The 537,889-nt window shown below is 40.9% G+C and overlaps 14 protein-coding genes and 6 pseudogenes across 18 annotated transcripts; 12 read left to right on the top strand and 8 right to left on the bottom strand.

The window, feature by feature from the left end:
- Positions 1 to 6,529: 6,529 nt before the first annotated feature.
- On the top strand, positions 6,530 to 8,396 carry LOC139463773 (uncharacterized). The gene is made up of 3 exons (XM_071245065.1): positions 6,530 to 6,596; positions 7,361 to 7,558; positions 8,058 to 8,396. The coding sequence occupies exons 1-3, from the start codon at positions 6,530 to 6,532 to the stop codon at positions 8,387 to 8,389; spliced, it is 597 nt and encodes a 198-aa protein (XP_071101166.1). The 3' UTR covers positions 8,390 to 8,396.
- Positions 8,397 to 17,019: 8,623 nt separating this feature from the next.
- LOC139464140 (uncharacterized) lies at positions 17,020 to 17,752 on the top strand (annotated as a pseudogene).
- Positions 17,752 to 18,496, top strand: LOC139464139 (uncharacterized; annotated as a pseudogene).
- An 18,232-nt stretch (positions 18,497 to 36,728) lies between these two features.
- Positions 36,729 to 48,163, top strand: LOC139463774 (uncharacterized; annotated as a pseudogene).
- LOC139464138 (uncharacterized) lies at positions 39,028 to 39,941 on the bottom strand (annotated as a pseudogene).
- Positions 48,164 to 57,471: 9,308 nt separating the features above from the next.
- On the top strand, positions 57,472 to 60,381 carry LOC139463772 (uncharacterized). Its single transcript, XM_071245064.1, has 4 exons — positions 57,472 to 57,584; positions 58,107 to 58,193; positions 58,753 to 58,950; positions 59,209 to 60,381. Exons 2-4 carry the CDS (start codon positions 58,127 to 58,129, stop codon positions 59,583 to 59,585), a joined length of 642 nt encoding a protein of 213 aa, XP_071101165.1. The 5' UTR covers positions 57,472 to 57,584; positions 58,107 to 58,126; the 3' UTR covers positions 59,586 to 60,381.
- A 4,174-nt stretch (positions 60,382 to 64,555) lies between these two features.
- On the bottom strand, positions 64,556 to 78,306 carry LOC139464137 (neuronal acetylcholine receptor subunit alpha-3-like). The gene is made up of 7 exons (XM_071245672.1): positions 78,270 to 78,306; positions 77,424 to 77,590; positions 73,858 to 73,902; positions 69,036 to 69,145; positions 68,319 to 68,574; positions 66,677 to 66,953; positions 64,556 to 64,983 (listed from the first exon to the last, which is right to left on the bottom strand). Exons 1-7 carry the CDS (start codon positions 78,304 to 78,306, stop codon positions 64,556 to 64,558), a joined length of 1,320 nt encoding a protein of 439 aa, XP_071101773.1.
- Positions 78,307 to 107,060: 28,754 nt separating this feature from the next.
- LOC139463766 (uncharacterized) lies at positions 107,061 to 379,987 on the top strand (annotated as a pseudogene).
- LOC139463759 (uncharacterized) lies at positions 119,369 to 184,134 on the top strand. The gene is made up of 28 exons (XM_071245040.1): positions 119,369 to 119,432; positions 123,355 to 123,410; positions 123,968 to 124,062; positions 126,769 to 126,858; positions 127,262 to 127,380; positions 134,105 to 134,215; positions 134,887 to 134,971; positions 137,526 to 137,593; positions 138,510 to 138,563; positions 140,065 to 140,195; positions 143,388 to 143,517; positions 146,501 to 146,620; positions 148,084 to 148,233; positions 150,042 to 150,099; positions 154,194 to 154,479; positions 154,566 to 154,833; positions 155,406 to 155,567; positions 157,853 to 157,990; positions 162,324 to 166,304; positions 166,791 to 166,850; positions 167,191 to 167,280; positions 167,694 to 167,766; positions 169,862 to 169,949; positions 174,163 to 174,260; positions 176,965 to 177,160; positions 178,736 to 178,779; positions 182,943 to 183,074; positions 183,363 to 184,134. Exons 2-28 carry the CDS (start codon positions 123,361 to 123,363, stop codon positions 183,458 to 183,460), a joined length of 6,975 nt encoding a protein of 2,324 aa, XP_071101141.1. The 5' UTR covers positions 119,369 to 119,432; positions 123,355 to 123,360; the 3' UTR covers positions 183,461 to 184,134.
- Positions 194,948 to 214,331, top strand: LOC139463762 (uncharacterized). The gene is made up of 5 exons (XM_071245048.1): positions 194,948 to 195,038; positions 204,565 to 205,105; positions 205,314 to 205,391; positions 208,894 to 208,920; positions 209,118 to 214,331. Exons 2-5 carry the CDS (start codon positions 204,607 to 204,609, stop codon positions 212,153 to 212,155), a joined length of 3,642 nt encoding a protein of 1,213 aa, XP_071101149.1. The 5' UTR covers positions 194,948 to 195,038; positions 204,565 to 204,606; the 3' UTR covers positions 212,156 to 214,331.
- Positions 214,898 to 244,087, top strand: LOC139464104 (neuronal acetylcholine receptor subunit alpha-3-like). The gene is made up of 7 exons (XM_071245647.1): positions 214,898 to 214,997; positions 231,871 to 232,046; positions 232,266 to 232,310; positions 236,443 to 236,552; positions 238,119 to 238,341; positions 240,127 to 240,436; positions 243,687 to 244,087. Exons 1-7 carry the CDS (start codon positions 214,898 to 214,900, stop codon positions 244,085 to 244,087), a joined length of 1,365 nt encoding a protein of 454 aa, XP_071101748.1.
- On the bottom strand, positions 254,871 to 325,042 carry LOC139463761 (uncharacterized). The gene is made up of 33 exons (XM_071245047.1): positions 324,894 to 325,042; positions 322,586 to 322,697; positions 320,872 to 321,045; positions 298,099 to 298,252; positions 297,186 to 297,757; positions 296,458 to 296,731; positions 295,832 to 295,890; positions 295,211 to 295,401; positions 293,858 to 293,921; positions 292,010 to 292,075; positions 291,422 to 291,592; positions 290,590 to 290,776; positions 286,519 to 286,674; positions 286,134 to 286,284; positions 281,237 to 281,306; positions 280,990 to 281,106; positions 279,078 to 279,227; positions 278,849 to 278,979; positions 277,511 to 277,672; positions 277,200 to 277,290; positions 275,680 to 275,779; positions 273,656 to 273,750; positions 272,514 to 272,612; positions 271,944 to 272,011; positions 271,242 to 271,458; positions 268,439 to 268,600; positions 266,608 to 266,651; positions 262,975 to 263,065; positions 261,255 to 261,412; positions 260,829 to 260,940; positions 260,362 to 260,454; positions 258,590 to 258,674; positions 254,871 to 258,470 (listed from the first exon to the last, which is right to left on the bottom strand). The coding sequence occupies exons 1-33, from the start codon at positions 324,899 to 324,901 to the stop codon at positions 258,283 to 258,285; spliced, it is 4,572 nt and encodes a 1,523-aa protein (XP_071101148.1). The 5' UTR covers positions 324,902 to 325,042; the 3' UTR covers positions 254,871 to 258,282.
- Positions 268,745 to 271,237, bottom strand: LOC139464103 (mucin-3B-like; the record flags this gene model as incomplete). Its single annotated transcript, XM_071245646.1, has 3 exons — positions 268,745 to 269,762; positions 269,796 to 270,110; positions 270,216 to 271,237. Coding segments are annotated over 3 exons (2,355 nt in total), but the record flags the coding sequence as incomplete, so codon positions are not given.
- LOC139463767 (uncharacterized) lies at positions 305,485 to 306,939 on the top strand. Its single transcript, XM_071245055.1, has one exon. It carries the CDS (start codon positions 305,527 to 305,529, stop codon positions 306,937 to 306,939), a length of 1,413 nt encoding a protein of 470 aa, XP_071101156.1. The 5' UTR covers positions 305,485 to 305,526.
- LOC139463763 (protein CASC3-like) lies at positions 338,654 to 352,680 on the bottom strand. 2 transcript variants are annotated; one of them, XM_071245050.1, is made up of 12 exons: positions 352,550 to 352,680; positions 349,420 to 349,447; positions 349,000 to 349,046; positions 348,475 to 348,651; positions 348,059 to 348,207; positions 347,759 to 347,929; positions 345,279 to 346,174; positions 344,878 to 345,075; positions 344,544 to 344,699; positions 343,952 to 344,163; positions 343,513 to 343,662; positions 338,654 to 343,276 (listed from the first exon to the last, which is right to left on the bottom strand). In XM_071245050.1, the coding sequence occupies exons 1-12, from the start codon at positions 352,655 to 352,657 to the stop codon at positions 342,449 to 342,451; spliced, it is 3,120 nt and encodes a 1,039-aa protein (XP_071101151.1). In that variant the 5' UTR covers positions 352,658 to 352,680; the 3' UTR covers positions 338,654 to 342,448. The 2 variants fall into 2 exon arrangements, with proteins under 2 accessions (XP_071101151.1, XP_071101152.1); XM_071245051.1 differs by having other exon boundaries at positions 344,878 to 345,072.
- Positions 354,859 to 362,664, top strand: LOC139463769 (elongation factor Ts, mitochondrial-like). Its single transcript, XM_071245056.1, has 6 exons — positions 354,859 to 354,967; positions 355,797 to 355,975; positions 356,572 to 356,700; positions 357,492 to 357,599; positions 357,749 to 357,920; positions 360,774 to 362,664. The coding sequence occupies exons 1-6, from the start codon at positions 354,949 to 354,951 to the stop codon at positions 361,169 to 361,171; spliced, it is 1,005 nt and encodes a 334-aa protein (XP_071101157.1). The 5' UTR covers positions 354,859 to 354,948; the 3' UTR covers positions 361,172 to 362,664.
- On the bottom strand, positions 364,506 to 408,534 carry LOC139463771 (uncharacterized). Of its 4 annotated transcripts, XM_071245060.1 has the most exons (9): positions 408,460 to 408,525; positions 406,286 to 406,412; positions 374,510 to 374,653; positions 371,871 to 371,912; positions 371,589 to 371,685; positions 371,226 to 371,364; positions 369,882 to 369,966; positions 369,502 to 369,584; positions 364,506 to 368,553 (listed from the first exon to the last, which is right to left on the bottom strand). In XM_071245060.1, the coding sequence occupies exons 2-9, from the start codon at positions 406,383 to 406,385 to the stop codon at positions 368,524 to 368,526; spliced, it is 720 nt and encodes a 239-aa protein (XP_071101161.1). In that variant the 5' UTR covers positions 406,386 to 406,412; positions 408,460 to 408,525; the 3' UTR covers positions 364,506 to 368,523. The 4 variants fall into 4 exon arrangements, with proteins under 4 accessions (XP_071101161.1, XP_071101162.1, XP_071101163.1 ...); XM_071245061.1 differs by lacking the exon at positions 406,286 to 406,412 and having other exon boundaries at positions 408,460 to 408,534; XM_071245062.1 differs by lacking the exons at positions 406,286 to 406,412; positions 408,460 to 408,525 and adding an exon at positions 382,277 to 382,303.
- On the bottom strand, positions 370,126 to 371,216 carry LOC139464102 (putative uncharacterized protein DDB_G0281733; annotated as a pseudogene).
- A 189-nt stretch (positions 408,535 to 408,723) lies between the features above and the next one.
- LOC139463755 (beclin-1-like) lies at positions 408,724 to 434,957 on the top strand. Its single transcript, XM_071245028.1, has 16 exons — positions 408,724 to 408,968; positions 410,455 to 410,516; positions 411,253 to 411,308; positions 412,526 to 412,607; positions 416,762 to 416,824; positions 417,878 to 417,951; positions 418,098 to 418,170; positions 418,397 to 418,521; positions 418,776 to 418,838; positions 419,187 to 419,270; positions 419,391 to 419,451; positions 423,290 to 423,378; positions 426,258 to 426,368; positions 431,639 to 431,681; positions 432,073 to 432,176; positions 433,624 to 434,957. The coding sequence occupies exons 1-16, from the start codon at positions 408,833 to 408,835 to the stop codon at positions 433,727 to 433,729; spliced, it is 1,332 nt and encodes a 443-aa protein (XP_071101129.1). The 5' UTR covers positions 408,724 to 408,832; the 3' UTR covers positions 433,730 to 434,957.
- Positions 434,958 to 454,083: 19,126 nt separating this feature from the next.
- Positions 454,084 to 494,123, bottom strand: LOC139463353 (cardioacceleratory peptide receptor-like). The gene is made up of 10 exons (XM_071244606.1): positions 494,052 to 494,123; positions 484,729 to 484,913; positions 484,163 to 484,301; positions 480,633 to 480,736; positions 468,935 to 469,028; positions 467,959 to 468,101; positions 466,618 to 466,780; positions 461,262 to 461,375; positions 458,644 to 458,824; positions 454,084 to 454,411 (listed from the first exon to the last, which is right to left on the bottom strand). Exons 2-10 carry the CDS (start codon positions 484,864 to 484,866, stop codon positions 454,177 to 454,179), a joined length of 1,311 nt encoding a protein of 436 aa, XP_071100707.1. The 5' UTR covers positions 484,867 to 484,913; positions 494,052 to 494,123; the 3' UTR covers positions 454,084 to 454,176.
- Between the last annotated feature and the right edge of the window lie 43,766 nt (positions 494,124 to 537,889).

Raw genomic sequence — 537,889 nt, 5'->3', positions numbered from 1 at the left:
AAGAATTCATAAGAAAACAAAAGTAAAAGGTTATGAATAGAGCTATGTGTATGGCTTGTTGCCCTGAATAGACAAGCAGCCCAGTTTGAATTGAGCGCGCTTGACAACTCACGTGGCCTCGTCGTTTACCCCGCGCTCCCCAGAGCGTGCGACCTGGTTTGATGAATACAGGGTGTGTGTTGAAAGTACAAGTACCGCAATAGAGACGGGTTATGTCAACACGATATACGCCGGGTAATGTAGGAATAAAAAATGTACGTCTAGCTGGATCAAATTCATCTTGTACGGTCTACACGTTGTACATCACGAACGTTAGACGACCTATATAGAAAAAATACATAGAGATAAAATAGATAAGACTACGCAATCAGCAAGCTAGCAGTGTCGTTTAATTACATTTAGCGCGCAAGAACGAGGTAGTCACGTCACCCTGCATTGACTATCACCCGAATCACCCCGCGCTGCGTACTATTGTGAACCATTTGTATAGAGGGCGTTCACTTATTCAGCCCTGTCCCGACTTGCATAGTTGATGTTTCAACGCTAGCGTTTCCTTTTAACGCGATGACAAATAAGCCGTACGGTTTGAATTATAACCGTGTAACATGATGTGCACAGTTTTTACTTCAGAACGTGCTATTTTGAAAATAGATAGACAACTTATAAGTGCCAAGACAATCCAGTGATCAACGGCATGAGCAGCGATCTGTGCAACTAGGAACCGATGGCACGTGTCATCCGAGTCGGCGAGACTGACCAATGGATCCCCGCCGTCAGTCGCCGATAAGCATGGGTTACTGAAGGTCGATTCTATAACCCGGGACCTGCACGGGTGTAGTATGACGAAGACTATATACTAATATGCAAAAAAACTGAGAAAAACCAAACCAATTCATTCGTATCATTTATTGATTCGAGTCAATTGGTTCCATACAAAGCCGTGATAAACGAATGGACAATAGTATTCACTCTGGAACATTATTTAGTCACTCATATACACATGCTACTGCTGCTCGAAGGCCCTATTGTTTAAACAGCCAGTCCATGTTTTGAAACACATTTCGCACTGTTGAATGTTTTAAGGTTGAATGGTTGTCTATAGTCTATGCTTAATCCATTGCTTGTAACGATTTCCGTCCAGGAGGTCCCAGTTTCACAATTCCTCTCACGTAGAGGGAAATTCGGCGTTTCTTATCGTTCAAACGCCTCAGTTTACGAGGTGTTTTCAAAATATGAATCAAACTAGACGCGTGGCGTTGACTCGGCATTCTCTTCAGACTGTTAGACTGATACAGTAGTGATGGGTATTTATGCCTAATCGTTCTGCTCACGATCGTCATCATCCTCCTCGTCATCACCGTCGTTATCCTCTGCAACGCTATCAGATTCAGTCTCACTTTCTATTTCCGGCATATCCATCAAAGGCAGGATCTCTTTCATCTTGGGTTTTAGGAGGAGTTTGATTTTATTTTTGAGAACGGATTGTTCCGTGGAAGGATTCATGTCTCCCAGGTTGTATAGCATGTTTTGAAACAGAGGTGCCTCTTTAGAGTACGTGGTATATTCCATCGCATAGTTGAGAGTACTACGTACTAGATCCTCCCACCTCAGTTTCAATCTTCTCTCAATCCATTCTTGCGTTCGTCCCTGTCGCTTGTACTGTTTTTTCTGCAGTTTCATCTTGTCATGAAACGTATCGTACACCTGCTTCCAGATGCGTTGTAAGCCTACATTTTGCCACTCCTCGGCTTCCATAATAGTGAATGTTGACTTCCCACGTAGAGGTTTGACGGCAAGACCACTGCCTTTCTGGGAAGAGGCTAGGTCGTCAAAGTCACTGTCATCGTCATCACTCTCGACTCTGGCACGCTTTCTCTTAGGTTGAAGGCTATTAGCCGGACACCAGTGTTTGATATGTCGCTGTAGATCGTGCATGTTATCTATCAGCACCCCGCAATCTGCGCAAGCCGTGGCCATAGTCAAAGATGTCTCACTACTCGTGTCTGAATCGGTTTCATTTGGAGTGAGCTGATGTTGGGGCAATCTCTCTTCTTTTGTCAGAGGACTATCCAGAGATTCTGTTGTAGTCAACTTCTCCCTACGCAGATCAGGTTCAGACTGTGCTGTTGTTCTCCTGTTTTCCTCATTTATGAGGTTAACATGCAGTCGATCCTTATCTTTGGTGGTAGGTTTTAGATCGATGGTGAGTTGTCCATAGGGTGTTTCAGCAACCTTTTCATACATAGCCATAAAGTGATCCATATGTTCGGGGAAAATTCTACGAGCGAAGAGTTTGATTTGCTGTTTATCTATGGGGGAATGAAACAAGGTGACATAATGCGCGTTCAAAGCAATGTCTCTCGATTCCTTACCTCTCGGAAACAGATTTTGTATCAAGAAAAAGATCAATACATTCTTGTGATGTGAGGTTTGAGTAAACAGCCGCGAAATACGCTTGTCGTGCTTTGCTTCGGCCAGGAAATCATCCAGGACCAACACGTTCTGTTGACGAGCATCAAAGTAATCCTCGTCCAAGATATCGTAGGGAATTCCTTTAACAAAGGTCAGCTGAGGCAGCTGCTCACCGAGGTCCTGATATAATGGCTGCCATTGAGTATAACACCAAACGATGCGGGTAGGTTGGGGTTGGATCAGGCCATGCCGGAGTACATGAGAGGTGAACACAGACTTTCCACAACCACTGGGTCCCACAACGAGCGCATTTGAGGGAATCAGGAACTTGAATTGTTCTCGAAGATCAGATATACATGGTAAATGAGGCAGCCACGAGTGGACTTGCGATGGCGGCGGCGGCGGCGGCGGATGTGCTTGTAACGGCGGGTTGGCTTGACGCAGCGGCGGCGGTGGGTGGACTTGCGGCGGCGGCGGCGTTAGCGAGTGGGCTTGTAATGGCGGGTGGATTTGCGGCGGCGGTAGCGGATGGTCTTGCGGTGGCGGCGTTAGCGGGTGGGCTTGTACTGGCGAGTGGACTTGCGGCGGCGGGTGGGCTTGTAACGGCGGCGGTATGCTATGTTTATTTCTCCTGTGTCGTAACATGACATCTCTCCTTGAAAACATTTTTTCACAGTCCGGACAGGTGGCAACCCCCATGGTGATCCAAATACGGTGTGCGATTAGAGGGTATGAAGCTTTCTTTTATACCCTTGACTCTGTTGACGCTTCAAGGCAGCAAGTGCCCGTTCCACCACAGCCTTCACCTCCGACACATGTTGTATTTTCACGGGTTGGGGTGTTGTCTTCGATCCCTGTTTGGTTGTCATCGTTTTCATTTTAGGTGTTACCTGTCTCTTCTTTGTCTTCAGCGTCGACTTCTTGGCTGGTTGTGGTTTCTTTCTCTGTTGTGATTTTCTCAACGTAGTCTTCCTAAATATATCTCTAGGGTCAAGTCTAATCTCTGATGCTTTCTTCATGTTGTTCACGTCCAATCCGTTTGCTGGCGAGAGTAAAACTGTTTATCGGGCTACACTACTGTAGAGTTTATACTGTCTTACACGTGCAGGGAATCTTGGAAGACACTATTTTCTTCACAGCACACTTGTGAGTATGTTAAAAAAGTGATCATATTAGTATATAGTCTTCGTCATACTACACCCGTGAAGGTCCCGGGTTATAGAATCGACCTTCAGTAACCCATGCTTATCGGCGACTGACGGGGATCGGTTGGTCAGTCTCGCCGACTCGGATGACACGTGCCATCGGTTCCTAGTTGCACAGATCGCTGCTCATGCCGTTGATCACTGGATTGTCTTGGCACTTATAAGTTGTCTATCTATTTTCAAAATAGCACGTTCTGAAGTAAAAACTGTGCACATCATGTTACACGGTTATAACTCAAACCGTACGGCTTATTTGTCATCGCGTTAAATGGAAACGCTAGCGTTGAAACATCAACTATGCAAGTCGGGACAGGGTTGAATAAGTGAACGCCCTCTATACAAATGGTTCACAATAGTACGCAGCGCGGGTGATTCGAAATACGGCTGCCTTCAGCGTTATAGTCAATGCAGGGTGACGTGACTACCTCGTTCTTGTGCGCTAAATGTAATTAAACGACACTGCTAGCTTGCTGATTGTGAAGTCTTATCTATTTTGTCTATATATTTTTTTTCCATACAGGTTGTCTAACGTTCGTGGTGTACAACGTGTAGACCGTACAAGATGAATTTGTTCCAGCTAGACGTACATTTATTATTCCTACATTACCCGGCGTATATCGTGTTGACATAACCCATCTCTATTGTGGTATGATGTACTTTCAACACTCACCCTGTATTCATCAAACCAGGTCGCACGCTCTAGCGAGCGCGGGTTATTTGAATATATAACGTGAGTTGTACACTAATTGTAATTTCTACTAACGCCTGAAATAAACGAAACCATTATGACCAATAAACAATTTGAATCGACGTGGTCACGTGAGTTGTCAAGCGCGCTCAATTCAAACTGGGCTGCTTGTCTATTCAGGGCAGCACGCCATACGCATAGCTCTATTGAATACCCTTTACTTTTGTTTACTTACGAATTCTTTTCTGTCTTATAAACACGCACCTTTCATTCCCCGCCCTTTCCCGACGCGCTGTTGATCCATGAGTCATCCTATCCGATCACGTGACTTGGATCAGCCAATCACCTTCGCATCCGCCTGGATCAACCGGATCAACCAAAACCAGCTCCTGCCTAGTGACACTATACTACTCTCGCCACGAAGCGGGGCGGGGGAAAAAGGAACTAAGTTCTTCCGTCCGTCCGTCCGTCCGTCCGTCCGTCCGTCCGTCCGTCCGCTTCTCAAATGGACACATTTTCTAAACAATTATTTAAGTTTGAGAAATGAAATTTTACACACTGATGTTACCGGTCATGATCTCAAATGAGCTCGAAAATTGGTGTCGTAAATAATTATAATTTACAGAGATTTTGATTTTTAACTGAGAGCATACTGCGTGAAATGGGAACAAGTGTTCGCAGAAACTACTGACGTTACACGAATTGAAAGTTTACATGCTTATCTGAAAGATTGACTTCGAAGAACGGTGCCGTCAATTATATTTTAACAGAGTTACGGCCCTTGATCCATGTTATTTTCCATTGTGCATATTTGGGACACGTTTTCTCAGAAACAACTGAAGTTAGCTGAAGGTAGCCTCCAGAAGTCAAGTCCATCGACGTTGTGCATCTGAACATTTACACGATGTTGTATGATGCTATGTTTTAGCTGACGACGGAATTTGGATTACCGACTTGGCATATTTGCGACTTCACATTCGTGAATACAGAAACAACAAACAAAGCAATAAATTGTTTCATGGACCTCCGAAAATCTGTTCCGATTGCTGCTGTTGGTGGGTGACAGTGGGTTGGATGCCTCCTTCTGTGAACCGACTACAGATACAAGATGTTGTTTCCACAGCACTGAACGACATTTTCCGGAAATATAGATATGAATGGAAACTAAGTCTTGTTCTCGCTGCAGAGATGCAAGGGAGGTGATTAACGCTTGCTTTATAGCGCCTTTTTTTTAATATAGATATTGAGTTTGGAGCTGAGCCCTTGATTGAGCCCTTGTAATAGTGCACAGCCCTGTCTATGTTTCGATGTGGGCCCCACTATAGTAGAAACAAAGGGATCGTTCTTGGCTATTTAGCATTAACGTCAATACATTTTGGACAGATATGTCTGTGGGTACTTTGATGTTAGTTTTTGACAGAAATTCATCCAGCCGAAATTGGAAATTGCACCATGAGTAGAGTGTAATACAACCATAATACAAACATACCTGGATCAGAATACATCTTGGGTGTACTATTCCAGTGTTGAATGAGTGAAATTGTCACCCCGAGATGGTATGGAGCGTTATTTGTGATCGAATTAAATATTTTATATTGTATATTATGTCCATGTTTGTACAAATGAATTGGCGTAATGTGTGTTTCTTAAAAAAATATATTTAGTCTCATAGTCTCATCTGGTTCTAGAGCTGTGGCTGAAAATTATTTTTTTTTATCTTGTTTCCATACACACTAAATTCTTACTGGTTTAACTGATTGTTTCAATTTGGAAGTCGACATGTAACAATATCAGGGAGACGAACTAAACGGGATATGAAACGGGATATTTGAAAACATGTAACACAAACGGAACCCCCGCAGAAAAGCATGATCTGTTGACAAAACATGTCTTTCATGCATCAATCATGCAATTGATGATGTAAACCAGGGTATAGAAAAACGCGTGTTATAGGGAGTCGGTATGCATTGTTTCTGCTTGTCTTGACAACTGCAACACGGAAAAATTTCAATTTCAATCACTATTTGAAGTTTGGAGATGCCACACCTACCTGAAAATGACCGCTTGAGATACCATCTATATTTCTATTATCAGTGCAATAACCTGTTCCGATTTGTACATTCAGTGATGTTGTAAAGCGCTTTCCACTAATCTATTTACACAGATTATATTATCATCTATAATAATCATAATAATCATCGAATAATATGCTTCAGTTACCAGTATGTCCAAGGTTGCAGCCAGCCGAGCCACATACACGAGCATGAGGACGCATGGAAGGAGCGACATGGGTACGTTGGAATACGTGTGTTTAGTACAGTCGAACCGTAAAGACGTTACTCCCATTGAGCACTTATAAATGATTAAGAACAGGAACAAACCATGATAATGACCCCATAGGTCCACTTCATGTCCGATTTAGGAAATGATCGGTTTACAAACATCGTTATGGTAGTTATCAGATGTATTCGGCACAAAACACCGTGTGATAATGACCCCGTTGCCCCACTGGATGCACGATCCGAGAAATGAGTGAGTGAGTTCGGTTTTACGCCGCTTTTAGCAATATTCCAGCAATATCACGGCGGGGGACACCAGAAATGGGCTTCACACATTGTACCCATGTCGAGAATCGAACCCGGATCTTCGGCGTGACGAGCTAACGCTTTAACCACTAGGCTACCCGACCGCCCCTCCGAGAAATGATACATTTATAGATATCGTTATGAAAGTTGTCCGATATGTGCATATATCAATATTTGAACAAAAGCAATTGGCCCGAAGAGGCAGTACATACACACACAGCAGTCCTTACCAAAAAAAAGTAGCGTTACTTTCTGTGTTCGGGAATTATTGCCCAGTTGACCAAGTCACCACACATTTAGCATCAAAGGGTTTATGTCAAGCAATTCCCGTCCCAATCAGAGTAATATTGAATGATAATCACTAATTACTACAGATAGATATCACCTTTTTCCAGTAACAACATCCTATAGTTGCAACACATGCCCCCTATAACGAGAGGCCAATGTAACATTCAGCATTTATCTTGCAGAAAACATACTGAGAGCAAATACTATCACCATCCCGAGAAGCAGTAACGCCGAAAGTCTAGAAGATGAATTCGTCCAAAATGTGATGCGATACAGAGCGAAGGGATCAAAGTTGAAAAAGGATTTCCCCCACCTCGTCATCTATCAAGTTTCATCTCGCATTAAAGATGAAGAGGAACTCATTGTGAACACTTTAAGGGGTAGGTGATTCTACTGAAATATATCGAGTGTATGCACACGTGCACTGATAACGGCATATGTCATACGTAGTCAAGAGGAATGAAACAGTATTGAGTGAGGGATTAACCTTTTCGGAAATAAGTTGACATATTTAATTGAACAGCCTAAATCTTTGACATTTTTTATGAAAGTAACTTCTTTTATTCTTTCTCACGACATTTCAGAGCTTCTTATCGGGAGAATGCTGCCTTCACCTGATGATGGAGCAAGACGTAGATATGAAACGTCGTGACAAAGATTTAAAGAAGATACCCTCCTTAAAAAGTCTTATGTCTTCAGGTTCTTCCAACTTCAAAATGCCTATCAAGCACTTCAGCCTAAATATAAAATGACTAGGATGGGTTGTTACTGTTAAAATATGAATGTGTTATTTCATACATGTTGACTGCTATTGGAGAAAACACCAACCTGTCTACAAGGTTAATTATACATATATGATCTATCATATTTCTCCCTTAGGTTTGCCTTCAGCAATTCTTATCATTGCGTCAGTCGGAAAAGATTCTGAAGTAAGCATCGACCTTCCAAGCAACGTGAAATCTACCGTCAAACAAACTTTGCGTCTGTTTATAAAAAATGGACACATTGTCTTCAATGACAGCGAAAACAAATGCATGTTTCACCGTGTGTTGTTGCATTGCTGTCAAACGGAGCCTATATGGCGGAGATATTTGAAGAAAATCGCTTTTGTTGGCGACATGTGTTTAATAATTGTAACGGTGCCATTCTTAATTGTATGGTTTGGTTTTAAATTAATCCGGAGAGTTATTGTAGAATTTACTGTGAACTAAACCGTATTCTTTAAGATAGAGAAGATATCGCTTTACATTCCCAAAATGTTTAACCATTTCCTACCTGAAAATATTTTTTTATTCCATTTTTCATCATATTTTACATTTCAATATCATACATAGAGTGTGCATGGATTTATTGTGACATTATTGCCATGTTTGTAGCATTGACAGATGAATTATCGTAGTTATACAGAGTTTCTAAATAATACATGTAGAGAAGACCAGAAGGCATGGAAACTTGCATAATTACAATTTGAATATGCAATACGTTTTGTAATTTCATAATATCGAAGTATTTCTTTTTGAATTAGTAAAAAGAGTGGTTTGACTTTTTTCTATTAAATGTGTACAGCATAGATTTTGTTACCATAATTCTTTCATTGAGTGAATTGTAATTCTTCTCTTTAAAACCAAACAGTATGTGTTCATTTTTAAAATTAACTCTGCCTTCTGTATAGTTTCCAAGCCAATCTGAAAGTTTCGTCAATATATCAGCAGCATAGTGACAATTACATAATACATGAGTAATTGTTTTCAGATAGTAAATGTTCATTACAGAATGAGCAAACTGGCGATTCAACATATCCAATTTTAAATAAATAACAGTTAGTACTCAAAATATTATGTATAACTTTAAACTGAAACCATCCTAATTCAGAACTGTGTGTACATGTTTTTGCCATAAGGTTACAGCTTGTCCACTCTGTATCTGTATACTGTTTTTCAAGCAAATCTTCCCATTTACTGTAGCACTTATGTTTTATACATTTAGGGTTTAATAGGGCTTCATAAAATACCTAGCTTCCCGTTTTATTGTTTATTTTTGATACATTATATGGCAGTATAGGTCCTTGGCAAACTTTAGCACAATGTATTATATTGTTATTCTGTAAATGCCTGACTATTGATAGTTTTACTCCTTGATGGGTCAAAAAGTCTGTCTTCAAACTGTATTTTTGTACAAATTCGTCAAAATCATATAATTTCCCTGTGTCATGAATGAAGTCATTTATATATGCTGTACCCTTTTGAGGCCATTGTGGAAAATAAACAGACTTACCATCAATTTTGATTTCATTATTATACCAGACAGATTTGCACATCATATCCTCGCCAGATTGTTTAACATTATCACAACAATTCAAGCATACTGACCACCATAACAAAACTTCCTTCCAAAAGTTATTGTTGATGTTTGGAATAATCTTTTCGTTAATACAGGCAGCATCAGCCAGGTAAATTACATTCGCGCTAGCAACATTTAAAAAAGAAAAGAAAGCTGTCCATGTGGAATTACCATGAACCAGTCCCTTAATCCAGCTTAATTTTTGTGCGTCGATTACCATTTCCACCACTGGGACACTGATGCCGCCATATTTAGGATGTAATGACATAATTTTCCTTTTAACTCTGTCAGGTTAAGATCTCCAGATGAAGTGAAAACATTTTGACTGAAACTTTTCTTTTACAATTTTGTGTGGGCTTGTTATACTGCAAAACAGGTGATTGAGTTTGGGTAACAACAATGATTTTAGTACAACATTTCTACCCATAGGTGGCAGGGTTCTCTTTTCCCACATTTTCATTTCCTTTTCTATCTTATCAAACTTGTTTGTATAGTTTAAATTGACCATATTTTCCAAATCAACATAAAAATCTATGCCTCTTGGCTTAAAGTGAATTTGTGACCAGTCAAAATTCCAATCCTCACATAATTAACTTATATCGTGATCTTTTCTTTGACCCTATCCATATCAACTTGGTTTTTTCAGCATTAACTTTTAATCCCGAAAACTGGGCAATTTTTAAAAAATGATCATTGTGGTATAGAAGCTCTTTTCAGATTCATCTAAACTTAATGTATTATCATCTGCATATTGTGCAAGCAGAGATTTAATATTACCCATCTGTATACCTTGTATTTTATTATTTCTTGTCATTACTGCTAAAATTTCGGCACCTGAAAATATATTCCAACTCATATCACCAACGTAGTAGTAACAAGTAACAACTCCTTATGCATTCAGGACACTATCAATTTACAAAATAGCAATTGTCGTACAAAATGTTATGCAAAATCATTTATTCCAGACAGAATTAAACTTTGGAATGCATTACCATGACGAATCTGCCCGTTTTCTGCGGATACCAAACCGAAAATACATTTCTTACTTCTTCACATGCACAAAGTATGATATTATCAGAAATAGCATGTACCATTTTACCCATAGGTGTAATTTGAAACTGTTTAAGCCGTAATTATTCCAACATATTTAAGTGGCCTTTTAAAAGCTGTAGTTACAATAAAAAAAAATTGAAATGGATTTTGACCTTTATTCTTAAAATTCGACGTTTGCTACAGATGCCGGCACATTTATTAAGCAATTAGTTAAAACTACTCGTCTCTTTACCTAAACGTTGCATTGTAAGAAGTTGAAATTTATAAGCCAACCCTATCTTCATGGTAATGCTTCCTTACACGTTAAAAACAAATTGAAATTCAAATATGAAAATTAGTACATGACTATATCATGAAAAAACAAAGCCATTCGAAATAGCTTCTTGACATTAATATTTAATTAAGAAGCTGCCTGGCAGTGACAAACAACCCTTATCAGATTTGGTTTTGAATAATATGTCTACTGGTGTTTCTACATATATTTTGCCGATTTGCACTCAACATATTTTAAATTGTTTTGTTGCTGGAGTGAGTGAGTGATTTTACGTCATTTTTCGCAACATTCACGCAATATCACAGCGGGGAACACCATAAATTGGCTTCATAGTTTGTGGGGAATCATTGGGGAATCCAATCCGGGTCTTGGGCTTGACGAGCGAACGCTTTAACCTGTAGGCTACCCCACAGCTCCTTTTCGTTGATGGAGCAGTGTTAATCGAAGTATATATACTAGTAGAATTTCTATATTCCGTAGATGATAGCAGACTTCCTTCTCTAATTGTGTGTGCTTGTGTGATCTTGATGCAAATTCCTTGATCTATCACATTGGATATAATATTTCAGTGTTGAACAGGCGAGGCCCGGAATTTTAGCTCCGTTTATGGGCAGTTTGTTTATTGTTCAGGATGTACACGGCAATACTATAAATCTTCTGGGACAGCAGAGCAGTCGCTCCCCGAGATGTATATGATGCAATACTGAGACAACAGTTGGCATGTACGTACACACTGTTTATATCAGTAGAAATGCAGGATTACTCATTAACAGCATAGCGTATGCATCAAATTACAGGCCATGAAGGTAGAAAGGGGGCACGGGTGGCCCAGTCGTCTAAGGCGCCGAGATTCGCTGTGCAGTGTTGCGTTCCTTGATCACGCCAGAAACCTATGATTGTGGGTTCGAATCCCGCTTCGCCCCGATTATGTTTCTAGGTTTGTCAGCACCATACCCATGCTCGCGGGTTTCACCGAAGTGGTAAACGTCTGAGACCTGCATCCCTTCGGGCTTTCCTCCCACATTAATCTGACACGCCGTGATATAACTGGAATACAGTTAAAAGCGGTGTTAAACCAAATTCATTCACTCACTCATGAAGGTAGAACAACGGATGCCAATGGGTTTTCATATAAGTTAGTGCTATATTCGTGTCCTCACGTGGAACGCCATCAATGCGTATGCCGTTTATGCGATAAAGCAAAGTAGTTGTCGACCCTTTAGAAAATGGGCAACACAATAATACAATCATATATAAACCAATATGATGTGGCCATGGAAAGTTGATCCAAGACTCAGATGAGTTTAAAGAGCAGCGTGATCACCTGACTGAAAGGGCTAAATTTGACGTTTCAAGGGACAACGTGACGACCCAAAAAGATTGAAAGGATTCCTCGTGTAATATAAAACATTGGAAACCATAAGGCTTCATTCCATTTGTTGCGTGTGGTTCCAAACCCTTGTTATTACCTTTATGGTGGTACGAGCAATTATATGACAAAACGTCAGCAGTAATCCATGAATATTGACACGTTTCTTGCCTGGTCTCAGGGCATCTGTTGAACCTCCGAACCTTCTCGAAGCTGTAACTGCCCCAGATAGGGTCACTCTCGATCTGGGTACCATCGAAATGTCGAAAACCCAGGGTACATTTCGATGGTACCCAGATCGAGAGTGACCCTATAGGCGTAACTTCCTAATCAACCATCCGAATCAATACTTCTTTGCATCATCAGATTGCTCATGTGAAACCCCTTATGCAACAATAGTTTGCAGTGCTGATCTCATCAGAAAGTTCTTTAAGATGTTCTGTAGAAAACCCCATAGGAACGTGTTGACCTCTTGTAGACACCGTTGTTGTTTGATGTCTCTCGTGAGATATCACCTCCATGTTGGGGAAAAGGGAGAAAATCATTAGATTTTGTGGATTGGGTAAAGCGCGCATGGAATATGATTCAAGCTTGCTTTACAAATGATTTTAGTATTAAGAGATGGACGTAATTTTAGCACAGAAGTTATCATTCATGCTCTAAATTACGCAGTGATACAGGGGAATAAGTCTTATCTCTAGACTACCCCACCGTCCTATTCTTGGGGTAGGAGAGAATGAATAATTTTTCATCTAAGGCTGCAAAGACAAATATATTTACAAAAAAATAAAACTCTTGAGCAAACATTTTTTAGAGAAAAATCTTGCAACAAAATATGTTTTGTGGCGGCCAATTTAATTTATTTCAAGATTTTAGTTCAAACGTTTGTAATGTTGCTGTCATTACTTATTGCTGTCGTATTATCCGACAGTTGAACCCAAACTGCAGAAATAGACGACAGCCGTGCTAGCCGTGGCTTTTCAATAGATGCTAACGTTAACAGAGAAAGCAAATTCATACTGCTCTTGTGTAAAAACATATTTCACAAATTTACATGTACAGACAAATTAAGTAGGAATTATTTTAAACGATTTCCCAGAACAAGCTTTTCTCCACCATGGATTTTGAAATAAGCGATTCTAAATGGTCAATCAGACTTCTGTTTATCTTCCCGCCTCGGAAGTGAAGTAACCAAATGAATTTTCATTCAAAGAAATAACTTTTAGTAATTTCTTTATTTTGCTCGATCAAAGGTTACTTTCAGTAATTACCTAACAAATATTATGACATTTTCTTCATCCCGACAAACGTTTATAAAGAGAGACATAAATGACAAGAATCTGGTGGATAAAGTTCTGACGAAAGCAATGTAACGCCTCTCTACTCTGCATAAGGATGAACAGAAATGTGTCCCTATTTTCAGACATGAGTTAAACATAGTGAAAGAAAGTGAATACGAATAATTCCCATGAACTAGCCAACCACACTGTACCAGTTCAACAATAATAACAGGCAATATAGCGGAGGTCCCCCGGTCGTTTCAGACCTAACGGCAGTGGAACCAATCTACTACCGGTGAGGTGAACTTATGTTTATGTGACCTTACATTAAAACACTAGATTCTGATTGGTTATGAAGCGGGAAATTATTTTACATGTACTCCGTTCATGTACCCTGCTGAGAAATCAATCGCAACACAACTTAGGTAACTTGCGTGTCTCGCATAAGTATCGTTGAGCTGAAATGAGCAGATGTTTATTCCCCACTAAGGCATTAGGTAAAAGGAAGTAACTCGTTTCGTCTGCGTCGTCTGCTTGCTGTTAAAATGACTGAATCAAAGCGTTTTACCTCGGTGAAGCTTCGTACATATATTCCGGGTCTGGATGAGTGAATGCCGTCAGATGAATTCATTGTCAACCGATCCCTCGGGGCATATGGTGTGATGTACCTAACGCCTCGGGGTACACAAAGGGTACATCACACCATATACAACATGACAGCAACAGCTCGGGGTATATAGGCTCACACTAAGGGTGCATCACACCATATCGTTTGACAATTTAATATATTAACATCGCGTTCAAGATTATTTCACTTATGTAGCATTGTACAGGACGGACTCCTGCAGGTGTTATAGTCCTAGAGCAACGACATAGCATTCTGCAGTTGAACATACCCGACTCAAACACATTATATTGACTCCGAACCAGTCAGTTCTGGTCTTTGCGCTCTTAATACCGAACACCAGGCAGGGTAACAACAAGTTACATTTTTTACCGATTTTTACAATGACACTACCAAGGGATCGAACTACTGACCTTCTGCTCTCCGGGCAGACGCTCTACCCATTACATCACTGAGCCGGTAGCTCCTTTAAGAAAGAGCAGACTTGGGCGATTTTTATTGCAACAATACTGAGCGGACATCATTTGTTTGTTTCTTGTTTAACGCAGCACTAAGTAATATTCCAGCTACATGACGGCGGTCTGTTAATAACTGAGTCTGGACTAGACAATCCAGTGATTGACATCATGAGCACAGATCTACGCAATTGTGATACGATGACATGTATCAACCAAGTCAGCGAGCCTGATCACCCTATCCCGTTAGTCGCCTCATACGACAAGCTTAGTCGCCTTTTACAGCAAGCATGGGTTGCTGAAGACCTATTCTACCTCGGATCTTCATGGGTTTAGCGGATATCGGAAGATATTGAGGTTGGTGTATTTTTATGCTTTATTGAGTCTGATATATTGTTTACGCGTGACATATATTAGTAATGACCTGTGTTCCTTCAGTCAGTTTCCACAATTTGGCGTTCTTCAGTCCAGTGCCCAGCTGATAACTGACTTCCACTCTGAGGTACCCTCCCTCTTAGCATTGAAATGGACAAAACGGAGTTTAGAGCAGTCATCATGCTGTTTATGGTAAGCTGCCCCATCAAATGCCACAATTAAACATTGGGTGAAGAAATTTCAGCGTGTGAAAGAATGTGTAAGATGACACCAGCCCTGGTCCATCACCACAACAGACAACATTGATGCTGTCCATAATGTACTGAATAATAGTTAACATAGAAACTATCTTCCTTGATCATCTTCATATGTCAAAAGTTCGTGCCGGAGGGGTTTACGGAATGCATTGGGATGAAATGAAGCCTACGGCCTCCAACTCTGATAGCCTGTTAACAAGATATAATCGCAATAACTTCATGTTAGGTTAGTGACAGGTGATAAGGCCTGGATCCATCACTGTGTTCCTGAGAGCAAACAATAATCCACGAAGTGGAAACCATGACGTTTTAAAGAAGTAGATGTTATAATCAATAAGTATAGTGTTACCACACTTTATCTATTAGAATGGAAATAATGTGCCAAAAGATACTTCACTATTTTCCCTTCAAATGGTCCTCTCGTGAGCGCGCAGAACTTTATAATATAAACACATCGCGTACAAAGTCAAGGACGAAAGAAAGGGACTTTATTCTAAATGACAATGACGAGACCTTTGATCGAACAGCATATGCGTTCAGCATTTAACATGAGTGTTCAAGTCTGATGTTAAGTGATGTATACTGTATATGTTTGTGTTTATGTCAAAAGTCAAGTTTATATTAGTGTAAACACCAACATTATACGTGGAAACACTCAAAACAAAAATTGTTCAGGAAGCAGCGCACACACAAGCAAGATTTTATGACAATCTAAGCTTGTTAAGTTTGTTTTGTTATTTATGTATCCAATATATTTCACGAATTAACCAAGTACTTAAATACAATATCAAGCTATAAGTATTTAGATGATGAAATTATTTTTTATCTATCTAGATCCATAATTCTTTTCAAAATTTAAGAGTGACCCTAATTTTCGTTCGCAAAGAGAGATAATTTCGGAATTGTCAAGTTATGTTGTCTCATGGAACGAGCCACAAGTTAACGTAAACACACATATATTATGTAGTCATTTTCTATCCTTTCAAATTAAGTAGAGCTAATAAACTGATTTGTCTGATTTCATTTAAATCTGACTAAGGAGCGAAATACTTTATAATGTGTCAAATCTATTCCAGACCGTAGTTCAATGATGTTTGGCTTGTCTGAGAGCATTGCTTAGGATCATTAAATTTACTAGTATTTGTCCGTTGACCCTAAACGTGACAACGATTTTATTGTTTGAATGGTCTCAAGTATATCTATATATTTTTTAAACATAAAACGGGAAGATGTAGACTTAAATATTAAAAACACCAAAATATTTTAAAACCGGTTTATTGAATGCAAAGATTATTGTGTTGAAAAAAGTATATTTTATATTGATCAGTAAATTCCATTCAATAAACTTTATTTTCTGCGAACATATATTCCCCCCTCTTACGCCATTTGTGTTCAATTTGAAAATAGCCAACAACACTTGCATTGTCAGAGATTACAGAGAAACACAAGACATACACGGACAGGTTGTCTTTCTGTATGTTGAACAGCACTGGAAACTTCCAAACCTATATTGTATCCGATATTGAGGTTAACAATGTTGTTAAACATGCATATGAACTTGCTTCTTCAGATATGATCAAAGAAGTTGGAAGTTATTTGCATAAGGTTATTACAGACAGCTGCACAAAATCAAACAAATTGAAATAGTTCCCATCTGCTCGGGATCTTGGAAACATCAGTAATGTTCTGTCATCTTAACTGGAGAAATTTCTAAATTATAACAGATAACGCAGCAACCCACACATGTAAATCATGTCGACTTCGGGCAGCAACGGGGAGTGGAAACTTCCAAAGCATGTGTTGATATGCATGACACTCTCCAAACCTGTTCAGAAGTGAGGGATTGATCACATTGCTCAACCGAATGCGCCATTGTGAGAACTACTCATTTTCACTGCAGCTAGCCACAGCGCAGGCACAGGCTATTGAGGAAACATTAACTGTATTGTCAACACATATTCGGCCACCAGATGTACCATCAGTGTTTCATTCTGAATTTGATAATTTGACAACAACCTTAGTGGAATGGGTTCAGTTCATACCACACGGTATAGAAGGCAAACCAGAGGATCATGGTGATCATGGTAGACATCCCTTAACACTATCAAACAACGTTCGTTGATCCTCAATCTAGCTGAATATCTGCTATGTCACCCAGCGAGATTGTCCACATATATTGATAAAAAAGCACACATATCTTGATGGTGAATAAAACTACCACGGAGCAGATATGCGACACATATTGTGGGCTCTGATACGGATGAAGAGTTGTTTGTCCCACCAGGAAGTGCCTGGGTGGACAGGTTTCACATTTGTGACTGGTGACGCTCCTGAGATTTATAACAATCGATTTCTATCTAGTTATTGGCAGTTCAATCACCAATTATAAGTGTGTCTAAGCTATGCTGAAAACGCCAATACCGAACCCAGACAGTGCTACATCATCACCACATCCCCTCGACTGGAACAACCAAACAAAGTACGAGAAGCACATTATCCTGATTGGAACATTCCATCTAGTTTATGCATATATGAACGACTTATAATGACTCAGTATGTAGGGCGACTTATAATGACTCAGTATGTAGAAAGTCCGCGTGCAACTGTCTTCGTTATCTGAGCAATGATAGCAAGTGATAGATAATATGCTGCACACCCCATCTTTAGAGACCTAAGGATTACATGAAAGGACTTCAGTAATATCGCGATGACATTATAGCATGGTTTCAAGGAGAGACTGATCAACTGTGGCCATCATACATGGGTCATTTATGGCTTGTACTATCACTGATACACGCAGTGAAACAACGATTTACACGTGTTTGTGCATTGTCTTCCTCTCATGGCTGACGTGTTTGGTGGCCAAAATTATGCGAGGTACCTCACATACTTCTCCACATTCATAGCCAAAATCAAGACATCTCATCCAGGAGAAGAAGGTGCTATCAGCAAAGCCCGACCCTTCATTCCTGGCAACAGGTGTGAAGTCAACAAGACTTTGGAAGAGACTTCCATGCGACACGCCAAGTCTCGTGGTGGTGCTGGTGGAAGTGGTGCTGGTGTTTCAGGCATGTTGACCAACCATGATACTTATGAACTTTGGATTAGAACCTCTCTTACCATATCGTAGTGTGTCAACGTCACTCTCAATATGCCTGATATGTTGTCAGGCAGCGTAGGGGAACCAAACACCATGATGTCCGGCCTGCTGAGGTACTAAAAAGTGAAAACAATTAAACCGGACAAAAGAAGCCATTGAACGTTTCCTTAACCCATTCAGTCAACAGTAAGGATAATCGGGACAAGCGGCATCCGAACATGTGAAAAAAGATGTTCTCTGAGCAGAACTGGCGGAGTAGATGTTGAAATCCGTTTGGAAAGTGGCAAATATTTTTTGACCCAGTGAAACCTTTGAATCTCAAAACTTTAGGAGACATGGACAAGAAGGTCAGGGTCACAACCACCGCAAACAAAGTGGTACAGTACAAATAAGGAGGGAACATCGCTTTTCAGTTGTTTATCACGTTCAAAAGTCAAGGAATACAACTGGGTCTGAAGGAACTGCTGAAATATCCTTTGACTCCTGTGTCTTACATTATCGGGACTGCAGACTGAAAAGTGAAGCCTTCCAACCACCTGACCAAGTATCTCGAGGATGTGGATGACCCTCCTGCCAATGAATTTCTTGAGATTCATGATGGTAATGCTTGTTTCTACTACTTGAAGGACATTCCCAGTAACTTCAGCAAGATTTGTCAGAAAGTGTTTCATATAATGTCGAAAACGAAGATGTTGTGTTCACCACAAACAACTATGTTGCCAACTCTGACCAAGCCATGAAGCGATAAAGGAGAGGATTTGGAGAGAAACTCGTCAAAGGAGAGAACACAAGGAAACCTTCTGACTGGAAACAAACAACAGTTCATCGCTCTTCTCACTCGACTCTGGAGCCAAGATACATATGCCAACAGACTCCAAGGTAGACAAGTGAAAGTCATGTGTGAAGGCTCTGCATATGAACACAACTCTGATAATGATCTGAGAACATGTGATATAGAAATACCTATCCTTAATTCCCCCTAGGAGACAGATTACAGGATAATCCTTTATTGTGTTTACATTGTTGTGGTTTTAATGAAAACTATTCCTGCAATATGTAATGTAAACCTAAATTTTATCTCTCCCTGTGTGGCCCTCATTCATCTATAAATTTGCATTTCATTCCTTTGACCCGAATTGAATACCAGGTATTCTGTATTCCTAATGTAAACTTAGAATAACTAACGAAACGAAAGCGGGGAGGTGTACATGGTGGGCCTAAGTTCTATGGCCTTTACAGCTGGTAATGTGAACACATATTTCGGAATTTTGTGACTTAAACTATACAGCACTCTCACTCATCCTTAAATGTTCATAGTTCTATAATCCTCATAATAGCAATAATTAATTATCTGAAAGAAATTAAGTATAGGAATGTTTAACATACTTATCAATGTTACACTGCAATTACACAAATCATTGTCAATGATAAGTTGTAAGTTGCGGGGAGGGCAATAGCCTATAGAATCATTACTTCTTGTGTTCGAATCTCGGATTCGATCTGATTATTGTCCTCAATGATTCATTCAAAAGGTAACCATCTTCGACACTGGTCACTCCAACACTAAAATTCTGTTCAAAGCTAAAACACACCCATATGAAAGTGGGAAAACTTAAATCTGGTATTGGTGTGTATTTCTCATTCATCGTGGTTCTGTGTTCTTTGTGTATAACGTTGTTCGCATTCTGTTTTTCGTCTCATCCCGTTCAAGTGTGTCTCTGGCAGCGAGCAGGATGTTCTCCAGGGCATGTAGGTACAGGATACTGCTGTTGGTGTTGGTGGCGTTTTCAACTGTGCAGTTCTTCACCACGCTGATACAGGTTTGAGGTAACCCTGTCTCCATAGAAGCAAACCTCACCGCAGCCCGAACCTCCTCCGAGTCAAACACGTATGGAATATTGTCGGAATCCTTCAACAGTGGTTCCACCGCATCGATGTGTGTCAGGATCACGTGGACTGACAGAACTGAAAAGAAACGTTGTGATGTAAATACTTCATCTTAAAACATCAGCGCCGTTTTGAACATGCAACTTATTGTTTTGCTTCATATAGTATTACCTAAACCATTATGAAATGAACTATCCCTTTCATCCATAAAATTCGTCAACACCAGAAAATAATGAATGCATCAATGAAAAGTTTTCTCGAAAAGGGTAAGCATGTTCTGCCCTACCAGTAGACAACGCCACTCAGTTTGCATGTTTGTTTCTTGTTTGACGCCGCACAACAGTACCAGTCCCACCATCCACGTCTGGGACTGGTACTGTAGTGAGTTGGATGGGACTGGTACTGTAGTGAGTTGGATGGGATTGGTACTGTAGTGAGTTGGATGGGACTGGTACTGCAGTGAGTTGGATGGGACTGGTATTGTTGTGAGTTTGATGGGACTGGTACTGTAGTGAGTTGGATGGGACTGGTACTGTAGTGAGTTGGATGGGACTGGTACTGTAGTGAGTTGGATGGGACTGGTACTGTAGTGAGTTGGATGGGACTGGTACTACAGTGAGTTGGATGGGACTGGTACTGTAGTGAGTTGGATGGGACTGGTACTGCAGTGAGTTGGATGGGACCGGTACTGTAGTGAGTTGGATGGGACTGGTACTGTAGTGAGTTGGATGGGACTGGTACTGTAGTGTGTTGGATGGGACTGGTACTACAGTGAGTTGGATGGGACTGGTACTGTAGTGAGTTGGATGAGACTGGTACAGTAGTGAGTTGGATGGGACTGGTACTGTAGTGAGTTGGATGCGACTGGTACTGTAGTGAGTTGGATGGGACTGGTACTGTAGTGAGTTGGATGGGACTGGTACTGTTGTGACGTGGATGGGACTGGTACTGTAGTGAGTTGGATGGGACTGGTACTGCAGTGAGTTGGATGGGACTGGTATTGTTGTGAGTTGGATGGGACTGGTACTGCAGTGAGTTGGATGGGACTGGTACTACAGTGAGTTGGATGGGACTGGTACTGTAGTGAGTTGGATGGGACTGGTACTGTAGTGAGTTGGATGGGACTGGTACTGTAATGAGTTGGATGGGACTGGTACTGTAGTGAGTTGGATGGGACTGGTACTACAGTGAGTTGGATGGGACTGGTACTGTAGTGAGTTGGATGGGACTGGTACTGCAGTGAGTTGGATGGGACTGGTACTGTAGTGAGTTGGATGGGACTGGTACTGTAGTGAGTTGGATGGGACTGGTACTGTAGTGAGTTGGATGGGACTGGTACTACAGTGAGTTGGATGGGACTGGTACTGTAGTGAGTTGGATGAGACTGGTACAGTAGTGAGTTGGATGGGACTGGTACTGTAGTGAGTTGGATGGGACTGGTACTGTAGTGAGTTGGATGGGACTGGTACTGTAGTGAGTTGGATGGGACTGGTACTGTAGTGAGTTGGATGGGACTGGTACTGTTGTGACGTGGATGGGACTGGTACTGTAGTGAGTTGGATGGGACTGGTACTGCAGTGAGTTGGATGGGACTGGTATTGTTGTGAGTTGGATGGGACTGGTACTGTAGTGAGTTGGATGGGACTGTTACCGTAGTGAGTTGGATGGGACTGGTACTGCAGTGAGTTGGATGGGACTGGTATTGTTGTGAGTTGGATGGGACTGGTACTTTAGTGAGTTGGATGGGACTGGTACTGTAGTGAGTTGGATGGGACTGTTACTGTAGTGAGTTGGATGGGACTGTTACTGTAGTGAGTTGGATGGGACTGGTACTGTAGTGAGTTGGATGGGACTGGTACTGTAGTGAGTTGGATGGGACTGGTACTGCAGTGAGTTGGATGGGACTGGTACTGTTGTGACGTGGATGGGACTGGTACAGTAGTGAGTTGGATCGGACTGATACTGTAGTGAATTGGATTGGACTGGTACTGTAGTGAGTTGGATGGAACTGGTACTGTAGTGAGTTGGATGGGACTGTACTGTAGTGAGTTGGATGGGACCTGTACTACAGTGAGTTGGATGGGACTGGTACTGTAGTGAGTTGGATGGGACTGGTACTGTAGTGAGTTGGATGGGACTGGTACTGTAGTGAGTTGGATGGGACTGGTACTGCAGTGAGTTGGATGGGACTGGTACTGCAGTGAGTTGGATGGGACTGGTACTGTAGTGAGTTGGATGGGACTTGTACTGTAGTGAGTTGGATGGGACTGGTACTGCTGTGACGTGGATGGGACTGGTACTGTAGTGAGTTGGATGGGACTGGTACTGTAGTGAGTTGGATGGGACTGGTACTGTAGTGAGTTGGATGGGACTGGTACTGTAGTGAGTTGTATGGGACTGGTACTGTAGTGAGTTGGATGGGACCGGTACTGTAGTGAGTTGGATGGGACTGGTACTGTAGTGAGTTGGATGGGACTGGTACTGCTGTGACGTGGATGGGACTGGTACTGTAGTGAGTTGGATGGGACCTGTACTACAGTGAGTTGGATGGGACCTGTACTACAGTGAGTTGGATGGGATTGGTACTGTAGTGAGTTGGATGGGACTGGTACTGCAGTGAGTTGGATGGGACTGGTATTGTTGTGAGTTGGATGGGACTTGTACTGCTGTGACGTGGATGGGACTGGTACTGTAGTGAGTTGGATGGGACCTGTACTACAGTGAGTTGGATGGGACCTGTACTACAGTGAGTTGGATGGGATTGGTACTGTAGTGAGTTGGATGGGACTGGTACTGCAGTGAGTTGGATGGGACTGGTATTGTTGTGAGTTGGATGGGACTGGTACTGTAGTGAGTTGGATGGGACTGGTACTGTAGTGAGTTGGATGGGACTGGTACTGCAGTGAGTTGGATGGGACTGGTACTGTAGTGAGTTGGATGGGACTGGTACTGTAGTGAGTTGGATGGGACTGGTACTACAGTGAGTTGGATGGGACCTGTACTACAGTGAGTTGGATGGGACTGGTATTGTTGTGAGTTGGATGGGACTGGTACTGTAGTGAGTTGGATGGGACTGGTACTGTAGTGAGTTGGATGGGACTGGTACTGTAGTGTGTTGGATGGGACCTGTACTACAGTGAGTTGGATGGGACTGGTACTGTAGTGAGTTGGATGGGACTGGTACTGTAGTGAGTTGGATGGGACTGGTACTTTAGTGAGTTGGATGGGACTGGTACTGTAGTGAGTTGGATGGGACTGTTACTGTAGTGAGTTGGATGGGACTGGTACTGTAGTGAGTTGGATGGGACTGGTACTGTAGTGAGTTGGATGGGACTGGTACTGTAGTGAGTTGGATGGGACTGGTACTGCAGTGAGTTGGATGGGACTGGTACTGTTGTGACGTGGATGGGACTGGTACAGTAGTGAGTTGGATCGGACTGATACTGTAGTGAATTGGATTGGACTGGTACTGTAGTGAGTTGGATGGAACTGGTACTGTAGTGAGTTGGATGGGACTGTACTGTAGTGAGTTGGATGGGACCTGTACTACAGTGAGTTGGATGGGACTGGTACTGTAGTGAGTTGGATGGGACTGTTACTGTAGTGAGTTGGATGGGACTGGTACTGTAGTGAGTTGGATGGGACTGGTACTGCAGTGAGTTGGATGGGACTGGTACTGTAGTGAGTTGGATGGGACTGGTACTGCAGTGAGTTGGATGGGACTGGTACTGTAGTGAGTTGGATGGGACTGGTACTGTAGTGAGTTGGATGGGACTGGTACTGCTGTGACGTGGATGGGACTGGTACTGTAGTGAGTTGGATGGGACTGGTACTGTAGTGAGTTGGATGGGACTGGTACTGTAGTGAGTTGGATGGGACTGGTACTGCAGTGAGTTGTATGGGACTGGTACTGTAGTGAGTTGGATGGGACCGGTACTGTAGTGAGTTGGATGGGACTGGTACTGTAGTGAGTTGGATGGGACTGGTACTGCTGTGACGTGGATGGGACTGGTACTGTAGTGAGTTGGATGGGACCTGTACTACAGTGAGTTGGATGGGACCTGTACTACAGTGAGTTGGATGGGATTGGTACTGTAGTGAGTTGGATGGGACTGGTACTGCAGTGAGTTGGATGGGACTGGTATTGTTGTGAGTTGGATGGGACTGGTACTGCTGTGACGTGGATGGGACTGGTACTGTAGTGAGTTGGATGGGACCTGTACTACAGTGAGTTGGATGGGACCTGTACTACAGTGAGTTGGATGGGATTGGTACTGTAGTGAGTTGGATGGGACTGGTACTGCTGTGACGTGGATGGGACTGGTACTGTAGTGAGTTGGATGGGACCTGTACTACAGTGAGTTGGATGGGACCTGTACTACAGTGAGTTGGATGGGACCTGTACTACAGTGAGTTGGATGGGACTGGTACTGTAGTGAGTTGGATGGGACTGGTACTGTAGTGAGTTGGATGGGACTGGTACTGTAGTGAGTTGGATGGGACTGGTACTGCAGTGAGTTGGATGGGACTGGTACTGCAGTGAGTTGGATGGGACTGGTACTGTAGTGAGTTGGATGGGACTTGTACTGTAGTGAGTTGGATGGGACTGGTACTGCTGTGACGTGGATGGGACTGGTACTGTAGTGAGTTGGATGGGACTGGTACTGTAGTGAGTTGGATGGGACTGGTACTGTAGTGAGTTGGATGGGACTGGTACTGTAGTGAGTTGTATGGGACTGGTACTGTAGTGAGTTGGATGGGACCGGTACTGTAGTGAGTTGGATGGGACTGGTACTGTAGTGAGTTGGATGGGACTGGTACTGCTGTGACGTGGATGGGACTGGTACTGTAGTGAGTTGGATGGGACCTGTACTACAGTGAGTTGGATGGGACCTGTACTACAGTGAGTTGGATGGGATTGGTACTGTAGTGAGTTGGATGGGACTGGTACTGCAGTGAGTTGGATGGGACTGGTATTGTTGTGAGTTGGATGGGACTGGTACTGCTGTGACGTGGATGGGACTGGTACTGTAGTGAGTTGGATGGGACCTGTACTACAGTGAGTTGGATGGGACCTGTACTACAGTGAGTTGGATGGGATTGGTACTGTAGTGAGTTGGATGGGACTGGTACTGCAGTGAGTTGGATGGGACTGGTATTGTTGTGAGTTGGATGGGACTGGTACTGTAGTGAGTTGGATGGGACTGGTACTGTAGTGAGTTGGATGGGACTGGTACTGCAGTGAGTTGGATGGGACTGGTACTGTAGTGAGTTGGATGGGACTGGTACTGTAGTGAGTTGGATGGGACTGGTACTACAGTGAGTTGGATGGGACCTGTACTACAGTGAGTTGGATGGGACTGGTATTGTTGTGAGTTGGATGGGACTGGTACTGTAGTGAGTTGGATGGGACTGGTACTGTAGTGAGTTGGATGGGACTGGTACTGTAGTGTGTTGGATGGGACCTGTACTACAGTGAGTTGGATGGGACTGGTACTGTAGTGAGTTGGATGGGACTGGTACTGTAGTGAGTTGGATGGGACTGGTACTTTAGTGAGTTGGATGGGACTGGTACTGTAGTGAGTTGGATGGGACTGTTACTGTAGTGAGTTGGATGGGACTGGTACTGTAGTGAGTTGGATGGGACTGGTACTGTAGTGAGTTGGATGGGACTGGTACTGTAGTGAGTTGGATGGGACTGGTACTGCAGTGAGTTGGATGGGACTGGTACTGTTGTGACGTGGATGGGACTGGTACAGTAGTGAGTTGGATCGGACTGATACTGTAGTGAATTGGATTGGACTGGTACTGTAGTGAGTTGGATGGAACTGGTACTGTAGTGAGTTGGATGGGACTGTACTGTAGTGAGTTGGATGGGACCTGTACTACAGTGAGTTGGATGGGACTGGTACTGTAGTGAGTTGGATGGGACTGTTACTGTAGTGAGTTGGATGGGACTGGTACTGTAGTGAGTTGGATGGGACTGGTACTGCAGTGAGTTGGATGGGACTGGTACTGTAGTGAGTTGGATGGGACTGGTACTGCAGTGAGTTGGATGGGACTGGTACTGTAGTGAGTTGGATGGGACTGGTACTGTAGTGAGTTGGATGGGACTGGTACTGCTGTGACGTGGATGGGACTGGTACTGTAGTGAGTTGGATGGGACTGGTACTGTAGTGAGTTGGATGGGACTGGTACTGTAGTGAGTTGGATGGGACTGGTACTGCAGTGAGTTGTATGGGACTGGTACTGTAGTGAGTTGGATGGGACCGGTACTGTAGTGAGTTGGATGGGACTGGTACTGTAGTGAGTTGGATGGGACTGGTACTGCTGTGACGTGGATGGGACTGGTACTGTAGTGAGTTGGATGGGACCTGTACTACAGTGAGTTGGATGGGACCTGTACTACAGTGAGTTGGATGGGATTGGTACTGTAGTGAGTTGGATGGGACTGGTACTGCAGTGAGTTGGATGGGACTGGTATTGTTGTGAGTTGGATGGGACTGGTACTGCTGTGACGTGGATGGGACTGGTACTGTAGTGAGTTGGATGGGACCTGTACTACAGTGAGTTGGATGGGACCTGTACTACAGTGAGTTGGATGGGATTGGTACTGCAGTGAGTTGGATGGGACTGGTATTGTTGTGAGTTGGATGGGACTGGTACTGTAGTGAGTTGGATGGGACTGGTACTGTAGTGAGTTGGATGGGACTGGTACTGCAGTGAGTTGGATGGGACTGGTACTGTAGTGAGTTGGATGGGACTGGTACTGTAGTGAGTTGGATGGGACTGGTACTACAGTGAGTTGGATGGGACCTGTACTACAGTGAGTTGGATGGGACTGGTATTGTTGTGAGTTGGATGGGACTTGTACTGTAGTGAGTTGGATGGGACTGGTACTGTAGTGAGTTGGATGGGACTGGTACTGTAGTGAGTTGGATGGGACCTGTACTACAGTGAGTTGGATGGGACTGGTACTGTAGTGAGTTGGATGGGACTGGTACTGTAGTGAGTTGGATGGGACTGGTACTGTAGTGAGTTGGATGGGACTGGTACTGTAGTGAGTTGGATGGGACTGGTACTGTAGTGAGTTGGATGGGACTGTTACTGTAGTGAGTTGGATGGGACTGGTACTGTAGTGAGTTGGATGGGATTGGTACTGTAGTGAGTTGGGTGGGACTGCGGTACCAGTCCCATCCAACTCACTGCAGTACCAGTCCCATCCAACTCACAACATTACGTTTGTACGTTTCTACGCGCGTCACTTGGAACACGCCATTGCAGCTTGCGTCTATATTTTAATTTATATACATAATTTGTTATGTTATGTGGATCTCATTCGAGATTTGTTCCCGCGCCCTGGTGGTTTCATCGGCTATCTAAATGCAGGGGAGGTTTGTTGTTTTGGGGATGCGGGATGCACGACGAAACATTGAAAAGGGATCTAGCGAACTGTCAGCGACATACCGAAGCAGCAGGGAGCAAACCATGTATGTCAGTTTATGAGGAGTGTCACCTTTTCAGCACGTCTGCTGTTATTGTACGTGTATGGGTGTACAGGCCTTACCTCGAGAAGTGCATCAAGCCACTTTCGCCTTTTGATTAAGAACATGAAAAGATTTGCAAAATATCTGTCGACACCCATTTGGCGGTACACATGCTTTACAAATCATTCAGTCATGGGGAACTGATTCTGTACCGAAGATTTAACTATTTTTTAGGATGACTGGCTCGACTAATGTTTTGAATAATTTGCACGTAAGAGCTATAGGTATGTCTTGGTTACAAAGTGAGATTGAAGCTTGTGGTAGGACACAGGGTATTTTCAGGATATCTTCAGCACTATTCTAAGTTTACCATTTCCTTCAAATGTAATTTATAAGTAATTATATCTATCCGTAACTAGTATTTTGTATCACCCACGGTCCAAGTATACTTTTCTTCTATTTTACTTGATTTGACAAACACTAAAACATTTGTTTTGTCACCATTAATCTTTATGTTATTTTTGCACAAACTACTCTTAGACTATCATGTAACACTTGTAGCTTTTATGGAATCGGCAAATAGTATTAAGTCATCGGCAAACAACAAATGACAAATATTTGTATATTATTACTTTCAGATTTGCTATAAATTGGAAGATCATTGAGGAATATATTAAATAATCAGGGAGAAAAAATGTATCCTTGTCTTACCCCAATGTTGGAGTGAAAGGATTGTGAAATACCCTTGTCAGTTTTCACTTTATAAGAGTGATCGTTATATAGTGATAATATATTTTTAATACATTTCCTCAGATTATATTTGATAATATCTTTGTTGGAAGCAGTTATCTGTCAATTGAATCAAAGACCGCCTGAAAGTCTAATAAGCAAATGTATGTTCTATTCTTTTTATTTTTTGTAGAATATATTATTTTATAAAGAACAATTACATTATCTGATTGTCGCCGGATATATTTAGGGTTAGTTGCCAAGAGTTATCTCTGTTTTATTTTACGGACGCTTCACCTCTCAATCTTACTCCTGGTTGTTTTACCAGCAGTATCTCGTGCTAATACCTGGGATGTGACGTGGACACTTTCAAATGCCACTTTATGTCACGCCATTGTCGAGGGAAGACATTCTCTCTTCCTCGACTCATCAATTCATGTTGATGTGATTTATATATTTTTACAGGTATGTACCCTTGTCTATCTACTTTCTTTATGGAAATCTAGTCAATAGAATAGGTAACGCGATTGTAGAAACTAAATCATTAATGTTGTAAATTGTGAATAGCATACTCGGTCAAAAGGCATCGCTTTGCACGAGATTACTAATTCAACTAATTCACATCTAACGTGTGCCGCCGAACACACTTATTGCTTCAATTGTAGTATATAAAGTAACAGCGTTTGAAATGCGACTTTATGTCACGCCATTGTCGAGGGAAGACATTCTCTCTTCCTCGACTCATCAATTCATGTTGATGTGATTTATATATTTTTACAGGTAATAAATCCTTTTATACCTCATCCGCACCGCCTCAGTTCCCTCAATTACATCGTTGGCAGAACCCGCGACAAAATGGCGCCCGAACAGGGACTGAGGTAGAGCCACAACATCATTAACAACGTCATCACAACATCAACATCATCATTGAAGTCGTAATCGTCCACGTGATCGTCGTTTTCATCCATATCATCCTTATCACATGAATCACCTTCACAGAACTTTTTAAGTATATACTTTGACATTTTAATGATTTTATGATCATAAATCTTTATTGTCAAGCTGTGATAATTTATATTCAGACAGTGATATTCAAGGACGACTGTGATATTCAAGGACGACTGTGATAGACATTATATGCAGGCAAGGGTGCTTTAGAATATCTCCACCTGTACTTGTGTTGTACGCTTCTCATGGCGATGGACTCCGAACACTTCAAGAAATGTTGACATTATTTTTTTACAATCTGCAAAGATGAACTTTAACGTCCACTGATTGACTATTACACTTCTGATTTCACGCTGGAAAATATGTATGCCGTGGAAATTGGTGATATCTATACTGCATGTTTATGCTTTACTACCAGCTTTATCTATTTATTAGTATTTGTGCGCACTAGGTCCTGTTGCATGTATATGTATAGATATATATTCTTATAAATCCATATAGTAGATACTTCAAGTGTTATTATGTGATGATAAGAATATTGACTAACACTGCAGTTATTTATTATTAGTTAGTTGATACTTTGTCTGGGATAAACATTAGTGTTTAGCTTTAGTTATTAATATTAGTGTTAGATATTGGGAGACAATTAGACAATCTGTATAAACGATGTCTACTTAGATAATTGTCTCATCTTGGACTTTGTTATTCAATTTCTTAGATTATTTCTTAGTTTATTTCATTCGTCAATATCTTAATTTAGCATTAGTTTTAGTATTTACTTCATTGTGTGAATGAGAATGATCGCGACCCACATCACCGGCATTAGCACTTACTAATGTAAACAAGCACTTGTTTTCGCGTCACTTTTCGCGTTCCGTGCCTTCACTTCGCGTGTTTACATCCGGTTACGTAACTTGTTCTTGACTACGCGTGTTGACATCGGTACTTCGCTTCCGCGTTATAGAAAATCTTATTTAATAAAATCATGTAGGGTTCATACTGAGTTTTCTTTTAATTACTGGTGACACTATTCCTGACTTTGTCATTGGTAATTACCCCCCTTTGCTCTTCACTGTTATATGCTTTATATTTTACTGCTATGAACTGACGTTTGGGTTACACGGTATCCTTAGCGATATTGGTTGGCTGTCACATCCGTGGTTTGTGTTTGGTTGGTTTGCTGTTCCTGAGTTGGCAGTTGGTCTTGTGTATACACAAGCTGGTATTATTTTTGTTCTTTATATTGGCTTCAGTTGGTGAGGCACTTGTTGTGTTCCTGTTAATCCTTGTTTACCACTGAGGATAATCGGAACTTTGGTGATTGTGCATCTGTTGTTCTGGCAATAGATAGTCCTGTATCCGTACTTCATTGTTCAACATGGCTTCTGGAGGTGAGAACTGGAATGATGACAAGCCCATAACACAGGAAGACGAACAGAAGATGTTAGCATATCTCACTACCACTGGCCGGTATAACATTCATCCTGTACCCCCTTCCTTCTTGCTTCACCAAAGCAACGTATCTACGCCAGTACATAAAAGGGAGCCCATCACGCCAAGACATCTAGGATTTCAACCTGGACACACCACTGATCAACATGTCCCTACAAATAGATCACCATACGAACACAGAGGATCTCTCAACCAGCAGATGTACCAATTTCAGTTGCCTAGGATTTCCCATTTTTCCGGAGAAACTCATGTACCGAACACGGAGTCATCTTTTGAAACTTGGAAATGGGAAGTAAGATGTCTTATTCGAGATGATGCTTACCCACCTGCTATTCTGTCTCAGGCTGTGAGGAAGTCCCTCAAAGGTGATGCATCCAGTATTCTTCTTTCACTAGGTGAGAGGGCAACAGTTGACACTATCGTGAGGAAACTGGAAGGACTATATGGCACGGTGGATAATCCGGAATCCCTGATGCAAGCTTTCTACACGACTCGTCAACAGGAATCTGAACCAGTTGCATCACGGGGAATTATATTGGAAACCCTACTACAGAGAGCCACAGACAGAGGAAGCTACATGGATGCTACATCGAGAGACAGTATTCTGAGGAATAAATTCTGGAGTGGATTATTTCGGGAAACATTAAAGAATGCTACCCGACCTTCATTTTACTCAGGACAGGATTTTGAGGATCTTCTGCAGACCACAAGAGAAATTGAACGTGAGATGCAAGGAGAGCCACATCCAAGGATGAGATCCAAGGTCCAACAGCAACCACACGTCATGGATAGGAACACCACACCAGATACAGATTATTCTGCCAAGATATCTCAGCAGCTATCAGAAGTTATAAAGAGACTGGACAAGCTGGAACCAGCGCAGCCAAAGCAACAGCCCCAGACGGACAACAAACTTTTGAAGCAGATCTTGGATAGACTTTCAGTATTAGAAGCCCAGAAGGATTCTTCTACAGTTACAGGTATCCAAGTTAGAGGCAGAGGTCGTGGAAGACTTGAACGTGGGAGACGTGGTGGATCTTTAAACTAGAATGGCCTACTGCTGAAGGGCTAGTAGAGGCCAATGGAAGTGATAGCCCTAAACCAACAGATCTACATGACAGAATGATCGGAGAGGCTAATGAAACTCAAGTAGTCATCGCTGGAGTTAAATGTTCTGCACTTTTAGATACCGGATCCCAGATTACAACTGTCAGTCAAGCCTTTTACAACTCTACATTATCAGAGATTGAATGTCGGCCCCTAACTGAGTTTGAACTTCAAATAACTGGAGCTGGAGACACTAACATACCTTACTCTGGATACATTGATGTATCAATCTACATTCCTTGCTATGATGTCGAATTGCAGATTCCTATACTAATAACCAAGGATACAAAATACAACAAGGACATCCCTGCAGTGATTGGCAACAATGTTCTTAAGAGATTAAAATCCAGAAACCAGGAAACAGGAAAGGGATTACCAAAGGAATGGACTACTGCACTGGATTCAATTAGTTACAATGGCATTCTAGGAACAGTCAAGTCTACTAATGATAAACCTATCATTATTCAGCCAAATCAGATGGTCACCCTCAGTGGAATTATTCGTCATAGTCCAGGGAATTACACTGCTGTTACTGAACATCTTGAAGTTGAATACGACATGCATACAGGTTTGTCTGTTTGTCCACGCCTAGTTGAAGTTGGAAAACATGGGAAGTTATCCAGAATACCCGTTCGATGCTGCAACCTGTCTGCAAGAGTCATCACCATCCGTCCAAAGACCAGACTGTCAACTCCACCAAGTTCGTGTCTTTACACAAGTGCCCCTGGATGTATCTGCTAAAAAGACGAATCATGTATCAGAGGACACAACAGATACTTCTTCTCAGCACTGCAAATCAAGGATTGATCTCTCTGACAGCCATCTTGATGACCCACAGAAGCAAGTAGTCTCTGACATGCTACAGCGTTGGGATTGCATCATGTCTTCAGATATCACAGACTTAGGTTGCTGCAACACTGTGAAGCATGGAATCAGGTTGACAGATGATACTCCTTTCAAGCAGCCACATCGAAGAATCCCTCCTGGATTATTTGAAGAAGTAAGGGAGCACTTACATGAGATGATAGCATGTGGAGCCATTAGAGAATCTCACAGTCCCTACTCATCTAATGTGGTGTTAGTCCGCAAACAGGATAACAGTCTACGTTTCTGTCTTGACATGAGATTGTTGAATTCAAGAACAGTTCGGGATTCCTACTCAATTCCAAGAATTGATGAAACCTTAGATTGTCTGTCTGGATCGAGATTGTTCTCCAAGTTGGACTTGCGCTCTGGATACTGGCAAGTTGAGCTTGAGGAAAAGGACAAGGAGAAAACTGCATTTTCCGTTGGACCATTAGGTTTTTATGAATGTAATAGAATGCCATTCGGTCTAACCAACGCTCCAGCAACATTTCAAAGGCTCATGGAGAAATGCATGGGAGATTTAAATCTAAGAGAATGTCTCATCTACCTTGATGACATCATCATCTTCTCAAACACATTTGACGAGCACTTGGAAAGACTGGAAGCAGTATTTCAAAGACTCAGAAATAACGGACTGAAGCTAAAACCATCTAAATGTCAGCTTTTCAGAGAAAGGGTGAAGTATCTTGGTCACATTGTATCTGTTAATGGAATCGAGACTGATCCAGAGAAGATTAGTGCTCTGAAGACCTGGCCAGTACCACAGAATACAGAAGATGTTCACAATTCCTAGGATTTACTGGGTACTACAGGATTTTGCCAATATCACTAAGCCACTCAATGATTTGCTCGTAGGACAACCCAAGAAGAAGAGCAGGCGACCTACAAAAGAGATCAACAATTGGATCTGGTCAGGAGAACAGCAAGCAGCATTTGATACTCTCATCCATCATTTAACGCAACCACCGATACTCGCCTATGCTGATTATTCCCTGCCTTTTGAGGTACACACAGATGCAAGTGGAGCTGGACTTGGAGCAGTTCTTTATCAGAAGCAACAAGGACGTTTGAGGGTTGTAACCTATGCCAGTAGAGCTCTACGGAAGAGTGAGAAGAATTACCCAGCTCACAAACTGGAATTCCAGTAACAGACAAGTTCCACGAATATCTCTATGGAAACAAGTTTGAAGTGAAGACGGATAATAATCCTTTGACATATGTCCTCACTACTGCTAAACTTGATGCCACTGGACATCGCTGGCTAGCAGCACTTTCAGCATATGATTTCAATATCATTTATCGCCAGGGAAACAAGAACCAAGATGCAGATGGATTGTCCAGACGGCATAATCATGGAGCTGATTTAACCAAACTGGATGTTCCAAGTGTCAAGGCCATCTGTCAAGTTCACCAGGCGATAGGTACTGGTGCTGAAAGTCTCACCCTTCATGAGGATGCCATATATCCAGAGGAACCATCCCTGCCTTTAGCCTCGAAAGAACACAACTGGAGGAAAGAACAATCACTGGATAAAACACTTGCTCAGCTGATATCACTTTTGAACCTAGGACACAAGCCAACAGCACGCCAACGTTCTCTTGAAGATCAATCCGTCAGGAAACTCCTTCTGGAATGGGACAAGTTTCTTCTAAACAAAGGAGTTCTCTATCGAAGTGTGAACAGTTGTGATGGAGTTGTACATCAAATTGTGTTACCAACCATACACAAGGAAACAGTTCTCAAGGCCATCCATGATAATTCAGGACATCAAGGCAAAGACCGTACTCTCGACTTAATTCGAAACAGGTTCTTCTGGACTGGCATGAATGAAGATGTAGAGAGATACATTCGTAAATGTGGAAACTGCATCAGACGAAAATCACCTGTAACAAGGAAATCAGCTGAGCTAGTCAACATTCAGACAACCCAACCAATAGAACTAGTGTGCATGGACTACTTGCAATTGGAGGAATCAAAAGGAGGATTCGGGAACATTCTTGTGATCACAGATCGTTTTACAAGATATGCTATTGCCATACCAACCAAAAATCAATCCGCAAAGACAACAGCAAGAGTTCTTTTTGATAATTTCCTTTTGCACTATGGATTTCCAGCTAAACTTCACAGCGACCAAGGGAGAAACTTTGTAGGCAATATCATCAAGGAGTTATGTCAACTGACAGGAATTCGGAAGACTCGAACAACACCATATCATCCCCAAGGAAACGGAATGTGTGAGAGATTCAACCAGACTCTTCTGAACATGTTGGGAACCCTTGAAGAAGATAAGAAAAATGACTGGAAGACTTATGTTTCTCCACTGGTTCACGCCTACAATGCCACAAAGCATGAGAGTACAGGATACTCACCTTTCTACCTTATGTTTGGTCGACATCCGCGCTTGCCTGTTGATGCTTTCCTTGGAGTCAAGAAGATTGGTGATGACCACACTACAACGACTGAATATATCAACAAATTGAGAAAGAGATTAAACTTTGCTTATGAAAGTGCATCACGTGAAGCCCAAAGAGCTGGTCGACGTCATAAGAAAAGATATGATGCCAAAGTGCGCGCCTCAACTCTCCAACCTGGTGACCGTGTCCTTGTTCGTCTTGTAGGACTTACTGGGAAACACAAGCTTGCTGATAAGTGGGGACGGGATGTGTTCCAAGTTGTAAACCAACCAAATGAGGACATCCCAGTATTCACCCTGCAACAGGAAGAAATGAAAGAAAGGCAGGGGTGAAGAAATCTATATCCTTGAAGGTGAAAGAATACCAAGAACTCATGGAGCCAGAAGACGAAGATGCCGAGGAAGTATTTGTATTGTTACCAGATCATATTAGTCCACCAGTGTCTCAGGTTACTGGATCCAATGGAACTAACTTTGGTCGAGATCTTGAAGAAAGAACTGAGGCTAATAGAGAGGAATCCATGGAAACAGTAGGAACTGTAATGGAGCTTGAAGACTCATTTCCTGCTGACACGTCTCCTGGACCATCATCTAACAGTTCTCCAACACACTATACTTCCAGCCCTCCTGAACAGTCATCTGCTTCAGCGGAAGAGGAGCCCGGTACAACGTCTGCACATGACGAGGATGTAGTTGCAGACTCCACTGATCATGTGTGAGAACGGAACTCTGATATGGGGAGGCCTACCCGTAACACAGCTCCTCCGTTTTGGCTCAGAAATGGCGATTGGGTAACTGACTACAGTATTCTTGCCAAACCATCTGTTTCCTCTTATAAAGATGTTTTCCTTTCTGAGGATACATCATCGGCCGCTGGTATCCCAGAATCGTTTGAGGTTTTTGTATAGTTGTATTATTAACTTTCAACGTTGTGAGCTCATAATGTGTGTAAGTAGTTGTATAAAGGTTTCACTTTTCTCTGTTTGGATGCTTCAGCACATTTAAATGTTGAGGACAACATTTCTCAAAGGGGGGGGAAGGTGTCGCCGGATATATTTAGGGTTAGTTGCCAAGAGTTATCTCTGTTTCATTTTACGGACGCTTCATCTCTCAATCTTACTCCTCGTTGTCTTACCAGCAGTATCTCGTGCTAATACCTGGGATGTGACGTGGACACTTTCAAATGCCACTTTATGTCACGCCATTGTCGAGGGAAGACATTCTCTCTTCCTCGACTCATCAATTCATGTTGATGTGATTTATATATTTTTACAGGTATGTACCCTTGTCTATCTACTTTCTTTATGGAAATCTAGTCAATAGAATAGGTAACGCGATTGTAGAAACTAAATCATTAATGTTGTAAATTGTGAATAGCATACTCGGTCAAAAGGCATCGCGTTGCACGAGATTACTAATTCAACTAATTCACATCTAACGTGTGCCGCCGAACACATTTATTGCTTCAATTGTAGTATATAAAGTAACAGCGTTTGAAATGCGACTTTATGTCACGCCATTGTCGAGGGAAGACATTCTCTCTTCCTCGACTCATCAATTCATGTTGATGTGTTTATATATTTTTACAGGTAATAAATCCTTTTATACCTCATCCGCACCGCCTCAGTTCCCTCAATTACATCGTTGGCAGAACCCGCGACATGATGTTCGGTTACCCCTCCTAAATCCAGACTGCCAGTGGTATTGTAATAGAGTTTTTTACCAATGTGTTCCATTATTCTTTCATTTATGACGATGCAAGATAGTTAACCCAAGCAGCCCCATGAGTGCAAAACGCCTGTAGTTGTTTGGGTCAGTCTTATCACGCTTCTCATGTAAGAATTCATTGGAATAGAGGTAACTAGAGCTTACTAGACTTGCATTTGTATACATATCTAGATTGTGTTTTTTCATAAAATAAATATATCCCACAGTAATGGTGCACGACTAAGCTCTGTGGGAAGTGACCGCTATTTAAGACATTAAACCGTTTAACCAACTGGTGTACCAACAATATATTGATTTTAAAAGTTCGTTCCTTATATTATCTTCGCCTGGACTTTTGTTTGTTTTGAACTGTTTTATAGAAGTGAGAATTTCATTAGCTGTTATTGTTTTTTTAAGACTGTCACATGTATGCATATCTCTTTTTTTAGTGTTGTAAATATTCCTGAAGTGGTTTGTTAGCGCCTCAGGTTCTGGATAAATAAATCCTAAGTTTATTTGATAGTTTCCTGTTTTTATAAGGTTTCCAGTTAATCCAGCTGAGTGTGCGTATATACACGTTGTTTTCTTCTGAGTAACTTTCATATTTTTTTTATTTATTGATATTGATATATTGATTTCTTATTTTTTTACCTCCATATTAAGTTTTGCCTCTTTACATTCAACATCATACCATTGGGGTTGGCGTTTTTGGTTCTTTTGATTTATTTTTGCAAGGTTTTGTTGATTATTTGTTGACGGTTCGTAAAATATCAGAGAAGGCACCAACGAGTGCTTCACATTCAGAATTATCTTGTTGGCTGGAGGTTAACATAAAATTGTTTATGACAGTTTTAATATTTAAGCTAGAAGTAGCATGTTCAACACATATGTATTTAGTAAAGGTTACATTTGTGGCCTTATGAAAAATATGCCAATTATATGAAAGCATATATTTAAAACACTAAATGCAGCATAAGACATATAGATATTATGATCATCAGCCAAGAAGGAACCTTGAGATAACATTAATTGTCGATTTTAAAGACACAATCCTATTTCTGGTCAAGGTGATATGAACATTTACATGGTCAAAAAGTCTTAAAATTAGCAACATTCACCCACTGCTCACAAATTTGAAATGTTAAATAAAAGAAATAATGGAAACTTAAAATTTCCTTTGTATTGATGATAATAAATGACATTTCAATCTTGTGCGCCGAGTCTAAATGCAGTGGGTCAATATTCCTAATTATAAGAGGTTTCTGACTCTATCATGTCTATTACATATTTTTGTATCGGGGAACATGATGCACAATCAACCAAGTCACCAAGCATGCCCGGTCAATCGATAGTCGCCTCACACGACAAGCGTAGCTGGTATATTCTGAGCTATGTCCACCATTGACATACACACTGCACTGTCCATAGATCATCATGAGTTTAGGCCAGCTAAGGACCGATCATTTGATACACTGATGAAAAAAAGAAACCGACTGCCACAAAAATTACATTGCTGCAAGGTGTTTGTTTTGTTTTTGTTTTCTAAAATCAGGCTCTCGGTTTTAATTCAAAAAAATAATATCTTGTTTTATAGCTGTAGCTGAGAAAAATATCTAATCTCGATACAAAATGGTCAACATCCATCTTGGATATGTTACTTCTCAGCATGTTTCTATGCTGACATTGCATCTACAGCCTTCTGAAGTAAGTATAATATAATACATCCGATATAAACCTCTGTCGTTGTCTATCGTTGAACACTCTCCGTCGCTTTCGATCCTGAACGATGTTTATATTATATCCGATATATATCTTACAGGAAACAAGTATAATCAGTGATTAAGTCTAATGACTGTAAATTTCAGTGATTATGTCTAATAAGTGATTCACTCGGTGGTTATGTCTAATTACTGAAATCTTCAGTCATTAGACATAATCACTGAAATGAACCAAGGGATTTTATACTTGTTTACTGAGGCATATCCCTGCCTTTTTATAATAACTTGTGAGAAGGCTTCAGATACCTTACACAAAAATCACAGAAATAAGCTTAAACAGTTCAATCATTTATTTCATAAAATGGTATGACGTGAATGGTATGACAAATAGCAGTCAGATGGACACTCAGGAATGTTTGTTTGCACATGAAAGACTTGAATGACATCTAGAATTACATTGCATCTTGGCCTTAAAACATTTGGAGTGATTGGTCTGACACCGTTTAGTTCCAACACAATTACACCTTACAAAGCCTTGACCACCACAGACTGAGTCAAGTTGAACCGCTTGACGCAAAGAGAGTGTTCGATCGGTATTGAAATCGTCAGCATTATACAGTTTGGTGACACATACATCAAACTGGTTACGGGAATATTTCCCATTTAGCACACCACCCTTGACTGCAATTGTGAACATGTCATTGTCACTACACTCAATAACTACACCAATTATGTTACGTGGATCACCTCTTCCTCTGTCGACATAGGAACAGTTACATTGTCTCCAACACTTACAGGCCCCAAAACACGTTTGCAGCGTTTCACCATGCGCTGGGCTTGTTCTACTTGTGCTTCTCTGGCTCTTTTTCTGTTCTGCATGATGCTGTTAAGTTGTGCTGCTACTTGATCTTACTGGGAGGCAGGCGGTGTTTGAGTAGATACTTCTGACGCGTCACTGGATGATGGAGCGGGCTCTTCTAATGACTTGTCAGCATTGGAAACAGGAGATTCAATGGCCGAAAGTAGATCATCTTCTGACTGCAGTCGCTGAAGAACTTCATGTGGGAGGGTTGAAGATGCAAGGCCAGTCCGAGCATCAGATCCGAAGAGAGCTGCAAATGGTGAGGTTTTGATACCACTGTGGAGACTTGAATTCTTCTGAAACTGGACGAACGTAAGTCCTACAGTCCAATCACTGGTGTCATTGTCTCCAAGCCAAGCAACTAGAATGTCTTTAATGTCACAGTTCGCCCTCTCTACATAACCTTGGCTTTGGTTATGTCGAGGCTTTCCGTGCACGATCACCAATGAGGGCCACATAAGTTTCAATTCAGTTACAACCTGTGCTGTAAATTCAGATGAAGCCTTCTCACAAGTTATTATAAAAAGGCAGGGATATGCTTTCAGTAAACAAGTATAAAATCCCTTGGTTCATTTCAGTGATTATGTCTAATGACTGAAGATTTCCGAGCCACCGAGTGCATCAGTTATTAGACATAATCACTGAAATTTCCAGTTATTAGACTTAATCACTGATTATACTTGTTTCCTGTAACATATACACACACGTCTTTCATCCTGAATGTTTCTTATGTTTATATTAGGTCGGATGCACGCACACACACGCACACACACAACCTTTCATTCTGAGTGATGTATGTTGTATGTGTGATGTACACACTTCCCCGTATTTCACAATGATATACATGTATATAACATATCCGATACACACCACACCCACCCACAGATATGTCGAATTGCTGTATATGATATATTTGGCACTTGTATACCGTATACAACCTAAAGCTATCGTTTTGCTCGAAAAGAATTTTATTCAGAACAGTATAATTATATGAAGCGGCATTCATTCTGTACAATCCAGACGCTTTATTAATATAAAACAATTTCATCTGATGTAGTTTTCGTCTAAATTCTGTCGTGCGGTACCATTAAACCCTATTTAAAGAAACAGAAAGAGCCTGTTTAAATGCAGAAGCAAGTGAAATAATTGTTTTGAAAAATTATATAAATAAGATTTATCCTATCTATTCATATGTGGTTTATAAGGATTGGCTTCAGCACAGTGATATTAAATAAATTAGTGACGATAAAATGTTTTGCATTTCTAAACATATGGTTGGATTGGAGGAGACCGCACCTTCAATTGAGCCACGAACAACAGATTTTGAAGAATTGTTTACAGTTTCAAACAAACAAAAACTACTTCATATGCCGCTATACCGGGCCTCGAAAAGCGATAAAGTTCTGTTCTGTTCTGCGCAAAATACTCGCCGCACCATGGCACGGCCAGCTCAAGGCCACATACCTCACCACAAAGCCCCTACAATATCCGAGTTCAACCACGCTTTAAACAGCAAAACTATGCCGTCTACCCCTGGCAGAAAATGAAACCTACATTGCCTCCACTTCACTTCAATTCATTATTGACTTTAAGCTTCTCAGCTATCTCACATTACACAAAAAAACAACTTCTATTGAAACATACTCTGTGACAACGGGAGCATACCAATAACATGGAAATAAACTTAATGCGTGAACTTAAATATAAATTACTTAACACACAGCATACCAAAAAGGCGGGGAATATCGACAACATTGTCATATTCATCAATGCACATTAAGTTAAGTTGCGAAAATTCAATGTCAACATCACCCATGTCAGGATTAATCCACATTAATCCAAAAACATATCTCAAAATAAGTGTTTTTCAACATTCTTTCCCTCTTCTGCTGATACATATCGATACACTATACGAATTTTATATAAAAAGGGTACTATCTCAAAGCAACGTTCTCTGGTATTTTACATTTTTACTATATTGATTTACTTTATACAGTTTCTGTTGATCTCGCGGATTGTGCAACTTCGGTGGGCTTTCGACAACGTGTAGAATTTCCGGAAAAAAGGTATGTCATGAACATTTACAAAGTTAGGTGAGGTATGAAATCCCCAGAGTTCCATACACCATGAGAGATGAGATGAGGTGGGGTGAAGTATGAAATCCCCAGAGTTCCATACACCATGAGAGATGAGATGAGGTGGGGTGAGGTATGAAATCCCCAGAGTTCCATACACCATGAGAGATGAGATGAGGTGGGGTGAGGTATGAAATCCCCAGAGTTCCATACACCATGAGAGATGAGATGAGGTGGGGTGAGGTATGAAATCCCCAGAGTTCCAAACAACATGAGAGACGAGATGAGGTGGGGGTGAGGTATGAAATCCCCAGATCTCCATACACCATAAGAGATGAGATGAGGTGGGGTGAGGTATGAAATCCACAGAGCTCCATACAACATGAGAGATGAGATGAGGTGGGGTGAGGTATGAAATCCCCAGAGTTCCATACACCATGAGAGATGAGATGAGGTGGGGTGAGGTATGAAATCCACAGAGTTCCATACACCATAAGAGATGAGATGAGGTGGGGTGAGGTATGAAATCCCCAGATCTCCATACACCATGAGAGATGAGATGAGGTGGGGTGAGGTATGAAATCCACAGAGCTCCATACACCATGAGAGATGAGATGAGGTGGGGTGAAGTATGAAATCCCCAGAGTTCCATACACCATGAGAGATGAGATGAGGTGGGGTGAGGTATGAAATCCCCAGAGTTCCATACAACATGAGAGATGAGATGAGGTGGGGTGAGGTATGAAATCCACAGAGCTCCATACAACATGAGAGATGAGATGAGGTGGGGTGAGGTATGAAATCCCCAGAGTTCCATACACCATGAGAGATGAGATGAGGTGGGGTGAGGTATGAAATCCACAGAGTTCCATACACCATAAGAGATGAGATGAGGTGGGGTGAGGTATGAAATCCCCAGATCTCCATACACCATGAGAGATGAGATGAGGTGGGGTGAGGTATGAAATCCACAGAGCTCCATACACCATGAGAGATGAGATGAGGTGGGGTGAAGTATGAAATCCCCAGAGTTCCATACACCATGAGAGATGAGATGAGGTGGGGTGAGGTATGAAATCCCCAGAGTTCCATACAACATGAGAGATGAGATGAGGTGGGGTGAGGTATGAAATCCCCAGATCTCCATACACCATGAGAGATGAGATGAGGTGGGGTGAGGTATGAAATCCCCAGAGTTCCATACAACATGAGAGATGAGATGAGGTGGGGTGAGGTATGAAATCCCCAGAGTTCCATACACCATGAGAGATGAGATGAGGTGGGGTGAGGTATGAAATCCCCAGAGTTCCATACAACATGAGAGATGAGATGAGGTGGGGTGAGGTGAAACGGGTTTAAGGTCGCATCCAAGATTGTTTCACTAACAATGCGACGTAAATCCACGTGCGTTTGTGTCTTCATGTATTTATCCGGACTTATGCCGGTTTAAATAGTGCTATCCCACTGAGATACCATGCCAAAGTTTAACATGGCTCTCCGACTCAGACACATTATCCCGACTCGATGCAGCCAGTCCTTGCTATGTCTCACTGATGGCGGTTGAAGCCAGCGTAACAGCAGGTACCATTTTTAACGTGTTTGAGTATGGCGGGACCAGAAGATCGAACCACCGACCTCCCGCTGTCCGGGTACAACACGAGCGGAGGATGACATCAAATATATATAATCAAACACATATGGACAAAATAGTTAAATTCATGATAGGAAATAACATTTCCCTATTGACTTGTTATTGTTTTCTGTGTAACATACCATAACCCTGACCTGAAAAGTGCACATCTAAATACTGGTAACTTCATAATTTGAAGATGCCCATTTGTATAGAAAATAGTTAATACTTTTTTAGTCAAAGGATGACAGTTTTCTGATTGCTGTATCTCGTAATAATAGCATTCGTGGAAATAATGTTACTACTACTACTTACTTATAGCTGCCCTCTGCTGTGGAAGATGTGTGTGCTCCATCCCCCGTTCCCAGTGTACATGTCACATGCATGAGTGAGTGAGTGAGTGAGTTAAATTTTAAGTCACATCGGCAATATTTCAGCCATATCGTGACGTCACTTGCATGAAAACGAGGCCGATAACACAATATATATATACCAGCTCATGCGCAGTTTAGATTTTACGAACTGGGGAGGCGGACATTTCACCAAGGGTAGCTGTAAACAGGTTAGTTCTCATGAACATGAAACATTGTTAGATGAAACATTGTACATGTGGTGGGCGGTGTGTGTGTGTTAGTGTGTGTGATTGTGTGTGTGATTGTGAGTGTGTGTGTGTGTGTGTGTGTGTGTGTGTGTGTGTGTGTGTGTGTGTGTGTGTGTGTGTGTGTGTGTGTGTGTGTGTGGTCAAACCTTGTATACGTGTGTATATACGTCAACAAACTCAATCTACTATTATCATACCTATGTGGTATGCACTTTAGATGCACATTTCATTTCATATTTAGTAGACTTGTGTGGAGACCTTTACCTGAAGTCATTTTTCAACGTCTTTTGGGGCTTAATGAGGTTATGTTTTCTGTGATTGACCCAACTTGTTCTTGAAGACAATGAGGTCAATTCTGTAATGATGTATTAATATTGACATAGATCTTATATTCAACACACAAAGATATTCAACAGGTTTGCTGGGAATATGTAGATAGGTTTTTGAGCGCTGTCGTACCGTCGTGTTGACATTACTGTTATTTACTTACAAAGCCATAATACATGCTTCAATATGTGCTGAACAGCAAACGAATGTACATGTATCACCTGACTACCCTTTTCAACTGTCATTTATGTTTCCATTATCAGGGCAACAACCTATTCCGATCTATATATTAAATAACATTGTATAACGTTTGACACAAATGTATGTACACAAAAGAGGACTTCTTCAACATCAACGTCCTTAAAAATATGTTGCCAGTATGTCCAAGGTTGCAGCCAGCCCAGCCACATACAGGAGCATGGAGAAGTATGGAAGGAGCGACACGGGTAAGTTGGAATACGTGTTTAGTATAGTCGAACCGTATACACGTACTCCCATTGAGCACTTATAAATGATTAAGAACAGGAACAAACCATGGTAATGTTTGATTCACTTCATGCCCGATTTAGGAACTGATCGACTTTTAAGTATCGTTAATGAAGTTATCAGATGTATTCATATAAACGACTATAGGACCTGGTTCATTTTACTGTGAGATCTGTCGGACATATAACAATGATTTTTGCATAGTGTGGCAAAAGTGTGTCAAAATAGCTGATTTTAGATGTTTATAGAAAGCGTTTTTTCTAATATTTCAAAAAGAGCAATTTTTCTATCCAAACTTTTTATTTAGATATAGATACAAAAAAAACCAGGAAAAGTATGTGCAAATTCACCCTCTGTCTCGGATTTACAATATATATTTCTTCTCCCTTTAAGTTAGAAAGAATAAATCGGCCTTGTGAATTTGTCATCTCAGAAGTTCAAATTTATAGAGATTATACGGAAATGGGCTAGATATCCAACATTTCAACGTGTCTGATACTTTTCATACCAATGAATCAAAATTAACTCATAGTCTGTATCTTTATTATTTGACGTTTTCAGTGGCCTTAAGAGGCATTAGACACGTCCCGTCCTCTAAGCTAACTCTGTGATGATAGTAAAAGAGCCATACGTCTTTGATTGCAGCCACAGCTTCTGACAGATGCTCAGTTTCACATACGTGTCTTTACCAAAACACAAGTAGTGTTACTTCCTGTGCTCGGGAATTATTGTCCTGATATCGAGTCACCACACATTTTTCATCAAAGGTTGATGCCATATTAATGTCACCCTTTTGCTGAAAAAATCATTCGATAGTTGCAACACACGCCTCCTAGTATAACGAGAGGCCAATGTAACATTCAGCATTTATCTTGCAGAGAACACACTGAGAGCAAATACTATCATCATCCCGAGAAGCAGTAACGCCGAAAGTCTAGAAGATGAATTCTTCCAATATATGATACGATACAGAGCGAAGGGATCAAAGTTAAAAAGGATTTCCCCTTCCTCGTCATATATCAAGCTTCATCTCGCATTAAAGATGAAGAGGAACTCATTGTTGACACATTAAGGGGTAGGTGATTCTATTCAAATATATCGGTTGTATGTAGGCGTGCACCTATAACAAGGAGAATAAACCAGTATTGATGTATGGAGAAGGAGAACTAAATATATTCAGAAAGAGTTGACATATTTATTTCAAAACAGCCTTAAAGTGTTCATGTTGGGTGCTGATTGCGTTATTTCAAACATTTTGACTCCTATTCGAGAGAAATAGAAACTGTTTATAAAGTAGATCACAAATATAGATTCTGTCATATTTCACCCTCAGGTTTGCCTTCAGCAATTCTTATCATTGCATCAGTCGGAAAAGATTCTGAAGTAAGCATCGACCTTCCAAGCGACTTGAATTCTACCGTCAAACAAAAACTAAGACTGTTCATCAAAAATGGACACATTCTCCCCAATGATATGGACAATGAATATATGTTTCACCGCGTGTTGTTGCATTGCTGTCACCAGGAGCCTGACTGTCGGGAGTATTTGAAAAAACACTGGAAGAAAATCGCTATTGCTGGCGGTGTCACGTGTTTGCTTATTATAATAGTGACACTTTCGGTACGTTTTGCTTCAAACAAATATTGATTTGGGGACCATCAGGAGATATTCTGAGGTGAGGGGGACTGCCGTTTTTAGGTTTTTAGAACAATTTGTGCCAGCTCGAAGCAGTGTCGTCATGTGCACTGGACATGTCGTATGTCCGGTAAAATGCCCTGTCCCCTCCACGACTGTTTAATGGCGGATCCCTTAACTGACACGGCCACTTAAAGGGGCTGTATACTTATTGTCTTCACGGAGCAGATGATCTCATTTATGTGCAAATAGGTTTTACAATCGCCTCCCAAAGATAACCCTGGAAACTATGTATATGGTGTTTATCCTACCTATTCGAATACTGTAGTTATATTTGTATAACTGTACAAAACAACAATGTGTCATCCTGGAAAATGTAGAAGCGTTACGGAAGAGTATATGGTGCAGTTCCTGGAACACGTTATGATAGAATTTACTATGAACTAATCCAACTTCCTCAAGTGAGAGAAGAAATCGCTTTACATTGCCAACCTCCAAAATGTTGAAGCCTATATTACCCGATTATTTATGCAAACTTTTATCGCCAACAGTCGCAGAACCAAATCGTTATACATTGCTGGATGATTTTAGTTTCTTACCTTAAACTATGTCTTGAAAAGACAAAAATCCGTTAGAATTCACTGTGATGCGGAAACTTAAGTGCCTAATTCAGTCAACTGACTGTAAAATCTGATCGTGTTAACAATGAACCGCAAAGTGGTTTTGATAACTAAACCAATTTCCTTAAATGAAATTCGATTGAGTGAGTCGATTTAAATTGCCAACCGTTTCCAAAATGTTGCACCATCTCCTTCCTGCGCCACCGAAAGTGCACTTCATTACTTCTTCACTGTGCTCATTATGATATTGTTAGAAATACAATGCATGTACAATTTTACTCATGGATATACTTAGAAATTGTAAACTATTTAAGCGGTAATGTTTCTAATATTAGTATATTTAAATGCATTTCAGAAGCTGTAGTAACAATGAAGACAGAGTTCACATGGATTTCAACTTTTTGCTTCCAGTGCGAGGTTACAGTGCATACGCTATTACCTTTATCAAGCAGGTGGATAAAGCAACCAGCCTCTTTACCGAAAAGTCGCATTGTGAGAAAGTGAAATCCGCAAGTCAACTAGGTCTTCATGTTAATGCTTCCTAATGGTGTTTATACATTATGTTATTTGCCAATTTGCATTCTGTAACCAGGTTTGCTAATTCTTTTGTTGTTGGAGTGACTGAGTATGATCTTACGCCGCGTTCAGCTATATTCCAGGAATATCACGGCTGGGAACAGCAGAAATGGGCTTCACATATTGTGGATAAGCGTACCCAGGTCCTCGGCGTGACGAGCGTAGCGATCGTTTTAACCACCGGCTACCCCACCCCCCTTTCAGTTGATGGAGCAGAATTAATAGCAGCATGACGTGCTTGTTTACCAACCCAGTTCTCCTTCTAAAACCGACTGGCATTGTGTTTGTTTGTGTAATGGTTTGAATAAATCATGTAAGGCACGAAGGACACTGTATGCGTGCCCATTTTAGGTCTAATCAAGATAGCTTGCAACAGACAGACAATAAATTACAACATTACCCGCTGTTTCCAAGCTACGCTTATTTAGTTTTAGAAACATGACACGAAACTTGAACCGGTAACTGAATACCTAACCTATGACAAATGCATGTGCTGTGATAAATAAACCACCAATAGACTCGTTCCCGGTGACTTGTATCGATGGGGAAGTCAGTCACATCTGGCTGGCTGAAGTGGGATTGCACTTCAGGAATGTCACCATGACATGTATCATGTGTTGGATAATAGACAAAGAATTGATTTCGCGCACGCTGCTGACCCGTTGTTATGACAACAGCTGTAGACACTTTGTAGTCAGGGCACATGAAACATGGACATGTAATAAACTAGCTAATGCCTATATTTTGTGTCATTAATATCATATTATTATTAGATGTTTTATTGTACTAAAGGCCTCCGGCCCATATACAAATCAAGAGTACAATGAGATAATATCGGTGAGTACAACACACACACACACACACACACACACACACACACACACACACACACACACACACACACACACACACACACACACACACACACACACACACACACACACACACACACACACACACACACACACACACACAAACACACACACACACACACACAATCACACACAATCACTCACACACACACAATCACTCACACACACACAATCACACACACACCACCCACCACCCACCACATGTACAATGTCGACACTGGAAACTCCGATCACTACATGTATGTATGGGCTGGAAACTCCGATCACTACATGTATGTATGTATGTATGTATGAGCTGGAAACTCCGATCACTACATGTATGTATGGGCTGGAAACTCCGATCACTACATTTATGTATGTATGAGCTGGAAACTCCGCTCACTACATTTATGTATGAGCTGGAAACTCCGATCACTACATGTATGTATGTATGGGCTGGGCTGGAAATTCCGATCACTACATGTATGTATGTATGAGCTGGAAACTCCGCTCGCTACATGTATGTATGTATGAGCTGAAAACTCCGATCACTACATGTATGTATGAGCTGAAAACTCCAATCACTACATGTATGTATGAGCTGAAAACTCCGATCACTACATGTATGTATGAGCTGAAAACTCCAATTACTACATGTATGTATGAGCCTGAAACTCCGATCACTACATGTATGTTTGGGCTGGAAACTCCGATCACTACATGTATGTATGTATAAGCTGGAAACTCCGATCACTACAGGTATGTTTGAGCTGGAAACTCCGATCACTACGTGTATGTATGGGCTAGAAACTCCGATCACTACATGTATGTATGTATGAGCTGGAAACTCCGATCACTACATGTATGTATGAGCTGGAAACTGTGATCACTACATGTATGTATGTATGAGCTGGAAACTCCAATCACTACATGCATGTTTGGGCTGGAAACTCCGATCACTACATGTATGTATGAGCTGAAAACTCCGATCACTACATGTATGTATGAGCTGAAAACTCCAATTACTACATGTATGTATGAGCTGAAAACTCCAATTATTACATGTATGTATGAGCTGGAAACTCCGATCACTACATGTATGTATGTATGAGCTAGAAACTCCGATCACTACATGTATGTATGTATGAGCTGGAAACTCCGATCACTACATGTATGTTTGAGCTGGAACTCCGCTCACTACATGTATGTATGGGCTGGAAACTCCGATCACTACATGTATGTATGGGCTGGAAACTGTGATCACTACATGTATGTATGAGCTGGAAACTCCGATCACTACATGTATGTATGAGCTGGAAACTCCGATCACTACATGTATGTATGGGCTGGAAACTCCGATCACTACATGTATGTATGAGCTGGAAACTCCGATCACTACATGTATGTATGTATGAGCTGGAAACTCCGATCACTACATGTATGTATGTATGGGCTGGAAACTCCGCTCACTACATGTGTGTATTGGCTGGAAACTCCGATCACTACATGTATGTATGTATGAGCTGGAAACTCCGATCACTACATGAATGTATGAGCTGGAAAATCCGATCACTACATGTATGTATGTATGAGCTGGAAACTCTGATCACTACATGTATGTATGAGCTGGAAACTCCGATCACTACATGTATGTATGTATGTATGGGCTGGAAACTCCGATCACTAACATGTATGTATGTTTGGGCTGGAAACTCCGATCACTACATGTATGTATGTATGTATGTATGGGCTGGAAACTCCGCTCACTACATGTATGTATGGGCTGGAAACTCCGATCACTACATGTATGTATGTATGAGCTAGAAACTCCGATCACTACATGTATGTATGAGCTGGAAACTCCGATCACTACATGTATGTATGAGCTGGAAACTCCGATCACTACATGTATGTATGTATGAGCTGGAAACTCCGCTCACTACATGTATGTTTGTATGGGCTGGAAACTCCGATCACTACATGTATGTATGTATGAGCTAGAAACTCCGATCACTACATGTATGTATGTATGGGCTGGAAACTCCGATCACTACATGTATGTATGTATGTATGAGCTGGAAACTCCGATCACTACATGTATGTATGAGCTGGAAACTCCGATCACTACATGTATGTATGAGCTGGAAACTCCGATCACTACATGTATGTATGAGCTGGAAACTCCGCTCACTACATGTATGTATGTATGAGCTAGAAACTCCGATCACTACATGTATGTATGTATGAGCTGGAAACTCCGCTCACTACATGTCTGTATGTATGAGCTGGAAACTCCGATCACTACATGTATGTATGTATGGGCTGGAAACTCCGATCACTACATGTATGTATGTATGAGCTGGAAACTCCGATCACTACATGTATGTATGTATGAGCTAGAAAGTCCGATCACTACATGTATGTATGTATGAGCTGGAAACTCCGCTCACTACATGTATGTATGGGCTGGAAACTCCGATCACTACATGTATGTATGTATGGGCTGGAAACTCCGATCACTACATGTATGTATGAGCTGGAAACTCCGATCACTACATTTATGTATGTATGGGCTGGAAACTCCGCTCACTACATGTATGTATGTATGGGCTGGAAACTCCGCTCACTACATGTATGTATGGGCTGGAAACTCCGATCACTACATGTATGTATGTATGAGCTGGAAACTCCGCTCACTACATGTATGTATGGGCTGGAAACTCCGATCACTACATGTATGTTTGAGCTGGAAACTCCGATCACTGCATGTATGTATGGGCTGGAAACTCCGATCACTACATGTATGTTTGGGCTGGAAACTCCGATCACTACATGTATGTATGGGCTAGAAACTCCGATCACTACATGTATGTATGTATGAGCTGGAAACTCCGATCACTACATGTATGTATGTATGAGCTGGAAACTCCGATCACTACATGTATGTATGTATGAGCTGGAAACTCCGATCACTACATGTATGTATGTATGAGCTGGAAACTCCGCTCACTACATGTATGTATGTATGGGCTGGAAACTCCGATCACTACATGTATGTATGTATGGCCTGGAAACTCCGATCACTACATGTATGTATGTATGAGCTGGAAACTCCGATCACTACATGTATGTTTGGGCTGGAAACTCCGATCACTACATGTATGTATGTATGAGCTGGAAACTCCGATCACTACATGTATGTATGTATGTATGAGCTGGAAACTCCGATCACTACATGTATGTTTGAGCTGGAAACTCCGATCACTACATGTATGTATGTATGAGCTGGAAACTCCGATCACTACATCTGTGTATGAGCTGGAAACTCCGATCACTACATGTATGTATGTATGGGCTGGAAACTCCGATCACATCACATATGTTTCGGAACTCTGCTCACCCCATGTATGTCTGAGCCGGAAATTCAGCTCACTAACTATTGGTTAGTGTTTTGTCGACGAATACAGTTCCAGCCGTTGCAACTGGTAACTCAAATGCGGTTCTGGTCGTAAGACTCGACAAATGCGGCTCAGGTTGTAAGGACGTGAGTATCCAATCTGGTCGTAAGACTCGACAAATGCGGCTCAGGTTGTAAGGACGTGAGTATCCAATCTGGTCGTAAGACTCGACAAATGCGGCAGGGGTCGTTGCAAAGACGAGATCCATTGCTGATCGTAAAGCACGACAAATGCGGTTGTAGTGGTTCCGAAAACAGTATATCTTGCCTTTGCAGAGAGAAAACCCTAAGCTGGTCGTAAGACTCGACAAATGCGGTTCCTGTGGTTGGTGTCGAAAAGAGTGGATGCTTGTGTGTCATCGCGCCCCGACGGGTTGAGATCGTTCATCGTGCTTTTGTCCACTGGTTAGTTGGGAGAGTTCCTGTTTTACATTACATATATCTGACTACATACGGCGTGATACACTCACCATGTTACAAGTAGCCTAACAACATGCGTTTATTTAGGTTGGAACCTTAAATCTCGTTACAGAACAATCAGTTTAGGAATCTGTAAGAAAATATAAGATAAATGTGATCAAGAACATGGAATCTAGTGTCAGTATAGTATAATGATAAAATGTTTGGAAAACGGTCGGATATTCGGAACATTCGCATCGTTATGAGTTTCCATGTAAAATTATTTCGTTTGTCTTTTCCTGAACTTTCACACTTTCATATTTTCTTCTATATCCTATTCTGCTCAGAACGTGCTTGTCAAATTTAAAGGCTTATGGATGAAATCAGTGGGGATGGACCAACACCCCTTTCAACTGACTGCCGAGGATGCTCTAATATTCCAACAGTGTAGCTGTCTGTTTTACGGGTCATGGGTATTGAAATAAATATTGGATTATGTCAGCTGTGGAATGTCTTCCAAATGTGTGAAATTTTGCTAAATAGATTCCTACTGATATTCATAGTTTTAGAACCCTAATTACAGAAATAATAATTGATTTGAACGTATTGTGTGTATTAATGTTAAACATGATCATCAATGTAGGGATCTTTTATTAGAGCTGTATAAATATAATTCTCATTTCCATCTTTTTTATACTTTGTTTTTACCTACCGCTTTCATCCAGATTAAAGTATAGGTGTTAAGATTCACAGACATACTGGCGAAGCTGGCTCAAGAAAAAGAGCAAAATCAAATCCGACATCGCTCAAAACTGGCAAGTCCAGTGGGACGCTAAAGTACTGTCGGAAATGCTATATGTCCATTAAAACAAGATAGAATGTTTTACAGACTGTTGCTATTGGAATGTCGAGTAACTAATGATCTACCTACAAGTGGTTTGAAGTATTTCCGTCACAATGAGTCTTATCGACAATTTTACCAGAGAAACATTGCACAAAAACTTCAAGTTTAGAAACCAAGTCCAGTGAGGGCAGTCTGAAGCGGACTTTAGCATGAAAATAATGTAGTCTCCATAAAACATCAAATAAAAACACAAGTCAATTCGAGAACATTCGAGGTGTCCATCTTAGAAAATAACAAAGTGACGCTACATGCATTTTGTCAATTCTGCTCCATTCTGCAGGTTGCATAAGCCATAGCCATGGTACACGACATAGAGTATGTAGTGGGATATGTATACACATTACACTTGAGTGAAACAGAGGGAAAACATTTATTAGTTTAGATACGGTATATTACCGGACTGCCCAAGCTCTGGAACTTTCATTTCAATTCTGTGGTGTGGTAAATAAAACAAAAAGGGAAGGGTTATCTTAAAAACAAAACCCAGGTGATTTGATACAGGAGTGATTCGGCATGCAGTGTATACGCTGTATGAGCAGAAGGTATCCCTAACCTGTAGTAGAATTCGGGAGGAAGTAAAACACACAATTAATGTGTCCCAGACTACATTAATTGTTGATTTCGAAACACTGCACGTGGCGATAGATTACCGAGCAGTTTTCAGGGGAAAATATTCCATCCTGTCTATAAGGTCACATTATATCTGACAATCGCAGTCAGGGCTCCCAGATCATTTACCTTGATGAAACCTGGATGAATAATAGTGATTCCTCTGACTACATGTGGCTACCGTCAGAAGGACGAAAAGCAGCCATGGTACCGTCAGGTAAAGGTAATCGTGTCATTGTTTGGCACGCCGGAACCCATGGCGCTTATTAATGGATGTGAGCTAGTGTTCGAGGCGAAAAAGAAAACTGGTGATTATTATTGCGATGTGTTCATATATTGGTTGGAACACCACCTACAGCTATGAATTAACACAATGCAGGAATATCTGACATCTTGAAATGTCAACTTCAGACAAACTGAAACGATAGTTCAACTCATGGAGAAACTTTGCCTAAAATATACACCAGTAAAGTACAAGACATGTCCTGGCGGAACAGCACGGCCACGTTTTATGTGCGCCAGTCAGACATTTTGAGCCCTAATCTATTGAACTTAGCTGGGCTAACTGTAAAGGGTTTGTGGTAAAGCACAACAATGCATTCAAACTCACACATGCCAAACGGTTGGTCAATGCAGCCTATTCTAGAATTACACCAGAGGTATGGCAAAAGGCTTGAAGATCACGCCAGTACCGACAACATGGTGGCGTATATATCAGCCTTGTTGCACTAGTTATCATATCTTTGAGTGATTCCATACCTTTTGTGCAGATTCAGATATGTTATCAGATGAGTGAGATGCTGTCTAAAGAAATCATCCGTAGAACAACAAATATTTCTTGATTCAAAAATTCCAAACTTCCAATAGTCACTCAGTTTAATAGCTTTAAACTATTCCATCATTTTTCCAAGCAAATATATTGCGGTACATATCTTAACGCATGTCTCAATAAAGTACAATAACAGCAATATATTTATACCATTTGCACCTGTAGCATTGCACAAGCTGGAGTGAGGTCATCAACTCGGGACAGGTAATAGGTAATTACCTCAGGCTACAGGCACACCTGTATGATAACATACGCATATTTTTCATCAATTTACCCGTAAAATTAGCTTTTAAGGCTAATCACAGTGTCAGTTAGGATAGGCTAGATTAGGTACATTTGCGATATTTTGATAGATACTATTTTCATAGTCCTCTAATTCGTATACATTAAGTGAAACCAGAAAAGTATTTTCTAGCATTTCCGACAGTCCTACAGTAAATCGTCAGATGGCTGTGCAAAATTCAACCAAAGATCCACCAAAAGCCACACTCATACTCAAATGAAATGAAAACTGAAATAGCCATTTCACACCTCAGACCCTGACTAGGTTATGGCCATCTTGCAATCAACCTGAATCCATATCTTTGACTTACTACTGTACAGAACGTGCGTGTGTCGTATTGATATCAGCCTTAATTGCACCAATACAGCACGTAGATATATCCGTATACATTTTCATTGAGTGTACAAGGAAAACACAAGCTATCAATCTCATGACATCAAGTAAGCTGGTTGATCTAACCGTTAGCTGTTCTGCTCACAAGACCTTAAATTTCAGCATAATCCGAGACCGGACTCGCAGCCTGGCTAATGAAGGTATTGACGAAACTGTACCTAAACTTCAGTGTTAAGATGTGATTGAAGCCAAACGATGCACATATCGTAAAGAGACGTGTATTTCCATCACGGCTTTAAGTAAGGATACACCTTAGAAAAAGGTTTTATAAATATTTGTCATATACTTAAGTGTGAAAGACAGAGATTTCTAAAGTTTAGAAAAGGTGGTATTTTCACCACAATGGCAGAAAAGTGATATCTTCACTGCAGCGAAAATAACATTTTGCCGGAACTACCGGTAACGAAGTAGCCGACAAGCGGCATTAGCCGGGCTTCGCAACACTCACATTTCTTTGTCGACAGTGAAGATATTTCACCATCCAAGAAAGATTTACTGGTTAGTAGTTCCTATTATACGTTATTTAAAAAACAGCAACTTTTCCCTTTTGTAACAGTTCTGCTTCAAATGCAGTGCAAAGTGACCGAGCTTCCCAGTTTTGTTCGGTGCCATGTTTGTTGTATAAAAGTTATTATTTTATTGCGCCAGTAAGTTTGATTAAATACATCAAACAGAAAATAAGAGGTCATTAATTCAGAAGTTGTGAAAAGAAATCTCAGCAGTACGTAAATTAAAGATAGTATTTGATGGATACTATGATATACGAGTAGTTATGATAAATTATGTTTTTACACTGTCAACAACACATGAAGCATAAATAAATAGGATATTTCATGTCTGAGGACATTCGTATCACGATCGGTCATTCGTGAAAAGTTCTCGATGAGAGATAAACGATATATCTCTAGACACATGAAATATCATCTATATCATGTATCTGCTTCCTTTAGAAGTACAAGGGAGTGTACACCGAGCAATTTAGTATGATTTTCACACAAATGGCTAAAACTTACACGTAGGGATACAGACAGTTCATCTGTCACGTTTCATTTCTGGAGCATACATGTAACTCCTAAACCGTTCATCGTGAAACTTTATGTACACTTCAGGTAAGTGTTAAACTCTGCCTTTTGTCATTCTGGAGTTTGACAGTTTTGTAGTTCTTTTCGCGTTTACAATGCAACAAGTTGCTACAAACGGTATCATATCAGGCCGCCATAATATAGCTGGAATATTGCTGGCAGTTTTATTTAACACACAGCATACCTAAAATGGCGGGGATACCGACGACATTGTCTAATTTATCAAAGCAACGTTACTTAATTTTGCGAAATGTCAATGACAACATCTTCCATGTCAGGATTAATCAAGAGTAGTGTGTTTTCAAAATGCATTATTCTCTTTCTACCTATGTATTCCGATACAAATATATCAAAACATCTTTTCGATATTGAAGCTAACACTATGTTACAATTTTATTGATACTGATTTACTCTTATAGAGAGAATACTTACTCTTATAGAGACAATTTCTCAGAATGTGCAATTTAGGTGTAGAATGTAATAAAACGGTCTGTCATACACATTTACAAAGTTTAATGAGGCATGAAACCTCTACAGTTACACGCAACATTAGAGATGAAGTGAGATGGGGTGAGGGTTTAACAGCTTATACGGCGACGTAAATTCCCCTCTGTGTGTGTGTGAGTGTGTGTGTGTGTGTGTGTGTGTGTGTGAGAGAGAGAGAGAGAGAGAGAGAGAGAGAGAGAGAGAGAGAGAGAGATTATAACTGCATGGCTTGTTTTTTGTTTGTTTGTTTTTCAGTATAAAATATAACACTGACCTAAAAAGTGCACATCTTAAAACTAGTAACTTCAAATAGAGTTAGGTGTCCACTTTTAAAGATAATAGCCTATACCTTTTTTTCTTAGAAGGCTGCCAGCTTCTGTAAATAATCGGACCTTACTTCTGCTGCTAATAGTAACGAAAAACGGTCCATGTACATATTGCATGCTAGGAAACTAAGAAGTTCCACATGTGTTACCTAATAAATGTATATACACCCTTTACTACATAACATGTACTATAGGCCTATGGCCTCTCAGTATTATGAATAAAGACATTTAGTACTTCTGCTGTTGTATATCATTATTAAAGCACTCGTGATGAAAATAACGTTAATACCACTTACTTGTAGCTGTCGAGTATCCTCTGCTATAGGAAATGACTTGAGCGCTCTGAGCGGTCCAATTGCTGTCTAACAGGCAGACATTGCATGCATGAAACCGAGGCTGATAACTCTGATAATATTATACCAGCTCCTGCACAGTGTTTATTTGACGAGCTGAAGAGAAGAACGTTTCATCAGATCTAGCTGTACATCTTTTGTATATGATATATATACACAAACAGACGAACCCCGCAAATGTATGTATATATATCCCTAAACTCGACCTGCTATAACATTGTGTCAAGTACATTAAATATAGTAGATGTATTTGTCATCGATAATATTGAGAGGTCTTTTTGGGAGACCTTTACCTGCACTCAGTATCTCTTTTAGCTAAATGAGGTAATGTGTTCTTTGATAACATGGATGCAATTCTTCGTGGAAGACAATTAGGCCAATTCTGTTATGATGACAAATTCATAAAGGTATCATATTCAACACCCAAGATAGTCAACAGGTTTGCTATTTTGTAGGCGTATGTAGGTCGGTTTTCTTAGCTTGTGGGTGAGAGTCAGTTCTACGTTACGGTTATTTGCTTACAAAGTCTTAAGACGTGCTTCAGATATGTGCCGGACATCAAACGTATGTAGACGCATCCCTGACTACACTTTTCGAACACGATTAATATTTTCAATACCCTGTTCCGATTTGTGTATTCGATGATGGTGTAAAACTCTTACGCACATGTAATTTAACAAACATACTTTCATTAACATCAGCTGACTAGTATGTTTCCAGGATGTCCAAGGTTGCAGCCAGTCCAGTAACATACAAGAGCATGGGGATGCATGGAAGGAGCGACATGGGTAAGTTGGAATACATTGTTCGAGTGCTTAGTATAGTTGAAGGTAAACCTTCTCCTTCCATTTGAGCACTTGCAAATTACTAAGCACAAAAACAAAGTATGATAATGGCCCCATTGGATGCACGATTTAAGAAATGGTATTTTTTTAAACATGGTTATGGAGGTTGTCCGATGTCTCCATATAAACGACTATAAGACTTGTTTCATGTTACAGTGAGATCTGTTGAACGTATTGAGCTTATTGGCAATACTATTTGTATAGTGACGCTAGAATGTGTTAAAACATTTCATGTTTTCAAGAAGCTTTTTATCTAATATTTAAGTAACAACATTTTTCTGTCCATCTAGTTTCTTAGAAGTGGATAAACAAAAGATATATAAAATATAAAGATATAGTTTTTTCTCTTGGAGTTCTAAAGAATAAATCGGTCTTATTCACTTCTGTAAGCTAATCTGGTGAACTTGTCACCACAGGATTGCAAAACGTAACAACATCGATAGTTGCAACACATGCATCCTTTACCGAGAGGCCAATGTAACATTCAGCATTTATCTTGTAGAAAACATACTGAGAGCAAATACTATCATCATCCCGAGAAGCAGTAACGCCGAAAGTCTAGAAGATGAATTCTTCCAAAATGTGATACGATACAGAGCGAAGGGATCAAAGTTAAAAAAGGATTTCCCCTTCCTCGTCATATATCAAGCTTCATCTCGCATTAAAGATGAAGAGGAACTCATTGTTGACACATTAAGGGGTAGGTGATTCTATTCAAATATATCGGTTGTATGTAGGCGTGCACCTATAACAAGGAGAATAAACCAGTATTGATGTATGGAGAAGGAGAACTAAATATATTCAGAAAGAGTTGACATATTTATTTCAAAACAGCCTTAAAGTGTTCATGTTGGGTGCTGATTGCGTTATTTCAAACATTTTGACTCCTATTCGAGAGAAATAGAAACTGTTTATAAAGTAGATCACAAATACAGATTCTGTCATATTTCACCCTCAGGTTTGCCTTCAGCAATTCTTATCATTGCATCAGTCGGAAAAGATTCTGAAGTAAGCATCGACCTTCCAAGCGACTTGAATTCTACCGTCAAACAAAAACTAAGACTGTTCATCAAAAATGGACACATTCTCCCCAATGATATGGACAATGAATATATGTTTCACCGCGTGTTGTTGCATTGTTGTCATCAGGAGCCTGACTGTCGGGAGTATTTGGAAGAACACTGGAAGAAAATCGCCCTTGTTTGCAGTGTTGTGTGTTTGATAATTGTAGTCGTGTCACTTATTGTACGCTTTGCTTATGATTGTTTTGGAACCTCCATTTCACATTCTGAAGTGAGGGGGCTGGTATTTCTAGATCATTTTGTTCCAGCTTAAAGCACTGTCATCGTAGGCGCCCTGCCCACTCCAGGAATATTGAACTATAAATTCCTGAAATTGTATCCTTTAAATTCCTTTAAAAATCGCCTCCCAAAGATAACCCTGGAAACTATGTATATGGTGTTTATCCTACCTATTCGAATACTGTAGTTAGATTTGTATAACTGTACAAAACAACAATGTGTCATCCTGGAAAATGTAGAAGCGTTACGGAAGAGTATATGGTGCAGTTCCTGGAACACGTTATTATAGAATTTACTATGAACTAATCCAACTTCCTCAAGCGAGAGAAGAAATCGCTTTACATTGCCAACCTCCAAAATGTTGAAGCTTATAATACCCGATTATTTATGCAAACCTTTATCGCCAACAGCCGCAGAACCAAATCGTTATACATTGCTGGATAATATCATTTGTTTTTACAGTAAACTTTGGCTTGAAAAAAAACCCACTAGAATTCACTGTGATGCGGAAAGTTAAGTGCGCAATTCAATCAACTGACCGTAAAATATGATCGTGTTAACAGTAAACCGCATAGTTGTTTTGATAAGAGTGGGTGAGTGGGTAAGTCGTGAATCGAACCCTGGTCTTCGGCATGACGAGCGAACGCTTTAAGAACTAGGCTGCCCGACCGCCCCGTTTTGATAAAAAGGTTAAAGACTTCATTGTGAAACATGATTACGAACAATGTGAGTGTTGTAAAACTACAGATTTGTTATCTGAAACTGGTGGTGAAATAGGAGCTGCTATTAAAGGTCTTGATTGAAATCTCACAAAGCACACGGTATAAACAGTTTTCCTCCCGATTGTTTAAAAATAAATACCATGTGCATTTGTACTTTATATGTATGTGATTTTTTTATTCTGTATTCTGTTTTGGTGAATTTCCAAAACATGGGAATGCTAATCCCGCTGTATAAAATGAAATATCACGGAGGGGGAGACCAGAAATGGGCGTCACACAAGCCCATGAAAGAGATCTCCACACATTTTCGTGTAAATTTCGATGTTTTTCTCATAAATTGAAAGTACGGAAGTACAGCTGTGCCATAATATTACCACAGAAAGTCAGTTAAGATATGTATAAAGCGCAACCTTTCCAAAACTGAAAACGAGTACCAGAAAAATATAAATCCTTAACATTATCATGTTGAGCCAACCTTTCAAAAAATTATAAATCGTCCATCTTCAATGACAAGTATCTTTAAAATGTATCTAATTACGTTAAGAGGAATTTACCCATGTAAGTTGATAAATGACATGACTTGTATATAGTCAGTGCATGTGGACACAATACACATGTACTGCATATAACACAACTCTGGGCCAGGCGGCCTATAATCATAAAAATACGACAGGGCCGTCGGTTACACTTGGCTGCCTGTGATGAAACTTGGGAAATGTCACCATGACCTGTATACGGCCATGGAATGGACAGTAGACAAACAATTGAATACGCGCAAGCTGTCTACCTGTCGTTATTGACTGACAGCAGCTGTTCAGGCCTGAAACTGTCGGAGTTCTCGGAACCAAAACCCGTAACGCGCCAACACACCGGATGTCGATTTCGTAACGCGACTTTAATTGGACTCGTTAGCCCAGCCAATATATAATTCTATAATTCCAGCCTAGTTCGGCAGTGGTTGAAGCTGAACTTTTCTAGTCCGTTAACTCCCTTGCTTCGGGAAGAAGACTGGACCGGACTGGACCAGGTGCGAAAGGAGTGGACAAAACGCCTTCAAATTGTCTCTGGGAGATTCATTCATGCCACGCCGTATAAACGAATGTTTGACCAATTGTTGAGTATAACCCATTATTGATCAAGTCATCTCAAACTTTCATTTTTTCACTACACACCCGTCGTCTTTCTTGGTTGATTGCATCCTCCTTACACTACACCATCGATATGTGTGAGTTCTCGGAACCAAAACCCGTAACGCGCCAACACACCGGATGTCGATTTCGTAACGCGACTTTAATTGGACTCGTTAGCCCAGCCAATATATAATTCTATAATTCCAGCCTAGTTCGGCAGTGGTTGAAGCTGAACTTTTCTAGTCCGTTAACTCCCTTGCTTCGGGAAGAAGACTGGACCGGACTGGACCAGGTGCGAAAGGAGTGGACAAAACGCCTTCAAATTGTCTCTGGGAGATTCATTCATGCCACGCCGTATAAACGAATGTTTGACCAATTGTTGAGTATAACCCATTATTGATCAAGTCATCTCAAACTTTCATTTTTTCACTACACACCCGTCGTCTTTCTTGGTTGATTGCATCCTCCTTACACTACACCATCGATATGTGTGGTTGATTGCACCCTCCTTACACTACACCACCGACATGTGTGGTTGATTGCATCCTCCTTACACTACACCACCAACATGTGTAGTTGATTGCATCCTCCTTACACTACACCATCGACATGTGTGGTTGATTGCATCCTCCTTACACTACACCACCGACATGTGTAGTTGATTGCATCCTCCTTACACTACACCACCGACATGTGTGGTTGATTGCATCCTCCTTACACTACACCACCAACATGTGTGGTTGATTGCCATGTTTCATCTGGTCCTTCCTTATCCTTATCCAGCTAATACCATCACTCGATACCCCTTTTTCATTCTGTCATCATTTATTATTTTCGAATATCGCCTACTCTTTAGAATATAATATAAGGTGAGGTGAATGAGTTTTGACTTACTTCGCGTTCAAGATTATTGCACTTATATTAAGACGTGCATGCACGTGTGTGTGCGTGTGTGTCTGTACTAGTCCGGACTAATGCCGATTTTATAGCTCTAGCCCACTGACATACCATGTCGCAGTTTAACATGAGTACCTCACTCAGACACAGTATACTGACTCCGAGCCGACCAGTCCTTGTTTTAGCCCTTTAATGCCCAGCGCCAGACAGGGTAACAACAAGTACCTTGTACCGTCTTTTGGTAAGACGCGGCCGGGGATCGAATCCCCGACCTTACGCTCTACCACTAGACCACGGAGGCGATCTGGCTATGCTATGCTATGCTATGCTATGCTATGCTATGCTATGCTATGCTATGCTATGCTATGCTATGCTGTGCTGTGTTTGACACCCGTAACAATTCCAACCGAAGTTAGAATTTGTTAAATTGTTGCTGGAACAACCATCCCATACGTCGCAGGCGTGTTCAACGTGTGATCGACTAACCTTTGTACAAGTACACATGGTGCTGGAAGACCCTCTATGTCGTGTTGACGTGTTGCAGCTGTAAGTTACATTTATAAAGATATTTTTTGTAAAATACAACCGACCCTGTTACTGAGAAAGACTACAATTGTTTGAACTGTGAACACAAAGTGATATATTGATTGCATATTCAGCATGCATGACTTTAAAACCCCGAGTGATCTAATTCCCATGATCTAATTCCGACCTGTTTCTAATTATTTGATAAATAGTCGTTTTTATAATGGCGCGAACATGATCAGGTAATGTAATTTAGCAAATATAAATGATATCAACGTACAAGCAGTCAAACGCTTATCTCTTTGTAGAACGTGGCATAACCTTTCGGAAGGCATTCGCAGGATACAGTTTTGTATATGGAAGAATGTCTGCAAGTTATCAGGATCTTTGAGAAGAGATAACCTAATGGTATGAATGTCCTACGGAAATTGTTTCATGCCAATATGCGCATATGCCATCGAACACATACACAAACACACATGCACATTCACAGTCTTTTGATTAAACAGGACTTGGCAATGAGAGAATATTTCCCCCTATTATTTACCGTGATGACAGAACAATTCCCCCAAACACGCGCGGTGCCAGCCAGATTCCAAAGACTAACAATGCCATGGCAATATGGACAAAGTTATGTAGAATTAGCAATGACATATTTACTTACATCAAGACTAATCCGTGTGGGGACGGGGATATTTGTGATTTATTCAGTATGGCTTTTCTGTACATTGAACGCACGTTTAGTAGTGTTTCGTTAAAACTACTATTTTCTCGATCAGGGCTAGACATTATAGACCCATCAACATGGACAAGTAATATGTAGGTGATTGATATATGTGTTCAACAGGGTCCTATATGAACAGCACACTTGACCCCGGACAATCATTTCATAGCCCAAGTCGCCAAAGAGCGCGTTGCATGCGTGACGTTCACGTGCATTACCACTCTGCTCACAGTAAAGCATAGAGTTCGTGAATGTATTTGTAAATACGGTATAAAAACACGCTGTCGATTGTTCAAATAAATTAGACCACTCGTTTATCCGACGTTCAATTGTTGATGTGGTCAGTTAAGCCCCAGCCTCGGAGATTTACCTGGTCAGTTAAACGATTGAACATCGGATCCCCTATCTCCACAACACGCCACCGTGGTATAGAGGGGTACTTCACGCTGGGGGCTATTTCTGTAACTTTTTTCAACAAAGAAAACAGAAGGTTGTCCTACTTGATCTCAGGTTTTGACCTATGTACATATTTCTTGCAGCAGAACTAATGTCCACGTAAAACATCTGGTGATTCACTGAGTGATGGGGCGCACTCTATCTCCCCAATGCCATATAACCGGTTGACGGATTGAATGTACAAGAACAGAGATTGAGAGTAGTGCGACAGCGGCCGCACTCAGACCCTGTCATCATATGGCTCCATTATCTCCGAACATTCGTGAAAAATAATTATGCTTCAGACTTTTGGAAAAAGAAGAAATTGCCTGCCACTAAAATTGTTTCAGAGTGAAACTTTGATAGTGCAAAAACAGGATGGTGGTACGTATGTTTTATTTCAAAAGCGATACAGGTTTGCAAAGTATACATACTACAATAATTATTTATCTGTCAAATGAAACGGTAGGGTAACATAAAAATCAATATGAATTGGCAGAAAATGCTATTCTGTTTTTAAGACAAGTGGTCGGACAAGCGAAGACGCAGATCTTTCACCGTGTCTTTCAAATCATACATAGTTAAGGTAACCTCCAACTGGCAGGCAGATCAGGAACACAATCGTGACGATCATTACGAACATTGCATACACTCGAAACCACATGGTGTCAGACATGAGAGCTATTTCACGCCATGAATAGAATGGTGGTTCCTTCGAGAACATTTCGGGGTCCGGCTCCTCGGCCTGGCGCCTTGTCGGATTCTGATTCATTTCAGTGTCCTCGTATGGAACGATTTTCACTTTTGAAGATGAGCTCGCTTTCTGCACGCGTTGATCCGCTCTTTTCCAGCCCGCCATGTTCACGAGGACGTTGGAGACAAAGGCTCTTGCAGTTTTCGAGACGGGTGTCTTAGACAGTTTGTGAAATAGGTATATATTGATCACGGTGATGACGGTCGTGCTCGCTCCAACAAACAAGATCAGTGCCAGATATATACCTTAAATAAAAAGAGAAACAAGAGTTTTTACCAACCCTAATCAAGAATTATTTATTATTAATTCAACAAATTCTAAAGGAATTTTACCCGTGTTTTCCCGGAAAGAATAGGACCCCAATATTCCATGCTTGTTGAGAGAGCTGACACGGGTTATCAGGAGCAGGTTGAGATTGATTGTGACATCCTGCCCCAGTGGTTGATTCTTTCATTCACTGTTTTGTCGGATTAATTATATACGTATTGCTGACCGTTGTGTTACACAACATTCACTTACTCATTCAACTCAGAATAATGGCAAAATGTTCTTTACTCAGAAATCACCCGCATTATTACATATCTATACTGCTGTCATGTCCAACTTGGAGAGGGCGGATATCCTTTATAACTATGACATTAAGAATTCTAGCATGAAATATTACAATCCTGAATTGTGACTGTTGTGTCAAGCCCTATCGAATCTATGCTGACCGTGACATTGCTGATGACGGCATCACCAGGAATGAAGTCAATTTGTTTAAAGTACATTTTTCAATTACTGGTTCACTCAGATAAGGCTTCCAAATACCATGTGTGGATCCCTGAATGTAATATGCAAGTATGGCATCAATTTGTAGACAGAAAAACTGAGAAAGTCAGTAACATCAACACGACTTTTGACCGCTCCCCCTGGATGTGTACCATGTCTTCCATGTGTGACGTCACGCCAACACGACAAACATATTCGATTGGTGCATCTACGGAATCGATATCCAACTGCCATGTTATCAGCTCGGACAAACTCTGGGTTGTGATAAAAAAGTGTCAGAAACGTACGCAACCAGTTGAGGGAGCACAACATCAGGCCCCGACGTCCAGCGATACGCGTCACCGTCAGACACGCCTAGTTTGGCGTAGACATCATTTGAGGTTCAGAAGACAAGACTGGGGCAGTACACTGTTAACATGTGAGTCCAGGTTTCATCTGACCAGCTCTGATTGTCGTGCAAGGGCCTACATACGTCAAGGGAAACGTTTTAGCGACGCTTGCTTTACTTAACGGTGTCACTTTGAGGGTAGAAGTGTAATGGTATGGGGTGGCATATCAACAAATGGGACTACACAACTTATCCTTGTTAGTGGAAATGTGAATGGTGTATGTTACAGGGACGAGATCGCTAGAGATCAGGTTCCTTTAGCAGCAGGATAATACCCGCCCACATGTTGAACGTGTTGTAACAGACTTTTTGAGGCAGCGTAACATTGCTGTACTGCCATAGCCGGCTGTTTCTCCAGACCTCTCCCACATAGAGCATGTCAGGGATGATATAGAACGACGCCTACTACAGGACTAGAACCAGCAAGTCACGTTAGCTCAGTTGGAACTACCTTCGATTGACACTTGGAACAACATTCAATTGGTGGTCACCCCCGATATTGACAAAGTTAATTGAGTTGTTACACTATCTCTCTTTAAGCCGTGTCCCTGTCTCATGGTACCAGGTGCAGATTTTGTCCATGATTTTTTTGTGATAAAGCATTGATCAGACGAATGACCAAATATTATGTTGTTATTTTAAATAAAATATCATTTACACCAATATAAATGAAGCACAGTTACTATTTTCCGTGAGTATAGAGTACGTCAAACGTCATGGTAGTGTCGTGACGGGCACATCAAACCTGTTGCGGGGGTATCTATCTATTCTACACTTACCTAGGACGGAGACGGTGATGGACGTTGGCGGGATGTTGTCTGACACCAACAGCATCAGCACAGCGTACGACAGCAGCACGGTGAGGGCGTAGCTCACCTTCTCCCCTGACTCGAATGGCAGGATGAAGGTGATGACGCTCAGGATGGAGGTGAGGGCGATGGGGAGCATGATACTCAGGATGTAGTAGGTCACACGCCGCTGTAGACTGAGGGTAAAATCCAGCTGGGAGAACGTCCCCTCGATCTCTACCAGAGTCTTGGAAGTCACTGACGTAGACTGAAAGTATCATAGAGTGTTTGGTGTCACAGGTTACTGTAAGTATCATAGAGTGTTTGGTGTCACACGTTACTGTAAGTATCATAGAGTGTTTGGTGTCACACGTTACTGTAAGTATCATAGAGAGTTTGGTGTCACACGTTACTGTAAGTATCATAGAGTGTTTGGTGTCACTCCTTACTGTAAGTATCATAGAGAGTTTGGTGTCACACGTTACTGTAAGTGTCATAGAGTGTTTGGTGTCACACGTTACTGTAAGTGTCATAGAGTGTTTGGTGTCACACCTTACTGTAAGTGTCATAGAGTGTTTGGTGTCACACGTTACTGTAAGTGTCATAGAGTGTTTGGTGTCACACGTTACTGTAAGTATCATAGAGAGTTTGGTGTCACACGTTACTGTAAGTATCACAGAGTGTTTGGTGTCACACGTTACTGTAAGTATCATAGAGTGTTTGGTGTCACACCTTACTGTAAGTCTGAGTCATCTGTGGAGTTTCAACACTTCTCTTTAAGAACGCATACTGTCACTTGTATATACGACCACGTTTTTCAAACCATTATGAAACTTGATATTTTCAAGAAGTAAACTACATATACAGATGGACGGCGGATATTTCAGGATTAAAAATAAATGATGAGAAACACAAAAATAAGTAAGGACGCCCTAAGTGTATATTGATATGTTCATGTTCATATGTGATATGTTTAGGTAACGAAAACGGATTGGTTGCTTCAACTTTATATGTGTTGAGCTGAATAGTCATTAGTTCAAAGAAACCTTTCGATGATTGTGGGACAACGTCCTTATAACTGTAAAACAACAATGCGGGAATATAAATATTTTACGTGCGCTTCACAAAACCGTTGCGGACGACTAACGTATGAGTGTGTTTGTCAGCACCCGAGCCCCTAAGTCGCCTCTTATATTACCAGCATATGTTGTTGGGTCCGTAAATTACTCTACCCTGGACTCCCCACGGATGTGAAAGAATGAATTAATTCTCTTTCACACAGTAATCACCGGTTTATAAGTAAACCTAAATCATCTTTCACACAGTAATCACCGGTTTATAAGTAAACCTAAATTCTCTTCAGAGTATGAGTACCGATCACGACCCATGTCTTTGGGTACAAAAACACACACTGACCGAGGCCAAAATCGTATATAATGGATACCCGATAACCATTTAATCTGGGACCAGTTTTCCAGATTCACTATAGTTGCAGTCCATGAATTGAGATATTTCATTCGAGCAAGTTCAGGGAGGTTCTCCAAATATATAGAGAGCGCACATTCATTACTTCATACAACATTATGGAAACGTTGAAAGTAAGGTATTTTGTTTCAGACTTCAGTCAGATTACCGTTAGATCCCATTCTCCATTTTCGCTGAAATCGCCCGAGAAGACCTCAGCTGACAGCTGTGTAAGATTAACTTCGTCAATTGTGTAGCTCCAACTAGTGAGCTCTATTGTGCAGGCCTGGCGGTCGAAGGGGTAGTAGGTAACGTCAATGTCGCAGGACGTAGAGAACAGCCCTGGCGGTTCCCACGTCACCTCGCCAGTGTGCTTGACGCGGATCAGGAGGTCATCGTCCCCCATGACACCGATTGCATTAACTCTGAAAGTGACAACACCATGTGACAAATGCAGTAACAAACACGGACAGTAACAACTGGAAAATGCAACTGAATCGTCACTGTGCAAATGTGAGAATGGATAACAAAGTATTAGGAACACAAAGCTTAGGTACGTCATCACCTGAAAAGAAAGTCTCTAATATTCCTTTCCTCAAGGGACTTCGAAAGGCCAAGGCATTATGGGGACCCTCAGGATATGCATAATTTAAGAAATGAGAAAAAAACTATAATGAGAAATTAATCATGAACGTTATGCGCTGTATACACATGAATAGGAACTATACTTTGTTCATTTCAAATGTTGCAGTACTGGACTACAACACTACTTGCATAGGGGCTGCGGAATAGCCTAGTGATTAAAGCTTCCGTCCATCACAGACATAGACCTGTCCTCTACATGTCTATCAACAACAGAAAGAATACCAATCAGAGTTAGTCTTACGCATTATCAATGACTAATTCCGGTCGCCAGATCACTTTCTCTGTGTCGAACAAGTACGTCACATTCCCATGGGATGCCGGTGTCCACTGAAGACGTGGATCTGTCCATTTCTGAAACAAGCACGACAAATGTGCAGTTAGTGGAATTGGTTGTTGTTATAATGAGGCCCGTGAAGATCCGGGGTAGACTAGGTCTTCAACAACCCATGCTTGCCGTAATAGGCGACTTTGCTTGTCGTAAGAGGCGCTTAACCGGATCGGGTGGTCAGGCTCGCTGACTTGGTTGATACATGGTCATCGTATCCCAGTTTTCGTGGATCGATGCTCATGACATCAATCGATTATTTACAGACCGCTGTCATATAGCTGGAATATTGCTGAGTGCGGCGTTAAACAACAAAGAAACAAACAAATGTTATAATGACGATTATTATTATTTGTAGTAGTATAAGTTGTAGTATTAGTGGTAGTGGTAGTAGTAGTAGTAGTAGTAGTAGTAGTAGTAGTAGTAGTGTTATATATATATACTGAACCGCAAAAGAAACGTCACCATGGACAGATATATGAGAAACCTTATTTGTCCAAACACTGTAAACATATTTTGTAAGATATTAAAAAGATGAAACTTGGCAAAACTGATCATCAGGGTTGAAATTAATGTGTCAAATGGTCTTAACGTGAAAAACAACACTAGTCTCTGAGAAAATGGCATCACAAGTCAGTATCTTGTGTGTCCGCCATGTGCATTGATGACTGCCGTGCAACGTCGATACATGGAATGGATAAGGCCATAGGCACTTGTGCCCACACTCTGAGGAACGCCTGACGCAGTTCAGTTGCAGTTGTCGGCCTTGTACGGACGTCATTCAGCCGTTTTTGAATCTCGTCCCACAGGTGCTCAATAGGATTTAAATCGGGACTGTGGGCAGGTCACTGCATGGTTCTGATGCCAGTCTGCTGGAGAAAGTCTCTTGTTGCTCTCGCAGTGTGGGCACGGGCGTTATCATGCTGAAACTCGTGGTTGCGGGGACGTGCCAAATGAGGTATGGCGTGTGGTCTCAAGACTCAAGACCACAGGGACGACTTTTCATGCAATGTTACTTGGGGGGACGTTTCTTTAGCGGTTCAGTATATCATATATGACTATGGTTAGGTGCACTACCGCCTAAACATTACTAGCTCTGTTATGCATGCCTGTAGAGATGTGAGATTGATCTCCCTTATATCATTGACCATGTGGATGTATACTCAACACTCAGCAAAATAAACCTACTATCTTCAAACCATATATACTGTGGTATATTGAGAAGACATAACAGTAGTAGTAGTAGTAGTAGTAGTAGTAGTAGTAGTGGTGGTGGTGGTGGTGGTGGTGGTGGTGGTGATGGTATTAAAATATTGATATAAAATATGCAGCAAAGAGGGTTTGGGTGATCCTGGCACAGTCAGGCTGGTTAGGCTCATCATCAGCTCACGGCCCTTGTCCCCTCAACATGCACCCGAGACAGTGAATGGGACTTCTCCCAGGATGCACTGCCAAGTCGAAGCCACTGAGAACTTTTCGGGGAATGTGAAGACTCCCCAACACTGCAGCCTTCTGCATTACCAAGATTGTCACAAAGGCTGTATTCCTGGCAGCAAACCCGTGGACTCTCCTGTCAGCGTGGATCACTGTTTCTCATGTCACGGTCCAGTGCCGCTATGTTCCCCGACTTTATTTCCGGCAACGCTCGGTATTTTTCTCCGGCGTTCGCTACTGGACAGTGTGATCATTCAGATATTTCTCATGTAATTGTGGTCATTTTTGCCTCGTCATTAATTGTACATAGCTGATCTGAAGGCTGTGATCGCTCATCACGAGGGCTTATTTCCGGATGCTCCTGGTACTACCAACGCCATGGTGCTGGACGTGGACATGGGCGACGCCAAGCCAGTCAAGCAGCATCCGTACCGCCTCAACCCTCACAAGAGAGCACTATTGAAGAAGGAGATTGACACCATGCTTCGACACAGAGTGACTGAGCCCAGCGACAGCGAATGGAGTTCTCCTTGCCTCATGGTGCCCAAGCCTGGAAATCAGTTCCGTGTGTGCGCCGACCTGAGGTCAATGCTCACGTGAGGGATGATTCACACCCACTGCTACGCATCGATGACAGCACAGACAGTATAGGTCACGCTACCCACATAACGAAACTGGACCACTCTCGGAACGTGCAAGTAGGATTCTTACAGGCGGACTCTATCAGTACCGGCTGATGCCCTTCGGCCTGAAGACAGCGGCAGCGACGTTCCAGCGTCTCATAAACTTAGTTCTGGCGGAGATCCCCGAGGTTAGCGTATACAATGACGACGTTGTCATCGAGTCCCACTCCTGGGATGATCACATAGCCTCTCTACGCAAAGTACTGGAGCGTCTCCAAATAGCCAACCTCTCAGTCAACTTGGACAAGTGCGAATCGTACATGAGAATATGACTTTCCTAGGTCACACGGTCGGAGAGGGGAGTGTCGCGCCCAAGACAGCTAACGTGGAAGCCATAATAAACTTTCGATATTCTTGTATTAAAATGTTTTTGTATTTAATATGATTTGCAAACATTAGGGGAATTTATATCTACATTCAGATACCTCTCATGTATTTATGGTGATTTTTGCCTCGTCAATAATTGTACATAGCTTTTTGTGAATCTTTAATGATACCATTGGATAGCTTATGTTCACAATCTCATTAAAATCAGACCTTAGTTCTCGCTACCGCTAAACAAAGATCTGAAGACATCACATTAGGGGTCGCGTCAGAACGACCTTTCATCCGACCAATCAGAGCGTCGCTTACCAGATTATGAAAGTGACAGTCAGAATGTGATTTCTGATCATGCAACTTCGAAAACTTTAACATTGGGTATTCCGAACGATAGTTACGGGTTTAACGACTGAATCCTTACAATCTAGACCATCTATTAGCCATTCCAGAATGTTTTTTTGTTGAGGTTTCAAATTTGTAATCGAGAATTTGTCAAAATATGTTTCGAAGCGGAGTCGCCAATTTGAAATTAGTGCCGTAAAGCACGAGAAAGCTGCCTTCTGATTGGTCATTCCATTGGTCAAAGTTCGCGCAAGGTCGGTCTGACGTGACCCGTAATGGGATTATCTTCAGATCTTTGTTTAGCGGAAGCGAGAACTAAGATCTGATTTTAATGAGATTGCTTATGTTCAGCGCTTTATTTTGATACTTACATCTCGAGTGTAGATATAGTAGTTAGTTTACTATTCGTGTTTTCCCAGGGTTTACAAACACGCGATAGCTTATTGCCCCCGTCAGTTGTATTCCCCGGCTGTCCGGGTGAGGATGTCTCCTCCGAGGTCCGCGCGAAGTATTTATAGACTTTCCAGATCGCGTATCTTCACATCCCGGCAACACCGGAGGCGCTCGTAAAATCTCCAACATCATCATCATCATCATCATCATCATCATCATCATCATCATCATCTAGCGTTATGTGCTAGCGTTACCAGTTGGTTCTGGTCCTGTGGTAGGCGTTGGTCCATCTCATCCCAGACATATTATATAAATACTACCGACACAAAATAAGGGAACTAATGATTTGAATGCAGCTATCGTTGAAGTATAAATTTACATACCATGGCGTTACACATGTGGGACAAGTGCCGTCAAACGGGTGTGGTCGCAATGAGACCTGTGCGTCCCAGGCCTAAAAACGACACCTAGACAAGACAGTTTTATTACATTCAATAGATTCACATCTGTTCCTGTCGTCAATATAAAGGAAGGCGAACCAGCATCTAACGTTAAAACCTCTCTGTGCAGAGAAACAATGCGTCCTGTGAAGGTGTACCAGCTTACCATAGGCGACAAAGATTGGGGTTGGGTAGGCAACACAAGGGGCGGGCTGTGCGCCACCGTCCTTACACCATGATTACAGGACACATCATGATTTGGCCATAGATTCGATAGACGACGTGGCGAGCGGTATTCTAGAGCAACGACTCTTGACCATGACACAAAAAACAATTTTAATTTATATAAGTTATTTCACGTCATCTTGCTTTTGATTAAAGGAAATACAATTTGTATCGTCTTGTAGATCTCCTGGTTTATTAGCAGAATCAATATGCTTTTTTGCATTCACAAAACACATTCCGTTAACACGAGTACCCTACATAATCGAAAATAATCCGCTCTTTGGATTCTTTAGCTACTAGCACCTCAGGGCATATAGTATTCCATTATTATTGAGCAGTACATACTAACTGTTTCTAAGGAACTGAACTCTCTGGTATGAAACTTGTTTGCAAAGGATGTATATTTGGATATGTCCGTTAACAGCAAGGGATTAGAAATGGCTCATAAACTAAAGAGACAAGTAAGCGTGGTATTCGCTTCCTATTTTATTGTGGGAGTGTACTAATTTATGTCTATAATGACTGTGCAGTTTTACCCCTCTGGGGTTCATTTCCATGTCACTTGTAAGCCAAAATTTAGTCAACAAATGCCCTCCCTTCAGATCGCACAGGATTTATCACAGACAGTTCCAGGGAATAACAGTTTCAACCTAATTGAACCTAATTAAAAGTAAGAGTTCTTAATCTCCCAATTTCTACCGAATAAGCCATGTCGACGTTTGTGACTGTGACCCCATGGTGTCTATGCCGTTGCCGTGGCCCAAAATATATCCATAGTTCTTGATGACCCTCACATAAACATTTTGACCAGAACAAATTTTGAGACTTCTTTGAAATGCCTTGAGCAAGGTCCTCTGACAGGCCAACATACCAATTGTGTAATAAAAAGACGAAACTTACAATTGTAAGCCATCCGGTCGTCGTCATGGTTTGTCCTCTGGTATTCTGCAAGACAAGAGTCAGTATTGTTTAAGATTTTAGATTTGTATTTATGTTTTCCCTCAAATATGTTCTTCTGTGTCATTGTGTTGAGATTAGAAAAAAGATTCTTAGGGCTAAATTTACAATCAAGTTTTTACAAATATCCAAATACTTGAGAAAAAACGAACCCCAAAATATATTAACATGTTTATAAGTGCCGAACGAATCAGCTCTTCCAGGCTCCACAAGAAAACATGTCGGAGCTATATAGATTGCCTTATAACTACAAAGCAGTATCCGAGCCCCATGTTGCCTTATAAACAACTACAAAACAGTGTCCGGGCCCAATGTTGCCTATAAACAACTACAAAGCAGTGTCCGGGTCCCGTGTCGCCTTATAAACAACTACAAAACAGTGTCCGGGCCCAATGTTGCCCTATAAACAACTACAAAGCAGTGTCCGGGTCCCATGTCGCCTTATAAACAACTACAAAGCAGTGTCCGGGTCCCATATTGCCTTATAAACAACTACAAAGCAGTGTCCGGGTCCCATGTCGCCTTATAAACAACTACAAAACAGTGTCCGGGCCTCATGTCGCCTTATAAACAACTACAAAGCAGTGTTCGGGTCTCATGTCGCCTTATAAACAACTACAAAACAGTATCCGGTTCCCCTGTCGCCTTATAAACAACTACAAAGCAGTGTCCGAGCCCCATGTTGCCTTATGAACAACTACAAAGCAGTGTCTGGGTCCCATATCGCCTTATAAACAACTACAAAACAGTGTCCGGGCCCAATGTTGCCCTATAAACAACTACAAAGCAGTGTCCGAGTCCCATGTCGCCTTATAGACAACTACAAAGCAGTGTCCGGGTCCCATATTGCCTTATAAACAACTACAAAGCAGTGTCCGGGTCCCATGTCGCCTTATAAACAACTACAAAACAGTGTCCGGTCCCCATGTCGCCTTATAAACAACTACAAAGCAGTGTCCGAGCCCCATGTTGCCTTATGAACAACTACAAAGCAGTGTCTGGGTCCCATATCGCCGTATAAACAACTACAAAACAGTGTCCGGGCCCAATGTTGCCCTATAAACAACTACAAAGCAGTGTCCGAGTCCCATGTCGCCTTATAGACAACTACAAAGCAGTGTCCGGGTCCCATATTGCCTTATAAACAACTACAAAGCAGTGTCCGGGTCCCATGTCGCCTTATAAACAACTACAAAACAGTGTCCGGGCCCAATGTTGCCCTATAAACAACTACAAAGCAGTGTCCGAGTCCCATGTCGCCTTATAGACAACTACAAAGCAGTGTCCGGGTCCCATATTGCCTTATAAACAACTACAAAGCAGTGTCCGGGTCCCATGTCGCCTTATAAACAACTACAAAACAGTGTCCGGTCCCCATGTCGCCTTATAAACAACTACAAAGCAGTGTCCGAGCCCCATGTTGCCTTATGAACAACTACAAAGCAGTGTCTGGGTCCCATATCGCCGTATAAACAACTACAAAACAGTGTCCGGGCCCAATGTTGCCCTATAAACAACTACAAAGCAGTGTCCGAGTCCCATGTCGCCTTATAGACAACTACAAAGCAGTGTCCGGGTCCCATATTGCCTTATAAACAACTACAAAGCAGTGTCCGGGTCCCATGTCGCCTTATAAACAACTACAAAACAGTGTCCGGTCCCCATGTCGCCTTATAAACAACTACAAAGCAGTGTCCGGGTCCCATGTCGCCTTATAAACAACTACAAAACAGTGTCCGGTCCCCATGTCGCCTTATAAACAACTACAAAGCAGTGTCCGGTCCCCATGTCGCCTTATAAACAACTACAAAACAGTGTCCGGGCCCAATGTTGCCTATAAACAACTACAAAGCAGTGTCCGAGTCCCATATTGCCTTATAAACAACTACAAAGCAGTGTCCGGGTCCCGTGTCGCCTTATAAACAACCACAAAACAGTGTCCGGGCCCAATGTTGCCCTATAAACAACTACAAAGCAGTGTCCGGGTCCCATGTCGCCTTATAAACAACTACAAAGCAGTGTCCGGGTCCCATATTGCCTTATAAACAACTACAAAGCAGTGTCCGGGTCCCATGTCGCCTTATAAACAACTACAAAACAGTGTCCGGGCCTCATGTCGCCTTATAAACAACTACAAAGCAGTGTTCGGGTCTCATGTCGCCTTATAAACAACTACAAAACAGTATCCGGTTCCCCTGTCGCCTTATAAACAACTACAAAGCAGTGTCCGAGCCCCATGTTGCCTTATGAACAACTACAAAGCAGTGTCTGGGTCCCATATCGCCTTATAAACAACTACAAAACAGTGTCCGGGCCCAATGTTGCCCTATAAACAACTACAAAGCAGTGTCCGAGTCCCATGTCGCCTTATAGACAACTACAAAGCAGTGTCCGGGTCCCATATTGCCTTATAAACAACTACAAAGCAGTGTCCGGGTCCCATGTCGCCTTATAAACAACTACAAAACAGTGTCCGGTCCCCATGTCGCCTTATAAACAACTACAAAGCAGTGTCCGAGCCCCATGTTGCCTTATGAACAACTACAAAGCAGTGTCTGGGTCCCATATCGCCGTATAAACAACTACAAAACAGTGTCCGGGCCCAATGTTGCCCTATAAACAACTACAAAGCAGTGTCCGAGTCCCATGTCGCCTTATAGACAACTACAAAGCAGTGTCCGGGTCCCATATTGCCTTATAAACAACTACAAAGCAGTGTCCGGGTCCCATGTCGCCTTATAAACAACTACAAAACAGTGTCCGGTCCCCATGTCGCCTTATAAACAACTACAAAGCAGTGTCCGGGTCCCATGTCGCCTTATAAACAACTACAAAACAGTGTCCGGTCCCCATGTCGCCTTATAAACAACTACAAAGCAGTGTCCGGTCCCCATGTCGCCTTATAAACAACTACAAAACAGTGTCCGGGCCCAATGTTGCCTTATAAACAACTACAAAACAGTGTCCGGGTCCCATGTCGCCTTATAAACAACTACAAAGCAGTGTCTGGGGTTTATAGTGCCTTATATACAACAACATGGTAGTGACCGATAAAGGTTGCCCACGTGCGTAAAAAGCAGCCCTAAATTGTAGGGGTTCCACTTCACATTATATGCAACATATACCATTTCATACTTTGTAGCTTTTATCTCATATATTTATGTTTTACGACAAACATTTATACATGAGGTTTGTAACTAGTGTAAAGGGTTTTATAAATGTCATGAGATTCAAACTCTACTGGAACAGATGGCGCATATTTTCTGTATGCCACACCAATCTAACACCTTTCAAATAATTGTAGTCCCCCTGTCCTCCGTCTTTACATATCGTTGAGAATACATGATAAGTATTTTTTTTTTCAAATATTAATTAATTGATTGATTTCTAAACGAGTTTCTGTTTTTGCTTGTTACCATAGGCATATTATCATCAAACTGCTTCAACATCACACTATCCCAAATATGGGGAAATGAACGTAAATGCGTATTACTGTTGTGGAATCTTACCAGGTCGTTAATGGTGAGTAGGTTAAATCGTATCTGTGTTTTGACCTGCCTGGAGGGTCTCACAATGTGGCTGTAGTTGCTGCCTGGTCCGAGCTTGACCATCCGGAGGTCGTACTCATCCTGAGAGAAGGACTGTTGGGACGTCACTACAGATGCACAGTACACCACTGAAAGGGATAAGCAATTATCAGTTTACCTTTTAAAACAATTCACTTACGTCAGATTTGACTACACGTGTATTCTATTGTAATTACCGAAAACAAACGACACAAGAACGCAACGGAAAACCATTGTCATGACACCACATGACACCATTAGCCACTATGACAAAGTGTTGCAGGCATGTTACAGTGGACCACGTTCGACACCAAATGGCTCTGTTTCAATGAATGCTGACCGTTTTAAACGATGAACAGTATCGGTCTACCAAAGCAATACACGTACACTTCACACTACTTCCCTGAAAAGAAACAAACCGTGTAAAGATAAAAGCATTATTTCCGGAATGCTTTGGACGAGGACATTGAAAGTGGTGTATCAAGATATTCTCTGACATTAAGATAAGCCTGTCGTCGTGTGCACGATAACAATTGACATCTGTGAGTCAAAGGTCGGGGGTATTTTCCTGCACAGCGTTGAAACAAGAGCCTTAATCTACACGTATGGTGCTGTAGTTGTAATTATATGTTCAGCTTAGTCAGGACATCAGTTCCATACATTTACTTATACCATGCCTATCTAGTCACCCAATGGCGAGTCCGGGTTAGACTATATCCCCCAGTACTCAATATTGAATGTAGCAGGTGGTCAGACTCGATGACGTGTTTATATTGCGTGTCATCTTACCCATACTAATCACAGGTTTGTCTGGTTCATCCTCCATTATGAAAAGCTTATGCATTCTGCAACTGGAATTGAGTGTGCAAACAACACACTCACTCAGTGCTACCAACACACCCACTCAGTTCTACCGTTACACTCACTCAGTTCTACCAACACACTCACTCAGTGCTACCATAACACCCACTCAGTGCTACCGTTACACCCACTCAGTTCTACCGTTACACCCACTCAGTGCTACCGTTACACCCACTCAGTGCTACCATTACACCCACTCAGTGCTACCAACACACTCACTCAGTGCTACCATTACACTCACTCAGTGCTACCAACACACTCACTCAGTGCTACAATTACACTCACTCAGTGCTACCATTACACTCACTCAGTGCTACCAACACACCCACTCAGTGCTACCATTACACCCACTCAGTGCTACCAACACACCCACTCAGTGCTACCGTTACACCCACTCAGTGCTACCATTACACTCACTCAGTGCTACCGTTACACTCACTCAGTGCTACCATTACACTCACTCAGTGCTACCGTTACACCCACTCAGTTCTACCAACACACTCACTCAGTGCTACCGTTACACCCACTCAGTTCTACCAACACACTCACTCAGTACTACCATTACACTCACTCAGTGCTACCGTTACACTCACTCAGTGCTACCAACACACTCACTCAGTGCTACCAACACACTCACTCAGTGCTACCAACACACTCACTCAGTGCTACCATTACACTCACTCAGTGCTACCAACACACCCACTCAGTGCTACCATTACACTCACTCAGTGCTACCAACACACTCACTCAGTGCTACCGTTACACCCACTCAGTGCTACCATTACACTCACTCAGTGCTACCGTTACACCCACTCAGTGCTACCAACACACTCACTCAGTGCTACCGTTACACCCACACAGTGCTACCATTACACTCACTCAGTGCTACCGTTACACCCACTCAGTGCTACCATTACACTCACTCAGTGCTACCGTTACACCCACTCAGTGCTACCAACACACTCACTCAGTGCTACCGTTACACCCACTCAGTGCTACCAACACACTCACTCAGTGCTACCAACACACTCACTCAGTGCTACCGTTACACCCACTCAGTGCTACCAACACACTCACTCAGTGCTACCAACACACTCACTCAGTGCTACCATTACACCCACTCAGTGCTACCGTTACACCCACTCAGTTCTACCAACACACCCACTCAGTGCTACCGTTACACCCACTCAGTGCTACCATTACACTCACTCAGTGCTACCATTACACTCACTCAGTGCTACCATTACACTCACTCAGTGCTACCAACACACCCACTCAGTGCTACCGTTACACCCACTCAGTGCTACCATTACACTCACTCAGTGCTACCATTACACTCACTCAGTGCTACCATTACACTCACTCAGTGCTACCAACACACCCACTCAGTTCTACCGTTACACTCACTCAGTGCTACCGTTACACTCACTCAGTGCTACCAACACACCCAGTGCTACCAACACACTCACTCAGTGCTACCGTTACACCCACTCAGTGCTACCATTACACTCACTCAGTGCTACCGTTACACCCACTCAGTGCTACCAACACACTCACTCAGTGCTACCGTTACACTCACTCAGTGCTACCAACACACTCACTCAGTGCTACCATTACACTCACTCAGTGCTACCAACACACTCACTCAGTGCTACCATTACACTCACTCAGTGCTACCATTACACTCACTCAGTGCTACCGTTACACCCACTCAGTGCTACCAACACACTCACTCAGTGCTACCGTTACACTCACTCAGTGCTACCAACACACTCACTCAGTGCTACCATTACACTCACTCAGTGCTACCGTTACACCCACTCAGTGCTACCGTTACACCCACTCAGTGCTACCATTACACTCACTCAGTGCTACCAACACACTCACTCAGTGCTACCATTACACCCACTCAGTGCTACCGTTACACCCACTCAGTGCTACCGTTACACCCACTCAGTGCTACCATTACACTCACTCAGTGCTACCATTACACCCACTCAGTGCTACCATTACACTCACTCAGTGCTACCGTTACACCCACTCAGTGCTACCATTACACTCACTCAGTGCTACCGTTACACCCACTCAGTTCTACCAACACACCCACTCAGTGCTACCGTTACACCCACTCAGTGCTACCAACACACCCACTCAGTGCTACCAACACACCCACTCAGTGCTACCGTTACACTCACTCAGTGCTACCAACACACTCACTCAGTGCTACCAACACACCCACTCAGTGCTACCAACACACCCACTCAGTGCTACCAACACACTCACTCAGTGCTACCATTACACTCACTCAGTGCTACCAACACACCCACTCAGTGCTACCAACACACCCACTCAGTGCTACCAACACACTCACTCAGTGCTACCATTACACTCACTCAGTGCTACCGTTACACTCACTCAGTGCTACCAACACACCCACTCAGTGCTACCAACACACCCACTCAGTGCTACCAACACACTCACTCAGTGCTACCATTACACTCACTCAGTGCTACCGTTACACTCACTCAGTGCTACCGTTACACCCACTCAGTGCTACCGTTACACTCACTCAGTGCTACCAACACACCCACTCAGTGCTACCGTTACACCCACTCAGTGCTACCGTTACACCCACTCAGTGCTACCAACACACTCACTCAGTGCTACCAACACACCCACTCAGTGCTACCATTACACCCACTCAGTGCTACCGTTACACTCACTCAGTGCTACCATTACACTCACTCAGTGCTACCATTACACCCACTCAGTGCTACCATTACACCCACTCAGTGCTACCAACACACCCACTCAGTGCTACCATTACACCCACTCAGTGCTACCAACACACTCACTCAGTGCTACCATTACACTCACTCAGTGCTACCATTACACTCACTCAGTGCTACCATTACACTCACTCAGTGCTACCATTACACCCACTCAGTGCTACCATTACACTCACTCAGTGCTACCATTACACTCACTCAGTGCTACCGTTACACTCACTCAGTGCTACCATTACACTCACTCAGTGCTACCATTACACCCACTCAGTGCTACCAACACACCCACTCAGTGCTACCATTACACCCACTCAGTGCTACCAACACACTCACTCAGTGCTACCATTACACTCACTCAGTGCTACCAACACACCCACTCAGTGCTACCGTTACACTCACTCAGTGCTACCAACACACTCACTCAGTGCTACCATTACACTCACTCAGTGCTACCAACACACTCACTCAGTGCTACCATTACACCCACTCAGTGCTACCGTTACACTCACTCAGTGCTACCATTACACCCACTCAGTGCTACCAACACACTCACTCAGTGCTACCATTACACTCACTCAGTGCTACCATTACACCCACTCAGTGCTACCAACACACCCACTCAGTACTACCATTACACTCACTCAGTGCTACCATTACACTCACTCAGTGCTACCATTACACTCACTCAGTACTACCATTACACTCACTCAGTGCTACCAACACACCCACTCAGTACTACCATTACACTCACTCAGTGCTACCATTACACTCACTCAGTGCTACCATTACACCCACTCAGTGCTACCGTTACACCCACTCAGTGCTACCAACACACCCACTCAGTGCTACCATTACACTCACTCAGTGCTACCAACACACCCACTCAGTACTACCATTACACTCACTCAGTGCTACCATTACACTCACTCAGTACTACCATTACACTCACTCAGTGCTACCAACACACCCACTCAGTGCTACCATTACACTCACTCAGTGCTACCATTACACTCACTCAGTGCTACCAACACACCCACTCAGTGCTACCATTACACCCACTCAGTGCTACCAACACACCCACTCAGTGCTACCGTTACACTCACTCAGTTCTACCAACACACTCACTCAGTGCTACCATTACACCCACTCAGTGCTACCAACACACTCACTCAGTGCTACCATTACACTCACTCAGTGCTACCAACACACTCACTCAGTGCTACCATTACACCCACTCAGTGCTACCAACACACCCACTCAGTGCTACCATTACACTCACTCAGTGCTACCAACACACCCACTCAGTGCTACCATTACACTCACTCAGTGCTACCAACACACCCACTCAGTGCTACCGTTACACCCACTCAGTGCTACCATTACACTCACTCAGTGCTACCGTTACACCCACTCAGTGCTACCAACACACTCACTCAGTGCTACCATTACACTCACTCAGTGCTACCGTTACACTCACTCAGTGCTACCAACACACCCACTCAGTGCTACCGTTACACCCACTCAGTGCTACCGTTACACCCACTCAGTGCTACCATTACACTCACTCAGTACTACCATTACACTCACGCAGTGCTACCATCACACTCACTCAGTGCTACCATTACACTCACTCAGTGCTACCATCACACTCACTCAGTGCTACCATCACACTCACTCAGTGCTACCATTACACTCACTCAGTGCTACCATTACACCCACTCAGTACTACCATCACACTCACTCAGTGCTACCATTACACTCACGCAGTGCTACCATCACACTCACTCAGTGCTACCATTACACTCACGCAGTGCTACCATCACACTCACTCAGTGCTACCATTACACTCACTCAGTGCTACCATCACACTCACTCAGTACTACCATTACACTCACGCAGTGCTACCATCACACTCACTCAGTGCTACCATTACACTCACTCAGTGCTACCATCACACTCACTCAGTACTACCATTACACCCACTCAGTGCTACCATCACACTCAGTCAGTGCTACCATCACACTCACTCAGTGCTACCATTACACTCACTCAGTGCTACCATCACACTCACTCAGTACTACCATTACACCCACTCAGTGCTACCATTACACTCACGCAGTGCTACCATTACACTCACTCAGTGCTACCATTACACTCACGCAGTGCTACCAACACACTCACGCAGTGCTACCAACACACCCACTCAGTGCTACCATTACACTCACTCAGTGCTACCGTTACACTCACTCAGTGCTACCAACACACTCACTCAGTGCTACCATTACACCCACTCAGTGCTACCATCACACCCACTCAGTGCTACCAACACACCCACTCAGTGCTACCATTACACCCACTCAGTGCTACCAACACACCCACTCAGTGCTACCATTACACCCACTCAGTGCTACCAACACACTCACTCAGTGCTACCATTACACTCACTCAGTGCTACCATTACACCCACTCAGTGCTACCATTACACCCACTCAGTGCTACCGTTACACCCACTCAGTTCTACCGTTACACCCACTCAGTGCTACCAACACACCCACTCAGTGCTACCATTACACTCACTCAGTGCTACCATTACACCCACTCAGTGCTACCATCACACCCACTCAGTGCTACCAACACACCCACTCAGTGCTACCATCACACCCACTCAGTGCTACCAACACACTCACTCAGTGCTACCATTACACTCACTCAGTGCTACCATTACACTCACCCAGTGCTACCAACACACTCACTCAGTGCTACCAACACACTCACTCAGTGCTACCATTACACCCACTCAGTGCTACCATCACACTCACTCAGTACTACCATTACACTCACGCAGTGCTACCAACACACTCACTCAGTGCTACCATTACACTCACGCAGTGCTACCAACACACTCACTCAGTGCTACCATTACACTCACTCAGTGCTACCAACACATTCACTTAGTGCAGTCACTCACGGATGCGACATAGGGCAAGAACTGGACCCTGAAATCAGGGTAGAGAGTATGTCTTCAGCAACCCATGCTTCCCGTAAGAGGCGACTATCCTTGTCCTAAAAGGCGACTAACGGGATCGGGTGGTCAGGCTCGCTGACTTATTTGTTACATGTCATCGCATCCCAATAGCGTAGATCGATGCTCACTATATTGTCTGGTCCGGACTCGATTATTTGCAGACCGCCGTCACATAGCTGGAATATTGCTGAGCGCGGCGTTAAACAACAAAGAAACAAGCAAACATCAAGCGAAAAGACTTATTCCCCCATGTGTATTCCTCATTATTGTGTATGAAAATCCCCCCGTGTACCCTCCCCTGGGTGCATAATGATTCACAATGTAGCTATTTCAGCATGTATTAGGGCTTGGATTTGGCGCATCATAAATATCCACATTATCATATTTTATAAAATGCAAAAAAAATAACTGTAATATGAGAATGTGGATTGTACCTTTCCTTACAGAAGACCCCTGTCAAATGGGCAATATCTGGTGATGCTGAAGGATGTTCTGTCAGTGCAGTAGATCGTCCAACATTGCCTGATACATCGGAAGAGTGTTTTGTGGCGTGGGATGTTTTGTCAACAGTTACGGCTCATAAAAAGTAAATATTCAAATGAATATCTTTAAATTTACGCCATGATGGTGTGAACAAATTCCATCGTTTTGTTTCATCTATCACACATTCCAACACCATAACACCATGTTATCCCCTCAACCCTACATTCATGCCTTCTATCGAAACGAAGAAATACCAACAACTTCCAGGGCACATTATCGCAACCTGTTCAAGATGCATATCGAACACAAACGGGTAACACTCCCGCCAGGTGGCGATGTGGATAGTTGGCTCTTCTATCTATAGCTTCATTTCACACGGTTCATGGAGTTGCCTAAAGATTGGTAGAAACGCGGGCCGAATACATTCGCCAGGTTAAAAGAAATTAGTAATCTGTAGGTTAAATACGCATCAACACTACGCTGTGTCTTCATTCTGTCAAAGAACAGGTATTTTTAAGACAACAATTATTCTTCATTTTGTTAACAGCATATCCATGTTAATCATTGGGGATGCAAGTGTGGTATTTCAGGGGAAATTGGTCATTATTGTTGACAAAAGCTTACTGAACATGCAGTTGTATTACCCAGTTAGTACGAAGTAGAATTAATATTTATAATTTGTATTTACCTGTTAAACATCTGAAGCGTATATGTTATGTGGTATTTCGTATGTTAAAGTGGTATTTATAATTCATTGGTTGGAGATATCATTGTTAAATATAAAATATAGCTGTATTACACCTTGAGTGGCCCGTGGAGATCAGAGGTAAAATACGTCTTCAGCAACCCATGCCTGCTGTAGATGCTCATGTTGTCAGTCACTGGATTGTCTGGTCCAGACTCGATTATTTACAGACCGCCGTCATATAGCTGGAGTGCGGCGTTAAACAACAAACAAACAAATCACATTGAGCATTAGTGAGTGAGTGAATGAGTATGGTTTTATGCCGTTTTCGCAATTGACATTAACATCATGAGCATTAACATCATTAGCGGGTGTGACTATTTTTAGCATCATCTGATCAATCGAATTGGAGCGTCGGTAGCATTGTGTAACCGTACACAACGTTTACTCTACTCCCAGGTGAATGATTAAATCACTACTATAATTCTCTCGAAACACCAGGGATGTGTGCAACTCAAAACTCTCTTTATTTTGACAAATTTCACAAACAGTTGTGGTTTAGAAGTTACCGTCCTTACGTCTTGCAAGGAAAACAGCTTAGTCTAGATCTTCATTTGATGATGTGTACGAATACTTTCACCTTGGAATAGTGAGCCCTATATCCCATTAAGGCTTACTTTGTGTAACAAGTTATTTCCTAAAAACTATCAAACGTTTAACTTGCGTCACATTAGACTGCCGTTACTTACTTAACAAAGTCCAATGAAAAGCTATGAAATTGTATTCCACGTGATCGAGTGCACGTACACTTCATTGTACAAGTTGCAGAGATGTTTTTACCTTCTTCTGTAGGAAGGAAGGAAGGGTTAGTCCCACGTTGCCGGTCTGGTAATCCGAAGTAATCAGAATTAACGGCAGCGCATGGGTTGTTTGCCGACTATAGTATTTTTTTTAACATGCTCTTGACCGTTACAAAAAAAACAATACCTTGATGCCGTCTCACATCTATCTGCGTAATGATCTTAATACATTGAAAATGAATTAAAAGAATTTGTATTGACGTATATATGTATAATTGTATATCATGTCAAGAATGTGTATTGATGTATATATCAATAAATGTTTATCATGTCAAGAATTTGTATTGATGTATACATAGAGGTTATCACGCGAGTGTGTTTGGGCATGGTAAATATCCTGTATTAGGAATAAACATTGTATTTATCCAAACTCTCACAAACGTTACCTAAACATTGCAAGTTATCCCGGAATGTGCGCATTAATATATACTGAACAACAAAAGTTCCTGTGACATTGAATAATATTTAATGCAAAGTTATGTTTTTTACCAAATCTGAAACAATTTCGGTTTGCAACAGATAAAAGACTCCTGTAAGTGTTCAAATGGTTTAATTTGCCATACTGACTTCAGAAAAAAACATGAACATGCCAAAATGACAATTTACAAATCAATAGCGTGTGTGTCCACCTCTGGTTGCGATGCAAGCAACACACCTTCGTCTCAAAAACGGTAGAACAACAGGTCCATTGAGATTTCCCTTTACCACTAGCAAACGGGTCCTCTGTCTTGCTGTAATCCCAACCCATACCATAACGTTGTCGCCCCGAACCGATCTTCTTCCATGACACAATGATTGACGTAACGTTCACCTCGACATCGGTACACTCGAATCCGTCCATCACTGTGGCTTAGGTGAAAACGAGACTCGTCGGTGAATAGAACTTTTCCCCACTGCATGGCCGTCCAGCGTAGACGCTGTCTGCACCATTGTAGACGTGCTTGACGGTGGTTTCCTGTCAAAATGGGACGTCTGACGGGTCTTCTGGCGACAATCTCTGCACATCTGAGGCGACGACGTACGGTTTGTGAAGATATTCGTCGAAGGCCAGGGATGCTTCTTGCAGTCACTGTTGCTGGCTGGAATCGATTTCGTAGGTATGTTGTTCGAATCCAGTTGTCTTGTCGATTATTGGTTACGAGTTGCCTGCCACTCCGAGGATGGTCTATGACTGGATTCGTCTGTTGCCAACGTTGCCACAAACACCAAATGGTGTTTCTGTGGACGTTAAATTGTCTTGCAACATCACGTTGACTCGATCCTGCTTCAAGCATACCAATGGCTCGCAGGCGCTCATTTTCGGACAGGCGTGGCATTTCGTAATGTTGAATAATTGCGTAATTTTTTTGTTTTTCTGAGTGGTTGTTGTCAGCACGATGCTAAAAAACTGCATATGGAATCCCGTTAACGCACATGTTTTTATACCCATTCTTGGGTAGTGAAATGCATGGGGCTTGCATAAAAGTCAACCTTTGCATGGAATGCATGCTTTTCGGTAGCAGTTGCTTTTTTGTGACTTGATTCCTTACTCCTTACATGTACTACAATATTGACAACCAAACTTTACTTGTTGGAAAAATACACTAAAATATTGGTGTCACAGGAACTTTTGTTGTTAAGTAAGAATGTAAGAATGTAGTGGTGTGTCGATCGGACAGTGGCAACAGTCAATATAGTACCTGAAACATATAGTTACTGTAACAGAAACCTGTTTTTTTTATACAGTGGCGTAACTTCATGCAGGTACCACAAATTGCCTACGCAAATTGTTTCTGCTTTCCTTCCGCGGCAATCCATAGGTCTAGATCTGTCCGCTAGAGTAACTGCCCTTTATCAAATGGAAGCTACTCCCTAGCCTCTGAGACATAACGTGTGCCTAGCGTATCTCTGTCCTGTCATAACGTTAAGTAGTGCAGTCAGATGTACATACAGCGACAAAATGAAACAAGGTATCAATTCGGACATATTTCGGCCAAATCCAACTGTTTTAATTTGTGGAAAAGGTTCCAAGCCGCAGAGGTCATCAAGCACAGATATGGAAACTGATCCCGCTAGGCTGGTGTCCTCGCTAAATTGTTTCAAAGATTTTGTCTCCAAAGTTGTCAAAATTTGTAAAATGCCTTATCTACGTCACAGTTAGACACTATTTTTTTTATATATTAGACTATTCTTTTGATGATGATAGCAATTATCCCAGTAGTTGCTCCAGATTTCCGATGGTTAATTCTCACTCAATCGCCGAATGACAAGGGTGAGGCCATGTTTGTTTGTAAACACTGAAAGTAGTCAATACTTGACCTTTGTATTTTTTCATCTCTATCCGCATATGACCCGTACGGATATTATTTTTATCCGTTGGCTTTATCCGGCCGAGAAAGCTACCCATTATATGATAAAAATGTGTGTCATGTCAATATCGGGGGTTATTTCACACTCCGGCACGTGGAGCCGTACAACCAATGTAAACATAGGATAACTACGCAAATGGTAATAGTTTTTCACGATTTAGGATATTTTCTCCATGAATTAATCATTCTATGATATATGTTTGTCTAGATATGTAGACTTGTCGAAAATGAAACAGATAAAAAAACATATGCAATAGCTTGAATGGACTTTGTAAGATGTGACGAAGCGTCACATGGCGATGGCCTGTTGCAGAGATTCTATGCTGGTCGCATGGAGCTCTAGGTAGGAGAGTGGGGTTATTTCATACAGACTATAGTCGGTTCAGAAAAGAAGCACATGCTAATGACTGAGTATTCACAACACGCGGATTATCTGTCGGCATATCAAAGAAACCGGCTTCGGGGGACTACCCCAGGAAGAAACTCGATACACGTGTTGACACACAGAAACTATAGGTAAATCGTTATTTACATTAGGTGAGTAGTTATGGACATTATGTTTCTTTTGAAAAGAGAACACCGAAGAATATGTCCTTGTCTAGAAACATTAATTATGCCGGTGAATTATTGAAGAAACTACACAAAAGATTAGATAATTGCTCATCTACTTGTTTTTAGAACATTCATATAAAGATTGTCCAAAAATAGTTTCTCCCGATACATCTATAGATATTGAAAAAGAGCCCTGTCAAATGCGCAACAGATATGATGATGCTTAAAGATGTTACATTTGTTGTGTCAATGCAGTAGATTGCCAACAATGCCCTATACGCTGAAAGAGTCTTTTATTGTTGCAATTCCAAACCATGTCAACAGTTACGGCTAATAAAAAGTAAATATTCAGATGAATATCTTTATATTTATTTAATGATGGTGTAAACAAATTCCACCATCACTTCAATAACACGTGTTGTTGGGGTTTTGTTGTTGTTTTCCTAAGTAATGACATGAAGACATTGGTCAGTATGTCATTTTTTTCTCAGAAACAGTAGCGTCATTAGGAACATTGACATTTACTATGTTTCAAACAGATAAGTCGGCATATTGCATTATCAATGTAATCTTCATTCACAGCTTTATTTTGCTCTGTGGGGAGACAAATGGGTCTTATGGACACTTATAAAGGAACAATAAAAAATATAGGGAAATAAGCATTACTATTAGTACATTGGAAATAGTGGGCATACAAATTGAACGCATGCCAGAATCAAATATTGAGATGTGTTGTGCGCATTGTTTCCAACGAGTATTGGGACAAGGCGGGGAAACCATGATCGCATACCATTTTATTGTGTCTAAAACTAAATATTCCCTTATTTATCAGTATATATGTCTTAGCAATATGCCACCTGGTTGTACAGCCATGCTTAGAATGTATGGTATTTTCCTATTTACACTTACTGAACAAATACGAAGGCTTGAACATATCCTAAGGGTTTCCCAGTGAATGAACGTAATTCTGCTTTGGTTTCTGATATGGGGATTCATCAACGGACCATGGTTGACATGAATCACAACTTTTTAACAGTGACATGGATTTTAGAATCAAGACCTTAAATTACGTATCCGTGTTTCTCATTATCTATAAGAAAATCACGATCTACATCTTTCACTCTGAAATAAATATCCATTCTATTATATGTACAGGTGTTTTTCAAAAGGATAATCATGTCTTTCTCTAATGGTAGCATCCGCCACACGCGCACAATTTTCATTAAAAAAATTGTTTGTTGCCTAACGCCGTACCCAGCAACACTCCTGCCACATTACGGCGGCCTGTTAACACTCCAGTCTCCAATACCATGAGCTAATTTCCAATAAAATGAGCTAGTATGTGGCCTGTAGAACATACACGATACAAAGATGCTAACCTAGACATTTAGCACCACTTTTAAGAAAACCCGAGTTTATCCGACTATAATAGCCGTGTTAGTGTGCACTTTAGACACATCACTCACTTTATCAACTCTCTGAAAAGGTATCTATTTCACACACGGCTCAGAAGAGAACGTTGCAGGAGATGTTTATTGTCTGACTTCCTGTCAGCCCGCATGGTTGTATAATGTAACATAGGAACCTTTCCAACTGACAGAATAGAACCCAGGTGAAGCAGACGTGGTTGCTTTTGTCACATTGTGTTCCAACGGAATGCAGCGGTGCTCATAATGCCATTTACAGGATTACAAATATCAACAACTATCAGTCTACTAATAAGCGTCCCATGCCAGTTATTGAAGTAACATTGATTCTGGTTGAGACTCCCCACTTCTCGTGTGTTGAAAATAACCCAAACATAAAGATACCAAAACTGCAAATGACTTGTTTGTTAAGCCTGATAAAAGACGATTTTCTGTCTTTAGTTGTTGGTACTACTTTGTTTTCATAACCGTTACACCCAAAACAAACTGTTCCATTTGATACCTTACCAAACTATCAATACGCAGATACAAGTTTACAAGTTGGACTTTAAATATCTTGTTGAATTGTGAAGAATGGTATTGGACATTAAACAAATTACACCCTTTTGTCTTTTGACCTTAAGTATATTATCGTGTTGGTATACATGTACTTAGTACTTTATAACCGAAACACTCGATGAGGTGCTCTATTTCTACCATAAAAAACCCAAACTATTTTGCGTTAGGTAACAGAATTGGTGAAGTGGCTTTGGTGGTGAAATTGTAATGTAAGAAAGGTTACCTATTTGAAATAGTTAAAGACATTCGCCGATATGCAAAGTTTATCGCTGCTTTTAGACAAATGTTATTCATCGTCAATGTATGTTACTCGTTTTCCTGAAAGGGCATTAAGAGTGTGCCGCACAGCAATTTGTAAGCAAAAGCCATGAACATGAAACGAACCAAGCCAGATTAAGATAAAAATAAAATCAGCCGCTAAACACTTTAAGACGTCGCAGTGTTTTACAAGGTAGTCGCAACATCATGTAGCCTGTGGACTAACATAAGTATTTACAGCTGCTATAGATCAGCTGTCTGTGGGTCCAGTTACTAACATCAGTATTTACAACTGCTATAGATCAGCTGTCTGTGGGTCCAGTTACTAACATCAGTATTTACAGCTGCTACAGATCTGTTGTCTGTGGGCCCAGTTACTAACATCAGTATTTACAGCTGCTACAGATCTGTTGTCTGTGGGTCCAGTAACTAACATCAGTATTTACAGCTGCTATAGATCAGTTGTCTGTGGGTCCAGTTACTAACATCAGTATTTACAGCTGCTATAGATCAGTATCTGTGGGTCCAGTTACTAACATCAGTATTTACAGCTGCTACAGATCTGTTGTTTGTGGGTCCAGTTACTAACATCAGTATTTACAACTGCTATAGGTCAGTTTTCTGTGGGTCCAGTTACTAACATCAGTATTTACAGCTTCTATAGATCTGTTGTCTGTGGGTCCAGTTACTAACATCAGTATTTACAGCTGCTATAGGTCAGTTGTCTGTGGGTCCAGTAACTAACATCAGTATTTACAACTGCTATAGATCTGTTGTCTGTGGGTCCAGTTACTAACATCAGTATTTACAGCTGCTACAGATCTGTTGTCTGTGGGTCCAGTTACTAACATCAGTATTTACAACTCCCACAGATATGTTGTCCGTGGGTCCAGTTACTAACATCAGTATTTACAGCTGCTATAGATCAGCTGTCTGTGGGTCCAGTTACTAACATCAGTATTTACAGCTGCTATAGGTCAGTTGTCTGTGGGTCCAGTTACTAACATCAGTATTTACAACTTCTACAGATCTGTTGTCTGTGGGTCCAGTTACTAACATCAGTATTTACAGCTGCTATAGATCAGCTGTCTGTGGGTCCAGTTACTAACATCAGTATTTACAGCTGCTACAGATCTGTTGTCTGTGGGTCCAGTTACTAACATCAGTATTTACAACTGCTATAGGTCAGTTGTCTTTCACTGATAAACCATAGGGCTACAACTGTTGTAAGTCAATGTCAAAAGGTTCGGGTTATGATTATTTTAGTGTTGCGACCGCTTTGTGAAACATGTTTAAGAAACTGAGTATGTTGACCATTTTAACAATTGAGTTTTCACATTTATAACCTATGCTGTTATATTGCATGCAATTCTAATGCACTTGATTGTATGCTAGAGCATTTTGAAATCAGTAAGTAAAGTTTATAGAGTATATGAACAAGTACATGAACTGTCTATTACGTCATGCTATACACCATAACTAGAGGGACGGGCATTACCTACAGCCGTATGCAAGTAGTAGCATCTATTGAGTTCATGTAACTTCTGTGTGGGCACAATCAGTTCATTTAGCATTACATGCATAATGTACGGACGCAGTTACACAAATACAACCCGATATCTTCTACAGGAACATGTATAATAAGGTCATTTCTTCCACTTGCAACTTTGATCTATGACATGATAAGTAAACAAGCATTGCTACAATATGTGGAAGGGACGAGTTTTTAAACTGCACGATGAGAAAATTCCCGTGATCTAAGAATGTCTTTTTCACCGCATGTTTGGACTGTGACCTATAAAATACATATTCTCAGAAATATGGGCGGCCATTCGGTCAAACCATACATGAAAGGACAATGTTATGACAAGTAACCTTTTGACCCACCCAGTCTGCAGTATATGAGAAATGAGTAAAGTTTGTCAGATACTTGAACTTAAGCCATTCTTCGACATCAGCTGATTTCTGTATGGGCGGCCATTCGGTCAAAAACACAAAGTTGAAATATAGGACAAAAGTACGCAAAAATAGTCGAATGTTACGAATTAACTATGATATGTTACTAATTAAGGTCAAAATACAAAACAAACAGACACAATATAATAGTCAAATGTTACGAAAAGATGTCATGTGAAAAGAAAGAACAATGTGTACTAAAGAACGTCAGTGCGAACGAAAGGACACTAAATTGCTTTTGGGCGTTGACAATAAAGAACGCCAGATGGTGCTGCAATATGTCAGTACACCAAAATGAAACCATTCATCATTTTAACCACAGGTCTGTCTAACAATGTAGAATCTTAATTTAAGTATACATTATTCATTTTGTCGTATAAATCTGATATCAGACTTACCCTCTAAAAGGACCAAAGTGAAGAATACTCTTGGTGCCATGGTTAGTCAAGTGCCTACCTACACATGATATCACTTCGTGTCTTCAGCTTCCATGCACGTTGCAGGGTTCCCCGCGCAAGAGCAACACACCCTTCAGATTAACAAGATTCAGTCAAAGCAGATGATGGAACAAACCATTTAATCAGTATCGGGTGATGTGATCGATATTTCATAATAGTCAATGTATACTGCATTCAATGTGTGGTGCCCAGGGAGTTAGACCTGTTTCCCGAGTAGGTGTGACAGGTTGATCACCTGCCTCTATTGAGGGTAGACAGTTATACAAATAGACGCGAGGCCGGCGTGTTAATGTGTACTGAAGCTTTTAGGATTGTGAAAGCAAGCATGTCCACGTGATTTGGTTTTTTCAGGGTCGTCTGTGTTTTGGGAACAATACATAATCGCTTGCTCCCACGGGGATGTGTGTTACTTAAAGAGACACGGTTTAATTGGACAATTAAAACAGACGTAAGGAGAAATTATGATACGATAATTTTGTCAAGCTTCAAGCAGTCACTATCAAAGTTTATACGTTGTTGAAGGAGTAACCCTCAAGTTACACCAATACCACTTTGTTCTGTGACAAATGCACATGATATCAAGCTTATTATCTACTTTCGGGAATTAATATTTAATGGATAGATAGACAATTCACCACGAGCGTTGTTTAATGTTAGGTATCAACCAAGTCATGGTATATATGTAGTGCACGAGGCGTTTGTGAAGGAATACGGATTAATGGGATGATGTTGCTATCAACCATATAAACACGAGTGGTGAATTCATTTTTTTTCAAATTCACTTTTCTCAGTTTAACATCGAAATTATTGAAATCTTACGGCCCATTATACGTACAGAAGTGACATTTATTCATTAGCTGTATGAAGAATAACATACAGCCAGTTAACCTTTGCCGAGAACTAAGTTTCTTGAACTATTTGATTAAAAAAATAATGGATAGAACTGTTGTAGCATACTTAAAAGTTTGATAACAATAACAGCAACATCATTTGATTGAATCCGTGGAATACTTTCTCAACTGTAGTCACACGAATCAGACCACGTTCTCATTTGCGGAATGTGACGCGGGCGGATAAGTCACAACAATGCATTTTCGTCGGTGTCACTGTCATTTTGGTTTGAAATATGGCATCGTTTGACAGGAATCGGTATCGGGTTTTTTACAAGATTAATCGTAATATATCCATCAGTCAGTAACATTACCAGCAAACATAGTGTTGATACCAGCAAAACATCGATAAGTTGAGATTGCTGACAGTTTGCCTGGCACCATGAACATTACGTTTGAGCACGCGATGTAAGTCGAGTGTCTCCTGAAATTCAAGCTGGTGTTACTGTGGTGGATATTTTCCTGTGCTGATCAGTCTTTGAGTGACAATAATTATCCACAGAATGGGTGTCATTCTGGCCAGTTATGGTTTCATTTGGAGGAACATTGTTGTCATTCAATTTTTGGACAAGGTCTTTACAAGCAGATATGTGTCTTCCCTGACCAGAAATCTCGACCCAAACCATTATGCTGCCACCTCCAAATGCTCTTAATACAGATCAGCCGGTATACTGCAAATAGAATTTCACATACATGAAGGCAATAGAATTTGTAAATTCCTTAAATTATTTGTACCATAATCTAATGAAACTGAAATAATACGAATGGTTATATGGACATTACATTATTGTGTCTTAAGGTTAACAAATGGATGACATAACCAAATTTGAAGTATCAGTGACAAAGATTATGTGTGATGCATTTCTCTATTTCGACTTGTATTAACGTCGCTTTGCGCTATCAAACTACACTGAAGATAACAGAAACTTTATCAAATTCATATTAATTAGAATTCAGATTCGAACAGCAAATAATGTTCCAAAATCATGTAAACCAATCTTAGAAATGCAACGGACACGGTTGAAACTGAAAGTGTTGCTTTAGTGTGAAATGTTAAAATTGGAAAGGCACGTGCAGCTGCATCACACGATGCGTATGAGGATAAATAGAGATCACAGTATTCAATGGATATGGCGTCCAGAAATCAACAGTAACATGCCACGCTTATCGGCAGAACAGAGAGAATATCAGTTGGGTTTTTGACACCGCTTTGAACAGTATTCCAGTTATATCACGGGGTGTCGGCTAACTGTGAGAGGAAAGCCCGAAGTGATGAAGGTCTCAGACGTTTACCATTTGGGTGAAACCCACGAGCACAGGTATGGTACTGATAAACCCACAAACAAAATCGAGGCGAACCGGTAATAGAACCAATGGCATTGATTTCTGGCGTGACCACGGGACGCAAATATACACAGTGAATTGCATCGCTTTAGACGACGACTGGGTGCCCCGTGCCCAAGAGCAAAGGGACATTGGTTTGATGCAGACATGACACACACCCCCCCCCCCCCACCCCCCCACCCCCCCCCCCCCCCCCCACACCCCCGATACCGGAAGACAGGACAGATTCAGGATAAGGAGACCACGCTTCACCACACTCAACGAAGAACCTTATTTGCGTAGCCTTCATTTAAGGAACTGCTTCTTGACTATGAAGTCATCAACATTAACTACCCTTAGAAGTTGTCAGCCGCTTCACTCTATCCAGAAGACTGCGTCACCATGATGTTAGGACCTACAGGCCTTTCCCGGCGATCACAATGACGCTTCAACATCGACGTCAAAGACAGGCATGCACTGTACAATGATGTCTATATGGCTGTAATCATGTATTCTGATGAGAGCAGGTTCCGACTCTTCAGTGCATGTCAACAGTGCAGGTATGAGACAGAGAACTTGGGTAGACCAACTGGCATACATCACCAGCAACACACAGCCAAACAGGAAGGGGAAGATACTGGAAAGTTTTAGTTCTAACAACGACTTAAGTATTTTTAATGATGATTCGAAAACATATTTACATCCTGGTACAGGCACATATTCTTCTCTTGATTTATGACTTACAGACTCAGATCTGATAAAGGAATTTCGAATGGTCATTCCATGACGACCTCTGTGGACGGGACCATTTTCCGACTATTCCTCCAAACATTAACTCTATCTGATGTTCCTCCATCATCAAGATGGAACTTCACTTGAGCTAACTGTTCGACTTACTCTGTACAAGCTAGTTAAATCATGATCGTTTTATGGATGTTCCTGATTTAATACCATTGTTCTCTGATGAACTTAACAAATATCTCATGAATGTATTACAAAATTATCTGCAAATCCACACATCCGTAAACCGTAGTTTAATGGTACTTGGAAATATGTTAGAAGGCACGGAGCATTATTTACGTCGCCACCCTATGGTATACAAATTAAATAAATTCAAAATTGTTAATACTAAAACACGGCGTACATTTAAACATAATAAACAGATAGTCTTGGCAAACATATGTTTCAAAAATACATTTATGGTCCAAGGTATGGAAAACGATAAAAAGCAATCATAGGTAAGGGATCGAAACCTGGTATCTTCCATCTTCAAAATGACAATGAATTATAATAAACAAATAAGATATTCCTGATAAACTTAAAATTATTCTTCTAACTATGTACCTTAATTCCATAAAATACCAAAACCAACAGTAAAAGAACACTTTTTAGTTTAATTCAGATGATGGTGAAGATTATAATGAAATAGTTTCTATTCATGAGCTCCATACTGCCCTTGGAAAAGTTCATGATACTGCGACGGGAGCTCACAATATCCACTACCAAGTCCTGAAACACCTACCAGAATCATGTTTACAAACACAATTGAACATTTATTTAAGAAATGTGGACATCTGGAAGTTTTCCACCTTCGTGGCAGGATGTCATACCTGTTCCGATACCTAAACCTGGACGAAATCATAGCGATCCTATAAAATTATCGACCAATTTCACTGAGAATCTGCGGTTGCAAAACCATTGAAAACATTATCAATAATTGATTAGTTGGTACTTGGAAACCAATAATCTAATTACAAATATATAATGTGGTTTCCATAAAAAAACAAGTGTACCATCGATCATTCAGTAATTTACAATCATTTGTTAACAATGCCATAATACACAGACAACATGCAGTGTCTATGTTTTTCGATCTCGAAAAAGCTTGGCTATACGTGGAATCACTGTATTTCTAAGATTTACATGACTTTGGACTGCGAGGCCGTTTGCCTCAATTTAAATCAAATTTTAAAATCTATCTGATTATTGTCTTATCATTTTCGATCGTCATTTGACATTACTGTTCCACATTAAATATTTAAAGAAACTGCTCAATACAGAATACCTCTTGACACAATTTGCAGACGATATAACAAGCATACTTGACGGATCAGAAGCATGCTTTCAGGCAACTATATAAATTCTGTAAAGAATACGCATCTTTTTCTGGACTGAAAATAAACATCGAAAGAATTAAATTAATATGGATAGGCCCGAAACAACATACAGGCACACATTACGGTAAATCACTAAATTTGGAGTTGTCCCAGCGACCTTTTATTCTAATGGGGATTCAGTTCAACACAACAAGGCGGAAATGGTTGAACGGAACTATAAAGACAAGCTAAAACAAATTGATAGAAAAATTACACTGTAGTCCCTACGAGACCTTACACCTTTTGGTAAAATAATCTTATTGTCCTCAAAAGTATAATTTTACCATCTCTAAATCACCTTTTTAGAACACTTCGTAATCCCAGAATGGACACTATTGCTAATCTGCAAAGTGTTTTAAATATGTTTGGAAGGGCAAACCTGATAGGATCAAACGTACCACTATTATTCAAACATATAAACAAGGAGAACTGAAGGTACCACTTATATTAGAAACAATACAAGCTCAAAAGATAACTTGGATACCAAGAACCTTTACCAAAAATACAAAGCTAAGCAAACTGATTGAACTAATAAACCCATCATGCAACGTGCATCCAACAGAAATAGGATCGAAATACTTAAGAAAAAATATCTTACATAAAATCAAAAATCCTTTTTGGAAATATGTCTATAAAGCATGGTCTGAAATACAGTCACGGCAAACACAGAATTACCAAAACAGTATATATGGGGGAACGATAATATCCAATTATATACAAACACTCCCTAAACGCTAATATAAAATTAAACAATGATCTCATAAAAGATTACGGTACATTGTTTACTTTTAAAGGAATTACAGAGGAATATACTTTTAATTCCAGTTTCTTAGAATACGCGTCTTATTAAATCCATAAAATATATATGGATTCCAAATATGTATCATTAGATAGCAAAATTGAACAACCATTCATTCCATGTAATTTCAAAGTTCTATATAAAGAAGATATGAGATTTAAAGTATTCCAACTTATTTAAAGAATATGAATTAAAAGAAAACATATTTCAATTAAAATGGGAAAGAGATATTAACACATTAACACCGAGAGGCATTTGGAGGACTTTCAACTATTTACCATTTAGAGCAACAAACAACACAAAGCTAAGATGGTTCCAATACCGTATTATTCACAGAATGTTGACAACAAATAAACATTTGTACAAATATAAATTTATCACTTCATCAGTTTGTTCTTTTTGCACTACTGAAACTGAAAATATCCTCCATTTACAATTGGAAGGTACACATGTAAAAATGTTATGGCAGCACCTAGTGCAATGGATAGAGAATATAACTGGTACTATACTGAATATGGATAATAATCACATTATTTTTGGAATTAAAGAAAAACGTAATGACGTCTTGAATTTAATTTATATTGCAACAAAGCAACATATCTTCTCAAAACAATGTTCAAACTCTCCCTACTAATATTACCGAACTAAAAAAAAACATCTCTTAAACCTATATCATGCGCAAAAATATGTCTCGTACACGAAATGTGAATACGATAAAATTGTGACCTTCTCGTCGTCATGTCACAACCTCTTTGCATAACCCTACTGTATCGACAAATGTGCCTATCCAACATGTATTTGATATGTATCACAATAGATTAACTTCATATACTAATACTGACCAAAATAATGTAATATACTATTGAAATAACATGTCCTATCTGTATCCAAAAAACATAATGAATAAATAAAGTGATAACAAAAATATTTAAAGAATAAATGTCTGAAGACTCTGGGCCTATTGAAAGTTGTTTCATACTCAAAGTTGTGAAGAGAAAAGAAAAACCTCCTCTAACTATACAGAGCACTTTTCCACTCTAAACTTGATAATGGCTCCATCATCTATGGTGGGGCATGTTGAAGTAATTAAAAAATATCGGATGGTATTCATCATCAAGGCCTGAGGCTTGACTTTTGGATCTTCAGAACTTCTCCCATTAATAAACTGTATGTCGAAGCTGATGACCCATCCCTAATACAATGTGGCATACAGAAATTTACAACAAAAAAATCTGGGGCTATCGGGTAGCCTAGTGGTTAAAGCGTTCATTCGTCACGCCAAAGACCCGGGTTCGATTCCCGACAGAGGTACAATGTGTGGAGCCCATTTCTGGTGTCCCCCGCTGTGAAATTGCTGGAATATTGCTAGAAACCTCACTCACCCACTCAGTTTAAAACAAACCTAATCCTGCACATGACTGTATTTGAATCCTCCTTATGACCACGTGTACGATAAAAAAAACAACACCAAAGTCCTGTCTACCAAAAACAACTGGTGACAAAGAAAACTTCAAGAAGCCATTGACATCAGGAGACACCAGCCAGCCATGAATCGTGACCATAATCGTAAGAAGCGACCAAATGGATCAGTGATCAGACTCGATGATTTAGTTGATAGCGTGTCATCGTACCCCGACTGCATGGATCGTTGCCCACAATATCAATAAATGAATCACTAGATTCTATTATTTACACGCCGCCTTCATGTAGCTGGAATATTGCTTTTTTAGGCGTTAAACAACATCCAACCAAACAAAAACAAAATATTTATATATCCAGTTATTTTAATTCATGAGAACTATACTATAAATGTATGTATGTCATTAAAAGATGCAGTAACACAGTTAATGACATTCTCGATACAAAACAAGTAAGTTTAAACTGGACAACCGACTCGAGCAATATGTTTCATATATTGATTGTTAGGTAGAATGCACTGTTTGAAGAATTACACTGTATGGAAACATTGTCACTGTTGCTGTAGCAAACATCGAATTGCACTAAAGATAGAGGGGCTTCTCACCAGACTGTTCACACAATCTAAACCCAAATGCTACGTAGTTGTAAATAGGTCGTTCTGGAATGAGAGACATTGAGAGAATGTTGTATTTGTTTGTAAAAATATTGATAGAAACATCAATTGTGACGATTACCGCTAACGTTTACACATATCATGTAAACTGTGTCGATTATTCACATTTGCCAGTAGATGTATAAGTGTCTAATAAACGGATATATAATCACGGATATTGACGTTACTTGTCTTTTAATACAATTTCTTCATATGAGCTTTTACTTTTTCTCAGTAAGACCTCATCCCTGATATGAGGTTTTACTTTTTACGAGAAATACCGAGAATGAAGTTTTACTGATGAGGAAAGCAGATGAAGTTTGAACGTAGTGTTTCAAACGTCGAATGACAATGTATAAAAACTGGACACAAGAAATGCAACTTCTTCATTATGAAAGACAGGAATCGAAGCCACAACCTCCTGATCATTAGTCAGGCACTCTACCCATAAGTCACGTTTATACATAATATTAAACAAATATCAATAAATGTTGTTTCGACGTTTCATAAGTCAGGAGCAGTCACCTCGCTATCAAATCATCGGGCCTCAGTTTTACAAGCTGGATCACTGCTTCCTTTGGGATTTACTATGTCAACCAAAACCGGTCGGAGTGGTGTTTTATCCTTTACCACATAAACTGCCGGACAAAAGAAAGTATACAAATTTGATTGTATTGAAAATTGGATATGATGAAAATAACATCATCGTTATCAAAAAGTTACTAGGCTAAAAACAGTCGCTAAAACACTGCAACTTTGGGGTCCAAAACGCAACCGTTTGGCTAAGAAGATGCACGCACATCAGTGAAAAATCGCTGGACGTTCCCAAAGGAAAAACACAAAACATATGCCACTTTTAGTCTCACAACAGAGAGAGAGAGAGAGAGAGAGAGAGAGAGAGAGAGAGAGAGGGGGGGGGGGGGGGGGGGGGGGGGGCCGTAGGACTGCGGCAAATTGGGTGCCAACCACATCCACATTGCAATAAACTTCAACTGTACAGTGCAACCATCATCCAACTGTTTGAACATTACAGACTGACAGTACACAGGGCAGTTTAAGCTCAGGCAACCACGAGTGGCAGCGCCACAGGGTGACCGCTACTTGTACACTATGAATAATAAGTCCCTTCCATTTTAAGTTTCATTTTATCTGCATACAACAAATGATTCTTCAGATTAGAGCTTCATGTTATTCCGTTCAGTGTGCTAATACATCAGAGACACATACAGCCTTCACTTCAGTCTTTTCTCCTCGAATGTCATTGGGCAAATCATTTAAAACAATTCACAGGATGTCCATTGCACAACCTATTGCGCCACCGTCATTTGATCCGTCTTGTAAATACAGATTTGTAAGTATCATAAGTACTCCTTAATTCATTATAATCTTGCTGATAAATTAACTGATTTGTTTCCTATTTCTTCAGTTTGTTAAACGTCAGATCGACCTGTGGTTTAAATAAACTGTCATCGAGGAGCAGAGAAGTCTGAGTGGGAGATACGGTTGTTAGTTTAATTTTAACATCAGAAATTACAGCCTTTATTCTTATACCAAGTGGTGGAATAAGTGATGACTTTTATCGTACAGGTTCTCATAAGTAGGATATAAAATACAGTCATATGCAGGATCAGGTTTATTAAATAATTGTTGAATAAAGCAAGGTGAATTGTTTGCGACGTTGTTTTAGGAATGGCTCACCAGTCCCAACATACAGATTATTAATGGGAGAAGTTCTGAAGACTCCAAGGCCAAGCCTCAGACCTTGATTATGAATACCATCCAATATTTTTAAATTACATTAACAGGACCCACCATATAGCATGGAGTCATCAGTTTAGGGGGGGGGGGGGGGGGGGAAAGTGCTCAGTACAGTTAAAGGAGGTTTTTGAGATCCCCTCCTAACTTGAGTTTGAAACGACTTTCAATACGCCAAGAGCCTTCAGACATTTGTTCTTAAAATAGGTTTTGGAGACTAGTTCTTTATGATGGAATAAATAGTGCTCTTGTGTTTCTTTTGGTAAAGAAAGCAATCCTGTCATATTAATTAGCGAGAAAGAAAATCATAATCACGATTTCAATTGACACAACTTAGATAGCAGGTTTACATATATATATATTAATAATATTAATAATAACTGTCCAACACATTGCCAGTGGATGCCCTGCTTTGGCACAAACACAGTATCTTAATCGACATGATGGAATGGATCGATCCCTTTATTACTGTCTTCGCCATGCTAGTGGTTTGGACACAGAGGCCCATCCATGGTATGACCAGGAATATGAAGAGGGCGTTTTGGAAAATTATCATACAAAATTCCCTGGAATAGGCCCATTTACAGCCCTAGACGTATCCAGGCCAACAAACCTGATCTTGTCCTTTTTGATAAATCAAATGAAATCATTTATATCATTGAATTGTCTGTCCCTTTTGACTAATGTGATCGACAAGATTCGGGAAAAACCTTGGCAAATATGCGGACATCGCTTTCGAAATGTCACGCTTGAATCCAAAGTACCGGTGTTGTCCGACTCCCCATTGTTCTGCGTGCTTTAGGTTTGGTACCTCCCAATTGAAAGAGTACCCGGGTTTGCTACTGGGTCAGGAATGCAACCCTTCTGACGATCTTAGTAATGCAGAAGGCTTGCAGTGTTGGGGAGTCTTCACATTCTCCGAAAAGTACTGGGTTTCATTGAAGATATAAAGTTTTAGTAATGTAATGTATATATGTAATGTATATTTATATGTGATGTTTATTGATATGTAATGCATATTTCAGGCCAAATGGACCCTTCACTGACTGAAGTTGAAGCCACCACTTTCTTACAGCCCATGCCATCTCTCTTCAATGAAGAAGTTCACACCCTCAGAGATGGAGAGCCATGAGAACTGTTCCTTGGTGGAGTCTGCCAACCTTCCACTATGTGAAGAACCAACTATACCGAGCCAGACATACCACCTTCCTGTTCTGCCGACAAGTAGACTCGACGTAGTCCTTCCAGATGCCTACAAGAAGACCAATTCTGGGAATCAGTTTATGATTATCAACGATACTTGGTTTTACCACCAGAACAAGTTTGGAGCACCTCTGTGCGGCTGAAGTCATATATGGAGATTGTACTTTCTTTGTGTCACCGAAACCTTTTTTACAGCTGTATGCCATCCACGCCAAGATTGACGGTCAGATTTTCCTCTTTCCCTAAGTGTTTCTTTTGCTACCCAAATAAGACAAGAGAGACGTATGCAAGAAGCTTTTGTCTGGTCAAGGAAGCTGCAGGAAACAGTGGATTCCTACCGATGCCAGACAAAAAACAAGTAAGTACAACGCAGCTCTTATTCGCCAGATATTTAGGATAAATATCAAAATAATGGGTCAATTATAAATTGTAATGTGTTAGCAAAACGTAATTTTTACAAAATATGTTCTTGTATTTCAGATGGACATTGAGACAGCATCAGAGAACGAAGCCCTTTCCGACTGTGACATGGAAGGGACGTTTCTTCCATTTTACACAGTGTGTGGTGAGAAAGGACCAGAAAGAGCTCTCTGTCTCAAGAGGCAGTTCGACCATGACACCACAAAATGTGTCTGTCGCTGTGCTGGTTTGCCTTTGGTGCCCGTTAGAAACGTTAGTTACTTCATATGCCAGTATATTTATTTGTTAATATTTATATCTATTCTAGACATCATATCAGTGTGCATGTAATGATATATTGATAAATAGCATGGAAAATGGTACCATTGTATGCATTGTTTCTGAGGTTGTCTTTTTGCTATACAGTTTAGGTTGAAGATATTTAGCATAAAACTCTTGCTGACATGCCCCAAGTGTTCTGCAGATTGCTGACTACATCAGCAGCTACTGGGTTGAAGGTGACTGTCGGCTTGGAACCAATGGACCCTGCACAAACAAAAACCTGGAAGGACAGCGCGGGAGATGGAAGAGGGCGATTGGCAAGCAACATCTTCGAGATGAACACATTCTTGGCTGCTGAGCTCACAATGATGGTTCAGTACAGCGATGGTCAGCGGCTCCCCCCCCCCCCCCCCAAGAAGAACAAATGCCAGTACTTTCAGACAGAAGTTTCTGTTAGGGAGATAACTAAGTTGCAGTACTTAGATATGGCATATTCCTCTGTTAAATTGGCCTGAAATTACTCCTGTAAAATATAGTCAAATAAAATAAAGTAAATAATATGCGTACACTAAGAGTTTATGTATAGTATGTTATATACAGCGCCATTTATTGTTATTTAGTTATCTACTATATGTTTAGTGCGAGCATGCCCTTCCTATTTCTATTGCAAATCCTACAAGACATGAAGTTATGAAAAAATCCTCCTGACTCCAATGTATTTACCGATTAGCTTTTGAGCATCACCCAGGCGCTGTGAACACACTAACTGTCCATTGTCTGAAACTAGTAGGCCTTGAACACATCCACCTGCAGTCCAGCCCATCAGGTCAAGTTCATGGGAACTAACCATTTTAGGGATAGGTCCTCTGTGTTTATTTCCCGCTACTTAACCTAGCCGAGGTTATTCGCGCATTAGAGTGTCGGATTTTAATTGGTCGCAGCCGACTAAATTAGCTGTATATGCATCTTGTCAATATCTTGTCAAAGTGATGTTTCCTTTTCTCATTTTATTACTGTAATACAGTTGCTTGGCTAATCTGCTTGTGTAGTTCTTCTGATTCTGTTAATCGTTGTCAATGTAAATTGGGTTTTTGATCCCTTATAATGTCGCCTTTTGATATAATTAGCAGATGGTAATAAACTTGTGAACCTATTACCACGTTTTCATTATTACTTTACTCTTGTTTAATGTCCTGGTGTCCCCCGCCGTGATATTGCTGGAATATTGCTAAAAGCGGCGTAAAACCATACTCAGTCAGTCAGTCAGTCTTGTTCTATGACACCCTGGGCTCTGCAGTACAGCTCAACGACAGCTATATATGCATCTGGCCAAATCACACGGCTTTTGAACATGAGACATCAGTCCATGTCGATAACAGTTAAATTTGCCCAGATATGGCTGTGCTGTTGTGTCCTAATTGTATCTGTTCTTTGCAGAAGACTTTTGAATATGTGGGGTCACCTTAAAGATTAGACACGTCTTTATGTGGCGACAGTTGTTACATGGGATATTCTCCGAGGACATTTGGAAGACGTTTTATATTCCAATATAATAGCTAATCGTTTCTGATGTAACAATAATCGTTGCTACATTTTAAAGGAGTGCGAATCGAAAATGGCGTTTTATCTGTGAAGTACAAGACTTGTGTCGCCACATTGGACATATTACGAGCACTATTTCAGCACCTACTGAATATAGAGGAAGACGAATCCGGGATTGAGAGTGATCTCCCGGTTTTTGGATTCAGCTCGTCTCAACTTTATGAACAGATGTGGAAGCTACTTCCAGGAGTCGACTTCACTGTTGGTCCTTTAACCCGTGATCTGCTGAAATCGCCTCGGAAATGCTTTTACATCGTGGGCTGGTGCCAGTAGAAAGCCAATATTCACACCTACTTGTATCGTCCAGTCACACAAGTTCTATCGACATGTAACTTCGATTTTGAATGATAATTCTCGCGATATGTAACAAGAAATGACGGTACCTGCAGCTTTGACAGTCTGGAAACACCGCTTTTTTTCGCATGGACCGGAAAACGCTTCGTGTTAAGTTACCAAATGTAAGTTATAGCTTATATTCAGCAAACAACTACTTTTTAACCCTAGATCACTAATGTAACTTTTTCAGCTTAAATAAAACGTCAATTGTAATAAATTAACACGTTGTAAATAGACGGCACACCTATCGTCTGCTTGTTTACTTTCATAGTGTAAATGCCAAGTGATGTGCTCGCCAAAATTTAAAACTATGGAAACAAGTATGGGTCATTTCTTATTGAAAACCTAATGCTTTTTGAGAACTTCTGCCTTTGTAGTTTTGATGATATATAACATTATGCTTTATTTTTCCAGGTTTTGACCAATGGTGAACCAATCAGAAGAGGCCAATATAGGCAATAATTGTCTGCAGCCCTAGACAAGGCATATTTGGATGTTTTGGATGGAATGGCAATTAGGAAAGCTGCCACTACCTTTGCTGTTCCATTTGCTACACTTAATGACAGGATTAGTGGGAAAATTTCTATTGAATGTAGTACCACTAGTAGAGAACCACTATTGTCCATAGAAGAAGAACGGGGACTTGTTTCACATATCGACAGCATGGCAAATTTTGGGTATGGCTATACTCGAGCTGAGGTTACTACTATTGCCACAGACCTAGCAATATATGTTCACTTTTATCACTTCATTGGTTCTATGGATTTATGACGCGGTGGCCTGATCTATCAGAGAAGACGCCACATCCCTTGAGATACAGAGAGCGAAAGCTACCTCAGAGGAGCCGGTCATTCATTATTTTAATGGGCTTGGGCACATCATATGGATAAGTACAACCTGAAGCCCTCATCGCATTTATAACGTTGATGAAAAAGGACTTGTGGAGAATCATACCCCACCATCAGTTGTTACATCGAGTCAGAGTACTCCAGCTTCAGTGAAAACATACAGATCAAGCACTACAACTGCGTCTGGTAGTTCTATACCACCATATTTTGTATTCAAGGGCAAGAGGGTGCGGGGAAAACGCCTTTCAGGAAGTACCCCTGGAGAAGCAGGCACTGTAAGCGACTCTGGATGGTCAAACACGGAGATTTTTCAACACTATCTGACAAAGCATTTCCTGAAGCATGCTGTCGCCGCGTCTGCAGATAGTCCACTTCTTATTGTGTATTGTCATAAATCCCACGTATCTATTCCACTGATCGAATGGGCACGTCGGCATCACATTATTTTGTTTGTACTACCAGCACACACGTCCCATGTTTTACAGCCAATGAATGTTGGTTGCTTTGGACCTTTTGCTACAATTTACACGCATCAGGACGATAGTTTTGATTCGTACGATAGTGATGTGACATGTGATGACGAACTCTGCTGCAAATGTAACCAATTTGTACCTGATGAGGTTCGAGCTAGTGTCTCATTGATAATTACAACCTTGGCACAGTGTACCCAGCCAACATGTCGGCACTTGACACATTTACGTTTCTGCATGGCAGTTCTTGTTGTGCGTCGACATTCTGAGTTTTGGTGCCCCTGTCACGATGAGCCTGGAGAATAACTCCCTGCATCAACCTTGTCAAATAAGCTGGATATTTGTGACTTTTCATCGGGTTTTTTTCAATATTAAAACATAAAATGAACATTTGATGGACAAAGATATAAAACAAATGTGGACTGTTCTAATTCGGATTTTGACACAAGAGATCGTCCATACATGTCATCCCGGTTATGCAACAAGCCAGCCAATCAATGATCGAACTTGTGTGACGTAGCTTTCTGGGTCACTTGATAGTGAGAGGGCGGCTATGCCGCGAGTGTCAATTTCAGTGGAAATAACTGGGTTTCGGAAATGTTTGTCATAAATTTACAAGTTTAGAGGTAAGATATTTGAAGAAAAGAATATATGAACATTCAACGACTTTTCGTAAGTGATCGAACTTCCATGACACGAGGATAGTTAATGGATATGAATATTCGTACATGGCATTCCCCCAAAATCGTTTATAGTCAATGTCTCTACTCTTGTTTCCAAAACTTTGCACGTGCATTGTGTTGAAAACTTTCTGGAAGCAATTTTGGTGCATCCTTTGCATTTTTGCTGATAAACGTTTACAAAAAACATTTTGAGATGTTTTTGCGCGCAATGCACAACAAACATGACATGATTAACGGGAATCAAACATAAGAATTGTCTTTATAACGATTGCTGGGAAAAACAATCTAATTGGAATTCTCAAAACACCTATGCGTTTCTTTTTTTGAAGAGTGTATTCATTATTTCAACACTTTTATTATTTCATCACAAGTCTGATGGGTTTACACATTTATTATTTCATCCAACAGTGTGACAGGTTCACATATTTATTATTTCATCCCCAGAGTGACAGGTTCACACTTTTATTATTTCATCACAAGTATGACAGGTTCACACATTTATTATTTCATCCACCAGTGTGACAGGTTCACACATTTATTATTTCATCCCCAGAGTGACAGGTTCACACTTTTATCATTTCATCACAAGTTTGACAGGTTCACACATTTATTATTTCATCCACCAGTGTGACAGGTTCATACATTTAATATTTCATCCACCAGTGTGACAGGTTCACACATTTATTATTTCATCCACCAGTGTGACCGGTTCACACTTTTATTATTTCATCACAAGTTTGACCGGTTCACACATTTATTATTTCATCCCCAGAGTGACCGGTTCACACTTTTATTATTTCATCCCCAGAGTGACAGGTTCACACTTTTATTATTTCATCACAAGTTTGACAGGTTCACACTTATATTATTTCATCCCTAGTGTGACGGGTTCACATATTTATTACTTCAACAGTGTGGCAGGTTCACACATTTATTATTTCATCCACCAGTGTGACAGGTTCACACATTTATTATTTCATCCACCAGTGTGACAGGTTCACACATTTATTATTTCATCCACCAGTGTGACCGGTTCACACTTTTATTATTTCATCACAAGTTTGACCGGTTCACACATTTATTATTTCATCCCCAGAGTGACCGGTTCACACTTTTATTATTTCATCCCCAGAGTGACCGGTTCACACTTTTATTATTTCATCACAAGTTTGACAGGTTCACACTTATATTATTTCATCCCCAGAGTGACCGGTTCACACTTTTATTATTTCATCCCCAGAGTGACAGGTTCACACTTTTATTATTTCATCACAAGTTTGACAGGTTCACACTTATATTATTTCATCCCCAGAGTGACCGGTTCACACTTTTATTATTTCATCCCCAGAGTGACAGGTTCACACTTTTATTATTTCATCACAAGTTTGACAGGTTCACACTTATATTATTTCATCCCTAGTGTGACGGGTTCACATATTTATTATTTCAACAGTGTGGCAGGTTCACACATTTATTATTTCATCACAAGTGTGATGGGTTCATACTTTGGTGTGCATAATAACAAAGTGTATATTTTTAACATTGGAATGAGATGTAATGAAGCTTTTGAATGGTAGTCTAAAAAGAATAATTTTTAGACATCGGTTCGATTCTGGTCAAAGGCAAACACATCAAGAATCCTTTTTCACTGCATGGATTTTTATTTTGTGATGCAATGTCCAAAACTTGTGTTAATATCCTTATTATAAATGTTGTGTGTTTTCTAACAACAAATTAGTGCAAATAACAATTTTATTTTTGTCATTTGAATTTGTATATTATTCAGGCACCTTTAGTAAATGAAAAATAATGATGGGAATATTAACAAACTAATGAAATATATGTCAGCTCTTCCAGATGTATGTATCATGAAGAAAGATAGGTACATGGATGCATGGATTTCAGTCATACCATGCATATTGGTACCGTGTAAAGTAGGCGACTATGCTTGTCTTAAGAAGCAACTAATGGGATCAGGTGGTCAGGCTCGCTCACTTGGTTGATGAATGTCGTATGCCATTTTTGTGGATTGATGCCCATGATGTCAGTCACTGGATTGTCTGATCCAGACTCAATTATTTTCTCATCATATAGCTGGAACAAACGAAACCATGTAATATGATTACAAGTTATGTAACATTGACACTGAGTGCAGCGTTTAAAAACAAACAAACGAAACCATGTAATATGATTACAAGTTGTGTAACATTGACACTATTAAGGTTCCATTGTTAAGGCCGGGACTAACATTAAGTTCGTTATATCGGTCAGTTCGTAATAAGCATGTTCGTTATAAATGTAGTATACTGTAGGGGCGACAATTATATGGATGAATCACTGAAAATCAGTGATGACACCAGGTGTTAGCAAAAAGGCTAAGCATGTCCTGCCCTACAAGAATTCACTTGCCAAAGGAACTTACATACCAGATAGGTGTATTGTACCCTATTGTAATTATATGTAATTGAGGAACGGCTTCTCAAGCAGGAATATCTGCAAAAGCCATCAAGATTATGACTGAGCTGAAGAGTTGATCTAAGTATGTCCACAGTTTCATTGTAGGATGTGTTCTCCGTTCTACATGTATGATGTGGCATACTCTTCCAGCTGTACGATACTTAACGTAACAGCTTGTGATTTTACAGACGGATCGGTCGCTATTCGTGTGCAGTTCAGACATACGAGTACAAGCTTATCGGGTATGAAGTAAACATGGTTTTATCAATAATCAAGGATAGTTGAATAGGATTGACATTGTCTTGGTTGTTCTGCTGCAATCTACCTTCGGGAGGTGATCACCTTTCCTGACTGCAAGGTATGCAGAAGCACGTGTAGTTAAATGTGTTATAATGCTGAAGATGACAACCTGAAGACTACACTTTATACTACATGGGGTCATGGCCAGTCACCATATGTGAACATAAACATAAACATAAACATAAAAAACCCCATAAAATCCAAAAGAAAACTGGAACAAAATCAACATAAGATGTGGACAAATAAACATGTTTACTCAGTATTCATATCACAACCTATTGTCAATCAAAATCCCAAACAATACTTTAACTAGTAGTAAATACAGAAATATGTTGTTTGTGCAGCTAAAGAGTGAATCTCATCACCACAAGCAGCTGAAGTCAAAAGGGCTCGATGTTAGAATCACCTGTATATGATGCTGTCAGGACAGAGATGATTTATGTTGACCTACCTTCTGAAGACCTTCATTCAAACCACATCATGGGATAGGTAATAAATATAAGTGATGTATCATACCTCAGCTGTTGTTATCCCCCGTATGACAACACATGGGGTATGAATACACACCAGTACTACATATAAGTGATGTATCATACCTCAGCTGTTATTATCCCCTGTATGACACACATGGGATATGAATACTACATATAAGTGATGTATCATACCTCAGCTGTTGTTATCCCCGTATGACAACACATGGGGTATGAATACACACCTGTACTACATATAAGTGATGTATCATACCTCACCTGTTGTTATCCCCTGTGTGACAGCATGGGGTATGAATACAAACCAATACTACATATAAGTGATGTATCATACCTCAGCTGTTGTTATCCCCTGTATGACACACATGGGATATGAATACACACCAGTACTCTACATATTAGTGATGTATCACACCTCACCCGTTTTTATCCAACACATTGGGTAAGGAATACACACCAGTACTCTACATATAAGTGATGTATCATACCTCAGCCGTTGTTATCCCCTTTTTTTTTTCCTCCACACACAAAAGCAGCTGAAGACATTTCCCCATCCCAATCTGCCACAAACAATCATGATTGCCTTGATCAGGCTACCATGATAATTTCAGTGGAAGACTCATCACTGCAACTGTCAAGCAATGCCAAGTCTGTGAGGGAGGTAATTGCTGCTACGCAAAGCCTTACAAACCTTGTACATTCTGCAAAGGTTTTGCAGAAAGCCAAATCAGATTTGCAGATGGTTGCAAATGAACTCATGGTTCATGCTCTTAAAACGGATGGTCTATTGTTGGGTGATCCTCCACAAAAGTGTACTAAGAGGTTCAGAGAATTACCAGCCAGAAAAAGGAGGAAGAAGTCCAGTTCAGGATGACCGAATGCCTAGAAGTGTTTCTGTTATCATTAAACTATTAAGTACTAATCTAAAGCAATTGAAAATGTGAAATCAATGTTTGTAATCATGTTTAAGGATAAAGATGCTGACTTAATTGATTTGATAATATTTGAACCTGAACCTTTTCTTTTACATGGTTAAGGGGCAGCAGAGTTCTTAGACATCACACAAGTGGGGACACCTGCTCAGGCCATAACATCGCCCCAGAAAGGCCTGCGCTACTACTATGTGTATTTGGATGTGTTGGAACACTGCAAAACAACTGGCTCAATGACAAGGTAGTGTACACGTCTTGGTTTATGACATCACTTCCTGTATTGGCAAATACCGGTACACATACAATGCAGTTTAACAGGAGAGAATAATGTGGGTAATACCGTTGATGAGCAAGATGAGTGGACTACATTCATAAACAATATTATCCCATGTAATTTGGATATATCCATATATTTTTAAGCATTGGAGTTATGAGAATAGTTTACATTTTACAAGCATGGGTTGCTTAAGATCTATTCTACCCCGGATCTTCACGGGTTTTTAGCATGTAGGCATATTCACACACCAGTAATTATCTCTACTGTTTTTCTTTGCTCTTGATAATGCTTAGTCTAAAACGTCAAATGGCATCTGGAACTTCTGTCAATCTGTATCATGTGTATGTCCTGCCATCTGTTAACCCGATCTCTAGCTTGTATTTTCCCCTATTTTGCTGAAATGAGAAAGAAGTTTGGGTGTTACTAATGGTACCACCTTCATATTTTAGCAGGTGAAACTCCCCGTACAAGTGGATTTTTATGCCTGTGAACATCAACCGCAACAACTGGGTCGTGCTTGATGCAGATGTTCACCAGAGGACAGTCTCGATACTGGATTCATTACCAACACCAGGAAGCAGTACACGCATAGAGAAGTGGAAGTTAGTATAAGAATAAAAGTCAAAAGTCTAAATCAAAGTTATTGCCATGGACGGACACACACGCATGATAATACCCCCTGAACACTGCTGAAAACGTGTTGGGGGTGATTGACTTGTTTCCAGTTTCCATCTTTAATCCTTCATAAAATGACATGGTAATCAGTGGCATTCATTTCTTCCCCAGAATGTCCTTGCCATAGTGAACAACATCCCAACACAACAGTTCTGTCAGATATGGCAATATCCATGAGGCAGTATGTCTCATCTTCATTGCTGCAAGCAGCCGAAGAGCTTCCATCCCAACGATCATCATGTGACTTGTCAGGATGTTGCAGGCCCAAAGTGGGAAAATGCTGGATTTGCTGCGATGTCTGCAAGAGATGGATGCACTTTTCACGCATCAATATAAATCAAAGCCCAAAGGGGGATTATGTATGTCCCATATGAATTGCACAATACGAGAGACTGATACTTGCAGAAAATAGCAAGTGAGTGAGTGAGTTGGGTTTAACGCCGCTTTTAACAGTATTCCAGTTATATCGCGGCGTGCCAGCTTAATGTAGGAAGAAAGCCCAAAGTGATGCAGGTCTCAGACGTTTACTTCAGTGAAACCCACAAGCACAGGTATGGTGCTGACAAACCTAGAAACATAATCGGGGCGAAACCGGGATTCGAACCCACAATCATAGGTTTCTGGTGTGCCCAAGGCACGCAACTCTGCTAAGCGAGTCGCGGCTCCTTAGACGACTGGGCCACCCGTGCCCCCAGAAAAGAGCAAGAATATTGTTAGAATTCGATACTGATAAGATTCCTCACTGTGCTGATCTCACGGGCTGCTGGACTGAAAAGGCTGAAACTTTAAATGAAATTCTTTACTTGAGGATATATAATTGTAATACACAAGATAATACACTTAGCCCTTAATGACAGAGCAATCATCAAAGACAAGTAAATAATGCATTTCATTTCAACAGCTGCATCTAAACAGAGAGACAACTACTTTAATGTGTCTAGGGAACAGTAATACCTTGCAATATTTAATCAAATGTTTGAACGTTCTTATTACAGTAACAATTTGTGTGATTAATGCGAAGGTATAATAATTGCTGATGTTGCAAGGAACTTGACAATCTTAGTTCAAACAAACAAATAAAAATATTTATACAGCCACCATCTTGAACACACATGCACATTTTTCACTTTCATAGCCCAATAAAATAAAAATGTTTTAGCATTGTGTAACTTTTGTGTGGTAATCTGTTATTTGTGTTTGATGAGTAACTACACCAGAATCCAGTGACCTGTGTCATGTTAATATTGTTATTGATAGATTTAGACCTCCAGATCAGAAAGAGGTTGGTTTATGGAGTAAGACTCTCCTGTTGTTTTATACAAAAATGTTCTTGGTTTATACCTCGACTATCAATGCATAATGATGTTCCAAAGTGGTCTCTCCACTGCCGACTTGAAATGTTGTTTCAGATGCCAGAATATAATCTATATTCCTCAACATATCTCCAGATTAATTTGGGCTCATATCTTGCAGCTACAAATCTTAATGTGTCATGTTGATGCAGTTCATTGTTTGCTAACATGTGTGCTTTAAAGGTTTTTAAACTGTCTTAATACTGTATTATCTGTATTACTCTCGATATGCAGTGTATTTGGTATGTTCCTGATACTACCGGGGTTGTTGACTATTTAGTCTTGGAGTACAAATGCCACTGTACAAAATCTTTGTGTGTTCAGCTGAGTCCTAATGTATGGTGATCAGGTGTGATAATGCAGTGTCATTGTAACCATAGGTCAAATTGTATATATGTTTAAGTGCATGAGTGTACATATTTTTTAGAGAAAGCGTTGTTCCATCTGGAGAAACGCCTGGTAATGGCAGTACAGCAATTTTATGCAGTCTTTAACAGTCTTATCACATATATGTAGTACTGGTGTGTATTCAAACTTGTCAACTGAATTTGTTACCAATGAAATTGTCTTTCTTGTACATATTATTAAGAATGGTAATTGATTACTTGTAAATAAAATTTGTGTTAGAATGGTAATTGATTTCTTGTAAATAAAATTTGTGTAAGAATGGTATTTGATTTCTTGTAAATAAAATTTGTGTAAGCATGGTAATTGATTTCTTGTAAATAAAATTTGTGTAAGAATGGTAATTGATTTCTACAGTAAATGGAAAACATTCACTGCAGCTTTTGTGTTGGAAAGATTAGGATCAAATAGCTGTAAGAATAACTACTTCGAGTGAAGCTTGACACTTCGTGTCCTGAAAACCAAGTTGTTCCAACTTCAAACACACAACTTTTGAGTAAGAGCGATTTGAAACTTGTAATGCTTGTATTTTTAGTAGATGTTAGTCAATCTTCACTGTATTTGGTACGAACATGTACACCTGTACTCTCAAGTTACACGTACATGCTTACGTTTCGAAAAGTTCATACATATTCAACAAAATAGATTTTTCTGTTTGGAGATTATCTAAACTATTTACAGAGATCTTGAGTTTCGGGTTGGCTCAAACACCATTTCCAATTTCGAACTCATTATCATAGCACCATTACAGTAAATAGTATCAACTGAATGTCATTATCTTAGCACCATTCCGGTAAACAGTATCAACTGAATGTCATTATCTTAGCACCATTCCGGGAAAAAAATATCAACTGAATGTCATTATCATAGCATCATTCCGGTAAACAGTATCAACTGAATGTCATTATCATAGCACCATTCCAGTAAACAGTATCAACTGAATGTCATTATCATAGCATCATTCCGGTAAACATTATCAACTGAATGTCATTATCTTAGCACCATTCCGGTAAACAGTATCAACTGAATGTCATTATCATAGCACCATTATCCGGACCGACTATAGCTAAATGTCAATATCTGAGCTCCATTTCTGGGACCGACCCTAGCTAAATATCTTTAGCATAGCACCAATACAGCAACCAGTTGCAACTAAATGTCATTATCTTAGCTCCATTCCAGGAACCATTTACAACTAAATGTCTTCATCTTAGCACCATTCCAGCAACCAGTTACAACTAAATGTCATTATCTTAGCACCATTACAGCAACCAGTTACAACTAAATGTCATTATCTTAGCACCATTACAGCAACCAGTTGCAACTAAATGTCATTATCTTAGCACCATTCCAGCAACCAGTTACAACTAAATGTCATTATCTTAGCACCATTACAGCAACCAGTTACAACTAAATGTCAATATCAACTGATGACACATAATGAAACAAGTATGGCAAACTGATGGAGTGAGATATTAGCACCAGGTATTCTGCTGTAAGTAGGCCTATATGAAACATATAAGATATATAATTAATTGACGACGCGCATAGGGGGCCGGGAACCAGCTTAATTTGACGTGTTGTCGTTTTCCCAGTCCAGATTAATTAAAATTAATTAAAATGATGTAGGCACGACGACTGAAAGGTGTATTGTTAGCTGGGCCCCGTCCTTCGTATCGCAAGGTTGGAACGCGCATAGGGAGCCGGGAACCAGCTAAGACCAAGAGTGGCGAAGACTAGACTGGTGCCCGGATCCTCCGCTTGGTGTCGCTGCTCTTGCTCTTCTATCCCGGAACGAACGGTTAGACTGGTTTGCCAGCACTAGAGCGCTCATCGCCTCACATTTCGTGCAGCCGACAGGATACCAGTCCCAGTGTGCAATGCGGAAGTGCGCGGTGATTTTGAAAGGAGCGTTTGGTCAACACGTCCAGATGGTTATCGAAAACATGTTCATCAGTTATGAGCCACGTTCTGTCTTCCTCACTGAGACTGGTTTTGAGAGTAAGGTCGTGGAGACCAGTTGACAAAATAAATAAAAAATTGTCGTTCCTTGTCAAATAGCATGTTTATCTCAGCTTGTGAACCGGCGAACAGTGCGGTGCTTTTCATGACATTTGATTTCGGGTTTATGATGCATGGGGCGTTTGCAAACATTGTTTCACTGCAGCATTTTCCCACAGTTCTCGAGTTATAAGCATTTATGCCAGAACCTTTTCAATGCTGTAAAAGCAAAAATATCAAGTGAGGTAGACGCAAAACGTGTGTTCCATCTTGAGCTAAAACAAAATTATATACCAGTAATGGCAGATGACTGTCGCTTTTAAAATGGGGGCACGGGTGGCCCAGTCGTATAAGGCGCCGCGATTCGCTGTGCAGAGTTGCGTCCCTTGGGCACGCCAGAAACCTATGATTGTGGGTTCGAATCCCGGTTCGCCCAGATTATGTTTCTAGGTTTGTAAGCACCATACCCGTGCTTGTGGGTTTCACCGAAGTGGTAAACGTCTGAGACCTGCATCACTTCGGGCTTTCCTCCCACATTAAGCTGACACGCCGCGATATAACTGGAATACTGTTAAAAGCGGCGTTAAACCCAACTCACTCACTCACTCGCTTTTAAAATGTCAGCGGATTAAATATTCCTTGAGAATAGTTACCTACTGAGCAGTGGGCCGGCTGCGTTTTGAGGCGAGCCGAGTTAAACCTAAATAAAACTGAACAGGTATTGGTAATAATGGTAGTCAGCTACACGAACGTATATATATAAATAGAGCAGCCAAATAAAATCTATTAATTTCTAAAAAATGAAATCATATAAATACTAAATTAGAAATAATATCCATACAAAAACAGAAATTTTATCAATACGAAAACTCATATACATGTTTTCCCAGCGAAGGACAGGTCAGCCGAATCTGCTAAGGCAGAAGGCGGCCTCTTAAACACTTAAACAGGCAATGGTTTGTTTTTGTTTTTTACGCCGCACATTCCGGCGGTCTATAAATAACCGAGTCTGGACTTGACAATCCAGTGATTGATATCATGAGCATTGATCCACGCAGTTGGGATCGATGACATGTTTCAACCAAGTCAGCAAGTCTGACCACCCGATCCGCAGCGGTGGTATGAAGTCCAGTTAAGTAGGAGATATGCAAAGACAGATATTGTAAGACTGATATATGTAATATATCGTACTTTATTATAATTATTATATATATATATATATATATTCGAACGAATATCGTAAAAACAACCATGCACATTAACGGCACTTTATTATGATTATTATAATTAATACAAGAAGTCAATTATAAAGAAGAACTGTATTACTTAGTATCATACTCCCGGACGCTGCCTGACGCTGGCCGCGGACGTTTCCGGACGCTCCCGGGACGTTATTTAGTAGGACAGTTTTTTGGTGTGTGTTAGAAGTCCAGCTAATATGTTTCATCTCTGTGTCCTTAGGACCCGTCATTTATTGTAAGGGTGGGTCGTCGGAGGGAATGAGGCAGGGTCACAAAAATATGACAGTCTCTACGGGAAGGTCATAAATAATAACACATCTTTGGGGACGGTCATGAATAAGGACATTTTATAATAAAACAAGAAGTTTTTGTCTTTTCAGGGAGGGTCAAGAATATGGGGATGTCATCCAATAATATGAGAAACATAAGGGGAGGGTAATTATTTTGAGTTCAATACTGCATCAAAAACCTCTGAATAGGTAGAATCGTCAATTACATATCTTAAATGCTCACATACTAACAATCTCTCTTTATGTTATGTATTAGCGACCAGTGGATGTCGGATATTAGAAGTGGAGCAGTACATATACCAACTACGATTTCGCAGTATGTTCGCGTGCGAGAACGTTCTCGGCCTTAAATATTCATTCGCACGAATACGCCCCGTTCGCCCAATCGGGGAACATGTCTTATCGAAGGGGGGATATTTAAACGCAAGGCTCCATAGCGCATATCGGTTCACAGTGTGCTGTAAGTACAAAGTGTATAGTTGTACACCTGCATGTAAAAATTCGCTCGAAAAGCAGATTTCTCTTTTACTTTAGTTTGTGTGATTAGGAATGATGTGAAGCTCGAAAGTTCAATCAGCTTGTCAACATCGATATTGTTCGTGACTGTTTTTCCAACGCTGAAAACCTCGTTATCATTGTTATGACTACAGCTTTCTGGTGTGTCTTTTTTAATTCTAGGTAAACGTGCATTATACCATACCGGATTCTTGTACACCATCTTTGCTTGATGCTTCTAAGATCAGAAATAGACCAGCATTGGACCCGGACATTTCTGATAACAGGCCAAATTTGTGTTAACCCCTGGATGACACCTTTCGTATATTTTGCGGAAAACAAAGCAAGGCCCTTTTCGGAGACCTCAAAAACTGATTTCACCAAGCTTGATTTTTCTTGGTCTTTATATGCACAATGACGCACTGAAGATTGATTTTGTGCAATAATTGTGTTATCACAAATTCCTGGGTTAATTAATTATGACGTCAATTTCCCACATACATTTGTATGGTTGTGGCTGTGTTTTTAATCTTGTAAATAGCAAGTATTAAACTGGACACAGCCTTCAGATCTTATGTCCAGGGTACTGTTATTGTTACTGTTATTACTTTACTTTTCAAATGGCCATGTCTGTAGGAATGGGGAGAGGCTACTGCTGCTGCAGTGTTATATTTTCGCATGGCATGTTTTTAACTAGTTTTATATTTCTCTGAAAATAAGCACAAGGGCCTAGTGATTAGTAATTGTACTTTTCAATTGACAGAACTTTTCCTTTATCAGCAATGTTGTATATATTGTTTCCAAAACAAGTTATTGTGCCATATGATAACATATAATAGTTGATGACATTTCCTTGATTGATGTAAGCTTTTTTTCAAAAACATGGCAATTAATATGAGCAACATCCCTCTCTGTCCGTGTACAATGTCACACAATCAACCAAGTCACCCAGTCTGATCGCTTAAAGGGGCACTGATCTAACGCCATTCCCCGGACTGGTTGTTGCCTTTGTTATTGTTTTTTTCCCCCGTGAGTACCCGGATGATACGCAACGCAACTGAGCGTGACCAGAGACTGGGCTACCGTCTGCAAGGACAGCTAAATAAACTTGGAGGCAATATTTGTTTTACGCATTTTTGCATAAACGCTGATTGGTTTACTGTGATCTATAAAGATTCGACAAAGGGCGCATGTTAAATAATTTCTTCAGCCTAAACAAACAGACAAAAAGAACGGCGGAGCTCATCGGAAGTCGTCATTTGGAAATACCCCAGATGGTTATAGTTTAATACTAAAAAAAGTATCCATGCAGTGAAAGCATTTTCGGATTTCGGATTGTGTAATACGATTACTACTCCCTTGTTGTCATACACGTTTTCTCGTATAACCCTACACTTGTGTAATTGTCGTCATTCACTTGATGCTCAGTTAATGAATTTATTACAGGTACAATTAGTGGTAGCACCACTTAGATTACCTGACAAAGGTTCTCATTTGGCATTTATTGTGTCTGGGGTAATTATTCAATCTAAATCCAGGTTTGAAGTGAGGTTATGTAATATGCACGTGGCAGCCCAGCAAGAGATGAATGATCAGTTGATTTACTTTTTTTTGTAAATCAACGGATCGTTCCTAGTCATCAAAGGATTAACAGAAAATACGTTGATTGATTAATCACTGTTATCTTGCACAGTGGATATGTCAAAAGTGAGTGTTTACATGTCTAGGTTTACTAAAACAAAGGGAATACACTCATATCATGGCGTGAAGTGCCGATGTAAAAACAACATACAATTTGTTCAAAGGGTTAACTGATAAAACGTTGATTGGTTGCTCATTGTTATCAAACTCAATGGATTTTTTAGGAACCGTCGACGTAATGAAAATAGTTGTCACGTGGCCTTTCTCAGCCGACCCTTAAGACTTGACACCCGAAACGATATATATCTTTTAGAATATTTGATAGTTACAGAGACACGTGACATCGAATAAGTTATTTTGTATAGCTGCAGACGAGTAGGATATTATTCCTTTGTGTGGATATTCACGGATACATTCCTCGAATAAGGAAGCTGCCTATTTATACACATAAATTTGGTAAGTTGTAATTATGGTATTTGCATTTTGTTTTCCTTCATTTGAAAAAAATATACACACTATAAAAAAAGCAATGCTCAGGTGAAATATTTACTTTGCGTTGCAAGTCAAAATAGTGTAAACGAAAATCGCAAAATTAACAAGCATGTGACTTATCAAAACTTCGTCACCATTACCGATGTTACCCACAAATTGCCTACATTTCCTTATTATCTCGGAAACTGTATTTCATTTTGTTGATCAATGTGACCATACGCTCTTATTACTACCGGTATCCATAAAAGTGACTAATGCGCTTACGAATGGCGCAACAGAGGTCGCGAGCTAGTCTAGATTTCTGCTCTACATCCGGGTACTCACTGGGAAAAAACAATAACAAAGGCAACAACCAGTCCCGGGGAATTGCGTTAGATCAGTGCCCCTTTAAACGCTTGTCGTAAGAGGCAACTAACAGGATCGGGTGGTCGGGCTCGCTGATTTGGTTCATGCATGTCATCGATCCCAATCGCATGGATCAATGCTCATGTTGTAAATCACTGGATTGTCTGGTCTAGACTAGATTATTTACAGACCGCCGTCATATGGCTGGAATATTGCTGAGAGCCTCGTAAAAAAACAAAACAAATAAACAAAACTTAATCCATTCTGTCTTTTATGTAACCTATTTTAAACCAGAATCCCAACAGAATTGTATGATTATGATCTCTGATGTGCTTTCAAAGTTTCATCAAGAAATATTAAAAGGAATATTAGTTATACTCCACACAAAAAAAACCCTTATTTTAAAGGTAGTCCAACTTACTATTCCTTTTTAATAACAGCAACAGCACTCAGTTGTTTTAACAAAGATTCACAAAGAAATGACAAACGGTGGATCACCCTTATTGCCCTACCAAAATAGTAGAAAAGATTCAAGCAAAGGTACCCAGTCCAGTGCATGCCTGGAAAGTTTCATGAAGAAATATTGAACAGTTTATAACTAATGGAGTGGGAGGCATGGTCGTTCAGTGTTGTTGTGGAGTGGGAGGCATGGTCATTCGGTGTTGTTGTGGAGTGGGGAATGGAGTGGGAGGCATGGTCGTTCTGTGTTGTTGTGGAGTGGGGAATGGAGTGGGAGGCATGGTCATTCAGTGTTGTTGTGGAGTGGGGAATGGAGTGGGAGGCATGGTCGTTCAGTGTTGTTGTGGAGTGGGGAATGGAGTGGGAGGCATGGTCGTTCTGTGTTGTTGTGGAGTGGGGAATGGAGTGGGAGGCATGGTCATTCGGTGTTGTTGTGGAGTGGGAGGCATGGTCATTCAGTGTTGTTGTGGAGTGGGGAATGGAGTGGGAGGCATGGTCATACGGTGTTGTTGTAGAGAGGGGAAGGGAGTGGGAGGCATGGTCATTCAGTGTTGTTGTGGAGTGGGTGGCATGGTCATTCGGTGTTGTTGTGGAGTGGGGAATGGAGAGGGAGGCATGGTCATTCGGTGTTGTTGTGGAGTGGGGAATGGAGTGGGAGGCATGGTCATTTGAAAGTTTGATGACCACTTGTTCGGGACAACAAGTCAGGAGTCATAAACTGAAAGAGAGATAAGGGAAGAGTACCGGTAGGCGTTTTGAGTTTATGGATTTGTTCCCTGCACTGAATTAATTGAAATAGGAAGCAGATTATATTTTCAGGGACCATGAATATTTTCTGTATGCATCAATTTTGTGATGCACGTTGACATCCCTACCCTGAACCTGTAAAGTGTGTTCCAGTTTATATGTGGATATGTCTTGAAGTTGTGTAACTCATTTTCTTTTTGCAGGTGAGAATGGCGGACAACATTAAAGTAGCTGTCCGCATACGTCCATTGCTACAAAAGTAAGTCAATATCAGAGCTACAGATAAGCTGCATATCTGCGTAAAATATGCATCAGAAATGCAGAAAAACTCAGTAAAATAAAATCCAAGCGTATCAAATATGCAACGAACATTACAGATGTGCTACAAAAATAAAACTTGTGCGTATCATCAAAATATTGTGAAGTAACCCTGCATATTCGATTAGCAAATCAGCAACTTATTTTGAAATTATAAACGGCAACCTTGCCAAACTCCACGATGACAGTTACATCATGATCATTTGCCATCACACTTTCTTATGGAAGTATTGTGGTATTTTTGAGTCCTATATTATTGTATAAAGCTCTTGAACCTACACGACACCAGTTTGCAGGGACTAGATGAATAGTGTTTTTAAATATTTAACTTAGATACCCACATGTGTAAAAACTAGTGGGTAACAGAAATTTGAATACCCAGATAGAATTACTGATACCCAATGATTTTAAACTGCATGGGTAAAATACCCACAGCACCAAAAGCTTATCTGGAGCTCTGTCATATGATTATCAAGCTGAATATTTTCTTTTCTCCAGGGAACAACGCAATGGACTTACTATTCTGTGGAATGTCAAGGATAACGGGACCATTACATCAAATGAATCCTCTGCCTCCGACGGCTACACTTTCGGTAGGTGACAATTGCATGAATGATATGGGGAAGCTAATGAGGAAATGATGGGGTGCTGTTTACATGGCTATGAATACAGTGTGAGATTGTTAAGGGTTACCTGAATTAGACAAAGCATTCATCACATGTATCTTTTTCTTTTCCTAACTTACATTAGTTACAAAAGCGGGGTTCCTAGGGAGCCTATCATTATAAGGACTAGTGGACTAAACATTCTTAAACTGTTTCTATCGCTGCCAGGATGATCTATTCATACAACAAACACCTGGCATCTGGTTTGTTGGGTAAAACTGGACATTGCAATCATGACCATTTTCTGCAAGCAGGTTATAGACATGTTTAAAGAGTTAAACTTGGTTTGATTATTAGAATTGTTCATGTATTCTATGTATATCATAATATAGGGTATATAATGGTACATTGCTTGGAAATACACAGCCTTATACACGCACACACATGCACACACTCACACTCACTCACACTTACACACACACTCTCACTCACACACACACTCACTCACACTCACACATACACACCTTGTTTAGAAATGAAACACTTAGTCCATATCATGAACAACAAGAAGTAAGAGGATGTATGGATGTCAACTTCTTTATCAGGCTGTCCATATTTTTTTCTGTGTTTCCCATCTCCTGTCCGCCCTGAATTTTTGTTCTGACGTGAAATAACAAGTTTTAAACTCTTAAATTTCATAAAATAAGTTACACAATTAGTATTGGCAAAATATATTGGCCAGTGAATAATCCTAATAAGCATATGATAAGTGCCCCTTACGATTCATCGGTGTACACAAAACTTACTTATTCGAGTATAAAACGCACTCTAGTGTTACCGTATTCCACGTAATAAGCGCCCCGCTCTAATAAACGCCCACAGCGATATTTGCTAATATATTGGCTAGTGAACAATCCCAATTAGCCCCCCTTCCGATTTATCAAGGTACACAAGACTTATCGTGTGTTATATGCACCCTAAGTTATGGGCATTTATATTCTATGTCGTATATAAACAGTTCAGACTGTCGGCATAAACCATGAAATTTATCTTTCAACTCTGTTTTTTCAACCAAAGTAATATTCTAATAAGAGCACTCTATTTCTTATTTTGAGAGCGTCCTGGGCGCTCATTACGTCGAATACGGTATGCGCACCCTTAATCATGAGCAATGAAATTCTGGATAAATATATCTCTCATGTATATATATGCCATGATATGCACAGATCTTTTTCTTTAGTTTCATTGCAGGCGGTCTTATAGGCATATATGACTGTCATGATCCGTCATCAGAAATAGAATATCAATAAATCTGCATTGAATTACGCATTACGAAATATGACCCCTTTCTTACACTGTTTGAGTGTTCATTGTATATCTGGACTTATGTTTGTAATCTATTTTATTAATTTTATCAAAATTTCATTCAATAATGTTTACATAATAATTTCGCAAAATCATATCTCTGCTATACTTACCACTTCCGTTCACCCCATTCCATTGAACCCGCTTTACCACATACCGCTACAGCGCCAACAATGCAACAATGATCCTATTTTCTTCTGTTTCATATTTTTACGAGTCTACACATCAAGATAAATATTTGTCATGGTTAACTTCCAGTGAGAAAATATCTCAAAACTTGAACTATTTCCATTTGCTTAGTTTTCATTTGTTTACGTCAGGTGCTGTCATCAAAGCCATATAGAGAGGTAGGGGTATGGTCACTTTGATGCATAAATGTATGTTGTTGTGCACCTCAGTCGTAGTTTTAGTAGCAAATAATTACTCAAAACAAAATGTTAAGCGTCAGTCTGTTCTGATGTCAGTGTTTGTTTAAAAACGAGAGAAAAGTCCGGTCACATGATATGCATATTAGCCTGTGGCAGAGCTGTCAAGTTATGTTACTTCTGAAAACAGTGATTAAGTAAAAACTAGATGTACTTTTTAGGATATTTATATTCATGAATTAATCTCAGGTAGGTGGTGGTTGTAGTATTTTCATTCCCAAACTGTTTATGTCGATTGTTTAACTGTCATGACCAGCACCATGGCGAACACAAACACAACAAATAAACACGTTTTGAGGAAAAATATTTAAGTTGATTTTACTAAAAACATTGCTGAAACAAAGTAGTTATTAACATTAAATACATCATCATTCTCACCGAAAAATAAGGTAAGTAATATAAGGTTATGTTTGAATATCACAAACACAAAGTGGATGTTTATATTTTATATTTCCACTTTACCTTCTGATTACCAGTACCTCCTGTTTGGAACAATGGATGTCGACAATCATTTTTACTCATTATTAATGTGGAGTTGCGTTATCACAAATACATAGATATGTAAGTTAATACATGCAAATATGCAGGTGGTATTATTTGTAAGAGACATATATCTAAAGGGGTAAAATACTGAGCGTGGTCGTTTTCTGCATCTGCCAAACCACAAATTTTACGATCTTTCAATTCTATTTTTTTCTTCACCAAAATTATATTCCAATAGGAACCCCTATTACTATTTTGAGAGGGCCCTGGGCGCTTATTACGTCGAATACAGTAATCCGAAACATTGTGTTCCTTATACCAAAGAACGTCCATGAATTCTCTTGTGTGTATCAAAGACTTGATGAACATCAAAGAAGATTAAAACCTTTATAAATGAACAGTTTTACTATGTGTATTTCAGATTCAGTGTACGATCACACAGACACAACCTATGACCTGTACGGAGAGTTATGTTCACCAATCATCAAGAATGCAGCTGAGGGATTTAATGGTGAGGAGTGGGTCAAAACTTGCGGCATGCTACTTCCGAAGGCTCTTTTTCTGTCCTATCTGTCCAGAGATTGCACCCTTCACCCTACTCCTGGTCTTAATAAGTGAGGGGGCATGTGGCCTTGTCTACAGGGTCATAATTATCTGTGCAGGGTTGCATCTCTTTGGCATGCCAGTGTTAAAGTGCCAAACCGTATTGTTACATGTTCTTAAACAGCCTGTTTAGGATACGATCACAGGGCATATATCAGCACCAGTATATGATTGTTGTTTGAAGTGTGCAGGTTGAAGTGAGTTGATATTACCTCTTTGCAAGAAGTAAAGCCATCATTACTTTCAAATATCCTACATGCAATACCAATCGCCTTTTTCACATTTTCCTTATGCATACTTCTACTTGTCAGGAACCATCTTTGCATATGGCCAGAGTGGGTCAGGGAAGACTCACACAATATCGGGCAGTGAAGTACAGCCAGGAGTCATCGAGCAGGGAGTCGACGAATTGTTTGACATAATTAATCAAGTAGGTTGTTTAAAATATTTCTTATGAGGATGTGTTTCAACAGCAATTGTTTCCTATTATATTTTTTTATTTATCACATTAATCATTGTGTTCTCCATATTTGTAACATGAAAGTAGGTATGTTCTCTAATTTGATGGGTTAAAGACTGTTGTTGAATGTGCATAACACTGTATTTAAACTTTCATTAGTAGAACCAATAATTAAAATCATCAACATGGAGGACCTGGTGGAAATTTTAACAGTTTCCAAATTAGATACAGTGCCGTGCCAGTTATATTCGTATGATCAATAACGGTTTATAACCGTCGAATATTTTACGAGCACTAAAATGTTGCCCCTAGCGTCAATAATGCTCGGAACCATGTTAAATTTGACATGACGTCACTTTGATCTCGTGATGTCCTTCAAAGTGTCGTCTGCTGTTTTGATCAAAACATACAATAATCAGTGCAAACATGGGGAGAAAATCTAAGGAATTGAGTAGTGATGTGAAAAGAATAGCGTTAAAGTTAAAAGAAGAGGGGAAAAGTTATCAAGCGATTACTGACCTGTTGGGGGTTCCCAAGTCTACTTGGGGCAGTATTTTTGCTAAAGTTCAGCGAACGGGGTCAGTAGACATCCCGAGACAAGCTAGACAAAAAAAGTTGTCAGACAGAGATCGCACCGCGCTGTTCAGACTCGTTTTAAATAATAGACAGAGACCTTTGAAGGACATCACTGGTAATTTCAATTCGGTGAGAGACCAACCTGTCTCGAAAAGAACAATTCAAAGGGAATTACACAGAGAAGGATTCTACAGGCGCATCATGAAAAAAAAGATGGTTGTTAGGGGGGTGAACAGAAGAAAATGTGTCTTGTGGTGTCGGAGTTTGAGGAAAAAAACTGTCAATGATTTTTGGAAAAATGTAATCTTTACTGATGAGAGTCAGGTGGTTATTGGAAATAATAATCGTGTATACATTTGGAGAAAGGAAAATGAAGCCAATCGACCCGAGTGTGTGTGTCCCCCTCCAACCAGGAAGTTGAGTTTGATGGTGTGGGGGACTATGGTGCGTGTAAATGGTAACATCAATGCCCAGAATTACATAGAAATTGTGGACAATAATTTGTGGCCAGTAATTTGTAGACATTTTCCAGACAATAACTATATATTTCAAGACGACAATGCGCCCGTTCATAGGGGCGAGTCATAGTGACTCACTCACTGACCAATATGTGAAGCCGTGATGCCGTGATGTAAACAAATTGTGTCAAGTCGCTTTATATGTGGTACCTCGCCCCCAGTTTATGTTGATGATACATGCGATACAAATGTAATATAACTGAAAACATTAACTTAACTTCTTGATGGATTCCAACTACACCTTGTATACCTTGTTTCAATTGATTTAACCCTAAATGGATACGATGTGCTGGAAACTTTGTTTCATTGACAAGGGCGGGTAGTCTGGCCTCACATGTTGTCATGGAGGATGTCACATCAGACAGCTGATCTATGTTGTCGTTTAATGGAGTTTTAAAATATTAATAATATTGTCTTTTACTGACTAGTACGTAGTACATCACGATTGGGACGATGTCCACAATGACCGACGAGTAAATAAGGCCGTTAAAATTTGGCGCTGTTTTCTAATTTTGGTTTGTTGACATGTGCTTTTCATATCTGTTACAAGGCGAGTGATGTTCCAAGACTGTAATGTACATATAGTTGTTTAAGGGAAGGGAATGTTTAACAGTGAGAAAGCTGTTAAGATGAATATTTAATATTTTAGCTACATATACTGCTAACATAAATAGTGATATTTATTACACATAAAATAGTTAACATTGAATTCTGATTGACATGATGTTTATATTGTAAATATGATTTTGTTTTGATGTTTAAATCTATTTATTATGAAACAGTCTGTGCATGAAATAATCAATAACACTTCCATTAATTTTGTTATAACGTAAAAAAATCACCTGATGGTTTCATCAGGATTATTGTTATCGGTAAATAAAACTGATGGACAATTCTCAAAGAATGTATACTATGAAATAAATTTCATATGTCTATCACTGTTAAGATATGTACTTTAAAATGATATATGTTTTACTTATCCTGCATTATTCCTTAAGACATTCACTGCTTTCCTAACAACACCAAGAAGACAGCACAACGACAATGGTCTTGAGTGAAGAAATAAAGATTTTGTTGATTATAAATCCCACTTTTATACGGACCATCACCGCTGTCATGTGATCTTGATGACAAGTCACTTTCATGACAAGTCACCTTCTTCACATCATTGCCTGTTGCGCCACAGCAAGGACGTGTCTCGGCAGAGCCCTTCAAATTGGATTAATTTAGGCCTCCAGATTTTGTTTATAATTCTAAAATTGATCTGCGATGGGTGATCGATTCCCTTCATGTTGCTTTCACCATGTTGGATTATTTAGCCGTAAAAAGACTGTCTTTTTTCCTGCCACATGAATTTGTGTTACAATTGCTTGCCTGCCAGGGTAGTCAAATTGTTTACAATTCTCAGCAATGTATGTATATCATATTTATGTGTTTTCAAATACTACTAGCTTTGCGGTTACATTGAGTTACAAATATTTTTGCCCACAGGTTATTTCAATTCTACAGCATTTTTCCAGTCCCGCTTCATCACCAATTTTATTGCTTAACTAATGTTTGCGTGTTGAACTAATTGCCGTGGAAAAAAATCTTCCAGAGATCCTCATCCAGGTTGCTTGGCATGCACGCACATTTGCTTGCCAAACTCTAAATGTAATTTTTGTGTAACTCTTTTTTCCAGCGAGTTTTACCATATATAGCCAGGTTACTCATAAACATATTTTGCAGCAATCCCGTTGTGTTTCAAGGAAGATGTCACAATCGCTGGATATTGACAGACATGTTTCTGTCATTACCTCGCAGCCGTTATCTTATCATCGGTGGGTAATATGGCTCCCATCACTGTGACTGCAGAAGTGCACCATCCACCCAAATATTGTGATATTGTGAGTATTGTAACTGTTCTGATTCGTCAGACTCTTCAAATGGCGAAAATGGAGATTCCTCGGTAGAATGGAACACAGATCAGCTTAGCGCAAGTACCAGATTGGGTAGCAGACCGTCTCATATCAGTGGAGCCTTCCCTTGATAACGAGGCGGCTAAAAAGGACACCATATGGTGACATCCTACATCGATTATGGCCGACCCTATGCCGACAGATATGGCTAGGTCATTGGATAAAGAATTCTCCAAGCTCACACTTGCACCATCATTTAAGCCACCAAAATTCAGGAAGGATGAATTTCCTATCCATGTGTTTGCAGTACAGATCAAGCTCATAGTTAGGATGAAGACATACAGAGGATGACAGACTTGTCAGGGCCAATCACCCTTAAGGTTCAGGATACCAGAATTGCGGTTATTGAATCTGAAATCAGACGGTTATTCAAACCTTTTTCTCAGCACTAGCATCGTCAACATGTGTGATCGAGTAGGATCTATCAGAAGACACCCTAACCAATTAGATCATTTTCAAACTATAGTGGACTTCCAACAGCGTCAGATTTACCATGAGGAATCATCTCAAAGCTGCTCTGATGGAGATTACTGTCACACGCAGACTTGGCTATTTAGCGCTTTCCAACTGGGACTCTGAGTTCAAGCACAGGCTGCTATGGCAACCCTGGTCATCTACTTCTCTGTTCAATGAACAGATTACAGACTCGCAAACCAAAGTTTCCAATTACGCTCGGGATGAGACGGCGCTCAAGGCTCTAGAGCACGTCTCTCACAGTTTATCCCAGCGGGCTAGCATGTCGGGCAATTATAGGCCTAGACGTGCGTCTCTCAAGAAAGGCCAAGACCAGGATTCCTTTCGTGGGAAAGGGCGTGGCAGAGGGAAACCTCAAGGTTCTTATCAGTCCCGTCGTGGTAAATACCTGGGCAGGGGAAGTGATAAGAGGGGTAAACACTTAAGTGTTTGCCAATCATGACTGGGAACTCCGCACTCAGCCGTCCCAATTGTTGACTCCCCCAAAGAACTGGAGCATCCTCAAAGACAATTTCGTTCTCAACGTACAAAGTCACAGTTATCTAGAGGTAGAGGTACTTCCACTGTTGACCACAGTTCCACTGTCTTGGAATTATCCAAGTTAGCAACATCTACTATTAAAAATCCAACATAGACACACTGTTGGTAAAGGGAGCTGTAGAGATTGTACACACCCCTGCGTTAACACCAGGCTTCTAATCTCACATCTTCCCGGTTCCCAAAAAGGACTCACAATCTCTGTGTTCAACGAACGTTACCTAAAGCGTCCACCTTACTTCCTCCTCGCCATGTTGAGACTGCTCAGAACCAGCATAAAGGCGTTCGATTCCTTGAACAGTCTCGACCTGCAGGATGCCTACCTGCATATACCTATCCATCCCTCTGACCGCATGTTCCAGTTCAATGGGTTCACTACCAATGAGCATTTCAGTGTCCCTGTGGCTACTTACATGTGGTCCGACGCAGTTTTTGCAAGCCCTTATCTTCGCCATGTGGCTATTGAGGATGTTAAAGGCCAGCAGGTTACCAGTTCCCGATGCAAATAATGAACTTGCCCTATACAGAGCCAGTCTTCTTCCCTGCTCAAGTCGCTGAGATTCAGCCAGTGGAAGAAATTTAGACCTTCTTTTTTTGTCAGGCCTTGGCTCTATGACATAGTAAGTAAAGAATTAGCTGCCTAGCTATTATTTTCTTTATTATTTAATATGTATAGGGAACTACTCTTAAATTACTATGTTCCATCTTTATGATGTTTGAACAACCCTACAGTAATGGCATTTTTCTGAACTTTTCCACTTCACAGATTATCGACCAACTTGTGTTGTGTTTTTCAGGGTGTGAATTATTGAGGTTTCTGTATTTTGTGAAGGTTTACCTACCTCCAAACCATCTGATACAGATGCATTAAGGAATAATGCAGGATAAGTAAAAATTGTAGTAAAATCTAATACATTTTTTACATTTGTATACTTATCCTGCATTACTAAAGTACTGTCGGAAATGCTAGAAAACTACTTTTTGCTTGTTAAAAAAGGATATAATTTTTCACATACTGTTATTGAAATATTGAGTCACTACCGATCAATCTACCTGTGGTTTGAAGTGTTTTAGTCACTAGGAGTCATATCGACAAGTTTACAGGAGACAAATTTGAGAATAAGTTTACATGTGGTTTCTGTTATAATGATGATAATGTAGTGTTCATAAAACATCTAATCCACTCACAAAAAATCATTTTGAGAAAATTCTAGATGTGCATTTTCTTTTTCATTAACCTTGCTCTCATGATGCATGTTTCATTACAATTCCATAGCCATAACCATGGTACACAATATAGAGTCTGTACTGGGAAATGTATACAAGTTCTTTACACTTTAGAGAGATAGAGGGAAACCATTTGTTAATTTAGGTGGGGTGAATTATAGCAATATTTTGAGACCACCCCCCAACTCGGTGACATTTGCACCTGTGAGAATGCACGGGACGGTGTGAGGTCATCACCTTTGGACAGGTGTTAGGTAATTACTACAGGTTATAGGCCATTTCATACATGCATGACAACACACGAATATTGGATATTGATCATCATTTTGCCTGTAAAAGTACATTTTAAGGGTAATCACAGTGCCAGTAAGGACAGGCTAGATTAGGGCAATTTACGTTATTTTGATATATGCTCTTTTTATAGTTTTATGACTCATATTTATTAAATGAAGCCAGAAAAGGCAGTTTTCTAGCATTTCCGACAGTACTTTAGTCATACTACGTTTAAGGACCCACCCGTCACAGACTTGCCTCCCCACTTTAGCTTCAGAAACCTCAAAAGTGTGTTTTTTAAGCTCGGTCGACAGGCAAAGAAGGTGACTTGCCATCAAGGTCACATGACAGCGGCAATGGTCCGTATGAAAGTGGGAATTGAAAACAACATCTTTATTTCTCCACATAAGACCATCGCCGTTCGCTGTCTTCTTGTTGTTGTAAGGTAAGCAGTGAATGCATAAGGAGTAATGCCGGATAAGTATACAAATGTAAAAAAATATTTAGATTTTATTTAGTTTTAATGGACATTAACGAGGGTTGCTTACTTGACACATTTAGGTGCTTACCTATTACGATTAATGTACAAAAGTAACAAGCTTAGAACACCAGAAATGTCTTTTAGATTTCCTGTACAGAGATTCTGTTAGAAAGACAATCAACTCATGTTGAAAGTTATACAATTGGTTATACTGTGTAAAGAAATAAGAACATTGTAACACTTTTTACACAATGTATACGTTTTTGAAACTGCAACGTTTTCAAAGCCAGCTGGTGTCCAGACACCAGGAGGTTTAAAGCAGTTAACAGTTATTAAAATGATAAATACGATAAGACTCATGAACACACAAAATCAGGAAATTGCATTCATAGCACCAAGTACATGGTTGCGTTTCCCCGAAGAACAGACATTAATAAGCCTGTCAGCATGATTTTCCTCACATGTCCATGGGACAAACTACTTACCATGTTTAACTATTGACTACATATCCAGGTGAGCTACAATGCAGATGCACTATTTTTCAATCTTCACAGATGGCTTATCAGGGTATAAGAATGGATTTTAATGTACTGCAGCCTTGTCCAGCTTTTAATACAATATTTTTTAAGCATATGTATATCATATTTCAGTCCACAAACAAGGAATTTTTACTCCGGATTTCATACATGGAAATCTACACTGAAAAGATTTACGACCTGTTTGATGATATAGAAAAGACACTGAAACTTCAGGAAGACACAGTAAGTTTTATGAATAAGTTGGATGAACATATATTTCATACATGTTTTCAATGGACCTGTCAAGATGCTGAATTTATGTCTGTAATGTCGGGCATTTTGTCTACAGTCAATCTGCCTTTTTCTTTTTCAAGATATGCACAAAAGAAGCCAAAGAACACATGATTTTATCATATGACAACAGTTGCTCCAAATTTGTTACCTGAATGTTATACCAGGTATAATTGTGTGTCGCATGGTGTCACAATATTATTCTGAGGGATTGTTTAGCCCCCAGGGTGTAACTTGTTTTAAGCCACGCAGGTTCTGGACCATGGATCGTAGCTTTTGCATGTTCAAGTGAGGATGTGACAAGTGATGCAGAAGTAAAGTTGGGTCTGTCAAGGATTGAAGTCTAATTAATCCACAACGTAATTCGGCACATGGCCCCCATTAAAGATAGTTGCTGACCTGCTTGAGAGCGCCCCCTGGAGGCAAGAGACATTTTGGTTATGTCTTTATGGACCAAGGTTGAAGGAAATTTGCCCAGTTGTATCAGGATAAGTATACTTATATCATAAATAGACTATACCATGTTTTGGGAATCATTGCATTAATACATTGGCACAAAAGTCCTCTTAAAACCCCACTAAGACTGTTCAAGGATGGACTAAGTATTTTCTTTATTATTACAGAACCACCAGATCTCTGTGGTTGGTCTGAATGAGCAGATTGTCAACTCCAAGGAGCAGGTGATGAAGTGGATCATACGTGGGGAAAGTAGGTACCTGTTTGTTCAGCAGGCAGGACAAGTGGCCATTCAGAGAGCAGTATTGCGGACAACTTACTTTGTAACATGTTGTGTGCAGATCTGTGTCTTTGTAGAGCAATCACAGATCTGTGTCCGTGTAGAGCAATCACAGATCTGTGTCATTGTAGAGCAATCACAGAGCTGTGTCTGTGTAGAGGAATCACAGAGGTATGTCTGTGTAGAGCAATCACAGAGCTGTGTCTGGTAGAGCAATCACAGATCTGTGTCTTTGTAGAGCAATCACAGATCTGTGTCCTTGTAGAGCAATCACAGCTGTGTGTGTGTAGAGCAATCACAGCTGTGTGTGTGCAGAGCAATCATAGAGCTGTGTCCATGTAGAGCAATCACAGATCTGTGTCTTTGTAGAGCAATCACAGAGGTGTGTGTGTGTAGAGCAATTACAGATTACACATGTAGCAATCACACATGTAGAGCAATCACGGAGCTGTTTCTTTGTAGAGCAATCACAGAGCTGTGTCTTTGTAGAGCAATCACAGAGCTGTTTCTTTGTAGAGCAATCACAGATCTGTGTCCTTGTAGAGCAGTCACAGCTGTGTGTGTGTAGAGCAATCACAGCTGTGTGTATGTAGAGCAATCACAGATCTGTGTGTGTGTAGAGCAATCACAGATCTGTGTCTTTGTAGAGCAATCACAGAGCTGTGTCTTTGTAGAGCAATCACAGAGGTGTGTGTGTATAGAGCAATCACAGATCTGTGTCTTTGTAGAGCAATCACAGAGCTGTGTCTTTGTAGAGCAATCATAGAGCTGTGTCCATGTAGAGCAATCACGGAGCTGTTTCTTTGTAGAGCAATCACAGATCTGTGACCTTGTAGAGCAATCACAGCTGTGTGTGTGAAGAGCAATCACAGCTGTGTGTGTGTAGAGCAATCATAGAGCTGTGTCCATGTAGAGCAATCACCGAGCTCTGTGTGTGTAGAGCAATCACAGAGCTGTGTGTGTAGAGCAATCACAGAGCTGTGTCTGGTAGAGCAATCACAGAGCTGTGTGTGTGTGTAGAGCAATCACAGAGCTGTGTCTGGTAGAGCAATCACAGAGCTGTGTCTTTGTAGAGCAATCACAGAGCTGTGTGTGTATAGAGCAATCATAGAGCTGTGTGTGTGTAGAGCAATCACAGAGCTGTTTCTTTGTAGAGCAATCACCGAGCTGTGTGTGTGTAGAGCAATCACAGAGCTGTGTGTGTAGAGCAATCACAGAGCTGTGTCTGGTAGAGCAATCACAGAGCTGTGTGTATAGAGCAATCACAGAGCTGTGTCTGGTAGAGCAATCACAGAGCTGTGTCTGTGTAGAACAATCATTGAGCTGTGTCCATGTAGAACAATCACAGACCTGTTTCCTTGTAGAGCCATCACAGAGCTGTATCTGGTAGAGCAATCACAGAGCTGTGTCTGTGTAGAACAATCATTGAGCTGTGTCCATGTAGAACAATCACAGACCTGTTTCCTTGTAGAACCATCACAGAGCTGTATCTGGTAGAGCAATCACAGTGCTGTGTGTGTGTAGAGCAATCACAGAGCTGTGTCTGGTAGAGCAATCACAGAGATGTGTGTGTGTAAAGCAATCACAGAGCTGTGTGTGTATAGAGCAATCACAGAGATGTGTGTGTGTAAAGCAATCACAGAGCTGTGTGTGTATAGAGCAATCACAGAGCTGTGTCTTTGTAGAGCAATCACAGAGCTGTGTGTGTATAGAGCAATCACAGAGCTGTGTCTTTGTAGAGCAATCACAGAGCTGTGTGTGTATAGAGGAATCACAGAGCTGTATCTGGTAGAGCAGTCACGGAGCTGTGTCTTTGTAGAGCAATCACAGAGCTGTGTGTGTATAGAGCAATCACAGAGCTGTGTCTTTGTAGAGCAATCACAGAGCTGTGTGTGTATAGAGCAATCACAGAGCTGTATCTGGTAGAGCAGTCACGGAGCTGTGTCTTTGTAGAGCAATCACAGAGCTGTGTCTGTGTAAAGCAATCACAGATCTGTGTCTTTGTAGAGCATTCACAGAGCTGTGTCTTTTTAGAGCAATCACAGAGCTGTGTGTGTATAGAGCAATCACAGATCTGTGTCTTTGTAGAGCAATCACAGAGATGTGTCTTTGTAGAGCAGTTGTCACCGATCTGTCTTTGGAGAGCAGTTCACATTCACATATCTTTTAAACCCACCTGGCCTTGTGACATCTTGAGGGTTACATTTCTTAGTATAAGAGTGCCATTGGCACAGTTAAAATAAGTTTCTGATGCCTTACACTATGCATTTGTTCCTTCTTTAGATCTTTTAATATGTGGTAACTTGCTTGTAAAAAGTTCTGTTTCTCAAAAAGATATTGCATAATGAAGCTCTGAAGTTGGCCACAACCCTTTCACATCTTTGATTTGACAGTTGCCTTTTTCCCCCATGAAGAAATTGAAAGTGAATATGCTTGCTGTGAATGTAAAAGTCTTCTCCCGTGTGTGTACAGCTTGAGGTTGTCTTGATAGATTACAAAGGATATTACACAAACCTTCTTTTGCAGCCAAAAGGAAATTTGCTGAGACAAAGGCTAATGATCGCAGTTCACGTTCACACGTCATCCTGAGAATAGTGAGTATTATTGTTAGGTCTTTGAATGGCATTTAGAAGTGATACATATTAGAAAGCGAATTTATGGACTTTATTTGGAACACAATGTTTCAGAGTATATACTTACACCATCATCAGGTGAATTAATGCTAAAAGCCGAGAACATATATATATGTATGTATATGTTTATGATATGTATATGTAAGAACAACCAAAGTATTTAGATAACAAAGGTGGAAACTTTACAAGGGAAGCCGGCGCAGACAGGTGATTAGCAATGGACAAATGGAAGTCAACACCTAACAGTTAATTAGAGCTGATATGTGATAGCAGGACTTTAAATATCACTGATTGGTAATTATTACTGATTGGTAATTATTGGCAAGGTGGAAACAGGAGGCAGGGGCTAATTTTCACTGATAGGTAATAGCAATGGACAAATGGAAGCTGGCTGGATAATTAGCACAGACAGTAATCAAAGCAATAAATTCCAAGCACTAGGCAGACAGGTTCCCTGGTCACGGTTCATGGCTGTCTGGTGTCTCCTGATGTCAATGGCTTCTTGTAGTTTTCTTTGTAGCTAGTTGTTGTTGGTAGACAGGACTTTGGTGGCTTCCCACATGCTGCTATGGTCTTGGTTCTTGAGGATGGGTTAGGAAATAGCGGATTTAAGGTCAAGTTGACATCCATAAATTCTTGTTTTCAGCCTTCACCTTTCATGAACTTTGACCTGAATTTCCCTGCCATTTATACGCAGACCAGTAGGGGGCTGCTTCTACTTTCAATAGCACCCTGATGTATGTACTCTTTTTCATATTTTGTGACAGTATCATTTCCCTATGCTGTTAGAACCTAATCAGTGTGAATGCAGTGACCAATGGTCAGAGTGTGCCTTGACTCTAACATGTTTAAACTGATTTTTGTATTTTCTACCCAGATCATAGAGAGTCGCCTGAAGGGAGACGTTGATGCTGTCATGGTGTCACATTTGGTATGTTACTTACGTGGTACTTTAACATGTTTAAGTGATAGACAATGTTGGTATGACAGTAGAATGTCCTTTTCATCTGAGATTGTACCATAGTATTGAGAGAATGATACAAGATCCTTGGGGGATCCTGGGGGAATAATGGATACCAAAATGTTTCATGCACTCCACAAGAGAAGAACCTGAATTCTAGAAGCAAGCTGGCGGGGGGGGGGGGGGGGGGGGGGGTGGGTGTTGGTTACCAAAGGTTTTGGGCATGTTTCTTGCATGTCTTTTTGTATCCTTAAAAACTTGTAGATTTTAGTGTTAATAATGTGAAGTTTATGATTCACAATTATTACTCGACCTGAAGAAGGTTTACTCTATTCTGGCATCAGACATGTGGCTGAAGTCGTAGAGTTTTACCCTAGTTACAGCTTGTGCTACAGATGAGAAGGAATCATTAATTTTTATTTGCATCTATTCAATATCCTGCCTCGAGTTTGTCGCATGTCATGTATAACTGTAACAGTTTGAATAGGTAAGTTATGGAAATACATGCAATTACATTCAGTTAGAAACAGGACTCTTCATAAGAATGTCCTCTGGCAATTGCAAAGCCTTGTTTTGGGATCTGTATGTACACAGTTTGGTTTTTCACCAATTGCAACACTGGTTTTCACTCCTAGAGATGTTTTATATGCACTACAAGCTCACAACATCAACACATATCTTATATGAAAGTAAGAGGCAGTGTGTTTGTGCATTATCCTCTGCAGTTAAAGTTCTTGTATGAAATGGCTGCATTCAGGGGGAAAATACATAGAGGTTATCACGTGAGTGTGTTTGGCGATGGTAAATATCCTGTATTAGTAATAAACATTGTATTTAGCAAGCCTTGGCGAGCTTAATACATAGTGTTTGTTCCTAATTGCAGGATATTTCGCCATTTATATCTCCAAAGTTGCCAAAACATGTAAAATGCCCTAGCTACGTCACAGTTAGACACTGATTTTCAGTATATGACTGTTCTTTTGATAATGACAGCAATTATCCCAGTTGTTTCTCTAGATTCCCGATGGTTAATTCTGACTCGATCACTGAATGACAAGGGTGACGCCTTGTTTATTTATAAACACTGTAAATAGTCCCGACTTGACTACCCCTTGGCTTTATCCTGCTGAGAAATAGGAAATACTGTAATACAAGCTGGAAAAAGTTGCTTTGGATATGTAGGCAGTGTTATTGTTTGTTGTTGTTGTTGTTGTTGTTGTTTTTTTACATTTCTCAGGCATATTTGTACTTAAACAAATCCAAACCACTTCGGTAATGGTGCTGTTTGTGTGCACATATACTATGCTTATCAGGAGCACTGGTTACAGCCTTGATGTTCGGAATATTACACAAATCATCCATTACCTCCCTCTCTGTTTACCTTTACCATCATGGGGGGTGACAGACTCTATTCTTGCCTTATGTTGGATACAGCATGTATTAATGTACTAAGCTTATTGTCTCTCTTCAGAACTTTGTTGACTTGGCTGGTTCTGAGAAGGCAGCAGACAACTCTGGTGAAAGATTTCGTGAGGGTTGTGCGATCAACCGCAGTTTACTTACTCTCAGCCAAGTCATCAGCAAGCTGAGTGAAGGAGACAGGTATGTGTGTCACATCAGCAAGCTAAGTAAGGGATACCGGTATGTGTCTCATCAAACTGTGTGAGGGAGTCAGGTGTGTGTGTCACCAGCAAGCTGTGTGAGGGAGTCAGGTGTGTGTCCTCAGCAGGCTGTGTGAGGGAGTCAGGTGTGTGTCCTCAGCAAGCTGTATGGAGAGTCAGGTGTGTGTCTCATCAAGCTGTGTGAGGGAGTCAGGTGTGTGTCTCAGCAAACTGTGTGAGGGAGTCAGGTGTGTGTCCTCAGCAGGCTGTGTGAGGGAGTCAGGTGTGTGTCCACAGCAAGCTGTATGGAGAGTCAGGTGTGTGTCTCATCAAGCTGTGTGAGGGAGTCAGGTGTGTGTCTCAGCAAACTGTGTGAGGGAGTCAGGTGTGTGTGTCCTCATAAGGCTGTGTGAGGGAGTCAGGTGTGTGTCCTCAGCAAGCTGTGTGAGGGAGTCAGGTGTGTGTCTCATCAAGCTGTGTGAGGGAGTCCGGTGTGTGTCTCATCAAGCTGTGTGGAGAGTCAGGTGTGTGCCCTCATCAAGCTGTGTGGAGAGTCAGGTGTGTGTCTCATCAAGCTGTGTGAGGGAGTCGGGTATGTGTCTCATCAGGCTGTATGAGGGAGTCAGGTGTGTGTCTCATCAAGCTGTGTGGAGAGTCAGGTGTGTGTCCTCATCAAGCTGTGTGGAGAGTCAGGTGTGTGTCTCATCAAGCTGTGTGAGGGAGTCAGGTGTGTGTCTCATCAAGCTGTGTGAGGGAGTCGGGTATGTGTCTCATCAGGCTGTATGAGGGAGTCAGGTGTGTGTCCTCAGCAAGCTGTATGGAGAGTCAGGTGTGTGTCTCATCAAGCTGTGTGAGGGAGTCAGGTGTGTGTCTCATCAAGCTGTGTGAGGGAGTCGGGTATGTGTCTCATCAGGCTGTATGAGGGAGTCAGGTGTGTGTCCTCAGCAAGCTGTATGGAGAGTCAGGTGTGTGTCTCATCAAGCTGTGTGAGGGAGTCAGGTGTGTGTCTCAGCAAACTGTGTGAGGGAGTCAGGTGTGTGTCCTCAGCAGGCTGTGTGAGGGAGTCAGGTGTGTGTCCTCAGCAAGCTGTATGGAGAGGAGAGTCAGGTGTGTGTCTCATCAAGCTGTGTGAGGGAGTCAGGTGTGTGTCTCAGCAAAGTGTGTGAGGGAGTCAGGTGTGTGTCCTCATAAGGCTGTGTGAGGGAGTCAGGTGTGTGTCCTCAGCAAGCTGTGTGAGGGAGTCAGGTATGTGTGTCCTCATAAGGCTGTGTGAGGGAGTCAGGTGTGTGTCTCATCAGGCTGTATGAGGGAGTCAGGTGTGTGTCTCATAAGGCTGTGTGAGGGAGTCAGGTGTGTGTCCTCATCAAGCTGTGTGAGGGAGTCAGGTGTGTGTCTCATCAAGCTGTGTGAGGGAGTCAGGTGTGTGTCTCATCAAGCTGTGTGGAGAGTCAGGTGTGTGTCCTCATCAAGCTGTGTGGAGAGTCAGGTGTGTGTCTCATCAAGCTGTGTGAGGGAGTCGGGTATGTGTCTCATCAGGCTGTATGAGGGAGTCAGGTGTGTGTCTCATCAAGCTGTGTGAGGGAGTCAGGTGTGTGTCTCATCAAGCTGTGTGGAGAGTCAGGTGTGTGTCCTCATCAAGCTGTGTGGAGAGTCAGGTGTGTGTCTCATCAAGCTGTGTGAGGGAGTCGGGTATGTGTCTCATCAGGCTGTATGAGGGAGTCAGGTGTGTGTCTCATCAGGCTGTATGAGGGAGTCAGGTGTGTGTCTCAGCAAGCTGTGTGAGGGAGTCAAGTGTGTGTCTCATCAAGCTGTGTGGAGAGTCAGGTGTGTGTCCTCATCAAGCTGTGTGGAGAGTCAGGTGTGTGTCTCATCAAGCTGTGTGAGGGAGTCAGGTGTGTGTCTCATCAAGCTGTGTGAGGGAGTCGGTTATGTGTCTCATCAGGCTGTATGAGGGAGTCAGGTGTGTGTCTCATCAAGCTGTGTGGAGAGTCAGGTGTGTGTCTCATCAAGCTGTGTGAGGGAGTCAGGTGTGTGTCTCAGCAAACTGTGTGAGGGAGTCAGGTGTGTGTCTCATCAAGCTGTGTGGAGAGTCAGGTGTGTGTCTCATCAAGCTGTGTGACGGAGTCGGGTATGTGTCTCATCAGGCTGTATGAGGGAGTCAGGTGTGTGTCTCATCAAGCTGTGTGGAGAGTCAGGTGTGTGTCTCATCAAGCTGTGTGGAGAGTCAGGTATGTGTCTCATCAAGCTGTGTTAGGGAGTCAGGTGTGTGTGTCACCAGCAAGCTGTGTGAGGGAGTCAGGTGTGTGTCTCAGCAAGCTGTGTGAGGGAGTCGGGTATGTGTCTCATCAAGCTGTGTGGAGAGTCAGGTGTGTGTCTCATCAAGCTGTGTGAGGGAGTCAGGTGTGTGTCTCATCAAGCTGTGTGGAGAGTCAGGTGTGTGTCTCATCAAGCTGTGTGAGGGAGTCAGGTGTGTGTCTCATCAAGCTGTGTGAGGGAGTCGGGTATGTGTCTCATCAGGCTGTATGAGGGAGTCAGGTGTGTGTCTCATCAAGCTGTGTGGAGAGTCAGGTGTGTGTCCTCATCAAGCTGTGTGAGGGAGTCAGGTGTGTGTCTCATCAAGCTGTGTGAGGGAGTCAGGTGTGTGTCTCATCAAGCTGTGTGGAGAGTCAGGTGTGTGTCCTCATCAAGCTGTGTGGAGAGTCAGGTGTGTGTCTCATCAAGCTGTGTGAGGGAGTCGGGTATGTGTCTCATCAGGCTGTATGAGGGAGTCAGGTGTGTGTCTCATCAGGCTGTATGAGGGAGTCAGGTGTGTGTCTCAGCAAGCTGTGTGTGGGAGTCGGGTATGTGTCTCATCAGGCTGTATGAGGGAGTCAGGTGTGTGTCTCAGCAAGCTGTGTCATTTATAAAGAAATTTCAATGTTATATCAACATGTTAAGAGTTTTTTTTGTAATGATCCAAACTTGGCTCCGGAATGCTTAGTACTGAATTACTAAAATAATGGTTACTCTGCCAAAATGATCAGTCAGGTTGTGCCCAATGCTGGTTCTACAATATGTTGTTAATGATGACAGAATTGAGTATGTCAGCCTAGTTTCCTGTGTTCTTTACATGAAAGCCAGGGTCTGGCTGAGAAGTGTCACCAAGAGTGAAAACATACCCATAATCATATCCACTTCATTTACTTTCTATCAGTGCCTATATTGGATATCGGGATTCCAAACTGACTCGTATCTTACAAAATGCACTTGGAGGAAACTCGAACACATTGATCATCTGTACAATAGCTCCTGCTTCAATGGACGAGAGTCATTCAACACTGAGGGTAAGCACCTGTATTATTTAGAGCCCCGTGTTTGTGGTATTGCACATTAACATGAGCCGCAAGTTAATTGATAAGCTGTACTCTAATCAACATGTCAACTTCATTACCAAATGCTTTTTGAAGGTATTGAGAATGATACCATGGTACTAAGTTTGTGTGGTGCATAATGAGATGTAGCCCTTGCATGTATATTGGAACTGTGTATTTCCTGAATTATGTCTTATCCTGACACAGCACATTGCAATTTCTTCCTCTTCGATCATATAACGCAGAACCCTCTTCTTACATTGGGGTCCCCTTGCCCTTTGTTACCTTGGGTACAAGTATGCTTTGAAGTGGTAAATCATATCCATATTGTGTATATTTGACATTCTAGACAAACAAATCTTCCACAGATACCTTACTAGGAGGTTACTTTGATGTCTTTCATATTTTAATAACTGCTTCCCATGGGGTTGAATCGTTACGATATTAAATTGTGTGATATTCTGTTAATTGTCCTACTGTTTCATCACCACTGACGACTACGGCACTCTTATGATGATTATACATGTTATATTATATTACTGCATGGCAGGAACGTCATTAACCTTGTGTAAGGATGGCACTAGTATTGACATTGATGTGTGTGGAGTGGATCGTCTAAGCGACTAAGTTTGTTTGTGATTTGTACATGTGTAGTATATAGTACTGCAGAACAGAGCAGGTTGAGACCTATCTTCAGCAAACATATTAGCAAAGTCCCCACAACGGGTGTGCCTAGACACAAGCTGGCATCAAATAGGAGTCATAACGTTCTGCTGTGTGGGGCTGTCAGGTAGCCTAGTGGTTAAAGCGTTCGCTCGTCTCGCCGAAGACCCGGGTTTGATTCCCGTCATGGGTACAATGTGTGAAGCCCATTTCTGGTGTCCCCCGCCGTGATATTGCTGGAATATTGCTAAAAGCGGCATAAAACCATACTCACTCACTCTTCTGCTGTTACTGCTTGCATGGAAGTAACCATGACGACAAAGTCGCTGTTGGATGCCATCTCCTGTCTGGCCCTGACTTCTGGGACATCAAGTGGCTATGTGTCATCTGCACGGCTGGAGCATGCAATGTGGAACATGAGCACTGGCCAGAGTGGCGCCTGGAAACATGCACTGACTTCAGTCACAGCACCAGTCAAGGCACTGACAGGAACTCGGGCACTGGTTGGTGAGCTGCCTGCAGCATGGACAGAAGCCTTTCCTAAGACAGGCACTTTTCATATGACTGGTGCTCTGCTGAGGTTGGTGATTACTCTAATAATGGCTAATGGTTAAACCCTTTACATGCCATGGTGCTGATATTGGATCCATCTTTATTCAAAATCACCTACATCCTGAAATAGGGGCCATGGCTTATGGTTGCAGCATCAACCTTCATCCCTTTACACAGAGCTTCTGTTGGTTTTGCAACCAGGATCCTTTGTCCATCTACAGGTTAGATGGACATCTCCGCCAACAATATTATCTATACCAATGTGCCTTCAGGTTCCCGTTTCTATTTCAGAGGTTGAATCAAACATGGAGTTGGCAAAGGAGATTGAACTCAAAGAAATCTGGAGCTGACTTTTTTGGTTTGAGATCCTACTGTTAGCACACAGCACCATCCTTGGATGGGGGGCTATAGTGTAGGGCTATCACCATAATCAGTCACCACTGTTCCTTCGCACTGTGGAAGGGACATGGTCGGCCCAGTCGTCTGTCCCAGAGTTGCATAGAAACCTATGATTGTGGGTTCGAATCCCAGTTTGCCCTGATTATGTTTCAAGGTTTGTCAGCACCATACCCGTGCTCATGGGTTTCACCAAAGTGGTAAACGTCTGAGACCCGCATCACTTCAGGCTTTCCTCCCACATTAAGCTGACACGCCGTGATATAACTGGAATAATGTTAAAAGCGGTGTGAAACCCAACCCAACACTGTGGATGTGCGATGCCTGCATCGACTGTGGCCTTTTTCGCAGCTATAGCCAGTCCATCAGTACCTACTCCACTAACAATGTTTAGAAAGTTAGTTCCAGTCACTACTCAACCTTCCACGGCTATCTGGATAAGTGGTGACATCAGTGTTTTAGGTTGTATCCCAGGCACTGCTATAACCAAACGTGGTCATCATTGTGTGAGAGATAGAAAGATAAAAAGAATGTAGGAATCAGTTCCTGAGGAGTTTTGACAGAGGACCAGATGCTGAGGTTCACTCGTGTCTCATGTGGGATTTTGTGGCCAAAAACCAGCAGAATGAAGACAATATAAGGTTCTTGATATTGACACTTTCTTTAGTTCTGGGGTATGAGGACACTGCTGTTTTGTCATGTCCTGTGTGTACCCTTTGATCACAACTTCCATAAGGCAGAGGAAAAGGTTGTTTCTTCCTTTGGCAGCTAAAAGTATAGTTGAGGCAACAAAGAATACCATGGCTTTTTGGCCTTGCTCACAATCCCCATGAATTCAAGGCTCAGACATCCACGTTGGCACTGTGCATGATGTCATCAGGGATGTGTTTGTAAAACTGACACAACCTTTGCCAACTACTATCTAAGGGATTTCTCCTCGGAGGATGTAGAGGGTGCTCATCAGTTTTGGCCCCTGCACCCATTTACGTCCGAGACGTTGAAGCTGCATTTACCAAGAATTTTATTCACACAATGTTCTCTGAATTTTCAGATCTAGTTTTTCGCCATGGACAAGTCACCACTGAGCACTTATGTGATATTTTCCATGTGTCATTTAATTTCAGATTAAATATTCTGTGGGCTGGCTGTTTTTTTATTTGTACTGACTATGTCTTGAAGTTCGCTACAAGCTACTGCTGTGTTTACCAGATATGGCTCATATGTCAGAATATAGAGGCATGTTTTGGGGTCTGTGTCATATGATCAAAGCAATGTGTGGTAATGTCAAGGTGCTGGTAAGTACAGTAATAATATCCAAATTCATGTAATGTTATCTATGCTACAGTTTGCTTCTCGAGCCAAAACCATCAAGAACAAGCCGATACTGAATGAAGTGCTGTCCGATAGCGCCCTTCTCAAGAAGTATGCCAATGAGATTAAGAAGTTACAGAAGAAGGTTGATAAGGTATATCATGAACTCTTTCACCAGAATTATCAGAAGACTACATATGTACTGTTATATCATATTTGCAAGCTGACATACAGTGACACACCTCATGTTGCAGGAGCCACTGTTAGTATAGTTGGGACTGTATTGACATACAGTGACACACCTCATGTTGCAGGAGCCACTGTTAGTATAGTTGGGACTGTATTGACATACAGTGACACACCTCATGTTGCAGGAGCCACTGTTAGTATAGTTGGGACTGTATTGACATACAGTGACACAACTCATGTTGCAGGAGTCACTGTTTGTATAGTTGGGACTGTATTGACATACAGTGACACACCTCATGTTGCAGGAGCCACTGTTTGTATAGTTGGGACTGTATTGACATACAGTGACACACCTCATGTTGCAGGAGCCACTGTTTGTATAGTTGGGACTGTATTGACATACAGTGACACATCTCATGTTGCAGGAGCCACTGTTTGTATAGTTGGGACTGTATTGACATACAGTGACACACCTCATGTTGCAGGAGCCACTGTTTGTATAGTTGGGACTGTATTGACATACAGTGACACACCTCATGTTGCAGGAGCCACTGTTTGTATAGTTGGGACTGTATTGACATACAGTGACACACCTCATGTTGCAGGAGTCACTGTTTGTATAGTTGGGACTGTATTGACATACAGTGACACACCTCATGTTGCAGGAGCCACTGTTAGTATAGTTGGGACTGTATTGACATACAGTGACACACCTCATGTTGCAGGAGTCACTGTTTGTATAGTTGGGACTGTATTGACATACAGTGACACACTTCATGTTGCAGGAGTCACTGTTAGTATAGTTGGGACTGTATTGACATACAGTGACACACCTCATGTTGCAGGAGCCACTGTTTGTATAGTTGGGACTGTATTGACATACAGTGACACACCTCATGTTGCAGGAGTCACTGTTAGTATAGTTGGGACTGTATTGACCTACAGTGACACACTTCATGTTGCAGGAGTCACTGTTAGTATAGTTGGGACTGTATTGACATACAGTGACACACCTCATGTTGCAGGAGCCACTGTTTGTATAGTTGGGACTGTATTAACATACAGTGACACACCTCATGTTGCAGGAGCCACTGTTTGTATAGTTGGGACTGTATTGACATACAGTGACACACCTCATGTTGCAGGAGTCACTGTTTGTATAGTTGGGACTGTATTGACATACAGTGACACACCTCATGTTGCAGGAGTCACTGTTTGTATAGTTGGGACTGTATTGACATACAGTGACACACCTCATGTTGCAGGAGTCACTGTTTGTATAGTTGGGACTGTATTGACATACAGTGACACACCTCATGTTGCAGAAGCCACTGTTAGTCCAGAACTGACACAGTTCATGTCCAGCACAACTGTTATCCCAAATAGTGTTTTGAGGTGGACATGCATGTATCTTGAAGCATGTTTCAGATGGGCATGCAGGACATGCAGTTGGAGAAAGAGGACCTGGAGAAAAAATTACAGGAAAAGGACGATATTCAGAAGCAACAGGATGAGCTCATCAACAAGCTCCGCCAGATGATCTGTGTGTCGGGAGCAAATAATACCAGAGAAACAAAGGTGATACCGATAACTTGTTCATGGTTGCTGCGTAGGTTACACTCGTTTATCAACTTATACGCCTGAAAATACACATTCTGTCACAAATTTATACGTGATTGTTATATTTCATGGTTTTTAAGATGTCCCAACTAGACATTTCACAATTGAAATAAAAACAAAATCTAACACTCATTTGAACTAATGTTATTAATGAAAAAACAGTATGTCAATATGTGAAGTTAAAATAGTTCTACCATTTAGGAAAACATTTTCCATATACTTTAAAGGTTACAGAAATGTTTTCTTCATTTATTTGTCAATGAAAGTTGAAAGTAAACCAATTGACACTGTATATTGTTTTTTTCTATATCCTCTAAGCCCCAAATAATAGGTGAAGCCCCCAATAATAGGTGAAGCCCCCACAATTGGTCAAGTGTTCATTTATACCGCGTGGCATGGTCCTAATCAATTTCCCAAAACAATTTGAGGCAGTTTTATCCACTACTGTTTGGCTGGTGGCAATTGTAGCAGGTGCCCAAGACGTGGTCTATAGGGGAAGGTCAGGACTTGTGGCTGGCCATTGTAGTGATGTTCTTCTGCCGGAGGTAGTTTGTTATGTCACGTGCACGATGGGCACAAGCATTATGGTCTTGAAAGACTTGCATCAACTAGCATGGCCTGTAAACAGTATAACTATTGGTGCCTGTATGTTTGTCTTGGTAGTACTGCCCTGTGACCCTTCCATAGACAATATGCAGTGACATTCTAGCAGTCATTACACACCCACCCCACGTCCATGCCCATACAGAAAGTTCAGAATGTATCTGGAATTATCCGAGAACATTACATTAGACCATCAATGAGTTCTCCAGTTTCTAAGCTCTACACACCATTGGCATCTTGCAAGAATGTGTTGATTTGTTAACGGTTGTACAAAATAGTCGCTGATTTGTAATCATCTTGGGCCCGCGTCACAAAGCGATCGTTTATTGTAACTCCATACTTTAATAATAACATAGACTTTTGATTGACATAGTGCTACAATCTCTCTCTTTTTTAAAGGGCCTTTAACTCCAGTGGCCTGGTGCCAATCATGATTGGCTGTATGGGCTAGCTTCCTCTAAGCTTGGTTTGTGACTTATTCATCCTGTACTTGTGCTGTTCACCTTGGGTGCCCTGTGCAGGCCAATCAGTAACATGTGTATGAAGAAACCTGTTCCAAAGTCTGGAAATCACAGATGAGGACACATTGAACATATTGGTTACCTTTCCCCAAGTTCTACCAGTTTGAATGCCGTTTGGCATTCATCACGTAGATGACCCATTCCCAATCTAATCACAAGTACTGCGTTAACATTTGAGTAGAGAGTTTACATTACAGTAGTTAATGAAAATCAACAATACCAAAGGCTCAGAACTGTTTGACAACCTTTCACTGATATGTCAAAATCCACTTACCCACTCGCATGGAGAAATTGCACGTTCCACATGTACCATTTTGGTTCCTAAACTCTGGCAGTCATTTTTCACAGCGGATGTTTCTTCTGATGATTGATCATCAATCATAACATTTGCATGATTTATATTCATGATCCCCCACATTTTTGGGAGAGCTTATTATCAGTATTGCCTGTTGTACTGTCCATGCCTGACATGCAGCATAAGGGCATCGTTAAAAGCAAAAGAAATGTGCCTATCAATGTCACTTGTATCATCACTGCCACCATCACTATTGGCAGGATTGGTTTATTGTGATTGATTGCCATGGAATACATTTGCATGATTTGTCCACATTGTTTATGTAATAAATGACATATTTTTTTCAGGTAAAGAAACTGCGAAGAGAAACATGGTGTGGTAAAAAGCTGAAAAAGTCAAGTTCAGGTACATGTTTGTCTCTCTGTGTAGCTGCATTTTGGGCTTGACACACTCAGCCATGTCAAATATAGTAAAATATATGTGTCGTTGTACCTAAAGTAGAAGGTTTAGTGTTTGATATTTGAAGATGTCAATGTTATCAGAGTTCCCACTGGCTTTTGAAACGCTAGTCCTTGTGGCCTAGCAATTCTAAAAATTACAAGTCCCCCCCTAATTTTTGCCAGTCCCAACTTTCAACAAATATAAAAAAACTATGAAAATTATTTGCTTTTAATTCTTTCAACTTCATGTTCAGTGCAGAGATGTCATCTGTGAAGAAATTAAGTTGGATCTATAGAGAACATATCCAAAGAGATGATATTTGTGTTTTGTTGGACATTTAAATGTCTGGCAACTTCGTTTTGCCGTTCCTGTGTGCAGGATACCCATGTCTCATAGACGTTGATTTTGAGTGAGCCTTACCATTGGACAAGCGTTACTTAGGGTTAAACGAAACTGTTTTCTGAACACAAACAATCATTGTGTGATGTTCTCATTTATTACTTGCCCATGAAGAGATCGCCTGTTTAATAAACATACAGCTGTATTACACATTGTATAATACCAACACGCGTGCTTATGTACTGCAGGAACAAGTTACACTAACAAACTTTGTAAACTTTCAACATCACTTGGCTTATTCAACGACATTGCGTGAGGAGATGATAAATCACTGAGAGGTGCTTATGCACACTCAATGACCCCAGCAACCTTGTTGCTAGGCTGTCACGTGGCATTGTTTGGCCAGTGGTTCTTGCAACAAAATTCCACAAATGACACATAGGGTATTGTGACGTGATTGTAAACTTTGTGGTGCAGGTCCCATTCCACAAGACGATCGTATTGTAGCGCAACGACAGTCTATAAGTTTCAGTTAAAGTATGTGAGTTAAGATAACCTTAGCGCTACAATAACTTTGTAGTATGGATGCCTGAATTCTAAAGGTGGTTCATTGTATGGTATTAAATTTGTGTCAACGTTTGACGTGAATGAAGTATTATTCTGTTAAACTCAATTGGATTACGTTGTGGATTGTGTAGGTGTCTGCCTATTCATACACGACAGTAAAATTAAATAAAAGGCATAACTGGCAAGTAATAAATAAAATTCTAAACTCCTGTGTAATACCAATTTTATGTAACTCGCGACTTATACTCATTGTTATTGCTTATCTCTCTTTTCCGAATAGGTAGTGGAAACTTCCTGTGTTGTTCCCAAAGAACAGAGAAAACAGCTCACCCCAAAACGCACCCTTACTCCCTGCATGCACACCGGAACCATGTGACCAAGCCCAGTAACTTATCACTCTCTTTTTCGCCCATCTTGGCAGCTGGAATTGTTTATCTGTGCATCATAATCCAAGCCATCCATAAAATATTAACCCTTTTTAAAAAAGTTTTTTGCTTGGATTATCTTCTGTAATGTTCTATACATCATATCTAGTGATTAATTACATTAAGTAATACGTTACCACTTGTTATGTCAAGGCTGTTGTCTCCCACAACTGCTCTTATAGCGAAATGTACCACAGAGATCTCAATTACCTCATGCAGCACGTGCGTAGCCACCTCAGCTGCCATGTGACACCCTTCACTCTTGTCTCTTCATTTGCTTCAGCAAGACATACTTGACTGCTCTGAACCGTTCTCCAACCATTTGGTGATATTTATTACTGTTTATTGACTCATATAAACTGTGCATTTTGGGGCGTTTGCTGTAACTACACTTGGAAATTTTTTTTCCCACCAATAGGATAATTTTTCCCACCCTTTTTTCTATATACTTGCAGGGTGTCTCGTATGCACGTTGCGTCTTAAGTTCCCCTGTTATGGTATGTCTTGGGGGTTTACATCACCTATTTCTCTATATGCTATATGTGTATGTTCTATATTCCCAATGCTCGTTTATTTTCTTGTGAAAATGTTCGTTTGTGAATATTTTTGTGGTGCGTGTGTTGTAACCATGTTTTACTCTTTGTTCTTAGTAAACAATGTCAGACATGGAAGTCTCGCCGTCCTCCACCCCCTCTACCCCTGCAACCAGGAGTTCCTATCGGGGACACCCGGTGCGCCCTGTGCGAGGGTCTGGGGCCTGCAGCGTTCGAGCGCTACATATGTGAAGTCTGTTTCCACCTCTTTTGGTGGCCGGCTCGTCCGGTCGGGGTCCCCTTGCGGGTACCACCTCTACGGCTGTGGCGGATCCCTTGGCGGCCCTTGGGCTGTCTGGGGATTCCGTCACAGCGTTACTTTCTAAACTTGTGGACTGGCGGCCTTATCTCAGGATAGGCCCCTGGCTGTTCCGTCCCCGGCCTCTTCGGTCACCAGTCCTTGTTAAGGACCGCGTGGCTATGGTTTATGACCTCTTTGAGGACTGCAACTACCACACACATTGAGGAAACACCTCTTGTGGTGGACAGTGAAATCAAATGTTTGCGCATGAATTTATTTAAATGAGCCAGATTACAACAATCACCTATTCGTGGATGCCTCACATCAAGGTTGGGGAGCTCACTTCAACGAGAAGTAACAGCAGGCCTATGGTCAGAAGCAGAAAAGCTCTACCACATCAATTATCTGACATACGAGGCAGTAATCTGTGCAATATTTTTAGCCTGAAGAAACATGTCTGATAATCAGAACAGACAAGTCAACTGTGGCATACACTATAAACCTTCAAGGCATGTAAAATCAGAGACCCTCCTGAAGTTGACATTTCAACTTTACGAGCTGGTAGTCAATTTGAACTTTACAATAAAGGCAAAATATATATAACGGGAGTGGCAAATGTCTTAGCAGACACCTTATCAAGACCAGCCAAACCATCACCGACAGAATGGAAGCTACACCCAGAAGCATTCCCACTGGCAATAAAAGAAAATAGTTGCCCACTGATAGACCTATTCGCAACCAGATTCAACAATCGGATAACAACATTTGTATCACCAGTGCCAGACCCACTAGCCTGGTCAGTCGATGCTCTGTCAATACCATGTTAGGGACTAAACACATATACATTTCCCCCACCAGATTTGATACTCCAAACTGGCCAAATCTACTGCTACATCCTCACTCCAATCAGTAGCCAAAGCTACTATACCTCAAATAGCAGATTACCTATGTCACTTAAGAAGTACAATAAATCTTAAAGGTTCGACACTTGGCATGTATTTAGCCGCTATTAGTTCTGTACTGACAATGGCTAACAGGATAAATATTTCTAAAGTTCCTGAGCTGATAGCCCTACTCAGCTCCTGCGCAGACTTGAGGACCAACAGAAAAAATTTAGAACATTAATATAGTGCTACAAGACCTAACCAGTGAGGCTTACGAACCTCTCCAACAGGCTGACTTTGAACACCTGACGCAGAAAACCCTCTTTCTTCTGGCATTTGCTACGGCAGCCAGAATGTCTGAAATCCACGTGATAGACTTCAATCGCATTACATTTCACAGTGGTAACAACTCAACAGACCATCACACCTTGGGTTAAGCTGGGACTTAATTGCAAAGAACCAGTTACCAGGCCAACCGGACAGACAATTCCACGTTCCGGCTCTTTCCTCCATCCTCGGTGCAGAGGATACAGAGGATTTATCACTATGCCCAGTCAGAGCATTAAGATTACTCCAATAAAAGTCTAAACCTAGAGGACAAGAATTTAAGAAACTATTTATTCTTTTATTAAGGAATACACACACATAAGTATCCAGAAGAACTATCTCAACTATCCAATATCAGAAAGACTTCTTGACGTCAGATTACTGTTCCATAACCAACGACCGAGAGTCCATGCCCCCTGTTTTACTATGTAATTCAGGACATGGGTGAGAAACGTTTGTGTTAAGATTATCCCTTTTCTTATCTTAACACTTTAAGATTAGTGATTAGTTACTGGGCTTGGCCATGTGGTTCTGGTGCGCATGCACGGAGTAAGGGTGCGTTTGGGTGAGCTGTGTACTCTGTTCTCCACTATTTTGCCTTTACGCGCAATGGAATTCTGTTTCGATGGATAATCGAGACTGTTTTTTTTCTGGTGTTGACCTATTACTGTTTTGTTGGCAGCGTTCGATGACTTCAGGCTCCCATCAAGTGATCCCCTGTTCCTGCCTAATAGCCACTTGCCCCAGATGCGGAAGCCTCTCTCCAGTAGACACTTCAGCTTCTCTGCCCTGGAGGAAGAGGAGCCATCATTTCTGGACCCACCTGCTACTGATGAACTCCTCACGGCAGACGACGTCCTCTTCATGTCTCTGGAAACCACTGATAAAAAATGTTTTATCACAGACTCCCGGCGTTCGGGAAGGAGATCAGACTTGGGTCAAACACACAAAAAAGAAATAGAAAACCTGTAAGTCTTTCATAACAGCCATTTATTTAGCTTTTGTTTTGTCCAATGTGTTTTGACTCTAGTACTGGAATGATGTTGTTCTTCAGGAAGAAGGAGAATGAAGAGCTTCAGCAGATCAACACTCGGCTGGGGAAGCAGGTTCTGGACCTAGAATCCAAGAATGAGAAGCAGGAGACTGACCTTGTGACGATCAAGGTCAAGCTGAATCAAGTGATGGAAGACATGACACTTCAGAGTCTGGAGCTTGACAAGGCCACAGCCATGGCTCGCCATGATATATCCCTGCGGGACTTACAAGAGTTCCACCGCCTTGAGAAGGATGACCTGGAGGAGCAGATTGCAGCACTGATGAAGGTGAGGTTACATTGCTAGCTGTCAGGTTTGTTTGTTTTTTTGTTGCATTCAGCAATATTCCAGCTGTATGATGGCATGTTGACCAATTTACAGCACTAATGCTGGTGAGGTTACACTGCATGATGTGCAAGAAAACTGATCATTTATCTGCATGCCTACCTAAGTTCTGAAATGCCAGATAAGTTTGAGCAAGGCAATAAATATAGTTCACCTGACGGAAATTCATGTGAGTTTGAAACCACTGCACAATGAAGATGAAACTGCCTTGTTGCCTTCAATGATGACACCCAAACTTGTTAGGTTTGAATCTGATTTTCCTCTGGCAGCAACTGTTGTGAAGTTTCTCTTTGTTGACATTTTTAACTGTTGACTACATTTGCAGGTCAGCTTCAGTGTTGTGGTACTATTTTCTTATTGTCTTATGAGTCAGTCTTCAAGCCAATTCAAAGGGAAACTGACATTGTTACAAGATGAGAAAACCCATTTGGTTGTAGTCTTCTTCCACTCCCTACACCCATGCTTGTGCTGTATGAGTGTAGACTGTTACACCTGCTTGCCATGTGTGGTTACAGAAGAAGGAGGAGCTGGAGGGAGAGGCCGCCCCTGCAGATGTGCAGTATGTGAAGAAGGTGGAGATGGAGCTGACCAGGAACTATGACAAGATGATGGAGCTCACCAAGTCGAACAAGGACATGGAGAAAGAGAATGACAAGCTGAAGAAGGAGCTTGCACTGGTCAGTCTACACACAAGCATTATTACTGTTGTACTCTGTTTTCTTAGAAAATGTCACCTCACAAATATATGATTTTTTTAATCAGAGAAATGTTATTTGAAACCAAGTATCCCCAATGTCATACTATGCCATTTATGTATACTCAACAACAAAAGTTCCTGTGACATCAATATTTTAGTGTATTTTTCAAACAAGTAAAGTTTGGTTGTCAATATTGTAGTACATGTAAGGAATCAAGTCGCAAAAATGCAACTGGTACAGAAAAGCATGCATTCCATGCAAAAGTTATTGTACAGCCACAGCGATGGATGGATTCGAGTGTACCGACGTCGAGGTGAACTTTACGTCAATTATTGTGTCATGGAAGAAGATCAGTTCGGTTGCGGCAGCGTTATGGTATGGGGTGGGATTACAGCAAGACCCGTTTGATAGTGGTAGAAGGAAATCTCAATGGACAGCGCTACTGCGACGAGATCATCGGCTGTGCTACCGTTTTTGCGTCGTCACGGCCCAGGCATTACCTTTCAACATGACAACACTCGGCCTCATATTGCTCAACTTGTTCAGGATTCTCTTCAACGAAACAATGTGAATGGTCATCACTCCAGGTCAGCTCACTCCCCTGATCTCTTACCAATCGAGCACATGTGGGATGAGATGGATCGACGTCAACCACATGTTCCACAGACACTCCAGGAACTCCGAAACATTCTCCAGCAGATATGAACAGATATCCCACAGGACTTTGTGAGACGCCTGGTCCTTTCCATGAGACGAAGATGTATTGCTTGCATCACAACCAGAGGTGGACACACAGGCTACTCGTATTGATTTGTAAATTGACATTTTGGCATGTTCATGTTTTTTATGAAATCATGCATTTTCTGAAGTCAGTAACCATTTGAACACTTACAGGAGTTTTTAGTCTGTTGCAAACCGAAATTTTTCAGATTTGGTAAAAAAACATAACTTTGCATTAAATCTTATTCAATGTCACAGGAACTTTTGTTGTTCAGTATGTGTCCAGTCAGATCAGAGTATCCCCCCATGTCATACTGGGACTAATATTGCCATCCATGTATGTCCAGTCAGATCAGAGTATCCCCCCAATGTCATACTAGGACTACTATTGCCATCCATGTATCCAGTCAGATCAGAGTATCCCCTAATGATATACTAGGACTACTATTGCCATCCATGTATCCCGTCAGATCAGAGTATCCCCCAATGTCATACTGGGACTAATATTGCCATCCATGTATGTCCAGTCAGATCAGAGTATCCCCCCAATGTCATACTAGGACTACTATTGCCATCCATGTATCCAGTCAGATCAGAGTATCCCCCAATGTCATACTAGGACTTGTATTGCCATCTTTGTATCCAGTCAGATCAGAGTATCCCCCAATGATATACTGGGACTAATATTGCCATCCATGTATCCAGTCAGATCAGAGTATCCCCCCAATGTCATACTAGGACTACTATTACCATCCATGTATCCAGTCAGATCAGAGTATCCCCTAATGATATACTAGGACTACTATTGCCATCCATGTATCCAGTCAGATCAGAGTATCCCCCAATGTCATACTGGGACTAATATTGCCATCCATGTATGTCCAGTCAGATCAGAGTATTCCCCCATGTCATACTAGGACTACTATTGCCATCCATGTATGTCCAGTCAGATCAGAGTATCCCCCAATGTCATACTGGGACTAATATTGCCATCCATGTATGTCCAGTCAGATCAGAGTATTCCCCCATGTCATACTGGGACTACTATTGCCATTCATGTATCCAGTCAGATCAGAGTATCTCCCCATGTCATACTAGGACTAATATTGCCATTCATGTATGTCCAGTCAGATCAGAGTATCCCCCAATGTCATACTAGGACTAATATTGCCATCCATGTATCCAGTCAGATCAGAGTATCCCCCAATGTCATACTGGGACTAATATTGCCATCCATGTATCCAGTCAGATCAGAGTATCTCCCCATGTCATACTAGGACTAATATTGCCATTCATGTATGTCCAGTCAGATCAGAGTGTCCCCCAATGTCATACTAGGACTTGTATTGCCATCTTTGTATCCAGTCAGATCAGAGTATCCCCCAATGATATACTGGGACTACTATTGCCATCCATGTATATCCAGTCAGATCAGAGTATCCCCCAATGTCATACTAGGACTAATATTGCCATCCATGTATCCCGTCAGATCAGAGTATTCCCCCATGTCATACTGGGACTAATATTGCCATCTTTGTATCCAGTCAAGAGGTGAGGTGGAGCGGAAACTGCGCACAAATGATGACTACATTGGAATGTTAGAGAAACAAGTAAACCAGAGCCAGGAGAAGATAAAGAGCTATGAGAGGATGAGTGTTGGATCTGTTCCTGTTGGAAAGCAGGTAAACGTATCTATGAAACTTTCTAAATGTCCAAATATTCCCCGTCACATGATTCAAAGGGCTAGTTAACACAAACATTAAAACATTTTCTCAAAGTTAAACAAAAGAGGTGTCATGGTTGTTATGTTTGAAATACTCTTATTTCTTCTTCTGACCCAACACATTACAATATCCTTCTTTTCAACTGTATAACACAGAACCCAAATTGTACCTCTTCTTCATCCGGATGCCTGTTGCCCTAGATTACCAGTCACAGTTATCTGTCTTTGATCGCTCATTTTCCTTCTCATTGCGGTCGGTCGGGTAGTTTATGATGCCTAGTTTGACACAAGTGGGTAGAACTCTTGACCCCAGTAGTGATAACTCACAGGATGCCTATTGTCTAATTCATATTCCTTAAATGTCATTGCTCAGTAAACCTTGTTTGTGTATATGTTCATTTAAGTTGGTATTTCTGCTATCGAAAGTTGAGAGACATTTTGGAGACATAATGCGCATTTTTTTTCATTTAATTCACGATCGCATTAATTTCATGATTTACAGTATTTATGGGGGCATAGGTAACCCACACATCTAAGGCACCACCTGCCATACAGAGTTGCATCCCTTGGGCATGCCAGGAACCTATAATGGGGTTTAAGTCTTGATTCAACCTGATTATGTCGTGCCAGTGGGTTTCACCAGGGCCATTATCGTTATTATGACCTCAGTTTGCGCCACATTGTGGAGGGGCAATTCCAGTGTTGACTTATGTGCTTTTGGCTCCAGTCACCTCTCCATCAGCAACTACTCCATTGACAAGGATTAGCTATTATTTTGTAGCTAATCCTGCATTACTTCCTAATGCATTCACTGCTTACCTTTTGACAGAAGTGAAACTGTGATTGATCCTGCTGAAGGGAGAAGTGTTGTTTCACTCTAAGCAGGACCCTCCCCATCACCAGCTGCCACGTCATACTGGATGTGGTTGACTGTTCATATCACTGTTGGTCAACATACAGAATACATGTCCTCAATTGCCCGTTTGGCCTTCATGGAAACAGAAGTAAGGCGTTCACTATCTGCGCTGGTTGGGTTTCACCGGAGTGGTCCTTATAGATTGATCATATGTGCAATCACCTGAAGGCGGCTTTAGCTGAGGTTACCGCCACCCACCGTAGGTGGTATTTGGCTTTATCCAATTGGAATTCTGAATTTAATCATTGGCTTCTCCATCAGTCTTGGTCAGCCACAACATTATTTGATTCTCCGATTGCGGATCAGCAGGCCTTGGAAGTAGATGCAACCAGTAGGGGCAGCCAGGAGACTCGCTCTGAATATGATCGTGCCTTGGTGGCTGGCGAGAAGGTGGTTCGTGGACCAAAGAAACCTTGTAGAAGCAAACCACTACTTCTTCTGAGGTGGTCCAACCTACTGGTACATCCACATGCCAGGCAGGCCTGGTTTATTTACAAAGAGCCCAAGGCAAGAAAGGCTATTCGGCATGCTGTGAGTGAGTGAGTGAGTGAGTGAGTGAGTTAATATTTAATGCCACATTGGCAATATTTTTGCCATATCATGACGTGGCTATTGCTATGACACATAGACCCTCGACTAAAGGCCCTTATGAGGATAAGTGGCTATCATTTGAGACCTGTTGTAAAGCAAAAGGCTTAGGATCCCACTGTAACCTTGCCTTAATTCTTGGTTGAGTATCTCCTACACTTGTATACCAAACAACACTTGAGAGGTAGCACCATCTACACATATTGGGTAGCTTTGATTTCAGTTTTGGCAGTACCATAGGAATGAAAAATGGCCAAGTTTCTGAAACTGCAAGCGGTGACCCTGTCTTTCTTTAAGTTGCCTACAATCTCATATATATCCAATGCAGTCTTGGACATTTTGCAACCGATTTGTGACCTTCATTGTACGAGGTATATGCTGGGAATGATGACAAGAACATAGACATAACCACCTCGCAGTCTTGTGTGTATGGTCAGGGGGTCAGGCAAGACATGCACATCAAGAGCCTAGAGTTCTTAGCCATCATACTGGCGATAGATTAAAATAGATCGCTGGAAACCATGCTGGAAACCAGGCTGCCAGAGCTCTGGTCTCCACTGACAACTCCATAGTGGCACACTACATCAACAAGATGCGGTTAACAAACTCCAGTGACATGTTTGACAGAACATTCCTGTTCTACAGGTTTGATAGACAGTGTGCCACTGGAGACAAGGGCTTGCCACATCCCATTCTTAGGCAGCATCAGTCTACTCAAATAATATGGCAACTTGTCTGTTTGGTTGATGTGGCAACAGCTGGACATGCCCAACATCCATCTGGGCACTAAACCACCAGCTTCCAGTGTTCGACTCAATTTCCACTGGCCTTAGATCATGACGCGCTAGCCATATCTTGGGAAAATCTCCACACCAACACATTTCCAACAGCTTTTGGTTGCCCCTAACTGGGCCAGGAGACTTGTTCCTGGAACTAAAAAAATCACAGGAAACCCAGTCATGAAACTTCCATGCTTGGAAAATCTTGCAAACAGCAGGCACATGAACAAAGGCACAGCTATTGGGTTCTCGATCAGAGTGTGGGCGCATAAGAGTTCCAATGGACTTGACTCTGAAACCAAAGGGATTCTTTCACAGACTACTGCAAGACAAGAGGATGGATCCCATGTAGGTGTTGTCTCAGTCAATCACATACTACTTGCTATTTCTACGAACAGCCAATAAGTTCCAGTTTGGAAGCATAGTTGCAGCCATAAACCCAGTTCTAGCATCTCCTAGGTCCAGCTAAGTGCAGAAGATAACAGCCAACTGACTTTTAGGTTAGATGAAGCACTTCACACCTACAGCCTGGGACCTAGGTGTATCAGGGCAGTGCAAATTGATGGAGCAAACAGAATTCAGTCTTTCATCCGATAGATTGTTTTTCCCAGTCTTGGTTACGGCATCTGGTAGTGAAGAGATACATGCCTTGGATGCAACCCAGATAAAGCTGACAGTGGAAGAGATGCCAAAGTTCATATAGGCCTTATGTGGAATGTCAGACACCAACAACTGAAGGCGGTAAATTTCATAATGTAAGTTTCTTTATATCACTGCTGTTATCAGCACTGGGCTATGATGACACTATGGATTTGATTTGTCCAGCATGTGTACTGAATCACACCTGGTATTGTCTCTCCCCCCATCTGGATATCTAGCTACATGCTGATGAGAAGGTTGTAAGGGATCAAGGCCAGATAACTCTGATTGCCCGAAAAGTGGAAGAGTTATGTTTTGTATTCTGTGGTATATGATTGGAGTGAAGAAGGAAATTGAAATGTTTGTGCCAGGATAAATATACAGATATCATGAATATCCAATATCATGTAATATTTTTATCACTATTTGGTATATCATTAGAATTTTATACAACAACCATCACACACAAAATCATTCCTTAAACCTGGATACAATAGGAGCATATGATCAAACGCTAGTATCTAAATAAAAAATATGTTCAGCAGCACAAACATGTGTCTATTTTGACCTACATCAGCTAATTGTTCTGTAAACCATTCAATATAAGAAGTGTGTCTAAAGATTAGATTATTCACAGAATGCTATGGTATTACTGGAATATTGGTGACTGCAGAGTAAAGGAACATTTACTCACAGTCATTACTTATGAACAGCACTTGTTGGTTAGATTTGTATTCCAAAGGGGAGTCATGGGTGGCCCAGTCGCTAAGGTGCCACAATTCGTCTCTTGGATATTGCCAGAAACCTATGATTGTGGGTTCGAATCCCAGTTGGTCTTGATGATGTTTCTAGGTTTGTCAGCACTATACCCGTGCTCGTGGGTTTTACCAAACTCACTCACTCACTTGTATTCCTTAGCCATGCAAAGATCCACTGTGTCCATCATGACTTTGAAGCAAAGGTGTTCCCTGATAATCATATCTGGTTTGACAGTACTGTATCTGTGCTGGTTGGGTTTCACCGGAGTGGTCCTGATAGTAACATCTTTGACTGCACCACTTGGGCTTTCCTCCCACATGCTGAAAGGCTTTGATGTAGCTGACATATTGTTCAATGCAGTGTTAAACCCAACCATCACCCACTTTGCAGAGAAAAGAGGATATAGGTTCATTCATGGAACACAACACGTCATCACAGAAATATGTGAAGTAAACATTTCAACTTAATATTCATCATAGATTATGTGGGTTTTTTCTGTGTTAGTGTATGCAGATTGAAACTGTGCATCTATGTACAATTGCCCTACAGGTAACAGCAGAAAGATGGTCCAGTGAAAAGAAATTCATTTCCTTCATGTATGTACTTTGCAGCTTGATGCTACGCTTGAAGCTACAGTTGAAAGTCTCAGGAAAGACAAAGATGACCTCGAGGCATTGATTGCATCCAAGAATGCTGAAATAACACAACTTTCTGGACAAGAAAAGAGTTCATCTATTGGTCAATGTGATATGTTGAAGAAATTAGACTCTCAACTTACTGATCTTTGGAAAGAAAAAACAGAAGGTGAACAGAAATTTGAAAAGGAAAGGGAAAGGTTAGAAAAAGTTATTGTTGAAAAGGATGCAGAACTTGATGCTCTAGTTGTGGCATCTGTCAAACAAGTAACAACTAAGGTAGGGAATATTAAAGCTGCGGCAAAAAGTTTTGATGACCAGCTTGACAATGGGGAGCTTGTCAAACAGCTCAGTGATCAGAGACAGGAACAAGAGGTGATGCAGGCGCAGAATGAAAAGCTTGTCAAACAGCTCAGTGATCAGAGACAGGAACAAGAGGTGATGCAGGCGCAGAATGAGGAGCTTGTCAAACAGCTCAGTGATCAGAGACAGGAACAACAGGTGATGCAGGCGCAGAATGAAGAGCATGTCAAACAGCTCAGTGATCAGAGACAGGAACAAGAGGTGATGCAGGCACAGAATGAAGAGCATGTCAAACAGCTCAGTGATCAGAGACAGGAACAACAGGTGATGCAGGCGCAGAATGAAGAGCATGTCAAACAGCTCAGTGATCAGAGACAGGAACAAGAGGTGATGCAGGCACAGAATGAAGAGCTTGTCAAACAGCTCAGTGATCAGAGACAGGAACAAGAGGTGAAGCTGCAGCTGAATGAGGAGCTTGTCAAACAGCTCAGTGATCAGAGACAGGAACAAGAGGTGATGCAGGCACAGAATGAGGAACTTGTCAAACATCTCAGTGATCAGAGACAGGAACAAGAGCTGAAGCTGCAGCAGAATGAGGAGCTTGTCAAACAGCTCAGTGATCAGAGACAGGAACAAGAGGTGATGCAGGTGCAGAATGAGGAGCTTGTCAAACAGCTCAGTGATCAGAGACAGGAACAAGAGCTGAAGCTGCAGCAGAATGAGGAGCTTGTCAAACATCTCAGTGATCAGAGACAGGAACAAGAGGTGATGCAGGCGCAGAATGAGGAGCTTGTCAAACAGCTTAATGGAGCTAAGCTGGAATTGGAAGTGATGCTTGCGGAGAAGATATGTGCTGAGAATAAGGTCAGTGATCTTGAGAAGATTATCCAGGAGAAAATCTCTCTAAAAACATTGACAGATAAAGAAACAGTTTGTGACATTTCAAAGAAGGGGAATAACTTTGAAAGAAGCATGCATATGTCACAGTCAGACATTGTTATACATTCCTTTGATGCTGATGTCACAGTTTCTAATGTAGACTTATCAGTGAAATTGTCAGATGGTCCAATGTCAATTGCTGATGAACTTTCATTAGCTTCACGGTCCAAAGCTCAATCTTTGTCTCTAGCTGATGAACTAACATTTGTGTCAAGGCAGCAAAAGAAACCTATGTCTCTTGCTGATGACTTAAATACAGTCACTCAACCAGGTCAAACTGCACAAGCTGTTTTAATGAAAGATGAAGAACTCCAAACATCTTTTGATATTGTGGACAAGATTCAGTGTAAAACTGATATTGAAGAACAATTGAAAAGTATGACAGAAGAAATGAAAAATATTAAACAGGACAAACTTGATATGGCAAGGAATCTGCAAGTGAAAGAATCCGAGGTAAAGAATCTCACTCAAACAGTTAGCAAACTGGAACAAGATCTTGATGAAAGACAGGAAGAGCTAGAGACATTCTCCGATGAGCTCTTGAGACGGCAAGACCTCATTAGTGAGGCCCAGGAAAAGAGAATATCCCTGGAACAGGAACTTCGGGAACAGAAGGAGGCTTTGGAAGATCAACAATTCAAAACTAAGCAGTTTAAAATGAAACTGGAAAAGAGAGAAAATGGTTTGACTCTGAATTTGGGAAACAATACTAGTGAAATAATTGTAGAACAGAAAGTCTCCCCTCAACTGTCAGATGACACTGACACTGAAGAGGATGAAGTGACATTTTCAATTAAGGAGATAGCACCTGAGGTTTCCCAGTCTAGGATCAGGGACTTGGAAGCTGTCATAAATGAAAAGGAATGTCTGCTTGAGGCAGCAAAAATGGAGCATAAAGAACAAGAAATGAAGATCCAAGACCTACGTCAGCAAGTGGAGTTACACTCTGGAGTTGATAATGAGGGAAAGATAATTAAACTGAAATTCAGTCTTCATGAGAGAGTGAGAGAAATAGAGGATCTGAAATGTGAGAAATTAGAACTTGAACATAAATTGAAAGATCTGCAAGGACGGCTTCAGGAGAAATCAGAGGGAGATGAATGTCGGCCTGATGTGTCCAGCAGCGAAGATTCTCTGAAGAGAGGGCAAGAACTACAGGCTGATATCCAAGTAAAACAAGAACAGCTGGACAAGACAAGACAGGAGCTACAAAACTTGCAGGAAGAGATGACGACTGTTAGAACCAGTCTGGAAGCTGCAAGTGCTTTATTAGAGGTAAAGGACAGGGAGGTTTTCAAACTTGTTGAACAGAGAAACTCTGATCTTGAGGAAATTGCAAAACTTCAGAGGGAAACACAAGAAGAAATATGTAAGAATAAGGAAAATGTTGACATGAAAGAAAATGAAATCAGCGAACTGAAGGTCTCACTTAAAAATCTGAAGTCTTATGTGGCTGAGAAGGAGTCCCAGACAAGTGAAAAGGACGTGGCCATGGAAGAGTTGGAGGCCAAATTAAGTTCTGCTGTTGCTCTGGAGGAAGAAGTGAAAGAACTGACCATAAAGTTGAACCAGAGTGTGGTCAATGTTGAGGCAAAGGCTAAACAGATAGATGAAATGACTGAGATGATTTCTCAAGGTAAGATTAAACTGGAAGTTTATGAGATGGAAGTAGAAACACTTAATCAGAGGGTTGTTGAGGTTCAAGAACAAATGGCTATGAATGAGGCAGAATTTGATGACATTAAAGTGGCTGGTATGGAAAAGATTGATTCTTTGACTGATGAGTCTTCAGAACTGCAATACAAAGTAGCACACTTAGAAAGCTGTTTAGAGGAAAAGAAGAATGAAATTCATGACATCAATGATCAAGTTGACAAAATCATTCAGGACAAATTACAAGATAGCCAAATGGAGATTCTGGCTAAAGAGCAAGAAATTAAATCCCTGTTAGACAATGTGTCATCCTTGGAAGAGGTCATTAAGGACAAAGACCATGAGATTGAGAGGGTTCTGTCTGAAAAAATGAAGTTACAGGAAGGAGGAGAAGAGATGCTGAAGCTGGTGCAGGAAAAGCATGAGCTGGAGGAGAAGTTGAGGGAGAAGACTATCGAAATGGCCAGTCTTGAGGATGAAAAGTCTCGAATAGAAACTGAGCTGACTCACAAAACAACAGAATTGCAGGTTTTGGTTGAATACAAGAACAAACAGGATGTGGAGCTGGAAGAGAAAATCACAGAGATTGAAAGTTTATCCAATGAGATTCTGAAACTAGAAGATAATGTTGTGGAGAAAGCACAAGATTTGGGTATTCTTCAGGAGGAGAAGATGAGTACTGAGGTAATCCTGCAGAATAAGTCAGCTTTGCTGGAGGATCTGGGCAAGAAGATGAATGAGTTTGAGAGTCTGTTTCAAGAAAAATCAGATGAGGTGGATCAGTGTAGGGTATGCATTCAGACTTTGGAAGGAACCATTAAGATACTTGAAGAAGAACTACAGAAAGTTACGAACAAGAAATCACAAGAGGTACATGGATCGGAGTTACATGTCTTAAGGACTAATCTCCAATCAAAGGTGGAGGAAGTTTCCAGACTGAAGGCTGAGATTGAAAGGCTGATGGAAACCTCCAACAGAAAATGTCTCCTGAATCATCTGTTTGCAAGACTCAACACAGGTGGTAAAAGTGATCTAACAGGCTTCATTGAGACTTTAGATAAGGTAAGATGAAGTCTTAGATTGTTTATGTGTCTGAAACTAAATCATTATGCTAAAAGCAAAAAGGAGTATAACATTATGTTGTAATTAGTCACATGTTCGGTGTCTGTCGTCATTCACTATTATCATATAATCATAATAACATGAAAAGGAGAAATGGTTGTATCAGTAAGTACACGTCTGGCAGGTGTATGTTAATCACTATATGTAACGAGAAATGGTTGTATCAGTAAGTACACATCTGACAGGTGTATGTTAATCACTATATGTAACGAGAAATGATTGTATCAGTAAGTACTTATCTGGCAGGTGTATGTTAATCACTATATGTAACGAGAAATGATTGTATCAGTAAGTACACATCTGACAGGTGAATGTTAATCACTATATGTAACGAGAAATGATTGTATCAGTAAGTACACGTCTGACAGGTGTATGTTAATCACTATAAGTATATGTACAGAGAAATGCGGGAATTGTCTATTTCAGGAAGGACATGATGATTTAGCAATTCAGCTGCGAGAACTGAATGTGAAACTTGCCATTGAGGTACGTGAATTAGTTGTGCTCTCATTAATTAGCTGATGTGTAGAACTGAAATGTGCTGATTTTGTGAAACAAATGTTTACATGTGTGTTGGCTTAATTTAAATCATTACACATGTTGGCACAGAGTGTTTAGGTAATTAACTTTGATTTTTAAGTGCTCCCTTCAGATCAGGAACCTGAAGTGCAATTATGGGTTTTACCTTAATACACAAATACAAGGAATTTCAAACTCTCACGTGATCCTTAATTTTGTGTTCTGATGTGATCATGGTTTGATTAGGACTGATGACTATTAGACAACATTAGTAACCTGTTGTTAACACGGTCATATTTTCCTTCAGAGAGTAGAGATCAACCAGAAACAAAAGCTAAGTGAGACTGAGCTGAAGGAGAAAGACAGAAAGATCAAGCAAATTAATAAGGCAATGGAGGTAGGCGAGTGGCAGGCATGAAGCTTCTGATCTGCTAACTACACTGCCCGAACCCAAGCTTTATAGTCCATCTCAATGAGCAGTTCAGTGATATTAACAGTTTCACAATTCCTTGCTATGTTTCATGGAACTCGTAAACTTTCCAGATGGCTTTCAAGGATTGACTTTCACTTTGTCAGGTCTTTGAGCTTGCAATGACATTCATACAATGTTAGGCTCTTTAACAAAATGTGTTCTCTGAAACATATAGTGCAGAATAAGCCAAGTATACACATCATCTGTGGATTGCCATGTTTATCAACATTACTTCTCTTATTGGTCACCTTCTACATACATGTGTGTAGGTATTGGTAATTGACTGGCCCATTATAACTTTAGGCAAAGAGCAATATTGTAGTCACCTTGTCTTCCAGGATCTAATGAAAAAAGTCATGGAGCATGCCGAGAAGATAGATTCATTGGAGGAGGAGCTGGAAACTGTCAGAGGTTCGTAAGTAAAGGTTCACGACTGAGAAAGGGTGATAATGAAGGTTAAGAACACTGTGAGTGAGTTGTGAACATTCTTATGCTCAGTAATTGAATGTTTGGTATGTTGCTAGTATATTGGGTTAGATTGTGAGAATGTCCAGATCATATCTCTAAAACTAATAGGTATTTTTTATGAAACTTTGCACACACAAAGGTCAGGTTGTCAACTGGTACCTTTTGCTATTATAGATTTTTAGAATTTTTGGAATTTCTTTTCTGTGGAAATATTTAGTGTAAACATTTTTATAAATATATATATTTCTATAAAGCAGCTTTGCAGCAATAGAAACTGTCAGTTTCATTCCACTAGTCCTTATAATGATAACATGTAGCAAAACCTTAAAAAATGTCAAATTTCAACTAGTCCTTATGATACCTTAACTATTGGGCAGTTTGGCAAGGACTATAGGACGAGTGTAAATTTCTAAAGCTACTGCAATCTATAAGATTTCATTATTATCTGCCGCCATGAAGTGGAAGGGGGATATAGGAATGGGTGCCGTCCGTTCATCCTTCCGTCCATCCGTTTATCACATTTCGTTTCCAGAGCAGATCTTGAAAACCATACCATATTTCTTCACCAGACTTGGCACATAGATAGGTCTAGTGGTGAACTGGTGCCTTTTGATAGTTTGGGATTTTTAAAAAAATTATTTTTCGAGTTTCCATGGCAACGACTTTGATTTAGACTGAAAATGGCGGTAGTCCTTGTTTCCGGAGCAGATCTTAAAAACTGTACCATATTTGTTCACCAAACTTGGCACATAGTGTCATCTTGCAGTACTGAATGCATTTCCTTTTTTGTTTGTAAGTTCTGCATTGCTTGTGTGTATGTTCCTCCAAAAGTGGGCCGCCTCCGTGGTCTTGTGGTAGAGTGTCCGCCTGGAGAGCGGAAGGTCCGGGGTTCAATCCCCGGCCGCGTCATACCAAAAGACGTTAAAAGATGGTACTTGTTGTTACCCTGTCTGGCACTCGGCATTAGGGGGCTAAAACAAGGACTGGTTGGCTCGGAGTCAGTATACTGTGTCTGAGTGGGGTATTCATGTTAAACTGCGTCATGGTATCTCAGTGAGCTAGCACTATAAATCGGCATCAGTCAGGACTAGTACAAGCAGCCACGCACACGTGCATGCATGTCGCTATATAAGTGCCACAATCTTGGACGCGACATTAAACCCAATTTCACCTCACCTCACCTCCTCCAAAAGTGTCATGGACACGGTTGTTGCATTCACTGACTAACTTCCTGCAGAAACACAACTCATTACAAATACAACAGTTTTAATCTTAAACCTACCCAACTGTATAAGCACTCCCCCTGTCCTGAATATATTCTTGTCAACCATACTCTGTATTTCACTTGCTTGATAACGGTGTTAGAACCTACACGGAAACCATCGCTCCTAATTGTAATAAAGTTATTTGTCCATATGTCTCATCCTTAATCATTACAAATACAGTTACATATTCTATCATAAACTGCAGACGTCAAAACAACACCAGTAATAACTTTTTTTAGTGCTGCAATTAGGCCATTTACAAAAAGGCCCAGTGAACATAGTTCACAGGAGCTAATGCATTGCACACAAGCGGACATGTCATATAGGCGGGGGGATATAAGTATTTCATGCTTGTTTTAATGAGAAAGGTGAGCTTTAGTAAATATTGATAACTACAGTGCAACAGATTATAGCATAAGCCATGTACCAACTGTGTGACATCCATCAACTTAGCTTTGCGAAAAAGCACCTGACATACACGTACAAAGTTCCAAATCCCAATTTCGTGTTATTGTTTTGATAGCTTAATAACTACTCTTATATATACGGACATAGGTAGACTCTCATGAAGCTGGACACATCACTCTTGTTGGGCTTACTGTAACAATCAGATGACTTGTTCTTTTGAATTTGCGGGGGCCTTGGGATGTGTCCTCTCCTGAGTGAAAACTTGAGCTGAAAAATTACTTATTTTTAATTAAAACTGACATTAATATATATTATATATATTTATCAAATCCTTGTATATTTTTGCATTGTATTTGTATCTGTAGGCAAGCTGGCTGCTGAGACAAAGCTCAAGGTGAAGCTCAACCTGGAGGTGCACTCCCTCCGAGACAAAGCCAGAGAAGACAAAGAAAGGTAAGAAATAGCACATTTCTGTAGAAAGTGTCTCACAAACATTCACCTCTATATCTGTGGTAAAAATACAATTTATCTTCAATTGTCACAGATAGATTCAGGGGCGGTTGGGTAGCCAAGTGGTTAAAGCATACGCTCGTCACGCTGAAGACCCGGGTTCGATTCCCGACATGGGTAAAATGTGTGAAGCCCATTTCTGGTGTCCCCTGCCGTGATACGTGATATTGCTGGAATTTTGCTAAAAGCGGCGTTAACCCATACTCACTTGTTTGATAGGCATTACTTAGAAGTTGGCGGATGACAAGATAAACACAATTTTTATGGATAACAACTTATCCATGGATAACAATACTTACAGTATTAAAGAAGTTGTTATCCATAAAAATTGTGTCTATCTTGTAACCCATACTCACTCACTCACAAATAGATTCATGTAGTCCAATGAAACCTATTCATAGCAAGTTGTGAAACAGACAGAAAGGAGGTTTCTCCCCCCACACACTAAGTTTTAGAGGAAATTTTGTTGGCTTTAGACCAAAGATTTTCATTAATCTAATGACAACTATAATGATAGTAATGAAGTCACCAAGCCTGTCTGACAAACAAACGTTCTTTTAATGATTTCATTACACTGGAAGGGCTTATAAGTTGTTATCAAAGTAGTCATGGAAATAAAAAGAAACAGATTTTGTCTACTTATTTCCGAATGGGAGCTAATTCATTATTTTTTATATGTTCCCGAAATATCACCAATAACAATAGTCCTAACTGGGGAATGATTATTGTGACCTGGAAGATGGGGGAAAAAACACTTTACAGCACGACTCAGGCTGAAGGTTCTATTTACATCTCCATAACTTGGTTGTTTTACTATTGTCCGTGTTGAAATATGTTCTTGTCCTTGTCTATTAATGGTATTTTCCAGTATTTCAAAATTAGTTGTCTTTTTATTTCCATGACTACTTAAAGGTAACTTCAGGTAGGCCTGCAGGACCAAGTTGTATTGCATCAGACAACACATCACCTGATTTGGTCAAGTCACAATGGTTCCTATGTGTTCTGGTATGTAGTCTTGAGACGTTCCTGAAATGGCATGGTTGGGGCTGCAGCTGTTGTAATGCAAACATCTTTCTTGTTTGTATCATGATGTGTCATTTGTGATATCAATGTTTTATGATGTGCTTCACATTGTGACTTGCATGGATCTCATTAGAGCTACTCCAAACTCAGGTTGTAAGGACATGCAGTATTGGGACTTCTCACAAACCAGTGAAGATCAGCGGTCACATATTTAGCTAACCATGGCCAAGTGATCTTTTGACATGGCATGCTGCCTGCATGTCTGCTGTCTGACAATAAGTTTCAACTTCTGTCAACAGGTAGAAGGGTTGAGCCTATTATGTCAGGCACCATTATTGGAATCAGTGGTTAAAATAAAACAATTAAGTGCTTTGGTTTTTTTTACCTAGGTCTGAAAATCTCAAACACGATAGGATTCAAATAAAATGAAATGTTATTAGTCTACGTCTTTTTCTATTTACTCAAACTTCTTCTCAGGAACTACCAGGCTGAGAGTGATGAAACTTTATGAAGATGTGTTGGACCGTATTGAAATGTTGGATTTGTTCATGGCTAGAAATTGGAAATCTAAGTGTATGTTATTTTAATGTATCTGTATTGTTACACCTGTAGTTTTAACCCGCTGGATGCCAAGGTTTTTTTCTGACACATATTTTCCTAAGATCGGAAAAGTGAAGATTGTGTGAGGATTGTGCTCAAGCGGCACTGGATCTACCTCTGGCCATAAAATTATTCAGAGATGGGGAGAAGATTAATTTCCTATATAATCGTGTAAATTTAACTGCAAATGTTAAACTAGTTTTAAACTAAATACTGCCTAATTTCTGAACGACATAACTATATATCAAAAGGAGTTATATGTGTATGTATAACAACATACATTCAATGCCAAAAATAGCCTTCCGTAAATGATTTTTACTGATTTTTGCTCTATGAAGTCAAAAGGCGACAGAGAGGTTACACACGTACAAAAAAAAGGGGGCATAACTCTGGTATGCTTAGCACCAGTTTATTGCAACACAGGTCAAAATCTTGATGTGTAAAGCAGAATTGGATGCTTTTTCTACCCAACATAACATGACTGCTTTCACCATGTAAATAATGTCTTGAATATATAAACAATAAGATAGTTTAGTGTGTATCCTAATTGGACAAGACACACACCTGTTTGGCATCAAATTACGTAATGAAATACCTCAAAGAATATTTCAAAAGAACCAAAATTATATTCAATACTGGACATATATTTGTTCATTATAGGTTATTATTGTAATTATTTCTCTTCATCTCCTCTCAGAATTACACAATAAAAAATGTGAAAATAGCTCTATTGGTATAGAATTATCAGGATAATGGAATAAGGTTGACCCAACATGGGTACATGGCATGGGTTATATTTTTATACTTTTTACAATTCCTGGAGAAATAAAGTAAACAGTTTTATATCCTGTGATCACAATATTTAAAAAAGGATAAACCCATTGATGTATAATGCAAAACGAGAGGAATAATTCGTAAATTGTTTGTGACTAACACGCACCTGGCGAATTGTTCGATATCACTGTTCTGTGTATCAAACAACATAATAACATTTGCAAGACCAAGACAATTCTTCCAGAAATATATTTAACGAAAAATATTATCCATTTTGTTAAAGTAATATAATCAGTTTCAGTTATAAAATAAAATGAAATGGCTATGGTCATATGAACTTATGATACTGACTATTACACATCCCAAGAAATATGTACAAGTTGCAGTTACATTTACACTTCATCTTGTTACACTTGTCCAAAGGAAAGAACTATCATATTCGACGATATAAACTTATCAATTCTTCTGCAAACAATGTTCAAACAGGAGATTATCAAAGGTTCATTCATGTTGTGGCCCATATCTACGTGTGATATCATTTTGAACATTGACAAAATATCTAAAGTGAAATTAATTGATTGTAAAAATGTATAAAAGATATGCAAAATCAACATCAGAACTGAAACTGTAAACAGCATGATACAATGATCATGTGCACCCTCAATCAAGGACCTTCACCTCAAAGAAATTACCAAATATGTACAACAATGTTGACGTATGATATCACTACCGGGGATGGGTGGCCCAGTCGTCCGCGATTCGCTGTGCAGAATTGCGTCCCTTGGGCACGCCAGAAAGCCCAGATTATGTTTCTAGGTTTGTCAGCACCATATCCGTGCTCGTGGGTTTCACCGAAGTGGTAAACGTCTGAGACCTGCATCACTTCGGGCTTTGCTCCCACATTAAGCTGACACGCGGCAATATAACTGGGATATTGTTAAAAGCGGCGTTAAACCTCACTCACTCACTCACTCACTCACTCACTCACTCACTCACTCACTCACTGTGATCAACTTTTACAAAATGGTGTGTTCACTGTCAACAGTACGCGGGATATTATAAGGGGACTTTCGTTGATTCAGGGATCGTATATACATAAATGTGACAAGCAAGTAATCAGAAATATTCTGACATCTATGTACTGTTATTTGTTGTTATATTTTTCATTGAAACAAATGGAAATAGTCAGAAATTCTTATAAATGCTGTTGCCATTGTGTGTGATTTTGCATCAATCATGGCATCACACAGGACGGTAACTTCTGTTCAAAAGATCAAATCATTGCAATGTATCCATTTAAAACTCCCTAATTCTTCCCATGCATATTCTGAAAATGTTGAGCCAATGTCTTGAACAAATGGAGGAATGGATAGCTCAAAATGGAAGAAAATGCTACACTGTGTAAAATCAGAATCTTGCTTTGTTTCCATTTCAAACAAGTGCAGTTTTTGAGCACAGCGTTCGTTTTCACACATTTTCGGTAAATTTGCTTGGCCTGAGATGCCAGTGGATGATGTCACAGAACAGGGAATGTCCCACAATACATAAAACTATGAAGTGTATCTGTTTGCCAGATGTATTTTAAATTTTATTCAACTTCAAAGTGAGGGTTGAAGAGGGACATATGTGTCCCCCTGACATCCAGGGGGTTAAATGTCAAAGCATTAATAAGAGGTAACAGAATTCAGGGCAGTGAATTTGTGTATGTAGCTGTTGTATGCCAACTCCTCTGCTAACTGATGGCGTATGTCTTCTTCAGGAAAAATGCCCTAGAGGAGGAGGTGGAGTACCAGGAAGGGGTCGTAAAAAAACTCAAGGCAAAGATGAGGACACTTCAACAAAGCTATGATGCATCTTGTGAGTTTGTGTTTGGTGGAAAGGGCTGCCTGGTTTCCTGGTTTGAGCAGGATCAGGAAGTAGATGTTAGCAGGGGATATATCCCTGCCAGCCAGGATCTGTGCACTGAGAGCACTTGCAAGAATTAAGAGTGTATTGCTCCCATAGCCTCAACAGAAATGTATGTGTTTTTAAGAACTGTGAACAACGCCTAATCCTACCAAATACAAAACCTCTCTTACATGAGTGCCAGAAATGCTGTCACTTGTCATCACTATAGAAATCTTCAGATTTTCAGCACAAGTCCTCTTCACTGTCAACTATATATATCAGTTGTGATACCAATAGTATCTCCCTTCCTAAACCTCTTGTGCATATGGAAGGTGGGAAATGCTCAGTTCTTTCCAACAACAGCAACTAGATGCAGTGTATTGGAGTGATGGGAGGGATTAAGCTTGATGTAATAGAGGTAGTATTCTTTGAATTATTGACAATGATCACTATTTTGGGATAATTTCTACAAATACAAAATTTATTTTACATCATTGACCAGAAGTATTCAGTGTTCTACGCATCAGAATTCTGTAATAAAGTTATTGTCTCACAAATATGATGCATAAAATTCTTGATTTCGATTTGTCATCAAGATCATGTACCGGTAAGTCTCTGAATACTTCGTGGTTTTGGTAATATAAAGCCCAGGTTGGTAACGAGTCCTCAAGTCCCCAAATTACTTGACAGAATTGAACTTTAATTTACGAACAAGCACCCTTAAAAGGCATGGACAGCTGTCTATAAATTGTCCGTTGAGGCGGAAAATTTGCATTAACACAAATCGAAAAATAAAACATGCAGTGCACAAAGTGATAAGGAATATGGGATAATTGTATCACTGGAGGCTGTGAACTGGATGGCAAAGAGGACCTTGCTATTGTCAAATACAGAGCTCCAGATAACCTTTTGAGCACCTGAGTTTTTACTCTAGGGTTTCTATTTTAATTGGGTTAATTACATTTTTCATTGGGTGACCAATATTTTTTCACTCAACCATTCATCACTCAGTTGGGTTTTTCCCAAAATTAGTGAACATTTTAAGATTAAAAAAAGAGAAATAATGTTTCATAACTGTTCTAAATATAAAGGCTTGACTCGGAAAGTAAATTAGTTCATAATTGTGTCTCGAGAATTAGCTCCTTTGTACACATGCTGAAAAAGCTTCATTGGGTATTTACGTGTGCTGTTTTTATACATTTGAGTTTTTCATTTAATGCATGCGTTTCTGTTCGGAAGTTAATTGAAAGTAATTTGGTTTTGAATATTTGGGTGGTGGGGTATTTTATGCAAATATGCTGCTTATCTGTAGCTCTGCAAATATCAAAGTTTGATGAATCTACTTTCACAACTAAACTGTCCCTATTTGGGTGAACTGAAGAGTAGAAACATACTGTTATGATAAAAGTGGTGTTGATATGCTTTCATTAGCCCATGTTATTCACAAGCAACTGGATGATAAATTGATGAGGTCACCCTGTGTCAGTCTGTTATGTGATGAGAGCACTGACGTTGGCATAAGGGAGAAGTTTGTTGTGTACACTAGGGTAACAGATACAAAGACATTTGTAGCATCCACACATTATGTTACAAATGTCTAAATCAAGTCTGCAACTGGTAAAAGCACTGATGAAGTACTTACTACTGTTTTTGGAAGGAAAAAGTGTTCTAGTAGAGAAAGTCATGGGTGATGACAGGTACGGGTGAAGGTGTGACTCTTAAGAGTCCATCCAATGTTAATGAACTTTCCCTATATTGCTCATCGTTTGGCCCTGGTCACTTCACAAGCGGCAAATGAAATCAACTACCTGAGAGACTTCCAGGATACCTTAACAGGATTAGTTTACTACTTCTAAGTTTCTGCAAACAGAACAAAGTTGGATCATCTACAACAGCTTTATGATGAACCATCATTGAAAATAAGAATGGTTCGTGAAGTAAGGGGGTTATCGGTGTATCTTGCAGTGCAGACAATCGACAGGTCATTGGACGCTCTGATATCCTTCTTTGCCACACAGAAAGACAGCAAAGTTGAGGGTTGTGCCAGTAAGCTTTCCCAATATGACTTCATAGAAACCATCTGTTGATGGATATTTTGCCTGTTATGTCTCAGCTATGTCTGACTTTTCAGAAGTCTGACTTAGATGTGTCCATGGTTCAGGTGTCAGTAGATCATTGCAAATCTGTATTGGAGGGTCTGAAGAAGCGTGAAGCCTTACAAAGTACTTACCTTGAACAGAAGCAGAATGAATACTCGACAACAGATGGTGGAAAGCTTGTCTTCAAGGGCAACCATTGTGTCAAGGGGAAATACAACATTGATTCTATGATGGAAAAGTTTATTGATGAAATTCTTAAGAAACTTGATGACAGATTCCCTGTAAAATACAGGAACATCTTCTATGCATTTGGTGTGCTTGGTCCAAGGCCAATATCACTTTCTAGTTATTTTGTAGTCTGCTGAGTAATAAGTCCCTGAAGAGGAACTTCTACATGCCTTCTTGATATAAAACCATTTAAGTTGTATAGGAATCTTCAATCTGTTAAAATATCAACTCTGACTTGTCATGCTCATGTGAACATCATTTTATTTCTGTGTCACAGGTCACAATAACATTGCATTTGCCAGACTGGCAAACCAGAGTTGTACTTATTGCTTGTGCTCTTGTTTCAGTTGCAGTTTCAGACCCACCAGAGAAGCAGGACGTGAGCAGCCGCAGCGGGATCATCGACCAGTTCAAGGTGTGTATCCTGGAAGGGGAGAAGAAACAGCTCCAGCTCCGTGTCCGTGAAGAAAAGGCACAGATAGCTCGCTGCTATATGCAAATCAAGTCTCTCGAGGAGGAGAATGATGCGCTCAAGAAGAATGTGTAAGTTTAATCCCTGCCTCCTAATAACGATGATAGATAGGAAATAACAGGTTTCCAGCTGGGAGGTGAGGTGAAGAAATAAACTGTTGTTCTTGAGTCCCACTTTTCAAGACTACTGCCGCTGTCTAGTGACCTTGATGACAGGTACGGTCACCTTCTTCACATCACTGCGCTACAGCATGGATGTGTACCAGGGGAGCTTTCCTTTTGGATCAATTAGAACTTCACTTTTTGACTACAATTCTAAAATTGATCTGTGATGGGTGATGTATTCCTTTTCATATTACTTTCACCATGTTGTGTAGTTTAATGTGAATTATTTAGGCGTAAAAATACTCTGTCTTTTTTTCCCGCCACATACTTGTTGTTCGCTGCCATTTTGAATGGTGTTACAATTGTTTGTCTGCCAAGGTAGTCAAATTGTTAACAATTCTCAGCTATGTATGTGTAACATATCCCTCTGTTTTTAAATACCACTAGTTTTGGCGTTACATTGAGTTCGTATATATATAAATTATTGTATACACTTCCAACCCATTAAAAAATATTTTCCCCGATAGATTATTTTCAATTCTAAGGCATTCTTCCAGTCTGGCTTCATCAGAAATATTTCACATAAAACTACACAACATGGTGAAGGTAATATGAAAAGAATACATCACCCATTGCAGAATTTTTTAGAATTGTAGTAAAAAACTGAAGGTCTAAATTAATCAAAAAGGAGAGTTCCCCTGGTACCTGCTGTAGCTCGACAGGCAGTGATGTGAAGAAGGTGACCTTACCTGTCATCAAGATCACAAGACAGTGGCGGTGGTCATGAAAAGTGGGACTCAAGAACAACAGTTTATTTCTTCACCCTGGACCATCGTCATTTTGCAGTCCCTTCTTGTTGTCGTAAGGTAAGCAGTGAATGCATTAAGGAGTAATGCAGGATAAATATACAAATGTAAAAACTATTTAGATTTTACTAAAATTCTAATTTGAGGAATATTTTTAAATATGAAGTCTAGAGTGGGGTTTACAAGATTCTCGGGGGGCATGGGTGGCCCAGTCGTCTAAGGCGCCGCGATTCGCTGTGCAGAGTTGTGTCCCTTGGGCACGCCAGAAACCTATGATTGTGGGTGCGAATCCTGGTTCGCCCCGATTATGTTTCTAGGTTTGTCAGCACCATACCCATGCTCGTGGGTTTCACCGAAGTGGTAAACGTCAGACTTGCATCACTTCGGGCTTTCCTCCCACATTAAGTGGACACACAGCGATATAACTGGACTACTGTTAAAAGCGGCGTTAAACCCTACTCAATCACTCACTACAAGATTCTCAATGACCTGTGACCATCAAGTTCACCACAAACATTTTTGTCAAAACATGCGTGGTAATACATCAATAATACATAATCACTTTCTTCTTTACTTGCCACGTGTGAGGGTCATGATAAATGTCAAGGTTAGTTGGTAATTTCCAATAAATAAAGAGGTATGCTCATGTGCAGTGTTATTTATTTGGATCTATTATCTACAGGCTTTGCAAGAATGAACATGATCATTATTCTGGTGTGATCTTGTTTTGTTTCAGAATTGGAACACCCAAGAATATGAAGCAAGAAAATGAAGAAAAAGGTTTGCTATTATACATTGTCATCATGTCATTCCAAATAGCTAGAACCTAAAGTAACACATGTCACAATGGAATTCCCATTCTGCACATGTCCACAGTACTACATCTTGATTGAATTTATCTCTTACAGAGAGTCAACATTGTGGTATGCTGTGTTTTTGTAGTGGAAGCCTACATGAAAGCTGTTCATGAAAATGAACCCTTGATGGCTACCCTCGAGACAGTTTTACATGTATACTAGCAGGGGAAACTCCTTTGCACCATCAGAGCTCCAGATAAGCTTTTGGTGTTGTGGGTATTTTACCCATGCATTTTAAAATCATTGGGTATCAGTAATTCTAGGTGCGTATTCAAATTTCTGTTACCCACTAGTTTTTACACATGTGGGTATTTAAGTCAAATATTTAAAAACACTATTCATCTAGTCCCTGCAAACTGGTGTCGTGTGGGTTCGAGAGCTTTATAGGACTCAAAAATACCACCATACTTCCACAAGAAAGTGTGATGGCAAATTATCATGATGAGTTTGGCAAGGTTGACGGAATGCCAACTTATAATTTCAATATAAGTTGCTCATTTGCTAATCAAATACGCAGGGTTACTTCACAATATTTTGATGATACGCACAAGTTTTATTTTTGTAGCGTATCTGTAATGTTCGTTGCGTATTTGATACGCTTGGATTATATTTTACCGCGTATTTCTGCATTTCTGATGCGTATTTCACGCAGATACGCAGCTTATCTGGAGCTCTGACCATGAAAAATCACATTAAAATACCGGGTACAATGTGCAACAGGTATTTGATAATCATGCATGTCATGATGAATTCATGTTTCATGGACAGCAATGTATTGATCTGTTGCTAAATCATTCTTTGTGTGTGTATGTTTATTATTTCCCATGATTGTCAGCGATGCACAGGAATTTTTCCACTAGTATATATCTGGTACTTCAGAGCGGCATAGCTATTTCAAAGAATTTTTTTTAAAACTCACAAGATGCATTTCTTCCTTCTTCTAGGAAACAATCACTAATGCACCTCATGCTGCCTGATTACATGACGACCCCAGCTAACTTATTCTCTTTGTTATTGCCCTCATGTGGAAGCAGATTTTCTTCCTTAAGAGGAGTATTATGTTTTGTATTTTTTCTCTGTAAATCAGCTCGTGGGTTTAACATGGGCAGCAAGAAATGTATTGTATGTTGGAAGTGCAGGAGAACTTTTTCAGCTCAAGACTCTCACATATGATGCTGTGACTGTCGATGGCTTTGTACAGAAGTTTAAAGTGCAGCAAGTGTAAGGACCTATCTGCAGCTGATTTCACAACCTACAAATGCAAGTGTGTCAGACATGATATTGATAGATCCAAGTCTGTATCTAAGGAGCATGGACCATGCCTGAAAGAACTGCACTGAAGGTTACTAGACCTTGCTCTTTAACAGCTAGGGGCGGTCAGGAAGCCTTGTTGTTAAAAGCGTTTGCTTGTCACGCTGGGTACAATGTGTGAAGCCCATTTCTGGTGTAACCCGCCGTGATATTGCTAAAAGCGGCGTAAAACCATACTCACTGGCTCCTCTACAGCCAAGAAATTGTCAGATACACCAACAATAGCATTTGAAGAAGACAGTTCAGACTTGTTTCTCACAGCCGATCTTATTAACATCTTGCATGCCACAATCAGTCTTTGTACTGATGAGACTTCTACACCTACATCATCAGAGGATCGCTAGCTATTTCATTGTTTGGAAGCATCCCACCTGATTACTGCTCCTCCATCAGCAGTTCGATCTATTGATTGGATACAGCATCTGCCCGGAGAGCAGAAGGTCATTGGTTACATCCCCAGCCATGTCATACCAAAACGCGTTACAAGAAGGTACTTGTTGTTACCCCCGCCTGATGCTCATCATAAATGGGCTTAAACAAGGACTGGTAGGCGTCATCCTGCGTCATTTATCGTCTTAAACTAACAAACGTTTGGCTGATAAAGACTTTGAGCACTCAAGACCGTCTTCTTGTTGGCACTGGCTACAGCAGCTTGCATAAGTGAGATCCATTCGCTTGATGTTAACAGGATTCATATTAAAAGATAGCTCCATAGTAAAGTCTACCTGGGCCTGAGATGGGACTTTGTTGAAAAGAACCAACTCTCTGGACAGCAGGCCAGGTTATTCACCATCACCTCGCTCTCCTTTGTTAGGCCCCCGAGGATTGGGGAAGACTTCTCACTCTGCCCACTGAGCGCCCTGAAATCTACCCCCAAGCTTCAGAGAATCTCAATCTCATTAAAATCAGATCTTAGTTCTTTTTACTGCTTAACAAAGATCTGAGGTAATCCCATTACGGGTCACGTCAGACCGACCTTGTGCGAACTTAGACTGACCAATGGAATGACCAATCAGAAGGCTTCGAAACATATTTTGACAAATTCTCGATTACAAATTTGAAACCTAAACAAAAGAACATTTTGGAATGGCTAATATTTGGTCTAGATTGTATGGATTCAGTAACCCATTACTATCTTACGGAATACCCCGTGTTAAGTTTTAGAGGTTGTATTATTAGAAATCACATTCCGACTGTCACTTTCATGATCTGGTAAGCGATGCTCTGATTGGTCGGATCAAAGGTCGTTCTGACGTGACCCATAATGGGATGTCTTCAGATCTTTGTTTAGCGGTAGTGAGAACTAAGGTCTGATTTTAATGAGATTGCAGAGAATCTGTAAGGCTCATGCAAGAGACTCTTCCACTCCTTGTTGATGGCTTCGAATTTGAAAGTATCCAGGACTCTAGTGTCTTTTTGGCTAAGCCTTACCCTTGATGATCCAGGTTAGAATTGGTCTTCAGCAACACATGCTTTGTCACAAGAAGCGACTTACGGAATTGGGTGGTCAGACTCGCTGATGTAGTAGATGCATGTCATTGTATCCCTACTGCATAGATCGATACTCATGGTGTCAATTATTTGATTGTCTGGTCCAGCTGAGAAACAAACAAACTTTTAGCTAAGCTCAGTCATCCTACAAGCTTGTTCAAAGCAAGGAAAGAGATGCAAAGCTGTTCCACCTTACATCTGCATAATGTCTATGGGGGGCAGTGTCAAGCACTTCTCTGCTGGACTCATGATGAAACAAGGACGTCGAACATGGTTGCTCATGTTTCATGCTACTTAGCTGTTCGTTAAATCGGTATCTTGTGCCAAGACATGTAACACGAGTTACCCAACCTCATGAGATTTCGTCCTAGTAGCGGAAAGGGTTTTTCAGAAACAACCCACTCACTAGTAATCGTTTTATACAAGCCTAAGATGATGTGATCATGGTTTTAAGACCCGCATTTTTGTCTATGTCTCGTGGCTGAGGTCTTTACAAGTGTGGGTTTCTGACCCCCACCTTCCAACCATGGGATTAATGCATAGTTTGAGGACCTGTGAAGATCCGGGGTAGAATAGGTCTTCAGCAACCCATGCTTTTCGTAAGAGGCGACTAACGGGATCGGGTGGTCAGGCTCGCTGACTTGGTTGATGCATTTCATCAAATCCAATTGCTTGGATCGATGCTCATGATATCAATCACTGAATTGTCTGGTCCAGACTCGATTATTTACAGACTGCCGTCATATAGCTGGAATATTGCTGAGTGCAGCGTTAAACAACAAACCAGCCACAAAGCATAGTGTGAGATTTTAAGAATTGTATATTTTAATATAAATTGTATATTCATAATACTTATCCCATCTCTAACCCAACCATCCCCACATCACCGTATGGTCACACTACGCTTTAAGAAAGTGTATGAGTATGCTGGGGACATCTGTGATGAGGAAGCAGGAGTTGCATGCGTTGATTGACCTCTGATGGTCACCTTGGAATCTGTTTGGGTGCGGTGTATTTTGAAGCTTGAAATATTGTCTAGGATCATTTTCACAATGGGATAGAAAGAGGAGAAAGAAATGCATAGTGTCAGATAGGATAGATATACAATTTATTGTAAAATTTACAATTTGTCATGGTGATAAGCTAAATTATTGATTAGTTCTCCCTATACTCATGAAAATGTTGAAATGTTCATTGTTATGAATATTTTGCAAAAATGATAAAGCATTTTTGTGGCACCGATTGTTTGAAATAATCTGTTTATCGAGTTTGTGTTTTTAACAGCAAGTCCGGAGTTTAACTGGAGCCTGTCAGAACTTTTCAAGAAGCGTCGTTCACTGAGCTATGAAGAGGTAAAGGAAAAAGCCGAAGCAATCAGGAAGAAGAATGCAACACCCCTCAAAGACTCATCCAAAGGTAGAACTGCAGATAGATTTACATCCTGCATGGAATAATACGGACTATAATCTTCTTTTCTCTGATCTTTTAAGCATTAATTTTGTGCCACCTGACTGAAAGTTGTGTGTTGTCGTCGTTAACCTTAACATTTTCAACGTCCCCTCTGTAACTACAAGGCCTAAGGAGCTGAAACTTTGTATGTATGTTTTCAGGCGTGCTGTCTCTAAAATTTTCTGACCCAATTTTTTTACATGGCTTCTTTGGAGAAATGTGCTCTAATATTAATACCGCCACCTCTTGTTACAGAAAACCAGATAAAAAGTCCAACGCCAGTGTTCAGCACTGGACGATTGACAAGGAAATCTTCAGCAAAGGAAGGTCATGAGAACTGCAAAATTCAGTGAGGATTCACTAAGCATATGCTTGTGAAACACTTTTGCTCCACAATTTTGAGGCAAAGATTGGCAAGTCCCCTAAAGTTTGACAATTTGCATTATAAAGGTGCTTTCCAAAGGCATGCTGAAATGCAATGACTGTGCCTGATAAATTTATTTTGCTCCGATTTTGAGCCTTGGTTTCCAGTGACACCGAGCTGTTCAAAAAGAAGATTGTTGTTTTGTGTAGATCTTTACATTGGTAATAATCATTACAAATAGATTTTAAATATATATATTCATATATGAGCATTTTGTATATAAACTACCACATGCTTTGTGGATTTTTAATATCATCTTTTGCATGACCTAGTGGTTAAAGCGTTCGCTTGTCATGCCGAAGACCTGGGTTCGATTCCGGACATGGGTACAATGTGTGAAGGCCATTTCTGGTGTCCCTCGCAGTGATATTGCTGGAGTATTTGTAAAAGCGGCATAAAACCATAACCATCACTAGCTCTCATCTTAATTCTGTAAAGGAAATTCATGTGTAGATAATAAGTTATAAATATCTTTTCAGAGAATTTGTTGTGAATTTTATTTAGTTTGATTGCTGGTGCCTGTGCTGAAGGAATTAAGGAGAATATCCTGTGAATGTCCTGTGACTGTTGTTTTGAAGTCAAATGCCACCAATAAAAAATTCAAATTAGAAGAAAAAAAGTTATTCAGCAATTAGGTTGCTTCTTTTACAAATAAAGTTCTCTAACATTTGTCTACTATCTCGTTTTCTTTATTCCCACCATTCTTCTGTCTTTTTACACAACTGGAACTGCTTCCATTTATCAAAACCCGACAATCAACCGAACCAGGGCAGGATATTGACAAAATCAAATAGTTAACAATCTCATTTCTATTTCTTTTCTGAACAAGACAATGCAAAAAACAAAAGGTGTCCTGCTCACAAAAATATGAACCAGAAGTGAACAATGTGGAGATTATAACATAAGATGCATCATAGAAATAATTGTTCTTTAAAGTCATAAAATAAACGGCCATGCACCTCACATCGTGTATAATGATACACGCCATTTGTCTTTCAATTGTAATGGTGCCACACACCATCATCAAGGACTTTCAACAGAGTGAATGATGATGCACGTCTTTTTGTCAGACAATCTGCGAGCAGTTGCTTACTCACCCAGACCATAGGATGCGTTTGATTTGTTTCTGTTCAATGAGTTCTTTAATACTTCTAATCGCCATTCTAAGCCTTTTATCATTCACAAACTTTGTGGATTTCACAGCATTAAAGGGGGGCACGGGTGGCCCAGTCGTCTGCGTCACTTGGGCACTCCAGAAACCTATGATTGTGGGTTCGAATCCCGGTTCGCCCAGATTATGTTTCTAGGTTCATCAGCACCATACCCACGCTCGTGGGTTTCACCGAAGTGGTAAACGTCTGAGACCTGCATCACTTCGGGCTTTCCCCCCATATTAAGCTGACATGCCTCGATATAACTGGAAAAATGTTAAAAGAGGCGTTTAACCTAATTCACTCACTCACTCACAGCATTAAAAAGTGAATGACAATCTGTAACAGAGGTGATCGGCAGTACATCTGGTTGTGTTTTGTTAGTTTGTTGTTTAATGCCGCACTGAGCAATATTCCAGCTATATGACGGCGGTACATCTGGTTGTGCATGCCCTGTTGTCAACTCAGAATACAATGTAGCAAGAAATATACAACTGTCAATGTCATGGCCAATGTTTCCCCTGCAAAGGTACTCCTCACTGCACGTCGAACATGACTTGATTGCCAAATAAGGGGTGAGAAAGAACTGTTCTCTCCAACAAGCATTATCTGATGACCACCTTGAGTACCACCATCAGGTAAGTTGCCAAGCAAGGCATTTTCATCACCCAGGAATTAGAATCGAAGGGTAGCCTTTTCAGACTTCAACTTCTTGACAGCCTTATTGGCCTCAATAATATCTTGCACAGTAGCCTTCTTTGTGCAGGCTGCCGAACTGCTGGCATCAAACATGATGTCTGGTCCACTCTGTCTACCAACCCAAAGTATCTGTCCCACTTTTAATCGATTAACATTAAGTTCTGTTACTGTCAGTGGGGAATCGCGCTGAGATTATCAAGACACATGAGATTGAGATTTTCAACATAATTTTCTTGCTTCATCAGAATAGCATTCTGTTCACTGACAAGTTCAATTCCCACATAAGAGAAGTTATACTTCCCGTCTCACATTGATGCTTATCTAATTTGTGGTACAACATTCTTCATATGCTGCTGATCCACCCCAGATAAAGTCGTCAACATGGCTTGCAAGTACACCCTCAATGCCATTTGTTTCATTCCACCAGTAGAACACGGCAGGATCTACAACTGATATTTTAGCACCACAGTTTCGCATTTCTTCACATACTTTGTTGTACCAATAAAGTGAGGCATCTAAAAGCCCATACACACACTTTTGAAGATGCCAGATAATTACTAAATTTAATTAAACGAGACTTACCTGTGAGTTGAAAGGATAACATGAGGTTGCAACTGCGCATGCCTGGACCAGACTTTAAAGTGAAGTTTGGACGGATTGGCAATAGACATAAGGCCCAAGGGAGGCAACATTGGGTGGGCATGTTACCCCTTCATCACTTCAACTGGCTGGTAGAATTCCAATCAAACTTCAACTTACAGGAAAGTCTCGTTTAATTTTCTAATTCTACCATCCAGTCACGTGATTCAGGGGTCCCATGAGACTTCAAACCTGTCGGTCTGTTGAAACTTTAAACAACATGAATCTAACCCAATAAAGGGACAAACAACCAATAATTTGTATTTTAAGAAATCCAGTTTTAATCTGTCAGATAACATGGATACCCTCAACTGCTTCAGACATAGTCCAATCAAATATCTGAAATAACTGTTCATAGAGCTCATATGCACAGCACTCAATAGACTGACTCTTGAAATCTGCCGTACGGCCCACATATGAAATGAACAACTTAGACTCGTTACCCCTAAGAGGTTCAGTCCCCGCACTATATTCGTTCAAGACGGTAAGAGGGCAAAGCCTCCTGTCCATGGGATATGCTTTGATTGTGATCCTTGAAAAGTTCTTTCCAGGTCTCGACTGTCTCACATGATCTCTGAGTAAAAAAGTTACTCTTGCACAAGAATCAGAAACTTCTAAGTCTCCAATGTTGAGAAATGAAAGAGTCTGGTCTCTTTGGGCTGTAACGGCCTACCTTTAGAATACAGTACCACAAACTTTTCAAACACATGACAATACCCTATAACGTAAGTTGTAGTATTTGGTTGCCATTTGCACCGGCGAAACAATGGCTTCCAGCTACAATATTTTTCAATCTTGAAATTTAACCTTTAGCCTGCTGAATTATTTTCACACTTCTTACTTCTGTAAAGAGGGTGGGTGATTTCATACGGTCGGTGCTTCTTTAAACAAGGAACATTTGAACCAGTGTTTTGCACATTAATACCTGATGGAAAATTACACATTGTCATTTAAGGATTGAAGTTGCATTTGTTGACGTTCAATAGCTGATGAAGACAGTGCCTCACGTGAGCAAATTCCATGATGCGCGAAGCACTCCTCAAGGGTGTCGTCAGTCGCCGGATGACTAAGCAGGAACTCTCGTCCAATAAAACATGTTCAAGTTGCTGTCTGTTTGCTGGGGAGGTATCCTTTGTCTCAGCTGTCGATCAAGATGATCCCAGAGATGCTCCATAGGCTTCATCTCTGGAGAACATGCTGGCCAAGGCAATATGTTGACGTTAAGGTTGTGCAGATATTGTTGAACAAGTCTGGCGGTATGTGGTCGTGCATTATCCTGCTGCAAAAGGGTACCCCTTGGCTGTCCACGTAAGAATGGCACTACAACAGGTCGCAACACTCTCTGTATCTTCGGCCAGTCAGATTCCCACGGATGATGACAAGCCTTGTCGACCACAAATACCATCCCATACCAAGACGCCGCCTCCACCATTAGGGTGCACATTTTGGATGCAGTAAGGTGCCAGTTGCTCTCCCCTCCGTCGATAAACACGGACTCGGCCATCATTTCGGAACAAGTTAAAGCGACTAACATCTGTAAACAGCACCCTTTCCCAATCACGCTGCTGCAACCGACGTACAGTTGTTGCCATTTGTAATCTGCATTGACGGCGTAGAGGGGTCAAGGCCATTTCATGGAGGGGGTGGTAGGCTCTGATACCAGCAATGCAGAGTTGTCGTAAGATTGTTCGTCTGCTGATGGTGTGTCCCAATGCAGACTCCGCCGTTGACGTGCAGTCACTTACCGTTTCCGCGGGTGGATTGTCCGGATGTAGGTGTCTCCAACTGGCGCTGTGACCCTTGGTCTTCCCGATCTTAGACAGTCTTGTGTCTGGCCTGTTTGCTGATAACAGCTCAATAAGTTGCTGATACTGGTTTGATAAGGGTTCTTGCAATCTGCCCTTGAGAGGCCCCTATATCGGCCACACCAATAGTTCTGTCACGTTCCTCTTGTGCGAGTCCCAGCATTTCTCTGATGTTCTTTTTTATGCTGCATTCTTGCCCTGCCCCGCGTCCGTATTTATGTAACAACCATGCACAAACATTTTTATCAGTTCCCCAAAATCCTGTTTTTCACATTTATCAAGACAGCATGAATTTTACCGAATCCTGCTTAAAGTGACTTTCATGTGTGCACAGGGTGTGTTTGGGTGAATATTTTCTCGTAACATTCTAACTTATTGCACCGTCTTTAATTAAAAAAGAACTTAATCTACAAGTGATACGTTTCTTTTACCTGGTAGTTTAGGATTGTATCTAAGCTGGGAACTGTGTTGCACCGGTATGGGTGGGCAATTTGCTTGTGCGAGTGATGTTACCATTAAAGGCCAATCAGATATTTGACAATGTATTGATCTGGAAAATTATTAAACCGAAGAGTAAGATAATCAATATTAAGATTTGGAAAAACACCTTTTGCCCTTCAGCATTTGTAATGCCACTACAAACTACACTGTGATGATGGGCTGTGAACATGGCTATTGATGGACAAGCGGACACAGCAGATGCCTGAATATTCAGGTTGTTATGTCATGCCTCCGTCTTCACATGTTCTTCATAAAGTTATCAACCAGGCGTCCAACAATATACTGAAGCTAAGACATGATGATCGTCTCCCACTACCGTCGTTGGGGAAGAAATAATACCAGACACATGACTGTCCTCTCCAAGAGTCTCAGAATTTGAATGAGGGTTTCCACAGGCTGGTCTGTTCTCCAAATACCAAAATCACGTTATCATAAGCTTGAGTTAAGGATTTGGTAGCAGCAAACATTCACATTGGAGTGTATGTTAACTGTTTTTTGTTGGAGTCCGCCATATTATTCTACCAAAACCAGTCCTATTAAGTAGTAACTGGAGACACTTCATTGTCCGTTAGAATGGATCAAGTCAAACTAATTCACAGCCTGCTAGATACCATTGCCTGTATGCAGGAGGGCTTACTATCTACTCAGGAGAAGATGTCTTCCCAGCTACTGTGGACACAGAGACAACAGCTATTATCCCAAATACGTACTAGAGCCTTCTCAGATCATGCCAAGAAATTGGATGTGTCTCAGCCCATCACTACTCCTAAGATCTTTAACGATAAGCTGAACAAGATAATCAGAGAAGTCTAACAAGTATCCATCATAAACTTGCCAGTTAAAGCACATGGCTCTTCATTCCGACCTCAACGTCCAAAAGGTTCCTATAATGATACCACCTTTAGGGACACCCCCCCCCCCCCCCCAGAATGAATAGAGCTCAGCAGGCATCAGAATCCTCATGCCAGACTGACTATATATATGGTGAGGATATAGCAAAAGAGGTTCTAAACCTGGAGCGATCGTAGATTCTGACTGTACGACCAATCATTACATTGTTTCCGATCCTTTTGACCTGGTTTTCTCCAGAGACTCTGATTTAAACTACCGACTTTCAATATATTGCTGATTCTGAGTCCAGTAGAATGGTGTCTTTTGTCATATGCGAAAAAATGGAAACAGACCACTTCCAACCACTGGATTCTCAAGATCTTTTTGAAGGGGATACAAGCTACACTTCCGTCATCATTCTCTACTTGTATCCCGGCCAGTAGGCTGATGATTCCATCTGGAAGGGACAAAGTTACAGGCGGACGACCTAGCTCATGAGACAAATTTCGTTGCCATTCTGAGACTTCAAAATTCACAGCACAAAAAGTGTAGGTGTCCGTTTTGTCGATACCTTCCAGATACCTTCAACAATCTTCAATTATCTTGGTAAGTTTCAAATATATTTTTGTGTTTCACACTTATAGAAGGTAACCGGGTCGGATTCAAAGACGGAAGGTATGGAAATGTTTCAGGAAAACGGAAACCTACACTTTTTTGCTGTGAGACAGGTGACAGCAAGAGGTTTTACTCTCCAATCTTCTTAGTCCCCGGACAAGAGAGTGATTATAGATCTCAAGATCCTCAACAAATCCTGCCTAGTCCCTCCTCTCAAGTTCCAGATGGAATCAGTACAGAAGGTATGTTCAAGCCTTAGAATTGGAGATTGACTCCTCAGTCGAAATATCTAAGACGCCTATCTCCATGTCCCCATTCATCAAGCATCACAGAAATATCCTCACTTTGTAGTCAACCGAAGAAGATATGGATTCCAAGTTGTTCCGTTTGGGGTTTCCATAGCACTCTGGCTATTCACCAGAGTCATGAATCCCATCATCAGTTTTGTTCAATTGATGACCTCATACATCCAACCAAATCAGAGATAATCCCAACACAGGACACACGTCTCCAGTTATAAGTCGGACGTCTCTTCCAATGATCAGCACGATAGCATCTCGTCCCACACGATCTTTCCGATGGTGGATGTCTCTTCTGGGAATCTAAAAAACATCTCTCCAGGATATGACACACACATGAATCAATTAGTTGACACCTCAGTCCCTAGATTCTCTAGACAAACTGATTTAGAAACTAGAACAGACTCCTATTTGGCCAATCATGGTTTCCCAGACTGTTACCACTGCTAATTGAAGTCCTTTCCATTTACCACTCCGTTGAGATCTTCTACGTAAATCCAGGTCGGACATTTTCCACAACAATCACTCCATCCAACTAACTGCATGGAAGCTATCTCGTAACAGATGCAGGTCGTCAGCTTCTCTGAATCTGTATCTACCGCTGTGGCTATGTCTTGGAGACATCTAATCCCTCCTTCACGACCACCGATGGAACAAGTTCATCCAGTGGAGACAATGACATGGCCTGGGACATACAACTAAAATTATTCCCATGGCAGCCGGCTGTTTATTTCATCTAGGCTAGGATAACAAGCGCCGTCAGGGGACAATAGACGGATACAGAATATATCAGTTGATCTTTCAGCCCTTCTAACAGAACCGTTTGGACCTCTGGCCAAAGCTACACCAATCTAGTATAGCAAGGAAAACTGCATTTCTCCTTGCCATGGCCACAGCAGCTAGAGCATCGGGACTCTACGGCCTAGACAAATCAAATCTCCCTCATACCGATTAATGGAGCACTATTACCTAAGATCGATCATGGACTTTGTTGCCGAAATCAGTCTTCCATTCTTATCTTGCAGTAAAACCATTCTGCAGATAGTTCTAAGGAATGAAACGACAGGACGCATCGTAACACCTAGTATCGTTTCTATTTGATAGTAATTCATAAACACATGCTCATGATACAGTCGGAATCGTACAATAGACTCAACATTCAACACTCAAGATACCCCTTTTTTTAAAGATTACCGACTTTCGGAATTACAATCCGATGAGAGTTTGTTGATAGACATGATCGTGTACTGGTTTTTGCCTTACATTGCATGATTCCCTGTGGGGATTCCACGTTAGAATAGGTCTTGGTTAGGCAACTAGAGGGCTTGGTGACTTGGTTGGTAGTGTGTCATTGTATCCTCACGACGAGGGGTGTTACTCAACAAGAAAACATCGTTATCAGTATCCCCCGCCATGGGAATTAGAACTTTGTATGTTCATAGTGAAAATAAGTAGTGAATATAAACTGTAAAATAGAGAGCCCTATAAAGCCTTAAGAAGAGAAAGGGGTGAGTGAGTGAGGTTTTACGCCGCTTTTAGCAATATTCCATCAATATCACGGCGGGAACACCAGAAATGGACTTCACACATTATACCTATGTCGGGAATCGAACCCGGGTCTTCGGCGTGACGAGCGAACACCTTAACGGCTGGGCTACTCAACCGCACCTAAGAAGAGAAAGGCACTTGGGTCATAGAATGTCATCAGTAAAAATGATTAAATGTGAAATTAATACACACAAAAAGCCTTTTCTCTGGAAAACATAACTCAGTCTCGATAAGTATCTCTTAGATGAGCTACCTTCGGTAGTTTCGTAGAAATCTTGTCCCCAGTGCAGACACTATGCACTAAGTAAACTAACATGGATGAAGGCCCGTAACTCTGTCAGAAGATATTCTACGGGACCATCTCAGTCTTAAATTGACTGGTATCTATCAGATAAACATGCAAACCTTCATTCATGCAACTTCAGTATGCAATGTGAAAAGTTGAAAAAGTTGAAAAGAACGGAGCAAGCGCCATAACTCTCACGACTTACGACATCAATTTTCGAACTCATTTTACCAATAACTTAAGTGAGTAATATTTCATTTCTCTGACTTAAATCGTTTGGGAGAAAATTTGTCCCCTGTAAGAAGCGAACGGATGGACGGAAAGATTGACTGACGGACCAACTCCGTTCCGATATCCCCCGCACTACTTCAGTCTCCAATGTTATACGTTGTAAAAACCGTTTTCGAGGGTTCTATATAGTGTGATGTACCCTGTGTGTGAACCTACGAATCCCGAACCGACAGTAAGATAACGAATGTAGGGCGGGGAAGTGTAAGGGTTAGTTCGTTTTTGACTGACGGAGAGCGCCATTCTAGTTTCTCAAAAACATTTGGAGTAAAATGAAATGAGTGTGACTTAATCCGGACATGTTTTAACCAATCGCCTTAGCCATGTTTCGTAATGTAAATAATCCATGCAATTTGCTAATTTTGTTTTCAAAAGAGCTAAACATTTTTAGGGAAAATATATCTCCTTTCGCTAAAGTTATATATTTTGTAAGAATCAACTATTGCGCATTGAGCGAATGTTTCCTTTAGCTATAGGCGTAGTATAGAGCTTTATCACTCGCTGACCTTGCAATGCTGTACATCGTATCTTATTCAAGCCCCCGCGGGTTTGGAGAGTGAGTGATTATTTACCTTACCCGAATAGCTCTATTGCGCACTACCTTTGAAATGTATCATATGCTAGCGAGAAAAGTTCCAGGAAGGAATTCAGGTCAAGCATATAACGTCCACACAATATTTCTCCCTTCACACTGCTAATGCAACTTATTGTTCAACACGATAAAATACAAGGCTTCTATGAAGTATGACTTTGATCAATAAACAACACATGTAAAACAACGTTTTTGAGATGAGAACTTTGTAATTAGTTGTCTTCATAATCACATGTATGGCGCTTGCTGTGCATAGTACTGTTTCAAGTAGTTCATTGTATGTAATGTATGATTCATACCGTTCCAAGCGGAAGTTTACGGCTCTGCATTGTTTATTGCTTTGACAGTTGTTTTAGCTTCCGGCAGAGATTATACATTCGGATATGTTCTTTGTTTCTGGATACATAGGAAATCAACAGGTTGGTCTGTAGTTTGCAATTACTTTCCTAAAAAGTAATAGGGTTGCATGATATATTCACAATGTTTGGGTTGAACCTAGTCACATTCTTCTGAACATACTTCAAATCTAAACAAGAAGTAATCACAAAACAAACCCAGTTAACCAAACGGAACCGTACACAAGAGAAATGAGTGAGTTGGGTTTAACGCCGCTTTGAATAGTATTGCAGTTATATCACGTGTCAGATTGATGTGACAGGAAAACCAGAAGTGATGCAGGTCTTAGACGTCCATCACGTTGGTGAAACCCATGAGCGCGGGTATGGTGCTGACAAACCTAGAAACATAATCGGGGCGAACCGGGATTCGAACACCAAGGGACACAACTCTGCATAGCGAATTGCACCTCCTTCGGCGATTTGGCTACCCGTGCCCCCGTACACAACTGTAACAAACTATCACACAACAAAGATTTTTTAGATGATATATTTATAGCCTACCATTCTATGAAGAAACAGTGGCAATATTACACTATTACAAAAAAACAAAAATACAATGAAAACAATTACATTTTAGAACAAGTATATTATAATGACATGGAAATAATATGAGAATTGAGCAAAATTATGGTAATGTTGTACATACGAGTAATTTGTTTATAATTGTAGATATGATAACAGATCTTGAAAATTGTTTCTGGATAACTGTTGGTGAAAATTATTAAGAATTGTTCCTTTGAACAGAGGGTGCCAAATTATCATGATTGAGGATTATTTGTTAAAGTGATTCTCTTTCTTGGGTGTATTTTATACAAGACGTTGTTCCAGTCGGGGTTGGTGTTGCTGTATATCTATAGTTTGTGAATACTTCAACGAAGTTTTAAGAAATATGACCAAGGAGCTTTGTTTTTACAACATGAAAGATAAATCTCAATATTTATAGATGACTTGACCAAACTGTATGTTCTTAACATGCAGTTGGATATATGGGAATCCCTTAACGAATGCTTGAACATATTTTGACACTTGGACTGAAGTTTATAACAGTGGATTCATTACAATTATTTTGCCCAGAAAGATTGATATTTGCTGCCAAAGCACGTTTAAGAATGACATTCGATACGTTATCTATATCACTTTCAGTCATATTTTTACTTATTATTGGTAGTAACAGTGGGTTTATACCAAGTTGCACCTAATCGGCCCAGGTACATGTTTTCATGCCTACTCCTAGTAATGATTTACAAAACTGAAGCTGTAGTCCTTCTGGAAGTATATAAATATTTTTTAACATCGCAATATCTACACCCCGAAATTCACAAATGTATTACGTTATTGGCTCTCTAAGGGTTCTATTGTTGCTAACTTACCGGGATATCATCATGAAAAACTGATGCTTTAGTCTCTGTTAAGCATCTGTGGCTTTCCTCGTGAGTGTCTGAATATAACTTTTGAACTTTTCATTTTTGATAAGATGTGTACATAGATAAGTGTATCTGTCAGCTGTGGTATTGGTTTTCTTTGTGCTGGCCATTTAAAGACATTGTTGCTTTTATTGTGCTTTCCAAAGATAACTACATTAATATCAAACAATTTGTACTTTACACCAATCCTCTCCTCCCATTGCTTACACTTCCTTCCTCTGCATACGACATTATATTGCGGGGAACAATGCACTGCAGCAATCTCTACTTGTTGAATATACTTCCGGCAAGGGTCCGGTCACAAGAACGACAACTCTTGATCGCCAGATGTGTCGCTCTGTTTGCTGGTGATGTGTGTCCTTGGAAATCAACACTAAAGTCTTCAGCGAGCGTTCACAAGATATTGTGCACCTTGAATGATGACAGTACAGGTAAACAGTGAAAGGCTCTAACAATCTAAAGAGAGTGTTTGTAAATGTCACCTTACCACAGAACAAAGGGTCTCTGATCTTACTTGTTGGAATACCAGTTGAATCTGGACCCGTACTGCAGTATGCGTAAAGGAATGTTCAAATGTTTTCAAATATTACTTGTCAAGTTACTTTCTGTTTCCTACTCTTTACGTAGGCCACCACTCATGCTTAAACATACAGCGCACGAATATGAGTCAATGTCCTGATTATGTGTTTTTCATCAAAATCTATGAACTACCGTGAGACAATTTTTTCCCAGACAAGGAAATTACCGATAGGGAAAACCTATTCTATTTATAGCCCTTTCACCGTAACATACCCGAGAAGAACCGAATGACGCGCGTCTTAGTATTTACAGCCTTTGTTAATTATATCAATAAATACGTTTTATGATATCACAAATTCAATTTTTTATGTCATCAAAACAAAACCGATGTATTTATATATAGAAATTGTCATATGAAAAAAAAATGATTGATGTCACCACGGACCTATATATACAAGTCCGTGACGTTACTAATTTGATCTTTTGATATCACTAAATCATCTAAATATCAAATTTGTGACACCAATAAATCACTTCTTGGTACACACCACACTAAATAATCCACTAATAGTCAACAACACTGTCTATCATACATTTAACTTATGGATATATTTCTTTGTGCTTGTCTGTGAATTATTAATAGAAGATGTCAAGATATTTTGCCATTTATTAGCTTAACATGACATTCTGTTGATATATCTCCAAAGAGTTTTTATATCAAAATATGAAATTGTTGATATTTAAAATTCACCATTATTTTGAGCTATCAAATTAATTCATATATGTGTATAAGTCGAATTGTGATTTTGAAAAACGATCACAAAGATTCAATTTTATATATCACAAATTAAATTTATTAATATCATAATATATATTTTTGACAGTGATGATAAATTCATTTTTTGATATGTAGATGTTGCTTTCACATCTACCTCCTCCCCACAGTGCTTTCACATCTACTTCCTCCCCACAGTGCTTTCACATCTACATCCTCCATCACATCAGTGCTTTCACATCTACTTCCTCTCTTACATCAGTGCTTTCACATCTACATCCTCCTCCTCATTGGTGCTTTCACATCTACATCCTCCCCACAGTGCTTTCACATCTCCATCCTCCATCACATCAGTACTTTCACATCTACATCCTCCATCACATCAGTGCTTTCACATCTACTTCCTCCCCACAGTGCTTTCACATCTACTTCCTCCCCACAGTGCTTTCACATCTACTTCTTCCCCACAGTGCTTTCACTTCTACTTCCTCCCCACAGTGCTTTCACATCTACATCCTCCCCACAGTGCTTTCACATCTACTTCCTCCCCACAGTGCTTTCACATCTACATCCTCCCCACAGTGCTTTCACATCTACTTCCTCCCCACAGTGCTTTCACATCTACTTCTTCCCCACAGTGCTTTCACATCTACATCCTCCCTACAGTGCTTTCACATCTACATCCTCCCCACAGTGCTTTCACATCTACTTCCTCCCCACAGTGCTTTCACTTCTACTTCCTCCCCACAGTGCTTTCACATCTACATCCTCCCCACAGTGCTTTCACATCTACATCCTCCCCACAGTGCTTTCACATCTACTTCCTCACATCAGTGCTTTCACATCTACTTACTCACATCAGTGCTTTCACATCTACTTCCCCACATCAGTGCTTTCACATCTACTTACTCACATCAGTGCTTTCAGATCTACTTCCTCCCCACAGTGCTTTTACATCTACATCCTCCCTTACATCAGTGCTTTCACATCTACTTCCTCCCCACAGTGCTTTCACATCTACATCCTCCCTTACATCAGTGCTTTCAGATCTACTTCCTCACATCAGTGCTTTCACATCTACTTCCTCCCCACAGTGCTTTCACGTCTACTTCTCCTCCCCACAGTGCTTTCACATCTACTTCCTCCTCCCCACAGTGCTTTCACATCTACATCCTCCCCACAGTGCTTTCACATCTACATCCTCCCTTACATCAGTGCTTTCACATCTACTTCCTCCCCACAGTGCTTTCACATCTACATCCTCCCTTACATCAGTGCTTTCAGATCTACTTCCTCACATCAGTGCTTTCACATCTACTTCCTCCCCACAGTGCTTTCACATCTACTTCTCCTCCCCACAGTGCTTTCACATCTACTTCCTCCTCCCCACAGTGCTTTCACATCTACATCCTCCCCACAGTGCTTTCACATCTACATCCTCCCTTACATCAGTGCTTTCACATCTACTTCCTCCCCACAGTGCTTTCACATCTACTTCTTCCCCACAGTGCTTTCACTTCCACTTCCTCCCCACAGTGCTTTCACATCTACATCCTCCCCACAGTGCTTTCACATCTACATCCTCCCCACAGTGCTTTCACATCTACATCCTCCCCACAGTGCTTTCACATCTACATCCTCACATCAGTGCTTTCACATCTACTTACTCACATCAGTGCTTTCACATCTACTTCCCCACATCAGTGCTTTCACATCTACTTACTCACATAAGTGCTTTCAGATCTACTTCCTCCCCACAGTGCTTTCACATCTACATCCTCCCCACAGTGCTTTCACATCTACATCCTCCCCACAGTGCTTTCACATCTACATCCTCCCCACAGTGCTTTCACATCTACTTCCTCACATCAGTGCTTTCACATCTACTTACTCACATCAGTGCTTTCACATCTACTTCCCCACATCAGTGCTTTCACATCTACTTACTCACATCAGTGCTTTCAGATCTACTTCCTCACATCAGTGCTTTCACATCTACTTCCTCCCCACAGTGCTTTCACATCTACATCCTCCCTTACATCAGTGCTTTCACATCTACTTCTTCCCCACAGTGCTTTCACATCTACATCCTCCCTACAGTGCTTTCACATCTACATCCTCCCCACAGTGCTTTCACATCTACTTCCTCCCCACAGTGCTTTCACTTCTACTTCCTCCCCACAGTGCTTTCACATCTACATCCTCCCCACAGTGCTTTCACATCTACATCCTCCCCACAGTGCTTTCACATCTACTTCCTCACATCAGTGCTTTCACATCTACTTACTCACATCAGTGCTTTCACATCTACTTCCCCACATCAGTGCTTTCACATCTACTTACTCACATCAGTGCTTTCAGATCTACTTCCTCCCCACAGTGCTTTTACATCTACATCCTCCCTTACATCAGTGCTTTCACATCTACTTCCTCCCCACAGTGCTTTCACATCTACATCCTCCCTTACATCAGTGCTTTCAGATCTACTTCCTCACATCAGTGCTTTCACATCTACTTCCTCCCCACAGTGCTTTCACGTCTACTTCTCCTCCCCACAGTGCTTTCACATCTACTTCCTCCTCCCCACAGTGCTTTCACATCTACATCCTCCCCACAGTGCTTTCACATCTACATCCTCCCTTACATCAGTGCTTTCACATCTACTTCCTCCCCACAGTGCTTTCACATCTACATCCTCCCTTACATCAGTGCTTTCAGATCTACTTCCTCACATCAGTGCTTTCACATCTACTTCCTCCCCACAGTGCTTTCACATCTACTTCTCGTCCCACAGTGATTTCACATCTACTTCCTCCTCCCCACAGTGCTTTCACATCTACATCCTCCCCACAGTGCTTTCACATCTACATCCTCCCTTACATCAGTGCTTTCACATCTACTTCCTCCCCACAGTGCTTTCACATCTACTTCTTCCCCACAGTGCTTTCACTTCCACTTCCTCCCCACAGTGCTTTCACATCTACATCCTCCCCACAGTGCTTTCACATCTACATCCTCCCCACAGTGCTTTCACATCTACATCCTCCCCACAGTGCTTTCACATCTACTTCCTCACATCAGTGCTTTCACATCTACTTACTCACATCAGTGCTTTCACATCTACTTCCCCACATCAGTGCTTTCACATCTACTTACTCACATCAGTGCTTTCAGATCTACTTCCTCCCCACAGTGCTTTCACATCTACATCCTCCCCACAGTGCTTTCACATCTACATCCTCCCCACAGTGCTTTCACATCTACATCCTCCCCACAGTGCTTTCACATCTACTTCCTCACATCAGTGCTTTCACATCTACTTACTCACATCAGTGCTTTCACATCTACTTCCCCACATCAGTGCTTTCACATCTACTTACTCACATCAGTGCTTTCAGATCTACTTCCTCACATCAGTGCTTTCACATCTACTTCCTCCCCACAGTGCTTTCACATCTACATCCTCCCTTACATCAGTGCTTTCACATCTACTTCCTCCCCACAGTGCTTTCACATCTACATCCTCCCTTACATCAGTGCTTTCAGATCTACTTCCTCACATCAGTGCTTTCACATCTACTTCCTCCCCACAGTGCTTTCACATCTACTTCTCCTCCCCACAGTGCTTTCACATCTACTTCCTCCTCCCCACAGTGCTTTCACATCTACTTCCTCCTCCCCACAGTGCTTTCACATCTACATCCTCCCTTACATCAGTGCTTTCACATCTACTTCCTCCCCACAGTGCTTTCACATCTACTTCTTCCCCACAGTGCTTTCACTTCTACTTCCTCCCCACAGTGCTTTCACATCTACATCCTCCCCACAGTGCTTTCACATCTACATCCTCCCCACAGTGCTTTCACATCTACATCCTCCCCACAGTGCTTTCACATCTACTTCCTCACATCAGTGCTTTCACATCTACTTCCTCCCCACAGTGCTTTCACATCTACTTCTTCCCCACAGTGCTTTCACTTCCACTTCCTCCCCACAGTGCTTTCACATCTACATCCTCCCCACAGTGCTTTCACATCTACATCCTCCCCACAGTGCTTTCACATCTACATCCTCCCCACAGTGCTTTCACATCTACTTCCTCACATCAGTGCTTTCACATCTACTTACTCACATCAGTGCTTTCACATCTACTTCCCCACATCAGTGCTTTCACATCTACTTACTCACATCAGTGCTTTCAGATCTACTTCCTCCCCACAGTGCTTTCACATCTACATCCTCCCCACAGTGCTTTCACATCTACATCCTCCCCACAGTGCTTTCACATCTACATCCTCCCCACAGTGCTTTCACATCTACTTCCTCACATCAGTGCTTTCACATCTACTTCCCCACATCAGTGCTTTCACATCTACTTACTCACATCAGTGCTTTCAGATCTACTTCTTCACATCAGTGCTTTCACATCTACTTCCTCCCCACAGTGCTTTCACATCTACATCCTCCCTTACATCAGTGCTTTCACATCTACTTCCTCCCCACAGTGCTTTCACATCTACATCCTCCCTTACATCAGTGCTTTCAGATCTACTTCCTCACATCAGTGCTTTCACATCTACTTCCTCACATCAGTGCTTTCACATCTACTTCTCCTCCCCACAGTGCTTTCACATCTACTTCCTCCTCCCCACAGTGCTTTCACATCTACTTCCTCCTCCCCACAGTGCTTTCACATCTACATCCTCCCTTACATCAGTGCTTTCACATCTACTTCCTCCTCCCCACAGTGCTTTCACATCTACATCCTCCCTTACATCAGTGCTTTCACATCTACTTCCTCCCCACAGTGCTTTCACATCTACATCCTCCCCACAGTGCTTTCACATCTACCTCCTCCTCCTCATTGGTGCTTTCACATCTACTTCCTCCCCACAGTGCTTTCACATCTACATCCTCCCTTACATCAGTGCTTTCAGATCTACTTCCTCACATCAGTGCTTTCACATCTACTTCCTACCTCACATCAGTGCTTTCACATCAACATCCTCCATCACATCAGTGCTTTCACATCTACATCCTCCATCACATCAGTGCTTTCACATCTACATTCTCTTTCACATCAGTATGTTCACATCTACATCCTCCATCACATCAGTGCTTTCACATCTACATCCTCCATCGCATCAGTGATTTCACATCTACATCCTCCATCACAACAGTGCTTTCACATCTGCTTCCTCCATCACATCAGTATGTTCACATCTACATCCTCCATCACAACAGTGCTTTCACATCTGCTTCCTCCATCACATCAGTATGTTCACATCTACATCCTCCATCACATCAGTGCTTTCACATCTGCTTCCTCCATCACATCAGTATGTTCACATCTACATCCTCCATCACATCAGTGCTTTCACATCTACTTCCTCCCTCACATCAGTATGTTCACATCTACATCCTCCATCACATCAGTGCTTTCACATCTTCTTCCTTCCTCACATCAGTGCTTTCACATCTACATCCTCCCTCACATCAGTGCTTTCATATCTACATCCTCCCTTACATCAGTGCTTTCACATCAACATCCTCCCTTACATCAGTGCTTTCACATCAACATCCTCCCTTACATCAGTGCTTTCACATCTACATCCTCCGTCACATCAGTGCTTTCACATCTACATCCTCCCTCACATCAGTGCTTTCACATCCACTCCCTCACATCAGTGCTTTCACATCCACTCCCTCACATCAGTGCTTTCACATCAACATCCTCCCTCACATCAGTGCTTTCACATCAACATCCTCCCTTACATCAGTGCTTTCACATCAACATCCTCTGTCACATCAGTGCTTTCACATCTACATCCTCCCTCACATCAGTGTTTTCACATCTACTTCTCCTCCCCACAGTGCTTTCACATCTACTTCCTCCTCCCCACAGTGCTTTCACATCTACTTCCTCCTCCCCACAGTGCTTTCACATCTACATCCTCCCTTACATCAGTGCTTTCACATCTACTTCCTCCCCACAGTGCTTTCACATCTACTTCTTCCCCACAGTGCTTTCACTTCTACTTCCTCCCCACAGTGCTTTCACATCTACATCCTCCCCACAGTGCTTTCACATCTACATCCTCCCCACAGTGCTTTCACATCTACATCCTCCCCACAGTGCTTTCACATCTACTTCCTCACATCAGTGCTTTCACATCTACTTCCTCCCCACAGTGCTTTCACATCTACTTCTTCCCCACAGTGCTTTCACTTCCACTTCCTCCCCACAGTGCTTTCACATCTACATCCTCCCCACAGTGCTTTCACATCTACATCCTCCCCACAGTGCTTTCACATCTACATCCTCCCCACAGTGCTTTCACATCTACTTCCTCACATCAGTGCTTTCACATCTACTTACTCACATCAGTGCTTTCACATCTACTTCCCCACATCAGTGCTTTCACATCTACTTACTCACATCAGTGCTTTCAGATCTACTTCCTCCCCACAGTGCTTTCACATCTACATCCTCCCCACAGTGCTTTCACATCTACATCCTCCCCACAGTGCTTTCACATCTACATCCTCCCCACAGTGCTTTCACATCTACTTCCTCACATCAGTGCTTTCACATCTACTTCCCCACATCAGTGCTTTCACATCTACTTACTCACATCAGTGCTTTCAGATCTACTTCTTCACATCAGTGCTTTCACATCTACTTCCTCCCCACAGTGCTTTCACATCTACATCCTCCCTTACATCAGTGCTTTCACATCTACTTCCTCCCCACAGTGCTTTCACATCTACATCCTCCCTTACATCAGTGCTTTCAGATCTACTTCCTCACATCAGTGCTTTCACATCTACTTCCTCACATCAGTGCTTTCACATCTACTTCTCCTCCCCACAGTGCTTTCACATCTACTTCCTCCTCCCCACAGTGCTTTCACATCTACTTCCTCCTCCCCACAGTGCTTTCACATCTACATCCTCCCTTACATCAGTGCTTTCACATCTACTTCCTCCTCCCCACAGTGCTTTCACATCTACATCCTCCCTTACATCAGTGCTTTCACATCTACTTCCTCCCCACAGTGCTTTCACATCTACATCCTCCCCACAGTGCTTTCACATCTACCTCCTCCTCCTCATTGGTGCTTTCACATCTACTTCCTCCCCACAGTGCTTTCACATCTACATCCTCCCTTACATCAGTGCTTTCAGATCTACTTCCTCACATCAGTGCTTTCACATCTACTTCCTACCTCACATCAGTGCTTTCACATCAACATCCTCCATCACATCAGTGCTTTCACATCTACATCCTCCATCACATCAGTGCTTTCACATCTACATTCTCTTTCACATCAGTATGTTCACATCTACATCCTCCATCACATCAGTGCTTTCACATCTACATCCTCCATCGCATCAGTGATTTCACATCTACATCCTCCATCACAACAGTGCTTTCACATCTGCTTCCTCCATCACATCAGTATGTTCACATCTACATCCTCCATCACAACAGTGCTTTCACATCTGCTTCCTCCATCACATCAGTATGTTCACATCTACATCCTCCATCACATCAGTGCTTTCACATCTGCTTCCTCCATCACATCAGTATGTTCACATCTACATCCTCCATCACATCAGTGCTTTCACATCTACTTCCTCCCTCACATCAGTATGTTCACATCTACATCCTCCATCACATCAGTGCTTTCACATCTTCTTCCTTCCTCACATCAGTGCTTTCACATCTACATCCTCCCTCACATCAGTGCTTTCATATCTACATCCTCCCTTACATCAGTGCTTTCACATCAACATCCTCCCTTACATCAGTGCTTTCACATCAACATCCTCCCTTACATCAGTGCTTTCACATCTACATCCTCCGTCACATCAGTGCTTTCACATCTACATCCTCCCTCACATCAGTGCTTTCACATCCACTCCCTCACATCAGTGCTTTCACATCCACTCCCTCACATCAGTGCTTTCACATCAACATCCTCCCTCACATCAGTGCTTTCACATCAACATCCTCCCTTACATCAGTGCTTTCACATCAACATCCTCTGTCACATCAGTGCTTTCACATCTACATCCTCCCTCACATCAGTGTTTTCACATCTACATCCTCCGTCACATCAGTGCTTTCACATCTACATCCTCCCTCACATCAGTGTTTTCACATCTACATCCTCCGTCACATCAGTGCTTTCACATCTACATCCTCCCTCACATCAGTGCTTTCACATCCACTCCCTCACATCAGTGCTTTCACATCCACTCCCTCACATCAGTGCTTTCACATCCACTCCCTCACATCAGTGCTTTCACATCTACATCCTCCCTTACATCAGTGCTTTCACATCAACATCCTCCCTTACATCAGTGCTTTCACATCAACATCCTCCCTTACATCAGTGCTTTCACATCTACATCCTCCCTAACATCAGTGCTTTCACATCTACTTCCTCCATCACATCAGTGCTTTCACATTTAGTTTCTTCCTGATATCTGTACTTTCACATTTCGCCACCAATACCACCTTTGAAACTCTGAAATAGTTCTTTATCTATATCACTCACAGGGTTTTAAACACCAAGTGACTGGTCACGGAAATGCTGAAAACACATCCGCCTTTTCACAATATACATACTCCCTCTTTATGTTTAAATTCACAGATTGACGATTTAAGGTCAGCAGACTTGTAGTTTTGATGTGACATGTCGGGTGATAAGAAACCGAAGATATGCCCAGCCTCCGACGTGCAGGATACAGGGGATGGGGAAATTGGTACCCCCAGTGCTACTGCCAGCATCCCCCCATTGGCGGGTGGACCAGAGCTTCACAGTTCTACTGACTTCAAACTGGGACCTATGGCTCAACCTCCTTACCAAGGCCATCAGAAAATCCTGCATAAGGTGATGTCTGACACAGTTTCAGTGTCAGGTGAGCCAACACAGTTGGACGGGACATGTACACTTGCTAAGAATGATATTTTTCAAGACGGCCCAGTTGACCGGGAGCAGCACATGTCAACTGAATGGACACAGGCACCAATGCCTCAGCAACAGTTTCGTCCATATCTTCATCCACAGATGACTGGAACTTTTCCAATGACTGATCAAGGCGATCAGTATCCCGATGGGTTCTCAACAGGCCAAGAGTGTTCTCCATACCAGAAATACCAACTGCCGAATCCTATGATGCCCCATGGCCAAGGTAAGTTGAACATGGCTGGGAAAGACAAAGACATATGCATATAGATAATATGATGTTCTCAAACTATTTGAGGATTGATAACGTGAATCTGTTATATGATTTGATTAGAGTAATTCAGATAAACCTAACTATGCAATATGTTAGTGGAAGGCACTAAGGTAGTTAATGTTATGATCTAATTAATACATTAACTTATATTCTATTGCAGTGACGATTGTGCAACAAATCATTGATAAAGCTAATGTTTACGAAGCTAAAGATGTTCAAGTCCCAAGTTACCAAATAGGTAAGTAAACGTGGGGTGTGAGAGTAGGCGAGGCCCAAGTTACAAAGGTATTAAGTAAAGGTCAGAGGAGAGATGAAAGGTGAGGTTAAATATCGCGTTCAAGATTATTGCAGTGATGCAGTGACGTGCATTCATGTGTGTGTGTGGCTGCTTTACAAGTTTATAGTGCTAGTCCACTGAGATACCATTCCTCAGTTTAACATGAATACCCAAGACAGAGTAAACTAACTCTGGGGCGACCAGTCCTTGTTTTAACCCCTAATGCCGAACACCAAGCAGGGTAACAGCATGAACCATCTTTTAAAGTCTTTTGGTATGACACGGCCGGGGATCGAACCCCTGACCTGCCGCTCTCCGGTCAGATGCTCTATCACTAGACCATGGAAGTGGTCATCAGTTGAGAGAGAGAGAGGAGGCTAGGTTCAAGTTGATGCCAAGTAAATGTGAGGTGAAAAAGTAGTTACCAAAGTAGTAAACGTCAGGTGTACAAGTAGGGAAGTCCAGAGTTGCTAATGTGGTTGGTAAACGTCAGGTGTGTAGGTAGGCTAGGTAGTAAGTAAGTTACCAAAGTAATCAGTAAGCGTCTGGTGAGAGAGTAGGCTAGGCTTGCATTACCAAGATGGTAAAATGTAGTAGAATAAAAAGTAGGCTACATTTGCATTACCAAGACGGTAAAAAGAAGTAGGGTAGAGAGTAGGCTAGGCTTGCATTACCAAGACGGTAAAAAGTAGTAGGGTAGAGAGTAAGCTAGACTTGTGTTTCCAAGATGGTAAAAAGTAGTAGGGTAGAGAGTAGGCTAGGCTTGCATTACCAAGACGGTAAAAAGTAGTAGGGTAGAGATCGGGCTAGACTTGCGTTACTGAGATGGTAAAAAGTAGTAGGGTAGAGAGTAGGCTAGACTTGCATTACCAAGACAGTAAAAATTAGTAGGGTAGAGATCGGGCTAGTCTTGTGTTACTGAGATGGTAAAAAGTAGTAGGGTAGAGAGTAGGCTAGGCTTGCATTACCAAGACGGTAAAAAGTAGTAGGGTAGAGATCGGGCTAGACTTGCATTTCCAAGATTGTAAAAAGTAGTAGTGTAGAGAGTAGGCTAGACTTGCATTACTGAGATGGTAAAAAGTAGTAGGGTAGAGAGTAGACTAGACTTGCATTACCAAGACAGTAAAAAGTGGTAGGGTAGAGAGTAGACTAGGCTTGCATTACCAAGACAGTAAAAAGTGGTAGGGTAGAGAGTAGACTAGGCTTGCATTACTGAGACGGTAAAAAGTGGTAGGGTAGAGAGTAGGCTAGGCTTGCATTACCAAGACAGTAAAAAGTGGTAGGGTAGAGAGTAGGCTAGACTTGCATTACTGAGACGGTAAAAAGTAGTAGGGTAGAGAGTAGGCTAGGCTTGCATTACCAAGACAGTAAAAAGTGGTAGGGTAGAGATTGGTCTAGACTTGCATTACCAAGACAGTAAAAAGTAGTAGGGTAGAGAGTAGACTAGACTTGCATTACCAAGACAGTAAAAAGTGGTAGGGTAGAGAGTAGGCTAGACTTGCATTACCAAGACAGTAAAAAGTGGTAGGGTAGAGAGTAGACTAGACTTGCATTACCAAGACAGTAAAAAGTAGTAGGGTAGAGAGTAGACTAGACTTGCATTACCAAGACAGTAAAAAGTGGTAGGGTAGAGAGTAGGCTAGACTTGCATTACCAAGACAGTAAAAAGTGGTAGGGTAGAGAGTAGACTAGACTTGCATTACCAAGACAGTAAAAAGTGGTAGGGTAGAGAGTAGACTAGACTTGCATTACCAAGACGGTAAAAAGTAGTAGGGTAGAGAGTAGACTAGGCTTGCATTACCAAGACGGTAAAAAGTAGTAGGGTAGAGATTGGTCTAGACTTGCGTTACCGAGACGGTAAAAAGTGGTAGGGTAGAGAGTAGACTAGGCTTGCATTACCAAGACGGTAAAAAGTAGTAGGGTAGAGATCGGGCTAGACTTGCGTTACTGAGACGGTAAAAAGTAGTAGGGTAGAGAGTAAGCTAGACTTGCATTACCAAGACGGTAAAAATTAGTAGGGTAGAGATCGGGCTAGCCTTGCGTTACTGAGATGGTAAAAAGTAGTAGGGTAGAGAGTAGGCTAGGCTTGCATTACCAAGACAGTAAAAAGTGGTAGGGTAGAGAGTAGGCTAGACTTGCATTACCAAGACGGTAAAAAGTAGTAGGGTAGAGATTGGTCTAGACTTGCATTACTGAGATGGTAAAAAGTAGTAGGGTAGAGATTGGTCTAGACTTGCGTTACCGAGACGGTAAAAAGTAGTAGGGTAGAGAGTAGACTAGACTTGCATTACTGAGATGGTAAAAAGTGGTAGGGTAGAGAGTAGGCTAGACTTGCGTTACCGAGACGGTAAAAAGTAGTAGGGTAGAGAGTAGACTAGACTTGCATTACTGAGATGGTAAAAAGTAGTAGGGTAGAGATTGGTCTAGACTTGCGTTACCGAGACGGTAAAAAGTAGTAGGGTAGAGAGTAGACTAGACTTGCATTACCAAGACGGTAAAAATTAGTAGGGTAGAGATCGGGCTAGACTTGCGTTACCGAGACGGTAAAAAGTAGTAGGGTAGAGAGTAGACTAGACTTGCATTACCAAGACGGTAAAAATTAGTAGGGTAGAGATCGGGCTAGACTTGCGTTACTGAGATGGTAAAAAGTAGTAGGGTAGAGAGTAGGCTAGGCTTGCATTACCAAGACGGTAAAAAGTAGTAGGGTAGAGATCGGGCTAGACTTGTGTTACTGAGACGGTAAAAAGTAGTAGGGTAGAGAGTAGGCGAGACTTGCATTCCCAAGACGGTAAAAAGTAGTAGGGTAGAGAGTAGGCTAGACTTGCGTTACCGAGACGGTAAAAAGTAGTAGGGTAGAGAGTACACCGGACACACTATGCTTCCTTTTTTAACAGATTAAGGAAAAACCAAATATTGCTGGTACTTAATACTTGCTCCAAAAAACACTAAAATGACAAGTTTTGACAGAATAATGTTAATCTTTACTGTGATTTTATCATAAATATAGCATGATTTTGCTCATTTCATCAAAGGACAATGAAGATGTCAAGCTACATGTGGTATGGTTTGGTGTTTTAAAGCCAATCCAAGGTTGTGGATTCCATGGTTTATGTTTCTTTGTTTCTGAATGATATGATTAATCCACTATTCCTGAATTCTTACAAAGTTTCATTTCTAGTTAATCCTGAAACAGGTCAAGAAGGAAACATTGCTAAATTGGACATGGAGAAAATAAAGTTTGGTTTCCAGACAGAAATTTCTACAAATATTGCTGGATATTAACCAAACAATCTTTCTGACAAACCTTGTGGAGACACCTATTTGTTTCTATAATCTACTAAATTGGTAAATATTAATTTGATCATACTATACAAGTACTGATATATGCAATACTGATGTACCAAAAAGATTAATTTTACAATTGACCACACACAAATATAATTGATCTTTTTTTTTTCATCAGGTGAATCTCCATTGAATAACATCAAAGGTGAGTAATATATGTCTTATATACTCTCATGGATACAACTCCAGCAATCTATTATGATCTGGTTTGAACACTAAAGCATACTTACTTATTGGGACAGGATATTATTAGTCTTCATAAATGCTGGTTCTGTACATAAACCTTCACTTTGTTGCAGCATGTGTGGCTGTATCATAATATGATACTCTTCTTACTTTCAGAATCTACAAAAGCATTCATAAAGAGCTATGACATGTCATCACATGTATCAACATTTGTAGAAAGATCTGCCTTAAGGATGATGAAGGGACTCTATTTTAATGGTTCTCTCTTTATCAAGGGAAGACATGGCACTGGTAAAACTAGACTTGGTGTCCACCTTCTTGCAAAGCTATCTAAAGAATCAAAAAGGACACCATTAGTTCTGACTTCAGCACTCGACTGGCACTTAATTCCGAAAACCAAAAGCCACACTGAAAAGGGCCAGAGGAAATTCATTGTGATGATTGACGACATGTTTGGCACCAGTCACTTGTCCAAAGCAGCACTTGATGAGTGGGAGAAGCTGTTTGACCTTATGTGGCCAACGGTTGAGTCAGGGCAAATATGTTTGATTGTGACTTCACAAACTGACATCTTCTCAAAATGTAAATGTCGTGTATCGAAGTACAAGCTAATGAAGCGCATGACCATGTTAGATCTAGATGGAAAATATGCTCTACGTCCCAAGGAGAAAACAAAGTTATTTTTGAAACAATGTGGGCGACTAAATTTGAAAAAGGAGGAGATACAGGAGATAGTGGACACAAATACATGTGTGGGTTTTCCCAGATGCTGTGAGCTATTTTCTAAGAGAGTGAAGGTCAAGAAGGGAACATCATATGGCTATGCATATGATTTCCTTACAACTGATGTCTCAATGCTAAAAGACAATGATCAACTTGGATACTTAGTTCTCCTGCTTATATTGATGAAAGGAAGTCTTGATGCCAAGATGCTCGACAACCCACCTAGGGAATTGAAGAATCTAATTGATGATCTTAGTGACACATGCATATCATTGGATCGTGTTCCGAACTGTAGAAGCATCAAGGATAAGGCAAATGAACTCTCTGGCACCTACCTCAAGAAGAGGAAAAACATCTTTGAATTTGAACATATAGCAATTTCTGATTTTGTGTTCCTCGATGCTGCAAAAACACATCTGAAAATGTTCCTTGACGAGTGTTCTGTTGATGTACTTGTTAAGTTTGTCAGAGTTGCAAGGTCAGACATATCGCCTAATGAAGATGAATCACTTGTCAACATTGAATGTGACTTACATGAGGAGTTCATTGAAAGGATTATTAACATTCTTCTGGATGACGGTGTACTTAAAATACTTGAGCACCCATGTTTTAGCGACATCACATTCATTGATTCCATAGTGGATAATAATGATAACATTGCATTGAAGCTTGCTATAAAAGACATTGGTGGTGGTAGTTGCTATTGTAATATCTTCAACCAAGAGATCTTTGAGGAAGTGACAGCTGATTCAATCGACAGGATCTGTGAAACTTCAGACATCTTTCGGGAGGATAAACTATTTACCTATGGGCATCTTCTCTCATTTGTCATCATGAAAGAGTTGCTTCAGTTTGCCAATTCAGTTCTGTTCAAACAAGATCTGGCTGATCTACCAAGTTCCTTGCTAAATGAAGCACTGACCTGTTACATATACCGCAATAACCATGAATCAGTCTTGAAACTATTGAGCAAGGGAACACAGACGTCTCTTGACAGCATCAAGGCCCTATGTTGTGTTCCGCAGGCTGATCCACACATGGTGGACACAGTGTTTGAGAAGACACAGTGGAGAGACATACATGACTGGACACAGCTACTGTCACTTGCTATTCAGTTCGGAAACATCAGAGTAACAAAACTACTTGTGGACAAAATGAAATCTGAAGAGAAAAACAAAAATGCTTTCGCTAAATGTTTGACCCAACTTCTGTACCAAACATCTGGCTTCATTCTACAAACTGAATGCATAGCCAAGGATATTGATGTCCTGCATCTTATGAATATCCTTTTGTATACAGAATGTTCATATGATAAAGACATTCTCCTGAGTGTAGCAGCAGGTCATGCCAATGCTGACATACTGAAACGCTTACTGGAAGTCACCTCAATCTGCCAGGATGAAGAACAGGTACTTTTCAGATATGCTACTCTTTATGGCTCAGTCCAGTGTCTCGAGGAACTTCTAAAGGGAAGTGTTAATGTCAGGTTTAATAGGGCTGTTGGCAAACAGAAAGATACACTTTTGCACTGTGCGGCAAGATCACCAATGGACAGTCTCTCAAAGATCAAGCGATTGTTGCAGTCAGATACGGCAAAAGAAGGCCTTGGAGTGAATGTGACTGATGGACAAAATAACACTCCCCTCCATTTTGCAGCCTTAAGGGGAAATGTTGATTGTGTGTTGGAACTATTAGATAATGGTGCAGATGTTACATGTTTGAATGAGGCTGAGGTTACACCCCTGCATTGTGCAGCCCTCTCCAACAGTCGTGAGTGTATGCAACTCATATGCCAGTCAGGTCAAACACTCAGTAACGGGATACCATTATATGAGCTGTGTTTTCATGAACCAACCAGAACCCATATTCTTGGCTGCTTCAACTCTCATTACACAGATCTACACGCAGTGGTCAAAACTGGTAATCCTAAGTTAGTAATTGAAAACCTGAAGATCCTTCTGGCCAGTAAACTGTCCATAGACAGAACCAACAGCAGTGGTGAGACATGTTTGTTTAATGCTTGCAGTGTCAACAATCTGGAAGTACTGAAGGTGCTATGCAGAGGAACAGAGAGTATACATACGACATCAAGGGGAAGATGTCTCCTTCACGCAGCTGCGGCTCACGGGGACCTGGAAATGATAGAGTTCCTGTGTGAAAAAGGAGGGGATGTAAGGAAGACAGATAACATGGGACAAACAGTTGTACACGCAGCAGCAGGATCCAGTCTTGAAGCGGCTGAAAAGTTGTATTATCTCATTGAAGAAAAACATGCCCCCTTCCTAGATGCTGACAAGACTGGACGTACGCCACTGTTCCCCGCTGCGGAATTCGGTGACAGGGAGGTTGTGGAGTATCTGTTGGAGAAAGGTATAGACCAGAAAAGGCTTGACGACGCTGGGAAGTCAGCATTAGATGTAGCAGCTCCATCTAATCGTGATGTATTAAGGCGGTTGACCTCAACAGAATAGAATCTGCAATATTTCGGAAATTTGAAACTGACTGAAGCAGCTGATGAGATTCAGGGAAATATTTGTATGTGAAGGAGATGAGATGACATGTAGAGAAATGCATGGATTTTGAGTAAAATGTCAGTGTCTTTGTAAACTAGTTGAACAATTAACCATATAATTCTCAAAATTCACGATGTATGTACTCAGATCGTTTTATGTTCTCTTACCCACGGAGGTGGGGGAGAGACAGGTTGCGGGATACTCAATCCGTACGTCATACATGAAAGACCATTGCAGAATTATTTTTTTCATTCACAAACAATGAAGAGACTTTTTCGAGTTTAAACGAGTTTATTAAACGAAACAAGATCGCCAAAGACATTCCCTTTGCGTTCTACATGAGGTTGCATAGATCTCTTACAGATGTTATTTAATCGAGATATATCCGTTTGCGAAATACCTCTACAAATAAATGGTGGCAACTACGAGTGCGATGCACCTGACCACTTTCGCGACTTTCAATCTATTTTAATGTGAATTGTTAAGCATGTGGAAATGAAGTAATTGAATAATTTGGACCATTACGTTAGATAGTGTGGCTGTATCAGTGCCCCCGTATGATCTTTAGGGTATGATAATGGTCATCCATGATTTTATTCAGTAGTTTGACCTCATGACCTAGGGTACAATTGAACATTCACTGGGTGTTGTTTAGCGCCACAGTCTACAATGTTCCAGATGTATCACGATGGCCTTAAATAAACCGATCTGGATCTGACAGTGACTGAAGCCAATGATCCACCATATCTTGTCACAAAACATAACGTCAACGCCAGAAAATAACCAGACCCCCCGGGCCAAAGGGCAAGACAGTGGTGAATGCTACTTGAATGGAAATGCAATCAAGCAAGTTATGGATCCAGACTCTGTTTTGTTGTCCCAGACGCCATGAACCAATATCGGTATTAGGTCGCTTCCTATGACAAGTACAAGACAAAATTAAGTAAATCAAATAAATGGCTCTTGACAAGTCAATTTGCATGTGGGAATGCTCATTTTCTAAAAACTTCAGTGTGCTGACTTAGGAAACCTACTATAGAATAAATAAACAATTAGAAAAAAATGTTTAAATCGAGAAATGAACCAAAATGTGTCGAAAACATGAAAAAAACACTATTTTCATTTTCAAATTATTACAAAACTAAAGATAATGTAAGCTCCATACTGACACTCATGTCGTTTGATAAATCGGCCTGAATGCTTTAGGAGCTTATACAAAATTCCACAATTTATGTAGGTATAATATATGTACAAAAACTTAGTGAATGTGATCCCACCCACCCCACCCTGTTACTGTGACAACACTTGAACACTAAATTGTTTTCTTTGAACACATGAATCGTTTAAGTATCTTACATTTATGAGCTTGCGAAATTTACAGTAATAATGGAAAATGACAATATTTCGTCTTCCCTTCTTAAAAATATAGAAACTACAATTTAGGTTTCAACCAGGAACTCCATCCATAATTATCGCTGATGCTATATACAATAGTTGATGATCATATTGACCTACTTTGAAAAGAAGCACAAGTAACAAGGTAAGAAATATTTAATAGGCCGTTTATTTAATCCAACAAAACGGACCTAATGGTAATTGCAGACAAGTTTGTTAAAAAAATGTTTGTTTGTTTTTTGTTAAGGCCACACACAGCAATATTCCAGCTATATGACGGCGGTCTGTAAATAATCGAGCCTGGACCAGACAATAAAATTAGACAATCAACCAAACATGGGTTGCTGAAGACTATTCTAACCCGGATCTTCATGGGTCGTAGGTTAAGTTTTGTTTATTGTTTACTGCCGCACTCAGCAATATTCCAGCTGTATGAATCGGTCTGAAAAAAATCGAGTCTGGAACAGACAATCCAGTGATTGAAATCCTGAGCACCAATCTACGAAACTGAGATACATTGACATGCATCAAGCAAGTCAGCGAGTCTGACCACCCGATCCCGTTAGTCGCCTCTTACCACAACCATAGTCTCTTACGGCAAGCATGGGTTGCTGAAGACCAATTCTCAGAAGACACAGTCATATTGAATACACTTCATTATTTAATATCATATGAACTTTTGATAATGTCTGTCTTTCAATAATATTTATGAAATAGTATACAGAATATGACACTATGAATGGACATGTTATATAAATTATATATATATATATATATATATATATATATATGTTTGTTCCATAAGCAAATTTACATTGTATCCTTCAAAGACTAAGTTACGACCGCCGCGTCAGTTCGAATAAAATCAAATCGTATTTGGTTCTCAGATTCAACATTTAAAAAGAATAGTGGTTTATGTAAAATATGTTCTTGCTATGTGTTATTTTTTCGATATTTGTATCCGTAGTAATTAAACTTCAGATCGCACCCCTTTTCCCAATGCGTTTGAGATTTGTGTTAGATAGTATTCAGGTGAGCAATGAGACTCATAGTGAACAATTAGACGGTATCCATGATTCAAGGGAGGAGGGGGTTGGCATCCTCATAGACGACACTTATTATAATTAATACACGACCACAATTATGTAGAACACATTTTATTATTTAGTATCTTTCTCCCGGAAGCTGCCTGGCGTTATTTAGTAGGAGCGTTTTGAAGTGTGAATGTGAAGCGCTTTTTTGCAATTGCTTCATTATTATCAGTAAATCATTAACAAATCCATTATTTTTCTCCAGTACAGTAAGATGTATTTAGTCACTGCCACTGCCACTGTCACTGTCACTCAAGCCATCAGGTTCACCATCATGTGCAGAGTTTGGGCAGCCAGAGCAGGTGCAGTGTTCGGTACGTGGCAGCCCGGACAGACAAGGACACGTTCAGGAGGCGACACTGATCTTGTCACTGCAGATGAGATGAAGGATGTATCTGCAGCGATATTGTCGTCTAAACATGGCTCTCAACATGTGTTGCTTGAAAGCATCTTCTGTAGTTGGGAACATTGTAGCTGCCGTGTCAGTATTGGAGGCCTGGACATAGCCTAGGTCATCTAGAGTGTTCAAAGGTATAGCAGGTGGACGACTGTTCTAGCAGAGTTTAGGGACACTTCTATAGGGGGCTCAATCGAAACCAGTTCTTTAACATTTCAACAATGTTGAGTAAGCTGTCTTCTATGAATTTATAACCAGACATCACCATAAGAATATCACGTTTCACTATGTTCTCCTATATCACTATTACCAGCATGCAACTGAGTGTGTATGTATGTGTGGTGCGTGTGTATGTGTATGCGGTGCATGTGTATGTGCGCGTGTTATTGCGTGTGTATGTGTGTGCGGTGCATGTGTATGTGTAGTGTTACTGTGTATATGTGTGTGATGTGCGTGTGTTGTGTGTGTGTGTTATTGCGTGTGTATGTGTGTGTGTGTCTGTGTGTCATTGTACATGTATATGTGTGAAGTGTTAGACGCTCACTACTTTGGTGAAAGCCAGGACCACGGGTATGGTGGTGAAAAAACTAGACATGTCTGGGACTGGAATTGCCTTGTCTTAGCCGTAATTTGCACGTTGCACGGGGAATCTAAAGGCCATTACGTCTGAAGAATTAAACATTACGACTCCAGCGAGAAACCCGTAGCACTAAATTGTATCGGAAATGTACGCTCACCACCAACTTGAGGCATTAAGGCTAAATCCTATCAAAACACAGAAACGTGTACTAACACAGAACAAAAAAGTATATATTTGAAAGATGTTGCACTGCTGGACATACGTAATATCTCAATGAAACATTGTGTAAACAAACGTATGCTTCTGTTGTGTTTAAAAGCAAATACGTCTTAAGTACCAATCGCTATAAAAAGAAAAGAAATACCGGAAATAGTTTCATTCGCATACATGACTCTACCATGTACTAACCACGCCGTTAGTGTAAGTCGTAGGTACAAGCTTTATGGCTTTGCGTTGATGCTCCAAGTCCACGCATGAGTGAGTGAGTGAGCGAGTGAGTGTGTTAAAATTTAACGTCACATTGGCAGTATTTCAGCTATATCGCGACAAGAACATTAATAATATTAAAATTTAGACAAATAAAAAACGTGTCATCGACGGACAGTATAATAATTAAATTATCACAGTTTAGAAGTAAAACTATTTGCGTGAACAATTAAAAGAATATCCTAGGCTTCAACAACACATTATAAACACGGGCTATAGATCACCACCAACCAAGCTTAGGCCACCATACTAGGGACCGTGGGGACTTAAGATACTTCTGCCACCATCGCTTCGGCTGCTGGTGATTGTAGTCAATTTTAGCCACTAATTAAGATTTACATGATTGAAAATTATGGTAGGAATAACAAACTGAATGATTTGGTCTTATGATACCCTCTCAGGAGGACACTAATTTTACGCTACTTCAACCACCTTCGAGGGCACAGCTACAAACAATCTAGGTTAATAATTATACACTACCATTGCGTAAAAAGTAACTATTTACATCAAAATGTATCAATTAATTCTACTTTTTTTTAGAAACTTATTATTAAATGAGAACAGAGATTAAAAAGATCCTTTATGGATGAAACTTTGAAATATTGATCCCTTGTAATGGCAAAATCAATACAGTCAAGCAGTATCTCATCACAAGGGATACAAAACGGAGGATCCTCAGCTTTTGATAAAAACTCGTGTGTATATCTTGAATGGCCAATACGACATCGTCGTAAAATGACCTCTTCAAATCTGGACTGACAACCAAAGTAAGTGTAACCGATATTTGGTTTATATTTGATATAATTTATTGATACCTACTTGTGTGTCCAACTTCTTTTGCATAAGATCTCTGATGTAACATCTGATCACAGGTTTATAATTACTTTAGGAATTAGAAGTGGTGTCAAAGATTTGTTGAGTGCTGCTTTAGCAGCAGCCATTGTGTTGCCTTTTATACCCACGTGACTGGGCAACCAACAAAAGCCGATGTCGTATTGGCCAATTGAAAGATCATTATAAAGTTCTAAAATATTTAAAATAATTGGATGACTAGAAGAGACTTTTTTTCAGTGCTTGAAGACAAGATAAAGAATCAGAAAAGATTATAAATTGTTAATATGCAGACTGTTTTTGAATGTATACCAAGGCTGTCAGGACAGCATTGGTCTCAGCAGTGAATATAGAGCCATTGTCTGGTATTCTAGAGGATAAATGTTTTGATCCAATGACGGTGGCAGATGCTACTTTGCCACCATCGTTGGATCCATCAGTAAAGATTGAACGGTGAGTGTCGTATTTATTTCTTAACTGTAAATATCCGTGTTGATATACTAGTGGATTAGTCTCAGATTTTATAAAACGTGTGAGAGAAATGTCTACTTCTGTCCTCACCAACTGCCAGGGAGAAGACAAAAGGCGGTAAGGAGTGATGAGATCTAAATCTATATTAGCAGCAATAACATGTGATTTAATCCGAATTCCAAGTGGGGGAATCAGCTTTGTTTTCTCTGAAACAGTTCTTCCTATAGGGGATGAAAAACGGAGTCATAGGCAGGATTAGAAGGGTTGGAGTGTAATTTAGTGATATATTGAAGAGACAATTTAATACGGCGTAGTTTCAAAGAGGGTTGATCAGCCTCGACATAGAGGCTGTCAACAGGAGAAGTTCTAAAAGCACCAAGGCACAGTCTAAGTCCTTGATGGTAGATTGAATCTAGCTTTTTTTAAATTACTCTCGCAAGCTCCAGCATACACAATTGAGCCATAGTCTAATTTTGAGCGGATTAATGATCTGTATATGTGAAGGAGGGTTGTCTGATCCCCTCCCCACTTAGAATTCGAGACGACTTTCAACAAATCGAGGGCCTTCAGGCATATAGTCTTTAAATATTTAATATGTGGCAAAAATGGTGGTCGAAAATCAATCAAAAAAATTGGCCTCTTTTACAACCTTAATTGGAGTGCCATCTAAAGAGAGCTCTTTATGGGGTTTATATTTCCGAGAGAAATGTATACAATTAGTCTTGGTCTGTGAAAACTTAAATCCATTCTCAAGACACCATTTATGAATTTGATTAAGACACAACTGTAACTGTCTTTCAATGGTATGTATATTTTTACCACGACACGAAATATTAAAATCATCCACAAACAATGACCAATCTATTGAGTCATTTGATACTTTAGATAAACTATTTATTTTGATGCTAAACAATGTGACAGACAAAATACTGCCCTGTGGAACCCCCTGATCCTGACTATAATGATTAGACAGGGTTGATCCAACACGAACTTGAAATTGTCTGTCTGTTAAAAACTGCGTTACAAATTGAGGCAAGCGGCCTCTTAAACCAAAGTCATGTAAATCTTTTAAAATACCATGCTTCCAAGTGGTATCGTAAGCCTTTTCAAGATCGCGAAAAATAGATTATTTATGAAGCATTTTTAATAAATGATTCTAAACGAACCAAATGATCAATTGTACTTCATTTTTTACGAAAACCGCATTGGATATCACTGATTAAAATGTTTGTTTCTAAAAAACAAACTAATCGACTATTCACCATGCGCTCCATAGGTCTGTAATTGGATGGATCTGTATGATCCCTGCCAAGCTTTGGTATGGGTACAACGATTGCAATTTCTCCACGAAGGAGGAAAATGTCCCGGTGTCCAAATATCATCGAAAATGTTCAGTAGTGTTGTGAGGCAAGATCCGGGTAAGTGTTTTAGAAGCTGATAATGGATCTCATCAACACCAGTTGCAGTATCATGAGCTTGTGCTAAAGCAGTATGTACCTCATGTAGTGAAAATACTTCATTATAACCTTCGCCTGGACGACTGGGCCACCCGTGCCCCCACTAGGTTTGGAACCTTTGCCTTTGATTTTCTGGATCATGTTCCATACCTTTGACATTGGCGAGCGTGAATTTATTTTGGAAACATAATTATTCCAAGTCTGCGCTTAGTATGTTTAAAAATTCGTCGAGCCTTGCAATAATTGACTTTTACATTATTTAAATTATGAATAGTAGGATGGCGTCGAAAGTATTTCTCTGCCTTCTTCCTACGCTTCCTAGCTTGTTTGTCATTCGTCATTAAACCATGGTTTACGAATATGTGGGTGCACAGAGGACTTAGGAATAGTTTCACACACTATACGATTTTCCCTTCATTGTTAGTATTGGAACTTCCCCATAGAGGGTTATGTCCATTAAGATCACCCATGATGAGACAGGGCCTAAGTAGCTGGTCAAATAAATCCTTAAGATCGGACTGCTGCAAATTTGAGGATGGAGAAATATATAGGGAACAAAGTGTGAAAGTAAGACGGACAGCAACAGCCTGAAGGTTGCAGTGGAGAGAAACAGGACTGTGGGTGATGCCCTGTCTCACCAAAATGGAAGCACCGCCAGTGGCTTTGTCACCCAGTGGAGTAAAAGAATGGAAAGAATTGTTCTGACGCAATTCAAATTTATCAGTATGCTTAAGATAGGTTCCGTGTAAACTAAAAACTGATGGTTTATAATCTTGTGCTAATTATTGAACTTCATTAAAATAACTTCATTATTCCTAAGTCCTCTGCAATTCCACTGAATTAATTTAGGTGAGTTAGTCATGGTGGTTCTATGGGGGATCTCTCACGTGCACGTGTGGAGGATTGACTCCTATATCTGAGTTCTGAAGATGGCGTCACTTCCATCTCCGGAGGGTCAAAGGAGTTACGAACCTCTACAGTAGAGGGGATTTGAGCTATCTGTCGCCGATTAGGACGCTGTTTTGTTGTTGACAATTCAACATATTTATCTTCATCAACAACTGGTTGGATAACTTCTGGTTGTGACAGACTCACTGTCTGAGACAAATATGTTGCCACTTTGGACTGACTGTCAGACGTAGTAGGCATTACAACAGTTTGTACGAGTTTGTCTGACCGAGTCCAAGTCAGATCAGTTTGGCAGGATGCAGAAACAGTGTTGTTGTTTTTTGAGACAGTAGCTGAGTGGGTGATAGTAGGAGAGTGTTTAGACGGAGTCTGGCTGAGAAACGCTTCTTAGCTTCAAAGAAGGAATCTTGCTTTCGTATTACAACTTGAGAATATTTTATTCAGGGCATGACTTTGAAGATGATAGATGTGCACCATCGCAATTTGCGCATTTAGGATATTTACAGCAGTCGGAGCTTTGGTGATCCTCACTACAACGATGACAATGAGGAGCATGATTGCGGAGTGGATTGGGGACATACACCTCCACTCCGATATTAAAATAACCAGCTTGATTTGGGCACAGTACAGGAAGCAAAAGTAAACAAGTATGTATTGCTTGGTTCTATTCTACCATCATGTTTCTTGAAAGTGAAGCGCTTGACAGAAGTAACATTTTGATCTGTTAGTTCACCAACTATCTCCTCCTCGGACATGTCAGCTAGACAACGGGCTCTGTCTCTAACAATGCCTTAACTGGAGTTGAGTGTTTTGTGTGCCGAGACAGCAACACTGACGTTTGCAAACTGTTTTGTTGTAATAAATTGAGTGATTGCTGTCTCCACTCACACTCCACAAGGAGCGAGCCGCCTCAGAGACGTGAAACGTTCTTTACTTCTCCACAAATAGATTAGATTGTTTTAGATACTAGGAAAGGATTGAGCTTGAGAGGCTCTCCATCAGATGATTCGATGACGGTAAACCTTGCCCAAGTTTCTTGTTTCTTTGAAACTGAAACATCTTCATTAAATATAAGAAGATCAGCCTCTAGCCGCCTCTTTTTGTCATTTCTAGTGGAACCAGAGTGTGTTTGAGCCATGATGTAGGTAATAGGATTCAGCACCCCCGCTCCCCACCCACCATGGAGTGTCTACAAGGACGGTGCTACAGTGGAAGCCATGCTGCAACACCAGGGCTCCAGCAAATACACCACGAATAGCTACATTTGTCTACCAAAAGAAATGTCCAGCTGGTTCGGCCCATGACAGAACATTGAAGACATATAGAATTCGGAGGTTGACATCACCAGATTGGCCCATGAGCCACCGGCTTCTGGCATAGGACTCTAGGCAATATTAAGATTTGCATAGATAGATTTTCATCATAAAAAAAAGGGTTTGATATGATATATCATAAGTGACACGTATCCATGCGCAGGGCATGGCGTGACCAGCCGATTGATAGAATCGGGCCCATTCTACCACCCGTCTAGGCGAAGAAAGGGTCAAAGTGGTGTGTTGGGCAAAAGAAACACTGTTCCTGGCTCCAGTGCCCTCAACCACCAGACTCCCGTCCTCCACCGACACAGGGGCGCAACCCACGGCAAACAGGTTGCCCAATTTGGTCGCCTTTAACGACTAGCAATGGGGTGCTGAGGACACATTCTACCCCGGGTCCACACGGGGGAAGAGCTATTAGCGTTACCCAGCACTCACCACGGGGAGATCGCTTTTCACGAGTGCCTCCACACATGAGGTGAGGGAGGATTCCTGATGCAGGGAACATGCTGAGCACTTTGTAAGATGATGATAACAGCACATATGCGGGCGCCACGGCATCCGATGCCCTTCCCAGTTATGTTACTATGCTTAGTCACCGCATTATGATGCAGAGGAATACGTTTGGACCTAATTTGCTTTTACAGTCCCTCATTAAAGCGAACAAAACCTTTTCCATAAGCATAAGAAGTTTCTGTTCAATGCAGAGTCCATTGTACGATTCCGATTATATCATGAACATGTGTTTATTAACCACCACCACCAGTTTTGTCATTGATGAGTGGAATTTGGAAAATGTCCTTCAGATGTCTACCATAACACTTTTTGAAAGCTTTACTGAGACTGTGTTGTAACCCTGATAAAAGTTGTGAAATGTAGACATCAAATGCTGGAGATGCGGGAATGTTGCTCGACATGTAGGGAAAGTTGAAGTTATCCCTCTTGTACAGTCTTGTGTAGTGTTCTTTATGCATAGATCTAAATGAGGTGTTTTCTCGGGTCTCATGTAGTTCGGGTGGCTAAAGCGGTGGAAAAGGGAATGGAATTTTTGGACGTTATTGAACAATATCAGATCGTCACAATACCTGAAGCTTAGGTAGCTTCTTGGCCAGATTCCTTTGTTTTGATTTGCCAAAACGAGTATAAATCCCGATTCTTATGCACATAGAAACCCACCATCAAGCAGGGGAGCACAGGTGGTGCCTTTGGGGAGGCTTACTTCTTGCCTAATTGTCTTCCCAGCAAAGTTCAAATGTATAGCCAGTATCAAGGAAGAAGTCCGGCATCTATGGGTACCACGCTGAGCGGACATATTACCATTGGAACAATGAATGAAGCTTTTCCTAAAGTTCGTTCAAAGGTTAAGTTTGTTTTAAGAAAGACATGGCGACAAATTGGTCAATATCAAGATGAAAACGGTACAAAGATTCACACAAGCCTGCAAACTGTTGGGTTGGCTGGTAGTTGCAAGTTGTGATGATCAAATCTGTTGTTTATTTTTACAATAACCCAGGACAAGTACGACTGTCAATTAAATTGATCAATGGCAAAGAAATCACAGGATCTATACCAGAAATTTAACTAGCCACGTATGGGTTCCTGGCTGATCAAGTTGAAATGTAAACTGACGTCCAATAGAAACTTTACCAGAGTTTGAAATCACTTTTGCTCAAAAACAACAAAACATACATGCATGAAGTAAAGTGTATTGAGAAGATCGATATATCAACACAATCAACACTGAAAATGACAATCATATCGCGACCGAGAATGACGTCAGACCCCCCCCCCCCCCAAAAAAAAAAAAACCCCAAAAAACCCGAAAAAAGTTGGATGTAGTAGAAAAACACGAGCTTTCAGTATCATGGACAATAGGCAGAGTACATAAACAATCGCTCACGTTCAATAACAAGTCATTAGTAGCGTGTGTGACCACCAAATGCCTCAATACACGCAAAAGCTCAGAGGTGTTCTATGGGAGACATGTCGGGTGAGCGTGCAGGCCACGGCAGGACATTGACGTTGTTGGCTGCGAAGAAGTAGGTGACAATCCTGGCTGTATGGGCTCTAGCGTTGTCATGCTGATAAATGACACCACGTAGCTGTTTTTGGAGAAATGGTAGGACAACTGGACGAAGAATGTTATCCATGTAACGCTGAGCTGTCAAGTTTCCGTCAACGATGACAAGCGGTGTCCTCTCCTGCCCACAGATCCCTCCCCACTCTATGACACTCCCTCCACCATATGGTACGACCTCCTGCACGCAACACACCGCCGTTCGTTCACCCCTACGGCGGTAAACACGTTGTCTTCCATCAGCCCTAAACATACAGAATCGACTTTCGTCAGTGAAGACAACCCTCTGCCAATTACGTTGTTGCCAACGTCGTACAGTCCGGGCCCATCTCAATCGCAGACGACGATGTTGCGCTGTCAAAAGCTGTCCTCTGTATGGTCTAAAAGCCCTGAGTCTCCTTGCCACTGTCTGTCGACTACCCCTGTGACCTAAGGCATTTGTCGCCGATGACGTCACTGTCAGGAAGCGATTTCGGAGGTGCAAAGTACGCAAGTACCGGTCATCATGAGGCGTGGTCACCCTGGGTCTGCCTGTTCTTGGTCTGTCAGGGGTCCGCCCTGTCTGTCTGTAACGTTGCATCAAGTTGGTAACGGCAACACGGGTGCGTGCAATATGGGCGTGGCTCTCATCTGTACCATACCCAAGGCTCGTTCACGTTGTTCGACTGTGAGTCGTGGCATTTCTTTTGTGTGTTTTTTTTTATCACCGTGGATGTCTGACTTGCCGTTGCAATCGTTGAATACCCTTACCCGCACGTGCATTTGCAGTTGTCAGTGTTGCACGTGTTTTTTACTTTTCACTCGCGTGTTTTCTAGCAAACATGTAACAGACGATTAACATTTTCTGCATACACTATTGTTGTATTTAGGTTATGTGTTTTAGATAGACTTCATCGAAAAAAAATGTATACTTTGTCTGAAATTTATATTTTCAGTTGGTAAAGTTTCTTTTGGAGGTCAGTTTATCCAAATAAATCACAATATTGGCAAGCAGTTTGCTCATTTCACGCAATGGGCAGGTAATTGTTCTACCCAAATCATGCAGTTGAAATTGGTATTGTTTTACATGTTTTGTTTTTAATAAAGTAAACTCTATTATTAAGTAAATAAGCTGTAATAAATAGTAACCAAACAAATATGTGATCTTAAGATTTTCTAAATAAAACCGCATTTCAAGCAGTGTTATCTGCATATAAAGCTCAGTTCAGTCACAGTTGGCACAGGATCGGCAGTTGGATTTGATACTTAACTAATAATGGTAGTTTTAACAAGCATCATCATCTCTTTTAACAAACTCTCAGTTGGAGTTTATTTAACTTAATGAACGTAATGTTTTTCATATCAAATTTAAAACTATTTGTGCCAGAATGTTTGTAAAAATAAGAGAAAACATAACTAGCTATATATAGTTGTCACAAAGCCTGATGGTTCGGGGGTGATGAAAGGGAAACAGGGCATTGAGATGAAAGGTGAACTTGTTTACGTTGTCAAAACACCTCTCAAAGATGGAGAAACTAATTGTAACTAAACGTAATACAATGAACACGTTTAACTTGTTTCCTTCATTCCGGTAAATTGATATCAAAACAATAAACTGTTTGTCAACTATACACATCTCAACCCATGCTTGTAAAAGAGGAAATACAATTTCGTGAGTAGATATAGTTCAGCGAAGATCATCGTTTAGTAATTTAAAAACAAATAATAATAATTGATCGAATTTATTTGGTGCGCATTAAAGTCTACATTTGGTCAGACGTATTATTTTTCGAACCGTACTTTACTTGTGTTTCACAGTCGTTAAGAAACCATATCAATAGTAATTTATGATTTACTGTTGATGCATTCGTGTGTGAAAACAATTCAGTGAACAGATCTTTGTAAAATAACTCGGTGATTAGATCATTATGAAAAAAATGTACTTTTGACTTCTTTGAATAAGATTTCAAACCGGCTAATACTTAGTGAAAGTGTTTTCACACTGAACAGAAAAATCGTTATATATACAAGGCGAATTCAGCAATGTGGGTGAAAGATCACTGACATTACTTGAGATTAAATGTACTTGTAGCATATGTGGTATTTATGCCAGCCTGTCTTAATTTGACAACGTTATTGTAAATATGAACTTCAACGCTAGAGAAAAACCAGTTCTGATAATCCAGCGAAACAGATTACATTGTGCGATACAGGCAAAACAAGGGTGGAAATCCTATGAATGGATCCCTGAAAGTTAGCGATGGCACCAGGTGTAGGCGAACAGAGTATGCATGTCCCGCTGTACCGACCAACACCGGTAAGGTTCAGGATGAATTTTCGAAAGTGGCCATTGGATCAAGTATCCAATGTATGAACGCAGTCGACTGTTTAAAATTGCCAACAAGATTGAGCACCAAATGTGCCAACACGATGAATTTTCAAATGTACTAAAACGTTGAAACACCAAATTCACGAACACGGTAAATTACCAAATGTATCAACACAGTCAAGTCCTATGCCAACACGATTAAGTGTTATGTGCCAACACGATCAAGCTATACACATGCCAACATGATTACGTTCCAAATGTGCAGCACGAAATGTAGCGATACGACCAAGTAACAGCATTGATTGGAATAGCTATTGAAGCAATGCTGGTGTGACAGGTCTCTTTGTAAACACTGTTTTGAAACATATTAGTTTAGAGGCGTTTATTTTACGTTAAATGTTTTACAGCAGCCCATTACCTATTAATTATGTGTGATTTTCCGTTATGAGTTGCTGAAAGACAGAAAAATCCTTCACGATTTGTATTATCTCCTCGGAAACACAAACACATTTCATCCTCGGCTAACTTCATTACACGTGGCAAGTCAACATAATTGTCAATGCCAGTATAAAGTAACATTGTTTCCCATCAAACTCTCCGCACTATATACACACCACTACTACCAAGGTTGCGTCTGTTAACCACACATACCATTTATGCCAGGAATTCGTTAAAGTGCGAGAATGATTGTTACTTGTAGTCGGCGAAATTGACATCAATCGTCCTCCAATGATGTTAGGCCCCACATTGATCAATACTATAGGATATACCAGACAGGGGACGGGAACCGCCTTATCAGTCGGGGTCAGGTGCAGATGTAGATCTACGTGTAGTTCCTGATGTTGATCATGTAGGATCACGGAACACAAGTCATCGACGATCGGAAACGAGTTAAAGATGGACAAATTGATCAGAAGATACTTTATATTCATATTATTTCCTGGTAAGTATTTACAGCCCTGGATATACTAATGTGTTTAACGTCATGTGTTTAAATCATGTTTACATGTAAAGCTGGACATTACGAGGAAATGTGGCTTAATGTCGGATTCTAAAAACATTGGCATCATTATTGAATCTCAAATGGATACTTGTCTTGTAACTTTAGACATTACAATTATCGAAATGAAGCGATTACCGTATTTTTATGATTATAAAAACGTTTAAATCCAAACACATTCAACATTTTCTGATAAGTGAATATCAATAGATGAAACAGGTAAAGGTTTCGTTCCATCAGCATTATGTCGAGGCGGCCATATTTAACATTACCAGGGCCCGCTATCACAGTCGTCAGGACAGTGACAGACAGTATTGTGTGAACCTCCACGCAACTGAGCATTGCCTACAACTGATTACACATGGAAGCGAACCCTATATACTTGTTGGGGAACTTCAGACGAGCTGGTATGATCGAAACACCACACATATCGTCATGTAAGGAGTTTGGAAATATATTTCCACAAGGGATGTATTTTTGGAGATCCTGGGTAACTGATTCACGTGTCGGCACCATGTTGTCGGTACATGCCCGTGAGAAGTCAGTCCATACTTTTCTCCCTCGGTCTAGAAAAAACATTATGTCACGTAAATGTCATACATATTTCCGTCGAAACTGCATTCTTTGAAAATATATTCTTAGACCAACAGCTATTTGCTACAGGTAGATTAGGCGATATATACAATCACTCATTCATATTTCAAAGAAAACACAGCCTCCGTGGTCTAGTGGTAGAGCGTTCTCCCGGATATAAGAAGGTCGTGGCTTCGATCCCCGGCCCTATGTGATGACGTCACTTCCGATGCCAGGGAACGCGACGTATAGCGTAATAGCGCGTGCACTTTGGCGTTCATATAATGTAAACAAACCTCACACAACACAACTGTCTGGGTCAATGTCACCCCCAAAACCCATATGGAGGTAATAAGGTGAACACGACAGATGTACTGCCATGGTTATTGTCATCCCCGAGATGGAAGTGGTAAGTTGAACACGGCAGATGTTTTGCCAGGGTTATTGTCACCCCCGAGGTGGAGGTAATAAGGTAAACACGACAGATGTACTGTCAGGGTTATTGTCACCCCCGAGATGGAAGTGGTATGGTGAACACGACAGATGTATTACCAGGGTTATTGTCATCCCCGAGATCGAGGTAGTAAGGTGAACACGACAGATGTACTGCCAGGGTTATTGTCATCCCCGAGGTGGCGGTAATAAGGTGAACACGACAAATGTACTACCAGGGTTATTGTCACCCCCTAGATGGAGGTAATAAGGTGAACACGACAGGTGTTTTGCCAGGGTTATTGTCATCCCCGAGGTGGAGGTAATAAGGTGAACACGACAGATGTACTACCAGGGTTATTGTCATCCCCGAGGTGGAGGTAATAAGGTGAACACGACAGATGTACTGCCAGGGTTATTGTCATCCACCAGATGGAGGTAATAAGGTGAACACGACAGATGTACTGCCATGGTTATTGTCACCCCCAAGATGGAGGTAATAAGGTGAACACGCGAAATGTACTACCAGGGTTATTGTCACACCCGAGGTGGCGGTAATAAGGTGAACACGACAGGTGTTTTGCCAGGGTTATTGTCACGTCTGAGATGGAAGTGGTAAGGTGAACACGACAGATGTACTACCAGGGTTATTGTCATCCCCGAGATGGAGGTAATAAGGTGAGCACGACAGATGTACTACCAGGGTTATTGTTATCCCCGAGGTGGCGGTAATAAGGTGAACACGACAGATGTACTGCCAGGGTTATTGTCATCCCCGAGGTGGCGGTAATAAGGTGAACACGACAGATGTACTACCAGGGTTATTGTCATCCCCGAGATGGAGGTAATAAGGTGAACACGACAGATGTACTGCCAGGGTTATTGTCACCCCAGAGATGGAGGGAATAAGGTGAACACGACAGATGTACTACCAGGGTTATTGTCATCCCCGAGATGGAGGTAATAAGGTGAGCACGACAGATGTACTACCAGGGTTATTGTTATCCCCGAGGTGGCGGTAATAAGGTGAACACGACAGATGTACTGCCAGGGTTATTGTCATCCCCGAGGTGGCGGTAATAAGGTGAACACGACAGATGTACTACCAGGGTTATTGTCATCCCCGAGATGGAGGTAATAAGGTGAACACGACAGATGTACTGCCAGGGTTATTGTCACCCCAGAGATGGAGGGAATAAGGTGAACACGACAGATGTACTACCATGGTTATTGTCATCCCCGAGATGGAGGTAATAATGTGAACACGACAGATGTGCTGCCAGGGTTATTGTCATCCCAGAGATGGAGGTAATAAGGTGAACACGACAGATGTACTACCAGGGTTATTGTCATCCCAGAGATGGAGGTAATAAGGTGAACACGACAGATGTACTACCAGGGTTATTGTCATCCCCGAGGTGGCGATAATAAGGTGAACACGACAGATGTACTGCCAGGGTTATTGTCATCCACAAGATGGAGGTAATAAGGTGAACACGACAGATGTACTACCAGGTTTATTGTCATCCCCGAGGTGGCGGTAATAAGGTGAACACGACAGATGTACTGCCAGGGTTATTGTCATACCCGAGATGGAGGTAATAAGGTGAACACGACAGATGTACTACCAGGGTTATTTTCATCCCCGCGGTGGCGGTAATAAGGTGAACACGACAGATGTACTACCAGGGTTATTGTCATCCCCGAGGTGGCGGTAATAAGGTGAACACGACAGGTGTTTTGCCAGGGTTATTGTCACGTCTGAGATGGAAGTGGTAAGGTGAACACGACAGCTGACTGCCAGGGTTATTGTCATCCCCGAGATGGAAGTGGTAAGGTGAACACGACAGGTGTTTTGCCAGGGTTATTGTCACCCCCGAGATGGAAGTGGTAAGGTGAACACGACGGGTGTTTTGCCAGGGTTATTGTCACCCCCGAGATGGAAGTGGTAAGGTGAACACAACAGGTGTACTGCCAGGGTTATTGTCACCCCCGAGATGGAAGTGGTAAGGTGAACACGACAGATGTACTGCCAGGGTTATTGTCATCCCCAAGATGGAAGTGGTAAGGTGAACACGACAGGTGTTTTGCCAGGGTTATTGTCACCCCCGAGATGGAAGTGGTAAGGTGAACACGACAGGTGTTTTGCCAGGGTTATTGTCATCCCCGAGGTGGAGGTAATAAGGTGAACACAACAGGTGTACTACCAGGGTTATTGTCACCCCCGAGATGGAAGTGGTAAGGTGAACACGACAGATGTACTGCCATGGTCATTGTCATCCCCGAGATGGAAGTGGTAAGGTGAACACGACAGATGTACTGCCATGGTTATTGTCACCCCCTAGATGGAAGTGGTAAGGTGAACACGACAGATGTACTGCCATGGTTATTGTCATCCCCGAGATGGAGGTGGTAAGGTGAACACGACAGATGTACTGCCATGGTCATTGTCATCCCCTAGATGGAAGTGGTAAGGTGAACACGACGAATGTACTGCCAGGGTCATTGTCATCCCCGAGATGGAAGTGGTAAGGTGAACACGACAGATGTACTGCCAGGGTTATTTTCATCCCCGAGATGGAAGTGGTGTGGTGAACACGACAGATGTACTGCCAGGGTTATTGTCAGCCCCGAGATAGAGTGGTAAGGTGAACACGACAGGTGTTTTGCCAGGGTTATTGTCACCCCCGAGATGGATGTGGTAAGGTGAACACGACAGATGTACTGCCAGGGTTATTGTCATCCCCGAGATGGAAGTGGTAAGGTGAACACGACAGATGTACTGCCAGGGTCATTGTCACCGACGAGATGGATGTGGTAAGGTGAACACGACGAATGTACTGCCAGGGTTATTGTCATCCCCGAGATGGAAGTGGTAAGGTGAACACGACAGATGTACTGCCAGGGTTATTTTTCACTACCGAGATGGAGTGGTAAGGTGAACAAGACAGGTGTTTTGCCAGGGTTATTGTCATCCCCGAGATCAAAGTACTAAGGTGAACACGACAGGTGTACTGCCAGGGTTATTGTCACCCCCGAGATGGATGTGGTAAGGTGAACACGACGAATGTACTGCCAGGGTCATTGTCATCCCCGAGATGGAAGTGGTAAGGTGAACACGACAGATGTACTGCCAGGGTTATTTTTCACTACCGAGATGGAAGTGGTAAGGTGAACACGACAGGTGTTTTGCCAGGGTTATTTTCACCCCCGAGATGGAAGTGGTAAGGTGAACACGACAGGTGTTTTGCCAGGGCTATTGTCACCCCCGAGATGGATGTAATAAGGTGAACTAGGTGATGACATGGGGATACAGTTATTTCGAGATATCAGTCTCTGAAATAAGTTAGTTTGTTAACATTTCAACATGAAACTGCGATTAAAGTAGATACACAGTCTAGAATATCTTGTGACAAAGAAAGGAAACTGAGTAACATTCTTTTCGTTAGAAGGAAACCTCTTCTTCGTCACTCGAGAAGACAGATTTAGAATTTGGTACTACTATCGTCAGATTCACCATGTTTTACACTTTGCGACTGGGTCAAACTATTAGTAAGAATGTATTGATATGCTGTGATTAGGCCAAGAGGTGCCCGGCCTTCAAATCATTGATCTAACTACTGACGTTTTTCTGCAGAGTTCTTTTGAAGATATCAAGTAGGAACTTTAATAAGAAAGATTGTACATTGATGTTTTCAAATATAATAGAATCACATTTTTGCATTGAGGGTAACGTATTTTAAAATGAAACCTAAAATAATGTTGTTGAATATAAAGATGTTAAAACGGGAATTTCTTTTTGTATTAAATGATTACACGCCAGAAACAAGGGCGACGTAAAACCATGTTTACTCATGATCTGGTTTATCTTATCTTTGGGTCAACATTATTATGAGAAATATGGAGAATATCACTCCTTCTCTAGATCTCAGCAATATGAACTGTGCAGGCATACTTACTAATAACACATAGTCAAACAAGCTATAAATGTCAGTGGTAAATGTCTTTAAAAATGCGTCAAATCATTTTAAATAATGCGCAAATGAATATTCTGAGGTTAATGGTTTATTAGCCTAAAAAAATAATAGTCTTGGTTCTCAGGCACCACCCGCATCATCATAAAGTCTGCCGCACGTTTTGTTTTTATTTCCATCTCAAAACAATATACAGATCCTAATACTTAAACACAATTCAGAAAAAAATTGAAAATGGAAACAATAACGAAACGTGCAATGAACTGTATGATGATATGGACAGTGCCTGAGAACCAAGACTATATTTTTTAGCCTTATAGTCGTTTATTGGTTTTCTCATTTTGCGTTGTGTTTTTTAAGCTTTGTCGCGTTTCAGCTGTGTACAGCCAGGCCTCCCCCGACAGTAACAACTTGACATGGCAGGATCACAACATGTACAAGCTGCGGCTGCGGGGCGACAAGCTGGGGCACAGCAACTACTCCCACAAGATACGGCCAGCCGAACATGTTGAAGTCAGCGTCAGGTACAACCTGCTCTCCATCAACACACTGGTAGGTACACATGGGGTTCCTATCACTAGTTGTGACAGCTGAAACCTACTTGAACCACACGTGATCACATGTGAAAACACCATCTAATCTGTGCACAGGGGTATCAGGCTGCTTTGACTTGAATAGGATTCGGTGTTTTGATTCGTAATGTGCCTAATCGGCATTTGTATTACAAAATATCTTATGGATTTGACAGTGTCTGTTTCACTTTTCTTTCAGGACATGCGGACTCAAACGTTTTCAACATCCGGGTGGTTGACAGTTGTAAGTTATTGCAAAGCTCTAAAAAGCGTTCACCATCAACGTTCCTTGGAAGAATCTTGGATCAAAATTCATTCACTTAAAGACTATATCAAGGCAGTGTGTTAAATGTTTGGATTATCCCGTTTAGCTCCCGTATTCAAAATGTAAATGTGTTTCGTCTAAATTTCAGAGTATTAGTTTACTGATGATAAATGTTAAAGTGATAATTTCTATCAAATAATTAGTTAATAAACAACACCCGTTTATCGATTTTTTAAAATATAAACTCCGTCTTCAAATATTGTCGCTGGTCGTTTAGTGCATTCCTTCAGCAATTAGTCATTTAATACACAAATATACATTAGTCATCCTGAACGCAGAACGTCTGGCTGATGAAATCAATGTTGGTGTCCTGTCACGATATGCCTCTAATAGCACTGCAAAACATAGTGTGACAAAAGGTTGACAATGGTGCTTTCAGAAGGTGAATCAAACATGTATGTTCTGGACTAGCACATCTGTATGCTTGACTGACTGTATGGGTGTGTATCTGACAACAACGATTGCTGCTAGGACAGCTATAGGTAACTCATTAACACCTTGAATGCCAGTGTTTACGTATGCAACGAAGGATACTTTGGGAGGGTCTGTGCTTGAAAATAAGGTATTGTTGGTAGTGTTTAGTTTGATAATAGTGCACACATGCGCGTATCTGGCAGATTTGAAAGAGGTTGGTTAATGTACATATACATTGATTGGCTAAGTTGCAACAGTCCAACATCATAGGACGAATACTGGGAATTTATGTTATTTTGACTGAGGTCGTCGTCTCTGCCCCTTGCACAGAAACACTAACCGTTCGATCTCGAAGATCTGGAGAATCTGAATCTGAAACCATATGTCGTGTTTATGTCGCCTGATTAATGATTCGGAATGAGTAGATAAGCGATATTTGTCGATAGCTAACACGTTAAGTGAAAAGAAGTGTGTTGTCAGTAGCATTTAACCAGATGTACAGAGCATTGAGTAAACTAAAGTGCTCATTCGATACAAATCACGTAAACGATCAAACGGTTTTTGAATCAATAAACACTATCCTAAACAGATCTCTCCGGAAATGACGACAGCCACTTCTATAACTATTTGCTCGAGCAAACCATGGTTAGTGGATGAAAGGAAAACTTCACCCAAAATCAATCTTTGTCAATTGACTCTTTTGTTATCGATATTCTAATTGTTCGGGTTAACTAGTTGATTTCTCATGACACTTAGGAAAATGTTTGACAAATAACGAACCAAGCATGCTGAACGTGGCACAAAAGAACAATACCGTTACCATCCAGTCATGACCAGAGACTGGGACAACAATGTCTGTCGAACTCAGTGCAGGGCACCAGACAATAGCAAAGGTGCGGCACTAAGCTCAATCTGAGTGGAATCAATCGAACTGTTTCGATCAACACTCCTGCGTGCTGATGTTGAATACCAACATATAGAGGAATAGATTCTCAGTTCCCAATATGGAAATGAGGTCAACAAAGGTTTTGGCCTGACAGCAACATTCAACAGTCCAACACAAAGTTGTTTAATGGTTTATGAGTGCTGGTCATTTATATAAATACGCCTAGTGTTTTGAATAAGTTTTATCACCATTATCCATTGACAGAAGCATAGTCAATGCCCCAGCAACCCTCCGTGACCTCAATTGCAGCCTGACGCCACAGAACAGACATTTACTGGCGCTAATGCCGTACATCCGTTAACCATTTGTCCCACGTCCATGACACATAACCTTATGTATGGTACTGACACGGTAATTCACAGCAGGTATATTATAGTCAGCCGTGTAGTTATGGGCCGGATACACGCGGTAAATGCCATAAGACAGGTAAATACTATAAGACAGGTAAATACTATAAGACAGGTAAATACTATAAGACAGGTAAATACTATAAGACAAAGGCACCAGCAGCCATGTATATTATGGGGTCAACGTTTAATATTCGGTGGGAGGGACATCTATTTTACTTTTTCACACATGTTTTCACACATACAGCATATTCAGTACCAGAGAACAGTGTATTTGGGGCATATTAATTTTCTCAAGAACCACTTATGTTTTTCAATTAACTCAAATCAGGATAAAGTAATTTGACTCCGTGGTTTTGGAGTGATTAAAAATTAATAAACATAAACACATCTTTAAATAAGGTTCAGTAATTAGTAAAGTGTTCATTTGTATTTGCTTGTGTTGTACCTGCTTCTGCCACGTGACATTCCGGTAGGGAAAAGCAACATAATTAGCGAACAGGCAGTAAGTTCTTCGATGGAGACTAACTGATTCATAAATATATTTGGTATAAGTTGATATTATGGACTACGTCCCACGTGCGCTGTCGTACCTTCTTCAAGACTTATCAGGTGGCTGTGGATTTGGAAACGATGTAATATGAGTAGTGGGCGCAGTGGGCACAGTGGCCGCAGTGGCCGGCGTTCGTAATACGAGGGCCACTCAATATATAACCAGCCTAACCTATTTGCTACTGCTCCTCACTTCTTCTTTTTCCACATAATCACCATTGAGGTCTATGCACTTTGTCCAGCGATGTGTGAGAGCTAAAAACCCGTTGTGATAGAAACCATGGGGTTGTTCGTGTAACCACCCCTCCACTGCTGTCGTGAGTTCATCATCGGACCGGAAATGACGTCCACGCAGTTCTTTCTTCAAGTTTGGGAAGAGAAAGTAGTCGCTTGGTGCCAGGTCTGGTGAGTAAGGTGGATGAGGCAATACTTTGAACCCGTTCCGATTCACTGCGGCAACTGCAAGTCGACAGGTGTGCACTCTGGCATTATCATGTTGGAGCAGCACACCTTTTGTGATCTTTCCACGACGTTTGGCAAGAATAGCAGTCCGCAAACGGTCCAGGAGATCGGAATAGTACTCTCCAGTAATAGTCTGGCCACGTGGCAAGTAGTCAATGAGCCCCCTTTGGTATCTCAAAAGGTGGTTGCCATGACTTTGCCAGCCGATGGTTGAGTCTTAAACTTTTTGGGACGGGGTGAAGCAAAGCCAGTCCACTGCTTACTCTGTTCTTTGGTTTCTGGGTCATAGTGGTGTACCCAGGTTTCATCACCAGTAACAATTCTCTCCATAAAGTTGTCTGCATCCCGACTGTATTGCGTCAAAAGTGCCTGACACATTGACGCACGTACAGCCTTCTGATCATCACTCAGACATCTCGGGACCCATCGGGCAGACAGCTTCCTCATACCCAGACGTGCATGCAAAATGGCCTTGGCCATTTCTGACACCTTCATTCGCCTGTCTTTGACAACCAGTTGTCTCACAGCTTCACTGGTTTGGTCATTGGTCACCTCTACAGGCCTGTCAAGGTGCACTGTCACCATAAACATCTGACAATTCATCATGTATCTCCTTTCCCGGTTTCCCTTCTAAGTAGAGGTACCTAATAACAGACCTGTATTCAACCTTTGACGAAAATTTGGCAGAATCTACCCTTGTCATCTTTATAGATCACGTGTGTGACTTCAAATACAATTTCCTCAGTGAAACTTTGTCTATGCACGTGACATACATTGGTGCGCAGCACGTGACAAGCATGCAACCGTTAAGATCTGATAAATAGCTTAGGCTGGTTATATATTGAATGGCCCTCGTAGTTGGAGTGGTGAATGTTGTTTAAATTCACAGCATACAGCTGTATTGCGGCGCCCTGTACTTAATGGAGCCTGGCTCGGATCATGGAACACTCAGTCAAAGTCACATCACCCGAGTCTGATCACCCGAGTCTGATCACCCGATCCAGTTAAATACGGCATCTATATTTTCCCTACAGGCTAAAGTAAATGTAGATGAAATAGAAGGAACAAAAGTATACCTCATAATACATTTAGTGAGTGAGTATAGTTTTACGCCGCTTTAGCAATATTCAAGCAATATCACGGCGGAGGACACCAGAAATGCATTTAGAAGTTGATGGATTGATTCAGAAGTTGAAGCATATGCAGTAGGTGACACTCTTGTAGCAATCGTAGTTCATCTACCAGTAGACGGGTGTAGATCGAGGTCTTGTTGGATGTAACAGCAATAAACGTAGGAGGACTGTGGGTAATACTATCTTTGTTTCGTCAGAAATGGGAGGACCGCCGCCTAGCATGGAACAGAGAGGACTATGGGAACCTCAGCTACATGTTTGATACGGAGGACGTTCTGTGGAGGCCGGAGCTCATCGTCGCCAACTCGTAATTATGATGTTCAGTTACACAGTTGATAATTTTCTAAATCGAACTGATCAATAACAATGAAATTGGTGCCTCCATTACTGACAATAAAAACTTGCTTCGGCTAGGTGAACTGCAGGGCCCATGGCTTTGTTTCCCCTAGCATTTAACGAATGTAGATATTGAAAAAGTCATGATACACCCAGTAGAGGGCGGATGTAGATGTAGTAGAAGGATCAGTAGTAGAAGTCATGATGCATCCAGTAGGGGGCGGATGTAGATGTAGTAGAAGGATCAGTAGTAGTGGTCCAGTAGAGGGCGGATGTAGATGTAGTAGAAGGATCAGTAGTAGTGGTCCAGAAGAGGGCGGATGTAGATGTTGTAGAAGGATCAATAGTAGTGGTCCAGTAGAGGGCGGATGCAGATGTAGTAGAAGGATCAGTAGTAGTGGTCCAGTAGAGGGCGGATGCAGATGTAGTAGAAGGATCAGTAGTAGTGGCCCAGTAGAGGGCGGATGTAGATGTAGTAGAAGGATTAGTAGTAGTGGTCCAGTAGTGGGCGGATGCAGATGTAGTAGAAGGATCAGTAGTAGAAGTCATGATTCATCCAGTAGAGGGCGGATGTAGATGTAGTAGAAGGATCAGTAGTAGTGGTCCAGTAGAGGGCGGATGTAGATGTAGTAGAAGGATCAGTAGTAGTGGTCCAGTAGAGGGCGGATGTAGATGTAGTAGAAGGATCAGTAGTAGTGGTCCAGTAGAGGGCGGATGCAGATGTAGTAGAAGGATCTGTAGTAGTGGTCCAGTAGAGGGCGGATGCAGATGTAGTAGAAGGATCAGTAGTAGTGGTCCAGTAGAGGGCGGATGTAGATGTAGTAGAAGGATTAGTAGTAGTGGTCCAGTAGAGGGCGGATGTAGATGTAGTAGAAGGATCAGTAGTAGAAGTCATGATGCATCCAGTAGAGGGCGGATGTAGATGTAGTAGAAGGATCAGTAGTAGAAGTCATGATGCATCCAGTAGAGGGCGGATGTAGATGTAGTAGAAGGATCAGTAGTAGAAGTCATGATGCATCCAGTAGAGGGCGGATGTAGATGTAGTAGAAGGATCAGTAGTAGAAGTCATGATACATCCAGCAGAAGGCGGATGTAGATGTAGTAGAAGGATCAGTAGTAGAAGTCATGATTCATCCAGCAGAAGGCGGATGTAGATGTAGTAGAAGGATCAGTAGTAGAAGTCATGATTCATCCAGTAGAAGGCGGATGTAGATGTAGTAGAAGGATCAGTAGTAGAAGTCATGATGCATCCAGTAGAGGGCGGATGTAGATGTAGTAGAAGGATCAGTAGTAGAAGTCATGATGCATCCAGTAGAGGGCGGATGTAGATGTAGTAGAAGGATCAGTAGTAGAAGTCATGATTCATCCAGCAGAAGGCGGATGTAGATGTAGTAGAAGGATCAGTAGTAGAAGTCATGATGCATCCAGTAGAAGGCGGATGTAGTAGAAGCATCGGTAGTAGTGGTCCAGTAGAGGGCGGATGTTGATGTAGTAGAGTAGTATACATCTCAAAGCCTTATAGGGTTCCTTTCCTCAGTGTCAGCAACATCGGCGTCATCAAAGACAGCGCGCTGCTACTGCGGGTACGTTACGACGGCCAGGTGGTATGGGAACCTCCTGGAATACACTCAGTCCACTGTGAGATGGACACGACATACTACCCATTTGATGGTCAAAAGTGTGCCCTTGACGTCGCTAGTTGGGCATACAACATCAACGAAGTAAACCTCACCCATCTCTCCACGTTAGTCAATCTTAAGGTAGGTCAACCTCATCCATCCCTCTGCTTCAGTCAACGTTAAAGTGGGTCAACCTCATCCATCCCTCTGCTTCAGTCAATCTTAAGTAGGGTCAACCTCATCCATCCCTCTGCTTCAGTCAACGTTAAGGTGGGTCAACCTCATCCATCCCTCTGCTTCAGTCAATCTTAAGTAGGGTCAACCTCATCCATCCCTCTGTTTTTAGTCAACGTTAAAGTGGGTCAACCTCATCCATCCCTCTGCTTCTGTCAATCTTAAGTAGGGTCAACCTCATCCATCCCTCTGCTTCAGTCAAACTTAAGGTGGGTCAACCTCATCCATCCCTCTGCTTCAGTCAATCTTAAGTAGGGTCAACCTCATCCACCCCTCTGCTTCTGTCAATCTGAAGGTGGGTCAACCTCATCCATCCCTCTGATTCAGTCAACGTTAAGGTAGGTCAACCTCATCCATCCCTCTGCTTCAGTCAAACTTAAGGTGGGTCAACCTCATCCATCCCTCTGATTCAGTCAATCTTAAGTAGGGTCAACCTCATCCATCCCTCTGCTTCTGTCAATCTTAAGTAGGGTCAACCTCATCCATCCCTCTGCTTCAGTCAACGTTAAGGTAGGTCACTGCATCCATCCCTCTGCTTCAGTCGGAGGCACGGGTGGCCCAGTCGTCTAAGGCGCCGCGATTCGCTGTGCAGAGTTGCGTCCCTTGGGCACGCCAGAAACCTATGATTGTGGGTTCGAATCCCGGTTCGCCCCGATTATGTTTCTAGGTTTGTCAGCACCATACGCGTGCTCGTGGGTTTCACCGAAGTGTTAAACGTCTAAGACCTGAATCACCTCGGGCTTTCCTCCCACATTAAGCTGACACGCCGCGATATAACTGGAATACTGTTGAAAGCGGCGTTAAACCAAACTCACTCACTCACTCACTCTGCTTCAGTCAGCGTTAAGGTGGGTCAACCTCATCCATCCCTCTGCTTCAGTCAACGTTAAGGTAAGTCAACCTCATCCATCCCTCTGCTTCAGTCAACGTCAAGGTGAGTCAACCTCATCCATCCCTCTGCTTCTGTCAATCTTAAGTAGGGTCAACCTCATCCATCCCTCTGCTTCAGTCAACGTTAAGGTAGGTCAACCTCATCCATCCCTGTGCTTCAGTCAATCTTAAGTAGGGTCAACCTCATCCATCCCTCTGCTTCAGTCAACGTTAAGGTAGGTCAACCTCATCCACCCCTCTGCCTCAGTCAATCTTAAGTTGGGTCAACCTCATCCATCCCTCTGCATCAGTCAATCTTAAGTAGGGTCAACCTCATCCATCCCTCTGCTTCAGTCAATCTTAAGTAGGGTCAACCTCATCCATCCCTCTGCTTCAGTCAACGTGAAGGTGGGTCAACCTCATCCCTCCCTCTGCTTCTGTCAATCTTAAGTAGGGTCAACCTCATCCATCCCTCTGCTTCAGTCAATCTTAAGGTGGGTCAACCTCATCTACCACTCTGCTTCAGTCAACGTTAAGGTGGGTCAACCTCATCCATCCCTCTGCTTCAGTCAACGTTAAGGTGGGTCAACCTCATCCATCCCTCTGTTTCAGTTAACTGTAAGGTACGTCGACCTCACCCTTCTACTTCAGTTCGTGTTAAGATAGGTCAAACTCATCTATCGTTCCACTAAGTCTACATCATACTTGAAATGGTGGTTCCTTCTCAGACAAAATATCATGCTACTCGATAAAAACAGCATTACTTGTGAGTATTATTTATACATCTTCTAAATGTTGTGAACCTTTTGTCGACTGGTTCAGGACTACGTACTGAACGGCGAGTGGTCTCTGCTGAAGACGACTCTTATCCGGTCCGAGCTGGTGGAGGAAGAGGAGACCTTCTCGGAGCTGCAGTTCATCTTCCACGTCCACCGCCGGCCCTTCTACTACGTCTTAAACATCATGCTGCCCATTGGCCTCACCTCCATCCTCAGCTCCATCGTCTTCATCCTGCCCTTCGAGTCCGGGGAGAAAGTTAGCTACGCCCTTACCGTGCTGCTGTCTTACGCCGTGCTGATGACCATCGTCGCCGACAACATCCCACCTACTTCCATCAAGATCTCCGTGCTGGGTAGGTGAAGATTCTACTTGCATGCAATTTGCAAAATAGGTTCAAGCATGAATAATAAAAGTCCACCTCCAGATGTCCGTGCTAGGTTCATGCATGAATAATAAAAGTCCACCTCGAGATGTCCGTGCTAGGTTCATGCATGAATAATAAAAGTCCAGAAGTCCGTGCTAGGTTCATGCATGAATAATAAAAGTCCAGAAGTCCGTGCTAGGTTCATGCATGAATAATAAAAGTTCACCTCGAGATGTCCGTGCTAGGTTCATGCATGAATAATAAAAGTCCACCTCCACAAGTCCGTGCTAGGTTCATGCGTGAATAATAAAAGTCCACCTCCAGAAGTCCGTGCTAGGTTCATGCATGAATAATAAAAGTCCACCTCCAGAAGTCCGTGCTAGGTTCATGCATAAATAATAAAAGTCCACCTCGAGATGTCCGTGCTAGGTTCATGCATGAATAATAAAAGTCCACCTCCAGAAGTCCGTGCTAGGTTCATGCATGAATAATAAAAGTCCACCTCCAGAAGTCCGTGCTAGGTTCATGCATGAATAATAAAAGTCCACCTCCAGAAGTCCGTGCTAGGTTCATGCATAAATAATAAAAGTCCACCTCGAGAAGTCCGTGCTAGGTTCATGCATGAATAATAAAAGTCCACCTCCAGAAGTCCGTGCTAGGTTCATGCATGAATAATAAAAGTCCACCTCCAGAAGTCCGTGCTAGGTTCATGCATGAATAATAAAAGTCCACCTCCACAAGTCCGTGCTAGGTTCATGCATGAATAATAAAAGTCCACCTCCAGAAGTCCGTGCTAGGTTCATGCATGAATAATAAAAGTCCACCTCCAGAAGTCCGTGCTAGGTTCATGCATAAATAATAAAAGTCCACCTCGAGAAGTCCGTGCTAGGTTCATGCATGAATAATAAAAGTCCACCTCCAGAAGTCCGTGCTAGGTTCATGCATGAATAATAAAAGTCCACCTCGAGAAGTCCGTGCTAGGTTCATGCATGAATAATAAAAGTCCACCTCCAGAAGTCCGTGCTAGGTTCATGCATGAATAATAAAAGTTCACCTTCAGAGCTCTTCATTGTTGACAACCTAGCCGAGAATTAAACTGATGTGTAAATGAAACGGAGATTTTCAGTATGCCATCCCATGTTGCATACTGGGTAAAACTGTACTCGATGCATGCTTTAAACACAACATGTAAGTTTGATTCATTCAACAGCTCGGGGATGAAGTGAGTACTTATTGTAGCACTCGCTTCTTGACAACGTTGTTTTATCCTTGTTTTCACATGCTGAACTGACATACTGTCTACTTCAATGTATACTCAAATTCCAAAAGAAACACACATCCTAAACTATGGAATTCGCCGCCATGAGATTAGCCGTTGACAAAGACGCATTGTGTTTATGGACACAGGTCTGTGGTGGGTTTTAATTGTCTGCCTGGCAGTAGAAGACGCTGGTAGGTGGCGTTGGTAAGTGGGAACGGATCATAACCATGTCTTCACGTTAAGACGTTAGACGTTGACTTCCGCTTCTTGGGCGATCCTGCGCAGTGCTTGTCTGTGTATTACGTTCAGTGAAACGGTAAATCGTCATGTGGTGAACCTGTAGATCTATTGCCGTGTTTTCCTTGCTGTGTTTTAAGTTGCCGTGTTTTCCAGCTTCAGTCATGATCAATAATCGATCGTTTGTGCCTAATCTGGACTTGACTCATTCCGAGTCACTCAAAGGACTGTCGGGCGGTTGTTGCTACGTTTCACTTTCATGGGTACCTTCAGCACCCGACAATCCATGTTTCACAATCAAAACGTGCATGCTGCTCCTTAGCGAGACACATTCTGGCCATTTTGTCTCATGGCCGTGAACAGTTTTTGTTCACTGTTCGAATGTTTAAACGATGCTTGGAACGTTTCTTGACATGTTATTCTAGCAGTGTTGTCTTTTTGTGAGAATATATCAGTCTTGTTGCATATCATTGTTAGATCGAAAGTTACAACATGAGAAGTACGTTTCTTTTGTGCACTAAGTAAACTACCGGTATGCGGCATCCTGTTTAACATCCCGCCGAACGTTTGGACAAAACAGACCAGTTTTCAGTTACTTGCAGGATTATATAAACAAAGTAGTTCATTACCCTGTAGCAAGCAGCTCTCTCGTATTGAGTTTATGACTGGGTCTGTTCGTTTGATTAGACTTGTGTTTGCTGTCGTGCATTTTGCAATGGAGGTGCGGCTTTTGTCCACATTGCCTCCATTTTCACACGAACAATGAGTCAGCTATTCATACCTACCATTGATTATATATAATGGAGTCGTGAATTACTTTCGTCAGGACACATCATTCACACAACGAACATTAGGTCTGTACAGGGTACAGTCAATTGTTGAATATAATTGGGGGCTTCAGAAGAAATCCGCAGGGCAAACATTGGTCAAGACAGGGGTTAGGACAATGTGAATATGTTGCTAAGTGCTTCCATGTGTCTTTTGTGATAATGTTTGAATTAATACTAATGGACAAAAAAATAACAGGCGGTTTTCAAATCATTGTATACAAATGTTAACAAACAGAATGCAATATATTTCAATAATCCTCAGTTGTATTATTTTCACATAAAAAAACGCCTACGTATTTCCGTAACAAATTTGCCAACAGATATGATTTATCCACCATTAAGGCTGTAATGAAAATAATGTCTGTAGTTACTATTGATTCCATGCACTTGAAACGATGAACAGGGTCGAGTCAACTAGGTAACTAAGTTAATCTGCTTTGTGAATGAGGGTTTGGCGATGTATGGTTATTCCAAAAGGTGACTTTCTACTTGTCCAGCATCTGGCCAAAGGGTACGATGGGTTCATCTAAAAAATGAATGCTAGTAAACACAACGACAGCGACTAACGACACACTAGCCACGTTTTTTCTTTAAAATCAATTCACATAATTTACAGTCCAACTAGACCCTTCTTGTTGTCAACCATTCATCGAAAAAAAACTTTCACAGCAAAGAAGCTCCTCAGTCTTTTAACGATTATATAACACAATACAATAACGTCCTTTTTAGCCCTAACCATAGCAGTGTTCATGTAGTCGGTACAATAGTGGACAAAGAAGAAGTCGAACGAATACCGACACTGATGCGGGGATGATGATGATGACATGTACTATTTTTACATCCGGGTATTGTAAAGCGCAGCTCATGTTGAATATACCAGAAATTAGCACAAAATCCTTTATTCTTGCAGGTATCTACTTGGCTTTGATCATGTTCGTGGGATGCACATCTGTTTTCCTGTCCGTCATAAACCTTTACATCTACCACCAGAAGGAAGATCGGCTTATCCCACCAATGCTCAAGAGATTTGTCCGAGGATGTCTTCAAAGAGACTCTAAAGGCAGCCATGGCGGAAAGCCCAGTACAAGTACCAGCCCACAAAAGATTGTTCCGGTAGACACACAGACAGCGTGGGAAGACACCAAGGCAGGCGACAATGATTGTTCAGACAAATACACCTGGCGTGATGTTGCTCTGAGGTTGGATAGCTTTCTGTTCACCCTGTACGTGGTGTTTATCGTTGTTGCGACAATCGGCTTCTTCGTTGTGTTGTCGGTAGGAGGTTATCTCGTCGACCCAACATTTGTTTGAACGTGCACATGGTTTTTGCTCTTCCGAATGCATATGTAACGGTATAATATCATTTGTATAACCAAATAACCGAGTGTAGGTCTACATGCACCCAGTGTAGTGTTTAAAACGGTATGTTTTTGGTTGGGACATTATTCAGAATAGGTTTTGACAGAAAATATCTTCAAGATTGACTTGGGGCAACGGGTTGTCCTAAAGCGTTTGAATCAAAATACATTGTATTGATCTGCTAATCATTATAGGTACATTACATCGACATCACTATGAGTAAGATACATAGTACTAAAGCCAGAGTCTGGCTGTAGAGCACCTTTGTAGCAATGTCATGCCATGCCATGACAGATTAACAGATTAATATGAAACAGTCGAGTGTTCTTTAAAGGGGCACTGATCTAAAGCAATTCCCCGGGGACTGGTTGCCTTTGTTATTGTTTTTCCTCATGAGTACCCGGATGATACGTGTAATCTAATACATTTTTGAAATTTAAGACATATTCACAGAATATAAATGCCCCATGTACACTGGTTTATAATTCCAGATTGTAAGTTTACTGAGCCCCTGAATAGTGCGAGCATATCATTTTCTTCCAGAAGTTCAATTTGAACATAACTGTCGATATCCAGTTTGTCAATGAGGGTGGAGAAGAATTCATTTCGATCATTTATAAAATATTCAGTGTAGAAGTACATGTACAAAATCATAGGCACGTCTGCCACATATAGCACATTCACGTGATGTAATGGGTCGGGAAGCTATTTTAAGGGAGTTTTGAGTGCAATACCTAAGATGAGGATAAGTCAGTGCTTGTTTCCATAATACATGTAGTTTAAGTTTAGAGGGGACTGACCTGTATCGGACCAGATCCTCTCTCAATGACAGTTTCCACCTACCTTCTTCATATGAGGATATTGCATCACATTCAATTCTTCTCCATTTATTTTTACAAGGAAATATTCCAGTACTGATAAGGTTCAAAATGACATTTTTAAGGTTATATTTACAAGCAGTTAATACCATTGTATCACATATGCTAGTGCTAGTTTTATAAACATTGACATTGAATCATGAGTTTGTACACAGTCTTCCGAGGAGTAGTAGCTATAGCCTGCATTTGTCTATCTATCCTGTCAGCATCCACATTCCACGATTTGCTATGGTTGAATCAGTTGATGATTTTTGGTCTAGACCTTGGATGACTCTGGCAAAGTGCCGTTGAACATTCTTTATCTGAATCTTTTCCTTACCACGTATGCCGCTTAGCAGCACACACGCATAGAAGCTAGTAGAGAGAACCATTCGGTGCCATATTTTAACACATACACTATGGTGGAGATCATAACTATGAAATCTTACAGATTTGAGTGAGTTTACTGTGCGCCTTGCGTTTTGGCAACATCGCACTATCATATTTGTACGTGTCAGTTTAGTGTTTAGAATGACTCCTCGATATGTTACACAATCTGATGTTTTAATAGGAACACTACCAAGAAATGTGATGGGATTATGTTGGGAATTCAATCTACTGAATATAACAGTGTGGCTTTAAGCGGCATTGTAAGTTACAGAGTTAACAGCAACTTGTAGGCCTGCAGGTGAGGCGTTTACTAATGCAGTGTCATCAGCAAGCATAACAACTGGGACTTTTAGTCCGTATACAATAATACCACAAACTTTTCTGCTGAGTTCACAGATCAGATCGTTAATATAAACAAGAAAGAGCCACGAAGAAAGTACTCGCCCTTGTCCGACACCCTGCTCAACAGGAAAAGTATGTGATATTTCACCACAGTAGGTGACATGTGAACTACTAGTGCTGTAACTTTGATAGAGAAGATGACACATCTTGGACCCCTTAATGCCTAAGTCATACAGTTTTACAAATAGACCAGCACGCCAAATACGATCAAAGGCATTTTCATTGTCCTGGAAGGCTGCATAGACGGGAGATTTCCTGGATAAATAATAATTAACACATTCATGTAATGTAAAGACAGACATGATGATACCATGCTCTTTTCGAAATCCGAATTGTCGAGGGTCTGGAAAGGATGGACAATGTACCTCACACCATTCTGCCAATCGTTGTAAAATTACTTTTTCAAATAGTTTTCCCAGACATGATGTTAGAGTCATGCCCCTGTAGTTTTTTAGATCTGATTTAACTTTTTTACCTTTATAGATAGAGATTAATAGAATTTTTTGGGAGATATTCCGTTTTAAGAATTAAGTTGAATAAAGTGATAAGTTTCGCGAGAAGATTATTGCTTGCAAACAACAAATCTTCATTGCACGCGTTATCTGGACCTGGACGTTTATTCTTACACAGACTTATTTTGTAAGAAGATTTCTCTAGGATCTATGCTTTTGTATAACTCTTCATCTATATCAGTTTGATCATCATCCTGATTTGTCGCATATGTGACATTTGAAATTATCATTAAAACTATCAGAGTAGTAAGGCTGCGATAGGTCAGCGTAGTAATCTCCCCATAGTTTGCATATGTCAGAAGTAGATGATTCTTTTTGACCACCGTAACTGAGCTTATTCAACGATCGATTTCGTTTCCTCACAGTTTTATAACACATTTCGCACCTCTTTACTATATCTCCTTTTTGGCGATCATATGTAAACGCCCAAACTCGCTTTTAGCAGTTTTATATTCAACATATGAAGTAGAGTTACGTCCCCTAGGCTTACTATCAGCTCACCAAAGTATTCTGGCAGCTCTCATGTCATAGTGAATATCATGTAAGTCATTTCCTCCCAGTAAGGTTTTAAATGAGAACTGTAGACAGAGACGGGAAGGGTACGTTTAGCAGATGTTAACAAAGCATTAGTAATCACGGAGTTATACATTTCCACGCTCTCGGGTGATATATCACCTGGTGGAAGGTTAATATCTAAATTTAGATCACCGAGAACACTAACATCGCCACTTTCACTAAAGTGGTCGTAAGCATCTATTAGTTCAATTAGGGCATCGACATAAACAGAGTGAAGTACATGAGTAGAAGGAAGGCGGCTTGTTAATACACAAGTTGTGTCAAAACAGGCAGATTTTACAGTTACCCCAACAACCAATTGACTTTTGGTATTAAGCTTTTGTATTTTCCATTCTGAGTGCTTGTTGGCAAGGATAGCAATCCGACCAGATCCTCGTATGTAGGTCATATTAGTTTCACATTTATAATGAACTAGCTTAAATGATGACAGTACATCAAACTATCCTTATTGGTTTCGTAAAGCCAATGTTCTTGTATTGCTAATACAGCTATATCATTAGGGAGATCTGGTCTGTGTTGTAAAGCAGTCCACGTACGTTGCAGATAAGAAGGTTAATAGCCATTTGGAATAACAATGTACAAGTATACATGATGGCAGTTAGATGCATTGCACAGTTAGTTAACCATTTAGGTCAGTAACGATGTGACTACTGGCAACTGTTTCGTTGTTACCTGTGTCTCCATAACGTCTGTTCCATTGTCAGGGGGCCAGAATGTCTCATTAGACATGACAGTCTCATAGTCAGAAGAGTCAATGTTTACTTGTGTGGTGAAGGTCTGGGATGTGATTCTTGCGACACAATTGCACCTGAGCATTGCTTATTGTATCGTATTTATATTTTTACAGTCAAAATGTGCAAAATTTTCACTTAGGAAATTTATTAAACGCCTATATATTCAGTTATTTGACAAACTGACTGGAAAATATGCCCATCTGTATTATTATTATAACGAACATTTTTATGGTTAATATCCTCACCAAGTAACTGAAATGTTGGGATTCAAAGTACATTTCTTTATTGTTTGGCTTCTACTCCTTGCCAAATTAATCTATTGAGATGTTTTTAAGCCCTTTTAACCGTTTTACTCATTTTTAGACAATCTGTTAAATAAATGAACAGTTTTTCATAAATATTTAGACATTTTATAAATTGCCTGAGTAAATCACATTTTACAAATTGACTGTAATATATAAACGCTTACAAAGGAAAGACTTGTGAAAACAACGTCTATTCATGAGGCTTGTCAACAACACCCTCTCGGACACCACCAACTATCTCACCATCAAGAGGGACCCCACTGCCAAACTAGAACGCCAACATAAAAAGACCATAAAAGACCTCAACCAGAACAGAGAGATAAACGACACCATCTTCAACCAGCTGAACCCCATCAACTCCCAAGCCCCTTTATGCAAGAGCAACAGTTAATATCCACAAGAACCCACCTAAAGCCAGAATACTAGTCTGTTCCAGAGGATCTGCGTTCTACAATACCGCCCAGCACCTCTCCCGACTTCTAGCCGCCTTAGGCAATGATGGAAAATCCTTTATCAGCGACTCCTCCTCATTCGTCAACTAGCTGAAAGAAGCTAACCTCAGAGGCACCATGGTCAGCAATGACGTCATCGACCTCTTCACCAACATCCCTGTACAAGAAGCGATTGACATCCTCCGCATCAAACTACAGAATAGAATCGACGACCTAGACACCAAACTCACAATAGACTGCATCATCAACCTAGCCACCAGCTGCTTTGACACATCATACTTCACCTTCAACGACAAGATCTACAAGCAAATCCACGGACTACCTATGGGCTCCCCTCTATCTCCTCTCATCAGTGAAATGTTCATGACATCCTTCGAAGAATCAGCCCTCTCCACAGCACCATTCCAACCCCTCTGCTGGTACCGAAAAGAAGGCGACACATTCACCACCATAGCCCACCAGAACGACCCCACAGAGCTCCTTAAACATCTCAACGCCCAGCACCAGAGAATCCAGATCATCATGGAGACCGAAACCAATCAACACCTTCCATTCCTAGACGTGTCCCTCCAAACCATAGATGATGGACTGAGAACATTAGTGTACCGCAAGCCTACACACACAGACCTGAACATCCACTACAACTCCTGCCACCAGCCCCAGATAAAACAAGCCATCATCGCCACCCTCACCCGATGTGCCAAATCCATTTGTCACCCTGATGCCCTCAGCAGTGACCTGGAACTCCTCAAGGAAACCTTCACCTCCCTCAACAGCTATCCTGCCCACATGGTCTCCAAAACCATCCGCAAGACCCTCAAGAACGCCAACACCGGGCCCAAGCACCAGCTCCATCGCCCATCAGAATCACCATACCCTACCCTGTCATTCATCAGATTCCCCGCCTCATCAAAAACAAAACCAACATAGATGTCACCTTCTCTAGCGGCAAATCCATCAATACCCATCTACAAACCAATGGCAGAGACATAAGCAGCGCAGGGCCCAACCCCCGGGGATGTATATACCCTGCAACTGTGGCCACCAGTACATTGGAGAAACCTTTAGACCCCTCAACACAAGACTCAAAGAACATAGGACCTCTGTTAACAAACTCGTCCTGAAATCCGCCATTTCCGAACTCATCCTGAAGAACGAAAACCATATCATCATGTGGGAAGTCCTGTCTACCATCAACAACTGCCTACAAAGAAGACTACAAGAAGCCATTGACATCAGGAGACACCAGCCAGCCAGGAACCGCGACCAGGGAACCTATCTGCCCAGTGCTTGGGACTTATTGCTTTGATCTTTGTCGGGGCTAATTACCTAGCTGGTTGTTGTTCATTCTTTCACCCATCAGTTCTAATCAGTGCCAATACAAATATTGCCTCCAAGTTTATTTACGCTGTCTTTACAGACGGTAGGTAGCCCAGTATCTTGTCACGCTCAGTTGCGTTGGCGAGCAAATCGACTAGTGAGCTAGCGGCCAGTGTCAGACAGCCGAGAAGAAGCCAGAGATTAGTGCCCCTTTAACTTCTTTTGAATGGTATATATTTATATTCATAACATTGTTATAAATTCAGCAAAACAAAAGTGTTACCAAAAATGTCCTTTGAGTTTTGCAGATAGTAAACATGTTTCACACTTATACAGATTATTTTTTCAGTCAATGTCTTCATGTACAATTTTCTTTCTCCCACTTGCACCCACAGCACTGTTTTTCAGAACACCCAGCATGTCGTGTGTACTTTTTTTCTGTAAAATCTGGGAACAGATTATATGTCAGTTTTTTGTTGTTTTTTAAAAGTCTCAGGCACGTAAGACGCATTTTTTCATGATGCATGCGTTACAGATTGTATGCCTCTCGACGTCTCTATTTCGGCCTGATACTTACCTCCGTTGTCCTATCATTACGTCTCGATACAGGCCTTCCTGGGTGCCTTGTTCTGTTTGGCATTTACCTTGCGACCCGGCGTAGCGTTCCTAGTGTGTCTCGCCATGCTACGTTGTGTAATCTCCTATTGTCCAGTTGGATAATTGTAAATGTAGTATATGTAATGTACTTGTGAAGATGTTGTTTGTAGTTTAATGCCGCACTCAGCAGTATTCCAGCTATATGACGGCGGTCTGTATATAACCGTGTCTGGAACAGACAATCCAGTGATTGAGCATTGATCAGCATCATAAGCATTGATCTACGCAATCGGGATACGATGACATGAATCAACCAAGTCAGCGAGCATGACCACCCGATCCCGTTAGTCGCCTATTTACGGAAAGCATAGGTTGCTGAAGACCCCTTCTCTACCGGATCTTAGGATGTTGTGAAGATGTAACCTGAAGCTATTGTCAGTTGACATTCTTGGACCAGCCACTGACCAGATTTCTTAAATTTTTCATTAATATATGGTCATGGTTTCATAAATATATTTAAGAAGGAAACTTGTTTCTGTTATTGTAGATAGATATATAAATACATCATGTAATGTTTATAAATAAACGTATTGTTGTTCAAATACAGTGTGTTGTTCTAATCAATGTCATTAACACCCGGTGTCTACCCTGCGGGATGCATGTGGAATATGTTCCCGAGGCTTCTTCCGACATACCGGTACATACGAAATGCCTATTCCAAGGCAAGTGATATTTTACCAACTTGAGTGCATCTGTGAATCACCTTGCAGAAGCCTGCACATGTTGACAGCCTAATATGATCAACATTGCTCTGGTCAAGAAAAGAGTATTTGTTCTATTTTTTTTATTTATTTGTTTCTTTTAAAGAAAACTTGAGCTCCTAAACCAGAATTATATTGAGACCTGCAGGTCAAGGTCACTAGAAAACTTATGATAATACAAAATATTTTGTATCGATTATTACTACATAAGTACAATCTTCTATATTTGTCATGTGTTTACAGTATGTCAAGTTCAGATCATATATTGAAAGACTTGCAAACTGCATGTACTGCATGCTATAGTAACCTGACACTGTACATAACATATGGTCACATATGCCTTCAATCTGAAATATAGTTACTATTTTCTTATTCAGTAGCCGGAGGCAAGGGACATTTAGTTTCGTCATTTTGGTGATTACTTTGTTGTCAAGGTAGCTACAGGCATAAGGACTCTCTGTTAATTGTTTTTATTACATTGGGTATGCATCAGACCACATTAGAGAATCAAACAATACAACAGAGAGGTGCTTTTAAAATATGGTTTATTATCACATACACAATGAAACAAAGAAGTGGGGTGTTTCCTGATTGAGGCACTCACACCTTACTGAGCAGAATGGGAGAGTTCAACAAGTGGAGCGCTTTGTTAGGTGCCTGTAGTACATCCAGCTGGGGTCAGGACACTCCGCAGTAGGTGTAAGGTGATGCCATAAACAGTCAAGAACAATAATGAAATAAAATACAATCAATACAGACTGTTCTGAAAATGAGTAGTTTCAATTCATTAATTGGTGAATATTGAGCTAGCATTAAATGTATAGGACCACATGTATTTTTTCACACTAGTATCTCACTTCACAGCAGAAACTGTATACCCACAATAGAAAAATAATATCAAACTAAAATTATCACTTCATTATAATGGGGGATTTACAAACAGACTCCTTATTTATACGAATAGTTAATGAACTTTTGTTTATCTGAGTATGTAAGACCATATATAGAATGCCCCCTAGACTCAGAATAACATCATAATCAAGGCTCCAGTGCAACTTGTGTTCACAATGGTGGGCAACACAGCATTGGGTTGGATTGTACTTTAAATGCCCCACTACATCTTGACTTCAAACGACGTATTTCTGGTCTTTGAATGGCACTTAAAAGTGATACACATAAGGTATGATGAGGAACATCATGCTACTCCTTCATCACATGATGGACTGCTAGGATGCAGAGATCATATACATGTAAGAGCAACAAAAGTAACAACATACTTACCGCCCAAAGAAATGCCAACCATAGAAACATATGGAGAAGTATGTACGTTAGGCTAAAAAACATAATAGTCTTGGTTCTCATGCACCACCTGCATAATCTTAAAGTTTGCTGCACCTTTTGTTTATATTTCCATTTTACAAAATAAATTATAAAATCCTAAAACAATGTGATCCAATTTAGCACACAGTTACTTCCCTTTACATGCGCACTGCTTTACTGCGCATCTCCTGTTATGGTCATGGCGGCAATAGGAGTTTGTATGCTTTTTTATGTAGGGAGGCCCTTTCCCAGGTTGATGGTACACAACTGTTTGCATGTATTTGGTTACATACTAGTTTGAACAAGCAAAAGCAAAAAAAACCACTGTCCCCCCTGCACCATATTTTCAAAAGTCATTGCCTGAGAACCAATTCTTTTATTTTTTTAAGCCTCAAGAAGTGATGTCTCCAATGTGTACCAATTAATGACAAAACAAACACTGAGTCAGGTGTTACCACAGAGTGTCTTATTCTTACCACGATATGCCGCATATGTCGAGGCACGAGGCAAACGGTGCATCTCGAGTCATGGGTCTCTATGACATCACATGTGATGTGTTCATGAATATTGGTTCACACAACATACCAGTAAGTTAGTTTGTGCATCAACCAATCTAAGATCTCTTGAATATGATTAATACTTCATATATTAATACATGTATGGTAATCGCGTTTCTTTTGGCAGTCAGTACTGATATATATGCTCTCTGCTTCCTAGCATTCATTCCCCTGATGAAGGAGTAAGCATATACATGTACTCCGAAATGCTGTGTTCCTCATCAGAAAGAATTAGAATCCATAAAGTCTCTTCCTGAAGTATTCCTTGTACTAAACACAGGAGGTGATATCAAGTAAAGACTAACTGGCCATCAGCATGAATGTAAGGCTGACGCCTCATATCAGGGCTGCACAAATATGCTGCTTCATGAGACAATGCTTGTCAGCTTTAGAATCGTGGTGGTTAGACAGGCTAGTGGAAAATATGTCTCCTGATTGTTCCTTAATAAATTGGAGGAATATGTGCAACAAAACGTTGAAGAATTGTTTCAAATAAATGTGTTGGAGTCAATATACCTGTGAAAGCATCCTTTGTAAAACTCTTCAGAATTGCTTGGAGATATTGATATGAACCAATGTGACTTGAGCACCCACACCTTCTGAGTTTGGTGTACATGATCCTTAGTGTGAAACAAAGAGTTGACAAATAAATGTTCCAATTATCAATCAATATTGATCGCTATAGGGATAATTACACTTCTGACTATTCACCCATTACAAGTGAACACTTTCAGCAGAACATGTATCAGTTTTCCTGTCTACTTATAATTAAGGGGTATTAAAGAACATACATGAAGCAACCTGACTGTGGGTGCATAACACTGTGCTAGTGTAGTCAAACGGAACACCAGTATCATGTACCAACACCAGTATCATGTACCAACACCAGTATCATGTATCAACACCAGTATCATGTATCAACACCAGTATCATGTACCAACACCAGTATCATGTACCAACACCAGTATCATGTACCAACACCAGTATCATGTATCAACACCAGTATCATGTACCAACACCAGTATCTTGTACCAACACCAGTATCATGTATCAACACCAGTATCATGTACCAACACCAGTATCATGTATCAACACCAGTATCATGTACCAACACCAGTATCATGTACCAACACCAGTATCATGTACCAACACCAGTATCATGTATCAACACCAGTAGATAGTCAAGAAGCAAAATAGACTTAAACTTTTTTCATTTTGGTTGGAAAACCTATAATTCCAGATATGTCAGCACATCAAGTGTGCATATTTCTATGATATTACTGCCGACCTGTTTGACAAGTACTTAGCAGAATAACGCCATTATTTGAATATATTTGGGAAAATGCTGTTTTTTAAATAGTTTTCCTAAATACACTCATTAAAGATATGAATGTGATAGATAAAAATGATGTTCGCATGTGACATATATCACTAGCACTTTAGATATTGTTGTCTTAAAACATTTCTGACTATTCACCAATTACAAGTGAACACTTTCAGCAGAACATGTATCAGTTTTCCTGTCTACTTATAATTAAGGGGTATTAAAGAACATACATGAAGCAACCTGACTGTGGGTGCATAACACTGTGCTAGTGTAGTCAAACGGAACACCAGTATCATGTACCAACACCAGTATCATGTACCAACACCAGTATCATGTATCAACACCAGTATCATGTATCAACACCAGTATCATGTATCAACACCAGTATCATGTACCAACACCAGTATCATGTACCAACACCAGTATCATGTACCAACACCAGTATCTTGTACCAACACCAGTATCATGTATCAACACCAGTTTCATGTACCAACACCAGTATCATGTACCAACACCAGTATCATGTACCAACACCAGTATCATGTATCAACACCAGTATCATGTACCAACACCAGTATCATGTACCAACACCAGTATCATGTATCAACACCAGTATCATGTACCAACACCAGTATCATGTATCAACACCAGTAGATAGTCAAGAAGCAAAATAGACTTAAACTTTTTTCATTTTGGTTGGAAAACCTATAATTCCAGATATGTCAGCACATCAAGTGTGCATATTTCTATGATATTACTGCCGACCTGTTTGACAAGTACTTAGCAGGATAACGCCATTATTTGAATATATTTGGGAAAATGCTGTTTTTTAAATAGTTTTCCTAAATACACTCATTAAAGATATGAATGTGATAGATAAAAATGATGATCGCATGTGACATATATCACTAGCACTTTAGATATTGTTGTCTTAAAACCAGCTTCGTGATATGATAAAGAGAAGCATCTAAAATACCCATCTCAAACATGCAATACAATACAGGAATATCCCAACACCAACTTGGACAATAGCAGTATGAATGATTATTGCATCAAATATAGCAACACTTTCCAGTTTGATTTCTAATTCCAGTTTGATATATTTACCTACATTACTTATTGTTTATGTTACCATTTTTGGGAAATTCCTTTCACTAAAACCTGCACATGTACAGCCTTGAGCTATTGTAATGCCAGTCTGCACCAGAACACACAGATGCTTTATTGCACATGTCCACCACTGAAAAGAGGTTAAAGATTTGTTCGTCCTAAAGGCTAGATATATATTTTTATTGTTTTTCAACATATTAGAGGTCAGTATAAAAGGATTTCTACAAGAGGTCAACAACAAAGAACAAAAATCCTTTTAAGTTTTTAACCAATGAATACAGGATATGCTGTCACAACTTTTGATTGTTTTAGTGAAGCTCACCTTGCAAACCTGTCAACAGTCAAAAATTGAAATGTCAACAATGATGGCTGTGGTATATATTTAGACACAGAGTGTCTGCAATAAACACATTAGACTTCAAGTGGATGCCTTTTGGGATAAGTTCAGCCAGTGAAGTGTTTCAATACAAGAATTTAGAAATCTTCGGGATATACAGGGGGTTCAGAGGGTGTCCCATGACATGATAATTGTAGGTGAAGATGACAAAGAGCATGACAAAATTGTTACAAAGACACGTGGCATTGAATACATTTCTTTGTAATGCTGCAGACGAGTGGGATATTGTTCCTTTATGTGGATATTCACGGATACATTCCTAGAACAAGGAAGCTGCCTAAAATTATACATATAAATTTGGTAGGTTGTAATTATGATGTTTGCATTTTGTTTTCCTTCATTTGCTGTAGCATTGGACAGATTCATTCTTGTTCTTCTACGTCTTGGTTGGGAAGTTTTTCGAGAGTCTTTTCCTTTGTAAAATTGACTAAAATGATTCGGTTAAAAGGGCTTAAAAACATCACAATAGATTAATTATGCAAGGCTTAGAAGCCAAACAATAAAGAAATGTACTTTTAATCCTAACATTTTCAGTCACTTGGTGAGGATATTAAACATAAAAATGTTTGGAATTAGGTATCATAATAATATAGATGGACATATTTTTCAGCCAATTTGTAAAATAACTGAATATTTAGGCTTTAATAAATTTCCTAAGTGAAAGTTTTGCACATTTTGACTGTATAAATAAAAACACCTAAAAATAAGCAATGCTCAGGTGAAATACTTTGTGTTGCAAGTCAAAATAGTGTAAAGGAAAATTGCACAATTACCAAGCAAGTGACTTATCAATACTTTGTCACCATTACCGATGCCACCCACAAAGATACCTACATTTATTTATTATTTCCAAAACTGTATTTCATTTTGTTGAGCAATGTGACCATACGCCCATATACAATCAATAAAAGTGACAAATGCGCTTACGAATGATGCAGCACAGGTCGCGAACTAGTCTAGATTTCTGTATGTATCATCCAGGTACCCACTGTGGAAAACAATAACAAAGGCAACAACCAGTCCCAGGGAATTGCTTTAGATCAGTGCCCCTTTAAGAAAGAAATCTGGTATATGCATCGAGAGCTTGTACACCATTAGAAAGAATTAAAGCACTAATTGAAAAAGAGCTTTAGCTACTGTTTTCACATGTGAGAAGTTTAACCAGTACATCTATGGCAAAACTGTTAAAGCGACCATAAACCACTCAAAACTATTCTCTGAAAGGCACTGTGCAAAGCATCACCGAGCCTGCTATGAATGATGAAGAGATTGCAGAAATATCAACTGTGATGTATGCACCAGGAAAGTAGATGTCTATTGCAGCCACTCTGTCAAGGGCATTCCTCTCGGAGTGCCCAACTGACAACGCAGTCGACACAGAATCAGGAAATGGATGGCTAACTCACAAATGTGAAGCTCCACTCTCATCTCATCGGTAGTGGTAAACGACTAGTCAAACCAAGAAGTCTACAAGCAGAAATGTTAATGATCATCCATGACGGCCATTTGGGAATTGAAAAATGCAAGTCAAGTGCACGAAGAATTAGGTACTGGCCAGACATGTCCACCGACATAGAGACACAGTCTCACGATGCCAGACATGTGTCAAGTTCAGGTATACAAACACCAAAGAACCTATATGATCCCTCATGATATCCCGAACAGACAATTGGAAAAGGTCAGCGTTGACCTGTTCAAATTCAAGTCGAAGGAGTATTTCCTCATGATAGACTACTTCTCAAAAACTCATTGAAGTGGGCCAACTCATAGAGAAAGTCAATCTTTGCAAGTTTCAAGATCGCATGCTATATATGTGTTCCTTGGTGAGTTGTCAGTTGGTCAACTGATCATGTGACACACACGAGATATAGCATGATACTATATGTGTCACATCTACCTTTCCTGAGCTGCTTTAGCTAGACTAAATATCAAATATTTACAAAGTTATATACTGTTACCAGACAGTATCTTGGAACAATCCATGCATTTTGTCTTATGTTACAATGGCCACTTCACAAAAGTAGCTGTCAAAAGTGAAATTCAAATATTTTTCGCGCAAATACTGGGGACTTAAAGACAACACACTAAATTCCTAATGATTTGAGCACAATATAATGTCACTATCAGGAGAAACATACATGCCAGCTAGGGTTCAGCTTCCTCAAGCTGGCAATGTATTCAAACACAGTGAAGATACTGTTACTCATTCTTAAGCTGTCCACCATGTCTTGTAGATATTGAACCTATCTTCACCAGCACAGAAACAGTAGCATTGAAACAGGTAGGGTTTGAAAAAGGTCCCTACAATCATCTCAACCCCATTTACATTGCTATCAAAAAGTACCGTATGCAAACATATCCCAAATTTCCCCAAAGATGAGGCTGGAAGACCCTAGCTTTATCCCCTGTTGACCGAGCTAATGAAGAATGAAGTTAGGTCGACGCTTGACCTTGATTACATCCAACCACAACAGCCATCCCACTATCCATTGTTCCACCAGTCACTGTCTCATCCACCCTCTACCTCCTCCTAATCTGCGTCCTTCTCTTCATCCTCCTCAACCTGCAGTTGTTGGAGTTGTGCATATATGGCAGTAACTAGCTGCCTTAGTCGTTTCGCCTGATCCTCATCCTGGCACTCTGCCAGCCAGTCCCTACACTGCCTCAACACACAATCCTTTTGAACTGCAAAATGTTGGCGAATCACCTTCTCTAAGCCTGCAAATATAACAACAGCTATTTCTTCATAATTCAACAAAACTTTAAAAAGCTTCAGAAAGAATTGATGGGCATTTGTCACATTTTCGTAAAATGACATTTAGACTTTATCACCGTACCAGGTGGAGGGTTTCTCAGCTGTCCCAGCACAGCATGTCTCAGGGTGTTGAGTCGGATCTTCCAGTTGTAGGCCGTGCTCTGACGCTGGAACAAACATCAACCACAGTGGTTATAGATAAGTTATTGCAAGGACAAAATAAGGCAACACTTATGCTCCACAGACTTGGGTTTGTAAAGAAATGGGGTGCAAATGTTGCTCAATAGTTTACATACTGTTTTCTATAGAGTTGTAGTCCATCGAATGCTAATTCTGTTTCAATGCATAATGTTAATGATTCCACAGTAACAATTTAGTTGACAAGCGGCTTTCAGTGGCTGGAGACAATGCAATGCATTTGATTCATCATTATTTAAAAAGTTAACGGTCATTTGGGCAGCCAAAGTTGAAATAGAGGACAAAAGTACGCAATAATAGTCAAATGTTACAAATAAAGTACTAAATGTTACTGATAAAGGTCAAAATACAAAACAAACAGATGCCAGTTGAAGAATACAAAGTTGAAATAAAGGTCAAAAGTCAAATGTTATGAAAACACGTCATATGAAAAGAAGGAAAAATGTGTACTAAAGAACGACACTAAACCGCTATATGACGTTGACAGATGGGGCTGGAATTTGTAAAACATTTCGAGTTTAGTCGGCTTGTTCTGCTGTGAATATGATAACTACATGCCGAGGTGAGCAATGTATTACGTCATTCCTCGTGCACCCACTGTCTTGTTGTCACATATATGTATGTATTAGTCTACATGTATGTATAATGTATAATGTACACATTGTGTATATGCATGTTGCGTTTATGCATTGTCACCGGGAGAGGGCCTTTTTGCTTGGTGCAACATGAGTGGGTTATGATGCCATATTATGCTTCAGGCGCACATTTTCATAAAATCTGAAAAGTGAACGTTGTGCTAGAATTGGGCACTGTCAACCTCATTTATAGCAAGCTATTTTTCCTATCGAAAGTATAACATTATACATATGCATACAAATCCATTTGATATATTCATTTTGTTCAGATATTTGGCAACATTTTGTTCGCTCACAGTTTCTGTTTGATAAAACAAATGGTCCCACAGTACTTACATCGGTGTACGATAATAAGTGGCGACATTTGCTGTTTTTTACGCACAACAAGATATCGGACAACACTTAGCAGTGTCTCTTTTTTAAATCGGTTTAAAATTTGTAGTTACATTTACACCACACCATCAGATGGGAAGGTGAACATTTTACATCTCTGTGTAATTTTATAGTCTGAGGTTGACACAGTGCCGCGCGATCGCAACATTTGTCGCACAACGTCCACTTTTCAGATATTATGAAAATAACGTGATACATTGTGCATCCTGGCACGCAGTTATCACATACACAGCGGCACAAGCCGACTTAACTCAGAATGTTTTACAAATTGCAAATTGTATGTTTTAACCAGCGTCTGTTTGTTTTGTATTTTGACCTTTACAGGTAACATTTAATACTTTATTCATAACATTTGACTATTATTGCATATTTTAGTCCCTCATTTCAACTTTGTATCTTTTAACCTAATGGCCGCCAATACGGCCATTTTGTGTGGTTTTTGTAGTTGTATTATTTGTACTTTGAAAATCCATACAAATTAAGCGATTGGGCAAATAAATTAAACATAAACGATCTTTGTTCACTTTTGTCACATCTGTAAACCTAAAATAAAAGTGTTGTCTCATATCATGTTTTAAAGTACACTGAGAAGATCTGCACAAGGCCACATCACAGCAGGACCACTCACGTCTCCCTCTGCCTTGCCCTTCATCCCCTCGTAGCCGGGCTCGTTGAACATGGGATCTGGGATGAGGATGAGGCTCTGTATCGACACCAGCACCTGCAGCAGCAACATTTCCTCACTGGCTCATACAATGTGGAGTACAGTCGAACCCCATTCTCTTGAACCTAGCGGGGTTGTGTTGTAACTTGCAGATATCCAGACATTTGAGATAAGGGGCATGAACATAATATAATAAGGCGGTCGGGACCGGAGAATAGGTTTGAGAATACGTTCGAAATAACAGGGTTCAAGATAACAAGGTTTGTCTGTATATACATTCAGTAGGACAAAGGAGGCTTTGGTCTGCAGATACAGCTGATAGTGTTGTACATTTATTGTTCAGCTTGTGAAAATTTGGATCTGGATCTTGATATGTTTCAATTAGTGTTGACTGATTTACTGCACTGTACGGCTGGCTATACCAGGCTTACCTGGTAGATGCTGGACTTGGCAGGGTTCCACTTCTCACTGGCATCACCCCCATGCCATGTCCCCAGTAGACTCAGGCACACCTTGCCGTCAGAGTACAGGTTGGGGTTGAATCTAACACACAACCAAACACCACTGACTTCATTGCTTAAGATACAGTGTAATTATTGTGTATGATTGACATGGAAAGACTATATTTCGCTTTCTTCTGAAGGAGCACACATAAGATTACACTAAATACCTGGTGATGAAGTCCCCCTGGGCTAGGTACTCATGAACCACAACCAGGTTGGAGAAAACATGGTTATTCAAGACATATCTGTTGACCTTGTTTGGGTCCCATATATTCCAGGAAGTATTGATAAAACCAAATAATAACCCACTGCAATCCTATCTGTACTAACTTGCCATATTCAACCCCCAAATACCTGACACTTCCACCTCCCGTGGTGATGATCTTCACCAGCGGGGCACTGTTTGGGTAGCTGGCGGGGAAGTAGATGTCAAACACGAAACAACCCAGACTGTAGGGTGTCCCAACTGGCCCCGTCACCAGCGCTCGCATCACATCAATACGCTCCTCCTCCTGTGAAGACATAGATATTACCAGTGGTGCCCCATACCCTCACACGACAATCACATACATCCTCGATGTTCCATAACGTATATATGTGCCATAACAGAGAAGTGGAGAAATTAACAATGCAGACTTCCTGTTTTGCTTTAATTTCCTTGCGTCATGGTATCTTGAACACATCAATTACACTTATGGAAGTTTCTAATGGAGGCTACAAGGGGTGTCTGAAAAGTTCTAAGCCTATCTATGATGGACTGCACTGATGGACTTGGTTGTTTATTTTTCAAAATAATCCCCTCCCAGGTCCACACACTTCTGGCAATGATGCTAGAGTGCTTGGAAACTACTGGTGTAGAAGACTTCCTCTTAAAAAGTACTCCGCAGAAGGAATTATGTGATCATAAGTTTTGCAGTGCTTGCAAGACAGTCCTTTTTTCAAGTTTGGAAATCTGACAGCGCAAAATCTGGTGAAAACAAAGGATGTTCCAAGTCCTAGCCATACAAAGCAGCCATGGTGACAACAGACTTGTGCCCTGTGAACTGTTCTGGTGGAATGACACACCTTCAGCAGCCTTTATGTTTCACACACTTGCCAAAGCAAATAAGCATAGTAATGACCTTAATGGTCTGAGTTTTCTGTAGGTTGTCCACCAGTAGGATTCCTTTGAAATCTCAGAAAACTAAGCCATCACCTTGCCAGCTGATGGAGCAGACTTTGCCTTCTTCAGAGATGAGATGTTTTCACTGCTTTGACTGTTGCCTAGTCTCTGGCTGATAGTGGTGAGCCCAAGACTCATCCATGGTTACAAATCGCTCAACAAAATGTGCTGACTCTGCTTCACAAAAACATAAATTTTCCCGAGAGATGATGAATCAGGTGTTGGCAGCCTTCAACCCAGCATGCTGAAACATTTGTCATTCCTCAGAACATTCTTAACTTTCATGCGTGATACCTACTGTATTTGCCATCGGACATATGGTGAGTTGTTGAGCATCCATAAATCACATGTTTTTTATCAACATTTTTCTTAGTGGGCGTCATTGAAGGTCTCCCTGATCTTGGATCTTTTCAAGGCTCTATCCTCCCCTCTTGAACTCTGCTGCCCAACACTTGCAACTGCAGAAGAATCATCCTGTTATGTGGAAACCATGTCCACATGGATAGCAGTGGGAGGTAGCCCTTTCAGTTGGTAGGACGGTTTGTCCATTTTCATCAACAAAGAATATCTCTTCAACTTGATGATGGCATAAATGTGCTACCTACTTGTGTATTTGGTTCCAGTGCAGCCAGTAAGCATGGAACGTATTGTACTTAATACATGCAAACTGTTAAGAGACTTCTATACATCCTTCATAGTTAGGCTCAGAATTTTCAGCCACTCCCCATAACAGTGAACTTGACTCAATTTGCCAAAACTTCTGCACCATTTCATGGGCAAGGAAAGCATGAACATCAATGATGAATAAGAATCATTATATCACTGATCATAGGAATGGTACACTTGTTAGTATTTGGCATGTTTCCTTGATCACTTTCCCTAAGTTTTGTTTCTGATATCTATACAGGTCACCTGTACAACAAAGATGGCGGCATTCGGGTGCACAGGCAGATTCTGCTGTAGCTGCTTCATCTCTTTCATCAGAACCTTCACCTTGGGGGACCTGCAGACAACAGCAGTGTCTTAGTGTACCGGACTGTCAGCAGCAGTGTCTTAGTGACCTTCCTGTCAGCAGCAGTGTCTTAGTGTCCTGACTGTCAGTAGCAGTGTCTTAGTGTCCTGGCTGTCAGTAGCAGTGTCTTAGTGTACCTGACTGTCAGCAGCAGTGTCTTAGTGTCCTGACTGTCAGTAGCAGTGTCTTAGTGTCCTGGCTGTCAGTAGCAGTGTCTTAGTGTCCTGACTGTCAGCAGCAGTGTCTTAGTGTCCTGACTGTCAGCAGCAGTGTCTTAGTGACCTTCCTGTCAGCAGCAGTGTCTTAGTGTCCTGACTGTCAGTAGCAGTGTCTTAGTGTCCTGGCTGTCAGCAGCAGTGTCTTAGTGTACCTGGCTGTCAGTAGCAGTGTCTTAGTGTCCTGACTGTCAGTAGCAGTGTCTTAGTGACCTTCCTGTCAGCAGCAGTGTCTTAGTGTCCTGACTGTCAGTAGCAGTGTCTTAGTGTCCTGGCTGTCAGCAGCAGTGTCTTAGTGTACCTGGCTGTCAGCAGCAGTGTCTTAGTGTCCTGACTGTCAGTAGCAGTGTCTTAGTGTACCTGGCTGTCAGCAGCAGTGTCTTAGTGTCCTGACTGTCAGTAGCAGTGTCTTAGTGACCTTCCTGTCAGCAGCAGTGTCTTAGTGACCTTCCTGTCAGCAGCAGTGTCTTAGTGTCCTGACTGTCAGTAGCAGTGTCTTAGTGTCCTGGCTGTCAGCAGCAGTGTCTTAGTGTCCTGACTGTCAGTAGCAGTGTCTTAGTGACCTTCCTGTCAGCAGCAGTGTCTTAGTGTCCTTCCTGTCAGCAGCAGTGTCTTAGTGTCCTGACTGTCAGTAGCAGTGTCTTAGTGTCCTGACTGTCAGTAGCAGTGTCTTAGTGTACCTGGCTGTCAGTAGCAGTGTCTTAGTGTCCTGACTGTCAGTAGCAGTGTCTTAGTGTCCTTCCTGTCAGCAGCAGTGTCTTAGTGTACCTGGCTGTCAGTAGCAGTGTCTTAGTGTCCTGACTGTCAGTAGCAGTGTCTTAGTGACCTTCCTGTCAGCAGCAGTGTCTTAGTGACCTTCCTGTCAGCAGCAGTGTCTTAGTGTCCTGACTGTCAGTAGCAGTGTCTTAGTGTCCTGGCTGTCAGCAGCAGTGTCTTAGTGTCCTGACTGTCAGCAGCAGTGTCTTAGTGTCCTGGCTGTCAGTAGCAGTGTCTTAGTGTCCTGGCTGTCAGCAGCAGTGTCTTAGTGTCCTGGCTGTCAGCAGCAGTGTCTTAGTGACCTTCCTGTCAGCAGCAGTGTCTTAGTGACCTTCCTGTCAGCAGCAGTGTCTTAGTGTCCTTCCTGTCAGCAGCAGTGTCTTAGTGTCCTGACTGTCAGTAGCAGTGTCTTAGTGTCCTGACTGTCAGTAGCAGTGTCTTAGTGTCCTGACTGTCAGTAGCAGTGTCTTAGTGTCCTTCCTGTCAGCAGCAGTGTCTTAGTGTCCTTCCTGTCAGCAGCAGTGTCTTAGTGTCCTGACTGTCAGTAGCAGTGTCTTAGTGTCCTGACTGTCAGTAGCAGTGTCTTAGTGTACCTGGCTGTCAGTAGCAGTGTCTTAGTGTCCTGACTGTCAGTAGCAGTGTCTTAGTGTCCTTCCTGTCAGCAGCAGTGTCTTAGTGTACCTGGCTGTCAGTAGCAGTGTCTTAGTGTCCTGACTGTCAGTAGCAGTGTCTTAGTGACCTTCCTGTCAGCAGCAGTGTCTTAGTGACCTTCCTGTCAGCAGCAGTGTCTTAGTGTCCTGACTGTCAGTAGCAGTGTCTTAGTGTCCTGGCTGTCAGCAGCAGTGTCTTAGTGTCCTGACTGTCAGCAGCAGTGTCTTAGTGTCCTGGCTGTCAGTAGCAGTGTCTTAGTGTCCTGGCTGTCAGCAGCAGTGTCTTAGTGTCCTGGCTGTCAGCAGCAGTGTCTTAGTGACCTTCCTGTCAGCAGCAGTGTCTTAGTGACCTTCCTGTCAGCAGCAGTGTCTTAGTGTCCTGGCTGTCAGCAGCAGTGTCTTAGTGTCCTGACTGTCAGTAGCAGTGTCTTAGTGTCCTGGCTGTCAGCAGCAGTGTCTTAGTGTCCTGACTGTCAGTAGCAGTGTCTTAGTGTCCTGACTGTCAGTAGCAGTGTCTTAGTGTCCTGGCTGTCAGTAGCAGTGTCTTAGTGTCCTGGCTGTCAGTAGCAGTGTCTTAGTGTACCTGGCTGTCAGCAGCAGTGTCTTAGTGTCCTGACTGTCAGCAGCAGTGTCTTAGTGTCCTGACTGTCAGTAGCAGTGTCTTAGTGTACCTGACTGTCAGCAGCAGTGTCTTAGTGTCCTGACTGTCAGTAGCAGTGTCTTAGTGTCCTGACTGTCAGTAGCAGTGTCTTAGTGTCCTGACTGTCAGTAGCAGTGTCTTAGTGTCCTGACTGTCAGCAGCAGTGTCTTAGTGTCCTGACTGTCAGTAGCAGTGTCTTAGTGTACCTGGCTGTCAGTAGCAGTGTCTTAGTGTCCTGACTGTCAGTAGCAGTGTCTTAGTGACCTTCCTGTCAGCAGCAGTGTCTTAGTGACCTTCCTGTCAGCAGCAGTGTCTTAGTGTCCTGGCTGTCAGCAGCAGTGTCTTAGTGTCCTGACTGTCAGTAGCAGTGTCTTAGTGTCCTGACTGTCAGTAGCAGTGTCTTAGTGACCTTCCTGTCAGCAGCAGTGTCTTAGTGACCTTCCTGTCAGCAGCAGTGTCTTAGTGTCCTGGCTGTCAGCAGCAGTGTCTTAGTGTCCTGACTGTCAGTAGCAGTGTCTTAGTGTCCTGACTGTCAGTAGCAGTGTCTTAGTGTCCTGGCTGTCAGCAGCAGTGTCTTAGTGTACCGGACTGTCAGCAGCAGTGTCTTAGTGTCCTGGCTGTCAGTAGCAGTGTCTTAGTGTACCTGGCTGTCAGCAGCAGTGTCTTAGTGTCCTGACTGTCAGTAGCAGTGTCTTAGTGTACCTGACTGTCAGCAGCAGTGTCTTAGTGTCCTGACTGTCAGTAGCAGTGTCTTAGTGTACCTGACTGTCAGCAGCAGTGTCTTAGTGTCCTTCCTGTCAGCAGCAGTATCTTAGTGTCCTGACTGTCAGTAGCAGTGTCTTAGTGTACCTGACTGTCAGCAGCAGTGTCTTAGTGACCTTCCTGTCAGCAGCAGTGTCTTAGTGACCTTCCTGTCAGCAGCAGTGTCTTAGTGTCCTGACTGTCAGCAGCAGTGTCTTAGTGTCCTGACTGTCAGCAGCAGTGTCTTAGTGTCCTGACTGTCAGCAGCAGAGTACCAAAGCTGTCGCTTATATGTTAAGTTTTGCATTCACATCTCATGATCTGATACCCATCAGTTGCTGGGTGAACAGAGGCATACTTTGAACAAAGTCACTTGCTTCTTGGGAAGCCCTAGGAACTTTAGAAGTCAAGCTTACCAGCGCTGTCATGAATCCACCTACACTCCATGACCAACACCAACTTGGCCTGATTTGTGACCCGTGCATTGCGCAGAGGACCACATGTCACACCTTCCATACAAAATCCACCTACCTTGGATCAAGACTCTGCAAGTTACTCAGGTAGCTGTGACTTTCCTGAAAAATATCAATGCACACAAAGTATAATCATAATTTGATTTCATATATTATAGTCAAATTATCAGTGTACTATAAACATCATTTCTCTGATCACGTCTCTATAATCTTTATGTGCAAACTTTACTGCATATTGGTCATGGGATTTAAACTTCACAATTCTTCACTACAGAAAATCATAAATTAGACAGTGTTACTGTCTGGCAGAGCCATCCCCTGGTCTGGTTCAAAGTTAGATCTCTCCACCTATTCGATAAATCTGTGTGTAGGGGAGACGTGTTGAATCTAGTGTAGGTGAGATGTGTTGAATCTAGTGTAGGTGAGAGGTGTTTAATCTATTGTAGGGTAGATGTGTTGAATCTAGTGTAGGTGAGAGGTGCTGAATCTAGTGTAGGGGAGACGTGTTGAATCTAGTGTAGGTGAGAGGTGTTGAATCTAGTGTAGGTGAAGGTGTTGAATCTAGTTTAGGTGAGATGTGTTGAATCTGGTGTAGGTGAGAGGTGTTGAATCTAGTGTAGTTGACAGGTGTTGAGTCTAGTGTAGGTGAGAGGTGTTGAATCTAGTGTAGGTGAGAGATGTTGAATTTAGTGTAGGTGAGAGGTGCTGAATCTGGTGTAGGTGAGAGATGAAGAATCTGGTGTAGGTGAGAGGTGTTGAATCTAGTGTAGGTGAGATGTGTTGAATCTAGTGTAGGTGAGAGGTGTTGAATCTAGTGTAGTTGACAGGTGTTGAGTCTAGTGTAGGTGAAAGGTGTTGAATCTAGTGTAGGTGAGAGATGTTGAATCTAGTGTAGGTGAGAGGTGTTGAATCTAGTGTAGGTGAGAGGTGTTGAATCTAGTGTAGTTGAGAGGTGTTGAATCTAGTGTAGGTGAGAGGTGTTGAATCTAGTGTAGGTGAGAGGTGTTGAATCTAGTGTAGGTAAGAGATGTTGAATCTAGTGTAGGTGAGAGATGTTGAATCTAGTGTAGTGAAATGTGTTGAATTTAGTGTAGGTGAGAGGTGTTGAATCTAGTGTAGTTGAGAGGTGTTAAATCTAGTGTAGTTGAGAGGTGTTGAATCTAGTGTAGGTGAGAGGTGTTGAATCTAGTGTAGGTGAGAGATGTTGAATCTAGTGTAGGTGAGAGATGTTGAATCTAGTGTAGGTGAGAGATGTTGAATCTAGTGTAGGTAAGAGATGTTGAATCTAGTGTAGGTGAGAGATGTTGAATCTAGTGTAGTGAAATGTGTTGAATCTAGTATAGGTGAGAGGTGTTGAATCTAGTGTAGTTGAGAGGTGTTAAATCTAGTGTAGGTGAGAGGTGTTGAATCTAGTGTAGGTGAGAGATGTTGAATCTAGTGTAGGAGAGATGTGTTGAATCTAGTGTAGGTGAGAGGTGTTGAATCTAGTGTAGATGAAAGGGGTTGAATCTAGTGTAGGTGAGAGGTATTGAATCTAGTGTAGATGAGAGGTGTTGAATCTAGTGTAGGTGAGAGGTGTTGAATCTAGTGTAGGTGAGAGATGTTGAATCTAGTGTAGGTGAGAGATGTTGAATCTAGTGATAGGTGAGAGGTGTTGAATATAGTGTAGGTGAGGGATGTTGAATCTAGTGTAGGTGAGATGTGTTGAATCTGGTGTAGTGAGAGGTGTTGAATCTAGCATAGGTGAGAGGTGTTGAATATAGTGTAGGTAAGGGATGTTGAATCTAGTGTAGGTGAGAGGTGTTGAATAAAGTGTAGGTGAGAGGTGTTGAATATAGTGTAGGTGAGGGATGTTGAATCTAGTGTAGGTGAAAGGTGTGAAGTGTTACCTGTATGTCTGCTGTGAGGAAGCGACAGCCTGTCATACAGCGGGTGTACACCTCCAGCACCTGGTCCTGGTCCACTGCCACGCCATCCAGCTCCTTCACAACGCTCAGCTCATCGGAGGCCACCACCTCATCCGACCTCGTCTCCTCATGGAGCTGCCTTAACTGGAAATAAACATTGCCAAAAGTTGCTCTGAGCACAGATGAGGGAACCATGGGGGGGACCGTGTACCTGGTGTAGGAGGGGACCATGTACCTGGTGTAAGAGGGGACCGTGTACCTGGTGTAGGAGGGGACCGTGTACCTGGTGTAGGAGGGGACAGTGTACCTGGTGTAGGAGGGGACCGTGTACCTGGTGTAGGAGGGGACCGTGTACCTGGTGTAGGAGGGGACAGTGTACCTGGTGTAGGAGGGGACCGTGTACCTGGTGTAGGAGGGGACCATGAACCTGGTGTAGGAGGGGACAGTGTACCTGGTGTAGGAGGGGACCATGAACCTGGTGTACCTGGTGTACCTGGTGTAGGAGGGGACCATGAACCTGGTGTAGGAGGGGACAGTGTACCTGGTGTAGGAGGGGACCGTGTACCTGGTGTAGGAGGGGACCGTGTACCTGGTGTAGGAGGGGACAGTGTACCTGGTGTAGGAGGGGACCGTGTACCTGGTGTAGGAGGGGACAGTGTACCTGGTGTAGGAGGGGACCGTGTACCTGGTGTAGGAGGGGACAGTGTACCTGGTGTAGGAGGGGACCATGAACCTGGTGTACCTGGTGTACCTGGTGTAGGAAGGGACAGTGTACCTGGTGTAGGAGGGGACAGTGTACCTGGTGTAGGAGGGGACCGTGTACCTGGTGTAGGAGGGGACAGTGTACCTGGTGTAGGAGGGGACCGTGTACCTGGTGTAGGAGGGGACAGTGTACCTGGTGTAGGAGGGGACCATGAACCTGGTGTAGGAGGGGACCGTGTACCTGGTGTAGGAGGGGACCATGTACCTGGTGTAGGAGGGGACAGTGTACCTGGTGTAGGAGGGGACCATGTACCTGGTGTAGGAGGGGACCGTGTACCTGGTGTAGGAGGGGACCGTGTACCTGGTGTAGGAGGGGACCGTGTACCTGGTGTACCTGGTGTAGGAGGGGACCGTGTACCTGGTGTAGGAGGGGACCGTGTACCTGGTGTACCTGGTGTAGGAGGGGACCGTGTACCTGGTGTACCTGGTGTAGGAGGGGACCATGTACCTGGTGTAGGAGGGGACCGTGTACCTGGTGTAGGAGGGGACCGTGTACGTGGTGTAGGAGGGGACCATGAACCTGGTGTAGGAGGGGACAGTGTACCTGGTGTAGGAGGGGACCATGAACCTGGTGTACCTGGTGTACCTGGTGTAGGAGGGGACCGTGTACCTGGTGTAGGAGGGGACCGTGTACCTGGTGTAGGAGGGGACCGTGTACCTGGTGTAGGAGGGGACCATGAACCTGGTGTAGGAGGGGACAGTGTACCTGGTGTAGGAGGGGACCGTGTACCTGGTGTAGGAGGGGACAGTGTACCTGGTGTAGGAGGGGACCGTGTACCTGGTGTAGGAGGGGACCGTGTACCTGGTGTAGGAGGGGACCATGTACCTGGTGTACCTGGTGTAGGAGGGGACCGTGTACCTGGTGTAGGAGGGGACCATGAACCTGGTGTACCTGGTGTACCTGGTGTAGGAGGGGACCGTGTACCTGGTGTAGGAGGGGACCGTGTACCTGGTGTAGGAGGGGACCGTGTACCTGGTGTAGGAGGGGACCATGAACCTGGTGTAGGAGGGGACAGTGTACCTGGTGTAGGAGGGGACCGTGTACCTGGTGTAGGAGGGGACAGTGTACCTGGTGTAGGAGGGGACCGTGTACCTGGTGTAGGAGGGGACCGTGTACCTGGTGTAGGAGGGGACCATGTACCTGGTGTACCTGGTGTAGGAGGGGACCGTGTACCTGGTGTAGGAGGGGACCGTGTACCTGGTGTAGGAGGGGACCGTGTACCTGGTGTAGGAGGGGACCATGTACCTGGTGTAGGAGGGGACAGTGTACCTGGTGTAGGAGGGGACCGTGTACCTGGTGTAGGAGGGGACCGTGTATCTGGTGTAGGAGGGGACCATGTACCTGGTGTAGGAGGGGACCGTGTACCTGGTGTAGGAGGGGACCGTGTACCTGGTGTAGGAGGGGACCGTGTACCTGGTGTACCTGGTGTAGGAGGGGACAGTGTACCTGGTGTAGGAGGGGACCGTGTACCTGGTGTAGGAGGGGACCGTGTGCCTGGTGTAGGAGGGGACCGTGTATCTGGTGTAGGAGGGGACCGTGTACCTGGTGTAGGAGGGGACCGTGTACCTGGTGTAGGAGGGGACCGTGTACGTGGTGTAGGAGGGGACCGTGTACGTGGTGTAGGAGGGGACAGTGTACCTGGTGTAGGAGGGGACCGTGTACCTGGTGTAGGAGGGGACCGTGTACCTGGTGTAAGAGGGGACCGTGTACCTGGTGTAGGAGGGGACCGTGTACCTGGTGTAGGAGGGGACCGTGTACCTGGTGTAGGAGGGGACCGTGTACCTGGTGTAGGAGGGGACCGTGTACCTGGTGTAGGAGGGGACCGTGTACCTGATGTAGGAGGGGACCGTGTACCTGGTGTAGGAGGGGACAGTGTACCTGGTGTAGGAGGGGACCGTGTACCTGGTGTAGGAGGGGACCGTGTACCTGGTGTAGGAGGGGACCATGAACCTGGTGTAGGAGGGGACCGTGTACCTGGTGTAGGAGGGGACAGTGTACCTGGTGTAGGAGGGGACCGTGTACCTGGTGTATAAGGTGCTGGAACTGCTGGAGACTGTCCTCCTCTGCCAGGCCCTTGGAGCTGATGACAGAGAGGGCCTTATCCAGGTTACTGGCATCGAACTCAGCATCAGTTGCCATGTTCACCAGGAAGTTGTCCTTTGAGGCAGACACCTCACGGGCAATTCTCAGTAAGATTGTTGTAATTTGCAACAGTAGCTGTTGTGGACTGAAGTTGTATCTGAAACAAATCAGCATCAAGCAGAAATTGGTTGAGTATATTTATACTATATTTAAAGTGTTACATAGTGGCCAGACATATGTAAGCTACCTATCTTTAGATATACAGGGCATGAGGTATGACAAGACGAAATGAACACAGACCTTAAGTTTGTTTGTTTGTTGCTTTATTCCAACTATACCATGTAACTCTAGAAGCCTGTTCTTGCTAGACAGTTGTTGACATTATGAGCTAGATCCAATGATGACATGCAATCAGCCCAATCACTAAGCTTGACCAGCGGCTCTGACTTAGTCACCTGACCAGCAGTCGAGTGTGGGACCTGTTCTAACCAGGGTTCTCAAGTGGGTACAGCCCTATTGAATTCCACTATATTATTGTACTAGGTCATATCACATAGCATACAGGTGTACTTCTGAAGTCTGAACACTCCAGTGTTCCACTCATTATGATAAACACAGCCCTATGAACTCTTCACGACTCACTTCTCAAAGTCTTTCACCTTGTAATCCTTTGCTTTGGATCCACATAGAGATTCTAAGAACCCACAGATCTGAAAACAAGTACACAGTACACATTATAGCTTGACCTAGCTGTTGTAGCACTAGGAACATGTAGAACAATGATGATGAAGAATATTACAAAATGACTTTGTATATAAAATCATCACTGAGAACTCTTTACACTTTAACAGAAATATTAAGATTAATACCAATACTCTTCCACATGTATCAGCCCTTTACCCCTATACCAGTGGCTTCACAATCAGAGGGTTCGTATCCCTAGCAGGTAAGGTTAAACATTCTCATGACTTCATTTACACAAATAATCTCAGTGTGAGAAAAGTGTAAGCCTACAGATAAATCAGAGAAACAATGGCTATGAGACCAGAAGCTGGGACGAGACAACATGGCGCCCCTGGTCACGTTCATCCTGAGACGTGCCAGCATCCCCTGGGATTCCAAGACAGATCCCCACTCACCACTGATGCTGCTCACGTTCATCTTCAGACATGCATAACATCCCCTAGGATTCCAAGACAGATCCCCACTCACCACTGATGCTGCTCTCTTGGCTAGTGGTTGTCGTGTGAAGCATCTCGCCACCTCCTCGGCTCTCGTCAACAGGTCAATAAACTCCAGAGTCTGGTTAGCCTGGGGGATATGATCAGGTTGTTCTTCCATAACTCATTATTAGGTGACATTCAGACAACTGCATTATTACACTACCATGACTTTGACAAAATACTTGATTCTGATTAGTCAATCCAAACTTTCAAATCACAATTTATTAACAACTTGGACTGAAATGTCTGTGCATTGCTGAAGCTAATATCTTCAGGACAATACTTATTTCTCTATCACCTTTTGAAATGAGGATATTCTGTAGGTTACTCATTACAGCGATGCAGTACGTACACTATTCAAAATATGTGTGACAGGAACATTTTGCAGCGAACACAATAGAAATTGGCTAAGAGATCTTAGGAACAAGGGTGAGTCCAAAATGAGGCCTTCTCTGTCTCCAAGTGCGACCCTACATGTAGTGCATCACAAAGAACAGAGTGATGCGAGTCAAGCTGACATCCTACTCCGAACATTGGACTCAACCCACACCAAATTCCTCATCACCTAACACGGAGACTCACAGTGGACACTTAGTTCTGTCATGATAGAGTGGAAATACACATACAGCACTGCGCTTTAAATGTAATGTTTGGTGAACATGCAAGGTGAAATCGGTGTAGTTTCTTAGCCATGTGAACATGTCTGAATATTTTCATACTAATATTTCAAAGTTATAAGCAACTTGACAATTTCCAGTTTCAGTTATCCTACTTCCTCATCGCTGTCAAATCTAAATGTTACACAACTCTACATTGAAAAGACACCATGTTTATCACCTAAGTGACATGTAAGTTTCACAAAGCTGCTAAATATCTGTTAAAGACATAACAATAAGGTTACCAAACAACTGTCTCCGAACACAATAATTAAGACTTAAGAAATGTTAATCGAGGCCTTGAAAACTAGACACAAGCACTGAGTTTTGTTCCGGGAAAACATCATTAACACACAGTATGTAGGGACCACGTATGGTTTTACAAGTTAGCAGCTGTTGGGGCATCTACTTGTGTGACAGACAACCAAGCAACAGGAAACACAGATACATGGGATTCAGGCATTGTGTTGTGTACCATGGCCATGAATCCTTTCCCCACGTGTTCCTCGTTCTTCAGGAAGTGTTCCTTGTCCTTCTTCTCCTGCAGAGACAGAGCATTCCACTCAGGTTCTGAAACATGGCCGATCACCTCCATTATTACATACTCCAATTTTATACAATGCAGTTCGAAAAGGCACTAGAGGTCAGTTATCAATGTCCACACACAAGGGGTATTTGATGATGAATGTCTGAATGGCTGAACAACAAGTTGGTAGACAAATCCAGTTAGATGGTATTGTTGGTGATGGAAATCATACCTCATATCAACCCTCACCATATATTTATCTGCCCACAGACCGTAAAAATAATATCATTTAATCATAACATACCCAGGGTGAATTGCTTGGATTCCATCTCCCATTATCACATACCCAGGGTGTATTGCTAGGATCTCATCTCCCATTATCACATACCCAGGGTGAATTGCTTGGATTCCATCTCCCATTATAACATACCCAGGGTGAATTGCTTGGATTCCATCTCCCATTATCACATACCCAGGGTGTATTGCTTGGATTCCATCTCCCATTATCACATACCCAGGGTGTATTGCTAGGATCTCATCTCCCATTATCACATACCCAGGGTGAATTGCTTGGATTCCATCTCCCATTATAACATACCCAGGGTGAATTGCTTGGATTCCATCTCCCATTATCACATACCCAGGGTGAATTGCTTGGATTCCATCTCCCATTATCACATACCCAGGGTGTATTGCTAGGATCTCATCTCCCATTATCACATACCCAGGGTGAATTGCTTGGATTCCATCTCCCATTATCACATACCCAGGGTGTATTGCTAGGATCTCATCTCCCATTATCACATACCCAGGGTGTATTGCTAGGATCTCATCTCCCATTATCACATACCCAGGGTGTAATGCTAGGATCTCATCTCCCATTATCACATACCCAGGGTGTATTTCTAGGATCTCATTTCTCATTATCACATACCCAGGGTGTATTGCTAGGATCTCATCTCCCATTATCACATACCCATGGTGAATTGCTAGGATCTCATCTCCCATTATCACATACCCAGGATGTATTGCTAGGATCTCATCTCCCATTATCACATACCCAGGGTGTATTGCTAGGATCTCATCTCCCATTATCACATACCCAGGGTATATTGCTAGGATCTCATCTCCCATTATCACATACCCAGGGTGTATTGCTAGTATCTTATCTCCCATTATCACATACCCAGGGTGTTATGCTAGGACCTCATCTCCCATTATCACATACCCAGGGTGTATTGCTAGGATCTCATCTCCCATTATCACATACCCAGGGTGCATTGCTAGGATCTCATCTCCCATTATCACATACCCAGGGTGTAATGCTAGGATCTCATCTCCCATTATCACATACCCAGGGTGCATTGCTAGGATCTCATCTCCCATTATCACATACCCAGGGTGTATTGCTAGGATCTCATCTCCCATTATCACATACCCAGGGTGTATTGCTAGGATCTCATCTCCCATTATCACATACCCAGGGTGCATTGCTAGGATCTCATCTCCCATTATCACATACCCAGGGTGCATTGCTAGGATCTCATCTCCCATTATCACATACCCAGGGTGCATTGCTAGGATCTCATCTCCCATTATCACATACCCAGGGTGCATTGCTAGGATCTCATCTCCCATTATCACATACCCAGGGTGCATTGCTAGGATCTCATCTCCCATTATCACATACCCAGGGTGCATTGCTAGGATCTCATCTCCCATTATCACATACCCAGGGTGCATTGCTAGGATCTCATCTCCCATTATCACATACCCAGGGTGTATTTCTAGGATCTCATTTCTCATTATCACATACCCAGGGTGTATTGCTAGGATCTCATCTCCCATTATCACATACCCAGGGTGTATTGATCTCATCAATACACTGGTTGACACAATATTCCTACTTGCACCAACCTTACATTAAGTGCTTTTTAACTTATCATTGTTATTTATTGTCATGAATTGAATACCATTCTGTTTGGCCACTTCAATCTTCTTGATGTTGGCAAGCCGGGAGAGACTGTCGTGGAGCATGTACAGTAGTGTGTCTAGGATGGCTCCCAGGAAGTTCTGGCAACAGCAGTCAGCAGAATATTGAACTTGTGAGACTTAGCTTCTAGCTACAACATGCAGTAAGAATGTGACAGCACATACATGTCAGGTTTTTATGGCATGGATTGTTGTTCATGCTTTCTACCACTTGTTTGTTTGACCTGATTTTATTACAGGTCACTATCATTTGTAGCATTGTTAACAAAATCCAGAATTTTGCAAACAAATATATAATATATTTCAACGTGCTTAGATGGTAAGGTCATATTGTCTATTGAATTTGTCTGCGGTCATTGTGCCCTTCCATCAGGCAAGATTTTCTGGCTGCAACTTCTTAACATTGGCATTCATGAGCTGATAGCATTTTCAGGTGAACCAGCAGGAAAATCCATAAAGTAATGTGCTTCTTGTTAAACCAGTGTTCTGTGAACGCTGATGTATGGGATCGGGCATTTTCCTGCTGTAGCCAAAATGGAATGTTACTTTGTCCTATGGCAGGCTCTAAGAGGCCTTACTGAAGAATTTGACAATACTTTTCTGTGTTAATGTTAGCCTCCACAAAGATAAGGAGAGTGACTCCCACCATAGAGTTATCACCATGCACTTTCAGGCACAGAGGAAAGTTTGGAACCCTATTCATGTACATTCCTCCTCTCGGACATATTTTTCAGAGGTCTTGAAGAACTGGAACAGTCACTCATCTGTAAGAATCACATTAGCCAAACTTTCAGTGACTTTACCGCCACATCAGGACAGTCACTTCTAGTAGAGTTCTACTAACTGTCCATTCTGATGTCAAAGACCCCCTCTTCTCCCAATATCCAAAGCAAGTTGTTTTTAGGAAAACATCAGTTGAGTGATGGCAACAGGGCACGATGCATTACTGCCTGAGCCAAACTTCTTTAGATTACTGTAGACAGTAGCAAGAGGAATGACAGTCATGCTATAAAACTTGCAATTTTGAACAAATGTGTACATATAATAGGGACGGTTTCTTTTGTCAAAATCTGACGTTCGAGGATCCGTGAAGATACCGTCTGCTCGTGTGACCATCATGTGACTAGCCCTAACAACAAGGGAGATGACTCTGCAGATCACCATGTGAAGCTATACAAATTTTCATTGATTAAAACATTGTTATCAATCTTTTAATTGTATACGATTTATTTCCGGATTTTTTTGCACAATACTATAGCTGTAACACTGTTAATGGTGCTGTCACTCAAGCACTGATCGTTCCGACACACGAATTTACAAGCCACCATGATAAAGTAGTAATGTTGCAGGCTGTGCTATACAATATTCTGACACATCAATTTTCAACACATGGTCGACTGAAACAAAAATCTGCAAGTGAGTAATGGAACTGACAACCTCTTCAAAGTAGCACAAGCCCTACATTTCCCAGGTTCCTGTGTGAGCGCACAAACACTCCTACCTGAAATATCTCCTTCTCACACTGCTGGACGATGGATGTCCGGCAATCAGCCCTCCTCCACAGGTGTTCGATTAGTTTGCCAATCTCAGATCTGACATCAGAAACATACGAGTCAGACATTTGGGAGACTCTGGTGTCATGGGTTAAGATCAAGAGCCAAACCATATGTTCCTCTTAACAACACTCTAGAAGCAGAAGGTTGTGTTAGTGACTAAATATCATGAATTAGGTTCATATGTCCCCTCTACACCATTTACTGACTACTGACTACTCTCCATTTATATGACAAAGTTGTGAGGATTAATTCTCACCTTGCCGAGTATTTGTCAAACTCATCCTTGTCCACATCCAGGCCCTCAACGACATCAACGCTGACATAGGTTCTGAGGAGAGCTGGGCCCAGCTGGTTCTGTACAGATGGACATGTCTCCACCATCGCAGCCAGGTCAGACATCAGACCGGAGCCCCATCCTCTGTGTACACAAGACACCATTACATAGAGTCAGACATTAGACCTCTGTCACAAGCTCCATGTACACAACACGCTATTACATAGAGTCAGACCTCTGTCACAAGCTCCATGTACACAACACGCTATTACATAGAGTCAGACCTCTGTCACAAGCTCCATGGACACAAGACACTATTACATAGAGTCAGACATCAGACCTCTGTCACAAGCTCCATGTACACAACACGCTATTACATAGAGTCAGACCTCTGTCACAAGCTCCATGTACACAACACGCTATTACCTAGAGTAAGACCTCTGTCACAAGCTCCATGGACACAAGACACCCTTACATAGAGTCAGACCTCTGTCACAACCTCCATGTACACAAGACACCATTACATAGAGTCAGACATCAGACAACTGTCAAAACCTCTATGTACACAAGACACCATTACATAGAGTCAGACATCAGACCACTGTCAAAACCTCCATGTACACAAGACACCATTACATAGAGTTAGAACTCTGTCACAACCTCCATGTACACAAGACACCATTACATAGAGTTAGAACTCTGTCACAACCTCCATGTACACAAGACACCATTACATAGAGTTAGAACTCTGTCACAACCTCCATGTACACAACACGCTATTACATAGAGTTAGAACTCTGTCCCAACCTCCATGTACACAAGACACCATTACATAGAGTCAGACATCAGACCTCTGTCACAAACTCCATGTACACAAGACACAACCCAAACTCTCATTTCATATATGCTACTTTTAACACTTGAGCACATATACTATTATAATACATAATACATGAAAGGAGTGATCTTGTCCCTTATATGACCCCAGTGAAGATTTACTGAAATTACTTTTAGAAATCAGTCATGATTAATAATTACAAGGAAAATTCTTTATCTGAGTCATCTCAGCATCTTCTCATTCTATGGAGGATCACTTGGCTGTGACAGCAAGTACAGCGCTGCCATGCCTGTCTGGGGTGTGGCTTGCTTCACCAGGATGAGGGGGACACTCAGGTAACGAGCTAATCAGGGTATCGTTGTCTTGACATATCTTTATAGATATTGACCATGTTGATATTGGTTTGTCACTGATGACGATTTAAGAAGTTAAATGCTCTACTATCACCCCAGAATTATCTAGAAACAACATGGTACCTATACCTTGAACTTTGCCTTTTAGATGAGTTGACAAACTGGAGCAAACAGGAGACCATCTTACTGGCAGGGATAGGACCAGGCATGAGGTCAGGCCTCTCCAGAAGACTCACACAGCAGTCAACAAAGGTTGAGATCTGTGGACAGAGCATAGAGGGTGTAATACAGGTCCTCAACAATGATACATGTTACTGCATTTACAGGTCCATAGGTACTGGTATCCATGGAAACTCACTGAAAGACCCTGTAAAATTCCCTTGTGGACATGGACTGCATGGGTGGCGACAAACCGGAACCAGATGGCCATATCCTTCACACAGAACTCTGGTATCATGGCAAAAGCTTTCTTCTGTGCCTTCACTTTCTCCTCCTCCTTACATGATCCCTAGGAAAGAACAAGAAATCTAGTAAATGTAGCAAATGTGTAATGGCAACACAGGTGATACATATTAACGTGTCTGATCAAGGATATTTTGATAACTTATGTGGAACTAGATGGAAACTAGAAATGTGTTTGCAGTTCATATAAACAGAAGCAGTCCCAACCAACCCCACCATTTCCTGAATGTCCCAAAACTCTACCATCAGAAACATATATCATGAGCCATTTTGACCTCTCCACACCAGGTGACAGTCCACATCAGCGACAGTCCACACCAGGTGACAGTCCACACCAGGTGACAATCAGCGACAGTCCACACCAGGTGACAGTCCACACCAGGTGACAGTCCACACCAGGTGACAGTCCACACCTGGTGACAGTCCACACCAGATGACAGTCCACATCAGGTGACAGTCCACACCAGGTGACAGTCCACACCAGGTGACAAATCACATCAGGTGACAGTCTACACCAGGTGACAGTCCACACCAGGTGACAGTCCACACCAGGTGACAGTCCACATCAGGTGACAGTCCACACCAGATGACAGTCCACACCAGGTGACAGTCCACATCAGGTGACAGTCCACACCAGGTGACAGTCCACACCAGGTGACAGTCCACATCAGGTGACAGTCTACACCAGGTGACAGTCCACACCAGGTGACAGTCCACACCAGGTGACAGTCCACACCAGGTGACAGTCCACATCAGGTGACAGTCCACATCAGGTGACAGTCCTCACCAGGTGACAGTCCACACCAGGTGACAAATCACATCACTTCCGGTTTTGGAAAACACATTGTCAGTGCAGTAGTAGATCATTTAAACAGAAAAGACTATACCTCTACCTACCATAATAACAAAGTAATAAGCACAACCAGTTCAATAATGTCACTTACAGTTTGGGAAAAAAACACACGCCCAATGCAGCACAACATTGAAAGAGAAGAAGAACATGCCTCAAGCTACTGTAACAACCAAGTTATGAACACTTCCAGTTTGATGACCTTGGCTTTCAATTTCTGCCATGAACTGGATAGAGATCATGTATACATACAGTTTTGTCAAATTTCATCCATTAATGCTCAAGATATTATGTATCCACAAGCTTATTGGGACATCTGTTTTCCACTGAGATACCCTGACCTTCAATGTCATGCAATCACTTGCAAGAACGTAACTTTCTGCAAACTATGGTTGTGTGACAAATAAGAATTTTCCATACCATGCTAACATTATTTCCCGAATGAAACTATTTACAAATAATTTCATGAGTGAATCACCCTCAAAGCTACCCAAACCTTTAAACAGACATTACACATGACAGGTATTGACATAAATATGGACGGTCAAACATAAGTGATTGGATGATGCTTAGATTTATCATGAATTAATCTGAAATTTCATGAAATTTAAAACTTTTTTCACAGTTTGACCTTCAGTGACCTTAACCACAGACGGAGGTCACACAAAAGTTGATAGGATTGAGACTCCACCGTAAGAGTTCATGTGTACTAAGTTTACCCAAATTCCATTCACAAATCTTCAAGTTGTCACACACACAAGCTTTATTTATTCCCAGTTCATATTGAGTGACTGGTACCGCTCTGCTCATCCAATCATATGTCAGAAATATTCTCCAAGGGTATATAGGAAGTCTACCATCTGTCATTAGAGTGTGGTTGGAAAAACCAATTGCAGTGGCAGTCAGTTCAAATTCCAGCAAACAGCGCTGCTTAACAATGGTAATGAATGGCACTGACCTCTCCAGCTACCTTCAAAAGATTCTGCAGCAGTTGAGCCTGACAGAGATAGAACATTGTGACACTACGGACAAGTTCCTGGTCACACAGACAGGCATCCCACATCAGCGTCAGCAACTGAAACAGATGCAGGTGACTAACATAGACTACAGGGACTACAGATGAACAGATGCATGGCACCAGCATTTGAATGTACATAATGACATCTAACTGCAATAGAGAGATAAATACTTTTCTGTTTACTTACAACATGCTGGTTGCGTACCTCCTCTTCAAGATTGCTTCCCTTTACAGCCTCCATTTTCAACTGCAGGTCTCTGCAAAGAAACATTACAAAGATATGTTCATAAAATGTCAAGTACTTACTTACTTACTTACTTTGGAGATTTAACGTGCGCTTTCCGACTGATGCGTATTTCACACACGGGCCCGGCCAGGCCATTTAATGTGTTTCCGAAAGGGGCGAAGGTGGCCTGTGCAACCCTAAGAGGGGGCTTTAGGGGTTGCTTATATAGAATTTGGGAATTTTGAGATTTGGAATAGATGCCGATGGGGTTGGGGAGGAGAACTAAGGTAGCTGGGTATGGTGGATGTTTGTGTGTTTATGTAATTTTGATTTGGTGGATTATAGTGTTTTTAGATGCGTTTTATTAGTTCCGTTTTGATTAAGAATACGCCTAAGGCCTTGAAGTTTTCTAGTTTATTTTGTGGGTTTAGTATTGCTTCTAGAGTGAGAGCCTTGTTTAGATTGAGGGTGGTTTGTAATGCGGCTTGATGTGTTAGGTAGTGTGTGCAGTGGATGAGTGCGTGTTCTGGGGTTTCTAGTTGTTTGCAATGTGGGCAGTTACCTGTAGTGTGTTTTTTTATTTGTTTTAGGTGGTTATTTAGGTTGGTGTGTCCTGTTTGGAGTTTAGTGATTACTCTGTCGATTTTTTTTGATGGATGGAGAATTTTTGGTTTGGTTAGTGGTTTGCTGAGCACTTTTTTGATTTGGCTATTTGAGTTTAGATAAAGGTTATGCCATTTTCTGGTGATTTTTTGCTTGTTTACACTTTTAATTTCTGATTTTGAGATGGGTAAGTTTAAGCTTATTTCTGGGATTTTGAGGGATAGTTTAGCTGCTTTATCTGTGTTTTCATTACCGTATATTCCTACGTGGGCGGGGATCCACAAGAAGGTTATTTGTTTGCCTGCCTTAGTTAGGTCGTTGGAGCTTTTAAGTATTTGATTTATTAATTTAGGTCTTTTTTTGGTATTTTTGTTTTGGAGGGCTTGCAGTCCACTTAGGGAGTCGGTAAGTATTAGGATTTTTGTGGTTTTTGGATTCTTGATTATGGAGGGCTGAGGCCATGCCCATTAGTTCTGCCGTGAATATTGATTGGTTATTTGGGAGTCGGAAGGATTGTGTGGTTTTAGTTGGTTGTGTGGTATGGACTCCGAAACCTGTGTGTTTGGAGGTCGGATCTGAAGATCCATCCGTGTAAATGTGACACCAATTTGGCCAATTTTCGTGTATGTATGCTAGTGTGGTAGTTTTAGCTATGTTTGGGTCAGTTTGTTTATTTATTTGGCTAGCTAGTGTTGTGTCTATTTTGGGTATTTTAAGTTTAGGGGTGAAGATATTTGATTGTTTGCAGTTTTGTTTAAGATTTTTAATTTGGTGTTCATTTAGGTAGTTTGTTATTCTTTGGGATATTGGGGTAAGTAAGGGGTGTTTACGAGCTAGAGCTTGGTTTTTAGGGCTGATGTTTTGGTTTATTAAGTTTTGGATGAGAGGGTTTGATTGGGACGCGGCCCAGAAATTTAAGCTTAGCTGTTCCCTGCGTAGACTTAGTGGCATCTCTCCTGTTAAGGCCTGAAGTGAAGTGTAGGAGGTGCCATGTTGGGTGCGTGTAATTAGTTTGAGAGCCTGATATTGTATTGAGTCAAGTTTTTTAGATAGGGAGTTGTTAAGGGTGTTGTATATGGCATAGCCGTAGTCTAGTTTTGATCTAATTAGTGATATGTAGAGAGAGAGGAGAGTATCTTTGGAGGCTCCCCAGTTAGAGCCAGTTAGGCATCTTAGGGTGTTTAGGTCTTTACTGCATTTAGTTGTTAGGTTTTGGATGTGAGCATCCCAGGTGAGATGTTCATCGAAAATAAGTCCTAAGAATTTGGTTTGTTTTTGAAATTTGATTGTTTGATTGTTTGATTGTTTAGCTGGAGGATTGGGGAGGCGGGTTTCATGTTTTTATGTTTGAATACTATTCCTGTTGTTTTTTCTGAGTTAAGGGAGAAGCCCCATTTGTCAGCCCATTGTTGTATTTTGTTAAGAGATTTTTGGAGTAAATTTTGGGCCATTTTCATGCTTTTAGTGCGGATCCAGATGGCTCCATCATCCACGAATTTTGAATGTGTTTACTTTAGGGGATAGGCCCTCGAATAGATCGTTTATCATTATATTGAAGAGGGTGGGGCTGAGGATACTGCCCTGAGGAGTGCCATTTTCTAGGGGACATTGGTCCGATAGAGTTTGGTCTATACCCACGGTTATTTTACGATTGTTTAGGATTGTCAAGTAGCTATTAAACATCCTGTTGTAGTGTGTGATGGTAGGTGGGACACCCACACCAAGGGCTATTCACCTCTGCATCCTGTTGTAGTGTGTGATGGTAGGTGGGACACCCACACTGAGGGCTACTCACCTCTGCATCCTGTTGTAGTGTGTGATGGTAGGTTGGATGCCCACACTGAGGGCTACTCACCTCTGCATCCTGTTGTAGTGTGTGATGGTAGGTAGGACGCCCACACTGAGGGCTACTCACCTCTGCATCCTGTTGTAGTGTGTGATGGTAGGTGGGACACCCATACTGAGGGCTACTCACCTCTGCATCCTGTTGTAGTGTGTGATGGTAGGTGGGACACCCACACCGAGGGCTATTCACCTCTGCATCCTGTTGTAGTGTGTGATGGTAGGTAGGACGCCCACACTGAAGGCTACTCACCTCTGCATCCTGTTGTAGTGTGTGATGGTAGGTTGGATGCCCACACTGAGGGCTACTCACCTCTGCATCCTGTTGTAGTGTGTGATGGTAGGTTGGATGCCCACACCGAGGGCTATTCACCTTTGCATCCTGTTGTAGTGTGTGATGGTAGGTGGGACACCCATACTGAGGGCTACTCACCTCTGCATCCTGTTGTAGTGTGTGATGGTAGGTGGGACACCCACACTGAGGGCTACTCACCTCTGCATCCTGTTGTAGTGTGTGATGGTAGGTGGGACACCCACACTGAGGGCTACTCACCTCTGCATCCTGTTGTAGTGTGTGATAGTAGGTTGGATGCCCACATTGAGGGCTACTCACCTTTGCATCCTGTTGTAGTGTGTGATGGTAGGTGGGACACCCATACTGAGGGCTACTCACCTCTGCATCCTGTTGTAGTGAGTGATGGTAGGTGGGACACCCATACTGAGGGCTACTCACCTCTGCATCCTGTTGTAGTGTGTGATGGTAGGTTGGATGCCCACACTGAGGGCTACTCACCTCTGCATCCTGTTGTAGTGTGTGATGGTAGGTGGGACACCCACACTGAGGGCTACTCACCTCTGCATCCTGTTGTAGTGAGTGATGGTAGGTGGGACACCCACACTGAGGGCTACTCACCTCTGCATCCTGTTGTAGTGTGTGATGGTAGGTGGGACACCCATACTGAGGGCTACTCACCTCTGCATCCTGTTGTAGTGTGTGATGGTAGGTGGGACACCCACACTGAGGGCTACTCACCTCTGCATCCTGTTGTAGTGTGTGATGGTAGGTAGGACGCCCATACTGAGGGCTACTCACCTCTGCATCCTGTTGTAGTGTGTGATGGTAGGTGGGACACCCACACCGAGGGCTATTCACCTCTGCATCCTGTTGTAGTGTGTGATGGTAGGTTGGATGCCCACACTGAGGGCTACTCACCTCTGCATCCTGTTGTAGTGTGTGATGGTAGGTAGGACGCCCACACTGAGGGCTACTCACCTCTGCATCCTGTTGTAGTGTGTGATGGTAGGTGGGACACCCATACTGAGGGCTACTCACCTCTGCATCCTGTTGTAGTGTGTGATGGTAGGTGGGACAACCACACCGAGGGCTATTCACCTCTGCATCCTGTTGTAGTGTGTGATGGTAGGTGGGACACCCATACTGAGGGCTACTCACCTCTGCATCCTGTTGTAGTGTGTGATGGTAGGTGGGACACCCACACCGAGGGCTATTCACCTCTGCATCCTGTTGTAGTGTGTGATGGTAGGTAGGACGCCCACACCGAGGGCTATTCACCTCTGCATCCTGTTGTAGTGTGTGATGGTAGGTAGGACGCCCACACTGAGGGCTACTCACCTCTGCATCCTGTTGTAGTGTGTGATGGTAGGTTGGATGCCCACACTGAGGGCTACTCACCTCTGCATCCTGTTGTAGTGTGTGATGGTAGGTTGGATGCCCACACTGAGGGCTACTCACCTCTGCATCCTGTTGTAGTGTGTGATGGTAGGTTGGATGCCCACACTGAGGGCTACTCACCTCTGCATCCTGTTGTAGTGTGTGATGGTAGGTTGGATGCCCACACTGAGGGCTACTCACCTCTGCATCCTGTTGTAGTGTGTGATGGTAGGTAGGACGCCCACACTGAGGGCTACTCACCTCTGCATCCTGTTGTAGTGTGTGATGGTAGGTGGGACACCCATACTGAGGGCTACTCACCTCTGCATCCTGTTGTAGTGTGTGCTGGTAGGTGGGACACCCACACCGAGGGCTATTCACCTCTGCATCCTGTTGTAGTGTGTGATGGTAGGTAGGACGCCCACACTGAAGGCTACTCACCTCTGCATCCTGTTGTAGTGTGTGATGGTAGGTTGGATGCCCACACTGAGGGCTACTCACCTCTGCATCCTGTTGTAGTGTGTGATGGTAGGTTGGATGCCCACACCGAGGGCTATTCACCTTTGCATCCTGTTGTAGTGTGTGATGGTAGGTGGGACACCCATACTGAGGGCTACTCACCTCTGCATCCTGTTGTAGTGTGTGATGGTAGGTGGGACACCCACACTGAGGGCTACTCACCTCTGCATCCTGTTGTAGTGTGTGATAGTAGGTTGGATGCCCACATTGAGGGCTACTCACCTCTGCATCCTGTTGTAGTGTGTGATGGTAGGTAGGACACCCACACTGAGGGCTCTCTGGTTCAAGTGGAAGCATTCTGTGATGAAGTTGTGTTGGGACTGTAGATCCTCTGGGACAGTGCCCACTTCTCGCTCTTGAGATTTGTCACTCACTGAAACCATTTTGCTTGAGTAAGTATGTGAAAGATTGTAAAAGAAAATGTTGAAAATGAAATCACTACCTGCTATCATGTAGGTTTGAAAAGCGACAATCTTGCAACTATTTCTTTTCATTTAAGTGCAGCATGTACATACCTTTTTATAAGGCTGAACATGAGACATGAACATGATGTGAGGTTATAATGTGCATGATTGTTATGATGACATAAGATACAGCAGTGACACACCTATCTGTCCCCCAGCGAGACATGTCTCAAAGTCGTAGTTGAGCCGACACGCCTCTGACGTGGAATATCCCAGGTTGATCTTGTCCAGCTTGGCCTTGTCACTGTAGATGGGCAGGAAGAACTCCAGCAGCATCCCACAGAAGTTCATCATATAGGCTGTCAAACAACAGGGAACAAGTATAGTGTGCAACATTACAGCTACATCATATAGGCTGTCAAACAACAGGGAACAAGTATAGTGTGTATCATTACAGCTACATTGTATAGGCTGATAAACAACAGGGAACAAGTATAGCGTGCAACATTACAGCTACATCATATAGGCTGTCAAACAACAGGGAACAAGTATAGTGTGTATCATTACAGCTACATTGTATAGGCTGATAAACAACAGGGAACAAGTATAGCGTGCAACATTACAGCTACATCGTATAGGCTGATAAACAACAGGGAACAAGTATAGTGTGCAACATTATAGCTACATTGTATAGGCTGATAAACAACAGGGATCAAGTATAGCGTGCAACATTACAGCTACATCGTATAGGCTGATAAACAACAGGGAACAAGTATAGTGTGCAACATTACAGCTACATTGTATAGGCTGATAAACAACAGGGATCAAGTATAGCGTGCAACATTACAGCTACATCGTATAGGCTGATAAACAACAGGGAACAAGTATAGTGTGCAACATTATAGCTACATTGTATAGGCTGATAAACAACAGGGATCAAGTATAGTGTGCAACATTACAGCTATATCATATAGGCTGATAGTGTGCAACATTACAGCTACATTGTATAGGCTGACAAACAACAGGGGACAAGTATAGTGTGCAACATTACAGCTACATCATATAGGCTGACAAACAGGGATTAAGTATAGTGTGCAACATTATAGCTACATTGTATAGGCTGTCAAACAACAGGGAACAAGTATAGCGTGCAACATTACAGCTACATGGTATAGGCTGATAACAACAGGGAACAAGTATAGTGTGCAACATTACAGCTACATCCTATAGGCTGATAACAACAGGGAACAAGTATACTGTGCAACATTATAGCTACATCATATAGGCTGACAAACAACAGGGAACAAGTATAGTGTGCAACATTACAGCTAGATTATATAGGCTGATAAACAACAGGGAACAAGTATAGTGTGCAACATTACAGCTACATTGTATAGGCTGACAAACAACAGGGAACAAGTATAGTGTGCAACATTATAGCTACATCATATAGGCTGACAAACAACAGGGAACAAGTACAGTGTGCAACATTATAGCTACATCATATAGGCTGACAAACAACAGGGAACAAGTATAGTGTGCAACATTATAGCTACATCATATAGGCTGATAAACAACACGGAACAAGTATAGTGTGCAACCTTACAGCTACATTGTATAGGCTGACAAACAACAGGGAACAAGTATAATGTGCAACATTACAGCTACATTGCATAGGCTGACAAACAACGGGGAACAAGTATAGTGTGCAACATTATAGCTACATTACATAGGCTGACAAACAACAGGGAACAAGTATAGTGTGCAACATTATAGCTACATTGTATAGGCTGACAAACAACAGGGAACAAGTATAGTGTGCAACATTACAGCTACATTGTATAGGCTGACAAACAACAGGGAACAAGTATAGTGTGCAACATTACAGCTACATTACATAGGCTGACAAACAACAGGGAACAAGTATAGTGTGCAACATTATAGCTACATTGTATAGGCTGACAAACAACAGGGAACAAGTATAGTGTGCAACATTATAGCTACATTGTATAGGCTGACAAACAGGGATCAAGTATAGCGTGCAACATTACAGCTACATCGTATAGGCTGATAAACAACAGGGAACAAGTATAGTGTGCAACATTATAGCTACATTGTATAGGCTGACAAACAGGGAACAAGTATAGTGTGCAACATTACAGCTACATTGTATAGGCTGACAAACAGGGATCAAGTATAGCGTGCAACATTACAGCTACATCGTATAGGCTGATAAACAACAGGGAACAAGTATAGTGTGCAACATTATAGCTACATTGTATAGGCTGACAAACAGGGATCAAGTATAGCGTGCAACATTACAGCTACATCGTATAGGCTGATAAACAACAGGAAACAAGTATAGTGTGCAACATTACAGCTACATTGTATAGGCTGACAAACAGGGATCAAGTATAGCGTGCAACATTACAGCTACATCAATAGCGGCTGATAAACAACAGGGAACAAGTATAGTGTGCAACATTATAGCTACATTGTATAGGCTGTCAAACAACAGGGAACAAGTATAGTGTGCAACATTATAGCTACATCGTATAGGCTGACAAACAACAGGGAACAAGTATAGTGTGCAACATTACAGCTACATCATAGCGGCTGATAAACAACAGGGAACAAGTATAGTGTGCAACATTACAGCTACATCATATAGGCTGACAAACAGGGATCAAATGTAGTGTGCAACATTACAGCTACATGATATAGGCTGATAAACAACAGGGATCAAGTATAGTGTGCAATATTTACAGCGACATCGTATAGGCTGACAAACAGGGATCAAATATAGTGTGCAACATTACAGCTACATGATATTGGCTGATAAACAACAGGGATCAAGTATAGTGTGCAATATTTACAGCTACATCATCTAGTCATTTGGCATAGGCCGGGCACATATGTGAGGGATAGTGAATGCATCAACCATCTGTTGACTTAATCATTTCTTAAAAGAAACTCAAATGTCAATACAGTTCAGTGTCAGAATAATTCTTGATATACATATATTCATATATAGTCAAATCTCGCTCTTCCAAAAAGGTTGGTTGCATACGATTATTTCGGATTAACGAGTATGTCAGATAAACAAAATTCCGTAGTATCAAAGTTCATGATCGAAAATTGGACAACTACACGAAAGATAACGATACAAACATGTGTATGGTCGGTCAAATTATGCAAAAGGTTGTTTTGACCTGTAATGGGATGTCCTCAGCGGTAGCGAGAACTTGTATCAGACTTTAATGAGACTGAGGTAATCTAAGTGTAGCCAGGCGTGGCATGTTGTGTTCAACCACTGCTGGGCTGCTAGTTATAACAAGAGGCAGTTCTTGGATGATGATGATGATGATGATGATGATGATGATGATGATGATGATGATTCACTTTTATCAGATGATAGGAGGGAAGCTGGAAAGAAGAGTCCTCCCTCCATAAAGAGTTCATGCAGAATGCATGAGGGCAGGTGAGAAAGGAAGTTTAAAGAAGTGGACCAAAGGGCCAATCAGAAGAAAGGTAGCATATGACATGTATTAAAGGAAGTCAAGATGCTTCATATTGACATGAAGTGGTGGACATATCTAAAAAGAGATTGGGGAAGTCCAGGTGAAGCTGGAGAAATCACAGAGGCTGCAAAAGGGTATCAGGGTTGATGTTAGTTGGCTGACATTCAACTGCAGAAAAGGACGACATATAATGAACACAGAATGAAGTGATGGTGATAATAGATGAAAATGTATATATATATATAATGAATACAAGGGGGTTATGAGAGGGAGGTACTTATGTGGCTAACTCATTCAGTGTTAGCACCACCATCCCGCTACATAAGCATGTGATAAAAACTATTTTGTTTGCTTAAAACATTCACTGTTTATTTTTAAGCGAGTTTATCTCCGCAGTTGTTGCAATATGCACCTACTAGCCGACTCAAAAACTTGTGGGCAAATGACCACGGAGTACACTGATCTCTGTGTCAGAGAAACAAGACTGATTAATGAGTGATTACAGCAATTTGTTGCAAATTTGGTGTGTCTGAGTCGGAGTGTGAGACTGTAGGATTAACGGTTATTAGCACTGATTTAATCTGTTCCCATCACTATTGTTGGATAAAAACCAATTGTCTGATTAACGAGTGTCGGATTAATGAGACTTGACTGTATATTGGATAGCTATGAATTCAAAACATCACAACCTATCAGCAGAACTAAAGCCTGTGGCACTACAACCCTGGGTATTGAACTCCGGCAGCGCCTCACCATCAGTGCAGCAGGCCTGAACCTGCGAATCATTCTGTAGCAGGGCTGAAGTGCGTAACTCGTTCAGGTTGATGACACTGGCGATCCAGGACAGGCCCTGCTCCCTCGACGCCCTGGAGGTTACAACTTTCATCAGAGCGTTGTACACCACATTCCAACAACGATGAAGTCCCTCCTGGATTGCTGACTACAAGGAAGCAGAAACCACAACTGAAGGATAGTGCCTCTATAGTAAATGGGGCTTAATTAAGGGGTCGTTGTTGGCAGGGGTATATGGACTTGTCCACCGTTTAGAGGTACCAGGTATGTTTGGCTAGGGTATATTTCTGTATACAGAAACATACCTGGTGTATATTTCTGTAGTACCTGAGCTGACAACGACCCCTTCAGCGTAAATCAGGTTCACAAAAATGACTTTTTTAAGTGATACTTAGTAAAAATACATTAAAACTGAAAAGAAAATATTACATCTGAATAAATCCTCATTTGCTATTAAATATAGTGGAGCATTAACAGTGTTATTTTTCAGCATAACAATACTAGGCCATGACAAGTGCCAAAATGTCGATGTGGAGGCCATATAAATGATGATTTCTCGTATATTCCATTTCATGCAATTAAGTGCCTGAATCGACACATGTGTTTTTCTCAGAAATGCCTAAATGTAGTCCTATGAATCCTGGCAGCTGTGTCCTAGGCAGCTGGGCCACCTGTGGACCCTGAATAAGTTATTTCCCATCACCCAACAAGGGCACAGAGTGATGCCTCTTGAATAATAAGGTTACTGTTTCTCAGCAAGACACAAGTATAAGGCCGGCCATCATGAACATACTTCAACAAGATGGAGATCTGCCTCGGTAACTCTGGGGAACCCCCTCATAGATGTGAATGGTGACGCTGCATTCCCTGTCAAGGTGATCTGGCGTTTCTGTTGGAACTTGGTTGGCACCGTGGACACTGCCAGGAGGGGACCAAACAGTGATGACTTCTCAAAGTAATTGCCCTGATAAAGAAGAAGAATCTAGTTGTTGGTCTAGTTGTCAGATAGCAATTTTGAAAAAGTGAGGTTTTAGAGCCGTTTTGATATAGGTGCTTCTGATGGAACTGTCCTGATTGAAACTGGGAGAGTGTTCCAGACAGTTGGAGCAGCTGCATAAATGCTCTCTGTCCCATATTTGTTCTGGTACTTAGCTGGTTCAAGTTGGAGTTGTCCATAGACCGAAGTGCATGATTTGGTAACATGACGACTGACAAGATCTCTGAGGTATTGAGGTGTTGATACTGTTTCAAAGATGGTTTAATTTATCTGATAAAGCAGAACTGATTGATGTTCGTCATGGTTTGTCCAGTACTATCTGTAATGTTACATGCAACTAGCATGCTCCGGTTACACTGCCAATAACTGTCCTCAAGAACTCACCAGTCCCTGGGCAGCCTCTGTCACTTCCTTCTCCAGAGCAATGGCTAAAACAGCTCCCGCAGTCCCCTGGAAACAGATCCAATGTGAGGGTTACTCCTCAGTAAAACATCACAGCTGCCCCTTAACATGGCAGTTACTCCTCAATATAACATCACTGTTGTCCCTTCGTGTCAGTGTTACTCCTCAATATAACATCACAGTTGCCCCTTCGTGTCAGTGTTACTCCTCAATATAACATCACAGTTGCCCCTTCGTGTGAGGTTTACTCCTCAATATAACATCACAGTTGCCCCTTCGTGTCAGTGTTACTCCTCAATATAACATCACAGTTGTCCCTTCGTGTGAGGTTTACTCCTAAATACTGTAAACAGGGAATTTTTGGCGACCGTTTTATTATTGCGAGTTTTGCGAACGAGAAAATTAAAAACGCAAAAATAATATAAGTAATACTTACATACTTTATTCATTGCAACACGTCATCAAATGTTGAAATCATCAACCAAAACCACAAGTTACTCAATAAGTTAAAAACACAAATGAATGCAGAATGGTTACACAATACATCACAAATGACAGTGTAAACAGACCAATTAGTGTCACTGTTACCCCTTGCAATCTCTTCCAGTCAACTTTCCGACCAACTCAGATTAACTAGCTTCGGAGAGAAGCTGCTATTGTTTGGTAATCGAGGGGTCATCTCAACACGGCAACTCGCAAAAATATCTCGTCGCAGTATTGTCTTTGGTGTGGTATTCGCAATATTTTAACGGCGCAGAAATATAACTGTTTACAGTATAACATCACAGTTGCCCCTTCGTGTGAAGTTTACTCCTAAATATAACATCACAGTTGCCCCTTCGTGTGAGTGTTACTCCTCAATATAACATCACAATTGCCCCTTCGTGTCAGTGTTACTCCTCAATATAACATCCCAGTTGCCCCTTCGTGTCAGTGTTACTCCTCAATATAACATCCCAGTTGCCCCTTCGTGTCAGTGTTACTCCTCAATATAACATCACAGTTGCCCCTTCGTGTGAGTGTTACTCCTCAATATAACATCACAGTTGCCCCTTCGTGTGAGTGTTACTCCTCAATATAACATCACAGTTGCCCCTTTGTGTGAGGTTTACTCCTAAATAAAACATCACAGTTGCCCCTTCGTGTGAGTGTTACTCCTCAATATAACATTACAGTTGTACCAAAATGTGAGATTATTCCTCAATATGACATCACAGTTGCCCCTTTGTGTGAGGTTTACTCCTAAATAAAACATCACAGTTGCCCCTTCGTGTGAGGTTTACTCCTCAATATAACATCACAGTTGCCCCTTCGTGTGAGTGTTACTCCTCAATATAACATTACAGTTGTACCAAAATGTGAGATTATTCCTCAATATGACATCACAGTTTTCACTTAATGAACCTCCTTGATATTTATTGTCCCTGGTATAAGCCCATTTAGTATCTTGTTACCTTCAAGTCCATCGATTAGTTTTGAGAATATGTAAAACAGGTCAGTTAACACATAAGTTTCATCCAGTCAATCTAAACATTTGGAAGAGTGGGCGTATACTTGAGATACTATTGTTAGATGGACTGGGCTGAGTGAGTGAGGTCTTAGGTTACGTGAGAACACTATTTCAGTTTTTATTACCATATCAACTTATGAGGCAGAAAATCTCAACGTGATGAAAGGTGATTTTTTTATTTGAACCCATGATCATGGCACAACTAAGGGAGACAAATCATGTCATCTTAGGCTCTGGGACCACCATGTATGCCTCCTTGAGCATGAGAAACAAGCATTTCTGAAGATGGAAGTCATGATGGCTATATGCATGGCTCTTACATTATCAAGCAGTATTTCCAGAGCTCTGAGTGTCTTGCCCTCCCTGAGAATCACTTCGTCCATCCTGCAAGTAGAGCAAACATCTCTTGTGAGGCACACACCTTGTTAAAGGGCAAGGAAAGTGAAAAACATCATTGGGAATTGGGTGGTGGCCTAAATCTACTGAAAAATAACAACCTTGCATGTATTGTTGAAAGTGTGAAATGACCCTTGATCTTGACATTGTGAATAATTAAAATAACAATTAACAATCGGTTACTTGCTTTTATAACTAAACATCCTGTTTGGGTAATAAAACACCACACAATAAAGGTCTGACAGGTTTCAAGCCCATGAGATCTGACAATCATACACATAGTTGCCAGCCCCTTGCCACATAGTGGTAAGTTAAGTGTATGTTTTGTGTATATTGCGTATATATCATGGCAGTTTGTAGAGGCGGTACTTACGTAACGTCTCAAGTATTTTAAGTTGATGTAATTAGGCTTAATACCAGTTCAGTTGTTACTACTGCTCTGCATGTTTATGTTACATTAAGCATAACAATATTTCTAGAGTGCATAGCATTGTATCTAAATGTAGGTAATGCATTGGTGTGTTTATACTATGTCATTTATTTTTTGAAGAGTTTGAACCAACTATTGTATGTGCATTGCACATCAAATAAAGATCGCACTGTCAACTCACACCCCAGTAGCTTTTTCTGTGTTTTGCTCACTGACTGGAGACTTGCCTGCTACTAACTACATAAACAAATGGAGACATCTTCAGTGTTGTTACTAAGGTGACCTTTTCTATGGACACAGTAAACAAATGGATAAGCAGACAGAAAAAAGACATCATGTATACAAACATCCGAGGCAGTAGCAGGCAGACTTGCCATCAGCCTGCAGCACATCCAACACTGGGAACCTGTTTTAACCCAAGTAAGGGGAATCCCCTCAGTGGCGCAATGTTTCGTTTGGCCTGTCGTTTTTTATCGTCAGTTTTACGCTATTTCTGTTTTTCAAATTTAAATTTGGTCAAGCATTTGTGATTAATTATGCGTTTAAGTAATAGAATCTGCAAAGTTGCTATGTTGACTTTACTTGCCCTTTAAGGAAGTTAATATTCTTTACATAGAACATTAAGAAACAGTCCTGATACAGGAGCTACACAACTGAGACATTTCACAAGCAGCTGGGCACTGTCCACATATCTTAACGTAAATTCATAAATTTAAGTATATAAAGTGCATTTTTATTTGATGACACAAAACATTAAACCTGATGTTCAGGAGTTCCAAACAGAAACACTTTGATAATACTTGTTAATGGGAAGACTGTGAAGTACTGATGACACACAGGCACAAACCTGTCGACATTGGACAGTTGTTGTCCGGCCGCTTGCAGCAATACAGTCAGGAAGAGGACAGAGTTATCTCCCTTGGCAGCACCTACAGCATCCTCACTTTGCTGCAGCAACCTTGACAACAAACTTGCAGGCACCTGCACACTGTCCTCTGACCAACCCGTCACACACAACAGGAACTTCACAGCCTCACTCTGAAAACAGTTAGGAGGATAAAATACACAAAAATTGACATTTGTCCTTTGTATGCATACCCCGGTAGTACCGATAGCTTATTGTGATTGCTTCATTTAAGTTCTATTTGATACAGGAAATCATTTCACCAAATTTGTCTTTTATTATTTTCCCTGTCTTCCCTGTTTAACAAAACTAAAATCCCCAAATGGCTATATGATACATATAGATTCATTAAAATACATGGCAACATATCTGAATCTAGCATCGTCCACAATATATGACACAAAAGCTACAAAAAAGGATCCACTGTAGCACATGTAACAATGTGGGGAAATCTTTGGCAACACTAAAGAAATTGTAACCACTCAGTTACCCCAATACTGTGGTCTGTTGAGAAAGAAGTGTTGAATCTGTACATGTCCTCAACTACACAACTGGCCCACTTACTGCGACATGGGTATTGCCATAGTCAGACCACAGATCGTCATCCTCTGCATTAGCTGACTCTACAGAGACAAGGACAGAGGCTCTCATTCAAACTGTTTATACACAACATGGCAGACACAGGACTTTCACAAAAGTCTTTGCAAATGACCATAGAACAAACAAATTCATTCATTGGTTGAAATTATTACCGGTGCACTGAAGTTTTAAACCTTGTTTCTATTAAATCTACTAAGCACTTCTAGAAAAAAAGTTAAAACAATGTCTGCAACAGCCTTAGTTAACAGCCGACATTGATAGCTTGAGCAGCCTTAGACGATCAGACAAAGTTTAACTTCCTGAAAGAAGATCGTCAATCATTCCTCAAAACTGACTTACTTTTCAATCCTTTAGAAATAGTTCAAATATATTCAAGTTTGATGTCTTGAAAATACTTGAGCCTTTTATGTTTTGGAACATTGATAAATAATATTCAACTTCATACATCATGTGACTCTGGAGAAGAATTAAAAATGTGAAAAATTAACATATGTTGACAACATCAATAGACATCTGGACACATCATATGTCATATTCTGGAGAACAAACCAACAAAGTTTATGCATGCCGACATCAAGAGTCTGACTCACCTGACTTGAGGTTGTCCATGATGACCCCAACACTGTACTGTTTCAGCCACTCGCAGGCAGCGGTCACCAGTTGGTCATTAAAGTGACTCTGGAACTCCTCACAACTGCTGTAGCACTTCACAACATACTTGATGCGACTAATCTGACGGGGAACTATTTTCTTCATGATTTCGGCCAGGAATGCTGGGATGCCATCAGGCTTCTCGGGGACATCCTTAGCATTGATGGTAAGACTTCCCAGACTGTATCTGGTCTTCCTAGTGGTGCTGAGGTCCTGAAAGGCAATTCATGTCATGTAGTACCTCCAAGTTGTAGAACCATCACTCAGAAATCATTACCATTTCAGCTGGAAGGGCCAGAATGTACCAAATACTTGTTGTGGCTGTCAGTTAAAGTGCGAAACAGCTACCTGCCCACCAGCCCATGGCTAGCAAGTTTCAGTCCCTAGTCTGACTGGCTACTGACATTATAAAAGTAATCATTTTATGCACTCTTATTCCTAGATCAAAATTAAAAAAAGTTCTCCTGTTTCTGTAGATCAATCAACCATCAAAAATCAAATTTAAGTCTGTAACAAATCGAGGTCACAAGGTTGTGAGGAAAATCACTGATTCAGTCTTAATCAAGTTTCACTATGATAGATTCTGTTTTTTATATTTGCTATGCAGTAAATGTTTTCATCAGAACAAAATAAACTATCAACATAATAAGGCTAATGATATACTCACAATGGTAGAGTCAAGAACATTGGACAGGAATTGTCGCAAATTACTCTTGTTTGATGTTGATAGACCTCTCATTGCTTGTGCTTTCTGTGCTTGTGCTGTTTGTCCTTCAGTACACAAGTCCTCTTTCCAGTCATCACCAGCTACTTGTAGATCATTGGCTCTATCTTGTTTTCCTCCCAGTCTCTCCCCCTGGTTATGCTGAGACTGATCAGATGTCTGTGCCGTGTCTGTAGGAGTGCTGCACACTTTCGTCTTGGACTGGGAAGACACACTTGCACGCTGATCTGTTTGTACACCTGACTTTAACTGATCAGATTTGTTTTCACTCTTCTCAATGTTTTGGTCAGTTTGTAATTCTGGGTTTAATGTGACAGTGTGTTCAGAGTGTTGTATTGTTTGTTTTTCATCTGAATGAACTAGGTCAGGTTTTGATTTTTGTGCTTTGCTTTTTGCATTTTTTGTAGATAATGGTGTGGATTGCTTTGAATTGTTCACATTTTCCTGTTGCTTGTGTGCCACATTTTGACTGGATATCTTGTCAAGCCAGTCTTCCCTTTTCCTCATATGTAATCCTGAGAAACAAGTAACAACCAAACTACAATTAGAAAGGGCTTTGCAGGATTTACTAGAATATATAAATATATACAGTCTAACGAACATGCTTATAATGGACTGACAGATATAACAAACTGGTTTTTGTTCCAGCCATTTGCTGTACATATGCTGTAAATATGGGGTAACGAACTATGGTTATATAGAACTAAAATTAGTAGGTCCCTGAGTTTGTTACTGCCGTAGTTTACTGTACACATGCTACAATTCACACCAGGCTATACAATTCGAAATGGAAGGTTGAGAAGGATTTTTCTTTTGTGGTGCATTCTTGTATCAACATGACCACAATGCTACTCACTCTGAGTTTCTGGAGACATCGGGGTAAAGGCTGCTGTCTGCTGCCTCTTCATCACTCCCACAGCCAGTACCAGCACCACACCTCCACCAATCAGAGACAACAATATATAGCTGGTGGTACTCTTCTCCTTCTCTTCAAGAACAGCTCCATCAGGCTGAAAGTTGCACACATCAGAGAATGAAACGTAGAGGCTCAAATTTATTCAACAGGTCACACTTTTCTTACTGAATGGTTTACAGATTTGCTAACTTATCAGACTGGGTTGGTCAGTTTATTCAGGCAAAATAAATAAACTGCAGGATGTTCACTAGTAATTGGACCGCCTAAGAGGTCTAGTGGATACAGCTTCTGTATGGAAAGGGGTGGTTCGATCCCTGGCTGTGTCATACCAAAAGGCGTAAAAAGATGGTACTTGTTGTTACCCTGCCTGGCACTCGGCATTAAGGGGCAAAAACAAGGACTGCTCAGCCCAGCGTCAGTATCCTTGCTCGGCCCGAAGTTAGTATACTGTGTCAGAATAGGGTATTCATGTTTTACAGCAGCCTGGTATCTCTGTGGGCTAGCAGGACAAAATCGGCATTAGTCCGGACTAGTACAAGCAGCCACACACAGACCTACATGTGTGGCAGACACAAGTATTAACATACAGTTTTGTTGTATATATGTTTTATCTATTTGAGGTCCTTTAGGTTTGTATGTTATTTTAAGTTGTTAGGAAAGTAGGTTCTTAATTCAATATATATTATGGGCTTCTGGATTAGTTTACTTATAATGTAGAGGGTGGTTGGGTTGGTCTATGTTTGTGTCATTGTTTCTCCTCTTTGTTCTAACCCAAGCCTTGTTTTCATTGGCTTGTTCAAACTGTGCACTTTTCATCCATCTTGCACTTGACAATACACCAATTCAGAAGTCAGTCAACAATTTGGACTCGGACAGATCTGGGATAAATAATTCGATTATTAAGGTTAGTAATCTATAAAATTGCTAGCTAATATCTATGTATTTGTATAATAATATAACTTATGTTATCTAAGTTATGTGGAATGTAATTTCAGTATTATTAACATGCTTATCTTTGGTATGGTGATTGTGTCACCATATTACTAAGTTAATAATTAAATAAGGCTAAGTAAACACTATAAATGCTTTTCATCCTTCTTCTTCCTGTGTGTGAATGTTTGAGTGAATGCGTTGATTTTTATCATTGTGTAAATACTGAATTTGTATGCAATGTCAATCATTGTATGGTAGTTAGTAGTTAGTTATATTTCCTAAATTGTATTCTGTATGTTACATTTATTCATAGTTGATTCTGTAATTAGGAGCGTGCTGACAGCTACAAAGCTACCACGCAAGGCGGCTGCCTGGAGAGGACAAACACCCCAGTGTCACCCACAGGGTACGCATAATTTACATGTTTGTTCTGTCATGAAGTATATCTTGTAAATAGTGTATCATATCAAATGTATGATCAGGTAATGAATTAATATAGTAGTTTTAACAAAGTGGTAATTGTATTGGTAATGTTCATTGTATGTTAGAACCGTGGACCATCTATATATTGTAATCTTATCAGTAATGTCGGGATCGAGTTATCGCCCTTGATCAATCGTTTGTTTACTTCAGGGTAAGGTAATGATTTTATATATCATTGATTATTAAGTTCATGTTGATGTAATGAATATAGACTATGTTTATATTAAATGAAAGGTTGCTTTGTATTGTATTAATATATGTGTGTATGAAACCTGTGTACTACTGTTTTTATAATCTTATTGTTTGTACATTACAGGGTGTCATTGTTATCTACTAATAAGGCAATAAAGACTCACACCCGTAGCCTGTGTTGGACCTTGTATTTGCCATCACAAAACCCGGTTACAAAATGGAGCCCCCAGTGAGGATTTTTGCCTAAGAAATGTCAGCCAGCCTCTTCGTGGGATAGACAGCTCCCTTTCTATTCTGTGTACATGCACATGTACTTAGATCTGCCAAGCCATGTGATCTGCCAAGCCATGTGATTCCCTTCACTTTCACGGTATCTGTGACTGACATCTGTGTAGTGACATTTGTGGATACAACTTTGTGTATTTTGTTTCCTATGTAGTAAATGTAACTTTACGTTATTCTCGTACACGTAGCATATTTCTCATATCTGGTAATTTGTAAATTACTTCCCTTTGCCATCAATCATGTAATATATTTTACTTCATAGTATCTATTTGTCTTTGCCGGCTTAAGTTTTTCATTATTGTACATATATTTCAATTATCTGCATTTGTGTAAGGTTTTCGTAATTGTAATTACATTCAACCTTTCTCTACATTTGTAATTAAAGATATTTATCTGGCCAGTAAACCTTGTTATGTAGCATTTCGCAACTTGTGAAAACATTTTTTCGGTGATCACCAAGTTTGTATACTTTGGTATTGCGTACATTTGTTTACGGCATGTATCCTTAGTTTAGTTTAGTTTAGTTTAGTTTAGTTTAGTTTAGTTTAGTTTGAATAGTGGATAAACTGTTTTGTTAGTTTCAATAAAGTTTGAAATATTTGCCTACCTTACGTAGACTTGGTTTCCTTAGATTGGTTTAGTTAGTATTTAGTTAGACTTTCAGATTAGTTGTTGAGTTAGTTTCAATAAAGGATCATATTTAATTATAACCAGGTGAGTGTGTGTGTTTGAATCAGTTCTATTTGCTTCTTTCACCTTTCTACACGTATGCAAATAAACTTGGATAGATATTAAATAATAATAATAATAATAATCAGATTAGAATTAGTTTGGGTTGTTGTTGGTTTTTTTTGACTGCCCTACCACAGACTGACTTAGTTTGAAATCATTTTCCCCATCTGCACTTTTTTTCTTTTTCACATTTACATAACAGCATGCTTTGATTTATTCCTTCGTGTTGTCTTGTGGGTCTTATATTCACACCGGGTATTAGTTATCTTAGGTACTTTATTTCATTATGTAGCATTTCAGTATCTACTTTTATTTTTCATTGAGATTATTTTTTAAGAAATATTTTGCAATCAATTTTTTATATTCCATTGCAGCTGTTTTTTCTTTCAGATTGCAGTTGTGACTCGGTGATCATCTCTATTCATTTTCAGATTTCAGTTATCAGCATCTTTCAAAACTTCTGTGACTTTTTTATAGTCTTTGCACATCTTCTTCACATGCTTTTGTGACCTTTATTTGGATTTTGTAATCCTTCCACTCGACTGCATCATACTCTTACATCATGAATCTTGAAGAAGAGGAGATGAAAAGTTTGTTAACTATATTTACAAAGATGGGACTGTCTCCAAAGGTTGAGAATCCGGATGACTTTAAAGCTTGGATTCAAGGAATGGCACAACAGGAAGGACCTATTGTAAAGACAGAGCCTGATGTCAAAGGCGCCCCCACAGCCACTAATCCTGAACTTGCTGCTCCACCTTCAACATCTGGCATAACATATCACCACTTTCCCAAGATACCATTCTTTAGCGGAGAGACTGGAAAGGACACTCCATATGACTTGTGGAAATATGAAGTTGACTGTCTTCTACAGTCAAAGACTCATTCTCTAGATGTTATACTCCAGGTTATCAGAAAATCATTGAAGGGGGAAGCCGCACTGGTTGCCATGAAGCTTGGACACACAGCCACAGTTGAGGACCTCTTGTTCAAGATCCATTCTGCTTTTGGAACTTTGAGAAGGAAGGAGACCCTGATGTCACAGTTTTATGGTACTTTCCAAGGAGACAAGGAAGATGTTACAGCATGGGGTTGCCGGCTGGAGAACCTCATGTACCAGATAGCCTCCCAACGTCAGATGAGCTTTGAGGAACAGGATGAAATGCTCCGAAGCAAGATGTGGGATGGCCTTAAGCCTGAACTGAAGAGCCTTGCTGCCCACAAGTATGATAACATCTTCAACTTTGATGAGCTCCGACTATGTTTAAGGGAAGTTGAGTTTGACATGAAGCGGGATCAAAGTCACAGCACAGGAAAGAAGACAGCTACCATAAAGATGGCCTCTACCTCTGACTCTTCTACTGCTGTTGCTACTAAGGAAGAAGTGATGGATCTTAAAGCCATGATGAGGGATATCAAGACAGAGCTAGCTGACCTAAAGGAGCAACGTCAACATTCAGCTCAAGTATTTCTTCAACAGCCTCATCAACCATCACCAGCCTCTCAAGGTACTCCTCAGACTTCCTGGAGGAGGAACAGCAAACATTATGGGAAACGGAATGGACCATCACATCAGACAAGCTCGTTCCAGTCCCAGATGCCATCTGTTATGCCTCAGCAACAGCCTTCTTACAGTCAGCCCGCGCCTCCAAGGCCACAAGCGCCATATATGCCCCAGCATATTCCACCACCACAACCACCTCAAGTTCATGGGTATGGATTGCAGCCAGAACCACAGGAACCCATCTATTGTTACCGCTGTGGATACCCTGGACATATTGCAGTTGGGTGTAGAGTGAGACTGGACCATCTTCGACGCCCTTTAAACTTGGCCAGGCCTATGGGAGGGGGCAACCATTAGGCTTTATTGGGCGCCCCAAATATAAAGAGATTCCAGACGGACTAGTAGGAGATGCCACAGAAGTTGAGATCAGCATTGAAGGATATCCTGTTCGTGCTCTGTTGGACACTGGTGCTACAGTCTCTATCATATCTGAGACATTTTACACAAATCATTTACAGACTTTGCCCTTGGAACCAATCAGTGATATCTTGGATATTGAGTGTGCCGGAGGGGAACAGCTTCCATATCTTGGATATGTGAGTGTAAGACTCAATATCATTGGTGGAGGAATAAACAAAACTTCGGATTCGTGCCTCATGTTAATTGTTCCTGAAACAAGATACAATGCCAAGGTACCTGCTTTGCTTGGAACTAATGTGTTGCAGCATTTCTTGAATGAGTGTAAGCTACAACACGGAGCACGTTTTCTTCAGAAGGCCAATCTCCACACTCCTTGGTACTTAGCCTACAGGACTTTAGCATTACGGGATAAAGAACTAGAGCGACGAGGACACTGCCTTGGATTTGTTCGCAGCACAGAGAACAAGAACCTCATCATTCCACCCAACACCAACATGGTTATCAAAGGACAAGTAACCAAGGGGTTCAATTCACCAGTCATATGTGCTTTACTCCAACCTACCAGCTTTGCTTCATTACCAAGGGATTTGGACATAGCGCCTACGCTTATATCTTACAACTATGACAGTCGGAACCCAGTGGACGTGCACATCTCCAACATTACAACTAGAACAGTAGTTGTCCCTCCTAGAGCTCTGTTGTGTGAGATTCAGCCTGTATCTATTCCGGAGCTACCAACTGGAGAACAAGGAGACCCAGATGACATCATCAACCAAGTCGATGTTGATGACACTGACCTGACAAGGGAAGAGATACAGATGGGACTTGACATCATCATGAAGTTCACAGACATATTCTCCAAACATGATGATGACATTGGATGTAGCAACATGGTGCATCATCGGATAGACATTGTTGATGAAGTTCCCTTCAAACAGAGACATCGCCGAATACCACCTGCAATGTATGATGAAGTTCGGAACCATCTTCAAACACTACTCTCAGCTGAAGTAATCAGGAAGTCACACAGTCCTTGGGCATCCAATATTGTACTTGCCAGAAGGAAAGATGGGCGTCTCAGGATGTGTGCAGATTTTCGCCAGCTTAATGACCGAACCATTAAAGATTCCTACGCTCTGCCGAGGATTGAAGACTTACTGGATTGTTTGGGTGGAAACAAGTTCTTCTCAGTCCTTGACATGAAAAGTGGTTATCACCAGGTGGAGATCGAGGAAGCTCATAAAGAAAGAACTGCCTTCACTGTAGGACCTCTAGGATTCTACGAGTACAATCGTATGCCATTTGGACTTACCAACGCCCCAGCCACTTACCAGCGTCTCATGGAACGATGCCTTGAAGGCCTACACCTTAACATCTGTTTGATCTATCTCGATGATTTGATCATATTCTCTAACACGTATGAAGAACATGTTGAACGACTCAAACAAGTTTTCCAGCGGATACAAGAATGTGGGCTCAAACTAGCCACCAAGAAGTGCAAGTTCTTCAAAAGAAAAGTTCGATATGTGGGGTACATTGTTTCAGAACATGGAATTGAAGCTGACCCTGAGAAAATTGACAAAGTGCAACATTGGCCAACTCCTTCCAGCCCGGAACAAGTCAGGAAATTTCTAGGATTTGCTGGCTATTACAGAAAATTCATCAAAGATTTTGCCAAAATTGCCAAACCACTTTCAGAGTTAATGCCAAAGTCAGCTTCAAAGAAGTCAAAGCAACCCAAGGACGTTAACTGGATGTGGGGGGAAGCGCAACAGAGTGCTTTCAACGAACTAAAGCAGCGACTCTCCATGCCACCAATTCTGGGATATGCTGACTGTACCAAGCCCTTTGAATTACATACAGATGCCAGTGGTCATGGACTAGGTGCAGTACTCTACCAGGTGCAGGACGGACAGCCACGAGTAATAGCTTATGCAAGTAGAGGACTCAGTCGTTCTGAGAGAAATTATTCAGCACACAAGCTGGAGTTTTTGTGTCTGAAATGGTCTATCACAGAGAAGTTTCATGACTACTTGTGGGGTCATGACTTTGTGGTTATCACCGACAACAATCCATTGACGTATGTGCTGACAAGTGCTCGATTAGACGCCACGGGTCATAGATGGCTTGCTGCTCTCTCCAGCTATAATTTCAGCATTAAGTACCGCCCAGGGAAATCCAACAGTGATGCCGATGCTCTGTCCAGGTTACCAGTCAAGGAAGACCCTGATGACATGGATGAGATTGCAAAAGATTATGTCAGAGCTATTTGTCATTCTACCCATGTGACGAATCTTGTGGAAAGTTTGTGCCTCTCTGCAGATGTGGTTGAAGATGAAGACCTTGACTTAACTGAGGACAGATGTGAACAGAATGCCAGAGACTGGAGACGATCACAGGCTAAAGATCAAGCCCTTGTAGAAATTATCAAACACTTGAGGAATGGAGCAAGACCAGACCGGATGAACTACCTGACGGATCCTGAAATGACATCATTGATGAAGAACTACAGTCAGTTCAAACTCAAGCGAGGAGTTCTATACAGAGTCGCCAGTGTTAATGGCGTAGACCGGGAACAGCTAGTTCTACCCTCTCGATTAAGAACTGCGGCAATGAGGAGCCTCCATGACAATGTCGGACACCCTGGAAGAGACAGGACTGTATCACTTCTACAGGACAGATTCTACTGGCCAGGGATAACACGTGACGTGGAGATCCACCTAAAACATTGTGAGCGTTGTCTAAGGAGAAAAACTGCAACCAACATCAAAGCTCCCTTAATCAGCATCAAGACTTCCGAGCCACTAGAGCTTGTATGCATGGACTTCCTTTCCCTAGAACCTTCTAAAGGAGGAATAGAACATGTCTTGGTTGTGACAGATCACTTCACTCGCTACGCCCAAGCCTACCCAACCAAGAACATGTCCGCAAAAACAACAGCAGAAGCCTTTTTCAGCAATTTTGTGATCCATTATGGTCTTCCAAAAAGAATCCATTCTGATCAAGGAGCCAATTTTACAGGGAAGGTGATGCAGGAACTGTGCCAGCTTCTGAAGATAGAAAAGTCCCGGACAACGCCATACCATCCAATGGGCAATGGGATGACAGAACGGTTCAACCGTACTCTTTGTAACATGCTTGGTACTTTGGAACCAAATGAAAAGAAGAACTGGAAGGCACATGTAGGTCCACTCGTCCATGCCTACAACTGTACCCGCCATGAGTCAACATCTGTAGCTCCCTTTTTCTTGATGTTTGGAAGACATCCAAGACTTCCAGTTGACCTTGTTTTTGGATTGGACATGGAAATTCAGGAAAGCAAGTCCATAACAGAGTACACCAAATCCTTGAAGGACCGTTTGAGGCAAGCCTATGACATAGCTTCAACAGCATCTCAGAAATCTCAGGCCAAGCAGAAGACTTACTATGACCAGAGGGCTAGAGCTTCAATGTTGGAACCAGGAGATCGAGTCCTTGTAAAGATTGTGGCCTTTGATGGAAGACATAAATTAGCTGACAGATGGGAGGAAGATGTATATGTTGTGCTGCGCCATCCCAATCCATCGATACCTGTCTTTGAGGTTGGAAAGGAGAATGGAGAGGGAAGAAATAGAGTGCTACATCGTAACCTCTTGCTGCCAGTTAGTTCTTTGCCAGTCAAAATGCCACCAGCCATTAAACCCAGACGACGACAAGTACCAATACCTGTGCCTAAGCCGAGGAAGAACACGGCTGTGGAAACAAGCGATGATCTGTCTGATGAAGAATCAGCAATTGGCTATACCCGTTCTTCAGAACCTTCAGTTCCTACTGAGATCACAGTGGAAAGGCCAACTGAAGGAGAGTCAGAAGAAGCTTTAGAAGGAGATGAGATTCCTACTGAAGAAGGGAGGGAAGAAGAAGAGCCAACTGATGATACTGTTCACCAGAACGAGCAAGATGAAGACAGATCTGAGACTGGGGCCACAGGTAGTGAGGATGACAGAGAAGAACAAACCAATTTGCAGCCAGAAGATGCTTCTCAGCCACGGCGGTCAACCAGGACCAGGTCACAGCCCAGCTGGATGAGAAGTGGAGAATATGTTCTTTCTGCCATAAGTGATCCTGGAAATCCAGAATGGCTTGCCAGAGCCAACTATCTCAATTCTCTGCTAGCAGATGATAGATTCCGGGATCAGCGACACCGAGTGGCTGATACTCTTCTCGATCTTGTTAGCGGCAAGGTCAAATGATGAGACATCATTTTCCTGTGGGGGGGAAGTATGTGGCAGACACAAGTATTAACATACAGTTTTGTTGTATATATGTTTTATCTATTTGAGGTCCTTTAGGTTTGTATGTTATTTTAAGTTGTTAGGAAAGTAGGTTCTTAATTCAATATATATTATGGGCTTCTGGATTAGTTTACTTATAATGTAGAGGGTGGTTGGGTTGGTCTATGTTTGTGTCATTGTTTCTCCTCTTTGTTCTAACCCAAGCCTTGTTTTCATTGGCTTGTTCAAACTGTGCACTTTTCATCCATCTTGCACTTGACAATACACCAATTCAGAAGTCAGTCAACAATTTGGACTCGGACAGATCTGGGATAAATAATTCGATTATTAAGGTTAGTAATCTATAAAATTGCTAGCTAATATCTATGTATTTGTATAATAATATAACTTATGTTATCTAAGTTATGTGGAATGTAATTTCAGTATTATTAACATGCTTATCTTTGGTATGGTGATTGTGTCACCATATTACTAAGTTAATAATTAAATAAGGCTAAGTAAACACTATAAATGCTTTTCATCCTTCTTCTTCCTGTGTGTGAATGTTTGAGTGAATGCGTTGATTTTTATCATTGTGTAAATACTGAATTTGTATGCAATGTCAATCATTGTATGGTAGTTAGTAGTTAGTTATATTTCCTAAATTGTATTCTGTATGTTACATTTATTCATAGTTGATTCTGTAATTAGGAGCGTGCTGACAGCTACAAAGCTACCACGCAAGGCGGCTGCCTGGAGAGGACAAACACCCCAGTGTCACCCACAGGGTACGCATAATTTACATGTTTGTTCTGTCATGAAGTATATCTTGTAAATAGTGTATCATATCAAATGTATGATCAGGTAATGAATTAATATAGTAGTTTTAACAAAGTGGTAATTGTATTGGTAATGTTCATTGTATGTTAGAACCATGGACCATCTATATATTGTAATCTTATCAGTAATGTCGGGATCGAGTTATCGCCCTTGATCAATCGTTTGTTTACTTCAGGGTAAGGTAATGATTTTATATATCATTGATTATTAAGTTCATGTTGATGTAATGAATATAGACTATGTTTATATTAAATGAAAGGTTGCTTTGTATTGTATTAATATATGTGTGTATGAAACCTGTGTACTACTGTTTTTATAATCTTATTGTTTGTACATTACAGGGTGTCATTGTTATCTACTAATAAGGCAATAAAGACTCACACCCGTAGCCTGTGTTGGACCTTGTATTTGCCATCACAAAACCCGGTTACACATGCATGCACATTGATTTATAAGTGCAATAATCTTGAACACCATGTTATAAACCTCGGGTGATGTCGTCCTATTGTTCTCCAGTCGGGTTAAATCTCATAAACAGGGACGTTGTAATGTCCCTGGGATTTTATGTAATATCCCCAGGATTTTATAGGATATTCAAGTCATATTTGCTATATAATGTGTTATAATATACCAGGGATTTTATATAATGTCCTGGGTATTTTACTTATATAACTTTCGTTCAGATTGTAACATGTAATGAAATGTAAATTCAAATGACAAATGTTTTCTTTATATTCCCGAGGATCGAACTCGCAATCTTCATATCTGTAGCCCAGTGAGTGTACCACAAGGCTACAGAGGTGTTGATAAGCCGCACTGCTTTTTAGAATGTCCTTTTCAAGATCCGTATGCCAGCAACAGATATTTTACGTCCGTTTCCTAAGGTTCATGGAAAGTATGTTCGAAACATAAAAATGTTGATAAATGTTATTTGAAGGTTCAAAATTGGTTTATAAGTAAGATAAAACACTTCCCCTCGGGTTGTTAAGATATTTAAAACCCTTTCCCTTGGAAAATCCCTTGGGATGCGGGTTTTAAATATTATCATGGTTAACATTTATACTAAGTTATCTTATAATAATTAGATCTACATCAAGTGCTTTTATGAGTTATCATGGTGTAATATTTATACACCATTTCATATAATTATAGTTTAGCAAGTAATAATTATCATCAGGTAAAATGCATATATAAAATATCAGTAGTTTCAGTTATAGCTTTTTAGATGGTTGCTAGCCTAAGGTATCAAGATCCCATCTCCCAGACAAAGGATATTTATTTAAGTATATCTGTCATCACCTACCGGGGTATATTAGAATAACATTACTTCAATTAAGACTCATTAAGGATTAGCCCCATACAAGCTCGTCTATAGTGCATTAAGGATTAGCCCCCATACAAGCTCGTCTATAGGGCATTAAGGATTAGCCCCACACAAGCTCATCTATAGTGACACCCTAATCTCTTTCAAAGCATCCAGTAAATATGTCAACAAGATTAGTGCCAGTCCAACAGGATTAACAGGATTTAGTATTCCCCTCCGTCTAGCCATCCATTTAGCATAGGACACAACCAATCGTGTATCAACCAATCAAATTCCTTTCTATTGTTCAAACTTTCATTAAATACATACTGTAGCCAAGTTCTAGCAGAGAAGGGGTTTGACTCTCTTACCAAGCAGACCTCTCTCCCACAGCCCAGAGTGTGTACCGACTCTCTGTGGCACCCTCAGTTATTTCTAAGTATATTGTAAATTGTTAATTGTTCTTGTAAATAAAATTGTGATTAGTCTCCTGTGACTCTGGCTCTTTGCTGACTAATTCCCCAAGAAAACCAGCACGTCATTTGGAAGGTATTGTTCACCTAGAACAGTTCCATGATAATTTGGCGGAGAATCATCGTTTTCGGAACCACGGAGTCCAGGAACTAACTACAACCAGCTACAAGAACCCATTGGAGGACATGTCCAACCGTGATCATCTGATGGAATAACAAGCAAGCTGCATCTACCTCTGACCTCAACACTGGATTAAAGACAACCAACTCCTCCAAAGACACCAACAAAGGAAGAAAAAGTCTTCAAATATTGTAAGTACTACATTGTTGATTACTTGTCTTCCTTTAATTTAGTACGGTACATACTAATAGGTGTCATGGCAAATATGGAGTCTGGTATGGAAAGTAACTTCGAGAGTGAAATTCCAACAGTGTCTTTAGTTACGCCCCTTGCCAAAAGTGTAATTCAGGCAAAATTTGGCACAAAAACAACAAATTGTTTAGTAGATACAGGGGCATCCATTTCTTGTATTTCGTCTTCTTTTCTGAGCACAGCTTTTGAAAACCTTACTCTTGGAAACTCACCCTTTCCACAGGTTAAAGGTGTTGGCGGCGAATTGCACAAAGTGTTAGGTTCAGTTGTGTTAGATTTTGTCATTGAGGATCAGGAATTTTCTCAAAGATTCTATGTTCTGCCTACACTACCAGAAGCAGTGATACTAGGTGAGAACTTCCTTGATGACAATGATGCAGTCTTAGATTATAGCTGTCATTCCTTGATACTTAACAACAGCACCTCAGATAGGCAATATATCAATTTCATAGCCAATTCAGTGCAAGAGATTAGTGGATTAGCAAAAACAATAGATCAGATTTACATCCCCCCTCAGAGTGAAATTCATTTCAAGGTTAGACTATCAGAGGTCAAAGCGGATTCCCTCATCCTCATTGAACCCATTGCTTCCCTCACTGCTCATTCTGAAGTAGCAGGTGGTAGAACTCTTTCCAAAGTGAAATGCAAAACTGCTACATTTAGGCTTATGAATCCCTCCCAAGAAGAAAAAGTTCTTGACAAGGGAACAGTTGTAGGCAAATTTAGTTACATTGACCAAGACTCTGTTTATGCAATCGACTGTGACCAACCATTCATCAGTACCGTTAACACTGACAATGAGAAGAGAGACAATGACACCAGGGATTATGTTAAAATTGCACAAGAATTAGGATTTGATTTGACCAATACACAACTGACTCCAGACCAACGACACAGACTACTTAGATTCTTGGGACAAAATAGAGACATGTTTTCAACAAGTCTTGCAGATTTAGGAAAGACTGACATGCACCAACATATCATTGACACTGGCGACCACCCACCCGTTAAGAGTAGACCATATCGCCAATCTCCTCATCTCCAAAAAGTCACTGAAGAACTTATAGATGATTTTCTGAAGTATGATTTAATCGAGGAGTCTACTTCTATGTATTCAGCTCCCATTATCCTAGTCAAGAAACGCGATGGCTCATATAGATTTGTTTGTGACTACAGAAAGTTGAATTCTGTCACTTTACCAATGTCATGGCCTCTTCCTGTTTTTGATGATGTTGTTGATAACATCGCCAATGCACAAGCTAAGATCTTCTCTACTTTAGACCTTGCTAATGGCTTCTTCCAAGTGCCATTACATGAAGATTCAAAGCATAAAACTGCTTTCGTCACCCATCAAGGCCTTTATCAGTTCAAACGTTTACCCCAAGGTTTGACAAATTCTCCACTTTGTTTTCAACAGCTCATGAGCAAGGTGCTAAGAAAATTGCTTTTTAAGGTTGCGCTGATTTACATTGATGATTTGATAATTTACAGCAAAAACTTTGAAGAGCATCTCCAACATTTGGAGCAAGTATTTTATTATCTGAAACAGGCAAAATTGACACTAAAGCCATCCAAATGCAATTTTGCAACGGACAAAGTTTCTTTTCTGGGTCATGTTTTATCATGTGGAGGTGTTCAAGTTGATGACAAAAAGATTGAAGCAATTAGAACCTTTCCAGTGCCCAAATCACAAAAGCAGATCCGCTCCTTCTTAGGTCTCACGAACTTCTACAGGAAGTATGTGAAAAATTACGCTCACATAGCGCTTCCACTGAATGCCTTGCTAAAGAAGCATTCAGAGGCAGAAGTAGGAAAGAAACCAAAGTTCCAATGGTCACTTGAGTGTGATCAGGCATTCAACACACTCAAACATGCTATGAGTAATACACCTGTTCTGGCTTATCCAAATTTTGACAAAGAATTTCTTCTCGCAACTGATGCCAGTGATATGAGCATAGGTTTTGTTTTGAGTCAAAAAGATGAGAAAAATAATGAACATCCAATAGCTTTTGGTGGTAGAGCTCTACATGGCAGCGAAAAGAACTGGAGCATTACAGAAAAGGAAGGCTTAGCTCTAGTTGAAGCCATTAGATCCTTTCGTCCATACCTTGCAAATTCCAAATTCACAGTCTACACTGATCATATAGCATTGAAATGGCTGAAATCAATCAAAGATGCCACAGGTAGGTTAGGGCGATGGTCTTTGGAACTTTCTACCTACACTTTTGACATTGTTCACCGCAGCGGCAAAGCCAATGGGAATGCCGATGCTCTCTCACGTAGGGAATATGAGGAAAATATTAACTGTAATGATCAGACAGAAGAAGATGCTGAGAAAACAGTCTTCTCAGTAACTTCAACTCAGCAAAGCAAATCAACTAGCAATACCACAATCTTGCCAAACACCCATTCATCCACACGGGTTACACAGACAACTCAGACTAAGGATATTTGCACACCTATTGTCAATCACTTAGAATCAGACACACAGACAACACATTGGTCAGTCACCTTTGAATATGAAGAGGATTATCAGTCAGTACCAGTTAATGTTGTTGCAGCATTACATGCTACAAATGCTGATGTTACCCAAGACACATTGGTTGAAGTAAGTATAAAAGAACATCCAAATTTACGTCACCTACAAAGGATTTGTCCAGATTTCATCCAAATCTTTGACTACAAAGAGGATGATGTCCTTCCACAAAATGAAAAGGATCGTCAAAAGATTCTTATTGAAGCCAATACTTTTGAAATTGATGAAGGCATCCTATACAGATTCGTTCCACAAAGACAGAAAGGCCATGCAGACAAGTTCATTAAACAGCTGGCAGTCCCAAGAACCCTCAGAAATCAAGTCCTGCAATCCTATCATGACTCAGAGTTTGGCGGTTGCCACCATGGGAAAGAAAGGATGCACAACACCATGAGACCTAAGTACTACTGGCCCAAAATGTACAGCGAGATTGCTACTTATGTCCAGACATGTGAGGTATGTCAACAGACCAAGAGGCACTACCATGGCAAGAAGGCACCACTTCGTCCACTACCTGTAGAAGAGGTCTTCACCCGATGGCACGTTGACATTCTCGGTCCCCTGCCAACAACACCAGATAAGTACAAGTACATTTTGGTTATCACAGATGCATCATCTAGATGGTGTGAAGCTTTTCCACTTCGGACCCAAGAAGCCAAAGAAGTAGCAGATGTTCTCGTCAGAGAAATATTTTGTCGGTATGGCGCACCACGGACCTTAATTTCAGACAGAGGTCAGAACTTCATGTCCAAACTTATCAAAGCAATTTGTGAACTTTTGGCAATTAAATTTACCCATACCAGCCCATACCATCCTCAAACAAACAGCTGTGTAGAAAGGCTCAATTCCTATATCAATCAATCACTAAGAGCCTACTGTAACAAGTCTCAAAATGATTGGCCCCGTTTTATTCCTGGCATCATGATGGCCTATCGGATGGCTCCAAATTCATCAACTCAAAAATCCCCATATGTTATGCTTTTCGGCCGAGAAATGAGAGCTCCACAAGATGTAGCATTAATTCCAAAAGAAAATTTAGGCCACAATAACAAAAGTTATCTTTCCAATTTGCTTGAGGAGCTTGAAATCACTAGAACAATCGCAGCTGAAAACACTGCTCGGGCTAAGGAGGTGTATTCAGAACAATATAATAGAAAGGCTAAAGAACCAGAATTCGCCCCAGGTCAAAGAGTTTGGCTTTACTGTCAAAAAGTTGAAAAAGGCCTTTCCAACAAATTAACCAAAAAGTGGTATGGTAGCTATTATATCGTCCATACAGGTCCAAATTATACCTACAAACTACGCCGAAGTTCTGACGACAAAATACACAAACCACTGGTCCATGCCAACCGTCTGAAGCCATATTTTGATCCTGCTGATCGTCCACAGTATCCTCCAGAACCATACCTCAATAACCCCAGTGACATAGATTCAGGAGTCATGGATGACAACGAGGAACCAGTCAATGATACTCAGTTTGACAGCAACAATTCCCCATCAACAAGTTCAACTTACCAGGCTACTGATCAATCACCTCCACAACAGAAAGGTAAGAAGGTCAATTCCAAAACAAAGGCAGGTACTTCCAGCATCAAGAGTCCGAAGCAAAAGACCCCAACAAAGAAGAAAAACCCTGCTTCAACTTCAAGTACAACAGAAAAACCTACCAGTCCCACGGCAACAATGAAGGAAAATCATGCCACACCAGGTCCTAGTGTTCCAACCAAGGTAAATGAAAAGGTAAACAAAGGGAAAAGAGGAGTGAATAGTAAGCATCACCAGCCCAAATCCAGAAAACAACCCGACGACAGCCAGGTACAACCTCCAAGTCCAACATCAGGTAATCAAACCAAGAATATCCCTCAAGTCTTCAATCCAGAGGACATCCACTCAATTGTTAGTTCCAAGAGAGCAAATGGCAAAATGTACTACAGAGTAAAATGGAAGGATCCAGAAAGAGGAAACACATGGGAGTATGGCAGCAGCATTCCAGACTCCATTCGGAGAGAATTTCACCTCAAAAGAAGTATGTCAGGAAAACGACGAAAACGTCCACTGAAGAATCATAAGTTTTTCGACAAAAAGGATTCAGCACAAGACAATAAATCAGTCAATGTTCTGTCAGGGAATACAATGTCAGGAAATGTCAAGCAAGACAACACCAAACCATGCATAGAATTAGATGTCAAACCACATCCGTTTTTTCCAAAACACCTACGAAAAGTCGATCATAAAATAGAAAGAGTTCTGGGCATTGAAATTATTCAAGGAGACTGCTATGTCAAGGTCTCATATAAAGAAAATCCTGATCAATTCACATGCTATTTTGAAAGTGTTCCTCCCCACCTCATACAGCGCTACCTTGATGATAGCTGGAAGGATCTCCGTAAGTGGTCCTGTCTAGAAGATAATCCTCCATATGATCCAGAGGAAGCACCAATTTATAAATCCAAAAGGGGTATTTTTCCACATAAAGACTTTGGAAATATCAACACCTTTTTCTACCGTGAATCATATCTGAATTACACAGAATGTGGTACCACTCAACCATACGGTGATCTACTCCCTATATATGCCGATATCTGCCAATTGAACATATTCTTGATCAAAATACAAAATCTCCTGAATAAACGGTGCAAATCACGAAACAGCTGTTAGCTGTATCTTGTTATGTTTTCTTGTGTCCAGTCCTTTCACTATGGGTCGCCAGTTGAGAACAAATGGCATCAGCCTGATCATCTGAGTTATTTGTATCACAACAAATTTTGAGCATTGACCTGATCAACCAATCTCAAAAGCGAAGTGAAATGACACAAACCAAACCATACTGCGAATCGAAACCCAAACCGCACCGAAGCGAAGCAAACCATACTGTGAATCGAAATCCAAACCGCACCGAAGCGAAGCAAACCGTACTGCGAATCGAACCCAAACCGCACCGAAGCGAAGCAAACCGTACTGCGAATTGAAACCCAAACCGCACCGAAGCGAAGCAAACTGTACTGCGAATCGAAACCCAAACTGTACCGAAGCGAAGCAAACCATACTACGAATCGAACCCAAACCATACCGAAACGAACCCAAACCGTACCGAAGTGAAATGGCACAAACCAAACCATACTGGGAATTGAACCCAAACCGTACCGAAACGAACCCAAACCGTACCGAAGCAAAATAAACCAAACCATATCGCATTGAACCGAAGGAAAATCAAAGCGAAACAAACCAAACTCAAATAAAGAAAACTTAACAACCGAAATGAACCAAAACAAAGAAAAGGCAAACCAAATAGTTACGAAAACTAACAATGATATACACCTTTTGTATACCGTATTAATGTAACAAATCAATGCACTTGTTATATGCACATGCACATATATGTATATATAATGCGTCTAATGATTGTATCCAAAAATAGAAGGATATTACTATTTTTCTCATGATATACTTTTGTAATTTGCCGCCAATACATTCTTCCTGGCCATGACACCGTTTAGTAATAATTATGTACTGATCTTTTACATCATAATTATCATATTTGTTTTATTTTCTAGTTAATACAGACAAACTGAGGAAGTATTTATATATGACATATTATTTGAACATGCTAACTCTCTTTTCTTTGTTTCCATGTAAAACCTCCATGGACACAGCCTACTATCTTGCAACCCCAATCCAGGATGTGGAACTCAAGGCCTCCTACATCACCCATAAAACCACCAGTACAGAGTGCCAAGACAAGCCAGCTCCACATCCAGATTCCCTGATGACAGCATTTTTATATCATGTTTCCTTATATCAAAGAGACACTATAATAATTGTTATTTACTATACTACCAGTTTAACTTAATACATTGTCCATCTAAGCCATAATTATTTTAATTTTTACACGTTTGGGGTCCAAACTTTTTCAGACGGAGGGGAAGTTATCATGGTTAACATTTATACTAAGTTATCTTATAATAATTAGATCTACATCAAGTGCTTTTATGAGTTATCATGGTGTAATATTTATACACCATTTCATATAATTATAGTTTAGCAAGTAATAATTATCATCAGGTAAAATGCATATATAAAATATCAGTAGTTTCAGTTATAGCTTTTTAGATGGTTGCTAGCCTAAGGTATCAAGATCCCATCTCCCAGACAAAGGATATTTATTTAAGTATATCTGTCATCACCTACCGGGGTATATTAGAATAACATTACTTCAATTAAGACTCATTAAGGATTAGCCCCATACAAGCTCGTCTATAGTGCATTAAGGATTAGCCCCCATACAAGCTCGTCTATAGGGCATTAAGGATTAGCCCCACACAAGCTCATCTATAGTGACACCCTAATCTCTTTCAAAGCATCCAGTAAATATGTCAACAAGATTAGTGCCAGTCCAACAGGATTAACAGGATTTAGTATTCCCCTCCGTCTGGCCATCCATTTAGCATAGGACACAACCAATCGTGTATCAACCAATCAAATTCCTTTCTATTGTTCAAACTTTCATTAAATACATACTGTAGCCAAGTTCTAGCAGAGAAGGGGTTTGACTCTCTTACCAAGCAGACCTCTCTCCCACAGCCCAGAGTGTGTACCGACTCTCTGTGGCACCCTCAGTTATTTCTAAGTATATTGTAAATTGTTAATTGTTCTTGTAAATAAAATTGTGATTAGTCTCCTGTGACTCTGGCTCTTTGCTGACTAATTCCCCAAGAAAACCAGCACGTCATTTGGAAGGTATTGTTCACCTAGAACAGTTCCATGATAATATCATAACAACCCTCGGACGTGTTTTATCATATACTAAACCCCATTTCAATTCACTCTACAAGTAATTTTGTATCTGTGTTTACTTTTGTCAGTGAAGGCCTTGGCAGTGGAAAGAGACCATACATATAAAATTCATTGGAATGAATACTATTCAAAAAGTTTCATTTTGTAGTGGGATATTTTATTTTTCTAAAGCATATTGAATTTTAAAATTGTGGTCTTCGGTGCCAGTTGCCTCAATCCGTAAACCACAAAACATAAATAGAGGATATTTCATGTGTCGAGTGAAATATCATGTTTACACATGGAATATCCTATTTATTACATGTATATACTTTTGTGTAGTTGTCTACTGGAAAATCAAATTATTTAATTTCAAATGCAAACCTTGAAACGTAAATTCTCCCTACCTAACGCGCAGGGACATTTCACAACCCTTTGTAATTGTGACCTAAAAAGTAGTTCCATATTTGTAAAATCTTAAAAAATATAAACAAAATTACCAAAAAATATTTAGGGTTACAGAAATTCTATATCATACATTTGGTTATGATTATAGACAAAAGGACCTTACAAAAGAAAAAGTCTTTTTATTTACAAGACAGCTGTTGGAATCAAAATAATACACGCTGGTCAAGTAACAAAAATGTCACTTTGCGAAACAAACAGTCTCAATTGACGAGTTAAATGAGGAATTTACAGTTTATAACAAAACAATTTCAAAAGACTAACAACCTGCAAGAAGCAGCGTCAACTCCCCAATGACCAGCTGTCATTATTTGGCCTTGTCAATGAGGAACTAACATAAAGAGGAAGTCAACAGTTTGTGTACAGGCTAGACATTTACAATTTAGACAATTTGTGGGGAGGTAACTCTTGTATGACAATAGTTCCGTCCAAGTGTTTAGTTCACTGCAGTTAAACAGTTTTATCATATAATGGGTAGGTTTCTTCCCAGGATAAAGCCAACGGATAAAAACGATATCCGTTGGGGTCATATGCGGATAGAGATGCAAATACCAAAGGTCAAGTAGGGACTACTTTCAGTGTTTATAAACAAACATGGCGTCGCACTTGTCATTCGGCGATCCAGTCAGAATTAACCATCGGGAATCTGGATAAACTACAGGGATAATTGCTATCATTATCAAAAGAACAGTCTAATATACTGAAAATCTGTGTTTAACTGTGACGTAGCTAAGGCATTTTATAAGTTTGGCAACTTTGGAAATATAAATTTCGAAACAATTTGGCGAGGGCACGAGGCCTAGCCAAGTGGGATCAGTAGCCATATCTGTGCTTGTAGACCTCTGCGGCTTAAAACCTCCTCCACAAATTAAAATAGTTGGATTTGGCGGAAATATGTTTGAATTGTTGAATTGTTACCTTGTTTCGTTTTATCGCTGTGTGTACATTTGACTACAATTCTTATCGTTATGACAGGACAGACCGACTGTCAACAACATCTGACCGTGGCCGTGACGTCTCATAGTATAGGGTTAGAGTAGCTTCCCTTTGACAAAGGGCAGTTACTCTAGCGGACAGACCGATGGATTGCCGCGAAAGGCAATCAAAAACAATTGTTGTTTTGCGTATATGTTGCTTCGCCTCTGTATAAGAAACCTATTTCAGTTGGAACTATATTGGCTACTGTCACTGTCTGACAGACACATCACTTACCCTGTGACGTAATAATTATTAATGTGCGCATTCCAGGAAAACTCGCAATGTTTCGGTTATGTTTGTGAGAGAGGGAAAGGGATTTTGAAGCACAGAATTAAAGAATGACATTATATGATAAAGAGGTTATCACGCGAGTGTGTTTGGGGATGGTAAATATCCTGCATTAGGAATAAACATTGTATTTAGCGAGTCTTGGCGAGTGCACATGCTCATTTAGTGTGAGCCTGTGTAAAGCACATGCACATTTAGTTTGAGCCAGTGTAAAGTACATGCTCATTTAGTGTGAGCCAGTGTAAAGCACATGCTCATTTAGTGTGAGCCCGTGTAAAGCACATGCTCATTTAAAGTGAGCCAGTGTAAAGCACATGCTCATTTAGTGTGAGCCAGTGTAAAGCACATGCTCATTTAGTGTGAGCCAGTGTAAAGCACATGCTCATTTAGGGTGAGCCAGTGTAAAGCACATGCTCATTTAGTGTGAGCCAGTGTAAAGCACATGCTCATTTAGTGTGAGCCAGCGTAAAGCACATGCTCATTTAGTGTGAACCAGTGTAAAGCACATGCTCATTTAGTGTGAGCCAGTGTAAAGCACATGCTCATTTAGTGTGAGCCCGTGTAAAGCACATGCTCATTTAAAGTGAGCCAGTGTAAAGCACATGCTCATTTAGTGTGAGCAAGTGTAAAGCACATGCTCATTTAGTGTGAGCCAGTGTAAAGCACATGCTCATTTAGGGTGAGCCAGTGTAAAGCACATGCTCATTTAGTGTGAGCCAGTGTAAAGCACATGCTCATTTAGTGTGAGCCAGTGTAAAGCACATGCTCATTTAGTGTGAGCCAGTGTAAAGCACATGCTCATTTAGGGTGAGTCAGTGTGAAGCACATGCTCATTTAGTGTGAGCCTGTGTAAAGCACATGCTCATTTAGGGTGAGCCAGTGTAAAGCACATGCTCATTTAGTGTGAGCCAGTGTAAAGCACATGCTCATTTAGTGTGAGCCAGTGTGAAGCACATGCTCATTTAGTGTGAGCCTGTGTAAAGCACATGCTCATTTTAGGGTGAGCCAGTGTAAAGCACATGCTCATTTAGTGTGAGCCAGTGTAAAGCACATGCTCATTTAGTGTGAGCCAGTGTAAAGCACATGCTCATTTAGTGTGAGCCAGTGTAAAGCACATGCTCATTTTAGGGTGAGCCAGTGTAAAGCACATGCTCATTTAGTGTGAGCCAGTGTAAAGCACATGCTCATTTAGTGTGAGCCAGTGTAAAGCACATGCTCATTTAGGGTGAGCCAGTGTAAAGCACATGCTCATTTAGGGTGAGCCAGTGTAAAGCACATGCTCATTTAGTGTGAGCCAGTGTAAAGCACATGCTCATTTAGTGTGAGCCAGCGTAAAGCACATGCTCATTTTAGGGTGAGCCAGTGTAAAGCACATGCTCATTTAGTCAAGGCTCGCTAAATACAATGTTTATTCCTAATGCAGGATATTTACCATCCCCAAACACACTCGCGTGATAACCTCTATATATTCAGCGGTTAAAGTGTTATATTCAGCACATTGAAATATCAAGTGTTATGTTCACTGCAATGAGAATATCACTTTTCTTAGCTTGGGAAAACTCAGTCTTTCACACTGAAGTATATATAATAAACTGTGCCGCTTCATACTCCTATGGGCAGAGTGGTTCCCTGATTCAGTGGCTGAGTCCTGGCATACAAAGATGATGGGAACACTGACTGTTTCTATGAACAGTGTGAACAAAATTCAAACCAGCATTAACTAGAAAATAAGAACAATTGCTCCCCAAACAATGCTTTTTCAAACCAAAATTGTTCCTAACTCTCTTTTATTCATGGTTCAAAAACATAGGCACATCCAGTAGCCCTGAAATGATTTACCAATGCAGGCAGTGGCTCAGGACCAAGAATAATGTTGTCTGACCTTCTCTGGCTCCTCATCTGCTCTGTCAGTGGTATCTCCACCATCCTGTCTTTGTTCCTTCTGTTTCCGATTCACAACAGCTGAAATCTCCGCCCTTCCCAAGTCCAGTTCTTCCACACTCAGCTCTCCATTATCATCTATGTCATACTTTTTCAGAACTGCCTGAATGTCCTCCTACAACATACACATACTTGACCCTACAGTCTCGCCACATGGTCACTGTCACCACTATGGGTGTCTAGGTAGGATTTGTGATCTGGAACCACACCGCTTTGAACAGTATTTCAGCTATATAACAGCATGTTGACTTTAGGTGGGAGGAAAGTCCCAAACTGATGCAGGTCTCACATTTTTAATACACTGGGGAAACCTACAAGCATGGGTATGGCACTGACAAACCAAGGAACTTAATGAAGGTGAATCTAGGTCTAACACCCAGAGGATTCTGTCAGACCTGAAGGATCCAACTCTGTACTCCATACTGTGGTACCTTTGATGACTTGGCCACCTATGCCCCCAATTTCAAATCAAGGATTCATAATTTTAGATAAGCACATGCTCATTTAGTGTGAGCCAGCGTAAAGCACATGCTCATTTAGTATGAGCCCGTGTAAAGCACATGCTCATTTAGCGTGAGCCAGTGTGAAGCACATGCTCATTTAGTGTGAGCCAGTGTAAAGCACATGCTCATTTAGTGTGAGCCTGTGTAAAGCACATGCTCATTTAGTGTGAGCCAGTGTAAAGCACATGCTCATTTAGTGTGAGCCCGTGTAAAGCACATGCTCATTTAGTGTGAGTCCATGTAAAGCACATGCTCATTTAGAGTGAGCCAGCGTAAAGCACATGCTCATTTAGTGTGAGCCAGTTTAAAGCACATGCTCATTTAGTGTGAGCCAGTGTAAAGCACATGCTCATTTTAGGGTGAGCCAGTGTAATGCACATGCTCATTTAGTGTGAGCCAACGTAATGCACATGCTCATTTAGTGTGAGCCAGTGTAAAGCACATGCTCATTTAGTGTGAGCCAGTGTAAAGCACATGCTCATTTAGTGTGAGCCAGTGTAGAGCACATGCTCATTTAGTGTGAGCCCATGTAAAGCACATGCTCATTTAGTGTGAGCAAGTGTAAAGCACATGCTCATTTAGTGTGAGCCCGTGTAAAGCACATGCTCATTTTAGGGTGAGCCAGTGTAAAGCACATGCTCATTTAGTGTGAGCCAGCGTAATGCACATGCTCATTTAGTGTGAGCCTGTGTAAAGCACATGCTCATTTAGTGTGAGCCAGTGTAATGCACATGCTCATTTAGTGTGAGCCCGTGTAAAGCACATGCTCATTTAGTGTGAGCCAGTGTAAAGCACATGCTCATTTAGTTTGAGCCCGTGTAAAGCACATGCTCATTTAAAGTGAGCCAGTGTAAAGCACATGCTCATTTAGTGTGAGCCAGTGTAATGCACATGCTCATTTAGTGTGAGCCAGTGTAATGCACATGCTCATTTAGGGTGAGCCAGTGTAAAGCACATGCTCATTTAGTGTGAGCCAGCGTAAAGCACATGCTCATTTAGTGTGAGCCAGCGTAAAGCACATGCTCATTTAGGGTGAGCCAGTGTAAAGCACATGCTCATTTAGGGTGAGCCAGTGTAAAGCACATGTTCATTTAGGGTGAGCCAGTGTAAAGCACATGCTCATTTAGGGTGAGCCAGTGTACAAGATCCTACCTCATTCAACATGTCTGCCAGGCCAATGTCATCTCCATCATCAGCCTCCATCCAGCCTTCATCATCAAAGCACACTGTCACCACGGTGACCAAAGTTACTACCAGTAAAAACCTGAAACTCAATAAAAGGATATTTTCTTTATATAATAAGGCTTAGCTTTCAAGGATTTGTCCAGACATCCACAAACTTAAAATTTCACAAATTTGGAATAAAAATAATTATTAAAACCTATCATTTTCAATCCTGCCTATTCATTTAACAGATACCAGTAACTTAAAAAGGTACTTAGGTAGTCTCATTTGAGATGCACTGCTCGTCCCAAACTAGTGAAAATCTCCCCCAATCAAGTAACAGTACATAAACTACTAGCTAAAAATGACCTGTTAACAAGATATTAGACTTCTCAATATAAGAAACACCCTAAACAGCACATGTCTCTATGATGCTGTCTGACAAAACTGAAAATGTTGAATCTGTCTGGGTGTAATTCTCTAGGCAGTGTTGAATCTGAGGGCTGTGAATATGAAGAGATACACCTCAGCATGCTCAGGGCACATGTTGTTAAATTCTAATGCTTAGTAGATATCTTCGAACAAGTTAGCTTTCAGAGTGTGAACTTCTACATATCTTCTTCTTAATTTTTGCATGACACCATGCTGGTTGTAAGTTCAATACATAGCTTGCATGTTAATTAAATGCCAACTTACAAAATATAATGCAGCCTCACTATCAAGGAACACTAACACATTTGTTCACTTCTGGAGGAGTACTTATCAGTGACATGGCTGATTCTACTGTGGTGTCAAGGGCACCATGTACATCATGCTAATTAATGTTTAAATAACTAAGTTTACAGCACATTTTAATAAGGACAATTTTATATTCATATGTAGCACTTTAGACATATATTGAACACCATCAGTCGGCATGAAATTACTTACGATAGGTATTTCAAAGTAAAAGGATATTCAGATTTTAAATACAATTTGAAATTTTTTTACATTCAAATTATTGCAAAAATACACAGTGTTTTAACAACCTTAATATTACCAATGCAGTTCATTTGTTAAGGAAGGAAAAACACACAATGTATCAAAACATCTAAATAATTTCAATTGCAACAGAAGTTTCCCTCTAGCGCATATTAGGAAAAACAATTTCTGCTGAAGGAAACAAAATTCTGTCAATACAATATCCCCACTGGAAACTATTTCCTTGTATAGTGTTGTGATTAGGTGGCCTGCCTCCCTGGTTGGGTGTGTCTGGCAAACATGAAGGGGTCACATGAGGGGGTCGGAGGTCATGTTAGTGTTTACTGGATTCCAGTCACACACTCATCCACAGCTTCTTCCTGTTTCAGACCTCAGGCCCCTGACGACAACAAAAAACTTACCCAAGGAATTCTGAGTTACTTTTTTATAAATATACTCATGACAATTTCAAAACCACAACAACAACACCGAGTGTAGCCTATTCACCTTGGGTAGGCCAACATTATTTCATTTCAGATCGTTTTTGACTGATTGAGTGCAGGCATCAAACATACAGGAACTCTACTGCTTGAATAATATGTGACCTGTGACACACTTGGGGCAGCTCATGAACAGACACAAAGTAGAAGTCACCTGAAACAGCACCTAAAGCAGAATTATTTGAAAATATGTCAACTCACTTGTGTAAAATACCCCACTGACTGGACCCGAGGGAGTAAAATATAGTGAATACTCCCAAAGAAAACTATCAATACTGTACCCAGTGTGAATGATATCATTTGAGTAAATACACAGTGGTTAAAACAAAGATCTGATGTTGTGCTTGGTCGCACATTGTCAGTCTAGTTCGGGACTTTGGAAGTTTGTTCTATGACTGAAATTGAGACATATTGTCTTTGTGTAATTAGAGGAAGCTTTACTGATTGATTCCCGTCACAAAGTTTGAGTTAGCTGACAAACAAAGTTGGGTTTGAATGACATCAGTCACATTTGCTAGGATTGCCACTTGGCCTCAGTAAACACCAACTGGACATGGCAGCTGAGGTACTATAGATATAAATGGATTCATAAGAGATGTTTATGAAAGAATGTTTTCAGCTTGTTATGTTCTCCCTGGTTTAGGGACCACATTATCATCGAGCTGATGCCGGGAAACTATTGTGTCATAAGTGTTGATGTTGATTAGGGTGGCTCTAACGTTACTTTGCATTGTAAACAATCTTACAATATTATATTCTTCAAGAGTACAGACCTAGCCTATAATTTGCATTGCGAACTTAAGACTTATTTCTCTACAGGCATTCCTAACACTCACCGAAACATTCTTAAACGGCTCCAACAGATAGATTTGATTTTCAAACCTCGAGTGCACTGTCGTCAATTTACAGTCACTTGTATCAACTGTCCATTGCACATGTATTGGTAATGGTCATGTCTCAGATAACATCACCACGTCAAGGTAACATGGGGTTTCCCCGAGTAAACTCCCTACTCTCTATTAGGATTCGCTAATGTAAAACTAAAGAAACGATACACTGTTAGGAGTATAGAATAGGGGCACTTATGGGGTTTCCTCTAGTTTATGTACATAGAGATACACGGGTACATGGGTGATAAGTAGTTGCGTGACGATACACCGTTGCATCGATCACAATCGCACACAAAGTAAAAAGTATCTATTCTTACCTTAAATGTATTCTTGAATTAATGTTACACCAAACACTAATTACTAGCGAAAATGAGTTTTGAAAACGTAAATATTTTCATCCATTGCGCCATACTTGACACTGCCCAGTGTAAATCGTTAGTGTGCCAGGTATTTGGCCACCCTGTCTGAAAAACATGGCTCACGCACCACAGAAAAGTGCACATGCAAGTATCGTGATACGTAATAGGATCGCACAGTTTGTGTATCGTCCAAGCCCTAGTAGCCTTGTAATGAGGTGAATAGGTAGAACAGCGTGTAAGCAAGGTAATATGATGAAGTCATATCAGTTAAATTAAAAACATACAACAAAAACATCAAATGTTCACTGGAAAATAGGGTTCAATCTGTCGTTCGACATCAATATGAACAATAAAACCGGATCTCGCAAATCTGTGAACAGGTTGTAGAGTCCCCATGCACTGCTAGGATCACCCTTGCTAGTTTCCAACTTCATATAGCCCTTGTGGAGATGTCCAAAATGTCCCAAAATGCAGCAAATCTAGATAAATGCCATTAAATGGTATGAGAAGATCAACGGCCACACGCAGAAAGATAATAAAACAATACGCCAAAGCATGTATTGTATGTTATCCACGTACCTACTGCACATCCCATGTTATAATGACACATGCCAAACTTGCAGAGTAAAATTTTGTCAAAAAGTCATTTTCAATATGGCTGCACAGAACTAAAATCCGAGAGTAATACCGGGTCATCCCTGCATAGTTTTACTTTCTCATATAGGCTTTGTAGTTTCAAGGAAGATGGCGAAAATGTAAACGTTTATGACAAATTGATCATTAATTGATTATCTTTGTGTGTAATATCTAAATTAGATAGAAACTTTGATATCAACGTTTGTTTTTTTCACACATAAAAAGAACATGAAACTCGTCTTCAATCTCCTGGTTGATACAGTTAGTACATACACAACAGAATCAGTATCCTTGGTTCTACAAGATTTATTCACTTGGAAGTTATGGAGAGTTACTCTAAATTTACCAAGAGCTTTCAATAGAAATATATCTTGTAGCACAGGTAAATATTTTTCTGGTTGTAACAATGATTTGATGCTAGCACAATGCTTGAGAAAGTGTGGCAGACAATAGGCAAGTGATCTGAGTCGGCTCGTTCCACCACTGACATATCTGTAATAGATTCAAATATATTCGATGAAACAATGTAATAATCTACAGTACTACTTCCTGTGTGAGAAATGAAAGCAAGATTACCTGACCTATCTGAGTTTTTCCTAGCATTAACGATGTGAACCCAAATAACTTACACAGGTCAAGTAAGGCTTCACCATAGTTATTTATATGAAAATCACTAACACATCGTTGTTGATAAAATTCATCTGAAGTGTGCATATTCTTTATCAATAGTTAGATAATCTATCTCATCCTTATCAAATAATCTAATTCCTGAACAGTCCTTTCATTAAAATCTCCACATAGGATCAATTTACAGAAGTCCCCACAATCATAGATTATATGAATTAACTGCCATGGCGTTCTAACGCGTCTACACCACTGTCCTCCTCATTAGTATATTTATAACTATCATCAGGAATGTTGGGAAGGGAGATAATTCATCTTTGTTTCCAAAAACCGGAGCGTCGTCCCATGCAGAGTTAACTCGTTCAAAATATTGTGACAAATGATTTTTTATACAAACGGAAATGCCACATGAGAACCGACCATGGTGAACAGATCGCTTAGCCTTACATTCGAAAACGAGTTTATTTTCCCGAAAGACTAGTTTCGGCACATAACAACTGATATGTTACGTCAAGAAGGGTGTCAACACTTTTCGGAAGCTCCAGATACGATGCATATAGATCGTCTAAAATGTTATAAGAACCAGAAAAAATATCTTTCAATTAGTCGTAAACTTAGAAACATAAGATTTAGAATTGATTCAAAAAGACAATAACCAGACATTTAGGGATTTGTCCCGTATGTATAGTAACGGAAAGACGTAACCGTGTTTCCACGTTCCAGTTCAATAAAAAATAAATTTATTCTGAATTAAATTATACACTGCATCTTTCAATGAAAAAGTACTAGAACTTGTACTTTACTAAGGAAGTGTAATCCAAAATATAACATTTGATACATATGCCCACTTTCTAAAGGCATTGTGTACATATCTTTCAATACATAGTCATGAAGACATCTCGACATTACGGTCGTGATTCACAATTTTCACGTGCATTCACGCACAATATTGATGTTTGCGTTCTTTTTGGGTGAAGGCTTGCTGAAACTAAACGGGTAAGCTGCAAACAGGAATGACGCTAATGAAGTTGCCAAACATTTTCATGTTCAAAGAAACACAATATCATCTCTTTGGGGGCGTTATCTACAGCAGGGCAACGCTCAAGGCTTGCCTCGGTCCGGTCGTCCAAGTGTGATGTCAACAATGTTCGGTTGGTGCATCTACGGAATCGATACCAAACTGCCACATTTACAACTCGCATAATTCCAAGAGCCCGGGTTTCATCTAGACAGCTCTGATTGTCATGCAAAGGTGAACAGGTGTCCAGGAGAACGACGCTTGCGTCTTTCAGCGTCGTCAGTTTGGCGTGGAAGTGTAATGGTATGGGGTGGCATCACGGTAGAGCACAACTCATCATTGTTAATGGTAATTTAAATGGCGTGAGCTACCGGGACGACATCGTTCGCGATAATGTTCTACCCTTTGTGCAAATGCAGGCACGTTGCAGCAGGATACTACCGGTCCACGCGACATACACTATGCACGTGTTGTGTTTGTTGTTTAACGTCGCATTCAGCATATTCCAGCTATATGACGGCGGTCTGTAAATAATCGAGTCTGGACCAGACAATCCAGTGATTGACATCATGAGCATCGATCCACGCAATTAGGATACGATGACATGCATCAACCAAGTTAGTCGCCGCTTACGACAAGCACGGGTTGCTGAAGACCTATTCTACCCCTGACCTACACGGGTCGCACGTGTTCTGACAGACTCGTGGAGTCAGCATGACATTGCTGTTCTGCCATGGCAGGCGGGTGGCAGCCCTCTCCTCCATAGGATATGTCTGGGATGAGATGGAACAACGCCTGCTACAGACACAGAACTAGCAATAACGCTAGCTCAGTTGGACCAATCTTTGGTTGACATTTAAAACAACACCACCAGGCTCTGGTGTCTTCACTGCGCCGCTGCTGCATGCCTCGCCTGTATCAACGCAAATGGTGGTCACACCCGATAATGACATTGTTAATGGAAATGACACACCATCCCTCCATTATGGCGTATCGCTCAGTTTCCTGTTACCAGGTATGGTTGTGCCGGTTTCTTTGCGGATGTTAAGATGAAACATTGATGAGACGAATGACCAAATATTATAGTGTTATTTTCCATAACATAACATTTACACCACTTTATATAAAGTTCTGTATTCCGCTGGTATATATCCGACAATGGAGATGAGCAAATATTGCATAAGACAGACACTTCAGACAACGAGTCAATCCAGGTCAAGAGAGCGGAAGGTCCGGGGTACGATCCCCGACCGGGTCATACCAAAAGACGTTAAAAGACGGTTCTTGTTGTTACCCTGTCTGGCGCTCGGCATTAGGGGCCAAAACAAGGACTGGTCGGCTCGGAGTCAGTATACTGTGTCTGAGTGGGGTATTCATGTTAAACTGCGGTATGGTATCTCAGTGGGCTAGCACTATAAATCGGCATCAGTCCGGACTATGTAGTACAAGCAGCCACAAAAACAAACACACGTACATGCACGTCGCTATATAAGTGCGATAATCTTGGACACGACGTTAAACCCAATTTCACCTCACCTCACCAGGTCAAACTAGCGCTATATTTAAAACAGGCATTTGCTTCAAGAAAACGTTTACCGTTATATAATCATTGTGCAATATATACCATGCAAAAATAAAAGAAACGCTAGAGTAATTTTAGATGTATAATTCATTTATGATCCAAAATTGGTTCCCACAGGAGATATCGCTTCGGTGAGATCAAGCGATATCTACATTGCAATTAATTTGCATCACAATGCTTTGCAGACCATTGTGGCGTCATTGGTTACTATGACTGATTCCTGAATAGGGCTGTTCTCAGTCTTGTCATGTGAGGATGGGCGTTGTCTTGTTGGATAATGGTGTACGCTTGTTGCATAAGGGGAAGGACGTGTGGCCGAAGAGTCACTAAACCAAACTTGTCTCCATCGCAGTTGTGGCCATACTCTGTGACCTTGACATCATTGACGTCGCAGCCGACGATGCGGTCCGTCCAAATGACACCTCAAAATGGTCGTCTAGCACGAATACCTTCATCACGTAAATGGTTCCTCAATGACTGGGCTGATATCCTAAGGAATCCGGGTATTGCCATAGTCGGAGAGGTGGCCGTGCTGGTTCTTTCACGTAAGTGGCGTAGCCAAATGAATCTGTCTTGTGCTGTAGTAGTGATACGTGGTCAACCGGATCTGAGAAGGTCACGTGATGTCCCGCGTGTCTCGTAATGGTGCCTGGTGCTACGTGGGTATACAGCTGAAGATGATTCTCCTGTTTGCAAGCGGCGGATCGAGTTGGGCTTCCAGCGTCGTGGCATGTTTTCGCTGTTCGCTTGCTGCATGATGTGATGTGATGGCATGCAAATGATAACCCAACAGTTTTAATGCCCCTACAAGTGATGTTGCACGTGGAGGTGACGTTGGTATGTTTCGGCGCCAGGCTCTCACGTGGTTGTTTTTGCGATGTCATTATGACAGATTAACAGTAACTTTTGAGTGGTATATAAACTACTTTTACATAGGCTGGAGAACTTACATACTTAAACTATCTTGACATGGGCAAACGTCGATCTTCAAATGGTCTCACATTGACCTGAACCCTGTGTCAAACGTGTGGTTGTTTTCTCCCATATTGAAAGCTGTACGATGGTGAAACGTTCCCTAAACCAGTCTACCGACATCCTTTCCCAATTAATGTGGCTCGAACCACAGCAACCATATGCAAAAACTTACTTTTAGCCATTGCTCTCCAATTTATGCAGCTAATTTGACAAAACACAGTGCCAGTCAGGTGTGAGGTGGATACCATCTATTGTAAAGCTATAGAAAGTGTGTTCTGTGTTGTGATTGGCTAATTTGGGTCACATGACCAAATGTCAAACGGTGAAAATATGATTTGAATTCCCTGAGTGTCTGTCAGATACCATTGATCTTACGAGTTGTTTCAAAACGTATCTAACGAGCGAAAGCGAGTTAGATACGATTTGTAACAACGAGTTGTAAGATCAATGGTATCTGACAGGCACGAGTGCAGTAATCTGTTTCTTCCACGCCCCAAAATAGCACCTTTTTAGCATCGAACCGATGAATTTCTCATGATTGCAGTGGAGCATTCCATGACACCACTGTCATAAGTGACGTCATCCTAAATAATGTGACCCGACACAAAAAGGTTTCCGTCATATCTGAATTATCAAGGCGATGATGAAAATGCAAACTAGACAAAAACAAAGAACACGCTGGGTGCCAAGTTGAAAGTTTACACCTCAAAGAAATTACCAAATATGTACAATAATGTTTTCTTCCGTATGACATCACTACCGGTGACCGACTTTCACAAAATGGCGTGTCCACTGACAACAGTACGCGGGATTTCCAGAGGAGGATTTTCGTTGATTGAGGGATCGTATACACATAAATGGGTCACGTAAGTAATCAGAAGCATTCTGACAATCTGCGTACTGTCATTGTTTGCCATGTTTTCCAATGTAAGAAAGAGAATTAGTCAGAAATGCAGATAACTACAGTAGTATAGTGTCACTAGGCAGGAGCTGGTTTTGGTTGAGGGAGGTTGAGTGAAAATAGGGAAGGTGATTGGTTGATCCAAGTCACGTGTTCGGATAGGATGACTCATGCATCAACAGCGCGTCGGGAAAGGGTGGGGAATGAAAGGTGTGTGTGTTTATAAGGCAGAAAAGAATTCATAAGAAAACAAAAGTAAAAGGTTATGAATAGAGCTATGTGTATAACGTGCTGCCCTAAATAGACAGACCGTACCCGTCAGCCCAGTTTGAATTGAGCGCGCTTGACAACTCACGTGGACCTATATTCAAATAATCCGCGCTCGCTAGAGCGTGCGACCTGGTTTGATGAATACAGTGTGTGTGTTGAAAGTACATCATACCACAATAGAGACGGGTTATGTCAACACGATATACGCCGGGTAATGTAGGCACACACAAAAATGTACGTCTAGCTGGATCAAATTCATCTTGTACGGTCTACACGTTGTACACCATGAACGTGAGACAACCTGTATAGAAAACAAAATATAGACAAAATAGATAAGACTACGCAATCAGCAAGCTAGCAGTGTCGTTTAATTACGTTTAGCGCGCAACAACGAGGTCGTCACGTCACCCTGCATTGACTATAACGCTGAAGGCAGCCGGATTTCGAATCACCCCGCGCTGCGTACTATTGTGAACCATTTGTATAGAGGGCGTTCACTTATTCAACCCTGTCCCGACTTGCATAGTTGATGTTTCAACGCTAGCGTTTCCATTTAACGCGATGACAAATAAGCCTTACGGTTTGAGTTTTAACCGTGTAACATGCTATTTTGAAAATAGATAGAAAACTGATAAGTACATGTAGCAGTGTGACGGCACGAAGCTAGGTTTGTTGGGAAAGTGATGGAAGCAATCTATAGGACATTTTCATGTTTACAATACTCACCCTTAATTCGAAGACAGAACAGAGTTTATCATGGAAAATTGTTTGACGAGGAAAATGTTTTATTGGAAATATATGTTGAAGCAGGTTTATTCATAGCTAATGTATAGCAGAGAGACTAAGCGACCGACCGCCCATAACAATGTCAACATACCCCGGCCTTACAATTAATGTTAACATACCAGCCTCGCCTGAAGCTTCCCATTCATAAATTGTGTGACCAGTGTCCCGTATTTATGATATGTTAGGGAACATGTGTTGTACATTTGTTATTTTAAAAGGGAGTTATTTCAGAGAGGATATATATGGGTATTCCCCTCATTAAACCTTTCTTTCGTTGGTGTCTATTAAACGTATCCGGTATTTAATACATTTGAATGATGTTGGAAAGTATGTGCGTGTAGATGTTGTACCTATATCCGAACACGAATGTATGACACCTTTCAATAGATCAATTACGGTTCTAACCACGACAAGCAACATGACTATGAGCGTGGTTAGCAGTTCATATTTATAAACACATCGTAAATGACAGATTTCTGATGAATGAACTCGCCCGCACACATGTCTATAGGGTTATGTTCGCCCGAACTGTAAACAGTGACACATTGATAACAGGAAGGGTGTGTGGAATGCACTCGTCCTTGTAAGGGTAAAATACGCGTTTAAACTCACCATTTAAATGATGACATTACTTTTTAGATGTATTGGTATCAGTGAGTGAGTGAATGCAGCCACACTCGGCATTATTCCAGCTCTAGGACGGTGGTCTGTCAATAAACGAGCTTGGACCAGACAATCCAGTGATCAACAGCATGAGCAGCGATCTGTGCAACTGGGAACCGATGGCACGTGTCATCCGAGTCGGCGAGACTGACCAACCGATCCCCGTCAGTCGCCGATAAGCATGGGTTACTGAAGGTCGATTCTATAACTCGGACTTTCACGGGTGTAGCATGACGAAGACTACATACTAATATGATCGCTTTTTTAACATACTCACACATGAAGAAAGCGTCAGAGATTAGACTTGACCCTAGAGATATATTTAGGAAGACTACGTTGAGAAAATCACAACAGAGAAAGAAACCACAAGCAGCCAAGAAGTCGACGCTGAAGACAAAGAAGAGACAGGTAACACCTAAAATGAAAACGATGACAACCAAACAGGAATCGAAGACAACACCCAACCCGTGAAAATACAACATGTGTCGGAGGTGAAGGCTGTGGTGGAACGGGCGCTTGCTGCCTTGAAGCGTCAACAGAGTCAAGGGTATAAAAGAAAGCTTCATACCCTCTAATCGCACACCGTATTGGATCACCATGGGGGTTGCCACCTGTCCGGACTGTGAAAAAATGTTTTCAAGGAGAGATGTCATGTTACGACACAGGAGAAATAAACATAGCATACCGCCGCCGTTACAAGCCCAAACGCCGCCGCAAGTCCACCGACCATTACAAGCCCACCCGCTAACGCCGCCGCCGCAAGCCCATCCGCTACCGCCGCCGCAAATCCACCCGCCATTACAAGCCCACCCACCGCCGCAAGTCCACTGGCCAGCGGCGGCGGCAGATGTGCTTGTAACGGCGGGTTGGCTTGACGCAGCGGCGTTAGCGGGTGGGCTTGTAATGGCGGGTGGATTTGCGGCGGCGGTAGCGGATGGGCTTGCGGCGGCGGCGTTAGCGGGTGGGCTTGTAATGGTCGGTGGACTTGCGGCGGCGTTTGGGCTTGTAACGGCGGCGGTATGCTATGTTTATTTCTCCTGTGTCGTAACATGACATCTCTCCTTGAAAACATTTTTTCACAGTCCGGACAGGTGGCAACCCCCATGGTGATCCAATACGGTGTGCGATTAGAGGGTATGAAGCCCTCTTTTATACCCTTGACTCTGTTGACGCTTCAAGGCAGCAAGCGCCCGTTCCACCACAGCCTTCACCTCCGACACATGTTGTATTTTCACGGGTTGGGTGTTGTCTTCGATTCCTGTTTGGTTGTCATCGTTTTCATTTTAGGTGTTACCTGTCTCTTCTTTGTCTTCAGCGTCGACTTCTTGGCTGCTTGTGGTTTCTTTCTCTGTTGTGATTTTCTCAACGTAGTCTTCCTAAATATATCTCTAGGGTCAAGTCTAATCTCTGACGCTTTCTTCATGTGTGAGTATGTTAAAAAAGCGATCATATTAGTATGTAGTCTTCGTCATGCTACACCCGTGAAAGTCCGAGTTATAGAATCGACCTTCAGTAACCCATGCTTATCGGCGACTGACGGGGATCGGTTGGTCAGTCTCGCCGACTCGGATGACACGTGCCATCGGTTCCCAGTTGCACAGATCGCTGCTCATGCTGTTGATCACTGGATTGTCTGGTCCAAGCTCGTTTATTGACAGACCACCGTCCTAGAGCTGGAATAATGCCGAGTGTGGCTGCATTCACTCACTCACTGATACCAATACATCTAAAAAGTAATGTCATCATTTAAATGGTGAGTTTAAACGCGTATTTTACCCTTACAAGGACGAGTGCATTCCACACACCCTTCCTGTTATCAATGTGTCACTGTTTACAGTTCGGGCGAACATAACCCTATAGACATGTGTGCGGGCGAGTTCATTCATCAGAAATCTGTCATTTACGATGTGTTTATAAATATGAACTGCTAACCACGCTCATAGTCATGTTGCTTGTCGTGGTTAGAACCGTAATTGATCTATTGAAAGGTGTCATACATTCGTGTTCGGATATAGGTACAACATCTACACGCACATACTTTCCAACATCATTCAAATGTATTAAATACCGGATACGTTTAATAGACACCAACGAAAGAAAGGTTTAATGAGGGGAATACCCATATATATCCTCTCTGAAATAACTCCCTTTTAAAATAACAAATGTACAACACATGTTCCCTAACATATCATAAATACGGGACACTGGTCACACAATTTATGAATGGGAAGCTTCAGGCGAGGCTGGTATGTTAACATTAATTGTAAGGCCGGGGTATGTTGACATTGTTATGGGCGGTCGGTCGCTTAGTCTCTCTGCTATACATTAGCTATGAATAAACCTGCTTCAACATATATTTCCAATAAAACATTTTCCTCGTCAAACAATTTTCCATGATAAACTCTGTTCTGTCTTCGAATTAAGGGTGAGTATTGTAAACATGAAAATGTCCTATAGATTGCTTCCATCACTTTCCCAACAAACCTAGCTTCGTGCCGTCACACTGCTACATGTACTTATCAGTTTTCTATCTATTTTCAAAATAGCATGTTACACGGTTAAAACTCAAACCGTAAGGCTTATTTGTCATCGCGTTAAATGGAAACGCTAGCGTTGAAACATCAACTATGCAAGTCGGGACAGGGTTGAATAAGTGAACGCCCTCTATACAAATGGTTCACAATAGTACGCAGCGCGGGGTGATTCGAAATCCGGCTGCCTTCAGCGTTATAGTCAATGCAGGGTGACGTGACGACCTCGTTGTTGCGCGCTAAACGTAATTAAACGACACTGCTAGCTTGCTGATTGCGTAGTCTTATCTATTTTGTCTATATTTTGTTTTCTATACAGGTTGTCTCACGTTCATGGTGTACAACGTGTAGACCGTACAAGATGAATTTGATCCAGCTAGACGTACATTTTTGTGTGTGCCTACATTACCCGGCGTATATCGTGTTGACATAACCCGTCTCTATTGTGGTATGATGTACTTTCAACACACACACTGTATTCATCAAACCAGGTCGCACGCTCTAGCGAGCGCGGATTATTTGAATATAGGTCCACGTGAGTTGTCAAGCGCGCTCAATTCAAACTGGGCTGACGGGTACGGTCTGTCTATTTAGGGCAGCACGTTATACACATAGCTCTATTCATAACCTTTTACTTTTGTTTTCTTATGAATTCTTTTCTGCCTTATAAACACACACACCTTTCATTCCCCACCCTTTCCCGACGCGCTGTTGATGCATGAGTCATCCTATCCGAACACGTGACTTGGATCAACCAATCACCTTCCCTATTTTCACTCAACCTCCCTCAACCAAAACCAGCTCCTGCCTAGTGACACTATACTACTAACTACCGTCATCGTTGTGCGTGATTTAGCGTCAGTCATGGCGCCACACAGGACGGAAACTTTTGTAAACGGCTTCTGTTGAATTTACAACATCATTGTAATGTATATATGTGTATTTCCATAATTAGTGCAACGATACTCTTCCCATGAATATTCTCAAACGCGTGATCGAGCCAATGTATGCAACAATTAGACGAAAGTACCTCTAAAAAGGCTACACAGTGTAATATCTGAATTTTGCCTTGTTTACATTTCAGCAAATACAGTTTTCCTAGCACAGTTTTTGTTTCCATACCTAACTTATTTCGCATGATTTCATCTAGATAATTTGCATTGGTGACAAAGACCATTTATCCATTGTTTCGAAAATGTATGAGGAATTCAGGGATGCATGTATAGCATTTAAATATTGAAATATACCTGATCGAATAGGCGTCTCATAACCGTCATTTGGTAAACACAATCCAATATGGCGGAACGTACACTTCGGCGTTCGTGTATACGTATTTTCCAAAACATTCTAGGCTTATCAGCGACGTTTCAGAATTATCAGTAGTGATTTGATACCCGTGATCGCTAATACGCTAATTTTCTACTTTAATTATTCGAGTAAATATCCGATATTTAGATTTCTAAACACACAGTAAATATATTTATGTAACGCCGTGAAATTTCATTTGGCGAGATTTACAATGTACCTAATTTTCAGAAGTCACTTTCAGTAATTTTGAATTGCCTAAAATGACAGTAAATGATAAACAGAAAGGGGACATATGTGTCGCTGTGGCAACCAGGGGGTTTACACTCTGAAAAAACGATTATGTTGACATAACAACAGATAATGTAACTGATAATAATAACAAACAAACTCACACGATTTCGAGTTTGTTTATTTTTATTATTAATTATACGGTGAACATTCGAATGAAGCACCAGCAACTTATGAATGACTTACACTCAGGAAGGTAGTCAGTCATCATTACCAAAATCACAATCACCATAGCAACAACAGAACGTTCGATGTTGACGCCTCACAACCGAGTAAGTACGAGGTGTTAAAAAGTGCGCATGTTTTTATTCTAAATAAAACAATAGGTTTACAATATCGATAAATACTATGTGTGTGTCTATTTCCGGGATTTTATCGAGTATTTGCATCTTGGAAATTTTCATTCGAGCCCCTCAAGCTAACGCTTTCGGGTCTTGAGATGAATTTCCAAGATGCAAATGGCAAAAATGGAACAAGTATATATAAGGCCCCACTACTAACTACCATGTGGCAAATTGCAGTACATTTTGCAACCATGTAGAGGCAAGCAAATGGATCCGGTGCCCAGGCTCCGTGACTTGTTTGAATGTTGTGTCTGCCTACTCTGACAGCCTAGATTGATGCTCACAATATCGATTATTGGACTGTCTGGACTTGTTAACATGCCACCATGTTAAAGCTAAAATATTACTGAGTGCCATTGCAGATTTGTGTATAGATACTAAAGTACTCACGGAAATGAAAAAAACCGTTTTTTCGACCTAAGATCTTAAATAAATGCAGTTAATATACAAAATATGTAAATATTCAAACAACTAAATTAGTACTAATTGGGCCGTGGCACAAATACAGCGTATCGAATGTTTTTATGCCTTTTTACACGTAAAAGTGTGTAAAAATGTGAATAAAACAGACTATTGTGAAACAGGGCATAACCAGGTGTAAGTAGATCAAGGTGACCTATGACACCTTGACGACAGGTGAGAACAGGTGCATAATGCCTATAGTCTGTTTCTGCTATGTCAATTTGGACTTAGTTTTATTTTTGAATGTTGAAAGTGCCGACAAATTACCTCCTGTAAAGTACATTTTGTATTGTTCACTGAGATCAAACTAGCCAATCCAGACTAGTACTTTTCGAGTTGTTTTGTCATTTCGTATTTACAGCTACGTAACACTTTGTGTTTTTTTTCATTTCCGTGAGTACTTTAATGGAGTAAATCTGCATGCAGGTCATGCAATAGTATATTTGCTCACACACAAATTTACTTGCTGTGCATCAAAAATGAGATACCATAAAAATAAAATGCATTGATATTTTAAATGGGCAACTTCCGTGAAGTATTTTCATAAAGAGCTTATTTTTGCAGTTCGGTATATGTAGGTGGCTTTAATAATCCAGTTTAGATGAGATCATACATGTACAGTAACATTAGAAATCCTATAGTCCTTGCCCAGCTGCTAAAGTATCATTAGGAAGGAGTTGTAGAAATTGTTCCATTCTTAAAGGTTTTGCTATATGTTATCATTATAAGGACTAGTGGACTAAAACTGTTAGCTTCTATAGCTGGTATAGGTACAAGCCAGGTACAATATGATCGCATGTGAACAGTCCTCATCTCTTGATACAGTCCTGTGCCTGAAGTCCTGGGCGAAGGATCCTTTTCAAAGTAAAAACTTCTGCAGCTGGTGAGACTATTGCTCATCATCATTGTAATAACATTCACACAACAAAATATCAAAACAAAACTTTCAAAACCTTTTTTATTTACAGCAACTTATTAGATGTCTTTATTCAAACGCTAATCAAGCATGCTTCGCACCATGGAAACATACATATTACACACCATGTACACAGTTATAGACAAATAAACACGCCTCTGCTTATTAGTATACACATTACAAAGGTGCATCTAGATGCAAGTAGAACATTTACCTATCCTCTGACAGGGTAATAATGGCACATACACAAATATATAAGCTTCACTGCTTCAAAGTAGAAACAAAGTAATGTAATTAAATATCAGTCATATAATGTACATCTTTAATTTCCAAGGTATTATGAAAAATAATACATGAACAAAATTTCTACAAGTGCTTGCGTTCTGTTTGAAAAACAACAAAAAATGTTTTTAAATTTTAGATAAACCCGGAATTCTGTAAAAATATGAAACGCAAAAGTAGTTCAACTTGTAAATATTTGACAGTGTTGCCAACATCCATACAAAATTAACACGAAAACATACTTGGATTGGGGTTGATTTGTCCTACTACAGAAATTTGGTGGAAAGATGGAAAAATCACTAAACAACCACATGAGAACCTGGCGCCAAAACACACCAACATGACATGCACATGCAACATCACTTGTTGGGCTATAAAAATGTTGGGTTTTCATTTACATGCCATCACAATCTTACAGACAAGTGAACACCGAAAAAAACCATCTGACAGAGGCCCAATGCAACCATGCCATCGGATGACTGCAAAGGACAGATTTATACGGGTATGTCACTTACGTGAAAGAACCACCATGGCCACTTCTAAGACAATGGCAATACCAGGAATGCGTAGGATATCAGCTCAGACAGTGAGGAACTGTTTATGCGCTGAAGCTATTCATGCTAAACGATCAGCTGTGACGTCAGTGGTGTCAAGGTCACAGAATATGGCCACAACTGCAAAGGAGACAAGTTTGGCTTAGTGACAAGTCACATTTTAGGCTTCACCATGCAGATGGTAGACGTGTTAACAGGCATCGCAGGGAAAGTTATGCATGAAACTGCATACAGGAAGTGGACAGATTTGGTGGTGGTAGTGTGATGATGTTGGCAGTCATCTCCTACACTGGTACACCAGACATTGTGCAAGTTCTGGGGAATTGAACGGCACAACGTTACACAGATGAGATTCTTCGGCCACACATCCTTCCCATTATGCAACAGCGAACATCATTTTCCAACAAGACAATGCCCGACCTCACACGGCAACATTTTTTCAGGAATCACAACATCCAGGTCCTGCCATGGTCTTCCAGGTCTCCAGATTTAAACCCAGTGGAACATTAATGTGATGAATGGGATGCACTGGATCAACGACTGCGAGCATGTCTGCAACAACCAGAGAACCTCTGACAGTTGGTACAAGCACTGCAGGCAGAGTGGGTGAATATTCCCAGGCCACAATTCGGGATCTGATTGCATCCATGGGATGACAATGCCAGTCAGTTTTGAACTCTTTTTTGGTCGCCATACAAGATACTGAGAACAGATGACCTTCACCTTGAAAATCTACTGTTCCGTGAGCTGTTGCATGAGTGCCTTGTGGAGCCTGGTCAATGATGTATGCCAATTTTAAACAATCAATCAACATCTGTTGATTATTTACATGATATATAAAATATACATCTAAAAATAACTCTTGCATTTCTTTTTCTGCAGAGTAAATGTTTTCACAACCTAAAAGAAATAAGTTACACAAATTAGAAAAGGGGAGATTATAGTCACAGTATACATTACAAACCTGACAGTTTATCCTGGAAATTTTGGATATATTTTCTCAAAACAAACTATAAGCTTGTTTTCTAGTTTCATATGAAAATCAAGAATTTAGAATATTACTCTAAGAAAACCCTTTCAATGCAGGCTCCTGTATCTTTGAATCTATTTCAATTATCAACATGATCAAGACACAAGGGACAACAACTGTCTTTATTACTCATGCCATATATTATAGAGGGTAACTGAACAAAATGCATACGAAAATGTAATAATTCATTTAGACCAATACCAAAGTCTGGAAATAACTGTTCAAAGTGATCAGTTCATCAAGAAACACTAAACCCCATCAATGTCCTAGAGATCCCTATCTTTCATGTCGAAATGTGCATTTTAAAGATTTAATCAGTTTCATATTACATAATTTCCATAAGAACGCTTAAAAATAGACCTGAAAGACTTGTATGTAGTAATCCTCATAATAACAAGATTTTATCTTCTAAATACAACATGCGTATAGTCATTATGCAAACGCTATATTGGACATAATATTCAACCATATTACTTCACAATATGAATTGATGTGTCAATAACTATGTGTACACATACAAATATGTTGCGGTTGGCTTCACCAACAGAACAACAAAAGATGGTTTTACATCTCACACAATTGTTTTCATAAAGTTGTAACAGATTACTATTAGTTACATTAATCTACCTTAATAAACCTACTTAGACCTTTTAACCTGAGTTAAGGCTTAACATAATACATTTAAAAACAGATTTCCTTCGTTGTATCTTGTAATATAATCGTAATTTATGGCAAATTATTTTCCAAATGTTATATTTGCAACAGTAGAGAAAACATTGCAATACAGCTGATATACATGTGTGAATATATATATTTATACATGAATAAGATTCAATAATACCTTTCTTTTAGGATGAATCAACTTTGTGAAAGGTGCCTTCATATTGAGTCATTCACACAAGATAACTCCATTACAACTAACGTTGCTTAGATGAATAAAAATAACATAGTACTGAAAGTTCTTCATTAACATTATTTCTAATGAAGAATTGTAACAAGATATTCTAAGTTGAAAATAGCAAATTCACCAGTATGAGTTGAAATCCTCAATTATCCAGTGTATTGGAACTCCATTCCATTTCGATCAGTACCCTGGACACAGTCTCCATAACAGCTCAATCTGTTTCATCACTAACCTAGCACAGAATTTACTCTCACATGAGCTTGAAATCAAGTTCAGCATAGCTCTACATTCAAAATTGCTGCTTCATCCGAGTGAGCTCTGATTATATATTAATGAACCAGAAGACTTTCATAAATGACTTTTCAGCTGGGAATGAGGTTTTCCCCAGTAGAAAGATGGGAGGTGGAAGTCTTTATGCATCAAGGCGTTCCAGGTGTATTAAGACAGCACATGAAAGCCGAGATGAGTACTGTTTTTACAGCCTAAAAAAGATAAGGGGGGTAATGGGTCGAGGGTATATATCCTAATAGAATGACTGTATTTGATACACTGATTATCAGGGATGTTGATATTCATGGTGCTGGCAATTCCATTTGGAAACTTTCCAAATCATCTTGTCATAGGTAATCTGGAAATAAGCTTTCCGTACATTATGTGTGGCATGACAATTTCTGTAATGAAACAGAACCAAATAAACTGGATAAAACTGCTGTTTTCTCTCAACAACATTCATTGAGGCAAAAGCTGAAAAAGGGCATTAAGCATAGATTTATGGCATGCCTTTCACACAACTCAACATATCTCTAATTCAAAATTCTCATGCTCTTGGACAGTGAAAAATATGGAGCTGCATCTTATTCAAAGGAAAGAGGAAAGTCTGCAGACAAAATCAACTTCTATGTTAGACTTGATCAAACCATCGCACAGAATGTTTAATAACACTTTAAACATGTTAAAGTACACTAAAAATTCTTTTGATACAGACAAAACAACATCCAAAATGCTTGAAACAAAAGCTTGAAAACCATATAGAACATTCAACTGTGGGATCCTAGATGATTGATCACTTTAATTGCTGGCTTCCACAGCAGTGGCTGGAACTGTGACATCAGTTTCTGATGAACCTTCTTCCATCTCTAACTTCATCTGCATCTTTGAGCCTCCATATTGCGATGAGTCACCACCTGCATCCACTGCAGAATCAATCTCTGCAACCGACGGCTTTATATCTGCAACCTCAAAATCTTTCCTCACACAAAATTCTTGCACTTGAGGTTTTCTCCTCTCGTCATCTTTAACATCAGTGCTCCTTGCAGGGTTTGTAGTGTCCGTTTCATTCAATGACACATTTTCCAAGTCTCTTGTTATTTCTACTGCTACGTTTGGTACACTTTTTGAAACACTTGAACTACTTTCAAATATATGATCTTGAGAGTGAGCAATTACTGTAAGTTTGTCCTCTGGTATTCTAGTGTCACTTATAGACTCTACCAATTGTTGACTAACTTCACTGTTGGCAGTGTCAGTGGGATGACTGAACTCCATTTCAGGTGAGCCTTCAGTAGTTTTACTAGAGTGATCAGAAGAAATCATATTCTGATCTAATTCAGTTTTTGCATCACTTATGTTAATGTCAGTAGATTGCACAAAGGAATCGTTCTGTTCATTATTGCTAGCACTATGTTCTTGTGAGGCTTTATATGTGGCACTCTCATACAGTGGTAACTCTGCCTGCTGACAGTCTGCTGTCAGGGCAGGATCTCCATCACCATCACTACTGTCAGGGACTGGTGAGAAAGGTGTCTCCCCCTTGTCCATTTCAGCACCAACAACTGGATGAACTGCCCGTGATGACTCTTCCCTCTCATAAGCAGTCCTGCCATTCTTCTTGTGCTCCTGTGAAGTAAAATCATGTATCCAGATCAAACATCAGGATGTCATCAAAGCAGTTATACTTCATGGTGGTCTGTTTTTGTTCTTGTGCCAGGACCTCAGAACAAAACCGTGATAACACATTCAACACATTTACATACTACAACCATAAACTGATTAGTCTTAAAGCTATACAAAGACTTCAAGATTATCCAAATGCTAAACAAAGATTGGAGACCGATACATGAAATGTAACTTACAATAGGGTTTACTATAGGTATGGCAGCCTTAGGTCTCTTTTGTGGTGATCTGTTAGGGCTTGGTTGCTGCAGCTCGGGGGCATAGTATGTAGTGCCGCCTCTAAACAACTCCTGCCCTGTGTTGCTTGGCGGAGCTGGAGCTGCTGCACCCTACACAAACAAAGGAAAACACAGATATAATTTGGTTCTGTCACAATTTCATACAGCCTGAATCTAGAAGACAAGATGGAAGCACAAATTCTTTACAGACATCCTATTGTTTGCTTTTTTTTAAAACATAATTTGTCTACACAAGACAAATATCACTGAAAAACAATTGATATGTCAGCAAATGGTATCACCATGTTACACATTTTTAGATGCTGAAGGGTACTGATGCTGCTATGTCACATTTTTTAGATCTATATCAAGAGTTAGACAGATCCTTTAAATCTATTACCTGCTGTGGAGGGGGAGGGGGAGGTGAGGGGTATCCCACTGTCATCGGGTATGGTCCTGGGGGAGCCCCATACACAACCTGAGGCACTCCAGGAACACCTGTTCCTAGGAACTGTGGCTGTATGATGGCAGATGGTGCAGTCATGGTGACAGCTGGGGTTGGCCCTGGGGCATACAATCGTGGGGGAACAGTCGGCAGACCTGCCGTAGACACTGGAACACATCACAGATTGTTGAAGAGTAACCATGATAACAAGCATTTCATGTTACACATAAAAATCATAAGAAAAGGCCAAAGGTCACAAAAATCAAGACTTTCTGGAGAGCCTGAAAAACCCTTGGTACCAGTGAGTCTACCACCTCAGTAATCTATTCCAACAATAGTTAATAACAATTCAAATACAATCACTGCAGCTTTACGACAAATCCAGCCATATGAAAAAGGTAGCCAGATAAGGCACTTCTCTGGGTTCACAACCAAGATACTCAAAACTGAAATACAATATATACTTGTCTCAAGTTTTTTGTCTCTCATGAGCTTTTCCATTTTCTAGTTGAACAAAGCACTGACTGCAAGATCTGCAATGGCCTACCTGGTAATGGAAAGCCCATGGGAGGCTGTAGTATTGTTGTCTGGAAGCCAGCCGTGTCTTGGGGCTGAGGCTGGGGGAGACGTGGTGGTGATGGCTGTGGAGGTTGTGCAACAGACTGCTCAGGGCGGTACATAGGTGGAGTGTAGGCTGGGGCAGCTGCAGGGACAGAGGGCGAAGGGAGGGTTAGCGTGCACAGCATCAACACCAACGTGTCTCCTAAACATGTCACAGCTTACTCAGCAAACATACCTTACCAGTACTACCATGCTTACAGAGCAACAAACAGCTTCACACTACATGAAGAAGAGTGATAAACATTCGAGGTAGCACTTACCGGGATTGTAGTATGTCCCACTGTCCACAGACACCTGGTCTGAGTAGTTGACGTCAGGGATGTTCCTCTGCCGCTGAGAGGAGTAACGCTTAGGTCGACTCTGCTGTCCAATGTCTGGTTTAGAAGCTGTGTTCTGAAGGCGGGGTGGGAACTGCTGTTTGTCAACTATTTTACTGGTACCACCTTGCTGGGCTGCTGCTAGAAAGGGTCAATCACAATCAGGGTTACACATAGCAATTGAGAGGGAAATGAATACAAATCAGTTATGTACTATGTTCTCCCCATTAACCTTACATTAGGGAATGGTATCATGCCATTCACAGCACTTGAACTTTCACCATTTTGTTGTAACACATAACTCACTTTCCCTTTAGCTATGCACAAACACAATATGCACATACCTCGACCATTTTTCTCCTCTTGTGGCGCCTTTGCGGGACTCTCAATGGCCATAGATCCAACACCTGGGTCCATAGCATTGACCACTGTATCCTGAACCCTCGTTCGACCTACAACTTTACTGTGGCGATCCTTAGAATAGGATTTCTTCTCAGTGGTTGTGTTTGTAATTGTCACACTTATAGTTTGAACATTTTCTTTGTTGGAGATGATAACATCTTGACTCTGGGACTTCTCCTTAATTTCAGAAGAGTCTGCTTCATGCTCTACTCGAGGTTCTTGTTCTGCATCCTGCCCTGGGTTTTTCAATGTAGTGTTTGTAAACTCCCTAGGTGATGTGGACTGGCGGGGCCGACTCTGAGTATAGGATGTTTCTGGGGAGTCAGAATACCTGCCTCTATTGCCCCTGCCTCTTCCTCCACGCCCACGCCCTCTTCCCCGAGAATTATCCATATTATTCCTCTGTATGTAATCTGATTGATACTGATTGTTGTAATCAGAATGTCCCCTGTACCCAGATCTCGAGTCAGACTGATTTCTGTAATCCTGTGATTTTTCAGGAGATACTCTGTAATCTTGACTAGATCTACTACCATAGTCCTGATTTCTGTAATCCTGTGATCTATGTTCCTGGCGAGCATCTTGTGTTCTGCCATCTGGGGCTTGATTACGGTAATCTTGTGACTGGTTGTGGTAATTTTTGGCTCTTTTATCATACTGAGAGCGATTGTCTTGACTCCTGTAGTCAGGACCCGTTCGAATTTCAGTCATGTATTCACGAGGTGATCTCATATCATTCTCATTGGCAAGATCACTATATGAGGTCCTGTTATCTAGCTCTGTTTTCATCCGCTGGCTTGGGACAAAGTCCCCAAGTCTCCTTTGTCCCCGTCGGCCTCTAATCAAAATAAAGTAAAAACAATCAGTGTCTGTTAATTGTTCTAGTTTTTACAGAGCTCCAGATAACTTTTGGAGCAATTGATTTTTTACTCGAGGGTTTATGTTTTAATTCGGTTATTACATTTTTCATTTGGTAACCAATATTTCTTCACTCATCTATCACTCTATTGGATTTTCCCTAAAACTTGCAAACATTTTAAGATTTAAAAAAAATGTTTGGATGTACATAACTGTTCTTAATATATAGGTTTGACTCAGAATGTAAATTAGCTTGTAATTGTGTTTCGGAAATTAGCTCCTTTGAACACATCCTGAAAAAACTTTATTGGGTTTATATAAGCTGTTTTTATTTTTATATGGGTTTTTCATTTAATGTATGCCTTTCTGTATGCAAGTTAATTGAAAGTAATTGGGGAGAGATTTATTTTACGCAAATACGCTGGGTGAGTGGGTGGATGAGTGAGTGAGTGAGTGAGTGAATGAATGAGTGAGTGAGCAACTTTGAACAGTATCTTTTTAGTTTTATCAGGGTATGTCAGCTATATGGGAAGAAGAAAAAGTGATGCAGCTCTTGGACAATTCCCTTTTGTTTAAACCTATGCTTACAGGTAGTGCTGCCAAGGACCAAAATCAGGGGGAATCTGCGATCCACATCAAGACTAGCAGATCCAACTCATCACCATTTGACCAATGCCCACTCAAACCTTCTACATCAAGCTGGTCAAATGAAATGTTTTGGCACAGATGATGGTATGATGCGTGTCAGTATGAACATGGGGCACATTAGAATTCTGTTTGTTCACATAGTAGTTAACATAAACTATTAAAACAAACACAGTCCTATTAACCCTTAAAAATATATAGGCACTTGGTCCTTTTTTAATCAGAAAAAATGATAAAATGTGAAATTAATGCACAAAAAGCCCCTTCTCGCGAAGAATAATAAAAAAATATAACAATAATTTGCCAGACCAATTTTCAAACTTGTATGCAAACTTTCATTCACGTTACATCTATAGTTTCTGAGACACCTTGTCCCCATTTCAAGCAGTATGCATTGAGTTGCAAAGCATGGAGCAAAGGCAATAATTGTGTTATAATAATTGACAGGACCAAATTTCAGGCTCAGTCTTGACAAGTATCTCTTAGATAAGCATGCAAACTTTCATTCACGTAACTTCTATAATTTCTGAGAAAAACTGTACCCATTTCATGCTGTATGCACTAAGTTGAAAAGCACAGGGCAAGGACTATGACTATAAAAATGAATTTATGACACTAATTTTTAACCCATTTGAGGTCATGACCAGTAACATCAGTGTGTAAAATTTCATTTCTCTATCTTAAAGAGTTTTTGAGAAAATTTAACCCCTTCAAGAAGGACGATGGACCCACTCGGTATCCCACACCCCTCTTCATCATGTTCATAGTCGGAGATAAAAGTGAAAACACTCAGAATCATGTATGGCTGAAAACATGTCAACACGCGAGAAAAGTCAAGATTTACATGTTTTCAGATGTTGACCTTATATTTATATGTAAATCTTGGAAATTTGTGAAAAAAACGGCTAAATGCTCCTACCCTCTTTTTCCCATTCCTCGTTTCGGAGCACTGTCAGGTGGCTTATCATAGGCACGAATATCATAACCATAGATGGCTATCAGCTCTTCCCGAGACTTTGGTGCCTGCTGGTCATCCCGGTAACGATCATGCAGCCACTTTTCCTCATCCTTCCACAACTTCTTCTTAGGTCTGAAATAAAAGCAAACAAAGAGTAAGAACAGTAGCAATCTTAGCTATTTGGTGCTGTTTTCAGAAATAGTTTCAGGGACGAAGTCTTACAGATCAACAGTGATATTCCAAAGATTCATTCCTGCTTACCGCTGATCGTCTTCCTCTTCCTTCTGCTGGGTCTCCCCACCTCCATGCATGCGAGTATCATGCTCATAGAAGGCACCTTTCCGAGGGATGTATGCAGGATTCTTCCGGTCTTCATCATCATCAAGATTCTTCCCATCTTCTTGCTGTTCCTACAAACAGGACAAATTTTTAAAAAAAAGGGATATAAAAGAAATATTTAGGATTTGACAATCTGAGAGAATAGACGTATCCTAAATACATGACTAAATTAATCAAGACAGTTTTCTGTTTAAACATGTCTCAAAGCCCTAAATCAAATGAATTCTTGACATGTTATAAATGATAATAATGCATGTAACGAATAAAAATAATGGCAACCATTTTCATAGAGACCACAGACCTAATCTGCATTACTTGATTATCAGGTGCCTACATACCTCTCCATCACCACTCTGCCTTTCTTCTTCTACCCAGCTGCCATCATCCTCTATGATGACATCATCATCATATGCTTCTTCATCCTCGTCTTCCTCTTCATCATCATCGTCATCATCATCTGAATCTGAATCCGTCTCTTCTGATGAGTCTGATTCCTCCTCACTATCCTCTTCATCCTTCAGTGAATATTCAGTGAATTATTTACCAAAGCAGATGACCATATTCTATTTTACACAAGAAAATACTTCCTTTCTATGGACATGAATCATACTGTCCATTGTGAATTGCAATGAATATTTGACACAATTGCTCCTGTGCATACATGATAACCATATTATTGGCTAATATATTTTCAGCAAATTCTCTGGAACACTACAAGTTAAATCTAACAAGTCCCCAAATAATCTTGGACAATTGGTGATGTAAAATTAACTAAATTGAGGAGAAAACATGTATTTGATTCAGATTTCCACTAGTCTGGTGACACATCTGAACAATCACTGGTTGTGGTACACATGACCTACCTCTTTCACTTTCTTTTCTAATGCACTCCCGTTCTCAGAAAGCACATCTGCACATGGTTCATAAAAAGTCACAAGTTAATCACATATTAAATCTTCAACACATTTCAGAATAGAGGCTTATGTTATAAAAGTATTAGTACAAACTAGACAACTACCTTGACTACTAGTACAAGTAACATTTCATTTGTCTCTGCCCAGTATAAGTGTGTCCATTTAACATGTTTAAGATAAAAACTATTGAATGTGCCCAAGCTGACAATGACTTTCTTTACCTTAGGAATCAGTATTACTTTCAATGATTCATGGCTTGTTAATACCACTGCTCATACAAACATAATTTGCCCAAATCAGATTTTTCACTAGATTTTGAGTACAATTTAGCCTGTCATGCAAAATAACAAAATGAAAAGCATTCATTACCTCCTCCATTGCCTTCTCCTTCACTTTCCTGAAAAGAGAGTTAAAAGATTCCATTTTTACAAGTAATAGAAACAGTGTTCAGAATTTTTTTAATATCTTATAAATATCTTGCATGGAAACTTAATTTATCTGACCCTTTTCAGTCTGCGTGTGTCAATATTTGATTCATTAAAGAGTGATGTTCAAATAGGTCCTCACCACCTGACTATTGTACATGATTAGTTATCAGCTAACAAATGAAACTGCATGAAAGATACCAAATGAATACAAAACATTACCCGACACGCAACAAGGAGATTTCAAAACACAATGACAGGGTTATAGCTAAATTGGCACCCCAGCAATACTTCACCGAGCAAAAACTGCACCAACTGGTGAAAACAGATCCTTGCATAAAGAGAAAAGAGCTACTATTGCCTACCTATTCTTTTACATGAACTTTGACTTAAGTTTAAAATCAAAAGCTACAGAAGAAAACCAGACAGATGAAGCAAGAGTACCAGACATATCAGACATCAACATTTCCTCATTAGTTTAGTCTTAGATAACAAAGATGGCCGTGACAGTTAACTATTTAATTTCAAAGTATTTGCAAAAAAAGATATATAAAAGTTATTTAAAACGAAAATATTAAAAGCAAACGTCTTAATATTATTATTTTTTGTTTGTTCAAAGATCAGTGTTGTAAAATGCCATAGAATGTGACAATCTATGAGATATTGACAGATAACAATGATATTAGTGGATGATAGATGACAATGATAAATATGGTATAGGCCCGAAGTGTCGAAATCTAAAATAGAGGTAGATTTTGGTGCTGGTCATGGGTTTATGAACTCAAATATTTTCGACAGATTGATGTCGGTTGAGGCTAATTGCTCCTGGTACATTGACAGTTCGATGCTGAGCAAAGAAAACAAGAAATATACATATAATGCCACCATTTAACATGTTTAATAGAATTAATGCAACGACTGTTTTGTATTGTTTTAAACAGTTTACTATCATAATACAGTTAATGAGAATTCATATGCAAATGCACTTTGCGAGGAAATATCATCAGTCTAAATTGGCCAGGTGGCCGAGTCCAGATCCGACAAGTTTTATCTTCATCCATGAGACCTAGCTTCTGGGCACTGGGTAAAACGAGGGAGTGAGTAGTTTTTTACACCGCTTTTAGCAATATTCCTAAAATAATACGGCGGGGGACACCAGAAATGGGCTTCACACTTGTACCCATATCAGGAATCGAACCCGGGTCTTCGGCGTGACGAGTCAACGCTTTAACCATTAGGCTACCCGACTGCCCCGTGGGTAAAATGAAAGAAACATCCTCACACATGTGAGTTGGGGAACACAGTTACAATGGTTTTGTGTGTAGCTTTCTCAAAGTCTAACTGAACATGAGTTCAGTTCTACTAATCCCATCATAATTTCGTCAGTAGGGTCCTTAGCATTGATGCACAAAGCTGGGCTTTTCGGTAGTACGGTACTGAACATAACAACATTACAAATTCGCCATTCTTTATTTCGGTCCTACTACATAAAAGCTTTTTGACACTTTGGTCATGAACCATAAATATAATATAAATGAAGAATATATGAATATCAACAATGACTACCACAAAATCTGTTCTTATCATTATCAAAACAATACCACTAGACCACGGAGATGGTCTTTTCGCCAGAGGAAGTCAGTGAAATTTTGCTGAGATGCTGTTTTATCCTGCACCTGTAGAAACCAACTTATCATGCCAATACACATACTAATTACTGGATTTGGGAATGTAACCCATTTTAACAAGGACCTAGGAGCTTGCAGCAAAAATTAAGTGGACAATGAAAACATTAAATATATCTTCTCCATTTTTGGTTACATACAAAACCATTACCGCGGTAATAATCCTGATATCTCGTAAATTAAGTCTCGTATGACTTGCTGACACCCCTTGCTGACAAAAATGTCCCTAATCACTATATTACACATAAATACAGAAAAACCAAATGTCAAACACTGAGATAAATAGCCCTAGATCACTAATACCAAATTTCATATTTCCAAAACATCAAATAAAATATATATCGTAAGCACCACCCTTCTCACATCTCATCGACTCATTTTCTAGATGTCCATAAACAAAAGTCAAGTGACTTGAGGTGCTGCCGTCAGTTAAAATTAAAAAACTATGGAAACATTTTCGGGCCATCTCGTATAGCTTTTTTTCATTTTCATAGGGTTCACCAGTGCCTTCACGACAGGGATACAAAAGTTACTCGCCTACAGCTTTGACTAATTCTTACTTAGAAGTCAAAAACAATAAAGTTGCAGTTCATAAAGCGGCATTAAACTTCTCTGTACCCGAGCAAACACTGAGAGACAGGATAAAAGTGCCAGATCAATGTTGACAGTGTCAAGTCAGGTGCGACTCCAATTTTTGTTGCGGAGCAAGAAACTAGACTTCTTGGCATGAAATATTAATGGCATCCATAGGATACAGATATACCCGAAAGAGGTTAACCAATAAGGGTCCAACTTTGTGTCAGTAAGGAAAACGTGACGTGGTCCATCGATCATCTGTAAAGTGGTTATATGGTCTGTTGGAGCGATGATATATGAATTTTGTTGCATTTACAATGGTTAAGGATAATCAGGCATGTTAAAAGTTGCCATAGTTAGAAAAGGCATTACAATATTACAAAACGGCCAGCCATAGACTTGAAGCTAATGTCCACATTGATCTTACATTGTTTAAAAGTACAATTAATTATGGTCGGCCATTTAAAGCATACAACCTTCCATGATAAACAAACCTATTTTTTCTTTTACATTTTGTAGATATGCCTACCAAGACGAATGAGAAGCACGATAATCACGGGAAGAACAGAGCTGACCCTACTGAACAACCCCGGATTTTAAAATCTATATAAAACAGTTCATTAACTATCGGCACGTGTATAAAATTGTCAAAATGAACAATATTAACAAGGATTTCCAAGTTTTTGAATGAATGAATTCTAAAAATGCGAAACATTCTGAACTTTCTGAAGACGAGACTTGTCTTCAACGAAACGATTTGACATAGTCCCTCCATTTCAGTCGGCAGCATTTAGCATGAAAAACATAACTAACACATTCAGAAGCTCTAGTTTTGGTAGAGCCCTCTTTTAGTGTATCGGTTGCCCCGCCTTCATCTTCTCCTCCATCTTCTCTTCGTCTTCTTCGACGTCTATCCGCCATTTTCTTAGCATGGCAAGTGTGATCTCGTCTATAAACGGGATTTCGCTAACTATTCAGGCCCCAAACAGTTATCTCCCGTTATATATTCCGTTTGTTCTTACAGTAACGCTTATGACGTAGTTACCCTGGTTTTGCTGCTTGACGTAAATAGATGCACGACAGGAATGGAATACCTTTTTGAACTTTTTATCAATGTAATCTTTATTAACAATATTGTTTTTCAGAAAGAGAGCGTTATCTCCTTCATAAAAGGGTGTATTCAGTTCACGACACCTCTCTTTTTTCACAGAGAACAAAGCACATTTCCTGGAGTTTTTAATTCATGTGAAAGCAAGTCTTGTTAATTTGTTTAATGCAGGCATGCACATACACATATTGATACATTGTGCACTTTCTTGGAATAAACAAACAAAAATCACAATTTTGTTAAAAACGTTTTTCTCCCATTACATGTTTCTTTTCTTTATATATATATATATATATATATATATATATATATATATATATATATATATATATATATATATATATTATGATATAGGTTTTCGAGCACAATCGGCGATGGTTTATAAAGGAGTTTAAATGGAATAGACGATTTTAAAGTCATGGCATATACACAATCGGGAGAGTGAGAGAGTAAGTGACTTATTACTACCTGCACCGTTCACAGATGTGCCACCGTATGTATCCCACTACCATATTTGGATATGTATCCAATGCAGCATAGCTTAAGAGAAAGACACATATGCCTGTATTCATATATAAAAAATATTATACTCGTTGCAGCTCCTGTGTGAGGTAAGATGAATACACAGGCGGTTTGAGGTGTGTGTGTGTGGGGGGGGGGGGGGGGGGGGGGGGGGTATGTCACATGGTCCTCTAGCTTTGATACGCGGACGGCGCGTTCGGTGTTCACGCTATCATCCACTGGTTTGCATGTTACGGGCTTAAGTTTTGCACGCTGTTGGATATATGAAGCTGTGTTGTGGAAAGTTGTCACTCTGCTTAACGCGTTATGGGAAGTATAATATATAGTTATAGCAGCCACTATAAGAAAACGCCAACCTCAGACAAATAGGCAGAAATGGATTCTGTACAAATAATGTCCTGTACGGGCCCGTTGCACAAAACAATCTTAGTGTTACGACTGTCGCAAGCCTATGTTAAAGTATGGGAGTTATGATCACCTTAGCGTTAAGATAGCTTTGTGTAACGGGGCCTTGGTTTGAGGATTATCCGTCAGCAGTTAGTTACAATTTTTAAACTGAATATGACCGTATTACTCCTTGCTCAAATCTTACAGTTTCTTGTTTAACGCCACACTATTGAGTAAGTGAATTGGTTTTAAGCTGCTTAGAACAGTACGTATTTCAGTGAAATGTACGGCGTGACAGCTTAATGCCGGAGGAAAGCCCAAAGTGATGCAGGTCTTAAGATCCCTATACTTTCCCAATTGGTGAAACCCACGACTTCGGGTGTGGTGCTGACAAACCTAGAAACATAATCAGGGCGGAACGAGATTCGAACCCACTATCATAGATTTCTGACACGTCTACAAGGAACCCAACAGTGCTCAACGAATTGCAGCGCCTTAGACGATTGGGCCACCCCTGCCTCCTTGAATGTTATTGAACGGGTGAACTCCAGAGTTAATACTTTTACGATTAACGATTGCTTATCCGAGTTACATGTGTGTTGCTGTTCACGAAAAAGTGTAATGTTGCACTCATGACAGGGATTTATCTGAGTATTCCACTGTAGTCTACATCAAATGTCGCTTTAAATTGAAAATAAAATAGTTCAGGTTATCATTATTATAATTAATGTTTTAGTTTTGCAGAGATGACTGAAAGCCGGATCATACTTCGTTGTACATTATTGTATTGAATATTGTATTAACATTTCTCTCAATTAAAGAAACGAACGGAATATTAAAACACCTCTGAATGGAAAATATGAAAATAGTCTATTAATTAATTGTTATTTTTTATGTTTGTTTTTAAATGCGTGATTAGTATGCTTAAAAGCAGGAGGGATGCGCCAGGCTGTACATAAAACACTACAGGCTGTTGACGGAAATGGAAGGGTTGAGTGACTGAGTAGTAGTATTGAAAAATCTGACTTGAAACCTTATTTGAAAGTTGAATACCAGTTTTCTGCAAACCCCAAAAGGGCCCCTCACTACCAATAACCACAATGATTTCTCCCTCCGTGAAAAGCCTTCCTCTAATGACAGAAGATCTGTTTCCAAGTTTCACGTGTTTGCATGTACCGGGTGGGAAACAAACTACATGGTCATCATGTTACAAGGTGGGTCGTTGTATATTATCAGAAACTAGTTACACTAGATGGAATTACAGATTAATATATGGTAGAATTAAGTAAGTGTGCCGTCATGAGCATTGCATCATTCCTTTATGATGTTAGCGTAATCCCATTAACTCCAGAGAAAGGACACTGTAGTACGTAGTACGAAATTGGTGATTATAAATGTGTTACTTGTAAATAAACAGGTTATGACAGTATGTAACTGGACTAATGTGGTAATTCTGACTTGTGTTTGTAGCCATTCATATTTTTCATGCGTCCATTTTGACGTGTAGCGTTTGACATGCAACACCTAGGACACACCCGTTCTCACCCCATGTAACTGAACTACTGTTCAAAGCGCAGCTAGTGCTGGTCGTAAGAGCCGATGGAATGGATTGGGTGGTCATGCTCAGACATTTGGTGTATTGCATGTCATTGCACCCCGTGACATGGATTGTTGCTCACAATATCAATCTCTGGATTGTCTCGTCCAAACTTATTTACAGGCAGCTGTCATATAGATGGCAAATTGCTGCTTACAATTTTCAACAACAAACAAACCTGATTCTCGTCAAGTATTTCATATGACAAGCATGGGATTAGGAACAGTTTTTGCCTTATAATCCCCACATTGCTATAACAATGAGTGAATGTTGTTTTATACTGCTTTGAATAAATTAATCTGTGGCTGGCATAGTAGTGACTGATAACATGTAGAGAAAAGCATATAATCTGGGGTAGCAAACCTGTTTGGACCACGTGTCTGCAGAAGTAATTGCAGAAGTTTGCAGAAGTTGTTTGAAGTATTTGATGTAATATATAATTACAGGTATGATGAGAATACACACCTGCATTGTGCGGGCAGTTAGTATCACACTGACCCGTGAACTGGCCACAGGTCAGACAGGAGTTGACAAAGCTCTACTTAGCAAGCTTAGGAAGAAGACAGGATTTCCCTTCATCAGCTGTAAGAAGGCCCTTGACCAGTTTGATGGCGACTTAGTACAGGTTAGTACCTGGCTTACATGTATGTTCGATTGTTTCAGATTATTCTCTAAATGCTCAATGTGAGAATTAGATTCTTGCTACTTAGGTTCTCTATGTCCTTTTGTCAAACTTTTTATCAAATACACAATTATCATAAATAACTTTTCAACTAGGACCTCAGGTATGGTCATATGACCGGGGGGGATGGATGGCCCAGCTGGGTGCCACAAATTGCTCTGCAGAGTTGCATCCCTTGGGCATGAAAGGAATATTTTGTTGTAGGTTTGAATCCTGGTTTGCTCCGATTATGTTTCAAGGTTTGTCAGCACCAGCAAAGTGGTAAATGTCTGCAATCTGCATCACTTCAGGCTTCCCTCCCACATTATGTTGACATGACATGATGTAACTGGCAAATTCACTTACTTACTCACTCATATGACCCTCTTTAGGTATTGATTGCATTTCAATATGTTAATTATGTTAATTATCGTTCAGCTGACAATTCAACAAAATTCCAATTGCGATGAATTTCGATGGATATAAATTGAAAGCCTAATTTATTTCAAGTTGTGCATAGTAAAACTGTGAAATTTAAATTTTTGCATTTCTAATAACAGGCAGAAAAATGGCTGCAGGAACAGGCACAGAAGGAAGGATGGGCAAAGGCTACCAAGTTACAGAATCGGCCAATGTCACAAGGTCTGGTTGGTGTGGTGAGGGATCAGCAGACAGCCACTATGGTGGAGGTAGGTGAGCAGCAGACAGCCACTGTGGTGGAGGTAGGTGAGCAGCAGACAGCACTATGGTGGAGGTAGGTGAGCAGCAGACAGCACTATGGTGGAGGTAGGTGAGCAGCAGACAGCCACTGTGGTGGAGGTAGGTGAGCAGCAGACAGCACTATGGTGAAGATAGGTGAGCAGCAGACAGCCATTATGGTGGAGGTAGGTGAGCAGCAGACAGCCACTGTGGTGGAGGTAGGTGAGCAGCAGACAGCCATTATGGTGGAGGTAGGTGAGCAGCAGACAGCACTATGGTGGAGGTAGGTGAGCAGCAGACAGCCACTGTGGTGGAGGTAGGTGAGCAGCAGACAGCCACTGTGGTGGAGGTAGGTGAGCAGCAGACAGCCACTATGGTGGAGGTAGGTGAGCAGCAGACAGCCACTGTGGTGGAGGTAGGTGAGCAGCAGACAGCACTATGGTGGAGGTAGGTGAGCAGCTTTATGAACAATTATATTGTTAAGAGTTATATTACATAAATCTGAACTGAGCATTGGCTGTGACCTGTCATTTAGATATAGATGTGCAGCTATTATTCCATATGAATACAAAGTTCAGATTATGTGGAAGCTGTCAGATTGATATGGGTTTGCAACATCTGAGAGGTGCTGAATCTCAGTGTCACAGGTTTCTGTACTTCCATTGTGTCTGATGGAAAACATTAAATGATTGTAGACAACTCCTAAAGGGACAGGGTTTATGATTTAACATTCTTAGAATAGCCATATTTCAAGAATATTTGTTTGTTTGGTATGTTCTAGGTGAATTGTGAGACCGACTTTGTGGCTCGGAATGAAAAGTTTGTGAAGCTGGTATCAAGTCTTGCCCTGGCCTGTCAAAAACACTTCCTCAGCCAGCCAGACAGGAAGGTAGTATTGTACCATGTCCTTGTGTCAGACAGATCTTCACCTCTTGTCTCACAAAATAATAGTACAAGAACTATGACAAAATAAATTGACATTTTCTTGAATTTAATAAAGTGATAATAGTGTTCACAGTGTCCTTTGTGACTTTGCAGGTAAGCATGGATGGCACAGCTCTCCGAGATCTCCAGGCAGGAGAGGGTCAGACTCTGGCTGATGTGGTTGCCCTTGAGGTGGGCAGTGTCGGAGAAAACATGTCCCTGCGTAGAGCTGTTCACCTTCGGGCTGCAGAGAACAACTTCCTGTCATCCTACGTCCATGTGTCAGGTGACCTGTGAATCTCTGGGTTAGGATAGGTCTTCAGCAACCCATGCTTGCCGTACAAGGCGACTATACTTGTCGTAAGAGGCGACTAATGGGATCGTGTGGTCAAATTTGCTGACCTGGTTGATGCATGTCATTGTACACCAATTACGTAGAGTGATGCTCATGATGTCAATCACTGAATTGTCTGGTTTAGATTTGATTATTTACAGACTTCCGTCATAAAGCTGGAATATTGCTGAGTGCAGCGTTAAACAACAAACAAACAAACCATGTGTCAGGTGTGTAGGGGCCATGGTGACTATGTCTCCATATTCGGTATGCTATCATGGTTGGATCCGAGATCTAGACAACAGACTGTGCTATATGTTGTCCTGTGGCCCCCCTGTAACAGGGTTATCTCAACGGTACACAAGTCACTGTATCCCGTCCAACCATGAGTGGGTTGCTACCTAATGCTACTATTTCTGAGAGTTACATTAACTTTCATGTCAATAATGTCATTTGTGATCGAGGATATCTCTCACAAGCACTCACAGGTACTACCGAAAGTACACTGAAAGTTGAAGCCACTGGCGGTTATATTCCTTAAATCAGATGATCAACCATTTGAAGATACCGTTCTTGTGGGTTTCACCAAAATGGTAAAGGTCTAAGACCTGGGTCCACTTGCACAAAGCGATCTTAGCATTACAATTATTGTAAATCCATAAGATCACGATCTTAGGCTTTGGCTTATTAGCCATCCTCTTGCACAAAGTGATTGTAGGCTAAGATCATTGCAAGCTACAATCGAAACTTACAATTGGTCCGGACCAATCTTAAGTAGCTAAGATCGTTGTAGTCCCTGAATAAACTTGACAAAATGGCATGCAAAACCTGGTTTGTTTCACACAAATAATCTGCTCTATGATCAAATGTTGCCTCTTTATTTTGTTAAACTTTATGATTTGAATCGACACTTCAACAACATGAAGAAAACACCAGAAATATCGTTAATTGAGATAGTTAACCAAATGACTATCGAGTCGATAGCTGAGAGTACTATTCCAACCTGACTCAATGCTGAAAAAAGAGTGAAACAAACATACCTTTTTGCTAATCAAGGGAAGGATAAAAACCTGAGTAGTCAGCAAGCGATTTGTAACGTCTGTGACCTTTTGGATAAATCAATGGCAGCTAATCTTAGTTTATACTCTAGATGGGAGTGGTTTCCCTTTGTATAAGCCCGTAGAGTACAATCTACCATACCCAGTGTATTAATGTTGTAGAATCGCTGAGCTCACATATATTTCGTTTGGGTCACATTTGTGTCAGTTATTTTGTCTTTCGTTTATCTTTAACTTAATCTACAAATAACTAGAAGTTGAAGAGCCAGATCATACAAGTTTAAATCTAAAATCGAGTTGGACGAGGACGAGTGTTTTTAATATCTGAATTTAAAAGAAAAAAATTACAAGCATTCATCAAACAAGCAAATACACACGATGAGACATTTGAAATTTTTATAAAATATCCCATAAATAGCAAACATAAATATCACACTTTTTAAAAATAATTATCAATATAATTAATAGCTAGTGACTATATATCAAACTGCTTTCTCAAAACATTATTCAATATTCTTACTTCCCGTCCATGCATTCTTGAAATTCTCCGTCTTTGTTTTTTAAAGGTAGTCACAACATCCTTTGTTATAAGCAATGAAATGAAAACATGAAGGATATATTTAGGATTTTACGAAAAGCTCCCCCAAATAGATGAAGATCATACATTTACGTGGTATGTTAGGACATATTATTATTATTATTTATTTTATTTTTCATAATAATTATGTCACTAAATAATGTATTCATATTTCAATATTTTTAATAAAACATGAGTAGGTATTTCTCTAGTTGCAATGCAAAACAATTCCTAAAATCACGACAGTATTAATGCCGACAAAAATATGTGTGCCATCATTCCAGTAATCGTTTCCTTAAAATAATTGGGACCTCTCTTAAAACTGTGCGGTGGAGGGAGATACGTGTTGTGTGTCGGGACCAGTTCCACTTACTGTATACGCAGCAAGCTATGCGCGTTTGCAGAAAACTGTAGACAGGATTCGATTTTACGATAATTGTAACTCCACCGTTGAAGATTTCAATCGTAGCTAAGATTGCGATCTTAAGTCCAAGCCGTCATACAATCGTGCTAAGATCGGTTTGTGCGAGTGGAATAGGACAATTGTATGGTGATTGTAAAGTTGATTGCAGGCGCCTGAGATCAATAATTTTTGTATCTAAGATTTTTTGTGCAAGTGGGCGGGCCTGCATCACTTTGGACTTTCCTCCCACATTAAGATGACATAACTGGAATACTATTAAAAAGCAGCGTTAAAACCCAACTCACTCACCCACTCATAACATTAGTCTAATAAGACAATACAGGCAATAACAGAAATGAAATATGTCTCGGCACCCACGGTTGATCATGGTTAGGCCCCGAATTGTTACATTAAGATAATGGGATGATGCCTAGACATACTTTATATCTTAAATATATACCAGGTAGCAACAGATCAGAGAAAAGTCTGTGTGAATACTATCTTATCTAAGATCAAGATGACATCTCAAGATTTAGACTTTTTCATGGAAAAAGATATTTTTGATAAACCTCAGAACAAAATAATTCTAGTTTTAAAATGGTTTTCAACTAGGCGAGATGAATGGTAAAGCTATCTGTTGCCAAGAAGTCAAAGTCCGAAATTAACATGAATCAACTAGTCTAAAGATAAACTTTACGGACTAGTGAAAATAAAAGTTCAATATTATTCAGTCCCACTATTCTTACAAATCCATGTTGTCCTTGTAGGCCCAGATATCAACACAAACAGTGAATGTAAGTTGGGCAAGTTTGGAAGCCTGTTGGAGCTGCAGGACCTGCCAGTGGAGTCAGAGGACACTCATGACTCTTCAAGTTCTTCTGACTCTGACTCTGACTCCTCCAGTGAGGAGGAAGAGGCCCCCCTGACCCGTGAGGAGGCATGTCGGCAGCTGGGCCAGCATGTGGTGGGCATGAACCCCAGACGCATCGGCAAGGAAGAGGATGAACCCAGCAAGAGCAAAGATGAGGAAGACAAATTGATCTTCCAGGAGTTCTTGATGAACCCAAGCTTGTCTGTGAAGGACATGTTAAAGAAGAATCATTTAGCTGTGAAGGAGTTTGTGAGGTTTGAGTGTGGTGAGGACTTGGGAGAAGACAGCAGCTGAAGATGGGATTGTAGTCATATTCAGTGTACATAATCACTGCACAGTAGTACTGTTGTAATGTGTTGAATGTCCAGTGTGTGCTGAGCCTGTAATCAGATTTTGTAGATTTTATGACCAAATGTATACCATACTTGGAATTGGTATTGATATTGTTAACTCTTTTGATGACAATGTGACAATATTTTCGATAATTTTTCAATTAAATGATACTTGCACCATTACTGCTGATAGGCAGTAAGTTGTTATGCAGCTCCATATCTTTTTATTTTTTGCCATACTAAAATCTGTAATGTTTACATATCTCTGAATCAGGTGATTGTGCATTTTCTACACTTTGACTGAAACCTCTGAGGATATGAGGGTTTATATACTTTTGGAAAAAAATTCCAGTTCACCCCAGAAAATAACATGAAAGTAAGGTTGCCATGGATTTTTCAGAGTAATGCGGGATAATCACATGTACAAACACTGTGTTATCATTCAAGTCAAGCCAAACACAGAGTAAATATTTGAAGTGTTTTAACCATGAAAAGCAACTTTGTCGACGACCTCACATTGTAAATGTTTAAGCCACATCTTTCTGAAAATGAGCTGTTGTGTGCAGTTGGAATGCTTGAAACCGGAATTGCATACAATGTTCATCTAAAGCCATACAGTCACTCTCTGGTTGGTACAAACAAACTGCCAACACCAGGGACCAACCACCTTCTGGATGCCCATTAGTAACTTCATGTCAGCAAGATAATTACACCGATCCATGACCCATGGATATTACATCACTTTACAGCAGAACAATGCACGGCCTCACCTGGCATGTGTGGTCACATACTTCACTGGACAATAGGACATCCCTACACTCCCTTGGCCTAATGTTTCGCCAGATCTGTCGCCAACTGAACATATGTGGGATGAAAGGAAAGTTGTTTACGCTGAATTCCATACCTACCGGTGATGTCCAGCTGCGACAGACATGGAAGACATCCATAAGCCTACCTCAACCACCTTGTGTTGTCAGTGAGGTGCTGTTGACAAATACCGAATATTGACCCCCACACCACTTTCAGCCTGAGATGATGTTTATGGAGGACATGTGTTGACACTGTAAATGATGAATTCATGTCTTATGGACATCAAAATATTGTTCTGTTGCAAACCGGTTCTTTGTTTGCGTATGTTTATTATTTCCCATGATGGTCAGAGATGGCGTTTTTCCCTGCTGGTATTTGATTCCGGCTGTGTCTCAGAGAAGATGGAAACCATGCAGGAACCCTGGTGACCACGTCTTATTTGAAGGGGAGCTAGGCTAGGGCCTATTGACAGTCCTTGAAAATGTGAATAACTAAAATCATTAAAGCAGTGTCTTCTTGCCAGAGTGAGATTTGAGGATGTAGTTGTTGTTACAAGGGATTGTCTAAGCGACATGTGGATAACTTGTTTTCACAACGCACATTCTGCACAGTGAAATGAGTTTGCCGATTACATTACCTGGTAATCATAAGAGATCATTGATTACATTAATCATATTACATTCTGTTTACCAATAAACAGATAAGCTTTAGTTAAGTGAGCTTAGTTCAGTTTTTGACTATATATGATGGAAATATTGTGACCTCATATCAGTTGCAGAAGGGCAAGTGCACCGTTAGATGTCAAGTTCATTTAACCTCAAAGAGGAGGATGCATCCTTTTCCTTCAAGGTTTTATAACTGGAATACTAGGGTCAAACCAAATTCACTCACTCCTCTAACTTAGGTCATCGACTGCTAGAGCATGACAGTTGTTGTTTGACGCCTCACTCGGCAACAGTCCCGTTATATTACTGCGGTCTATAAATCATCCAGTTACTGACATAATGAGCATTGATCAGTGCAAATGGGATACGATGACATGCATCAACCAAATCAGCGAGTCTGACCTCCCATCCCATGGGTTGTTGAAGACCAATTCTTACCCCGATGGAGATTGACAGGTGGAGAGCCTGATAGTAGATGGAGATTGACAGGTGGAGAGCCTGATAGTAGATGGAGATTGACAGGTGGAGAGCCTGATAGTAGATGGAGATTGACAGGTGGAGAGCCTGATAGTAGATGGAGATTGACAGGTGGAGAGCCTGATAGTAGATGGAGATTGACAGGTGGAGAGCCTGATAGTAGATGGAGATTGACAGGTGGAGAGCCTGATAGTAGATGGAGATTGACAGGTGGAGAGCCTGATAGTAGATGGAGATTGACAGGTGGAGAGCCTGATAGTAGATGGAGATTGACAGGTGGAGAGCCTGATAGTAGATGGAGATTGACAGGTGGAGAGCCTGATAGTAGATGGAGATTGACAGGTGGAGAGCCTGATAGTAGATGGAGATTCACAGGTGGAGAGCCTGATAGTAGATAGAGATTGACAGATGGAGAGCCTGATAGTAGATGGAGATTCACAGGTGGAGAGCCTGATAGTAGATGGAGATTGACAGGTGGAGAGCCTGATAGTAGATGGAGATTGACAGGTGGAGAGCCTGATAGTAGATGGAGATTGACAGGTGGAGAGCCTGATAGTAGATGGAGATTGACAGGTGGAGAGCCTGATAGTAGATGGAGATTGACAGGTGGAGAGCCTGATAGTAGATGGAGATTGACAGGTGGAGAGCCTGATAGTAGATGGAGATTGACAGGTGGAGAGCCTGATAGTAGATGGAGATTGACAGGTGGAGAGCCTGATAGTAGATGGAGATTGACAGGTGGAGAACCTGATAGTAGATGGAGATTGACAGGTGGAGAGCCTGATAGTAGATGCAGTGAGTCAGTGTTGTTTTGCAGCACAATCAGCAGCCGGTAAATCTGATAAGATCTGGTCCTGGCAAGCCAGTGTATAATGACGGGGCAACGACCACCTGGGCAGGTCACACATTGCTCATCCCCATCAGTAGGCTGTTAGGACAAGAACAGCCTCATGCCATTTCTATGGGTGGCCATTCAGTCAAAAAATACAAGTTGAAAAAAAGGACAAAAGTATGCAATTAAGGTAAAATAATTGTAACATTTGACTGTTAATATTGCGTACTTTTGACATTTATTTCAACTTTGTATGTTTAACCCTCATCTGTTTGTTTTGTATTTTGACCTTTAGTAGTAACATTTAGTTCTTTATTCGTCATATTTGACCTTAATTGCGTCCTTTTTTCCTTATTTCAACTTTGTATTTTTTGACTGAATGGCCGCCCATACATTTCATGATTCTGGACAAGAGGGGGTCTTTTCTGCATTACACTCCATATGGGTCAGGTTTACTCAGCTTTCATAACACAAACCATAAGCAACACAAGGGTTTTACAGTCAGACTCGACTTTAATTAAAGCCACAGACAAGACACAAATAACATAATACATGTAACCCACAATACATACACCAACAACATCACGGTATGGCTATAGTGCCGATGTGACTTACCAGTAACATTTCAGTTCCCTCACAAACAACGATAAAATATAGTGTAACAAAACTAAAACTGAAAACTGACACCTGCTTGCCTTTAAAAGTAATTCAGTATTTGTTTCATGGAAAGAGTATTAATGCTTGATTGTCATGCATACTGTATGTTTCTGCAAAAGCAACAAGGTTAGCGTGTACCATTACTCAACAGTTTCTGGCAGAGCTATGGTGAGAAGAAGTCACTGATAGGCTGATGAAAGTCACAGAGGTCCTGAGAAAAGATGAGGTCCGAAATAGCCGTGATAGAAATGATCAATTTGAATGTCACAAAGTTCAGCTATTAAGTTCACTGTTGTTTACAAATTTCCATTTAAACACAATATTAATTTTTTTACTGAAACTGTTACAATAGAAACATGAAATGTATTTTTATTCAATACATTTTAGGTTTGAAGAAAATGTATGCAAAGCCCCGACAGACCTCCTTTTGTGTGTGCTCCACTGAAGATAGCCATCAACTTTCACCAGTGCTAGAACTCTGGTGAACTCGGGGAATCCATTGCATGACATTGACAGATTTGGTTACACGTTTGCAAACAGTTTAGCCAAAAATGTCATTACGTTCAAACCCATCTTCCCGAGGAAAGGGCGTTGCCGAACAAGTCTAGTTTCGTGAGTTACACTTTGGCTGGACTAATGAGACTGTGCATAGTCCAAAAATTGTGAAACAACTAGACAACCGGTTTGTAAACAACATGGATTTCAACATGCAGATTTCAGACGACTGCAGGATTTGCAAAGCATGTGTACCGCCAACCTGGCATCAACAGATATTTGCAAATCTTTTCATGTTTTTAATCAAGGTGCTCAAGTGATTTGATGCACTTTGCAGGGTAAGACCCATTTTAATACAAAATAGAGAGTGATTATCCATCAGATTGTCTTGAAAAGGTGCCGCCATTTTATACAAATGCAAGCGATATGCAAGATGGAACCTTATTGTTCAATAGGAGGGACATGACTTGAAATAGCCACTGGTCGCGCTACAATCGAGCCTAGAAGTTCCATCCTAGATCGGCAAGGGTGGAAACTGAACTTTTATGGTCAGTTAATGCCCTTGCCTCGGGAAGATGGTTCAAACCAATTCATAGATTTGTTTCAATGATTTTGGCACACCTGAAGATACAACATTGAGGGGTCATCATGTAAAGTTCTTATACATTGGTCTAATAGTTTCAAGGAGATATCTCAAATGTGGAAATGAAGATGCAAAGATTTCATTACATTAGCACTAGTTCATCTGAAACCTCTGTGGATGTACTCAGGGATGAGAATTTACCATGGACCTCGTTATGTTGAGGTCACTTTTGTTATTCATGCCATTACAATGTACGTATAATCATATAGTCTCCCAGATCCCCGACTAACTTTCAGTGTTTTTAAAAAAAACCCAACCCCATTCTCATCCCTGTTTATTGTATTTCACAGACAGGTTGATGCAGGTACACATTCATCTGCAAGTACTTCATCTCTTGACGAATGACCCCTATCCACAAACATACCATGACATTTAATTAGTTAAAAAGTATCTACAACAAGTTACTATGTACAAATCAATGTCAGATTCAAGACTATGCATACATAAGGCTTAAAAAAATAAAACATTTGGTTCTCAGGCAATGACTTTCGAAAATATAGCACAGGTGGGCAGTGGTTTTCTTTTTCGGGGCGTGTTCAAACTAGTATGTAACCCAAGGTTTATGGTACCATAAACCTTGGAAAGGACCTCCCTTCATAAAAAAGCACACAAACTCCTATTGCCGTCATTACCATAACACGAGATGTGCAGTAAAACAGTGTGCATGTTAAGGGAAGTAACTGCAGGCTAATTGGATTGCATTGTTATTAAGTATCAGGATTTCTTAAAAAAAATTTAAATGGAAATAAAAACGAAATGGCAGCATTCTTTACGATGATGCAGGCAGTGCCAGAGAACCAAGACTATTATGTTTTTAAGCCTAATCAACAATAATATTGCTAATTCCCACATAAACCCTGTAAACAGTGTCATGAACAATTGTAAATAGCAACTTTAAAAATAAAGTGCTAGACCGGTTTGTCTTAGTCAGAAAACAACTGCACCTGAGGACATGTTTTAGGTACACAAGACATTTCAGTCTGTGCCCCAAGCAACTAACTGTATGATTTGAGAAAATGCAGATCAGTAAGCACTCGTATGGATGTGCCTCCAGAGAACATCCGGAGCTAATCCTCTACAGATGGCCTGATGGATGACTTGGTGCCAACTTCTGAGTGATGTCTCTGTAGATCTGCTTCTATCCACTTGAACACTGACATTCAGAGGGATAATGAAAAGACATCTGAATCCACAAATGACCACTGAACTGACATGACTCGTCCTGTTTGTATACATACATGTATTTAACATTATTTGATGCTAATTGATAAAGGGCTCTTGGAGCGCTTCTAAAACGCTTCACTTTAGGCCATAATAAACTAATTAATAGATTTTCATCCTTGCCCGCTCATTACCAAACACATCTCATCATTTTATTATCCCAAAGTACTGACAATGCCCTGTGTGAGTTTCCATCCTTATTTACTTGATGCACTCCACAACATACATACATACATACATACATACATACATACATACGGTAGATACATACATACATACATACATACATACGGTAGATACATACATACATACATGCAACTACCAACCATTCATGCTTCATGTGAACCATGTCGCTGATGCCTTCAACAGTTTTTCAAACAAATAAGACATGAAAACACTAAAACATTTTAAAACAAACTTGGATGAAAGTTGAACAATTAATTTATTGTGGCCTGGTCAACATATTGTATCAGTAAGATTTTGCAATGTCAGTTCAACTGATTGCCACTTCATAAAGCAGACCACAGTTAAAGAACCATTACCCTTTGAACAGCACCAAGAGCAGCTTACACACATGGCTCACTGGGAGAACTCCTTCAGTTAAAGTATGTAAACAGGATATAGAAAGTATGTTCCACATGCTGCAAAACAAATGTACTTAATTCATAGAATTGTCGGAATTATATATTTTCTGGGCGGCCATGTTTATTATGACTACTGCATACTCGGATGATGGCTAGTTTTTAAGATCAAGTTGTCTTCTATAAGTGAGCGAGATGTTTTACAGTCGTTCATGTGATTAGCGAAAAAACAATCAATGTTTCTAGAGCGTCCGAAAATCCATAATACGAGGATATCAGAAAACATACCAGCTAGAAACTGCATAGTGATCATGGTGTTCAAGTTAAGTACTGGCAGTGAAATCTACACTAAAGTGCTGACAAAATATACACATAGTTTATGAAATATATATATCCAGTAACTCCTTAACCTATTAAGTACATTTCTACATGACTAAATTGTTGGGCTTGCATAGCTAATATTGCTAATCTGAGTGTGAAAGAAACATGTTTTTGTGAAAAAAACCCATTACATTTCAAACAGGACCACTGACAAGCAGTGCAATGCATTAACATGTGATTTACCCCTAATTGTCATAAAACTAATTATTTTGTAATAAAAATAACAATCAAAATATTTCAACAACTTTTTCTTCAGAAATATAGCCAAGGCTTAGTAATACAAAAAATTGTTGGCAAATATTGCCTAACCCACTGTATCAATACGTCCTGTAGTCACCTAACACACACAAGTTCTCATAAGCTATTGCCTGAGATCCAACTTTTTTAGTTCAATGTAACAAATACATTGCATTCGCAAACAATGGAAAATAATCCATGTGTTGGCATGATAGATCTGTGATAAAAATACCTGACAGCTGATAATGACCTGTATATTGTCATGGTCCTCTGGGTAGACTGAGCAATACAAGCACGGAGTGTGACTGAGGTTAACTAGTTGCTGGGTTTGAGGCTCTTAATGTCCTGAAAAAGAAAATCACTTGTTATACAAACACAGTTATATATGACAAGAAGACAAAGTTATCCATATCCCCCACCCTTTAAAAGTTTGTTAATCAACACTGCACTAAGCAATAAGGTGGCTGGCTATATTACAGCAGGCTGAAACTTGTCAAGTCGTGACATGAAATTCCAGTGACTTTATGAGCATCGGTCCTACACTGTGAAAGTATGGGGTCACACAATCAACCAAGTCACAGACCACCAAATCCATCCAGTCACCTCTTACAACAACCATAGGTACTGGGAGTCTCCACATGGTTGTATTATGTCTGATGTGAATACAAAGTTTCAATGAACGGAAGTTTTACCTGTATCCTTCGAAATTAACAAAAAAAAGTAAATCTTTGTCAAACACCCAAATGGCCAAAAGCACCTGTTCAGCACTCAATTGATGTATATACAAAGTTTCACAAAGACATACTGGACAGTTCATATTAGTTTTGAAGTGGAAACAATCCCTACAAGCATTTGACAACAAGTTTCCCCAGAAACAATTGTTAAACATAATCCTGATGAGCCAAAAGCAAAAGCTCAGTGCATACCAGATGTGTAAACAACGTTTCATGAAGAAGAATGAATGGTTTATGAGTTATGCTCCAGAAACCTTGCCTACCCACAAGTCCAACATGTTTCCTTAAAAATACATAAATATTTAAAACATCCTGAATAGCAAACCAGGTGCCAGTCATGCATGATGTGTAAACAAAGGTCTACACTAAAGTGTAGAGCAGCTTATGAGTTATGCTCCAGGAAGACAACATGACAAAGGGGCAGAGCCTGTTTCAATATTATTGCCCCTAACGTATATGGGCAGGGTATAACATGAAAAGATTCATAACTCCAGATTTTGTTCTGCATTTTAAAACAGGAAAACACACATTCGTAAAAAGTGAAGGTGTAACTGCTCACCTCTATCAAAGTTTCCCTCAACTGGGAGTATGCCTCCTCTTTAACGTCATTGACAATCACAGAATCATAATTGTTGCCATCGGCTGAAATGGAGAAACATCCACTTCACAGAGAAAAGGAATAAAATCAACTGACATTCTTGTATGTTTCTTCAACAATATTTTGATAAAATATCCAGGAAGCAAAGGGATTAACCAGTGTATTTTTGTTAAGATTGGAGCAAAGATGTTTGATCAAGACAACTTAATTTTTTTTCATTTATTTGTGTTCGTTTATTCATGTTTTGTGGACTGGAATTGGACACCATATTGGGGAGCATGGTCCTCGTTAAGCAACTTGCAAAGTTTGGAAACAGTTTTTATTTGTAAGGGGTCAATTACCATAATCTAAAGCTTCCTTCACAGTGTCCATCCGCTTCTTGAGGCTCTCGGGAGTCTCTGTCCCTCGCTTCTGTAGTCTTCGTTCCTGTGAACATTGGGCACTGTTAAGTCTTGTCCATGTTGGATCAATTAGAGACACACGGAGAGAGGAAGATTACCAGTACACACCATGTGTTTCATTACTGGAGCAACCGACTCTCGTACTCGTCACTGTCCTGACTCTCGTACACCTCATTGTCAATACTTATGATCTGTGAACAGCACCCTTCTGTAATGAGTAGCTGTACCCACACTCGTCCACCTGACTGTCCCCGACTCTCGTACACCTGACTGTCCCGACTCTCGTACACCAGACTGCCCCGACTCTCGTCCACCTGACTGCCCCGACTCTCGTACACCAGACTGCCCCGACTCTCGACTCTCGTCCACCTGACTGTCCCGACTCTCGTCCACCTGACTGTCCCCGACTCTCGTACACCTCTCGTCCACCTGACTGTCCCGACTCTCGTCCACCTGACTGTCCCCGACTCTCGTACACCTGACTGTCCCGACTCTCGTACACCTGACTGTCCCGACTCTCGTACACCTGACTGTCCCGACTCTCGTACACCTGACTGTCCCGACTCTCGTACACCTGACTGTCCCGACTCTCGTACACCTGACTGTCCCGACTCTCGTACACCTGACTGTCCCGACTCTCGTACACCTGACTGCCCCGACTCTCGTACACCTGACTGTCCCGACTCTCGTACACCTGACTGTCCCGACTCTCGTACACCTGACTGTCCCGACTCTCGTCCACCTGACTGTTCCGACTCTCGTACACCTGACTGTCCCGACTCTCGTACACCTGACTGTCCCGACTCTCGTACACCTGACTGTCCCGACTCTCGTACACCTGACTGTCCTGACTCTCGTACACCTGACTGTCCCGACTCTCATACACCTGACTGTCCCGACTCTCATACACCTGACTGTCCCGACTCTCGTACACCTCACTGCTAAACCTCACGTTGGTAGTGTAATCCCTGGCTGTGTCATACTAAAAGACTTCTTGTTACCCTGCCTCGCACTCGGCATTATGAGGATAAAATGAAGATTGGTCTGAGTGGGGTATCTGTAAAACTGGGCATGGATATAAAACCAGGATAAGTCTTGACTAGTGCCACACACGTACATGCATGCCGCTATATGCAATAATCTTGAATGCAACCCCCATTTCATCTCATCTCCCCTCAGTATTTGGCTTCTAGTTATACGACAAGCATGGAATGTGAGTATTCAGCCCTGGAATACCCAAGGGACATCAGTGACCACTGACTACTGCTGACTCATCCAACGTACCAGGATTTCAAGACTGGGTGGCTTGATGAAGATGTATCTGGCAACAAGGTCAGTGTTCTTTATGTTCTTAACACCATTGATTTCAACATCTAAAATGCATATCTTCCCAGACTTGCTGATGTCATCCACAGATTTTTTGCTGAAAAAACACAATATTGGGATGCTTCAACTGAGACACCAGCATGGAATGTGATACATGTGTAAACACAGATGTCATGTTTATGTCAATCTAAATGCCATGCATTGTGATTCATAATCAAACAAGAATCTCGTGTTTATGTAAACATGTGTTTTGATTGTTATCAAATACCTTTAACTAAACAGTACATAGGAGCCACCTACATTATTCTAGTACTCCCTTACCTTGTTCCATAGCAGTTGCCTGAGAACTCAGCCCACTCCAGAAAGCCATCGTCAGCCCTCAGCTTGTGAAACTCATCCCTCATCACATAATGGTAGTCTGCAAGAGGAACATGATCTTGAGAACATATGTTACAGTAGTTCGCTAAATTCTTATTTGATAATTTTTTTTTAAAGCTCATATTAACTAGTGGAAAATGTATTAGTGTGTATAATAACTATACCAGCTGACATGTTGTTATACCAAGATGAACAATGTTAGATCTATTCTAAAAACAGTCTCACCTTTGCCATCAACTTCACCTGGCCGAGGTTTCCGAGTGGTATCTAAAACAAAGAAATTCCTTGGAATAAAATAAATACAATTAATTAACCATTTCTGTGTTTGCAACTTTGTGTCAGAAAACAAACTATGCTAACTTCATGAATCTCAAAAAGAGATATCTAAGGCAACTCTGGGTGGTGCACTGTACCCGTTCATCAAACATAGGGAACAGTCACTCTGGGTGGTGCACTGTACCAATACATCAAACAAAGGGAACAGTCACTCTGGGTGGTGCACTGTACCCGTACATCAAACATAGGGAACAGTCACTCTGGGTGGTGCATTGTACCAATACATCAAACAAAGGGAACAGTCACTCTGGGTGGTGCACTGTACCCATACATCAAACATAGGGAACGGTCACTCTGGGTGGTGCACTGTACCCATATATCAAACAAAGGGTACAGTCACTCTGGGTGGTGCACTGTACCCATACATCAAACAAAGGGTACAGTCACTCTGGGTGGTGCACTGTACCCATACATCAAACATAGGGAACAGTCACTCTGGCTGGTGCACTGTACCCATACATCAAACATAGGGAACAGTCACTCTGGGTGGTGCACTGTACCCGTACATCAAACATAGGGAACGGTCACTCTGGGTGGTGCACTGTACCCGTACATCAAACATAGGGAACAGTCACTCTGGGTGGTGCACTGTACCCATACATCAAACAAAGGGTACAGTCACTCTGGGTGGTGCACTGTACCCATACATCAAACACAGGGAACAGTCACTCTGGGTGGTGCACTGTACCAATACATCAAACAAAGGGAACAGTCACTCTGGGTGGTGCACTGTACCCATACATCAAACATAGGGAATGGTCACTCTGGGTGGTGCACTGTACCCATACATCAAACATAGGGAATGGTCACTCTGGGTGGTGCACTGTACCCGTACATCAAACATAGCGAACAGTCACTCTGGGTGGTGCACTGTACCCGTACATCAAACATAGGGAACGGTCACTCTGGGTGGTGCACTGTACCCATACATCAAACAAAGGGAACATTCACTCTGGGTGGTGCACTGTACCCATACATCAAACAAAGGGAACAGTCACTCTGGGTGGTGCACTGTACCCGTACATCAAACATAGGGAACGGTCACTCTGGGTGGTGCACTGTACCCATACATCAAACATAGGGAACGGTCACTCTGGGTGGTGCACTGTACCCATACATCAAACAAAGGGAACATTCACTCTGGGTGGTGCACTGTACCCATACATCAAACATAGGGAACAGTCACTCTGGGTGGTGCACTGTACGCGTTCATCAAACATAGGGAACGGTCACTCTGGGTGGTGCACTGTACCCATACATCAAACAAAGGGAACATTCACTCTGGGTGGTGCACTGTACCCATACATCAAACATAGGGAAAGGTCACTCTGGGTGGTGCACTGTACGCGTTCATCAAACAAAGGGAACGGTCACTCTGGGTGGTGCACTGTACCCATACATCAAACATAGGGAACAGTCACTCTGGGTGGTGCACTGTACCCATACATCAAACATAGGGAAAGGTCACTCTGGGTGGTGCACTGTACCTGTACATCAAACATAGGGAACGGTCACTCTGGGTGGTGCACTGTACCCATACATCAAACATAGGGAACATTCAGTCTGGGTGGTGCACTGTACCCATACATCAAACATAGGGAACAGTCACTCTGGGTGGTGCACTGTACCAATACATCAAACAAAGGGAACATTCACTCTGGGTGGTGCACTGTACCCGTACATCAAACATAGGGAACATTCAGTCTGGGTGGTGCACTGTACCCATACATCAAACATAGGGAACAGTCACTCTGGGTGGTGCACTGTACCCATTCATCAAACATAGGGAATGGTCACTCTGGGTGGTGCACTGTACCCATTCATCAAACATAGGGAACATTCAGTCTGGGTGGTGCATTGTACCCATACATCAAACATAGGGAACAGTCACTCTGGGTGGTGCACTGTACCCGTACATCAAACATAGGGAACAGTTACTCTGGGTGGTGCACTGTACCCATACATCAAACAAAGGGAACAGTCACTCTGGGTGGTGCACTGTACCAATACATCAAACATAGGGAACAGTTACTCTGGGTGGTGCACTGTACCCATACATCAAACAAAGGGAACAGACACTCTGGGTGGTGCACTGTACCCGTACATCAAACATAGGGAACAGTCACTCTGGGTGGTGCACTGTACCCATACATCAAACATAGGGAACGGTCACTCTGGGTGGTGCACTGTACCCATACATCAAACATAGGGAACGGTCACTCTGGGTGGTGCACTGTACCCGTACATCAAAACCTAGGGAACAGTCACTCTGGGTGGTGAAATGTACCCATACATCAAACATAAGGAACGGTCACTCTGGGTGGTGAAATGTACCCATACATCAAACATAAGGAACGGTCACTCTGGGTGGTGCACTGTACCCATACATCAAAACCTAGGGAACAGTCATTCTGGGTGGTGCACCCAGAGATGGGCCAGTTCTCATTGGCATCATCTCCAACATGTTACATGATGTCGTTGTCCTCATCACTGTGCTAGAATGAGGAGGATGAGGAGGAGTGACTTACGTGAGACGCTGAAGGCGAAGCTGTTTGGGAATTCCTCAAACAGCATGTTCAGCAGCGTGCTCTTCCCGCTGCCAGACGGGCCGCTGATGACGATGGGGCGGATGGAGGGAAGTGATGACATGGTGGTGAGGGTGTGGGACACAGCTAGAACACAAACAGTCAGGATTAGACATTGTGAATGGGAGACATAGCACTGAGTGTGTCATGGTGTCAATACTGCCAGCCTTCACAGCACAAATATAAACCTGCATGAAAACACAAGCATTGCAATAACACTGAAGAATACTGGCAAATACAGTAGCAAACATAGTGAAATACCCAGTTTATCATTCTCTTGGAGAACAATTCTGCAAATATATCACCAAGACAAGCCCACAAAGTGTATAGTTTACCAGGCAGAAAGTCCTTGAAAATGAAGTAATGACACTGACTGGCTGATACCTATTCCCCCTGTGTGACTCAGTGACTGCAGCAGTGTGTGCTAGGACTAAGGTCCCTTACAGGTCGTCGTCATCAACAACACAGCTGCAGGCCGTGTTCACCACTGTGACACACCAGGAGTCAATACAGCAAGCAGTAAAACAATTATCCCTCCACACATATTATGCAATGCTAATGTGGGGGGAACATTTTCCCCCTATCACAACTGCCTACAGCAATCACAATTATCATCATCTCATTTCATTTGTCATCCAGTATTTTATCCTGGAGCTTGAGTTCAGGCTGATAGAGTGGTGATGATGTAATGTGTTGACTATCACCAGCACTCAGGGTGCATCCAGACAAAGGCCAGATACTACCCCGATACGCATGTGCAGTGAAATTATTCCTACTGGTAATCTACAGAGTGGACACTGAGCAAGTTATGGCCTAAGGATCACACTTCAGAAACATACCCTAGAAGTCAATCTTGTACTAGCTTCTTGTGATACTATTTGTCTCCAGAGTCTATAAAATGAATAATGGTGTGAATAAAAGCTAATATGACAGTGGTATTTGCTAAGCAACAGAATTATCTAAACACTTTAGTCATCATTTGTTGCTGATTCAGTTAGTGCACATAATTCCAATTCTGACAGCTGGAAAATTTGTTGGTTATTAAGTAAATATGTGAATATGAATTAACTAAGCACAGTCATACTCCGTGTACAATGAATATGTCAATGTAGACTGCCATACATTCTTATGATGGCCTTGAATGACATTGCTTCAAGCGTGTCAAGTATATGATGTTATAGTGATGTCCCAGTCAGTGCTGTGTGGCAGTCGGATGTTATAGTGATGTCCCAGTCAGTGCTGTGTGGCAGTCGAATGTGTGGCAGTCGGATGTAATAGTGATGTCCCAGTCAGTGCTGTGTGGCAGTCGGATGTGTGGCAGTCGGATGTTATAGTGATGTCCCAGTCAGTGCTGTGTGGCAGTCGGATGTTATAGTGATGTCCCAGTCAGTGCTGTGTGGCAGTCGGATGTTATAGTGATGTCCCAGTCAGTGCTGTGTGGCAGTCGGTTGTAATAGTGATGTCCCAGTCAGTGCTGTGTGGCAGTCGGATGTAATAGTGATGTCCCAGTCAGTGCTGTGTGGCAGTCGGATGTTATAGTGATGTCCCAGTCAGTGCTGTGTGGCAGTCGGATGTTTTAGTGATGTCCCAGTCAGTGCTGTGTGGCAGTCGGATGTAATAGTGATGTCCCAGTCAGTGCTGGGTGGCAGTTGAATGCTATACTGATGTCCCAGTCAGTGCTGTGTGGCAGTCTGATGTGTGGCAGTCGGATGAAATAGTGATGTCCCAGTCAGTGCTGTGTGGCAGTCGGATGTGTGGCAGTCGGATGTAATAGTGATGTCCCAGTCAGTGCCGTGTGGCTGTTGGATGTGTGGCAGTCGGATGTTATAGTGATGTCCCAGTCAGTGCTGGGTGGCAGTTGAATGCTATACTGATGTCCCAGTCAGTGCTGTGTGGCAGTCGGATGTGATGCAGTCGCATGTTATAGTGATGTCCCAGTCAGTGCTGGGTGGCAGTCGGATGTGTGGCAGTCGGATGTTATAGTGATGTCCCAGTCAGTGCTGTGTGGCAGTTGAATGTGTGGCAGTCGGATGTTATAGTGATGTCCCAGTCAGTGCTGTGTGGCAGTTGGATGTGTGGCAGTCGGATGTGTTGCAGTCGGATGTAATAGTGATGTCCCAGTCAGTGCTGTGTGGCAGTCGGATGTGTGGCAGTCGGATGTTAAAGTGATGTCCCCATCAGTTGGATGCTATGAGAGACGTCCTAGTCGGGGGATACAGAGACAGTCTGTTATAATAGTCAGGCCCAGTTTGTTGTTATAGAGCAGTCTGTTGTTATAGTGAGGGGCAGTACAATGAGGCAGAAAGGGTGTCATGGAGCAGATGTCACATGGGATATGTGTGACACTATATCTGTGATAAGCATTCCAGCTGTGACCATGGAGATTCCCTTCTCAGCAGGAGCCTGGCTGCTCAGGTTTATAGCCTTCTGACAAGTAGGGACATCATATGTCAAAATTTTCTGCAATATATATATATATATATATATTTTTCACATAGAACCAGTTTGACCAGTCACTGTTGAGGCTCCTGCGCACATGATCGCAAGAACTACTTGTTGACATATACTGAACAACTAAAGTTCCTGTGACATTGAATAAGATTTAATGCAAAGTTATGTTTTTCCCCAAATCTGAAACAATTTCGGTTTGCAACAGATAAAAGACTCCTCTAAGAGACACATAGAGAGAGCAATCAAATAGTTTAAATAGTTTAATTTGCCATACTGACTTCAGAAAATGTGTGATTTCATAAAAAACATGAACATGCCAAAATGTCAATTTACAAATCAATAGCTTGTGTGTCCACCTCTGGTTGCGATGCAAGCAACACATCTTTGTCTCATGGAATGGACCAGGCGTCGCACAAAGTCCTGTGGGATATCTGGCCATATCTGCTGGAGCATGTTTCGAGGTTCCTGGAGTGTCTGCGGAACACATGGTTGATGTCGATCAATCTCATCCCACATGTGCTCGATTGGTGAGACATCAGGGGAGTGAGCCGGCCAGGGGATGACATTCACGTTGTTTTGTTGAAGAGAATCATGAACAAGTCGAGCAATATGAGGCCAGGCGTAATGCCGGGGCCATGACAACGCAAAAACGGTAGAACAACAGGGTAGATGATCTCGTCGCGGTAGCGCTGTCCATTGAGATTTCCCTCTACCACTATCAAAGGGGTCCTCTGTCTTGCTGTAATCCCACCCCATACCATAAAGCTGCCATGCCACGATCTTCTTCCATGACACAATGATTGACGTAACGTTCACCTCGATGTTGGTACACTCGAATCCGTCCATTGCTATGGCTGAGGTGAAAATGAGACTTGTCTGTGAATAGAACTTATCCCCAATGCATGGCCGTTCAGCGTAGACGCTGTCTGCACCACTGTAGATGTGCTTGACTGTGGTTTCCTGTCAAAATGGGACGTCTGGCAGGTCTTCTGGCGACAATCCCTGCACACCTGAGGCGATGACGTACGGTTTGTGAAGATATTCGTCGAAGGCCAGGGATGCTTCTTTCAGTCACTGTTGCTGGCTGGAATCGATTTCATAGGTGTGTTGCTCGAATCAAGTTGTCTTGTCGATGATTGGTTACGCGTGGCCTGCCACTCCGAGGATGGTCCCTGACTGCATTCGTCTGTTGCTGATGTTGCCATAAACACCAAATGGTGTTTCTGTGGATGTTAAATTGTCTTGCAACATCACGTTGACTCGATCCTGCTTCAAGCATACCAATGGCTCGCAGACGCTCATTTTCGGACATGTATGGCATTTCATAATGTGGAATAATTGCGTAATTTTGTTGTTTTTCTGAGTGTTTTTTGTCAGCACAATGCTAAAAAATGCATATGGAATCCCGTTAACGCACATGTTTTTATACCCATTCTTGATCTTTTGCATGGAATGCATGCTTTTCTGTAGCAGTTGCATTTTTGTGACTTGATTCCATACATGTACTACAATATTGAAAACCAAACTTTACTTGTTTGAAAAATACACTAAAATATTGGTGTCACAGGAACTTTTGTTGTTGAGTATAGAATCGTCAAACTATAACTATGACTTTTAATGAGTCAAAGTATGGCAGTTATGATATATGTAGCCATTCTCTGTCAACTAAAGTTTGTTTCAAGGCATCAATAGTGGTAATCTGACCGTGGTTGCTGTTAATAACAGTGAGTTGTGCGATCTTCCAATTGCTTCACACATGATTTTGCCCAAATTAATTAAAACAATATTAAAAGGAATTTTTAATAAAATTTATGAAATAAGTTACAAACATAGTCCAGACATACAAAGAACACTTTTTATAGCTAGACTGTGTAATTACATGATCAATTTGCATACTTCAGTATGGATTTGTTGACATGGTATTTCCAGTGTTACATGCTCACGGTAATGTCTTTCCGTTGGGGGAAAAAACAGCAAACTCATTATTGCGTGTATAATGCGCACCCCCTTCTAACACAGAAGGTATCTGACAGAGCATCTCCTGAAGCATGCTGTCGCTGCGTCTGCAGACAGTCGTCTTCTTATTGTGTACAATGGTCATAGATCCCACATATCTATTCCACTGATCGAATAGGCACGTCAGCATCATATTATTTTGTTTGTACTGCCTGCACACACGTCCCATGTTTTACAGCCAATGGATGTTGGTTGCTTTTGCGAAAATTTCCAACAACCTCAGTCACATGTATATGTTCAGTAAATAAACATTCTGTTTGTGAACTTGGCTGTAGAGCTTATAACCTGTCGCTGACACCAACAAATTTGCAATCCTCTTTCAGGAAATGTGGAGTCAACCACCGCCAATATCAACTTTGTGCCATCAACAGTTTTTAAGTCGTCTGAATGTTTGCTGCATCCTGATACTGGTGTTATTGATTCAAGTGTGCCAGTTGGAGACAAGGATGCCACTTCACCTACTGAGGGCAATGTTAAGCATGATTCTTTAAAGACAAGATGACTGTACTCTAGAAAACTGTGCCTACTAAAAAGAGAAACGTTTTGAGCGCTGATGTCGGGGGCAAGGCCATCACCAAAGACGTCATTCTGAATAAAATTATTTCCCACCAGACTGTGAAGTTGGCACCCCAAAAAAGAAAGCATGCACCTAAACCAAGCAAATCTTCAAAGAAATAAACTACTGTCACTGCACCGAATGCAAGTACTTCTGGTACTTCACGGACCAACGAGCATCAGGGCAACAGTTTTGATTCGTACGACAGTGATGTGACAAAAGATGATGATCTCTGCTGCAAATGTAACCAATTTGTATCACTGATCATTACAACCTGGGCACACTGTACCCACCCTACATGTCAGCACTGGACACATGAACCGTTCTGCATGGCAGTTCGTGTTGTGCGTCGACATTCTGAGTTTTGGTGCCCCTGTCACGATGAGCCTGGAGAATAACTCCCTGCATCAACCTTTTAAAATAAGCTGGATATTTGTGACTTTTCATCGGGTTTTTTCAATATTAAAACATAAAATGAACATTTGATGGACAAAGATATAAAACAACTGTGGACTGTTCTAATTTGGATTTTGACACAAGAGATCTTCCATACATGTCATCCCGGTTATGTAACAAGCCATGCATTCAAATGATCGAACTTGTGTGAGTAGCTTTCTGGGTTACTTCTGTTGACAGTGAGAGGGCGACATTGCCGAAAGTGTCAATTTAAGTGGAAATACCTGGATTTCAGAAATGTTTGTCATAAATAAACAAGTTTAGGGTTAAGACATTTGAAAAAAAGATAATATGAATATTCAGCGATTTTTTGTAAGTGATTGAACTTCCATGACACGAGGATATATACAGACATGCGTTTTTCAGCAAAAATAAATAAGCATCAGCTGTGTGTATGTGTGTGTGTGTGTGTGTGTGTGTGTGTGTGTGTTTGTGCACACATGCATGTGTGTCTCTTTCTCTCTCTCTCTGCTTGAACTAATCCAGACTAATGCAGATACCAAGCCTACCAAGGAGTTTAGGATACCCCACTCAGACACAGTATACTGACCCTGACCCGACCAGTCCTTGTTTAAGCCCCTTAATGACGAGCGCCAGGCAGGGCAACAACAAGCACCATCTTCTAACATCTTTTAGTATGACACGGCTGGACAACGAACCCCGGACCTTCCGCTCTACCACTAGACCATGGAGGTGGTCTGCAAGGCTCAGAACTGATATACAGTCATATCAGTTTTGAATCAGGTTATTTAAATGATGTTTGACTGATCTGCTACACTTACATTCTGATGGGAATTACTCCTGAACTACCACCTGGACAGTGACCATCCTAAATGGCAGACTCTCACACCCCACTTATTGCCATGTCTAAATGCCTCTACTGAAGAAGCCGTGATCAGCTGTTCCCTCTTCTAAAGAAACAGTCATCATTACTCTTCATTGGAAGGGTATACACTACACAAGGTTAATAACAGCCTACAGCCTACAGTTAAGTGCTACACAGATGCCTAAACTGTGATACATGCTCATGGAATTACCATCTAGTCACAGACCAAGCATGGTAATAACCTTAATCGGGTTAAATAGTCAGTCACATACTCATGTCTCGTCTTTGAATCACATGCTGGCCTCTGAATGAAGAAAAGAACTTTATGCAGGATTACTTAATGGAACACAGATTACCACTGATATCCCTATTATTCAAGGAAACGACAAAGTACCAAAGATGCAACAACTGGGTCTTCCCTGTAAAGCTTCAAACACCCAAAATAAAGGTTAACATAGTAACACTGCAACCACTGCAACTCATCTAGCAGATCAACACATCTCTTAGGGAAAGATAACCATCTTATCTGCAGTTTCATCATGTAAGTTTGTTGGTTGTTTAAAGCCTCACTCGGCAGTATTCCACCTATATGATGGAAACCTGTAAATAATCAAGTCGAGACCAGACAATCCTGTGATTGATACTGTGAGCAATGATCCACCCTGTCAGGGTAAGACAAGACATAATCAACAAAGTCACCAAATATTTGGTTGCCTCTTACTACCAGGATTGGTTGATATGGGACCTTTTCTAACCTGGAATCACCATAAAATATATGGTGGCAGCAACCATGACAACTGATTGTTGACTTGGATTACATCAAATCTTATTACAAATAAAATATAACTAGTCCGACTGTTATATGGCCATACACCAGTTTATAATTTTTTTTACTAATTTCTTACATTGCAAATATTTCACCATTATCTCTCCTGTCCTGCTGAAGGTAAGGAGTCAGTTGGACCACCTCAATATGAGAATCAATGGTCTTAACTAACCAACAGCTGTTTCGTGGGCAAATGTATTTGTCAAAGCCTGTAAAACTATTGTAACTCATTCACCATTATTCAGTGTCAGTCAGTCCAGCCAGCTGCATTTATTACAGAACTTGCTGTGATGACTGCTTTGGACTTACACACCACAGGGGCACAAGCAGGATTACTGACAAGCACATATTCTGGGTCCACCCCACTGCCACTGCCAACTGGAGGCAACAGTGGTGAATGTAAGACTCTGAAGCATAACCAGGATCATGAATGCATATATACGTTTGACTGACCCGGAATCAATCAAAACCAGTCCTAAAAAACCCATTTGAATAGAACATTAAACATACTGAATAGCTCAAGTCCTGACTATAGGTATGCATACAAATTAAATACCACGCAGGACAAAATAAACCCACCTGTGATGACTGAAGATAGTTCTGTCAACAGACCGGAGTGGAAGTGAGCACTACTCTGTGGTGTATGGGACTTTCTACCAGCTAATAGATATTGATCTCATACACAAGTAATTAAGGTCTATGTCTACACCTGTGCTGGCTACAGTAATTCTACTAAAATATCAATCATCTAACCTTCATTAATACAATACTCACCAATTTTAACAAAATAATATAGTTAATTATTACCATGTCCTGGAACTAGTTTGAAAAACAACCCAACCCATTGTAATATGTATATAGCATATGTATATACTAAATACTTGAGTAAATGTTTTTGGAAATTTACTATTCTATGTATTGTGTTCAGTCAAAAACTACATTGTATTATTCCTGGTGAACAAACATGAGATAACAAAGTACTGGTAATGTAATAACAGGATTAACTTACTGACATGGTATTCCCGGTCCTACATGCTCACAGTAATCACTCTTGGTATGAAGGTATTATATGCTCCCCCCTCTTCACATTTTGGAAAGAAAGTGTGCACTATACACAAGAAACTATGGCACATAAAAACAACAGCATGAACGCCTGTATATTCAGATGATTCAGTCACCCTCCATGGTTTGTGATAAACACGGGCAACACAAGGTATAGTCAGTTACATGATGTTTAGTTTTGCTTATTTGTTGCGTAATGCTGACCTCAGCAATATTCGGGCTGTATGATGACAGACTGTAACAAATATAGTTTGGACCAGACAATCAAATGATTGACATCATGAGCATTGATCAATGCAATTGGGATATTAATGATATGCAATAAACCAAGTCACCAAGTCGGTCCATTAAGTCAGCTGCCAGGACAAGCAGGAAGCTGGGGCCCTACATGCAAGGCTGGGCAAGAGGCTTGTGACAATGCACTCTTGCAACACAAGTTATTTACTCTCTAACTAGAGATGTATTCACAGATCATAACTCAACAGTAACTGGCAACAAAAGATGCAACCATGTTTCACAATAATCTCAAAGTTGACCTTGACTTTTGATAGGCATGCCACCAGCCTCCATGTGGTAGGAAAGTTTCATGCCTGTAGACATGGTAGAGGTAACAATGCCTCAGAAACAAACAACGATATAACCATGTTTTACAAATATTTCAATGACCTTTGACACGATTTACCCAAACCTTTCCAAAGCGGGGCCCCATTCTGAAGAAAGCATATACTAGGATTAATCATAAATGCATCAATGCTTATTCAGAAAGGGTAACCACAAATGTTTTTTCATGAGAGTCTTCTATCTTGTGACCTTGACCTTTAAGTATGTGCTCAGAGAATTCCCTAGATCCATGTGAGTGCAGGCAGCGTAGGATATCCTCTAATGTCAATAACTTCTGCTCCATATTCAAGAGAAAGTGTAATAATTGACAAAAATGCAATTGACTGGTGATGTGGGAAGATCTTCCCCTTAGTCCATTTCATGATCTGCTAAAATAGGGCTATTTCGAAGAAATGAATGGAAGAAAAATATCTAATGACAACAATCAATGTGTAATTATTGCCTGAGAAAAACTACAGATTCCAACAAAACCTTAAAGTCTCATTTTGTGGGGCGTCTAACTCTGAGCAAGTTATGCTGTGTCCCTGGGAAAGGTAATTGTCTGGGAACATGTCTCTAATCCTGTCTGTATATCTATTTTTATTACTTAACTTTAGATATCACCTGATTAATAACAATACATCTTTATTAAATGCTGATTTAATAACATCACATGCAAACAGAATTATTTTTTACAGCTGGTATTTCATACTAGGTGTTGGTAGAACTGTGAAACTGTCCTCTGCAACCTCTACTCTACTCCAAGACGGATAATCAACTCTCCACTGTCACTACAATATTTCATAAAACACCAAGGGGGGCTTACGACCTTGAACTTTGTGTTGTAAATGAGAGTAGGGTCCCTTGGACACAGTGGACAGTCATTAGAAATGTTGGCCCTGGCCCTGGCTCTGGGAGTTTAAATCTTACTGGTAATTACAAGCATAGATACGTTTTGAAATATACTCCTTGTAAAAGGAAAAACGGTATCTAACGGGAACTTGTTTAGTAATCTATACTCACTGCCAAAAGAAACAGGAACCGTTGAAACATATAGAGAAGTATGTACTGTTTCCAATGTGTACTACTTAATAACAAAACTAACAATCAGTCAAGTGTTACCACGGAGTGTCTTTATTCTTATCATGATATGCTGCAAGTGATTTTCAAACTTGACACGCTAATCCTGCATGTGACAAATGGTGCATCTTAAGTCGTGGAGCTATGACGTCACGTGATGTGTGCATGAGCATTGGTTCACACAACATAACACTATGTTCATCTGTGCATCGAGCCAATCTACAGCCTACATAGTTTGTGTTAATCTAAATGTGCTTGTGTGTTTTGAGACTACTATGCTAAACAATGGCGATGTTGCTTGGCTGCTTGGTACGTCTTATGTTGTGGTGGTTCATCATCTTTCACTGGCATCGCTAATAATGCATGTATAGGGATAGACGTCAGAATCAGTGTACAGCAAAAAGCCAGTTTACATCTTTGCCTGGGTTTCTGATGAACTACAAAAGGACATGACACTAAATGACACTTGAACTGACTTCGTGATTTGTTGATATAAATATGTATTGACTAGAATTTTCAACTTAACAGCCACACCAACTTTACAAAAATGTTAGTAGCCCAATTAATAAGTCACTGGTATTTGGCTAGCGGGCAGGCAGCTATTTTGACTGCTAAGTAGCACTAGACAGAACTTGTGCATGTCCTCAGTAAAGCTGTATGGATACACTCGGAGTAGCACCATTGACAGATCAGGAATTAATACAAACACACCTGTTAAATGAACATAAGTACAAAAACATGTGACTGAGGTTTCAAATGAATCAGACTTTAGCACTCAATTTCCTATGACTCAAAGAATAGCATATTTACTGGGATATCTGGGCTAAATTCCATCATACTTTTCTTCCAGGCTCTGTGGGCTTGTTATGAGATTGTTCAATTTGTAATTGTCTTAGGAGACCTTGAGGCCAAATCCAGATCAATACGCAATGCAGGATAATGTGACAATATCAATCAGTTACCATGGAAACTGAACATAAACATTCACAACACATTAACTGTGGAAAACACAAATCCATGGAAAGACTTTGAAGGGAATTAAGATAAGGAAAATCAATGTGAAATACCTATGGAGAAAGAAGTGATTAAGGATGTTGATTCTGGCACAGGAGGGCTATTAATTTCCACAGTGCACACACTTACATTCACATCATTCGGTACTCTCTTGGTACCATATGGTATAAACATCATAAAATTCTTTCTACACAATCCATAACTAACTATAACAACCTGAGAAACTGCTTTCACTTGACATGAGTATGCAAATATTCAGTATTCACATAAACTCATTCACCCAACATACCCAAAGGCCAAGTTTGATTCAAGTTGTTTCTAATACATAATCAACTATGTAGACTTTACTGCAGTTTCTACAAAGTGTGAAGCTGGCAGTGTTGATTACTTCAGTGTTGAGTGTTGATTGGTATGTTTCAAGAGAAAATATACTGTTTTCCAACCACTGTCTTCAACAGCCGAAACTTATCAACAATCATAATGCACAAACTTGAAACATAATGACAGTATCTTGATTCATACAAGTTTCAATTTCAATTTTCTAGGCTTTGTATCTAAACAATGTACATCAATCAATAACCAATTTTCAAATTTGATACAATGACCAGAAGAGAGACATCACCAGCCTTGAGATGAGATTCCAGATGACAATATCCGGTCCATAACCAGGACAACTGCTGACAAAAACTCAAGTAGTCAAAATAACATAATTATTACATCATTTCAGATTTCAAAGCCTTATGCTTTCTTAGGAATAGTTGTATGTTTCCTTTGCATGATTTGAACTATTGTAAAATTTCCATTTGTTTCATATTTCCAATCACATGCAAAGCTCAATGAACAAGTCAGTTGGGATAAAATGTTGAATTTTCTGATGATTGGACAACAATGTATAGTTCTATGATGGTAAATTGAAAAGTTTATGGCCTCATACTGAACATCATATAGAATCAAAAGTCTTGACAGTGGCAATCACATCGTCATTACATGTATAAACGTTTCACACAGATATCACTGAGTTCAGGGCAGAAATAAAGTGAGAGGATGCTAGGTCAGGAGAGTAAAAGACCTGGGAAGTAATTCCATGCTACGGTCTGCAGCTGCAGCCACTGCCACTTGTGCACAGGCACACTATCCTGAAGCAGTAGCACACGTCAACAGAACTTTCTTCATCATTTTCCTTTGATACCATGATAGTTGTGGCATATTATTGTAACTGACAGTCTGACCTTACATCAGGTCATGTCCAAGAACAATAAATCCATGATTTTGCCAACAGAAGGCACCTGCTTGTACTTTGATAGAGGTTAGGATCAATGTTTCTACTGCTTGCTTGAGGTCTGGATCAAAATGATGGATTCACGTCTGATCTTTACAATTCAGGCAGTATCAGGATTCTACTGGTAACTGGTTCAACATGCTAGAAGGTCCCTTTATATGTTTCCTTGGGTTGGCTTCTGCTGTATGTCAACATTCTGGGTACACATCTTGTGATCAGACTGCTTCTGTGGTGGACTGTGCTGACCACAAACTGATCCCAATAGGGACAGCAATAGACTAAATTGTAGGTCAGCCATAACCATGCATGAAACATACAACATGTATACAAGCATCTCCAAACTAATTCCCTTTGAAGCGTTAAAAGCTATTTGACAGAATAAAAACCCACTGGAATACCATATCCTGGTGTGCAGTGGTTACACCACTTTAATCAATTTATGTCAGTAATTCTTCATAAGTCTTTCATTTATTATGGTTGGCTAGCTAGCTAGCTCCTCAAGGAAATATATAAGATGTCTGACAGCGAACAATACCAGCCCAAAACTTACTGCAATAGGCACTTAACAAAGTTAAAAGTGGGGCTTCTCATAATATGCCGAAAAAACAACAGGAATAGTATTCAAACATACGAAAATGTGCGTAAACATTCCTAAAATATCTAAAATCCCTACATCTAAAAAACAATCCCATCCAATTCCAAAAATCAAACCAAATTCCTGGGATTAATCTTCGATGAACATCTCACATGGGATGTTCACGGTAAAAACTTGGGAACAAGATGTACAAAGATTTGAAACACTCCTCTGCCTGGTAGGTTCCAATTAGGGGCCTCCAAGGAGACCCTACTATCCCTCTATACATCTCTCATTAGATCAGAACTGGACTACAGATGCGCAATATACAATACTTTTAACAAAACATTTAACAATAAGCTAAATACAATCCAACATGTCCAACGTCAAGCCCTGAAAATAATCACATGCACACAGCATGGTACACCACTTACGGCACTACTGGCCCTAACAGGCGAAATCCCCCTGGATTTATGCCGTGAACAATTAACTATAAATTTCTTAAACTCAACCCTGTCAAACACCCAAATCCAACAAATCCTAAAAATTAACATAAGTCTAAGAAGTCAAAAGACCAACCAACATCTTCACACCCAAACTTCAACCCCCCAGAGCACCTTTAGAAAACAGAACCACAACTTCTCGTGAGGATGATCTCTGCCGTAGGTCATGTGTCAAAGCAACCAGTTTTTGTAAGAATCCATTGGACACAAAGTTGCGACCTTCGGATTGTTAGCCCGACAGTAAACTGACTGAGCTATGTTCACACTGTGAAATTAAGTGTAAATTTACCTAGTCATGCCTACGCCGATACATAACTGAACGAAAAGGGTCAAGTATGTGATGGACACTTACGAAGGTTAGGGGCAGGCATGGTGTCTCGTGACTTTAGTCTATGGACACTTACCAAGTGATCAAGATGTCATTTGGCACACTCCTCCCATTCCGTAATCTGCAAGATACCAAGTGGTGAGGAATGAGCCTATATGGTGAGAACTGAAAACTGCTCCAGGCATCAGATGTCAGACGTCGAACGTCGAATGTCACTGATATGCATGAATGACATGCTTTTTATTAATTCGTCAGGTGATTTTTGTCACAGAAAAGTGTGGTAAGAAACACTGTAAGGATAATGTGAATAATAGTAAGGAACGAGGGAGGCATAAGCATGGCTAGTGACGATGCGTTTGCGTTTGAATCAGTACTGAATAAATGAAGCGGGTGAAAGTGTGGCTTGTGTGAATGTTCCAGGACAGTTTCCAATAATCAAAATATTCGACACAAAACCATTTCATCCTTTTTTTTCTCTCGACGTGTTTGTGTGAAGAATATTAGGAGCAGCTATAGAATCAATACTAGCCACAAACAGGTACCTAACCCTAATGATCGTAAAGGGGTGATTGATCGTAAAGGGGACCCAAGGGCTAAGGATAGAGCGGAGTAATCTAATATCGCCACTAAACGGGTACCTAACCCTAATGATCGTAAAGGGGTGATTGATTGTAAAGGGGATCCAAGGGCTAAGGATAGAGTGGAGTAATCTAATATCGCCACTAAACGGGTACCTAACCCTAATGATCGTAAAGGGGTGATTGATTGTAAAGGGGACCCAAGGGCTAAGGATAGAGTTCGGGGTAACTACCCTAACACCGGCGACATTTGGATGTGTTCAGAGCCAATATATTACCTAATAAACTACATTCCTGTGCATGAAATTAATGAATCAATAAAAAAAAATTATATGTGTTTTAGTTCCCATTTATCATCATTTAGCCACTTGAATTAAAACAAAAACAAAATAAAAAATATATTAAAAATAAAAGTGCTTTCATAAACAAGCGCTTGCAAACAAATGCACCGCCGCAGGCTATATTTATTAAACAAATATTCAAAACTCTCAACATCGCTGGGCGTATTCAATGACATTGCGTGTAGAGATGATGGATTACTGGGAGGAGCTTATGCACACTCAATGACCCCTAGCGTCACTGGCCATAGTTTCCCTGATGTGACTGGCAACAAAATACTACAAATAATGTCATAGGGTATTGTCACGCGTTTGAGTGAGTTAGTGAGTATGGTTTTACACTGCTTTTAGCAATATTCAATGTTCAAACGTATAGTCGATGAAGTCATCTATATCCCCCGCCCATTTTAACATGTTATGGTCCAGGTAACTGACCCAACATTTCTCTTAGCCCATGCCAAAATAGCTGCAATGGAAATTCTAAAGTAAAAATTTCTAAAAGTGCTAAATATGAAAAGGCACCAATTCAGTATGTGCCTGGTAGACATGCAAAGTTTTTTTTATAAGAAAGTATTTAACAGTTTTTGAGTTACACTCCGGCAACGGACACCACCCTTAAAGAACCTAACTCCGACTTGTTGCCATGGAAACATAAAAAATATAAATTCATAAAATTCTTATAGAGCAAAAGGCACCAGTTCAGTATGTGCATGGTAGACATGCAAGGTTTCGTAGAGAAATATTTAAGAGTTTCTGAGTCATGCTCCAGTAACAATTTTGGGACGCACGCACACATGGACGGACGGACGGAACCCATTTCAATATCCCCCACCAACTTCATTGGGACAGGGGATAATACAGGAACTGACTCAAACACCGCCAAAACCACCACACAAGCATATATACATGAAACATGGCCAAAATGGTGCCACAGTTACATATACAGCCCTCTGAACCAGGCTTAAAACACACAGGATTGGCATCCATATTTCCCAACCCACAAAAGAAATGTTATCCTATAGACTCCCAAACAACCAATCGCTCTTCACGTCCAAACTAAAGGGGACACTAGTCCCAAAGAGGGACAGGTCGGCCTAAATTGCTAAGGCAGAAGGCGACCTCTTAAACACTAAGTTAAAGCAACAACAACAACAACAATACTGCAGTGACCGCAACAACAACAACAACACTACTGCAGTGACCGCAACAACAACAACAACAACAACAACAACAACAACAACAATACTGCAGTGACCGCAGGACTCGGAAGGGAACCCCTCTGTATCAAAATGTACAAACAAGCTTTTCTATTCTGGCATAAAATGGCAACCAATAATCAAGCTCCAAAATTAACAAATATTATTTATGAAATTATCACTAATAACTACGCTTGCATCTCTGAAAAACTTCCATGGACAACATTTGTCAAGAAAACATTAAACAACTGTGGACTCTGTGAAATATTTGAAAACCCGTTCCTGTGTTCTTCATCATAGCTAGCCTTCAGAGTGGAAGAACTATTGAAAGACCAGTTGCTGCAGGATTGGCAGAGTTCCATTACTGAGTGTTATGAGGGTGTGTAGTGTACAAAATGTTTAAAGAAAATATAACTTTGAAAAATATCTTTATTTGCAAATCGTTCTTCACCCAATCTTAACTTTTAGAACCACAAACCATAACATACCAAGTGAAACCCGACGCTGGTCTGATATCCCAAGAGCGGAACATTTGTGAAATTTATGTCGTTCTCCCGCGGCAGGTGATGAGCTTCATTACCTTTTCAAGTGTGAAGCTCTTCTCCAGTGGCAGTCTATGTACACACCTAAAGATCTCTCTCAATGGCCTAAGATGTATAAATTGAAATTTTTTTTATCCAGCATTGGACTAAAAGATATGAAAAATATGTCCAAATTCATCAATACAATCTTGAGAAATACTGAAACTGTTAAAAAACAGCGATTATGAGATTCTTGTCACCTTAATTTTGTCATATCACATTGAAACCTTTAATCTGTATGTTATTATTATTATTATTATTATTATATATAAATTTATATTATACTTTTTTCTCATGTACCACTGTTGGTGGGTCTTTCTGAGGTATTAATACACTGAACTGACAACAAACTCTCTGATGAGGAATTTCTGAATGGGGTGGGTGGGGAGCACAACCTTTAATTGTGTTGGTGCTTGATGTTGGCACAATATTCGTGTAGATGATTGAATATTGGAAAATAAAATAATACACATGATGTCAACACACTTTATGTTCTCCTTAACACGGTAAGAGCCTTTCATCCTATGGGCATATGTGCGGGTGGGCCTTGGCCTGACGGGCTTTTATCTGCCCCCTCTATGCAGGTTCTCAATCCCCGCTTGTTGCACAATTTTCTGGCAGTTTCCCTCACCCCTGTCAAATTCTCCAGCTGATTCCTCAAAAGAGAATTACAATTATAAGTCGGTAACTTGGTGCTACAAGAGATGATATTCTTCAAATACAAACGTTTAGCTGAACTCTCATATTCCCCAAGCCATATCTCTGAGATGCGTTGGTTTCTGGACATAGTAATTACAAACATTTTTCTTCGTCATACATATGCCTTTGCCAAAGTACAATACTGAATTTTGTGTCAAAGAAATGGAAACTGAAATAATATGAAAAGAATCATTCTGACACTTGAGACTCACTGAGGAGCTACAAGGATGTACACATTTCCTTTACACTTACATAAAAATTGGAAACATACTATAACATAAATCATCTTATGCCATCAATAGTATTGGTAGGGTTTGTTAAATTGATTACAGAGCACTTTGTTTTATGAACATGGGAAAATTAGTTTGGAAGCATAGATATACCACAACAAAGTGAAAGTCAATTCTTATAATTTTTTATATCACTATTTTTTACCTCAAATGATGTAGACCTAGATCTAAACACAATACAATTTAGTATGTGTGACTTCATGTTTACATTGACCGCCATTCAACAACTAGCTGCATCGCGGAATAAAACAGTTCCTCAAAATAGAGGTGATATGAGCCTATGTATGCATGCTCAACATGCTCTACAGGAACAACTTTTGTAGTTTCTTTACAACAAATGCATTCAAATAATATCCTGATTAGATAAGAAAGGTCTGTTAAGAACTACCTCAGTAAGTCACAATGACAGCGCGTCATAATACATTTACATCAAAATGAACAACACGATAAACGTGATGAGGGACATTTCCGAGTTGTTAATGAACCAGTAGTGGTTACATGTTTTAGTCATCAATGAAAGGCGATTGTAAAGATGCATCAAATAGATACTAAGGTACATTCCTATATTAGTGTAGACTGTCACTGTAGTCTAGACACGGATCGAGTCGATACTACAATAGGTTGGATGTGCTTTTCTTTGTTTTGTTCTCTAGGATGGGTCGTAGCAAGGATATCCCTGAACAGGTATTCAGTCAAACTCTCTAACTTATCCCAATGTAGGCTAAAATGCTAACTTCAAGATTAAAGTGTCTAAATGATGAGAAACACCGCTTCTGTATTTATTCATGCTAGGGAATTCCCAGGTGTTTCCTGAGGAATGTGGAAGTAGTCCGTCATTTTAATAAGACAGTCTCGTGACAAAAGTATGAATGTTAAAATGTGTCGTTCATACACTTATGAACTTCAGTTTAGCGGTCATGTGACCAACCAATTGAAAAGACATATTTTGTGTAAACTTCACATTAAAAACTTATTTGGTATTATAATTATTGTATCATTATCAAATTATATATTATATTATTATACCCTAGTAAGTGACACAGTCAAGTCAACCTATACCTGTATAGTGTCAGATACACACATACACCTGTACAGTGTCAGATACACACACACCTGTAAAGTGTCAGATACACACACACACACACCTGTACAGTGTCAGATACACAGACACACACCTGTACAGTGTCAGATACACACACACACACATGTACAGTGTCAGATACATACACACCTGTACAGTGTCAGATACACACACACACACACACCTGTACAGTGTCAGATACACACACACCTGTACAGTGTCAGATACACACACACCTGTAAAGTGTCAGATACACACAAACACACCTGTACAGTGTCAGATACACACACACACACACCTGCACAGTGTCAGATACACACACACACACCTGTACAGTGTCAGATACACACACACACATGTACAGTGTCAGATACACACACAAACCTGTACAGTGTCAGATACACACACACCTGTAAAGTGTCAGATACACACACACACACATGTACAGTGACAGATACACACACACACACACATGTACAGTGTCAGATACACACACACCTGTACAGTGTCAGATACACACACACACACCTGTACAGTGTCAGATACACACACACCTGTACAGTGTCAGATACACACACACCTGTAAAGTGTCAGATACACACACACACACACACCTGTACAGTGTCAGATACACACACACACACCTGTACAGTGTCAGATACACACACACACACATGTACAGTGTCAGATACACACACACCTGTACAGTGTCAGATACACACACACCTGTACAGTGTCAGATACACACACACCTGTAAAGTGTCAGATACACACACACACACACACATGTACAGTGTCAGGTACACACACACATGTACAGTGTCAGATACACACACACACCTGTACAGTGTCAGATACACACACACATGTACAGTGCCAGATACACACACACACACACACACACACACACACACATGTACAGTGTCAGATACACACACACACCTGTACAGTGTCAGATACACACACACACCTGTAGAGTGACAGATACACACACACACATGTACAGTGTCAGGTACACACACACACACCTGTACAGTGCCAGATACACAACACACATGTACAGTGACAGATATATACACACACACACACACCTGTACAGTGTCAGATACAGACATACATGTACAGTGCCAGATACAAAACACACCTGTACAGTGTCAGATACACACACACACACACATGTACAGTGTCAGGTACACACACACACCTGTACAGTGCCAGATACACAACACACATGTACAGTGACAGATATACACACACACACACCGGTACAGTGTCAGATACAGACATACATGTACAGTGCCAGATACAAAACACACCTGTACAGTGTCAGATACACACACACACCTGTACAGTGTCAGATACACACACACACACACCTGTACAGTGGCAGATACACACACACATGTACAGTGTCAGATACACACACACACCTGTACAGTGTCAGATACACACACACACACCTATACAGTGCCAGATACACACACACACACACACCTGTACAGTGTCAGATACACACACACACCTGTACAGTGTCAGATACACACACACACACCTATACAGTGCCAGATACACACACACCTGTACAGTGCCAGATACACACACACCTGTACAGTGCCAGATACACACACACCTGTACAGTGTCAGATACACACACAAACCTGTACAGTGTCAGATACACACACACCTGTACAGTGCCAGATACACACACACACCTGTACAGTGCCAGATACACACACACACACACACACCTATACAGTGTCAGATACACACACATCTGTACAGTGCCAGATACACACACACCTGTACAGTGCCAGATACACACACATCTGTACAGTGTCAGATACACACACACCTGTACAGTGTCAGATACACACACACCTGTACAGTGAGAGATACACACACACACCTGTACAGTGCCAGATACACACACACACCTGTACAGTGCCAGATACACACACACCTGTACAGTGCCAGATACACACACACACACCTGTACAGTGCCAGATACACACACACACCTGTACAGTGCCAGATACACACACACCTGTACAGTGCCAGATACACACACATCTGTACAGTGTCAGATACACACACACCTGTATAGTGTCAGATACACACACACACCTGTACAGTGCCAGATACACACACACACCTGTACAGTGCCAGATACACACACACACCTGTACAGTGCCAGATACACACACACCTGTACAGTGCCAGATACACACACACACACCTGTACAGTGCCAGATACACACACACACACACATGTACAGTGTCAGATACACACACACCTGTACAGTGCCAGATACACACACATCTGTACAGTGTCAGATACACACACACCTGTACAGTGTCAGATACACACACACCTATACAGTGTCAGATACACACACACCTGTACAGTGAGAGATACACACACACCTGTACAGTGACAGATACACACACACCTGTACAGTGTCAGATACACACACACCTATACAGTGTCAGATACACACACACCTGTACAGTGAGAGATACACACACACATGTATAGTGTCAGATACACACACACACCTGTACAGTGACAGATACACACACACACCTGTATAGTGTCAGATACACACACACACCTGTACAGAGCCAGATACACACACACTTGTACAGTGACAGATACACACACACACTTGTACAGTGTCAGATACACACACACCTGTACAGTGCCAGATACACACACACCTGTACAGTGTCAGATACACACACAAACCTGTACAGTGTCAGATACACACACACACACACCTGTACAGTGACAGATACACACACACACCTGTACAGTGTCAGATACACACACAAACCTGTACAGTGTCAGATACACACACACACACCTGTACAGTGTCAGATACACACACACACACCTGTACAGTGTCAGATACACACACACACCTGTACAGTGACAGATACACACACACCTGTACAGTGCCAGATACACACACACACACCTGTACAGTGTCAGATACACACACACACCTGTACAGTGTCAGATACACACACACACATGTACAGTGTCAGATACACACACACCTATACAGTGTCAGATACACACACACCTGTACAGTGAGAGATACACACACACATGTATAGTGTCAGATACACACACACACCTGTACAGTGACAGATACACACACACACCTGTATAGTGTCAGATACACACACACACCTGTACAGAGCCAGATACACACACACTTGTACAGTGACAGATACACACACACACTTGTACAGTGTCAGATACACACACACCTGTACAGTGCCAGATACACACACACCTGTACAGTGTCAGATACACACACAAACCTGTACAGTGTCAGATACACACACACACACACCTGTACAGTGACAGATACACACACACACCTGTACAGTGTCAGATACACACACAAACCTGTACAGTGTCAGATACACACACACACACCTGTACAGTGTCAGATACACACACACATGTACAGTGTCAGATACACACACACACCTGTACAGTGACAGATACACACACACCTGTACAGTGCCAGATACACACACACACCTGTACAGTGTCAGATACACACACACACCTGTACAGTGTCAGATACACACACAAACCTGTACAGTGTCAGATACACACACACACACACCTGTACAGTGCCAGATACACACACACACCTGTACAGTGTCAGATACACACACACACCTGTACAGTGTCAGATACACACACACACATGTACAGTGTCAGATACACACACACATGTACAGTGACAGATACACACACACCTGTACAGTGCCAGATACACACACACACACCTGTACAGTGCCAGATACACACACACACCTGTACAGTGTCAGATACACACACACACATGTACAGTGTCAGATACACACACACCTATACAGTGTCAGATACACACACACCTGTACAGTGAGAGATACACACACACATGTATAGTGTCAGATACACACACACATGTACAGTGTCAGATACACACACACCTGTACAGTGCCAGATACACACACACCTGTACAGTGCCAGATACACACACACACCTGTACAGTGTCAGATACACACACACACCTGTACAGTGTCAGATACACACACACACCTGTACAGTGTCAGATACACACACACACCTGTACAGTGTCAGATACACACACACACCTGTACAGTGACAGATACACACACACACACCTGTACAGTGCCAGATACACACACAAACCTTACAGTGACAGATAGCTCACAAGCTCACAATCCCAAGATGAGATAAAAAGCTACTGTCAAGTACCATCACTACTTATGGATTCCAATCCACTTGATTGGTGGAGAGTGAATCATCATCTGCATCTAATGATAGCACACTATGCAAAGTCAGTATTATGTATTCCAGGCACATCAGTACCCTCAGAGAGAGTTTTCTCTACTGCTGGGGACATCATAACAGCTCAAAGGGCCAATCTGAGTTGGAAGCATGTGGATAGAATGATTTTCTTGAAAAAGAATGTTAATCATTTCTAGACATTTGAAAGTTTATGTGAAAGTCTAATGTTTTAAGGATCATTATTCATTTCAGTTGAATTATTTGAATTTGCACTTACAAGTGTTACACACTTTCAGATAGTCATTTGCAGCAATCTTTGTTTGATGATTATAAATGACTTTTATTAATTGTTAAGAATTTGACAGATTATTGAGATTAAGATTTTTGTGTGCAAGACTGACTTGTAAAGCAAGTAGTTTTGTTAGTTTTGTTGCTGACTTTTACATGTTTTAAGAACACTTAGCAATGGGATATATGTTTTGACAGATCATATTATATGGTATTAACACTTTTGACTGAATGAATATTAGTGATTGGTCATTTTAACTCATTCAAGTCTTTTATTCTGCAAGAATTCCTTCATAAACAGGTATGGTGCTAATTATTATTGTACCTTTCTGACTGTACCAAGTGCCAATTGAGATTGATATTTGATATTATTTTTGTTAAAATTTTGACTGAGTGAACTTTTGCAATCATTACTGAATATTTCTAGTAACAGTATTGTCAGTTGTGACACTTTGAGTGGTCTAAATTTCAAGTTGTGTAAACTGAGGGTATGAAAATTGAGTTTCAGTTCCTCCACAAGTCCATTCCAAACTGTTCAATATATGCTTGGTTATATTTCTTGCTCAGGGACAAGCAAGCTCAGCATAAATAGAAAATATGCTGATTTCAGAGTGATGAAAATTATTTGTTTTTTACCAAATCATGGTTTAATGGCCAAGAAATATTTATTTTCATATGTGTGCCTAATTACACTGTGTGCCAAATTGATTTTTATTTTGTATTTTCCTAATTAAAAGTTTCAAATCAAAAGTTTTTGAGATCTTTCTTTCATCTAACTTCTTGTATTTAAAAATAAAATAACATGGATTACACAAAACAAAACTGCAGAATTTAGTTTAAAGATTTTATTTTCTTAAAAACAGGCATGTTCAGCAGTAAATTGTGTATCGTGATACATATCGAATTGAACGAATCGTAAAGTGAATATCGCGATACGTATCGTATCGGTTTCAATGTGTATCGTCACAACTCTAGGAACGAGAGTAGTAATTCCCTCTAAACTGAGACAGACTGTGTTGTAAGAACTACAGACAGGACATTTTGGAGTTGTGAAAATGAAATCTGTAGCAAGAAGTTACATTTGGTGGCCTGGGATAGAGGGAATTGCCAAGACATGTTCAACATGCCAGAACACTCACAACAATCCACAGTTAGCCCCTGTACACCCATGGGCTTGGCCGTCACGTCCATGGACCCGCATTCATCTTGACTTTGCAGGGCCATATCATGGTCACATGTTTTTGTTAATTGTAGATGCATTCTCAAAATGGCCAGAAATTGTAGTAATGAATTCTACAACATCTAGTGCTACAGTGAAGGAAGTACGAAAGATGTGTGCACAGTTCGGTTTGCCACATCAAGTGGTTACAGATAATGGACCGCAATTTGTGTCAGAAGAGTTCGAAGCATTTTTGAAATGCAATGGTGTCAAACATATTTTGTCAGCTCCATATCATCTGGCTACTAATGGACAAGCTGAGAGGGCAGTCCAGTCATTCAAACAGGCCATGAAGGCAGCTAAGGAAGACAGTGGATCTGTATTGACAAAGGTTGATCAGTTTCTGCTGGCTTACAGGTCAACTCCTCATTGCACTACCCGTGAAACTCCAGCAAAGTTGATTCTGGGTCGAGAATTGAGGACAAAGTTAGACTTGCTGAAACCAGACATTCAGTCTGCTATGTCATCTAAGTTGGCTGGTCAAATGAGTGATCCAGCTGAGACTAGACAACTGCAAGTAAACCAGGAGGTGTGGGGGCGTGATTATCGTGCACATGACAAATGGATACCCGGGCAAGTTTTGACAAAATATGGAGAGAGACATTATGAAGTTGATGTTGTCGACAGAGTTGTCGACGACATATTGATCAACTTCGAGGTAGAATCGCTACAGACATTGTTGAAGGTGACAAACTTTCGACCAAGAGTGGGATGGTGTCAGGACAGACTTATGAGACAAAGATGCCAGGTGCAATAATTGTACCATCTGGTGAGACAGACACTAATGCATGTGGTGATGATTTGGGTAGAACATTGAATGTTGAGATTCAGGTGTGTGTGTCACCCCCAGCAGTTACCATGGTTACAAAACAAGCTGTCAGGCGATCAACTAGGACAGTAAAAGCTCCTGACAGACTTAATCTGTAATGCCATAGATCATAAACCAAAAGTGTGGTTACTTACTGTGTTAAAACAAGGGATTTGTTTTGTGTAACTCAGTGGGTCAGTTGTTAAAAGTTGTAATGTTGTAATTGTTCCTTTTCTTAGAACATCAGAGGGGTGTTAGATTTTTGTTTCAAGGGGGAGAAATGTTGTGTTATGTTTGTTTACATACGGTGAGCGCCAATTTGCACGCGCTACTACGTCATAAGTCACATGCCCCAGCATTGGGAGTGACGTCATCACTATGTACCTGCAGTTAGTTATGAATAAATGATTGTTCAGTTCAGACATCTTGTTGCTTGATGTTCCTCCCAGCCTAGGTGTGGGTCGTCAAAGTACCTGAGCATGTGTGCAGTTTTACAAATACATTACACAGGGCACTTAGTTTTGAATTCTAGATAAATCACTGCTGATACACCAGACACAGACGCAGACACAGACAGACATGAACACTCACAGATACACACAACTGTAAACTGACAAGATAATCACACATGTGTTGATTACTGTGATCAGCTTACCCAGGTACAATTGCTCTATTATTTGATGAGTATTGGTCTCTGAAAGGAACACTTTAGTAACAAATATAAAAAATATTAGTATGAAATAGCCGTTCATAGTTTCACATTTCTCTCTATAGCTAATGCAAAAAACAACCTACTAAGTATAGAGTCAGGTCTCCGAATATCGTACAGGCTCCTAAGTTCCGTACACTTTGATGTTTCCTTGATTGCTTTCAATGCTTTCATGTGGCGTCAAACTACTTTCGTTGGTTGAAATGTGGTAATCCCCAACTCTATTTTCAGCTATTACGTGTATTTGTCATGTGTTTTCTCCTGCGAGATATGATTGGTTATTGCAAAGTGCACTTGCGCAGAAGCGGTTCTCTCCATTTCTTGCTGGGTTGACGTCAAGGTCACGATTCGAGAACCTCTACACGTGACAGCTCATTGCGGGAAATTTAAAAAGCATGAACGGTACGGAATCACGAAATAATGCATATCAGCTGCCATAAACATTTAATATTGAAAATTATTAATAGGTTGCGTACAAGTTTTTTTCAAAATTAACGAAATGTGGGACGTATGATATTTGATGCCCAAATTATTATAATATTGTGCTTTGCTTCTAATTTCGTACAGTGAAACTTTCAATTTTCCATTTGATGTACCCTATAATGAAACGCTTGAATAAGCATTGATAAACAAATTAAAATGACAAAAACAATATATATAGTGACCTTAGTGTATGGTCATTGTTGAAGTCCATTTTGAAGTAGTCGCTCACCGTCATAAGTTTAATTATATGAAATATTAAGTAACAGACATCAGCACACCTTATCCCTGTTTTCATCTAGATCTATCTGAAAACATTTTTTATCTCTTATCACGCTTCCAGTGCCACATTACTATGCAGCCTTAAAGTAAAACGACAACACAAAGACTATACACCTAGTAACTGTACATGTTTTAAGATATATTACAAAAAGAGACAACAAACATTGTCAGGCTGTCTGTATTAATTTTGCCCCGACGTAATAACAAAAGTACGACTATCATTGCACATTCATAAAATGCCTAGATCTTTCTTCAACTACATGTATTAAAAAGTTGTTTCCGAAGCAAAGCAACTCGAACTACGTCCAAAATTAATTTGTGTGAGTGAGTGAGTATGGTTTTACACCGCTTTTAGCAATATTTCAGCAATATCACGGCGGGGGACACCAGAAATGGGCTTCACACATTGTACCCATGTCGGGAATCGAACCCGGGTCTTCGGCGTGACGAGCGAACGCTTAAACCACTAGGCTACCCGACCGCCCCAAAAATTAATTTGAAGACTGGTACCAAGGTAGAATATGTTAAAAATTAGTGAAAAACATTTTTTATTTATTTTTTTTCGCCCGCCCGCTTCCTTGCTGGTTGGGGTTTGAGATGACAAACACATAAATTAATATAGATGGCCTAACGACTAACGAACAAGTAGATAATTTCTAGTCAACACCAAAACTCTATCTAATAAGTGTTGATTTTGTCAGTATTGATAACTGATGAGCAAACTCGGTAAAACAATCGGTATCAGCGAGGTACAACTTTAGTATTTATACTGTAGCTAATAAAAAATGAGATATGTCTGTCTTAATTACAATTATTCATCTGTTTATACGTTTTCTGTCAACTTTACAGAAATTGGCACTTTCAAAATCAGTTCAGCGCCGTGAAATATTTGAAAGCGGACGTGAAATAGCGATTGCAGTTGCATGTTCAACTTTAAACACCTTAACCCTAGATGATGTTTATTTTGAAAATGTAGCAGAAATTATTATTGGTTTGCTACAGAAATCCTTAGATCATCCAAAACGCGGGTCTGCAGTGGCAAACAACCAAACGTTGTTTGTTGTGTTCTAGCAAATCAGAAAAAAATAAACGACCCCGTGTCTGCCACCTTTTTGGCAAGACGTGTTCTCGAATATTTTGAAAAATATGGACTTCATCAAGACAACATGCTCCAACTTGTTCGTTCTGTTTTGATTCAAATTGGGCAGTATTAAAATTTATAAAGTTAGTTTTGTGTTTAATTTTTAGATGGGGAAAAGACGCCAGTACTCTAAGCAGGCCCTTGAGTGTGCCGTAGCGGCTGTTACGGGGCAGGGTCTGTCATTTAGGGCAGCATCCAACATTACAAAGTACCTGCCATGACCATTAGTGATCATGTCTGTGGGAAGTCGGAAGGAGGTAGTCTTGGGCGCCCATCAGTGCTGACGGCAGCAATTGAAGATGAAATTGCTACACGAATTAAGGCTGCAGCACTGACAGGTTTTGGAATAACCCAACATCAGCTCATCTTAAAGGTTGCCCGTATAAGCAAGAGGCTGAAACTAAAGACTCCATTCAAGAATGTTGTGCCTGGCAAGGGCTGGATTGCTAGATTTTTAAAGCGTCACCCCAACATTCATTTAAGATCTCCTGTTCCCTTGTCCACAGTCAGAGCAAGAATGCTCAACCCCTCTGTGACAACCAAATATTTTGACGAACTTCAAAAAATTGTCACGGATCTGGGGCTCCAAGATAAGCCCCATCATATATGGAACATTGACGAAATGAGTGTTCCACTGACCCACAAACCAACCAAAGTGCTGGCGGAAGCGGGAGTTAAAAATGTCCCAGGGCGCGTGGGAAACACCCGAGATAATGTAACTGTGCTGGCATGCATAAATGCAGCCAGTGACAACATTCCCCCCTATGGCCATAGTGAAGGGGAAGACGCTTGGGCTTCTTGAGAAGGCAAAGGCAAATGATATAACTATCTTAGCCTCTCCTCCTCACACGACCCTGTGGCAGTGTCCTCTGCACAAGTCAGTCTTTGGTCCACTAAGCAGGGAGTGGAACAGGGTGTGTAGTGAGTTTATGGTGCAAAGCACGAACAACTTAGTAACTAAATGGGAATGGCCCCGTTTGTTCAAGGAAGCCTATGGTAAGGCGTTCACACCCTCAAATGTGTGTAGTGGGTTTCGCAAATGTGGAATATTCCACGTAAATAGAAAAGCAATTCCAGATCAGGCATTTGCCCCCAGCAAACCCTTTGACGTTAGATTTGATTCATCCAGAGAAGAGGGGGTTGTTGATATTCCTGTTGTTGCTGTAGCTGACACCCTGGTGAATACAGATAGTTCAGCTATCACACATGATGCAGGAGTGTCTGCTACACCAATGGTTGGGACATCAGTGGTTCCTTCTACATCTGAAGCAGTGTCTCCTGACTCCCAGACTTCATTTTATCTGTGTTGACAGGTGATACCCCCTATTCTTTGGACGAATCTGGCAACTTAGTTGTGGAACTAGCCACGGTCTCTGAAGCTGTTGCAATGGATGCTATTAAGTCTGAGTTTTCCCTTCCTGCTCCTGTAGTTAAAGAACAAAGTTCAAAATCAAATCCCCAGAAGCTGACCTCCCACCCTGTACTAACAAGCGATGAAGATGAAGGCAGATAAAAGAGACTAGAAAGAAAAGCAAGAAAGAGAAAAACAAGTGTGTATGGAAGCGAGGCAGCTCGGCAATTGCAAAAGGGTGGGAAGTCAGCTTCTAACGCTAAAGTTATCTTATAAAGAGATAGACAAGATCTGTATATATATGGTATACGGAAACACAAGAGGGTAATAATTTCCTTCTCCTAACCTGAAGTTTAGGACGCATTTTTACTGAAATAAGTAACTTTCGAAATGGGCGATCTTTTTGTTCCAAAGGGCAATAACTCTCCTTTTGAAATGATATAAGCGACGGTCCAAACTGTCGCTTCCGGTCTGGTTCCCGGATCAATGCGCCCTGCGACAACTTCTGACATGTAGAGACGGAGCCAAGCTAAAGAGTTGTCCTGTTGCACCTTCGTTCAAAAACGGTCGTTTACAACTGAATATTTTTAACTAGCACATATTTTGTAGTGATTAATAGTTTATAATATCAACATTCTTTGAGTCTTCAACTACAAGACGAATTGTCACTCTGGAATATAGCGGGAAAAACGTCATTAAAAATGGTATATTGCCACGGTATTTTCTACGTCAGAAAACAGCGAGGCATTCTGTCAGTCTGGGCTTACATATTGCATCGATGAAATAATGCAAACTCATTATATTTATCAGCCTTTGTGTTATTTCCCACAACAATTCAAGCATTCAAATCACAACAAATACTACCATGGACTTCAATTTATTAAAATTAGTGATACGCCAACATTTGCAGCACGCAGACATCTTTGACAGGCCTTTACCAATGATCTATATAGTAAGTTTACATCCGTGCCTTTACAAATAATTTAAGAAGAAATAACGTTCAATATAATAAAACTACTGATTTTAAATGTTACTTTTTATATCAAAATTAAAGTTGCATCTGAATATTTAAATTTATTTTATTTTTTTAGAAATAGGCCAAATGAACATCTATCATGCATCTATTAAGCACTCAGTTACAATATACATACCACTCATCATACTTTGAAATAAGAGATTTACCCATATTATTCTGCCCCTATAACACGTGTCCCACTATTAAGCGCTTTGAGTCATCACAGGTGTTAATTCATTCATCCATCATTTCTTACAGAAGTCTGATACTCATGCTCTTAAAATAGTAGTAAATTACAGAGATTTGTGCCAACAAACAACATATCATACTAGCTACCCCACAAAATGTGTATAATGCATAAATAGATCTAAATCATAGTTTTATCTTCTTGTTTTAGTAACATAATATTTATTTTAATGTTGACAAATTATTTCCCATACAAACCCACACACTACCCTGCTGTATCTAAGTATCCTGATTTTCATTCAACAGTACTTCAAGACACGTGTAGTATTAAGTATATTTTGTAGATATTATTATCATCTAGCAAATATGAATTTAGAAAGTTTATCATCAAATCTTCTGATGGTTAAATAAATGCAAATTGAACCCCACAGTCATTCCATGTAGATAAATGGATTTATTTGTGTTATTTGTTTTTTAATATAACAGATTATACTTACATATGTTACAGTCAGTGTCTATAATCAGGCACAATATGTATTTTGACTAAAAATTTCAGCCAATATGCATATTGACTGATTCACTCAAGCAAGGTATATATTCTTTCTTAAATTTTCATTAATTTATTATTGCCTGAAAAATAGGACCGGATTTTAGACAGACTGGCTGAAATGAATTAGACTGCATAATTTAATCTCCTCAATTTAATTTGGATCTATTTTGATCTTATCAAGATCAAAGTAACTTATTTAAGAAATTAAAAATGTTTTCTCAATGAATTGAATGATTCTCCAAACCTGAAAGAATACCAGAGTCCCTTTTTTATGTTACTTATCTTTATTGGCATAATATTCAGTTCAGAAACAGATGACTGCTAAAAAGTCATGCATGTGTAATCAAATACTAGTACACATGCACAAGTGTGCCAAGATATTAAATAAAATAAGAGTCATTGTGCAATGCAGATATCTTTTGGTGTGAAGAGAAAAAAGAATAACATTAATAATTTGTTTATGTTGGAATTTGAAACATCAGATTAGAACAAGGAAACATAAAAAGAAAGGCCTAATGAAGTTAAGAATCAGTTTTAACTGTGTCACAATCATATGATTATTGTCAGTGCAAACTGGATGTAGACACTGCATTGTTAATACAATCAACATTATAGAGATTGACAATTAGTATGAATATATTGTTTTATTTTATAAAAATTGTAGCTGGTACAAATACTCTTGAATATGTATTTTAACTGAAATATATAGGGTCCTCTGTGTCTGAAATTTTTCTTTCTACTTTGTAAAATTCAAAAAAGGCCAAAATAATACATATCTTTCATTGATCATATTGAAATATGATCATGGTAGTATTTGGCAACAAACAGCCACCGTTCATACATAAAATCCTTTTCTACAACATGCACCAATTAACCCTTAAATATTAAAACAGATTTCAGTTATTTCCTTTTTCTTTTATTTTGAACATTGTATCATGATATCTAGTTGATGACGTAATTTTACAGTGCCTGTTACTCTTACAATTTCTTGAGAACATTTCTCATTTCTCTCTGTTATATATCTGACAAATACTTACATGTGTTGCTGTCAATATTCACAACATTGAGGCAACGTTGCATGAGACCTTCACATTTCGCGTACCGTATCGCTTCACCGCTGTACTTACTGAAATGCATGCATATGATGTAGCCTGCTCGGCGATGCTACAACATAAATATAGGAGGAACGTATACAAGATCTACTTAATTTTTAAAAGTGTGATATTCATACATCAAGGGCAACACTTTAGTACCGATTGCAAAACGTCAACAAAGCGACCTGGGATGAATGATCAGCTGATCTCACCGCATCGCTTCGAACGCCTATCTAGGGGTTAACTATACAATATAATCAGTCGTGGTCATCCCTGATGTATCATTAAATCAAAGAACATTTGTTTCCGGACATGGCAATAGATAAATCATTTTTTAGGCGAAAAGATATACTGTCCACACATAAGCGTGACCGTTGCCGACAGAGGTGAAGGTTATACTAGTTAACTGTCTATAGGCGTCATAGTAACATGTAGTGCTCGTATCGCGCATACCACATGCGCCGTCAGTTTAAGGTTGGACCGTCCGGGTCAGCGCACCTAGCGGGTTAGTGAAGGGAAGATAAATTGAAAAAGATCGCCCATTGCAATACAAGTTTTGAGCGAACCGCCCCATTCTTCACACTGAGCCAACTTATTTGCATGCAGTCAAGTTTGAAACACCAATTAACACAGCGGGAAACTCCTATTCAAACGTATTATATTAAGAACGTCAGTCAATAATTTATTGATTAAGCAGACCTTGTATCGATGTGTGGGGCAAATGTAGTTTCTGACAGGTGACCTCACTCACATGTTTATCAGATCATAATACCAAGTTTTATATGATTGGCTCTTTGCATTGATACACTATTCAGTATAATACTAAATTGTTTTCATGACTGGTTCCGCCATTTTTAACAGGCGTTGTAACTGAACAATGTTTGTGCTCTGTTCATGTTTAGAAGAATAATTACAAATAGACTTGTGCATTATTTATCACTAACGATGAATAAACCGTCACGAATCTTCAAACTATGATTTGTTACTTATTTGTAAAATTAGCTTTAAAAATGACAACATTCGTAATTCATTAATAAATTTTACTAATGATTAATAATAATGGGATATAGATCTAAATATTAACATAGTTTTTGAACCTATGCATTTCCTTTCGTGCGATAATTTGAATTTTGATTCAACCAATAAATACAATTTTTACCGTTCAGGTGCTGTACGGAATTAAAATACATGTACGATATATGAAGAAATTGCGACAGTATTACAGTCACACTGTACGAATTTAAGTGATCGTTATTAGCCTCCTTTGACTGAACGTGTGGTCAAAACGGAAATCGGATTGTACAACCGGTTTAATGGGGTGGCAAGATGATTGGATAACCTTTCGTCTGATATGCCCCATGACACAGTATCTGCATACAAAGCTTGGTGGTTGAGACCGGCGACCAAAAGTGTACGATATTCGGAGACCTGACTCTAATGTAGGCATTGTCAGGAATTATATCTGCTCAAATTTAATTATGAATTCACGATACCTTAACATGCCTAATTAGTTGTGAAATAGTTATGAAACACTTCTGCGCCAACAATGTCTACAAGTGCATGGATGTGAAAGAGAAACTATCTAGGCAAACGTGATGATCAGTCTTACAATACACCTTACATAAGAACTTTGAAAACAAACTCAACACCTAGATCTACTACTCCTGTACATGTGTACATGCTCAATGCAGAGTGACACTGACCATGACGACATCTATATGATAACATGCTAACCACATACTGACTGTGCACACAATGCAAATTTCTCGCTTCTTATCATCACATTAACAAATAAATAAGACAATGTTCAGTTAGCTGATCATTATTCAATAAAGGCCAACGACATCCTCAAATGGCAATACATCAATATTTTTACTACACTAAAAATACTTTCGCGATAATAAAAAAGTGTCCTGGTAAAAGGTATGCCAAAATGTTCCAATGGCAAACTCCCCAGTGATCAAGATTGGCTCTAAAAAGTAAAACGAAACATTTTTTTAAAGACATCTTACACAATGGCAACGCAGTGTTTAAGATATATCACGCGAACATAAAACGTCCTAGCGTTCACCTAGACACATGCTAGACGTAGGTATCTATCTCACAATATATTTTACCTCTGATGACTGGGCACACACGTCGATACAGTGCTGTCGTAGGCGGAAGCATGGATCCGGTTGGTGGTTGCTCTGTAAACTTAACTACGGATTGTCGCAAAAATGTTGGATCTCAAATTCTATGTAAATATTTATACAAAGACATTCACCGTAATTAAAAGTCAAATATAATTCCATGGTGATTAATATAAGTGTATATTTAATAAGATACCTGTTTGGAAGTCTGGGGTGTTTACGTTTACGACAACCAAAACTTGCCATACTTCTGGTCAAGAGGAAGAGGGTTGTTCATCATTCAGACAATTTACTGCTACTAATACTTCATATGGATTATATTACTATTCGTGTTGACTCATGAACGATCTGTGTTTAAATGGCGACGCCACGACCTGAGGCAGGAAAGGCTGGAACGACTCACGTCAGTTTCGTCTGTCAGCGTTGCCGCCAGCCCTTAAAATTAGATTCATCATTTCAGTCATTGGATCAGAAAGTCCTGACGGAGTTAACAGGTGGAATATCTGTCTCAACTAACACAAAGTGGGATAACAGCTCAGATAAAGGGCTGTTCGAACTCATAGTCATTTGCTCCCGCTCGTCTTTGTAAAGACGTTGTATATTCTAACTTTTTTTTCTATCCATGTAATATTGTAGATGATGATGACAGTTGCTAGTGTGAGGCCTGTAAAGCTGTGAGATGTACACTTGCAGTAGGCAGGTTACCTGTCAATAAGTGTCATTCATATTTGTTTGATGCTTCTGATAGTAGAATAGCATTCATCATATGAGCCTACCTTTAGAATTCAGTACCACAAACTGTTACATATGTTAAAATAAAACTAAATTTAAGTAGCCTAGTAGAACATGGTAGAAACGGGTTATAGCTAAAACTGCACCTGGCGAAAACGGCACCGATTGGCAAAAAATGTCACCTCGCCTCAAGCGAAAACAGCTACTATTGCCGGGCGAAAACGGCACCCTATTTTTTTTACCTTGGTGAAATTAAACTGACATGGTCGCTTGCAAACACCAATAATAGTGAAATGTTAAAACAAGTTTACATTAGAAATTTGTCTCTACTCCAACTATATTCCAACTTAGCCTATACGCAATTCAACTTATTGTGAAAACATAACATGCCTTGAAGTAAAATAAATGAAATTAAACTCACATCGTCTCTTACAAACACTAATAATAGTAAAATGTTAAAACAAGTTTACATTAGAAATAAGCCCCCTACTCCAATTTACTTGCCGACTCTGATTGGGATGCGCAACTAACTTATTGTGAAAACATTATATGCTTTGAAGTAAAAAAAATGAAATTAAACCCACATCGTCTCTTACAAACACCAATAAGTGTGAAAAGTTAAAACAAGTTTACATTAGAAATAAGCCCCCTGAGTCAGCTACTATCAATATGCTCGGTGGTACATTGGCCGATATTGTAAACTGTGATGAAGATGAAAACTGTGAAGAACTGTATATATGTGATTGTATGTAGTTATCTGTCAACAACTGGAAAAGAGGAAATAACATGTAAATAGATCAAATAATATGTAACAAATAACATAAATCAGATATACTACTACATAAATCGTTCTTATCGTTATTAGAAATAGAGGTGCCGTTTTCACCCGTCACATAGTAGCCGTTTTTGCCAAATGCGGTGCCGTTTTCGCAAGAGAAATCGGTGCCGATTTGCTGAGGTGCCGTTTTAGCCTGCACCCAGTAGAAACAATGAATCAGGATGTGCTTGTATTGTTAATATCATGGGGACTAAAGACAATTGCAATTTGGAGCCTGAAATTGATGGTGATTACCAAGATCTGTTTTTGTCCATAATGTCCATAGACAATGAACATGCCACATGTGATTGTTGACATGATACTGACATGTATGATCACTTGTATGAAGCTGCTAATAAAATGACTGACTTGACTTAACTGAGTGTAATCCTCAACGTTAACATGACACACTTTATATGTTTATGTTGTAGCCCCACTAGCATGTACCGTGGAATCAGAAGAGGCAGATCGACTTATCAGGGAGAAGGTGGTGGTAGGTTACGTGGTAGAATGTGGTGTCAGGCACATACTGCGTCAGTTATAACATGAACAATATGGGCAGTTTATATTTTTAAGCATAGACTTAATGGTCATGATAGTAAGAGCTAAGTTTCAATATTATGATAGCATCATGAATCTTAAGCATTTTAAGTGATTTTGAGATATGTAAGTGTTTGAAGGTCTGAATGGATACCTACAACTTCATGACCTGTAACTTTGCAGGTTCTTCTTTTTCTACATGTTTACAATATGACATCGTTCAGCTCAGGACTGTTGGTATGTTCACCATGTTCAGAGTTTCCAATACTGATATCATATCAGCTACTAGGGATGATACAATATGTGATACCTGTATCGATTCATATTTTAATCCTGTATCAATGTATATTTTAAGCCTGTATTGTTTCCCACTTGGACCCATCCTTTCATATTTAATTCATCTATTTCCTGGGGCACATCCAAGGTATTTTGCATGAAGTAAATTTTCTATTTTATTCATTAATAGAAAATACTTATGTAGACACTCCAGATTTATCTGAAGTAAAGTATTGATTGAATAAGACATGTTTAGTGTCATGATATGTATCGTGTTGTGAACAAAGTACTGTGATACATATCATATCAGGAGATAGTCGTATCATGACAGCTCCTAACATGAGGAATTATTCACCAACCGGCTGACCAACATTCTCTCGGACTTGTTTCACCCAACTTTTGTCTTTTTGCAGGACTTTGAGTATGAAGAAGACGGGAATCTTGTCAGGAAGATCATTGGGCCCACAGAGTATGAGAAATACATCTTTATAATTTATTTCAGTGCTTTAAATTCTAGAAAGTTTTATTGAGAGAAGGAAAGTACTGCAAAAACTGCGAGTGACACACACTAGCAATAGTTTCATGACACAATTATTTTTGCAGTCCAAAAAGAAACAAAGAGTGAAACAAAAAGCATATTTCTTTTAGTTACTTCCATACATTGTCAGCCAACCAGTGCATGATTAAATATATAATCCCTCACATCCTGTTTCCTTAATTACACGTGGTCACTCCGTGTCAATAGTCTAATAAGGAAAGTTCACTACCTGAGACTTCTGGTCAAATTGCTTAACACATGCAAAAGTATAGTTTTGATCTTCGGTAATCTCTTTAGAGCTATCGCACAACCTTCCAGGCACAGTTGAGGCTATTGTTAGTCACTCGCAATAATTTCATGGTGAATAACTTTCCAGATGTACAGTAATTAATAAGCACTGTGTATTGTTGTAGGGACTTGGGGAAGAAATGCTATTTGCCATGTTTGATGGTTTTCTCTCAACAATTCAGTGTTTTATGGAATGAAATTGACAACTACTGAAGATTGTTGTTTGTAAGTGATGTAGCTACAGCAAGTTCAGTATCAGGACTCACTGCTCACAATGGCTTTGGAAACAGTTTAAGTGACATTACCATTACACACACTGGTTTGTTATACTATCCTGCTCGCGATACTAACTAGAGTACATGACAGACTATGTCTATATGTGAGGTTTGAGGACATACATGTATATCCTAGGGTTAGTTTTGTTGGTTGGCTGATGGGATAGGTATCATGCACCAATATTGCTCAAATTGTGTTATCTGGAATGTTTGTCAAGTCTGTGAAAACTTTCTGATGTTTATTAGGATGCAACAATCATTCTTACTGATGTCATTTGAATAACATAGCCTGGTGGTAATGAAGGCCGGGAATCAACCAAGCGCTAACAGTGAAGTGACACCAATACACAGGATATTCAAAGTCCTTTTACACGCGCTTCCGTGACTTTGCCCACGGACGCGAAAAACCCAGGTTCTGCAGTAGGAATTGAAAATCCACATCCCAAAGAGGCCACCCTGACTACTGGACATAGCCTTTGGTTGAAAATAAGGACTTATTGTCTCTGTGATAGATATAGTGAGTGCAGTGGACAAGACATTGTAGATGTGGGACCTTTCACTAGACTTTTGTTTGTGTGATTTCAGTGAAGTTGAAAGCAGCCAGGACTTCACGCTGCTGGGAGAGACCGGGCCTGGTAGCATGGAGAACCTCAGTCACAGACTCAAGGTGGGTTCCCCGTCTGGCTGGTACCTTGACAAATAAGTTTTCACCAGTGATAAAACTGATAGTGATACACTAGGTCCTGAATGTAAGGGAACATACTTGCTGGCACGGCTCAGGGAGTTTCATGGTTGGCATATTTCAGGGCCACCATGACATGTAGTGTTCCTATGGTTGTCATGGTTGTGTGGATGAAAGTTTGTGACCATCAATTGAACTGTTTGTTCAGAGAGTCGGATGCAAGTTTGGTCAGAGACAGACGGGTACCTGAAAATAGCTTACTGATGAACATATTGCAGCTCAAAGGTTCAACTTAATTGAGGCATTTAAACATGTATTAATCTAAAGAATGAAGATTCTTTGAACCCTGTGCTTCCTGTATTATCTGTCAGCGATGATGATGTATCCGGCCTATGCCGAAGAATCTACTTTCATCAGCATTGGCAAACCAACTGGTTGTACGAAAAGTTCTCTCGGTGAATGTGGATCTGACCAAACCTGTGCTTTCTTCAGTCAACCACAATCCCTCTTATTGCTATGAAGCCTACTGGAGATTATATTGTTTCTCTGTCAGCCTCTTTTGCTGTGTCAAAGCTTTTTCAGCCTGAGAGCATCCCTAAGACTGCAGCTTTGATTGAACCCTCTACAGTCACTTCTCATCACTCCCTGTCTACTCCTAGACATTCCAGATTTCCTAATCTTCATATTCCTGTCGAGCAGTTGTCACAGTATCGCCGATCAGACTCATGAGATTCTTCTCTCGATCAAGAAATGTGAGGCTCTCATTCTCGAGAGTACTCTCATGAGGATCAGCTTGTGAAGTCTCAGCATTCGGCAAATAAATAAGTCTTCCACAACTCTAATTGCTGATCGTGTAAGGATCAACAAACTCCAAAAGATTGGGATTAGCAGTCTAGGGTTCACGATCACGGGGTCGGCGATCTCCTTAGACTCACCATCCCTCCAAGGATCGTGACTCCTCTCCGGATTGCCTTTGGGTGGTTTTGCCCACTACGGGATCGATTACAGTGTCCTTGTGTTGTGTTGGCTGATCCAGGCACTCATGGTGTGTCGACTTCTGCTCTTAACTCAGTGACAGTGACATGGCTGTTTTGGCTCTACAGTGGATGATAGAGATTTAGAGCACTTAGACATTACAATTCACCAAACACTAGCCCTAGGCTCCACTATTCTCTTGGTGACAGAGGCTCTTACCACAGTTTTAGGTCACGTGTGTTCTCCCGAGGAAGCTTGCTTTCGAGGTACTGTCAGTCTTATCCAGGACATGGTTACAGCCCTTTTGGATCTTTTTGCTCATCACACAGGATCACTTACTACCCTTGTGTCCTTCAACACTCCTCTTGGGATGATCCGTTTAAAAATCACCTATACCAACTTCCTTGGTCAACTCCTTCACTTTTTGCTGGAGGCATTCAAGACATTGCACAGGAGGTTAAGCATGATGCTTCTCTCTAGGTGGTGGTGGATCTACTCGTTTACAACGTAACCAGCTTGAAGAACAACAATAGTAGGATCGTAAATGACCTGCCTTCAGTCTTAGTCAGACCTCTGGGAGGTTATTAGTAGCAGATCCAGTTCCTGTCGCAGTCTTGGACGTGGTCGCCAACAATCGGGCAAATCCAGCCCACACACTGTGTCTTTCTCAGGACCTAAAAGTAGCGACGAATCTCCCAAGACCTCCAGGTGACTTGTCTACTCTTCAGAACGACTGGAATCTTCTACAAACCGGTTATCATCTACTCTTCATTGTGACTGCTCCTACAACGTACAAGCCTCACCAACACCACAGTCAAGCAGCTTCCGGTTCTCACAGATGCTATAGGTTTGTTACTTGCAGAGACCGCATCGAGTGTCTGGGTACAGCTGCAGGTTCTACTTTCTGATCTTCATGGTCCCAAAGAAAGACAACCTCCAGCTCCAGCTCTTTTTCAACGTGAAAGTTTTCAGCTAGTTATACCTAGAAATACCTCCACACTTCCGGATGACGGAAATTGCGTTACTACGTATGTTTCTTTGTCCCAGTGACTTCATTATTTGTCTAGATTAGCATGATGCGTATATACACATCTCCTTTTTTTTGAGAGCACCGCTGTTTCCTCCGGTTCATTGTCCTTGGAAGGTGCTCTCATTGGGAATTTTTTCTTTGGCCCTGTGGCTATTTACCCACCTCACCAAATCCATCCTCAAATTCGACGACTGCATTCAGGACAATGAAGATCCAGGCATTCTTCTCCTACATCTCAACTTTATGCAGCGTTTTCTTCAACCCAGCTGGCTCGTCAACGCCAACAAAATCTGAAGCGATTCCAACTCATCGTCTTCAGTTTATCGGGCCCTGTTTGATACGCACCTAGGCATGATTTTCATTCCCAGGATCGATGGATGAAGATTTCACACTATGTTCCATGGTCACTCACAGTCACTCTCTGTGTGTGTCAATGGCAACAACTTCTCAGTCTCCTCATGTCAACACAAACTCTCAACTGGAGAGGACAACCTCACCTGCCACCAATTCAGTGTTTTTCTCAAGATCTACTTCCAGAACAACAATTGTCAGGTTCTATTTTGTCCTGCCAAATCACCTACAGCCACATGTCCAATGGTGACTGGTTCCATTAAACGTCGACCAAGGAATCTCCTTGCGGACGTTTATCCTGACTATCTCTTTGTTGATGCCTCAACCGTGGGTTCAGGAACCCAATTTTAGGAAATACAAGTAGCAGTTCTGTGGTCTCTTGAAGAAGTCATCTCTCACATCAACAACTTAGTGTTCATAGTAGTGATCTTGGCAGTGTCTCATTGGATGACAATTCTTCGTGAATCCAGACAGATGATCCAGACGGACAACCTGTCTGTTGTTTGGTACATAAACAAGATAGGCTCCACCAAGTCGATGTCACTACTGTCTCTGGTGTTGACTTTTTTTCAACTGATCGACTTACTCAATATTCAAGTTCATGCGAGACACATCCCCGTCATCTCGAACGGAATGGCGTCTACATCCAATGATCTTCCAGTGAATTTTCCAGTTATTGCCATGTCCAGACGTTGATCTTTCGCAACTCGCTTCAAGACTCAACTATCCTGGTTCGTATCTCCCATCCCCGATCCTTAGGTTTGGGACCACAACGCATTAGCATTCTCGACTTTCCCCCTACCTCAGGTCCTGCAGAAGATGACGTCCACCAGTCACCTCACAGTGCTTTTGGTTGAGCCATTTTGGCCAACTCTAAGGGACAACCTTCTTCTTCAGCCTCGTTCCCAGCTGCTCCACTCACGCCTGAAACCGTCAATCTATTCACATTTACAGAAAGGTAGCCAAGACCATATCTGAGGCTCAGAGATCATTAACCAAGTCCTTATATGACAATAAGTGGGAGGCATTTGAGGCCTATTGTCACGATGGATATTTCTACACCAACTACTGCTTATCCACCACAAATTGCTGAATACCTTAAACATCTCCGGTCGTCAAGTAGGCTTAAAGGTTCTTACCTTAGCTATGTATCTTGCTGCTATCAATTCTGTCATCGCTACTACAACGGGTGCACGTTGTTGTATATACAGTTAAACCTTTGCATGATTCTTTGAGTTTATAGTAATTTTTCGGGTTCTTCGACTCTGAGTATCCGACTGGAAGTCTGGAAGTCGCAGTCAGGTGCAGCCGGATCCCGTGTCCTGATCCACTATTCCACTCACCTCTGCTTTGGGCATGTGGACGATCCTTTTGTCTATATGGTCGATCATTCCTCTTCTTGTCTTAAACCTATCAATTCAATCCCTGAGGTGTGATTTGACGAAGCGTTAAAGAGGTGGTTTTCCTATTGTCCATGGGAGTCGATTGGCTGGATTCCATTTCCGAATTGATTATAAGTCATACATTATATTGTCCAGTGCTGTAGCCAACTGCCCCCCCTGGATTTTTTATAGAAAAGATTTTTCCTTGTGAAAGTTAACTTGAATAAGAAATGCCTAATCTTATGAAATCTTGTGAAATTTGGAATTGGGAAAAAGATTAATATTCATAAAGGATCCAGTCCCATTGAACAGTGAGTTCAACCCCTTAGATTGCAACACACACTCCCACTCATTGCACAGTGTTGAATAATTCTAATGTGCAAACTTCCTACCATGTGCAGGTGACGAGCTACCTGTTTGACATCATGTCCGGACAGTCTGAGGTGGACCACCCACTTTGTGAGGTCAGTATCACCGGCTGATGCTTTTTTACTTCTATACTCCATATGCTAAATTCAATCTGATTAGAATCAGAACTTTTACTCTGATACGATGCCTCTTGACATAAAATTTGGGGACACCTCCATTGAAGGTTGTGTCAGGTGAACCCTGGGCAAACTTAGACTGCACAATCTAACTGAAGGAAAAGAGGGTTCTTGGGCCAATCAGATGGCAGCTTTATATAATGTTTTGGCTTCATTTCTTCAACACCTTGATTCAGAATGATTTATTATTAACAATAGAAATCCCAAAGAGAACACAAATATTCCTTTGAAGGTACTCCCTTCTTGGATTAGATGCCTTAACACCCAGATATGACAAGATGGATAAAATGAATAAAGCGTCCACAACATAATGGTGGGGTTAACTTTATTTTCGTGATATTGAAATCAGGTATGCAAATCTGGATGCTTAGCTAATCGTACTGATAATTTAGTAGCCTTGATGCTGATTGACTGATCAGAAAGTTTTCATATCTCATGCAAAGAGGTATCCTTAGGCTAAACAAAATAATAGTCTTGGTTCTCAGGCACCGCCCCCATCATCATAAAGTTTGCAGCACGTTTCGTTTCTATTTCCATTTTAGATTTTAAAAAAATAATCCTAATACTTAATAACAATGCGATCCAATAAAGCACTCAGTTATTTCCCTTTACATGCGCACTGCTTTGCTGCGCATCTCGTGCTATGGTAATAGCGGCAATAGGAGTTTGTATGCTTGTTAGTGTAGGGAGGCCCTTTCCCAGATTTATGTGCTTACATGCTAGTTTGAACAAGAAAAAAAAAACCAAACCACTGCCCGCCCATACTATATTTTCCAAGTCATTGCCTGAGAAACAATTCTTTTATTTTTTAAGACTTAAATATCTGATTTTAATGAGATTGATAATAAGTTATGTATTTTACAAGCAATTTGAAAGTAATGTGATCCAAGTAACCAAACTGGAGGATGTGTTGTCACTTTACATGTACTTATTGTTGTAGTTTGTTAATTTCCTTTGTTGTGTTTGTTACAGGAATGCACAGACAATCTGCTGGATCAGTTGGATCATCAATTGAAAGTGACAGAGGATGAGTGCAAAGATTACAGGTGACTGTTGCTATAGAAACCTAATTAGTGTCTTCAGTAGGAACGGGCTCAATGTAAATTGTTACAAATTATGCACAAGGCCATGCTTAGTTTCAATTTAAAGCGCTGTGTGTTGCTGACCAGACTGATGTTTGATGTGTGTACAGAGACTTCCTGGAGAAACTGGGAACATCTGGGGATGAGGTGGACGAAAAGGCCCTGGACAACGAACTCAAACAGGTTGGTGCAGTAGTCACACTGCTTAACAACTCATGTGATATGGATGGCAACTTCAGCTTACCCTGGAGTAGGTTTTAACAGAACAATTGTAAGAACCAAAAAATCTTAAATCCAATTAATATATAAATTACTGTCATGTTTCTTAAACACAAAGGTTTCACAAAGATTAGATTGGCCTTCCTCTGATGTTCTCTATGCTATTCTATGGTATTTCTGGTGTTGACAGCTTCAGGCTGAGGAGGAAACATTGAAGCAGCAGCTGTCCAGTGTGGAGAAGGAGAGGGAGGAACTTGTGGAGCTGATGCAGAATGAGAGGAAGAACACGGAGGAACTAGAGCAGAAGGAGGCAAAGTATGGGGAGATAACTGTGTGGGAACTAGACGACACAACCATGGCTGTAAAGCGAATTGTAAGGGATTGATAAGTCCATGTTATTGTGTGGCGCAAACAAGTCATAGAAGACAGTAACAGTTAAAGCATATGGGAAAGTAGTCATGAAATCTGTATAATTTGTTAGTCTTTTCTTGTGATTGGCACACATGCCAGTTTTCAGTTATGTTTCTCTTTGTATAAACTGAATGAGTAAATAAATGTTTCCCACTCAGATACCGGAAAGATTACAATGAGTACAAGCGCCAGGCATTGGAGCTGGAAGATGAACAAAGAAGGTGACAGTTTGTTCCGTTTCTTAGGGAAAGGAATGCATGTTCACTAAAGTGGAAACTAAGCCCATTCATTGCTTTGACTTCATCTGTATACACTGTAAGATGGCTTAAGATAGTATTCTTAAAGCTTCATTTGTTTTGAGTTTGTAAAACTATACGACCCAAGTGTCAGATTTTGTATTTTTTGCCTAAAGCCAAAGTGGAATAATGCATGTAAGAATGTTTTGCTGATTTCTCTTAAGTGTTTAGGAATATATGCCATTGAGAATGTGAGCCACAATCCTGCTATCCAGTTAAGTTGATCAAATGACAATATTATACAGTGAATCAGCAGATTCCCTCACCTTTCAGTGTCGACAACCAGCTTCGGTATGCCCAAGCTCAACTTGATAAACTGAAGAAGACCAATGTGTTCAATGCAACATTTCACATCTGGTGAGTGTATTGAGTTTAGGGGAATGTTGTTTAGTCAGGTTTATAAACCAAACGTCTGCCTAATTCATGTTGTGAATGCTTATGGTTTGACAGAAAATGATCTGAATCCATCCTTTTCAGGCACTCTGGACATTTTGGCACAATAAACAACTTTCGTCTTGGCCGCCTTCCTAGTGTGCCAGTAAGTGGGTTTATATGGTGTATGTTGGAATGCAGTTTTTCAGTTGTGTACGTATTGGTATCAGTTATGTCAATGTCGTGGTGAACGTGTTGGTATCAGTTATGTCAATGTCGTTGTGAACATGTTGGTATCAGTTATCATGGTTATGTCAATGTCGTGGGGAACGTGTTGCTATCAGTTATGTCAATGTCGTGGGGAACGTGTTGCTATCAGTTATGTCAATGTCGTTGTGAACATGTTGGTATCAGTTATCATGGTTATGTCAGTGTCGTGGTGAACGTGTTGGTATCAGTTATGTCAATGTCGTGGTGAACATGTTGGTATCAGTTATGTCAATGTCGTGGTGAACGTGTTGATATCAGTTATGTCAATGTCGTTGTGAACATGTTGGTATCAGTTATCATGGTTATGTCAATGTCGTGGGGAATGTGTTGGTATCAGTTATGTCAGTGTCATGGTGAACATGTTGGTATCAGTTATGTCAATGTCGTGGTGAACGTGTTGGTATCAGTTATGTCAATGTCGTTGTGAACATGTTGGTATCAGTTATGTCAATGTCGTTGTGAACATGTTGGTATCAGTTATGTCAATGTCGTTGTGAACGTGTTGGTATCAGTTATGTCAATGTCGTTGTGAACATGTTGGTATCAGTTATGTCAATGTCGTGGTGAACGTGTTGGTATCAGTTATGTCAATGTCGTTGTGAACATGTTGGTATCAGTTATCATGGTTATGTCAATGTCGTGGGGAATGTGTTGGTATCAGTTATGTCAGTGTCGTGGTGAACGTGTTGGTATCAGTTATGTCAATGTCGTTGTGAACATGTTGGTATCAGTTATGTCAATGTCGTGGTGAACGTGTTGGTATCAGTTATGTCAATGTCGTTGTGAACATGTTGGTATCAGTTATCATGGTTATGTCAATGTCGTGGGGAATGTGTTGGTATTAGTTATGTCAGTGTCGTGGTGAACATGTTGGTATCAGTTATGTCAATGTCGTTGTGAACATGTTGGTATCAGTTATCATGGTTATGTCAATGTCGTGGGGAATGTGTTGCTATTAGTTATGTCAATGTCGTGGTGAACGTGTTGGTATCAGTTATGTCAATGTCATGGTGAACATGTTGGTATCAGTTATGTCAGTGTCATGGTGAACATGTTGGTATCAGTTATGTCAATGTCGTTGTGAACATGTTGCTATCAGTTATGTCAATGTCGTGGTGAACATGTTGGTATCAGTTATCATGGTTATGTCAATGTCGTGGGGAATGTGTTGGTATCAGTTATGTCAGTGTCGTGGTGAACGTGTTGGTATCAGTTATGTCAATGTCGTTGTGAACATGTTGGTATCAGTTATGTCAATGTCGTGGTGAACGTGTTGGTATCAGTTATGTCAATGTCGTTGTGAACATGTTGGTATCAGTTATCATGGTTATGTCAATGTCGTGGGGAATGTGTTGCTATTAGTTATGTCAGTGTCGTGGTGAACATGTTGGTATCAGTTATGTCAATGTCGTTGTGAACATGTTGGTATCAGTTATCATGGTTATGTCAATGTCGTGGGGAATGTGTTGCTATTAGTTATGTCAGTGTTGTGGTGAACATGTTGGTATCAGTTATGTCAATGTCATGGTGAACATGTTGGTATCAGTTATGTCAGTGTCATGGTGAACATGTTGGTATCAGTTATGTCAATGTCGTTGTGAACATGTTGCTATCAGTTATCATGGTTATGTCAATGTCGTGGGGAATGTGTTGCTATTAGTTATGTCAGTGTTGTGGTGAACATGTTGGTATCAGTTATGTCAGTGTCATGGTGAACATGTTGGTATCAGTTATGTCAGTGTTGTGGTGAACATGTTGGTATCAGTTATGTCAATGTCATGGTGAACATGTTGGTATCAGTTATGTCAGTGTCATGGTGAACATGTTGGTATCAGTTATGTCAATGTCGTTGTGAACATGTTGCTATCAGTTATGTCAATGTCGTGGTGAACGTGTTGGTATCAGTTATGTCAATGTCGTGGTGAACGTGTTGGTATCAGTTATCATGGTTATGTCAATGTCGTGGGGAATGTGTTGGTATCAGTTATGTCAGTGTCATGGTGAACATGTTGGTATCAGTTATGTCAGTGTCATGGTGAACATGTTGGTATCAGTTATGTCAATGTCGTTGTGAACATGTTGCTATCAGTTATCATGGTTATGTCAATGTCGTGGGGAATGTGTTGCTATTAGTTATGTCAATGTCGTGGTGAACGTGTTGGTATCAGTTATGTCAGTGTCATGGTGAACGTGTGGGTGTCAGTTATGTCAATGTCGTTGTGAACATGTTGCTATCAGTTATGTCAATGTCGTGGTGAACGTGTTGGTATCAGTTATGTCAATGTCGTGGTGAACGTGTTGGTATCAGTTATCATGGTTATGTCAATGTCGTGGGGAATGTGTTGGTATCAGTTATCATGGTTATGTCAGTGTCGTGGTGAACATGTTGGTATCAGTTATGTCAATGTCGTTGTGAACATGTTGCTATCAGTTATGTCAATGTCGTGGTGAACGTGTTGGTATCAGTTATGTCAATGTCGTGGTGAACGTGTTGGTATCAGTTATCATGGTTATGTCAATGTCGTGGGGAATGTGTTGGTATCAGTTATGTCAGTGTCATGGTGAACATGTTGGTATCAGTTATGTCAATGTCGTTGTGAACATGTTGCTATCAGTTATCATGGTTATGTCAATGTCGTGGGGAATGTGTTGCTATTAGTTATGTCAATGTCGTGGTGTACGTATTGGTATCAGTTATGTCAATGTCGTGGTGAACGTGTTGGTATCAGTTATGTCAATGTCGTGGTGAACATATTGGTATCAGTTATGTCAATGTCATGGTGAACGTGTGGGTGTCAGTTATGTCAATGTCGTGGTGTACGTATTGGTATCAGTTATGTCAATGTCGTGGTGAACGTGTTGGTATCAGTTATGTCAATGTCGTGGTGAACATATTGGTATCAGTTATGTCAGTGTCATGGTGAATGTGTGGGTGTCAGTTATGTCAATGTTGTGGTGAACGTGTTGGTATGAGTTGTGTCAATGTCGTGGTGAACGTGTTGGTATCAGTTATGTCAATGTCTTGGTGAATGTGCTGGTATCAGTTATGTCATTGTCGTGGTGAACGTATTGGTATCAGTTATGTCAATATCATGGTGAACGTGTGGGTGTCAGTTATGTCAGTGTCATGGTGAACGTGTTGGTGTCAGTTATGTCAGTGTCATGGTGAACATGTTGGTATGAGTTATGTCAGTGTCATGGTGAATGTGTTGGTGTCAGTTATGTCAATGTCGTGGTGAACGTGTTGGTATCAGTTATGTCAGTGTCATGGTGAACGTGTGGGTGTCAGTTATGTCAGTGTCGTGGTGAACATGTTGGTATGAGTTATGTCAATGTTGTGATGAACGTGTTGGTGTCAGTTATGTCAATGTCGTGGTGAACATGTTGGTATGAGTTATGTCAATGTTGTGATGAACGTGTGGGTGTCAGTTATGTCAATGTTGTGGTGAACATTTTGGTATCAGTTATGTCAATGTCGTTGAGTAAGCTGTCATTGTAGATATTATTTACAATCAGGTTGGTGACCAAACATGTAAAATTGTTATTGCTAATTGTAACACTAATGTCTTTATCGGAAACTGTTCAAGATTCACTGAAACAAAATTATACTATCTATACATCAAATTTAATTATTGAAATGAATGTTATATCAAATTCATGTAGCTAGTATAGTTGATCTAAATATGTGGACAGTACATATCTTGTGACATTTGGCTGGTGTTTGCCGTATGCAGGTTGACTGGAACGAGATCAATGCAGCCTGGGGTCAGACCGTGCTACTGTTACACTCTCTGGCCAGGAAGATGAACCTCACATTCCAGAGGTAGCTCAACATCTCATTACATAGATACATGAGGCAATCCATATCAAACCAAGATATATAATCCAAATTCAGGAATATTTGAATTATCTCTTTTCTATGACATTTTCTAAAATATATTCAAAGTTCAAAAGGTTTTATGCAAATACATATATGATAATCAGCTCCCAGTCGTTATTGAGACTGGTTCACGGTTATGGATGTGCATCATGGCAGTAGTGAAACCCAAACAGAACACTTGATGTTACTTGTTGATGTAATATGCCTAATCTTTAGTTTTACATATAGCCTTTATTTACATATCATGTACTTGTCTCCCCTGAGTTGATGTCTAAGTGTTCCCCAGTCTAGTTGCAACAATAGTGTCATCCCAGCAATCAATCCTAGTCCGTCACACTTTGTACAGCAAACTTGACATGTTGATGCCATATCATATTCATACATATAATTGTTTATTTATCCAATTATCAGACTGCAGTCTGTGCTGGACTTGTTTCATCCGCAATCTCGAAATTGTCCCTCTGCATCTTTTCACAAATGTGTACTCCTTAGGCTTAAACAAATAAAAGAATTGGTTCTCAGGCAATGACTTTTGAAAATATAGTGTGGGCGGGCGGTGGTTTTCTTTTTTTGGCTTGTTCAAATTGGTATGTAAACAAAAAAAACAGTTGTGTGCCATGAACCTTGGAAAGGGCTTCCCTACACAAACAAGCACACAAACTCCTATTGTCGCTATTACCATAGCATGAGATGCGCAGTAAAGGGAAGTAAATGAGTGCTATATTGGATTGCATAGTTTTTAAGTATTAGGATTATTATCAAAAAAATTAAAATGTACCATAAAAATGAAATGTGCGGCAGACTTTATGATGATGCTGGCGGCGCCTGAGAACCAAGACTAAGCTTACAAGACTGGAAAACTACTAGACTTTGCTGGCTTCAGACTAGTTGCTTGATTCTGCTTTGTGAATTTACAAGCTGAAAGCCTGCAGATATGAATAATTATAATAATGTCAAGGAAGCCCTAACTGGGGTAGGTTCCCATGCAATTACACTTGTTTGAGGTATAGGGTATCTTGGTAAAGGATATAACATGACTCTGAGAGTTTGGTTGAAAATGTAAAGCCCTCAGTCATATAAACCGTCTAAATCCATGAAATATGTAAAAATAACCAAAACATTTGGATACCTTGGAGAGAAACAATAGCCTAGCGACATAAAACAAATTTGACAACAATAAGTGAGAGAAGGACCATGAGTGTTAAAGGTTTTATCTGTCTTATATGCCAAAAGCAGTATCTGACACACTTTTAGTCAACAATATTATGGTTATGTTTAGTGGTTCATTCACCAGGCTACAGGTTTGTTTCAGGTTGATTTTACATCATTCTGCACACTTCCTTACGTTTGCATTGTCATGTGTGTTATATGGAGTGTCTGGAGTGCAAAATATTTCTCTTGGACAGGGACTTTCTATAGAATATCACTGGGACAGAGGGACTTTCTATAGAATATCACTGAAACAGAGGGACTTTCTATAGAATATCCCTGGGCCAGAGGGACTTTCTATAGAATATCATTGGGACAGAAGGGCTTTCTATAGAATATCACTGGGCCAGAGGGACTTTCTATAGAATATCACTTGGACAGAGGGACTTTCTGTAGAATATCACTTGGACAGAGGGACTTTCTATAGAATATCATTGGGACATAGGGGCTTTCTATAGTATCACTGGGACAGAGGGACTTTCTATAGAATATCACTGGGCCAGAGGGACTTTCTATAGAATATCCCTGGGCCAGAGGGACTTTCTGTAGGATATCCCTGGGCCAGAGGGACTTTCTGTAGAATATCCCTGGGCCAGAGGGACTTTCTGTAGGATATCCCTGGGCCAGAGGGACTTTCTATAGAATATCATTGGGACAGAAGGGCTTTCTATAGAATATCACTGGGCCAGAGGGACTTTCTATAGAATATCACTTGGACAGAGGGACTTTCTGTAGAATATCACTTGGACAGAGGGACTTTCTATAGAATATCATTGGGACATAGGGGCTTTCTATAGTATCACTGGGACAGAGGGACTTTCTATAGAATATCACTGGGCCAGAGGGACTTTCTATAGAATATCCCTGGGCCAGAGGGACTTTCTGTAGAATATCACTTGGACAGAGGGACTTTCTATAGAATATCACTTGGACAGAGGGACTTTCTATAGAATATCCCTGGGCCAGAGGGACTTTCTGTAGAATATCCCTGGGCCAGAGGGACTTTCTATAGAATATCACTGGGACAGAGGGACTTTCTATAGAATATCCCTGGGCCAGAGGGACTTTTCATAGAATATCATTGTGACAGAGGGACTTTCCATAGAATATCACTTGGACAGAGGGATTTTCTGTAGAATATCACTGTGACAGAGGGACTTTCTATAGAATATCACTGGGACAGAGAGGCTTTCTATAGAATATCCCTGAGACAGAGGGACTTTCTGTTTGATCATCACTGGTACAGAGGGGCATTCTGTAGGATATCACTGGGATAGAGGAACTTTCTATAGAATGACCCTGGGAGGAGGGACGATCTTCAGAAAGATTATTCTTTACAATCTACTTTGTCAGCGTGGAGATTAAGTTATATTAAGGATAGAAAATCTCTAGCAACAATAGTATGACATCACTTGAGGTTTGTATAGTAAATAAGCAATTACCAACACACTGAATACCTAAGCAGTCAGGCTTCTATATGCATTGCTATTGGAACACTTTATCCACATTCATTATGGCCATGTCCTACTTACAACAAAGTCTTTTTGCATGTTAATGATAGATTAATCAACTCACATAAAAGTATGTGATACTAAGGTATGTTTCCCCGACAGATTCCGACTAGTGCCGTATGGAAACCACTCGTACCTGGAGTCCCTGTCGGACAAGTCCAAGGAGCTGCCTCTGTATGGCTCGGGGGGATTCCGCTTCTTCTGGGACACAAAGTAGGTGGTTGTTTGGACTCTCTTCCACGTCGTGAAGTATTGTCAGTGTTTTTACATGGGCCTTCTTTTCTTAAACAAATATATCTTTCAGAAACTATTTGAAAACAATTTTTATATCTGTACACAGTCCAATATACAATGGTGTTAGCTCCTTTCAGTTTGATTGGCCGTTTCTATTAAGAGTCTAAATCTGTTCCCAAATGAACCTGTTGAGTCTGGTCCAGGTGACTGTCCAGAGCACAGGTGTTGACCTACCTAACACAAGGCTTCTCACATGTCCTCCAGCCCTACTCATGCAGTCACTGTTGTGTTCACCATAGAACTGAGTTGTAAGGACTTCTTGCCTCATGACTCAATACACTTTAGAACTGATGTGAGGCAGTGTGGCCTAACCTCATCTAGACATGAGCACCTTCACCCCTTAGAGCTCTCCTGAGCACCAGCAGCGTCTCTTCCTTTGGATGAATCTCACTGTGAACAAACCTCTCAACCTCATAGTACCACAAATCTTATGAAATGTCAAGAAAAACAAGGTGCTTGATTGAAACTGAGACTACTGGGTAACCCTGGGTTGGTGGAGCAGTGTAATGCCCTGATTCCTCGACTTGAGACTGGACTTCCAGTAGGGCTAGGATGATACACCAACTGTGCCAATCGATACGTATCACGATACGTTGCTCACGATCCAATATGTATCATGATAGATGCATGTGCTCTTATCTGGGATCCCTAAGCCATGTTTTTCATAGACTGGATGACCAAATACCTGGCACACTGACTATTTACTGTTGGCAGTGTCAAGTATGGCACAATGAATGAAAATACTTACGTTTTCACTACTAATTAGTGTTGAGTTTAATAGTTATGAAGCAAACACTGAAGGGAAGAATCGATGTTCTTTACTTACTGTGTGACTGTAATGGATACTTGTATCAAGCAGAAAAAATCACAATCCACTGATGCATCCGTGTGTCGTTCCACCACCAACTTTCTTCTAGAAAATTGGATAACTCATTGGGTGATAAAAGAGACAATGAAAACAATAATTAGTAATAAGTGGGAGTAATGCCACAACTAAAATGGCCCTTCACAACATGTATGACAAATGAAGGTGAAAGCTAATGTAGCTGAGTGACAGGTGTGTAATTTACGTGGCCCACATGAAGAAACTAGATACATAAATGGAAACATGGCATAAAGTATATTACCATGATTACTAAAGGTCTCAGAATTTAGTGTTTATGTACTTATTGAAGTCATCAGTTTACTTGAATTAGCATCTGGGTTTAAATAAGGTCAATTGGTTAAACTTAAATGTGTATGGTGGGTTAGTTGCCAATGTCTTTGCTTGACAACTTAATCCATACTTAAATAATACTGTTTCTTAAAGCAGTGTAAAACCATACTCACTCACTCACTCACTCACTCACTCACTCACTCACTCACTCACTCACTCACTCACTCACTAGATTAGACAAAATTAATTATACCATGTAGACTTGACTGAAACTCATAGCTGTCAACCCCTGGATGTCTAAATGAGTGAGAAGCCAGGGTGCAGGGGCTGCAAGTCCTGGTGGGGGGCGCAGGGCGGTGAAGCCCCCCGGCAAATACTGGTTTTGAATGATTTAAAAACCATTTTAATGGCCTTAGAGAGCATGTATTTTGAAAAATTATATTTTTATCTACATTTTATATGAATGCGTAAGAATTTCCAAACCTTGCGTGTGAGCGTGACATAGGTGATAAATGCGTGAGACTCACGCGACATGCGTGAGAGTTGACAGGTATGGAAACTAACTAAAGTAACTAAGGCTCCATGATGCTAACTATGTAAAACAGGCTGCTCAGCACAGCACAGCACCATCCTGCTGCAATAACATCTAGTCACAAAGTGGCACAGCTACATGGAGTAAATACAGGTGTCTATTTTAACAGTTATAGTACCTAACCAGGATGAGAAATAGGAAATATGGCTGTACATATATAGTGGAGTCCAGTATCAGCAGTCTATTTACATACTTCAGTGTCTCTGATTACATGAGGAGAGTCCATGTACACACATATCCACCAGGTGATGGATGAGAGCGTACGCTGTACCAGTTGATTGACATATGATTTTGTTTATTTGTTTGTTTGTTTTTTAATGCCACTCTCAGCAGTATTCCGGTGATTGATATTATGAGCATCGATCCATGCAATTGGGATCGATGACATGCATCAAACCAAGTCAGCAAGCCTGACCACCTGATCCCGTTAGTTGCCTCTCACGACAAGCATAGTCGCCTTTAACGGCAAGCATGGGTTGCTGGATTGACATATGAAGATCCCTACATGCCTGCAACTTTAGATTGCCCTACAACAGAAATAAATGATTAAGTTAGATGAATACTCTGCTTCAACTTCATTCATATCAACATGATCAGTGTTGATAGTAAAACATCTTCCCGAGGCAAGGAAGTTAACCGACTATGAAACTCCATCCTTGCCGAACTATGCTGGAATTATGGAGTTTTATTTTGGCTGGACTAACGAGTCTATACATAGTCCAATCAAAATCGTGTAATGAAATTGACATCCTGTTCGTAAACTGCCATGCAGATTTCAGTCTATTGCAGGAATTGCAAAGCATGTGTACTGCCATCTTGGTGTATGTATTTAATCAAGGTGCTCACATGATTTGATGCACTTCCCGAAGTAAGACTAGTTTTATCACAATAAAGATTTTGATTATCGGTCACATCATCTTGACTGGGTGCCACCATTTTGTTTGAAGCAAATGCAAGTAATATGAGACGTAGAATCTGATTGGTCATTAGAAAGGACATAAATTGTAATAGCTACTGGTGGCGATACGATTGAGCCCAGATATTCCAGCCTACTTTGGCAAGGGTAAAAACTGAACTTTGACTGTCAGTAAATAAATAGTTTGGGATAATAAATAGATATTAATAATACATTTAGCTTTACCATTCAAAGTTGTTGTCAGGACATGATTATGTATAGATTATATGCATTTAAACAAATCGCTGTTGACGCATATTTCACATGATCTAACTTAGAAACTGATAAAAGAAACTTAAAGCAACATTTATCAACATTTTATGTTTCAAACATACTTTACATGAACTTTAGGAAATAGGCGTATAATATCTGTTGCTGGCGTACAATTCTTGAAAAAGACATTCTAAAAAGCATCGGTGCCTCTGTTGCCTAGTGGTACACTCACTGGGCTACAGATACGAAGGTTGTGTGTTCGATCCTTGGGAATACAAAGAAAACATTTGTCATTTGATTTTACATTTCATTACATGTTACAATCTGAACGGAAGCTGCATTAATGATTAATGAACCTGGGATATTATATTATAACACATTACATAGCAAATATGCATGGAATATCTTATTAAATCCTGGGGTCTTTATATACAATCCCAGGGACATTAGAACTTATATGGATTATTTGTCCCTTGCTAACCTTGAAGATCTGGGTTAGAATTGGTCTTCAGCAACCCATCCTTTTCTTTAGAGACAACTAAAAGGATCGGTTGGTCAGACTCAATGATTTTGTTGCTGCATCTCATTTGTATCCCAATTGTGTAGATAGATGCTAATGACGTCAGTCCCTGGACTGTTTGGCCAAGACTCAAATATAGCTGGAATATTGCTGAGTGCGGCATTACACAAAAAAACAAAACAAACTAACAAAACAATGATATTTTTCACTCATGATTTGAAAATTCCTTGGAACTTACAAAATGTATTCACTCGGGACAGATTATGTGTAAATCCTTGTAGGTTATCTGATCAGTATTCAGTGTTTCTGTGCCACTTGGGGATCATGGTTAGTAACAAAGCATTGGGTAATCCATGTATTTGTGGCTTTCAAAGTTTAATTTGTTGGCAGGGGTTGCAGCATGCACACTTCTCAATAGTTCAAGAATTGTTAACATATACGAGGGGTGTTCATTAAAGATTTCCCCTGACCCACTTCCGATGGACCTAGTGGAATGAAACTTGGCATAGGTATTAGTCTTTCTCCACATAGGAACCACCAAGAGTTACACACTTCTCCCATCGTTTTATGCAACTATGGAGACCTCGCTTGTAAAAGCCCTCATTTTGCGTCTCAAACCAGAACTTGACTTCAGAAATCAGTGTTTCATCATCTGTGAAACGTTTTCCCTTCCAAAACGACTTCATGGTTGGAAAGAGGTGGAAGTCAGATGGTGCAAGGTCAGGAAAGTAAAGGAGGATGTGGAAGGATTTCATAGCCACAGGACCGCGCTTCTGTCTGGGCAACATGCGAGTGGTGTACTGGAGCATTGTCTTGCAGGAGACGGACACCCTTGGTCAGCATGCCACGCCTCTTAAGCTTGATAGCGTCCCGCAATTTCAGCAGCAGTGAAGCATAATAAGCTCCTGTAATTGTGGTACCCTTTGCCAAGAAATCCATCATCACTACTCTGTGCTGGTCCCAAAACATGACCTTGCCTGCAGAGGGTTGGACACGTGCCTTCTTTGGGGGTGGTGACTCCACATGCTTCCTTTGCATCGACTGAACTTTAGTCTCAGGATCATAGTGATGGACCCATGTTTCATCCTGTGTGATAAGTCTGTCAAAACAAAAAAGTTTGCCTGTTTTTTTTGGCACATGTCCAAAAGATCCTTTGAGCAATTGACTTGTTCCTGCTTTTGGAAAGGTTTGAGCAACCTGGGAATCCATCGTACAGACACCTTATGCATGTTCAAATTGTCATGGATGATTTTTTCCACAGACCCTACACTGATCTTGACATCTTGTGCTGACTGGCGAACAGTTATACGTCGGTCTGCCAAAATGGCGGTCTCCACTTGATGGATAGTGTCCTCATCAATGGCTGAATGGGGGCGACCAGGAATGGCATCTGTTTTTACAGATGTCCAACCACACTTGAACTGGCGATGCCAGTGTTTAACAACGTCATATGATGGGGCATCTTCCCCATAAGTTGCTTTCATTTCATCGAAAGTTTCTTTTGGTGTGCGACCTTTCAAATATAAAAACTCTAATCACTGCTCGGTATTCTACTGGCTCCATTGTCACACCCTACTCGATCATAACACCTGTAAAAGTGGTAAGATTAATAGTTCGGTGCTGCAAATTCAGACATAACCCATAGATACATGTATCATTACACATGTGAAATTTCAACCAAATATGATAACCCTAAGTAGTTTAGGGGAAATCTTTAATGAACACCCCTCGTATATATGTCCCCTATTTTCAGATTTGATCAAGCAATGGTGGCCTTCCTAGACTGTTTACAGCAGGTAGGTGGTATTACAGACATGCTTAGTGCCTAGGGTGCATTACAAGTGTTCAAGGCTGGGCTTATGGTATGTAACAGATGCTTAGAAACTACCAATATTCCATTTCGTTTATTAACACTCTGGGAAGCATATAGGAAATAAATGTGGTTCTCCAGTTTGTGTGCTTTTTTCAGAATAATAAATTTAGTTATCAAGTATGTGAATATGCCCACAAGTACTCCAGCTCAGAATTCTAAGAGCCATACATTGGGATGTTGACGATGACCCCCACTCATCCTGTCATGTTTTCCCAGCAGGAATTGTTATTCCTGAAGGTTTTGAGGGCGGGGATACATATGTGACAATACGTGGATCTTCCTAGGTTAGTGATGATGTTTTGTGTGGTGTGTAGTTCAAGGAGGAGGTGGAGCGAGGTGACACAGGCTTCTGTCTACCGTACAGGATGGAGAACGGCAAGATTGAAGACTCCAGCACAGGCAACTCATACTCCATCAAGTGAGTTCATTGTCAGTTGCACAGTGCTAATGCTAAAGTAATGTTGATCATCTTCAACCTACTGGGTAGTGTTTCTTAGACTTTTATTTCTGAGATGTTTTTTCCTAATTGGCCACAGAAAAGTCATGTTAGTATCAGCCAGAGGTTTTTTAACATGAGGTACCTCTAATGAACAAGTGGATATAAGAAATCTTTGGCATATCCCTGCTTACATATGACATCTATTGGTGATGACATGTGTTTGTGGAGAGATCTTTCACAGATTGGCATGCTTCAGTCTTGTTTAGTTTCTGATAATTGTACCCTACTATGTAGCATTGAAGACAAAGTATACAGTTGTCTTCAAATCTTTTGCCATGTTTACCCTAAAGGGTCAGTTACCCAAACATAGTCGTGGATGTTTGCATGCTGGTTATGGGGAGGCTGCTACATCATATGCCACAATCAAACATTGGTTGACCCAACACAAGCACCACAAACGAAAACACCGTCCAGAACCTGGTCCTGAGCAATAGGCACATTACAAACTGTCAGGTAAAGGAGACCACAGGCTTCTCCTGGATCAACAGAAGCAATCCTTAGGACATCTACATGTGTTAAGGGTTGGTGCCTGATAACTTCCTAGAATGCTATTCGATGAAATGAATGTCACAACCTTTAATGCTCTGTTAACCATATAATCACAACCCAGAAGATTTTGAACCTAGCGACAGATGATGATACCTGGATCCATCACTGTGATTCTGAGGGGTAAAAACTTATAGCCACCTTCTTTGGGGACAACAAAGTAAAGCCATAATACACATTGAGTAGTTACCAAGGGAACCAACTGTGTGAATGGTGAATATTATGCCTACTTATTGAAAAGGTTGCAAGAGTTTGTCAAAGAGAAGCATTGCTTAAACTTCAGCACAATGTTGTCCTCCATCAGGACAATGCTCCAGTTCACACCAGCCATGTTGTAATGGCTGCTGTACAGGAATGGGGATACCATCCTCCTTATCACCCAGATCTGGTACCTAGTGACAATTTAATGAGGACCAGGAATTGGTTGCTGCTGTGAAGGGCTGTTTGACAGACCAGGATTTGACGTTCTTCAATACTTGGACAACTTCACTGGAGAAGGCTATGCTGACATAACTAAAGTTCACAATATTTCATTCCTGCGTATGCTTGGCTCAAAACATTGCGATACTTAAGAATCAATTATTAACCCGGACAGTGTGGTTTGTGGATCATGCTATTAGCCACTGGTTTGCTGCAACAAACATTGGAAATAAAAAGTTGGTACCCTTTGTACTTATGTATATCTGTGATTCAGAGGTGCATGTTTTGTCAACAAGTGATGATGATGGCCGATACATATCCTGAGTTGAGAACCAATCCTAAATGAGTTCTAGTACAGTTTACAAGTATGAGTTGGATATGCATAATGTCTGTTTTTCAGGATACAGTTCAACTCTGAGGAGCAGTGGACGAAGGCCCTCAAGTTCATGTTGACCAACCTCAAGTGGGGGCTGGCCTGGGTGTCCTCCCAGTTTGCCAACAAGTAGACAGCGTGTAAAGCAGAGATTATGTTAACGGGAGGACATGTGATGATTTCCTCACTTAGATAAAATTACAATGACAACAACACAAGAGGTCCTGCCTGTGGATATCCCTTATTTACCTTCAGGATTTCAATGTCATTGAGGCTGGGTCCACAGTAGAGCACGTGAAAAGTTCATTTTGTTGATAATCAGAGAACAGCAAGATATGGCCAAGGCCTGATAATGATGTGAGCACTACTTGTAACTATATGGATGATTTATGTAAATGTTTGTGTAATATTTAGTAAGTATTATTTTATCTTTGCAGTTGCAGTTGTTGAGTGCTATGTGATGTTGATGTAGAAATATATAGGGCTACAGATGCAATACAGTGAACGGTCATATTTGAATTTGTGTTTGCTACTTTCTGTACTGTACTGTTTACACAAGAGTATGCTACTGATTTCAACCTACATTCTGTATATTATTAACATGGTCACTGTTTGTTGGTTTCATAGGAAGATGTTTGAAGAAATGGAGATTGTTTGGAAAGTAAATAAAAGACACCAGACATTTTGTAGCTTGCCAGTACCAAAAGTCTGTGAAAGCCTGTGGCATGGCATTTTGTCTATCCTTCAGTTGTTGTCTGGGATTTGTCCCTTCTTTTAGAAACAGCCAGACAGCTAAGTATATTGTATTCTTGAACTGAAATATCAATTGTTCAGAGTACGTTCCTTAGAAATATTTAAACACTCTCTTGAAGCGACAAGGCCACGATGCCCACTGAGCTGAAACTTTATGTAAACAATAAAGACCAAGTTTCATCCCTCTGAGCTGGGGCCACTTACTAAAACAACATTGTCTCACGTGGTGTCCCAGATGTGAACATGTGCAGGAGTGCTTTTACCAGGGCAATTTCCTACAATGTTGCTTTCAAAATAAAATTGATAACAGGGTGTCCAACATTGTCCACATTGCACAGCTGGTTCATATTAGCAGTGTTTATCCCTTATATAGTTGATTGATTATCACTGACTACACTGTGTGTCACTGTGATAGTACATGTTTATATTTGTTAATCTTCTCATGACTTCACATGAATAAAGAATTTTTGTTTCACATTCCATTTGTATATATATCTATAACTAGTGAATCTAGAGGCATTATATTGATTAATGCATAAAAAACAATCTGGTGTTCAAAAGGCAAAGTCAGATCATTTATGTTGATTGGTAAAGATGCCACATAAAGGCCCTGTGTATGTGAATGCAAGTGTGTTGTGTTGTGTATACCTACAAGCTGTGAGGACATTTTAGAGGGCAATAATTCCCACTTAAGACAAAATAATTTTATATAAATGATTGCAAACCTTATGTTGATGAAAACGCATGCAAAGAGTAGTAAATTAACTTTCAAGGCAACCCTTATTCACTTCATGCATTTGCACAAATCTATTTTGGGGGCTAACAAACAAATTGCGCTTGGGCATCCTGGCCTTCTGAGTAGTTGAGTATGACCTTACACTCAATGGAATGACTCTCTGCAGATAATCAGGTTGTTCTGTGACAAAGTTTTGAATTCATTGTTTCAATAACTATTGTGGGTCTGTAGTAGAGCATGTCGGTTATATCACTAAAATCTTTGTGAAACGGCCAAGCTCACATCCCAGCAAGCACTTACTTTGAGGGTAAATGCAGGATGAAAGGAAATGGGCGTTTCTTCAATTTCTGAAGTACAATTTAATAGTTCTGTCATAAACTACCATGCACATGCGTACCCCTGCACTAGCATATGTACACAAACTCGAAACATCGTATAGATGAGGCTGCTTACTACCCCTCCCCTGATAACCGAATGACCTACGTACCCTACGTCTCATTGCTTACCTCTCAGTCCCCAATACTACTTAACAAAAATCTCAAAGTCACTGAGAAAATCTAACTTACATCATGCACTGAAGGGCTTCCGGATCACAATCATTATAGTATTTATATAGAACACTCAATATTTCAATATTTCTTACTTTACCTTTGGTGTCATCTGGCTGATAGTTACAGTGGAAAACCAGGTGCTATTTAGGGTAAAAACGACATAATTACTTCATACCAGCACACTTTTGTGTCAATTTTACCTTTGTTGGGCTATTTCAGGATTTGTACCATCGTATTACCTTTCTGTGATTATATATTCCGAGATACTTAGTAAAACAAAAACTATATGCGTTGATGGTTGTTGGTTTAAAACTGTCAAGGTTGTTGATTTTTCCTATAAACTGACTGTCATGGTAGTTGTAGTTGGACAAAATCTCCTTTATACCTCGTTTTTGTCTTTCAGCCAACCAATAGTCCAAAAATGACACCATGTTCAGGATTTATTTCATTCTAGAAATGCTAATACTTATCGCAGCAGTGGTAGACCATATTTAGACTTGTAAGTCTTCAGAGGTGAGGTGAAATGGGGTTTAACTGTGTCCAAGATTATTGTACTTATATGGTGATGTGCCTGCATGTGTGGCTGCTTGTGCTAGTTTGGACTAAGATACCATGCCACAGTTAAACATGAATACCCAACTCAGATACAGTAGTCTAGTGGATGAACGCCCGGAGAGCTGAAGATCCAGGGTTCAATCCTCGGTAGCATCATACCAGTGTTTGTTGTTTAACGCTGTACTCATCAGTATTCCAATATTCCAGTCTGTAAATAATCATCGAGTCGTGGCCAGACAATCCAGTGATTGACATCATGTGCATCGACCCACGCAATTGGGATACGATGACATTGTGTGGATAGATGCTGATGATGTCAATCCCTGGATTGTCTGGCCCAGACTCAATTATTTACGGACCGTCGTCATATAGCTGGAATATTGCTGAGTGCAGCGTTAAACAACAAACAAACACAGTATACTGACTCCGACCAATCCTTGTTTTAGTCCCTTAATACCAGCGCCAGGTGGGGTAACAACAGGTATAATCCTTTTACGTCTTTTGGTATGACGCGGCCGGTTGTCGAACACCAAGAGATGAATCTTCCTCTCTCCGGACTGACGCTGTACTACTAGACCACGGATGTGGTCACGTCTTCACGTCTTCAGAAATGAGTCACAGATTAAAATCATGTTTCTTTATTATGTGGGTGCCTAAAGCTAAGTCACTGTTGTAAGTGACACACATGACTGATATATTGCTGAGTGTGGCGTTAAACAACAAACAAACAAACTAGCAAACATTATGCAGTCGGAATTGTACAGCGGACATTGCTTTTAGAAGAGATGTTTTATGATTATTGAAATGTTTTTTGTCTCTTGTAGTCAACAAGACGGCGAGTATGCGTTCTGGCTTAAATCCACATGCGGGCGTTTAAAAATATTTGCAGCCAAAACATGGTAGTTGAAATACCATGAGAAAATACATGGACTAGAAAAACGACCCAAAATGTTTTTATCAGAACAGTTTTCAACAATATCACTTCTATTTAAATCTGTTCAAATCAAACTTTTTTTCATGCTGACTACCCAGACAGTATTATTCCAACCTTGACAGTAAATTTGTTCACGTAGCCCACTACCATCAATTCGTTTTTGTTTCGTCTAAGTGAGTGAGTGAGTGAGTGAGTGAGTGTGGTTTTACGCCACTTTTAGCAATATTCCACCAATATCACGGCGGGGGACACCAGAAATGGGCTTCACACATTGTACCCATGTCGGGAATCGAACCCTGGTCTTCGGCGTGACGAGCGAACGCTTTAACCACTAGGCTACCGGACCCCCCCTGTTTCGTCTAAGAATTTATTTATTACACAAAGGTGTTACGTTGATTCAAATTCATATTGCCTTGGTTTCATCAACGTTAATTTACTCGACATTTTCTAAAAAGCAGAAAGGGTATCCACAGAGGACCTGAGACTATTATCTGAACCGTCCAGGAAAAGTTGAGTATCATCTGCGTATTTTTCCTAGCTTCTTTCTTTGTCATTCAGTACTATTGCTTTAATATTGATGTGTTATTCGGATTATTATACCGTACCTACAATTTCAGCAATGAACAAAAATAAGTATGGCGAAATACGATCACTGTGTCTACATCCTCTAGGGTTACGGTAAAAAGTCTGAAAGATGGCCATATTGAATAACACATGATATGGCATTTTTAGTTAAAATTCATTTTAATTTTATCACGATTGGTCCGAATTTAAGTTATCTTAACGTTCAAACCGATCAATTGTTTGGATACTGCATCAAAATCTATCAACAGCAGGAAACTATTTCTATTTTGTTTCTTTGTCTCAAACATGAAAATACACCTAAAAAAAGTTAAGCACCCCCCAGAAATTTTCTGTATCGTAAATATGAATCACGAAAATGATAAAAAGGACAGAGTGAAGTTGGAGAAAGCAATATGTTTGTGAAGAGCAACCATCTGAGAACAAACAATTTTGAGCCAGAATGAAATTTTAATTGAGATATGGTTGCCCAAACACCAGTGGGGTCTAGCCTTGTCGTCCATGAACAAGGGTCTTGATGCCAGTATGCTGTACCTTGGTGCCTCCACACTCTCGTTCGGCCATCATTCACATGCAGCTAAAACCTGCTTTCATCTGACTAATAGATACGTCTCCATGTTCTGAGGTACCACTCTTGGTGTGCCAAACACCATTGTAATCGCAGTCTCCATTGACGTTGTACCAGTTAGGGGCGTTTGACGACTCTTGAGACCCTCATTCCAGCAGCTCTTAAACGATTCCGCAATTTTTGGCCAGACAGATGTCTATGGGGTAACAAATTACACCTCATGTAGGTGCTCGTCGCAAATGGATTTCTTCGCACTTATCGTTGTCATATCCTGTTTTCACGTCCTGACGTCACAGGAGGGCGTCCTGTACGTGGCAGGTACTTTACTGAATTGGTTTGGGCGTGTTTTCACACTCATTGGCTGATTACTGAGTAATGGTAACCCAGTTGACGTCCAGTCAACTTGATAGACATCCCAGTGGCATGCATACCAATGATTCTCCATCTTAGTGCATCACATACTCTCCTCCTTGCCATTTCTGACTTGACGACTACACAAATCAGTTTACACCGTTTTCAGTACCAGTATTTGCTGCGTGAACATACTGTCTTTTGCTGAGTGCTAGGGAGGCATGATGCACGTGCCAAACACGGGAAATTGGGACGTCACCATCACGCATGAACAGTCACATTATTCGGACAAAACAACATAAATATGATAATGAATATTGCCATCAACATTAAGCATTATGGTAGTGTATTATCATACATACTATTAGGGAGTGCTTAACTTTCGTGTACATGTATATACTAGTCTTATGTTTTCACTGATACTCCTTCCAGGGATAAATTCAGTTTTGTTCTCGTGAATAAGTAGTATATATGTCCAAAGCAGTTTTTAGTCTATTAGTAATACAAGAGCTGATTATATTATTCCATACACGCAATGCAATTGGGCACCTGTTTTTTTAGCAGCCTTACGGATTTTGGTATACGTATAATTACACCTCTGTTCAATATTTGAGACAATATTGTTCTTAAAACTTGTTTGATATATCTAAAAACCCATTTTCTCAAATCTCTATAGTAGGCATTAAAGAACTCGAAAGAAAATCCGTCCATACCTGAACTTTTGTTATTATCTCCTGCCACGAATTGGGGGCGGGGGCTATAGGAACGGAGTTGTCCTTCTTACGGTCCGTCCGCTACTCAATGTGGGCAAATTTTCTCGAAAACTATTCAAGTTACAGAAATGAAATTGTACACACTGATGGGACTGGTCACGATCTCAAATGTGTCGTTCATTCATTTTTTTACAGAATTATGGCCCCTGATCCGTGCTTTTCATCTTATAGCATACTGCGTGAAAAGGGGACAAATTATCTCAGAAACTACTGAAGTTACATGAATGAAAGTTTGCATGCTTATCTAAGAGATACTTGTCAAGAGTGAGTCCGAAAATTGGTCCAGTCAATTATTGTTTTTGGCCCTTGTTCAGACATTCAGATATACATCTACATTACGGACGGACATTGTTTTCAAGAGATTGTTTGATATCTCTAAAAATCCATTTTCTCAAGTCTCAAGTCCAGCCTTGTCTCAACTAAACACAAGACTGCTGATAGATGACTGCTGAGTTAATAATTTGCGGATGTGCGCTATGTTCCTAAGAATGAGAAAACAGGTTTCGGATATATGGTAGCCCCAAGATTTCGTTGACAGGGGAATGGTAGTGTCATTGAACTATAATGATTCAGCGCCACGTTGCGCTCTTAGACCCTTTGGACCACCCAAAAGACACTCGTCATTAATCTTCAGCTTGTTTTCAAACATCCATAACTTAATGTTACTGCAGCATTCGTCGAAGAGCAACAATGCTGCATTTTCATCTGATGGTGTGGATCTGCAGACATCATGGAGCCCCGTGACATCAACATTGGAATGACGACTTATCTGGTGCTTATCAATCGTTGTACCTTATTCCTTTGTGTAAAAGGTGAATAATACTGGTCCAAGCACAGAACCCAGTGGGACCCCCACACTTGAGCAGCACTTTCTCAGACAATGATCCACCATTAGGAACAGACTGATGTCAAGATAATATCAATCCTGAATTCAGTTCTGAGGCGTGCAAGAAGACTGTCGTGGTCAATGGTGTCAAAAGCCACACTTAAACCTAACAGAACCAGTAAACCAGCGTTCTTGTTGTCTATGCCGACTCGTAAGTCGTTAAGAACCTTGATCAGAGCTGTCTCAGTGCTGCGCTTGCTTCCGTATGGAGACTGGTAAGGCTCATAGAGATTGTTGCTGGACAGATGCTTGGACAATCTTTCACCAGTTGTTGGTTTGTTGTTTAACGCCGCACTCAGCAATTGCATCATGGGCGCACGAATCTTATTTATCTTTGCAGCGAAAAACTTCTGAAATAGGTCAGCTATGACCTCTGAATCTCCTGTATGGGTAAGAGGCTGAGAAGAATCCTCGCCGAGCAAGCTGAACAAGTCTATATAGTGAGTCTGACAAAATTCAGGAACTTCTGTTTGGTTCTCTTCATTTCAACGGTGACCTTGTTTCTGGATGCACAGTAAATCTGTCGGTGAATCTCCAGCTGAGAATTGCGTCAAGTCCTTTTTGCTCTTCTCTTATTCGACTTTGCTCCAGTAACCTCAGGGTACACGATCCAGAATGAATTTTGCCTGTTTGTTATCAGCTTCACTTTCTCAGGCGCATGCTTGTCAAGAAGTTCCAAAAGCTGTAGAGTTCAGCTGGTTCTTCCGGGTTTGGTGGAGGATCAGAAGGGATTAATATGATAGATCTTACCGAAATGCGTCTGTGTCCATCCTTTTGATGTTCCTGCATCTGATGGGTTTCTTTGGCTACGGCGGTCTGTCAATGTCAAGACCACAAGTTATCAAGAAATGGTCAGACATTTGCATGTTGATGACACTGGTGACTTTAACACAAGGTTGATCCTCTTTAGTGATCACACAGTCAATTTTGTGGCCACTCTTGTGTGTAATTTCATTTACGAACTGTATGCGGTTCACAGAGTTGAAAAGCCACAAAAGAGTTGTTACGACGAGTGGATCCATTACATCACACCACAATTTAAGAACAATTTATTTTCGGCAGTGAATAAAATTAAAAAGCATTTCATCTGGCTCAAAAGCTAGTCCACGTTCTAACCAGACCAATGACTTCACATTGCACACATTGACTGATTGTGGTACATTTACCAGTACAAGAACAAGTCGGATCGACCGGATCTAGAAAGGTCCCTTGCTGTCCCGTGTGTCTGGTAACGTGTTGTTGCACGTTGTTGCACATGTTGGTGTGTTTCGGCGCCAGGCTCTCACGAAGTTGTATTTTTGAGATTTGTTCATCTGCTCACCAACTTTTATGCAATACCTCATTCTTTTCACACAAATCAATCCCAGTCCATGCAGGAATGACGAATTCGTTTTTCGTATTAATTTTGTTTGGATTTCGGCAGCTCTGTGAAATATTTACGATTTTACTACTTTTGCGTTTCTATTTTTGCAGAGTATATTTCATTCTTGTAGTTCTCTGTCGTGAGCTGATGCATGGAACACGGCTCTTCATTATTTTCCCGGCGTCCTAAACGTTTTGCGACAAAATTTGCATCATTCACTTGTCAAGATATACAAAATAGTTCCGTTTATTCCAAGTGTAAATTTATTGGAATCAAATCTAATAGAAAGTTAGCTTTCCAGTTTTTGTGTGTGGAATCCTGTAGATATTAAGGAATCTGGTTAAAGGAGCACATGGACATGCATAAAACTGTAACAGAATTATCTACAAGCCGTGCCCTGTTAGCACTGTGTGCTGAATCCATGATATGTCGTGGAATGTCTTTTACCCAATTGTATGACGCCCTGGTGAAACCGGTTGTACAGTGAGTGAGAGACTTAATATTTAACGTCACATCGGCAATATTTCAGCCATACCGTGACGAGAAGTTATACATTAAATATACATATATTTAGTCTTTATAAAACCTGTCATCGAAGGACAGTATGATAACTAGAATATCACAGATAAGATTTAAATCTAGTTGAGGAACATCTAAAAGCAGAAAAAAATAAGTGAACAACACAATATAAAAATGGGCTAGAGATCGTCAGTAACTAAAGGGAGATCACCATACCAGGATTTATATCAACCCTTCAGTCACTGGCGATAGTTTACCAGTCAAGCCTTATATTAAAATGACAAATATACTACGTTTTAAAATTCTGGCATGCATAAACATAAACTTGGAATGATTTGTGACTTACATACCCTCTTCGGGGGACAATAATTTTACGCTACATCAACCCCCCTCGAGGGTACAGCCACTAACAATCTAAGTTATTAATTAGCACTACCAATATTTAAAAAAAAACATCTTATGTACATCAAAATTTATGAAATAATTCAATTTCCTTTAAAATGCATACTATTTAATGAGAATTGGCATGACTAAAAAGGTCCTTGACTGTTTTTACACTATAATATGTATCCCTTGTGATGGAAAAATCAATACAGTCAAGCATGTGATTCTTTCTTCACAAGGGATGCAAAACGGAGGATCCTCACCTTTCAATAGGTATTCATGGGTATATCTCAAGTGGCCTATACGACATCGTCACATAATGACCTCATCAAATCTGGACCCAAGTAAGTGTAACCGATAGTTGGTTTTATTGCATGGAATTTATTAGTACCTACTTGGGTGTCCCACTTCTTCTGCATAAGGTCTTTGATAAAGCAACTAATTAAAGGTTTGTAGTCGCTGTATGGTAGAAGAAGAGGTGTCACAGATTTGTTGAGAGCTGCCTTTACTGCAGCATCACCTGTAGTGTTACCCGTGATTCCAACATGACTGGGCAACCAGCAAAAGACGATGTTGACTTGGTCAGTAGGAAGGTCATAGTACAATTCTAAAATATCTAACATGAATGGATGACATGAAGAGCTCGATTTTTTAAGTCTGTCGACAAGAAAGTGAATCTGAAAAGAAGATTACTGCTGGAATGTTTTTGAATTTATTCCAAAGCCGTTAAAATGGCTTTGGCTTCAGCTGTGAAAATTGAGCTATGGTCAGGTAATCGGGATGATATTGTTTTTGATCCAATGACAGTAGCACTGGAGACAGTGCTACCATCCTTGGAACGGTGGGATTCATATTTATTTCTAACTTGTATATATTCTTGTATATATATTAACTGATTTGTGTCTGATTTTATAAAATGGGTAAGAGTAAAGTCTACTTCCGGTTTGACAAGTTGCCAAAGAGGAGAAGACAAAAGCCTGAAAGTAACAATATTATCTTACTCAATATTTGCAGCTGTAATGTGGGGCTTAATCCGAATGCCTAGAGGTGGGACCAGCTTAGGCTTACTGTGAAAAAGTTGTTCGTAGAGTGGTTGAAAGACACAGTTGTATGTGGGGTTTAATGGATTAGAATGTAATTTAGTAATGTATTGTTGTGATAATTTGATACAATGACGGTTCATCAGCTTCTACATATAGGCTGTCACCAGGAGATGTTCGAAAGGCACCAAGACAGAGTCGTAGGCCCTGATGGTGAATCGAATCTAACTTTTGTAAATTGCTCTTACAGGCTTCACCATAAACGATGGAGCCATAATCTAATTTAGAGCGGATCAGAGACCTTTACAAGTGGAGGACGGATGTCTGATCACCTCCCCACTTTGTATTGGCAACAACTTTCAACAAATCTAGAGCCTTCAGGCATTTAGTTTTAATTAATATGTGGCTTAAAAGTCAAATGGTGATCGAAAATGAGACCCAGGAACTTTGTCTCTTCACCAACCTTTATAGGAGTGCCATGTTAAAATAGCTCAGGATCTTTATGATGCTTGTATTTCCTACAGAAATGATTACAATTGGTCTTAGCTTTGGAAAACTTAAAACCATTTTCGAGACACCATTTTTGGTGCACCTGTCTCTCGATGGTATGCATATTTTTGCCATGACATGAAATATTAAAATCGTCCACAAAAAGGGAACCATCAATGGAATCATTTAAAACCTTTGACAGACTATCAATCTTTATACTAAACAGAGTTACAGACAAAATACTGCCTTGTGGGTAGCCCTGATCCTGATTATAATGGTCAGACAGGGTGGAACCCACACGAACCTGAAATTGTCGGTCTGTTAAAAATTGGGATATAAATTGAGGCAAACGGCCTCTTAACCACAAATTATGTAGATCTTTTAAAATACCATGCTTCCAAGTAGTATCGTACGCGTTTTCTAAATAAAAAAAGATTGAAACTGCATGCTGATTATTGACAATTGCGTTTTTGACAAAGGATTCTAAACGTACCAGATGGTCAATGGTACTTCTGTTTTGAATGTTTTGAATGTTACTTATCAGTTTCCAGGTACCACACCAGTCGATTATCTACCATACGTTCCATGGTTTTGCACACAGAGCTTGTTTGTGATATTGGTCGATAATTAGATGCATCACTATGGTCCCTGCCACCAGTTGTACGGAGCCGGGGTATCGGGAATTAATGCATACAGAGTACAAGTTGTTTAAATCAGAGCGTGTTCCTTGGTATCGGATCAACATTTCTAATCTGGCTGTGAAAGGAGACATAGGACGGACTTCAACCATTGTGGAACAAACGGTACAACTGTTTAGGCAATATTAAAGATGTGTCAAGAAGAAAAAATCACGAATGGTCACTCCTATAGAACAGATCCCTAGACAAAGAGTATTAAACTTAACAAACCGTTTCGAAGCAAATTGGATATTAAATGAAAGTTGGAGTGTAAAACGAAAAGTGTGTTTTCTAAAAGATAATCTCGTTAATGAAGATGGGGCAACATTGATTACAGACGTGCGGGATGATAACAATGAAAAGAATGACAACAAGCTCAGGACATATAGGCTTTTCAAGTTTGATAATTCTGTAAGTACCCGTGGTTAGTGGATTGTGAGGGGTGATCAACGAAACTTATCATCTCAATTCAGATGTGGCTGTTGACCCCCATCAGTAGAGACTGGTATTCTAAGCCTCCCCAACCACTAGAAGATAGAGTGTGAATATTAAGATGTTAAAGTTTGGAAGATGAAACCCACTTTCTCATTCCCCGTGACTTGTATTCTCACAGCGTTTTGATCTACTTAAAAAAACAAAGGAATTTAACTCTGAATTGTGTACTTATTCAAATAGCCACAAGTTCACTTACATTATGTAGCAAGACCGTTTACTGACGTTTCTATCAGTTACTCTCGCTGATAATACTTGGGGAAAAGGATAATCTTTTGTAAATACATTGCAAATATGCCGGAATAACAAATTAGACAAATGTTTCAATACAAAAAAAATCTGGAAATTAATGTACTCAAATGCAATTTGAAATCTTGATGTTAGGTTTTAAATTCTTATGATAAAAAGATAATAGATATATTTGTGTTAAGGTTTTATTTCTTATAAATGCGTATTCTCATCTTATGGACATTAATCATCTGCTGTCGTCGTGTGGCACAGGGACTGTGCATGGAAGGTACTCTGGTAACGTCAAACGCCATATATGGTGGCGATGTCTTGCTGTTGCAGTTATCTTAGCGATGTGCTCACATTGTTAATTTGGATGTCTAACAAAAAGGTGGGTACATCCTCGGACTTCATCCTGTCGTTCATGTATGAACTGTTAGGCTATCACGCAATATCTTCTACCACCCCAAGCAATTTGAAAGATGGCATAGGCAGTTTTCTGTTATGACCGATACCACATCGAACAAAATCTCTTCCCTGAACATACATGTAGTTGTCAGTATACCGTTCATCATTCAGTCACCACACTCGAAGAAGGGTCATCACGAAGACGACCTCACAACCAGATGGTCCGACATTGTTGATATAGCCATTTAACTCTAATTAGGGCCCAGTGGGGACATGCCTGATGATGCGGTCATGTCAGAACTGGTAGTCTATTGTGTTCATCCGTCAATCGAAGTCGGCGCCTAACGGTGATGTCCCCGATGTACCTTCCTTGTGTCTCGGTCGGGTTCCATGCAGTTTCTTGGTCACGTGGAACCAATCCTGCACGAGGTTCCAGTCCATTTGAGTGTCTTGACGTGCGGCAGTGACACGAGGTCAGCCACTGCGATGTCATCCCTGTTGCTGATGGTAGCATTTAATCTAGCCTGGAGGCGATATATACTGAACCAAATTAAAAACTTCACAATCCTAAAATTTTAACATTTTGACCAGTTATCATTGTGGGCCCTTATTGTGTTTTTAAACAGTAATGGCCACGTATTGTCTTCAGATAACACCCGTTTTTGTGCAGGTGAATCGATAAAAATCATGTGCACAGCACTATAGTGGCAAAAGTGTTTTTTCACATGCAACTGGTCACGTGGCTATAATACCGCACGTGTTTTCAGCCATACTTGTTAGCAGTCATTAACAAAAAAAGAAAAACAAAAGAAAACAAAAGTCTTTACGGCCATTTGTCATGCCACGCCTTTCAAATGTGCAACGAGAACGTGCCATCGGCATGTTGCATACTGGAACGTCCGTAGCTGAAGTCGCAAGGACGATAGGTTGTAGTCGACGGACTGTTGATGATTTACAGACGCGTCTACAGCAAACGGGTACCACCGCTGATCGCCCTCGGCCAGGTCGACCACGTGTGACGTCACATGCAGAGGATCGTCCGATTGTCTTACGTCACCTCCGTAACCGATTTTTGACGGCTACATCAACCAGAAATGAACTGTTTAGGGGTAGACTGAGTGCGTCAACTGTTCGAAACCGTCTGAGAACTTCTCACCTTCAAACACGACGGCCATACTGCTGGCCGATTCTGACTCAATTACACAGACGTCAACGTCAATTGTTGGCACAGCGACATTTACGATGGAATTGGAATTGGAATCAAGTCATCTTCATCTTCGATTTGCTGATGGTAGGGCGAGAGTGTGGAGGAGCTGTCATGAACGTTACGCCCAGTGTTGTGTACAGGAAGTTGACAGATTTCGAGGCGGAAGTGTCATTGTTAGGGGTGCTTTCTGTGGCAATGCACGATCCAGGCTTCTTATCATCCGTGGCAACCTCAACGCTGCTGCTTACCGCGACCAGGTACTGGCACCAGAACTTCTGCCTTTTATGGCAGCACATGGTTTTATCTTCTAACACGTCAATGCAAGACCCCACGCCGCAATTTTGACAAGGAATTTCCTCAGAATGCGGGAGCCAACTTCATGGACTGGCCGTCAAGGTCTCCCGACCCCAATCCCATCGAACACGTCTGGGATGCTCTTGGCAGAAGTCTCCGCACTCTCCGGAACCAACCACAGAATTTGCAAGATCTTGGCACAATTTTGTAGCAACAATGGCGTCGTCTTCCCAATCATGTGTTCACAAGCATCACAAGGTCTATGCGGAGGCGTTGTGTGGCAGTTGTCAACGCACATGGTGGCGATACATGCTACTGAACTTGTGTGCCATCAGATTCTCGTGCTTGGGACTTATGATTTAAACTGTTGATGTTATTACCGAATACCATAGGTGTTTGGAACAAATTGTGGTTACCACCGTTAATTAAAATCCTTCTTTGGACATTAAGGATTAAAAATTACCTTCTCTGATACATTTGTCCGTTGTATATCATATATGGGATTACTTTTAAAAATGTGAAGTTTTTAATTTGACTCAGTATATAAAAGACATATGGGTATTGTATGCAATAAATAGTAATACAGCTTGTCAAGCCTTCACTGTATTATCGGTATTATCTGTGGCGAGGGGAGTTCTGTATATACACATGAGTGTGAAGTAACTATAAATAATGCATTACGGTGAGTGTCGTTGACTTTGTTCGACGTTTACGTTAGTAAGAGACTTTTACAAGATGTCCAAGGTGTCGATGTGGAAATCAGACTCAACTGCCTGGCAAAAGAAAATATACACCCTTGTTTGACGGTGTTTGAAAAGGAACAAAATATGGTGATGCATTTGATACGGTTACTACCGACGGCGAGCTGTGTGTATGACAGAAAGTTGTCCGACTGTTTGGCAAATCAAAACGTGTAATCTCTCGACTGTGGAATAAGTGGGGTGATTTAGGTAGGGGGTGCCTAAAACAAGCGGAACCTGGACAAGATCGCCTCATAACATTATTTGCCCTCGGCAATACATTCAAATGTCCTCCTGTTGTAAATAATGAATCCCGTACAATAACAGGAATCTACCGTTAAATACGGCACTGTGCAGCCTGCCTAATAGCTTACCCAAGCGGCAAAGATTAGGGTGGGGTAGGCAACACCGTGGATGACCTGTGCACCAATGGCCTTACACCATGTTTACAGACGAATCAATGTTTTTCCTCCAATTCACAGAAAGCGGCGAGTGGTATATCCGAGCCATAATTCTTGACCATAATCGGTATAGGGGCGGTAGTGTCATGGTTTGATGCGGTATAACACAAAACAGGCGAACTGACTTGGTTATCGTGAATGGAAATTTGACTGGCCAGCAACATGTTGATGAAATTTTGCGTCCTGTCGTTGTTCGATTGGTTAGAATCATCGGCAGAAATGTTTAACTGAAGATGACAACGCCAGACCACGGCGTGCCCAGGTAGTCACTGATTATCTCCGACAAGGCACACGGACATTGGACTGGCCCGTTAAGTCCCCTGACATGTCCCCAATAGAGCATCTGTAGGATGTCCTCGGGCAGAGAGTACGCCAGAGACCCAGCACCCGCCAACGTGGGCCAGCTTGGGGTAGCTCTTCAGGCGGAATAGTGGGCAATACCAAGGGCAGCCATTCGTAGACTTGGTTGATGCATGTCATCCTATCCCAATTGCCTGGATCGATGTTCATGATATAAATCACTGGATTGTCTGGTCCAGACTTGATTATTTACAGACCGCCGTCATATAGCTGGAATATTGCTGGGTACGGCGTTAATCAACAAACAAACACCCTGTATCGGGAAAGGTCAGGACACAGGTCTTGTCATTATCGTCTTGAAAGCATGGCGCCCAAACGGCAAAACTATACTGAACCGCAAAATAAACGTCACCTTGGATAGATATATGAGAAACCTTATTTGTCCAGAAACTGTAAACATACTCTGAGACATATAAAAAAGATGAAACTTGGCAAAACTGAAAATCAAGGTTAAAATTAAAGCGTTAAATGTTTTTAAAGTGAAACACAATACTAGTCTCTGAGAAAATGGCATCACAAGTCAGTATCTCGTGTGTCCGTCATGTGCATTGATGACTGCCGTGTAACGTCGATACATGGAATGGATGAGGCGGTTGATGAAGGCCATAGGCACTTGAGCCCACATTCTGAGGAACGCCTGACGCAGTTCAGCTGCAGTTGTCGGCCTTGGTCGGACGTCATTCAGCCGTCTTTAAATCTCGTCACACAGGTGCTCAAAGGGATTTAAATCGGGACTGGGGGCAGGCCACTGCACAGTTCTGATACCATTCTGTTGGAGGAAGTCTCTTGTTGCTCTCGCAGTGTGCGCACGGACGTTACAGAAACTCGTGGTTGCGGCGACGTGCCAAATGAGGTATGGCGTGTGGTCTCAAGACTTGATCAAAGTACTCTCGTCTGAGGAGAGGACTCTTCTCCACTGCAGGTGGCGTCAATGCTGGTGCTGTGTTGCCCACTGAAGACGGTCCCGGCGATGACGTGGTGTCAGAATGGGTCCTCGGTGTGGCCTGTGATAGTGGAGGTGTCTGCTCGTCAATCATCGACGCACGGTGTCCCATGGTCCGCAGCAGTAACAAAGCAATCTTGAAGATGCTGTCGCACAATCTGACGATCTTGACGTCGGGTGTGACCCTTGGTCTTCCACTACGTGGTCGATCATCTGTAGTGTTGGTGGTCTGGTACCGTTTGCTCGAGCCTGTATATGGTCCTTACGTGGACTTGAAATGCATTGGCTACTTGCCGGGCGGTTTGTCCATCTTGCAATCGTCCAAGGGCTTGATGTCGCTGATTTCTTGTCAATCTTGGCATGTGGTAGCAATTAAATAACGAATGAATGTTAGCCGATCTTGGTGGATCTTTATAGGGCAAGAAATGGGGGAACGCATGTGCATTTCAATTTACACGGAACCTACGTGCATCGGGTTACCATGGCCGTTGCCGTGATGCGTTTGGGCGATCGGTGTTATTGTCATCTGCTTTGTTTTTTTATCATCAAATTTCATTTTTGCGGACAAGTTAATGTTAAATTTTGGAAACTATGACAAAAATTACCCAGATCTTTAAATGACAACTTTTCAAGCAATGTTACTTGGGTTGACGTTTCATTTGCGATTCAGTATATTAGCGCCAGTGTGTTGTTCAGGTAGTACTGTCAAATGATCCTTCCATGAACAATATCCAGTGGCGTTCTGCCAGCAATAGTCTTCCGACGCATATCAATACAGACCCAGCCCAAACCTGTTTCGTTGGGACGCCCCAAGACAGGACCACGCCTATCCAGAAAATACATCTGGAAACATTACATCGGCGATTCCCCGGGTTTCTACGCTCCAAACACCATTGACGTCATGCTAGAATGTGTCGATTTGCTGACCGTGGTATAGCAAGTGGTCGCCGAGCATGCAGATTCGCTACTTGCAGACGATTGTCTGCTCGATAACTTGAACTCCGTTGGCTTTTTGCTAGTGAACAACGATTTGATTGGCTTTTGGGGCTCGATTTTTTTTACCTACGGCGTCCAGTGCGATGCCGATCATAAACATTTTGTGTCTGCAGAAACCTGTTCCAAAGTCTGCAAATTACAGACTTGGACACATTGAATTAATAATTTGATTTGAATGAGATTGACATATGGGTTACCTCTCAGTTTGCCAGTTCGAAGTATGGCCGAAGTATGGCCATTTACCCTCAGGCGTTCATCATGTTGTAGACGACGCATCTAAAGCTGATCACATACTACAGTAGAGCAAGAGTAGAGAGTTTATATGTCAAAATCAGGCATGACCCCATACCCAGGTACACGTAGGATGCACTGTTACGGGAGTATTGCGACGTTAGGTTTTGGTTCTGCAACCGTTTATCTCTGGCAGGCATTTTTCAAAGCTGTTCTTTCTTCTGGTGACCGATGATAACAATCATATTTCATAATCTCCTACTTTCTTTGGAAATATTAATATGTTGTGTTACTACCTTTAACAGTGTCTTCGTCGATATGAATTGTTCAGGCCGAAAAACAACCAACAGGTATTCCAGTCAGCACTAACCTCATGTACTCGCCCTGTAGTGTTCTGTAGTGGATGTGTTGCATAGAGCATTTTGTAACCCACTTCAATGTTATTGAACACAGCCATCTGATTGCAGTCTGTTTCATATGTAAGGCGTCCTCATACCTTTTGGGGGGCGGTCGCGTAGCCAAGTGACCCCGATTCGATTCCCGACAAGGGTAGAATGTGTGAAACCAATTTCTGGTGTCCCCCGCCGTAATGTTGCTTGAATATTGCTAAAAGCGGCGTAAAACCATACTCATTCATTCATACCTTTTTGAGTGAGTATATATTGACTTTAATCTGGGAGTGTGGCTTTTGGCTCCAATCGGTCAAATCCGAGAACCGAAAAATAGAATAAGAGTCGCCTCACACATTGACTGTCCCTTATGTCCTGAAGCAGAATATACTACCATAAGGAACTCTCACAGCCTCCCATTTATTGTAGGTGTGCCATGCTACGGGTGCTGCTACGCGATACCAGCCATTGTTACTGTTCTGAATGAACATTGCTCTTATGTTCTAAAGCAGCACCTTGTTAAACATAGATGTGGCACGATAACATTGTTGCTACGTGATGTGTCATGAAACAACAATTATGACATTTAATGATCAGGGTATCCTGTACTGATTCAGTAGAAAAGATTGTATAACCCGAACAAGAACAAGAACATTATAATCTGTCTCATATGTAAATACATCCCAACAAACAACAACTGGAGTTGCCAATAAGTCACTGTCAGAACATGGAAATAATCTAAACAGTAACGGTTCAGATTAGCCACATTCACACAAGCATCACGAAATGTTGATGAACATCACTTGTATTGTTGTTCTTCAGGTCGACCGTGTCATGCTAGGTCTTTGCCGTAACAACATTCAGTCGCACATAGATTTGATAGATTATCCTGGGTCTACCCACAGACCCCGAAGTACACGATGTGTGTGTAAACTGACTAACCCTGCTTGCAGCAGTCAAGGATCCAGGAGTTCATTTGCCACAGTGTCAGTCGTCACAGTGTCAGTCGTCACACAGAGACTCTGGTCCTGCCTTACATAGACATGGACTGTTGCCACAGTGTCAGTCGTCACACAGAGACTCTGGTCCTGCCTTACATAGACATGGACAGTTGCCACAGCGTCAGTCGTAACACAGAGACTCTGGTCCTGCCTTACATAGACATGGACAGTTGCCACAGTGTCAGTCGTTACACAGAGACTCTGATCCTGCCTTACATAGACATGGACAGTTGCCACAGTGTCAGTCGTAACACAGAGACTCTGGTCCTGCCTTACATAGACATGGACAGTTGCCACAGTGTCAGTCGTTACACAGAGACTCTGATCCTGCCTTACATAGACATGGACAGTTGCCACAGTGTCAGTCGTAACACAGAGACTCTGGTCCTGCCTTACATAGACATGGACAGTTGCCACAGTGTCAGTCGTAACACAGAGACTCTGGTCCTGCCTTACATAGACATGGACAGTTGCCACAGTGTCAGTCGTTACACAGAGACTCTGGTCCTGCCTTACATAGACATGGACAGTTGCCACAGTGTCAGTCGTTACACAGAGACTCTGGTCCTGCCTTACATAGACATGGACAGTTGCCACAGCGTCAGTCGTAACACAGAGACTCTGGTCCTGCCTTACATAGACATGGACAGTTGCCACAGTGTCAGTCGTTACACAGAGACTCTGGTCCTGCCTTACATAGACATGGACAGTTGCCACAGTGTCAGTCGTCACACAGAGACTCTGGTCCTGCCTTACATAGACATGGACAGTTGCCACAGTGTCAATCGTCACACAGAGACTCTGGTCCTGCCTTACATAGACATGGACAGTTGCCACAGTGTCAGTCGTCACACAGAGACTCTGGTCCTGCCTTACATAGACATGGACAGTTGCCACAGCGTCAGTCGTCACACAGAGACTCTGGTCCTGCCTTACATAGACATGGACAGTTGCCACAGTGTCAGTCGTTACACAGAGACTCTGATCCTGCCTTACATAGACATGGACAGTTGCCACAGCGTCAGTCGTAACACAGAGACTCTGGTCCTGCCTTACATACACATGGACTGTTGCCACAGTGTCAGTCGTCACAGTGTCAGTCGTTACACAGAGACTCTGGTCCTGCCTTACATAGACATGGACAGTTGCCACAGTGTCAGTCGTTACACAGAGACTCTGATCCTGCCTTACATAGACATGGACAGTTGCCACAGCGTCAATCGTAACACAGAGACTCTGGTCCTGCCTTACATACACATGGACTGTTGCCACAGTGTCAGTCGTCACAGTGTCAGTCGTTACACAGAGACTCTGGTCCTGCCTTACTTAGACATGGACAGTTGCCACAGTGTCAGTTGTAACACGGAGACTCTGGTCCTGCCTAGCCACGGACATTGCACTGGCAGAGGTTGCTCATTGATCATGATTACTGACAGTATAATATTGACATACAAACAATAGTACAACTGTATAAACAACTTATATATTATCATACCGTATTTCAACATGTCTAAGTACATTTCACCCACCCCGCCCCCAACGGCAATAAAACACAGATGAGAAAACAGTTAGTAGTTTCGATCTTCTTCCTTTTTGCCATCAGCTGTTATTTTTTTCCTCCGAGTTAAAAGATTATTTTTTGCTGCAATACTTTTCGTATTTGATTATATCAAATATTATGAGACGTAACGTGTAAAGAAAGGATTTCTCGGTCCGCTTCCGACAATTTTTGCCGCACATATGGCACCCTGCCAACACGTGTCGACGTTCCAGGGTCAGCGGTCAAGCGGATATCGTCTGTTTCCGACATGCTGGTGTACTCCGTCGCAGACGTTCCTCGCGGGGAGTCGTCATTGCAGCACCGGCACCATCGTTCAGACAACGTCCGGAACACGTACACTCTTCTGAAACGAAGAAAGAAAGACTTATACTCTCTATGCGTAGTGACATGGGATCGGAAATGAAGATCCATCACTGGAGGGCCTTAAAAAGAAACGACATTAAATTATCATGACATCTTACATCCTGTAGGTTCTGGAGACATAGTTCGTGTCAAATTGTTGGGATATATGACTCGAAGTGTGAGGCAATGTGACATACTATCTGACAACTTGATATGTTCGACCCATACTGCTTCAAGTAAACATTCATAGTAAACACGTGTATACATTTATCCACGGATTGTGTGTATAAGCTTCATTTATAATCAACCATTGGTGCCTGAGAATACCACGTAATGAAGCCATACTTAAATGGTAAATACATTCTTCACTATCTACCGAAGTTATGCATCCACCACCAATAGCTGGTACTATTGTCCTAGTCTGTTTGTTGTTATCGAACTATAACATGTTAAAAGTCATTTTGAAAATACATTCATTCAATCTCTCATCTTCAGGAGCTATAAGCCTTGACACAATACAGCTGGCAGATACATATCTACCGAATGAAATGGTGAAAAGTAAAACGAGATTTGTGATTTCGAAAACCACGTTCATACTTCCTCACTGAATGATGGTTAATGCTCTACGGACCAAAACATACTGAAAGTCAATGTGAAAACCGCTTATAATGACATAAAATGCCTGCATTTCCAACTAACGGCTTCACTTGTTTTTTTTTCTATTAAACACATGTAACCTAACAGCTACTCGTGTTCCCAAAGAGTTACATGTGTTTCTCAACAACTTCACCTAATGTACACATGTGATTTGTTGGAGCAACTGAACTTTGCATTGCTGATACGATTTTCTCAACAAGATGGGATTCCAAAATCAATAATTCTTCATGAACTTCTAATGACCTAAGCACATCAATTTCTCCATGGAAGCCTCAACATTTCAGTTAGATTTACATATTTCATCAATCACTAAACAGTTGACAGTTACTTCCATTTCTTTTCTTGACACGTCGTTCTTTGCGGGATTTCAGAACTGACATTTTGATGTGACGGTCTCTCGAAAAGACTTTCGGCAATGAAGTTAACATGCCTGAACACTTCGCCCTGTACAGCCTCATGCAGGTGCTGCTTTTGGTGTGCTTCATATTAAATTCAATAAAAATAATTTTATTTTTAATTAGATAATGCAGCTTTCAATACATATTCATATTCATATCTCCTCGACTTTAAGGTCGTGATTCACAATTTGCACGCGCATGTTCCCTGACGACGCACAAATTTGATGTTTTCGTGTTGATTGGGAACACGATACTCACACACGTGTTTTTTTTCATATGAACAGCACACAGGTGCTCGTAAAACACTTTTGCTTTACCGTAAGTAACGCTTACCCCATGCCACGGCTTGCTGAAAATCAACGTCTCGCGCCCTGGGTCTGCTGCACACAGGGATGGCACAAACGCAGTTGCCAGAGATATTAATGATTATCGAAAAATAGAAGATCATCTTTGGAGACATTATCTCATTCTAAAACGACAATCCAATTTTTACGACAGCATGCAGTCAATGAAGCAGTAAACGTTATGTCTTCTGTCCAGATATATCTGAGGAGCAGGTAACTTTGTTTATTCTTAGCGCTCGGGATTACGGAATATCATCGTTCACAGAACTGACCATGCTTTCGGTCGCGCACTGAGTGGTCTAGTGCCACAGAAGCGATTGTGTGTGGGGGGAGGGGGTGTTGGGGGGGGGGGGGGGGGGGGGGGGGGAAGACGTTTCAGAATACATTTTAAGTTCCGAACCGAACCCTAATCGGGAAGCAAAATGCTTCAATGCAGAACCATTAGCCGCCCTATTAGGGCATGGATGTGATTACTTTAAAGGCGTGACCCTGAGGAAAGAGCCTGCGACGCATCGATTGTACCTAAATTAGTTTATGAAACCAAGCTATCTGAACATTATCATGAAGTGATACGATTTTAGTTCGGGTAAAATGTATTTTATTTCATTTTGTCCGATGATTACTTATTAGCTTTTCTTTTACAAAGTATAATGTGATTCCAGACCCTCATGTCATAAGTGAGAATTAGTAATCGGCATTAGGTAAGGATCATCTTCAGGAATTTAAGGAATTTAGAAAGTGGGGATTTGTACAGTTAAACAATACAGCTACTATCCTGGCACAGTTAAAAGGGAAAAGGATACGATGAAGATTCCCTCGACTGGTACCACAGCATGCACGACATATATGATAGAGAAACAGGACGCTGACAGAGGCACAAGAATTAGTTTTAGGTTGTTAAGCTTCTAAATGTAAGGTTTTCACTGAATATGGTTTTCGACTGGTAGGCACGAAGTAATATGCCTATGACATTCCTAGAGAGTTCAAGTTTTATAAGAAATATATTTTGCAGATAGAGGAATATTTGTCAGATACAACTACTCGGAAATGAATGCAGTAAGCAATATTTTGCGTGGTACTTTACTGCTTACATAGGAAGATGTCCACGAAAACATGTTATCTACTTTTCTGTTTCATAATCTACGTATTTCTCAAAGAGCCAACTACAGGGTTGTCCATAGTTCGCTTAGTTCATTAACTGCTGTGAAAAGCGACGGGACTGGACAAGACATAATTTATAGAATCAGTTGACACACAGCAGCTGTCTTCATGGATCACATTAGGACAGCACTGACACCTTAACTATACATCGAATGTTATGTCAATATAGACGGGTTACTTGAAGGAGGACACATCACAGAACACTGACACGGAACGGCGCAATCCCTTTGTCACAGACAGTCCAAGTTTGCTTTCAATAATTGGTTGTCATAAATCCCACGATCACTGGCGAGAAAAACTGGAACAAACACTATTGTCTTGACGAAATGAAAACGCCTTAACGAACCCCCCAACCCGCTTACTCTGTCAGCCGGTCTTAATTTGGTGATTGTCTAAGCACAGAGTAAAGATAGTCTTATTGTCTATGCTTTCCTCTCTCGTCCGCCCGATGCCCCCAGGGGGTAAGTCCTAGAAACATTATTAGACGATCTTCCTCCTAGTTCCAGACACTTACCGGGGGTTTAAGAGCCATCAGGAAAATGGCCCGTGCCGTCAAATTGATCAAGAATTATTTCTGTAGGACATTCTCATTAAGTCCACAAAACACGAAAAGCATCTTGGCTGGTCTTTAGCTGGGATGGTTCATGTCAATCTCGTTACCAATAACAATCTCTATAGAGTAGTTTTTACAAGACGGTCGTTGAAGAAAGAGCATGAGGTTTGTCGTGGTCACAGTAATTAGTGTATCCGAGATTTGTATGTTGGCACTCTAAACACATTTGATGCTTGAGGACTTACAACAGGTAGATTAAGGAAATAATATTTTCAGTAATCAGATGAATCTCAGATTTAATAATGTCCGTTTCTCCTGTGTGTGGTCTCGCTATGTGCGTCCCAAGATGGCATGCATATCATTTCATGATGACCGGTAAGATGCTATTGTGAAATGTAAACTTTACATTATTTGTCGGTTGTGAAGCCCACGAAAGGTCGAAAGGAAACAGTGTCTAGACAATACTGGAATGACGTTCGTCGTGTCAAATTGGGAATGTCCGTTCGAAGATCAATCGTTGTTATTAATTACATAAACGGCACTCTTTGTACAATAATTTACAAGACATCGGGTCAGGGAATCTGCAGGAAATCCCTCTACCATTACACGCAGACAAATTTGTCAGGTTTGCAAGTCATTTGACACAACAACCGCCCATGTCTATGAAATGAGATGGAATATCCCAAACCGTACTCCCACTCGCCATAAAGAGTGTGCTGGTAAAATAGAGAGCATTAACAGTCGTAACAGACCATGTGACCACCACTCGATTAGTATATGGTAAAAGATCAATCTACTTTTTTGTATCTTGGTTTACGAATTGGTCCTGGTCCAGAATTCTGTCTTCTAAATTTTCAGAAATTATTTCTTTAAATTGTTATTGTTTTGGAAGCCGATCTTGTCGATCTAACAGTTTAAGATATTGTATGCACTGAATTTGTTGTGAATTGTCATTGGCGGAAACCAATCGCGCGGCATTACAAAGGTTATATGTTCTTTGGGTTGAGGAAATCCAGGGCATATTGTATAACTATCACTCACTGTGTAGGGGAGGAGTAACTACAAGGCCAACATCAAACAACGTTCTAAGTCTTCATTCGCCCTTTACCTGCCAACTTACCTTAAGTATCTGCAGATCCGTGTACTGAAGATGCCGTATATAACAGGGTTAGCGGCACAGTTTAAAGGGGCCAGACTTTGAACAAATGTGGATATCTTTCCCATGGTCGGTGTGTGGGGAACATAGCCGTATACTTGAAACAGGTTGAATATAAAGTATGGGCTCCAGCACACGATAAAAACTGAAAAATACAGAGAGCGGATTATAATGTAGGAAATATTGGCAATATATTTAGAATGTATTGTATAAGGTGAGGTGAAATTGGGTTTAACGTCGCGTCCAAGATTATTGCACTTATATAGCGACGTGCATGCACGTGTGTGTGTCTGCTTGTGCTAGTCCGGACTGATGCCGATTTATAGTGCTAGCCCACTGAGATACCATGCCGCAGTTTAACATGAATACCCCACTCAGACACAGTATACTGACTCCAAGCCGACCAGTCCTTGTTTTAGCCCCTTAATGCCGAGCGTCAGTACCATCTTTTAACGTCTTTTGGTATGACGCGGCCGGGGATCGAACCCCGGACCTTCCGCTCTCCGGGCGGACGCTCTACCACTAGACCACGGAGGCTGTCATGTATTGTATAAAGTGAATTTACCCGACTAAGAGTATTTAGAAAGAATATAGACGACCGAATATAACTGAAGTACGGGATATATAATCGAATTAATCGAGTCGTAAGTCTACGTTAAAGTATGGAAGTTGCTATAACCTTGGCGATACGACAGCTATGTGTAACGGATCCCTGAATACTAAAGGTAGGCCGTTGTATGGGATTAAATTCATACGTGTAAACTTTTGACGTGTTTGAAGTGTATTATTCTGTTAAACTCGATTGGATTATGATGTGGATCGCGTAGATGTCTGCCTATTCACACTCGATAGTGAATTTAGAAAGAGTTATGTAATAAAAGCATGTAATACATACAATAGTAAATTCGCTCCCGTGTAATACCAATTTTATGAAACTCGTGAATAGATCTGGTATCTGACGAGCGAAAGCGGGCTCGAGTTTACTATTCTATATATAATATACATATCGCTTTCAGATTGCCTATTCGGGTTCGGGTTGTCTTGTAATGTATAACCCAAGTAGGATTAAGTGTGATGTCGGCAGTATTTCAAGCACATTTAGACATATTAAACCTTTAAACCCTTTACGAACCTGTCGACAAAACACAGTAAAACAACTAATAACATATCACTGATTAGTGATTACTAATCTATGAACAAATATTACTAACAAATCTATTAATACTTGGAAACCACAAAGATCAAATTTTTACACAACGTCACAAGAATTCAACGTCAGGTCATTCCGGCTCTAGACCACTGCTACCTGCTACCTGAAAGGTACCTCGGCAAGATCTTCACCATAGTTCTCAACGCTGGCCGTTGTCGGCGAATGTAGTCGGATATTAAAATAAGCATATGGATATTCCGTTCAGGAAAACCTAGGAAAACTGTCGGTTCGTGAATTTGAAACGCGGGGCGAGGTGATTCTTATTCACAAGCCGATAGTTACAAGTATATTCTCTAACTTAAACACATTCCCTCTGTTACACTTGTACGAAGCATTCTTTTCTCTAAAGTATTTGAAAAATTAACCAGAATTCTTTGTACTGTGTATTAATAGTGTGTGAGTGGCCCTTGTGTGCTGCACGAGAAATGTGTTGATGATCACGATGCACGTGCGAATGGCTCTGTCGCGGCTTGATGTTTACAATGCATCGTACAAGACTCTCAGCTATTTCATTTGGTGGCCGAGAGGGGACATCGCTTTATCGACTTAAATTACGGCCGCGAGAAAGCGATAACACGAAACGAGAAAGCCATAGTTCGAGACGAGAAAGCGATATCGCATTCTCGCTCCCGTAATTGAAGTCAATAAAGCGATGTCCACTCTCAGACAACATACTTGCACTCCTGAACGGGTATATTTTCAATCGCTTGTGTGTTTTCAGTTCATGTCAACTGGGGAATAGGAACATATAGAGCCCTGAACAAGGATATATGTGCTTCTCCTGTACGTTTAGTTTTTCAAAGGGTTACCTAATTATGTTAATATGAACATCATTATACATAACAAAATGTTACACGGCATTAAACATATTAAGTACCAAGCATTGAAGCATTGTACACATTTTAAATATTTAATAGTTAATGTTTAGTTAAGGGGTTGCGTCCCTTGGGCAGGTCAGCAACCTACGATTGTGGGTTCGAATTCCGGTTTGCCCCGTTGGACAGTTCAGTTAATTCAAAATATACTTGATTGACAAACAACACATAATGGAACGTTGAAACAATAAAGTGATGTCACTTTAAACTACATATAAAATACTTAAGACGATGTTAAGCATGCGTATGGATAGAGGGAAGAATATCTAAGCTGCACGTATTGAAATAACGACTTTTAATGAGTTCAATGAGCCATTTGTGACCTCAAAATGTTCGTGTCACAGTTGTGATCATTAGGAAGTAGTAGTTTCAAGTCACAACTGGAATAAATAGAATATCTATGAAAAGGGAAACCCACGACAGAAATACGAACTATCGCTCGCAAAGGAATTAATGGTGTAATGGCGCATTGAGCTTGTTGCATAAGTATAACTCACCTAAAACTATTATGAAAGTCATTTTAATAGTTCGAACTTTTGCTTGAGGAATGATTCCTCGTGAACTGGTACAACTGTCGCTCCGAGAAGTAGTCATGCTTCCGGTTAAAAGTTCTGAAAGAGAAGACAAATACAAATACACATGTACAAATTAACACTCTTCCAACATAGCACACATGTACAGTGTCCCAAGTAAGCTGTCCAACATAGCACACATGCATGTACAATGTCTTAAGTAAACTGTCCAACATAGCACACATGCATGTACAATGTCTTAAGTAAAGTGTCCAACATAGCACACATGCATGTACAATGTCTTAAGTAAACTGTCCAACATAGCACACGTGCATGTACAATGTCTTAAGTATAGTGTACAACATAGCACACATGCATGTACAATGTCTTAAGTAAACTGTCAAACATAGCACACATGCATGTACAATGTCTTAAGTAAACTGTCCAACATAGCACACATGCATGTACAGTGTCTTAAGTAAACTGTCCAACATAGCACACATACATGTACAATGTCTTAAGTAAACTGTCCAACATAGCAAACATGCATGTACAATGTCTTAAGTAAACTCTCCAACATAGCACACATGCATGTACAATGTCTTAAGTAAACTGTCCAACATAGCACATATGCATGTACAATGTCCCAGATAAACTGTCCAACATAGTACACATGCATGTACAATGTCCCAGGTAAACTGTCCAACATAGCACACATGCATGTACAATGTCTTAAGTAAACTGTCCAACATAGCACACATGCATGTACAATGTCTTAAGTAAAATGTCAAACGAAGCACACATGCATGTACAATGTCTTAAGTAAAATGTCCAACATAGCACACATGCATGTACAATGTCTTAAGTATAGTGTATAACATAGCACACATGCATGTACAATGTCTTAAGTAAAATGTCAAACGAAGCACACATGCATGTACAATGTCTTAAGTAAAATGTCCAACATAGCACACATGCATGTACAATGTCTTAAGTATAGTGTATAACATAGCACACATGCATGTACAATGTCTTAAGTAAACTGCCCAACATAGTACACATGCATGTACAATGTCTTAAGTAAACTGTCCAACATAGCACACATGCATGTACAATGTCTTAAGTAAAATGTCCAACATAGCACACATACATGTACAGTGTCTTAAGTAAACTGTCCAACATAGCACACATACATGTACAATGTCTTAAGTAAACTGTCCAACATAGCAAACATGCATGTATAATGTCTTAAGTAAACTGTCCAACATAGCAAACACGCATGTACAATGTCCCAGGTAAACTGTCCAACACAGTACACATGCATGTACAATGTCCCAGGTAAACTGTCCAACATAGCACACATGCATGTACAATGTCTTAAGTAAACTGTCCAACATAGCGCACATGCATGTACAATGTCTTAAGTAAACTGTCCAACATAGCAAACACGCATGTACAATGTCCCAGGTAAACTGTCCAACACAGTACACATGCATGTACAATGTCTTAAGTAAACTGTCCAACATAGCACACATGCATGTACAATGTCTTAAGTAAACTGTCCAACATAGCGCACATGCATGTACAATGTCTTAAGTAAAGTGTCCAACATAGCACACATGCATGTACAATGTCTTAAGTAAACTGTCCAACATAGCACACATGCATGTACAATGTCTTAAGTAAACTGTCCAACATAGCAAACATGCATGTACAATGTCTTAAGTAAACTGTCCAACATAGCACACATGCATGTACAATGTCTTAAGTAAACTGTCCAACATAGCACATATGCATGTACAATGTCCCAGATAAACTGTCCAACATAGTACACATGCATGTACAATGTCCCAGGTAAACTGTCCAACATAGCACACATGCATGTACAATGTCTTAAGTACACTGTCCAACATAGCACACGTGCATGTACAATGTCTTAAGTATAGTGTACAACATAGCACACATGCATGTACAATGTCTTAAGTAAACTGTCAAACATAGCACACATGCATGTGTAATGTCTTAAGTAAACTGTCCAACATAGCACACATGCATGTACAGCGTCTTTAGTAAACTGTCCAACATAGCACACATACATGTACAATGTCTTAAGTAAACTGTCCAACATAGCAAACATGCATGTACAATGTCTTAAGTAAACTCTCCAACATAGCACACATGCATGTACAATGTCTTAAGTAAACTGTCCAACATAGCACAGATGCATGTACAATGTCCCAGGTAAACTGTCCAACACAGTACACATGCATGTACAATGTCCCAGGTAAACTGTCCAACATAGCACACATGCATGTACAATGTCTTAAGTAAACTCCCCAATATAGCGCACATACATGATACATGTACAATGTCTTAAGTAAACTGTCCAACATAGCACACATGCATGTACAATGTCTTAAGTAAAATGTCCAACATAGCACACATGCATGTACAATGTCTTAAGTAAACTGTCAAACATAGCATACGCGCATGTACAATGTCTTAAGTAAACTGTCCAACATAGCACACATGCATGTACAATGTCTTAAGTGAACTGTCCAACATAGCACACATGCATGTACAATGTCTTAAGTAAACTGTCCAACATAGCAAACACGCATGTACAATGTCTTATGTAAAATGTCCAACATAGCATACGCGCATGTACAATGTCCCAGGTAAACTGTCCAACATAGCACACATGCATGTACAATGTCTTAAGTAAACTGTCCAAAATAGCATACGCGCATGTACAATGTCCCAGGTAAACTGTCCAACATAGTACACATGCATGTACAATGTCTTAAGTAAACTGTCCAACATAGCACACATGCATGTACAATGTCTTAAGTAAACTGTCCAACATAGCACACATACATGTACAATGTCTTAAGTAAACTGTCCAACATAGCACACATGCATGTACAATGTCTTAAATAAAGTGTCCAACATAGCACACATGCATGTACAATGTCTTAAGTAAAATGTCAAACGAAGCACACATGCATGTACAATGTCTTAAGTAAAATGTCCAACATAGCACACATGCATGTACAATGTCTTAAGTATAGTGTATAACATAGCACACATGCATGTACAATGTCTTAAGTAAACTGCCCAACATAGTACACATGCATGTACAATGTCTTAAGTAAACTGTCCAACATAGCACACATGCATGTACAATGTCTTAAGTAAAATGTCCAACATAGCACACATACATGTACAATGTCTTAAGTAAACTGTCCAACATAGCACACATGCATGTACAATGTCTTAAGTAAACTGTCCAACATAGCACACATGCATGTACAATGTCTTAAGTAAACTGTCCAACATAGCATACGCGCATGTACAATGTCCCAGGTAAACTGTCCAACATAGCATACGCGCATGTACAATGTCTTAAGTAAACTTTCAAGCATAGTATACACGCATTTACAGTGTCAAGGTAAACGTACAAGTGACCATTATATCTGGATAAGCTTTTATTTAAAAAAAAATTATGCTACCTTGATAAATTGAGAAATAACCAACTATCTTCCAGAAGGAAACGTAAGTAGGTTGAGACGGGGCCCATGTTCCTCATCCTCGCCACTACCAGTGTTAGGTTAAGGGGTAAATACATATCGAATCCTCAAGCTCCATGGCGAGCACCTGCTGGTCAAAATATTCTAAGCCCAACAAACAAAACCAACAATTGTGAAAGTGTTTCTAAAAATGTTTTTCAACATAATCTCCCTGCTTTTCAATACACTTCTCATAACGATAGTGAAGCTTTTCAATTCCAGTCAAGAAGAAGTTTTCTGATGCCACCCTGAACATGCCATTTATGGCAGTTTTGATGTCATCGTTGTCGTCTTAGCGCTTTCCACGAAGGTGTTCTTTCAGTTCAGGACCCCTATCAAGTTCAACCGACTGTCACTAATATACAAACGGCCTCAACAGACCACATGTAAGTGCAATGAACTACTCAAACAATGTATCACATTGACTAGTTCACTTTGTTATGGTCGATAGTTGAAAGTCAGTCTTAGAACGGTTTGACCAGCCCTCGTATCTCTGTAATAACGTGTCATGTACGTGTTAACTCCACGCAGGACTATTGTGGTACATTTGTGCATGAACTAGCATTCTTTCAATAAGAAGTTTACACCGAAATTCGGCTTTTCCATTGACGTTCATAAGCGTATGAATAACACATTTTTAAGTTCATACATATTTCACAAGACTGTATTCTTGAAATGACGTAAATACTGACGGACTACTTCCACATTCCTAGGAAATCCCTGGCACAAACACATGCACAAGCGTTGTTTCTGATTATTTATACCAGTTAATATTGCGCTTTTTAGCATACATTGAGATAAGTGAGACAGTTTAGTTCACGAATATCCTCGCTGAGATCCATCCATGTGAACAAACGGAGGCAATGCACAGCCAAACTATGGTCTAGGCTGAGAGAGACAGTCTACAGCAATATATGAATTAACCTTAGTATCTTATTTAAACATCTTTACAATCGTTTTCAATGATGGGCCAAAATAAAAATTGTGTATAGATCTATATCATTCGGGGAACAAAATAGGGATATAAACATGATAAGAATCGACGTTCATAGAATGACAGTTTGGCCCTCACTCTTTTGAGGCTTATACTCCAATGACCTCACACAAAGTGAAGTCAATTCTTAAATAAACAAGTAATAATATTGTTCATTGTAAGTGAGTGAGTGAGTGAGTGAGTATGGTTTTAAGCCGCCTTTAGCAATATTCCAGCAATATCACGGCGGGGGACACCGGAAATGGGCTTCACACATTGTACTCATGTCAGAAATCGAACCCGGGTCGTCGACGTGACGAGCGAACACTTTAACCACTAGGCTACCCGACCGCCCCTGTTCATTGTGACAAACATAAACTTGATAAAAAGTAACAAATGGACTACATATCAATAACAGGCATATTGACTTCTGATGACAAGGGCGTGTACAGTGGACACTGGCAATGTGTAAACAGTAAACTGATAATTAAAAGCAAGCAATAAATCTTTATAAAGTAAAGTGCATACTGATTATAAACTGGTAATATGTAAACGCTAGGCTGATAAAGTGAAAACTATTAAACTATGAAACGTGTAGAATAACGAAAAGATATTATGTGATATAAAAACGCAATCAAATATGCCATGATTTATTTTCATTTTCGGATATCCTCTAAACAATCTAACAAAGGCTGGTTCTACTGAACAAGCATCAATGAGAGATGTTTACTACCAACATGCACTGTCATGGCAACTATATTGTGACTAGGAAGGGGAGATGTTATTGTCAGGTTGTTACCTTCATCTTTGGACTTCCTCCTCGCCCTCTTCTGCTCGGGCGTGTCTTGAGGCTTGAGCAGGATGCTGCTCCGCCAGATGGTGAAGATGATGACGAGGTAGCAGATGCAGATGATGATGGCGGGGATGACAAACAGACTGATGGCAATCAGGGTTAAGTAAAGCTAGAATGAAACCCAGGTCCATGTGGATGTTGTGGGGGACAGGTTAAACAGAACCTATTCATTGTCATTGTTTTGTCACATCACATTAGGGTTAAGCATGAATAGCCAATCAAGTAAAAACGCCTAAAGTTGATTTTGATTTAAACATATTTTATTCAGATTGAAATGGATTGGGAACAAGTTATCCAACTTAGGACTCCCTCTCCATGGTAAAGTTAGAATGTTATGTTTTGTATAGCATTAAATTTAACATAAATACCCAACTGCCCCGGGAATATCTATGTCCACCGAACGATTCTCATCGGCAGTACATAGCTTATTCTTTTATCATCTGCATTTGTTTCTGTTCCGGAATCAAAACTCTTTTTGATGGGCAATGAAGTTGGAATACGTAAAACATGAATTATAAACAAATGATGCCCTTAACAGATTAAAGCGGAAACGATTAAAGAAGAACTCGATCATTACAACTTGAGAGATATTGTCAGTATAACTAATATTGTATGAGGCACATATCGCTACGTGTTCACAAATAGATATACCACTAACTCAATACACCCAACGAAGACACAACTCCTACATTTGGTACATAGACCCCATATATTGCACAAGTTCTCAAGTTGGTACAGTGGTACCCACTCATCACATCAAACTGCGATAAGTTTGTACTTTATTGGAGTACAAGGGAGATAGTTGTATGGATATACAACGTCCTTATTAAAATGAATGCAACGTTTAGGACATAAACTTACTGTGTTTTAAAATTTGATATAGTCCCACTGTAGAGTAGATACCTCTTATTTAAATTTTGAACCGAGCCCTTTAGCGTTTTGTAATGGACTTTCAAATCCCATTCTGCCAAATCCTAACGGTGGTGGTTGACGGACATGGCGATGAATATCGATCATAAAAAGGTTGTAAACAACATGTTGTCAATTACAAAGTTTAAATGTTTTATCATACTTGCATCCTCTTTTGTTTCGATGAGGAAATAACCTATTCGCAACCGGACATGCCCTTAACGGTTTCATATTAACGTTATCTATCAGGCGTCAAGGTGGCTATTAATGTGTTATACATCCCTCAAACTAACTCCCTAGTTCATCATACCAGCTTCTAAATGCAACTTGGTGAGGTCTATTGGAGCAGCTGAACAAGTTAGGTGTGTGTAGGTGTACCTGCCAGTGCCAGTCATGCGGCATGGTGATGTAACATTGGGGACCTCCGTGAACGTGCGCCTCGTGGAACAGCACCAACATTGGGATGGAGAAGAGGAGAGACAGTAGCCACGCCCCACCTATCAACAGCCGCGCTCGCTTCCCTTCAAAAGAACAGTCCACATGTAGGGCTAACATACAATTTGTTTGTTGTTCAACGCTCATCATTATTACAGCTACAGGGGGCGGTCGGGTACCCCAGTGGTTAAAGCGTTCGCTCGTCACGCCAAAGACCCGGGTTCGATTCCCGACATGGGTACAATGTGTGAAGCCCATTTCTGGTGTCCCCCGCCGTGATATTACGGGAATATCACTAAAAGCGGCGTAAAACCATACTCAGTCACTCACTCCAGCTACAGGACGTGGCCTGACATTCAAGTGTTTAATGCTATGAGGAACTTCCCACTTTGTCGGGGTACGAGGACACACGATCAGCCAAGTCGCCAAGCCTGACTACCTGATCCATTTAGCCGCCTCTTAGGCTAGGAATGTGATGCGAGCTGATTGATTGTCATCGTGCCCCATGGGTTGCTGTGCCTGCTTGTTAGCACTGGATTGTCTGGTACAGACTTGCTAATTTACCGGGCGTCATATAGCTGGAATACCAATTGCAGCGTTAAACACTCGATAATATGAGCCACGGTTGATGCCCTTGGGATGACACACGGTTCCCCTTATCCAAGCTGAGAGTTTGTCTTGATTACTTGATGGGCAAGGCACTATATACTCACCATCCTTGTGACCATCATTGCTACACGCCCTCCTACACGCCCTTCAGTCTCTCGCACGTGGAAACTTCTAAATGTTATCACTAATTTTGTTTGGGAACCATGGGGGCATGTCGATTTCCTAGATACAGATGCTAGATGCACACTCACACACGCGCACAGACACGCACACCCACGCACAAATCGACAAGGTAGCTAGATATACATACAGCTGCCACTGAAGAGCATAGGGCGAGCGACCGCGTCCAGTCTGTCGATACTGAGAGACACCAGCATGTAGGTAGAAGCAAACATTACCACCGACTGAAACAGAAGATGCAGTCAAATACACAGATTACACCGCGGTATGTAGTAACTTCGTCGAATTTCTACTTTAAAGTAAGAAACAAAACAATGCGGTTCGTCAAAATAGCTTAAGTGTTTACATTTCTCGGAAGAAAAAAAACACTATTATCAGGAAGGAAAATCGTAATACAACAATTAAAATTATACCAATCTATTTTCCCCCAACAAATTGCCAAGGGTAAGAGTTACAACGACAGGGTGGGGAAGTCGATTTCCTATATATGCATAACCTGAATCTGAACTAGTTGCACACACACACACACACACACACACACACACACACACACACACACACACACTCACACACACACACACACACACACTCACACACACTCTCTCTCTATATATAATACAAATGTTTTACTTCAACGTGACTGCTATAAGTTGTACGGTCATTGAAACATACTACGCAGCAGCTGTAAGAAATGGGTTTCAGATATCAGTGAGTTCAAAAACACCTTTTAAAGCTTTTGTTCCCAGACACATAAATAAACACAGGCACTCTCTTAAACGAAGACTAAACGAAAACTAAACGGAACTGGATTCGGATGTTTCTGACAACTCCTGCAGCCTTCTACGTGCATTTTATGAGGCATTGTATGATTTCACCAACGATTACTTTCCCGCACACATGCCTACTGTTTGTACCGCCATATGTTGGACAGTTTGTATCTGATAATTTACCCTCCTATCATATAGGTTTTGTTGTAGGGCTATCGACGTATATCACTGTTATAATGATTGCACATTTAACACCTATTTATATAATGTTAATAGGACCATCAAATTGCATAGAGCATATACAGGTCACGTGTTATAATCGATGTTGTGAAGTACATGTGGACATTATGGTTTGGCTGATACACTGCACACAGGACATTTCGTGAAACAGTAAACATCCTCTTTTCAGATTAAGTTTTCCGAAAAGTGAATGCACTTCTTAGTTCCTTCTTACTCTTTAATGACTGAAGACTAAAGTCTAATTCGCTAAGTGCCTGACAAACTTTGATGGTTCTGGTGGCTGAAGTGGTAAACATGTCCCATCAATTACACCGTGTCAGAAGCTTCAGTTTTACAGTGTCACAAAAAAGGAACCACGAACGGCGTGGGAGACACAACCAGAGTGCCAAAGTGATGTCTCACAACCGACTGTATTGCTATCTAGTAGGATAGTTAATTATGCATCCAATTTCCCCATTGCTACTTGCTTCACGTTACTTCACGATGCACGCCGCTTCGGTATAATGTTCGCCTGGTTATTGCGACACGGAATAGAAACGTGCTCTTTAATAATTGACTTCCTGTGATTAGATCATAGTTGGAAACAAATATATGGCCTTCAACGCTTACACCACTCTCGGAAAGGTGTGCATCTATATGATAATGACATGGATGAGGCTAGTGTGACTTTTCACTGTTTCTCCTAGCGTGATGAAATCGAACTTCAGAAAATTATTACGCGGAAAGAACGAAGTGATAATGTTGCAACAAAAATGCAGTTGACATCTAAATTAAAAACTTCGACTTCATCGGAATTATGTTTTTAAATGAAGCATGAAAGAGACCCCAAACAACTGACAGGCCCAGGCGTCCATTTGGAAGCCGGCGCGCTATGATCAGTGTTGAGTATGGAGCCGTCTGAAGAGGACATATTCGTAATGAACTAAGCACTGACAATAAACCCCTCAGACCATGACGCCACTCGATCGAGTCAAGCGTCTTAAGATGTGGGCACAGCAACTAGCAGCCATTATGACATTAGGCTCAAATTGAAATATCCTTATTTGAAGTTACCCATGGGATGAAATTGTAATTGATGAAGGGTTGTCGGTGGGATTTACACGCACTTGATTAAAAGTACTGTCCCAAAGCCAGGTAAACACTTTGAGGAAACAACATATTTTTCAGATGTAAAACAGACATATATTCTTGCAAGTAAACGTTTGTGGTAAATTGGTAAAAAGTCAAGAAACATGTATGTCGAGACAATACAAATAACTAAGACTGACAATTGTCGAGACAATACAAATAACTAAGCCTGACAGTTGTCGAGACAATATAAATAGCTAAGACTGACAATTGTCGAGACAATACAAATAACTAAGACTGACAATTGTCGAGACAATACAAATAACTAAGACTGACAGTTGTCGAGACAATATAAATAGCTAAGACTGACAATTGTCGAGACAATACAAATAGCTAAGACTGACAATTGTCGAGACAATATAAATAGCTAAGACTGACAATTGTCGAGACAATACAAATAACTAAGCCTGGCACGACATACATGTACATCTATTATAACTATTGAAGCGTATAAGTGCCACAGTCTAAACCAATATTATCTACGTTATGTAAGTTTCATCTACGTTGATGAAAATATTATTGACGTAGTGGAGCTAATAAACTTCCACATAATACAATAACAATACTAATGTGTGTACGTATTTTGCTCTAGACTCCATACACACGGCGTATGCTCAAAGCGCTGACATTATTCCCGGTCAATAGATCAGTGTGCACTAAATGCTCATTCTCCGCTCCCTGATTATGCTGGGAGGCAAGTATCTAAGAACATACTACATTCCTTCTCGTCAACGCTACACCTGAATCATTTTAAGCGTTCATCAACAACGTGAAATGTGTACTTTTATATTTACAGACACATAGGCGGAGCGGATGGCGCAGTGGCCTAAGGCACAAAAATTCGCTGGACAGAGTTGCGTCCCTTGGGAACACCTGAAACCTATGATCGTGGTTTCGCCCTGATTATATTTCTAGGGTTGTCAGCACCATACACTTGGGTCACTCTACAGTGACTCACACTACCAGCGTCCCTCTACAGTCACTCACTCACACCACCAGTGTCACTCTACATTTACTCACACCACCAGTGTCCTTCTACAGGCACTCACACTACCAGTGTCACTCTACAGTCACTCACACCACCAGTGTCACTCTACGGTCACTCACTCACACCACCAGTGTCACTCTACATTTACTCACACCCCCAGTGTCCTTCTACAGGCACTCAGACTACCAGCGTCACTCTACAGTCACTCACACCCCCAGTGTCACTCTACGGTCACTCACTCACACCACCAGTGTCACTCTACAGTCACTCACACCCCCAGTGTCCTTCTACAGGCACTCACACTACCAGTGTCACTCTACAGTCACGCACACCCCCAGTGTCCTTCTACAGGCACTCACACCACCAGTGTCACTCTACGGTCACTCACACCACCAGTGTCACTCTACAGTCACTCACACTACCAGTGTCACTCTACAGTCACTCACACCACCAGTGTCACTCTATAGTCACTCACACTACCGGTGTCACTCAACGGTCACTCACTCACACTACCAGTATCACTCTACAGTCACTCACACCACCAGTGTCACTCTACGGTCACACACTCACACTACCAGTGTCACTCTACAGTCACTCACTCACACTACCAGTGTCACTCTACAGTCACTCACTCAAAATACCAGTGTCACTCTATAGTCACTCACACCACCAGTGTCACTCTACAGTCACTCACACCTCCAGTGTCACTCTACAGTCATTCACACCACCAGTGTCACTCTACGGTCACTCACACTACCAGTGTCACTCTACAGTCACTCACACCACCAGTGTCACTCTACGGTCACTCACACTACCAGTGTCACTCTATAGTCACTCACACCACCAGTGTCACTCTACAGTCACTCACTCACACCACCAGTATCCCTCTACAGTCACTCACACCACCAGTGTCACTCTACAGTCACTCACACCACCAGTGTCACTCTACAGTCACTCGCACCACCAGTGTGACTCTACAGTCACTCACTCACACTACCAGTGTCACTCTACAGTCACTCACTCACACTACCAGTGTCACTCTACAGTCACTCACTCAAAATACCAGTGTCACTCTACCCTCACTTACAATAACAGTGTCACTGTCACTGTTTGGAAGTGTGAAAACCGGTTAGCGCCACACGCGTATGTATGTTGTTCATAATGAAACTGATGTTGTTAATTAACGGGGCTTTTTTTCACTGACAAAAACCTACGACGGTCCAGATGAAATGATTAATTAGTATGTAAAGACACATTTATTTTGTTTCTAATAGATGATTCACTTTATAAAGCTGCAAACACGGAAATAAATGAAAAGAAATGTGTTTAAGCCTCATGTGCATGAAGCTCTTGTCTGAAACGTCTTGTACTTTCCGATGGGGAGGGGGAGTAGAAACATCTGACAACCTGACACAACTATATGCACACCAGAGACTCAACACACTGCTCCTTATCGGCTGTCCATGGTTGTCCCAGGGGTCAACCATTTCGAGGTCACGTCATTATGACAAGGGCGGCGACCGGACACCTTATCTGAAGCTGAGTGGGACTTGGGAAAGAGGACAAAGGTTAATTATCGCTTCTGGTTTTGTCATCACTCTCTGTGCATCCATGCGCTATCTTCGGGGGTAATTACCGTCTAACATCAATAGAGTTGCTAATTATCAAGCTTTTCTATTCAATTAGCATCATAATCTCCCTCTGTGTACATCATATTCACCATTTGTATTATACTGGAGTAATGGATTTCCACAACCAACCATATCACAACAGGTTTCTTCAAACGATATGGGCCAGATGAAAGTAAAAAAAAGGATGTTCTTGTCATACATGTCAAGGACTTTATTTCTCCTGAAACATGTGGAGTCTGATAACAGCAACGTAGTGTTATGGGTTTCAGAAGATTTGTTCTTAGAACCTGGAGTTTGTCTGTTGACAAACAAGATGGTTAATGGTTATCGCGGGTTTAACTTTGTTCCCTTTAAGTACATGTATAAGTACACCCTAAGTTCATTAATACACCAACGTGCAAAACAAAATATACCCAAATCAAATGTATTAGAATCTGGATTTGAACACGAAATAATGGTTAAAGTAAATTACATCGTAAATGTGCAACAGACACGTGTTCAAATATAAATGTTGGTAATAAATTAATCATTAATTAGGTCATTGAATTCCGAAATTCTTTTGCTAAAATTGGAAATGCCTTTGGAAGTATAATCTCAGGATTGAATATGGAAATAAAACAGCTGACTTTATTCGTCAATACATAGTCCAGGAATCAACAGTAACATACTATCTTTGAGTGGCATTTAGAAGTTGGAGTGATGAAGTAAGACGAGTTCTATGGATGAACAACTTCTTTATTACAATTAGTGCGACGTTTCGGTGTAGATCCTAACACCTTTATCAAGCAAGTGATGGATAGGGCTAAACAACATAGGTATATATACACTTATTGACATCTAAGTTGTTTCAGTGACTAGTTGATGGACACAGAGAGGTGATTAAGCTAATTGGAAGCCAGTGGATGAATAATGAACACAGAGTATACAAGCAGAGTAAACAAGCAGACTGATGGAGATGATGGAAGCCACTGTATTAATTGGATGGACAAAGGGATTTAGCAATTAGGTGATGGTAAGCAGGCGGGATGTAATAGCCTTAGTCTCTGTTCATTGCTGGCTGGATCCTTTTGATGTACATTTGTAGATGGCTTCTAGGAGTTTCCTGATTTTGTAGTCTGATTGGTTGTTGGCCAGGATCTTTATGTTGTTCCACTGGATGTTGTGATCGGGGTGGGTTTGGGTGGTCGGAGATGGCTGATTTTGAGTCATTTTTTTGTAATGAGGTCTTGTGTTCTTTTATTCTAATGGGTAGGGGCCTGGATGTTTCTCCTACATAGGAGTCGCCACAGTCACATTGTATGTGATATACGGCTCCAGTTGGGTCTTCTTTCTTAGATGTAGGGGGCTTGCCATTGGCGCTGAGGATGTTCTGGATTGTCCTTCCTCTCTGGAATACTGTATCAATGTTGGCGTGGTGTTTGAGCAGTCTGCGGATCTGGTGGCTGGCTGTTCCTATGTAGGGAAGACTGATGACAAACGGGGCTGTCTGTTGTCGTGGAGGCCGCTCTCTAGGGCTGAGGATGCTGTTGATTGTTTGTTCAACTAGGCTGGTAGGGTAATTGTTGAAGTTAGTGAATACATGGCGGAGGTGGTTGAGTTCAGTTTTTAGCTGTTGTGGCGTGGAACAGATGTTGACAGCACGTGGCGATGATTCCTCTCTTGATTTGTGGTGGGTGGTTAGAGGTTATGGTTAGTCTACACGTGATATATGGGTACATATAAATACGGACGGCATGTCAGACACTCACTCTAATTAAAACAAACACACCACAGAAATACCACGACTGACACCCTAACAACGCGAGAGGGCCCTGGGTATGATACAGATGGAGGCCACCCATTCCTATATTGATATGACTATTGGATGCTCCTGCGTTGCTGTAAGTGACCTGATGCAACGTTACAGACTGAACGGACAGCCCAAGAACAGGCAGGCCCTGGGTAACTAAGCCCAATGAAGACCGGTACTTGCGTACTGCATCTCCGAAATCGATTCGTCACAGTGACGTCATCAGCGACGAATGCCTTATGGCATATGATTAGTCGACAGACAGTGCCCAATAATAAAATAGAAATTAAAACAAACTAAAATGTTTGCAGTCTAGTAACTAATATAATCAAACCTCAACACACCATGGTTACAGCTCGGATTGATAATTTACTTAGGAATGGAAAAGTATCACTGAGTGTTCACACAACATGTAATCGTGACTAAACGAGCCTAACACAAATGCTGACGAAAGTAAACCTCTGTATAAACGTGAAGTGATCAACACTGACACGTTCATGCACACTGGTTCTCTCTGCCGCTGGACATGTACAATGTGTCGATGTCGATGACAGAAAACGTCTGGCTATACATTGGCGAATAGTGAAGCTATGTTTCAACAGACCTCATCATGACCTTTAAACGTCCCGTGGGAAATCTGAGTGAATTACGGGAGATTCGATTTGCGTGTTGGCTTTTATACCCAGGGTTGTCCTGGATTTGATTAGCTACCATGCGCCCATGACAGAGTGTTCTCTATTGGGTTGATGTAACTGCGGTGGACATCTAACGCATTGCATTTGGGACATTCATTGTTTAATTCAAATGGATTGGCGTCATCGGTAAATTCGATATTTGTGATATAAATCTTTAGATGTGTTGTAATAAACAAATTGCAATAACCGTTCATGGGTTACATTGACGATATAAAAGACAGCTGTTGTTTTCAGTTGTATTCTGTGAGAATAAGCATAATCAAAGTCAGAATGATACTTTTTCCCATACGAGGTAAGTTATATGTATGTACACATCTACTACATTTCTATCATTATAGGTTCTACGCCATTTTGACATTTGGAAACATATCAGGCAGCATTATGGCTTGGTCAATAAAACACTCAAACCGGCCGAGATGACCTATTCTAGCGTATCACTGCGTTTTTTAAAGATAACGCTCTTGACTTCAAATGCAGGTATTACCCATCGAAAAGATCTTCGCACACATGTGTTCTGCCCAACTGTTGTTTCAGTGGTAAAATTGAGGCTGCAGTTAAGATGGACCCGACACTACCATCCGAAAGGAGGGGGAGTCCCTCACTACAACCGAGAATAATTGTTTGAGCTTCAGGGATCAGTTTGAAAAGCCGGTGTAAAAAATGAGCAGGTGAATGTAACTGTGGAATAACTAAACTATTCGTTTCTGGCAAATCAGTCAAAAGGAGTGAATCGTCTGGTAACATCCAATTGGTGAGGTTGGCCAGTGCAGGAAACCACTACCTTCCCTCAAGCCAAATGTAGAAATAATGTGACGAGATCTTGGACAATGGAAAAAATACATTGTGAAATCTGATCTTTTCAAACCCAGTCGTCTATGACATATTGTGCTGGAGTAGCACGAGCAATTTTGGCTGTTGGACTCTCTGCAAACTGTGCAAGCTCTTCGGTCCATTATCCGAGATTTCCAGGTCCTCAGTGGCGTCGTACATGGATATGCCCTCTTCCTGGACGCCTTGGGCCAAGCAACAGCGGGTCGACGTCTCAGAATAAAAATCGTATGACACTGACACATTGGCATTACACAAAGCGCAATCAGCACTTTCCTATTGCAAGACTATCACTTCACAAAGACCCAGTGATTGCTTATGGATAGTAACTGATGCTTCTGACACATTAAAGGACTCGCTGCAACAGTATTTGCACCGAGGCAAGACAAGCCTTTCCTCCTGGATTTTTCAAAGCTAAACTAAAAGAAACACCAGCCAGCATGCATTAGGTAATTGGGCTGACGTCAAACACTTTGACCCACACATTACTCAGTCAAGACAAACTGCTCAAATCCTCACAGATAGTCGACCCTGTCTTCAAGCGTATGAGGAGCTGACACGAGGTGAATACCCTGCAAGGTCAATGGTAACTACTTGCCTTGCCACTGGTGGCAGGTACCAAGTGCAGTCGTCATATCTCTCATGCCGCAAATTTCACATCTCATTATGCCAGTCGAAACGCAAGTGATTGTTCAGATCAAAGCTGTCAGATATGTCGTTTCATACTAAAAACAGACGGTTCTGATGTCAGAGGCATCACAGTGAAGAATGATGGAGTCTGTATGCCATTCACCTGGATTGTGTCTGTATGCCTTTCACCAGGATAGAGTCTGTATGCCATTCACAAGGATGGAGTCTGTATGCCATTTACCTGGATGGTGTCTGTATGCCATTCACCAGGATGGAGTCTGTATGCCTTTCACCAGGATGGAGTCTGTATGCCTTTCACCAGGATGGAGTCTGTATGCCATTCACCTGGATGGTGTCTGTATGCCTTTCACCAGGATAGAGTCTGTATGCCATTCACAAGGATGGAGTCTGTATGCCATTCACAAGGATTGAGTCTGTATGCCATTCACCAGGATTGAGTCTGTATGCCATTCACAAGGATGGAGTCTGTATGCCATTCACCAGGATGGAGTCTGTATGCCTTTCACCAGGATGGAGTCTGTATGCCATTCACCAGGATGGAGTCTGTATGCCTTTCACCAGGATAGAGTCTGTATGCCATTCACCAGGATGGAGTCTGTATGCCATTCACCAGGATGGTGTCTGTATGCCTTTCACCAGGATAGAGTCTGTATGCCATTCACAAGGATGGAGTCTGTATGCCTTTCACCAGGATAGAGTCTGTATGCCTTTCACCAGGATAGAGTCTGTATGCCATTCACCTGGATGGTGTCTGTATGCCTTTCACCAGGATAGAGTCTGTATGCCAATCACAAGGATGGAGCCTGTATGCCATTCACCAGGATGGTGTCTGTATGCCTTTCACCAGGATAGAGTCTGTATGCCATTCACAAGGATGGAGTCTGTATGCCTTTCACCAGGATAGAGTCTGTATGCCTTTCACCAGGATGGAGTCTGTATGCCATTCACCTGGATGGTGTCTGTATGCCTTTCACCAGGATAGAGTCTGTATGCCAATCACAAGGATGGAGCCTGTATGCCATTCACCAGGATGGAGTCTGTATGCCTTCACCAGGATTGAGTCTGTATGCCTTCACCAGGATGGAGTCTGTATGCCTTTCACCAGGATAGAGTCTGTATGCCATTCACCAGGATGGAGTCTGTATGCCATAAACCAGTAGTGAGTGTCCTGACCTTCGGCGAACTCATTCACATCTTTCACAAGTTATTCGTCCAACATACAAAATGACTAATGTTCCGATACCAACGTGTGTTATCTATAGCTGAAGATGGTTTTCTTGTTGTGAGAGATAATTACCCCTTCCAGAACACTCATGAGCCTATCGTTATACCTAGAAATGTGCTTGGTGGTCTTCTCAATTCTATTTATATACGGCTTTTCAATAGATACATTTTCGCCTTTTTTGATAGAGCTCCCAAGACCAAAACTTCTTGCCTTCACTTCATGTCACTCCAATCCATTCCAAAGCAGTTATGTTATATCAACAATCCTCAGCCAGTCCCCCATCTATCATAGTTTGTTCCTATGCCGGTGACGTCATGCGTCGATATCGCCAGCTGGTCTTTGTTAGCCATCTCATCCATGACATCCACCATGTCAGTCAATTGACAATGAACCCTGTGCGGAATATGCTCACTTGGTGATGGTGGGGTCACTGTTCGTGTGGACCCAGAGCCTGGTTTTGTTGCATTGACCAATAACCCTATTCTCAATGAGTACATACGTTCTTTTCTGGCGGAATGTGGCGGAACGTGTAATTCAGGAGCTTGGAATGGTGTGTCTTAACCTCATGCACGTAGTAGGACCTATATCAAGTGTCACTCTTGCTCTAGCCTGTGCAAACCTCAACTCTAGCATGCACAAGTGTGTCTTATCTGCTCGTGAGATATGGACAAAGAGGGATCAAGAGGGATCAAGCCACAGGCGAGATGTAGCTCCCTGTAGAAGACAGAGATATCATGTCGCTCAAACAAGACACCAGTGATCAAGTCACAGGCGATAACCTCCCTGTAGAAGACAGAGATATCACCTCGCTCCAACAAGACACAAGGGATCAAGACACAGGCGGTCACCTCCCTGTAGAAGACAGAGATATCACCTCGCTCCAACAAGACACAAGGGATCAAGACACAGGCGATCACCTCCCTGTAGAAGACAGAGATATCATCTCGCTCCAACAAGACACCAGTGATCAAGTCACAGGCGGTCACCTCCCTGTAGAAGACAGAGATATCATCTCGCTCCAACAAGACACAAGGGATCAAGTCACAGGCGGTCATCTCCCTGTAGTAGACAGAGATATCATCTCGCGCCAGTGACACCAGGATGCCTAATTATTACTACAGTGCAAAATTAAAATGCAATGGAAACGTCAAAACCCCAACTTATGACTTGATCCCTTGTGTCAACTTAGCGTAGGTGGTTTGGTTTTCCTGAAAGGAGACAAAATAAGTTTTATGACATTCATACTTATGACTGTTATCCCAATAAGCCAGTTGTCATTACACCACCATCTCCATGTAATATTCGTGGTCTTGAAGATCATGAGTCATATGTCAGTTTCGGTACAGCATCCATTTCCGGTTATGAAATGTCTTGGCGGTTCTCTGGATCGCTACCACGAAGCGACTGTTTTGTTTTTACTGGCGCGGGTCAAGTTATATTTCCTATGAAACGGAATTAAAAAAAACGCTCTGATTTCACGCTTTTGGTCAGCGGTTTAATTACAAATGAAAGACTATTGCTTTCATTTTGAGTGTGTTTATACCATGGCATACCTTTTTATACTTCCATCGTTCCAGGGGGTACGGGTGGACCAGTCGTCTTAGGCGCCGCGATTCGCTGTGCAGAGATGCGTCCCTTGGGCACGCTAGAAACCATACCCGTGCTCGTGGGTTTCACCGAAGTGGTTAACGTCTGAGACCTGTATCACTTCCGGCTGTCCTCCCACATTAAGCTGAGAGGGCGCGATATAACTGGAATAGCGGCGTTAAACCCTACTCACTCACTCACCCTCATACTACGTCTATCCTGTAAACTGCAGCTGTTATACACCGTGACAGGCTTCTATGTGCACACACCAGATATCTACATATGATGGAACTACTTACCCTGGTGTACTGGATGAGTTTGCACATGAAGTTCCCAGCATACCAATATATTGTCACTTTACAGATCAGGTCTATCATCACGTTCAGGGGGCCATTCAGGAAGTCTGCAATCAACAGTCATCTTATATCATAGAGAGCAGTGAGCATCATACTATAGTTATCGTTTATAGAAAGTAGAAAAAAATAGTTTGATACGGTATGTTATACTGAAGAGTTTTGTTACAATGAACGCCTTATGTACACTGCAAATGTAATATGTGTACACTGTCACAGGAAGGGACCGCTACTAGGTGTACATACTCCACAGAAATTTAGTTTCATGTGTAAGTGGGGAAGCCTTGCCTGAGAGATGGTGAACCAATAATTATGACATTCATAACCCATATGCTGCATGTCCCACATGTGTTATAACATATCTCTTGTGTGGAGACATTGGGCTCAGGCGTCAGCACGAACTACCGCACATGGATAGGCTCTGGACAATATTGATGCCATTCTATGGTGGACAAACACAATGCAGCCGAGATCTAAAGTCTTGAAGTAACACATACACAGTGTCATGTACCACATTGGAGTAACACATACACAGTGTCATGTACCACATTGGAGTAACACATACCCAGTGTCATGTACCGTGTTGGAGTAACACATACCCAGTGTCATGTACCACACTGGAGTAACACATACCCAGTGTCATGTACCACATTGGAGTAACACATACACAGTGTCATGTACCACACTGGAGTAACACATACCCAGTGTCATGTACCGTGTTGGAGTAACACATACACAGTGTCATGTACCACACTGGAGTAACACATACACAGTGTCATGTACCACATTGGAGTAACACATACCCAGTGTCATGTACCACATTGGAGTAACACATACCCAGTGTCATGTACCACATTGGAGTAACACATCCCCAGTGTCATGTACCACATTGGAGTAACACATACCCAGTGTCATGTACCACGTTGGACTAACACATATACAGTGTCATGTACCACATTGGAGTAACACATACCCAGTGTCATGTACCACGTTGGAGTAACACATACACAGTGTCATGTACCACATTGGAGTAACACATACACAGTGTCATGTACCACATTGGAGTAACACATACCCAGTGTCATGTACCGTGTTGGAGTAACACATACCCGGTGTCATGTACCACGTTGGAGTAGCACATACACAGTGTCATGTACCACAATGGAGTAACACATACCCGGTGTCATGTACCACACTAGAGTAACACATACCCAGTGTCATGTACCACGTTGGAGTAACACATACCCAGTGTCATGTACCACATTGGAGTAACACATACCCAGTGTCATGTACCACATTGGAGTAACACATACACAGTGTCATGTACCACATTGGAGTAACACATACACAGTGTCATGTACCACATTGGAGTAACACATACCCAGTGTCATGTACCACGTTGGAGTAACACATACACAGTGTCATGTACCACACTGGAGTAACACATACACAGTGTCATGTACCACGTTGGAGTAACACATACACAGTATCATGTACCGTGTTGGAGTAACACATACCCAGTGTCATGTACCGTGTTGGAGTAACACATACCCAGTGTCATGTACCACATTGGAGTAACACATACCCAGTGTCATGTACAACATAGGAGTAACACATACCCAGTGTCATGTACCACATTGGAGTAACACATACACAGTGTCATGTACCACATTGGAGTAACACATACCCAGTGTCATGTACCACATTGGAGTAACACATACCCAGTGTCATGTACCACGTTGGAGTAACACATACACAGTGTCATTTTCCACATTGGAGTAACACATAAAAAGTGTCATGTACCACATTGGAGTAACACATACCCAGTGTCATGTACCACATTGGAGTAACACATACCCAGTGTCATGTACCACGTTGGAGTAACACATACACAGTGTCATTTTCCACATTGGAGTAACACATACACAGTGTCATGTACCACATTGGAGTAACACATCCCCAGTGTCATGTACCACATTGGAGTAACACATACCCAGTGTCATGTACCACATTTGAGTAACACATACACAGTGTCATGTACCACACTGGAGTAACACATACACAGTGTCATGTACCACGTTGGAGTAACACATACACAGTGTCATTTTCCACATTGGAGTAACACATACCCAGTGTCATGTACCACATTGGAGTAACACATACACAGTGTCATGTAACACATTGGAGTAACACATACCCAGTGTCATGTACCACATTGGAGTAACACATACCCAGTGTCATGTACCACATTGGAGTAACACATACCCAGTGTCATGTACCACATTGGAGTAACACATACCCAGTGTCATGTACCACGTTGGAGTAACACATACACAGTGTCATGTACCACATTGGAGTAACACATACCCAGTGTCATGTACCACATTGGAGTAACACATACCAAGTGTCATGTACCACGTTGGAGTAACACATACACAGTGTCATGCACCGTGTTGGAGTAACACATACACAGTGTCATGTACCGTGTTGGAGTAACACATACCCGGTGTCATGTACCGTGTTGGAGTAACACATACACAGTGTCATGTACCGTGTTGGAGTAACACATACCCAGTGTCATTTACCACATTGGAGTAACACATACCCAGTGTCATGTACCACATTGGAGTACCTCATACCCAGTGTCATGTACCACGTTGGAGTAACACATACCCAGTGTCATGTACCACATTGGAGTAACACATACCCGGTGTCATGTACCACGTTGGAGTAACACATACCCAGTGTCATGTACCGTGTTGGAGTAACACATACCCAGTGTCATGTACCACATTGGAGTAACACATACCCAGTGTCATGTACCACGTTGGAGTAACACATGCACAGTGAATGCAAAGTCAATGTATTAAACAAGGCGTGTTATTATCTATATAGGACGTTGTTGCACATAACTGCGTCTAGAACATTTTGTCACTTAAACATGTGCAATGGCAAATGCATTGGACATTTGGCAAAACTTTGCAATGACAACTTCATTACTCTAAAGGTTCTTCCACATTAATGTTGTTGTTTTTAAATGCAGTTATACGGCCGCTCTCCATACATAAACATCAAGCGGTAGGTAACGGTGTAAATATTTGTTTTTTTTTGTTTAATTAAAACAATATTTGTGTATAACCAAACAGGCTGTAACCCATGTTCCCAATTACTCATGCCAATGAGAAAATAAGGATCTGGATCTAGTTCCCACGATGTTTATGTATGGGTGTTGCGACAGCACTAAGATCACTTAATTGAACTCGGCCCTGGTGATCACTGTGACTAGTATTTTGACCAGTAAAATGTTTCCAGGGCCCCGTTCCACCAAGCGAGATTAGCGCTATGACCGTCGTTCGTCTATGGTAACGTGCGGAATTACGATCACGACACACAAAGTCCCGTTTTACAAAACAACTTAAACGTTACGAGTATCGCAATTCAACGTGAAATATGACAGTTACACTTGGCATTATTACCTGCAAGAGCTAGGTGCATAATAAAGAAGTTCATCCGGGATCTTCTCCGCTCACGTGAGAGGGCAATGGCGGCGAGGACAGTCGTGTTGCCGACGATGATCAGCAGGAGTAGAATCACCAGAAATGCTATCTGCTCGTCCTATGGTATACAAACAGCGAGTGAGGTGTGTTTAACACAGCTTTCAACGGCATTTCAGTTTTATCACGGCGATCAGCTTTATATGGGAGGGAAGCCCGAAGTGATGCAGGCCTCAGAAGTTTACAGCTTTCTGAAACTTTAGAGTACGGGCGAACCAAGAAACCTACACAGGTCGAATATGGGATTCAGACCTCGACAAACAATAGAGTTTTGGTTTTAGATACAAAATGCAGCGCCTACGCCTGGGCCATCAAGGCCCTGACGAACAGAGAAAAAAAACAAGTACATTATAACAACTAGCACGGTGTCATTTCTTTTCTCTTCCAGACATACACGAAGCCCTTTATTTCTGTTATAATGGCCCATTTAGGAAAGGTTTATATATTAATAATCTATTCAAAGTATCGTTAAGGGTGATGATGCGCACCTGAAAAAAGTCTATCATCTGTTCTTGTGTATGATCTGTTTCGTTTGTCTGATTGGAGGATGTAAACATCGCCGTTGGACCATTTCCGCTGACGTCATGTCCGGATGTGCTTCGGGGCAGCGGTGTCGACCAGTTCATCTCTGGTTTCTGGCTCGCGTTCAAGCCCGATGCCAAAAGCAATTTCCCTGCAAACAAAAGTTGAAAACTGAGTATGTCTTCCAAGCGAAGTGAACATTCTTCCCCGAATGTCCAGGGGCAATAACCTGGTGACATTTCTTTAGATAAATTACAAGCAGGATATTGGGAAACAAAATCAACACAAAGTTGTTAATTATATTTGCAACATGTAAAACATATTTCATACTGATGAGAATTCGCATTATTGTTTCCTAAATTGTCGCTTCTTTTATTTAAATTCATAATACATACTAACGCAAGGACATATTAAAATGAAATCTACCATACCGTTTTGAGGTCATTCAGTTTTACACTTTCGACCGTGACGGTACGTTCCAGCCCAACACATGGCTACATACAGTATTAAGTAGCACTCTTCGTGGTTAATAGTCAAGAGTCGGAATCAATGACATATGGCGAGAATGACATTGTTCTGTTATTGCACGAGTGAACACAACCACATTACACCCAGTGAGAGAACCGCGCTCCCGGCTCTCTAAGGATTTATTTGGAAAAGACGCTTGTCCTACTCAATGTCTAATTGGAGCTGATGAAATTTTAATGTTTACTGCACATTAACTGAATGTATGATTTATTAAGAAAATATTGACGCTGTCCACATAGAGAATGTCCTGGAAGTAAACAATGAAGGGAAACAATCAGTTTCATGAAAAACGTTTTCTAAAACAATCTGGACACATCATCAAAGGACTGAAACTGTATTCTTGGGTTCACGTATGATTTCATTCAAAATATGATAAAAGAGGCGCTGAAAAATTCAAAGAGATGTTGATGTGTTTATGGATCTTTCGCATTTAAAAAAGACAAAGTGATATGTTTTGCAAATTGGATTTGTGTTAACCACGTTTGTATACAATACCAAAATATACAATTGTATGATTCAACGTCTATTATGGAATCATTGACATCCTTCCACCAACTTTTGAAATCAATAGTGATGTTTAATCTGTTTAATTTTTGTACTCATGTTCAATAAGGTCAATACCTACTTACAATGGTGAACAGTCACACCTAATATTCACCCGACACCTACTCTGATAACTAAATCGTGTTGGTACTAGCTTTGATGTGTTGTATGACAAGGCAACATGACTACACATTTAATGAGATTTTGTCAACATTTTGGCAACATAAAGGACACATTCGTTAATCCAATGGATTAAAGTGGTTTGCGGGCTACGCTTATCTGGTACTAGCAAGTACTGTGTCCTTGTTCTTCCTAAATACAAATAAGCCTGTTGTCCAAATGCTTATCGTTATTTTCCTACAATCAGTACATAAGGGGCCTCAGAAAGCAACATATCTGTTTTGCATTAGAGCTCTCCCCGTTTACGTTATCGTAAAAAAACCTCTTCAGCGTAAATCATGTGCATCTTCCAGGAGTATTGTCACCACTGCAGCATGAAGATGGTGATGGCGCCATGTCGAAGCAATTTCTGGTCTCATATCCATTCTTCGTCATGCCAGACAACCAACCTGACGTAGTGTGTGTACTACGACACATACACAACCAACCTGACTTGGTATGTGTACCAAAACAAATACACAACCAACCTGACGTAGTGTGTACGACGACACATACACAACCAACCTGACGTAGTGTGTGTACTACGACACATACACAACCAGCCTGACATAGTGTGTGTACTACGACACATACACAACCAACCTGACGTAGTGTGTGTACTACGACACATACACAACCAACCTGACGTAGTGTGTACTACGACACATACACAACCAACCTGACATAGTGTGTACTACGACACATACCCAACCAAGACGGCACAATAACACATGCACAACCAAGACGACGTGATGTGGCTAGTATGACACATTCACAACCAAAACGAGGTAATGTGTGTAGTATGACACATTCACAACCAAGACGACGTGATGTGTGTAGTATGACACATTCACAACCAAAACGAGGTAATGTGTGTAGTATGACACATTCACAACCAAGACGACGTGATGTGTGTAGTATGACACATTCACAACCAAAACGAGGTAATGTGTGTAGTATGACACATTCACAACCAAGACGACGTGATGTGGCTAGTATGACACATTCACAACCAAAACGAGGTAATGTGTGTAGTATGACACATTCACAACCAAAACGAGGTAATGTGTGTAGTATGACACATTCACAACCAAGACGACGTGATGTGTGTAGTATGACACATTCACAACCAAGACGACGTGATGTGGCTAGTATGACACATTCACAACCAAAACGAGGTAATGTGTGTAGTATGACACATTCACAACCAAGACGACGTGATGTGTGTAGTATGACACATTCACAACCAAGACGACGTGATGTGTGTAGTATGACACATTCACAACCAGCACGAGGTAATGTGTGTCAGTGTTTCAACATGACAAACGGTAGTTTTGTTTCAGTGTGTCAACATGCCAAGATGGTTTTGTTTCAGTGTGTCAAATGACAAGATAGTTTTGTATCAGAGTGTCAACTTGACAAGGTAATTGTGAATCAGTGTGTCAACATTACAAGATAGTTTTTAATCAGGATGACATGTTTACGTGGTAGTAAATGTGAAAATATATGATGGAGTACTGTGGTAATGTTGTCACTGGAAGAGCTGAGTTTGATGTGATACGTTTCTGTTTAGTCCTCTATTAATAAACTTTTCCACAGTAACCCCTGAAGTTCCTAAAACAAGTACCCCCAGACAGCCCTATATGCAGCCACGTTAAACTGTCCAAGAAGGACGTGCCCAAGAATAAAACAAATAGTCGCCGTGATAAACATCTGAAGACGCCATGATGTTAACGATGTTACCAGTCGGAGATGGCAGCGATTGTGGGGAATGTCGGATGTGTAATTGCCAATCATTCTGTCAACTGCCGCATATTGCCAACAAATGGGAGCGTGGGGCGATTTAAACGTGTCGGTACATTCTTATAGTAACAGGAGTATACCACTTTCATCTTGTTGGCAAGTGAACAACGCCGACAATTAACGTGTTTTTTCCACCAGCGCGTGGATTTCTGACAAATAACATGCGGTCAACATTAGGCATAAAACGGAAACTCCTGTCAAGGGAGTATGATGGCCGTTCTTTGAACTAGGGGGACACGGGTGGCCCAGTCGTCTAAGGCGCCGCGATTCGCTGTGCAGAGTTGCGTCCTTTGGGCACGCCAAAAAACCTATGATTGTGGGTTCGAATCCCGGTTCACCCTGATTATGTTTCTAGGTTTGTCAGCACCATACCCGTGCTCGTGGGTTTCACCAAAGTGGTAAACGTCTGAGACCTGCATCACTTCGGGCTTTCCTCCCACATTAAGCTGACACGCCGTGATATAACTGGAATACTATTAAAAGCCGCGTTAATCCCAACTCACTCACTCACGCACTCACTCTTCGAACTAACGTGTAATAACTGTGACTATAGCACATCGAAATTCTTGCGGAATAGAGAAATTCCTTGTTTAGGTTCACTAGGACGTCCTCTTCAGTAATGAACACATTTGTTGAAGAGCAATCTGATAACATTAAATTGGATTAGTAGCTTATAATGCTATCCCCATACCGGGATCTTCCCAGTGTTTTTTAATATTGTGATTCACGGAACAAAACTGTTTTAAGAGATCAAAAATTGACATACTGCTTTTCATATAATATCCCTAAGACTTGTGTTGAAGAATTACCGAAACAATGACAAGCCGTGGTGCCATATTGAAACCAAATAGTCCTGAAGCTGTTAATGACAGAACATCAAGGTCTAGGTTAAGCTACTAGTCTCTGTAAAATCATATTAATATCGTATAACGTATCTGTTCACACCCCCATGTATCATGGTTTATCAAGAAACCAGGCATTAGGGACAAATATGACAGAGCGAAGGGATGGGTGAGGTTGGGGGGTTGGGGGGTTGGGTGTGATGATGATGCCAGGCCTATCACACAAAACATGGAAAACAATAATTTCCTTAATGACGAGAAAGTATACATGCGTAACTATACGCATTCATCACGTTACATGCTGTCTAAGGCTTAACCATGCTTTATTTGGATACCACACCCTTTTTGTATACTCCAAGAGTGGGTATTTCAGATCGATTTTGTCAATATTTTATTCATAGATGGAAATAATTCCAGCGTAAAACTTAATCTAGTCAGTCACAATATGCATCACCGAATAAGGCGATCGATATGCAATAATTTGGTTATTTAGAGAATACGGAATAAATAATAAATACGGATGTATGTGGCAATGTTAAACCAATACCGTGGAGGTGTTTCCTAAATCGCCTCATTCCTGTACTGTGCCAGGCCTTGACAGGTGATCTATAATGTCCGCGGTTGGTGATGCGGAATAGACGTCAACCTTCGCTCACGTTATATAATACAGATTGGTTGTAGGCGCGGATACCCCCTATAAGTCAGATGTCCCATCAGTCAGACAATGGAGCTGCGATTAATAATACATTATCGAGACTATCCCAAACTGGACTTTCTGGATACACAAACGGCCAGGACCGCATGTCCGTTTAACAAATTGCTAATTGAGGGACGGTTGATACTTAAAAATACTTCATTTCGTTATTGTATAAAACATATAAAATACATATACAAAATATATACATGATATGTTGTAATGTTTATAAACTCTAGGAAATATGCTGAACAAATTGGAAAACTATAGGAAACTACTAATCTCATCTCCTCTGACCCTATTAAAACCCTATTTTGATTATTTTATAGCACTGAAAATTCCTAAAACACGTCCCTAGCATAGGATGTACCAGAAATACATTGGCGAATCAGTAGACTTTAAATGTAGCGGCGAAAGCTTTTATGTTGAGATTATCATATACATAGATGTATGTATGTGTGTGTGTAAGGAGTATCACTTGCTGGATGTATGTGTGTGTGTAAGGAGTATCACTTGCTGGATGCATGTGTGTGAGGAAGTATCACTTGCTGGATGTATGTGTGTGTGTAAGGAGTATCACTTGCTGGATGTATGTGTGTGAGAAGTATCACTTGCTGGATGTATGTGTGTGTGTAAGGAGTATCACTTGCTGGATGCATGTGTGTGAGGATGTATCACTTGCTGGATGTATGTGTGTGTGTAAGGAGTATCACTTGCTGGATGTATGTGTGTGAGAAGTATCACTTGCTGGATGTATGTGTGTGAGAAGTATCACTTGCTGGATGTATGTATGTAAGGAGTATCACTTGCTGGATGTATGTGTGTGTGTAAGGAGTATCACTTGCTGGATGTATGTGTGTGAGAAGTATCACTTGCTGGATGTATGTGTGTAAGGAGTATCACTTGCTCGATGTATGTGTGTGTGTAAGGAGTATCACTTGCTGGATGTATGTGTGTGTGTAAGGAGTATCACTTGCTGGATGTATGTGTGTGAGAAGTATCACTTGCTGGATGTATGTGTGTGAGAAGTATCACTTGCTGGATGTATGTATGTAAGGAGTATCACTTGCTGGATGTATGTGTGTGTGTAAGGAGTATCACTTGCTGGATGTATGTGTGTGAGAAGTATCACTTGCTGGATGTATGTGTGTAAGGAGTATCACTTGCTCGATGTATGTGTGTGTGTAAGGAGTATCACTTGCTGGATGTATGTGTGTGTGTAAGGAGTATCACTTGCTGGATGTATGTGTGTGAGAAGTATCACTTGCTGGATGTATGTGTGTGAGAAGTATCACTTGCTGGATGTATGTATGTAAGGAGTATCACTTGCTGGATGTATGTGTGTGTGTGTAAGGAGTATCACTTGCTGGATGTATGTGTGTGAGAAGTATCACTTGCTGGATGTATGTGTGTAAGGAGTATCACATGCTGGATGTATGTGTGTAACGGGTATCACTTGCTGGATGTATGTGTGTAACGAGTATCACTTGCTGGATGTATGTGTGTAAGGAGTATCACTTGCTGGATGTATGTGTGTAAGGAGTATCACTTGCTGGATGTATGTGTGTGTGTAAGGAGTATCACTTGCTGGATGTATGTGTGTGTGAGGAGTATCACTTGCTGGATGTATGTGTGTGAGGAAGTATCACTTGCTGGATGTATGTGTGTCAGGAGTATCACTTGATGGATGTATGTGTGTAAGGAGTATCACTTGCTGGATGTATGTGTGTGAGAAGTATCACTTGCTGGATGTATGTGTGTAAGGAGTATCACTTGCTGGATGTATGTGTGTAAGGAGTATCACTTGCTGGATGTATGTGTGTGTGTAAGGAGTATCACTTGCTGGATGTATGTGTGTGAGAAGTATCACTTGCTGGATGTATGTGTGTAAGGAGTATCACTTGCTCGATGTATGTGTGTGTGTAAGGAGTGTCACTTGCTGGGTGTGTGTGTGTGAGAAGTATCACTTGCTGGATGTATGTGTGTGTTGTCAGGATTGCATGTCAGTATGCAGAATATTTCGACAAGATTGCATGTCAGTATGCTGAATATTTCAACAAGATTGCATGTCAGTATGCTGAATATGTCAACAAGATTGCATGTCAGTATGCTGAATATTTCAACAAGATTGCATATCAGTATGCTGAATATTTCAACAAGATTACATGTCAGTATGCTGAATATTTCAACAAGATTGCATGTCAGTATGCTGAATATGTCAACAAGATTGCATGTCAGTATGCTGAATATTTCAACACGATTGCATGTCAGTATGCTGAATATTTCAACAAGATTGCATGTCAGTATGCTGAATATTTCAACAAGATTGCATGTCAGTATGCTGAATATTTCAACAAGACTGCATGTCAGTATGCTGAATATTTCAACAAGATTACATGTTAGTATGCTGAATATTTCAACAAGTTTACATGTCAGTACGTTGAATATTTCAACAAGATTACATGTCAGTATGCTAAATATTTCAACAAGACAGCATGTCAGTATGCTGAATATTTCAACAAGATTGCATGTCAGTATGCTGAATATTTCAACAAGATTGCATGTCAGTATGCTGAATATTTCAACAAGATTACATGTTAGTATGCTGAATATTTCAACAAGATTACATGTCAGTATGTTGAATATTTCAACAAGACTGCATGTCAGTATGCTGAATATTTCAACAAGATTGCATGTCAGGATGTTGAATATTTCAACAAGACTGCATGTCAGTATGCTGAATATTTCAACAAGATTGCATGTCAGTATGCTGAATATTTCAACAAGATTGCATGCCAGGATGTTGAATATTTCAACAAGACTGCATGTCAGTATGCTGAATATTTCAACAAGATTGCATGTCAGCATGCTGAATATTTCAACAAGATTACATGTCAGTATGCTGAATATTTCAACAAGATTGCATTATAGTGTGATGATTGTTTCAACACGATCGTATGTCAGCGTGATGGTTGTTTCAGGAATATTTATACTTGTGTGATAGGTGTTTTGTGGCATCCCCCCCCCCCCCCCCCCCGGTACCAATTGCACTGTCTTCCCCGCTGATCTGTTTCTTTAGTCACACCAGTCATAATTTCCAGTAGGGCTTGCAAATTTGAAAACAAAGGAATTTCGCCAAGATGGATAACTTTAGCTGCAGGTACATCGAAAATCCAATAGCATTCAATAATGGTCAAATACCCAATTCCCTTCCACTGGAAATCTGGAAATAAAACCGACCAGTGAAACCGCATCATCAGTTTCATATTTAGATCTGTACATAAAGAGTGACCGAAAATATCCAGAAGACGTAATGACAAGAGGTGAGTGAGTATGGCTTTACGCCGCTTTTAGCAATATTCCAGCAATATCACGGCGGGGAACACCAGAAACGGACTTCACACATTGTACCCATGTCAGGAATCGAACCCTGGTCTTCGGCGTGACGAGCGAACGCTTTAACCACTAGGCTACCAGACCGCCCCTATGACAAGAGGGATGACTTTAACATTACAATAGTTAACGTTCCCTTTAGGACGAGCAATATTCCTGCGGCTCCAGCTTTTGGTGTCTTTATTCAAAACGTTTGAGGTACAATCGAGCATAACCATTCCACAAAAGTTTCGAAGAGCGTCATGAGGCTCTTGGTCAAATGTTGTTTTATTAGGATTACAACATCAAAGGCCTCAGTAAATCTTTTCATATGTTTCATGGTACACATGGGGAGGACATTTCTAAATTTGACACATAAGTAACAAAAATGATGTACAATACAATTCCCTGTTTTGACCTGAACCATATGTTCCCGTGTTCTTTCAGGTGAACAAACAACCTACCTCTGCATGTGTGTGTGACGGTTGCCAGTTGTGGATCAGAATACGCCTTTTCGCGACATAGTCGGAATCGTACTATGTACTCTTTTTTTATGATTATTGAGAGGGCTTTATCGCTTTAATATTAAGATGGTTACATGTCAATATAATAAATGTTTCAAGATGGTTACATGTTAGTATGACGAATGTTTCACGATGTTTGCATGTCATGTTTCAAGTTGCACGTCAATATTTTTTATTAGTAACGGGCGCATGGACCTTCCATCTAGCCCAGGCAATACTGAAGAATACTTGCATAATAATTCTGCAACCAGCCCCCTGCTAGCCCCCTGCCAGCCCCCCGCCAGCCCCCCGCCAGCCCCCTGCCAGCCCCCCCGCCAGCCCCCTGCCAGCCCCCTGCCAGCCCCCCCGCCAGCCCCCTGCCAGCCCCCCCGCCAGCCCCCTGCCAGCCCCAGCCCCACGTTTCAGGAAGATAACCGAACATAACGTGTCACCTTCTAAAGAATATAGCATGCCACTTAGATCGGCATGGCTAAAAGGATCCCTTGATTTTGGGAGAGTACTTCAGTGGATATAAAGTGAAACGATTATAATGAGAATCTCTGAGGCAAATGGAATGCAGTAATTACGAAACGTGCATCTGTTCAGTCCCTTTTGGTAATTTGTCTTAATGTCAGGTGATATTACTGTACCTGGCATGAGTGATTGAATCTAAAATGTTCATGTCCACTGACTTCGAATGGACAGAATCCAAGTAGATGACTGTAGTCAGTTCCTTATAAATCAATCGCAGGCGGATATCCTTCCCCACTCTTGTTATACGAGTCTTTCATTGGAACACATCACAGGTAAACAGAAACGTTCGCGACCTCACAGCGTTTACTCACCTGACGAGCTCCTTAATCCAGGCACCAGAGAGAACTCCTGTGCTTGTTGAGGACGGTAAACAGTGATGTTTTCGACTGTATGGTTAAAACGTTCCACAAGTGTAAATATTTGAGTTTTTCATTAAGTTAAAGCAATATCCTGCAGAGGCCCTTGGTTACGGAAGCAACGTGACTGAGAGCTTAAATTCCGCTTTCGCGTGCCCACTAAATCCACCGAAATAGTAGCTGACGCATCCAAGGGTGAAGGCGTAATCCTATCAAATCCTTTTTCAAATGGGTACTGAGACGTTGTGCTGCTCTTCTTCACAGGACAAAACGCATCGCAAACAGAATGAATTACTTTGCGCAAAATCCCGCCCTTCTCCAATATCTCTGTCCGACCATAATGGCTATAAATTTACAATGAGGGCCTTCGACGACTGGGAAATCGACGTTAATACAGGATTATGGTGTAACGGAAACATAGGTCGCTGATTGATCATAACGTGTTGATGTGCCTCAATCAATAAACCTATGGAAGAAGCCCGCTGATGCAACCAGCAGTCAATCCTGTGAAGCACTAACGTTGATCAACTCGGCTAATCTATCCTGGCAAAGATTTGTTTCATCATTCAGTTAGTGTTGACCGGTGGTCAGATGGAATCACATACACGTGTTCATCAGTTTCACTGATCTATTTCTACTTGAAGTCGGATGACCAGAAGTTGTGAAGCGGTCAGGGAAGCGTTACGCAAGCAGAACGGCTAGTTTATTGTTGATCGGAATGTTCACCTGTACATGAGGATAAAAATTTACATCAGCTTCATATCATTTCTGATTAGAACTACATCGATCGACCCAAAATTAAAGTATGCACCCAATAAACATGTTTATTCATATTACGAACTCAAACAAAACTTCATGACAAGGAGCGGGGTAGCTCAGTGGGTAAAGGGTCGGCTGGTCACACTTAAGTCCCGAGTTTCATTCATATGGGCACAATGTGTTAAACCCATTCTCGGTGTCCCCCGTCCTGATATTGGTGGAAACCAAACTCACTTACCCATTAATGGCAGGAAGTAAATAACTGAAATAGTGTCTAAGTGTACAGTCTTGAGGAAGCTCCTAAAACAATACGAGATCCCATGGTGTGTTACCAACGGTAATGAGCCCCGAGCCTTACCGTGGCAGACAGCGTTGATGCACGTGAACACGTGCAATGATTCAGTGATGGAATATGTATGTACTTTTAACACTTTAAACTGCCGGAGACACATATTTCTAGCAAAATAACCGATGTATCAGATGTTATGATGAAGTAATGAGACTGTAACACACATACCTTTAACATACAGAAAATGACGATTCAAACCTTCCATGGAATAGTCACTTCACTATGCGAACGACTTAGACCAGTACCAATTTTGAACAAGGTAATACTCCGTACAATGAGAAGTGAATTACCCTTTAACGAACTTGAAGGAGCTTGTTTGTGATACTCATGATACTGATCCGTCTTTGCATTAATGAAAGAGTGGACATTTTGTAGATGAAACAAGTAATAAACGACATAGATAAGTATATTCTTTGACGGGTCTATGCAATTTGATGTAGCTCGAAAGCTCATATGTTGTGCAATTATGAAATACTTGCTACTTCTACATCACAAAATAAGAAGTTACTGTTCGACCAACATTGAAAATCTGAGAATATTAATAATGAGATAGAACAAACGTGGACGCACAAAGAATGTCTCGTAATATCCCTGCACGTGCAATCTGAAACTGGTTTACTTTAAAATCACAGGAATTAATCTTAAGCAGTAATTGCCCTCTTTGTAGTCCAGACGTAAGGTTTTCCTTCATAGGAAGAGGAATGCATTGTTCTCGTAACGCAGCGGAAAACTGACTACACGTAGTTCTTACTAAAGTGACGGACAAAAGAAAGCATACACTTGAAAAATGAAGTTGACCATAAAATTACAAACGTTAACAAAACGTTACTCGGCTGAAAACAGTCGCGAAAAAAATGTACACTAAAGTTCAAAAGCACAATTATGATACCCTTATCAAATACATAACCATTAATATTAATTTCTTGTTGCTTCATTTTAGTCACCATCAAATATCGATGAATACCTTCTTTTGCCAAGTACATGTAGTTTATTTCCATTCCGGCGAAGTTCTCATGCATATTGTTATAAAGGAGGATTCCAAAAACGTTCCCAAATGAAATCCTATTGGTTCGTAAGACTGTGATGATACATGTTTATTCACACTAAGAAGTCACTGTTTGGATAATCCGCATGCATACTTCATGTTTTACAAAATCCTATGTCATTGTATAATTTCACCACTAGGTTTGTTGAGTTGTCCATGTGGAAATTGTGCCATTCGGTATTGTGCCGTTTTAACAATATATTGAGAATCTGCATTCTGATTGGTCCACCAGCGGTACGCTACCATGATTTGTTAGTGAGCATGTCACTACGAAGATCTTGAAAACAATGTTTTTAAATACTATAAGTCTATATTATATACTGATTTCACTCACCAGAAGAGGTTAAATACCGTCAGACAATAGACAGCAATGCAAACAACATAGCAGGGACGTTATGGCACTCCTACTCTATTGCATACCCTGTCGTCATGTTTTCTGCGTGGCATTCCTTAAACACGCCGCGGAAGTTATTAGCAGTTTATATTTTGTAACCAATATCTCTTCGATTATTTTTTATGTTAATCAACAAACTTAGAGAAGACCCGGCAGAGAAACAAACCAATACTTCAACAGTTATCTGTACATGGTGTTTGAAATAGTGTTTATTCAGTCATTTTCCAATTAAATATGTGAACATATAAACGAGGAAGTGGGCGAGTTGGGCGGAGCGCCGCTTGGAACAATATTCCAGTTATATCACGGCCCAAAGTGAAGTTGACCACTTTGGTGAAACCTACTTTCTACTGAATAAACATGTGCGTAATATGTTGATTATAACCGGAGTTTTCACATTTCACCAGACAGCAATGTTGCCTGACGTTGTGAAATTGGGTTTAGATTATTGCACTACGTAGCGACGCGATTATTACAATATATAACGACGTGTGTGTGTGTGTGCGTGCGTGCGTGCGTGCGTGCGTGCGTGCGTGCGTGCGTGTGTGTGTGTGTGTGTGAGAGAGAGGCAGGGTGACAACAAGAACGAATTTACTCATAGTATTGCATACTGTAAGTAATGTCAACTGTAATCTGTAAAATACCTGCATGTCCTCATTTCTGTATTATACGTATGTCAGTAGGGATTCTCTTCATAGTTTTGTGTGATTATATATTGTAAAACGCGTATATATATATTTACGTTTGTGTGACTGTATAAAATGTTCGAATCCAGGTAGATATTCGGGTAGATATTCAGGTAGATATTCAGGTAGATATTCAGGAAGTCCGCCGCGCCATGTAGGCCTCCGCGTTTATGTGTATTTTGGTTTACTGTTTATATGTAGTATATAAAATGTTCCAGTGATGCCGATGTTGTCCTTCACCCCTCACTCCCACGCACATACACATACGCGCGCACGCACACAAGCACGCAGTCACGCAGGCACACAACCATACACACACACACACACAAACACACACACAAACACACATCTAATCAGATGGTGATATCTCAAGGCAGTATGAATTCTGTGACTCCACAGCTATCGGTACTGATGTCTTGTTGGCGCTGACAACCTATATAAGTGAAATAACTGTGACATCTACCATGTGTTATGTCAATTTTCAATGTTAATTAAGCCAAAGATGCCAGAGAGGAACCATGAAGAGAAAGTTCATTCTACACACTGGTATTTAAGCGACCAACACATGCAATTCGCTGCAGCATTTCAACCTAAAAGACTCGCTATCAAATAATTACAGCTTTCAATCTGATAAAGGAAAAATCAAGTCCGTGACAGAAATTAATTCAAACTTCCTTCCTGAGAGGAAATTTTCTTTGTTGCCGGAAATAGGTATAACTGTATGAACTGTGTTAGTTACATGTCTTTCTCTCACTCTTCTCTCGGTACTCTTGTAAAGTATAGTGAACAAACATTCGCTTAAATTACACCTTTACCTGCGTAATTCCATTTTTAGGCAAACTAAAGAAACTAACTTGACACAAAGTATTTGGATACTTTTACTTAAGGCATTTTACACCAGACCATACAAACGTAATCTGTAATTGACAATTGTATCACCTGGTCGCAGAAGTGAAAATGTGTTTTGTAAACAACGTGGTCTGTTTTAGATGACAGTAACAACTGATCATGGTTAAAGCCCGCCAAACAATCAGCACTTGCTCCTGCAATCGAAATTGGATCAAGTCAGTTTGTCCTTATTCTTAATATAGAAACCTATTGATTGTACAAGTACCGTGATAGTGTTACCAGAAATTAGGCTGAGCAGGAACCTACTGCTGCTCCTATGAAGCAAAAGTGCAGCTTGCATTTCACACTCAGGGCCCAATCCATGTGACCCAACGGGCCTTCATATGTAGAGATTATCCTTTTACTCGCTAATGCTTATATTCTGTGAGGACGTCATCGGACAGTAGGCCCTGTGTTTTATCTTGTTTCAATTAGAGATCATCCAGCATTTTTAATAACACCTTCAGGAATGTTTTATGATCACTTTCTGGGAAGTCTTTAATTTTCTATTTGTTTGTGGTTCAAATTGCTTTTTATATTTCATATACAGGGTTATGTCACCTGAGAGGCGTTATATTTGATGACATCGTGGTCGTATATCATTGGTGTAAGACACCTGAAATTACTCACACCAAACTGAATGGTCACTGGCAACAGGTGTACGTCAGGGAGATGTGTTCTGGGAGCTGCACAACCACAGCGGTATACATTCTCAATGTGAATACGTGCACGTCCGAGGAATTCAGTATATGCTTGTAAGCAAATACTAGTGATATGAATCATTGCTGTGTAAAATTTAAGGACAACGAGAGAGTAAATTGGGTTTATTGCCACTTTGAACATTATTTCAGTTATATTCTGACGTACATGTATCAGAAATAATTTAGTAGGAAACGTTTCTTACAGATCGTAAAAGTTTCTTACCTTGGTTAACACCTATAAACGAGAGTTTAGTGCTGACAGACCTAGATTCACCAACAGGGCAACAATGTTGGATTTGAACTCATGGCAAGCGGATCCTTACAACACTGAGGGACGCAACTAATAGAATTAATTCTGACTACTGTGTCACCATCCGAAAACTATTATTTTGTGTTTGGGTGTACGAAGAGAATCAAAGAAGTGTCGTCTACATATTCCGGAATCATACTCATTTTAACTCATCAATCAAATAAGAACGGATTCGAATAATTTAGTTCACCTCAACCTTAGCACATATCATCTTTCAGAAGAAGAGTCCAGGTATGCCTTGGCGTTTCTTGCTTCTCAACCCTCAAAGTTACAAATAAAACTTCACGAAACCCCCAACGCCTCCGGCCCATTTCCAGCCTCACATCCTCCTGCTGGAACAGATGCTCGGCAGGGGGAGTGATTGATCACACTGTTAAGTACCCTTTTATAGCCGCATACTGCTCTCATGGCTGACTCGGGACCGAGTGTTTACAGAGAGGCGCAAGGAGGAAATAAGTAGTGTTTTCCTACAGAGCAAGAATGTTGCCTGTACATCCAGTATGGTTAACTGACCACCCTGACAACCGTCTCCACCAACTGTACACGCGGTGTGATGGAGTTACGTTAGTGATTATCTGTGTGGATTACATAACATAGAACATAGTAGTTTAAGGACTTAGTTGTATGTGGCTGGCGAATACGTATCTTAATTTATTTCCAAAACAGAATATACAACCGCTGGATCAGTTCGGCTCATTGCCGACAAAACATCCGCACCAATCACCAGAAAGTGAAACAAACTTTGCAGTATTATGTATGTAATTGTGGCCATCTTGAGAAGAGAAACCTCAACAGCACTTCACTCTACCTTAAAGAACTACAGATACGTTTTCCTATTATACTTTGAGTAATCACCAGCGACACTGGGTGTGTAAAGCCTGGTAGAAGTATACCCATCGCGATTGGGATCAGCGAACTCTTCTGAAGCCAAGTCGCGAATATGACATATGAGTGTGTCATCTTATTCTGGAACTGCCATGTATTGATTCCAAGTAATCTATCGAGTCCTATCTAGTCGTCCGAGTTGTAATTTATTCTAAATTGGGCCGGGCTAATCGTATTATCTTAGTCTATATGTTTAATTTAAACTATCTAAATCGTAATGAGAAGGATTCCTACATTGACTCTGTGTGCGTGTGCGTGTTTGCGTGTGTGTGTGTACGCGTGTGCGTGTGTGCGTGCGTGCACGCGTTTGCGTGTGTGTCTGTGCGTGCGTGTGTATGTGCGTGTGTGTGTTCGTGTGTGTGTGCGTGTGCGTGTGTGTGCACGCGTTTGCGTGTGTGTGCGTGTGCGTGTGCGCGTGTGCGCGTGTGTGCGTGTGCGTGTGCGTGTGCGTGTGCGTGTGTGTGTGTGTGTGTGTGTGTGTGTGTGTGTGTGTGTGTGTGTGTGTGTGTGTGTGCGTGTGTGTGTGCGTGTGTGTGTGCGTGTGTGTGCGTGTCCGGACTCATGCCGGTAAAGTGCTAGCCTGCAGAGATACCATGTCGCTTTTTCACATGGGTACGCAACTCTACGACTTCCGAGCCGACCAGTAATTGTTTTATGCCCTTAGTGCCGAGCGCCAAGGTACGGTTGGAGTGTAAACAAAGCCATATGAGTTCTTGAAGTGTTTAGAGTACAAGAACGAATGTTGAGAGATTAATTTAAGACTTTTAAATATTAATTCACGAGTGACAGATAATCCGTCAAACCGAGTTTGTCTTATGTAATTGAAAAGCTTCTGCTTCACTTTGAAAAGTAATCTGTGCAATTTTGTGTAAAAATAAACTACATGTAGTTCAATGAAGACTGGGGTAAGAAATGAATTTGCAACCATATGACCTCTACCATGTTATTTTGTGCCGAAAAAAAAGCAAATTTATTAGTGTTCAAGGATAAAATGTAAAAAAATAAACATCACCAGTTGTATATTAGGCGATTTCTTTTAAATTTTGAATTTTAAAAAAAAAATTATTCTAAAAATTAAAACCATGTAGAAGTTCTTTTGGTGCTGACTAAGCACCATTACAGCTAATGTTTGGCCTCTAACATCGCTGAATTCAGATATATCACTGGAAATGTAACATATATCAAAAAGTGGAATCAAAGTGAAGACATCAGCTCAGATGGGTTATTGTTGGGACGACGTCACACCACATCGTTTGTGACATCATGAACAAGGGGTGACGTACTATTAAAGAGTTTCCAACAATGAGTTCATTGCTTTGGGATTCGTCACAAACAATGAAAACAATGGATACTTGTGAAAAGAACAAGCCAATCAGAATGAAGCAAAAGTAATTATTATAAATGAGAATTACTGAAAATAATTTCACCTATTGCTCTGTAATATACTGATATGTCAAGTCATATAAGGCTGCATGCAGTGGTTAGTTTCGTACACTTGGTCCAAGTAATGACCAATAGTAGTAGACAATGGTGGTATGAAGGTCGAGGGTGTTAATAACATATCATCAATCGCTGTGGAAAGAAGCATTACTAAATGAATGGGCACTTCGAACGTCTTCATCACTGAAACAGACTGGAACGGGCATACAAGATTAAGGTGCTTTAATCATTGGCCAAGTGCTCGGCACGTTTGCCTGTTGTTCTGCGTGTACAAATACATGCCTGCAGTATCCCGCGCGTGTTGCCAGAATGTCCCTACTTGACCTTTGATATTTGCATCTCTATCCGCATATGACCCCAACGCATATCATTTTAATCCGTTGACTTTATCCTGTCGAGAAACCTATCCATTATATGATAAAGTTACATATACGTTACGTACATATGTCAAATGTCCCTACCTAGATATATAAGTAAAGACCAAAACAGAGAAACATAGGGTTCCATTCTGAACATGATTAACAGTATATGCGATCCAGTCCGTGCGTAGGCTGTCATAATATTGCAACATGAATTCTGTCTATATTAAGAGTAAAATATACCACCTCACTCACCCAGGTGATGCGTGTCACTACCGCATACATGCATTGTATGAGAGGAAGTTCGTGTTGCGTTAACATGTCAACATTTACAAAACACGAAGAACACACATTCGCTCCTAGGAGAATCTCTACTATACAACACACATTCGCTCCAAGGAGATTCTCTACTATACAACACACATTGAGATATAAGTACAGGTTAACTCAATGAACCAAAGAACACAGATGGGCTCTAAAAATAAGCCTTCAAAAATAAAGTGTTACGTCTCCTTTACAGTGAATTAATTAACAGAGAGTTATTGAGAGAGATGATGTGTTTCATATGGCAGATACACATGTTTATAAAACTGACAAAATTCGTTAAAACTAATACACATCATAAATTATGTTAACCATTCTCAAATCAGCATGCAAACATCACGGCTGCTTGCGGCAAGATTTCACAGCGCAAACTAATATGATGCATAGTCGACGTTATATAGAAGCAGGTTAATTTCCTAATGACACAGGCATCAACAGGCATTTTGTGGTGATGAATTGCAAATATTACGTTCAAGAAAAGTGATGCCAAACCTAAACCTGAATATGCAATAATTACACATTTGACGGTCTGGGTGCTTCATGCAGTTGCGGTACACTCCGTGTTCATCCAACACCTGGTTTAAATATAACATTGCCATGTCAAAACCATTTTTTCCGAAAATTGGTTTATCTTAACTTGCACAATTAATCAAATATTTGTTACTGATAGATATATGGCGATCGAATGCTATATCAATGTAAGACAGGGAGACCGTTTTGCATCCACGAAAATAGCGAGGATCTCTGATTACTGAAGAATATTTTCCAAAGGAAAGGAAAACACCTAAACATGCAATGTGACAAAATGTGGTAAGTCGCATAAACATTTTAACATTCCATGATACTTTCATGATAACACCCACTGTCAATGTCACACCCACTACCCTATTTTATTCCTGCGTAAAGCACAATTTCTTTATGAAAAGATGGAACAACTCATGTCTGTCTTCGGGACACAATGTACAACAGAGCTGTCACACCATACCTCAAATAGGGCATCCAAATGTTGACTTTGGCTCTTGTTTATCAGGTAGGTCTGATACACTGTTTAGAGTAGCTTTAGTATCTGACGTCTGCCATCAACACGTTTCCCCAACACCGCCCACAAATATCTTTCGATGACAATTTATTGCTGCCGAAACGGGTGGGTGTTGGGACCATTTTCCCAGGTGTGCAGTCAGTTTGTGTCCAGACTTTGCAGCGAGAGCCCTACATTCAATTGAGATATTGTCGCCATGTCGAGACTTTGTAGTGAGAGCCCTACATTCAATTGAGATATTGTCTGTGTCGAGACTTTGTAGTGAGAGCCTTACATTCAACTGAGATATTGTTTGTGTCCAGACTTTGCAGCGAGAGCCCTACATTCAATTGAGATATTGTCGCCATGTCGAGACTTTGTAGTGAGAGCCTTACATTCAATTGAGATATTGTCTGTGTCGAGACTTTGCAGTGAGAGCCTTACATTCAACTGAGATATTGTCTGTGTCGAGACTTTGTAATGAGAGCCTTACATTCACCTGAGATATTGTCGCCATGTCGAGACTTTGTAGTGAGAGCCCTATATTAAACTGTGATATTGTCTCTATGTCGAGACTTTGTAGTGAGAGCCTTACATTCAATTGAGATATTGTCTGTGTCGAGACTTTGTAGTGAGAGCCTTACATTCAACTGAGATATTGTTTTTATGTCGAGACTTTGTAATGAGAGCCTTACATTCAATTGAGATATTGTCTGTGTCGAGACTTTGTAGTGAGAGCCTTAGATTCAATTGATATATTGTCTGTGTCGAGACTTTGTAGTGAGAGCCTTACATTCAGTTGAGATATTGTCGCCATGTGGAGACTTTGTAGTGAGAGCCCTACATTCAATTGAGATATTGTCTGTGTCGAGACTTTGTAGTGAGAGCCTTACATTCAACTGAGATATTGTCGCCATGTCGAGACTTTGTAGTGAGAGCCTTATATTCAACTGAGATATTGTCTATGTCGAGACTTTGTAGTGAGAGCCTTACATTCACCTGAGATATTGTCGCCATGTCGAGACTTTGTAGTGAGAGCCCTACATTCAATTGAGATATTGTCTGTGTCGAGACTTTGTAGTGAGAGCCTTACATTCAACTGAGATATTGTCGCCATGTCGATACTTTGTAGTGAGAGCCTTACATTCAACTGAGATATTGTCGCCATGTCGGGACTTTGTAGTGAGAGCCTTACATTCAACTGTGATATTGTCTATGTCGAGACTTTGTAGTGAGAGCCCTACATTCAATTGAGATATTGTCGCCATGTCGAGACTGTAGTGAGACCCCTACATTAAACTGTGATATTATCTCTATGTCGAGACTTTGTAGTGAGAGCCTTACATTCAATTGAGATATTGTCGCTATGTCGAGACTTTGTAATGAGAGCCTTACATTCTCCTGAGATATTGTCGCCACGTTGATACTTTGTAGTGAGAGCCCTACATGAAACTGTGATATTGTCTCTATGTCGAGACTTTGTAGTGAGAGCCTTACATTCAACTGTGATATTGTCTCTGTGTCGAGACTTTGTAGTGAGAGCCCTACATTCAACTGAGATATTGTTTTTATGTCGAGACTTTGTAGTGAGAGCCCTACATTCAATTGAGATATTGTTTCTATGTCGAGACTTTGTAGTGAGGGGCCTACATTCAATGGCGATATTGTCTCTATGTCGAGACTTTGTAGTGAGAGCCCTACATTCAACTGTGATATTGTTTCTATGTCGAGACTTTGTAGTGAGAGCCTTACATTCAATTGAGATATTGTCTGTGTCGAGACTTTGTAGTGAGAGCCCTACATTCAACTGAGATATTGTTTTTATGTCGAGACTTTGTAATGAGAGCCTTACATTCAATTGAGATATTGTCTGTGTCAAGACTTTGTAGTGAGAGCCCTACATTCAACTGAGATATTGTCTGTGTCGAGACTTTGTAGTGAGACCCCTACATTCAACTGAGATATTGTCTGTGTCGAGACTTTGTAGTGAGAGCCTTACATTCAACTGAGATATTGTCGCCATGTCGAGACTTTGTAGTGAGAGCCTTACATTCAACTGAGATATTGTCTGTGTCGAGACTTTGTAGTGAGAGCCTTACATTCAACTGAGATATTGTCTCTGTGTCGAGGCTTTGCAGTGAGAGCCCTACATTCAACTGAGATATTGTCGCCATGTGGAGACTTTGCAGTGAGAGCCCTACATTCAACTGAGATATTGTCGCCATGTCAAGACTTTGTAGTGAGAGGCCTGCATTAAACTGTGATATTGTCTCTATGTCGAGACTTTGTAGTGACAGCCCTACATTCAACTGAGATATTGTCGCCATGTCGAAACTTTGCAGTGAGAGCCCTACATTCAACTGAGATAGTGTCGCCATGTCGAGACTTTGTAATGAGAGCCTTACATTCAACTGAGATATTGTCGCCATGTCGGGACTTTGTAGTGAGAGCCTTACATTCAATTGATATATTGTCTGTGTCGAGACTTTGCAGTTGAGAGCCTTACATTCAATTGAGATATTGTCGCCATGTCGAGACTTTGTAGTGAGAGCCCTACATTCAACTGAGATATTGTCTCTATGTCGAGACTTTGTAGTGAGAGGTCTACATTCAACTGAGATATTGTTTCTATGTCGAGACTTTGTAGTGAGAGTCTTACATTCAATTGAGATATTATCGCCATGTCGAGACTTTGTAGTGAGAGCCTTACATTCAATTGAGATATTGTCTGTGTCGAGACTTTGTAGTGAGAGCCTTACATTCAACTGAGATATTGTTTGTGTCCAGACTTTGCAGCGAGAGCCCTACATTCAATTGAGATATTGTCGCCATGTCGAGACTTTGTAGTGAGAGCCTTACATTCAACTGAGATATTGTCTCTGTGTCGAGACTTTGTAGTGAGAGCCCTACATTCAACTGAGATATTGTTTTTATGTCGAGACTTTGTAGTGAGAGCCCTACATTCAATTGAGATATTGTTTCTATGTCGAGACTTTGTAGTGAGGGGCCTACATTCAATGGCGATATTGTCTCTATGTCGAGACTTTGTAGTGAGAGCCCTACATTCAACTGTGATATTGTTTCTATGTCGAGACTTTGTAGTGAGAGCCTTACATTCAATTGAGATATTGTCTGTGTCGAGACTTTGTAGTGAGAGCCTTACATTCAACTGAGATATTGTTTTTATGTCGAGACTTTGTAATGAGAGCCTTACATTCAATTGAGATATTGTCTGTGTCAAGACTTTGTAGTGAGAGCCCTACATTCAACTGAGATATTGTCTGTGTCGAGACTTTGTAGTGAGACCCCTACATTCAACTGAGATATTGTCTGTGTCGAGACTTTGTAGTGAGAGCCTTACATTCAATTGAGATATTGTCTGTGTCGAGACTTTGTAGTGAGAGCCTTACATTCAACTGAGATATTGTCTGTGTCGAGACTTTGTAGTGAGAGCCTTACATTCAACTGAGATATTGTCTCTGTGTCGAGGCTTTGCAGTGAGAGCCCTACATTCAACTGAGATATTGTCGCCATGTCGAGACTTTGTAGTGAGAGCCTTACATTCAATTGAGATATTGTCGCCATGTGGAGACTTTGCAGTGAGAGCCCTACATTCAATTGAGATATTGTCGCCATGTGGAGACTTTGCAGTGAGAGCCCTACATTCAACTGAGATATTGTCGCCATGTCGAGACTTTGTAGTGAGAGGCCTGCATTAAACTGTGATATTGTCTCTATGTCGAGACTTTGTAGTGACAGCCCTACATTCAACTGAGATATTGTCGCCATGTCGAAACTTTGCAGTGAGAGCCCTACATTCAACTGAGATAGTGTCGCCATGTCGAGACTTTGTAATGAGAGCCTTACATTCAACTGAGATATTGTCGCCATGTCGGGACTTTGTAGTGAGAGCCTTACATTCAATTGATATATTGTCTGTGTCGAGACTTTGCAGTTGAGAGCCTTTCATTCAATTGAGATATTGTCGCCATGTCGAGACTTTGTAGTGAGAGCCCTACATTCAACTGAGATATTGTCTCTATGTCGAGACTTTGTAGTGACAGCACTACATTCAATTGTTATGCTGTCGCCATGTCGAGACTTTGTAGTGAGACCCCTACATTCAACTGAGATATTGTCTCTATGTCGAGACTTTGTAGTGAGAGGTCTACATTCAACTGAGATATTGTTTCTATGTCGAGACTTTGTAGTGAGAGTCTTACATTCAATTGAGATATTATCGCCATGTCGAGACTTTGTAGTGAGAGCCTTACATTCAATTGAGATATTGTCTGTGTCGAGACTTTGTAGTGAGAGCCTTACATTCAACTGAGATATTGTTTGTGTCCAGACTTTGCAGCGAGAGCCCTACATTCAATTGAGATATTGTCGCCATGTCGAGACTTTGTAGTGAGAGCCTTACATTCAATTGAGATATTGTCTGTGTCAAGACTTTGCAGTGAGAGCCTTACATTCAACTGAGATATTGTCTGTGTCGAGACTTTGTAATGAGAGCCTTACATTCACCTGAGATATTGTCGCCATGTCGAGACTTTGTAGTGAGAGCCCTACATTAAACTGTGATATTGTCTCTATGTCGATACTTTGTAGTGAGAGCCTTACATTCAACTGAGATATTGTCTGTGTCGAGACTTTGTAGTGAGAGCCTTACATTCAACTGAGATATTGTTTTTATGTCGAGACTTTGTAATGAGAGCCTTACATTGAATTAAGATATTGTCTGTGTCGAGACTTTGTAGTGAGAGCCTTACATTCAATTGATATATTGTCTGTGTCGAGACTTTGTAGTGAGAGCCCTACATTCAATTGAGATATTGTCTGTGTCGAGACTTTGTAGTGAGAGTCTAACATTCAACTGAGATATTGTCGCCATGTCGAGACTTTGTAGTGAGAGCCTTACATTCAACTGAGATATTGTCGCCATGTCGAGACTTTGTAGTGAGAGCCTTACATTCAACTGAGATATTGTCTGTGTCGAGACTTTGTAGTGAGAGCCCTACATTCACCTGAGATATTGTCGCCATGTCGAGACTTTGTAGTGAGACCCCTACATTAAACTGTGATATTATCTCTATGTTGAGACTTTGTAGTGAGAGCCTTACATTCAATTGAGATATTGTCTATGTCGAGACTTTGTAGTGAGAGCCTTACATTCAACTGAGATATTGTCGCTATGTCGAGACTTTGTAGTGAGAGCCTTACATTCAACTGAGATATTGTCGCCATGTCGTGACTTTGTAGTGAGAGCCTTACATTCAATTGAGATATTGTCTCTATGTCGAGACTTTGTAGTGAGAGCCTTACATTCACCTGAGATATTGTCGCCATGTCGATACTTTGTAGTGAGAGCCCTACATGAAACTGTGATATTGTCTCTATGTCGAGACTTTGTAGTGAGAGCCCTACATTCAACTGTGATATTGTCGCCATGTCGAGACTTTGTAGTGAGAGCCCTACATTCACCTGAGATATTGTCGCCATGTCGAGACTTTGTAGTGAGAGCCCTACATTAAACTGTGATATTGTCTCTATGTCGAGACTTTGTAGTGACAACCCTACATTCAGTTGAGATATTGTCGCCATGTCGAGACTCTGTAGTGAGAGCCCTACATTGAATTGAGATATTGTCTGTGTCGAGACTTTGTAGTGAGAGCCTTACATTCAACCGAGATATTGTCGCCATGTCGATACTTTGTAGTGAGAGCCTTACATTCAACTGAGATATTGTCTGTGTCGAGACTTTGTAGTGAGAGCCCTACATTCAACTGTGATATTGTCTGTGTCGAGACTTTGTAGTGAGAGCCCTGCATTCAACTGAGATATTGTCGCCATGTCGAGACTTTGTAGTGAGACCCCTACATTAAACTGTGATATTATCTCTATGTCGAGACTTTGTAGTGAGAGCCTTACATTCAACTGAGATATTGTCGCTATGTCGAGACTTTGTAGTGAGAGCCTTACATTCAACTGAGATATTGTCGCCATGTCGGGACTTTGTAGTGAGAGCCTTACATTCAATTGATATATTGTCTGTGTCGAGACTTTGCAGTTGAGAGCCTTTCATTCAATTGAGATATTGTCGCCATGTCGAGACTTTGTAGTGAGAGCCCTACATTCAACTGAGATATTGTCTCTATGTCGAGACTTTGTAGTGACAGCACTACATTCAATTGTTATGCTGTCGCCATGTCGAGACTTTGTAGTGAGACCCCTACATTCAACTGAGATATTGTCTCTATGTCGAGACTTTGTAGTGAGAGGTCTACATTCAACTGAGATATTGTTTCTATGTCGAGACTTTGTAGTGAGAGTCTTACATTCAATTGAGATATTATCGCCATGTCGAGACTTTGTAGTGAGAGCCTTACATTCAATTGAGATATTGTCTGTGTCGAGACTTTGTAGTGAGAGCCTTACATTCAACTGAGATATTGTTTGTGTCCAGACTTTGCAGCGAGAGCCCTACATTCAATTGAGATATTGTCGCCATGTCGAGACTTTGTAGTGAGAGCCTTACATTCAATTGAGATATTGTCTGTGTCAAGACTTTGCAGTGAGAGCCTTACATTCAACTGAGATATTGTCTGTGTCGAGACTTTGTAATGAGAGCCTTACATTCACCTGAGATATTGTCGCCATGTCGAGACTTTGTAGTGAGAGCCCTACATTAAACTGTGATATTGTCTCTATGTCGATACTTTGTAGTGAGAGCCTTACATTCAATTGAGATATTGTCAGTGTCGAGACTTTGTAGTGAGAGCCTTACATTCAACTGAGATATTGTTTTTATGTCGAGACTTTGTAATGAGAGCCTTACATTGAATTAAGATATTGTCTGTGTCGAGACTTTGTAGTGAGAGCCTTACATTCAATTGATATATTGTCTGTGTCGAGACTTTGTAGTGAGAGCCCTACATTCAATTGAGATATTGTCTGTGTCGAGACTTTGTAGTGAGAGTCTAACATTCAACTGAGATATTGTCGCCATGTCGAGACTTTGTAGTGAGAGCCTTACATTCAACTGAGATATTGTCGCCATGTCGAGACTTTGTAGTGAGAGCCTTACATTCAACTGAGATATTGTCTGTGTCGAGACTTTGTAGTGAGAGCCCTACATTCACCTGAGATATTGTCGCCATGTCGAGACTTTGTAGTGAGACCCCTACATTAAACTGTGATATTATCTCTATGTCGAGACTTTGTAGTGAGAGCCTTACATTCAATTGAGATATTGTCTATGTCGAGACTTTGTAGTGAGAGCCTTACATTCAACTGAGATATTGTCGCTATGTCGAGACTTTGTAGTGAGAGCCTTACATTCAACTGAGATATTGTCGCCATGTCGTGACTTTGTAGTGAGAGCCTTACATTCAATTGAGATATTGTCTCTATGTCGAGACTTTGTAGTGAGAGCCTTACATTCACCTGAGATATTGTCGCCATGTCGATACTTTGTAGTGAGAGCCCTACATGAAACTGTGATATTGTCTCTATGTCGAGACTTTGTAGTGAGAGCCTTACATTCAACTGTGATATTGTCTCTGTGTCGAGACTTTGCAGTGAGAGCCCTACATTCAACTGAGATATTGTCGCCATGTCGAGACTTTGTAGTGAGAGCCCTACATTCAACTGAGATATTGTCGCCATGTCGAGACTTTGTAGTGAGAGCCCTACATTCACCTGAGATATTGTCGCCATGTCGAGACTTTGTAGTGAGAGCCCTACATTAAACTGTGATATTGTCTCTATGTCGAGACTTTGTAGTGACAACCCTACATTCAGTTGAGATATTGTCGCCATGTCGAGACTCTGTAGTGAGAGCCCTACATTGAATTGAGATATTGTCTGTGTCGAGACTTTGTAGTGAGAGCCTTACATTCAACCGAGATATTGTCGCCATGTCGATACTTTGTAGTGAGAGCCTTACATTCAACTGAGATATTGTCTGTGTCGAGACTTTGTAGTGAGAGCCCTACATTCAACTGTGATATTGTCTGTGTCGAGACTTTTTAGTGAGAGCCCTGCATTCAACTGAGATATTGTCGCCATGTCGAGACTTTGTAGTGAGACCCCTACATTAAACTGTGATATTATCTCTATGTCGAGACTTTGTAGTGAGAGCCTTACATTCAACTGAGATATTGTCGCTATGTCGAGACTTTGTAGTGAGAGCCTTACATTCAACTGAGATATTGTTTTTATGTCGAGACTTTGTAGTGAGAGCCTTACATTCAATTGAGATATTGTCTCTATGTCGAGACTTTGTAGTGAGAGCCTTACATTCACCTGAGATATTGTCGCCATGTCGATACTTTGTAGTGAGAGCCCTACATGAAACTGTGATATTGTCTCTATGTCGAGACTTTGTAGTGAGAGCCTTACATTCAACTGTGATATTGTCTCTGTGTCGAGACTTTGCAGTGAGAGCCCTACATTCAACTGAGATATTGTCGCCATGTCGAGACTTTGTAGTGAGAGCCCTACATTCAACTGAGATATTGTCGCCATGTCGAGACTTTGTAGTGAGAGCCTTACATTCAATTGAGATATTGTCGCCATGTGGAGACTTTGCAGTGAGAGCCCTACATTCACCTGAGATATTGTCGCCATGTCGAGACTTTGTAGTGAGAGGCCTGCATTAAACTGTGATATTGTCTCTATGTCGAGACTTTGTAGTGACAGCCCTACATTCAATTGAGATATTATCTGTGTCGAGGCTTTGCAGTGAGAGCCCTACATTCAACTGAGATAGTGTCGCCATGTCGAGACTTTGTATTGAGAGCCTTACATTCAATTGAGATATTGTCGCCATGTCGGGACTTTGTAGTGAGAGCCTTACATTCAATTGAGATATTGTCTGTGTCGAGACTTTGCAGTTGAGAGCCTTCCATTCAATTGAGATATTGTCGCCATGTCGAGACTTTGTAGTGAGAGCCCTACATTCAACTGAGATATTGTCTCTATGTCGAGACTTTGTAGTGACAGCCCTACATTCAATTGATATGCTGTCGCCATGTCGAGACTTTGTAGTGAGAGCCTTCCATTCAATTGAGATATTGTCGCCATGTGGAGACTTTGCAGTGAGAGCCCTACATTCAACCGAGATATTGTCGCCATGTCGAGACTTTGTAGTGAGAGGCCTGCATTAAACTGTGATATTGTCTCTATGTCGTGACTTTGTAGTGACAGCCCTACATTCAACTGAGATATTGTCGCCATGTCGAAACTTTGTAGTGAGAGCCCTACATTCAATGGAGATATTATCTGTGTCGAGACTTTGCAGTGAGAGCCCTACATTCAACTGAGATAGTGTCGCCATGTCGAGACTTTGTAATGAGAGCCTTACATTCAACTGAGATATTGTCGCCATGTCGGGACTTTGTAGTGAGAGCCTTACATTCAATTGAGATATTGTCTGTGTCGAGACTTTGCAGTTGAGAGCCTTCCATTCAATTGAGATATTGTCGCCATGTCGAGACTTTGTAGTGAGAGCCCTACATTCAACTGAGATATTGTCTCTATGTCGAGACTTTGTAGTGACAGCCCTACATTCAATTGATATGCTGTCGCCATGTCGAGACTTTGTAGTGAGACCCCTACATTCAACTGAGATATTGTCGCCATGTCGAGATTTTGTAGTGAGAGCCTTACATTCAGTTGAGATATTGTCTGTTTCGAGACTTTGTAGTGAGAGCCTTACATTCAATTGAGATATTGTTTCTATGTCGAGACTTTGTAGTGAGAGCCTTACATCCAATGGCAATGTTGTCGCCATGTCGTGACTTTGTAGTGAGAGCCCTACATTCAACTGAGATATTGTTTCTATGTCGAGACTTTGTAGTGAGAGCCCTACATTCAATTGAGATATTGTCTGTGTCGAGACTTTGTAGTGAGAGCCTTACATTCAATGGCAATGTTGTCTCCATGTCGTGACTTTGTAGTGACAGCCCTACATTCAACTGAGATATTGTCGCCATGTCGAAACTTTGTAGTGAGAGCCCTACATTCAATGGAGATATTATCTGTGTCGAGACTTTGCAGTGAGAGCCCTACATTCAACTGAGATAGTGTTGCCATGTCGAGACTTTGTAATGAGAGCCTTACATTCAACTGAGATATTGTCGCCATGTCGGGACTTTGTAGTGAGAGCCTTACATTCAATTGATATATTGTCTGTGTCGAGACTTTACAGTTGAGAGCCTTACATTCAATTGAGATATTGTCGCCATGTCGAGACTTTGTAGTGAGAGCCCTACATTCAACTGAGATATTGTCGCCATGTCGAGACTTTGTAGTGACAGCCCTACATTCAACTGAGATATTGTCGCCATGTCGAGATTTTGTAGTGAGAGCCTTACATTCAGTTGAGATATTGTCTGTGTCGAGACTTTGTAGTGAGAGCCTTACATTCAATTGAGATATTGTTTCTTTGTCGAGACTTTGTAGTGAGAGCCTTACATCCAATGGCAATGTTGTCTCTATGTCGGGACTTTGTAGTGAGAGCCCTACATTCAACTGAGATATTGTCTGTGTCGAGACTTTGTAGTGAGAGCCTTACATTCAATTGAGATATTGTCGCCATGTCGAGACTTTGTAGTGAGAGCACTACATTCAATTGAGATATTGTCGCCATGTCGAGACTTTGTAGTGAGAGGTCTACATTAAATGGCGATATTGTCTCTATGTCGAGACTTTATAGTGAGAGCCCCACATTCAATGGCGATATTGTCTCTGTGTCGAGACTTTGTAGTGAGAGCCCTACAGATATTATCTCTAACTCTGATGGTAACACAACGAATAATGGTGCATATATATATATTTATATATATACTGTAAGAAAGACGTCCAACGATACGCCCAGGTCTGCTTCCTTCCAGTTTTGTATAGACAGCATCTGAGGTTCAAAGACAACTCATGGGAGAACACAACTCATGATTGTTAATGGCAAGTTGAAAGGCGTACACTACCGGACGACATCGTTCGAGATCGTGTTCTACCCTCTGTGCAAATGCAATACGTAACGTCACGTTGCAGCAGGTCCCGCTTTCTGCTTTATCTCATGCTTTCTGAGGCCGCATAACTTAGCTGTACTGCCGTGGCGGTCTGTTTCTTCATACCTCTGCCCCTTGGATGATATAGTGAAATGCCTACGACAGGACCAGAGCCATTCGGTAACGTTCGCTCATGTAGGTCAGTCTGTGATTCACTTTTGGAACAACATCCCTCGTTCTGTTTGCAATCATCTGGAGTCTTAAATGCACCACCGCTGCCTTGCCTGTATCAACGTAAATGGTGGTCACCCCTGATAGTGACATTGCTAACTGAGTTGTTACACCACCCCTCTTGTAGGCTGTGATGCTCTGTCTCCTGTTACCAGGTATGGGTTTTGTCAATGAATTTGTTACGATAAAACATTCATCAGACGAACGACCAAATATTATTTTGCTATTGTCAAACACATAACTAGTACACAACTGTAAATGAAGCATGGTTACTTTTATTGTTAGCATATATTAACGCACATGCTTTCCTACTATTGTATTAAACAAAAGAGCGACACAAAAAAAAACTTTAAAAAAACGACAGATTTCAAGATCAAACGAATTACATCATGTTTGAATGTGATGGATAGTTTCGTCCTTTATTGGAACTTTCTATAGCAGTTGAAATTCATAGGTGGAAACTGGGCGCAAGCCTGATCACTATGTTTTCATAGCGCATGTTAATGTTTCTTGACTGTCTAATTTCACCTTATTTCTTTTCAACCTTCAATGCTGTTTAATGTCAAGTATAGGAATAGGACGGTACAAAAATGCGAACTTTCATTTCATGTATTAATATTCATGTGCTGTTCAATATCAATAGTCAAAATACCAGCGTTGCTGATGAGTTATTGAAGAACATGGATAAGAGCAAACTACTGTCTCGAACCAATTATAAGTTAAGGAAGTGAATTGTGTTTAACACAGATGGGGCTTGACATCAAAGGGCCTGTTTCTATACGTATACAGTATTCCTGAATGTCGCGCCGCGATTAATACCCGAGCCATATATATATATACCATTAACGTCGTGTCAGTGGTTTCATAAAAAATGTATAATTATCGATTCACGTTAGAATATAGATTTAGTGCAAATACACTTCACCTGCAGTTTGCGGAATGTCACTTTTGGAAACAAACATTGAACTTAAGCAATATGTTTTAACAGTGGAACTACCTGTGACCCCTTTACGGCACATTTTAAGACAGCTGCCCTATCTGCCTATGTGTAAGTAAGACTTCATCGTTAAAAAGATCTTTTGTAGTCATGGTAGAGTGGCGATCTGTTCCAGATTTAAATTAGATGTGTCTAAACACAGCGGGTTTATTTCCTAATTAAAGCACTGGCAAATTCCCACGGAAGTGTTGATCAACACTATTTGACTATTATATTCGTGGCACAGGATATCTAACACTACAGTTGGGAAGTCATCGGTCGGTGTCCTCACCATAATATCCTAGAAACAACAACCTAAATTTCTACAGTATGGATAGCGTCTCTTGCCGGCAGTATAAATGAAGGCATGTATGAATGTGCATTTGTACACATGAACTCAATGTCGCTTTATATTATATTATTTTTTTTCTAATTATACATATAAATATGCAACAGCATAGTATTCGATCTCCGTTTGTCCACAACAGCACAACATGTGCCATTGCATTTTCTCGAGATGTATCAACTGGAATACCTATTCTGTGTACTCCGTTGCCGTCATGAGATGATTAATAAAATTGTCCTTCATGGCACGGATTCTAAAGTCGATGTCAACTCATCTGTGTTTCCAAAGGAAGAGCTGTACAGGGCAAGTTTCACATCCGTCATGGACTACTCTTTTCTCAGAGGACGTACCACCTCGTTGATGTTAAGGTGTCTGTCCTGGGCCGAGGAGTTCATTTGTGCCAACCGTCCGTTATCGAAGTGGAGCCATATTGCACCAGTGAAGGTTCTACTCTGAGTAGTTCGCTCCCTATGGACTGTCTGCTATAGTTTGATACATGTCTGATAAGCCTCCTCACATCTGGGATTTCTCTGCCAAATGGAAAAAGCACCCCCGAGTGTTGGTGTTTTGGAACAATTTACCCAATGACGTATGGACATCGACGTCGACTTCCACGTCAGCCAGGAAGGGAAGAAACTGGTGATTGTGATCTCGGTCTGCAACTGACCCGAAACGCAATGATTGCACCAACCTTGCACCAAGTATGATGTCATACACAGATTCCAGATGCCCAGAGAGTGGGCATTGACATTAACAGCGACCATTAGGAGAAAGTTGCATTGGACGAGTTTATAAAAAGCCAATTGGTTTCTCATATAGTATATGTATGATCGTGAAACTATAAATAAATATCACACACGCATAATCAATGGGAATGTTAAGAGAAGCTGCATACCATTATGAATGAGTGTCGATCAATGTTGCCGTCACTTTTGTTTCGTTTGATAATATTTTGGCGATAATGTTGTTCTATTTCTTTCTATAGAAAAGAGAACATACCCAATGACCAACGTGCACGAAGATGGCTTTCCGAAAATACGCAGGGCACCCATAATCTTCTTTCGTTATTGTGGAATAACTAATAGACAGACTGTGTATATATTATATTATGAAAGGGACTGTTCTACTTGTACTAGCTGAAAGTTCCTAGCTACGTGTCGTATATCCTGATGAAAGTTAAGGGAAATAATAAGATCACAGCATCGCTCTGTATAGAATGAAGGAATCATTTGCTTACCAAAGCAGGACTAGGAATATGTTCCGAAACACACAAAGTGAGCAGTGACAAAAAGGATATCGCTTAAGTGACTAATACCCAATTTAGGAGGCAGGCATGAGCCACCTTCCCTATAATGATCCAATGTGGTCAAAGTTATCAACTCGTGTTTTAGTAAAGATTAAGTTTAACAACATTGCTGGGGCGCTCCAGGTTTTAGGTAAATGACAACGAACAATGACAATGAACTGTGGAAGCATGACGTGGATGTTTGAAGCAAGAAGAACCTGTCACTCTTTAGTTGGCCAGTCTTTTGTGTGCCTAACCTTTACATCAGTTTCTTGTCGAAAAACGATTGAAAGATCAATCGACAAGCTCCAAACCGTTTCCTTATTAACACTGTGATTGCCAACATGAAACAGATCCGCTAAATGGTTGATGAAGACACTCTGCAAATGGCCAGACAAACTGTTAAGGCTTAAATAATGCTCTCCCTGACCCATACACCATTCTCAAAACACATTTAAGATGTTCCACCTTTGGACATCACTGCACATTTCAATGGTGAAGTATGTCTTTGAGGATATTCCTAAAACAGAAATTAACGTCTGCATAAAAAATTTGAAAGCTTTGAAGTTGGCTGTCTGTTCACATTTAAGTAGTGTTCATAGCCAGGCATTGCGTTAGCATTTTATTTACTCTTTTAACTTGCGATGCAAGAGTAACGTCAGAGGTTTCCCCCGTAAACACGACACCAAATATAACACATACCGTACTAACATACCTAAAGGTGTCCTCAATGGAATATGGGCCATGGCTCAAAGTAAAGTCAAATAGCCATGTTATTCAATTTCCTAGATAGATGGATATAGGCACACAAGTTCTTGGAATATATTCATAATTTTAGTTTTGAAAAACGAGTTTAGCCTCATGCACCTGTGAGGCTACACATCGTACATTAAATAACAACATGGAGACGTCGACGATCTCTTTGACATCTTGTTTACGCCACAAAGTAATTATTTATTGTTGTAATCAGTTCCTATTATATTAACGCGCTTCTCCCGGCGTGAACATATTGCTATGTACTTTATCATTTTGATTAGGCTATAATACAAAACCTTTGAAACTGCGCATCGGACATTAGGACATTAGTATAAAAGATATACGTTTAATATCCCGCATGGACTAGTTAGTATATCTGTCACGCCCACTGACGGTTTTGTGCTGTAGACTGTGTAGTAGTATCTATGTCATATAGAATATTTTTGATTTCAAATGACAAAAAAAAAAAATACAATTCTTTTATGAAACATTAGAAAGAAACAACAATACAAGGTCATAACAACCCCTTTCTTAGCATAAAGGGAATCACTAAACGCACAGCAACAAACAATTGTTGTCATAATTCTTTTTGAAAATTGATTAACTTTTTAAGAAAAAGAATTCCGAAGATAATTACGACAACGCTCACTTTCGCTTACTTTGAAGAATTGATACTAAAAATATGAAGACGCTAATTCGACTATTTTTTCAATATATTAAAGTGTTCTTATAGTTGCACTCCGTCACACGTCACTTCTCTTCTTCAAAGTTGTCAGCTCAAAGATAATTCCTCTGCAAGACACTCTCACCTTGAGAGCAGTATTCACGACATAAATAGACCCATCCAGCCATGAATAACTGTAGCGGAGGCCATGCTTCCCACTGCGCCTACACTTGTTAAAAAAAACCGTGGTCGAAATACGACATGTATAAGCGTTGAATATTGTCAAAGGTTTCTTTGATGTGTTCTTTTCTAAAGTGAATTGAGTGACAAGAATCCAGTGAATATGTGCAATGTTTCATAATGAGATAAGATTCAACCTGTAAGTTCTAATGTGTTAAATAAAGGCGGAAGAAAAATGAGATAGTTGGTGTGTGATAGTTGGTGTGTGAAGTTGGCGAGCAACGTTTTTCATAATTAATATTAGACAAAAGACATTCTTGCGTGAACTGGAACCGGAGAGTACGAAGTACCAGCTGACTGCTCGCTCGTGCTGCAACCGATATGCTGGTGTCAGCGACTGCGAAGCTAATTGTTACAATTATCGTCTTCACCATCATATCGATTTTGTAGCTACAGCGCGATGATATATGCATCGTGTATTTAATCTGTTTGTATGAGTTGGAGAGAGTTTGCGTGGGTGTTGCAATAAATTCTAAGACATAATAATCACTATGTGGATATACATTACAGTACAGTATTACAACATAGATCGGAAAACGTGATATATGTCCATTGATTTCCCATAAAAAGTCCACTCACAAAATCATTTGTAATTATGAGGAGTTCAGAATAATGTCTTTCTGATTAACCATCTGCCCTTATACAATGTATGTTTGTTTGAACGGCGCCTTGAGCAATATTTCAATTATATAATGGCATGTCAACTTAATGATGGAGCAAACCCCAAGTGGCGCGGGTCTTAGACGTTTACCACTTTCATGAATGTCCTCATCTCATTTAAGAGATGGATCAAGACTTTAAAAGTATCGCTTTTTCCATCTGCATCGATTTCATTGTCCATCCGATGATGCATTTCATTTTGTTATTGATTTAAAATCTGCTATGTCTGTTAAACAAAGGACAAAATGACAAAGAATATTTCAATATTGATATTTACCGAAATGCAATAGCAATATTATGTGAAAATCTGTATCGGAAAAGTTAAAAGGTCATACGTAATTCGAATAATAAGAAAATGCAATCAATTTCGAGTAGCTCTGTTTTGACAGCGATTTTGAGTCTGTTTCGGATTATCGTCAAATGGAAGATTTTATCATAACGAATAACACATTTCCTAAAACAAAGTACGCCCGGAATCATCACTTACTGACATCTTGATAGCTCGTCTCTTTGTTGAACCACACAAAGGTTTAATCTGTTCACAACCTTATTTTTTTTAAAGAAAAACGCTATCACGTGTACGTCGCTGTGTCGCTTCCCTGCCCGATCGTTACCACTACACACAACAGGTGCTACTATTTATACTATTATGTTTGTATGCGCTTGTCACAGGGCAGTCAGCGGATTCTGAAAAAGCAAGACTTTGGTCAATAAACAACACACTCACTGAACTATCGGATGGTTGCTATTTCCTTTATGATGAATTAAATAAACACATGGAAGTGAAAGTGCACCGCTTGGTAACAGAAACAACAACAGTTATAATAGCAACAGCAATAAACATTCGACATTCAATGTATTTTTTGTTTGTGCGGTTTTTTTATCTGGTGTATAAAGGTCACGCGCCCAACCTTCTCCGTACCCGCTTGCAGCACCAGTCACGGTGGTGGGAATCTTCCGAGCACAGTCATTCGCAAAGCATACGCATGTCACGCTGTTATGATAGACTTATATGATTGGTTTTACCTTCTACCATTCTATTTTAGATTTTAGTTTAAATAAAAATATTGGCGTTAGAACCGAACTGCCCGTCGTTTCTGTTTACCACACCTGCTGGAATTAGAAACTGGTCCCAAACGGTTTACTGTAGAATCCTAGTATTTCATAGGTACTATACATCAGTTAAACACGTAATGCGCTGCCGGCAGTTACTGTTGACGAGTAGTATATTGTTTGGTATTTAAACTATTCTCTTAGCCGCGCCATAATTTACTGGTCTTGAGTTTGAAAACAACATTGTAATCCATGGTCTGTTAACATAATACATTGTCTTTGCTTTCCTCTCACATTAAGCTGACATTCCCATTGAAATGAAATAAGGTTGAAAGTGGGGTTGAGTCCAACTAACTCACTAACTCTTTATATCTGAGAGTGACATTTTTTTACTCTCATAATGGAATGTACAGCGACTGTTGCCAGATATTGATCATGCAAGTTACTGCAGTGTTATGGAAAGATGCTTATTTCGAAATGGAAAGCGATCAAACTAAAAGGAATTAATATATTAACATATCGAAATACAAATTTATTTATTTTTTGTTTTCAAAGATTCAACACCCTCATTTATCAAAGAAACACACACTCTAAAGAAGCAAATGGAATGATGACTAATTAGTTTGTGTTAAGGTTGTATGGCTTGTCATGAGCTTGGTTTCTAAAAAATAAGATTAAAAATATTTTAAATAATGTATGAACAGCGTTCCAGCGTGTCACCTTACTATGCGAGGAAAACCGGAAGTGATGTAGGTTTCAGACGTTTACCACTTTGGTGAAACCCACGAGTACAAACCTAAAAACATAATCGGGGAGAACCGGGATTCGAGCCCACAATCTTTCCTTCGTGCCAAAGGGAGGTAAATCTGCACAGCGAATTGTGGTGCCTTAGACGACTGGGCTTCCTTTGCCCCCATACCCGAAAATCAGGTATGCGAAACATGTATTGTGCGGTAGATAATTCCCCGAACATTATAGATTATTTGAACATGACATAAAGTTGAAATGTTATATATACTGAACCGCAAAAGAAACGTCTCCCCAAGTAATATTGCATGAAAAGTTGTCATTTAAATATCTGGATAATTTTGTCAAAGTTTCTAAAATGTAACATTACCTTGTCCGGAAAAATGAAATTTTATGATGAAAAACAAAGCAGATGACAACAACACCGATCGCCCAAACGCATCACGGCAACGGCCATGGTAACCCGATGCACGTGAGTTCCGTGCAAATTGAAATGCACATGCATTCCCCCATTTCTTGCCCTATAAAAATCCAACCAGATCGGATAACATTCATTCGTTATTGAATTGCTACCACATGCCATGATTGACAAAAAATCAGCGACACCAAGCCCTTGGACGGTCGCAAGCTGGACAAACCGCCCGGCAAGTAGCCAATGCATTTCAAGTCCACGTAAAGACCATATACAGGCTCCAGCAACGGTACCAGACCACCAACACTACAGATGACCGACCACGTAGTGGGAGACCAAGAGTCACCACCCGATCGCTTTGTTACGATCGCTTTGTTACTGCTGCGGAAACTGCTCGACAGACCATGGGGACACACCAGCGACACATTAGAGCGGACACCGTGCGTCGACGATTGACGAGCAGACACCTCCACTGTCACAGGCCACACCGAGGACCCATTCTGACATTGACCTATCACATTCTGGATGTCCCCGTGTAACGTCACGTCGGCAAGATAATCTTATCCATCTGGTGCATCTGTGAAATTGGTCTCAGACTGCAACTTTGACAGCTCGAAGCATCTCTGGTCTACGTCCGTTAGGACTGTAAGGAATCGTTTACGAGAGCATAACATCGGACCACAACGTCGAACCGGACGCCTGGCATGGTCAAGACATCATCTGAGGTTCAGGTTACAGGACTGAAAGTTAGTCCTCTTCACATGAGGCCATGTTTATTCTTGACAGCAGTGATGGCCGTCAGCGTGTTTCTCGACTTCAGATTGAACGTTACACTGACGCGTGTGTTGTTCAACGTTCTGCATTTGATGGTCATCGATGGAAATTTGACACGTGTTACGGTACCGTGACTATTTTATCCGCCTCACGTCATCCCATGGACATCGCATCACTTAACAGCAGGACAATGCATGTCTTCACATTAAAATCCCCTCACTCCTGTTGTTTTTCAGCCTATCGACCATGTTTGGGATGAAATGAGATGAAACGTCGTTTACACCGACTGCAAAACCTATTTGTGACCGTGGAGCAGTTCCACATGCGTTGGTCCAGATCTGGAATGTCATCCAACAAGCCTCCCTTAACAATCTTGTGTCAGGTTTGTGTCACTGATAACGGCGGTCATGTGTTGGCATGTGTTACTTGTCGATTTCCAAATTGAAACAATATGTTAACTCAGAAATCTGTACGTAAAAGAACTTTGAAACCAACAAAAAACAAAACAAATGGAATGCAATTAAGATTTGTGTTACAAAATGAACTACGTCTACAAATCAAAACAAAATTACTGCAAAGAAATTACAATGGTAGTACACGATAAAGTGCCAGTACAATATCCATTGCCAATATATAATGTGATGACCGTTGTCAGTATCAAATACAAGTATACAGTGGTGATAGCAAAAGTCAGTGTTAATAATAAATATTCACCCAGTGGCGACAGTGGTCAAGTTTCGGAGATGGTCTAGGCAGGGATTCAAAGATGAGGAGTGATCCTCACATGAACGCTGATTTTGTCGAGATGCGTGACAAATCTGTATACACACTCTTGTCCGACCATATATACATCCTAACTTGCTACTGCACATTTCTACACAGTGCTCTCACCAGTCTAGCGGCACAAGAACATTACAGACTATTCTGCATGAGTTTACGGTATAAGCTTTACACACCACACTATCATCTGCATACAGGAACTTCCTGATGACTGCTTACATGAAATATTACTACATTCTTGGCGACTAATCACTGCCCAAATACAATGCAATAACCGTCTACCGAATCTCAAAACAACCAAGAAAAACACAGTTACAATCACAATAAGATACACTGCTATATAACATAATTTTAAAGATCAATTGTGTTTCATAATGCGAGCAGTATTATTAATCCCTCTGAGCACGACCCCCCATGAGGATGTACATTGTATGAACATCGTCGCAAACTCCGACGTTCATACAATTTGGCCCTCACTCTTAGAAAGTTCACACTCTAATGAAATCACACAAAGTGAAAGTCAATTCTTAAATGTTTGCGTATATTTTAGTATTGCCCATGATTATCAGGGATGAACGGGAACTAGTGTCACGTTTGTCACAATACGAAACGAGAGAGAGAGTTCTGCTACCTAACCTTAATACTGTTTCACCCAAGTCACGTTCTTACACAACAGCGGTATTCGTCTCGACGATGCGTCCTGACAGTTTTGTTTATGAACCTATTGCACCGACGTCTGCTGATAGCATGCTTGATCACATTGTCACCCTTCATATACTCTCAAGCTTACATGCAAATAGTCCTATCGTCGGTAATCTACCGTCTCTTCCACTTCATGTCAATAATATCAAGCGGTAAGAGGCACATATTAGTCCTTAGGGGTACTTAAAACAACACATTTGTAATAATATAAATGAATGTTCATTGTTCAGCAGGTGCAATGGAGAATAAGCTCTTCAACTAACGTGTTTTGTATGTAATAAAACTACGGATGTAGAAACAGGAAAACATAGACACCTTATATTAATGAACCTATAATTATAAGTTAGTTATATACTACATACACTCTTCAAAAAAAGAAACGCACATGTAGTATGCAGTTCATTCAAAAATTTAATTGACAAAATATCCGGCATATTTAGATTGGATATATGTTATTGATGGCCTGATATTCGACAAACGGTGCGTCAAAACGCAGCCCTTTTCGATTTGCAATGTTTTAAACGGCATTGTTTTCACACTTGTTCAAAAATGTCATGGAGGAAAACAGTAAAACAAAATGCACTTGCAAGTTATGGCATTCGTAACTCGTGGTTGTGGCTATAAAAAGGCAAGCATAAGCCAATAATTTGTTATTCAATTGCAACATTTTTCGAAAATGCCGAGACTCAGCGCTGCCGATCGGAACATCGCCATAGGACGTATCCAAAGAGGGGTATTGCAGTTTTCTGTTGCACGTCACTTCAATGTCCAAAACAGCATCATTTGCCGCCTTTGTGGCGAATACACACAGTTCAATTCCACTGCAGACCGTCCGAGAACCGACCAACCAAGAGTTACCACCCCTGCACAGGATCGCTACACCATGAGATCTGTAGTTCAGGGATATTTGACAGCAAATCGCTACATGAAACAAATTCTTCAACCTCACTTTCTTCCAAACTTTTACCGCCAGAGGGACCTGTTTCAACAGGACAATGCCCCACCGCACACAGGTCGTGTCATGGTAGACTACCTTCATAATGTCAACATCAACGTCTTGCCCTGGCCGTCGGGATCTCCAGATGTCTACCCAATCTAACACATCTGGGGTGAACTCGATCGACGTGTGCGTGAGTTCAGCGCAACCTTGTGGCCTTATGTGACATGACAATGAACAGTTTTCAATGCCTTTGTACATTGACAACATGTGACTATCAAGCTACAAAATGTCATATTTGTATCTATGATATTAAATTAAATATAACGACTTTATCAGGTACAATACATTTACTAAAAATGTACCTCTGCGTTTCTTTTTTTTTTGAAGAGAGTATATTCTTGGAGAAGAGAATCCATTTAGAGTCATGATATATACTTCTGAAAAACTGGTCCCCAGTAGGTCATGCTTGAAAAGTGTGCCTTGGCTGATTGTGTGTCATTTTATTCCGATTATGTGGATCATCACCAAACAGTGAGTGTATATGTTAGCCCCAATTGCGTGTTGTAATAAGTCATGGGGGGGGGGGGGGGGTTGTGTGTACTGAAAGTGCTTCATGCTGATCACAGAACATCGAGACAAGAAAAGATTGGCATTGAAATAAGACCATCGGTGTCTCTTTGAAGACGTTGCCTTTTGACGCCAATTTTTAACCAAATTATTTCCCATGAGAGACTAATTTAAACTCATTTATACTTAATTTGGCTATTGTTTCGAAAAAAACCATATATTTAAAATCACAATTAAATTAATTCGTCCAATTAGAAATAGACATTTTGCTATTGGCAAAAAATATTGAAAGTGCTGACAATAGTGGCAGTATGTTTCGTCTGAATGTTCGGGGGTGTAATTGTCCGTTGCATCAGAAGGGGAAGCAGGAACAAGCTTATCTGATGGCAGACGTATATCTTATCTGGCGTCCAAGAACAGGAAGCGTCTTAACGTCAAACAAAACTAAACCAAATTACCCTTAATTAACTTTTCGTCGCGGAATATGTCGCCAGTGCATTATGGGTAAAGGAAGCGGTGTCACCAACAATCAATCATTTCTCGTTTCTCTCCCGACATCAAGTCTCGTCTGAACGCGAACTCATCAACATCAGAGTTGAGTAAAAACCAATGTGCCTTTCTTGAATGTCACCTTTCTCCTTTTGGAAGAAAAACATGAGCGTTTGTTACGGGTATTTAATTAAGACAAACTTCTATGATCCTCAGTTCATCATTAATCGTGACTTGGATACATACAAATGGCTAACTGTCAAACACCCTCTTCGTCTTCATCAAATATCGACAATTTCTTTTCCATTAACCTGTCTAAGGCGTTCCAAAGTTAAAGTTTACAACCTGTCATTAAACTGTCAAACGTTCGACTGGTAAAACTCCCATAGGCAATGCTAGTGCTGCTTCTGAAATGACACTGAGGAATAATGCATCTTCTGATCATTCACTGACCAAAGAATCATAACACATGCTGCCTTAAAAACATACAATGAGCAGTGAACGGGACAGTTAAAGGATGATAATGTGTATATTGGCTGTGGTATGCATGTCATGTTGTTAAACACACACACACACACACACACACACACACACACACACACACACACACACACACACACACACACACACACACACACTCACAGACGCACTCACTCACAGGCACACTCCTTCACCGACACACTCACTCACACACATACTCACACAACTTCACACACTCTCTCACACACACTCACTCACACACACCCTCAATCTCACACACACTCTTTCACACTCACTCACACACACCCATTCTCTCTCACACACACATACACACACTCACATTCTCTCTGTCTGTCTGTCTGTCTGTCTCTCTCTCTCTCTCTCACACACACACACACTCGTGCAATAATCTCTACATATGCCCAAATAACATGGACCAGGGCACAATATCAAACGGAGGAGCAAAAGAAACTAAGCTTATCAGTTTAATTGTCAATTGAAAATATTTTAGTTAGCGATATTATATCCAAAGAAGTAAATTTAATTTTACAAACTTTTACAAATTAATAAAACAAATTCGCATAATACACTAATGGGTATCTTAGACATCTTTTCGACAGTACTTTACAATATTTCAAAAATGGTATGGGTTATGTGGTGGCAAACATATTTCTAACCCTAATCTTCATTGAACGAATATGTTTTTAACACAACATTGCCCAACCACAGATTACGTTCACAAACTGTTGCAGGAATGAGTGACGGTTAAAAGGACATAATCAATTTTAACAACTGTTCTTTCAATTTTCAATTACATAAGAAACAAACTCGGTATACTTACTTTTGCTCCTTAGTGTATACAAGAATATGATGTAGTGATGACGCAGTGTCCTGAATCTAATAAGGTAATGAGGACGTCAGCAACCATACACTGTGTTGTTGTTGTCACGTCATGAAACATTACCTCACAATGCGCTCTGTATTACGTCAACGATGCTCTTTGCATTACAGTCAACAAAAATGTAAAGCGCGTGAAGTCAGTATCACGTGCCCCGTGCTCTGTATGAATTTTAATTAAGTCGCAAATTTTAAAACATATGGATACTAAATAGAGCATTTATCACCTGTGGTTTTAAATGGTACTTGCCGAGACATTGGCGAGGCAGATGCAGATCAACGAGACGAGGTTGATATTTCCTATATACTAGAAGCAAGAGTGATATCATATCCACATAGCAGCTTTCCCCATTTAGAAACAAATTCATCGAAATTGTTCAAATATTATCGTATATAATGCGTAAAGATACATCTAGTCTTCAGCAGTGTACAAGCAAAACAAATAACCCCAGAACTTTTGGGAAAGAAATACGTTCCTGAAACTAGTCGATAAAAAATACTTGAACTATATTGTTTTTGAGTTTTTTAACTGGAACGATGCGTTGTTGCGTATTTGAACCTGTAATAACGGTAATTACACCATTATATAATATGAAATGACTAAACCTGTGGTATGATTTAGAACTGTAGTCATTGGAACTAAGCTAGGCTCTCACTTGCAGAACGTCACGCTGGAGGGTAGGTCCCAGCAGTACATTTTAGTCGGTGTCACCGTCACTTTCGATGACATTCCAATCTCATTAAAATCAGATCTTAATTCTTGCTATTGCTAAGCAAAGATCTGAGGACATCCCATAACGGGTCACGTCAGAATGACTTTCCATCTGACCAATCAAAGCGTCGCTTACCAGATCATGAATTTAACAGTCGGAATGTATTTCCTAATCATGCAAACTCGAAAATGTTAAAACGTGGTATTCCGAACGACAGTTACCACCGGTACGACTGATTCCGTCAAGATTATCGTCTATCTCTCGCTTCCGTGGGATAAACATTTGAACGGAGGAGGCGTTGTACGTGGGAAGAACTGCCATACAATCTCCATCATATATTAGACATTCCGGAATGTTCGTTTGTTCGGTTTTCAAAATTTTAATCGAGAACCGTGTCAACATATCTTTCAAGCTTAGTCTGAAATGGAAGTCGCCAGGTTGAAACGAGTGCCATTAAGCTCGAGAAAGCTGCTTTCTAATTGGCTGATGTCGACTTCTTGTTAGTCATTTCAGTGGTTGGTCAACGTTCGTGAAAGGTCGTTCAGACGTGACCCGTAATGGGATGTCCTCAGATCTTTGTTTAGCGAGATTGGATGACGCTCTGGTGTCATTTCATTAAACCGGACTTGGATGTATAGCAAGATTAATTGGTGTATAGAGAATCCTTAACCAGCCGACATAGTGCTGTCGACACCAGAACAGTGGATAACTTGGGAGTGTTGGCTGTTGTGTCCATGCGACATGGGAGTTACACGACTCTTCGACTACTGTATTCATGCGTTGGAAGGAATGCTTCCTGAAACTATTTTGGATATTTGTGCTGATCAGAGTTTGTGACATAAGTATTATTATTCACAAAAGTGTTGCTCTTGAAACCAGTTGTCTGTGATGATTTGGTGGAACATTGTTATCATTCAACCTTAGGACAAGTTGTGTACGTGCAGAGAGTCGGTTTTTTTACGTCTAGATTCTGACTGCTTTATACGTTTTTCACGTGTGTGTATGGTTTGACTTTATCAGTTATCAGTACTATTACACATAAACTAATGGTCACAAGATTTAGACTATCTGTACCATTCAACTTCAAATTTGATACTACTAATCTGTAACCATCTGACAAATCAATATATAATTTTGGCTATAATGTTAACGCTGCAGCACTTCCCTTAATATATTAAAACGTTGTATCCAACATCAAAGAAGTCCGTGTCCCGTTGTTTCTCTGACACCAGTTCACGTGCACAGAGCGGCTTCAGGTGTTCTAATTGGCACGTCTATATCACTGAGGTATCACATGCATGGTTTTATGTCATAGGCCCATGTCATAGATAATTGCTTTTGTTAAATAATGAAATACTATTATTGATATTAAAAAAGTATTTCGATCTTGACTTGATTACATATTTAGTGCCAAATACAAATAAAGTTTCGCCTGGTTTCCTCTATCTGTAATTGTTTAACATATCTACGGGAACCAGTCCTATTGACATTCCTCGGACATAAAATTGTTCATTGAATGTATTGGGAACCAGTTACCTCTTTCACCATTAGGATATTACCAGCGTGAAATTGATAAACGTTTATATCATAGGCACATATTATACGAGAAGGGTAAATACTATTGTTATATACGTCCTATATGTGGCTGATTGGAGGCAAGTAAATCCAAGGAAGGTTGGCAATAGCACAACAGAGTTGCAAAGGCCAGTAAAGCAATGATAAGATTAGGTGTTTCATTCTTAATCTTAATTCTTAATGTAATTTTCCTCCTCAACTCCTAGTCACTATAATTTCATGGCACCTATTATCCTGTTCAGCAGCTCCTTCTAACATAAACAGTAATGACTAAGACGGAGAAGAACGTAATTATATATTACTGGCCTCTAATTGTCCAGTGTATACGAGTGACTGAATCAACTATCAAAATAATTATTTGAGACCATAATCTGGAACAATAGGATACGCTTTCGAACCAACCCGCGAGGTGGCGCTGCGTGTACGAGCGGTGATGCACAGTGCCTACACAGTTGAAATTTGAATGTGTTTGAGACGCTGTCAGTGCGTGTTTTGAAACGGTAGCTAATTCGATGGCATCTAGCCCTAACTGGTTCTCACTTAAAGGTATGGTCTACAGTTACATACTAGTATGTTATCGTAAAAATCGACAAAACAATTTCCATAATCATAAGGAATAAGTGTTTATGAAGCAGTCAAATAGTGTTAACCAAAAGGTGAGAGTATCCGTCACAAACACGCAAAAGCAAATTAAACAGGCACGGGAATATGGGGAATTGCATCAGACATCATTTTGGTCACCTTTCGTGTCCAATTTGGAAATGTCCTCCGCGTGTCTACCATAAAACCTTTTGAAAGCTCTACTGAGGTCTTAACCGAAGTAAACTTGGTCAAACAACTTTTGAAAAAGGGTCGTATAACAAATCTTCGTAGAAAGAGAAAGTTTAAATACTGCACGACATTAAGTGAAGGTTGACTACTGGAAAGTTGAAATCATCATCTTACAGTGTTGTGGATAGTCTAGTGTCACTCTGAATCTAAAGGCATCTGTCCAAATATAAAACAGATGAGGGTTTTTAAGGTGTCTATTTTGTTACTGGCTCAGATGGGCAAATCATTGGAAGGGAAGTGGTGACCGTTATTGAGTTATATCAGATCACCAGTATACCCGGAGTTAACGTCACACTTCTTGACCAAATCCCCTTGCTGCCAATCCGAGGGGAAATTCCGATTGATATGATTGTAGAAAGAAACAGATCGGCAAGAAGGGGAGCACAAGTGGTGCCAATGGGGATACCTACTTCTTGCCCAAATGTTTAATCCCAAAATTCCACATAGAAGTTATCAATGAGGAAATCCAGCATTTCGTCTCAGTAAATAAAGACAGTTTGTGTTGTCTCACGTTGTGCCTGTGCAGCTCTGTCACCACGACAGCCATGTATTGTTCATGTAGAATATATGGTATCTTAATTTGCCAAACCAACACATTTTGAATTGTGTCAGCATTGATTATTCACTCCATTCTTCAAGTGGCAACCAATGTAAGAAATTAACTAAATTCATCACATATAAAAAATGTATGTCTCTAATGACGAAATTGAGCTACGGAGTTTGCCGTAATAAATCACTTTCAAATATCGGACAAGGAGCGATGGCACCATATATATCAAGTTCCAATTAAGTTAGATTTTAAAAACCCAAGCAGTGACAGTGATTGGCAAAGGCTTGGTTGAGTAGGCCCCCTTGAGCCCCAGAGCCGGTTATTTCATCAGTTATTGGTGCCTTATGGATATGTGCTGTAAATCATTTATGTGATGATATACAAACTACGTGTTGTGCATTTAATCCTGTTTAAACTGTTTTATCAATCATACTGCACAAATGACCACATCTCATGGATGCGGAATTACAATTATAAATAAGAAAAGTGAACTTTTCTGCACAACTATGATCACAAACCAACTACTTACGAATGAAGGGTATGTATCTTCCAATCTTTTCAATAAGTTCTGGAAATGAAATTATTTCGGTGACACAAAATAGGTTGATATACTAATATTCATTATTTTCAGAATATACAGAATACAGACGTGCTAACACGCTTCTATTAAATTTGGTATCACAAGGTTAATATCAGTATAACTGATCACTTATCCTTACAGTATCCGCCTGCTGGTGGATATCGTTGAACCTCGAAGCTGTTCTGTGCGTATTCATATAGGCCCCGTGTTATTTTCTGGTCCTTCGGTTAAAAACAGTCACTATTGTCGGGTGAATATCTGTTGTTGCGCAATAGGTACATTAAAAACGAAACAATTATTACTTCAGTGTGATATTCTTATTATATGGTAACAAACAATCACGTAAAATATTACGTTTTTGTAAAGCAGTTGAAATGTAATGATATGCTTCATTTTGCAACATCGCCAACTGTGAGTGCATAAAGATGCCTTAATTAAAATTTTCACAATTTTCAGTTTGGTCTTAATATTTCTTTGCAAATCTAAGTTAAAAAAGAACAACAACACTTATTATAAGTGCCATAACTGAAAATGAAATGCGTTGCATTGGTACGTACTCTATCAACATAATTACCCTCTGAGTCTTTTGATTGATAAGAAGATCACGCTTTAAAATTTGCCACAACTGAAGAGTTAACTTTGATTTTAGGAACGAAATATAATTGTTTTCAATTATATGTGATGAATAAATAAAAGTCATATTATAGTTATATACATCTGTATGCCGTGTCTGCTCTAAGGTTACCGTGGTTACTGTGGTTAAGATATTTTCACAGTTTGAATTTTCATTCTTCAAATTTAACTCACGGTATGCTGACAACCGAAGTACCTAGCTGTTCGTGGATCAAGGGCACTTAATTAGGGGCTACATGTGCTGCGTCTAATTGGCAGTCCTAGCGAGGTTGGTTTATCCTTGGAACGTCACTTTCTCAGCAAACTCAAATTATATTATGAATATCACTTTCACAGCAGATAATATTCATGTCCATAGTCCCTTCCATAATCATGAGATAATTTACACGCGACGTTCTGTAATTTGTTCTTTGTATAGGATTTACACAGCACCCGTTCAGACATTTCAGCTGACTATTAGCAGCCACCCATTATCTAAAACTGATAATTCGAACCTATAGTTTCCTATTATTTACTCTATGTCCAGGGAGCTCTGACAACGGTGAGACAATTACCTATTTGCAGGAGCGGCATATTTGGAGAAAATATAAAGAGAAAATGTGGGTTTCGTGAGATTCTACAATATTGCCATGGTAGACACGATATTCCATATTCGACATTATACTCAATATGTGGAAGGAAACCATTAGATATTATGCAGTAGGTTGTATGATATTAATACAAATGACACTACCGAATGGCCACCTATGGGCCTGAAAATATAAAATAACATTTTCCAAATAGTATACAGACGTACGTATTCAGCTGAAAATATATGCATTGTCGTCATAGTTCCCTATTTATTACAAATGAAAAGCTATACAGTTAAAATAATGCCAGTCATTTGAGCAGTGCAAAGGGTAGGCCGTAACGTCATGTTGACAAACTGCTGGAACACACAGAACATTGTAGCGTCTGTATCGTATATAACCACTCCTTTTTCTGATCCCCAAGGGGCACCTTGACATGTGACTCATCGCTAGGTACGCAGGTAATAACAGCCTGAGATATTGTGTTACACTCCCAGATGACTCTTTGCAAGATCACGTGGCACAGGGTGGCTTCTGTAAACATGACGCCTAAATTCTTTCCAGAGAAGTTCAATAGAGCTAAAATCTTTAGCCGGAAAAAAGGCATCGTCCACACTTCCACGATGTTGATGAACAGTACCACCCTGACAGATCGGAGCACTTCTGTATCTATACATAGTCGGCATGAGGCAGTACCACCCTGACAGATCGGAGCACTTCTGTATCTATACATAGTCGGCATGAGGCAGTACCACCCTGACAGATCGGAGCACTTCTGTATCTATACATAGTCGGCATGAGGCAGTACCACCCTGACAGATCGGAGCACTTCTGTATCTATACATAGTCGGCATGAGGCAGTACCACCCTGACAGATCGGAGCACTTCTGTATCTATACATAGTCGGCATGAGGCGGTACCACCCTGACAGATCGGAGCACTTCTGTATCTATACATAGTCGGCATGAGGCAGTACCACCCTGACAGATCGGAGCACTTCTGTATCTATACATAGTCGGCATGAGGCAGTACCACCCTGACAGATCGGAGCACTTCTGTATCTATACATAGTCGGCATGAGGCAGTATCACCCTGACAGATCGGAGCACTTCTGTATCTATACATAGTCGGCATGAGGCGGTACCACCCTGACAGATCGGAGCACTTCTGTATCTATACATAGTCGGCATGGGGCAGTACCACCCTGACAGATCGGAGCACTTCTGTATCTATACATAGTCGGCATGAGGCAGTACCACCCTGACAGATCGGAGCACTTCTGTATCTATACATAGTCGGCATGAGGCAGTAACACCCTGGTAGAACCGGAGCACTTCTGTATCTATACATAGTCGGCATGAGGCAGTACCACCCTGACAGATCGGAGCACTTCTGTATCTATACATAGTCGGCATGAGGCAGTACCACCCTGACAGATCGGAGCACTTCTGTATCTATACATAGTCGGCATGAGGCAGTACCACCCTGACAGATCGGAGCACTTCTGTATCTATACATAGTCGGCATGAGGCAGTACCACAATTGGGACCAATATCCAGTATAACGTTTGTGGAGTGATGTTCCCCAAAACGCGACACTGTGTTTTTGCAGTAGCTGTAATGCCGCCCCACAGACCATTATGGACAACCACGAACTCGATTATTCGCTACTACAGCAGCATCCTTAAAACCTTCATGGCGCCGTCTGTAAACACTGCAAACACGTCACCGACCACCGAGGAAGGGCTTCGAACCCATAACAAAACAACGAGCTTATCGATGACTTGATGTCAGTTGTAGACGAAGTGCTTGAGGTCGAAAACGGTGTTTGTCGTATAAAGTGTTCACAATAATAATTGGCGCATTGACACCATTGCCTCTTGTCATCTGTTTCTTTTAATTAGGTTAGGAACATTGCTTCCATATCTCGATTTGCACGTGCAGGTAATCACAGTTTGTGTTTTTCAAGTGTTACGTTTTTGTGACCGTCAACATAAGTAATAAATTTGTGACAATTTTGACCAGTGTTAAAATGCTCCTCTATATACTCCTATAAATTACATTTTGCTTCCAATAATATTTTGATTTAAACATATTTTATTCAGATTGAAATGGATTGGGAACAAGTTATCCAACTTAGGACTCCCTCTCCATGGTATTTACAAAGCTTGTACAGTAAATCATATACAAGGAAAACAGAAAAGAAGATGAGTGTAAAGATAACAAGAAATGTACAAAAGAGAGAGACTAGTATATGTACATTAAAGTGTTACCCACATCTGTTTGTATGACTTATAAACATTTGCACTGCTTTAAAGATGTGTTGATTTTCGATAATGGACAAACATTCATTTCCGTTTAACATCAAATTTAAATCTAATTTAGCATTTTTGTTCACGGCGTTCTGTAAAATGTCCCGAATTATTATTAACATAGTTTTTCTTTGGTGGACGTACAATGGACACTTTGATAAATAATGATATGCGTTTTCACATGGATCACCACATTGGCATGTTGGATCACATTTTACCTCTATTCTGTATAAATCATAATTTAACTGGCTTTTCATGTATCTTAATCGAGTATGATGAATATTCAACTTTCTAACACCATAGGAAAATGATATATCCAATAATATTTCTGAAAAGGTTGTTTATTTTATTTCTAATTTCGACTAGGGCAGCTTTAAATCAACCAGGTGATCCTTCAAGTATTGAACTACTTTATAAGACGTGTGTTGCATCTCCTTGAAACGTATCAACAGTACAATTTGACAAACATTATTGTGACAGACTTGAATCACGCACGAGGCTTCGCGTGAAACTCTCTGAAAGATTATTCAGAAGCCCAGTCGTCTTGATGTTCTACTGACGTGCGAGATCACACATGCAGAGTGAAGAAAAGATTTGAAGCAATATGAACCTCAGAACATAACTGAGCAGGAAGATTAATCGCGATGCAGCTGTTTTGGCACAAGAATCACGTTTTCTGTAAATATAGAAGCATGACCGTGATGGTCATGTTATATAGTGTTCAGGTAATGAGAGATGTGAAGGCTTACTGTAAACTTCCTTTCTCAGTAATTGCATAAACTTCATGGTGGTTTAATCCCCAACAATACCATCTGAAGCAAACATCCTGACGCCTCTATTAGGTACACAAGAAAACACCAGATAGACCGCAAATACTGTCGGTACTAGGGGAATGTATTTTCAAAGCCGTTATATGGCGTATGCATATGCATGTTTCAGTACTACCTACTGTAGCAACAGTAACATATCGACATAAGCAGCAACTTAAACCTACCACCGCGAGAAGCAAGGCTAAACCGTTAACGTAAATAACAAGCCTAAACCGTTAACGTAAGTAGCCACGATAACCAGTCAACGCAGATAGCAATACTAACCCGTTAACACAAGTAGCAACACTAACCCATCAATGTAAACAGTTACAATAACCGTGAATACAAGTAGTCACGGTAAACGGACAACGAAACAGCCACGGTAACCCAACAACGCAAGTAGAAACGGTAACCCGACAACGCAAGTAGAAACGGTAACCCGACAATGCAAGTAGCCATGGTAACCCGACAACATGAGTAGCCACGGTAACCCGACAATGCAAATAAAAAACGGTAACCCGACAACGCAAGTAGAAACGATAACCCGACAACGCAAATAAAAACGGTAACCGATACGTAAATAACAACACTAACCCGTCAACATTGTAAGTTTGATGTAAATTACACGGCAAATATCCTTCATATCCATATCCATATCAATTCCTACTTCACGAGTAACCCTTCATACCTTGATCACTGCTACTTCACTTAAACCTTCATACCCTGATTACTGCTACTTCACTTATAACCTTCATACCCTGATTACTGCTACTTCACTTAAACCTTCATACCCTGATTACTGCTACTTCACCAATAACCTTCATACCCTGATTACTGCTACTTCACCAATAACCTTCATACCCTGATTACTGCTACTTCACTAATAATCTTCATACCCTGATTACTGCTACTTCACTTATAACCTTCATACCCTGATTACTGTTACTTCACCAATAACCTTCATACCCTGATTACTGCTACTTCACTTACAACTCTTCATACCCTGATTACTGCTACTTCACTTATAACCTTCATACCCTGATTACTGCTACTTCACTTATAACCTTCATAACCCGATTACTGCTACTTCACCAATAACCTTCATACCCTGATTAGTGCTACTTCACTTAATCCTTCATACCCTGATTACTGCTACTTCACTTACAACTCTTCATACCCTGATCACTGCTACTTCACTTACAACTCTTCATACCCTGATTACTGCTACTTCACTTATAACCTTCATACCCTGATTACTGCTACTTCACCAATAACCTTCATACCCTGATTACTGCTACTTCACTTAAACCTTCATACCCTGATCACTGCTACTTCACTTAAACCTTCATATCCCGATCACTGCTACTTCACTTACAACTCTTCATACCCTGATCACTGCTACTTCACTTACAACTCTTCATACCCTGATTACTGCTACTTCACTTATAACCTTCATACCCTGATTACTGCTACTTCACTTATAACCTTCATACCCTGATTACTGCTACTTCACTTAAACCTTCATACCCTGATCACTGCTACTTCACTTAAACCTTCATACCCTGATTACTGCTACTTCACAAATAGCCCTTCATACCCTGATTACTGCTACTTCACTTACAACTCTTCATACCCTGATTACTGCTACTTCACTTATAACCTTCATACCCTGATTACTGCTACTTCACCAATAACCTTCATACCCTGATTACTGCTACTTCACTTAAACCTTCATACCCTGATCACTGCTACTTCACTTAAACCTTCATACCCTGATTACTGCTACTTCACAAATAGCCCTTCATACCCTGATTACTGCTACTTCACTTACAACTCTTCATACCCTGATTACTGCTACTTCACTTATAACCTTCATACCCTGATTACTGCTACTTCACCAATAACCTTCATACCCTGATTACTGCTACTTCACTTAAACCTTCATACCCTGATTACTGCTACTTCACTTAATCCTCCATACCCTGATTACTGCTACTTCACTTATAACCTTCATACCCTGATTACTGCTACTTCACTTAATCCTCCATACCCT

The sequence above is a fragment of the Haliotis cracherodii genome, unplaced genomic scaffold (assembly GCF_022045235.1).
Source record: "Haliotis cracherodii isolate W230 unplaced genomic scaffold, xgHalCrac1.p SCAF_16, whole genome shotgun sequence".
Lineage (NCBI taxonomy): Eukaryota > Metazoa > Mollusca > Gastropoda > Lepetellida > Haliotidae > Haliotis > Haliotis cracherodii.
This window is presented reverse-complemented; position numbering and strand designations above follow the sequence as displayed.

Coding starts and splice junctions, on each gene's coding strand:
- LOC139463773 (XM_071245065.1), top strand. CDS start 6,530: ATGTCCAAGGTTGCAGCCAGCCGAGCCACATACACGAGCATGAGGACG. Junction 6,597..7,360: donor GCATGGAAGGAGCGACATGG/GTACGTTGGAAT, acceptor TTTATCTTGCAG/AAAACATACTGAGAGCAAAT. Junction 7,559..8,057: donor CATTGTGAACACTTTAAGGG/GTAGGTGATTCT, acceptor TTTCTCCCTTAG/GTTTGCCTTCAGCAATTCTT.
- LOC139463772 (XM_071245064.1), top strand. CDS start 58,127: ATGTCCAAGGTTGCAGCCAGTCCAGTAACATACAAGAGCATGGGGATG. Junction 58,194..58,752: donor GCATGGAAGGAGCGACATGG/GTAAGTTGGAAT, acceptor TTTATCTTGTAG/AAAACATACTGAGAGCAAAT. Junction 58,951..59,208: donor CATTGTTGACACATTAAGGG/GTAGGTGATTCT, acceptor TTTCACCCTCAG/GTTTGCCTTCAGCAATTCTT.
- LOC139464137 (XM_071245672.1), bottom strand. CDS start 78,306: ATGGAGGATGAACCAGACAAACCTGTGATTAGTATGG. Junction 66,954..68,318: donor ATGGAGAATGGGATCTAACG/GTAATCTGACTG, acceptor TGATACTTTCAG/TCTACGTCAGTGACTTCCAA. Junction 64,984..66,676: donor CATCACCGTCTCCGTCCTAG/GTAAGTGTAGAA, acceptor TTTTTATTTAAG/GTATATATCTGGCACTGATC.
- LOC139463759 (XM_071245040.1), top strand. CDS start 123,361: ATGGCGGACAACATTAAAGTAGCTGTCCGCATACGTCCATTGCTACAA. Junction 143,518..146,500: donor AGAGTCATTCAACACTGAGG/GTAAGCACCTGT, acceptor TCTATGCTACAG/TTTGCTTCTCGAGCCAAAAC. Junction 148,234..150,041: donor ATAATACCAGAGAAACAAAG/GTGATACCGATA, acceptor TATTTTTTTCAG/GTAAAGAAACTGCGAAGAGA.
- LOC139463762 (XM_071245048.1), top strand. CDS start 204,607: ATGTCGGGTGATAAGAAACCGAAGATATGCCCAGCCTCCGACGTGCAG. Junction 205,392..208,893: donor AGTCCCAAGTTACCAAATAG/GTAAGTAAACGT, acceptor TTTTTTCATCAG/GTGAATCTCCATTGAATAAC. Junction 208,921..209,117: donor TCCATTGAATAACATCAAAG/GTGAGTAATATA, acceptor TCTTACTTTCAG/AATCTACAAAAGCATTCATA.
- LOC139464104 (XM_071245647.1), top strand. CDS start 214,898: ATGTATTTAGTCACTGCCACTGCCACTGTCACTGTCACTCAAGCCATC. Junction 214,998..231,870: donor CAGAGCAGGTGCAGTGTTCG/GTACGTGGCAGC, acceptor GTCGCGTTTCAG/CTGTGTACAGCCAGGCCTCC. Junction 240,437..243,686: donor CATCAAGATCTCCGTGCTGG/GTAGGTGAAGAT, acceptor TTATTCTTGCAG/GTATCTACTTGGCTTTGATC.
- LOC139463767 (XM_071245055.1), top strand. CDS start 305,527: ATGGACTTCCTTTCCCTAGAACCTTCTAAAGGAGGAATAGAACATGTC.
- LOC139463761 (XM_071245047.1), bottom strand. Junction 295,891..296,457: donor CATGGACAACCTCAAGTCAG/GTGAGTCAGACT, acceptor TTGTCTCTGTAG/AGTCAGCTAATGCAGAGGAT. Junction 295,402..295,831: donor ATGGCAATACCCATGTCGCA/GTAAGTGGGCCA, acceptor AACTGTTTTCAG/AGTGAGGCTGTGAAGTTCCT.
- LOC139463763 (XM_071245050.1), bottom strand. CDS start 352,657: ATGGCGGATAGACGTCGAAGAAGACGAAGAGAAGATGGAGGAGAAGAT. Junction 348,652..348,999: donor TAGAAAAGAAAGTGAAAGAG/GTAGGTCATGTG, acceptor TATTCACTGAAG/GATGAAGAGGATAGTGAGGA. Junction 346,175..347,758: donor CGAGGAATGGGAAAAAGAGG/GTAGGAGCATTT, acceptor TATTTTGATTAG/AGGCCGACGGGGACAAAGGA.
- LOC139463769 (XM_071245056.1), top strand. Junction 355,976..356,571: donor TTGATGGCGACTTAGTACAG/GTTAGTACCTGG, acceptor TTCTAATAACAG/GCAGAAAAATGGCTGCAGGA. Junction 357,921..360,773: donor ATCCTACGTCCATGTGTCAG/GTGACCTGTGAA, acceptor TTGTCCTTGTAG/GCCCAGATATCAACACAAAC.
- LOC139463771 (XM_071245060.1), bottom strand. CDS start 406,385: ATGCATTTCAGTAAGTACAGCGGTGAAGCGATACGGTACGCGAAATGT. Junction 374,654..406,285: donor GAATATTGACAGCAACACAT/GTAAGTATTTGT, acceptor TTTGTGTTCTAG/CTGTGTCCCACACCCTCACC. Junction 371,365..371,588: donor GGCAACTGCTATGGAACAAG/GTAAGGGAGTAC, acceptor GTGTTTTTTCAG/CAAAAAATCTGTGGATGACA.
- LOC139463755 (XM_071245028.1), top strand. CDS start 408,833: ATGGCGACGCCACGACCTGAGGCAGGAAAGGCTGGAACGACTCACGTC. Junction 417,952..418,097: donor GATGAGTGCAAAGATTACAG/GTGACTGTTGCT, acceptor ATGTGTGTACAG/AGACTTCCTGGAGAAACTGG. Junction 423,379..426,257: donor ATGAACCTCACATTCCAGAG/GTAGCTCAACAT, acceptor TTTCCCCGACAG/ATTCCGACTAGTGCCGTATG.
- LOC139463353 (XM_071244606.1), bottom strand. CDS start 484,866: ATGAACTGGTCGACACCGCTGCCCCGAAGCACATCCGGACATGACGTC. Junction 484,302..484,728: donor AGATGATAGACTTTTTTCAG/GTGCGCATCATC, acceptor TGTATACCATAG/GACGAGCAGATAGCATTTCT. Junction 461,376..466,617: donor GAGGAAGTCCAAAGATGAAG/GTAACAACCTGA, acceptor CTTCTCTTTCAG/AACTTTTAACCGGAAGCATG.